Source organism: Drosophila nasuta, chromosome X (assembly GCF_023558535.2).
Source record: "Drosophila nasuta strain 15112-1781.00 chromosome X, ASM2355853v1, whole genome shotgun sequence".
NCBI classification, from domain to species: Eukaryota; Metazoa; Arthropoda; class Insecta; order Diptera; family Drosophilidae; genus Drosophila; species Drosophila nasuta.
The window spans coordinates 10,653,018-11,229,733 of record NC_083459.1 but is presented as its reverse complement, the minus strand read 5'-3'; the positions used below and the strand labels follow the sequence as shown (position 1 = coordinate 11,229,733).

At 37.7% G+C, this 576,716-nt stretch overlaps 47 protein-coding genes and 4 long non-coding RNA genes across 116 annotated transcripts; 31 read left to right on the top strand and 20 right to left on the bottom strand.

The window, feature by feature from the left end:
* The first annotated feature begins 13,136 nt into the window (after positions 1–13,136).
* Positions 13,137–74,461, top strand: LOC132796486 (netrin-A). 2 transcript variants are annotated; one of them, XM_060807667.1, is made up of 7 exons: positions 13,137–14,533; positions 52,532–52,720; positions 67,226–67,375; positions 68,552–68,704; positions 72,482–72,547; positions 72,622–72,967; positions 73,690–74,461. In XM_060807667.1, exons 1-7 carry the CDS (start codon positions 13,432–13,434, stop codon positions 73,829–73,831), a joined length of 2,148 nt encoding a protein of 715 aa, XP_060663650.1. In that variant the 5' UTR covers positions 13,137–13,431; the 3' UTR covers positions 73,832–74,461. The 2 variants fall into 2 exon arrangements, with proteins under 2 accessions (XP_060663650.1, XP_060663651.1); XM_060807668.1 differs by having other exon boundaries at positions 68,552–68,708; positions 73,690–73,778.
* A 427-nt stretch (positions 74,462–74,888) lies between these two features.
* Positions 74,889–79,966, top strand: LOC132795638 (DNA topoisomerase 2-binding protein 1). The gene is given in 3 exon segments (XM_060806495.1): positions 74,889–77,554; positions 77,557–77,654; positions 77,656–79,966. Coding segments are annotated over 3 exon segments (4,203 nt in total). The 5' UTR covers positions 74,889–75,112; the 3' UTR covers positions 79,319–79,966.
* Positions 79,967–80,233: 267 nt separating this feature from the next.
* On the bottom strand, positions 80,234–80,843 carry LOC132795639 (uncharacterized). The gene has a single exon (XM_060806496.1). The coding sequence runs from the start codon at positions 80,725–80,727 to the stop codon at positions 80,323–80,325; it is 405 nt and encodes a 134-aa protein (XP_060662479.1). The 5' UTR covers positions 80,728–80,843; the 3' UTR covers positions 80,234–80,322.
* Positions 80,844–81,392: 549 nt separating this feature from the next.
* LOC132795210 (receptor-mediated endocytosis protein 6 homolog) lies at positions 81,393–93,282 on the bottom strand. 2 transcript variants are annotated; one of them, XM_060805797.1, is made up of 7 exons: positions 93,083–93,282; positions 90,450–90,616; positions 90,193–90,339; positions 84,644–88,548; positions 82,486–83,322; positions 82,320–82,416; positions 81,393–82,235 (listed from the first exon to the last, which is right to left on the bottom strand). In XM_060805797.1, exons 2-7 carry the CDS (start codon positions 90,597–90,599, stop codon positions 82,095–82,097), a joined length of 5,277 nt encoding a protein of 1,758 aa, XP_060661780.1. In that variant the 5' UTR covers positions 90,600–90,616; positions 93,083–93,282; the 3' UTR covers positions 81,393–82,094. The 2 variants fall into 2 exon arrangements, with proteins under 2 accessions (XP_060661780.1, XP_060661781.1); XM_060805798.1 differs by lacking the exon at positions 93,083–93,282 and adding an exon at positions 92,755–92,864.
* An 85-nt stretch (positions 93,283–93,367) lies between these two features.
* Positions 93,368–94,559, top strand: LOC132795211 (protein BUD31 homolog). The gene is made up of 2 exons (XM_060805799.1): positions 93,368–93,604; positions 93,686–94,559. The coding sequence occupies exons 1-2, from the start codon at positions 93,511–93,513 to the stop codon at positions 94,024–94,026; spliced, it is 435 nt and encodes a 144-aa protein (XP_060661782.1). The 5' UTR covers positions 93,368–93,510; the 3' UTR covers positions 94,027–94,559.
* A 5,474-nt stretch (positions 94,560–100,033) lies between these two features.
* On the top strand, positions 100,034–100,642 carry LOC132795597 (protein sisterless A). Its single transcript, XM_060806394.1, has one exon. It carries the CDS (start codon positions 100,034–100,036, stop codon positions 100,640–100,642), a length of 609 nt encoding a protein of 202 aa, XP_060662377.1.
* A 4,890-nt stretch (positions 100,643–105,532) lies between these two features.
* LOC132795950 (uncharacterized) lies at positions 105,533–108,988 on the top strand. 2 transcript variants are annotated; one of them, XM_060806918.1, is made up of 2 exons: positions 105,533–106,560; positions 107,804–108,988. In XM_060806918.1, exons 1-2 carry the CDS (start codon positions 105,794–105,796, stop codon positions 108,903–108,905), a joined length of 1,869 nt encoding a protein of 622 aa, XP_060662901.1. In that variant the 5' UTR covers positions 105,533–105,793; the 3' UTR covers positions 108,906–108,988. The 2 variants fall into 2 exon arrangements, with proteins under 2 accessions (XP_060662901.1, XP_060662902.1); XM_060806919.1 differs by lacking the exon at positions 105,533–106,560 and adding an exon at positions 107,682–107,700 and having other exon boundaries at positions 107,804–108,983.
* Positions 108,989–109,160: 172 nt separating this feature from the next.
* LOC132796897 (uncharacterized) lies at positions 109,161–109,767 on the bottom strand. Of its 2 annotated transcripts, XR_009633608.1 has the most exons (3): positions 109,669–109,767; positions 109,456–109,603; positions 109,161–109,397 (listed from the first exon to the last, which is right to left on the bottom strand). XR_009633608.1 is itself a non-coding variant. In XM_060808241.1 (2 exons), exons 1-2 carry the CDS (start codon positions 109,592–109,594, stop codon positions 109,222–109,224), a joined length of 315 nt encoding a protein of 104 aa, XP_060664224.1. In that variant the 5' UTR covers positions 109,595–109,702; the 3' UTR covers positions 109,162–109,221. The 2 variants fall into 2 exon arrangements, 1 of the variants encoding a protein (XP_060664224.1); XM_060808241.1 differs by having other exon boundaries at positions 109,162–109,397; positions 109,456–109,702.
* Positions 109,768–109,800: 33 nt separating this feature from the next.
* Positions 109,801–111,408, top strand: LOC132796896 (uncharacterized). Its single transcript, XM_060808239.1, has 2 exons — positions 109,801–109,966; positions 110,024–111,408. The coding sequence occupies exons 1-2, from the start codon at positions 109,886–109,888 to the stop codon at positions 111,350–111,352; spliced, it is 1,410 nt and encodes a 469-aa protein (XP_060664222.1). The 5' UTR covers positions 109,801–109,885; the 3' UTR covers positions 111,353–111,408.
* LOC132796898 (uncharacterized) lies at positions 111,404–112,918 on the bottom strand. The gene is made up of 2 exons (XR_009633609.1): positions 112,860–112,918; positions 111,404–112,298 (listed from the first exon to the last, which is right to left on the bottom strand). It is a non-coding gene; the product is annotated as an uncharacterized LOC132796898 (long non-coding RNA).
* Positions 112,919–113,885: 967 nt separating this feature from the next.
* Positions 113,886–114,475, top strand: LOC132796221 (uncharacterized). The gene is made up of 2 exons (XM_060807305.1): positions 113,886–114,156; positions 114,217–114,475. Exons 1-2 carry the CDS (start codon positions 113,991–113,993, stop codon positions 114,393–114,395), a joined length of 345 nt encoding a protein of 114 aa, XP_060663288.1. The 5' UTR covers positions 113,886–113,990; the 3' UTR covers positions 114,396–114,475.
* Positions 114,476–124,487: 10,012 nt separating this feature from the next.
* Positions 124,488–238,435, top strand: LOC132795556 (class E basic helix-loop-helix protein 22). Of its 7 annotated transcripts, XR_009633446.1 has the most exons (8): positions 124,488–124,615; positions 134,792–135,196; positions 137,387–137,449; positions 212,156–212,347; positions 217,384–217,457; positions 228,663–228,875; positions 230,843–231,080; positions 234,391–238,435. XR_009633446.1 is itself a non-coding variant. In XM_060806352.1 (6 exons), exons 1-6 carry the CDS (start codon positions 198,345–198,347, stop codon positions 232,187–232,189), a joined length of 2,460 nt encoding a protein of 819 aa, XP_060662335.1. In that variant the 5' UTR covers positions 198,074–198,344; the 3' UTR covers positions 232,190–232,978. The 7 variants fall into 7 exon arrangements, 2 of the variants coding, with proteins under 2 accessions (XP_060662335.1, XP_060662333.1); XR_009633443.1 differs by lacking the exons at positions 124,488–124,615; positions 134,792–135,196; positions 137,387–137,449 and adding exons at positions 198,074–199,026; positions 199,214–199,255 and having other exon boundaries at positions 234,391–238,434; XR_009633442.1 differs by lacking the exons at positions 124,488–124,615; positions 134,792–135,196; positions 137,387–137,449 and adding exons at positions 198,074–199,026; positions 199,214–199,255 and having other exon boundaries at positions 212,156–212,356; positions 234,391–238,434.
* On the top strand, positions 142,561–198,055 carry LOC132795557 (uncharacterized). Its single transcript, XR_009633447.1, has 3 exons — positions 142,561–142,979; positions 146,543–146,734; positions 197,964–198,055. It is a non-coding gene; the product is annotated as an uncharacterized LOC132795557 (long non-coding RNA).
* Positions 196,875–197,301, bottom strand: LOC132796222 (uncharacterized). Its single transcript, XM_060807306.1, has one exon. The coding sequence runs from the start codon at positions 197,185–197,187 to the stop codon at positions 196,975–196,977; it is 213 nt and encodes a 70-aa protein (XP_060663289.1). The 5' UTR covers positions 197,188–197,301; the 3' UTR covers positions 196,875–196,974.
* A 3,205-nt stretch (positions 238,436–241,640) lies between the features above and the next one.
* LOC132796179 (uncharacterized) lies at positions 241,641–242,582 on the top strand. Of its 3 annotated transcripts, none has more exons than XR_009633517.1 (3): positions 241,674–241,825; positions 241,893–242,507; positions 242,568–242,582. It is a non-coding gene; the product is annotated as an uncharacterized LOC132796179 (long non-coding RNA). The 3 variants fall into 3 exon arrangements; XR_009633518.1 differs by lacking the exon at positions 242,568–242,582 and having other exon boundaries at positions 241,676–241,825; positions 241,893–242,347; positions 242,403–242,518; XR_009633516.1 differs by lacking the exon at positions 242,568–242,582 and having other exon boundaries at positions 241,641–241,825; positions 241,893–242,518.
* Positions 242,583–245,704: 3,122 nt separating this feature from the next.
* On the bottom strand, positions 245,705–246,945 carry LOC132795787 (uncharacterized). Of its 6 annotated transcripts, none has more exons than XR_009633461.1 (4): positions 246,495–246,945; positions 246,363–246,439; positions 246,054–246,305; positions 245,705–245,993 (listed from the first exon to the last, which is right to left on the bottom strand). It is a non-coding gene; the product is annotated as an uncharacterized LOC132795787 (long non-coding RNA). The 6 variants fall into 6 exon arrangements; XR_009633460.1 differs by having other exon boundaries at positions 246,363–246,425; XR_009633464.1 differs by having other exon boundaries at positions 246,054–246,300; positions 246,363–246,425.
* A 61,611-nt stretch (positions 246,946–308,556) lies between these two features.
* LOC132795606 (farnesol dehydrogenase-like) lies at positions 308,557–310,194 on the top strand. Of its 2 annotated transcripts, XM_060806402.1 has the most exons (3): positions 308,557–309,243; positions 309,297–309,882; positions 309,947–310,194. In XM_060806402.1, the coding sequence occupies exons 1-3, from the start codon at positions 309,137–309,139 to the stop codon at positions 310,121–310,123; spliced, it is 870 nt and encodes a 289-aa protein (XP_060662385.1). In that variant the 5' UTR covers positions 308,557–309,136; the 3' UTR covers positions 310,124–310,194. The 2 variants fall into 2 exon arrangements, with proteins under 2 accessions (XP_060662385.1, XP_060662386.1); XM_060806403.1 differs by having other exon boundaries at positions 308,557–309,882.
* A 1,833-nt stretch (positions 310,195–312,027) lies between these two features.
* Positions 312,028–312,962, top strand: LOC132795920 (farnesol dehydrogenase-like). The gene is made up of 2 exons (XM_060806882.1): positions 312,028–312,652; positions 312,710–312,962. The coding sequence occupies exons 1-2, from the start codon at positions 312,077–312,079 to the stop codon at positions 312,884–312,886; spliced, it is 753 nt and encodes a 250-aa protein (XP_060662865.1). The 5' UTR covers positions 312,028–312,076; the 3' UTR covers positions 312,887–312,962.
* Positions 312,963–315,664: 2,702 nt separating this feature from the next.
* On the top strand, positions 315,665–316,627 carry LOC132795607 (farnesol dehydrogenase-like). The gene is made up of 2 exons (XM_060806404.1): positions 315,665–316,290; positions 316,354–316,627. The coding sequence occupies exons 1-2, from the start codon at positions 315,715–315,717 to the stop codon at positions 316,528–316,530; spliced, it is 753 nt and encodes a 250-aa protein (XP_060662387.1). The 5' UTR covers positions 315,665–315,714; the 3' UTR covers positions 316,531–316,627.
* A 10,272-nt stretch (positions 316,628–326,899) lies between these two features.
* Positions 326,900–336,201, bottom strand: LOC132795276 (cytoplasmic dynein 1 light intermediate chain 1). The gene is given in 9 exon segments (XM_060805925.1): positions 326,900–327,354; positions 327,411–327,554; positions 327,556–327,603; positions 327,669–327,780; positions 327,854–328,083; positions 328,148–328,548; positions 328,618–328,808; positions 335,263–335,455; positions 335,975–336,201. Coding segments are annotated over 8 exon segments (1,509 nt in total). The 5' UTR covers positions 335,370–335,455; positions 335,975–336,201; the 3' UTR covers positions 326,900–327,078.
* LOC132795275 (armadillo repeat-containing protein 2) lies at positions 330,671–333,897 on the top strand. The gene is made up of 6 exons (XM_060805924.1): positions 330,671–331,126; positions 331,203–331,497; positions 331,579–331,716; positions 331,794–332,413; positions 332,486–332,678; positions 332,741–333,897. The coding sequence occupies exons 1-6, from the start codon at positions 330,717–330,719 to the stop codon at positions 333,839–333,841; spliced, it is 2,757 nt and encodes a 918-aa protein (XP_060661907.1). The 5' UTR covers positions 330,671–330,716; the 3' UTR covers positions 333,842–333,897.
* Positions 336,202–336,338: 137 nt separating the features above from the next.
* Positions 336,339–337,850, top strand: LOC132795277 (protein quiver). Its single transcript, XM_060805926.1, has 3 exons — positions 336,339–336,538; positions 337,051–337,224; positions 337,290–337,850. The coding sequence occupies exons 1-3, from the start codon at positions 336,466–336,468 to the stop codon at positions 337,514–337,516; spliced, it is 474 nt and encodes a 157-aa protein (XP_060661909.1). The 5' UTR covers positions 336,339–336,465; the 3' UTR covers positions 337,517–337,850.
* A 1,879-nt stretch (positions 337,851–339,729) lies between these two features.
* LOC132796450 (uncharacterized) lies at positions 339,730–341,736 on the bottom strand. Its single transcript, XM_060807624.1, has 3 exons — positions 341,622–341,736; positions 341,499–341,534; positions 339,730–341,286 (listed from the first exon to the last, which is right to left on the bottom strand). Exons 1-3 carry the CDS (start codon positions 341,727–341,729, stop codon positions 339,841–339,843), a joined length of 1,590 nt encoding a protein of 529 aa, XP_060663607.1. The 5' UTR covers positions 341,730–341,736; the 3' UTR covers positions 339,730–339,840.
* A 3,245-nt stretch (positions 341,737–344,981) lies between these two features.
* LOC132797320 (uncharacterized) lies at positions 344,982–350,634 on the bottom strand. The gene is made up of 4 exons (XM_060809012.1): positions 350,150–350,634; positions 349,949–349,984; positions 346,719–348,504; positions 344,982–345,571 (listed from the first exon to the last, which is right to left on the bottom strand). Exons 1-4 carry the CDS (start codon positions 350,360–350,362, stop codon positions 345,405–345,407), a joined length of 2,202 nt encoding a protein of 733 aa, XP_060664995.1. The 5' UTR covers positions 350,363–350,634; the 3' UTR covers positions 344,982–345,404.
* Positions 350,635–351,607: 973 nt separating this feature from the next.
* Positions 351,608–356,575, top strand: LOC132797321 (bleomycin hydrolase). Its single transcript, XM_060809013.1, has 5 exons — positions 351,608–351,868; positions 354,309–354,964; positions 355,032–355,507; positions 355,987–356,107; positions 356,167–356,575. Exons 1-5 carry the CDS (start codon positions 351,865–351,867, stop codon positions 356,380–356,382), a joined length of 1,473 nt encoding a protein of 490 aa, XP_060664996.1. The 5' UTR covers positions 351,608–351,864; the 3' UTR covers positions 356,383–356,575.
* Positions 356,576–356,737: 162 nt separating this feature from the next.
* Positions 356,738–358,204, bottom strand: LOC132797324 (uncharacterized protein F58A4.6). Its single transcript, XM_060809016.1, has 2 exons — positions 357,594–358,204; positions 356,738–357,528 (listed from the first exon to the last, which is right to left on the bottom strand). The coding sequence occupies exons 1-2, from the start codon at positions 357,945–357,947 to the stop codon at positions 357,235–357,237; spliced, it is 648 nt and encodes a 215-aa protein (XP_060664999.1). The 5' UTR covers positions 357,948–358,204; the 3' UTR covers positions 356,738–357,234.
* Positions 358,205–359,516: 1,312 nt separating this feature from the next.
* Positions 359,517–361,939, top strand: LOC132797323 (uncharacterized). The gene is made up of 3 exons (XM_060809015.1): positions 359,517–359,684; positions 361,124–361,240; positions 361,319–361,939. Exons 1-3 carry the CDS (start codon positions 359,627–359,629, stop codon positions 361,792–361,794), a joined length of 651 nt encoding a protein of 216 aa, XP_060664998.1. The 5' UTR covers positions 359,517–359,626; the 3' UTR covers positions 361,795–361,939.
* Positions 361,940–363,845: 1,906 nt separating this feature from the next.
* LOC132797322 (uncharacterized) lies at positions 363,846–365,069 on the top strand. Its single transcript, XM_060809014.1, has 2 exons — positions 363,846–363,939; positions 363,996–365,069. The coding sequence occupies exon 2, from the start codon at positions 363,996–363,998 to the stop codon at positions 364,815–364,817; it is 822 nt and encodes a 273-aa protein (XP_060664997.1). The 5' UTR covers positions 363,846–363,939; the 3' UTR covers positions 364,818–365,069.
* A 3,313-nt stretch (positions 365,070–368,382) lies between these two features.
* Positions 368,383–381,918, top strand: LOC132797071 (T-box transcription factor TBX20). Of its 2 annotated transcripts, XM_060808530.1 has the most exons (7): positions 368,387–369,845; positions 373,698–374,134; positions 375,297–375,529; positions 375,617–375,773; positions 377,233–377,394; positions 378,691–378,758; positions 380,444–381,918. In XM_060808530.1, exons 1-7 carry the CDS (start codon positions 369,677–369,679, stop codon positions 381,399–381,401), a joined length of 2,184 nt encoding a protein of 727 aa, XP_060664513.1. In that variant the 5' UTR covers positions 368,387–369,676; the 3' UTR covers positions 381,402–381,918. The 2 variants fall into 2 exon arrangements, with proteins under 2 accessions (XP_060664514.1, XP_060664513.1); XM_060808531.1 differs by lacking the exon at positions 377,233–377,394 and having other exon boundaries at positions 368,383–369,845.
* Positions 381,919–390,084: 8,166 nt separating this feature from the next.
* LOC132797080 (splicing factor ESS-2 homolog) lies at positions 390,085–391,967 on the top strand. The gene is made up of 2 exons (XM_060808567.1): positions 390,085–390,536; positions 390,597–391,967. Exons 1-2 carry the CDS (start codon positions 390,191–390,193, stop codon positions 391,760–391,762), a joined length of 1,512 nt encoding a protein of 503 aa, XP_060664550.1. The 5' UTR covers positions 390,085–390,190; the 3' UTR covers positions 391,763–391,967.
* A 298-nt stretch (positions 391,968–392,265) lies between these two features.
* On the bottom strand, positions 392,266–393,225 carry LOC132797086 (sepiapterin reductase). The gene has a single exon (XM_060808575.1). The coding sequence runs from the start codon at positions 393,142–393,144 to the stop codon at positions 392,353–392,355; it is 792 nt and encodes a 263-aa protein (XP_060664558.1). The 5' UTR covers positions 393,145–393,225; the 3' UTR covers positions 392,266–392,352.
* Positions 393,226–394,725: 1,500 nt separating this feature from the next.
* Positions 394,726–395,748, bottom strand: LOC132797085 (sepiapterin reductase). Its single transcript, XM_060808574.1, has one exon. The coding sequence runs from the start codon at positions 395,615–395,617 to the stop codon at positions 394,802–394,804; it is 816 nt and encodes a 271-aa protein (XP_060664557.1). The 5' UTR covers positions 395,618–395,748; the 3' UTR covers positions 394,726–394,801.
* Positions 395,749–397,300: 1,552 nt separating this feature from the next.
* On the top strand, positions 397,301–400,448 carry LOC132797083 (uncharacterized). Of its 2 annotated transcripts, XM_060808571.1 has the most exons (5): positions 397,301–398,050; positions 398,352–398,631; positions 398,700–398,888; positions 399,580–399,680; positions 399,742–400,448. In XM_060808571.1, the coding sequence occupies exons 2-5, from the start codon at positions 398,575–398,577 to the stop codon at positions 400,265–400,267; spliced, it is 873 nt and encodes a 290-aa protein (XP_060664554.1). In that variant the 5' UTR covers positions 397,301–398,050; positions 398,352–398,574; the 3' UTR covers positions 400,268–400,448. The 2 variants fall into 2 exon arrangements, with proteins under 2 accessions (XP_060664554.1, XP_060664555.1); XM_060808572.1 differs by lacking the exon at positions 397,301–398,050 and having other exon boundaries at positions 398,334–398,631.
* A 1,079-nt stretch (positions 400,449–401,527) lies between these two features.
* Positions 401,528–403,389, top strand: LOC132797077 (uncharacterized). The gene is made up of 2 exons (XM_060808564.1): positions 401,528–401,964; positions 402,035–403,389. Exons 1-2 carry the CDS (start codon positions 401,622–401,624, stop codon positions 403,267–403,269), a joined length of 1,578 nt encoding a protein of 525 aa, XP_060664547.1. The 5' UTR covers positions 401,528–401,621; the 3' UTR covers positions 403,270–403,389.
* A 1,898-nt stretch (positions 403,390–405,287) lies between these two features.
* Positions 405,288–406,878, top strand: LOC132797081 (putative cyclin-dependent serine/threonine-protein kinase DDB_G0272797/DDB_G0274007). The gene is made up of 2 exons (XM_060808569.1): positions 405,288–405,557; positions 405,642–406,878. The coding sequence occupies exons 1-2, from the start codon at positions 405,483–405,485 to the stop codon at positions 406,755–406,757; spliced, it is 1,191 nt and encodes a 396-aa protein (XP_060664552.1). The 5' UTR covers positions 405,288–405,482; the 3' UTR covers positions 406,758–406,878.
* Positions 406,879–407,958: 1,080 nt separating this feature from the next.
* On the top strand, positions 407,959–409,084 carry LOC132797084 (chorion protein S36). The gene is given in 4 exon segments (XM_060808573.1): positions 407,959–408,000; positions 408,002–408,022; positions 408,155–408,304; positions 408,306–409,084. Coding segments are annotated over 4 exon segments (849 nt in total). The 5' UTR covers positions 407,959–407,973; the 3' UTR covers positions 408,957–409,084.
* Positions 409,085–410,981: 1,897 nt separating this feature from the next.
* Positions 410,982–412,305, top strand: LOC132797082 (chorion protein S38). The gene is made up of 2 exons (XM_060808570.1): positions 410,982–411,124; positions 411,267–412,305. Exons 1-2 carry the CDS (start codon positions 411,080–411,082, stop codon positions 412,146–412,148), a joined length of 927 nt encoding a protein of 308 aa, XP_060664553.1. The 5' UTR covers positions 410,982–411,079; the 3' UTR covers positions 412,149–412,305.
* Positions 412,306–416,243: 3,938 nt separating this feature from the next.
* LOC132797069 (protein ovarian tumor locus) lies at positions 416,244–422,578 on the bottom strand. 3 transcript variants are annotated; one of them, XM_060808526.1, is made up of 9 exons: positions 422,212–422,578; positions 421,054–421,261; positions 419,878–419,975; positions 419,663–419,817; positions 419,230–419,601; positions 419,035–419,171; positions 418,677–418,808; positions 417,151–418,536; positions 416,244–417,084 (listed from the first exon to the last, which is right to left on the bottom strand). In XM_060808526.1, exons 2-9 carry the CDS (start codon positions 421,195–421,197, stop codon positions 416,899–416,901), a joined length of 2,610 nt encoding a protein of 869 aa, XP_060664509.1. In that variant the 5' UTR covers positions 421,198–421,261; positions 422,212–422,578; the 3' UTR covers positions 416,244–416,898. The 3 variants fall into 3 exon arrangements, with proteins under 3 accessions (XP_060664509.1, XP_060664508.1, XP_060664510.1); XM_060808525.1 differs by having other exon boundaries at positions 421,054–421,315; positions 422,212–422,577; XM_060808527.1 differs by lacking the exon at positions 418,677–418,808 and having other exon boundaries at positions 421,054–421,315; positions 422,212–422,574.
* Positions 422,579–423,479: 901 nt separating this feature from the next.
* LOC132797072 (solute carrier family 41 member 2) lies at positions 423,480–462,876 on the top strand. 6 transcript variants are annotated; one of them, XM_060808533.1, is made up of 9 exons: positions 423,480–423,583; positions 452,796–454,271; positions 456,445–456,797; positions 459,051–459,375; positions 459,716–459,862; positions 459,942–460,089; positions 461,489–461,694; positions 461,766–461,914; positions 462,470–462,876. In XM_060808533.1, the coding sequence occupies exons 2-9, from the start codon at positions 453,761–453,763 to the stop codon at positions 462,671–462,673; spliced, it is 2,043 nt and encodes a 680-aa protein (XP_060664516.1). In that variant the 5' UTR covers positions 423,480–423,583; positions 452,796–453,760; the 3' UTR covers positions 462,674–462,876. The 6 variants fall into 6 exon arrangements, with proteins under 6 accessions (XP_060664516.1, XP_060664520.1, XP_060664518.1 ...); XM_060808537.1 differs by lacking the exons at positions 423,480–423,583; positions 452,796–454,271 and adding exons at positions 425,527–425,567; positions 425,936–426,043; XM_060808535.1 differs by lacking the exon at positions 423,480–423,583 and adding an exon at positions 426,029–426,043.
* Positions 462,877–465,663: 2,787 nt separating this feature from the next.
* On the top strand, positions 465,664–489,445 carry LOC132797073 (troponin T, skeletal muscle). 21 transcript variants are annotated; one of them, XM_060808558.1, is made up of 10 exons: positions 479,814–479,926; positions 482,605–482,652; positions 483,347–483,388; positions 485,519–485,542; positions 486,303–486,672; positions 487,248–487,466; positions 487,538–487,630; positions 487,702–487,782; positions 488,507–488,585; positions 488,867–489,445. In XM_060808558.1, exons 2-10 carry the CDS (start codon positions 482,630–482,632, stop codon positions 489,115–489,117), a joined length of 1,182 nt encoding a protein of 393 aa, XP_060664541.1. In that variant the 5' UTR covers positions 479,814–479,926; positions 482,605–482,629; the 3' UTR covers positions 489,118–489,445. The 21 variants fall into 21 exon arrangements, with proteins under 21 accessions (XP_060664523.1, XP_060664524.1, XP_060664521.1 ...); XM_060808547.1 differs by having other exon boundaries at positions 486,303–486,675; XM_060808559.1 differs by lacking the exon at positions 488,507–488,585 and adding an exon at positions 487,909–487,987 and having other exon boundaries at positions 486,303–486,675.
* On the bottom strand, positions 469,009–473,256 carry LOC132797070 (late secretory pathway protein AVL9 homolog). The gene is made up of 4 exons (XM_060808528.1): positions 471,842–473,256; positions 471,375–471,776; positions 470,474–470,648; positions 469,009–470,403 (listed from the first exon to the last, which is right to left on the bottom strand). The coding sequence occupies exons 1-4, from the start codon at positions 472,956–472,958 to the stop codon at positions 469,788–469,790; spliced, it is 2,310 nt and encodes a 769-aa protein (XP_060664511.1). The 5' UTR covers positions 472,959–473,256; the 3' UTR covers positions 469,009–469,787.
* Positions 489,446–490,198: 753 nt separating the features above from the next.
* LOC132797065 (brefeldin A-inhibited guanine nucleotide-exchange protein 3) lies at positions 490,199–505,992 on the bottom strand. Of its 4 annotated transcripts, none has more exons than XM_060808518.1 (9): positions 505,863–505,992; positions 504,354–504,739; positions 503,219–503,352; positions 501,536–502,179; positions 499,847–500,167; positions 498,530–499,787; positions 497,574–497,941; positions 496,168–496,609; positions 490,199–496,109 (listed from the first exon to the last, which is right to left on the bottom strand). In XM_060808518.1, the coding sequence occupies exons 2-9, from the start codon at positions 504,436–504,438 to the stop codon at positions 493,125–493,127; spliced, it is 6,237 nt and encodes a 2,078-aa protein (XP_060664501.1). In that variant the 5' UTR covers positions 504,439–504,739; positions 505,863–505,992; the 3' UTR covers positions 490,199–493,124. The 4 variants fall into 4 exon arrangements, with proteins under 4 accessions (XP_060664501.1, XP_060664500.1, XP_060664499.1 ...); XM_060808517.1 differs by lacking the exon at positions 505,863–505,992 and adding an exon at positions 505,519–505,581; XM_060808516.1 differs by lacking the exon at positions 505,863–505,992 and adding an exon at positions 505,519–505,572 and having other exon boundaries at positions 504,354–504,736.
* A 417-nt stretch (positions 505,993–506,409) lies between these two features.
* Positions 506,410–507,542, bottom strand: LOC132797090 (malignant T-cell-amplified sequence 1 homolog). Its single transcript, XM_060808578.1, has 4 exons — positions 507,433–507,542; positions 507,217–507,369; positions 506,846–507,148; positions 506,410–506,786 (listed from the first exon to the last, which is right to left on the bottom strand). The coding sequence occupies exons 1-4, from the start codon at positions 507,441–507,443 to the stop codon at positions 506,705–506,707; spliced, it is 549 nt and encodes a 182-aa protein (XP_060664561.1). The 5' UTR covers positions 507,444–507,542; the 3' UTR covers positions 506,410–506,704.
* A 303-nt stretch (positions 507,543–507,845) lies between these two features.
* On the top strand, positions 507,846–511,140 carry LOC132797067 (nuclear exosome regulator NRDE2). The gene is made up of 3 exons (XM_060808524.1): positions 507,846–508,056; positions 508,118–508,776; positions 508,833–511,140. Exons 1-3 carry the CDS (start codon positions 507,966–507,968, stop codon positions 510,975–510,977), a joined length of 2,895 nt encoding a protein of 964 aa, XP_060664507.1. The 5' UTR covers positions 507,846–507,965; the 3' UTR covers positions 510,978–511,140.
* A 230-nt stretch (positions 511,141–511,370) lies between these two features.
* On the bottom strand, positions 511,371–513,501 carry LOC132797079 (E3 SUMO-protein ligase ZBED1-like). 2 transcript variants are annotated; one of them, XM_060808566.1, is made up of 3 exons: positions 513,348–513,501; positions 511,636–512,103; positions 511,371–511,569 (listed from the first exon to the last, which is right to left on the bottom strand). In XM_060808566.1, the coding sequence occupies exons 2-3, from the start codon at positions 512,044–512,046 to the stop codon at positions 511,381–511,383; spliced, it is 600 nt and encodes a 199-aa protein (XP_060664549.1). In that variant the 5' UTR covers positions 512,047–512,103; positions 513,348–513,501; the 3' UTR covers positions 511,371–511,380. The 2 variants fall into 2 exon arrangements, with proteins under 2 accessions (XP_060664549.1, XP_060664548.1); XM_060808565.1 differs by lacking the exon at positions 513,348–513,501 and having other exon boundaries at positions 511,636–513,337.
* Positions 513,502–515,262: 1,761 nt separating this feature from the next.
* LOC132797066 (uncharacterized) lies at positions 515,263–537,525 on the top strand. 5 transcript variants are annotated; one of them, XM_060808520.1, is made up of 11 exons: positions 516,162–516,514; positions 520,294–520,373; positions 520,683–521,525; positions 526,690–527,697; positions 532,946–533,109; positions 533,199–533,583; positions 533,716–533,908; positions 533,985–534,216; positions 534,304–535,311; positions 535,773–535,915; positions 535,976–537,525. In XM_060808520.1, exons 4-11 carry the CDS (start codon positions 526,703–526,705, stop codon positions 536,189–536,191), a joined length of 3,336 nt encoding a protein of 1,111 aa, XP_060664503.1. In that variant the 5' UTR covers positions 516,162–516,514; positions 520,294–520,373; positions 520,683–521,525; positions 526,690–526,702; the 3' UTR covers positions 536,192–537,525. The 5 variants fall into 5 exon arrangements, with proteins under 5 accessions (XP_060664505.1, XP_060664503.1, XP_060664504.1 ...); XM_060808522.1 differs by lacking the exons at positions 516,162–516,514; positions 520,294–520,373 and adding an exon at positions 515,263–515,340; XM_060808521.1 differs by lacking the exon at positions 520,294–520,373 and having other exon boundaries at positions 516,162–516,506.
* A 222-nt stretch (positions 537,526–537,747) lies between these two features.
* LOC132795596 (uncharacterized) lies at positions 537,748–544,854 on the bottom strand. Its single transcript, XM_060806393.1, is given in 10 exon segments — positions 537,748–537,837; positions 538,225–538,579; positions 538,642–539,189; positions 539,802–540,258; positions 540,954–541,132; positions 542,574–542,946; positions 543,015–543,574; positions 543,690–543,759; positions 543,824–544,210; positions 544,276–544,854. Coding segments are annotated over 9 exon segments (3,075 nt in total). The 5' UTR covers positions 544,436–544,854; the 3' UTR covers positions 537,748–537,837; positions 538,225–538,238.
* A 53-nt stretch (positions 544,855–544,907) lies between these two features.
* On the bottom strand, positions 544,908–545,549 carry LOC132797091 (NADH dehydrogenase [ubiquinone] 1 alpha subcomplex subunit 7). Its single transcript, XM_060808580.1, has 2 exons — positions 545,380–545,549; positions 544,908–545,269 (listed from the first exon to the last, which is right to left on the bottom strand). Exons 1-2 carry the CDS (start codon positions 545,440–545,442, stop codon positions 545,021–545,023), a joined length of 312 nt encoding a protein of 103 aa, XP_060664563.1. The 5' UTR covers positions 545,443–545,549; the 3' UTR covers positions 544,908–545,020.
* A 124-nt stretch (positions 545,550–545,673) lies between these two features.
* Positions 545,674–546,569, top strand: LOC132797088 (ribosomal RNA small subunit methyltransferase NEP1). Its single transcript, XM_060808576.1, has 2 exons — positions 545,674–545,902; positions 545,968–546,569. Exons 1-2 carry the CDS (start codon positions 545,735–545,737, stop codon positions 546,556–546,558), a joined length of 759 nt encoding a protein of 252 aa, XP_060664559.1. The 5' UTR covers positions 545,674–545,734; the 3' UTR covers positions 546,559–546,569.
* A 655-nt stretch (positions 546,570–547,224) lies between these two features.
* LOC132797089 (28 kDa heat- and acid-stable phosphoprotein) lies at positions 547,225–548,562 on the bottom strand. Its single transcript, XM_060808577.1, has 2 exons — positions 548,450–548,562; positions 547,225–548,349 (listed from the first exon to the last, which is right to left on the bottom strand). Exon 2 carries the CDS (start codon positions 548,171–548,173, stop codon positions 547,538–547,540), a length of 636 nt encoding a protein of 211 aa, XP_060664560.1. The 5' UTR covers positions 548,174–548,349; positions 548,450–548,562; the 3' UTR covers positions 547,225–547,537.
* Positions 548,563–549,406: 844 nt separating this feature from the next.
* On the top strand, positions 549,407–576,402 carry LOC132797063 (homeotic protein female sterile). 11 transcript variants are annotated; one of them, XM_060808504.1, is made up of 13 exons: positions 549,407–549,498; positions 551,072–551,312; positions 555,613–555,825; positions 555,909–557,863; positions 559,330–560,863; positions 560,935–561,105; positions 562,081–562,200; positions 562,280–562,411; positions 571,050–571,108; positions 571,744–571,888; positions 572,821–575,380; positions 575,550–575,715; positions 575,784–576,402. In XM_060808504.1, exons 4-13 carry the CDS (start codon positions 556,451–556,453, stop codon positions 575,847–575,849), a joined length of 6,366 nt encoding a protein of 2,121 aa, XP_060664487.1. In that variant the 5' UTR covers positions 549,407–549,498; positions 551,072–551,312; positions 555,613–555,825; positions 555,909–556,450; the 3' UTR covers positions 575,850–576,402. The 11 variants fall into 11 exon arrangements, with proteins under 11 accessions (XP_060664487.1, XP_060664488.1, XP_060664494.1 ...); XM_060808505.1 differs by lacking the exon at positions 549,407–549,498 and adding an exon at positions 550,089–550,159; XM_060808511.1 differs by lacking the exon at positions 549,407–549,498 and adding an exon at positions 550,093–550,186 and having other exon boundaries at positions 559,345–560,863; positions 560,935–561,093.
* Positions 576,403–576,716: the final 314 nt, after the last annotated feature.

Sequence of the window (576,716 nt, the reverse complement as noted above, 5' to 3'; positions counted from 1 at the left end):
GATGGCACTTCATCGCCTTACAAAGATTTAAGTTCATCGGTCCACTCTTGTCGTAATAATCCAAGTCGAAAGTTGTGAAAAATTATTGCTCGAAAGTGTTCACGAGTAAATTCGATTTTTCTGCCGAGGTAAGTTTTTGATTAATCGTTTATCGATATCAAAAAAGGTCGTTCATAAAAAAGTTGTATGGAGCTTTTATCGATAAAAGTCCAAACTTTTTTTTAGGAAATAGCCAATTGGTCCTAAAAAGGCTAGAAGTGACCTAGGCCAGAAACTTAAATATATACATACCTATTTCCATATTTTTTATTTATCTTAGTTTAACAGCAATTTATAATATATTTCAAAACAAGTTAAGAAATTTTATATATTTATTTTTTAGATTATATACTATATTTATGTATTTATGTTTTAAGTTAAATATATTATTACCTTTTTAACTAGTGGCAATAATAATTTTACAGCAATTAAAAATAAAAGTAAGACCAGCAAAAACAAACGAAATATCTTTGAAGACATGTAGGAACATTTTATTATTTTAATTAATAAATTATATATCTTATACAATAATACCTGATATTTATTTAATTTTTTTCAATAAAACTAAAACGTTAAAAGCACTTTGTAAAGTTGATCTATGTTTTTAAAGAGCTAATAACCTATTATTGATATTATTTCTTACGTTTACATTTACACAAACTACACTTCAACAATTAGCATAAAAATATTGCTCATTTTATGCAAACACTCTTAACTTTTAACACTTTTTAAACTCAATCAAAACGCTGCCGCAGATAGGAGAAGAGAACTATTTAAAAGTCGTGTCTAAATGACGTGTTAAGTGCTTTAAAAACTACTTTACATAATCGCGCTTAAATTGCAATTTAATGTTTAGCTGATTTTCCCAGCAAACTTATTGTTTATTTCGAGTGAGTGGGAAGGAGAGAAAGAGAGTGGGAGAGAGATAGAGAGAGCGAGTTGAGTTTTCAGTTTGGAGTGGAGTTGTTATTGTTTTGTTGTGTTGTGTTGTTATTGTTAAATTTTGGACTAACAAAAACAAGGCAGACAAACGATGCTGCTGCCTCAAGTTGTTGTTATTTTTAACAGGTGCTATCCATAAAGCTGAAGTCGACAGCGTTGATGTGCTCTCTGCATAATCTCTGACAACGTCAATTACCCCGACCAGGTGCAAAACACACTCTCTCTCTCTCTCTCTCTCTCTCTCTCTCTCTCTCTCTCGCAATTGGCATTTAAAAACCAAGTGGGCGTGGCATGTGTCGATGTTGCTGTTGTTGTTGTCAGTAAGCGGATTATATCAGTTTTTGTGCAAAGTCAAAAACCATCGAACGATAAAGTTAAAGCGAGAATTATATAGAGTGAAAGAGATGGAAATTAAAGGAGAAACTTAGCAACTTCAAGTTGAACAATTGTCCTGGATGATCGTCATCATCATCCTCATCCTCATCCTCGTCCTTATCTGCATTTTTTGTGCTGTTGCTGCTGCTGGCTTTTGAAATGTGAAACACGTCTAATCCTTTGAGAGCTGTCACAGTAAATGTGCTTCAAGCTGCCCAACGGTCAGACATTTATGAAAAATGATTATAAATGCACAAAGCATGCAGCGCAAGTGAGACAGAGACAGAGACAGCGACAGAGACTGAGAGAGTGGGAGAAGCAGACGCAATTTGAATGGCGGACGCACAAAAGTATGCTACGAAAAATGGCAAATAATTAAACATTTGATGGGCGACGGAGGCAACGGCTAACAAAATGAGCAAGGAGCCAGGAGCCAGAGGTGAGCCTGGCAAAAGGCTTACAATAGCTTGTCAGCTAACCAGACAGCAAGAGAGAGGGACAGAGGGGGGAATGAAAGAGAGAGAGAAAGAGAGAGAGAGAGATAGATAGAGGCGACGAAGCGTGTGGCAATGCAAGTGGAAATGGAAATGGAAATGGCAATGGGAACACCGCAAAACCGCAGCTGCAAGCGCTGCTAATGAGTGGCCAACGGGTTAAATGGCGGGGCGACAGCGTGCGAGCGAGACGGTGAGAGGGAGAGAGGGAGGGAAAGGGAGGCGTCGCCTATGCACTAATTTGAAACAGCAGCGTCAGGCGAAAATACAATGGCCGACACCTGAGCAGCCAACACAGTCAGCCAGAGCAGCCAGCAGCCAAATAGGTGGCAAGCTCAGGTGCCAACAAAAGAGAGCGAGAGCGAGAGCGAGACAGAGACAGAGAAAGAGAGAGGGAGCTGAACCAACAAATGCTTCTAGCAAAGTGGCCGCCGTTTGATGAGCTCCAAATGAAAGGCAGCAGCTGGCGCCAAGTGTTTGCCAAAGCTGCAGGGCAACAAAGTGGCCACACACACACACATACAAACACTGCTTTGAATGCAGACACAACACACACACACACACACACAGGCAAACAGACAGACAGTCTGTTGGCCAGTTACACAGGCAAATGACTTTGAGTGCAACAGAAGCTGATTATGGCCAAGGATTTTGGTCAATAAGTTGCGTCCAGCACTCCACAGCAGCTTTGGCTTAATGCATTTTGCGTCTTGAATCAATTAGCTGATGACTGCAGCTCTTAGCAGCAACATCAGCTGCAGCTGCAGCTGCAGCAACTGAGCCATCATAAATGCAACTGCGATTAGCCAAATTAAACGACTCCGCTGAAAACGCTCAAAATTTTACATTATGATTTCAATTTCATAATTACTCTACATCCAGTTTAATGAATATATTATTAATACTTAAATATTACAATAATAGAGAATTAAGACTTGTATTATATAATTATATTATAACTAATGTAAAGAATGTGAATTGAAAAAGAAATTTTATTTAGAGCATAAGAAATATACTTCGATCTTAACACTCATTACTTTGATGATTTATTGTATGAATTTACTACCGTAAACGATACTGCGATTAGACAAATCACTAAACGACGCAAAATGTTATCAAAAAAAATGATTTCAATTTCATAATTACTCTACATCCAGTTTAATGAATATATTATTAATACGCAAATATGACAATAATAGAGAATAAGGATTTATATTATAACTAATTTAAACAATGTGAATTGGAAAAGAATTTTTATTTCGAGAATAAGAAATATAGTGTGCTTCAATCTTAATACTTTAATGATTTATTGTATTATATATTTTCTACTTTACGCTACTGCGATTAGAAAAATCACTAAAACGACGCAACCCAAAATGTTATCAAGGAAAATGATTTCAATTCCATAATTACTCTGCATTGAATAACTACGAAGTCAACTAGTATCCTTTGAAATTTAAATATAATGTAAGAGTTAATGTAATTATTCTAATAGAGTTTAGTTAAGTATTAATAATACATACAAGAAACTAAAGAAATTAGAACTCATTTATTTCTAATTCAAGGAATATGATTTGAAATTAAATTACTATTTTGAATTATACTACGATTTTATTATTTTCATTATTTTTTTGTTTTCTTGCAAGAATTAACTACCATAAATGCATAACATCGAAATTAAACATTAAAATTAAACGAGTGGAAACCTAAAGAGATACGATTAACTCATATCATATAATACATATAATAATATGAATTAAAGTAATTATAACTACAAACAACATTTATGAGTATTAGAAGAGTGTGTGATATCCTTGAATTTGAATTCCAATTTGTACATTTCTATGACTACCACAGTTTATCGATATGAGAATATGAAAATGACGAGACATGAAGAAGAGTCAGAGTCAAGAAGTCTTTATCACATAACTCATTTTTAATTATGAAATCCATTCCCAGTCGCCAGAAATGTTTAAATTGATAAAATGAATTGTGGGGAATGAAAACCAAATGAAATAAATGTTAGTTTGTTATTCCTACAATAATAATGAACTCGATTACTAACAAATATTATATATTATTACTAATTTATGATGTTTTTGTATAGAGTATATTAATTATACTATTATCATTGTAACTGTAAGAGTAGATGCAAATGCGATATGTCAAATCAAACAATTTGTAAAATAGTTCAACAGTTTCAATGGCATATTAACTAAACATATCAAATAACTTTATGATTACTAATTCCAACATAACTATCTAAGTTAAGTGAGTAGATCGAAGAATTTCATTCATTTTATATGTGATAGTAAAGATGGCATTCATTTTTTATGTTAATCATATTTCTCATGGTGAATTTGGAGTATTAAACATTTCTTTTCAATTGCAGCACTTAAATTACATAAATTTGGATTTAGAATTAATTAAAGTAGATATGGAAAATATTTTATTACAAAATTCATGATTATAAAATTGTAAAGCCATTAGTCATTGACTTTAACCAACTTTTTATGGTCAATTGTAAATATTGAAGTGATTATTCAATTTTTTAATGGTTTTCGAAGATTTTTCACTCGCTGCTGTAATGTGGCGCGATTGAAGTTGCATGAATGAACTTGCAACACTCGTGATCAAATCGAGATAATCTAAATTAAAGAACAACAAAATGAGGCATAAACGTGTCTGTTGAATAATTACTATCGATGGCCATTAAGTAAGTAGCTTTAGCTGTAATCCAGCTTGTTCGTTCTACAAAACACGTATACATACCGTAAGCCCGAACCCCTTTCTAGGTATGGGTAGCGAGAAGAGGGGTGAGCGGGTTAAATCCAGAGAAATTCGCAACATTTGTCACGGATTATGCATATAAAACTTTCACTCCAGCTCGAACAACTCATCAAATATTCATGCAATCGCCGAAAGCCAACGGCTCCAGGCATCTTCCCCTTGCCCCTTTCCTTTCCCCTTCCCCTTCCCCTTGTAATGCATGTGTGCTACCTGCAGCTTGTGGCCAAAACTGAAATCTGAAATCCGAATTGAAGGGGAAAATGGGGAGAAACCAATTTGCAGCAAAGCATTTTTTATGAATGATTCGTGTTGCCCGAAAACTTCTAGGGATTAGGTGACGACTGTTTCATACTAAACTAGCTCCTCCCCCTCCCCTTCCCCTTTCTGTACTCCCACTTTGCACACAAACTGTTTGTTGTTGTTGTTGTTGCTGTTGACTTCCATTTTGGCATAAATAATTTATCATGCACAAATTAGCGTACGGATTTCAGATTTATGCTCAGCCAACCAGCTTCACACACACACACACACACACACACACATGACTGATGGCTGCCTTGTTGTACTGACAAAGCCAGCTTCCCCTTTCTCTTCCCCTTTCCCTTTCCTCTACCTCTCTTCTGGTGTCCATTCTCTGGCTGCCTTCGCGACGTTGACAAACTTTTCTCTTGCTTTTTGCCTCGCGTTTTGTGTGTGTGTGTGTGTTTGGGTATAAAAAATAATTCTGGTCAACCGCAACAATTTTCGGGCGGTTTTCCTTGAACGTGCTAAAAAAAAAAAAAAAGAGAAGAGCGAGAGCAAAAACACACACAGAGCGAGAGCTGCCAAAAAAAGGGATAAATTATGAACAAAAAGCCGGCAGCAAGTGCGGCAAGTGGGGCAACAGGAGGCAAGGGGCATGGAGCATGGGGCATGGGGCAAGGACATGCCCGCAACTTTGTGGGGCATGACAACAGCGAGAATATCGACGTCGCGTCGCGTCGCAAATGTTTGAAATTCTCAGGCGGCGCACGCGCTCGCCTCACCTCGCCTCGCCTTTCTACCTGCCCCACTGTAGCAAGTTGCCCCCTCTGCCCCCTCTGATGCTGTGCTCTGTCAGTTGGTCGGTGTCGTGGCTGCCTCTGCACTTCTAATGTAATCAACATCTTCTAGTTTTAATTGCATTTAGCGTTGCGAACGACGCCTAATTCGATTGTAACGGTCAGCTAACACAGAGGCAGCCCTTTGGCCAAAGTTGCCTCCTCGCCCCTCTACACCCCTTTCCACCCACTCTCTTCAAGTAGTAGTACTTAATGAGAGTTGAAGGTAATTGGCTGTTTTTATGGCCACGAGTTGACTTTGAATTCTGTGTGGCAAGTTGCTTCCGCTTCCTTCGCTCCTTACTTCCTGCTGCTGCTGACATGGCTAATTATAAAATCAATGTAAGTAGCTGCATGTATGTAGGTGGACTACTCGATGCAACACAACTGCTGCAGAGCTGCAACTGCAACACTCGAAGAGACACGAAGCATATTGCACAAGACAAGAGACAAAGCGTCGAAGCAACAGACGAACAAACAAACAAATAAACAAATAGACCAAGCAGACATTGCAACGAGTCGTGGGAGCAAAAGGAAGAGATAGAGAGAGAAAGAGAGAGACAGAGAGGGAGAATGGTTAGATAGATACTCGAAAAGTTTTTCAATATGAAAAGCCGTGGCACAAGAGAAAAAAAAAAGGAAGGAATAAGACTGTGAGCAACACACAGACTGTCGCACAGTGGTTTGATCGATGCACTTTGGCTGAGAGCCAAATCGATATGCATAAATCAAATTTATCGATTGCTCTTGGCATATTCATATTCCTTTTCCATACATAATAATAGCTGTATTTGTCATTATGTGTAGATGCTCACGAATTCCAGACCACAAACAAACTTGCAATTATTCTCAATACAAATTTGAATTCGAATTTCAAGCCATAAAATATAATACATATCAATACTTTACATACAATTTTAATATTAGAATATAATAAAACGTTATTTAAAGTTTTTATCTTTAGTCTTATTATTAGAATATAATTTTGTATTAGAATACAAAAATACATTATTTAGAGTTTTAATCCTCATAATTATTAAATATTATTAAAATATTATAATTAAATTTAAAATATAAATATTATAAAAAAAAACCCAATTTTTTATTTGCTTCTTTTACACAAAAGTTCATTAAATTATTAAATTCGGAAATAAAACATTGAAAACAATAAATTAACGAAATTATATATTTCTAAACTGCATTTAGTTTATAGCAATGCATTTTGTTCTTCAGTAGTATTACATAATTATTTAATAATTCATTTAATTTTAAAAATATTTATACATTTGTTTTCATAAACTATTCGCTACGAAACCTATTTCCAATTTTTATTTCCACCCATTGTTTTAGATCATTTAACTAATGTAATACATTTTAGTAAAACTTATTTTAAGTACATGTATTATTTAGTTATTCCTTAATGTAATAAAAGTTAAATTGTAATGCTACATTAATTGTTTACTTATTTTTTTCAGTAACCTTTTTATTAGGGAAGTATTTTTAATTGAGACGCTTTCATTAATTTCGCAGCTTTCGCATATTTGTAATAAGATATTTCATGCATTAATATATTACATTTCTTATTATTAAAATATATATTTAATTAACCCTAATTTATCTATCATTATTAAATATAATTAATACTATTTACTGCAATTAAGAAGCAAATGAGTTGAACAAGTTTTTATATAGACACTAAATGCGAATATCAACTGCAAATTTCATTTCAAATATCAAACTAAAATTCAAGACAATTTCACCTGCTGTGGACCACTGTGCGTGTGCGTCTGAGTCGGAGTCTGAGGCTGAGTCTGCGTCTGTGACAACAAGGAGACACTCGGAGACATATATTTATTTTCTTGTTCCATTTAAAAACTTTATTTATTGACGCTGATAGGAATCTAGCCATCTATCTGTGCGTTTTAGCTGCACTGTCCCCTCCCCTTTGGCCCTTCCCCCCTCTCTCCATTACCTTCGCGGCCTTTCGCATGGCAATAAAAACGAGATACAAACTGCAGCAACAACAACAACAACAACAACAATTCAACAAATGGCTGTAAACACAGAATGTTGGCCAAAAAACACAACTGACCTCGAGTCTGGGCTGGCTGGGAAAGAAAGAAGGTGGAAAGTGGGTGGCAAGAGGTGATGGTGGGCTAGATTGGAGGATTGGGGGATTCCCCCTTTTACCTATGTGCATCTGCAAGTATTTTATTGATGTCGCCAATAAAGCGAGTTTGAATCGTAGTTGGAGACAAGGCGCAAGTAAACACAGTCAGCAGCAGTTGAGAGCTGAGAGCTGAGAGAGCACAAAAGCCGACAAAGCGTCATAATCTAAAAATCTTGCCGCCAGCCAACCAGGCAAACAACAAGCGGGCAACAAAAACAAACAAACAAACAAACAAGAAAACAACAAAACAGCCAAACACAAACAGAAAGCCGCTTGGACTTTGCGCCTTGACCAACTGGAAACAACTTGGAAGGGGAACGGGAACGGGAACGGGAATGAGAACGGGACAAAGTTGCCTTTGTCTGTTGCTGCAAAATTCTAAATCAAAATCAAAGCACAAAATCCAAATCCCAATACAGCGACACACACAATGCAATTTTCATTAGGCGACAAAGTTGCCAACTGTTTGCCAAAGAGTTTTTCGCCCCCTCCACTTTTCCCTCTACTCCTCTTCTGTTCTGCTCTGCCACGCCCACTGACCAAGGTAATAAGGCAAAAGTTCTGATAACACTCGGCTTCAGTTGAGCTTCATGAAGGCAGCTGCCCCACAACAAAGCAACCGGAAATGAACTCGCCCCCATCTATCTATCTCTCTCTCTCTCTCTCTGTCTGTCTATCGCTCTCCCTCTCTTTGTCACTCTCTTCTATCTCTCTTTTATTGCATCTCTCGACGTGTGGGATGACATGCTGTAAGCAGCTAGTCAACTAGAGGATAAGGACTGCAACTACACATATGACGACATCAAATGATCCCACTGCACAGTGGGGCAAATGCTCATTTCGATGGGCAAATTAATCATGTTTTTAAAGTACTGCAATTAGAGTTTATATTACATTAACATTTATCTAAGAACATTAATATTATAGTATATATATATCAATGCACAGTGGGGCAAATGCTCATTTTGATGGTCAAATAAATAATGCTTTTTAAGTACTGCAATTAGAGTTTATATTACAATAACATTTTTAAAATTATATTATTATTATAGTATAAAATATCATGTTTTTAAAGTACTGCAATTAGAGTTTATATTACATTAACATTTGCTAAAGAACATTATTATTATACTATAAATTATCCCACTGCACAGTGGTGCAAATGCTCAATTTTATGGGCAAATAAATAATGTTTTTAAAGTTTTACAATTAGAGTTTATATTAAATTAACATTTATCTAAGAATATTAATATTATAGTGTATATATATATTATTGCACAGTGGGGCAAATGCTCGTTTTGATGAACAAATAAATAATGTCTTTAAAGTACTGCAATTAGAGTTTATATTACATTAACATTTGTTAAATTATATTATTATTATAGTATAAAATATCCCACTGCACAATGGGGCAAATGATTATTTTTGTGGAGAAATAAGTTATGCAATTAGAATTTACATTGAATAAACATTTACTGTATTTTATGATTGCAATATAATTATATTACATTATATTTCACTTAACCTTATTGATATAGTTTTAAAATTAATTAGAGAAAACAACGTAAAGAAACATTGACTCTATTAACATGATTTAAATTATAAATTTAGTTTTATGAAGATATCTTATGTAGACAAGAATAAGCATTTAATCTCAGTGCACTGTGAAGCAATACAAATTCATTCAATCAAATAAATGTTCCGCTTTAAGCGAAAAAGTTTCATCAATCTATTAAGATCTTTTATTTTGTATACATAAAAGAATAATAACAAAATGACAATAAAAAAGTCTTGCACTTTTTAAAAGTTTCTTAATCTTATTTTAAATTATTGCAATGAATGATTTTTATCTGAACATCCTCATTCTGCAATGATGAGAACTTGGAGAAAAATCTTGCTTGATTTATAATTTTAAAAAGTATGTAAGATTATGGAAGTATCTTTAATTTTTAAGAGTTTCATGTGAAAACATTATCTACATATAAATATTTAACATTTACAATTAGAACTCCTTCTTTTTTACGTACTTCTAAACTGTGTAAAATTTAAATTTAAAGTATAAATAAAAAAGGGAGAAAACCTATTTTATACAAAAAAAATTACAAGTCGTGAACTGCACTCACTCCGAATAAATAAAAACTACATTTATAAAAGTGAAAAAATAATTTTCGAAAATGGCCTTTCAGCCCACTGTGCAGTGGTAGTTGCAACACTCTGCCTCTGTTTCTGTTTCTCTGTTTCGATTTCTATGTCGCTCTAATCAGCTTTCTAATGGGCGGCATTAATTTCACTCACTTAATTGTAGGCAACATTTTAGTGCCAAATTTCCACCAATTTTCCAAAAAACAATGCAACAGCGGGAACGAAAGAGACAGAGGGCGAGACATAAACATATTTAAAGAGAGAGATAGATGGATAGTAAACAAGTGTAGGGAACCAACTGCAGAGTGTCCTTAGAGACTGAGAGCGAGAGAGATTGTGGCACAGATAATTGTTTGAGTTTCAAGTGCAAACCATAATTCGAGGGAATTAACATTAACATTGTTGTCACGCATTTGCTGGAAAGGATTTGATCACATTCATTCTGCAATCTGAACGAAAAACAAGGCAAAGGACACTCGGCTTCGTCCTCGTTCTGGTTCTGGTTCTGGTTGCACTTGAAGATTATCTTGAACTTGCAGCAGATGCTATCTTGCTGTGGCACTCAGTTGCTAAATGCTGAATACTTTGCATGTGTTTGTCTTCAATTTAAATTCACATTAGTTAATTGTCCTGCGGAGCATTTGAAAACCAGCAGCAGACATAATTAATCATCTGTTGAGATGGCGAGACAAATCACAAAGCCATTCACACACACGGTCTACTATCAAGAGTGTTTGGGAATGTTGTTATATATATGTACATATATATAAGAATCATTGTTTGTAGTCTACAATTTGTTAAATAAAACGAAATTTCCATTCCTTAAATATATTTTGTTTAAATTTACAATTTTAGATGCATTTATAAAGAGAGCCCAACAGTTGAGAGTTTATACTATGGAATTTTATAAACATAAATTGATTCATATCAAAATCTGTTGTATAAATATATATATATATGTAAAATATATTGTATTATTTCTAAAGGTGTAGTTTATTTATTAGCATTATTCATATTCTGCATAAATACATTTTCTTCCACTCTCATAGTTTATGTTAAGAGAGCTAAACTTATCTTAATAACTGATCTAATAAATTTCAAATTTTAAGTTTCTTGCTCTTCTAATTTCTTAATGGATGGAATTTTGAGGTACATACTCGTATATAAAATGATATATAGATGTTTTTTGTTTTGTACACATATTTCATTAGACATTAAGAAGTTTGTTGGAATAATAAAATCGTAATTAAACGGCAAACGGACATATTCATTTCATTTTATACAATATTTTTACACTATTTCTTAAATTTGTATAGTACCTGAAGTGCTTAAAAAAAGAATTTGCATTACACATTAAGAAATTGGTTATAGTCTATAACTTGGTTAAATAAAAATGTAACTACATTTAATGTTTATTTCATGTTTATTTAAATTCATTTACTTTAAATTCTCAGACTATTCTTGAAGATTATTAGACTAAAATGGAATCTATATACCAATTATGGAGTCACGACTTCTTCTGAGTTATAAAAATTCAATCTGTAAGACAGACAATATATTATATATATATTATATATATATACTACATATGTTATATACATATATATATTAATATTACTGATTGCAAGATTTCGTTTAGTACGGAATAAGGAAATATTCATTAAATGTTCATTCACTCATTGTTCTATTCGTGTCTAATTGCATTTTGTACAATTCTGAAACTTTGCTTACAGTTAACTAGACTAAAATGGAATGTGCAATACAAATTTGAAATCTCTAGCTTTTATAATTCCTGAGTTAGATGCATTCAAAGTCGTGGTCAGACGGACAGACGGAGCAACAGAATTGTATGGAATACGTCGCAGTTTATCGATAACGATAATTGTTGAGTCAAATACATGTTGCATAATAGCTGTTGATATACATAGATATGCTAAACAGATGATACAATAAAGTGTAATAATCGGTCAATTGATAAGCGAATCGATTGTTCAGACTGGAAACCCTTGAACTCGAAAACGTGAGAATTTGAACAATTAGCGTGGCGTGGAATTGTTTGCGGGTAACAACGGGCCACGCCCACGTCGACGCCTACGCCCACGTCGATGACGACGATAGTGCCACGCCCCTTTAGGGCAGACCGAGCAGCTAATTACAAAAGCAAAACAAACAATGGCATATGGTCATTGTGCGAGACAGAGACGGAGAGAGAGAAAGAGTGAGAGGAGCTGAAAGTGAAACGCTTATCAGGGAAGCGCAGGCAAAGCTGGAAGAGGAAGAGCAGGAGGATGGCAGAAGAAGAGGTGCTTGCAACCTGCGGCAAGACACAACAACAACAACAACAACGACGACGACGATGGCATTAATGAAGCCATCGCATACTCGCATCACGTAATTACACGCCTCTCTCGCCGTTCCCCTCCCACTCCTCCTCACCGTCATCTCACTCTCTCGCTCAAAATTGATGATTTTCATTAACGACAAGTTAATAACTTAGCCTCAGCCCTCGCAGGCGACTTCATTATCGATAGCAATCGAAATGTAAACACAGCCGTATGCATGTGAGTGCGTGTGTCTGTTTGTGTGTTTGTGTGTGTGCCCTTTTATTTTGATTTGCAGTGTGCCCAGGCTGGACGCAATTTGATGGCTGCTTAAAAACAACAAACAACAATCAGCATCAGCAGCAACAGCAGCAGCAGCAACAAGCTACAAAATGTGTCGCCAAGTGGGTAATAAAATAATTGCGGACACAAGGAAAAGCAAAACGCAAACAAAATACAAAATACAAAATGTTGCCAGCACACATACACACAACAACAACCACCTGCAAGCGGCCAATGTTGCCAAGCAGTCAGCAACATGCACGAGAGAGCGCAAGTGTGAGGCCGAAAGAGCGTGAGAGAGCGCATCGTGGTGAGTTGTTGAACGTCAGCAACATACATGCTGTGTAGCAACAAATGTGGATGCTGTGCATTGCTTGCGCTTGGCAACATTTGCTGCCAGCAACACAATGCAGAAGCGATCAAGCATCAGGCAACACACACACACACATTCAAAGAGAACGTAGCGACTTCGTGGCTAGCGCGCGCGCTTCGTGCACGACGATTACACAGTCGACTGTGAACTGGCAGCCCGAGTTGACGTAACGAAGACCGACCGAGCGAAAAAACGAAGACAAGCGCAGCCTACGCGAATCGCGCGCGATAATAAACGCACCACGCTTAGTGAGACAAATAGAGAGAGAAAGAGAGTGCAAAAACAGTTAGTGATAAAGATAGCAAGCGAGCTTAAGCCTGCGCATCAGGCTCAAAACACCCAAAAGAAGAGAATTTTTGTATTGTTTTTTTATTGTTTGTTGTTTTGTTGAAAGTGCAAGTGGAAGTAAAAGTAAAAGTGAAACATGCAACTGCAACTGCGCGCCGTTTTGTGTGTGCTCACGTTGGGCGCCATTGTGGCCACGAAGATATCCTCGTCCGAGGATCCTTGCGACAAATACGGCAAAGCCAAGTACTGCATCCCCGATTTTGTGAACGCCGCCTTCGATGCCCCCGTTGTGGCAAGCAGCACCTGTGGCGCGCAACAACGCTACTGCGAGTATCCTGCCACCACCGCAACTGCAACCGCAACCGCAACAGGAGGGAGTGAACTGCAGTGCCACAGCTGCGAGTCACAGCAATTCTCGCCACGCTTCCTCACCGATCTGAACAACTCGAATAACGTGACCTGCTGGCGATCTGCCCCAGTTGGTGGCGCCTCCGCGGGCAACGACAACGTCACGCTCACCCTTTCGCTGGGCAAGAAGTACGAGCTAACCTACGTCATACTCCAGTTCTGCCCGAATGCCCCGCGTCCCGACTCCCTCGTCATCTACAAGAGCTCCGACTACGGACAGAGTTGGCAACCCTTTCAGTACTACAGCTCGCAGTGTCGCCGCCTCTTTGGGCGGCCGAGTCGCACCACGGTGACGAAGCACAACGAGCAGGAGCCGCGTTGCACCAACGCCCATGGGCATGGCCATGATGCCGCCAACGGAGGACTTGCCTCACGTATTGCCTTCAGCGTTCTCGACGGTCGCCCCTCGGCCAAGGACTTTGATTCATCACCCGTGTTGCAGGATTGGGTGACAGCCACCGATATACGCATCGTCTTCCATCGGCTGCAGCAACCAGATCCGCAGCTGCTTTCGCTCGATGCTCCCATGGATCTACGCAGTGGCAAGTACAGCGTGCAACTTGCGGCGAATACCATCGAAGGACATGGCGCCACATCGGTGGCAACAGCAGCAGCGGCGAGTGGCTTGCACTATGCCGTCTCCGACTTCTCGGTGGGCGGACGCTGCAAGTGCAACGGCCACGCCTCCAAGTGCTCCTCGGACGCCAACGGGCAGCTGAGCTGCGAGTGTCGCCACAACACCGCGGGACGCGACTGCGAGCGTTGCAAACCCTTCTACTTTGATCGACCCTGGGGACGAGCCACGGCCCGTGATGCCAACGAGTGCAAACGTGAGTACACTGAGAGAAACATTTCTATTACTATTATACATTAGATGGGGTATTGCATATTGGGGAGTGAAAATTAGTTGATAGAATATTTTGACACAAGTCTTACAATTCTATAAACAATGTATTCATATAATTACACTTTGAGAAATTCGTATTATTCAATATGTCACCTTATATCATACGCTATATCTGAGAGACCTAATTTGATAGAATGAAGTGCAATCAAATGAGAATGATGATATTAGTCTAACTATTCTCCTAGTAAACCACTGCGAGAAATTCCCATTTCTATTACTTTTGGTATTAAATATTGCATTTAATAAATCTTAAAGGGTGAGATAACTATTAGAACAGTGTGATGCTAGAAGTGATAGTAATCACAATTCAAACATTAAAATATTGCCATGATAACACTGCAATACATTTTGGCTGTCTTATTAAATATTACGTCTATCTTAGAGTCATTTCTATTATACCTTTTTGAATAGGAATAGTAATACTGCCCATGAGATGATATAATTTGTGATATTCATTTGAAAGTCCCAAGGTTACAAAAAAATATCTTCTTCGTTTAAGAAGAATCTATTCACGTTAATAATAACTGCAGGAAAGGAATCCCTAACTTACTTATAAATATCAATTTCTTAAAGAAACCTATTTTCAACAATAATACTCGCTAAAGAATAATCGCAAGATTACTCATATATTTGCTATGATTATATCATCATATATAGACATATTCTTCATAATTATTTTAATATCACTTCAACATTTTGACAAATATTCAATTATACTTCGATCTTAACACACACTGTTTTCCATTTAAATATGAAATTGTAATATAATCGCAATTTAATTTATTTTTCATTCACTTCGAAAGAAATTCTTTTAATTATTTTTCTTTGCTTGTCTATGGAAATCATTGTGGAAAAATATGATGCATATAATTAAGTTAATTTCTTTATTAGAATCGATCAAAAGCATTTCAATTTTTCATGTGTTTTTCAACACAAGCAACAAATAAATGTTGTTTACAATTTATGTGCTCAGTTTGTCAATTTCAAGTTTATTTTCGAATTCATGTGTCCATAAAACTTGAGAAAAACATAAAAGTTTTGTTTTTTTTTTATTCTTGTCTCCGGAGATTTGGCGAATGAATTGATTTATCTGTGTGATCGCAATGTGAATTTTTTGCTATTTTGTCTGGGAAAAATTTGGGAATTTATGTGTTTATAAAATACGGAAATCTTCACTTTGTTGAAATATTTTTTATGTGATCTGTGCGTCAATTTGAATTTAGTTTAAATTTAAAAAAATTTTTGAAAAATATATTTATTTTAGAGTTACTTAAGTGATTTGTATTTTATTTGATGTGAGTTTAGGAAGAGAATCCTTTGGAGTGATTTCGGTCTGCTGACTTATTGTAAAGCACACGAAACGCCTTTGTAGGATTTTGACTTTCAACGGTGGAGATTGATTGGGGAAAGAGAAAGGGAAAGGGAAAGGGAAAGTGGAGAGGAAAGCAGGCGGCTTAAACGACTCAATTTCAATCCTGAGGACGTCGTCAGTCGCGTGTGTTTAGTTTTCGTCTTAAAATTTGGTGATGGCATTTTCAAATGTTGCGGGGGTTGTTGCAAGTTGTGTGTGTGTGTGTGGGTGTGGGAGGGGTAGAGGGGGGGAGAGTTGTTGCTGCTCTTTTTAAGCGCGCTTCATAAACGAGAATGTCCCGTGGGAGGCAAAGATGGAGGGGGAGGAGAAATTGTTTGTGCTGCGGATTTGGCTTAGCCATAATTGAACAACTGCGGACACGTGTAGAGAGCATGCAGCGAACGTTTTCAATCAATTTGCAACTGCTGGAGCAACCCTCGCGTTGCGTTTTGGCTTTACCTTTAACAAATAAACAAACAAACATGCAATCAATACCTAAAAATAGCTGAAGAAACCAAGAAAGAGAAACAGAGAGAGAGAGACAGAGAGATTGAAATAAACCCTCGCAATTAACCCTCTAAACTCTCTCGCTGAGCCCGAACAATAAACGCGAATTTAAGCGAAATTAATTTGATAAGCATTTCCCAAAAAAAAAAAAACAGAAAAGAAATGAAATCGAGTCTGAGTGCATTTGAGTGTATTCATAATACTCGGGGAGGATTGCTTTGATTTCTTTAGCGCTCATTCTTCGACTTTGCTGCAGAGACAGAGACAGAGACAGTGAAAAAGAGAGAGAGCGAAGGGAAAGGAGGGAAATGCTTTGGCGCTGCGGCCTTGTGAACGATGTGTCAATGTTTTTGTGGCACTTGCTGCAAGTGGCATGTTCTGTGCGTGTCTCGCGTGGATGCCACATGCCAAACATGCCACAGCAGCAGCAGAAGCAGCGAACGCGAATTGCGAATTGCATTTTTTTGCAGAGCCAAGCGAAGCACAGACAAACAGTCAGACGGACGGACGGACGGACGGACAGTTTGTTTAGTGCATAAATCACGGGTTCCAGGACAGCACAGGAAAGCGCAGGACTTCGACAAAGGCAGGCAGGCAGGCAGGCAGGCAGGCAATCGCAGGACCTCGACCAGGTCAGAGGGAAGGAAAGGGAGGGGCGGAGGCGCGACTGTTATCAGAGGCAGGCCACGTGTGGCAGCGTTGCTTTATTAGGGTTGCAAATGCAGCGAGTGGCAGACAAAGAGGCAGAAGGCATGAGGTATAAGGCAGGCAGGCGCGACCCTTTTGCCCCGCCACGCCCCGCTTGCAGCACGGACATATGTTGCATGTTTATGGGCAAGCGAAATTAACGCTGCCAACTTTTGCTTTTGACGTTCAATGTGACCTCAACAACAACAACAACAACTGCCGGCAATTACAACCAACAACCATCAAGCAACTACAACAAAGGGGGAAATGGACAAACTGCCTAGCCTTGGCAAACAAATAAAATAACAGCAGCAGCAGCCACAGCAACATCAACAGCAACAGCAACAACGGGAAAAAAACCCGAGAAAATTGGAAAATTTTTGCGTGGCCAGATTTGCCGGCATATGAAAAGCAGATGAGAAATAAGGGGCTGCATTTTAGCACATAATGACAGAGAGAGAGAGAGAAAGAGTGTGAGAGAGTGAAAGAGAAGTGCGTGTAATTGGCATTATTAGAGAACTAACAGGCTCGTTGTGATAATATTTGCATGTTGCCCCCGCATGTGTTGCAATTACTAGCCAAGACAGCGAAATTTCCCGATCAAGGTAATTAACGTCATGGCAAAGTCTTCGATATGTTTTCCATTCATTGTCAAAATGTTCAACGCAAATAAAATATGAATATTCATTGATGTGTATAACTAAAATTAATTATACAACATACAAATAATAATATAGTTGTGTTTGCACGACGGTGAGATACCCGATACCATTTTTCAATAAAATATACCAAATCAAAAAATATTGATATATGAATATACTATAGTACTACATTCAAAATATACCATAGAGTATAAAATATGCATTATACCAAAAATATACCAAATCAATATACCGAAAAAATGATAAAGTATATTACTGAATTCAAAATATAGCATCGAGTATAAAATGTGTATATGAAATATACCAAATAAAAATACTAAAAATACAAAAATGTACTAGTGACTATACTCTGTATATGGATGTAGTATCCATATCCATTCAACATATACCGTAAAGTATAAAATATACCAAAGAGTAACCAATATTCTTGAAATATACCACATTAATATACCGAAAATATTGAAATATACCAATGACTATTTAGTATGTGGATAAAGTATAGTATATAGTATTCAAAACCAAAACCAAATAAAAATACCAAAAATACAAAAATGTACTAGTGACTATACTCTGTATGTGGATACTACATTCAACATATACCGTAAAGTATAAAATATACCAAAGAGATATCAAGATTCTAAAATTATACCACATTAATATACCGAAAATACTGAAATATACCAATGAATATTTAGTATATGGATAAAGTATAGTTTATAGTATTAAAAATATACCGTAGAATATAAAATATACCAGAATTTCAATCGATAGCGGTAGACCTTTTAAGCTATATAAAATACTTTCTTTAATAACTTATTCTCCAATGTTATAATACCCTCCTACCATATGGGTAATTGGGTATAAACATGCCACAAATCATTGAAGATTCTTGAATTCTTCTCAAGCATAATCACTATTCATAACTTGAATTCATATTTCTTTGAGCACAACTTTAAAGTGAAGATTATTGTTCTTGTGGTCATCAACGAAGTTGTTGTGGCTGATTAATGATCTATTTTGCATTTAAATTGAATTCACTCCAAATTTATTTGGTTTTAATTCGATTTATTCCACTTTTAGGTTGTTCTTGTTGTTGTACAATTCAATTAATCAAAAGCATTTAGCAAATTCTTAATTTATATTCATTTGACTTAACGATTATGTGCAAATTACTTTATTAAACAATTAATTGAGCTCAGTTTTCGCTATAGACAGGAATTCTAATTATAGATGAATGTTTGAGATTTGTTTGGTCAGAAATAAAATTGTTTTATTTGCTTGCAAATTCTTGCTGAACTTTATTAACTTCTGCGAGCACAAACAACTTGAACTTTATAATTGCTTCTTAAATTATTTTGCCAACATTCGTTTTAATGAAAGATTAAGCCAGGATCAAGCAACGCCTAAGTAAAACTTTGGCTAATGAGCAGCTGCAGCTGCAACTGCATTTGCATTTGCATCAGCTCGCAGCTCGCAGCTTCACCTTGGCCGCAAATCAAGGGAAAAAAAGGGTGGCGCCTCCGGATGATGCAACATCAGCGCCAATCAAACGCACATTAACAGCACTTCATCATAATTAAAATGCAAGCTGGCCCACAAATGTGACGCCTCCATCCCCAATCCCAACCCCAACCCCATATCCTTCCTCCTTCCTTTCCTCCTTCCCCATCATCGTCTCCGCCTCCGTTTATTCTCCAGCAGCACAGTTGCCGGCTATCAACGGCTGCGCCCACATTTCATGCCACAAAACAGGCGCTAAAACATTTGCAAAAAGCAAAGAGAAAGACAAACAAAAAAAAAAGAATAGAAGAGAAGAGGGGAAACAGCAACAGGAAAAACAACTTGGCGAGATTTAGAAATAGTTTTTGCTGCATTATAATAAAAAAAAAAAACGAAGAAGGCAGCTAAATTTAAAATAGACGAGATGAGATGAGATGAGTTGAATTAAGTTGAGTTGAGTTCGTCTTCGCTTGTTCTGTTCTGTTCTGTTCTTGTGCGGTTGAGAGGTTGAGTGAGCAGTCGGGCAATAAATAAATTTAAATCTTAAGCCGTTGGCAAATCAAGACATTACTCATACGCCGTGTGGCGCACTCTATAAATAGTTGTGTTGCGTTGCGTTGCGTTTGCGTTGTCTGCTATTCTTGTTGTTGTTGCCCACTGACGTCTCTGATGGACGCTCTAATGCTGAACGCGTCATGATAAATGTGCCGACGGCTTTTAGCCAAATGCCGTGCAAATTAGCCAAACAATTTGTCCAATCAAATGAACCAATACACAGCACAATATTTGTATATATTAGATAAATATAATGCAAACGATGCGATGCGTCACCTATCATAAAGCAGAGTGTGTGTGTGTGTGTGTGTGTGTGTGTGTGTGTGTGTGTGTGTGTGTGTGTGTGTGCTTCAAGGCTATGGAGAGCAGCGTTTCCTAAAAATAAATATTTATTTGCCGCACATAAATATGAATATTAATTAAAAAGCATTGATCTGATTTATGCGCTCAAACTCTAGTTCATGACTCAATTGGGATGTGTAAAATAATTCAAATAAATTAATGAGCATCTAAAACAATTAAATATTTGATTCTTTCTAAAGAACATCGATTGGCAATTGAAACTATTGTAATTAGTCAGGATTGCATTTCTAATATTCGATCGTCAAAAGAAGAGTTAAAACAGTGTGCCCATGTACTTAATTTAAGGATTTCAATGATGATTCATCGTTTGAAACAGAGATGTGATATCGTATGCTACATAAAAAAATCGCAAAAGATTGACTTCGTATTATTTGATGACATACATGTATCAATTTTAAGCCACAATAGCAATACAACCAACTCATAATACTCTCGCCAAATTGAGAAGAGTTAAAACAGTGTGCCCATATATTTTAACGATGAATAATCGTGTAAATTAGAAATGTGATATCGTATGCTACCTTACTAAAAACTTGAAAGATTCGAATTATTTCATATTATTATTTATATTATTCTACAATTATATTATTGACCACTTACAAAATTTTTACTAATAAGAAAAGAGTTAAAAAAGAGTGTTCATATGCTACAACGAATCATCGTTTACATTAGAGATGATAATAACATCAAAGATTGAGTTCGTAATGTTTGATTTTATATATATTTATTTTAATGCGCAACAGAAGCAAAGCTAGAATATTGATATCAAAAATGGAATAGTTAATAAGGGATGCCCAACTATTAACGATGATTCATCGCTTGCACTAAAGAAAGATGTGTGGTATTGTATGCTGCATAGATTGAAATGGAAACAATTAATCTACCTCAATCTCTGCTGAGTTGTTTCCGTATGCTCAACACTTGCCCACTGTGATCTATTAACCCCTCGACATCAACGATTCGATATTCTGTGATGGATTTTGGATTTGCTTTGAACATACGCTCGAAATTGCATTGTCATGTCCTCAAGTTATTTGCCTCGCATAGTTCGCTATCATTTTTTCGTTCGATGACTGCGAAAGTTGATTTGCTTTTGCTTTCTGCTTTCTGTTTCTTTTGGGCTTTTTTAAACAAGGTATTTTGGGCATTTGTTTTTTGGGCCCGTTTTGCCACATTTTGCTTTGTGTGTGTGTGTCTGCGGCTCAGTCGCTGATTTTGGCTGCTTTGTTCTGTGTACTCTGTGTGTTCTCTATGTTTGCTGTGTGTGTGTGTGTGTGTGTGTGTGTGTATGTCCTCTGCATGTCCTGTGGCTATAATTTCGACGCTGGACTCTGATACGTGTAGATGTCGCAGCGTATCTCATCTCGTTGCTCGTTGCTCGTCGCTCGTCGCTCGTCTGGTTCATTGTCAGATTTCATCAGTTACATTTTTCCGGGGGGCTTTTCACTTGTCCGCTGTGGGTTGGGCAGCAACAACAGCAACAACAACGTCGATGGGAATAGCAAAACAGCAAAGAAAGCGAAACGTGCAAAAATCCTTTCGCCTTTTTCTATCTCGCCCCGTTGTCATTTTAATTGTTGTTTACTGGGCTTGTCAAATGCGCACTTCAGTGCGAAAAAAACGACTGGGAAAAAACGCGTCCAGAGGCGCCTCGAGGCGCATCAGAGTGAGCGAGTGAAAGAGAGAGAGAGAGAGAGAGATGGGAGTACCACAGCATCTCCATCAGCATCAGAGCAGTGCCAGCAGCTTTGCGTCTCGGGGATTTGGGGACACTCTGAGACTGGGGAGATTGGGCAGATTTTTTGGGGGAGCCGGGCAGTTTGGAGACCCGTGTGTGTGCGAATGCGTGTGTGTGTGTGTGTGTGTGTTGCCCCATTCGTCATGGCGGCCGCTGTCTGTGACGAGGCTGTCATTGCCATACGCTCTGATTTACTGGCTAACACACACTCACACACACACACACGCAGCTCTAGGATGCGCCTTCTCCATTCTCTCTATCCTCACCTTATGGTTCATACCTGTGCTATGTTGGCATTTGTTTAATGTTTATGAATTTTAATACTCTCCCGCAAAGAGTCTTGTGGCTTTGAGGAAAGGTTTACCACAGCACATGCCAATAAAAAGTATTCAAATTTAATCTATTTCAATAAATAAAAAACTCACTTGAGAAAAGACAACAATAAATAAATGAGTTTTGTGCATAATTGAATATATAATATATTCTATTTAAGAATCATAATTTTCATACATAAAAATGATTGCTTTAAATTATTTTGATGATACATTTTCTAATTTGAAGTATGATACAAAATCATCTATAATTGCAGCTACACTTAATTGCATATCATAGATAATTATATCAAATTATTTTTGAGGGGATTTTTATAGAGATTTTGCATTGATACGGTATAAAGTGAATATTTGCAAACTATTGCAAATTGCGCATCACAGATAATTGCTTCAAATTATCATCATTAAATTAAAATCATTAAAATTATCATTAAAGATTTCTATTTTCAATAACGCAATAATTTCACCTACATTTTATTGCAAATCAAAAATAATTGCTTAAAATGTTGCCCAAATTTCACATACATATAATTGCACATCACTGATAATTGCAAATATATGTATGTACATAAATCATAAGTTACAGCTTAAGTGCAATGCATTTAAATGCACTTAAGAGAATCTTGCCTAGCATTTAATTCTATATATTTATTTATGAAAATAAAATAGATCGCAAATATATGAATATTTGAATTGCACATTGCAGATAATTGCCTCATTGCTTGTGCAATTATTGTTATTATTAAATTAAGAAGTTTTTATAATCGAAATCTATTTGAATATGAAGTTAATATAAAAGTCACTTTATAGTAATGAGTCAAATCAATAAGAAAAAATAAATAAATAAAGAAATGCGACTTTTGATGTTAGATTCACATTTGGCATTTAAATATAAATATTAATGGAAATAGTATGTTATTAAAAGAGGAATTACCTTATAAAGCAATGAAAGAGTATATTAGGATTAGAACATGGGGCAAAATAGATTCTCAGTTGTTTTGTGTCCTTGTTATTTTTGGTGACAAATTCACTTAGCAATATTTTTAATAAGCAAGCAAAGGAAGTTGGTAAACAATGCATCCACTAAAGGATTTGTGTACAAACAGCATCACGTGGCTGCTGCTGCTGCTGTTGCTTCATTTTGTTGCAATTTATGTTGTTATTTATTGTTGAGGCAAAGTGCTCAAAGCGCTCGAAGCGCCAAGTTTGCCATTCGCCATTCGCCATTCACCATTCACCAGTCGACCCTTTATTTGCCTTTAGTCCTCGCTCTCACTCTTCATCTCTCTCTCGGATTTGGCTTTGGCTGGGCTTTCAAGTGATTATGATTATTTTTTATGCACATAACGTTACATATGCGGGTCGTGTCCAACCCCAAAATGCTAAAGCCAAAGCCAAAGCCAAAGCCGAAGCTGAAGCAGAAGCTGTAGCTAAAGCCAAAGTCAAAGCGAAAGCAAAGCGTCAGGCTCATCAGGCCACGTCAAAAGCAAAAGGCAACCTGGTGAATGGGTAGAGAACAGTGAGAGAGAGAGAGAGGGAGAAAAGTGAGTGTAAGTAAAACGAAGCTTGAATGCTCTACACTTTCGCAACTCTGACTCTTGGCTGTATTCGAACGTAGGACAACCGGAGAAGAAATTTTAGCAAGAAATCGCCAAGTTCAGCTGAGTTGCCAAAGTTGTTGGAATCACATTGAGAGAGAAAGAGTAATGCCAAAAGGTAGAAGAGTGAGGTACTTAGTGTGCGTGTGTGTGTGTTTGCTGAAGTGTAGCCATGGGGCAGTCGTAAGGACGCAGGACGAATGACGTGCGTTGATTTTTACTGTTATTACTTGGACCCGGGCATATGTCTATGAATGTTTGTTTGTTTGTTTGTCTGTTTGCTCGCTTGTCTGTTGTCCATGTCTCTTCTCTCTGTCTGTCTGTCTGTCTGTCTGTCTCGCCTCTTTCCTCTTCTCTATTTGTCTGGCCATTTGTGTTTTGTGTAAGCAGTTAATTGGATCAGGGGCTAGGGTCACTCGTTGGCCCCTGACTTGTCCCACACACACACACACACACACACACACACACACACACACACACATGTCGCTTGCATCTTCTTGTGGCAGAAAGGGCATAAAAGATTGTTGCATACCTCATGGCGCCGGCAAGGCTGCCACGCCAAATATTTCATGTCCAAATGTCAACATCTGCCCCAGGAACCAACAACTTAAAGACGTCTAGCGAGGCTTCAATGGCGAAGGGGGTGAGGGGGAGGGGAAGGGAAAGCAGTGAAGATGTCTTCAGAGTCTGGCGATTCATGGAATCTATTAAATTATTTTTTGTTGCTAATAAATTTGTATAAAAATAGCAACAACAACATCTGTTGCTGCCTCTTTTCCTTCTCTGTTGCTGCCTCTTTTATTGTTGCACAGCTGAACGTTGCAGTTGCAGTTGCAGTTGCACTTGCGCTGTGGCACAAACGATTCTTGTGAATTCAAAATTCCAACTTCTGTTTGTTCTCTTCACTCCCTCTCTCTCTCTCTCTCTCTCTCTCTGTCTCGCTCTGGCAATATGCGAAATGTTAAATCGAAGCTGGGAATGGCATTGGCCAAGTCAACTCAACTCAAGCCAAGCCACATCCAGACGGAGGCAACATTCGTTTTTGGTCTGTTGCCCGAGTCTAAAGTTGCTCATGCGCAACAACAACAACAACAACAGCAACAGCAACAACTGCAACATCAAGGAAACAACAATAGACAACACTAAGCACAGTCTTCTGAAGATGGTATATCATGACTCTACGATTATGCTGTGCCACTGCGGATCTATAAAGAGATATACCACCAGCGAGGGTTCCTTCTAAAGTTCTGCATATAATTAGCTGAGGAACTGTAGAACCCAACAAAAATTTGCTCAAAACGAAATTCTCACTCACAAGATAAAATAAGTAAATCAATGCTTAATCAACAAAGAATGAAAGATATTGGAAAAGAATTCAAAATAATTTTCTGAAGTGATATTCTTACTCTAGATAAAATACCTAAGAGAATAATGCTTAAGCAAAAAGAGAATAAGAATCATTTCATCCTTTAAAGGTCAATATTGATCACAATAAATGATAGTTAAAGATCGTTAAGATATGAAGACTATATTCCAATTCATAATGAAACAGAAATTGAAAAAGTCGCACTGCTAAAGTATTTATTTTTCTTATATTATGCTTCAATATAATTTCTAAATTTTAATTTACCGCCAAAAATTTAAATATTTTATCTTACACTTGAATGTAATATAAAAATTCAAATTCACCTTTTTAAATATATTATCGAAAAATGAGATGTGTCTAATATATTGATTTATTTTCAAACTCAAATTCACTGCTAAATTGTAAAACTTTATAAAAGTTTTACGTTTGAATATATTTTCAAAATTTAAGATATCTTCTAACTTGAATTTTTATATTTAACGCTTGAATATAATTTTAAAATAAAATTCAGATCTACAAAAGTTTCAAATTTTAAATACAATATTAAAAAATTGTATTATTTTATCATACACTCGAATTTAATTTGAAAATTTAAATTTAAATACATTTTAAATAGTTAATTTAATGAAATTTTATTTTTCTTGGTAAATAAAACTATTGAATTAAAAGAGACATTCAATGAAAATAATTTAAAATATATATATATGTAAATAACTTGTTAAAGTAGTGTATAAAATTGTCTCTCAGCTTTTGGAGTAAAATCAAATTGAGTTTTCTTCAAGTCCAGCAAAGTTTTCTAAAATGAATCTCCATCATCTTCGATTGAGCAACTTTTCGAGCAACCCATGCGCTGTGCTTGGCTAATGATATGTATGGCATATAAAGCTAAAAAAAAAGACTTGCAACAACAGCAGCAATGGCAACGGCAACGGCAGCGCCAACATAAATCAAAATTTGTGCAGCGGCAACTATTTTTTTTTTGCTTCTTCATTTTTTTTTTTGTGCTTTTTTGCTGCTTTACCTTTGCTGGGAAGTTGCCGCCCCAACGAGGGAAACATGCGAAGCTGCCACTTGGAAATGGAAATGGAGTTGCTATTGCCGTTGTTGTTGTTGTTGTTGCTGTCGATGTTGTTGTTGTTGTTGTTGCTGCTGCTGTTGTAACTAAAGCCGAAGGAGCCGCCCGTCAAGTGCCGCTAAACGTAATGTAAATAAGCATTTAACAGCAGCAACATCAACATCAACAGCAGTAGCAGCAGCAGCAACGGCAGCAACACAAATAGCAGCAGCCACAGCAAAGACAGCAGCAACAACAAGAACAACAACAACAACAGAAGCAACAACACCAATAAATGGCATTACAAACAACGGGCAAATAAATTGCATTGAAGCGCAAATGCGCCAAAGATGCAACTCAGATGAAAAAGACCAAAAGACGTCGACATCGACGTCGGCGTCGAGGTTGTTGTTTAACATTTACAACATGCAACAGATTTATGCATGCAACAAAAGCAGCAGCTACAGCAGCTACAGCAGCTACAGCAGCAACACATGGTGTTCACTTATGCAGCAGGCAGATATCAAGGCGTCAGCTGCCCAACAGCTACTTGCAACTTGCAAGTTGCAACTTCAAACTGCTCACTTGAACATGCAACTTGCCACCCTTCATTGCAGCCCCCACCTCCACCTCTGCTGCCATGCCCCCTCTTCTCATTGTTGCAAGGTGCAGCCGCATGTGCCACATGATGAAAATGTTATCTGTGCTGTGCTGTGCTAAATACTTCATTTACTTTTTATGCCTCCCGCAACAGCTTTATTAGTTGAGGCATTTCCAAACACACAAATTAAGATGATTCGAATGCGTAACAAATCACTTCAAATGCAAATGAATAATTATAATTAACAATTTATCAAATATGGAACACAGTAAAGAAAATTGATTATCTGTCATTATGATATAATATAATACCGAAAGATGAAGACATAGTTGAAGAAGTCACGTTAAAAAGTTGTGAAGTTGTTTGTATATATATTCTTGATGATATAGCCATGCTATATCATATCATATACTATACTATCAGAGCTGGATATTTAATTTTTGGACACAAATTAATTTTGTTTTCGATTTTTGATACGCTCATTTCCACCCACAAATGCGTTTTAAATCAAAATTGTAAAGTTATTTATGAAATAATTACAAATAACTGCTGCTATCGTGTCTTAGTTGATTTCGATGATATATATACTGGTATATTTTGTTGTATATGGTATATTTCGAACGTTATAGTATGTCAATATACTAAATATAGAAGAAAAAATTACAAATTACTGTATACTGATATATTTTGTTGTCTATGGTATATTTCGAACGTTACGATATATTAATTTAGTATATATTAAAGAAAATACCACAGTTTTGCAACTTGTTAGTTTGCTTATAATTATATTTTATTTAACCAAATTTATGATATAGAAACTGCGCTTTAATCCAGTTTTTTTTTTGTTGAACAATAATAGTTATTAATGGAATATACAAATATACAAATATAAATGCCAAATTTATTACTTTTAATAACTATTATTTTGTCTGCAAAAAATTTGAATAAATTTACCAAACATTTCAAATGATTGGACACAATAAATGCTCTTGCTATGCAGTTTAAAAATAATGCATTTATCATAAATAGAATATAGCACAATATAGTGTGCTATATTTGATGAGCTAGCAAGCAAAGGAATTCACTGCATTATTAGCATTAGCACAGAAAACGAAAAAGAGAACTCGTAAACGTAAACGTAAACGTAACGTAAACGAAAACGTAATCGTAATCGTAATCGTAATCACATTCGTAATTTGAAAGCCACTAAATCATGGATGTCTTTGGCTGCCTTGGGGGCTTCTGATGGTCTGCTGTTGGCGCTGTCAGCAAGCAAATTTATCCCGCAGTAAAACGAGAAGAAAAAAGCAGCAAACTGTAAATGAGGCAAAGCAAAAGCACAGCGAACATGTTGCGCAAGTGGCCCACAAAGGAGAAGAAGAAGAAACTGAAGAAAAAAAGAAGAAGAAGAAGGTGGAGCGTCGACAGCAAAGTCAACGTTGGCGTAGGTGTGAAGAGTGCAGAGTGGAGAGCGGAGAGCGGAGAGTGCACAGTGGAGAGTGTGAAGAGAATCGAGCGGGGTGCAATCAAATTGCAGCGGACCAAAGCAGGTGCCAAAGTTGTTTAATCACACAAGACACAACACACTTCAACAACAACAACACACACACACACACACAATTTGTGTGGAGCGTTGGGAATGCTAAAACGCTGGGGAATTCAAATTCGAATTGAAAATTGGGGTTAGCCATGGCCAAAAGGCGTGGCAAAGGGACACACTCGAAGAGACGCTGTCAAATAAAAAGCTCATTAGTCGAGTTGACCAAATTGCAACATGCCAAACGCTTCTCCACCCTCTCCTCTGCTCCCTCTGCCCCAAGACAAATGACGGCTATAACATTTGTTAGGCAGCCGACCCCCAGAGGCTCAACAGCAACAAAAACAAAAACAAACAACAAAATAGACCCCGACAAGAAAAAAGTGAATTCAAATAAATAAAATTCGAATCGAATCGAATCGAATTGAGGCGAGTTGGGTTTGTTTCAAAGTTGGTCCAAAAGACAAACGAAATGCGAAGCAAAACGTCAAAAGCAATTAAAATTGAAACTGTCGAGCGAATGGAAAACGCTCAGCCACAATAATGATGACGACAATGCCCAAGTGATAATGATGATGAGACTCTTACAACTCTTACAAAGCGCACAAAGTTTGCGGTCTTCAGCAGGTGTTCCACCTCACCTTTGGGTCAGCCAAAGTATTGTAATTAACTCAAAGCTGGCAAAAGTTTTTTGGGACAAAACACAATTGTGGGAGGATGGCAAATCAGGGAGCTCATTGTCAGAGCTTTTTACAGCGTGAAAGAAAAGCTTTCGCAGCTTAACGGGTCGCCGAAAGCTCATTAAAACTGAAGTCGCTTAAAATTACTTGAAACTATCTTCGATTCTATTTCTCGACTTAGATATTAAGAGTTCACTGAAATTAAAGTTGCTTAAAACTACTTAAAAGAATCTTCGATTCTTAGCAGCTTTCTCGACTGAGATATTAAGAGTTCACTAAAATTAAAGTTGCTTAAACTTGAAACAATCTTCATTTCTTAGCAGCTTTCTCGACTTAGATATTAAGAGTTCACTGAAATTAAAGTTGCTACTTAAAAGAATCTTCGATTCTTAGCAGCTTTCTCGACTTAGATATTAAGAGTTCACTGAAATTGAAGTTGCTTAAAACTACTTAAAAGAATCTTCGATTCTTAGCAGCTTTCTCGACTTAGATATTAAGAGTTCACTTGAAACAATCTTCGATTCTTAGCAGCTTTCTCGACTTAGATATTAAGAGTTCACTCAAATTGAACTTGCTTAAAACTACTTGAAGTGATCTCTGATTCTTAGCAGCTTTCTTGTCACAAAGTCTACATTAGATATTAAGATCTCACAACTTGCGATTCCTTGAGGAACTTTACTGTTGAGTGCTCAGCAAAAGCTTTCATAACAAGCTCAGAATTTAATGGCTGTTTTATTGTGTGATTATGCTTAAGCATAATCTTAAGTTTCTTCACGCTACGTCAATCAATCGCCATACTATTGCTCATCTTTAATAGTAGAGTGGAGTGGAGTGCGTATCTTTATTTTTAGCTATTCGAGATTAGACTGTGTAATAGCCCAACCTTCAGAGCATTCGTTGCCCACTCCACGACGCATACCTTAAATCTAATTTAGTTGATTTTCCTGGTTTCTTTCTTTTTTTTTTTTTTTTTTGTCTACTTTTTGCTGTGAGTGTGTCTTGTGCTTCTTGTGCTCATTTGCCTCAACCCCAAATGGGCCAATGTTATTTTGGGTATTTTTACTTTAATTAAATTTTACACAAATATTTGAAAAAGTATTTCAAAATTGAAGTGAGTCGAATAAACTCCCCTTATATTTGTATGTGTGTGTGTTTGACGTGCGGTTGTCGACGCTGTGGTGGTTGTCTTTGCCTTGACGCACCTGAAAGCTTAAGCTGTGGGCAAAAAAGGGTTAACAGGCAAATGCTTAGCTGGACAGCAAATAGGCCTAAGGCTTAGACTTAGACTGGCTGGCCAAAAAGATTTCCCGAATTCGACATAGGCTTTAGTTTATCTCTATGAGATATAGAGAGATAGAGAGAGAGAGAGAGAGAAAGAGAGAGAGAGAGAAAGAGAGCTGTTGACAGGCGCCAAAAGACAACGAGATTAACTCATCGAAGCGCATGAAACATAACAAAAAGAAAGAAAGGGGGGGAAGGAAATTCAGCAACAACAATAGATAGCAAGAGATTCAAAATATTTTCATTTGACAACGAGTACTCGCTGCGTTTTTCCCCCCTCTCCCTCTTGTTGAAATGTGGTTAACATATATTTTGGGTGGTTGTTGGCCATATCTTGTTTATGTTGCTGTTTATTTGCCCAGGGCAATTCCGAGACCGACTCCAACTCCAAGGCTCGCTTTAATTTGGCTTTTTTTCGCCACTCTCTCGTTTTTTAGCCATGTTTTTTTTATTATTGAATGGGGCGCATAAAAATCTTGAGCACGTAATTATCCTTTTTTTTTTGCGTCACGATTCCTCCGCTTTCATGCTTTATGCTCCATGCTGCTCATCCACCTAGAGTTAGGCTCTACTTTCCTCTTGGCTATGCACTCATTTATTTATTTGGCTTTCTTCTTTCTCTGCTGTTTATACCCGCTACCCATAAGGTAGAAGGGTATTATAACTTTGTGTCGATAGGAAATGTATGTAACAGGTATAACGAGGAATCTCCGACCTTAAAAAGTATATATATTCTTGGTCAAGTCGATCTAGCCATGTCCGTCTGTTCGTCTGTCTGTCTGTCCGTCTGTCCGTATGAACACCTATATCTCAGAGACTATAAGAGATATAGTTATAATTCTTTTCCAACTGCATTTGTTATGTTTGCACGCAGATCGAGTTTGTTTAAAATGTTCGCCACGCCCACTTCCGCCCCCATAAATTGACAAAACTCGTATAACAAGAGTAATTATAAAGCTAGAGTCGAATTTTGGTATATAAAATAATAATTATAGTCTTTGTGATTCCTAATTTGTTTGCGATCAAATAAAAATTGTCGAGTTATTAATTAAATACTTTTGTGTAAGGAAAAACGCCTTCTTACCAGGATTCTTAGTTGGTTTGGATGACAATCTGGTATATTTTGCACTCTATAGTATATCTTGAATGTAGTACCATATCAATATACCAAATATATATTTTTAGTATTTTTCTAGTATATTATTTTGGTATATTCTGGTATATTTTGCACTCTATAGTATATCTTGAATGTAGTGCCATATCGATATACCAATTATATATATTTAGTATTTTTCTAGTATATTATTTTGGTATATTCTGGTATATTTTGCACTCTATAGTATATTTTGAATGTAGTGCCATATCAATATACCAAATATACATTTTTAGTATTTTTCTAGTATATTATTTTGGTATATTCTTATTAAAAATGGGCAAAAGCGGGCATCTCACAGTCGAGCACACTCGACTGTAGCTTTCTTAGTTGTTTTTTTTCGGCTGCTGGCTGCTGTGGTACTTGTTATTTCTTTGGCTATTCATTTTATGACATCTTGTTATTTTTATTGTTATTGAGTTGCCTTTTGTCGTTCTTGTCGTGGTCGTCACCATCCTTCGCGTTCGTTGTTACTGATTTTCCTCGTTTTTTCCGTTTTTTCTTGCTTACCATAAATTGTGCCCTCGTTGTCAACGTCTTCTAGGCATTGTTGGTGTTATTAATTTTGTATTTTTTTTTTTTTGTTTGTTGTTCTCTGTCGGTTTTTTATTCGGCTGCAAACGAGCTTATTAGCGGCATCTTATGGACGTGTGTTATGTCATGTTAGATGTCTCAGCCTCGCCTTAGAACATTGACAACTTCATCGAGATCAAATATCATAAGACCCTTGTTCCCGGCTGCTTTTCCGTTCTTTAATCTAGCTGCTACAAGATGCCACAGCTCAGATTAGAAATCAAAGCCTTTTGCCGGAACAATTTTCGCAGCAACAACAGCAACGAAAACAACAACAACAACAACATTGACACCAACACCCATAATCAAATGCAAATTATCAACAACTATCACAGCAACAACAACAACAACAACAACAACAAGCTGTTTATGTGCGGGGCGTGTCTCGAAAGAAAAAAAAATAGGAGAAGAGTAGAGGAAAAAACAAAAGAAAAAGTTTCGGTTTCTTCGATAACAACAACAACAACAGCAACAACAACATCGACCACAACAATAACAAAAAAAATTTATGTAGATTTGCCGTGGGTTGCCCATTCGTATCTTTTGATTGAGACATTTCCAAGTGCGACTTCTTGGCCATGGTCAATTAAAATCAAGAGGGAAAACACACTCACAGCAGTCAGCATCCAGCATCGAAATCGAATTCGAAATCGAAATCGAAATCTATGCAACGACCTGCAAATGCTGTACAAACATCTAAGCTAGAGGAATTCCATTGCCACAATGAATAAAAAATTATTAGTTGTCAAATATTTCAAGTCATTCATTCATTTGTGTTTCTATTGAGAGTACACTAAAATTTAATGCAATCTAAAATGTTAAACATAATAAATATTGCATTTATTTATAGATTTGACATATTTGTTAAACTTAAAATGTCCATACAAAAAATAAAAATGAATTTAAATAAGAACAAATTTGCTAAAAATGCATTTAAAAATGGTTTCAACTGAAAATCAAGTTGTGAAATATAAAAAATATTACATACTTTTACACTTGGCTTGGTTGATTGGAAAAATTATGAGAAATATTATATATATCAAATAAAAAATAATTATGTGTGATTTTTAGATTTTTCTAAATCGAACTAAGAAAAGAAATTGAAGTCATACGATATATGATATTCGATATATATATGTACATAGATGCAATACCATATCGCAAAGGAAAATATTAATAATGTAATATGGCGATTATTGTATTTTGATTAAAGAATTTTCTTCTTTAAAATATTTCCAAATTAATTTATTTGCTCTAATTTTCGGCTGAGATGATTTGTATTCTATTTGTAAAATTAAGTATTTGACTAAATGAACTTTTTAAATAGTTTTTTTGATTAAACTCTGTTTGTACTTCGATGAAAATCGTTTGCAATAATTTATGTCATGAATATGTTTGCTTAAATGAATGTGGCAAGTGTTGCAAGTTGGCTGTTGTAGGCAACGTATCTCAACTTTGGTTCTCTGGCGGCAGCTGCGCTGAGCAACGCCTATCGATTTCAATCGGCCGACAGCCGAAGACCAAACACGCCAAAGCGCAATCAAAAAGCGTTTTTAATAATGCGCTAAGTGATTGTTAAGCTCGAGACTCGAGGGGCCAAGATATAGAGGGAGAGGGGAGGAGGAGGAGGCGAGTCGAGAGTCGCGAGTCGCGAGTTGATGGTCCATAGCCAAACAGCTTGATGGCTTAAACTGAGACTCCGCTTTCCCAATCGCCAGTTAAGTCATTAATGAAATGCTCTTTCAGTTGCTGTTGTTGTTGTTGTTGGCACAACATCTTCGCAGCACCCACGCGACCTTCACCCGCATCACAAAGCGAGTGAGAAAGAGAGAGAGAGAGAGAGAGAGATGGAGGGAAACTCAGTCTGGATTTTTCGCTATTAAAACTCAATTACATTTAATTAATCAAGCAGAGTTGAGCATGTCGACACCTCGCTGATGACGCTGCACAATTGAAGGCGCCATTTGGAAGGAACTCTACTCTGACATTGGCTTCATTAGCGTATCGAAGACAAGAGCTCAAATTAATAGTTAAAACAAATTGAAATGGACAGAGTAAACACACACACATACATGCATACATACATACATATGCATTATTGAATAAGTAAAACGAAGTTGTGTGTAAATAGTTTTGACGCAAAGAATGCGTGTGTAAAGACTTTTGACAACTTACAAGCATCAGTTTATTTTTAAAACAAGAACAGTTATTTTTTGTCATTCTTCTTTCCTCTGGCTTTGCTTAGGGTTAGAATTTGCAAAAACAAAGCTTAGCTTTTTTAATTTCTCCTCACCCTACATTCGCTGCACTGAAATATGCGTGTAAATGTTTAAGAGTAGAGGTAGACATACATACATACATAAATGCATAACATACACACATGCTTATGTACATATGTATGTATATAATTGGGTTATTTGAATATTGAAGTGCGAAGAGCGAAGAGTGAACTTACAAGCATCAGTTTATTTTTAGAACAAGAACAGTTATTTTTGTCATTCTTCTTTCCTCTGGCTTTGCTTAGGGTTAGAATTTGCAAAAACAAAAGCATAGCTTAATTTTAGTTCTCCTCCTTCCACATTCGGTGCACTCGAATGCGTAAATATTTAAGAGTAGAGGTAGACATACATTCATACATAAATACATACACACATGCATATGTACATAATTGGGTTATTTGAATATTGAAGTGCGAAGTGCGAAGGGCGACAAATATTTCAATGGACCAACTCATTAGCCGCTGTTGCAGTTGGCAATTGAAGTGGCAGTGAAAGGTGTGAAGGCCAGATTAACTTTTAATGAGTGTTTTCTCGGCTTGGGAAATTGAAAATGCCATAGACGTAAAGTTTTGCCTTTTGTAACATCGTATCATCGCACAGCTGCCCAATCTGTTTGCTTATCACGCCCAAACTTAGGCCTCAGTCAACAAAACAATGCAATGTGCTACCAAAAAAACACACAGAAAAATAAAACAGAAGAAAACAGTAGAAGAAAAAGCCAAATAAAATCTGAGAACCCCACAACAAGATTATAAATGACAAAGAAAGCGGCGAAAGTCGCGAGATGTGACTGAGAGACTGAGAGACTGAGAGACTCTGAGACTCACCTGGCATGTAACAATATTTGTATTGGCCAAACAATGGCAATCTCTCCTCATGATAAAAAAAAATGAAACACCCTCTCAGGCAAGAAGTTCTTGCCACTGTTGCTGAGAACAAGAGAAAAATTACTTCATTAAAAGTTGGGAAATGAAGAAGCAGAAGAAGTGAAGTGTCCAAGGTGGGTTTTGTTGTTGTTGTTGTTGTTGTTGTTGGGGGCAGCTGCTGTCCCGATAAGAAACTCATAATTGGTGTCATTAAAAAAGCCATTTCGGAAGTTGTTAATCTTGCCTCGCTCTCCAGGGTTGACAATTATGCCCAACTAGCCAAGTAAATCGCAGCGCAGAGCTTCTCCTTCCCCTCCTTCCCCTCCTTCTTCTCCTTTTGCTTCCTCCCACTAGTAAAAAAAAAAGAAGAAGATGCATAAATATGTAATTTATTAAAAGCGACGCACACAATAAAGAAAATATATAAATGGAGGGAGGCGCAAAAATAAATAAATGTTTACAACAATGCCTTGGCTTTTGTTTATTGTTATCATTATTTAGCCAAGTGATAGCAGTAGCCAAGGAGACAACACAAAAAGCCTCCAACTCCGATTCCAACTCCGACTCTGAGCTTCATATTTTGTAGCTGTCGCTTATCGCTCGCCTTTAGTTTCTCTCTCATTCTCTTGCTCTTCTCTCTGTGCTGCTCTTCATTTTAATTATAAAAGTGCGATAAATGTGACAACCTAAAAAGAGAGCGAGAGACAGATAAAAACGAGAAGCAAATATAACCGCACAACAACAACAAGTGAAAGATAGCCCAAAAAGCGAAAACAACAACTGGCAAAAGTCGTTAAGGCCTCTCTTTACCGACTTTTTTATGCCTGCCCCCCAAGAGGGTTTTTCTTTTTTCTTTTGCCTTTGTCAAGAGTTGGCCACGAAGCATTTAATAAACACCAAAAACGTCCCCGGCCTGGCCAGGTTCCCAGTATCCCTAACCCAATCCTTGTCCTGGACTCAGTCTAGGCTCGCAATATGAAATTGCAAATGTCTCTCTACACACACAGAGATACACAGAGACAGGCCATAAAGTAAACGGCAAAAGATACAAAGATACAAGTTACCGCAACAAGCAAAAGATACTCGCATTCGCATATTTTGTGGCATTTGCTTTTTGTTTTTTGCTATTTTTTTGTCTTCTTGTCTTGTCATTTGCCCATAAATATTATCTCTACAGCCTGCTGCCTTTTGTGGCACAGTCCTTGCTTCGTCCTGGCCATGTTATGTATGTATGTTGTGTTAGTTTGCCTTTTGCTGGTCAAGTGTTAATTTCCTCGAAAAGTCAACTCAACTCTCTCTGTTTCTCTCTTTCTGTCTGTCTGTCTGTCTGTCTGTGCTGAACAATTAACTTTAGCCTCTGTTCTTCTCGCAGTCCAGTCGCAATCTCCAATTCCTATTGCCAATTTCTATGCCTGTTGCTAGTTGCTGTTCCCATTGTTGTGCACTCTCTTGCCAAGGCCTAGACCAAGCGAAGATAGCCAACAAAAAACAAGTAAGAAAGCTACAGTCGAGTGTACTCGACTGTGAGATACCCGCTACCCATTTTTAATAAAGGCAAAATATTGATGTACCATTTTCAAAATATACCGAAAATACTTAAAAAATACTAAAAAAATATACCAAATGGTATGTTTGGTATATCGATATAGTACACCATTCAAAATATACCATAGACGGCACAATATACCAGATTGTCAGCCAAGGCAACTAAGACCCCTAGAAAGTAGGCGTTTTTGCCCATACAAAAGTATTTCTTTAATAACTTCCACAATTTTCATCTGATCGCAACCAAATTTTCAGGAATCATAACTACTAGCTTTAACAACTCTAGCTTTAAAATTAGGCTTGTTATTCGATATTTTTGATTTGCGGGGGGCGTGGCAAAAATTTGAAACAAACTTGATCTGCGTGCAAGCATAACAAATGCTGTCGAAAAAAAATTATAGCTCTATCTCTTATAGTCTCTGAGATCTAGGTGTTCATACGGACAAACGGACAGACACACAGACGGACAGACGGACATGGCTTGATCGTCTCGGCTGTTGACGCTGATCAAGAATATGTATACTTTATAGGGTCGGAGATGCCTCGTTCTACCTGTTACATACATTTCCTGCCGGCACAAAGTTATAATACCCTTCTACCCTATGGGTAGCGGGTATAAAAACAAAAAAATGCATTACAGAAGTAAAATGCAAAAATATTTGTCGCTGCCATTGGCATTGTCTTAATATGCAAATTGCATTGTCTCAAATCGAGTTTCAGGTTTAAGGTTCAATTGCCCATCAGAGCAGATCAGCTTAAAACGCGATCGATGCAGCTTGATTTCCTTTTGACCTCGCACACAAAAATATTAATAAACAATTGCTTTGGCTGCCGGAATCATGATCATCGAGAATCGAGCATCGAACATCGAGAATTTGCTGATCACAGATTGTTGCAGATTTCCTTTACTTATTATTATTGAGTCACATTTCTGTTGTTGTTGTTGTTGTTGCTGTTGTCATTGTGTGATTTGCTGGTCTCTTTTTCTTGTACTTTCACGATTCGTTTGTTAAAGCCAAAAAACGAAAAACGAAAAACGAAACAAAATTTCTGCAAATCTGACAATATATTTACTCGCCTGTCCTCGATTCAAGTAAACGGATTCCAAATGCTGCTGCAAATTGAGTTCTGAGCTATCAGCCAAAGTTTCAGATAAACATCTTGGCCTAATAAAGAAACACACAAGCTGCAATTTGCTGGCAAGATCAAGATCAAACGATCAGCAGAGAAATGCAAACTCAACTCTGAACTACATCGAATTTCATTCACAATCGCAGAGATCTTCAATCTCATCTTTATAGATAAATCTAGGGATTATCTTGAGAATTCTTTAGCAACTCTTTCGCTGAAGAAGTGAAGCCGAAATTATTCAAACAAAATTATACCGCAAGCGAAAATGTAGTAAATAAATATTAATCAGCAAACAGCGATCTTCAATCTCCAGTTTTTAAATGGGAGCATATAGATTCATTTAAAGATTATCTTGAGAATTCTTTGGCAATTTTTTTGCTGAAGAAATTAAGCGAAAATTATTATTTCTTTCGCAACACATTTATTGTTGACTATATAAAGCGGGATTCATTTTCTGAATGTAGTAAATAAAATTACAACTTTTAATCAGCAATCAGAGATCTTCAATCTCATCTTTAAATAACTGATCATTATAGAAAAATTTGAGGATAACCTAAACAATTCTTTTGTAACTCAAAAATTATTCTCTCTATCGCTCGATAGCCAAAAAAAAATGATAATTAATTAGAATTATTTTTCGAAATAAAGTTGGCAAATTCTATTACAATCAATATTTTGCATTTAAACAATAAATGATTTAGTTTTTTCATTGTTACATTAAATCTTATAGAGTAGTTTACTTAATTCGAGTTTATATATTAATTTTCAAATCAAGTGTAATTTCCACTTTAAACTTTCTTTAAACTTCACTTTAGCTTCTACTAAATGTGGATTACACTTGCTTAACCCATTTGCAGTTGCATCAATTGTGTTTGCTTTAATTGATTAACTGTCGTTTTAAAGTCTGTTATTGTTTTTACCCAGTTTTTAAGGCAGCTTCTGCTTGCTGCAATCTCCTGTCGAGCTATTCATAAAATAACATTTCCATTTTGGCAACTTTATGGCAAACACACACACATACACACACACACTAGCACACACCTGTTAGGTCCCTTTGGAAGCAGCGCGGCAGCAGTTGCATTGTGTTGAGCTAAGCCAAACCAAACCAAACCAAGCCAAAAAAAAAAAAGGCTTGAAAAATGCGCTGGCTGCATGAATGGCAATGGGAATGCATCCCAGACAGACCGGCTCTGTTTTCCATCTGTCCTGCTGTCCGTCTGTCTGTCCGTCCGTCCGTCTGTCTGTCTGTCCGGCAGGCAAATGTAAATAAATGCAAAGGCAACTCTCTGTGAGAGCTGCCGCGTCACGGGGAACTGCATGGACATGAAAGAGAGACAGGGAACAAGGACAGTCCGACAGACAGACAGAGGCAGAGGCAGAGGCGGAGGGAGGCGGGGCAGAAGAACATAGTTTTGCATGCAACTCGGGCTGCATAGTTTTGCTGAATGGATCCGGGCCAAAATGTGCAACAGCAGTCGAAGCTGAAGCTGATGCTGAAGCTGTAGATGCAGCATCAGGACAACGACGACAGCTGCCTCTTGGAAAACTCATTGAACAATTGACCAAATCGAAGCCTCGAGACCCTCAATACAATAAAAATGTGCTACTCTCCCTCTCTCTCTCTGTCTCTCTCTCTACTGCTCTCTTTCTCTATCTCCTCTCAAGCGTAACGAAAAGATTAAAATGCATAAAATTCGTAAGCGAGTCGAAACTAGAGACAGTAAAAACTCGGACAAAACAGACACCGGTCTCATTTTATCATCCTGTCATCCTTGTCCAAGTCTCTCGGCCTCAATTGTACCAAAAAGGCATCTCTTATTAATTTGCTTAAGTGCCATAAATGGCAAAAACTGTGCACACCACAAAAGGATTTGAATTTCCTACCTTCCTTTTAGCCCATTGTCACTCTCAGACTCAGAGAATTGTCGGCTGCCCAGCTGGAGATTTTACACGTATTACACGAACCGATCTCCAAGACGAATTGTCAAAGCAACCGAGCCCAGCAACAAAGCAAAAAATGCAAAAAATGCAAAAATAAAAAAGAGAATATAATACGATAAATAAATGACAAAAAATTACAGCAAAAGTGACCATAAAGGGAATTCATAGAAATACACAACGAAGTGAAAATACACTAATGCAATGTATGGAGAATTGAATGGAATTATTCTGAAGATTAACAGAGAATTGATGAAGTTTTAAGCTACAATGCTCTATTAAAATAAATAAGATAAAAACTGATATTAAGGTATATCTATCAATTATTAAAATGATGGGAATTGTTTTTGTTCCAAAAATGTAAACTAAAATCTCATTAATTTTATTAAATAAATCTATCGAAAAATTCAAACAATTGAAAAAATATTTATTGCAGATGTAGAAAAAAACAAAATTATAATAAAAATATTTTGTTTATTAAAAAATAAATAATATTTTTTTTGTATATATTCTTTATTTATTTACAATCTATCTATCTAAAGATAATAAGTAAATTCTATGAAGAAATAATATGGAACATATCTAAAAGAAAATCGGCAAATATCGAAAATAAAAACAAATAAATTAATAATGCTAATATCTATCCAAAATATCGTTTACAAAAGCTTGAAAAGAATTTTACAAAATTAAAAGATTGATAATAACATATACAGAAATATAATCACGAAAAGTAAAGTAAGATTATTTGCAAAAACAAAAATACTTTTAAGAATATCGGAAATATAATAAATAAGTAATTTAACTGAGATCATATGAATACTCAAAATATATATGGGCATTTCTCAAAGTCGCGAACGTACGTTCGTACGAGATAAATTAAAAAAATAACATCGAAAACAAACGTTTCCTGAAACTTTTTTTTTACTCTTCGATAGCATTTGATTAGCTCTTTGGTTAGTGTAAATTATGGGGCTTATCGATTTTTAATTTTCATAATATTGTCAAAAAACATGCGGTCGTGAACGTACGCAAAATGGAAGTCGACTTTGGCTTAATACAGTAAAATGCAAAACTCTGCGAATTGAGACGGAATATTTTAAAGAAATAACTTTACTTTTAAAATAGAATCATGTAGCTTTCTATTAAGTCTACTCCCAAGAAAATATCTCCATTTATTTATTTTTAATTTAATTAAGTTCCGGTCGCGAACGTACGGTCGCGAACGTACGATTTTTCCATGTTGTTTTATTTATTAAATTTTTATTTTTACCACAACTTTTTTTTTATTAATAACTTTATATTTAATAAAAACAAACGGATTTAATTCAATTTAATGTGTTTAATAATATTTAAAAGCAAAAAAAATTAATTTTTATTAAATATGAAAAATGTACTAAAATTTATTAATAGCAAGAAAAATATGTAATAAATAATAAGTAATAACCAACAAGTAATAAGTAACTGCAAACGACATAGTTTTCAAAAACAAAAACAAAAAAAAATTTTTTTTTTTTAAATCTATGCGACACTAGTAAAAATCGACATATGCTTATAGGTAAGGTCGCGAACGTACGCTACTTTGACAATCAATAAAAAAAGAATGGTTTGAGTAACCCCAACGATTTTTTATATTTAAAATATATATACCAAAATAACTTAACACGCGAAGTTTCATTCACCTGCTTGCACTTATAGCGGAGCAATTACAATAAAATGATGTTTTTGGTCGCGAACGTACGATTTGAACATAGATAAGAAGCAAAATAAAAATAAACAGTTAATTGAACATTTTTTCGCTCACTATGCATTTTTTATCTTATTATTGGATTGCTATTAAGAGATTTGGTAGAAAAAGAGCAAACATATCATATGTTTTCTTTGTGAAATAATAAAACATAAAAATGCATACAAAAGGAGCTAAAAGTGAAAAAGTTACATTTTTTCAGTTTGCAGGCAAATTTTTTTATAAAAACAACGGAGATATGCTACGGATCCATTGTATTATAAAAATTTGGATATTTCTTTATGACATTATACAAAAAAAAACGATGAATGTGAAGATTTTTTTTTTCGGTCGTGGTTTACCATTTTTTGAGAATTGCCCATATGTAAAAATATAATATGTAGAGAAATATAATCACGAAAAGTGAATAGATTGCAAAAACAACGCTTATCAGAAAAAATAGTACTGCGAAAATCGGATAATTGAAAAATAAATATTAAACTGAGATCATAATAATACTCAAAATATATATCCGTTGCAAAAATTAAACAAAAAGAAAAGTATGATTATATATTGTGGAATATATGTAGGAAAAATCAAGAGATTAGCAGCGTGAGATCATGAGCATGACATAAGAAACATTTCATATTTAATCTTAGAGCACTTGCTGATGAATTCGGCACGTTTTGATTGGATATGATATAATGAGCAATCAAGTGAACATGTACAAGAAGCATGACATAGGATCACCAAGAATCGGCGCTTCTTTAGAAGAAATCGAATGTAAGCGAAGCGTAAAACGAGTTCACACAATTCTGCAGATGATGCTGTGAACGAGATCGGAGAACGGAGAACGGAGATCGGAGAACGGAGATCGGAGGGCGTCATGCTGATTAGTCAGATGATCTGTTGTGACAAACCTCTTGAAGAAGTCATTGTACACGAACGCATACTCTGCCTGGTGACTGGGCTCAGATGACATTGAAAATGTCAAGACTGTAAGCAGACAGAGACAGAAACAGAGAGAGGAAGAGGGAGAGGAGGGATCTTATAGAAGAGTCGCTTCGTGGGCTGATTTATGTTTTGGGCTACTCGTTTTGACCTTTTGAACGCATCGCATCGCATTTCAGTTCAGTTGAGTTGAGTTGAGTTGAGTTCGTTTGCTTTGCTTGTTGCTGCTTCTAGTGAATTTGTTACAGCCAAAGATAGGCAATCTGGCAGGACAAAGTCGACTTGGCATTGACAGTGGAGAGTGCGAAGAGAGTGGAGAGTGGAGAGCGGAGACTCAAGTTGGGTTTTGCGGTTAATTAAATACAATCTATACACGAGTGTCTATTGGAGACACAAGAGAACGCTGTCAACTGCAAATCAGTAGCGCATATTTTGCGTATTTAAAAATCATTAATTTGAATTAGCTCTGTGGCGCTGTAATTAAGGCGGGGCACACAGTCACACTCCATAGTCGACGGTCGACGGTTCCACGATTTCTCGTTGCCTGAAAGATAAACAAACAAATGCAAATGCAGCAACAGCAACGGCAACCAAAAGTTAAACAAAACATATTGCCGCACTTGGAGCACATGGCCTCCAAGTGCGCACCGCTGACATTTCAACACCATCAGCATTCAGTAGCACCTCACTCCCTCTCCCTCTCTCACTCTCCATCTTTGCTTCGTCTTGTCTAATGACAAAGCGCGCAGAATACAATGCAAATGCAAAGCGCAGCCGCCTGATCTTTTGAACTGGCAACTGGCAACTGGCAATCGAATCCATATCCAAATCCCAAATCCCAATTTCAATTTCAATCCCAATCAAAACAATGATCAAAACCCACAGCACACACACACCAGACACTTGAGTTGCACGTCAGCGTCAACTGCGACTGCGACTGCGACGGCGACGCTGGCAGAGAGCAGCAGGCGGGCGGCTACCGCAACACACAATTCAGATTTCTGTTTCAGAGTTTTCAGTTGCCTTTGTCGTCATCTTCTTCTCGCTCTCTCGCTCTTTCTTGTTGCCTTCGCATCACCTGCGCGGCTGCTTTGCTTATTGATCTAGCTGTTGTTTTGTTTATCTAACCTACACACACGCACATTCCTACACACACACACACACATACACACACACACACACACACGTTTTCGACACTCTATTCAATTTTGTTGCGCTTTTACACATTGCATTCTGGCCAAAGCAATTAACGTGCTCATTATTTTAAACCCCAAAAGAAGAGTATTCAAAAAAGAGTGAGCGAGATAGCTACAGAGACAGCGCATAAGTGAGACTTATTGCTTTAAATATTTTGTTGTTGTTGTTCCATTTATTACGAGATCAATACTTTTTACATACAGCAAACTCAAGTAAAATACATTTACACTTAATTGCCTAATACATACAAGATAATTGCATACAATTTTATATAGTTTAACTTAAGTACACAACTTTTCATATAATGGCATATTTTGGATTATTGCATCATTTTTAAGGCATTAATTTGCAGTTGTCACTACATTTCAAATATAAATAAAACTTAATATAGTTTTATTTGTATTGCATATTGCATATAAGTGCATATTTTCGTTATCGACATTATACTGTATTATTTTAATATACTAATCATTAAACATAAAATATTATAATTGAATGAAAAGATTGTGAAATTATTTTATAGCTTCCTAGCATATCTATAAATCCATTCGAAATTGCATTAGCAAATTTTGAAAACATGTGCGTTCTAATAAGTTTTTTAATGATCTGAAATAAAAAAATGAACTTACAATGAGAATTACTTCATAGCACAATCAAAAATGCATTAGCCAATTAGCTTTAGGAACTTATTCACTGAGATAGTACTCATCAATTAACTAAAATCCAAAAGTCAAAATATGAAATAAACATATTAAAATAAAAATGCATTAAATTACTTCAATACAATTAGGAACTTCTTATAAAGTATGTAATTTATTGGTTTTCGTTCATTGAATTGATGTTGAAAAAGTAACTAAACTTAAAAAAATTTGAAAATATAATTTAAATAAATTACTTTACTGCACAAAAGTGAATGCATTACAAATTATATTAGAAAGCGATCGTAAACTATGCTTTATATTAGTCCATTGGCTTAAAATAGTATGGTAAAAAAGTAAAGTAAAAGGAGCAATTAAAAATGAAATTAATTGAATTACTCGAACGAATCCAATTCATAAATGCATTAGATAGGAACTTATCATAAACTATACATTCTATTAGTTCACTTCACTGAAAATATTGCATAAGGAATTGCATGAATTATGAAGTGATCATAAAGTATGCATTCGAATGATTTTAAAATCATTTCATCATCCAATAAAATACACACTTTAATTACTTTCCACCATTAACAATATTTCTCCCTCTGGCAGCTGAGTGAAAAAGTGTATTTAGGCTTCGTGGTTAGTTAACAAACATCGCGTCCTCTTTCGGCTATTTTGTTTATATTTTCGGGCCACTTTTCTGTTGCTCTATGTGTGTGTGTGTGTGTGTGTGTGTGTGTGGGCGACTTAATTAGGAAACTTGGTGCGTTTTATTTATGTGTCTTAACGAGTCGTTTATTTAACCCCCAACCCCCCACCTCAATCTCTCTCTCTCTCTGTCATTGGGAAAAACTAACATCAAATTGAAGCTGAACATTTTGGGAAAATTTGTTTATTGTTTTTCTTTGGGGTCCTCCGCAGCAACCGCTGCATTTCACTAATTTGGAAAGAGCAGAAATCGAAAATCGAAAACGAAAACGGAATTCGAAATGGAAAGGAAAATACTTGTACTGTGGGAAGGGTGGGGAAGAGAGAGACAGAAGACAGAAGAGACTCATTTGAGGGAGAATTGAAATAATGTTGTACCTTGATTTAAATAAAATAACAAAAACCAAGACGAAGGCAATTCGACGAAAAACTAAACATAAATTCTCTCTGTCTCTGGCTTCTCTCACTCAAGAGTGTGTGTGTAGAAGTGTGTGTGTGTGTATGTGTGTGGGCCAAGCTGCAACCATGAACTTTGTTTTTTATTAGCGGCAGGATATCGACATTGCCTCTCTTTCTCTTGCCCTCTCTCTCTCTCTATCTCTCTCTGTCTCTGTATAGTATATATATTTATATGTTAATTCGTTTGGCGGCGTTAATTGGAAAACAAAGTCCCCCAACTCCAAGATGCAACTGCAACTTGTGAATGCAACTCAAAGGCGCAGCCTCAAAATTGAAACAGAATTCCACACAATTTATTTTTAAGCAGACATTTTTGTGTATTTATTTATTTTGCCGCCGCTGGCAGCAAACAATTTGTAATCGTTGTTTTTGCTCCGCTGCTCCGCCAGCCTGACAACGAAAATGTTGCAGCTGCGGCACGCGAAAGCTGCAAGCGTCTCCTCCTCCTCCTCCTCCTCCTCCTCCTCCTCCAACTCCTCGTCTTCTTCCTCCGCTTGGTGCCCCGTCGCGCGTTGCACTGTCGCCTTAATTGCACTCCCAAGGAAGTGACTAAAATATGCCCATAGCTTTTGATGTCGCACAAGCATCAACAACAACAACAACCACAACAACAACAACAACGAGATGTGGCAAATGCCAGAGGTCGATTATGGGGCAAGAGCAAACGATGTTGAAAATCAAGACTGAAATTCAATCAGTGCGCGCAACTTGTGATCTAGCGAATTACTTTCAATAAAATCTGCATTATATTACAACACAAAATTTGACAGTTCTTATTAGTAAAACAATCGATAGATATATACACAAATTGATTAAAAAATATAATAGAATAAGCTGATAAATTGTATTAACGGTATATGGTATATTTTGTACTCAGCGAAACAGTATATTGACATACCAAACATAAACTTCGTTTTATTTTAGTATTTTTCTAAATATTGATTTAGTAAATTTGAGCAAAAATACTTTCTTACTTTTATTAAGTTGAAACTAATCTAAATCCATGAAATCTCAAAGTTTATTTCCATTCTCATAATCGGTATATGGTATATTTTTTACACAATGGTATATTGTGAGCGTAACAGTATATTGACATACCAAATATAAACTTCGTTTTATTTTAATATCTTTTGGTATATTGAATTTGTAAATTTGAAGAAATATACTTTCTTACTGGTTGATTTTCGAAATTGCAATAAAAATCCATAAAATATCAAAAATTATTCCCATCCAAATTAAACTAAATATGACAAATTCTATATATAGTAAGTATATCAAACTCAACCGTTGAATTAACATAATAAACAATAAAATTAATGTGTAAAGGTTTTTCAATCATTGCACCACTTTGGAGAATATATTTGCCTAATTCAAATGGTTAAATTATGGTTTCAAAAATGACCACTAAAAATCGGTATTAAGCTATATATAAATTTGTAACTTAACGCCCTTCAATTTGCTGTTCGGAATTTGCCACAACAATGCGAGTCGATGGCGTCTTTATTAAATCGAAAAAGCAATTCATTTCCATATCGAATGTTCGATTAGCATAGATACGATGCGATTATACACGATTATGAGAGCTTATTCAACAACTAATCCACTCTTCATGGCTCTTGAGTTGTAAAATACAATACAAATCTGTTTTGACTATTTCCATTCCATAGTTTCATAGTTCTTATCTCGAATCTGAAAAGTGGAATCAGTTTATTCACTGAATGAACTGATTTTCCAATTGCATTTTCATTTGGCATCTTCATTTAGTTTTTTAGCTTGTCAGCTCATTAGACGATGGAATTTTAATTGCACTCATCATAATACTGAGGTGACAGAGAAGGAGGAGATACAAATTGAGATGTAGATGCAAATGGAGATGGAGATAGAGATGCAGCAATCATTATTTCGATTTCTTGGTATTATTATGAAGACTTCCCGAGAAGAAAGTGCGAACAATTTATGAAGGCATAAAACAAAAAGAACAGAAGGGGGCAAATTTTATGACTGCTTCGAGCATTTAACTTGAAAATGTTTATAAATAAGATGCAAAAGTGTAAACGTATAAATATACTATAATTTTGTTCGTTTTTAGTAAGTACCAAAAACATTCTCAAATTGGGCCACTTGGAATAGGTCAATGCATCAGATTTTACATAATTCCAATAACTGCACTAGAAAGAGATAGAAGAAGAAAGCGAGAGAGAGAGAGGGAAAGTGTGTGTGGTATCTGATGTGATGTGCTAATGAGAGAAATAGTCAGTTTTTTACAGCTGGTTTGTTGATGTTTAGCACATAAAATGCGTTTCATGAGAACACACATTATGAGGAACTCAAACGGGGAAATAAAAAAAAAAACAATTCTGATGATGATAAGTCGCTCTCTGTCTCTGTCTTCTTTTGACTTTTCTGTGTGCTGTTCGAAGCACAATTATTTTCAATTGTGTTTGCCAACTGAAAATTATTAATTACCAGCGCAAAAGCATGCAAACAAAAATTTGTAAATCGACCACTTTTGATAAATCACACACGAAAAACACAAAGACACAGAGACAGAGGGACAGACAGGTTGCATGCCACAACAGAACATGGCCACAAACACCAAAACAATTTTGCGATGAAATTGTCAAATTGCAGTGGAAAAACGCAGAACGGCGAATGCAAAAGCAGCAAAAGCAAAAGCAAACAAGCAACAAACCGCAACCGCAAAACGCACACCAATCGCAATCGCAAAGCGCGAGCAGCAGCAACCCTGGGCCAGCCAGAGTTGTAGCCAGCCCCCTGCCACCACAAATTCAATTCACAATTTTGGTAACCGAAAATCACAGCAACGATGTGAACGCAATCAATCATAAAACGATGAAATGTCGACGCGATTGCGAATGCGAGCAAATTGAAAACGCTGCCAGGAAACGGACACGGACACGGACAACGGACAACGGTCATAGAGGGGGGGCCGGGGGCAGGCGCGGGGGGCGTGGCATGTCAGTCAAAGCAAAAGCAAAAGCTAGCAAAGTCATCGTTAAAACGATTTCGGTTTGCCTTCTTCTCTGCTGCTGCTGCTGCTGTTGCTTCCAACTTTTGTGGTCCACTATCCTCATCGACAATCTGTCAATGGCTGATTTTTGGGTCTGAGTTGTTTTGGGTATCGATTGGGGGCCCAAGCATAAAGCCAGTTTATACTGCAAAGTTCAGCGCCTCGAACAATATGTTCAGTCAACGGCAGTTAATTAGAGAGGCGCAGATACTACAACGACAATCCATAGATACAGATACACAGATACGCAGATACAGATACAGATACCGCCATAGATGGTTGGGGCGAACTGACAATTTCATTGTCTGGCATTGTTTTTTTTTTTTTGGTGGGGTTCACTTATCAAATTTGAACTTAATTACCAATACCAAAACTGGCCTAATGAAGCGAGTTGTTTTTTTTTTTTGGTTTTCCTCTTCTCAGTTATTTATGCAGCGTTTTAAGCCGCTGTTATTTTGTAATCTCTGCTGCGGCTAGACTGAGAGATTTACATAAAATCGACAATGCTCGCTGCCTGCCTGACACATAAATCACGTTGCATTCGCACGCAGTCGGCAGCCAGAGTAAAGTGTGTCATTAAAATTAATTATCTAGCATTTTTTAACACCAACTCTGAATCTGAATCGGAATCGGAATCGAAACTTGAGCTGCTCATTCTCGTCATTGACTTGGCAATTAGCCACACGCCGTGCAGACTTTTGTTTTGCCTTCTTCTCTTCTCATTTTTTTTCCTTCTGTTTGCTCTTCTAAATATTTACTCACACAGCTCTTGTTGACACACACACACACACACACAGACACAGTCATGAGGAGTTACTACTGCTATAGAGCATTCAATGGCCTTCGTCGACATGTCGACTGCTCTCAAATATTTGCGCTGACATAACTTTGTCTGCGGCTGGCGCGCGCCAAGAGTCGAGTTGAGTTGAGTTGAGTTGAGTTGAGTTGAGTTGAGTTGAGTTGAGTTGAGTTGAGGCTCAAACAGCAGACGACAGGCAGCCGCTTTGTCTGCGCCTCACAATGTGTGAAAGATAATTATAACATGTGTGCACACACACACACACACACACACTCACACACAGATACACTCGCATTGAGAGGGACATTTGCTAGGTGGACAGTTGTTGAACAAGCCGAGATCGCTAACCAAGTCAAAAAAAAATAAATAAGAAAGCTACTGCTCGACTGTGAGATACCCGACACACTCTCTCAATAACAGCTGAAATGCGAATTGGTAAAATATACCGAATTAATATACCGATAAAATACTATAATAATACCACAGAGTACAAAATATACCAAAGTCAAGCAATGCAATTAAAATATTCCGAAAACAAATTCTTTAAAAATGAACAAACAAAAATACATTTTGAATGTGTATAGTAAATATACCATGACGTGATAAATATACTAGATTGGCAACCAAAACAATTCAAATATACCAAATAAATATACCGGAAATATACTTTACAAAAATACATTTTGAATGTGTATATACTACATAGTAAATATACCATGGCGTGATAAATATACTAGATTGACAACTAGAACAATTAAAATATACCAACTAAATATACCGATAAAATACTTTTAAAAATATACAAAAAACCATACTTTGTTTATCGATATACTATCGCAAAGAAAATATACCATTTATTAATCAAAATATTCCACATTTGGTTTATCGATATATTACTTCATGAAAAATATACCATAGAGTACCAAATATTCCAAATTTTTAACCAAAACAATTTAGACCAGCCAGCTGTAGCTTTTTTTTTTAATAACTTTTAAGTTGTGCCAAAATTCAGCTTTAATTTTATTCCTTTCCTTGATTTGCTATCTCTCTGAAATCTACGTGTTTTTAGTGAACATGATTTTATCCGTTTTGCTGTTCGAGAATATATACTACATAGATGGAGTCCTTCTGCCTGCTGTATACAGTAATAATACCCTTGTATCCGATGGGTAACGGGTATACATATTTAGTCTAAGGGCGACAAGTGCCAACTGTGCAAAGCGAGTCAAGTCTTTTCCACTTTTCCTCTTTTGTCGGCTTTTGCCACTGACAGCTCGAGCTTGGGCACAAAGCTGACGCTGAGACTAAAGATGCCAGCACAGCAACATCACAGCACACACAGCACACAGCATCGGCAACCGCACTCTATTCTCACATTCTCAGTCCGCAGTTATCATCGAATGTCAATAGCAAAACTGTTTGCAAAGAACCAAGACCTGAAGCAGTCGGACATAAAGTCAAATAGATAGATTATCGTATGCACTATAAAGACTGTAAAAGCACAAAGTATATTTCAAAGCAAAAGAAATTGGAAAAAAACAAATAATTTATAGAAGCAATAAACATTAGTCAGATCGATTGAAATTCAGAAATGTATCCAAAAAATACTGCTAATAATTCATGAACCATTTAAAGAAATACTTGAAACCGATTGCATTTGAAATGATTGCAGACAAAATCATTTAAAATAATGTTCAATCGTTTTCATTATGCAAAAATCCAAAAATAAATATAAATGTAATTGACTTATTCAAGTTTACACAAATTTCAAAGCAAATTTAATAAACGAGAGATGAACGCTAACTTTTGTAAATAATAATAAAAAGTGTTTTAATAAAATATTTACCACGCTGTAAATTATAAATGAGCAATGTAATAAAAGAGCTTAAAAAACTAGAATTGACTATTAAATTCTGATCAATTATTGCAATTAAAGATAAAACAGCTAAGTGCTAAATAAAACAAGAAAACTACAGTAAAGTGTGATCGACTGAGAGATACAAACAACTCTGAAATATAAACAAAATGTTATATTTCGTATATGATACTACATTCAAAATATACCATACGAAATATACCAGATGGTTAGATTGTTAAAATATACGAGATTTGTCATAAAAAAACTTAAAGTAATATAACAAATGTTGCTTTTAGTATATTTATATAATTATATATTCAAAATTTAGCATAGAGTACGAAATATACCAGATACGACAACATATACCGCAAAATACTAAAATATACCGAATGCAATATTTGGTTTATTCATATAGTATTTCATTCAAAATATACAATAGAGTACGAAATATACCAGATGGTTAAATTGTCAAAATATACCGGATTTACCACAAAAAACTTAAAGTAATATAACAAATGTTGCTTTTAGTATATTTTTCAAAATATACCATAGAGTACAAAATATACCAGATTGCCAGACAAAGCTAAGACTATCTATATTTGTATATCGTCTTGGTTATTGAGGCTGATCAAAAATATATACTATATACTTTATAGGGTCGGAGATGGCCCCTTCTGCGTGTTGCACCCATTCCCTGCAGGCACAAAGTTATAATACCCTTCTACTCTATGGTTAGCGGGTATAAAAATATTAATAAGCCGATTTGCAATCATAAAACCTAAAACTACAGCTATTCTGTTTAGCTCAGTGAGTGACCACAATGAATAAGCTGTTTTGAATAGTCTCCCAGAGTACTCACATCCATATTCACACTCACACTCACACACACACACACACTCACTCTTGATGCGGTAGTCGAACTGTCGCCAGATTCAGTTTGATAGTGATGATTGCTCGCATAAATTATGCAATTGAAGCCAATGTGCCGTTAGACAAATGAGACGAGGCTTGGCCTCGTCATCAATGGCAACAGCCACAGTAGCCTCCGCATGCCGCATGTGGCATGTGGCATGTGGCATGTTGAGCCCGATTTGCGTACCATTTATTTTCATTTATCGCATTGGACAGTGATAAAGACATCGCTGCTTGTTTGTTAGCTACTTAATTTGTCCATCACTTGATGGCTCAATGTCGTATGCAAAGAACATTTCATTGATTTTTTCTCCTTCCCTCTCTCTCTCTCTCTGTTTGCAGAATGCAATTGCAATAATCATGCACGTCAGTGTCGCTTCAACATGGAGATCTTTAGACTGACACAGGGCGGCTCTGGCGGCGTTTGTCAGAACTGTCGACACTCGACCATGGGACGCAACTGTGATCAGTGCAAAGAAGGCTTCTATCGGGATCCCACCAAGGCGCTAACGCATCGCAAGGTGTGCAAAGGTAAGTTCAAGTGATTGAAAAATTCCTTACTCGATTAATTAATTAATCAAAACATATACATTTTGTGTTACACCAATTTATAAAGAAACAAAACATTTGCGAGTTCGAATTGCGAGTTGAAAGCAGCAGGAATTGAACTCAAATTTATGAGCTGGCAATAATTTTCACGCGCTGGCTAATCAACTCGACCAAATAAGGTGGCCAACAAAAGCAGATGGCCAACTAAATCGTCTCTTTTTAGAGCCAACTACAACTCGTTTGTAGTCGTAGTAGTCCATCTGAACGCAATCAGACCGAAAATTCTCCTCACGAGCATTTCGTATTTGCAATTGGGCAAATAGTAGAATGTTGAATGTTGGGTAAACAAAAATACACAAAAATTTACTTAAGTAGTAAAATAATGAAAACAAACAAAGCGCTTTCGCATGTAATAACGACTTCTGAGTTCTGAGTTCTGAGTTCTTAGTTCCGAGACTTCGAGTTCTTAACTTCCCCCCAGCTGCGCGAATTGCGTATACGCCCCATTTGTCATCATTTCTCAAAAGACATCGATGCTGCTGACTAAGCATCATAATTCTGAAAAGCCGTTAAATCCAAATCAAAATCTTATCGATTTTTAATTAATTATACAACGCACAGCCAACACACAAAAATCCACTCCAAAAAAATCAACCGACAACATCAACAACAACAACAACAAAAACAGCAATCATCAAAAATTTTACAAGGCCAGCTAAATGCGCACATCGTAAATAAGTAAAGCAAGCAGCACACACACACACACTTGCACACACACACACACAGACAGAGAAATGTAAGCTTTATGAGTTTAATCGTCGGCGGCTTCTCTTTGCAACGTCGTGAAATTTTTTTGTCGGTTTGAGTTTTTGTTTTATTTTCGCAACGTCGAAAGAAATTTATTCATTTTAATTTTGACACGCGTGCAATTTGTTTAAAACATTTTTGCATTGTGGTTTTCGCTCATTGTGTTGTTTCACTTGTTTTTGTTTTTGTTCTTGTTCTTGTTCTTAGTCTTGTTTCGCAAAATGTTTTACGTCATGTTTTTTTGGGTCGCTTCGCTTCGCTTCGTTTCGCCTCGAGCCATTTGGCGACGTTGCCTTTGCAATTAGTCAAGCGCCTTTCGGCGTGTCGGGACATGTTGCCGTGCTTGTCTGTTCATGTCTGTTCATGTCTTCGACTTGCTTAATGCAGCAACTGCGTCAGCTAATCGACAACAAGTGGCCCACATGGCGTATGCGAAACGTCTTTGATGGAGCCATCCATTTAGACATTTCAGACGAATACCAATACGATTGCACCTTGAAATAAATGCATAAATCCAAGCATTTAACCACATCAATTTATCATCTCTCCTTTTGCAATTGAATTTGCCTCAATATATTTTCGTTTAATTTTGCCATGATAAATTTGCCATCGCAAACACAAAACACAGAAGGCAGAAGAAGACGCGCAGCTCGCAGCGGAAGAGGAAACTTTTATTTACGAGTGGAAATAGCATCGACTATAAACATCTGAAGAAAGTGTTTTTCAAGCGAAAGTCCATACCTGGCTAACACATAACATTTGTGGAATTATTTGCAGCGAGCAATTTCTTAAGAATAAACTTAAACAGAAGAAGCAACAGCATCTTCGGAGTGCTTCCACTTTAATAATTTAACAGAATTTATATTCTCAGTACTTGAATTCCAAGGAATCAAAACTAGTGCATAAGATGTTATTCAGCATTTCTTCATTTGAATTTCCAATTACTTGGCCACTTTGACTTTTCACTTTGCAACTTTGTGATGTGAAGCAATTAAGAAACTATTTTGCAAATCGTAATCGGAATATCTTCATCTGCTGTGTAATTGATAACATGATAGAATCTAGTATATACTATGTTGTTCAACTATTCAGTATATATGCAAAATACTATTACATGAGATTGACAACTTTTGCGTTGCATAATTCGATTTCGTTGCGAAACTTTTCTCGCCAATTTCGCAGCGGCAATTTCAAATATAATATATGAAATTTCAAATTTGAAATGATGCATAAGTTTGCTCGTAGATTGCAAATCACGCGCCGCTCGCATGTCTCGCATTATAATTATCGCCTTAAAGCGATGTCGATGGCGACTTCCGGGAGACGAGCTGAGAGTCGAGCTCAAGTCTCGACTGTTGCTGCCGCTGCTGCACATTTTTGTTGTTGCTGTTGTTGTTGTTGCCATGATTTCGATTTAATTTAAATATTCAAATGATTTACTTGAGAGCTCAGCACAGACACCACGAGCAAAATGACATCGAACAGGCGACAGACGAACAGACGTTGCCAGCCATAACTCATCAGAGAGAGAGAGAGAGAGAGAAAGAGACCAGACTGACTGAAACGGATGCAAAAGGCCAAACCATAACATACCTTCACACACACTCGCACACACTCGCACACACACACACACTCGAGTACACTTTTGGGACTCGGACATGTTGTCAAAGTCATTTCGGTTTCGGCTCAGCCAATTTCCTTATTTGCGCAAATGTTTCAATGACCGGAAAATTACATATTATTATTTGTCCAATGAGAGATTGCCTCACACACACACACTCAGACACACACACAGACTGACCATCATTATTCATAATAGTGTGTTGCTGTAGCAGATCTTTGGATAATTAAAATCTCTCTCTCTCTCTCTCTCTTTCTCTCTGGCCGCCACCCCAAAAAAGTATGCTCCGCTTTTTTGTCTGCACTATGGGAGAAATTCGCTATTTTGTAGAGTATTATAAGTTTGTGTCTGAAGGAAATGTATGTAACAGGCAAAAGCATTTTCGATTTTATAAAGTATATATGTATATTTCTGCTTCAATTGGATCTTAGTTACTTTGGCTGACAATCTAATAAATGTTGTACTCTATGGTATATTTTGAATGTGAAACAATATCGATATACCAATTATGAGCTTTGGTATTTTTGCGGTATATTTTTATTAAGAGAACATTCCACTGTAGTCCAGCGCAACAAAGTCATAGACTTCTGTTTTGGCTTATATTTTGATTATTGAATACACATTCTTTGTAGTATAAAAAATTTACTAATGCAGAAAATGAAAAAGAATTTTGCTTTTTGGTAAACTGTGTAAAAAATAAAGAAAAGAATAGTGTTTTAGTAATTTCGTTTTAAATGTGTTTTATTATTAATGCTCACATTTTGAACATGAAATATTTTTGGCTTGCTTTTATTTGTGTGACAACCTCAACAAAAGTTACTTCCTTCTTTTATCTTTACTATTTATTCCTTTATTTATTTCAACCTTAACACATTTTAATTCATTTTTCTATCTTTACTAGTAAATTTTATTTATTTTCAACCTTTTCTACTTATTTCATTACTTTATTCAACAAATTTTACGTCTTTTTTCCATCTTTATTTATTTTGTTTTATGTACATACTATGTGAAGCTTAGTATTAGTATTATTTTTAACCTTCTAAGTAACTATAAAACAAGCAAAATATGCTAGCCTATATTTTATTTCGTATTATCCTAAAATGTTCAATAACCAATAATGAAAACTTCAACTTGTTTTACACTTGGAACTAATTCAAAATATAATATATTTATAATAAACTTGAATTAAAATAATATGAGAAGCAAGAGGTCACAGACTAGTTTTGTCAAAGTAAGAGAAATCTAGAAAGATTAATATAGATTTGAAAAGAATTATATCAAATTTAGAAAGGTTCTTTTCTATTTATTAAGCTATTGACTTGCAATCGAAAGCGGAGCATTATGGCCCACCGTGCACAGTGACATCATTAATTTCAGATGTCAAACTATGGAAAAGAAACAACAACAACAACCAGAAGAAGAAGAAGACGAACAAGCAACAGAGCATAAAATACGCTGCATAAATCAGGAGAATATTCGCATCAAAACTAAGCACATTCTTTGCCACAAAGTTGTGATGCCCAGCATGTTAAAATGCAACCGCAAATTGCCATTGTAACTGTGTGTGTGTGTGTGTGTCTGTGTGTGGAGTTTATGTCAATACAACAATGGACAACAAACTTACATGGCATATCATAAACGATGCCATATTGAGGGTGGAGGGAGGAGGAGTTGCCATGAATACAATTAACAATATCCGTAACTAAATACGTGAAATTAAAAGCCATAAAATCACAAAGTCACGTGCGAAATGATACAGCAATAACAGCAACAGCAACAGCAGCAGCAGCAATTAAAATAATGTCATGAATTACCTAGCACACACACACAGACAGTTACACAGACAGTTACACACACACACACAGAGTGCGAGAGAGGAGCAACTTTTTTTACTGCCCATTTCGGTGGCAAGTTCATGAAACGCAGCCGTTGCCAACGCAACCATTAGACAAGGTGGTGTAGGGGGGAGGGGAGCGGGGAGCGGCAACAGTTGCCGCACTCATCAGTGGGTGAGAGGTTAAAGTTCAACTCACACCATATCACATCGTATCATATCATATCGTGGGGTGTTTCTTCTCGCTTGAACGTCATTAGAATTTCATAAAATGCGCATCGCATTGAAGGTCGCTCCACTCCGAGGGTTGCAACTAAACTTAATTGAATGCCACAAGAAAATGCATTTATCATCAAAGCCAGTCGCCAGTCAGTAGTCAGCAGAAGGGGGAACAGGGGGACAGCAGCAAAGGTGGCAGCTCAGTCAGCCAGTAAGCCATAATGGTTTTTAAAACTAAGCTACAAAAATCTATTACAACTATACAATGATGTATATGAGGGGGGAGTTGAAAAGGAGGCGCAGGAGGAGGGGGAGGGGCAGGCATAGCGAGCTAAGCGGCGTAGCAAATTTACGCTGGCGAAGCAATAAAAGTTGCCAGCACAAATTTTCCAATTTCGGAAACGCAAAAAAAGCAGCAGCGTAAAAAAAAGTGCTCGACTTTGCAAATACCCTGAAATGCAAACTATTCATAGTTATCGAAAGTATGATATATCGATAGTAGCAATAATCAAAAGTATATATCGATAGTATGATATATCGATAGCAGCTATAATCAAAAGTAGTCATCGACAGCATGATATATCGATAGTAGCAATAATCAAAAGTAGTTATCGATAGTAGCAATAATCAAAAGTTGTTATCGATAGTAGAATATATCGATAGTAGCAATAATCAACATTAGTTATCGATAGTATGATATATCGATAGTAGCAATAATCAAAGGTAGTTATCGATAGTATGATATATCGATAGTAGCAATAATCAAAAGTATCTATCTACAAATGAGTTCAATTGTGATAATTCAGTTAATTATTATCATTATTATAGCCCAGATTGCAAATAATTTTCGAACCTAGTATTAACTAGAATTATTATTTATTCATTATTACAAATATTCGTTCGTAAAGGTTTCCTCAATTCCTGAGCTCTGAATACGTAAATATTTCAATGAATATATTGAATGAAAATTTGACAAGCTAATATCAAATATTTCTTTAGTTGCTACCAAATGTTAAAATCAATCAAAATGAGTTTTCTTTATTTACACATGTACATATTTTTCATATTTACACATGTTTTATATACTTAAATGGAGCCAAGGTTTAAATTGTATCTTCCATTCCATCTCCTATTTTCTGGTGATGCTTCATCGAAAGCCAAAGGCTTCGATAATTGAATGTTTTTTACTGCTGATTGGAATTGATAACTGCCTCAAGATGCTGTAGAAATGATATGAGCACGTTTATGGGCTCTAAAGCCGCCCATAAATCGTATTTAGATACGCGAAGCTCTTTCAGTAGAGTTGACACTGCCTTATCAACCCCATCACTGGGTTAGAGTATAGAGTATAGAGTATAGACACATTGCAAGCCACACACATACACAGCACATTCATACATTCATACATTCATACACAGCACACATACATACATATATAGAGAGACAGACTATAGACACAACCTCAGGCTGGCCACGCTTTCTGGCTCTCTGTCGGCTTTTGTGGGCGTCGTGGCCTAGGGGGGCGTGGCATGGCGTGGGCCAGGATTTGAATTATGACATTTTGCATGCGAGTTGACATTTAAAGCTGTGCAAATTGTTCGAGCGTCAAATTGGCGCTGCCATTTCGTTGACTCCACGGGACCGCGACGGTTCCGCACTCCCCCCTTCACCATGCCCCCTCTCCGATCACAAATGCTACTTTGGCATTGCCTACTTTTGTGCGCATCGTTTGATTTTCAATAGCCTTTATGTCTGCGCCTCAATTTTAACGCACAATTTGAAAAGTGCGCCAAAGCTCTGAGTTTTGCGAATACAATTGAGGTCTCATTTCTCGGCGCGTCTTTCTTCCATGCCTTTGCTCTCCCACCTGCCGCTGGCAACTTTTGTCAGTCTTCCTCCTTCTTGTTGTACATGCAACAAAATTGTAACAATCCATTTGAGTCTGCTTCTTCTTTCACTTCTGCTTCTTCTTGTACTTTTGCTCATTTCGTCGTCGCGAAAGTTGAGCGAACTTTACGCCAGTTGCAACCGCGATAAAGTTTTTACACTGCCAAAGCACAAGGAAGTCCTCACTCTCTCTCTCTCTCTCTGTGCATAACTTTTGTCGCGTCGTGCGAAGCCATTGATTTATTAATAGGCCAAGCGAAGAAGAGGGGCTCTAGAGGTCTACCCCTCCAGCACTCCTCCAACATCCACACAAATTAGGCGGCAAAAACTCAGCCTGAGACTCGAGTCGTTACAACTCTCAACTGAACTGAACGTACTCTCCACAAAGTATTTAATTCCATTCAATCGCATCTGACTTTTCAGACAATTTATTGAAGTGGCCTTTAGCGAGTATTCGGAATCGGAAAGTGCATTCAATCGAATGCACAACTTTTACTAAAATGCGTCTTCAGAACATTACTTTGAGTGTTACTCAAAATTCATTCATTGCTTGCGAATTTCACGCAAATATTTGACACTTTTTAATCTGAAATCTTTTCTATTCATTCACTTCACTAATCGAGTATCGATTTTCGAAATTATTATTACTCTTATCGGTAGTTGTCATTGTATGTGTTGAGTATTAATTAAATTTGTGTATTTATAATATATTTGCCACTTTTAAACGCATATTTTCTATTCATTTCACTTAAAAGTGACGTCGATCACACACAGGTAGCGCTATACTATCGATTGTTATCGATTAATCGATTATTATTACTATCGATCGATTGATTGTTATTATCACACACAGGTAGCGCTATGCTATCAATTATTATCGATTAATCGATTATTATTACTATCGATTATTATTACTATCGATCGATCGATTATTATAGAGTATCGAATTTTGTTCTTCTCTTTAATATTATTATTAATAATATTTGTCTATTAATAATATATTTAACCCTCATTGATGTTAAATCTTTTCTCCTAATTTAAATTACAATTGTCATCGATTACACAAAAGTAGCTTTATTATCGAATATTGATTATAACTATATATCAAATAATAACTTAATTTAAGTGTTGAATAGTAAGTACAGACGATAAATTCGCGTATGTACTGTTTAGTGTATAAAGAAAACGGTTAATAAATCAGAGAATACAATAGTATTGCCATTATTTGAAATATTTGTATAGGGCACCAAAAATACAGTATAGAGCATTATGTGGACCACATCAGTCTGCAAAAGAAATATATTCTGCAAGCTGTTGGTGCGTATTCACTTGGACTGGAAATGCCTAATCGACTCCTTCCTTCTCTGAGTTGAGTTACTCATTTCGCAATCGAAAAAGAAAACATTCATATTTTTGTTGCAGCTGCAAATGATTCATTCTCGGGTACTCGTTATTTATACAATGTATCGCGGTCTGTTTAGTGTTGCTGCTTCTCCTTCTCCTTCTCCTTCTACTGCTGCAGTCAAAGTTGTGTCCGCTTGCTCAGGTGTAATCCCTCTCGATTCAATTACGAATACGAATACGATTGCGATTGTGATTCGACAGAGAAATCTTTTCATAATTCTCTCCACTGTATGTGTGTGTGTTTGGTTTCTTTTGAAATTTTGCATGAATCTATTTGGCTAATAATAACAAACAACAGCAGCAACAAAATAAGAACACAATACAGTATACAGAATACAGAATACAAATCACAATCCATATTCACATCCACATCCACAACCACATCGAAAAGTGGCCCCTTCCTGGAGGCAGCTGTGCTTTTTATTGCTCACCATTTTTCTTTCTGGTTTTCTTGGCCAACAAAATTTCGGCTAATATTTTATGGCAATTGATGGAAGTGGCCGACGCTGCCACTGACGACTAGAGTTTACGTTACGCACTTTTTAGCTTTGTGGTCAGCTAAGCAGAAGAGTGTGAGGAGAGGAGACATTGAGGTTGGGGTTGACGTTGATGCCGATGCCGATGCTGAGACCGACGCTGAGGCGTGGGTTGCTTCACTTGCCCAAAGTTGAAATAAACAATAACAAATTGCGCTTGATTTGCTTTATGATGTTTACACTTCTACCTCGCCCCGCCCCACCGCATCCCTCTCTCCCGTCCTCGCCCTTTCGCTGCCGCCCTTCCATCGCGAGCACCAAGTGTGAATACAACTGCCAGGGCGATTGTGAGTGCAAACACAGAGCGCACAGCGAAACTTCGGTTAATTAATTTTTGGAAAGCCAAGCAAAATAAATAAATGCCAAAACAGATTTTAACCATTGTAAATAAAGGCCAGAAGCAGAAAACAGACCAAACCAGAGCACAACACATCCACACATTTAAAGCCCGACAAAATGTCCAAATTGAAATACATACCTGAAAATTAAATGGCAGTCCACTCAATATTCAAATAATGCACGATAAACATTCAGATTCACATTAATGTTATTGTGACTGATCTGATCTGAGACAACATTTCTTTCTGATTGAAACAGTTTATTAAAATTATGTTTCCTTCTCGGTTATATTCATAGTATTTTATTATTTTATTGGCCATTCGATGCCTATTACTGATAATTAACATAAATGCTTCAATTCAAAGATAATTCTTACCTTACAAGAAAATATTATATTCGATTATTCTATTCGAAATGTTATTCTGACTTAACCAAGCAGAACAACAACAGAACTCTTTTGCCAAATGAATTTCAATATCTTTTGTTTATCAATCACTCTCAGAAAGTAGTTTAAGAAATAAGATTAGATAATATATTCAGACTTCTTTATAATCACTCCACTAACAGCCCCAGCAATTCAGTTGATTCGCCCAGATTCGTATTTCTCCATTGCGAATACCTTGGCAATTACACCTTCCAGATCCTTGTACCCAACCTTGCGGTCACCCTTGAAGACAATCCATAATATTGACAGAATTTGTCCACATCAATCGGCCAAATAAAACGCAGAACTCTACAGATTAGAGATTCGCGTATCCTCCGCTTTGTTTCGCATCCCAAGAACTTTCCAATTTGCAAGACCTGGGCTACTAAATGTCTAATTGCATTGGGCATAAAACAGGCGCCATTCTCCCAGAACCAAACGTTCTTATTACCCTTCATCCATATGAATATGTTTGTTATACTCAAACTGCTCGGGGAGCTGTTTGGAGTGATGATCCAGATCGATTCTGGTATATATGTATATCAAGACGCTCAAAATTGACGCTTGGACAGTTCCTCAAATGGTGTTGGTGTGATAGATGATGGTGTTGGATGTCTCTCTCACAATACGGATTTCTCATAATCTTTGAATTCATCCAGCTATTCTTGCTTTACCTTGTTACGGACTTTTGCTTTGAGCTTCAGACTTACGTCGCTGTTGCATACATATCCAGCATTTGGGAATATTGTGAGGTTGTAATAAAAGCGGTACTAATGGTATATCACAATACCAAATAAATTTTTTGGTATATTTTAGTATTTTTCTGTATAATAAATCTGTACAGATTGATTTGGTTCTATGAAAAATCCTTATGGTATTCTTGTACTCAATGGTATATTAAGAATCTAATAGTATATCGTTAAACTAAACATAGCTGTTGTTGCATTTAAGTATATTTTTCGGTATATTTAAAGAATATTGCCGCACTGATTTGGTTCTATGAAAAATCCTTATGGTATTCTTGTACTCAATGGTATATTAAGAATCTAATAGTATATCGATATACTAAACATAGCTGTTGTTGCATTCAAGTATATTTTTTGGTATACTTAAAGAATATTGCCGCACTGATTTGGTTCTATGAAAAATCCTTATGGTATTCTTGTACTCTATGGTATATTAAGAATATAATAGTATATCGATATACTAAACATAGCTGTGGTTGCATTTAAGTATATTTTTTGGTATACTTAAAGAATATTACCGCATCAATCTGGTATTTTTTGTACTTCTTTACTTTTTTATTTGTTTTTTTTTAATGCAAACTACAATTTGTATGCATATAAATAGTTGTTCAACGAAAGTTAGCTAAAATGTGAGCTTGACTCATGAGTGCGACTTTGATTAACATTGGCCATGATTCACATGATGCTGTGCTAATTAAGAGGCCATTAATAAAGCGCCCAAGCCAGAGAAGCGAGTGAACTGAGAACTGAGAACTGACATCGAATTGGAGCAAGCGAAGTTCTCATCTCTCATCTTCCAGTTGCCAGTTGACGGAGAAAGCGAGTGACAGTTACATTGGGAACTGCAACTGCAACTGCAACTCTTTGTGAATAGTTTGCAAGGCACGTGTTGGTGTGAGTGTGAATGTGAGTATATGAATATTTGCATGTGATTCAAAATGCGGCTTTTTTGGGTCGTCCTTTTTTGGTAAGTCAGTCAGTGTCGGGTCTGTAAGTTGGTTGGTCGATGGGTGAAAGGTACTTTAGTCTGGTAACTGATCTGCCTGTTGAATGAATGAATGAATGAATGAATCATCATCATCAACACAGCTTGCTGCATGTGGCAATCATTAGAGAGCAAAGGCAAATGGCAATGGCAATGGCAACAGCAACTGCAGCTGGAAACTAGAAACTAAACATTACTGAAAGCTACTCGATTACATTCTTTGTGAATGTCAATTACGGTTCTGATTGCGAATGAATGAGTGTGAGTGTGAGTGCTTGGGTGTAGGATGCGCTCTGTATATGTGTGTGTGTGTGTGTGTGTGGCTCGTTATAATGAAAATTCATAATCTCTTGCCTCTTGGTCAATGCGGCAAAAAAGCGCAGCACGGACAGCAGCATATGCTCAACGACAGCGATGTGCCACCGTGTGAGCAGGACAGCAACAGACAGAGAGAGAGAGAGAGAGATATTGCACATATTTGTATCGTTCAGTTCATAGCCATCATGCAACGATATGGGGCAGGATGCGTAATGAACTCGTTGCTGCTGCTGTCGCTGCTATTTTTTCTGCCTTGGCTATTTTAACAGTTGAGTTGACTGCGTGTGTCTGTGTCTGTGTGTGTGTGTTTGTGGCTGCCACGTTCAGATACCACACAGGGGGCAGGCATCCGTATTGTTGTCATATTGTTGCTGCCACGCCCCCACACTACTGCCGCCCCTCGCCGTATCTGACAGCTTGGCCATGCCCTGAAGCCCGAAGCCGAAGCCCAACAATGGACACAAGCGCCAAATGGTTAAAGCGCTCTCACGTTGTTCTTGTTGCCGCTGCCGCTGCCGCTGCTGCTGCTGTTGTGGCAAGTTATTATTGTCTGCTGTCGCTGTTGTCATTGTCATTGTTGTTGCCGTTGCTGTTGCCGTTGCTGTTGCTGTTGTTATCTTCCGGATGTGTCGCTGTGTGCATATAAATCGCATTTAATTTATTGTAAATCGGATTAAATTACCAAATGTTGCACGCACGCTGCAACCTCATTCCCGCCTCCTTGCCCCTTCCCCCCCCCACTCACAACACACATCGCAACATGTTGAGCCTAGATACACACACACACACACACACACACATTTGAGTGAGATTCTCAGTTCTTCGTTGCAGCTTCCCAGCGGCGAAACAACTTTTTGCATGTGCGCAAGTAAAAACGCAAAAAGGCTTTGAGCCACCTCATTCGAAGTGTGGCCAAAAGCAGCTTATTAACTAAAAACCACCTCACTCGCTTTTCCATTTTCCCTCCCTCTCCCTCTCTCTCTCTCTCGTTGTCTCTGGGCGACACATGACACAAATGAACAGTTGCCCAGCCCAGAGTTTGTCATCCGTCAAAGTGCATCAAAGTGTTCGTGTGTGTGTGTGTGTGTGTGTGTGTGTGTGTGTGTGTGTGTGTACTTCAGACCAGGTCATTTGGGGGTGGCCCAAATGGGACAAACTGTGTTATAGTTTGCAAAAACTACAAAATGCAAAACGTTGCGGCAGACGCCAAGCTTCTCTTTCGCTCCCTCTCTCTCTCTCTCTCTCTCTCTCTCTCTCTCTCTCTCTCGCTCGCTCGCTCTCTCCCCCAGCCCAGCGGTGAGTGCCACAAACCGAGGCAACAAGTCTACAAGCAAAGGCTGTGAAAAAAACACAAGTAAGAAGGCAACAGTTGAGTGTGCTCGACGTTGAGATACTCGCTACCTATTTTCAATAAAAGAATATTCGAAAAATATACCAAATCAATATGCCGAAGATAACTTAAATATACCAAAATGTATATTTAGTAGACTGATCTAGTATTACATTTAAAATATACCATAACATACAAAATATACTACATTCAAAATATATCATAAAGTATAAAATATACCATATTCAAAATATATCATAAAGTACAAAATATACTATATTCAAAATAAACCATAAAGTCCAAAATATACTATATTCACAATATACCATAAAATACAAAATATACTACATTCAAAATATATCATAAAGTATAAAGTATATTATATTCACAGTAAACCACAAAGTACAAAATATACTATATTCAAAATATACCATAAAGTACAAAATATACTATATTCAAAATATACCATATAGTACAATATATACTATTTTCAAAATATACCATATAGTACAATATATACTATTTTCAAAATATACCATAAATTTGAAAATATACCAGATTGTCAGCAAAGCCATCTAAGACCCAATTGCAGTATTGGTTTTTTTTACATACAAATGTTTTTCTTAAATGACTTCTACAATTTCTTTTTGATCGCATCCTAATTCGCAGGAATCTTAAATACTGTAGTTAGTATTGTATGTACCTTCAAAATTCGCATCTCTACCTTCGAAATTACGTTTGCTATTCGATTTTCAGGGGTCAAAACTCGACACAAATTTGATTTACCTGAAAATATAACAAATGTTATATGCAATAATATCTCTATTTATTATATTATTATTATAAATATATTAATTGTTTATACGGACAGACAGACGGACATTTCTCTATCGTCTCGGTTGTTGACGCTGATCAAAAATATATATACTTTATGGGTTTGGAGATGATTTCTTTTGTCTTTTACATTTCCAGCAGACACAAAGTAATACTACCCTTCAACCTTATGAGTATCGGGCATAAAAATGTAGGCTAAAGTCAGCACATGATGTGGCATAAAAGCACTGCAAATTCGAGAAGTCAACACTAAAAAAAGTGTGGCAATTAGTGCATCAATTAAATAAATACAAAATAGTTTATTTCTAGTCATCAATCGATTTATAAGCATAGAAAAAGTATTTACAGAAACCACATAACTAAAGGCTTATAAAGTTAAAAAAAAAAACCCATCCAATGATCACATCGAGAAATGCCGCTCACTTGAAGTGGTGTCAAAGGGGCACTCATCGAGTAGAGCACGAGGCACGAGGCACTGAGCTGCCCTCTGGTCAGAGTGGTTCGTTCTTGCTGTGAAACAATGGACTTTGGAGGGGCAGAACAGGGCACAGCGGAAACAAGTGCCAAAAGCAAAGTGGATGGCCAAGTAAAAGTCTGCCGCAAGGGGCAAGCAGATTCGCACTTTCATTTGCAATTAACCGTGTGGCATCCACCGCAGACTCGCTGCAGTCGCGACCCGGCATTTAACTGGCAGCGTGCACTCAATTTGGCATCCCGACAGTGGCTAATGGGAATGAATGCCGCTGTTGGTCAGCAAGGGGTCCGTCTGTCTGTCTGTCCGTTCGGCCTCTGTTATCTGTTAATGCATATTTCCACGGCTCATAAACGTGCAGTCCAGAAGAGAGCGAAAGAGAGAGAGAGAGAGAGACCGAAAAAGTCGATGAAAAGGAAAACTTGAAAGTAACTTAAAGTAAAATTCAAGTAGCTTCCATGGCCACAACGCCATCTTGGTCAATACTCGCATGTGTGTGTGTTGGTGTGTGTGTGTGTGCTCAATCTCGAATGCATTTGCGATTGGGAAGAAGAGGAGAAAAAGGCTTTGAAGTGCGTCCAGCTCAATTAAGCACTCAACGCTGCTGCTGCTGCAACAGCGGCAACTTTTGTATCTCTGCTGAAATGTATCTTTATCTGTATATATGCGTATCTTTCAACTGTTTCTGTATCTGTTCTGTTCTGTTCTTTTCCCATTTTCCCCCCTTACAGCCTGCGACTGCCATCCGATCGGCTCATCTGGCAAAATCTGCAACAACACAAGCGGTCAATGTCCATGCAAGGACGGCGTCACCGGATTGACCTGCAATCGCTGCGCCCGCGGCTACCAACAAAGTCGCTCCCACATTGCGCCCTGCATCAGTAAGTCGTTCTTTCACTTCTCATTCACCATATCTACATAAGTAATACGAACTAAGTATTGAGTAACCTACAATTAAAAAGTAAATGCCGGAAAATAATTTAAAGTGTTAATATTTATGATTTCACAGTAGATTAAACAGGAAAAACACTGTTTATTCATTTAAATCTGCTTTTATTCATCAATATAACCTTTTTAAAAAGCAATACCAACATTCGAAATCTCACAAGATTTTTCTTGTGTTTTCAAAAGCTCATCCATTCCAGCAAAACATAATTCGATTGCTCAATTGGCCTTAATGCTAAGGTTAAGGCTTCTTATTGCAATGCACTATGGGCAAAAAGTCCCGAATTGCGGCATTTTTACCATTTTTTAAGATAGAAACATGAAACTTTGTACATATACCTAAAAAATAAAGATAGAATTTCGGATTTTTTCTTTTTTCAATTGGACCACGCCTTCCTTCCCGCCCACCTTACCATGAGGTTATAATTTTCGATTTTTTTTAAGTATTCTAATTCAAAAAATAAAGTCAATTTAATGATACCGAACACAAAAAAAATGTAAAAATGCCGCACTTTGCATCTTTTTGCTCATAGTGCAATGTTAAGAGTCTTAAGTTAAGACTTCGCTTCGCAGGTCGTAAGCACGGTTGTCTTAAGGCTCGACTTAAGACTAAACTTAAAACATTTCAAATAATTTATGAAACAAATTTAATTAAGTAATAAACTATTTTAAAGCTTTTATTATTATTAAATTATTATAATGTACATTCTTAAGTTCCCATAAAATAATAATCTAGCCATAATAAAATAAAACTGAAAGATGAACAAGGAGTAAATTCGATAATTCGATAAAAATTGCATAATCGAATAGATTTAGTAAATTTAACGATGCTTACACAACACTACTTTCGATGCTAGTCGATAACTTATCGATTTATGTTTTTGCAGAGCAACCGCCGCGCATGTTTATTATTATAATACTATAATGTATATTCTTAACTTCCCTTAAAATAATAATCTAGCCATAATAAAATAAAACTGAAAGATGAACAAGGAGTAAATTCGATAATTCGATAAAAAATGAATAATCGAATAGATTTAGTAGATTTAACGATGCTTACACAACACTACTCTCGATGCTCGTCGATAACTTATCGATTTATGTTTTTGCAGAGCAACCGCCGCGCATGATCAACATGCTGGATACGCAGAATACGGCGCCGGAGCCAAGTGAGTCCAATGGAGCTGTCGGAGGCGTGGACAGAGATCGAGGCGCCTCATCGGCGGCCGCCCAATCGCAGTATTATCGCACCGAGGGCGGCAGGGGTAAGTAAGTGTTCCCTCTCTCTCTCTCTCTCACTCACTCTCACTCTCTGTTGAAGTCTGTGTGTTAACCGCTTGTGCATGTTGTTGTTGTTGTTGTTGCGGCCGCTTTTACTAACTATTCCAGACGGCAAACTTTTGCCGCGTCGCTTCTCTCGCTTTGTAATCCTTTCAAATGGGTGAGAAAACACAAATCCGCTAAAGTGCAGTCGGTTGTCGGTTGTTGGTTAAGCGGCGGAGCCTCAAAAGAAGACAACGGACACCGCGAAGCGAAGCGAGAGGGCTGCTAGGGCGTGGGCGTCGACGTGGGCGTGGTCGTGTTGAAGTGGGCGGCACAGCACTTAACAGTTAGCGCAAATGCTTGCATGCAACTTTTAGTTACAGTTGCCGGGCGTGCGAGGGAGACGGGGAGTGTTTGAAGCGTAGAAACTGCAGCGCAACAAGCAAACAGAATGCGCCACAACGGCATAAATCATGCTAAAGCCGCCCGCCAGCCAAACCAGGCAACCAAGAACCACAACCCTCGTCTCCCTTCTCCTCCTCCTTCTGCACCTTCTCCTCCCATCCCCATCATGTTAAGTTGCTATTGCGGCGCCCTAAGGTGGCGCGTGCTCAAGTAAAAAGCAAAGCAAACTTTGCACAAAGTGGCAAAGCGAATGGCGAGCAGCAAATAGAAAGCAACTAACAGCGACAGCAACAGTAACAACAACAACAACAGCAAGTTGCTACGCAAATGTATTAAAAAGTTTCTTTATTTAATTTGTTCATGAATGAGCAGCGCCAACAATAACAGCAACAACAATGAGCTTTTAAGCGGCACTGCAAAATGTCCACGCTGCCTGTTGCCGTCGCTAATTGCTCCCAACTATTTATTTGCAATGGCTAGAGGGAGACGGCAACGTCTGACTGATGACAAATTGCCATAAAAAGCTACACTTGCAAATTGCGCTAACAAAGCTTTCTGTTCTTCGATCTTAAGCAAAGCTTTCAAGCAAGTGAAGCTTGATCTGTGCAAGAGTAAAAGCTTTCATTCCTTTTAGTTCTTGGTACATTTACATACATACATACTTGTATTGCACATATATGCATATTACGCAGTAAATTCAACTTGAGCGAGAGTTGAAAAAGAAAGTTGCAATCTGAAAACTGTTAAATGTAAACGGCTAAAAAGGAACTGTGACAACTTTGACTAAACTAAACTGAATGCTCGCTGAACGCAAATTGGGCAACCATCCAGAAGAGCATCCATCATCAAATGCAAATGGGGGATTCTCAGTCAAAGTGCCTTCAACTACTCAGTGTCGTCTTGCTTTCGCGCACACACACACATACACGTGTACACCTATGTGTAGCTATCTCGCTCTGGTTGCTGCTTAAAAAGGCAGTCAGTTAAATGTATTTGTCAATGGCAAAGAAAAGCGCAAAGTTGATGCCGAGCGAGAAACGCAAGTTGAAGTTGAAGTTGAAGTTGACGTTGATGTTGGGAAGTTGAAGTTTGCACGCTTGTAACCAAGAAGCGCACTAAAAAGCTGGTCAGCTCTCCCTTTCGCTCTCGCTCTCACACACAAACATATTCGCCCGCAGGCACAAACACACAGACACACACACACACACACACATAAGCGAACGCAAAAGTTGGTCCTTGCTTTCAAGTCATAGTGTTAGTTGTGGCATGGGGGATAGAGCGAGATGGCGAGACGAACGGAGAGCAGAGCAAAGCGGTAGAAATTTGATGAGGTGGGGAGAGGGGGAAGGGAATTAGAGGTCTGGAACGAGACTGCTCGACATGAATATTAATTATGAATTTATAATTTGATAATCTTATTAAATTAATTTGAAATTCTGTCGAGTTTGAGTTAATTTAAAGTTAGTGCCTGTCACACACACACACACTCATACACACACACATTTACTCACGCACTCAACGCCCCCTATCGACCTTGGTGCGTATCTGATTTTGCATACGAAATTTAATGACATGTTAATGTAATGCACAATTAAATGATTAACGAGTCACTTTGAATTGATTGCAGTCGAGATACATAGAGAGAGAATAGCGACAGCGACACAATCTCACCTACATATTGCACAGGCTAGAGACAAAGGGGCGTGGCCACTGCACTTTAGCGTAAGGGCCGCAAATAGCTGCGATAAATATCGCTAGGCCACTTAACGGCAACTAACGGCAAAGCCCTGCTCCCCTCTCCCCGCTCCCCGCTCCCCCTCCTCTCACGCTCTTTCAAAGTGATTCACATAAAATACCAAAATGCAAGCGACAGCCTCGAAATGTTGGCGCACCCTCTCCAATTTTAGAAATTCCCCGCTCCCCCACCCCACCGCTTTCACTTTTGCATTATAGATCGATGAATCGATCGCGATCGCCCCGATCGCAGTGCCTCATATAAAACAATGTTTATGCGTCCAATTGTGTCACGTTCGGTTTGCTGCCGTCTCTGACATTGGCAGCAGTTGCAAGTAGCCAACTGCAACTGCAACTGCCACAGCAGAGTGTCACATTTCTTTACTCAGCTTGCGAATATCCTGTGTTGAAGTCTGAAGCAGAATGTTAGAATGCGTTGCTTTAAATTCAAAGTTCATCTTTTATTTCAATTTATATATAAAAAAAAGTTCAGTACTTGATCTAAATTTTCTGATTTGAACTTATTGAAAATTATATACTGGATATAAAACAGTAAAGTTTTCTTCATATTTTTCACTCAAGATTTAAAACATTTTGTTAATTACGAACTTAATTTACTGAAAAATTTGTGTAGGGTCTAAAATAGTCGAAACATGTGAAATGTTTTTTATATTTCAATCTAAATTTTTTAAAATTTTATGTCATTCTCATTAGAAATAATCATTTCATCAACTGAACTTTAAATTTATTTTGTCAATTAAATTTGCTGAACTTAAGTTTTCAGTTTAAGGCTCTCAAATTGCATTAAAGTCAAGAATGTATCCTTCTTTTCAAAAGCTAGCATACCCAATAAGAATAATTAATACAGGGTATAGCAGCAATTGCTGCTGAAACAACAAACGTTGCAGTTAGCATTGTTGCAATCAGAGAAACAACATCAAAATGCTTTGGCTAATTTTAGTTTACAATAGCAGGAGGCCCCACTGTAAGGAGGGGGATGAAGGGGATGTTGAGAGGGGAGTTGGAGGATGACAGCTTTAATGTAATGCCGATCGCGTCTTAATGCTTATATTATTGTTGCTGCAGCAGCAACAGCAGCAGCGTCTGTTGCAGTCGCAGTCGCTGTTGTTGTTGTTGTTGTTGTTGTTGTTGCTGTTGTTGCTGTTGTTCGACACGCTAATTGGCATTGGCCATAAAGACATAAATTTTGCAATTAAATTGTAAACACAAACACAAGAAAACGAACATGCACGCATTCATCCAGTTACGACTAAGGGAAAAGGCGTGGGCGTCAGTGTGGGCGTGGCAGCAAGTCGAAGGTCTGCCAGAGATCAATAAATAAACCGAAGTTGCAACAGCTCAACCATCGGCCAAATTGAATTTCAAATGCAACGCGGAGGGCGTGGCAAAAATCTATTATGCATTTGGCTAACATGATCATCAAATGAATATTCCTGCAAACTTTGGCAACTCTAGCACAGACGATCGCTGAGATCTGGCTGTTCAAAGAGACGGACAGACAGACAGACAGACGGGTAGACGGATGTTGGATGTTTGTGCTTTTATGTGCTTGTTAATTACACTGTCGCATTAATCACTTATTAATCTCCCTCTCTGTCGTTTGCTTTCTCTCTTTGCAGAATGCGAAAAATGCAAAATAAGCACCAAAAGGTTAAACCTCAACAAATTCTGCAAAAGAGATTACGGTAAGTCCTTAAGCTCCTCTCTTTCTCTCTCTCTCTGGATATATTCTTACCTTCTTCTCTTGCGACACTCGCAGCAATAATGGCCAAAGTGATTGGCAGAGATACGAGCAGCGAGGCAGCCAGCAACGAGCGTCGACACGCCATGGATCCGGACGCGGACTACGAAATGGATCAGCAGCCGGACAGGGCAGGACAAGTGCGATCTGGGAGCAGCGGAATGAGCGGGAGCAGCGCGTCCGATTATCAAAGCAGCGACAGCGAAACGGCGCGCTTCGATCTCCAAATTCAGGCGGTCTTCAAGCGCAGCAGAGCCAGCAGCGTCTATGGAATGCCGAATACAATGCTCAAACGGGGTCCTATGACCTGGATCATACCGATTAAGAATTTGGAATGTCGCTGTCCCAGGATTAAAGTCAACAGGTAACTTTGACACTCGGTGTACTTTATTTAAAATATCTACTTAAGTTGCAGCAATTCAAATAAGGAATTCTACATGGTCAAATTTATCTTAGTTCATAGATAAAATAGTATTTCCAGACATACTGACTCTCTTTGATGTAATCTGTATTCTACATGTTGAAATAGGAGTATAGACTTTAGATCTATCTGAGTTCATAGATAAAATTGTATTTCCAGACATACTGACTCTCTTTGATGTAATTTGTATACACAATAGTTTATTCTAGAAATATCGTAACTCATAAATAGTATGAAAAGCCTTTAGACCTTACTTGTCTTTGAAATCTGTGATCACAGTGATCTAATGGTAAATTGGTAAGAGTCTTAAATACTTAGCCTGAAGATCCCTGGCTTAACTCTTGAATATAACAACGATCTAATTTATTTTCTTCTTTTTACTGAGCTCTAACTTCGTCTTTGGAATATTTGTTTTCAATGATATTCTCATTACACATTTCATACACATTTTGATTTAAGTGCAGTCAAGAGTCAAACCACTTAGCATGTATTTCAACCAGTGCTTAGCTACTTCAAGAGCTACTTAAGGCTTTCGAGCAATGTTTTTTTTTAGTTTTTTGCATCTTATAATATACAATTATTACTTATTTATTATAAAGCTTATAAATTAATGTGCTTATTATTATTATATTAATTTCGATATCTCTCTCTCGGATGTTTTACAGATCGTATTTGATTCTGGGGCGAGATTCGGAAGCGCCGCCTGGTTACTTGGGAATTGGACCGCGTTCGATAGTTATCGAGTGGAAGGACGATTGGTATCGACGCATGAAGCGCTTTCAACGCAGAGCACGCACTTGTGCGTAGACATGCCGTCCTGCTCACACACACACACACACACACACACACACACATAGCGGCCATCTCTGTCTCTGCTTTGATGTCAATTTAATTATCGTACATTAAAATATACTATTATTTTTTTTTTTGTAATTGCTTAACGTATTTTGTAGTCTCTAGAGCTTAAGTTAAGAACCAAAATCAAATCAAATCAAAGCATAACAACACACACTATAAATAGCGTTTAGTTTTTATTTGACTAACAGCTGCATTTAATACGACGATTTTATTTTCGCTTAGCACTCGTAAGGTATTTAATTTATTTAATTAACGCGTATCTTTAATTGTTATTTCGACTATCAGTGGAACGAAAGTATCAATATGATTTGTATTATTTTTGTACAATAAGAAGTCCAGTCTGCATACATAAATATTCTATTCTATCTATTATTAACTGTATTACAAGCAATGAACAATAACTACACACAAGAGCAGCAATTAGCGCATTAAGCATCAATAATTATACTACTTAAATACGAAATACCTATGCAAGCAACTTCAATCCAAATTGGCACTTGAATGTGTAAACAACGCAATCTTGAATAATGCTTACACGTAACGCATGCAACTGAAATAAATAGATATTGTACAGTGAAACCCACAAAATTCTGTGTTTTATTTCAATCGAAACGGATAAGAGCGTATTTTAAAATTACGCGCCAAACGGCAGTTGGCTGTTACTCAAATGCAGCGTTGCCACATGGTCAAACAAGTTTGACGTTGCCACCTCGACGGCATTGCCATTTCCGAAATTCAAATCGGTAACTAACAAAGAAATGTTTGTTGACTGCAACTTATTGTTGTAGCACCGAAATAAATTACAATTTAAATTGTTAGCCATTGCAAACTTAACGGTCAGTTAATCTAAAAAAACACTATTTGAAAGTGGAGGTCCATCGATGAGTAAACGTTTAAAAAAGAATTGAAAGTCATAGCAGGTAGACTTTAATAAAAACATAAGTTGGCTGCTTAATTTCAACTACAAGGCAAATAAATAAAAATACAAGTGGCAAGAGCTAATAATTTAAATTTGTTGCGCCGTATATCAATGCAAAAGTGGTCTCAAGTTTCCATAGAAAAGTGTGCCCAACAGCGAGTGTGATATATCTCGTTAGTATATTCGCATCATTGCAAACTGCGGTCACACACGAACTGCAACAACACAGGAGACGCGCCAAAAAACCGGAGTATTTTGCCACAGCCACAAAAACAGAATAGTACCAACACCCTAAGGATCAATAATTAAGGATGAGCACAAGTCTGGATGCAACGATATGCGCATATTTTGTAGACAACACGACCAGCGACGGCGACAACGCTGTTGCCGAACAATTTGCCGAAGCTTTGCGCTTGATGCGCGATCAATTGGCGGACACGCAAATCCGGGAAATTCGTCCAAGCGAGGGATTCCCTTTGATTGCCGGCGGCGGCTTGACCAAACAGGATGTCTTTGTCATCGCACGCTTTGAGGGCGATTTCTTCGAGCAGCTGCAAACCACAAAGGCACTCATCCTCGGGCCACCCTGCATCATCGATTGCTTGACGAGATGCACTCCAGTTCCGCTGGGCACCAGTCCCATCTACAGCACCGCGATGCGTGATCTGCAGATCTCTGCGAGTGGCGTGAGCACTCGCGAGAAGGACGAACTCAAGAAGCTTATCCATTGGATGGGCGGACACTATTTCCAGAACTTTGGCCGCAACATCACGCACCTCATCTCGAACACCATCAAGTCGAATAAGTACGAGCATGCCACGCTCAATGGCGTCGCAGTGATGCATGTGGATTGGGTGCAGCGCGTCTGGGAGCGTCACATCAGCGCCCAAGATCCGCAGTTCGAGAAATATCGTCTGCCCACGTTCTTTGGCGCCAACATCACGTGCAGCGGTCTGGAGGCGTCGCGCAAGGATGCCGTCATGCGACTGGTCAACGAGAATGGCGGCAACTATCATCGCGCCTTTCGCTCCCAGCAGGTGGACATTGTGATCACAGAGCAATCGAAGACGGACTCGGAAAAGTACAAGGCGGCGCTGCGCTTCAAGAAGGACATCCTGCTGCCGGAGTGGATCTTCGAGAGCGCCGCCCGTGGCTACGCACTGCCCACCAAACAGTACGAGGTGCGTCCCCGCAAGCAGATGTCCACGCCCACCAAACAGCGATCGGGTGAGGTGAACCAGACGTCCGACCAGCTGCCGGATCTGTCCTGCATCAGTTTTATGTCTAACGCCGCCGGGCGACGCATGTGCAGCGACAACACGACGCTCAACGAGACGCAGACCAGCAACTCGGGAGGATCAGGAGTATCAGGAGTTGCCTCTGAGGCTGGCGGCGCCGGTTCGGCAGCCAAGCAGCTGCTCAAGCAAGCAACCTCACAGCACGCGCAGCAGGTGAACTACCAGCAGACGCTCGCCGAGATCTGTCCGCGCCAGGCGAAGCAGGCGGGCAGCTTCCTCGACGGTTGCTGCGTCTATTTGAGCGGCTTTCGGACCGCCGAGCGGGAGAAGCTACATCGCGTGCTCAACACTGGCGGCGCCACTCGCTACGACGATCCGCACGAGGGACTCACGCACATCATCGTCGGCCAGCTGGACATGACCGCCTATCGCCAGTGGCAGGCGGACGGACTGCTCGCCGCCTGCCAGGTAGTGCAGCTGGAGTGGTTGCGCGAGAGCATCCGGCTGGCGAGGATTGCCAGCGAGCTGCCGCATCGTGTCGCGCTGCCGGATGCTGCGGGCGTCGAGCCGACGATCGCCTCGCCGGGCAGCAAGCGGACGCTGCGTTCCATGAATCACAGCTTCAAGCAGCCGTCGACGATGGCGCCCATCAAGAAGAAGCTCTTCGAGCTGCCCGCCGAGGAGGCGGAGCCGGAGTTGGAGCCATCGCTGCTGACACAGTATGCGGCCGATCAGGAGCCAGCGATGCCGTTGCCCGCCGCCTGTTCCACGCAGCTCAACAACACCGTGACGCCAGCTGTGCCCTCAGCTCCTGCTCCTCTTCCAGCTGTGGCGCTGCCCGATCTCAGCGCCAGCACGCTCTCCATTGACTTTGACAAGCTGGACTATCTGCAGGGCGCCACCGTCTATGTGCATCCGACGAGCTTCAGCAGCGAGCTCTACGATCAAATGGTCAGCGAATGCCAGGCGGCGCAGGGATGCCTCGTCTCCGCCAGCTACACGGATCCCGTTGACTTTGCCATCGTCAGCTTCGAGCAGCTGCTCGATGTGAGCACGCTGCCGGTGCGGTGGCGTCACCTGGTCACCGAACTCTATCTCGAGTCCTGCATGAAGCAGAACAAGCTCCTCCAGCCCCTCGAGTATTACCATCAGCCGGTGCCGCAGCAGGCGAAGGCCAACACGCTGGCGGGCATGACCATTGTGGTGTCGATCTATGCGGGTCTCGAGCGGGATTTCATCAATGCGCTGGCGGAGCTGCAGGGCGGCAGTCTGAACAAAGCGTTCGTGAAGAAAGAGCGTCCGTTGCTGGTGTGCTCCAGTGCCGAGGGCTCCAAGTACGAGGGTGCCTTGAAGTGGGGCTATCCGGTGGTCACGGCCCAGTGGCTGCTGCACTGCGCCCAGCGTGGCGAGAAGCTTCCCTTTGCCGGCTACCTGGTGGGCACGAGTGCCGCCGAGTTTCCCGCCTCACCGCGGCTCAGGGAGAGCAACAAGCAGTTGCCTCCGCCGCCGCAGGAGCCGCAACAGCTGCAGCAGCAGCAGACACCGCTCTCGCATCGCAGCAGCAGCAAGCAGCAGGAACAGTTGCAGCCGGAACCGCCGCAGCAGCAGGAGAACCAAGTGACGCCGCTGCGCAATCCACGCATCTCGGAGCTTGTCACGGGTCTCGCCAGCACACGACGTCGCTCCAGCTCCGGAGACGTCTCGCCGCAGACGCCGCTGCAACGTGCGGGGGCAGGAACGGGCGCGTGCAACTTTGAGTTCCTCGAGCAGGTGGCCCAGCGTCTGGACACGAGCCAAGCACGTGACTGCGTGCGTCAGATCATACGCGAGATGCGCGAGAATCAAACACCCGAACTGGAACGGATCCGACGACAGGCGTGCACGCCGGTGAATCGTCGTCAAGCGGCCGCACAGCATCCCGCACCGGGGATACCAGACTTTTGTCTCACCCCGGAGTTCCAGCAGCGCATGGCCGATGACTTCGAGCGGCGCTGGCGTCTGCCCAAGCAGCAGCTGAAGCCGGACACGCCGATTGCGGTGATACGACAGCGTGTGATGCGCATCACCTGCGAGACCCTGGGCATCGAGTACACATCGGGGGAGGAGGAGGACCAGCAGCAGCAGCAGCAGTCGGTACAGGTACAGAAGCCATCCACACCCACAGGCAGAACTCTGTTCCAGGCTAGGAAGACAGCGACTCCAACTGCAACTCCAACTCTAAAAGCAGCAACTGCAACGCCAAAGCGAAGAACAGCGTCGCCCGCCTCGCCCTTTGTGCCCAACACGCAGCCGCAAGACGAGCAGCCGAGCAGCAACAGCTGCGCCACAATCAACTTTGACAAGATCAGCTTCGAGGAGTCGAGTGCGGACAATATGTCCGAGCTGAGACAGATCACCGACTACCTCAAGAGCCGCGAGTCGCGTCGCTCGAGCCTCAAGCGCGATCACGATGGCCAAGCGCGCAGCCAGGCGCAATTTGTGCAGCCCTTCGAGTCCGAGGGATTCGCGCTGGGCACCAACAGCGAGGACATGGTCGACTGGCGCGATCCCGTCGACTTCAATGGCGACCAACGACGCTCCGAAAGCGGCATCGGCGCCAGCACCTCGCCCCGCATGCAGCACCAAGGAACACCGCCGTGCTTCAGCATCTCGAGCAGCGACGACGACGAGCGACGACAGCAGCTGATCGAACGCATTCGCGGATTGGGCGGCACTGTGTGCCAGAATCTGGTCAACTATGATCCGGAGTGTACGCATCTGTTGTGCGAGCGTCCCAATCGCGGCGAGAAGCTGCTCGGTTGCATGGCAGCCGGCAAATGGATTCTCACCATTCAATACATCGAGCAGTGCCATGCGAAGGGCGTCTTCCTCGACGAATCGCTCTGCGAATGGGGCAATCCCAAGGCACTCAACTTGCCACCGCTGACGCCCGAGGAGCAACCCATTGCGGTGGCAGCGCATCGCTGGCGTCTCGATGGTGGCGGCGCATTTCGCGACCAGCGCGTCATCCTCAGTCTGCAGGAGCGGAGCTTGGCCGCCATTCGGAATGTGCTGCGTGCCGGAGGCGCATGCATTCTGGAGCCCCAATTGCCACTTGGATCGGATGACGTGGCCGCCGGTGCCACGCATTGTTTTGTCGACGTGAAGAAGGCGCCGCTGGCTGCCGCGGATCTCGAGTATCTGCAGCAACATGGTGTTCGCATCATGTCACAAATGTGGATCAACAGCTATTTGATGGGCGGACGCGATGCCAACCTGGAGAAGTATGTGCTGCGTTAAAAGCCAGCTGGAGGAGGATTCCCAATCATCCAATCACCCAATCCACTCTTCAATTTTTTTTGTAGATTTATATATTCTTGTTAAATTTGATCACTTTATGTTTTTGTAGTAAGTTCTGCTTCGATCGGAGCCGACGAAAGTCTGAGTCCCAATTAGTTGTAAGACGGCAATTAAATATTTGTTTAACTATTTTCACACAAATCACAACAATCGATGTATTATCAATTGCACATAAGCGCATCTAAGATAATTGCATTGCATATATAGATTATTGCAGTTCGATTATTGTATTATTTTTAAGGCACCACAATTGTGCAGTTAGGCGCAAAGCAGCTCAGCATAACTTTTAAGCAATCTACATATATCTACGTATTTGTTTAATTGCACATTGCAGATAAGTGCATATCGAAGAGCGTGTGCAGTACTCTTATGTATTAGCATAAACACATTTTGTTTGAAGTTAAGTAAAATTGAGATGTCATTAACTGCAGCTACACACTTAATTGCACATCTTAACTAATTGCATTTACATATTAAAAATATTGCTTATGAGATTATTGCAATATGTTGAAGGTTATCACATTTCATTGTTTTATAAGAAAACAAGTAATATCAAGTAAATATTGGTCGATCTTTGCGATTTAAACATATTTTTGTTTTACTTTTTCTGTTTGCATTCAATTGCATATCGGTAGTTCATTATGTTCATTCATTATAAACTAGACATATTATTTACTATACATCTTTTAATTGTATATGTTGTATATCCAAGATTTCTAATTTATTTGGCATAAATCGTTGATTGTATATAAAATGGACCTGAAAGAATGAAATTAGATTGCCACAAGATGATTCTGTACGAAATTATTTTACATACTATATGTACTACTATATCTTTTGACCCAAATTAAACAATTTGTTTTCTTTTAAACCCGAAAACATAAGAAAGCGTTATTTAATGCACCCCGAATAATGCCGAAAATACAAAGTGAATTGAAGAGTTATCAAAAATCCAGATCATCATTGTCATTGTCGCTGCCAGCGTCCAAGTCAAAGTCAGCGGGAAATAATTCCGGCAGCTCTTTGGGTAGATCGATGTGACGTCGGCAATTCGGACAGTTCGAGGCGCGAATAAGCCAGGCACGAAGACAAATCTTGTGGAACCAATGATCACAGGCAAGACGCTGAAGATCGGCCAGAATTGTGTCGCCTTCCGTGATGGACTCAATGCAAATGCTGCACACGGTACCCGGCTCCAATCGACAGAAGGCCTCCATCAGGGACCAATTGTTCTGCATTTGCCTCAGTTGTCGCCATGAGAAAATTGTGTGGATCAATAGCAGCAAGACGATCACAGACATTGTGTAGATCACCGGCAAGTTCATCTCAGAATTCATTATTTGCTGCATGGTTGTTCTTAATGGATGATTGATGGAATTTTGCCTCGATTTATTTTTGATATTGTTGAAGTGATTCGGTTGCGAAGCAAATTTGAAATGAGGAAACTATTCTAGCTGTATGTCTACGTAAAATAGAGACTACCTATACACAGGGTTCCTGAGATGGATTCATACTTAAATTGGGGAACCTTAAATATGCATATCCGATTGAAAAATAAAAATATTAGTAATAATAATAGTAATAGTAATAATAATAGTAATAGTAATAGTAATAGTAATAGTAATAGTAATAGTAATAGTAATAGTAATAGTAATAGTAATAGTAATAGTAATAGTAATAGTAATAGTAATAGTAATAGTAATAGTAATAGTAATAGTAATAGTAATAGTAATAGTAATAGTAATAGTAATAGTAATAGTAATAGTAATAGTAATAGTAATAGTAATAGTAATAGTAATAGTAATAGTAATAGTAATAGTAATAGTAATAGTAATAGTAATAGTAATAGTAATAGTAATAGTAATAGTAAAAGTAAAAGTAATAGAGTAATATTAGTAGTAATAATGATAGCAATAGTCATAGAGTAATATTAATAGTAATAATAATCATTTTAATAATAATAATAGTAATAATAATAACAATAATGCTAAGCATTTAAAAAACAGTTGCGTTCTTGAATTTCGTTTTATTTGTTGTGTTACACAATAAGGAATATTAAGTTGATTTTCATGTTCATGTTCCATGCATGCTTATGTTTACTTCTAAATATATATATATATATATATATATACTATATGGTATACATATGTGTATATGAATATGTCTGTGTATGCATAGTACCTACTAAGTATAGTACGAGTATACAAATATAATAATGCAGGCATCGAAAAATAGTTAAGACAGTTCTTAGCAACTATCGTAAATAGCGAATTTCCAAATTCTCATATTTTATTTCTTGTTGTAGCCGCCTTTGATTTGCTTGGTGTATATATACACATATATACTACATATCGTGTTATATGCATTAAACACAACGTGATACATGAACTGAGCATATACAAATATATATATGTAATGTATATATACAAATATAGAGATATCGGTAGAATTATATTTTATACAAATTAAGGTAGAAATATCAAAGCGTGCCTGTGCAGCGAAGCTTGGCCCAAAAAAACGAAAACAACTGACTCTGAACATCAAGTTGAACGCACAAAAAAAAACGAGGAATTGGGACAAATACAATAAAACAGAACTCGATGCAATATACTTAGGACACTAAATAAATTTAAAGATATAACAACAATTGGGTCAGCCAGCTTCGCTGCAGCAAGTTGGCAAGCGCCGCAAAACAACAACAAAAGCATCATCATCATTAATCCAGGTAGTCCATGGTCTTGATGAACTTCACAACCGAACCGAAGAGCGTCCAATAGAACTCATCCTCGCCGTCCAGCCGCTTGCCGAGAAAGCAGCTGATGTACTCCACTGTCGAGAGCAGATACGGAGGATTTGCCTGCTCGAAGAGACAGAGAGAGAGAGAAAGAAGAGTGTCGTTAGCAAGGAGCGAAGCAGAGGGAGAGAGTGCTGTAAATAATACCATAATGACTACGTAGATGAGCACGGGGAGGACATCGTCTGCCGCTGGGACGCGACCACTTGACATGCGCAGCAAACTCATGATGCTCGAGATGCAGCTGCAACGGAGAAGAAGAAGAAGTTTACTACAGTTATACGAAATAGTTAAATGCATTCAACACACTCACTTGATGATGCAGTGCAGCTTCTCGCGCGGCGTCTTGTACGCAGCCATGTGGCACAGTTGCTGCTGGGCAAAGGTCCACGGCGCCTCGCCCAAATACTCCTGGGCAATGCAGAGGGCGGGATGCGCCGGATGGACGAAACGCTGCAGCTTGCCAATGTGCGCCGCAAGCACTTCGTCGCGCGAGACATCCGCATCCTCGTTGGGGAACATCACCTGCTCGTACATCTGCTCGAGCAGCAGACGTTCGATGGCATCGCGTGCCGCCTCGCGTTGGAACTCATCCTGCAACCCGCCATCGCGCAACTCCTCGAGCAGTCCCTCGACAAACTCCTCGATCAGCTCCACTCGCTCGTCGCTGACGCTGAGCAGGGCAAACTCCGCTTGGAAAGCCTGCAGCTTGTTCTGCTGTCGCCCCAGATACAAGCGCACCAACGACTGCAGCATGCAACGCTGACAGCTACGCGCCTCGCCACGTAATCGCTTCTCCAGCTGATCCAGTTGCTCGGAGCGCAGCAACAGCTGCTGGCGATGTACCAGCAAATACTGCAGATAGCTCTTGCGCCGCTCCAGATCGTGCTGCAGCTCCAGCAAGAGCTGCGCATGCTGCGGCCGCTCCAGCTGGCCGAGGCAACGCATCGCCTCGGCCACATGCGAGATCTGCGGCAGCCGCTGCAGGCTGATGCACTGCGCCAGCTGAATCTGCAGATACGTCTGCAGCGGCGTCGCCTCCAGCGGCTTCAGCGTCGTCTGCCGGAAGTCGCCGCTGTGTAGATCCGTCTTCGAGAGCACCGTGCGCAGCTTCTGTTTCACGCTGCTGAACACAACGCCGGGCAATTGGCTGCAGCACAAAGAAAGAGATGGAGATTAGAGTGAGACAGAGTTGGGTTGAATAGAAGTGGTCACAAAATAAATAGACAGAGAGAGAGAGCAAGTTGTGGAGGAAGTAAAGCAACTCTTTCTTACAGCATAGCATATCTTTGATTTTATTCCTCATTAATAAAATTTAAGCACAATGAAAGATATGGAGATTGGAGTGAAACAGAGTTGAGTTGAATAGAAGTGGTCATAAAATAAAAAGACAGAGAGAGAGAGCAAGTTGTGAAGGAATAAAGCATCTCTTTCCTATAGAGAAACAGCCTATCTTCGATTTGAATCCTCATTATTATAGTTGTAAATAAATAATAATCGAATACTGCTTTCAACTTTGTCTTCTATTTGACATTTTGATAAATAGATTTGTATTTGTTATATAAAAGCAGACAGATATAGAGGAAGTGGAGCATATCTTTCTTATATGTAAAGAGACTGCATTGCAAAACTTATATTTAAATCCTCTTTAAATAGAGTTCTATACTATGAAAGTTTTCAACTTCACACATTTATCTTTGTCTTCTATTTGATTGACTTTCAGTATGGTTAAGAAAGATGACTTATTGACTTGATGATTGAGATCATCTAACTTAATAATGCAAATACAATATTAACAAATACAATATGGTTTTCCATGATAGAGAAAGATAGGAAGTTGAGAAAATATTAAACATTCTCTGCTAACTATTTTTAAATTTAAATTTTGGTATTTATACGTCTAACATTGTCTTCTTCGTATATTTGTTAAGTATTCTAATATTGAATTGGGATTATTGTGAGAACTGCAATAATCACAAATGGAATATGGATAATTCGATGGTCAACAAAAGTAGCATGTGACACTATTTACAGGAACTGTTTTACGATACAATTTTGAAATTCATTAATTTTTGTTTTCTCGTACGAATTCATAATTGTAGAAGTTATTTCAGAGATTCTGCTTTGGCAGGCAATCTGGTATATTTTAAATATTCAATATCGATATACTAAATACAGTTTACAGTATATTTTTGTGTTATATTTTTAGTGTATTTGTATTGGAAATGGATAGCGGATATGTCGCAGTCGAGCACACTCAACTGTAGCTTTCCTACTCGACTTCATTGTCGCTAGAGTATTCAACAAATGCATTATTATTATTTACAACAGTCTCAAGTTGATGATTTTTAACTAGCCTCTCAACTATACGGAATACAAGCAAAATTACAAGAAAGATTTCCTCTTTCAATGTAATTTCGATTACAAGAAAGATTTCCTATTTCAATGTGATTTCGATGAGGTTCGCTTACCCGCCATTGGTGACTTGTCCATGCGCCGTGCCTGATGCACTGTGAGCATGTCCATGACCAAGTCCGTGACTGTGCCCATGCCCATGCCCGTGACCATGGCCATGTCCGTTGCCCGTGGAGTCCGAGTTGGTGGCATCGCTGGAGCTGCTGACTTTGCGGCGATACTTGGCCAGAATATCCTCGCTGCTATCACAGTAATGGGAGTGCGAATGCGACGAGCGGGCGTCGGCGTGGTCAGCGGCAAAGTTGATACACGCGGCTGCGGCACTCGGATCGAAGCTAACGCTGCGATTTTGATCGTTGTGGATGCTCAATCGTTGATTCGCCGACGAAGTTGCTGCTGCAGCACCCGACGACGACGAGGATGAGGCTGACTTGTTGTTGTTGCTGCTGTTGCTGTTGTTGCGACGATTCTTAAAGATGCCCTGCTTCAGTTTATTGAGAATGCTGCCGCTCTGATCGCGTTGCTCCCGCTGCTGCTGCTGCTGCTGGCCACGATGCTTCTCCTTGTCCGCGCTGGCATCGAAGCTAATGCTCTTTGGTATGGCGCCGGTGGCTTTGCTCGGTTTACCCCCCGCCGCCGTCGTGACAGCCGGTGTGCTGCTGCTGGTGGTGGCATCCGCATCGTGCTGCAGCTGCAACTGTTGCGTTTGGGCGCACAGCAACTGCAGCTCCTGCTGCTTGTCATCATCGGTCTTCGGTCGCTCATCGGTCGCGTGCATCGTAATGCCTTGCAGCATGATCTCGTGGTTCTCGTAGTTTAAGCTCTGATGTCGTCGCGCCGATTCGCTGCCCGCCAATATCCCGTTGCGTCGTCCATCGATGCCCGCCGTGCGCTGTTCCATGGAGATGCGACGATGCTCGACTCCATGACCAAGGGAGGGACGTGAATGCACTTGCTGCTGCTGATGCTGTCGAGGATGCTGCTGCTCGTCGCCAAACTTATCGAGCAGCTGCTGCACCAATCCAGGCGGCTCATCCTTGTCCTCGCTGTAGTCACTGAAATCGATCAGATCTCGCTGCTGTTGCTGCTGCTGTTGTTTCTTCTTCTTGTGGTGATGATGATGATGATGATGGTGATGCGAGGACAACGATTGCTGTTTGCTGCTCGACTGCGGCTCCTCGAGATTGAGGCTCTGATTCGATATGCTGCTCTCGGCGGACGTCTGGCGACGCATACAAGCCGTGCCCATGAGCGGAGTGCTCTTCCTGCCCTCGGCTGCACTGCATTTGTACTGCTGCTGGAAGCTGCTGTCGCCACTGTCGCCACCCAAGCCATGATAGCTGGTGCGCACCGAGCTGCGGGCCAGCGACGATGCCGCCTGATAGTGATGCGCATCGTCATACGAATTGACCGCATCAAAGAATGCCGAATCCTCTTGGCTACGCTCGCTGGCACTCGCATTTCCGTTGCCATCGCCATCGCCATCCCCATCGCCGTCAGGATCGGCACCATCGCCATCGCCGCTGCTGCCGGGCGTCTGTTCGCCATCGTCGAGGACCACAGCGAGCGCAAGCGGGGCTGCCGTATCTGACTTGGCTGTTATGCTCACATTGTCGTCCGTATCGATCTCGGCCAGCTTCTCTGAGTCGCTGGCCAGCACATCGGTGCTCCAGTTCGATTCGGAGCGCTGATCCGAAGCGTCCAGGGCGGCGGGTGCCGCGGCACGTGCCAAAGCCTCCACCACAAAGTTGTTGTTGTCGCCGGGCAAGACAACAGCCGATGGTATCAATGGCGTCGAGAAGTTGCGCTCTCTCTCACGTTCTCGCTCCCGTTCACGTTCCCGCTCTCGCTCACGTTCGCGGCCACGCTGCTGCTCGCTGCTGGCGTCGAGCGTGTTCTCCGAGTCGCTGGCGAGCACATCCGTTGACCATGTGTCCGATATGATGCTCACGTTCTCGTCGCCCTCGAATTTCTTCAGCTCAAACTTGCAGAACTTGTCCTCAATATCGGAGCGCACCTTGGACAACAGCATGTTCTGCATCTGTGGCGTCGGACGCGGCACATGATGCGCCAGATCACCGGCAGCTCCATCGCCGTCCGTCACTTGCGACGAGGGCGTATCGCGGCCACTGATGTTGGGCGTGCCACGGCCCGAGACATTGGCCGAGACCATGTCGGAGAGATTGTCGTCGTTCTCGGCATCGTGAACGTCGCGCTCCTGCTGCTCCTCGAGATCGAGCGAACTGGCCACCGAATGATTCACCGAGTGCGCCGCCTCGCTAATCGCCTCCAGATTGTCCGAGTTGCCAATGGAGGCATCATCGTGCGGTCGACGCATTGCCTCCAAGCTGCTCGCATCGTCCGCATTCGACGAAGGCGCCGCTGTGACGACGGCCACCGACGGCGCAATCTCCTGCCCAATGCAGTTCATCTTCAGCAGATCTTCCTCGGTGAGTGGCTTCAGTTTGCACTTGGCAGCCGCATTGTAAATGCTGAACATCAACACCGGTTCGTTGCCATCAACGGCATCCGCTTCAGGATTCGCTGTCGTGGCAGCCGCTGCTGCTGCTGTGGCGCCACACGAACTGAGGCTGGTGTTGCTGCCACTATGCGAGGAGGAGCATTGCTCCAAATCGCCATTCGCCGCCGCCGTCGTCGCTGCTCCGTTTGATGCTGCACTGCCGTTGCCAGTAGCAGACTCGTGACCATGGCTGGCATTCGAATTGGAATTGGCGTTGGAGTGAGAGTTGGAATTCGAAGTGCTGGTGAAGCTCATGCCCTTGGCCAGCTTCTTTTTGGTGGCCTTGCCCAGCCGCATCAGCCCTTTATTCGAACGCTTCGCGCCATTCGTTGTGCTCTTCTCCTCTGCAACTGTTTGCGACGGCGGCGGCATTGCGCTGGCATTGGAGACCACCGTCGCCTCCGTCTTGGGGATGCGCGAGAGAATCCGCTGCAGACGCTGTCGCTGCTCGGCGGACACTTCGTATTCAGCTCGAGGCGCCAGCAGGCGAAAGAAGTCGACGAAATGCTGCAGTTCACGCTGATTGATCGCCAGCTGGGCGCGCTCAAAGTCGCTCTGCTGCGGCAGTATGGCGACGACATCCTCGCCGGTTTGACCCACCAGCAGCATCTCCATGAGGTGGGCCAATTCGCTGGCCTCGTCGCTCAACGCCAGACGCTGTAGCAGCTGCACAATCTGATTGAGATTGTGGCGCATCTGTTCGCTCACATTGACATCGATGATGCCCACCAGATCGGCGCTAACGATCGCCGGGCAAATGAAGTGCGTGAACACCAGATCCGACAACAGTTGGCGTATCTCGTGATCGCTGTGCCGTTGCGTCTGTCGCAGCTGCTGGCCCAGCGTCTGCAGCAGCCAACGCAGCGAGCTGGGAAACAGCGACCAGCTCTGCTGTAAACTCCGCACAAATGCCTGAGCATGGGCGTGCAGCTTGCCCAGCGTCTCGGCATGGAATCGGACCACATTCCGCTGATAGTTGGCGCTCGTCTCGTCCTCGCCAAAGCGTCGCTGCCGTTCACGGGCCGTGAAGCTCTGCAACAGCTTGTGGGGATCGACATCGAGCAGCGCCTCGTGCTCGCTCAGCACAGCCATCAGCGGAGCGTGCAACGCGGCTGTAAGAAAGATCCGAGCCGAGAAGAGCGACTCCACAAGACGCTGATAGAGACGGGCGAATGCGCTGCCATTGGTCCGCAGCAATCGTCGCGGCTGCTCGCTGCTCAGCAGCTGCATCTCGATCAGTTCGCGCAGCAACTTGAGCAGCAGCTCCACATCCTTTGTGTTGATCGCATTCCCATACAGTCCGGTCGCAATTGTGTGCACAATCTGCTCCAGCTGCGACGGCGACACCAGCGACAGACGATCCGCTGTCGCCAGCGACATGGCCAGCAAATACGGTGTGTTGTACAGGTAGTTGAACAGATCCTCATAGGCCAGGGCATGCTGCAATCAAAGGATGTCACATCAATTAGTAATACTCTAGAAAATTTGTGCTTTCATTTCGGTAATTTACATTCATTTATTAGACACAGTCCATAAATAGAACACAAAAATTATACTAAGGATCGCGGAATATAACATATTTTAGAAATAAATAAAACATATGCTATATGTATACATTGGTACATAGAAATTATGATAATACTAGTAGAAAAAATCCTAAATTGATCATATTATTAATAATAATACTAAAGAACTACAAATCTACCATATATATAATGATATATAGAATTTATGATAATATTAGTAATAAAAAATTGCATATTGTAGAAATAAATATAAAGAAATAGAAATTCAACATAGCAGGAAAACATATCGACGCATCTATGAAGAACAATAAAATTTACCCTATAGATAACATCAAGAACCTAATTTTAAACGTCGTTAAAATTCCTAAATAGTTTCATTTCACTATCTATTGATAGATAATTAAATGTTTTGCCGTTAAACTAATAATTATCAAATTTTCAAAAGAACTCTAGATAAATTGTTATCACGAACTTAAGTTTGTAGCAAAGTGTTTTAAGTGTATAGTTCTTGTTGAATGTCTTCTGCATGTTTGCTTATCAAGTTGTGGCAAAGACAAGATAATCTTCCACAGATAAAAGAAAGAAGATACAATCATATAAATCTCACACAGACATTGGAAAGCAAATGACTTATTGACATTTTGAATTAAATGGTAAATGGGGTTAATTGAAGATAAGCCTAGCACTCAATCGATAACATTATAAGTCAATTACACTTGTTCAATTCGATATAGAAATTGCAATTAAGTTGGGGATTATTAAATACAAGTTTATAGTAGATTTATGTTTAGGGTTAGAATAGATTGAAATCTGAATTTGCGATTAACTTTACTTTGATAAAAGTTGAAACCTAAATCAGCTAAAGCAAACTGCAATTCGATATAGCATAGAACTTGCAAAGATCAATGTAAGGTGATCCATCAAATAATATGATTATAGGAGGTGAAACCACTGGCAGGCGGTCAATTGATCTTCGATAGAAATTGCAATTAAGTTGGGGATTATTAAATAAAAGTTTATAGTAGATTTATGTTTAGGGTTAGACTAGATTGAAATCTGAAAGTTGAAACCTAAATCAGCTAAAACAAACTGCAATTCGATATTGCATAGAACTTGCAAAGATCAATGTAAAGTGATCCATCAAATAATATGATTATAGGAGGTGAAACCACTGGAAGGCGGTCAATTGATCTTCGATTCGCGGTTCAGTCGTAAGTGACGCAGTAGTAAAAGGAGGAGGAAGAGCTAAAACTAATTTGCGTCTCGTATGATGCTCAACGAGTCGCATTTTATTTGATCTAAATAGTTTTCCGAATAGCCGCAACAACGTCAACGACAAGAGGAAGAAGAACAATGTCAATGTTCATTCCCTCTATTCACACATCGGAAATCGTTCTTTGTTGTCTGGATATGCAAGCATACAACTGATTATATATTTGTATATATGCTATACAAATATGTATATACGTAGTAAGTGCCTAATAAACGTTGTCGTTTAATGCAAGACCATAAGGGAAAGGGTAGAGGGTAGAGGGGAGAGCCTAAAGGGAGTACCAACCTCGTAGGGTAACACCTGCTTGGCATCCAGAAAGGGAGCGTTGTCGTAGGCGCTGGCACGGCGACAGCAGGCAAATGGATCGTGATCCGTTCTGGTTAAGAGCAGATCATGCAGATTCTGTCTTTGTTGGGCGCAGATGTACGCCAGCTAAACGAGAGAACAAGGGGAAACAAAGAGTCAATGAGTGAGCGAGCGAGTACGTGACATCGTTAATCAAAATGTTATGTGACAAGTCAGACTCAGACTCAGACTCAGACCTGTGTTATGGTTGCCGCATTCGTCTCCAAGGCTCCGGTGAGCTGTGCAAACGCCGCCTGTTCATGCTGGATGAAGAGTTGTTCCTGGCGCAGGGTTCGGGCCAGATCCATGATCTCCAGCAGATTGCCGGCAGCAGCTGTGGGCTCCATGCTGAAGCCGTAGCTGGCTGAAAGTCGATAAAAACATTTTGTGTATATTAGACTCATTCTTCTGCAACTCGAACTTAAGTTGGAGTCGAGACTCAAACCATAGCAAACATTTCAACCAATGCTTATCGAAGACACGAATCAGTTTAACATATGGCAATTAAACTTTCCACAATTCAATTACAATTCAATCTGTTTGCAGTATTCATTCACATATTTTGCATTTTGCATCAATATTGACAGCAAAACAAACAATTTAACCGTTTACATTCGTGCGAATCAAATAATTCAATGTTATGGATTTATTTGAATGCATTTTTAATAACGACTGCGAATTCCGATTCACAATTCTCAATTCATATTGAATTGCGGCGCAACGCGGAAATTGTGGCATCTGGACGGTGTGGCGGCGGCCGTGGCACAGTTGGGGTATAAATTTAATTGACTTGCAGCCAATTGGGGCAGAGTGATGACTACTCTAATACCCTGCACCCCAAATATGAGAAAAAGTCTGAATCTGTAATTTATTCCACAGCACATTCATTCATTTTACCAACATAAATTACACGAAATTTCTTTCTTAGAAGTTAACTTTCTTTATTGCCTTCAACTCGAGTTCGACATTATTTATACGACAATTAACGTGTGTTTGCTATGTGACAGACCCTGAGACTTTTACATTTATCTGATAAAAAGCTATATATATACTGTATACAGTACTCGATGATAAAAAAAAGAAACTATCACAGTGAAAGAAAGAATTACCGAACTTTATGGGACAGTCATAACTTGGATGATTAGTGACCCTTTGATATATGAGCGAAGTATTCGGTAGTGAGAATTGTGAGATCATAAATTATAGAAGCACAAAAACTGAGAATATACATTAGAAGTCAAAACTGAGAATAGTAGTATTTAATTTTAAGAGACATTTTAGTATCTTTCAATCTTATTATAATATTAAATAAATCGCTATATGGAAGCTGCACTGTACATGAAAAGTTTAGGAAATTGTTGGCATAGTTTCTGTGGATTACTCTGGGAACTTTCCATTTACAAAATTGAAAAACAACTGCCAACTGAGAATGATGATTGGAAATATTTAAACGCTTTCCCATGTAAATTTTCAGTGAATTGTCGAAAAGCTATTTCTATGAGTGTATTAGTGTAAACTTGTCTCTAAAGCTACCTTGCCATACAATCAAGCGTATATACATATTAACACACATGCAAGTGTGTGTGAGATGGAACTTTGTTATTGTTTTGAGTTAGGCTATCTTATCGATCCGATCAGTGTGGCCGTAAGTAGGATCGATTTCATGACTTAGAATTGTTTGCATATGTATTTGTTTGAATATGTATGTGTGTTGTAGATAAATGGTGTGACCAATTGTCTGGTATAGGGTTAGTCTGATGACTAGTTCCAAACTAGAAATACAAAGTGACAATTTCTGTGTTTTTGTGTGAGTGTGTGTGTGTGTGTGCATAAGGCGGAAAATGGCAAAAAAATTGAGGAATGTGCAAACAGCAAACAAAACAATACTGATTTGTTGCGCTCATTACACTCACACACACACACGCGCAAGTTCGCACAGCGTCACCAACGCACACACAAGTAGAGCGCGACATGGTGGGAGGGGGCGTTTAAATGTGCCAACAAAATGGGGGGTGGTGATCTCTCGCAGACACACATACTAACACTTCAGCGTTGTTGGTGTGTGTGTGTGTGAGTACTTAAATATTTGTTATTTCACGTACCATGCACTGAATATAACGGCGAATACGATACGAATCGTCAAATGAATGGAAATGCAATAGCAAAGATGATGGTGGCAAGACAAGGAAGGGGCGATGCCAATGCTGGTCAGAGAATGGGAGTGGAAGTGGAAGTGGGAGCGGGAACGTGAACGTGACAGCGACAGCCAATTATGTGGGCGCCTTCTGTTGGTGCGAGCGAGCGCGCAGATACTATGCGAAGGCCAAACGTTGATTTGTTGTTGATGCAAAGAAAGCCACCAGCACCAGCGACGACTTATGAATGAAAGCGACGCATTACAACAAATACAATCACAGTCATCGCAACGACGTCACAACAAACCACAAGCACGCACACTTTTGCATACATATATTGTTGTTTTGAATTGCAACACACACGCACATCGAATTTGTTTGGAACGTTGACGGCAGCGTTTAGTTGTGCATTAAATTTAATGCAGTAATTATTAATCAAGACAAGAGAGCATCCGCCTCAACAGTCGTCGATGGTAATAATAATACAACTGCTGTTGCTGTAGCTTTGTAGCGCGTGTGAAGCTGCGTCCCCAAAGTTGTGTGGGTTAGTTTGTTGCTGCTGCTGCTGCTGCACAATCACATGAACATGAACATGAACACGAACACAAACACAAATGCAAACACAGACACAAACACATGCACAAGCAGACGATATCTTTTCGACTGCGTCTGCTGCTTTCTTAGCTTTTGCTTACTTTTGGCTGCGCAATGCTTTTGTCCTTTAATATTTGCTTCACCTTTCTTTTTTTGTTTGGTTTGCAAGTCGTGAAGCAGGACGCAAAGCAAGTGTTCCAAATAAATCAAATGAACAGAGTACAATAGCAATAACACGCGTCTGTCAAACAAAAATAACAAAAACAATCAACTCATTACTTCTACGATTACATATACACTGAAATGAAAAATAAACTGAAACGCTTATCGATAACCCTCAATCAAAGCAACCCTGACTGTCAGTGTTGCGTTTCGTTAGTCAACATGCATTTCACAACACTTAAACAACGCTAAAATGTTGAACAGCTGTTTATTATCTGCGTTATTTCAGTTTTGTAGCATTTTACGTTTTGTATAGATTTTAACGTGTTCAAATTAAAATTTTATTTCATATACAAACCAAAAAACAATGCCAAAAGTGCGTCGCAGTCGTAAACCTCCACCAGATGGTTGGGAATTGATTGAACCAACATTGGAGGAGCTGGAACAGAAAATGCGCGAAGGTATTTCCTAGTAATTTGCTGACGCCGCTTTTATTTTTTCCTTTTTGGCCGCCTATAAACGTATTCTTTTTCCTTTTAAAGCGGAAACTGAACCACACGAGGGCAAGCGCATCACAGAATCGTTGTGGCCCATCTTTAAGATACATCACCAGAAGACGCGCTACATCTATGATTTGTTCTATCGCCGCAAAGCCATTAGCCGGGAATTGTACGACTATTGTTTGAAAGAGAAGATCGCCGATGGCAACCTGATAGCCAAATGGAAGAAGTCCGGCTATGAGAATCTTTGCTGCCTGCGTTGCATACAAACACGTGACACGAACTTCGGCACGAATTGCATTTGCCGTGTGCCAAAATCAAAACTGGAGGAGGGACGCATTGTGGAATGCGTGCACTGCGGATGTCGCGGCTGCTCTGGATAACTCCAGTCGCATATATATATATATATATATATATATATATATATATATATATATATATATATAGGATATACAAATGCACATAGAATATTCATCTAGTTTGTAGAATTATACATTTCATTTTTACTGACATTGATCCCACTAATTGAACAAGTTTTGTAAGTAGTTCGCATGTAAATATCACATTTACTGTATAGTCAAAAATGGAAACCACATGTGAAATCTGAAATGTACTTGCCTGTTTTTTTGGGCAACGCAATTATATAGTACAACGAAAGATATGGATTTTATTTGCCTCATTGTAAATAATAGTATTTATTTTGTATCTTTAATCTCCGGTTGACAAAAAGTAATTAAGTAAACAAACTATACTTCTTTGTCTAATAATAGATTTGGGGATACTGACATAAGCTAATACTATTGTGAAACAATTTATATGTATTTTTTATACTAATCTTTGATAGAGAAAGAGCAAAAGCAATGCTCAAGTACAAGTAGTTGAGTTTCAATACTTATTAAATTAACAAAGAGGAAAATTTTCTAAGTTTATTTGATTACTGGGGACTCATATTATTGCTATGAATTTGTATACCCGCTACACATAGGGTAGAAGGGTATTTTGTAACATGCAGAAGAAGCCAAGATGTTCACAAAATCGAACATGGTTAAATTTGAGAAGATTTGTTTTATAGGGGCTGAAATGGTTTCTTGTGAATACATTCGCATAAAAATATAACAACTTTTTAAAGAGCACAGAAAATGAAAACAGTTTGGTTATAGTACCACCGTAAGACAATTTCTTCCCTTTTTAGTGGTCGTAATTCTTCATCATTTTGTTTAAAGGGATATAGTATAGAATTAATTGCAATAGTGGCTATTTGAATGCTCACCTTGCTCTGCATTTGGTCTTTCAAAGCTGACACTCTTTGCTGGTGAATTCATGTTGAAAATGGAATAATGGAAAATCGGATGGAACCGAGTTGTCAAGGTTCGAGTGAATACCTCAAAATCCTATTTTATTTGCATACTCAATATGTGAATGTGTTGGACGATACATGTTTGGCATTTTGTAGTAAATTCTCGCCACAAATCCTATTGGGGCGTCCTCTCTGTGCTCCAAGCTGACTGAGTGTGCGGTTGTGTGTGTGTGTGTGTTTGTGTGTGTGCCTAGTGCCGCATGAATTGCATGAACACCCCCATACACACACATACACAGAAGCACATACATATATATTTTAATTTAATGCCCTGAACAATTTATTACTGCGCTGACATAATTCAAACTCAATGGCAATGGCATTGCGGCTTCTCTTAGCCCCCGTCCCCGTCCTCGTCCTCGTCCTTACTCTCTCCTACCACGTGAGAGTCGAGGAGAAAACAGTGAAAGGAGAGAATGGAGAATGTCGCTTTATGTGCGTATTTACGGCTCCAGTTTTTCCTATTTTTTGTCGACCCTTTACTTTTACAAAACGTGAATAAAGTCTATTATGGAGAGGATCGTATAATATAGTATAATCCAAAATTATAAAGCTATTGAAAAATATAAGTTTCGTAGTTTTTATTTTAACTAATTTCCAGATTTGAACCCTTCTTTCATAAATCTTTTCAGTTTTTTAATAAAACTTTTCAGATTGAAATAATCAAATTTAAATTTTAAATTTATTTGGTTTTAGTATTTTGGGGAAACATTTTTCTTCTTTTACAAATGTAACAATTCTCGTGATAAAAATATATTTTAAAAATATACATAAATAATTGGCATAATGCCATTAAATTGAATTTGTAGTTTTTGTATATATGTATATATTGAAAAGAATGTGAAAATTAATAATAAAAATTTTGAGTTATCCGCATTTATACCAAAGTTATTATTTCAGTAACATATTTTGTATTTGCCAAATCTAGCTTATTTTAATGACTTGCTTTTTTAAGTGATAATTGAAGAATTAACAATATTTTATTTTAAATTTTAATATCGGAAATTAGTTCAATCGGAAAGTTAAGGGTCTATTGCAGTCAAAGCTTGACTGTAGCTTTCTCACTTGTGTTTTTTTCGGGGGCAGCCACAGTCGAGTCGCAAATTGTCAACGCCGAGCTGGACGGACGATGACTGTCGACAGTCGACTACCGACGGCTTCAAGTGCCACACAGCTTGGGAGGTTAAAGGGGGAGGAAAGAAAGGGAATGACAGAGAGAGAGAGAGAGAGAGAGAGTGAGTGGGAGAGACAGCGGCTTTCTGTGGCTGGGTCAACTTCTGTTTGCCTTCGACTGGGATTCGACAAAATGATTATAAATGGTTTTTTAATTATACTTATGGGCAGTTTGTTTTTTTTCTCTTTTGTGTGTGTGTGTGTTTGTGTGTGTGTGTGCGTTGTCTTCTCTCATTTGGCAGCAGGCTGGAAATAGATTCGCATTTCCTATTACGATATTTTTGCAGGAGACGACGCCCTTGTAATATAATACCCATATAATACATGCTCATATTTTTGGACATACTCGTACAGCATTCGAGTATGAATTGAGTTGAGTCTGTTGCTGACAGTGCTTCGTGCTCAGTGTTCATCTCAGCTTCCGTTTCCGCTTGTGCTTCAGCTCCATGACAACCAGAGGAATGGCAGTGAACTGCGTTTTATTTTTAGACAACAAACAAGATCCCTCATCAGGACAGAATGGCGACGCCCTTACCACTTAAGCTCCCAATCTCCCAAATATGTTATTGCACACACACACATACATACATACTTATATAGTATAGTATAGTAAAGTATATAAACTGTTTGGCTGTAGAGTACTAAATATGTATTTCACCAGCCAACTGTGTGAATTAAAATTACAATTGCCACATTTAATGCTCGAGCGACATGCTCTGGACTAATGATTTGAACATTTGCTTCTTTCGCATTTTGTTTGGCCTTTAACGAGCCTGTTAAAGCCAACATTTTAATGGCCTTCGTGGCGCCTCGAAAAGTTAATGAAGTGGTAATCGGATTTCGCATGCGTTGAACATTAAAGCTCAATCCCATATCTTACTCAAATTTAAATGCATTTGATTAACATAACATAACGCTGATTGACACAATTTGCAAGAAGCAATCTGTTTCTCCTAATATATCTGTAAAGTCAATTACATAACTTTTTTTTTAACGTTTACTGGATGTTCTTAGATCGGACTTAGAGATCACAATATTAGTTGTGAAATAATGAAATTTAAATATAAATTAATACATACACTGAAAAAAGACTAATTTCTATAATCAAGAACATTCGTCTTAAAAATTGTGTTCTTAATGAAAAACCACTTTAAGGACCATTTAACCATAACACAAAGTATTATTCAATTTTTAAAGAGTGTGTGCTTAAAAGTGCTAAAGTAACATTAATTTAAGTCAAGCATATCAAGTATGCTTTATAATTTTGCTTAAGCATTGAGCTGAGATACTTTTTTCATCGAATATCTGTATAAGAAAGATTTTACTTTATTTGTTTAAGCTTTCGATTCGATTTCAATATATAACATATCTGAAATTAACAAGATGATTTTCATAGTTGACTTTACTTGAGAAGAAAAACGAATAAACTCCTTTCCAAAATTATATGACACCTCTAAAATTTTTGTTTCGTCACATGGGAAAACGAAAAAGATCGAAGCACATCAAAGTATGAAAAATAACAGTACAAAGTGAAATGCACAAAATGTGATAATTTGAATAATCTGCATCTCCCGTTTTCAAGTAACGGTAAAAAAAAGTGCACACACACTTCACTTTATGTAATTTACCCATCTTAAAGGAATATGCATAAACATGTTGCCATTGGGATTTTTGCAATGATCTTTTATTATTGCTAAGCCGGGGGCAGTTAATTTAATTGTTGCCATCCTAGTCCGTTTATTACCTGCAACAGGCAGCAACATGTCCAGTTGAACTGTCATGTCCGCCACAAGTCAAATTTCCTACCTGCTACCGATTGCAGCACTTGACCCGTCACCAGGAGTTGGGTTAACCCAAACCCAAACCCAGCCACAACTACAGCTACACTTCAGTGTCATTGTAGTTGCAGGTAACACGACCAATGCGAATCGAGTTTTTGGGCTGCCGATTCTTGATTGGTTTATGCCAGCTTATGGCTTATCGCCACTCCAGCCAAAAGTGAAACTCGTTCCTCCCAAAGCAAAAGTACTTCAATGCTAATATTAGCCTGTCTCTGTCTGCGATATTGATAAGCTCTGATAAGCTGGACTTGTGGTGCACACACATTTTAGTTGACAATTGCAATTTAGCACTCAGCATGTGAGCAAACCCAAACCCAAACCGAAAACCAAAATCAAATTCCTCCTCCTTCCGTACATCGCTTGTATCTTTATCTCATGACTAGTTTTGTTGTATTGTAACTGAACTGAAACAATGGCTTTACTTTTGCTCAATTTAATTTCGTATTTGCCTAAGAACTTGTTCCTTATCTCGCATAATTTGACAAATACTTTGAGCATTTTCAAATCTGGAAAAAAGTTTGGTATAGATATAAACAATCCATGAGATAGTACGATATGATAATTCATTCTCCAAATTCATGAATATATTCTTATACTAAGAATATGAAAATAATTTATAAGAAGCCAGAAGGCAAAATGTAGATGGTTCACTATAAAACTACATAAATTGTTTAATGTGTTTATTTTGTTGATATATTTAAGTGCATTTATGCACTATTTAATATTTATATATGTTGTTACACTTCCTTTTTAATGTTAGTTACAATCATAAACAAATATATTTTATATGAAACATTATTTAAATCAAGTTTTCTAATCTAAGCCATCAAATATTATGTTTTAAAGACATCAACTATTTGAATATAAATTATATATCATCGAAATTAAAAATCAAATAAATATCACAATTCATATGATGCTATGTATTGCTTGCAGGAAGCCTTTTTCAATTTAATTTAGTTTAATATATTTGAGATTTAGAATTGAAGAATATTCGTAGTTTCTAGGTTTTGCAACTTTTCAAATACTTCAACTTTTCTACACGAATTTTTATATTCAAAGCAAATGAAATTGAATAAGAATAAGAAATGAATTATTAAACAAAGTTCTAACTTTAACTTCAACGATGAAAATGGTTTAATTTGAAGGTGATTTATTTTAAACAATTTTATAAATGCCTGATCAAAAGCATAAGAAGTAAAACTAATTTTCAACTTTTTCGTTTAAAATAATCTATTTTGGTGTAATACAGTTCATTATAAGATCGGTACAGAAATAATCATAAACGTCTAACTTTGTGATATTACAAATATAATGAATTTTAAGTTCTATTACAAAATTGAATATTAAAATGTGACTTAATCGTCGTTATAGATTGTAAAAAATGACCTAGAATGTATTCAGCTATTACAAAGTTTATGATAAATTACGAATTTAAAGTAATCATTAATATGATTTGCTAAGATTTATTTTAAGCAATTTAAACAATGAAAATGAAATCAATATGATTTCAAGCTTTTATTTATATTTCGTTCAAAAAAGAATAGAGTTGTTATAATTGAGTTCGTTGTAAGAACTTTACAGAAATAATCATAAACGTACTTAGTACTTCATTTAGGTTCATAAGTTGTGTTTAGTAGCTGTGATACCATACAAGGCAATGGCTTCAATGGCTGAAACGGAAACACATTCGATCCCCTGGTGAGTTCTGTCATGCAGACGGCTCGTCTGCTAATCCGTTTGTTTACTGGCCAGCGAATGGTTTATGTTGGGAGGCAGGTAGGAAGTTAGGTAGCCGGACAGCGAGGAAAACAAGATCATAAAATGGTTGTTGCTGTTGATTCATAAGAGGTTCGTATTGCCAACCGAAGGCAGGTCAAACAGTGGGCAGGTCAGAGCCTTGAGAGCTATATAAGCGAGGCGCTGTCGAGACGAAGCCAGCAAATACGATTTGGACTTTGAGGTGAGCAGATCGTGATAAACAGACAGAAGAGAACACACATCTCTATCGATATCGATATGGAGCAGAGCAATCTTTACAAGCAACCAGTGTACACATACTATCCAAGTGCTGAGATGATGATGCTTCATCCGCTGCCGATGAAGAAACCCAGTTTGATGCAGTACAACAATAAGCCGGAGCAGATTGATCAGATGGTGGAGCAGGAGCTGCAGCTTCTGAAGTCACACTATGCCAACGAGGAGCAACGTTACGTCGACCAGATGCTGATCGCTAATCCCATCACCGTGGAGCGACGTCCGCCAGCCACGCGACCCGAAGAGACAACCGAAACAACAACAACGACAACGACAACTGCGACTCCGACTCCGGCCTCCAGTCGCGACGTGCAACGCCAGCGAGCAGAATCGTGCCGCAAGTCGCGCTACAACAACAAGATCAAGAAGGCCAAGCTGCGATTCCGGCACAAGTACGCCTGCAACCAGCTGACGGAGAGTACCAAACTCTTGAGCTGCATGCGCGACGTGATCGCCCAGGCGGAGGCGCAGCTCCTTGCCCGCGGCTTCAATCGCGCCGCCTTGGAGCGCATGCGTCACAACTTTGGCGTCGACCGCTGTGGCGATGCCCCCGAGCCCAACAGCATGATGAACATGAACATGAATCACTGAAAACAGTCGCTGGCGTTGCACTTGATATACATGAGCACACATTCTATTATTATATACATACCATATAAATGCATATTAGTTGTAAGCGAGACCATCTCTAAGTTGTACAAAGAGAAGGAGTTATTTTATATTATTACCTTATATTTAAGCACTTTTTTTTCTTGTTGGCTTAAACTTTTTTTTAATAAACTATTATGCAAAGCAAAAGAATCAAGCGCATATTTTTAAATTAATATTTAAATACTTAGGAAACTTAAATAAGAGTTGTTCATATAATAATATGTCGAAAATGTCTTAAATTAATTTGAAGACATGTTTCTTGAAAATGAAGAAGTTATTAATTTATACTTAAGCAGCTTTTTTCCAATAAACTCTTATGCGAAGCAAAAGAAAATATACTGTTTTACATTTTTCATTTCAATAACTACGACTATTTTAATTAGATATAATTCAATAATATTTAAAAGTTTAATTGAAAAATTGTTGCCATCGGTGATCTTTTTAGAGCTATCTCTTATAATACTATCAATTTTAATTGTAATTCATTTGAAATTTATTATTATGATACATTTCAAGCGAAATGAAATTGAATCGATGAAACAAAATAATCGAGGACTATCGGTGGGCACGCTAGAGATGACAAAAACATTTAGAGATGGGGCAATGTAATGGCGTGGAAATGCAAAGTGCGTAATTACAAAAACTTTTGTGGAAATTTGGAATGCAGAATACTTGACTACTTGCTATTGACTTTGCAATATATAATTGGATTGGATGCATGTTTGTGGCGCAAGTAATACATGATGTCCCTCGAAGATGACGTCCACCGCAGATGGCAAAGTAACAACTGAAGTATAAAAGGAGAGACAAGACATTGTCAAGCGAACGATAAGGTAAATTTGCATTGTCAATGCTGTCTGAGAAGTGCTCGATGTCGAAGTGTCTGTCTGCGATTGCTTGTTAGGCAAATGGACTTGCATCTCTCTCTCTCTCTCTCTCTCTCTGCGAGTGTGTGTGTGTTTGTGTTGGCTAAGAGGAATCGCGTAGATTGTAATCCAATTGCAAGCCGGGGGCATTAGTCCAATTTGGGAAACAGACAGACAGAGACAGACAGACAGACAGAAGTGCGGATAATGCTCAGCTGGCAGCCAAAAGCAAATCGGATGCACTGAATCGTTGACTTCGTTTCGATTCGTTTTGGGTGTCATTGTTATTCCAGTTGTTGTTATTATTGGCGTGCGGCATGTGGCAGTAGCTGGTGGCAGGTTGCAGGTTGCAGGTGGCAGCAAATCCGCCATGATTGCGTTTTTGCAACAATTTCAGCGGTGCAAAAGATGCAAATGCAATGGCAGCGGAAGTTATAGCCATCGTCACGGCCATGAGTGTTTGCTGAGCTTCAATTTGTTCTCCTGCCAGTTCGCTACTTTCGTTCTTTCTTTATTTTTTTGGTGATTGGGGGAATGGCGAAATGATGTGGAATTAAGTGCAAAAATATATAAGAATGCAAGCGGGCAAAATGGCCCCAACAATGGCCACACGAATTTGCGCTGATGTTAAATTTCATTTTCACGTGCTACGTACAAATGATTTCATTTCGCTTCACTGCACCGCACTGCAGTGGCTGTTCCTCTCCCCCTTTGCCTCCTCTCCGCTGCTCTGGACACGCACGTCGAGCGTCATTTCATCGTTGCGCAGTCGGATCTCGTCAGAACTTAGTGAAGTGCATATAACGGCCTCGTCATAATAATAAATGGCAAAACGTTTTCAAACTTAACGCTTTCCAATTTGATTTTATCGCACGGTCATAAACCAGCTCCATCGCCTCACTCCCCCAGAGAGAGAGAGAGAGAGAGAGAGACACACAATGGAGCCCATGACAGCAGCAAGGAGAGAGAAAGGGAAGCAGAGCTCTATTCATTTTTACTTTTGATGTTGATGTTGTTATTGTTATTGTTTGTTTGCCAGAGAGTTCGGAGTTCGTTTCGTTGGCAATTGTCTTGATGCAACCATAACTATATATGTACGTTCAAAAGGGCTGAGCACTGTCTGAGCTGAGCTGCTGCTCTCAGTGCTTGCATCAAACTTTGAAGCTGTCACACCTGGCGTATACGCGATAAAGTGCACGACACTGCTGCTCGCAAGCTGATAGACAGACAACAAGCAAAAGGAAACGAACGATAGAGACAGCGACAGAGAGTGAGAGAGAGAGTGGGAGTGGGAGTTGGCCAAGCTTTCATTCAATGCACGTTTCTAATGCGATGAATTGCTTTTTCAATTTTCCAATTTATTTTTCATTTTGAAAACCACACACACACACACACAGACAGCGAATCGAGTTGTTTGTCCGTGTAAGTGAGCAAAATGGCAGCGAGTGTGGACAGTGGCTGTGAAAGAAAAGTGTAGCACAGTTTATTGATGGTTTTTGTTGCTGCACTTGGCAGCGGAAGTCGACGTAACGCATGTGCGCGAAGGGGGATGCCCCCCCAACCTCCCCCCCCCCTTCCCTTTGCCAAGACGTGCTCAAATAGCAACAAACACAACAGCCACACATCACACAGACACACACAGAAAGAGAGAAATAATATTCGCACCCGCAATGGGAATGGCAAAAAAAAAAAACAAGAGCAACACTCAATTTTTTGGTAAAAAGCGTTCGGTTTGCACAGTGGTTTAATGCACTCGAAACTGACTCAAAAGGGGAGAAGAACATTTACTCAAACGACGAACTCTATTGCCTAAAAGTCTGAAACATTGTTTGTATTTAACTAACATTTAAGTACATCAGTAATTTATTTAATTTAAATACTTTATGTTTAACATTGCAAAACAGTTTTTCAACTATTAATATATCACAGGAAATTTAAGTGTTAACAGATGTTATTTATGGATTATTGTAATTCAATACTTTGACTACAAATGATAGATTCTTATATGTACTTTTAATATTCTTATTCAGAATATTTTTGCATTCATTTTTTTCAATTTTACATAAAAAAGTGGATTGTAATTAATATTCTGATAATTCTATATTTTACCATAATATATACAATTTCTAAAATACAAATTATTCTCATTCCTAATATTTTCGTTTTTATTTATTTAAATTTTATTAAAAAAAAGCACTGTAATAATTTCAATTTTATTTAAAAAAAAATCAATTATAATCAATATTTTTTTAATTTTCTTTAATAATTATTTCAATTTATTTTTCAAAATATTGTAATAAACTGCATTTGTTGCAGTTTCAAATTTTCACCACTGTTTCCCCCTAACAAACAAAAAATGAGCGGAGGAAAACAACAACAGATTGGGACTGAATAGGGCAATCTGATTAAAAATCATATCAGCAATTTTTCGCTGATTTTTTGCACTTAGGCACCTAAATTGTGTGTCCAGAATTTCTACGCATCAATGGAGAACTGTAAACCCAGAACGGTTTGGCGATTCAGCTGGTCGAGGACCGCCGTCGGACCGGCGTAATTCAATTACGTTGCTATCCACGCCACGCTTTGAAAAAGGTTTTTTGTGTGAATTGTAAAAATACTTCAGAGGCACACAAAAAAGAAAAAACAAATTTGGCATTGCATTCATTAAGTCAAGTGGTTTCAAAATTTGAATATCAAGTACTGTTGGATTTCTGTCCTTTGCTTCAAATATTTCTAGTGTGTGGTCTTCAAGTGTTTATTAAATCTCCTTTGCCATCGCGTACTTGACTATCTTTCTGTGCCTTATTATTATTTTTCTATCAAGTATGTGGTGAATATTGCGCTTGGTAATACAAATAAGTAAAATTATGGAAAAATAATGAATTTTAGTAGCTTCGATTTTAGAATATGTTGAAAGTTGAAATACTTTTGGACACGTTTTGATTAAGGCTCTCTAACTTTCTTTGCCCTATAATTATTTTCTTCCAAGTATGTGGTGAATATTATGCTGCTTGCTAAAGGAATACTGAATTTTAGTAGCTTGGCCTTAAGAATTATACTGACTATATTGAAGATTGAAATAGTTTTGAACACCAATGTGCCAATTTGCATATTATTTTCTTTACGATTCGTTTTGAGTTTATATTTCTGTTCGGATTTTCATTGCAATTGAACCAATTTTGATCAAATCAGCATATTTAACTATTAGATACCTAAAAATAAGTTCGTAAAGATTAAAATTTAATAAAAAAAGAGACAAAATGAAAAGCCCTATTTCAATTTTGTTGTTTAACTTTTTAATAATTAAGACATAAAAAAGTTATAGTCTAGTATTTAATAAATCGCTTAACAGTGGACCCATTGAAAATCAAAATATGATCAATAAACCAAACATCGGACGTGGCATATTTTACTGTTTAGTTAAGGATTAAGATTGGTGAATTGAGAAATATTAATGTTTGCTTTGATAACATAAATTTGGCATCAATTCATTAAAGAATATTCATATAGGATTAAGTTATTTACGAGCTACTTTCAATGTTATATTTTTCGCTTAACACTGCTATTTTAATGAAAATTAGAATGCATCCTTTCTTTTTTGTTATTATGTATATTTGCTAAAATATTGAGTTACCCAAAATGAAATAATTGTTGAATTATTTATTTATTTATAATAGTATTTTTCAATTTTAAACACTTAGGTCGTAAGCACTGTTATTTCAACGTTCACAGCTGTTTATAAAATTATCATTTACCATTTCTTTATTATCTTTGATAGGTATCTCGAAGTCGAGCTATCAGCTAATCGATTGTTCTCGTTATGCAGCTTATTGTCGTCGCTTTATGTGGAAAGAGCGAGTATCGTTTTTGCTTGGACTAAGAACCATTTGGAAATGAAATGAGCAGCGCGCAGCCAAAAATGTCGCAATTCAATTTCCCTTTTGGTCAGCTTGGGACAATGGTGAATGGAAAGGAAACTCAACGATGTTTGCTCAAGGCGAGAAGCAAGTGGCGGCCACAACAGCTGTGGGAGAATGGCTGCTGACATAACTGGTCTCTAATTACGCTTGAGTCAACAAACAAAATTGCAGGTGTCAAAACATGAGATAAGAGCCGAGCCAAAGCAATAGCTAAAGCATTTGGCCGTGGCTTTAGCTTTGGCTTGTGACTTGCTGCCGTATTCATTGGCTTCATTTGTGGATGCCACGCGGCAACGAACGGTGGCATGGCACGCAAGCAGTTGTTGCAACTTCTGCTCGCCTTGATGCTGCAGACACAGACGCTGTCGCAGATACTGGACACTGGACTCCTAGAGCAGACAATGAACGACATTCCCCACGTGCATGTGATGCTGCGACTCAGGCAGCTGCACGAGGATGCGGCCAATGCGAATGCCCGCTGGTTCATGCAACGCACGGAGACGCCACACTGCACGCACAGCTACGATGAGGAGCAGTCGCTGCCAGGCGTGGACAGTCGCGATAGCCTCGCTCTGGTCATCGGTCTGCCGCAATTAATCTCGAACAGCGGTGCCGCAGCTTTGATGCAACGAGCTGGCGTCTTTTTCTACATCATTGGCGACGCCCTCGGCGAGCTGAGCGAACAGCAGCTGCTGCAAGTGGAGCAGAGCTGCCGGCAATTGTGGATTCGTCGCAAGATCTACAACCGCTACATCATCACCGATACCGCCATCTACATCTATGATCCCTTTGCACGCCGCGATGCGAACGGAATGGATGCCTGGGAGGCGTCTTTTGGTCGCCTCTTGCCCTTCATGGGTGGCGAGCCATTGCCTGAGCTGTTGTTCCACAACATGCGCGGCTATCCGCTGCGTGTGCAGATCTTCAAGTCGGTCTATGCACGGCCCGTCTTCGATCCCGAGACGGGACTGCTCGCTGAGCTCACTGGCGTCGACTGGGAAGTGGCGCAGGCACTGCGAGATCTGCTTAACTTCACAATGGATCTGCAGGAGCCCGACAAGAACTACTTTGGGTATGTCCAAGTCGATGTTTGCTACATCGGATATGTGGCATAGTAATGTATTGTGGCTAGCTTTGGGAATGTGAATAGTAGCGGAGTTTCATTAGTATCACTTATAGACAGAATAATACGTAGAGAATGCGGGAAACGAACATTTTCCTATATATGTATGTAATTAATTTATGTAACTAGTATCGGTTGGTAAATACTTGAGTATGAACAAAAATTCATTAAGAAGACTTTAAAATTGATAAAGACGGAAAGACGGTTTTTCCCTATATATGTAATTGCTTAGGTTGCTATTTATGTATTCCCAGCGGGAGAAATTAGTATGACAGATATAAGATATAGTAATCGGTTGGTAAATACTTGGGTGTGAACAAGATTTCATTAAGTTGGGTTTAAAAGAGAGAAAGTAATGCATAGAAAGCGGTTGGCAGTCGAAGACAGACATTTTCCTACATAATTATGTAGTTTGATATAGTAATCGGTTCATAAGTACTTGTGTGTGAACAAGGTTTAGTTACGAAGGCTTTTAAATTTATAGAATATAGAAGGCGGAAAGAAATTCTGGAAGGAAGAAGCTAGAGGGATTTTTTTGAGAATACTATTCAATCAGGGGATAAGTGATAGTCTCAGCAGATACCTTACAATATACATATAATAATTTATATATATCTATATAATATATGATACGTATAGTAATTGTGGTAAGTGACTAACCAAAGGCAACTTATGGTAAATAATTGGGTATGAAAGAGGTTTCATAAAGATGACTTTACAATTTTTATGAAATATGAACACCTTTGTGTGGTCAAGAAAGAAAGCCAGAAAGTAGAAGGAAGACTTTGTTTATGAGTCCTTAAGAAGGAAATGGTATTGAGAGGAGAATACTATTTCTATAGTATTAAAAGGTGAATATTATTTCTATAGTATTAAGAGAAGAATACTATTTCCTTCTTCATACACTAAAAACGCATCAGAAATAGTATTCTTAGACTTTGTTAAGAAAAAGTTTTCTCCTTCCTAGAACATAAAGAATCGTTCAGATACTATACACTTCTTCATTTACAGTGAAATAAGTTCAGGAAGGAGAAGAAAAGCTTTGTTAAAAATAATATTTAATCAAGGAATACCGTAAAGACTAATCAGGTACTAAACACTTCATCATTTACAGTGAAATAAGTTCAGGAGGAAGAAGAAAGGCTTTATTAAGAATACTATTCAATCAGATACTTTACATATCTTCTCACAGCGAACGCAGCGCGAATGGCAGCTACAATGGCGCCATCGGATCCATTCAGAACGATGGCCTGGACATTTGTCTGACGGGCTTCTTTGTCAAGGATTATCTGGTGCAGGATGACATGGACTTTACGGTGGCCGTCTACGATGATCAACTGTGCATCTACGTGCCCAAAGCGAGTCCCATACCACAGTCCATACTGCCCATCTTTGCGGTGGGCTACGACATCTGGCTGGGCTTCATACTGATGGCCTTTGTGTGCGCCTTCATCTGGCTGCTGTTGCGCGTGATCAATCTGCGGCTGCGCATCGTGACGGTGGCCGGACGTCGATTGTGGCAACAGGCGTTGGCCATTGTCGTGGACACGTGGGTGGTGTGGGTGCGTGTGAATCTATCGCATCTCCCCGATAGCTATGCAGAGCGCATGTTCATTGGTTCGCTGTGCCTGGTCAGCGTCATCTTTGGGGCCATCTTCGAATCAAGCTTGGCCACCGTGTACATTCATCCGCTGCACTACAAAGACATCATGACGATGCAGGATTTAGACGACAGCGGACTGAAGGTTGTGTACAAGTACACCTCGATGGCCGATGATTTGTTCTTCAGCGAGACTTCGCCATTGTTTGCCAGCCTCAATAAGAAACTCTGGTGGAATCGCGATCTCAATGCCGATGTCACTCTTGAGGTGGCCACCGTGGGCGGCAAGGCGGGCGTCTCACGCTACAACTCGCTGATCATGGAGTCGGCCAACTTTTTGCTAACGCAACGCATTTGGATTGTGCCCGAGTGTCCCAAGTACTACACCATCTCGTATGTGCTGCCCCGCGACGCCCCTTGGGAGGAGGCAGTCAATACTCAACTGTTGCGACTGCTCAACGCTGGGCTCATCCACAAATGGATTCTGGATCAAAAGTATCGGGTGACTATGAGGATGCGCACCATCCTCAATCAGGCTGAGGACAACGCCAGCCCAATTCGGGTCCTAACCATCGGGGATCTTCAGCTCGCCTTCTATGTGGTCATTGTGGGCACTCTTCTTGCATCGCTAGGATTTATCGGGGAGCACGTGTGGCTGCGACATAGTTTGCGTGGCTCACGCAAGAAGCTATAAGGATTGAAGCTTCTAAGAATATACTACAATATTTTGCAATTATTTTAACTTTTGTTTTTTTTTTCTTTTTAAGTACTGTACTATAAATTATGGCTTATGCTGCTTGTAAACCAAAAATATATGTTTCTCTGATAAATACTGTACTTAATCCAGCTCTCATCTATTTTGAATCATTTAATTTATGCCTACAAGGATTTCCTCGCATCTGTTGAAAATTACAATATGGAATTTACCACAAAGTTAATAAGGCTTTAGAGTGTTAATAATTGCATTAAGTTTTATTAGTTTTTAATACAAATCTGAAATAACGCAATGTTCAATAGTACTTTAAATAAGTCACATAAGCCAGAATAGCGAACCCAGTTAGAGTGCACAGAAAGTAAAAGAATTTGTGATATTTCGGATTAAGTGATTTGAGGAGTAGACAAAAAGCATCCATCGGCGAATGCGGATCGTAAATTCGTAATGATGAAGTTTCCATGATGATCCTGCCTTTATTATAGAAATAATCACTTAGATTCAGATATTGACTAGATAAATTGGAGCTTACTCATTGTGGGCGATTGATTGCCACGTGGACGCCTCCTCGCTTTTTTATAGAGGTTCTTCACAAACTGCGAGTAAGGGAACCCATCAGAGTCACTCTCACTTTCATTCGGTGAACTATATATAAGCCTCATATCAGCCATTCTGGTAAACTGATTGAATATTTATTTTCACTCAATTAAATTATCTCTCATTCCAAATAAGCTTCAGTCTTTACCCTTTTTTTCAGCGATGACACTGCACATGATGCTCGAGTTGATAATGACAGCTTAAGATACGATAATAATAATCGATAATTTGTGTTTTGACAAACTCTGTTTCAGTTTCCAGCACTGGAAAATATCAAAAAGCTGTCGACAAAATAAGTTGTCAAGTGAAGAATATTTTTTTTTTTCTTTCGGAGGAAATTGAATTCGTAAGACGGGACAAGCGAGATGAACCCAACTGGACCAAATCCGGATTTTAGTGATCTAGGCTTAGACCTGGAAGGGCAACCCATTAATAACATTGTAAACGTAAGTGAGAAAGCCACCAAATCGAATATAAAGCTAAGCTAATGACGCCAACTGCAGAATGTGAACGGGACGTCTGAGGATGACCCATCACGGGGATCACATCTTATGGATTTTCTTTCAAGTTTGGAGTTTAATGATCAAGGACAAACCGGAAATAATATTGTCAGCAACTCAACTATAGATTACAGCACATATGATTCCCGTGTGCAGGATGTAAATGAGATGTTGGCCGGAGACTTCACTTGGGGAGGAGAATGTTTTTTCGATCGGCCTCCAGAGTTTGAGTTTCCAGATCCATTTGCAACCAATATTGTTGCAGAGAATGGCAACCAACCAGAAGAATATCACAATTATCAAACACAGCTAGCGGACTTCAATGAGACATTCGATGAAAATCTGATGTGGGAATCACTAAATCTTATGGAACTGCCTCCAAATTTCGAGATTAAAGATCAAATCCCAACCGAATATAATATTGACACAGTGAATGTTAAGCAACCCATCGAAAATTCCACTAATGATGGCCAACTGCAGGAAGAAATGCTATGGCTATCACAAAATCTGACTTCCACTAATGATGGCCAACTGCAGGAAGAAATGCAGAATCTGACTTCAAGTTATAAGATGATCGATGCAGAGCAATTCCAAAATAATAATGTCAACAATTCACCAATTCAAAATACTATTTCCGAGGCCCAATTGCAGACAGTGAATGATGTCACATTGACCGAAGAAAATCTTATAAATCAGACTCCAAGTTATAAGATCAATGTCAACAAATCACCAATTCAAAATACTATTTCCGAGGCCCAATTGCAGACAGTGAATAATGTCACATTGACCGAAGAAAATCTTATAAATCAGTCTCCAAGTTATAAGATCAATGATCAAGAAAACGTTGAAATGGAAAACAATATTATCACCAAGTTATCAAACGATAATACTTCCTCTGAATACCAATTACAGAATGATGGAACATTCGGCGAAGATCTGTCAGTTGCCACTCAAAATCTAAACGAACTCACTTCGAGCAACGATCCCAAACAGACGGAAAATAATGGAGTCATTATGTTCCCAATATATAATACCTCACTCACTTCAAGCAGCGATCCCGAACAGATGGAAAATACTGAAGTCATTATGTTCCCAACAGATAACACCATTGATGAGGCCCAAGTACCGGAGGAAAACGTGATGAATCCATCACACATCCTTATCGATCTGACGCCAAGTTTTGTGATCAATGATCCTCGCATATCGACTGAGATCGGTACGATCTTTGATTTGCCCATTCAGTACACTTCGGAGCAAATCATGAATATGGAGGTGGTTCTTTGGGAGGATATGTTTCCGAATGTACCCTCAAACTTTGGGCAGACAGATTAGAAAGGATGAAGAATGAGAATGATTGAAGGAAAATGTTTATATTAATAACAATTTTTTTTGTTATAATGTATACTTTATTTACAGTTTCTCTTGTGATAATAATTACATTTGCTGCTTAGAGAAAATGGCAGGCTAATTATGAAGTTTTTAAGAATCGCCAGAACTCACAATAAATGATAGAATACAAATTAAAAATAACGCATTTATGTTTCATTTAAGCGAATCCAGAAACCCTTTAAGGAGTCATCATGTGGGTGTCCAGTGCCAGCCAAATACTCGGTTTCAGTTGTAATTTCGATTCGGTTTGGTTTGGAGGAGAAATGTCTGGCAGGCTCTTCTCTTTTGGACCATGGCTGGTTGTGGTCGAGTGTTATCCTTTGCCAAATGCGTGTGCCGCATTTCATTTCGTTTTATGCGATGCTCTGCAAATTTCATTTGCCAGAGGCCAGCAGCTAAAATCAACCTGCAATTTAAGCTCACACACGCAAATATATATAGCAATTCTCACTGTCGTTGTTGAAGGCCAGAAACGCTTATATAATTTAGCCATGTTAACAATGATACGCGCCAATGGCCAATGGCAACGATGACGACGAAGAAGGCGATGGCAGGGGTGGCGGGGGTGGAGGCCCAGAGACTGACTGTAACTGCAAACTGGCAAATCGAATTGGCAGCCCACCAAAATGCATATTGCAATCCAAGGTTGCATCGCAAATGCACACAGTAGTTATTGCTCATTGGCAAATTCAAAAGGTATTTCAATCGTATACTTCAAATGATCAATGGCATCTTGTTTTGTGTTAAAGCTTGAATTGACGAAAATGGAACTTCTAAACATTGCTTATACTATACACAATACAGTAGATCATTAAGAAGCCGTTATTTTTCCAGCAAACTGATCGTCGTTACTCCTGAAGAAGAATTACTTGGCTTGTAATTACTTTTCCTGTGAAAATGAAATTATTTAATATTAAAATTTGATTTAATCTTTAATTTTACATCATAAAGTGCAAATTGTATGTTGAAGTTGTTCTTTGAGTTTATGTTAAAAAGCATGGTCGCTATTTCTTGCGAACAGCATCAGTACAGAAGTGATTCCTTTCCTTTTAAAAATACATATTCAATATTTTAGTATGAGGTTCTTCTTAGGGAGTGTCCACTGTGTGCACATTACGCACGCACACATCAGTTACTGTATGTGTTTATTTAGCAATTCGGGTCTGCACACGAAATTACAATTAAACAGCCGCAGCGGCCACGACGACAACTCATTTAAGCATTCAAATGTGCACTTCAGCTATCACACACACACACATACACAAGCACACAATTAAATATTCCAGGGATTATGGCATCTTGACTGCACCAACTGAGATCTTGAAGTCCCTCCTCCCATATTTGAAATCATCCTGGCTTTTGATACTCGATGCTACAATCGACGCAGCATTTGAAGGGATTTTGTGTATTTACCACAGAGCTACAACAAGCACTTGAATGCTGGACTTACACTTCATATCGATCGATTATACATATGTATATGTATATGTTAAATGAGATTTATGTTACATATGATTTCATAATAAAACTACTACTACAGCAAATAAACAAGCAAATTTATTGAATAATCGAATATCGACTATTTACCTCTCTGAGCTACTATCGATAGTCCTTTGTCACTATCGATGGTTGTTGATAATTTTCACAACACCTTCATTAGAGCAGAGCGCGAGGTTCGGTTGCATGAATTTTGGTTACAAAAAGTAAAAATTAAATGTTATACCTCTACTTATAAAACTGCATTCTTCATAAGAAATACTCTAAATAACATTTATTAAATTTCAGCATAATGATTGTAGTATAAAACACGTAGTTTCAAAATTGTTATGTTGTTATAATGAGTAACCGCAGGGCCTCGATTAATGCGAACAATACTGACATTTTTCTATTCTTGCTATGAAATGCATGGATAGAATAATAATTCAGTTATTTACCTAGCCTCAGCTGTTGACATGAAGTTTTTTGTTTTGTTAATGAGTTGATCTCCGATTTTTATTCCTTTATTTCATACTGAAATGTTATATTAATTTTGATCTCTTATATTTTTAGTTGTAGTTATAAGATTAAGCACAATATATAAGGACTATAAAATATATACATTCGAAATTGCTTATAATTTAAAACGATACAGTCGATAGTATCAAATTTCCTTTCCCAAATATTGAATGTCACCTCCATCGATAGTTTTCCAGCTCTAGTATGTACATGGTGGCCAAACTCTACTCGAAGAGTTTGGTCAAAGATGACAATGACTAAACACAGCTCGCCTTTGCTTTAGGGCCAGGAAAATAGATCGATGAAATTGGGATATGATTTGGTTCTCATCTCGAATGCAATTTTCTTCTCCGGAAGAAAACGATTCTCTTCTCAGCCTTCCGATGTTTTCCAGTGCTGAAAACTGAGCCGGAGTTTGTAAAATCATCAATTATCGATTATTATTATCGCATGTGAAGCTAAGCAACTGATTACTGGAAAGTTCGAGCACAACGTGCAGTGTCGTCAGCAAAAGATATTAAAACTGAATGTCAAATAAATAATAAATTGATTGAGAATTCTATTAACAATATATCAGTTTTCCAGAATGGCTGTTGTGAGCATTGGCTATACTTCGACAAATGGATATGAGAATGACTTGGATGGGTTTCCTTACTCGCAGTTTGTGAAGAACCTCTATAGAATGAGGCGGGAGCAGCAGCAGCGCGAAGATGCTACGCCAATGAGACCTCAGTACAGGCGACCAAGAATGCGTAGGCATATGTGACTCTCAAATTATTTAATTCTAAATAATAACTACTTCGATTATGAAGGACCACGCAAAATACGCATGGAACGACGCTGCAACGATCCGCTGTATTCGCCGTTTGAGGCTTTTTGTCTGCTCCTGAAATCCTTACATCCGAAATATCATTTCGAATTCTATTGCTTTCTGTGGGTTCCAGCTGCGTTCGCTATTCTGGCTTATGTCACTTTTTTGAATTGCTATTGAAAATTGCATTGTATCAATTGGTGTTGTATTATCACGCAACAAATCTAATAAAAATCAATGAAATCTGTTGCTTTTCAATGTTGCCGACAAACCAATTGGATAAATAATCTTTAACAGTAATCAACAATAATCAATAACAGAGTAATGTAAATAAACAGATTAATCGATTAAGCTGAATCTAGGTCTTCAATTTCGATTTATAACAGCTGATTTGAGGGCCAATACATTCCAGTGTCGGAAGTATCGATATTATAATAAAAAATAAACTAACGGATGATTTTTAATGATGTGATCTACAAATTTGTGGAATTTGTTTAAGAAATGGATTTGAATGGCTAAAAACGCCTACTGATGAAAAAAAATAATTAAACTATTGCTATTTCGATATAATATCAACACACAACGTGGACAACAGTTGCTAACAGTTTGCAACTTTTCGCAGTGATAGCAAAAAATTGCGAAGCAGCTATTTATATTTAGTGTGACCGTTTTCATCAAACGTTGTGTGCCTTAATTTAGCACATAAATGGTAGAAAGCTAAAAATTCATGGCCAAACCATTGGATATTTTGCTCAATGTATACAAGTGGGGTTCGGTTGCAACAGCTCTGATATAATACAAATATAGAAAAGTTTTTAGTACTCTAATGCATTAAGGAATCGTAAATCTGTAATCCTGCAAAAAATACATTTATGCAAAAAAAAAAACTAAGTAAATTTCCAATAGTCGGTCGACTTGACTGATTGTGGCTCAAAAATTGTTGCATACATTGTGGGGCAAGTGTAGTTGAAAAAGAAGGAGGGGAGGATGAGAAGAAAGGGAAAGTGGTCGACTCTGAGATTGAACTGTAGATGAAAGCAATGGATCTCTTTGTTGCTAATGAGCTGTTGACACGCGCTACCTTTTCATTGCTTTAAGTTGCAATCGTCGCAATTGGTTGCTCTCAATTTAACAGCTCATCATCGTGAACGGATGAGCTGTTGAGGAAGGCACAAATCGAAGGACCGCCAACGCCTCAAAGCTCAAATATTGCCCACGAACGTGCCGAGCATGCTAATCAAGGCAAAGACATGGCTCACAGTAGTATTTAAATACGCCCAGCCACTCTCAGCACTCAGTACTCAGCAAGCAGTCAAGCAGTCAACCGGTTGGCCATCTGGCCGCCAGTCCGAGTCAATCAGTCAGACTTAGAGTCAGCATTTGTATGTGCGACGAGCGAGAGAAATGTCAATTTGATGATCTCGTTAATAGCCAATTGAAAAGCACGTGCCCATCGACGGACGATGGTCGACATTACATTACACGGTTAACGTATCGTATACGCAACTTGCGTATACTTAATATAAGCTCTCGCTCTCTCTTTCTCTCGAAACTACACTTATGAGCACAATCAGCTCGCCTGTCATATCATTTATGAGCAACCAGCGGCCATTCACTTCGAGAGCCATCAGCTGGCGCTTTTTATTTTATGGCTAATTAATAGCTCGCCGTCTTTGATGATCGTTGAGTCGACTCGATACTCGTACAATTTCGACGCGACTCAACTCAATTCGAGTGAGTGCAGATGTTTTATGTTTTTTCAATAAATGTTGTAGCCAGACGTCATATGCTAATCTGCTTCTGCTTCTGCTTCTGCTTCAATGTGTTCCTAATAACTCAGCACAACGCATTAAATGATTAATGATCGATAATTCGTGCAGTATGGAAAACAATTTATGAAATCGCATTACCAATCGCTAGATCTCAAGAATGGGTAGATCTATAAGTTATTTATAATATTTTTACTTCTCTTATTTTAAAGAAGATTTGTTTGTTTGTCAAACAGTGCAGTTATATAAAGATTAATAAAGCGCAGTTTAAATATTAATAGTCATATAAAAACAGAGTGTTCTTTAATTGAAATGTAACTAAAATGAACTTTAGTTCTTACTATAAATATGTATTTTATTGAAGTATTGAAAATGTGAAGAAAAACAACCTTATTGATTGCGCTTCTCTTCGAGTCCTTAATCATAAGCTGTGGCAATGAAATCGCTTTAGCAGCCTCATCAATTAGCCATAACTGTGACAAAGGGAAAGCGAAAAAAAGAGAAGAGCAAATAATGAAAAAAAGTGCATTTGATTTATTACCATGTCACTTGCATACGTACAAGTATTATAAAATTGAAAATACATATTGCTAAAAGTCCATTTAAAGCGCAAAAAGTGTGGAGTAGAATTAAGTGAGTGGAAAATAGTATAGTATGTGAAAGTTTTTGCCAATGCTGGTCACGTGCCGAGCTGGCCATTTAAAATGTAATTACGGAGTAGATATTGCAACAAAGTTGCACTGAACTAATTGCACATGCAAGTTGCAGTTGCAATTGGAGTTCTTTGTTGCAAGTCTGATGAACTCTGGAGCTGTAGCTGTAGATGAAGCTGACCAAAATAGCAGTGCTGCATGCTCTAATTGGAGGATGCCACCCAGACTGTGGCGAGTGCGAGCACTCTTTACACACACACACACACACAGAGAGGTATGTACATAAATATTTGAAATTCCAAAGTTGGGCAGCTTGTGGCAGATCCAAAAATAAAACGCAAACGTCGCGACGGAGCGCGCACTGAACACATCAAATTTTAGTTTATTTCCGAATCATAACTTTTGTTTATCTTCAGTTTTTGGTGTTGCTGGAGCAGTCTTTTTTTCCTTTTTTTTTTGGTCTGCTGATGCTGCTGCTGATGCTCATGCTGGGGGAGAAGATCTCTGGTTAATCTTTTGGCCGCTTGAATTTAGCGTTTCAGCGTTTCAGCGTTGTTTCAGTTTCAGTGTGCTGCGTCGCCTTTGTCCGCGTCGACGTCCACGTTCCACGTGCGCGTTTTAATCGTTGAAATAAAAAAAAAAAAAAAACATTATTGTGTTCAAGTGAATTCAGATTTCCACATTTTGCAATGCTCCACAAATTCAATTCACATATATGTATATTATAATTTGAATACTATACTATATATGTATTTCCCTCCGATTCCGATTCCGATTCCGTTCCGTGAATGCCATTTTTTGCTGTTTTGGCGATACTAGGAAACTTTTACGGCCAGTCATTTGATTAGATATATATCTGTTTTCAGTTGGTCAGTAGACGTCTCGCAACGCGTTGCAGTCGCAGTTCTCTCCCACGTACTATATATACTATATATATACATACATACATATATATATCGGTAGTCCAAGTTCCATATATCAATTTTCTATTTTACTTTTGCCTCGCTGCAATTTCCATTTGTTAATTGTCTCTTGTGACCCGCTTTCGCATGCAAATTTTTTTTTTTGGAAAAGTGTCAAACAGAAAAACTGAAAACAACAAAAAAAACACAAATACAAATTATAACCTGACCAAGAGCATAAAATAAACATTCGTTTTTGTTTTAGTTTCGGCTTTGTTTATATTATATAGTACTTCTTCAGTGTGTGCGTGTGTTTGTGTGTGTGAACAATTTGTATTGGGTTGCGTGTTTTGTTTCCCATATTCTCGATGCATTAAAGCAATAAATTAAGGCGTAAATATCAATTGGATTTTTTTTTTGTGTTTGCTGTTTGCTGTTGGTTTGCTCGACTATTTTGTGTATTGTTTTGCGGTGAGTACACGAGTATATAAATTTTATTATGATTCTTCTTATTTTGTGCCTTTTGCAAATATTTATTTGCCTGTCTATTTTTGTGACTGGCATCGACAACGGGGCTTCAGCAAAGGGGCAACAGGGCAACAGGGGCAATGGCAACGACTTGCCGGCCTTTGGTTTTTATAAGCTAAATACAATACTAAAAATTTAATGCTCGATTGTGAAAAATTATGGCCATTTATTTGGCCTGCATCTGAGCTGCGGACCCAACAATAGTACTAACAATAATAATAATAATAATAATAATATTGTGAAGCAAGTATTGCCTGCGACAGATCGCATCAAGAAATACCCTTATATTGCAAAATAATGTATTTCTAAAGTAAAAATACTTTATTTTGTTTATTTTGCCTCAGTGTATATATATTTCTAAAGAGGAAAAACTCATTAGCATCATCTATAATTTAATAAGGGAATCGCTTAACTCGATTAAAGGCAACTGGATATTACAAAAAAATTAATAAATTACTTTTGATTATTTGAGTAATATTTTGTTAAATTATAGATATGAAAATAATAGAAGAATCTTTTTAATAGGAACAAGTTTTTAAGAGCACTTAATAGGTGAATTTAGCAAAGAAAATCAAAATATTTTATACTTAAACAGATTATTAAGGAATAATCCATAGATGATCAATTCAGAAATAAGAAAACTAATTAATAATCTGTAGAATATCGATTTTGATATACGAAAATTATTGAATAATCCATGGAGTATCAATTCAGATATCAAAAAAGTAATATCTTTTATAATAGTACATACAATATCAATTTTGATATAATAAATAAATGAATAATATAGAATATGAATTCAGATCTGATAAGAAAATGAATCGAATATCAAAATGAATAAACAAAATTAATATATTTTATATCATAATCCGTAGATGATTAATTCAGATATAAGAAAATTAAATAAATTTCTGTAGATTATCAGATATAATAAGAAAATGAATGAATACGCCATAAAATTTCAATTTAGATATGATTAAAAAATCCGTTATCTACTTTACACTTATAGTTAGAATAATATTTTGATTTCGATTGAATTGTAAATACTCTTCAGCCAAGAAGCAAGAGTATTGCTAGTGATATGAATAAACCACAAATTCAATTAGTTATGCTCAGTTGTTGTTGTTGTTGTTATTGCTTTTTTTTTTGCCTCAGGCAACACGCAAACATTTTTAATTTAATTTTTTGCTGCTATTGTTTATTTGTCTTATTCAATGGCCTCGCATCACCATTAAAATTCGCATCCTAGCAAATGTCTTTCAATTCGATGTTTTTAACTAGCAAACTGAGTGAGCAAATGGGGGGGCGAAGTGGGGAGGGGGTATAAGTATGAATAATCAAAAAATAAATCATTGTGATAGCCAAGGCAAATGTGAAAAATGCTGAAAATATTTTCAAATTAATGAAATCAAATTAATTTTTACTGCAATTTTAATACTACAAACATATGAATTGTGTACTTTTGCACAATTCGAATTCTTTTTTTGAATATATACACAACATCAGTTGGGGAATTACTAATTTACTATTTTTGTGGAAACTTAAGATCGTTAAAAACAGTAATTGTTTTAGATTTCTTGTTAACTCAAATATGCAAAGCTTGACAGTAGTTTTGCTAGAAGTGATTTAAGAGTATTTACGATTTTTATAAAATACTATATAATAAAACAAAGCATAAAATGTTGTGTTCAAGCTACACAAAATGAATGTAAGTCAACAGTTTAGATATATTAATATTTGTTTCAATGTGCTTTTAATAATGGCAAATACTTAGAGAAACGAAATATAATTTATTTGTCTAAACTGTCCTTAACAGTTTTAATATGAAACTAAAAATTAAATTATGTATCTCATCTTTTAATCATCTTTTTTTGGGTATTCTTTTGCTTTATTAAAAGTGCATCATCCTTGCTTATCCTTTGGGCGTTGATAATTCAGTCTGAAGAAACAACTTTATAATTGGATATATATTATACATAAATACAGTTCAATGAATATTAAATACATTTGCTTAAAGTTGGAAGACTTAAGCTTATTTGGCCATCAGATTTGCTAAGATTTGTTTTAATACCCGCTAGCCAAAGGGTCGAAGGTTGAAAATTCGATATATTTTTAATGTAAGAGTATATTGATATACCAAATTTACCATTTAGTATATGTTTTAGTATTTTTTGGTATATTCGTTTGGTGAAATATAAGAATGTACAGTATATTTTTTAATTTAATAATATATCGGTATACTAAGTATAACGTTCGGTATATTTTAGTATTTTTGGTATAGCTGTATATTTTGAATATAATAGAATATAGAAATACAACAAAATTTACTTTCTTTATATATTTGATATATGAATTTGCTTCGTTTTTAGTATATGCGGTATTATTCTTCTCTGTTTGATTTAATTGAAAATGAGTAGCGGGTATCATACTTTTTTTAATTATGGCTAATAAAAGAAGTCAATAAAGAAGGTCGGTTGTTACTGTTGCAACTTGTTTAAAGAGTTGAAACATGTAATTATGTGTGTTGGGAGCTCAAATTCAGCGGACACAATCGCAGGGAAACCCGAAACTGGGAATATACACGCTATATAGGAGAACAGAACGATAAAAAAATTGTAGAGCGAGCTCAGCGACAACGACTAATTAAGCCGGGGTGAGGAGGCGTTTTTGGGCCATGGTCAGAAGTATGAAGCTGCAACTGGACAGCGAAAAAAAGAAGAAGAACTTAAAGCGGCATTCTCGAAATGACATTACCCAAATGGCACTCAACTCAACTCGACAAAGTGACAGTTGATAGTCGACAGTCGACGGTCGAGTGACAGCTTTCGAAAATATGCTGCAATTGGGGCACTTGCAACAGGCGGAGAGAGGCAGCGGACAACTTGCAACTGGGTGTCAAACGTTGTGACAGGCTGCTAATAATGCCGAGAAGCCATTGAGAGGTTGGCCAAGCGATTGTAATATGGTGCGAATGCGGCATTCAAATGCGACTCTCAACAATAATAAACAATAACGAGCGAAAGCGAGAAAGCGAGAAAGAGTGAGAGAGCTAAACAAACTTGAGGATCTGAGGAAGCTTTTGCCAACTGGCAGATGTCCAGCTAAGAGAGGGGGATAGAGAGAGGGGGCAACACAACGCTCAACATTCAATTCAATTCAGATTCCGTTTCGGACTGAGTGAAAATAAATAATGGCATAGATGTCAACACATTGGGTGGGGACACGGACTCGGGCTTCTCTCCTCTCCTTTCCTCTCCCCTCCTCTCCTCTGCTCTGCTCTGCTTTGGTCTTTTGCTGCCCAATCGATATGCATGCAATAATAAAATATACGAAAAGCTTTTTCTTCTCTCGCCCAAAACAATTCAGTTGGTTTTTACTATCGTTTCGCCTCGCTGCTGCATGAGGGATGAGGTTGCGTCTCCCTGCCCCTCCCTCCCTCCTCTTGCTCCTCTTGTTCCTCTCTCTTTTTATTTTGTTGTTGTGTGTAGTTTCGTAAATTCTTTGCCGGATGGCAGTGCATTAACCCAGTGCTCTCCTTCCGCCCTCCGACCTCTGTCACAGATTCACTCCGAGTCCCAGTCCCAGTCGGAGTCGTTGTCTCCCTCGTCCCCCCTCCTTGTCCTTCACAAGATGTTTCACATGTGCGCTTTGGAATTTGACAATACTACGAGCGAGGAATGTCCAACTCGGACTGTGTGGGAAGGGGAAGGCGAAGGGGTAAGGGAAGGCGATGCCGAATGCCGACTAGATGACCGAAGTGGGAATGCTGATGGGTTTGTCTACGCAATTTGAGATGCGATTGGAATAGAATAATAAAACGGATCGCTTAAATTAAATATGCCATGATACTCACACACACACACAGACAGACACGCAAATAAGTACTTTATGCTGCCATCAAAAGTCTCGACCAGATGTAGTATGCCATATAGTATACATATATGTATATGGTACTTGTACACTTGCTTGTCGGCAGCAATCGGAATGCGAATGCGAGTGGCACAATGCGAATTATTAGCCCATGTCAGCAATGCCCAAACATCAAATATTCTTTCGCCAAATTCGCTTCACTGCATTAACAAGCATTTAGTTAAGAAAATTGTTGTTCTAGGTAAAGTTGCATCTTATTTATTGTGAATTATAGCTTCTTGAATTCCGATTGACATTTTGTCTTCTGTTGTTCGCTTTTACTTCCCATATCCTGATATCAACTCAGTTCTACTTAAATGTTGAATGTCTATGCCGCTTAAGAATTGTTTGATGTTTAAGAATAGACTTTTACTCATGTTATTCTTTTGATTTGCAAATTAAGTATACGCATAGTAAGGAAGTGATTTCTATGCTCTATGCAGGTATAACTTAACTTGACAACACTGTTATGCATACTTACGTGTCAAATATATTATATAAAATATGAATTCTTGGGATGTTATCATCTTTATGTAAACAGCTAAAAGAGAAATTAAACTCTGCTACTAAAACTCAATGGCTGAAGAGATTCTTTGTGCCTATCAACAACTAGAGTTAGTGAGTGGTAAATTATTTTATTTACAATACTTTGAATTCGATAAACAGTCAGTTCGAGCATTTACATCAACTGATGAGTTCAACTGCAAAGATATCAAGGAATTGAAGCTCGAAAATCTCGAAAATAATTGGACAATATCTCACTTACCTTGTTGTTACATCGAAATGTTCAGGAACAAGAAAGAAAGCTACAGTCGAGGGTGCTGGAATGTAAAATACCCGCTACACATTTTCTACTAAAATATACCGAATGCCATAGCTGGTATAAATATAAATATACTGTAGAGTGAACAGCTCAGTGGACAGCACTTTGATTTAATAGAAAAGACAGAAACCAAAACAACAAAAGAAATAAAGGCTATGCCAGAAAAACACTTTTTAGTATATTTAAAATACCAAAAAAAAAACTGTTTGTCATAAGCGTATTGTATTGTATATGTGGGACTTTAATGAACATAAATCTAATTTAAGTATAAATACTAATTGCGTTCATACTTTGTACACAAAGAAGAAACACTTTGGGATCTTAGGATGAGCTAAACTAGCTTAACATTACGTTATCTTATATCTTTGGAGAAATTAGAAGTTCAGTGAATATTAAAGCAAATTGCTTCTACTGAATCTTTGCATCTGTATACTTGATTATAACTGGAAAACTTTTGTAATCAGTTCAAAGAAATTCGCAATAATTTAGTTGGAAAAAGTTGTAGTTAATAAAAACCGATTTGTAAGAATTGCAATATTTATTTGAGTGCGCTTTTCCGACCATTTTCCGCTAATCGTGTGTGTTTTCACGGCAGCTGCTGCGATCGGAAAAGCCATCTCTCTCTCTCTCTCTCTCTCTCTCTCTTTTTCTCTTGCTTATTTCCACCACGATTTCCACCTTTCACCTTCAACACACCTGGCAACAACCACTGAGGATTACGAATCGGGTTTTTCACTCGTTTGCTCGCTTGCTCGGTTTCGGTTTTGGTTTTGGATTCGTTTCATTTCGATGAGCAGGCGCAGTGGAATTCCATGAGATGATCGCAGTGGCCGAGCACAGTTTGAGAGCAACTGTAACTGCGAATGGGGAGGGGAGCCAAAAATACGAGTATGCGTGTGTGTGTACTTTGTGTACTCAGCATCAGTCCAAAGGAACGGGCGAACGAATAATCCGGCACGAATAAGAAAATGGAAAGTAAAAGAAGAGAGCAGAGACTGAACGAAGCGGCAAAAACATTTACCGTACAGCCGTCAACGCAAACAGACGACTGACTGACTGGCTGCAAAAAAAAAAATAAAATACAAAAAATTAAATACAGAAGAAAAAAAAAAGAATACGGGGCAGCTGTCGGTCTTATTTACATCAGCAAATATACGGGAAATGCTTATTAAAGATTCGCAAATCTAACAAAGCGAGGAACGAGAAACGAGAAACGCTGCGAAAATACCAAATAGTCAATATATACTCTTGGTATATACTGAACGTGTGCGAATTTGTTTAATTTGCAATTAGCAAAACAAATGAGAACTTTCAATTTCAAGCGGTGTGCTTTTTCCCCCCTCTTCCTCTCATTCGTCGACCACTTGCATTACTTCTCTGTGTGTGTGCAAGTGTGTGCAGCTGTGTGTGTGTGCAAGTGTGTGTGTGCAACGGTGTAACGGTTCATGCGACGCGCTCGGTTTATGATTTGATTTTGTTTTTCCACTCGCGTTCCATTTTATTTGATTTTTTTGTTTCTGTTCTGTTCTCTTTTGTTTTGTTTGTTGGTGAATTTGTTTTTGAGTGCCGTGTTGCCAAACTAATTTTAGCCTTGGCTGGTGCCATAAACTGCACCGGTCAGCGTTTGGTTCGACCAGCAATTGATATAATGCTTCTCCCCCTGTTGACCACGTCCAACTGCAACTTGTGAGCGCCCCCTGCAAAAACGAAACGAAAATAAATACCAAAAAAAATACTTACAACAAACACAACAACTACCGAAAAATGCTGAGCGTCATGGCAACGACGACACAGGAAGTCATGGATGTGGAGATGTGTAAGTTGAAAACTATTGCAGCTGACTTTGATTAATATTCCACAATTGTTTGTCAAGTTCAATTGCGAATAAATGTGAATCAATTTCTTTTTCACCTCTGTCTCTGTGTTTGGAGATCTCTCTTTGAAAGTATTTCAAAACAAATATCTGAACAAAGTATTTGATGTTTAGTTGAACTTCACCAATAAGAATTCTCTGAACTTCAATCGTCCTGAAATTAGAATAAAAGTTTTTAAATTAAGTAATGAAGATTTTTAGTTGAGTAATATTTATTATAAGTAAAGAAACATAAGGAATCTGTCATTTTTTTTTAATAAGGTTCTTTTTCCCTTTCACCATCCGAATATTGGAATTTGAGTTACCTTTGAAAGTTAACTATTTCGTTCTTCTAGCAGTGAATATTAATATCTATAACAGCAAATAGTATTTTTAAAGCAAAGAATGCAGAGAAATAAACGATATCGATAGTTATCAATTACTGAAATTCAATGGGCATAATTATAGACAAAATCAAAATCAATCAATATCAAATATTTGAAAATGTTTGATATTAAGTTTGTCGATATTTCCAAGCCCTAATTATATGTGCCCATTACATTCAATTTAGAATCGATAAATTAATTACTTTGTAGAGATGACACTTGTCATTTGGAGATGACACATCGCAAATCAGTGAGTAATTTAGGAATTTGTCAAATGAAACACAAATGAATCATAAAACATTTTTAGCAAGTTTAAAATTGGATTATTTAATTTTATAGTTGTATAGTTGTATATATAAATATAAAATATTCCTGACATATAAAGAGCCTTGTTTTGTAATTTTAAACAATTTGAAAGTGCTCTGATTAACGATTACTATGTGGCAACCTAAAATTGAAATATTTTTGGTTCAGCCATAGAAATCCACATGTATTTGTGCTTTCAAATGTACTTGTTCTTATTATAGTTACGTTCTCACATTAATTAGATTTTTTTATTGATCTTGCGTTAGCGGAATTCATCGAAGCAATTCCGTAATATTACTTCCGGGTTACCAATATTTACACAGAGAGAAAGAAATAGCGAGAGAGAGAGAGAGAGAAAAAGAGAAAAAGAGAGAGAGATAGATAGACCTACATTTGTCCGGATGAAATTGGGGCTTGCCCTTCAAATTGCTCTTTCCCATTGTTTATAAACAGCGAAGTAAACAAAAGACTTTCGAAAATAATGCATAAATATAGTTGCTATGCTTTGTAGTTCATTTCTGAGCATGTCTGAACATATCAAAAACTGTAATATATAGTAAATTAAATGATTTATAAACAACAATGCAATAAACTACAAATTTTTATTTTATTTTTTGCTTTTCGATGTGACCTTAGGAAAATTACCATAGAAATGTTTTCTTTTCTGTTTTTTTTTTTGTGAAATACTTGATTTTGATTTGGAAGATTAATAAATTGGAATGATTCATTGTCCTAATTAGGACAGTTGATATAAAAATTATTATATTGTTTTAGAAATAATAGGGTCTTAATTACTTTAGCTGACAATCTACTATGTACTCTCTGTATTTGGAATGTAGTTGTATATCCAAATACCAAATATACTCTTCAGTATATTTTAGTATTTTTGCGGTATATTTTAAGAATAATGCTCTTTTTCTAAATGGGTGTTGGGTATATCACAGTCGAGCACACTCTACTGGAATTTTTTATTTCTTTTTTTTATTACAGTTTCTTTGTTTAATATAAAAACTAATATATTGTTTTAATGTTCGCAGAAGAAAATAAATTAAATGATTTGGAGTTAGATTGTCTTAACTTTGAATATTATAAAAAAAGAGCAAAAGTTTGATAGAAACAATTTATATTTAAAAAATATGTATTCCAACTTATTTTTATGCATAACATTGCTTCCACTCCTTAATTGTATAATACACGACATTGAATAATATTCTACAACTTGTAGACACTAAGAAAACAGTTAACAAAATAAATAAATAGCACGAATATTTACTTTGATTGTTTATCAGCTGCCTTACAAAACATAAATATTCTCCAATTTTGTTCTTTTTTATTTGGTGTAAGAATAAGAAATAGCCATAAACTCAAGTTTCGTTGACAGTTTCTTGCTTTAATTCTGAGACAATTAACTTTGCACAGCTCGTAAAAATGAAGGGCTTCAAAAATTGAACTAAAATTATGGACTCTATCTACCTGACCACTATAAATTTGTTGTTTTCAACTAGAGTATATGTATATGTGGAATATAGTAAACTAATCACATACCCTGGAAGTAATTCGTCATATTTTTGTGACTGCCGAAAAGTATGCCGCGTGATATTCCACATTCAAAAATAAGTAATTACTAAGAAAATAGAAAATATTATAAATTCAAGCAAGAAGTGCTGTGATTTCATTGATAATTAATAAGTTTGCTCCACTTTCAAGTGGTGGTGATGATAAGCGAGAAATCGAAGTATTGTTTAGGTCTGCTTTCCGAAGAAGAAGAAGAAGAAGAAGAAGAAGACGCGACCTGCACTTATGAGTAGTAAGTATTGTGGGCCACCCATGGCGTTTAAATGGCTTCAGAAATAGCCGTGCGATTCGCATTAAAATAGATTTCCGAGATACAATTTCCCACTGGCACCCACCCACCCACTACGAAGCGAGCTAATGGTGTGTACATTCTGGAAATGAAACTGAAATTGCTGTGCGTGCAACACGTGCGGCGGACAGTCGTGAAGAGGCGTGGCGGGGCGTGGAGGGGGCATCATTAAAAGTTGTTGCCCAGCACATGGCCAAAAAAAAAAGTTGCAAACCCATTTTCAATCGCAGCCAAGACCATTTCGAGTGTAATTAAATTTATATAATGTGCTCGCACATTATGTACAAAATAATATATGTATACCATATATGAAAATCGTGGCATAAAAAATAATAAATACGAGTGCAATATAATTTGGCAAATAAACAGCGGCCGAATTTTCCATTGCTTGGGCCCAAGCATATGTTCCTTTCTCTTGTGTTGCGAATATTCGTATGTTTAAAGGCAAACTTTATTTAGTAGCCCACACACACACACACACACACGAACACACACACAAATTATGAACGGAGCCCGCCCATAAAGGTGGCAATTATCGTTTGATGTTGCTTTTTAATGTCCAAAGCAGCAACGGAACAAAGGCGGAGCGGAAATGTATATTGCATTACGGGTATTTCCAATTTCAATTTCCAATTTCCAATTTCCAATTCACAATTTTCAATATCCAATTCTCGATTTTCGATTTTCGATGTTTATTCAATGTGCTCAATGGACTCTGGATAAAATCAACTCTCAGGCCATTGCCACGTCGCCATATACTATATAATTGATCGATAGCTTTATTGTTATATCTATATCCCCCGAATACGCATCGACAAAAACAAAAAAAAAATACTTTGGGTGCTGCATCTGATCTGCGATTTAATTGATTTATCTCAACTTGATTGATGGTCGACAAAATAAAACAAATATTTTGCTATAATTGTTTAATGTTTATTTCTTTATATTAAATATTTATGTTATGCGAATGTTTCGCCAAATACAGCGAAATATATTATATTTGTGAAGCAAATATTGATATTCCAATCAAAAGAACTGAATTAGTTAATCCGAAGAAATAATTAGTATTCAATTTGATTTGGAAAACTGCATCAAAAACATTGATCCGCAATTATTGATATACCCGATATACCCACAGTGTAGATGGGTATTTTAACTTTGTGACTGCAGGAAAATTTATGTTGAATGTACTAAGTACTATATAAATATACCGAATATAGCCTTCGGTATATATTATTTTTGCATATTTTTAATGAAACAGTATGTCAATACGTCAAATGTAGTTTTCGGTATATTTTCACATTTTTGTGGTGTATTATTTTGGTATATTTTGAATGAAGTCCTATATATATATATATATATATATATATATATATATATATATATATATATATATATATATATATATATATATATATATATATATATATATACCAAATATATCCTTCAGCATATTTCGATATTTTATGGTATATTGTTTTGGTATTTTGAGTGAAACAGTATATCAATACGCCAAATATAGCCTTCGGTACATTTTGACATTTTTGTGGTATACTATTCTTGGTATATTTTAAATATACTACTATATAATTATAGCAAAAAAAGGCTTCAGTATATTTTCGGTATTTTATGTTGTAGTATTTTGGTATATTTTTAACGCAGTACTACACTAATATCCCAAATATAGCCTGATTTATATTTGGTGGTATTTCATTTCGGTATATTTTTAACGAGGTATTATTTAATTACACAAAATATAGCCTTCGGCATATTTCAGTATATTATAAGAATAATACAGCAATGTTTTGCTTTTATTTAGCTGTGTAGTTTTCTTACTTGTTTTTGTTTTTTTTTTTTTTGCTGAGAATCGTAGTTTCAAACGACATTGATGACAGCTAAAAACCAATAGCCGAAAATGAAAAACGGAAAACCGAACACTGATAATGAAAAGTAACAGGCCAGAGGCGGAGGTCTAAACAATGTCTGGAATATGTTTCTCTTGCATACAAAAATTTTGTTTAGACTTTTGCTCGTCATAAATACATTTCGCTTCGCCCTCAACTACATTGTCGGCGTCTCTCTTCGTTCCCAGTTCCTCGTTCGTCGTTGTTCTCTCGATCTTTGGCGTAGACAAAACAGCTTTTACATAGAAAGAAAGAAAGAAGGACAGAGAGCGGAGCGGGACTTATAGACACATTTATGCATATCATTAATATAAATATTTTGCGCTCTGGTTTTTTGTATGCGATTTTATGAGTTTTGTAAATTTCGCTATTTTGTTGTACTATATAAAATGACTTGTTTTCAAGTTAAATTCTCCGTTAATAATATAATGATGCTACGGAACACAACACAACACAACGCAACGGCACAATTTGAAACATTTTGTGCTTTTCTTTTGCGTTGCGGCAAGTTCTGTTGAAATAATAAAAAAATAAGTATTATTGTTTTGCAGACAAGTATTAAAAATGTACATTGAACAGAAGCTGACCTCAAATTGGCTTTGCAAATGTTAATGCACATAGTTTATTTTCAACTATTGCGGTTAGTTTACTATATAATACTCGGTTTAAACTGGATGCAGCCAGTTGAACATTTCTGAAAAGTAGAACCTTTTAATCAAGAACATCGCTAAGGCAATCAAATTCAACATTTTATACAGGAGATGTTCGATTCGCAATGAGTTGCTTAACATGATGCAAAACGGAAAACATAAAGTTAATTGCTGAATAATAAATTAAATATATACTTGTATAAACGCATTATTTAATAAATTGTTAATTTTCGGAGGATTTGTTTGTATTAGCTTTGATATACTTTTTATACCCGCTACCCATAGGGTAGAAGGGTATTATAACTTTGTGCCGCCAGGAAATGTATGTAACAGGTAGAAGAACCCCATAAAGTATATATATTCTTGATCAGCGTCAACAGCCGAGACGATCTAGCCATATCCGTCTGTCCGTCTGTGTGTCTGTCCGTCTGTCCGTATGAACACTTAGATCTCAGAGACTATAAGAGATAGAGCTATAATTTTTTTTCGACAGCATTTGTTATGTTTGCACGCAGATCAAGTTTGTTTCAAATTTTTGCCACGCCCACTTCCGCCCCCTCAAATAAAAAAAAATCGAATAACAAGCGTCATTTTAAAGCTAAAGTTGCGAATTTTGGTATATACAGTAATAACTATAGTAGTTATGATTCCTGAAAATTTGGTTGCGATCAGATAAAAATTGTCGAAGTTATTAAAGAAATACTTTTGTATGAACAAAAACGCCTACTTACTAGGGGTCTTAGTTGCTTTGGCTAACAATCTGGTATATTGTGCCGTCTATGGTATATTTTGAATGCGGCACTTTACCGATATACCAAATATACCATTTGGTATATTTTTAGTATTTTTGTAGTATAAACGGGTTATTTTGAGAAAAATACCGCAAAATATATTTCTTTTATTCGAAATGGGTAGCGGGTATCTCACAGTCGAGTACACTCGACTGTAGCTTTCTTACTTGTTTTCTGTCTGAGTTTGTTTACTTTTGCATCCTTAGAGAGCTATTGGACTGATGCGATTTTGATGTAAGCACTTGCACAATGAAAAGAAAGCGTGTGAGACATTTTCTTGTGAAGAGAAATAGTATTTATTCCAACTGTGGAGTCACGAAGTGTATTTGGAACTTAAAATCAAAAAAAAATTTAACCACGTTGCAGTAAAATAAAATTTTACTGGGATATTGTCGCCATAGAAATAAGCAAAGAATGGAAGTTTATCTGATTCTTTGAATAATTGCATTTATTTAAGAAGAAAATGTTTCAGGTGCTGAGTGCAAGGAAACTTGGCGACCAAACTAACAATTTATTGGTGTGGCCATGCTTTCTTGGTTTTTAAAAATATCGTGTCAGATTTAGTCTCACATCGTTTGCTGAAAACGGTCACACTTAAATATATAGCAATGCGAAACATCATTTATTTAGTTCATCTGGAAAGAGCGTTTTAATTAAAATAATATTGCAATAATGCAACTTTGAAAGTTGACGTAAATAAAGTTATGTGCACATTGATTGCTCATCTCACATAAAAGGCAATTAGTTTGAATGCGAATGAGTATGAGTATTGTGGAGAAGTCGTTCGAATTTAGCCATAATTCTGCATATGGTTAATGGACCGTAAATTAAGTGGCCAAGCAGTTAACGCCTCCAGAAACACATGATTCACTGGCCGTGAAACAATAATGATGGGGCTCATTTGTTGAAATCAAATACTTGCTTGAGCACACACACACACACACAGACATAGTTGTGAATTAATGACACTGCGATTGCACAAACGATGCGTTTGATTATTAATTTATGCAATTAAACATCAACCGAATGCGTTTTTATGAATTCATTAAAAATGCATGTTTAAATTCAGTGCACAATTTCATAGCACAAATTAAATTCGACACTGAGAGAAAAGTTTGCAGCACTTTTCAGGTAATTTTGTTGCTCGCTTTGCGCTTGCACGTTCTCCTCTCCTCTTCTTTTTAGTTTTTGTTGTTGTTGTTGTTGTTGTTGTCGGAAATTAAATTAAAAGGCGAACGCATCCAGAGATGCAAAGCAAATATCGTGCTTCGAAATTGCAGTTATTTTAACCCAACTGGGCATATTAGTTTTCCCAGGTATAGCAGATGTGTTTATCTTGCATTTAAAATGCAGGTTGCGTACTTCAGGGAAACAAGACAATTTGCATATATCAAGTTGACAGCTAGCTTTAAGTTTATAAAATACTTAAAGGCCTATAAGTTGCAATTTGTGTGTTTGAACTTTGATAAATACTGCAAACTGCGCCTGAAAATTCTAAAAGTTGATTATGTTGATGACAAAGATACGCCATTTTTGTTGTTGCTCTCAATGCAGGGTATACAGAAAAAAAGGGGGGGAAAACAAATTGTTGACTTTTTTGTGTGTGATACGCAAAATCGAATATGTTTATAGGATGTCCTCGAATATGGAGCGTATTCAGCATGTGTTGTTGTTTATGTTGCTTGATGCTTGCACGTTGCAAGGACAGCGAATATTACGTATACGCAGACAAGATTGTTGTGCGATTTATTTTTCAGCAGTTGGCAGTTTGTTTGGCACTTTGACGCTGACATTGACACACCAACAAATACGCGCGTGTGTATGTGTGTGTGTGTGTGTGTGTTGCTGTTGTATTAGCGCATGTGATGAATGGCTCTTTCTCTCTCCTCGATGTGCGGAAACTGTGCGTAAAATTTTAGTATTCGCATTGCCGCTTGTTTTATTTTGCCCAAGCAATCGCCAAAGAAGTAAAACAAACACAAACTAAATAAATAAAAATCGAGAAATCAATTCCCCGCCCCCGCTCTGAAATCATTTTGTTTGATGATGAATCAGACACAAGCCAAAAGAACAAAACACTAGTCAGACAAAGAAGCAAAGAAGCAAAGAAGAAGTTCTCTTTCTCTCTCGCCTGTTGCATTCTTAGAATTGCGATTGTCGTGTGCGATTTGCTGCACGATAAAATATGCAACAAATAAACAGAACCGCAACTCAGTACCGAACACGAACACGAACATTCCTCGAGTTGCAGTTGGCTGGCTGGCAACACGCCAGGAATTAGCCAGCTGCGGCTAGGATAAGAGTTTGTCAAGCCAAAAGAAAGTGAAGAAGAAGGGAAGCAGGTGGAGGAGGGGATGAGGAGATGAGGAGAAGCCTCTTCAATTGAGAAGACGGGCCAACAGCCAGTCAGCTTCAACATAAACAAAAATGTTTTGCCAAAAAGGTCGTGATAGCATTACTATTTTTAAAGTGCTAAACTCGTGTTGCACTCACTCACTCCACACTGGTCGGGTGAAAAGGCGAAAAGTGTCGACAGCTGTTGCCAAATAAATCAAATGAGTTACGACTTCTCAGCGAGCGTTCAACGAGATTGTTTATAACACATACGAGTATCCAAGAGGCTGCTACCAAATGGTTTTCTTCTCTTCTCCTACGTGCAACACGTGCAACATGTGCATTGCCAATGAAGACACAGCAAGCAACCTTCGCATTCGTTTGAACTCTCACTTCGTTTATTGGCCAAGTAAATTGCACATTTGTCAAGAGTTCGAGATTAGATTACTTTGTACATTTAAAGCAGACAATGAAATCCGCATTGAGTGCTTGCTAATTACATTAAAATTTAAAACAAGCATTAATCAAACTTTAAAACAAATATATATAAAGGCAACCACATAAATATTAATTTTAAAATATGTAAAAATGTTTATACTCGGTACCCAAAGGTCAGAGGTTATTTAAGAAATACTTAAGTATTATTTATTTACAATATACTTATCTAATAATTTTAGATAAATATTTTTTGTTATAATTTTTATTAACTTGATTGCATTGTTGTTCTTAAATTGAATTCTATGATTTGAATTTTTGCTGAGCTTAATATTAATATCAATGGCCAAAGTATTGCATTAAAATTATTCTATCAATACGATTGAAAAATTAATTAAAAGTTTTAATGAATATCAAAATATCGATGAATATAGTACAATATATTTTTGTATTATTAAATATCAAAAGTGTTTGAAAGATATCAATGGATATGATGGCTTGCATTAATAATTAGATATTAATGCATTTTTTTTTTAAACTTTCATAAAATTGTTGCCAAATGCATCTATTACTAAACAATACACTTAAGTGTTTATTTGTTTTAAAAAGTCGAATTTCAGTTGAATTGAAATTTATATTAAAGTACTATTTCAATAAATCCAAGAAGATAAGGTTTTGGGGAGTGTTAGTGACTCTGATTGCATCTTTATCAAAGAATAACTGACAAAGCAATTACATAAATGCATCTTGCGGAGATCAAGTCGAAGAGAAATTCGCAATGCAGAGGAGCTTGGCCATTAGATTGATGATTTGATTGATGGAAGAGAACGAGGCGTACTTTATGGCAGATAAAAAGAGGCGACTACAACTTGCAGTGCATCGGAATGAGGAAATTAGAATGTGTAATCGATTACGATACGTGTGTAGTACAGGGTATTTCCCAGTCTAGCAAATCTAGTCGATTGATTGATTATTTTGCACTTTGATTAGAAAGTAAATAAGGAAATGGAATGCTCGAATGAAAATGTAAAAAAAAAAACATATTTTTGTCTTACACAATGTTTGAAATCGACTTTTATCTACAGGGTACTCTGCAGTCGAGCATTCTTCTCTTCTTGTTGAGTCCTGCTCTCTCGGTCTCTTTTCCAGCTTGTTATGTTTTGTGCGCATTCTGCACCATTTGGCACATTGCCTTGCATATTTTTTGCCAGTTGAAACAAAAACCAAAAAACGAATACATTGAATGCAAATTTGAATGATTTACGACGTTCGCAAGTGAAAAAAAAAACAAAACAACAACGGGGGAAAATACATTGCACGAGACAGCAAAAATTTGTCACACATGCGGCGCGTATCCGAAATGGATTTTCTTTTATTCGATTTCGCATTTTCTCTGTTATTGAACTATACTAATTTTTTTTTGGTTTTTTTTGCGATTGATGAGAACTCTTTGTTTGTTGATTCTTGCAGCGACGACCAATCCAAGTCCACTGCAGGGCAGTGTCAACGTCATTACCATACTCAGCACCAGCAACAACAACAACAACAACAGTGCTCTTACCAACAATAATAGCAACAGCAATATAAACAATAACAGCGATAACTGCAACATAATTCCCAGCGAATCGCCCGAAGCAGCAGCAGCGGGAGCAGCAGCAGCTGGAGGCGGTGGCGGAGGGGCAGCTGCGGGGGAGCATAGTTTTGTGGCAATTCCATTGCTCGAGCGTCGGCGTCGCAGTCGCAGCCACAGTCGCTGCCACATCGCGCCGCTGGCGCCGATTATTTGCATACAGAACGGCGCTCATCCCGAAGATCTAACTCAACTCTCACGCTCCGTTTCGTGCTTCGTTCGATTTCGCCGGAGTTTCGCCAAACGTGAGTTCTGATCTCCATTTCTTACATTAGCATTTAACATTTGACCATTCGCTATTTATTTATTATATAATAGCTATGTGTTAGCTGAAGCATATTCTTAACCATTGTCTGTCCAAATGTTCACAAAGATCTCAATATATTCCAATCATAAAAGAAGAAATAAAGAAATTTAGAAAGAAATACATCGATAGACTCCATAATCACGAGGCTAAATTATCCTTAAGTCTAGTAGACAACAATTTAACAGTAAGAAGACTGACATACTCGATCTACCCGATAGATAAATCCAACCAACTGAAAAGATGTTATATACTGAGAATTGATTTTTTTGTTCATTTAATATTAATTATACTATTTATTTATTGTTTAAACAGACAGATTGTAAATAAAAGAAGAGCGAATACAAAATTGTCTGTCGGTTCTTATGAACACCTAGGATCACAGCGTAAATCCAAAAAAAACAAGTAAGAAAGCTACAGTCGAGTGTACTCGACTGTGAGATACCCGCTACCCATTATGAATAAAAGCAATATATTTTGCAGTATATTTCTCAAAATATACCAAATATACTACAAAAATACTAAAAAAATATACCAAAATGTATATGTGGTATATCGATATAGTACCGCATTCAAAATATACCATAGACGGCACAATATACCAAATTGTCAGACAAAGTAACTAAGACCCCCAGTAAGTAGGCGTTTTTGCCATACAAAAGTATTTCTTTAATAACTTCGACAATTTTTATCTGATCGCAACCAAGTTTTCAGGAATCATAACTACTATAGTGATTATTGAATCTACCAAAATTCGTAACTCTTGCTTTAAAATTACGCTTGTTATTTGATTTTTTTGATTTGCGGGGGCGGAAGGGGGCGTGGCAAAAATTTGAAACAAACTTGATCTGCGTGCAAACATAACAAATGCTGTCGAAAATTATAGCTCTATCTCTTATAGTCTTTGAGATCTATGTAGGTGTTCATACGGACGGACAGACGGACAGACGGACATGGCTAGATCGTCTCGGCTGTTGACGCTGATCAAGAATATATATACTTTATAGGGTCGGAGATGCCTCCTTCTACCTGTTACATACATTTCCTGCCGGCACAAAGTTATAATACCCTTCCACCCTATGGGTAGCGGGTATAAAAATTAACATAAAGCGGAATTAGAAGGCTCGAGTTTTTTGCTTTAATTGCGATCATATCATACCTTGAATGTAGAAGGATTTCGTTATGTCAAATATAGCTCTTGGTATGCTAATTTGGTATATGTTATTTATTTTAATATATTTGGTATTTTATTTATTTAATTGATTGCCTAATTTGGTATATTTCAAATAACGAACGTACTAAAATATTTGGCTGTGTGTTAATTTAGTATATTGATTTAATTTTATGATTTAATTTGGTATATCTTAAATATCAAAGTATACCTTTATACCAAATATAGCTTTTGCAGTATTTTAGTACTTTTTCGATATTTTAATTAGGCATATTTGACTTAATTTGATATATTTGGTATTGCATTTGATTATTTAGATATGTATATTTTTAATTTAAATGTATATACTATATAAAAGTAAATATTGCGCTACAATATTAAAATATAGCTTTAGCATTTTTTGGTATGTAAATTTGGTATATTTTATTTATATGATTATTTAATTTGGTATATTTTGAATAAAAAAGTGATATCGTTAGATGGACATTGCATTTAGGTATAATTTAGTTTTTCTTTATTTATCTAGATTATTTAATTTCTTATAGTCTGAATTTAAAACAATGTCGTTTATCGAATATAACTTTTATAGTATTTTAGTATTTTTTCGGTATATTAATTTGTTATATTTTATTTATGTGATCATTTAATTTGGTATATTTGTAATTCTTATTTTTTTTAATGCATAATAACGCTGTGGTATATTAATATAGTATAGTAGTATTTTATTTAGAATACCGATTTAGCATTTTCTTCGGTAGTGGGTATCTCACCGTCGAGCACACTTTCACCTTGTTTTATACCGATTTGGCATTTATCTCGACCAAACTGTATTTCTCGCATTTTAATTCGTTTGCTTGCACTCAGCGTTTTTAATTGAATTGCACGATTTCTTTGCTGTTTGTATTCTCAAATTGTTAACTCTTTTCTCCTTTTCTCTCTTTTTCGCTTTCTCTTTTGTAGTATTTGCCAAAATCATGGGCAGCAATAATCCCAGCGAGGCGGATCGATATGACTATTATGATTGTGAGTACAGATAATAAAAATACTTTGACCTACCGATTAAGTATACGCAACGTTGGCCCAACACCTGAATTTCAATTAACCGTCGCATCGGGCAATCGACTTTTATATATTTTTATGGATATCCTTTTACATTTCCACTTTCCACTTTTCTATTTTGTATTAAATGTTAAACTTATTTTTGATTTGGCATTTTAAACTTAATCTGAAAAACTAAAATTATCGTCATTTAAATATGACAATATTTATATTTATAACAATTATATATTTATATAATTTTGGTGAAATTATTGAAATTCTAGTAAAATATAGTAAGAGAGTTATTTATATTTATTAAATATCTATTTAATCTTTTAAATTGCTAGTAAAAATTAATTTCTCACAAGTTTTTCTATGAATTGAAGTTTTCACAAGTCAAACATTTGCTGTGCTTGACTTTTTAGCAACTCAACAAGGGATTAATATAAATCTTTGTGATCAAAAGAATAAATTGAAATCACTGGAAAGCAACAAAACGAAGTTCATTCGCAATTGTTTTGTTTTTTTGTGAGTCTTTCGCAAATTGTTTGAAATTTGAGACATTTCATAAATGGAATGGCAGAAAGTGTAATTAATGTGTAATTAACATTCGAGTTGTGTAATTAAATAAAACGTAATGACAGTGATGGAAACAATGCTATTCAAACAGGTTGTTGACGTAATTCGAGTGCTAAACTTGTTTTATAGTTTGTGCTGATAAATTAGTCGGGATACGTGCTGTGGGTGAAAGCAGAGAGATGGAAGCTGTTGATAAATGCTTTGCGAGTGACATTAAGTATACGCCATGGAGCGACATCGAATGGACACAACATGAATTCATTACAATACTACAAGTATTTGCATCTTTCGATGCTTTTGTGCTCAATGTTTTTTTTTGCGCTCTCTCTTTCTCTCTTTCGTTGCGTTGTTTTTGGGTTTTTCTTTACTTTTTTTTTTTGGCTGCGTCTTTTATGCGTGGCTGGCACTTCAAACCAAGCGGCAAGTGGCTGTGAAAGCCAGCAGAAAATCAATAAGACCCCAGAGATATTCTCTGTGTGTATAGAAAAGAAAGAGAGAGAGAGAGACAGAGAGGGAGAGAGTGAGAGAGAGAGCGTCGAGCATCGACATTGGGCATAAGTAGTATTTATGTTGGTATCTAAATATCTACAGTCATCTGTCAAATATCACGTTTCTTGTTTACACTTTTCTACTTCTACTTCGACTTCGTCTTCGTCTTCGACTTCTGCTTCGCTTCGACTTTGCCCGGGCTTCATTCAGTTGCAGCTTTCAGCTTTGAGCTGCTGTGCTGTGCCTATGTTTTTCGTGTTTGTATTTGGCATGTTGAGTGTTGAGTGGCACAGTGGCATTTGCTGCTACGTGCGTTGCTGCCAAATGCAAACAAGACCCGCAAACAACAACAACAACATCAACAACAACAGCAACAGCAGCCGCAATGAGCATAACAAACAAAATACACGCTCTGACAACCGCACGATTGAGCAAAGCTATACTCTGTATACCCTACTATAAAAAAGTCCAAAATTTAACTCAAGTCAACTGCAAACAAATTAAAAAAAAAGCAAAATCAAATTCCGAGCAAAGAATTTATTAATATTCGTCAGCTAAAATAAACGAAATTCAAATAAGTTTAATACTTTAGGTTTAGGTTTAAGTGCTTTCATTCAATTCAAAAATGTGATAGGCATTCATAATTATTAAAATCTAAAATAAATGAAATTCAAATAAATTTAATACTTTATGCTTAGGTTTTCAACTTAAATTTTTTGAAATTGAATGAGTTCCAAATTCAATTGTTTTCACCACAATCTAAATTATTAAAGTTTAACAATCATTTGATAATATTTCTATTCTGTATTAAAATCAAATTAAATACAATTTGCTACTAATAACAATTTGATAGGTATTAAATATTAAAGAATAGGTTTTCTACCCTATAACTTGAATTGAAATATTCACAATTTACTGAACTCTTTACTTGAACTCTCATCAAAATAGAATCAAATTAACTTTGCACTTTTCAGTGCTTTTATTCAACTAAAAAATGTGATTAATTTACAAGTATTTAAAAGCTGAAATAATAAATGAAATTAAACTAAATTTTAGTTCTCTAACCTGATCAGGTTATCAACCTTGCAACTTCAATTTAATTATTCACACTACATTAAAATCTAATTGCTTAAAGTGACTTAATAATTTGATAGTATTTAAAAACAATATTCCAAAATAAATTTAAGTTGAATTTACTACTTCAGCGATTTAGCCTAAATTTGAAAATAAAAATAATTTTACTAAACTAAACTTTGATGCGGGTTAAAGTTAAAGCATACATATTTACATATATAGTATTTGCTTCCCTAAATTTATTTCGGGTACTTCAAAAAAGTTCAGCATTATTTTATAGCGTATTTCCATATGCAACATGAAAATGATTTGATTTTCGCTTGCTTTTACTTATTGTTTATGCTTTCACTTTTTTTCGTCCTTTTTTTGTGTGTGCGACAAGCAAATTATGTTTGATTCCTCCGCTTTACGACCTCAGATTGTATTTTTGTGGCACATTTCGAGCTGTTTGTGAACGTGGCCTTCGTTAGCTCCTCGCTTTAACAGGAAAACTTGTTAATTAATTGCGTACCAAAATTGGTTGTGTGCTCATCTTTGGGTTTGTGTGTGCGTGGCAACCCTGGCAGATGCGATTAGTATCGTTACTATCGAATGATTGATATAACTACGATATTGTTATAGATTGGTTATTTAAATCTTAATTAGAATAGTTCATATTTATTTCTTAAAGTAGACAAATCTGAAATAAATTTAAGTATTTCAAATATATATTCGTTCGTGTTCACCAAGTAGTAACTCTAGCAGTTGCAATTAATATCGTTACTATCGTTTACTATCGCATGATTGATTAATTACAATATTGTTAAAGATTGTTTATTTGAATTTGAATTGAAATAGGTATTCTCTATTTCTTAAAGTAGACAAATCTGAAATGAATTTAAGTAATTCAAAAATAAATTCGTTCGTTCACATCAAGTAGAAATTCTGCCGGTTTAAATTAATATCGTTACTATCGTTTACTATCGAATGATTGATAAACTACGATATTGTTATAGATTGTTTATTTAAATCTTAATTGAAATAGTTCATATATATTTCGTAAAGTAGACAAATCTGAAGTGAATTAAAGTATTTCAAAAATAAATTCGTTCGTGCTCACCAAGTAACTCTAGCAGTTGCAATGAATATCGTTACTATCGTTTACTATCGCATGACTGATTAACTACGATATTGTTATAGATTGTTTATTTAAATTTGTATTGAAATAGTTCAAATAAATTGAAGTATTTCAAATATATATTCGTTCGTTCACACCTAGTAGTAACTCTAGCATTTCCAATGAATATCGTTACTATCGTTTACTATTGATATATCGTGAATCATACACAAATAAAGGAATTGTCATAGATATTTATTTCATTTCAAATATGTTTCTTAATGTTTATTTCATATGTTTTTGTTGTGCAAATAAGATAAGATGATAAAATCGGAAATAGATTGAAAATTTTCGGAAAATGAATACTTATGTATGTGCATGAGTAATTATGAGGAAAGTAATGTAAACATCTTGGGGCCCAAAAATAAAATCAATATATTTATGTATAGCAGCGAAAGGCACATGAAAAACGAATTCAACTTGTTGCGTAATTTGAATCGGCTGCGCGCCGTCAAGTTATTTGTATTTGTTATCCTTTGGCATTTGTTTGCATTATCTCCATATGGAATTAGACGCTCGTCGCAGATAAATGATTACCATTTGCAATTTGAATTAAAGCTGATTTGCCAGAGGAGTGAGGCTGGAGGAAGCGGGATGTCGATTTCCAAATGCCATTTACAGCCTTTTGTCGCTCTTGGCATGTTGCGTGTGTCAAGTGCTTAGTCTAATACAATCGATTGATAATCCCAGCGCAATATGTTCAATTTTCAAATACACACACACACACACGTGTACACAGAGATACACTTGGGAGGAGCAGCCTGTGTATTTGTTGTGCTTTTATCGTCTTTGTACTTTTGCTCTCGCACGCTCTTCGCTTGTCATTTCTCTTCATCTCGTTCGTGCCTATTTCTTTTTCTTTTCTTTTTTTAACACGTACTCTACGTATTTAATTTACCCTCTTCACAAAGCGAGCACAACAACAACAACAATAACAACTGGGAGAGCTGTCTACTTGCGCTCGCATGCGAGAAAAAAAAGTCTACGGCCGGGTTTCAATTTTGGTGAATATTAATATGTTGTAGTTGTGCTTGGTCCGGCGCTAGTTTCGTTCTTCGCACTCGAACAGCTGTTGCAGGGATATGTTCGTTGCTGGCAAACGGGCAACATCTGTCACAGTCCCACTCTCACTCTCACTCTCTCGCTCTCGCTCTCTCTTCCTTGACAAGAAGCATCGCTCAGTTGGCATGTTGACAATGATAATGAAGCCCGCGTCTGGGCGCGAGTTGCTAAGCAACAGGTAGGCCCACAATTTAGCTTTGCCTGCTCACGCACACACACACACACGCGGAGAGAGAGTCGCTGTCACAGCATGCAGCTGTTTTTTTTGTTGCCTGTTGGGATAGTAGGCGAAGTGCTTCGGCTGAAACTTCGTGCCTTTCGTTTGACGTCGTCGCCTCTGCGACAAGTCCAGGGAAATTTAAGCACCACACTCTCTCACTCTCTGTGGTTCAGTTGTCGCTGTCACGCACGCACGCTTCTCCTCTCGCTTACTCTGTCGCTCTCTGTACGCTCTCTCGCGCGCTCAAGTTGTGCTTGAAAATTTCCCTGCAGGCGAACACTGCACTGTTCGCATGCCATTTCTCGCATGCGATAAATGCCCTCGTCGTTGTTGTCGTCGATGGCGTCGGCAGCAGATTCGCAAGAACGACGCTGCTGCTGCTGCCGCTGCCGAAATGAGGGAATTCGTCGCTGGCGTCGTGTTGTGTGTAAGTGTGTGTGTGTGTGTGTGGACTGTGCGACTCTGGCGCAAAGTGATTTCAGTTCAGTTTCAGTTGCTAGTTCTCGTTCAGCATTGCCGACGGCACGACGTGTTTGTTCTTGTCTGTTTGTGGGCGCGGGCGCCGAAACAGCAGCAGCTGAAGCTGAAGCGCAATTCGCAATTCGCAGTTCGCATTTCGCTTGCCAAACTAATACGACAACAACAACAACAACATCGATAACAACATCCACGACAATCGGCGACAAAACAAAACAAACCGAAACAAAACAAAACAAAGCAAAACCAAACCAAACCAAACAAATCAAAGCAACAAACTGTTTGTTCCTTTTGGTTAGTGCATCGCAACATCACAAAGTGTTGTTTATGTTTTTTTTTTTGTTTGTATTTTCAAGTGCAAAACACAAAACAAAACAAATTTCGAAAATAGTGTTTGAAAAATATTCTGACAACTAACTGCAAAATAGCGAAATACAAATTTCGAAAATTTTTGGCAAGTAAATAATACTCCAAATACAATTCATTCGCGAATAGAATAGAAAACACAAATCACAAAACGAAAAGAAAATCATTCATAATTAAACAAAGTTTCATTCCCCATTTTTACTGTCACATTTAATCTCAAATGCAGTTTGGCAACTTTTATTTTATTGTTGTTGTTGTTGTTCAAGTGCTTAAGGGCAAAACTAGGCTTAATCTTGTTGCAAATTGATTTAAATATTCATATGGTTTTTTTTTGGTCGAGTGCAGTTTGTGGTTCTAATTGAAATCAGTTTTCAAATTAAAATTCAGTGCAAACTTTTCACTTACGATGATTTTTCACTTTCCCAAGTGACTCTTTTTTTGTTGTTTTGTTTTTTTTTTTTGGGGTGTGTGGGTTTTTTTTCTGTTGTTGTTTTCATTCATTAAAATTAATGACTTTTAAGATAATTTTTCGTCAGTTTTTTGCTAACGGGGATTTGTTTGAATGACCTTGAAATGTTGAAAGCAATCATGAGGCGACTTTAATTCGAAATTCATGCATTAAATTTATGTTTTGATTGAAACTATCCTCTCAGATTTTAACGCAAACACTGATTATACTCGCGATCAGTCAGTTTTTCAAATAAACAAATTCTATTTAAAGATACTTTCGCGCATTTTGTCAAAATATATCAACGAGCTAAGCGATGTGTAATCGAATTTAATTATGGAAATTCATTTTAAACTCAACTTTTCTGGCAATAATTTCCAACTCCAATTCGTTGCAAGCTAAGCTTGCCCCAAAAACTATGCAACAAAATTTGATGTTAATTGCCAAAATGTGTGAGGCAATGTTGATGTCTTCTTTTAGACCTCACAAAAAGCCAGTGTGTGTTTGTATATTAATATGAATGAGGTTGAAGAGAGCCAGAGCCAGAGAGAGAGAGAGAGAGAGGGGGGAGAGGGAGAAAAAAAAAAGCAAACAAAGGTAGCCCAACAACAACGTAAATAGTTGTGCATACTTAATTACATGTTGTCCCCATAACAAAAACAACAAAAACGAGAGCGTGAGCGAGAGAAACATCAACAAAAAGTTTGAGTTGTTTTTGGCTGTCTTCATTTGTGCGCTTGTTAAATATTTAAAGAGCTTTAATTTTTAATTCAAAATCAAAACCAAAACCAAAAGCTGAAAGACCTAACACAAAATTGAGAGAGAAACACAAATAAATGAAGTGAATTGTAAATAAAATGGCAAACAAAAAGGGGGGCGGGACCATGCCCACTACTAGGATCTTAGCAAGCCATTAGCAGGAGCAAACAAGAAAAACAAAAACAATTCTGAAGCACTTAATTTCATTGCGCTGTTTAAGTTGCAGCTGCCGTCGCAATAATTATAAAAAATTGCTCATACGCCACGTTGCCGCTTCGCATCTTCTTCTCTGCGTGTGTGTGTCTGTGTGTTGTGGTCCCAGCTGTGTGTGTGTGTGTGTGTGTGTGCGAGTGTGGATACATTTTTAAGCACATTTCATTTACAAGCACAGCGCATCTGAGATTCAAGCTTTACACACTGCATTTCTGTGGAAATATTACGCATACGCCGCATGGGGCATGAGTCTGAAATTGAAATTGAAATGTGTACAAACATGTGCACCCTGAAGTATTCACATACGTTACGCTCTGCCACAAGTAAAGCCGCCCTCCAATGTCTTTCATTTATGCCTAAAAACATTGTAAATCGCTGTCAATAATTTTTATTTATACTTAATTATAGAAATTGCATATTTAGCAAGTTAGAAAACTTTTCAATAAAAGCTTTATTATACAAAAAATACTAGAATATACTAAATTCTGCATTTGGTATATCGATATACTATTATGTTGAAAATATACCATGGAGTACAAAATATACCAGATTGTCAGCCAAAGCAACTAGTTCTAAAAATATTCAAATAAATACTGGAATATACCGAATTTACCACAGAGTGCAAAATATACTAAATTTTCAGTCAAAGCTACTTACTAAAATTACGAGAATATACCGAGTGCTATATTTGGTATATCGATATACTATACATATATAAATACTAGAATCTAACGAATCTACCAAAGAGTACAAAATATACTAAATTTTCAGTCAAAGCTACTTACTAAAAATACTAGAATATACCAAGTGCTATATTTGGTATATCGATATACTATACATATATAAATTCTAGAATCTAACGAATTTACCATAGAGTACAAAATATACTACATTTTCAGTCGAAGCTACTTATTAAAAATATCTACAAAAAAATACTAGAATATACCGAATACTATATGTGGTATATCGATATATTATATTACGTTCGAAATATACCGTAGAGTACAAAACATACCAGTTTGTCAACTAAAGCAACTCATTGTAAAAATACTAGTTTATACCGAATACCATATTTGGTATATCGATATTCTTTTACCGTAGAGTTTAAAATCAACCAGATTGTCAGCCAAAACAACTCATTCTAAAAATATACAAAAATACTAGAATATACTGAATAGTATATTTAGTATATCGGTATATAATAGGTGGTAAAAAATATACCAGATTATACACAAAATCAACTTTTTGCCATTTAGAACCATCTCTTTAATAACTTATACAAGTTTATACCAAATATTTAGTAATATAAAATGTTAGCGACTATTTTTGAGTTTGGAAAAGAAACAAATAGTTAAATAATTATGATGTTAGCTAGCTTTAGGCATGCTTTGAACAGCTTTTTACTTTTATCTAATTGAAATATGATTACTCGAAGTGAAACTAAGAAATCTTGGCAAGTTTTGAATGCTGCTTTGATGACTGCACACAAAAGGGCAACACACAAAAAGTAGCTGGCAGACTCGTAAACGCAGACATTGTTGTGTGTTTCGATGCTGTCAATGTCGATGTTGATGTTGCTGGAGGTTAGACGCTGTCGTTTGAGGTTCATAAAAATTTGTAAGGCTTCCAGCGAAAAGCGTAAAATGAATGGGAAATTTGCAGCTGCAACGTTGCGACTCGTTACGCAGTTCATGTAATCAATAAACATTACTTGCCTCATTTTTGATGATGTGTTTGAAGCATTCGCTGAACACACACAGAGAGAGAGAGAATGAGAAAGAGAGAGAGAGAGAGAACGAGAGAGAGAGAGAGAGCGAAACTATACTGAATTCATTCATAAGAATTTTGCGGCCGCTTCGTGGCATAAACAAAAGGCAAACGGCGAGAAACGAGCAGCAACAGAAAACAACAACAACAAGAACAACAACAAGAATTAGTTGAAAGCCAAAATGAAATTAAATGAGTGTAATTTGTGTAATTCGCCTGGGCCACAAGGTGGCCGCGAATGGCGCAAAAATATTTTGCAATTTATGTGCATAAATATTTGCATTCTACTTTGGATTACTTTTACTTTGCCTGCATTTCGATTCGTGGAAGTCTGAGCAGAAATGGGACAATCGAAACAGCAGAATTTTATGCATTTCATAAATCAAATGCATCATTTAAACAAATCTCCCACACTTTAATTTTACACACACACACACACACTCATTTGTTGTATACTCTAACCAACAGATAAGCGAGAATACAAAGAAAAAAACCTTGATAACAATTTTAGAATCGTGCAAACAAATCAATAACAAAAGCGTAAAGTAAATATCAAATTGAAGGCAAATCTAAGTAATACAACAAAAAGGCAGCAAAACATTTTTGATTGATTGCTGGCAGAAACAACATCAGCAACAACAACAACAACAACAACTGTCGGTGAGTAGTCAAACATAAATAAATAATTAATGAGCCAAGTACATTGGTGTATGTGTGTGTGTGTGTGTGTGTGCGTTTAAACAATTATCCCAACAACGAGGTAAACTAAAATTCGTAAACTCAAACAGTACTGAAAAAATAACAGGGCATCAAAAATGCTTGCAACATAACAAAAAACGAAATAAATAAAAATACAAAAACAACACTTTAAGTTTACCACAAACAAAATAAAAAGCAGAGTGAAAAATTCAGCAAACGAAACTTTTCGCAACTTGGCAGCATTTAATGTTGCAGCTAAAATAAAAAAAGAAAAGAAAACAATTGAAAAACAACAAACTACAAAAAATAGTCATAGCATAATAAAAGACATCTAAATAAATGATGTGATTATATTTGTTGTTCTTAGTTTTTACATCGTTATTTGTCACTGTTGCTCTGATTTATTGCACATAGTTTTTCTTATTCTCTCGGTTACTTTCCATTAAGCATTCTAAAATAGACACGAAATTTTACAATTTTTTAATTTAATTTATTTTACAATTCTTATTTATATATATATCAAATTTAATTAAGCATTTCAAAAATATAAAACATAGAAAAAAAGTTGAAGAAATTTACATTGATTGATTTGGTGAATTTTACATATTTCTATCCAATTCAATTTAGGCATTTAATTAAGAATAATTACTTTTAATTATTTTCTATTATAGATAAATAAAATGAGTTGTCGTTTTACTTATTTTATTTCTTGATGTTAGCATACAATTAAATAATCTTTTAAAATAATGAACACGAGCATTTTTTTTTTGAAAATATATGAAAATGAGTAAAGAATTTAATTAATATTTATAGTATTATATTTAAATGTATTTCGTTGCTCAATTTTGAATTTTAAAATATTTCAATTTAATTTAGTTTTGGATAATATTATGATCTTGAACTGTCTTTAATTAATACTTATTTACACTTTGCTTTAACTTATTGTGGAGAGAATAGAAAACAAACATTTAAAACTGTTAAAAAAACATTTTATCAAAACATTTTAAACTGTTTAAACATAAACAATATTAATTAAATCGACACATTTAAAAGTGCACTTATTTATTTTATAATATAGAAGAGGATTGGCGAAATTTAAATTGCTTTTAACAGTATTAAAGTTCAAATGAGTCAAATTAAACTTGAATTTTTGTGTTGAGTATTTTTAAATTTTATGTTTTCAGGATAATATCAAATATGTTTATTTTGCAACTTTTCATTATAATTCTATTCACATAAATAAAACGATTCAAATACTTACAAAAAATGCATTTAAAAAGGCATAAAGTGAAATGTGTTTTTTTCGTCAAAAATATCTAAAAATTAAAAAATTTCATCTTTCATTTTAATTTTTAATAAATTAACTTTTGGTTAATATCAGGTTATAAAAATGCATTTATTTTCCATTTATTTTATATCATTTGCATTTTATGTTTCCTTATTGTGTGACGATAAAAATATTTAAATTTAAACAAATAACATATAAAATATATTATGATGAAAAACTTTTCAAAGAATCAGCTAATGTGTGACTTTAAATAGATTTTAAATAGATAAAAATGTAAATGTGAAATATGCTTTTTAATAGTTAAAAGTATGAAAGAGAATTCAGTATTTAAACACACATTTCATAGCTTACGTACAAATAAGAAACGCTTAAGGTGTTGTAAATTATCTTGAAATGAATCACGATGAATTATAATTGCTATTTATATAATATGTGCATTTTATATGGTGTCACCTTAATTTCTATGATTGCCACATCAAATTATTCAAATGTTCTTACAGCATTTTAAACACATTGCGTGTGGCCAAATGTCCATAATAATAAATCAATTTGCCAGACAGGCTTAAAGTGAAATTATGCAAATTTCGAAGCAGTCTACGCAGTTTTAATAAATCAATGAATAAGTTTAAATTGAGGCCAAAAGACAACACGTCAATAAATAAGATATTTACATATACATATTTATGTACAATGTTTTGACAGCAATTTGGTAAATAATGTTCATTAGTGAATTGTGCATTAACAGAATAATAATTGAGTAAGACAAAGTTCTTGTTATTTCATGAAATCAAGAAATATATTATGTCGATTAAATTCCCTTTGGCAAACTCAACTCAAATGTTATTTACACACACACGTCAAAGACGTTTCTAATCGAAGACAAACACGAATTTCAATAGCAAACACCTCGAACTACATTTGATTTAAAAGCATATCTAATATTTTTGGCAAAGCAACGAAGCTTAAATGCTCTGTTTCTCATAAATGAATATCAATGTTAAATAATAAATAATGAATGTTTATTAATGTAGTATAATTTGCAATCTTAAAATCAGCAAAGAAACTTCAAATTAAATATATTATTTCGTTTTTTTTTTCAAAATTTGCAATTAAGTGCATTTTTATATTTCTGTTTATTTCATCATTTCATACATAATATTGATGCACTTAAATGCAATATGTAATTGAAGTAAACCTATTTTAATGAAATGCGGTTGCAGTAATCAACATTCTATAAAATATTATATGAAGCAAAATAAAAATGTCTACATATTAATTTTTTTTTAATGTTTAAATAATTATCCCTCAATGCAATGCAATTAACTGCAATACACTTACTTAAACTTGGAATAATTAAAATGTTTGAGTTTTTTCATAAATGTTGTCCATTTATGTGCCGTTAGCTTACTCATTACATTATGTTTTCAATTTATATGTAGTACAAATGTTCTCTTCATAATAATAATGATCTGCAACTAAATTAAAAAATTAAGAATATACTAAATATAAAATTCAATTAGAAATTAGCTTAGATATTATTGCTGTTAACTTCCCTTTATACATTTTGAACAATGCAGTCGATAATTGCAGACACAAGCTCCACTTTTGCACTTAACTGCAATGTGCCATTAAACGAAAAATGTTGTTGGATATTTTTGACTGTCAAGGAAAACATGAATTTTAAGTAAATTATGTAAATTGAAAATTTTTTTTTTTGCGTTGAATCAAAAAAGTGCGTTTAATTGCAATGCAATTAACTGTATTTTGCGATTTATGTGCAGTTATGTGCAATTATACAACTAAATAATTCTATAAATTGTTAAAATGAACAGTATTGCAATGATGATGAGTTACAAATCAGTTTGATGGCATCTTTAATTTGAGTAATGAGTTTAGCTTGATAGAAACATTAATTATTTGCATATTTTGTTACTTAAAGCTGTTCAACCAAAAAAGTTGCAGCCCTAAAATAAGTATTTGACAATGCGAGAAAGGTAAATGCGACTCATTGTTAATTAGAAATACATTCAGAGAAGAACAAACAAACTGTGCAACAATGTGCAATTGTTGATAATGATAATTCTAATGATGATGATGATGAGGCTGGTAAAGACGCTTTAGGCGCGATTGGGCAAATAACATAAATTCAAGTGTGTGTGTGTGTGTGGAGAGTGCAGTGACAGCTAATGGGGAAATCATACGGAGAAAGCTACAGAGAGAATAAACAGAGAGTGACAGAGAAAGAGAGAGAGAGAGAGAGGAAGGGAGAAACAACAAGCAAATGGAGAGCGACAGGCGGCAACAAATTTAATTTCGTAAGTGATTTTTGGCAAGACAGGTGAAGGCGTCTATAAATATAGGCGATGTCGGCATAAATTTGTCTGCCTGCTGATGTTGCTGTTGCTGCTGTTGCCTGGGCTGGGACTCAAAACACGCTACAGATCCGTGTCTACTTGCAACAAACACACACACACACAGCAAGTAAAATCAAAGATAATTCGCGCAACGTTGTAAATGTAAAACCAAAAAAAAGACGAAATCAAAGCATTCGCATCGCAATGAGTTGAGCGGCGGCATAAATATAAATACAAATAACAAAGAATTGGGCGTTGCTGCTGAGACGTGGGCGTGGCAATATCACAACACACACAACAACAATCAACAATCAAGAATCAAGTATCAAGTCAGCAAGCTGCTACATCGAATGGGCTGACTCGATAAATATAGCTGAGTTTTTTTTTGGGGGCTAAATCAAATTGTCACTTAACCATTTGATAGTCCACAAATACAAATACAAATACAAAAGTGCAGCGTCATGCTAGTCGGAGAGAAGTAATTGAGGGAAATGAACAGTTCAACTTCAACTTCAGCAGAAGATATATCTCATTGAAGTGAAGTTAATTGTGTTGAGATTTATGCGTCTGCGATTGTTTTTAATTGCGTGCGCTTCGCTGCGTCCCAAATCTAAATTCTGACTGCCGTTAAAGTGTGCGAGAGAGAGAGAGAGAGAGAGAGAGAGAGAAGAGATCGGGCATTCCAGACAGCAGCGGCGGCTTTTGAAATATGAGCCCCATTTTGTGCGGTTTTTAGGCAGCCAACGAACGCCAGAGCATCCAAAAAATGGCAGACCCAGACCCAGAAAACAAAAAACAACAACAAACGAAGAGAGAGAGAAAGCAGAGTCAGAGAACACACAGACTCTCAAGTTCAGAGCCAAAGATTTGGCCACACGCATTTTTATTATTCCCCTCTCTGTCTCGCCTGTCTCTTTGTTGTTTTTCGTTCCCTCTTTTTTGTTGTTGTTGTTGTTGTTGCTTTCACACGAAGCACAAAAAAGTAGGCTAAAAAAAAATTGACACAAAAATTGATTTTCGTGCCTTTATCATGTTGCTTTGCCGTTTGTTCTTCTTGTTTTTGTTGTTGTTGTTGTAGTTTCTCACACAATATTCCACTTTGTTCGCTGTTCGTTACTGTTGTTGTTTTGTGCGTGAGCCTTTCAATTTTTTGCCAGCTTGTTGTTGTTGTTGTTGCGGGTTTGTTGAACGCCCTTCATTCTTCTGTCCAGGTTTCATTTCATTTTTGTGCGCTGAACAACACTGAACACCGAACACAGAGCACAGCAAATATTACGGCTTAGAGGCTTTCGCTGGCAGCCTCATCTGTGTCATCCCTGTTGTAGTTTGTGTGTTTCTGTGTGTGTGTGTGCTTGGGTAAAGACCTTTGAAGCTGAGCGCGTGTTCTCGTTGTCGTTGTCATTGTCATTGTGGGTAATCACGAAGTATTCACACTCACTCGCTCTCACACTCGTTCGCATATCATAAACACTGCGAACGCGAACAAAGTTATGAAACATAATTGCCACAGACTCGAGCCATTGAATGTCAATTTGTTGTTTCTACTAGTGTGTGAGCGAAAGAGTCAAGTAAATTTCATTAACGGATAGATCTCACTCCACCAAACTTAGCAACTCTTTCAGTCGCACACACTCAACTCCACACTCCACTCAATTCGACTCCACTCAACTCAACTCAACTCAATTCGACTTTACACACATGGCTCCCAATTGTCTGTCGCTGGGCAAGGGCAAGGAGAATGAGCGGGAGAGGGAGATGGAGAGGGAGAAGGAGAAGAGCAATAGCTGGTTGTTGCTTTTGACATTCAACAGGCTGCGACCCCTTTTGCAAAATGAGTGCCAAAAACAAAATGCGAAAGCGGGAGAGCGGGGAGGAGTGAGCGCGTGAGAGAGGAGTGTGAGAGCATATCATAGAGCACTTTAAATTTGCACAGCCAACTGACAACATAGAAGACACACACAGCCACTTTTTAGCTCTCTCTTCGCTTCGCATTCGCTTGGCAGAGTATTTCGCAGTCTCTGTGCTCGTTGCTTTTGCTTTGTATCTCTTTTCGGTAACAGGTAGGCGTCAACAATGTTTGTCCTTTGACATTTACTTCTCCATCCCGCCCGCGGCGAATGGATGGAGTCCGAATGGGAGCGGGAAGGCAAGGCAGGGAAGGCAGGGCAACTGATGTCTGAAAATAACGGCGCTTGTTTGTAACATTTTGAATTCGTGTCACACAATGGACGCGTCATGCGTGTGTTGTATGCAAATCGAAAATCGATAAGTGACAGCCGCGCATTGTGATCAATGAAAGTACATGTCAAAATATCAACAATTGAATCGATAACAGCTGAAACGTCATGTCTCCAGGCATAACAACATTTTATTTCTACCATTATTATGAGACTATGCTTTGTGGGGATTTCCTTTTCTTTCTGGATTGAACTACCCAAAATTACAATTATAATACTTTAAATTATGATTGAAGAAACTTTTAAATTTTGATAGTTTCATTACAGTTTTTGTTTAACTTTTCACCTGTTGAAGCTTTGTTTGAATACAAATAAATTATTAAGAATTAATAATATATAACACATAAATTATTATAGATTGAAATGAATTTGCAATATTGATAATCGAATAACTCATATCACCGTTTTTCTTTCCCACTTTTTCCACCTTTAAACCTAGGAAAAACATAATAAAAGTAGTAAGTTTATTGAAATTTACTAAATTTGCTCTTTCTGTATTATTTTAATGCAATTTTAAAAGTTAAGAGAAGTTGAAACTCTAATTTTTTGAGAAATTACTAAACAACTTCTTGAGTTTCTCGTTTTTGCAATGCGTTTGCATAATCCAACGGTTTTATTGGCATTCCTCGTTTGCATTTTGGCAACAATTTAATGCGCTTATCGATAATCGTCTTGATAAATGTTGGAGATGTGGCAACCCTGTCGCATGACAAATACAAACGGCACATGCAAACGTAAAAGTTTAAGCAGCTTATGGGCATCATCTACTTGGTTGAGTTCTTAACTGAATGCCTTAACGCTTAAACACGTGAACATGCCGAATGGGAGAGAGCGAGGGAGAGAGAGAGAGAGAGAGAGGGAGAGCAAGAGTGAGAAAGCGAGCGCGATATTGTTGTTGCAACTGTGTTTTCATAACTAATTTCAACTGCAAGTCATATTCAGTGTGTGTTTGTGTGTGGCGCAGCTTAACAAATTTTTGGGTTCCACTTGATTTTCAAAAGAGTTTCCATTCTCTGTGCGTCAATGTATTAGTGTGTATGCATATATACATACATACGTGTCCGTGTGTGTGTGTGTGTGTGTTTTTGCTGCCTTTCATTACGCTCGTTTGTTCATTGAGTTAGCAGTTTGCTTTTATTTTATGAAAGCATTTCTATGGCGTTTGCCAAATGTAATTTTCAATTTCATGCACGGCGCCTGCTGTGTAAATGGGCGTGACACCGCCCCTCCTCAACACCCCCCTTTGGATATCAGAGAGAGAGCAGCGTCGCCGATGGACCGGGGACATCAGTGTTTGGCAGTGTTTTATGCGAGCCATAAAAATATAAGCGCCTTTAACAATAAAATACAATAAAAAACATTTTTTTCCTCTTACTGATGCGACAATATTCTGGGCCCCAAGTACAATGCATACTTCACACACACACACACACACACACACACACACACACACACAAGCATAAAAATGCTTATGTTCTTTTGTTGTTGTTGTTGTTGTTGTGCTCTCTTCTCGCGCTGCAATAAAACTTAAATTTGTTGTTGCCCGCCTTTTGGGGCACAAATTGTTAATAAACCATACAAAATATAAACTGATTGCCAGGCGCTCATAAAAGCTTGCACACCACTGTAAGTCTCTCTCTCTCTCTCTCTCTGTGTGTGTGTGTGCCTGAGTGTGTTGTTGTTGTTGTTGTGGACATAGAGTAAAAGTAAACTGTGAACACACTCGTCCAAAGTGTCGCACTCGAGTGAGACTTATAAATAATAAACTTATGAAAGCAACTTGCGGAGAAAGCGGTTCATATAAATAAAATAAAATAAAATAGGCAAAGGCAAAAACTTTTACAAGTAGGCGAAATGCACAAAGACATTCGCATACAAAAGACGCTATACACCCACACACACTCGCACACACACACACACACAGCTAAATAGCAGGACAATGAAATCAGGCGGAAACTGGGAAAGATGTTGGGACGTTGATGACGACAACGGTTCCCAGCACATTCAACTTGCCTTTGACACAGAAAAGCATATTGTAATGAATATTAACACACACACACACACACACAATACACACTCAAAGAGAGAGACGTAGCTTAGAGGCTGATGTGGGTTTCTTCTCTTCTTCTTCTTTCTCTTGAATCGAATAACCAAACAAAGGTCGTTATTATCGCGTCTAAAACGCTGATGAAATGAAGGATACTCGCTGCGATGCTACTGATGCTGAATATTCGTTGACACATACATCTTAATAATACAATCACTTTTGTAGTACAATCTTAACCTTCAAAAAGAATGCTAAATTATCGTTATCGTTATCGATTTAGTAGTTAGCCAAGGAGCCACTTCAATTAATCATCATAGTTGTCAGTACACTCAAATCTCTTTTTTGCATAGTCAATAAAATAAGTAAGAAAGAGTACAGAAAAAATACAAAAAAAAACAAGGAATAAAACTACAGTCGCTACATTGTACAACTGTGCTGTTTTATTCGCAAAATATACTAAAATAATATATCAAAGATAGCACAGAAATATACCAAAGTCTATATTTGGTATATCTGTATACTATTACATTCAAAATATACCATAGAACACAAAATATATTTGATATATCGATATATTATTATATTCAAAATATACCTTAATGTACCAAATATACTACATTTGGTATACTGATATAAATACTATATATTCATTTACTATTATATTCAAAAAATACCATAAAGAATAAAAAACTACCAACCAAATTTGGAGATGGATTGATCGTTAGACCGATAGATGGCGCTTATTTGCGATGAAATTATTTATTGATTATTTCATCGCTAATAAGCGCCATCTATCGGTTATTGTGGCTTGTGACTTGGCTAGACTTTGAAATTAAAATAAAATCATTACTGCACGATCAAAAAAAGTCCTTGAATACTTGCGAGAAATGGTAAAAATTACAAAAAAAAACAAAAATACATAGAATACATAAATTTATAACTATAGAATTTTGTTGAATATCAACAGCACATTAAAGAGCTCTTCGTTTAATTTGCGTACATTTTATAGAAAAGAAAATGCAGCTTTCCCTCGCATTTAAATAAAGTAATTGCACTGTTTGATTTGTTGTTATTGTTGTTGTTGGTGTTGTTGTCGTAATTGTAATTAGTTGTTGATTATTTGATTTGTATTATCCATTTCACATTGCCATTAGCATGAATACTAATGCACTTTTCCGAAAGACCGAAGTAGAAGCGGAAAGGCCATATTACTTAGCGAGTTACCGGGGCGGAGGGGAAGGGGGAGGGGGAGGCAATAGGAAAAGCGCTGCCATGTGAGTAAAGAAGAGAAAAAAGCGAGTACAAAGAATGGGGGGAAAATAAAGCGTAACCATGCTAATGGGGAAAGCCATGTTAATGGTAAATTATATGCATTGCCATTGGCATCAACATCGACGACATCGACGACATCAGCGACATCAACGAACTCAGCAAGAGCAGCAGCATCAAGAGACAACAACACAACAACAGCATTGTCATCGTGGGTGTCCTTGTCTCGTTGTTGTGGCCTTAATCATTTCCTTTTCGATATCCTTATCGATGTTTAGCGCTTAGCATAAGCAGCTGACAATGCAAAAGGGAAGTGAGTGTAAAACGCCTCGTAGAACAAACAATAAACGTGTGCTTATTAGTCTCTCTCTCTCTCTCTCTCTCTCTCTCTCTCTCTCTTTCACTCGTCTTCAAAGCATTTGAGTTGCGATGAATGGGTTTTGCGTCTTGAATTTGACACTGTAATCTTTTAAATCGTAATTAAAGGTTAAATCTTAATTAAATGTGCTTTGATGATGATGATGATGATGATGGGATGAGGCTCTTAGGCTGCCTCGCTTTTGCCTTGCGGCGACGACGACGTTCGTTCAACATAAATCCAAACTTATCTGCGGCAATAAATCAGTTTTAATGCGATTCCTGTGAGAAGTCGAAAGAAAAGTCAATACTCTCTGATTATGCGAACATCTTTCCACTCTCTCTCTCTCTCTTTGTTTCTTATAGGGTATTCAATGCGTGCAGCAGTTCTTGGTGCTGGCAATTTAAAGACACACGCTCATAAAAAATACGTCTTCGACACTTGATACTTGAGACGCGTATGTGTGTGTGTGTGTGTGTGTGCGGTTGACAGTTATTGGCAACTTGTCCTGCAGCTGAGACGCTCTTTCATAATGACTACAAAGTCCTTGGAGCGCCACGCCTCAAGGGTTTACGACTCTCCTTCTCTCTCTCTCTCTCTCTCTCTCTATCTTTCAGATAGTGCAAAAGTACATAACATATTGCGTCGCTTTAGTGCTGGCAAAATGGCAATTGGACTGCACACACATCACTTTCTTCTTTCTTCTATTCTTCCTCGTTTATAGTTCGTGTCTGAGTCAACTTAAGGGACAGACAGACAGACAGACAGACAGACACTTTCTCTCTTCACTCTTTACCTGGCAACGCGCTCTACATTTTTCATTTTCATTCTCATTCTCATTTTCATTTAAGTGCCCAGTTTTATTTGCCTATGCAACACACAATTGTTGTTTGCCTTCATGCGGTTGCCTTTAAGCCTTAAGCCAACTCGTTTGTTGTTTTTTGCTTAATTAACTGCACCTCAACTCAGTGTTTGCCACGCACACACACACACACACACACACACGAAGCAAAAGCAAAAGCCAAATGCCAACAGCTGAAGCTGAAGTAATTTCAATTTGAAGCGCTCAACGTCAGCTTTAACCCCCTCTTCTCCCACCCCCTTCCTCCCTCTCTCTGCTCCCCTTTAGTAATGTCTGCGACGATCGTTGGCTGCATATTAAAATGCTGTCAAAATTGCACGGCTAAATGTCATTTCATTTCAGGCACACACACACACACATGTCACATGTTTTCTAATGGCGTCTGCTACATGCATATTTTCTATGCATGTGTGTGTAACAACACACACACACACACACATACGCATACAATTGCAGTTTGTATCTGTCAGCTGCATTGGCCGCGAAGATTATGCCTAATTACAGCCCAACATGTGTTTCGCTGGCTTTCGCATTTCTCCATTCGCTTCGCCATTCACAATTCACAATTCACATTGCGCATACGCCACATACGCCACATAAGCTGCACGCTCACACCATCATCCTCAGGCATCCTCGCCAGCATAAAGCGATTACATCTCGTGCGTTAAGTAATGTCAGAAGCTGTCAGAATGCGACGCAAAGACGCGTGCCGAGATTCCCAATGAGCTCCGCTCCGCTCCAGCATCTTCCGCTCTTCCCCTCTTCTGCTCTTCAAATCGCTCAACACGCTCAACGAAAAAAACACAAGCGGGAATCAATCTCATTAAATTTAGCATATTTGAACAGATTGCTTTTACGCTTCTGCGCCAGATCGCCAAAATCAGCTATAGCTTATCTTTTAATCCATTCTAGTTGTTCTTGAATTTGTTAATTTTATTTTGTAATTGATTATAGCTTAGTTCTTTTTATACCCGCTACCCATAGGGTAGAAGGGTATTATAACTTTGTGCCGGGAGGAAATGTATGTATCAGGTAGAGGGAGACATCTCCGACCCTATAAAGTATACATATTCTTGATCAGCGTCAACAGCCGAGACGATATAGCCATGTCCGTCTGTCCGTCTGTGTGTCTGTCCGTCTGTCCGTCCGTCCGTATGAAACACTGGATCTCAGAGAATATAAGAGATAGAGCTATAATTTTTTTTCGACAGCATTAATTATGTTTGCACGCAGATCAAGTATGTTTCAAATTTTTGCCACGCCCCTTCCGCCCCCGAAAATCAAAAAAATCAAATAGCAAGCGTTATTTTAAAGCTAGAATCGAATTCTGGTATATACAATAACAACTATAGTAGTTGTGATTCCTGAACATTTGATTGCGGTCAGATAAAAATTGTGGAAGGTATTAAATAAATACTTTTGTATGGGCAAAAACGCCTTCTTACTGGGGGTCTGAGTTGCTTTATCCGACAATCTGGTATATTGTGCCGTCTATGGTATATTTTGAATGGGGTACCATATCGATATACCAAATACACCGCTCGGTTTATTTTTAGTATTTTTGTAGTATTTTTGGTATATTTCGAAAATAATACCGCAATATTTTGCTTTTATTAAAATGGGTAGCGGGTATCTCACAGTCGAGCACACTCGACTGTAACTTTCTTACTTGTTTTTTTTTTATCATAATTCAACATTATTCTTTATTATTAATGGAAATGATGCCTTATAAGTTGCAGTAATAAAGCACAATAAATAATAACAAAGAAGTCACACGGTGGCCACAATTAATAATATAGATAAGCTAATATTCCATAAAAATACTGAAATATACTGAAAAGTATATACTGTGCTTGATGAGAAAGCATAATATAATATATTTATCTACTAGCCATTCTCGCTATTTTATTTTAAATACACCGAGTTAATATACCAACAAAATACTAAAATATACCGAAGATTGAATTTGGTATATACTGTGATTGTAAAAAGACAAAAATGCCAGATTTTTACCCGCTACCCATTTTCGGTATTATTTTCAAAATTTACCGAGTAAATGTACCAATAAAATACTAAAATATACCGAAGGGATTTTTTGGTATATCGATATACTATGTTGATAAAAAAGCAAAATTCAAGATTTTTTCGGTAATTTTTTTAAATACCGAGTTAATATACCACCAATATACTAAAATATACTGAAGGGATTATTTGTTATATCGATATACTAAAATTGATAAAAAAAGTAACATTCAAAATGTGCAATTAAGTTGACTACAAATAATTTAAATAAAAATTTAAAATTTTGAATTGATAATTTTATCATTAGAAAAACTTACAGAATATAAATTATGTATAATTTTTATTCCCTTAATAATTATATAATTTGAAACTGTTTTTTTTCGTTATGTAAGGAAAGACAAAAGTTTGAATATATTTGAAAAATTTGTTATTGACTTGGTCACAAATTAATAACAGAATAAATAATTCACTGAAATGAATCATTTTCAATTACTCTAGAATTATTTACTTCATATATTTTTAATCAAATATTTGTTTACAATGCAAATAGTTTCTTATTTCTTTGGGGAACTTTATTAATAAGTGCGCTCAACTCGCTTTGACTTAGTCCTTAGATTGCGAATATTGGACGTTGTTTAAACATCTCTCTAGCCAAGTTTTTGCTGGCCAACTTATTTGCAGCCAGCTCAATTAGACACTTTGAATTTCATTGTCGCAGGCCAAAAAAAAAATGTATATATATATAATTTTTTGTTTATGCAAAGTTTTTAAGTTTTAAGTCAAACTTGAGCATTAAGTATGCATTGCACCTAGCGAATATAGAAAGAGTGGGCAGAGAGAGGAAGAGAGGAGGAGAGGGGTTGTGCCAGGGGAGCAAATAAGAGTGGATAGTCCAGGAATCGAGTCGAGTCGAGTCGAGTCTGAATTTGCGAGCCTGAGCAAATTCTTTACCTTAATTAAAAAAGTTTACATTTTCTTGCCTCGGCACGGCGACAACTTGACGCGCCTTCATTCTCAGCCTCCCTCGCCCACTCTCTCTCTCTCTCTCTTTCTCTCTTTTCGCTCTCTGTCTCTCTGTGGATTTCTCCCCTGTGTCCCTGTCTTTTTATGTCACATAATAAGCAGCGAGTGCGTCAAAAAACCAACTGCGAAACAATGAAAATACGACAAGTTTTGTGAGTTCTCTCTCTCTCTCTCTCTCTCTCTCTTTTCTGTCGCCATCTCTCTCGCTCGCTCTCGATTGTGACTTGAATTGCCCACGGGAATCAGCTGCCAACTTTTTTGCGCTACCTCTCTCTCTCTCTCTCCTTCTCTTTCTCTGTCTTTCTCTTAGTCTTTGGGCTTTTCGCTTTGCAGACAGCCGAGGCGGCTGGTAGCAAAGTTTTAAAATAAACTTGCGTCATAAAAATTTCAAAAGTTTCATTGCTAAAGCAATGCCACACACACACAAACACACACATGCACACATGTCCCCATGCACGCACACACAAACAAATTTACACACACACACACGCACACACAAACAAATTTACATTAATTTAAAATTACAAGCTCGAACAAATGTTGCGCTTGTTTTTTATGAAAATTAATTTTTAGTGCAAAACAAAATTGAAATTTTTAAATAAATTTATTTATGCTCTCAATTTTGCTCTTGCTTCATTCCCATACAAAAAAAAACCCATTACAAAAATTACACAAAAAGCGGCAAGAAATATGCTTAATGCCAAAAAAGGGAAAACAAGGGACTTCCGGACTGAATGTTGGAATTTTGAGTGAAGAGTGAAGAGAATTTTAGGCGAGAAGCAACTTTAAAATAAGTTGCCGCAATTTATAGATGATTGAAGTAATTTAATCACAATAAATATGCCAGCAATAATGCATTAAGCAGGCGAAGGGCAACTAACTGCATTTTAATTGGCAATTGCCACAGGCAATTAGCTTGCTACTTGCAGCATAGATACTGTATCTCTATCTCTATTTCTATCTCCATCTGTATCTGTATCTGTATTTGTATCTGTAAAAGGCACAAAGTGAATGGCGAACAGCTGCAAATGGAATAACGCAGCCACACTTAATGTCTGTGTATATTTAAAACCCTTTCGCCTTCTCGCTCTCTGCACTTGAAGCTCATCAATGGCCAGCGATGACCTCAACGAGCAGAGTTCTAATTACTGAAGCGAGCGAGCGAGCGAGCGAGAGAGAGAGAGAGAGAGAAAAGCTGAAGCTGAAGCCACTTGCCAAAACAGAGTAGCTAAGTAATTCAATTAATTTTGTATTTGATTTGTTTGAACGCAGTGCGGTTCGGTTCGTTGGCGTATACGTAATGTGCAACCTTTAGTTGCACTTGACACCCTTCGTTCGTTCGCTCGCTCACTCGCTCGCAATGTTGTCGCGCATTTCCCTTTTGCGCATTAACTTAATGAGCAGGGCAAAAACGTACTTTTAATTATGTTGTAATAAAGATATTTCACTTGGGGCGAAGAACGAAAACGAAATGTGAAAATCGCTTTCGCTTGCTTCTCTTCGCTCTCCCTCTCTCTCTCTCTCTCTTTGTGCTGGGCAACTTTGCTCGTTTGCAAATAAAGTGCAGCATACTTAACGGCGCGCAGAGAACAAAAGCCAGCTGCAGGCCAAAGCGAGCATTTATTAATTGACTGGGTCAATTATGTATACTATGCGAGGAGCGAAATCCACTTGACGCACAACGCACCACGCACCACGCTTGCTGATACCCTGTAAATACCCTTTGCAGAGTTGCTCTTGTAATGGAATTAAATTATAATCCAATTAAAACGATATTTCACCAAAGTGCAAAGTGGAAAAGGCGGCCCAGACTTCGTATGAGTAAACTCGGCGTAATTAATGAAATAAAATCGAACAATTGGAAAACAAACGAAACGAGAAATGCACACACAAAGGAGGTGAGAACATCACAGAGAGAAACAGAGAGAGAGAGAGAGAATTGTAAGTGCAGCAGCTGCTGAAGTGAAGGCAAAAAGTGCTGAACGAAAAGGCATCAACCGGAAACAGGGCAAGTGAATTCATTTTGTATTTGTTTTCTGTACTTTTTCTTTTTCTTTTACTTTTGTTCTGTTGTGTTTTTTTCTCCTTTTTTTGTTGTTGTTGTTCTGCTTTTGTTGTAAATCAATTAAGGCTAAACGGCTGACTGGCGAAGTGAAAAGCGAAGAGCGAAGAGCGAAAGCGAAAGCGAGGACGAGAATGTGGGCGGGTCTTGACTTGGCCAACGGGGCGTGGCCTGGGCGGCTGGCCTTACAGTGGACTCGTTAAAGGATTTTCGGCCACTTTTTCTAATTGACTTTTCTTGCAATGCCGTTTAACAAATTGCCAAATGCTTTCGCCTGCTATTGACTCTCGCTGCTCGTATTTCAAAATGGCCTAAACTCTTTTTTATGACTCTATTGAAATTCAGTGCCTCTGCCTCTGCCTCTGCCACGTTCTACTCACTGACCTTGCTCATATTTTATGCGCTGAGCTGCCCACCACAAAAACCGCAGCGCTGCAATTTGTTAGCCATAGCCACAGACAGACGCCGAGTCGAGTTGAGTCGAGTTGAGAGCAGTCAACAGCAAAAAAGCAGCTTTCGACGACCTCCGCAGCTCGAGGCGAATGCAGCCAACTGGCAGCAGCAGCAGCAGCAGCCATAGCCACAGCCAACGGCAACACCAAAAGCAACAGCAACACAATATCAACTTATGTTATTTACGTAGCGAGTGCTCTATAAATATTGTTGCGCCATCAGCTTGAGCTGAACTCAGCTCAATTGGACATCTGGCTGTCCTGACAGCGACCAACGTCCAACAATGTCCAACAGCAGCGACAGCGACAGCATCAAAGCTTGCTACACTTGCCACGCCCGCAAGTGACGCCCATCAGTGACGTTCGACATTTGGCGGCCCCTTTGAGGCAACAGCAATTAATGGTCACAGTGCCACACACACACACAGCCTCATGTTTGCTCGCCTCGACTTACGAGTCCAATAACTGGGCCAACTACTCGTATTGCCAATTTATGCTCACCAGCTTACGAGGGTCGCTTTAAAAGTATCCTCAACTTTGGCAACAAATACTATTGGCATACTTCATTGATTAACTACAAGTCATATTCAGACATTCAGTTGCACTTTAAAGCTTTCGACTTTATACTAAATCGTTATTAATACTATTAATTCATTTTGAAATATGCTCGACTGTGAGATACCTGTTACACATTTTCAATGCAATCAGAATAAAGCGCTTTTATTGTTAAAACATACCAAATAAATATACTGAAAAAAATAATGAATTATACCAATTGCATATACTGAAAATATTGAAAAAATACTATGTATATACCAAAAGCCATAGTTGGTATAATTATATATTTAAAAATTTCAAAAATACCAAACAAATTATACCAAAAATACTAAGTTATACCGATTGAGTACACCGAAAACGCATTATTATACCAAATCAATATACCGAATTTTTTAAATATACCAAATATATATACTAAAAATATAAGACCAATTTTTTTTTTGGTATAATTATAGATTTTGACATTCAAATATACCGAAATAATATACCGAAAATACTAACTTATACCGAATAAATAGACAAAAAAAATATACCACAAATCGATACCTAGTATAAAGATATACATTTACATTCAATATATACCGGAGTGAGAAAATTATTCAGTTTTCTTACCAAAATATTTCAGATATAAATTTGAATGCTAAATTTCAAGTGCAATAGTTCAATGTATCTAAAAAATATGTTTAATACAAATAATCTCATAGAGTGAACCTTTAATAGAGAAAGTTGACGATGACACAGATAAAAGTTTTATCATAAAAACCATTTTTTCTTTATGATAATAACATTAATTTTCCAATTACTGAAAAACCACAATTCTGGACAATTTGTTTATGCAAAGGGGGTTTATTGTTTAGGTAAAGAATGTAGACAAATTATTTAAATACAAGCTTTTCGGTTAGGCAACAAAACATACAAATTCATTTTAATACCTTTCATTCTGATTTCTAGTTCGATTCGAATTTCGAAGAATGCAAATTTGTGAGTTTCTTCAATTTATTAGTTCCACTTTTACCAACGATGTCAGCCATAAAATGCTATTAACCTGAATAAGCTTGTCAACTGCTCTTCTTTATTAGTTCAGAGTTAAATTGTGGTCTTGACAGGCATTTGTGAATTCTTTTTCAGAATTGTATTGTAGATATTTTAGGCACACATTTTTATGGAATAAAAATAAAGTCGCATAGTGTTGACAACTTATTTTGTGCGATTGTTCTGCTTGCTGTTGGCCATTATTATTATTCAATGTATATTTCGTGTTACATTTATGACTGTGCTTTGTGTGCGTGTAAAAGTCCAATTCATTCTCACATTGTGAATAGATGGGCATAAATCTTAAAAATGGCAAACGGCAAATAGCAAATAGCGCTGCATTTTTTTTGGTTTTTTGGTTTGGTCATCGGTCAATTGCTTGAGCGCTCGCTATGCGCACTCATCTAAATTTCAAAACAATTTCTTTATTTTTGTCGAGTGTTTTAGTGATTCAGGGCTTTTATTTCACCCCCTCTTTCTCTCTCCCTCTCTCTTGGTTTCGCTCTCTCTCTCTCTCTCTCTTTCTATACTCGCTGTGGCACTCGTATTATGCCCGCTCCATTTGCTGCATAAAACTTGCAGTCCACTGTGGTTACGACAGGGGCTGAATTATTGATTGGGATTTAATAAATTTAATTGCGCGCCCCGTCGCTCGGCCGCTTTGTGGCCACCAGGCCCAATGGAGCACAGTCCAAGAGGAGGAGGAGGAGGAGGAGGAGGATGAAGGGGAAAGAGGAAAGAGGAGAAACAAAGCGATGTGGCACTCGGGATTGAGTTGCTTTTGCCATTCGATTCGATTCCATTTTGAGAAGTGGGCTTTGAAATTGTGCTGAGGGGGAGATTGCATTTTCTTTTTTCCCTCTTTTTGTTTTGTTTTGTTATTATTTTTATTTGGTTTGTGTTGTTGTTTATTTTTGGCATGTCAACAAATTTGTTGCGCCCTTTCCTTTCCGCTCATTAAACGCATTTACTTGCATCTCCCTCACCTGTGCTTCGGGTTAACCGCGATGGCCAAACATATAAATCAACAATACCGCAGAGCGACAGATGGACATACGGACGGACGGATGGACGGACGGACAGACCGATGGACAGGTGGAATATACTATATAATCATTTTAATTTCCGCAAAAGGATCAATGTGGAATAAAGCTCGAAACGCGGATGGACGCATTAAATTATGATGCGCAAATTATGGACCACACAATAAAAACCGAACCAATACCGAATACCAACAACAATAACAACAACAACAACAACAACATCGACAATTGCTTATTTAATAATTTGCGAAAAGAATAATTGCCGCAAAAGCACCTGAAATAATTATGCGAAAATCCGTGATATTCCGATTGGATGTCACAATATTTACCCTATACAGACATACATATGTATTATCACAGTTCGAATATGTGCCTGAAGACATTCATGCAAATTAGTTATTCCAATTCAATCAACAGATTCATTATATCAAACACAGAAAATAATAATTATTAGCAAAGTTTTTCTCTTTTCGTTTTGTTTAGTTAACGCAATTAAAATTACTTTTAATTTGGTAAATAAACAAAAAAACAAATTAAACTGATTAAACGATTTTAATTGACGAATAATTCGCATTTTATTCTTAATCTGCATTATTGAAGTCAGCCAAAGCATTGCCAATTGAATTAGTATTGAATATTTCCAAATGTTATCATTTAAAATATGTATTATTGTGATACGATGCAGACGTGGATTATTTAAATTCGAATTAATAGATTCAGTCAAAAGAATTTTCATTAAAAATATAATACAGAAGAAGTTATAATTGTTATTTTATTTCCAAATATTGCCTGAATAAAATATATTTTATAGATAATGGATAAGTGTAATAAATTTACTCATGAGATAATTTAAAAAAGGCATTTTAAATTCAAAATAAAGACAAAGGTGCAATTGCAATTATTTGTTTCTATTAAAAATAAATAATAAATAAAATGACAACACTATACATATTACTTCAATTTAATTTGAAATATATCATTAATGTATTAATGTATGTTTATACCGAATTAATATACCGAAAAAAATTGAACGTTGCCAGAGATCAATAAAGTCCTTAAATTTAGTTAATAATTGTATATTATTACGGAATTAAAAAATATATATAAATAACTACCAAATATTGTGACTTCTATTAAAACAAATTGCAGTTAAATGTTTATATTTATTTGTATTTCTTATTTTCATTTCAAAATCTTTTGGGATTGTTTAAGATTAAGAATTTTTAAGCAAGTGATAGCATAAATTATAAATATTCTTTATTTGATTTGCACTCAAAATATAATATCAATATAGTATATATTATTTGTTGACTTATATCAGTAAAAATAAACGATTTTATTTATTAGTTGCTTCATTTGCAACTCAGCAAAATACGTCATATGTATGTGTATTATTGTATTCTTGTAGTTTTGTCAAAAACTAATGGCAATAAATTCAAAATTTCTATCCATTAAGATTATTTTAAGATAAAACTAGTCAGCAATAAATTCAAATAGTAAAAATACGTTATTAGCTTGTGCAAAGTGTATAGAATGTATCGCAATGACTTGTAATTAAGCAGTCATATTTCCATCGACTGATTATAAATATTAAATACTTTAATTATATCCGCCAGGCGAGCTGAACTGTCGCTGTCACAAATGTGTCGCAGGTTGGTTGGAGAGAGCAAGAGTGTGAGCAAGTTTTTTTCATACACTTAATTTACTCGACAATTGACACAAGTCATGTGCAAATTGCTGTGCCATCTAATAAGGCGCTTAATGCAATTACACGGGGTGGAGGAGGGAGGAGGATGGAGGAGGGGTGTGCAGCGTGTGTAGTGGGGGAGGTGGCCATAAAACAATGCCAAAGTGGCAAGATAAAAGCGCCAGATACAAAAAGGCAAACAATGAAATGGCCGACGGCGTTTTTGCCGTCCAAAAGAATGAAAACGCAAAATGAGCTGCGCCAAATGAAGACACCACTGACTAGCTGGAGGGCATCAGCTAAAAGAGAATGAGAGAGAGAGAGACTGAATGAGGGGACTAACATAAAATGTTTAAATATTGTATTCTTTTTTTTTTTTTTTTATTTGCTGTTGTTGTCTTGGCTTTGGCTTTGCCTTGTGTGGCGCATACTTTGGCGCTTTGTTAGAGTTTATCAGAAGCTTTTGATCTCGACTGTCTCGACGGTTTCGCTGTCCAATGCCACAAAAAAGGAAAAAAATACGAAACAACACACACAGAGATTAGATGCCCCAGAAGCATGTCCTTGAAAGCGAAAGCGTCCTGGAGGAGACCTGGACGCAGTCCGAGCTCAGTTTGGACGCTTGTTATTTTAGCAAAAATTTGTTTATTGTTGCTGTTGTTATGTATTTCCATGTGGCCTCGTGCTCTTTGCGTGCTGCCTGCTGTATTCGAGTATTATGTCTGCTGTTTATCTTTATCTTTCGAGGCCCCCGCCCTGCCCCGCCCCGCCTTTTGTCCCTCAATTTGTTTGGCAAAATATTTGCTGTGCTGGCCTTTTAATGGCATCGTCACATCGCTGTCTCCTCGCTTAAATTGAGTTGACCCCTCGACGAGATGAGCCAAATATTTCTGCCACCATTATCCATAACTAATATGTTGAGTATGTGTGTACGTTAGTGTTTCAGCACTTGTAAGTAACATATATCGATAGTTTAAACGTGCATTCGATAGTTTGTGGAATAAGAAGAGGTCGGAAAAGAACAATGGAAAAGGAATAAACAAGAAATACACACAAAATATAACTATCCATAGTTTTAACACGCTTTCGATAGTTCCATTGAGTTGACAACTAAAAAGAATGTGTCAGGCTAAAAATTGCGATCAAAAAGTAATAAATAACAGCAACTCACTAAATATAAATATAGATGGCTTAAATGTGCATTCGATAGTTGAGTTAAGTAATTAAGTCTTTAGTCTGAAAAGAATAATATCAAGATGTGAATAAAAGAGACTTACTAAATTGAAAAAGAAATAGCTTAGATGTTTAATCGATAGTTTGATTGATTCAAAAAGCAATGAATATCACTAAATATAAAAATTGATAGTTTAGTTTGATAGTTCCGTTGAGTTGGCAGCACTATACAATACGATTTTCCAAGTCTGAAAAGAATGATATCAAGATGTGAATAAAAGAGACTTACTAAATTGAAAAAGAGATAGCTTAGATGTGTAATCGATAGTTTGATTGATTCAAAAAGCAATGAATATCACTAAATATAAAAATTGATAGTTTAGTTTGATAGTTCCGTTGAGTTGGCAGCACTATACAATACGATTTTCCAAGTCTGAAAAGAATGATATCAAGATGTGAGTAACAGAGACTTACTAAATTGAAAAAGAGATAGCTTAGATGTGTAATCGATAGTTTGATTGATTCAAAAACCAATGAATATCACTATATATAAAAATTGATAGTTTAGTTTGATAGTTCCGTTGAGTTGGCAGCACTATACCCCAGCGTGAGTCTGAAAATGGAATAAACAAAAAAGACTCACTAAATATAAACATCGAAAGTTTAAACACGAATTCGATACTTCGATTGAGTTGGCAACACTGTGCAATAAGAAGAAGTTGACAGTGTGAGACTGAAAAGATCTATCGATGGGGAATTAAACAGACTTACTGTGATTACTTTATGCCCGAAGTCTAGGCGAATCCAAGCAATAAGTAATAAGTTAATTATCTAGGCAAATATTGTTGATATTGCAGCAATCTTTACACTGGTCAGTCTTAGCTTAATAGTCAACTAAAAGCGGCTTAATTTGGCAGCCCACAAAGTCAACATGGCATGCAGAGAGCTAATGATAAGGATATGGCCAATAATGATGACGACGACGACGACCACCATGACGATGACGATGACGATAACGATGACGATGATGGGGCGATGAGGTTGAGTTTGAGAATGAGGATGAGAATCTTTTGCTGCAGATACCTAAATTGACTCAGTAGTGCAATTATTACTAATAGAGCCTAATAAGCACGTCTTAAGTGCTTCTCTTTGGGCACACAGACAGACTCGCAGGAGGAATCCACGAAATGGAGGTCGGACCAAAATAATGTGATAAACTCGATTAAATTTTGGGGCCACCTCAAGGCGAAAGCTGAGAACTGAGAGAGCCTGAGAGCAATAAAAACGCGCCATCATCGCAATTGCAGGGCATGAATTGCAGTTTAAGAAATCATTTTCAGACAGTCACACACACACAGAGAGATACAGATACAGTTACACCTACGCACACACACACACACAAACACATCTGACCATTAAGGTCGGCAATTGCGACCGATGTTGTTGTTGTTGTTGTTGTTGCTGTTGATGGCAAATGCCAAGACAAAGCGCGCGATAGTGAGAGTGAGAGAGTGTGTGTGGTAGACTAAACAGCCGACGGCTTTGCCCGCACAAAGCGCAGCCGCAACAACAACAACAACAACAACAACAATAAGAGCAGAGGAGAAAGAAGAATAAGGAGAAATATACTCGCAAGCAGAAGCAGCAAAGAACTGAAGTGCCTTTAAGGGACATTCAAATATGCATGAGGCAAGAAGTGGAAACACGAAGCAACCAAAGGCAAGTCAAAGTAGGAACAGAGCAGAGGGAGAGGAGGAGAGAGCAGCCAGCAATCAGCAGTGAAATGAAGTAAAATACATATAAAATAAAAGAAAAGCCATAACACACATACCTACCATGCATATGGCGAAGACGAAGACGAAGACGAAGACGAAGGCGAAGGCGTCGAACAGCAGCTCGAAGGAGCTGGCTGGCAAATCTTAAGCGCAAAATGAAACTGAAAGCAGCATAAAAATGAGCTTCAACTGAACTCTGTGTGTGTGTGTGTGTGTTACCTGATACACATGCTCTCCACTACATCAGGATAGTCAGACAGAGAGACGGACAGACGGACGCACGGACGGACAGACGGACTCACGGCACATGGGATATAATCAGGCTTCAGAAGCTTCAGTCTGTTGGTTACTTGGTTAGCCGCAGGCAAACGCAAAGGCAAAAATGTTGCAATAAAAGAAAAGTTAAATTGTAATAAAGCACCCGAGGGGCAGTAACTACAACAGCCGCAGCAAATAACAAAACAACAAAAACAACAGCAACGACAACAACAGCAACGACGACAACGACAACGAGTTGTGTGTTAGCAGCAGGCGCGAAAAATAAGAAAAGTTTTTGTGCAAAGGGCTAAACAATTGCCATGTACCGCTATCTCCCTCTCTCCCTCTCTCCCTCTCGTCCATCTCCTCCATCCTCATCTCCGTCGTCTCTTTGTGTCAAGGCAGGACGCGCTACATTGGCCACATTCAGCAGCAGCAGCAAAACGCTCGCAAAGGACCAAGGAGAAACAGAGGGAGAGAGAGAGAGAGAGTGAGTGAGAGAGAGAGAGAGGGTAAGGCCAACTGCGTCAAGGACTCACGGCCAGGATATCTCAGCCCCTGCTGCAAGCCAGCTAAAAACATACACAAATTAAATAAGTAATTGTTTGTCAGTCCTCCGAGTCGCCAGCTGAAACCGGGTTAAGGCTGCCACGCCCCAAACTCCTCCTCCTCCTCCTTTTCTTCGCCTCCTCCTCCGCCTGCCAAACAACACTCGCCTCGGGGACTCGCCAAGCCAATTGACAATTGCACCAAAATGTGCCCACAACTTGAGTGCAACCCTTTTTTATACTACTCAACAGATAGTTATTAGGCTGCAAAATAAATACTAGAGATTACTCGAAAGCACAGATAATATATTTCTTAGAACTTGTGTTAGTTAGAGCTTGAAATCAATTAAGAAACTTCAATAAATTACACTATACTAAGGTATAAATATACTCTATAAAACAGTAAATAAAGCAAGCAAGTAAAGAATTCCAGGCTCAATACAAGCAAAGTAAGAATGTTACAGACTGTTAGATACCCGTTACCCATTTTCAATTAAAGCATATTCTAAAAATATATACAATTAATACCGAAAAAATACTAAAATATGCCTAGCTTTCGGCATATCAGTATACTAATATACTTTGGTATATCAGTTACGTACAAGTTCTAAATATACCATAGCCAAAGCAGCTTAGTCTAGAAATATACACAAAAATACTATAACATACCAAAGACTATTTTTGGTATATCGATGTATTTTAATTGTAATTATTGTAGCAAGAAAAGTTTTCTATTAAATGTGCTTACTTGAAAACATTGTATGCCAATGCTGCGTATGCTTAATATACTGCGTATATTACGCATACGACACATTGACACATTGGATGTTAGCCGACGAAATACTGCAGTAAACTTACTCGCGTTTTCTTACCTCAACTAGAACAAATGTCTGTACGACGTTATTATTAATACTTTGATATGCTCGATTTGAAAGCGCAGATTACGCATACGACCCATTGGATGTTGGTTTATTCGAAATGCTGCAGATAACTTGCAATATTCACTTTCACTATCAGCTGCAAATATGGAAATAAATAAGAATCGAAAAAGCTAATGTTTATTGATAATAAACAATATAAACAAAACAAAAACAATTAAATGGTTCTGAATATTTTCTTACAACTATAAGCAACTCTATATACGGCACTTAACAAATTGTATGAAAACGTAGAAACAAAAGTTACAAGTTTAATTAAATGCATTACAAAATGTGTTTATAGTATAAGCTTTATACCCATAATTTGTAAATTTAATGAACTCTTGAGAAGAGTTGCACTTCTTATATAACATACTACAGCTTTAATATTACCAAACTAAAGTAAATCTCTGTGCAAAGATATGGAGATTTTAATTACAGTGCCAGCCTTGGATATGCTTGCTTTGAAAACACACATATTACGCATACGACACATCGGCTGTTGGCATACGAAATGCTGCTCATCATCTTCAATTTTCAAACGAATTGTTTGGGACGTGAAACATTTGATAATTTTCAATACTTTGTATATCTTAAACTCAGTGTTTTGTTTTTAGTTATGCCCTATTATTCTAAAAACAAGTAAAAAAAAAACATAAATAAAAAGTAAATATTTATTTAAAATAAATACTTTATCAACTTATCTATTTAGTTTTTCATTTCGAAATACTTTAAGCAAGCGAATGTTAATCTTCGATTGAATTTTAAATGGGGTTAAATTATGCAAATACAGCAATTCATTATTGTAACAGCAAAGGGTATTTGTTAGTTGGGCAATGCTCTCAAATCAGCTTCGTTGCTTTTGATTGTTCTAAGATTTGAGGGGGGGACAGGGGGACAAAAGCGATAGTTGTGCTCTGTCTGATATACGAGGAGCATGTCCTTCTGCTTGGGAGGTAATTCGAGTAGCAGCTGAGCTAATACTCATTTAATTTTGCTTATTTTTTTGTGTACTGGAATGGGAGGCAGAGAGTGATGAGATGCGAGTCGCCTTTAAATGGCTTTCAGGGCGAAGCGGGGCGGGGCGGGGCAAGCTGAGCTGAACAGAGCTGAACTGAGCGGCATAAGCTTATTAAATTCCATAAGGATTTCAGATAATATGGCAGCTACTTACGGCAAGGATTAAATGAACATGCCAAGTTTACAAAGTTTGTGCCACCCCACGAGGCAAACACACACACACACACACATGTACAAGAGGCGAAGAAGAGGAAGAGCAGCACACAGCAGGAGGTCACAGAGAACGAGGCGCAAAGCCTTTAATGTTGACCAAGTCGTTGACACATATGCGGTCGCAGTTGCTTCAATTGTGCCAGCAGGGCGCGCTGTCAGGGAATACGGACGGGGGCATGTGGGGGCGTGGCAACCCCAGAGAAACCCCTCCGCTCCGTTAGGGTAGAGAAGAGCATATTCAGATTTCGTGTGGCATAATTTACACATTCTCTGGACAAATTGTCGCCAAGCTGACCCAACTTGTATGTAATTTGTATGCTTCTTCTTGAAATGATCATTTTACAGTATTGTTATTAATCTTGAAGAGCTGACATTAAGTGAAATTACAAAATTGATTCCACTTTACATATTTGATAGTTAAGCGTAAATTTAAAATTCGATAAACTTTTTGGAAATTCTGCCAAAAAAACAAATTTTTTATTTCAATTCTTCAGTGTGTCAATTTTTTTTTATTTTGTATATTTTTTTATTTATTATCACATATTATTTAAGTTTCCAATTTAATTGTTAAGTAATCTTGAAAATTTTTTCGGTTTTCTAAAGAATAATAAATGTTTCTTTACAGTAAACTTATATATATTTATTTATTATCATCATCATCATTTTAATTTATTTTTCAAACATTTTGCAATTATTTACTTTTGAATATCATTTGTATTTATCTTCTAAAATACATTTTTTAGTATACCATTTAAGATTCATATAATTTTACGGCTCGTCTTACAAATTGTTGATCTAAATTTTTTAATTTGAACTTATCAGTGTAAAGCATTTTCTTTATATTCTTGGTTCAATTCATTTAAATGTTTCTTTTGTTTAATCTACGTCTTCCACTTGATTTTGTGCTCTTTAAAAGAGGAATTCTTGATTTGGTGTGATTTAAGGGTATCTGACAGCCGCATTAATTGCTGTCATAGTTATTTGGGCCTGCATTTTAATGTGGAAATTTACATTTTACTTAACGCACTGCGAACGCTTTTAACGCGTGGCAACAACGTTTGTCTAAGTCGCCCACCAGAGAGAACTCTCGAGTTCCCCATTTGCTCCACACCTTCGTCGTGTCCCTTGTGTCGCTTGTGTCCGTGTCTGTAACTGTGTGTGTGTGTGTGCGAGTATGTATGTGTGTGTCTGCTCTCACCCTTTCCAAAATGGCCGTCAAGGTGCGTTGGCATCCGTAAAATTTATGACACATTGGACGGGCAATCATTTTTGGCCGCGCTAAGAAGCCAGCGACGCAACGTGCCACAACAGCTCTTCTAATTACTCACACACACACACACACACACACTCGCGTAGACAGCGAGGCGTCCCTTTTTCTATTTGGGTATGTGAGCCGGAAAAATTCAGCAAGCAGCGGCGGTCGCCTATTGCGTGAAATTTGACGGGCCAAACAAAAACTTTTCAGCATTTAATTAAAAGAAAATGTGCGCGCCGGATGCGGATGCGGCAAAGGGAGGCAGGCTTAAAGAGACAGAGAGAAACAGAGAGAAAGAGAGAGAGAGAGGGAACACATTTAAATTTAGCTACACGCTTCCCGCTGCTTCAATAATGGGTTAACAGGCCCGTGTCTACTGCTAGACATCTTTGTTTCCGTTTCCATTCGCCGCAGCCTCATCTCCATCCACTTTTCCGTTCACATTTTGCGCTGCTCTGATTTGTCAGCTGTGTGTCGCAAATGTGTCACGCGCTTGTCTCGTGTTTGTCACAGCAGCAGCAGCAGCTCAGCTCAAAAAGAAAACAGCTGAAACCTGTCTGCATTCTGAGTCCCACATTGCGTATGCTTAATATTTGCATACGCTTGCTGCCCGCTAACTGTCTGCTGGCTGCTTCAAAAGTGGCAGCAACTACATACTTGTTGTCGGGCTTTTAAGTGTTTAATGGATTCCAATTGATGAAAAGCTTTTCGCTTTCGAATGCAACACAGCGTGAAAAATTTTAGAGCGATTTTAGTTGCATTCAATTCAACTTGATTATGCTCTTAATATATATTTAACATTTTGAAGCAATTGAGGAAAGGAAGTTGTCATCATCATATTGCGTTTAATAAGATTTTAAAATATCAGTTCGACAATTTAATTATTGTAATAGCAAATTCCTTTCACTTACTTCCGATTCCAAATCGAATTGCATTGTTCTTTTGCCACATTGTTGAATTGTTTGTAAGCCGTTTATCGCTACACAAGTATTGGATGATTAAATTGCTATTGAAGACCTCCATTAAGTGTAACTGCACTGTGGCCTAACATAACATACTGTACACATAATAATAGCAGCTTGTAATCCGATTAGAAAACCAATTTTCGATTGCGATTCGAACTCAAGTGCAATTTGCAAACTCGTAAATTTTGGTCTTTGCATATTTCATAATTGCAATTTGCAATCAAGTACAAAATGATTTAAGCTAATTGCGTGCTGAGTTTACGCATAAAATGTGCATAATGGCTAAAATCGACTTTGATAATTTGCACAGAGAGCACAGCCAAACAAAAGCGATTGCCAATTCCCAGGCAAATGAACTCTCTCGACTCTGACTCTGACTCTGACTTTTGCGCAATGTGGAAGAATATAGAATATAGCAAAGTGATTTGCATAACTACAAAACATATCATGGCGAGCTTATTGATTTGAAAAACTTTATTTACATGTAACATATATACATAAATACATAGTCGTATATGTTATATAGTAGCACGAGTTGGCGATATACATCGCAATTTGCGATACCAGACGACTGTCTGATTGTCTGCCTATCTGTCTGTCCGTCTGTCTGTGTTTCAGTTTTCAGCATTTTGTGTTATATTTATGACAACATTTTGCATATTACTCCCACACACATTCAAGTGACACAGATCCAACAGTCAACCCATGTTTACAATTGTGCAAACACAAACACACCATATGTAAGTCTCTCTCTCTCTCTCTCTCTCTCTCTGTCTCTGACTATCTATCTACTCAGATATGAGGCAGGTATGTAGATTTATATGGCAGTTGTAGTCGTAGTTGTAGTCGCAGTTGTCTGGCGCCCCTTTTGTCCTGCAAAACTGTGCTCGACCGCGTCACGTTTATAAAGCACCATAAAGAGTAAAGTTGCCATTTTTACAGCAGGCATAAGTAAATTGAGTACGGTTGCTTTTTATGCCGCCTACAAAAATGATATTCCCACTATAATGTGTTGCCTAGAAATGTGTATCGCTCGACACGTGATGTCTTTCTCCCTTCTCTATCTTCCCCTCTGCCACTCTTCGCTTTTCCCCCTCTCTAATGTAAATTGGCCACTCAGTTTTGGAAGCAGGTCGACGCAATTGTAGTTGACTGTAGAAAATTATGCATGAGCCCGATCAGACTATAACGCATTTCGTTGTAGTTCGCTTCATTTAAGAACTGCATAAATTAGAGCAGCAGCCGTTAAGAAATACATAATTATGCCTATGATTACAGGGTAGATAGTAAGTACAGGGTAGATAGTTAGTAGTACTGGCTGGTGAACTTGCTCTGTTGCTTTTTATTCCAATTTTTATTCAATTTAAATTTGCTTCATGATGAAGTAGAAGTTAGTTTGATATTCGATCATTATTTTAACTAACTATTCGATTAATAATTCTGTTTAATTGTAATAACAATAATAATATGAGGTCTATAGTCGAGTGTGCTAGAATATACCAAATAAATATACCAAAAACACTAAAATATAGTAAAGGCTACATTTGGTATATAAAAATACGAAATCTACAGTCCAGTGTGCTAGAATATACCAAACAAATATACTGAAGTCAATGTTCTTAAATATGATCATACATATGAAATCTACAGTCGAGTGTTTTAAAATATACCAAACAAATATACCGAAAACACTAAAATATACTGAAGACAATATTTGGCATATTTAATTTCTTAAATCTTGAAATATGAAATATACAGGCAAGTGTGCCAGAATATACCAAATAAATATACCAAAAACACTAAAATATAGTAAAGGCTGCATTTGGTATATAAAAATACGAAATCTACACTCCAGTGTACTAGAATACATCAAACAAATATACTAAAGTCAATATTTCGTATATAAACGTTCTTAAATATGATCATACATATGAAATCTACAGTCGAGTGTGTTAAAATATACCAAACCAATATACTGAAGCCAATATTTGGTATATTTAATTTCTTAAATCTTGAAATATGAAATCTACAGGCAAGTGTGCTGGAATATACCAAACAAATATACAAAAAAATATATCTATCTTTATTTGGTAAATACAATTTCTTAAATTACTGCAACAATTTGTATCTTCTGTAGATTTCAGTATTTTTCGGTATATTAATTTAGTTAAAATTTTAACACTTTCTGTTTACATTCGAACCGAGAAGAACATTTCTTCTTACTGAGCAAACAGCGATATATTAATATTCCCATCTTAAAGTAGCGAAAATAAACAAATCTTTAACTCGAAAAGTTTTCAGGCTCAGTTTAAAACGCAACATTAATATAAACACTTCACTTTTAATGAACTAGAAGCGTAATGAAAACCTGAAATGCTGAATTTATTTACCATACATGAAGCTTCGAGTAAAGATTGTAGATTTTGTGCTGTCTTCAGAAGACGGGCTTTAGAGTTTATTGTTTTGCTGTCCGCCTTTTAATTTGCTTAATGTTTTGGTTTTGTTTGTCAGCCTAAGGTTAATTATATTAAGGCTTTTATGACGTTCGCTTGGTGTTGCCCAGGTCGGGAGAAGAGACAGAGAAAGCGAATGACAGAGAGAGAGAGAGAGAGAGAGAGAGAGAGAGAGGGAGATTGGCAATACGCCGGCTGTAAAGCTCATAACTAATTCATGTGAAACCACCTAGCGCTTTATGCATATTCATGCTGCTGGGCAACCCTTCGCTTCCCCCTTGGCCTAATTTTTGGTACAGGTGCGAGGGGCACACAGAGAGAGAGTGAGAGGGGAAGGAAGGAGCTTGGCCACTCATTCGCGCTCATAAACACGTTCATTCATGGCGAGGCAGCAACTAACATAGGCACGTGCCGGAGACTGAAACTGAAACTGATGCCGCTGTCGATGACGATGACGATGACGATGCCTCGGTTGAGTTGTACTTTGAGCGAAGGCTGTCCTTGTGAGCTCACAACTTTGCAGTTTAAATAATTTACATGGGACACAGTCCCAACGGAGCAGTGCAGAGCCACACTGCGCAGTGGACAAGGCAGCAAACAGCTATACTATATATACTATATATAGTATATAAGGCAGATGACGATGGGAATGGAGAAATGGAGTTGAAGATGCAGATGGAAATTGAGATGAAAATGCGTATGTGTGTGTGTGTGTGTGTGTGTGTGCGAAGTGCGAAAGCAGAAGAAGAACAAATGTGAAAACACATTTGCCAGCCACATTTGGCAAGCTGTCAGCATCACGTTTCACGTTTTTGACGCAGGTAGCCAAGGGAGTAGCCAGACAGAGAGAGAGAGAGAGAGAGAAAGAGAGAGCAGAGCAGAGTAGTGCCCAGGGAAGCAGTTGGGGAAAGGAAGCTGGCATCATCTTATTCATAATTCGAAGTTAATTGCCTTTGGCGCGCTAAGCCAGCTCAAAAGCCCAAATCCGTAATCAATATTATGGCCACTGCGCAAATTGTAATGCTAGCTTCCTCTCTCTTTCTTCCTCTCTCTCTCTCTGTGGGTGTCTCTGTCTTTGTCTTAAGTTGTCTTTGTTTGGCTGCTGTGCTGTTTGGTGGTCGCTTGGTCGCCATCAAAGCTCTGTTATCTCTGTCATTAGTTTCGAATACCGATGGGCATTAGTAGGTATGCGACTGAGGATTAGCCCAAAAACTGAGACAAACAATGTGCACACACACAAACACACTCGCACACACACACTTCAGTTGAACACAAACATGCGAAGACATGGACAATGTATCATGTTATAAACTGTTTGCCTGTTTACTTTGTGGCCAAGCGCTAAGCTGCGGTCGCCGAGGGAGCTGCGGGGACAGCCTGACAGACTGAAGGGAGGCTGAGAAGGAGACAGAAAGTGTGGGAGGGAGATGGCAATGGAGGTCGCTGTAAGCCAAGGAAATCAATAAAGTCGAATTATTCATTCAAGTTGCTGGAGCTCTCAGTCTGTAATTAATTTAAAATGAGCTAGTGTTTAGGCCATGTTAGTGTTTGTATGTGCAACTCGCTTCGCTTCGCTCCGCTTCGCTCCGCTTCCCTTCCCCTCCCACTCCCCTTGATCAACAGGAAGCGATTTGGCCAAGAGACGATTTTACGCCCCGCTGCCAATGACGTCGACCTTTCGAATGATTAATGCGACCCAACTCGAAACCAAAGTCAGTTGAATGCAAATCCAAAATGAAACTGAAGCTAAAGTGAAACTCAAGCTCAAGCTCAAGCTGAAGCCTTAAACTGAACTGAAACTTAAACTAAAGCAGCCGCAATCCACAATCCAAAATACCAAGCTAAGCTGCCCCAAATTGTTGTCTAGGTCAGCATATGGCAAAAGGCGTTGAACCAAGGCGATTGATGCTTTACTTTGGGCTTTTGGCCAGCTGATGCAGAATAAGTGAAATTACGAGTATTTTCCCAGCTCAGCCCTGGGATAAGCACGAGCATAAGCATAAGGACTGGGATAAGGATGAGCTAATGTTATATGTTAGTTATTAAATAAATTAACATCATGCAACAACACACAAAAATCACTTGAGGAAGCAAAACAAAGTGAATACCCAAATCCAATTTACCAAACTCCTTGAAACATTTGAGGTCAATGCGTAATGATTCAGCTGCATTCTAAACAGAGGGAATTAAATGAGAATTACACAAAGGAAGAACTCTGAATTTTTAATCTTTAAAAAAATAAAGCATGTGTTGGGAACTTCAACAAAAAGCAAAACTGTGCGTAGGCGTTGCTATCGTTAGAATATACAAAATTAATAAACTGAACAATACTAAATTAAAGCGAAATATACTAGATACTACTACATTCCAAATATACCTCTGAAAACATACCAAATAAAAATGATGAAAATACTAAAATATAGCTAAATTTTCTATATGCCACTACATTCAAAAAATGCCTCTAATTTTCACAGTGCTATTCTTAAAATAAATCAAATTAAAATACTGTATTATAGTGAAATATACTATGTACTTTCCTTCAAACTACCAAATGGATATACTGAAAAAAAAAACTAAATTATAAAGCAATAGACTACTGAATTCAAAATAATCCTATAAAATGCGCAAGTTCTGAAAATAAACATGGATGTTCGAGCATGAATTTGAGACAATGCATCAAGTTAGCTTAAGACTAAATAAATGTCACCAAATGTGTGGCTATTTATTGATAACAACTTATCTTGGCTTTCAAGATAAGATCTGACAATACATATAGTACATAAAATAGGAGCTATATCAAGCTTAGAAATAAACTTAATTTTTTTAAAGAATTTTCTTGTCATTAATTCACAAACATAATTCAGCCTTGCATAATAACCGAACATAGATTTCCTTATTGCTTGAGAATTTAGTTAATAATTCTTTAAAAATTGAAAGCTTAAATTAAACTATTCTATTGCGACATTTCGAGAATAAAGAAATTCAGCACATCTCAGATATTTCATATTCGTTTGATGAATATTTTCGTCGGGTCACTTTTGATAAGTGTTCATTTTGATTTGTGAATATTTGTTTCTTTTTAAATACTACAATTTAGTAATGTTATGGTAAGCCCTTCATTAACTGCATTTCTTATAGTGTTGATTGACATTGGCAGCTAAAGTAGAATTAAGCACAATCCTCGGATATAAATAGTTTCATCGCTTTTAAGCTCTCTTTAAATACTTGCAAAATACGTGTGATGTGTGAAGTTTTCTTTGAGCAAAGTTTCCGTATCTAAATGCTGAAATTAAGAGGACAGCCAAGAGAGCATTCATGTGTTATTTTATCTCTGGCCTTCTGAGAGTGGTTTGTGATTTTTTTTTGCCTTTTGCGATGTTCGTATCTGTGACTATCAATTCCAAAAGTTGACACTTTGCTGGCTTTTGTTTAGGGCATTGTCGCAATCAATGAGCCGGAAATGTGTGCGAAAAATAACACACACATACAGTTACAGCATGCCACGTGTGGCACAAAGAACAAGATTCATTGGCCAAGGAAAAATCGAATACATTGGAAACTATTTCTAAGTATGATGCTCTCTCTCGAAGCTTGGCAAGCTAATTAGCTATCGTTTATTACTGTTCGCTTTATTGTTTATGGTACTCGCGAGGAGGAGGTAGAAAAGGGGGAGGGGCAGGGGGCATGTTGTGGTTTAGGTGTCAGTTTGAGATGTCAGCTAATTGGCATTTCATTAAGTTCAAAGTGCGTCCCTCTCTCTCTCCCTCTCGTTCGTTCGTTCGTTCTCTTTTGCTCTGCGAACTTAATTAGCGAACGAGGAATGAAAGGACTCGTGCATTGATTTATGCGTCCACTTCTCGCTGCAGCTTCCGGTTTCCTGCTTCTCGCATCTCTGCGCTCGCGTCTCACTTCCTGCTGTCTGTTAATTGAAAGCGATCCATTAAAAAATATTTAAAGATTCACCAAGACGCTTATGCTAAAAGTAAGCCACCTTTCTCTGCGACTCTCTCTCTCTCACTCTTTCTTTGGTTGCTCGTCGAAAGCACTCAACTCGGGGAGAGAGAGAGAGAGGGGGATAGGAATGGGTGGAGAGGAGATGTCTGTCAACTTTGTGCTGCTGCCATCATTGGACGCAATTAAATGCGTCGTTGCGTTGTCCTGGCTGCTCGTCTTACACAACTATACAACAAAGGCACAGACACCGACTCTCTAGCAATTAGTTGGTTGCCATGATGCACACTGTACTACAGTCAACACCCTTACCTTACCTTCCCTTCTCTGCTCTCGCCCAACTGGAATGTGGCAGCACTAGCGATAACTGAATTGTGGCCTGCCACGAGCCAAGTTAAAGACATGCAACTCAAGATGCTTTCGCAAGGCCAATGCCAACTTTAATTTCTCTCTCAATGCCAAGGCTAAATACTCGGTCTGCTTTTTGCTTTTGCGAAACACAATGCTCATTAAGCACATTCGAATGCAATTTGACGAAATAATAACTCAAATAGCAGTTGGTACCCAATTAATATGGAAATTTGCCAGGAATTTCGGCCAGCATTTGTCTTGTAGCAAAACAATTTGTGGAATTTAACACTGAATTCATTTAAGGAGAATGCTATTTCGATGGCATTAGTTAAAGGTCAGGCTTCAACACTTCAAGGACATTGCACAAGCTTTTGCTTGCCATCTTGCTGCAATTAATAGCAAATTTAATTAAATTGTTTCACCTTTTAAGCATTCTGTCACTGCAGTTTCGTGATAAATGCTTCTTTTGTGCATTAAGTTTGTTTAGTCTCCGGTATTTCGCATTTATTATGGTCAACTACAAACAGTTGGTCAAAGATGTGCTAAGCTAGTGTAAATATTATTAGTTGTTAAAAATATTGACTACACTTAAATGTTGACATTGAGGTTATAGAAATTGTGTTGGTCTAAGCTGAATTATTTAGTTGAGTGTATAAGAAATTTACTTGAATTGCAAAGCATATTTAACTCGCATTCTTCTGCTGTTCATTTTGTGCTTTTGACTTTTGAATTTATAATTTGCAAAGAATAATTATCACTTATGTATATCAATGAATATGAATATCGATATATAGATTATCAATCGACAGGAAAAGCAACAGTTGAAAAGTTGTAAAGCTGCATACGTTGAAGTTATGATTTGAATTTGTTCGTTTTTTGAGTTTATTTTGATACCACTTAACTTTGGAACATACAATAATAACTGAATATAAGATTTTAGATTACTGATCTTGGAGAATTTTGTTTTGGTTGTGATCATATAAAAATTGTAAAAGTTATTTATGAAATACTTTTCTAAGGACTACGAGTCTTAGTTGCTTTGGCTGACAATCTATTTTTTTTTTTTTTGTACTCAGTGGTATATATTTATATACCAAATATAGCCCTTGGTATATTTAAATATTTTTGCAGTATAAATTTGGTATAATTTAGAAGAATACGGCTCTATTGAAAATGGGTAGCGAATATCTCACTTTCTTGTTTAATACTTAACTGAATAACTGTGAATTCTTACAGCTTCGTAGTTATTTTTGTGCATAGTTCTATATGTAAATTAGTCTGTCATTTGCTCAAACCAACAAAATTGAATTATTATCGCAAGACAGATTTTAAATGATGTATAAAAATACATGATTTTTTATAGCCAACATTAAATAAACACTTACACTTACACTTAAAGTGCTTATTGAGCCAAGCTGCTCTGGGCTGTTGTACACCTGTCGTATACGTAATAGAAAACATGGCGGGCATGTATCGAGTGTGGCACATGCAGCGTGCAACGTTCAACATGCCACCTGCATGTGGCCTGCCGCCAAAACATATTCAAGGGTTATGCAAATGCGGTCATTTAGGCAAAGCTGCGTTGAGCTTGTTAATTAAGCCGCGGTAACTGCCCGCGTCCTCGTCCTCGTCCTCGTCCTCGCTCCATTCTGCAGTAGTTTAACTTAGCTTGCAGCACACATTTTGTTTTTGAGCAACAGCTGGTTAGATGGTTAGCTGGTGGTTTGGTGGCTTTTGGTGGTTTAATGGTTTGATGGTTAACAGGACGCACGCCTTGAGCCTGGCGCTTCTGTCACCAATTAGCTAATAGCCAATTAAGTAATTAAGCGAGCAAGGTGCAAAAACGTGACAACTGCAAATTGCCGTAAAAAATGTTTGCTTCATGTTTGCGTGAAGTGCAAAGTGTGTGTGTGTGTGTGTGTTGTTTTTCTATTTCTCATTTTTTATTTTTGTTGTTTTTGGAAGGCCAAATTTATGAGCGAAATTAACCTGCTGGCAATGGCCATCGATTAGCAGCTGTTGGTAATTAAAGTCCCGTCTGCCATCTAATTAGTTTTGACCCAAATTGCCAGCATTAAGGAAATGAATTGCAATTTCACAATGCAAAAACCGAGTGAAAAAAGAAGAAGGCAGCAAACCAGCAACCAGCAACCAACAACCAACAACCGACAACTGCAGCTCCCTTGAATATCTGCAGAAAGCCCAGAAACTGAAATGCGATTTTAATAAATGCCTTGCCCCCTTTTGCGGCAGCCACAGCAACGACGTCGACAACGACGACAACGACGAGAGCGTCTCTAAAATTAGAAATTACAATTTGCGGCTGGTGGCTGTCAGGAAGGTCATGACACACATTAGCACTGCCACGCCACCTGGCGGCGAGGGAGCAAATCTGTATGACTTGAATAATTGTCGAGTCAGCAGCAAGCAACCCTCTCGCTCCTCCCTCTACCCCTCTTAAGCTGCAGTGGTTAACTCATCTCCTCATCTCTCCAAAAAAAGACATTAGAAACTCTTTATAACAAGCAAAGAAAACGCCGTCAAAAAACTTTGAAGTCGTGTGTTTACGATATATCGATAGCTTAAGCACCTAGCTGACAGCTCAGTCTTTAAAGAACAATTCAAACGAAAGAACAAACAGTGATGAGAGTTAAACTTTCTTTAACTTGCACTGCACTCCAGCAGTTTGAAAGATATATCGATATTTTAAACACTTATATATTGGTTGTTCCAACAAGTTGGCAGCACTGTACAATAAGCAGTTGGCAGCACAGCTTAGTTTGCAAAGAAGGATTGAAAAAAACAAACCGTGTTGAGAGTTAAACACTCTTTAACGGTAGTCCCAACGAGTTGGCAGCACTGTACAATAAGGTTGACAGCTCAGCCTGTAAAGAAAGATCAAAATGCATGAAAAGAACAAACAGTGATGAGAGTCAAACTCTTTTTCACGATAGTGAACGAGTTGGCAGCACTGCATAATAAGAGGTTGGCATCTCAGCTTAGTCTGCAAAGAAGGATCGAAATTAAAAGGAATGCATGAAAAAAAAACAGTGGTGAGAATTAAACACTCTTTAGTATTAACCCCAACGAGTTGGCAGCACTGTGCAATAAGGTTGACAGCTCAGCCTGTAAAGAAAGATCGAAATGAAAGGAATGCATGAGAAGAACAAACAGTGATGAGAGTCAAACTCTTTTTCACGATAGTGAACGAGTTGGCAGCACTGCATAATAAGAGGTTGGCAGCTCACATCAATCTGTAAATAACAAACAGTGATGAGAGTTGAACTCTCTTTAACTTGTGCTGAACTTAAGCAATTCCGAACCACTGTGCAGGCAGTGGCTGTAATTAAATCCAGCTTCAATTTATGACGGGGCGATGGCCCAAATGGCAGGCGGCATAAAGAAATTACTCAAATCCATCAACGACGCACGCAATGACATCAGCCCCAAAGAGTAGAGCGAGATGGAGGGAAGACCTAGGAGACGAAGACACAGCTGAAGCTGGGAGTCGAAGCTGCAGCTGGACTCGTCAGCCAGACCAGAGGAGAGAGGGAAAGAGAGAGAGAGAGACATGATGGAGCATGTTTCTCTGTGGTTGGGGGCGATAATTACCAAGACTTAAGGCCCAACGCCATCAGCTTCCGGGTCTCTAGACGAGTATGTGTTCCGTCTCCATCTTTTGCTTGTCGTTGTTGTTGTCGTTGCTGTTGTCGTTGTCTCCGTTTCCGTTTACGTCTCGTGTTTATCTTAATTTGGTTTCATGTTTTCATTTTGAGGAGCCATTGCCGACCAAATTTGCGAGCCAGCAGCAATAAAACTCAACGACGACAACAGCAGCAACATCAGCAGCAGCAGCAGCAGCGGCAGCAACAACAGTTTTGCATCATTCAAATTGCCCGAGTCGAACACTGAGAGCATGGTGCTCACGTTCGGCCACAGCTACTTGTACAACATCGTCATTATCATCATCGCCATCATCATCATCATAATCATGACAATCGTCATTACTATAGTGCTGTTCATCATCGTTTCATGGTCATCGTCGTCATGAACACTGACAGCACAGTCAGAGAAGTCAGTGTGCTCTGTCAGCGGCAATATTCCCAGCACATTGTCGGCAACACGTTGTTGTTGTTGTTGCTGTTGTTGTATGGAACTGGGATTCGCATTTGGGGCAGCAACGAGCGAGCACTCGAGATGCTCACAGCTCATGTCTGATGCTCTATTTTGTGCTGTAACCCTATGCCACAGTTGTTCTCGTTCTCGTTCTCATTCTTGTTGTTGCTGTTGATTTTATAGCACTCGACCAACTTCAATTTCATTTTCATTTTCATTTACATTTTGTGCTATTTTGATTTCGCTCAACGACCTGCTCATCCACAATGGCGACAGCAAACCTTTTTCTATCCTTCTGACCCCCCTCCCCTTTCTGTTTTCCTTTCCTCTTGCTACATTTCGGTACACATTTTCGAACACAAATTTAATTCAATTTCTGCCGAAAACACTTGAGTCGGGATCTATGTTTTGAGTGAGATGGGACATTTCTCTTCTTCTTCTTCTCCTTCTCCTTCTTCTTCTTCTATTTTATGTTGTCGTCTATTTTTGGACATGCTGAGGCGAGAGAGCATAAAGCACAGCATGCCAAAGGACATCGACATCGACATCGACCAACGTTGACTGACATCACAGTCCTTTTATTAGAACAGCAGTGCTCGAGCAGTGCTCAGCTTTAAGTTGCAAACTGGCAGCAACTGGTAGTTGTCTCTTTCGTTGCTGAAATAAGACACACAGAATGTGCAAACAAGATAAATCAGTATTATAAAAATCCAATAATAAATAATGTCGCATCTTACTAATTATTTTTTGATTTCACTACAATTGAATTATTTGTGCCTCATGTGCTATTTTTAAATCGATTAACTTGATATTTTTAGACATGAGCACGGTGGCGTATACTTAATGTGCGACGTATGCGCAACTACCAGGCATATTACGCATACGACACGTGTGGTACACATTACGACTCAACACGATTCGCGTGCAAAGGTCGTAAATTAATTTTTATGTGCCTTTCAATTACTTTACTCCGTCGATACCCACTATCAATGCATACTAATGAGCAATGCGAATAGCAATCGGATAAGAACTGCGATTCGGAATTGGGATTGAGAAAAGCCAGCAGATGGCTTATCAGCTTGGTAGCTTGGCTCGTTTACCCACTTGAAGTTGCCTTTTAATTGTTGTTCTCGTTGATGGCCCCATTAAAATGTGTGCAGCTAAATCGAGAAGCCAACAAGAACAAGAAGGAGAAAAAACACGTTACAAATAATAATGGATTAAACGTTCAAATGGTTCAACTTGAGGCTTGTCCAGTAGGCAGAAGGCCATTAATTTTCGGCCACGTAGCTGAAGATGTGTCTCGGTTAAGCCGCAGGTTGTGAGAAGACAATCCCGCATACCAAAAAAAAACAAAAAAATGGGCTTGCATTGCGGCAAATGATGTAAACGCTTTTTTGCAGCTGTGCTGCTTTATGAAAACCATTTGAATTAATTATACTGAAAGTTGTGAAAATAGAAAATGTTGTGCACCTGATGTCAGATGGAAAGACAGATAGACGGACAGAAAGGCAGTTAGGGAGTAGTTTACTGGCAGCTGTGTTGCCCGAGGCAAGGACTTGCTGTGTGAATGCGAACATAAAAACAAGTAAGAAATGTTACAGTCGAGTGTGCTCGACTGTGAAATACCCGCTACTCATTTTGAATACAAAGAAAACAGTGTATTATTTTTCAAATATACCAAATTAATATACCACAAAATTACCAAACTATACCAAAGAATTTATTTGGTATCTTTATATAGCATTACATTCAAAGTATACAGTAGAGTACAAAATATACCAAATATTACGCTAAATTACTAAACTCTACCAATGGCTATATTCAGTACTACATTCAAAATATAAAATCGTGTATAAAATATACCAGATTATCAAAATATACTTGATATTCCGTAAATGTGCTAAAATATACCGAAAGCTATATTTGGTATATAGTTATAGTACTATATATAAAATATACCATAGACTATAAAATATACCGGATTGTCAGATTGCTTAAATATACCGGATATGCAATATTTGACAATATTTTTGGTATATTTAAAAAGTACTACATTCATAATATATCATTGAGAATAAAATATACCAGATTGTCACCCAAAACAAACGTTTTTTCCCAATACAAAAATATTTATTAATTGACTTCTACAATTTTTATCTGAAGTTATAATACCCTTCTACTCTATGGGTAGCGTGTATAATAACCAAGAGATACAGCTGCTAGTTACTCTTAGCCTTACTTGCTGCTCTGTAGTGCTTCTCCAGCGACTGAAACTCATTACTTATGAGCAGCTTCTGGTCTAGGCAGAGCAGTTCAGCTGGCGTACTTTCCATATGAATTATGTCCCAGTCCCTAAGGACTCGATATTACTTAAATTCTGCTATTAATTGCCAGCGCAATGTTTAATTCATTTTATACAGCCAGAACAGAATAATAAACGTACACTTGTTGGACACAAAAGCACTTGATTTCTGCAAGCAGCCAACAACAACAATGACAACAAACAATGACAAAGAAAAGAAACTAAACCACCTGGGCAACCACTAAAAACTACTTTGTCTTTTCTTTATAACTGTGTATGTGTGGATGTGAAGCAACAGTTGAATAAATGCATTGCGAGGAATTCATGAATTGTACATACTTCGCAGTCATGTTAGATATTTTGTTAACAAAGTGAATGCTAATTTAATATTAATTCAAATTTAACTACAGTTGAAATTAGAAAGAATCAGATTATACATCAAACAATTTTATAAATGTTCATAAATTTGTATTTCATTTAATAACATTTGTATTTTATTTTTATTATTATTATTTTATTGAACTAACGAATACAATTTCTTATTGGCGAAGGCCTTCAGGCAATTCGATGAAGCAATCATTTCAATTTTTTAATATTAGTAGCTCTATTCATTACAATTTGAATTCTTATAAATTTGCGTAATTGAGATGTAGCTAAACGAAATTGCAAATGATCAATAAAGTGTTATTTTCGCTGAAATTGTATGAACAATGTACTTTAAATGACAAAGAACATATTTATTCGGTCATAATTGCTTAAATTGAATAAATAATAAAATCTTTATGTCAAAAAAAGAGCAAATAATTATTCTCATATTATTCATTATGAGATAGACAAAAGGAGTCTTTCTCCATTTGGCAAGTTTAGAGCTTTATTAGTTTGAAGTAGAGAATTGAACTCTTGTATTTTGTGTCTAAGCTTTATTTTACAAACTTAAGCACAGGGTAGCATAAACGTTTTGTGATTTTCGTATACATAAGACAGTAAGAGATGCAGATGCGGATGCAGATACATTGTGTGGTGGGCACGTAGAAGCAAACAAACAGACGCTCACTTGAAAATGAAACCCCACTTGACAGTTTTCCATTTTTACTTTTATTTTTCGTGCTTTTCGCTAAAGATACTCAAGTTGCAGAACATTCACTGGCGACAGTTGCAGGGCGGAAACACGTGCAAACTCATAAATACGGCCATGGTTAGGGGGGAAGGGCAGGCGGCAGTTGGTTGCAAATTGCCAGCACACAGCAGTGTGCAACTGCCCACGCAAGTTCAGTTTTGAGTTTTCGCAAATAAACGTGGCGGGGTAAAAACGCAGCAACACACACAGAAAACTACGATAAAAGCGGTTGACACTCGTTTCGTTGCACGCATCCTCCTTCTTTTTGCTTCTGCTCTTTCTTCATCACTCCTCCAACTGATTTTGCCACCGTCTCCTTTTCCATATGGTGTGAGATTGCAGCTGCTCACGTGCTTGCAACGAATGTGTTGCCCCCTTGCAAATGTCTGTGTGTGTGGAAGGTGTGTGCATCACATTCATGCTCAAGCCTCATATTTTCACTTTGATGGATGCCACCAGCTGCTGCTGCTGCCTCTGTTCTGCTCTGCTCTGCTCTGCTTGGCTGCATGCATCAGACAGCTTTCAGCAGGCCACACGCGACAGTCAGCATTTAAATTCAGCTAATGTCTTCTGTTTGCCCCGTGCTTAAGCGTTCTCTTTTTATACCCGGGCAGAAGGCTATTACAGTTTTGTGCTTGCAGGAAAGGGGCATAAGCTATATATATTCTTCATCAGCATCTACAGCCGAGACAATACATATATCTAACTATGTCCGACTGATCGTCTGTCCTTATAAACACTGGGATCTCAGAGACTATAAGAGATAGAGTTAAAGCAATCGGGTCTTAGATGGATGACAATCAGGTATATTTTGTACTCAGTGGTATATTTTAGATGTACAACACTGTATAGTATGTATATCAATATACCAAATATAGCTTTTGGCATATTTGAATATTTTAGCGGAATATCTGGTATACTTTGACTATCTAGTATACATATATTTTAAGTGGACAACTGTACAAATATACCAAATATAGCCTTCTAAAGTATATCTTTAGTATTTTGCGGTATATTAATATTGTATATTCTAAGAATGTTACCGCACTTATTCAAAATGTAACTATGTCCGTCTGATCGTCTGTCCTTATAAACACTGGGATCTCAGAGACTATAAGAGATAGAGTTGAAGCAATCGGGTCTTAGATGGATGACAATCAGGTATATTTTGTACTTAGTGGTATAATTTAGATGTAACATACAACAATGTATGTATATCAATATACCAAATGTAGCTATTGGCATATTTGAATATTTTAGCGGTATACTTTGACTATCTAATATATTTTGCACTCTTTTAAGTGTACAACTATATAAATATACCAAATAAAGCCTTCTAAAGTATACCTTTAGTATTTTGCGGTATATTAATATTGTATATTCTAAGAATGTTACCGCACTTATTTGAAATGGGGGTATGCGGGTATCTCACAGTCGACAACACTCTACTGTAACTTTCTTACATATAGTACGTGTTTTCCATGCCATCACTCAAATGCTGCACAGACTTCAGTTTACCGAATGGCAAAAGAAACCAGCACTTTAAGGCATACGCTAATATGTGTCTTTATATCCGATGTACTTGGAGCATTATAATTAAAAGATAATAACAAGAGGCTGGCATCTCTAGCATCTGACCCGCTTTGCTTTGCAAACTTCTCTCTCAGTTTAAAGCGAATTCGAATTGAATAAAACATTTTATGTTAAAGTCATTTATATTTGGCATCGCTTTCAAATTGAAATTTTCCTATTTTATTTATTGAATACAATAAAGTTTTGCTGTTATTAAATTTGCAACATTGGCATTGGAATTTGAATTATTTTTAAGGATTGCAGCGTAGTATTTATTTTACTCGTATTTGTTATCTGAGCAACGCAACAGTGTGGTAATTGTTGCAAACATTAACATATATATTGCAATATCAATAAGCTGTAAGGACATTAAATAGTCCCTTCGCAATTGATTGTTGTGGCATCTGGCAAACGTTCAGAGACATTGCATTCGAGCAGCCTCACTTGATTTACTTGTAACTGCAATTGCAAATGCAATTGCAACTGCAACTGAAATGCAGGTCATCAAAGCGTCAACGCCACTGTTTAATTAATATAAAGCAGCTTTGCCAGAATTCGATTATACTGCTGGATTGTTCTGCATGAACGGGCGGAGGAAAAATGAAAGCGAAAGTAAAAATAAAATGCCAATGGAAATAAAGTAAATGATAATAAAAACTGACACGGGTCGGATAATTGTCGCTAACCATTTCAGTGCACACAATTCTTTTGCCACACTGTGCCGCTCTGATAAACATACACACACACACACACGCACACACACAGTGCATGTGTGTACAAGTGTGTAAGTGAGTGCTTGTCGTGGTCGTCGGTTGCAACTCATCAGGATGCAATGCCTGCGGCGGTTTGCTCAACATTCCGCATTTCTTTTTGTTGCTTTCCTCTACGCTCTTGTTGTTTTCACAGCACAATGAACGCACAATCTCCCCAGTGTGTGTGTGTGTGTGTGTGTGTGAGTGTGTAAGTGTGTGTGCTTGTGAATATTGCTGAGCACTGCGCCAAGTATAATACTAGACTCCAGAGCGAGACGCACTAGAAAACTTATTTGCCACAAGCAAAAAATAAATCTCAAATTTAACTAAAAACTTATTTTATTTATTATGTTTCTAGTTTAAATATTCATTTTTAAGAACAAAAATTAAAATAAAATAGGGAAATAAGGAAAAATTAGCCATCATAAAGGAAAACTTGTGAGCAACAGTTTTGTGCAAAATAAATCAAACATGAAAATTTGATTGGTTTTCGCGCAGAAGCGAAGAAACATATGCACAATCATGAATAAACTGCGAGTATAATGCTGATTCCTCAGGCCTTTCTGCGGTTTTTATACCCGCTACCCATAGGGTAGAAGGGTATTATAACTTTGTGCCGGCAGGAAATGTATGTAACAGGTAGAAGGAGGCATCTCCGACCCCATAAAGTATGTATATTCTTGATCAGCCTCAACAGCCGAGACGATATAGCCATGTACGTCTGTCCGTCTGTCCGTATGAAACCCTGGATCTCAGAGACTATAAGAGATAGAACTATAATTTTTTTTGACAGCATTTGTTATGTTTGCACGCAGATCAAGTTTGTTTCAAATTTTTGCCACGCCCACTTCCGCCCCCGCAAATCAAAAAAATCGAATAACAAGCCTAATTTTAAAGCGAATAAAGTTGCGAATTTTGGTACATACAATAAATACTATAATAGTTATGATTCCTGAAATTTTGGTTACGATCAGATAAAAATTGTGGAAGTTATTAAAGAAATACTTTTGGATGGGCAAAAACGCCTACTTACTAGGGTCTGAGTTGCTTTGGCCGACAATCTGGTACATTGTGCCGTCTATGGTATATTTTGAATGGTGTACTGTATCGATATACCAAATATACCAGTTGGTATATTTTTAGTATTTTTGCAGTATATTCGGTATATTTTGAAAATGATACCGCAATATTTTGCCTTTATTAAAAATGGGTAGCGGGTATCTCACAGTCGAGCACACTCGACTGTAGCTTTCTTACTTGTTTTCTCCTTATTCGCTTTTTCCCCCTTCCTCGTTCTTCGCGGGCGTCATGTGAGTTTTCAGTGGGGGTTTCTCAAGCATAAACAATGCCGGTGAAATGCAATATGGAAAGCATGAAAGCAAGAAAGGAAATGCTTGGGAAAAGTGCATCAGTGGTTGAGGCAGCAGCCGCAGAAGCAGAAGCAGTTTATGTTGCCGCCTCGATAACCAAGCTGCGTCTTGTTCTTGACTTATGGCTGCACACACAGCAATTTATTATGCAAAATCAAAATATGTTTACCGTCATCACACACACATACACAGATACAGCACCAAAGAGAGGATGGAGGGTGAAGAGGAGTGGGAGACATTTGCATTGAAATTGGCAGGACAGCTTCAAGTTGAGCCTCAGCTTCCACTTCCACTTTGGATCGGATCGGATGTGCTTGAGTAGCACAGCTCGCAAATAACTCATTGCATAAACTTGAAGGTAACGCTTCACTTGATGGCAGATGTGATGTGATGGGTATGGGTCTGGGTATGGGAGGGACAAGCTGAGGGCTAGGGGCTAGTCACAACTGGCCACAAAAGCAGCAAAACAGCAAAGCAGCAAAAGAAGGCGAGCCATTGTTATCGCTATTTGTGTGCCCGGATATTTGTAAAATAATGTCAACAAAAATCCAATTTCCTTTTACCTTCCCGTTTGAATATTGCGCATATTTCTCAGCTATGCAGCGACTCTCCATTCTCCACTCTCCGCTGTCTACTCTTCACCTTCCACTCTCCACTTTTAGTGAGGCGTCGAGGTTGAGGTTCAGGTTGCGGTCGTCTGTGCCGAGTCGTCGAGTCCCTTGGAGTGTGCAACGTTCACGTAAAGTGCACTTGACGTTTTCCTCCATTTACTACGACTACGAATTTTGTGGCACTGTGTTAGTGTGGCACCGTGGCACTGTCGCACTGTGATGTCTGCCACATGCTGTTTAGCTGCTTCACTGGCGCGTACAAACAATTAGCATCCTCCTCCAGTTGTGGACATCTCTGCTTAGCTTATCAAGCTTTCCCTACTCTGGCTGTGTCTCTGTTGACAGCCTTATTTTCCATCATAATTCTATCTGCTCGTACCTTTTTTGAGCGGCATATCCGCTTTCCGCCTTACGCTTTCCACATTCCCAACTTCTTAACTTCCGACACACTTCATCAGCCCAAGGCCAAGCTGGACTAGCAAATTGCAGCAGCAACAGCAGCCGCAGCCGCACTCGATTACTATTCCGTGTATTGTTATAATAAATTTCAGCTTCATTTCCTTGGTACTTGCTTTCTTTTTTGTCATGCTCAAGTGCCTCTAAATATGCGAGTCCTATTGTTGTCTTCAAGAAGACCTCAATGTTCCCCATCGTCGCTGTCGTTGTCGTCGACGTTGTCGTTGCCGTTGTCGTTGTTGAGCTCCTCGTTGCCATGCACTTAATTTCCTCTGTTCACATCGTTGATTTTGCCTTCCCATCGAAGTGTTTGCCCTGCACTCCAGTGCTTGCCCAGCTTGCCATTAAGCACCACCTGACCTTTATACATACATACCTACATACATATGTATATAGCGTAGCCAACATATTTCGTCTTACCTTCTTTCCACACTTCTTCTTCATTGCTCCTCACGCACTCTCCGCTTTTCACTCTCCGCTTGCGGCTTGTGTAAACTATAATTTATTTCAATTCATTTTAATAGATATTTATGCTTTGTTTTTCATTTGTTTGGCACGGCACTTTAATGATTACATTTCCGACATTTCAATAAATTAGGTTTCTACGCTTGATTTGTTGACATTTCCAAATGGCACAATCATTTGCATTTCCATTAGGCTTCTGCAAACACAACAAAAACAACAAAAAAAAACTTATTGCAGTGAATGGTTGACTTGTTGATTGTAAAAGTATGCATAGCACAGCTTTGATATGGCATTAGCGTTAATGTAGACAACTCGTTATTTTTGAATTTAGAGCACATTGCGAAATCAACAGAACTTTTTGAAATAGTAATGTCAACAAAATTTTGCAGTTATTGGTTTGTTAGTAGTGTTGTGTAAACATCGAAAAATTTACTGCAAAAGTTCCTTTGTTCATTTTTGATTAATGAACTTCGATTGTTCATCGTTCGATAACCGATAAGTTCGATAAGTTCAAAAATGGAACCTGTGAACAAGTGAACTGAACAAAAGAGAACATTTGAAGGTGAACTTATTCATTTTGCTTGCTCTTATTTTCGATCCTTTTCGTTCATTCGAAGAGACGTAATAAATGCTTTAATTCTAAATGCTTGTGAAATGTTACTCGATTTTGCTTGAGAATTATAAGCGAATAAGAATTCAGGAACACCGAGCTGAGATGCAGTCATTGCTCATATGTTTGGCTTGCGAATGCAGAATGCGTGAATAAGTTCAATTGCACACACGCTGCTAAGAAATTGCTTGTCCTCAAAGATTGTTTGCATTTTGCATGCAGCAACAACGCCACAGCAATGAAAAGGAGAGTGAGTGCTTCAAGTGCTTGGCAAACAGGAACTAAGTGCAGACAATTTGCGAAAATTAAAACTGGCAGCAAGCTCTATGGAAAGCGTTTAACTAAGGAATTGAAAAACGCTTTCGTTCGCTTGTCTCCATTTAACAGGAAAATCGCATTAAATAACAGAGCAGCGAGTACACAAAAGTGACGCAGACTGAAAAGCATAAATAATACGAAGAAAAGGCATAGAGCGAAAGAGAGAGAGAGAGAGAGAGAGAGAGAGAGCTGTTTAACAGCTGATGATGCCAAAGAAGTCAGCAGTGTTAGCAATTTTGACAAGGGCCAAAAAATCGAGAGAGAGTGAGAAAGAAGAGCTCATGTAATCCGCTGTTGCTGTTGCAGTTGCATAAGTCTATCAATAAATAATAAATTTGAACTTCATTCAATTTGCAACAGACATACGCTCGAGAGACGCTGCAAAACGCCATGTTGCAAATACCAATATAAATGGAAATGCTGCTGTTTTGATGTTGCTGTTGTTGTTGTTGTTGTTGCTGCTGCTTCTGTTGCTGAAGCTGATGCATTACTGTTGCTGGCAACGCATAAAACATGCAAATGCACCAAATTCTACCAAATTGCACTGAAAACCCGCTGAATAGAAAATGCGAGTAACATAAAAGCGCAGCTGCAAACAAAGGAAATGCAATTTGGTTTTACACTTGAGATGCGTTGTAAGGCGTAATCGCAATATATAAATAAATAATCATAGCATTACGTAGCTCAAGTCCTAAAATATGTAGTATACTTTTTGGAGATGGCATGATTATAAAATGATAAATTTGATTGTGCAAATTATACACCCAAAGCTATTAATCGATGGATAATAAATTCATATTTTAAACATGTGTGAATGAATAGCTATAACTAAATACCTATAGCATTCAATATTCTTCAAAATTTGATTACGATCCCATACAAGTTTAATAAATACTTTTGTATCGGTCCATAACTGCTTTGGCTGTTAATCTGGTATATTTTGCACTGTATGGTATATTTTGAATGTGTTGGTTTATCAATATACCAAATATAGCATTCGCAATCGGGTCCCAGCTAATTTGGCTGTTTATGTGGTATAATTTGAATGTTGTATTATATAAATGTACCAACTATAGCCTTCAGTATATTTTTGTACTTTTGGTAATTAACTTGGAATATTTTACCACATTGTTTTTATACAAAATGGGTAGCAGGTAGCTTTCTTACTGGTTTTAGTTCGATTTCTCTTCGACCGCAGTGTAAACCGACCAGAGAGTAAATAAAGCGAACGATTAATTGTATTTCTTTTTCTTTTTTTTATTTATTTATTCATGCACAATGAATTTCTGAATTTAATTAGCTGGTGCGATGCGATTGTCCCTCTTCGTGTTATTTGCTAACTTTGCTGCGCTTCTCCTTCTTTGCAAGGCTCTGAGTCGCAAGGCTTCACTTCCCCATTGGCAGCTGTAGCAGCAGTAGACTGTGCATCCTGCTTCTCTTCCTTTGCTGTATCGGTGCACTGATTTGCTGTTGAGGTCTCTGTTGGAGCACATGCCATGCTCGGATGTGGTCCAATGTAGAAAGGATTGAAGGGTTTATCGTCAGACATCTTGTGAGGGAAAAAGATCTCTAAAATTTCGAATGAGGGACAATCTAAAAAAAAAAAGAAAAAAGAAATTTAGATTTTTACGAACTGATCCGAATGAACAATAATACACAACTGAGAGAAAAATTCTAACATTGCAAATGAAATGCCAAAAAATTGCCTACTATGATCATATAAAAAAATATATATATTATTTTAATGAAAACTATTATACATGAAATATTAATATACTTATAAAATATATTATTTATATTCATGTTTTTTGTATAATACACATACATGTATATAATAATTTAAATAATAGTTTATTAACGATGAAACTTATTTAAATAAATATAATATATAATAGTAATATGATTACAGATGTGTATAATATAAAGGAAACGGTTTTAAATTAAATTACAAATTACTATTATGAATGTTTTGGTATATCAATATACCAAATATATCATTCTGCAGTTTTGCGGTATATTTAAAAAATAATACCGCAATGTTTTGCTTTTATTCATATTTATGCATAGCTGAAATCTCAAATTTTTATCAAATCGGAATTTGTTAAAATGTAAATACAAATAGCATGCTTTAATTATTTACCCAAGGTTTGAATTTGAATGCATACAAATATCACGTATACGACCACGCTAAAGCACACACACACACACATGCACACAGAGAGAGTTCTTGGTGTTGATTGATGAACTAAAAAATATGAAATTAACAAAATCAATCCTCTGATATTTTATCTTGTTCTCTTCCCCAATCTTTCTCTCGCCACGCAGATGAGTTGAGAATTGTGCAATTGGAGTGCAGGTTGAAGACGCAGTTGAATTTGCAAATTGAAGTTGAAGCTAAAGCAAAACGTATAGAGAACTAACGCTATTATCGCCAACATGTAAATGACAACATCAGAATGATCAGAATGCAACTAAAACTACTAACCCAACTACTAGCAGCAGACAGGCGCCTAACAACAACAACAACAACAACAACAACAACTAGCAACTAGACGGACCAGGCGGCGGCTACCAGGCAACCAGGCAACCAGGCAACCGCATCTGATCAGTTGCCCAGTCGGCCAGTCAGCCAGTTAGCCAGTCTATTAATCTAACCACCAGCAACAGCAGTAGATCATCTAAAAGTTAAAGAGAGAAGAGTGCGCCATGGCCGGACCTCAAGTGCAGCACACGCAGCGACCCAACAGCGCCTACTACACAGGCCTCAATGGCAGCGGTGGCTCCAACGGAGCCTCAGGTGGAGGTGGAGGAGCTGCAGCTGGAGCTGGTGGGATGGCGAGCAGCGCCTCGCATACGGGACTGGGACTGCATGCACTGCGTCAGGTGTCCAATGAGACGGAGCTCATCTATCGCGGCAGCCACACCAATGGCACCGTCAACGAGCTCACCGGGGGACGGCAGCTGACGGGCAGCAACAGTCGGATCATTCAACAGCAGCCGGCGCACAGTTCGCGGGACAATATTGTGAGCAGCATTGCGGGCACTGGGAGCTGTGCCACCGATGCACTCATCGGTACCATTTCCACAAGTGCTGGAGCTGGTGGTGGATCTGGAGGAGCTGGACCTACTTCGGCAGCTGGAGCTGGCAGCAGCAATGCGTCGGCATTAAAGAAATCGAATACGCAGCGAAGTATTGAGATCATTGTGGATGCGTCGCAGTGTGGCAAGGATGCTGTCGCCGATCTCGATGATGTGGAGCAGGGCGAGGGCGGTGGCCAGGAGTCGTCGTCGTCGGTTCGCAAGTCGTCGCGTCATCGCCATCGGCCGCTGCATCGACGTCTCATCAGCTATCTGCGTAATTTGTTCCAGGGCAGCGCCGCACAGAATGGTAAGCGAATTGTAGTAGCCCTGGTTCCTGGTTGAGCAAGCTCTCCGCCTCTCCGTCTCTCTCGTTTCTCCAGTCCCCAATTCTTAGTCCCGATTTATCTCTGCAATACTGAATGCATTTCTTTCTATTTCTTTCTTCCCCAAACTCTCTTCTTTTGTGCATATTTCTCTTCGTGCTCGTTGCGTAGCTTTGACTGAACTCCTCTTGGCCTTGGGCTGCATCTCGAAGCGTAAGCGGTGTTCGTTGCCCCTCCCACTCTCTTCACTACCTTACACAACTTCGCCACTAACCGCCTGCGCATCGATTGACTCTTGACTAACCTCCACTCCAATTTAAATGTGTGCTCGTTGTGTGCTTGAAGGTGCTCCTTAACTAACTCCAAACTTGCTTTCTTCGCTAGCGAGAAAACTTTCAATTGTATTGCATCGTTGGCAACTCTAGCTTCTAGTTCTGTGAATTATACAAATTTGTACTATTAACTTATATTAATAACATTAAAGAAATTGCAAAGCTAATTCACATCAAACTTCGAACAAATAATGATCGTAGTAGCACATTGCAAACGAAAAACAATCGAAAAAAACAAAACAATTTGACTCCGCTTGATTTACTTTTTAATTATCTTTTTACGTTTGTGTTTATGCTATATTTGATACAATCAAGCCTAAAATATTTAAATTCGAAAAGCATTTATATATGTATATATGAAAGTTAATTCGACATATAAAATTTTCGCTTTATTTATTTTCTTAATTGTATTTTACAACTTTTTCTTCGCGCGTTCATCTTCCAACACTCAAGAACTATGTAAGTGCCGTCTCGTTATGAACTAGGTCGATCACACAACTGATCAAATGAACAAGCTCTTTGAAGGTCCTTCATATAGTAGATTTGATAGTCATGCTCATAAGATCTTGTTAGATCATTCATTCTTTCATACGTTTATTTCAATTTAGTCGGTTTAGATTTATTGTAATGTTGATATTAAAAATAAACATTAACATATGAAACTTTGACGGAAACAGCAATGGGACTGCAACAAACCAAATCTATTCGAATAGGTCTAAAACGAAAAAAACGTGGCTGAAAAGAAATAACGGATTAGTTTTCGATCTATTAGAACAAGTTATTCGTTCAGCTCGAATTGAACTAATAAACTGCTTCACCAAAATGAACTAAAAAGCACAATTCTAGTCGGTACAGTATTGCATTTTTATGTTAATACAAATCGATTTCAATCACTTGATTACTCGATAGTACTTAGAAGACATTAAATATATACATTTCGATATATGTAGACAATTCAATATTTCATTCAAATTAAAGTATTATTACTCATACATATGTTGCTTCCTTGAGACCAAATCCTTTGCCAAGCAACTCGTTGAAATGCAAATTGAATCTATAAGTCTTCCTCTGCAATTGCAATTGCTTTGTTATTATAACAAGTACATATATGACGAGAATATATCATTCAACATTTGGCAAACTGATGAGCTTAATAAAATAAAAATTTACTCGACTTGTGCTCAATTTGTAAAAATACATTCTGTGAAGTAGCAAATCGATATGAAATGCAATACGTCTATATAACATAATACTCCACGCGCCAGACGGAATTGTTTAAGGACACGCCTACGCTTACGCTGGCTTCATTTCAATGTGCCTGCCACGTGGAGCACCTTGACAATGACAGTTTGATAGCAGACACCGAAATGAAATTCGAAACAATCGAGGATGCGATGCGATTCGATTCGATTTCGAGTGGAAATTCAGAGACAGAAACTTTCCACCACAAGGATACGAGTATCTGCTGCAGCTTCATGGCGTAATTCGGGACACAACAACAAGTTGGGTAAATTTGAATTCAGTTTGGCATTGTGATCGGCTTCTCCCCCCCGTCTCCGTCTTATGTCACAAAATGAGTTGCGAGTGCCGGATTTGCAGCTCCGTTTGGCTTGGCCAGCGATGAGCTGAGCAAAAGTTTTATTGAAAAAGTTTGATGAATGACAAGTTGGCCTCATCCTCTGGCCTCTGCCACTTCGCTTTCCGCTCCCCACCAACCACTTCCCTCTGACCACGCTCACAGATAAAACTCTTCCTCAGCTGAAACGAACTGCTCTCAATTTGTATTAATATGCACAATGACAATGCACTTAAATAGCTGCCGAAAGTCGCATTTGTGCATTAAAAAGACATTTGCTTATCTCTGGACGCCATTCAGCGAAACACTTGATCAACACTTGTCACTGCACGCAACTTTACAACACTGATTGCAGACTGCAGACTTCATGTGCATCATAATGCATAAACATATTTTGCATTGAAGCAAATCTTGATGTCTTTTAATATTTGCTAGTTTTTTTGTAAGTTTTCAAATATCTTTTATTAGTTTTGCTGTTGTGAAAACATTTTAAACAGAGCTTTAAATGTCATTTAAACTCTAAGTAGTGTTTATTAAAAAGATTTAAAAAATCATTTGAATTTATCAGATTTATTTTTTAAAAAAGGCTCCAAATTTATTTTTAGACTTTTTTTAATATCTTTATCAGCAGTATCTTTTCCAAAATTTCTAAATAGCTTTAAGATCTCTTTAGTTGTGTTTTTTAAAAAATTGTTATCTCTTCCAAGATTTCTAAATATCTCATCAATTTGTTAAGTAGGGTTTTTTAAAATGGCTTATAAAGTCTTTTATAATTATCAATACTATTTTTTTAAATGTGTTGTTAAAATTTACTTTTAACGCATTTTCAAGGATTTTTTTTTAAATTATCAGCAATATCTCTTCCAATGTTTCTTTAAAAACTCTTGCTATTTCTAAATATATTTTCAAGGTAGTTTGATTTGTTTGTAGCTTGGAATAATATTAATATTATTTGCTTGGCAATGCTTTTTAATAACTATGCAATGTATCAATATAATATTTCTTTAAGTTTGATCAATACACAAAATCATTCACGCTTGGTGTTAAGTTCATTTATTATTTTGATAGCATAACCCAAGCCGTAAATCAAATTTAAGGTCTTTCGATCATTGCTATTGCTAACATTGTTCAACACTGTCAAAGTTTACTCCTCGATGCCTCGTCACTTTTTATCTGCTCGCCAACATTTTGTTCAAAAGCGAAGACAACAAAAGATTGGACAGATGACAACAGAGGAAAAGAAATGATATATTTTTTTTTATTTATAGTAATAAGCTGTAGTAAAATTGTTGTCTGCTGTTCCTTCATTTCGGCTTTGGCAGCTCTCTCTCTGTTTCAGCTTCTGCTTGCTGTCGCTTTGTACATTGAGTTTGCCGCTGGCTGCATTTTATTGTTTCCTTCTCCCGGGGGCCAGCTCAATCAGAGTGTGGTTCCCCCTCCTCACCACCTCTTCGTCATCCTCTTTTCTAACAGCAGCATCAGCAGCAACAGCATCTCCCTGCTGTCTTCATCTCAATTTCCGTTGCAGACTTTGTCTCTGGTCCATTTTCCTCTTGGCCTTTTTCTTGCTCTCACTCGCTCGCTTTCTTGCTGTTGCCTTGCTGTCTTCGTTGTGTTCGTTGTCTTCGCTGTTGCTGTTGTAGTTGTAAGTCCTTTTTGCTGTCCATCAGTCCGTCTGGGTTGTTAGTTTTGTCTTGACTTTTTGTTTGCCCTTCGCCTGTTTATTCTGTGCTTTACTGCACTTCATAATTTCTTCATTACGACCACATCCACACCGAAGTCTTACACCCACACCCACACTCATACACCCATACACCCATACACTCGCTCTCGCACTCGCACTCATTCGTGCCATAATTGAATTCAGCGTCTGCATTTTGTGGTCGCTTCAATTTGTGCACTTGATGGCCTAGAGTGAAGGTCCTTTTAGCTTTTAGCCTGCGCCTTGCACACTGCTCACTGCTCACTGCTCACTGGCCCCGGCTTTAATTATCATTTCATTATTCGCTCTTTCTTGCATGTTGTTTGATACTCGTTCGCATTCGCCATCGCGTTCGCGTTTCTCGTTCTATAACATTATTTTTAATGGCAACTGCCACATTTTAAGTGCTTGTGCAACCTCACGATGAACTCAGCTCAGCTCAGCTCTGGTCTTTGGCTGTGATTCCATCTCGACAGCAAAACACCTGCATGTGCCACCTTTGACTTGGTCTTCGTCTTCGCTTTGGTCTGCAGTCTACATTTAGCTGTCTGCGGTCTGCAGTCTTCACATTTTAGTCTGACTATCTTGGCAGTTGCCCCAGTGGCCTCACTTGCATTTGTTTCTCTCTCTCTCTCTTCAGTTGTCGCTTGTCTCGTGTTTGGCGCACTTTCACTGCCTTTCACGTGCATTCAGCCGAAAGCGCAAGGATGCCAGGACACTTTGTCCTTTGTCTGTCATGTTTGTTTTTTCCGTTTCGTTTCGTTTCGTTTCTTTTCTCTCTCTTTCTCCCACTGTTGTATTATTTTTATTATTATTTTGCTGCTGCTTCTGCTGCTGCCTTCGCACTCATTCGCATGTTTGTATGTATGTTATTTAAGTGTCAGGGCTGCCACATTTTAATTTATTTAAGCGCATTCTACGCGGCTTGCAAATGAGTTAAGTGCATTTCGTTTTTCATATAATTTTTTACACTTTTTCATCATTATACCCTGAACATCTTACACTCATTACAAGGTGTGTACTAACTGTAGGTAAACATCAATCATGAGCAGCTAAGTAACTAGCAAAAAAGTAATATAACATTGCAATTTCACTTTTATTACAAAAAGTGATACTGAATGATGTATGAAAAATAAGTTTTTGAAATACTTATTACATCAAGAAATAAAGGTAAAAATAAAATTTGCTGCTATAAAATTTGAGTGTGTTCCTTTCGATCTTGAATGCCGAACAATTCAAAGTGTCTGTTTAAATTATATATTCACAAGATAAGTCATAAGCTTTATGTTTTATACATATTTCGCTTCTTTTAAGAAGCATGCGAAAGATTTAGAAAGATTGTAGTCAAATATGTTTTCATTATAAACATAAATACTAGAATCAAGTGTTGATCAATAATATTTAAAGTAGGTAGGTAACCTTCGGTATATTTCAGTATTTATCTTGAATTTGTTGCTATACAATGTTCCCCATTTAATCTTAATCTTGTTTTTATTTCTTCTTGAATTTTGACCACAGCATAACTCACAGTCGAGTACACTCGCTTAGTGGCTTTTCTCTTACTTTTCACTTGTATTTTTAGTGGCTGTTTGGCTGCGTGGAAAAGTTTTTGCATTCAGGTTGCCAGCGTCGAGATGAATGTGTATTTATCTGTATAAGTCCAGCACAGCAGCAGCTGAAACAACTGCAGTAAACTCTCCCTCACTCTCTCTCTCCCTCACTCTCTTTCTCTCTCTCTCTGACCAGCAATTAGTTGGTAATTGTCTGGGCAACGGCAGCAACGGTAACCATAACCCATGGTCAGCAACAGTCGCTGCCACCAAATGTGCAATAAAATCCAGAAACAGCTTCAACAGCAGCAGCAGCACCAGCAGCCAAGAACAATAATAACAAAAACGACAGCGAAAAATAAGCATTGTTCCATTATTGCAAGTTTGCTCAGCGACATTGCATAGCGGCAACAATGTGACGACGATGTGCAACTCGCCCGCCACAAACTTTGTCGTCAGTCCTTGCCTCAGCTTTTTGCCTTCGTTTCGTAGAACAAAAATGTTCCACATACGCCGTGTGCGCCCGCTGTTTGGGCTATGAAATATCCACGCGCCGTAAATTACGCGAATTTCAACGAGATAAGTGTTTGCCATTGTCTTACTGCCGCGCGCACAGTTTTACATCCCATTGCCTTGCGAGCCTGCAAAAAATAAGAAAACAAAAACCTCCAGCATATCGCGAATTGTGTGCCACACACATTTGTTGCAGCTTCCCCTTGCCCCCCGTTGACTGCTGTTGTCTTTATTATAAAATCTATTATTGCTAAATACCATTCCACAAATTGTTGCACTTGAGTCCGCAGCTATTTCATGCTGAATTTACGACTCGTTCGCCGTGATTTATACCGTTTGCAATTGCATTCTTTAGGCTTGATTTAATCAAAGCTCTCTCTCTCTCTCTCGTTAAACTAAGTACACAATTACTTCTCGTTCTCCCAGCGACATGGCTTAAGCAGAAAGTCAACTAATCGTTGAGCAATCCCTTAGAAGCTACTCGATAAATAAGTATGAATTACTTCAAAAGTAAAGTACTTTTAAACATGGCATATTTATGCCATGTTTAAAATTTAAAAGTTGTCGAGAGTGATTGCATATTCAAGTATTTTATTGTATTATTAGTTTAATTGATGTTTTAAATGATAAAAGATTTACATAGTCGAAATGTTTAATAGAGCATTTTTCACTCATATCTTTTACAATTTGCAGTTTGACAAAAAAAAAAATTGAGAAACCTAAATTTGACACAACGCTGCGATATTATTCTTAAAGTATACCTAATAATATACCGCAATAATCCTGAAATATACCAACGACTATAAGTGGTTTTTCCTTATACCACTAGATTAAACATATGCCGATATAAAAATGTACCACATAGTATACTGAAAATGCTGAAATATTTTTATATATTTTACTGTATGCCAAAATATACCAAATGAAATACCGACAAAATGCCCAATTACATCAAAGGCTTTAATTGGTATTTCGATTAACTATTATAGTAAAAATGTCAATATAAACCAGTATATAGTATATGCAAAAATATACCAAAAATATACCAAATATTTCAACGAAAAAAGTATTGAAATATACCGAAGACTATAACAAGTCTTTCGATACTACAGTATAAATATACCAATATATAACATATATATATAACATATATACTTATACCAATAGAGTAAACATATACCGATATAAAAATATACCACATAATATACTGAAAATTCTGAAATATACCAATGCTTATAATTGGTATTTTTATATATTTTGCTATATGCCAAAATATACCAAAAATATACCAAATAATTCGACGAAAAAGTATTGAAATATACCGAAGACTATTACAAGTGTTTCGATACTACAGTATGAATATATCAATATATAACATACTATATACCAAAGACTACTACAGTATAAATATACCAATATAAAACATACCGCGTACCAAAATATACCAATGTGTTGAAGAGTCGAATGATGATCTAAATAAAGTTCAACTGAACATTTATCCTTATTGCATTACATGTGCATTTAACCGAACTACAGTGAAGAGATCGCACTTAAATTAAATGTTGTTCAAGTACTGAGAGTACTCATTATTGGAATTATGTGATTTGCATGGAAAAACAGTAAACATTAAATCAGACAAATAAATATTTCTTTTAATACTTGCTGGAAAATAACAGACACACTTTGTGTCATTTCCATAAAAATAAACAGCCGAAAAAAGAAATTGAAATATGATGATAATATTTATGTTTATTTTTTTTGCACACCATTTTCTTTGCATGTGATAAGCATTTGAGTAATAGCAAATATTTTGCAAATACTCGTAAATGCGTATTTCAATTGGTGAAAATGATTTCACTGGCAGCCCGGGTTTATGGGATTCTTTTTGGCATAGTCTGAGAATCGAGGCTGAGATGCGTGCTAATAATAACCACAAAGTAGAATGCAATTTTATGACGAAAGCCTTGAATGCAAATACTTACAACTCGGAGATAAAAAGCAGCGAATGAATGAGAGGAATGTACTCGTAACCGCATTTTGTGTATCGCTCAGCCATGTTCTCGATAACTTGTTCATTACCCGAGTAAAGGGTGCAAGAAGTGCGGGGAAAAGGGCAAAGGGCGAGAAAAAAGAACAATATCTGAGTTTGTCTTTTACGAGGCATCGCATTTACTTAGTTTTAACGATTTCATAAAAAATTTTTATAGATTCGTTTTTCTCGTTTTGACTGCCAGCCAGTGTGCGATATGTGTGTGTGTGTGTGAGTTCACTTTAGTTTGCCACGCCTTCCGTCTTATTTTAATGATGTCGACGACACACTTCCTCCACATCGCCGTCACTTTTCCCGGCTTTTCTTTTCGGTTTTTATTTTTTTGGCGGCTGCTTATCGAAGGGAAAGCGAACGAAAAGCTATAAAACTGGCAAAGGCGTTAGACTGTTCACGTATGTGTGTGCGTGTGTGTGTGAATGTTCATCTGTCTCTCTCTCTCTCTCTCTCTCTCTGTGGCGTATCTTCTGCGTTCGCTTCGATTGAGCGCACTTCTTCAAAGGATTGTATCTGTTTTATGTGCTCTGCAGACATCTATTTACGCTTTTGCTTTATTTTATTAATTTGCACTTTGGCTGAAAGTGGGCGTGGCTGCCGCCTTGCACTTATCGAAAACTTGATACGGGACGAACGAAAGTAAATATTTTTGCAGTTTGCAGTTGGCAGTTGCAATGCAACCTAATAAAAAAGAGAAGAGCCGCAGCCGAAGCTGAAGCCGAAGCTCTGCTCTGCCACAGGCAACCACCACAAACACATACACACACGTATCAGCACAAACACACACACACACACACACAAACACATTCACATATATATACACCCACATGCAGCGAGATACTGATGCTGATGTGGTTGCCAGCAGCAGCATGCAAAAATATTTGTACTCTGCCGCTGCTGCAGCTGCTGCTGCTGCTGTGGCAACTGTTGCAACTGTTGCAGCTGTAGCGGAAACGGAAACATGACACCTGCGCAGCACACACACACACACACGCACACACAGCAGCAGCAGCAGCAGAATGGCAAACAAACAGACAAACAAACCGCGTCGAGATAAACAGCAACTTATTATGCGAACGCATGCAATGCGGCAAGTGTTGCAGGTGCAGGTGCAACTGCAGCTGCCACTAAGTGTGTGTGCACTCTCGCTCGGCAAGTGTGTGCGAGTGTGTGAGTGTGAGTGTGCTTTATCTGCAATTACAATGACAACAGCGAGCGGCGAGTTGAAGCGTGCTCAAGCGCCACTCACGCCCTATTTATTGTTATTGTTGCCAATTGCAACGAGCGAAGCGCTGACCGCTGACCACTGACCATTTGCCACGCCTCCCTCCTGCTCTAACTCCCCCTTCTCGGCCAACATTGGCACACGCAAATGAGCGGCTTGTTTGCACTGTCATTGCTAGTCACACACATTCACACACTCACCTGTCACTCCTCACTCACACCTTGACCTCAAGCGAACAAACAACAACAGCAAAAAGTAAAAATAATAATAATAATTTGTGTGCAAACTTTGAGACATTTTTGAAGCGTTGTCGGAGATTGTGCAAACAGCTTTGTTAGCCACGCAAATAATTTAGACATTTTAGTGAAAAACTGCAAAACACACACACACACACTCACCCGGACATGCCACAAATGTCAGTTGGGAATGCCACAAAAATGGAGGCCAAAAATTAGAAGCAAACAAACATGAATATATATTCGAATTAATGCATTTCGTCAACAATTTGCGCAATGCCGCAATGCCAACTGGCAACTGGCTGCTTGCAACTGCCACATAGACAACTCAAAACTGAAATGGAAGATGGAAGCTGCACACAGAGTCATAAAACTAAGCTTGAGAATGTTATTTACCCCCTTGAAAAAGAGAAAAATAGGAATAAAATGAAGCCATAAAACGACAAAGCGTACAAGGTCAAGAAATTTATGGCATTTCATATGCAATGACAGCTGGGAAAACGTGAAAATTCACACAACGCAAATACAAACACCACAATGCGCATATGAATTTAAGTTTTCAAAGCTATAACTATCGCATGGAGAATTAAATAGAGAAAAAGTCCGATATGTGTGATGCTAAAAATGCTCCGTTGAAGTTTAAATTATATATTCATAAGATAAGTCATATCATAAGTTTCATGTTTGATATTTTATTTCTCTTAAGAAGATAGAGAGAGACCAAGAAACAGCGATGTCATAGAGTATGTTTTCATTAATAACTTTAAAACTAGAATCAAGTGTTGATCAAAGATACTTATACACGCTACCAGTAGCTAACTTTCGGTATATTTCAGTATGTTAATATGGTATATTTTTTGGATTAATACCGCGCTGTGTTGATTTTAAGGAGTGCAGATTTCTTACATTTAATATAGGAATTAAAGTATCCCAACGATGTATATTTAACAAATTATTTTTATGATTAAACGTTGAAAGCGCTCTATTTTGTAAAAGAAACTGTTCTCAATCGTACTTTTCAACTGCTAAAAAGTATCAGATTAATAAAGTCAACAGCGAATCGAATGCGCTTCTCGGAGTTAATTGAAGCTACTGCAACAATTTGATTTCGCCACAGTAGACCTTAATCTTCGAGAGGATATTAAACTGGTGGCTCTTTTTTATGCCTGCTGCAAAACGAAATGCCAGAAATGTTTATTCTGTACTTTTTTTTTTTGTCTTTTTGCTGAAGGCGATAAAATTCATTTGTTCTATTTTATTCACTTTTGTTGAAGAAAAGCGCATATTAAACAATGAATTTGCATATGCATGAGTGTGTGTGTATTTGTGTGGCTTATTTCGGCATAAATTACATGTTTTTTTAATTGAGCAGACTACAGAATACCCGGCAGCAGTAGGAAAGATTGCAACTGTTCCGTTGCGCTGATAAGTATGCTATAAAAAGAGTAAATAATGCAGTAAATAATTAGGGTAGAAGTAAATCGTAAATATGATTTCGTTTTTAATGAATAGACGAAAGATTAACCGGCAACAGCAGCAAACTTCCACTCAATTTGAATTGCAATTGCGCTTAAAAGTATGCTATAGAAATTTGTTCAGCAATTAATCGTATTTTGGATTGCGAGTTCTTCCGTTCGACACATTAAACATACATTATGAATATTTGGGTATTCCCACTATACACACATATGTATGTTATGTGCAGCCATAGCCAACAGCTTTTTATTAAACAGACTATGGAATACCCGGTAGCAGCAGAGTTTGCAATAGTTAGCTGCGCTTAAAAGTATGCTAAGATTAATAGTATTTAGGAAGTAGATCACATTAAGCATGTTCAAATATCTGTACATTTATCGTAATTTCACACTTCTGTTTATATTGGACAGACTAGAGAATACTCGGCAGCAGCATCAAAGATCCAGGGGGATATTCGTAATACTTCAGTAAAACTATTTACTTGGCAATAAATAGCACTCTTTCACACATTGAGCATACTCGGTTATCTGACAATTATTGGGTATTCACACGTTTTTGTATGGTTGACTCCAGGTCCTTGGCAAGCGAAGCCAAACGAAGCCAAACTGGGCTTAATGTGGGTGTGGCTGACAAATAGTTGATGCGCTGCCATGGGCACGTCTCTCCTCTCTGCCTCTCTTTACCCTCCGCACCATCCGCTACATCCTCTGCTGCTGCTGCTGCGGTTGCTGCGCGTGTTTCATGCATTTTTAAGCAGCCATTTGTCAAGCGCGTGAAAAGTGTTGCCTGCTTTTGGGCACTCACTCTAACACGCACACACACACATACTCATACGCAGCTGCAGGCAAACATGTGTGAGTGTGTGTGCGTGTGCATGTACTTACAAGTCGAGCAAAACTTTTAATTAACCAAAATTGAGGCTCCGCGGCATCCACAAAGAATTTTTCACACAAAGCCAAAGGGGCATTTACCTGGGCCAAAGTCACTCGGCGTTTTTTTGTTGTTGCCTGACTGAAAAGTTTGCCGAGTTTTTCTTTTTACTTTTACCACAAGCACTGCACACACACACACGCACACTTCTACAACTACTGCTAATGTATGGAAAGCTCGTATAAAAGGCCTAAAAACCTTTTTGCCGAGCGACATGCAAAGTACGAGTACTTAAGGAAGTTGCAAGTCAATTCAGCGCTAGCAGCGACTCAAAAGATCAAAATCACGCCAACTTCAGTATGTCTTTGGTGTGCTGTACTTGTCAGTCAGCATGACAGCAGACGGCAGACAGCAGACGGGCCGAGTGATAAGAAGCTCACCTTTTGAAGTGGAGCTGCCTCACATCAAATTTGCCTGCGGCTAATGACAGAAACCACGAAATACATACGCTAAGCTTTAAATGCATTTTACGCCAGCTGAATTTCGAATTTAAAAATGCTCTCTCGTTGTTTTGTAGAGTAATAGCCGTAAATCGACAGTATGCTAGTTTGTCTGTGATACTGCCTAACTTGCCTGCAATATTTGCATATCCGCTAGCCATAAGGTAGAAGAGTATCACAACAGGCAGAAGGAGGTATCTCCGATCATTAGTCAGGACGATATATCCAAGTCCGATTTAGCTGACAATCTGGTATATTTTGTACTCTATAGTATATTTTGTGGTATATCAATGACCCACATAAATCTTTTTGTATATTTGAGTATTTTTGGTATACTAGTTTTATCTCGATATAACAATATATGTTTTAGTAAACAATCTGGTATATTTTGTTGTATGGCAATATACTAAAAAAAAAGTTATAATTTTTGTATTTTTGGTATGCTTTCGGTATTTTGTGGTCAACTTGTTTGGTCAAGAATAATGCCGGGTATCTCACAGTCGAGCACACTCGAATGTTGCTTTATATACAACAGACAGAAGAAGGCATCTCCCAAAGAATAGGTGTATACATACTTTTTCTGGTATATTATGTAGTATGTAAATATACCAAAAAATCGTTTAACAATGTGGTATATTTTACACTCTATGGTATATTTTGAAATATATCAAATATATAATTACCAAATAAAGCATTTGGTATATTTTTACAATTTTATAGTAGACACGTTGTTAGATTTTAAGAAAAATTCCGGGTATCTTACAGTCGAGCATACTCTGATAAAGAAAATAACACAAATTCTTATGAACTCCTCCTTTAATTTTAAGCTGGGAAAATGAATAATTGAATGTAATGAAAATTGCTAAAAAAAAATAAGTTAAGTTAAGTTCAAGTGTTATTAAATTTTGCCCCTTTATGATGATGTTGCCTGCAACATTTTCGCTTGTGGTTGAATATTAAATAAATTCCCTACTATTGCTTGTTAATCACATTCACTCATGCTTCCCTTTTTTCTCTCTCTCTCTCTCTTTCTCTTCCACTTCTCTCTCTCTTTGTTTCTCTTTATGCTTTGCTCTGCGTACTTTGCAGATTCGGAACTGGAAGAATTCGAGACGCCAGCTCGCTACAGACCAGACTCACTGAGCGCCCTGAGTCGTGCCACCCGCTTCACAGAGGATGAAATCAAACGAATTTATCGCGGTTTTAAGGCTGAGTGCCCCACGGGCGTTGTCAAGGAGGATACCTTCAAAGTGATCTATTCGCAGTTCTTTCCTCAGGGAGGTTCGTGCGGTACAGTATAATTTGTTTCGTTAACATTTGTGACTTGAACTAGTGATTTGACTAACGCTTGCCTCTCCTATCTTTATTTACATATTATATATTATATAGTATTACTCGTTTCTCGTTTAGTTCCATTCGATTACACCACACAATCAGTATGATATCGAATTTATTCGATGCTTGTAGTGATCAGAACATCAGATCGTGCATTAGAACTCATCAACGCAACTTGCAACACGCTTCAACTCAAAAATTTCGAGTGATCTCGATTTAAATAATATTAAAATGTTATTCTTGATGTGACAAATATTGAGTTATGTTATAAGTGTTAGCTATAAGTAGTATGCGTAATTTATGTAAGAGTGTGAGTGTGAGTGTGATTGATGCAACAATAATTTCATTCCATTCTATTCATAATGTTTAGACTACAGATTGTTCCATTAAAATGCATTTTATTTTCTCAAATTTATATCAGCAATGATTTAATATAGTTAAAATTCATTCAACAAACTTTCTCATCGTCTATCTTGTTTGCCATCCATTCACATTAATACATTACCAGCTTTCAGTTACAAAGATAGTTTGCCGACAATGTAATGATAACAGATTTGATTAGTTTTCTTGGCAACATTACATTGTAGCTCACAAAGTTCGTGCGGAGAAAAAACATTTTGTGCTGATAGCTTGCATCCATCTTAGTCAGCAGAGAAAAGGAACTTAAAGTTTGTGAAAATCGTTGATTGTTGATTACTTTGCGTTTGATTTTCCATTAGAAATATTATTTGTTTACATTGTATAGAATGAAGCATTATTGGCATTCATTAGGAACCCAATTTTAGGTTGTAATTAGGCCAGAAAAATGCCAAGTCAAAACACAGACACTTAATCAGTTTTAAATGGCAAGCGAAGCGAGAAGAAGCAAACGCAATCCTTGTCAAAGTCCTGGCATGGGATCGGGGTTTTGGCTTGACCCAAATTCCAACGAGAGAAGAAGAAGAAGAAGAAGACGATTCGCATTGTTATCTGTTATCAATCGAGTGAGTCTCGTCTGGACAGCCCGCATCGTAAATGGAACGAGAGAGAATGCTAAATGGTGAATGCCAAATGGCTCAATGACAGCCAACTGAGGGGCCATCGGCCACTATTGGCTATTGGCTATTGGCTTTTGCCTCTTGACTGTTTTGCCAAAATTCAGTTGCCTTTGGGCATGTCTCATCGCAGCTCGTAGCACGGAGTGGTATTATCGTTATTATTGCCCGCTTTTGTCAGTGACCAAAACAAAGGCCAATGCCAGGCTATTGACCAAGGCTTTGTGCCCGGATTGGATGGGGCATTGATAAATAGATGCACAAACACGAGAGGATGGAAGAGGGAGGCGGAGGGGGGGCAACGAAGTGATAGCAAAAGAGTTGCTGGAGAACTAGGGAAGAATGGCAGCCCCATTCGGGAATTCGTGCTTGGACCCTTTGCTTGCCATGTTTAAACTGAAAATGTTGAGAGAGCAAATTAGCAAAAGTATAAAAAGCAAAATCATGTTTCACAAGTCGCGACTACGCTTCGTTTTTGGGACGATGAAAGGGGAGACCGAGAGGAGACCAAGAGGAGATTGTGGATTCTAGGGTCATGTAGAGCAAGGCAAATGGGCGAAAGGCTAAACCAGAGCAAGGCAGGCAGGCAGGCGAGCCACCACCCACTTGACCTCGTTTGAATAACAAGTAAATTTGCTCATTTACTTTTTACCACGCGGCTGCTGCCATAAATAAAAGCTGCCTGTGCCACAAAGCGAGCCAAGTTAAGGCGTGGATAATGAGCTGCTGCTGCTGCTGCTGGACAGACTAACCGACTGACTAACTGACTAACTGACTGACTGACTGAGTGAGTGACCAATCAGGCAACTGAAACCATGAAAGACAACCTTCAAGCGGGGTTAATACAATGTAGATAGCAAAAAAACACAACCGCATTTTCAACAAAGAAACAAATACGAAAATTCGTATGTCTTTCATCTGGTTTAGTTCTTCTTTTTTTTTTCTTTCGCCAGAAAATTAAAATATTTTCCCCCTTTTTTTCCGGTTGGCATATCGATTTCCCTCACAACTAGAAACTGCTTTAAAAAGCACAAAAAATATATAAAACATTTTGTGTGCGGGGGGAGAAATCTCTTGGCATTCTCAAGAAGAGATGGAAAATATATATACGAGAATGTGCAAAACTTATTTGCATGTATATAAGCAGATACGATACTTTCAAGTGGAAGTGGAAGTGAAAGTTTAAGGTGTGCTTATGTCTGAAATGGAAACTGTGCTCAATATCTTGGCAAATGCAAAAGGAGTAAGCACAACTATGTTGGCTGCTTAGTTGAACTACTTATGTTGCCATATGCATAGCCAAGTAGGTGCGTCTACAATAAATTGTACTTCAAATCCACGATTATGTGTGCCCGACTATCTGACTGTCTTCCTGACTGTCGGTCTGTCTTTCTGTCTCTCTGCCTGTGCCCTAATCCCCTCGGGCATGGAAATATATAAAACGAAACACACACACACAAGGGAAAGAAAGAAAGCAGAAATATTGCTACACATGTTCGCCACTAAATTATTATAATAAACTTATTTTTGTGTAAAAAGGGAAAACGGGAAAAGGAAAAGACACGATGGCAATGGGCGAATATTCGTAGAACAGGGAAAATGTTAGAGCTTTGCCGGCAAAGCTGACAAACAAGCATCGACAGGAGGAGCAGGGCAGGAAATGCTTGTAAAAAAGCAAAGTAAACACGAGACATGCTGTGCCTCAGTTATCTGATGAAAAATAAATAATGAAATCATTTTTTATTTTGATAAGCCGCTTTGCCACTCCGCCAAACTCCGGCGACCTCCGACCTCCGACCACGGGGTAACCTAATGCCTCTATATAGAACACACACACATACACGGGCAACAACAACACACACATACACAAAAAAAAAATCATCATCAAAGTTGGTGATTTATCACTTTTGTGTCCCCACCGCCTTGGCATTCCATTCCACTCCGTTCCATTCCGTTCGGCGTCGTTCCGTTCCGTTCCGCTTTGTGCCACATACATTAACGCTTCTCAGATTTTCTTTGTTTTCCATCTCCCTCACTACCGCTCTCTCTCTCGCTTTCGCTTTTTGTGTGTGCGTTGCGAATTTTGCGCACAAATTTTATAACAATTTTTACATGGCACATTTGCAGTCATTTTGATTTGGCCCAACGTTAAAACATATCTGACAGCCAGCGGGAACAACAACAGATGCTGGCTCAGCTCTCGCTGCCTTTGAGCTTTGACCTTGCCACGGGGTCGAGGGGAAGGGGGAGTGGGAGTGGGAGTAGTAGGGAGGCGTGGCAGCAGGCGTTATGCGTCATAAAAACACATTAAGTATCAAACGGCGACAATAAACTTTGACAAATACATTTTTGGCATTGCGCGAAGACGCAAAACAATGTCTCCCTCCCCTTACCCACTCCACCCCCTTCTTCACTGACTGTGCCCCCTGCCAGAGGAGGAGAGCGCGCCCTAAGCATCGAATTGCCAATGCTGGCAAAAGTCGTCAGCAACCGAAAGGCCAAACCACATCACATAAAATTGCTCTTTGCCAGCGTCAATTTTATGAACTGCATTCAGCGGAAAGAAGAGCGAAGGAGAGAGGGAGGGAGGGAGAGCAAGGGAGAGGGAGGGGAAGACGGAAAGGTGTGCAGCCTGCCTGCAACGAGGCAAGTCGTAACCATAAAGGGCACAAATGAGCGACTGTCTGGCAATAATCTAAATGTAATGTGATGGCCAGATAAGGACATTTGCAGCAAGTGCTCGCCAGAGAAACAGAGAGACAGAGAGACAGAGAGAGAGAGGGAGAGTGTAAGATTATGAAATGCTGCAGTAAAGCGGGCTTAAAGTAATCGCCACATGTGTTGCACTGACTGCAGAGATACTCTATAATTAGCATATGTGGTTATCAGCTGCAGAGAATCTCACTTCAGTTCAGACAAACTTGCGACATCATTTGCACAACATTTGGCAACTTATCAGCACAGTCTTAGCCACACACACACACACATATACACACTTACACGCACTCTTATCATGTGAGGGGCACACACTCACATAATTAGCTGAGAACTGGCAGGAAATTGCGAGGGATGAAGGTTCACTCGCAAGTCGAAAGTCCTTTCTTGGCTTTTTTCATTTGCCGACTTTTAGCGATAAACAAAAACTTTGTGGCTGACAAAACGAAAGTTTAGTTGCAACAATTTTTTCATGCCCGACGGGGCCAAAGGAGCAGAGAGCGAAAAGGGCACCGGGATAGCTGGATAGCTGGATAGCACGGTGCACGGTGGCATTCCTTTGAGCAAAGTCAAAAAGAACGGGGCCCACATAAAAGTTGTTGCGACCCAACAATGACACAGCAGCCGTCTCTCTCTCTCCCCCTCTCCCTCCGCTGTCTTCCGCCTCTTTTGTTTCCCTCTCATCTTTATGCTGACACGAAAGTTCTCTTTCAGTTTGAGTTTCAGTTTCGCTTTCGCTTCAGGTTGAGTTCTCCCTCCCTCTCCCTTCGCCATTCACATTTACATTCTTAGTTGTGTTTGTATTCACTTTCATTCGCATTCACATTCACATTCGCATTCCCGTGCTCCAATCGCAGTTTATTTTGTTGTCGCATAGTTTATCGAAGACGTAAACACAGCACTTGCAAATGTAATCGCTTGTACATTCAAATCATTATGTGTATGTGTATGTGTATGTGTGTGTGTGTGTGCTGGCATTTAAATGTGTATGTGTTTTGTGTTCTGTGTTCTTGTGTGTGTATTTGTAGTTGAGTTGACAGTTCATATAAACGCATACTCGTTTAATCAAAAGTTAGCAGCTTAAAAGTCGAAGAAGCCTCGAAGACTTTTATGTCCCGGCTTCTGAGAGCTCAACTCCCCCATTTAACGCATTCCTTTTCTCCTTTTCATACACACCAACAACAACAACAACGTCAATGTCAATAACCACAACAACAACGACAACTTCAACAGCAAATCCAACATTATATGCACATTATGTATTCAATACACTGGATCAGGATCACAGCGGCATTGTCAGCTTTGAGGTAAGTTGAACTCAACTCGCATAACAAATGTTTCAGTTGTGTCTTTAACTAGCTTAAAGCTCATTTCTGACATTTCATTTAATAAAACTCAATTTGCGTATACGTAATATTTGCAATTGTTAGCATAAAGAAAGAAGAAAAACAAATTTAAGAAATAATTTTGTATGACGCCTTCGGAAATCGGAAATGAAGAACAATAATGATATACCAAATATACGCGTAGGTATATTTTAGTATTTTTTCGGAGTATTTGTTTAGAATATGTTTTTATTGAAAATGAAACTCGACCATAGCTTTAATATTTTTTTTTGGCTGTCACTTGTGTGATACATTTAATCTGAAATTTGGGACTTCTTCTTATTAACCACGCAAAACGAAAGTATTACTAATATGATTTTATTAATTTTTTATAAATAAAATCGTATAAAAAATGTTTCAGGTCGTTTCTGAACTGTTTGCTAAGGTCACACATTTCATTGAATACAACTCGACATGCGTATACTTAATATTTGGGACTTGTTCCCATTGAATACGCATAACAAGTGCTTCAATTACATTTAATTTCATATAAAACTCAATGCCACAATAAGCAACGAATTAAGTTAAGTCTTTTAACTATTACTCATTAATATTTGTTTATTGTTTTTATTAAATTTCTATACCAAATGTTTCACTCAACACTTCAGCTATCACTAAAGTGATATAATTAATTTTAGTACTTGCTCTCATTGAATTTGCATAACAAATTTTGGAATTACTTTTAAAACTATCTTCAGTTACACATTTGCTTTAATATTAATATTTAATACTCGGAACTTTTGACCAATAAAGTCATATAAAAATTCAGATCAGTTACCTCACATTGACTTTAAATTCACGTATACTTAATATTTAAGTGTTGTTATCATTAAATTCGTATAACAAATGTTTTAGTTACTTCTTTATTTTATAAAACTTAATTTGCGTATGCTTAAAATTTGTGAATTGTAAAACTGAATTCTCAAACTTTATTTGCGTATGTTTGTGAATTGCTATCAAACGTAATAAAAGTAATGAAAATGCACATCAGTTTTATGCTATTTATTTGAAAATCTATTCCTCAGCAAATTTAAATATAAATTGGCTGAGAATAAATAGAACTTTATACGATGAATTCAAGGTAATCTTTTGACAATAAATAATAAATTCAGTTTTGCTATTTTCATGGTAAAATTGGAGAGGCAACTAATTCAAGTATAATGCGAATATTCACAATAAAAATCCCCCTTTTGTCAGAAATTTAGGCATGAATATTTCCCAGACGCATTTATGCATATTCTCCGAAATGTGATGGGTTTTCCCCATGTGCCAGATGGTGTAAATTTTGTTGATGGACAGCTCACTTTAAGTTCCTTAAAAACAATGGAGAAATGATGCTAATGCTTCATAACAAACAAGAATTTTAACAGAAGCTGTTTCAATATGCCAAAAGTGATGCATTTATGGCATTTTAAATTCACATGTGAAGAACAAATGAATACAAATATGAATTTCGCTTCAAATAAAAGATTCTTTTGCTGATAAGCAGCTGCAATTCTTTGAGCCGTTAACAAGTCTTTTCAAAATCCGTTAAGCGACCAAATGCAAATACTCCAACTCCAACTCCAACTCGAACTTGTTTTGTCCGTTTTGTCGGCAAATTTGGGTCAAACTTTAAACTTTAGTTGAGCATCGACGAAGTCGTTAAACAAGTGGCGCCGCAGCAGGGTCAGTGCAAGCTCGGAACAAAAAAGACTGTAATATAGCTGGGAGCTAATAAAAGACCAGGGAATGCGCCAGACATAGTCAACGGCGAAAGCGAACACTAAAAACAAACAGAACAAGGAGCAAAAAAAAAATGAATGAAAGAAAGAAACGAACTACGTAGTGTGGAGGGAGTTGAAAGCCTTTTGGTTTTACATGGAAATCGTTAAAGCAGGAAATGGGAATGGGAATGGAAAAAACGTCAGCTGCGCGACTCAGCGATTGTTAAGAAGCTGAGTTTGGGTTGTGTGTGTTTAAAGAGTTGGCCGTCTTAAAGTCAAAATGTGAACAGAGACTGTCGAACATTTTAATGCGCCTAAGCACTTGGCAAATAATTCAATTTAATATACTTAGTTATGTACTCTCAAGGGAAAATGTTGTTACTTGCTTAGTGCTGCTTTCTACTTTCTACTTTCGACTTGCGACTCGCTCTGTTCTTTGCTTTGCTCTGCTTTGTGGGTGGGCTCAGTGGTCAGCCAAGTGAGACACAGCATCCGATAACAGGAGCAGCAGCAGCAGAAAGCGCTTAAGCACAATGAAATTACTTTAGACATTTTAAGCATAAAATATGGCTGACAGTTGCGTTTTGAAACTCCGCGACAACCAACGCAGACTCAGACTCAGACTCAGACTCAGGCTGCCCCTTGCCTCCCTTGTCATCCTCTCTAGAGGGCGTTGAGTGGTTGCGTAGCCGACTGGTTGCCCTCGTCCAAAAAGAGCACAACAACGACAACGAGGTCCCAGCTCATTTAGTTGCGGTTTACTAGCAACAACAACAACAACAACTACGACAACGACATGTCGACAAGAGCTATGAAAGTCCTTTGGCTAGATGTTTTAGCGCTCTATTAAACGCCACAGGCCACAGTCAAGTTGTAATAAGCAAAGTTCGAGGTGCACATAGTACAACTAAGTACTATATACAAGTTCTCTGAAACTCTGCACTTTACTCCATCCCCTTTTCCCTCCTCCAACTCTCTTTCTCTCTTTCTTGCTCACACTTTAATGCGCTGCAAAAAGTTGGTTGTCAAGTTTCTTGCTCGAAAAGTGCTTGTCATTGATGGCTGATGTGTTGCGTTCGGGTTCGAGTTCCAATCGCGACAACTTTCGAAACTGCCAGAGACAGCAACTGATTTGTTTTAAACATTAAACAAACACCCACACACTAAAGCAGATTTGACTTCTTAAAACATATAGAGAGAGCGCATGGGGTTTTCGATTGATACATAAATTATGACTTTACTCATTATAATAGCTTAGAAATGTGACTTGGCTATCCAAAGTATCGATTAACGTTTTGTGTAATTGACTTTAATTTATCCTGCACCTGTTTCTACTTCTACATATATTTAAATGAAGCACTTCTTAACCAGCGATGGTAGTAATTGACTGATTTCAAGCAATTTGAGGATGAATTGCATTGTTAGATGTTGTTTTAAATAATGTTATATTTTAAATAGTATAAAATAAATTGTATAAGATTGTGCTTTATTACATATTTTTCCATTGTCATACTTACATATGTATGTATATTTTTATCTAGTAATTACAATATTGCATTCATTTTTTTAAGTAAAACAATGGAAAAATCCCAATAAATCCCATAATTTTGTTTCTTTATTATTACAATCTTATACAATTTGAATTATAGCACTTTTCAAGCAATATTTTTATTAGTTTGGTTCATTTTATTTTTACAGCCACAAAAAAATTATAGTCACCATAGTATTATGTCTTTATGATTTTATTGAGAAATTCTATGGCGAAACATTTTGCGTGCGACTCAATTTTCAGTAAATAAAAAACTCAAACTGAAATAATTTTAAAAATAAGTACAGGTTATTCTTATAGCTTTATATTAGCACTATATTTAGAGCTAGATTGATTTTATTAACTTTTTCTGTTTTACAATATAAAATAAATACAAATTTGTTCATTTTGTGTTCATTTTTGCAATCATCTTAAAGTAGAAAAATAATAACAACAACATTTTTAACTCTTATTAAAGGGATAATCAAGAGCTATAAAATAAAAACAAAATGTTTTGTTTTATTTGCTCATCTGGGAACAATCTCAATAACTAAAGATAGTTTTATACAATATTTCTTTAAGTGTGTGTTTTCTTTTTTTAAGTTCGCACGACGCAAAAGTCAACTGAATGCAATTAATTTATCAAGTTTACATAAAAATAAATATAATATAAATACTGTTGCACAAAATATTTCCGACATATACATACATACACATAAAAATGGTTATTTTAATTGTCTAACATTAGAAGTTGCAATGCTTAAACAAAAACATTTGCTAGTTCAATGATCAAAATAAAGCCGCAGACGTTCCTCATTAAACAGAAGAGAATGTTAGTTGTAATTAACTCTAACAGAAGAAATTGATATTAGTTAAACGGACAAAGTTGCTGCAATCGTTCGTTCAAGAAGTGAAACTAAAGAAGAACAGCAAAAATGCTTGCTCTGCTTAGTAAGTCTAACGGAAGAAGTTGCTACATGTTAAACGGAACCCGTTGCTACTTCGCTAAACGTATAACAGACGACGTTTCTGCAATACACGGAGACATACAAATTAAGAAGAAGGGGATGCTAACTGTGATGTCATGAATAAACGAGGGCAAGCGAGAGCGCGATAGTTGCTTGCCGAAGCGTTCGCTGATCGTGTCTAATGTTCGTGACTAAACGTTCCCCTGCATGTAAGCGTCTGAGCGAGAGCGAGAAAGCGAGCGAAGCGATTGTAGAAATCAAAGCATTACGCATATGCATGCATTGTAAGAGTAAGCGAAACAGAAACAATTGCAGTCTGTGTAGTGGAAGAAGTTGCTACTTGAAAAGTATAAAGGGAAGCCAATGTTATGCATTAGAGGATGTTGACTAGTGTTGATTATGTCTACGTTGCTACATGTTAAACGGATTCTGTTGCTACCTCGCTAAATATAAAACAGAAGACGTTACTGGAATATACGAAGGCGCAAATGTTAAAGAGAAGACGCTGCTAGCTGTGATGTCATGAATAAGAAAAGTTGCTGTTAAGATGAGAAAGTTACAAGGTGTAGGCGAGTGCAAGCGACAGTGCAATAATCGCTAGCCAAAACGTTCGCTGATTGTGCTTAATGTTCGTGACTAGACGTTGGGCTACGGGCTAAGTGTAAGCGTCTGAGCGAGAGAGAAAGTGAGCGAAGCGGTTGTAGAAATCAAAGCAACAACTTACGCATATGCAATGTAAGAGTAAGCGAAACACAAACAACTGCAGTTAGTTTAGTGGAAGGAGTTGCTACTTGAATAAGTATAAAGAGAAGCCTTCTTAGTGTTGATTACGTCTAACAGAAGAAGTCGCCACTAAGCTGAAACAGGTGTTCGTAAATCATACACATTAAAATGATTATTTTGATTGTCTAACAGAAGAAGTTGCAATGCTTAAACAAAAACATTTGCTAGTTCAATGATAAAAATAAAGCCGCAGACGTTCCTCATTAAACAGAAGAGAATGTTAGTTGCAATTAAGTCTAACAGAAGAAATTGATATTAGTCAAACGGACAAAGTTGCTAGATTCGTTCATTCAAGAAGTGAAACCAGAGAGGAACATCAAAAATGCTTGCTCTGCTTAGTAAGTCTAACGGAAGAAGTTGCTACATGTTAAACGGAAGCCGTTGCTAGTTTGCTAGACGTATACCAGACGACGTTTCTGCAATAAACGGAGACAAAAATTAAGAAGGGGATGCTAGCTGTGATGTCATAAATAACCGAGGGCAAGCGAGAGCACGATAGTTGCTTGCCGAAGCGTTTGCTGATCGTGTCTAATGTTCGTGACTGGACGTTGGGCTACGTGTAAGCGTCTGAGCGAGAGCGAGAAAGCGAGCGAAGCGATTGTAGAAATCATAGCAACAATATTACGCATATGCATGCATTGTGAGAGTAAGCGAAACAGAAACAATTACAGTCTGTGTAGTGGAAGAAGTTGCTACTTGAATAAGTATAAAGGGAAGCCAATGTTATGCATTAGAGGAAGTTGTTTAGTGTTGATTATGTCTTAAGTCGCTACATGTTAAACGGAAGCCGTTGCTACTTCGCCAAACGTATAACAGAAGACGTTGCTGAAATATACGAAGGTGCAAATGTTAAAGAGAGCTTTAATGTTTTGCATAACCGAAGTTGCAGTTATGCTGACAGTTGCAAACTATAGGCGAGAGTAAGCGAGTGCGCGATAATCGCTTGCCGAAACGTTCACGGATCGTGTCTAATATTCGTGACTAAACGTTCCCCTGCATGTAAGCGTCTGAGCGAGAGCGAGAAAGCGAGCGAAGCGATTGTAGAAATCATTGCAACAATATTACGCATATGCATGCATTGTGAGAGTAAGCGAAACAGAAACAATTGCAGTCTGTATAGTGGAAGAAGTTGCTACTTGAATAAGTATAAAGGGAAGCCAATGTTATGCATTAGAGGATGTTGTCTAGTGTTGATTATGTCTAAGTCGCTACATGTTAAACGGAAGCCGTTGCTACTTCGCCAAACGTATAACAAAAGACGTTGCTGAAATATACGAAGGTGCAAATGTTAAGGAGAGCTGTGATGTTTTGCATAACTGAACTTGCAGTTAGAAATCAAAGCAACAGTATTACGCATATGGATGTTTGGAGGAGTAAGCGAAACAGAAACAACTGCAGTTAGTTTAGTGGAAGGAGTTGCTACTTGTATAAGTATAAAGAGAAGCCTTCTCAGTGTGATTATGTCTAACAGAAGAAGTGGCCACAAGGCTGAAACAGGTGTTCGTAAATCACAAGACGCTTCTCGCATAAAGGGAAGAATTTTAATACTAGCTTTGATGAGCAATTTATTATATGTAGAAATTGGGTGTAAAAATTTCGGAGCCGTAGCTTTTACAATTTCGACTGCGTAGTCTGAAAAAATAACATAAGCAGATCCTTAAGATGTCTGAATTTAAAATATTACAAAGTGATATTTAACTCAATTCAATTCTCTATTCAAAATTTATTTAAAATGGAATTACAATTTCAAAGTTAAAAATCATTCGAAATGACAATAATTGGATTACAATACTATTCTATATTATTCTACATATGTTATAGTATGGAATAGAATCATATATATATATGTACATATGTATGTATAAATATAAATTGCCAACCGTGAGTGTGTCAGTCTTGTAGTAAATTAAGTTATTTAAGAAGTAAAGTCTAAGAGATCTTACTACTTTATACTTTATAAAGTAGTTAGATCTCTCAGACTTACTACTTTATTCTTAATATAGTAGTTAGATCTCTCAGACTCTATTTCTATAATAACTTCATTTTCGAAAATAAATCAAATCCCTTAAACTATGCTTATTCATATTAATTTTTAAAATTTGTTTTATTTATTGTTTTTCCCAACAAATATCTGCAACGCTTAATTTTAAAATTTTAATTTTTATATTTCTTATAAATTCATAGCATTAATTGTTTTGTGTGTTACTTAAATAAAAGTGTTTCGAAAATGGTATTTTAAACGCATTGTTGCTGGGACAACCTTTTAGGAAAAACAGCAGCTAGGGAGCAGAAAACAAGCGTAACCACTTCCAGTTTGAATTACGCTTCCATTTCCATTTCCACTTTTACTTCTATTTCCACTTGCACCTGCATTTGCATTTGCATTTTCACCTTTATCTCTGCCTACACAGTTGTGTTTCGTTTAGGAGAGGAGAAGGAGGATGAGAAGCGAGCGAAACAAAAGCCAAAAATCAAGTGAAATGTCTCAAAATTGAAATAAAATGCAGCACAAGTGGGTATAAGGTTGGGAAGTAAGCAGTCTATATATACATATCTGCCATATCTGCAGTCGCGTGTCGAGTTCATGTCGCTATCCTTGTTGCAGCCGCAGTTGCTGTTGCCGTTGCTGTTGCTGTCATTGTCAACATTTCTATTGCAGATGAACAAAGCGGAGTAGTAGTTGGAAATGGACTAGAAAAGCGGCAGCTATGGCGGGGGCGGGGGATCAGAGCGGAAATCAAATAAATATGCGCATGCAAATCGTGGCAAATGGTGGCGATGTCTGTGCAAAGGGTGGCGCAAAGGGGATGGGAAAGGGGGCGTGCCTGAGCGCACTCCGCATGCAAATTGCAAATAATTTTGCAGTTTTGTTGGTCTCTGACTCTGGTTCTGGGTCGAGTCTTGGGTGCTAACGTCCGAACATGAACTTCACTTCCGGTCCCAAGAGCCACGCCTATTGGATATGCAAAATATGCCAGAGGACAGGCCAGGAGGAAGGGAGTGGGAGCGGGGACGGGGATTAAGGGCAGGGAGCACGTGTTGGCGGCGACGCCATTGAAACGATGAATTATGGCGATTTTAACGCCAACTCGACGGGGCGGCAAAGTCAAGACACAAGTGCGATATAAAGCAAAGACAGGCCAAACAAAAGGCGTCTTGTCGTCCAACTGCAGCAGTTACACAGACAGAGACACACTCCCTACACACACACACACACATATACACTTTCAGCTACTGAGACAGTCGCGCGTTATCTGACAATGGAACGAAGCCCATCGCGAGCTTTTGCCTTTTGCCTGGCGCTGCCTTTTGCCTGGTCGCCATTTTCGTTTGTGAATAATGACCTAAAATTGTAATGACTACAAGGCACGTTCTCGATATAAAGCATGTACGTAGTGTATGTGTGTGTCTGCGTGTGTGTGTGCACAAGTGTAGTCTCTGCTCCACACAGCAAGTGATGGCTGACTAAGTAGACTTCCGCTTTTCAATTAAGCTCACATATTGTTGCCGAGGTGTTTTATGCACGATTTGCACGACAGTTGCTTTTATTAAATTGCCAACGTAAAATAACAACAACAAGAGAGAGAGAGGGAGAACAGCAAACAGCAATAACAACATATTACAGACTAAACATGGGGCGTGGGGGCAACGTTATTCGATTCGACTGCCAAGATAAATGTTGCAAACAACACGCCAATGATTAAGAGTAAAGAGTTTCACATCCAATTGAAAACGCACCTTCAAAAGCGTTGCATATAAAATACATATTTCGATTTCAATTGCTTTAAAGTTGTAACTACATACATCGGCAGCAATTAATTTACAATTTTAATTTATCACTCCCATAATCGGCATTAATAGCATAAAGACTCAGCCGGAAATAGAGAATTTAGCATAAAGCGAAATTGTAATTGTATTCACGTTGACCCGCTAATTGCAGCATTTAAGGTGTTCGACAATAATGTGCAAAATTAAAGACAATATTGGATGGTTGCCAATTAAATTTCCAGTAATGTGAAATAATATTCTGTTGACTTTGCGCTGCAAATATGTTATTCATTTATTTGCTTCTTGCTGCTTGGCGTGATAAAGATTGAATGCTTTAAGTAGCGAAGCAGAAATGAAATTCAACATACATGAAAGTTGCCATTACAAATGCTTGCACTAGTTGAGGATTATTGCGGATTACTCTTTTCATCTATAAGAATTCACGCTTCTGCATTTTATCAAAATAATAAATAATTTTCAATACTAACTAAAAAAAAACATCTTCGATAATCATTCGTGATGTTGAAATATGTGAAAATATTATGTTTTTTTATAATTGATGGCATTGAAAATAAAAAAGCAACATAATTTCTAAAATAACTGATTAAATAAACGTGAAACATCGTCCTTCGTATTCGTGATTTAAGATTTGTCAGCATTTACTGTTATTAAAAAGAATATACTAAATATGTATATTTTACTACTGTTTATACTCTATATCTTTATATATGAAAATAAATATATTTAATATGTATAAAATACTAAATATACTATATACATATAATGAATAGTATAAAAACATGAGTATATTTAGTGTTTTTAAATGTAATAACCTCTTTAGTTGAAAATTAATACACTAAATGTGTAAGAATACTAATTATATTATATATAAAAATAATTGCATATTTACTATTTGCATACTAGTATATTTATACTAGACTGAATATACTTTTATTTTTATATAAAATAAAGTTATTGTTTTATACATATTTTGTAGAAGTATAATTATTAAATGTATATTTTAATTAAAGAAATAAAATTTATTTCATATAAAAACTGTTGCTAAATTTATGAAATTTATGTTTCAATTAAATAAGCATATTTTACTTCATAAAAACGCTTTTGCCAGAATACGTATTCAAAGTATTAAAGTTAAATGTTGAGGTAATTAATGCATTTCATTCATAACAATTTAATATTTAATTTCATATAATCATTTTTGCCTAAAAACGGCTTCAAAGTATTAAAGCTAAATGTTTAGTTATTTCATTTTTTTTTTATAGATGAATTTATTATTTATATTTTTTAAAATAATGAGAATAGAGGAGCAAATGCTATTTTGATATTTTGTATTTTTGCAAGCATTTTTGCTGCTCGCTGCAGCGCATCTGGCATTCGGAGTGAATCGACTCTGCAGCTTGGGGCACGTTTAAGTATAAAGCGAGCATAGAAATATGGTTACGCCCAGAGTGAGCTGGCAGCCAGCAGCCAGTGCTCATTTATTAGGAGAGCTAAGAGGATTCAACTTGCTCCATTCATGCCTTTGACTGCTTCGCATTTGTCAGCGTCCAAACTGCAACGCCCGAAAGTAGGCAACGCTCTTTTTCAGCTTTGCCCCCATCACGTGCGGTAATAACTGAAGCTGACGCTGAATCTGAAGCTGCACTCTGCTCACTGCTCACTGCTCTCATTGCATTGATAAATTAGCCAAGTGGCCTGTGCAAATGTTCAAATGGTCAAAAGAAAAGCGCACAGCAACAGCACTCAATGTATGTAAAGCATGCTGAAGTTTTGCTTCCCAGCTGCGTTTCCAGTTTTTCTCTCTGCCTCACAGCTCTCACAAAGCTCTCTAGACGCGCAATAGCGATGGCGATGGCGATGGCGATGTAATGGTCACCTTCTTGTTAGAAACGTTGTGCGAAGAAGTTTTTGAAAAACTTCCAGTTCTTATCTAGGCACATTTGTCATACAAAGAACTGAAATAAATGTCCACTTCAGCAGCAGCAAGCAATGCCACACAACTGAGCAGAGGAAGCAGAGAAGGCGAATGGGGAGGAAGCAGAATAGCATTCAGATGGGGAAAGAAGCTGAGAGGAGAAGGCCTTGTACGTGCCCATGAGCTGCGGTTTACGAGCAATTTCTTAAAACATATTTTCAATTTCTTTTGGCTCTGCTGTCGCATTTGTTGTGTTCTCGCATTCATATTACGTATACGTATACGACTACGACGCCAAGTGCGAGGCGAGGCGAGTCGAGTCTCTACCTCTACCTCTACCTCTACCTCTGCTATCTTTAAATGTATCTGCTATTTTTTTGTGTGTATCTTTTTGTTGTAATGTTGTATTTATCTGGGCTTATTTTTCATTCGCCACAGGACTTTGTTCAAGGACTCTCGATACTGTCGCGCGGATCCGTCGAGGAGAAACTGCGCTGGACCTTCTCGTTGTACGACATCAATGGCGACGGCTTCATTACGAGGGAAGAAATGACTGACATTGTGACTGCTATATACGAGCTGATGGGCCGCCTGCCCGACGAGTGTCCCGAGGAGGAGAAGATCAAAGGCAAAGTGGAGCAAATCTTTCAGGTGGGTACTCCTCTTCCTTCCCTCCAGTCCTTTGGTCAGCCAAGCTCAACCCAGCTCAGCTCAGTCCAGCTGGAAGAAACAATGCGCATTACTTATGTTAATTATGCAATATCAATTTGCGCTCGCCTCAAACGACGGCTTATTTACTCTGTATTATGCAAATCAAATTATGTATTTCATTTGTTGGCCATTTGCCCAGACACACACACACACACACACACACACACATCTACACAGTGCAAATGTCGTTGTGGAAATGGCACTGTAACTATGACTATGACTATGGCTATGACTATGGGCATTGCCATCATGTGGTCGGAGCCATTCCAGCTGTCCAGATTGTCGACTTGCTGGACTTGGGCTCCTTTTGGCTTGCCAGTCACGCATTGTCATTAGCGGTTGTCCCTTGTCCGTTGTCCGCTGTCCGATGTCCGCTGTCGTCCTGTTGAATGTCCTCTATCTCTCTCTCTCTCTCTCTCCACTTGCCCAACTCAACGTGTGAGGCAGCAACCTCCTTCTTCTACATTGTTCCATTGTTCCGGTCATGCTTGTGCTTGTGCTTGTGCTTAAATCAGCCCTTACTTTAAATTTCCTTTCTTTGGCTTCAGTTTGTAAATATTTAAATAAATGCGCAGAAGAATTCGTTGCAACGAAGAAAGTTTTACTTTTGCAAAGAGGTTTGAAGTTAGCTTGCAATGATTGCTAGACATTTCTATAAAAAAAATATTCGTTTTAAATAATTGACGAACTGGACTTCTTAAAATTCAGTCAAAACTAGGATACTACTAAAGGATAATCAAATTTAATGTTGTAATAATAAGTAACGAATATGAACAAAAATAATTAAAATTATGCTCAATAACCAAAGGAAACTGTTTGCATTTAAGATGAAATTCACATTGCGAGGAGAAGGAGAGTTTGTTTTTATTCGCCACTCATTCGTAAACGGGTATTAAGCTTACTGAATATGTGTAACATACAACAGGCAGAAAGGAGCATCTCCTAACCCATCAAGTATATTTACTATTCAACAGCAGAGACAATATAGACATGTTCTTCTGTCTGTCTGGTTATCTATTTACTCGCATATCAGTATATTTTAAAATCTTTTGGTATTATTTAAGAATAATACCCAAATTACTGTAGTGGTAATTGATATATTAACCTTAATACTTATTATTATTGGCATATTTTTTAATTTTGATAATATTTATTAATAATAGCCGAAAAGGTGTAGTATATCGATATATGAAATATAGTATTTGGTATATTTGAGAATTTTTTTCGGTATAATGATTTAGTATGTTTTCAGAATACTGTCCGAATTAATGTAGTACCATATCGATATATTAAATAAAGCATTTGTTATGTTTGAGTATTTTTTTCGGTATATTGACCAAATATATTTTAACAATTATTATCATAATAGTATAATTTAGTATTATTTGGTATTATTTAACAATAATACCCGAATGGGTGTGAAAGTATATCCATATATTAAAAATAACTCTTGGTATTTTTGAGTATTTTTCGGTTCATGGATTTGGTATATTTTTACAATAATGTCTGAATTATATATTTTCATAATAATGTCCGAATTAATGTAGTAACATATTAATATATTATTTTTATTATTTTTCTTTCGGGGTATATACTAGATACTTTTGACAATAATGCCTGACAGTTTTTGCTTTTATTCAAAATAGATAGCGGATATCTCACAATCGAGCACACACACAATCGACTGTAGCTTTCAAATTCATTCATTGTGGAAGAATAAATACATTTGTTTTGGCAAATATTTCTAAAAATCCAAACAAATGAATATAGAAATAAGAACAATACATAAATATGAAAAATTGAAAATACTATATATCTATATATTCAATTATCCGAATATTTTATCCAACTATATCTCGAACTAGACAATTGATTAATGTGTGAATATATGATTTATGTGTCAACAGAAAATGGACATTAATCGCGATGGCGTCGTGACGTTGGAGGAGTTCTTGGAGGCGTGCCGCAACGATGATGCCATATCCAGGTCGATGTCTGTCTTCGACACAGCATTCTGACCATATCCGACTGACAAGGGTGATGAGTACACGGTGCGGCGACGACGACGCAGTCGCAGCCAGCAGCAGCAAGAACAGCAACAGAAACAGCACAAACATCATCAGCAGCAAATGGAGCCGGAGAAACGTAAGTCAAACAACAAGATGAAACAGCAACAGCAACAGCAAAAACATAGCACAAGACATCAAGGGGCAGCCAAGTGTTGTCATGTCATCGATATGGATGACGCGAGCACGGCAACAACAACCACAACAACAACAGCAACCACTACGACAACAATAACAAATTGCACAAGCAACAACAACAACAACAACAACTGCAGCTGCAACATTAAATACAGGTCAAAAAGAGAAAGACAGCGACATCCGAAAGTGAACTACGCTCACGATGATGACGATGACGATGAATACGATGATGAGGAAGAAGATGATGATGATGATGATGATGATGATGATGAAGAAGAAGAGGAGGAGGAAGAGGAGCAGAGACGTTTGATGAGCGGCAACGGCAGATCGCAGACAAGGAGTCGATCCATTTGCAGGCACTGTCAACGACCGCAGTCCGAGCTGCAATCGCGTCAATTGCCGACATCGTCGCTGCGACTGCGCAAAAGCCACTCGAAGTCACGGAGTCAACAGAAGCGCAACAAGAGCAAGCAGCGTCATCATCATCAGCATCAGCATCAGCATCACCAACAGCCACAGCAACAGCAACAGCTGCCGCGTTGGCCAGAGCTGAATGTGGCTAACGAGCAGGCGATACGCTTCCGGTGTCCGCAAGTGGGTCCCCAGGTGGGCAGAGATCTGCACACGCCGCAGCCGATGCATTTCCACCATCCGCAGCAGCTCGGCCACAGCCAGAGCCAGAGCCAAGCTCAAGTTCAGGCTCAAGTCCAGCCACCGAAGCCGGCGGCGAAGAGCAAAAGCAAGCACAAGCATCGACATCACCATCACCATCACAATCAACATCAACACCAGCAGAGGACGACGCCATCAGCTGCCAAAGCTGCACTGCCAACGCCGCAGCCGCCGCCACCGCCACCACCACCACCTCCTCCACCACCGCCGCCGCCGCCACCACCACCACAGCCACCTCTTCCGCCACTGCAGCCGCTGGCCTTGGCTGGCCTGGAGAGCAACGGCCAAGTGGGGGAGCTGCCAAGCACACCGGATTCGCCATCCCTGGTGACAGTCAGCACCTGGTACACGGTGGCCAAGCAGGGCGTCTCCTGTTAGTGGGCTTTTCACTTGTAAATTGTACTCACACCTATCGCCATTGCTTTGCGTACTTGCTGTCTTAGTAGAAGACTCGCTGTCGCTCTCCCTCTCTCTCTCTCTCTCTCTCTCTCTTTCTCTCTGTTGTCCAGTGAGTACCTCTGAGACTTTCCTTGGGTTTCGCAATTGCATGACGACCGACGGGTTCCACGCACACACACACACATACACACACTCCAAATGTCCGAAATCCAAAAGCAAAACAGCCAAAATCAATAGCACAAAATACTTGTTGTCTCTTTCTGCTGGAGTTTGAAATTGCGATACGTAGGCTCATAGAATATATACAAGAAAAGTGTTTTTTTTTTTTTGTTATTATTTTTAAGATATGCATTCAGTGTAATTTGCCGTATTATAATCAATATACTCGCATCTATAATTATTTTTGTTATATTCCCACATTTTTTTCTCGATATTTTGCTTTCTCTCTCGATGTGGGGCAGAGTTAAAGATTCTATGTGAAATTATATGAATGTTGCAAATGTAAAATGTGTTATAGTGTTAACTAGTATTGACTAGAAACCCCTAAATGTATGTATAACATAATAGCTACAAAAATAATTCAATATTTAATCAAAAAAGAAACAAAACAAAATAAACAACAACAACAAAACAAAATATGAACAAAACGAATATGATTTGAAACCCAATTTGCATTTTGTGTTTAATTTTGATTGCTTTTTCAATTTGGCGAAATCAAATTGTCATAGTAAAAAGGGAAATCCCAAAAACAAAAAAAAAAAACAAAAATCGACGTTAGCTGTGATGAAAATTGAACTACTTTAATCTACAAAAATCTAATTAATACAAAGGAAACCAAAACTATGCAACTAGCAAATCAAAGGCATACAATTAAACTAAACTAAACTAATCTAATATGTTACAAAAGCTCCGATAAATTGCTCAATACGAATAAATGCAAATGCGATTGTGTGTGCCTGTATGTGTGTGAGTGTGTGTGTGTGTCATATAATTCCATCAGAATTCAACAAGGAGAGACTTATTGTTAGTTATGATCGATCTGACCCTCAGAAGCAAGCAATAAAAAAGTGTAGCATACTTTTAGGGTCTAAGTCGATCAAAACTTTGGAATAGAATTTATATACTCTTTTTTTATAAATTGCATTTTAATTTTTAATTTTTTTAAAATTATGATTTCTTGAATTATGTAAAATAACAAAAACAAAATCTTTCTCTGTAGAGTAACTCTGCGTATACGTGATGCTTTTGTGAATGGTTTTTACTACGGAATTATTTGCATTAAATTGCTAATTAAATACAACAAAAACAAAAAAAAATAACATAAATGATTTCAATTAAAATCGTACATCGTGGGGGAATGGAAATTGAATTTGAGTTTAAAGTTTAATCAATTTAATGGACCAACGCAGAAAAAAACGGCATTAAGGGATTGAAAATATTTGCATAAAATGTTCAAATTATATTTAAGGGCTTAGTTTGATGCTGTCATTATTATTACTTTTTACATATTGTTTTCAACACCAGAAATTCATTTCAAACGTATTACCTTTGCATTATGGTAAATAATTAATACTCATCGTGTGTGTGTGTGTTAGAAAATGCGAAGCAAATGAATTGGCAGCGAAAGCGAACGTGAACGAAAAAAAAAGAGTTGCAAAAATGTATCCATATATACATATGTATAAATATATATATTTATATGTCTATGTGTATGTCTGTTATATGTGTTTTTATTTGTTCTATTGCTGTTAAAACAAACAATTACAATATGGCTGCAATTTGGTCGAACGGAAAACGAAACGAAACGAAACGAAACGTGTTTGCAGTTGCTCGTTACCTTTTACTAACTGTTATTGCTATCTGTTTGTGCTGTGCTATTTTTTAATACATATGATTTGTTGTTGTTTTCTTTTGCCATAAGCAAACACACACCAACACACACAAATGAAAATTATAACACCACACACACGCACAGAAATTGAGTGCGCGACACATTGAGAACATGCATGGAATTGAAATTCTTGTACGCCAATTAAAATATGTGCTTCTCTTCTTCTTCTTCTTCTTTCCTTTTCTTTCTTTCTCTTTCTATCTTTTTCTCCATCTTCTTGTTGCCATTGCTGCCGGCTGCCTGCTACAATATCTCATACACACATACACACACACACACCAACACACAGAAATATGCATAGCAACAAAATAAATTATGAACGACGAAGTGAGAGGCGAATATGTGAAATTGAAACCGAGCGCGAATTGTCAAGCTAAAACAACTGCGAAATGGCCATAAATATATGCAATTATCGACAAGAGTGTGAATGTGTTTATGTTTGACACTTGTGAGCAGCACACTACGATCATAGACAGCACTGACAAACAGCTATGGAATAAGTTACCGAGTTCACACAAAATGTTATTAATATATATTTCATTTAAAAATAAATAATTTACAAATTGAAGCTAACAAATTTCGTTAGTTTAAGCAATAGTCGACGTTTTCAAAAATAATATATCATCTAAACTAAAATTTGCATCGTTTTCGATAATGAAAAAGTTGTCGAGATTCAACAGAAACTACTTTTATGGTTGAAATGAAAAGTGATTAAAAAAATTATGAAAGCAATGCAATATTGTATATCTTAGTACAGTGTTTAATATCTTTCTGAAAAGTTGCTTTATTTTCGATAAATCTAGAGACAGAGAAAAAGTTATCGCAACTCAACTGAAACTACTTTTGAGGTTAGAATGAAAAGTGATGCAAAAGTGATGAGAAAAAAATGCTGTGCAAGAAATATGTGCTATGTCTGTAGAGTAGATAATGCGTGACTAGAACAAAGTGCTGACATTCACACAAACACACACACTTCGAAAGAGAGAGTCAAAGACATTGGCTGCATAATTTATGAAGAGCAAAACTGTTGCTGCATTTATTGGCCACTCACGTTGTGGAGACAACCAGCGATAAAGTTCTCGATATGCAATTATCGTCAATTTGCCGAAAATGCAATTTGCATTGCCATTGCCCAGATTCCCCAGATTGACAAACGTGCTCGGGGGCTCATGTTCGCATTCGTGTTCGTGTTCGTGTTCGTGTTCGGTATTCGAATACACTCGAATACACTCGTACACATGTGTAAGTATAGTATGTAATGTGTGTGTGCGCGATTTTAATTGATTGTATTGCTCGATGGGGCGTGCCCACAAAAGTATGCAACAGCATTTTCCCAATGACTGCATGCGTAACGAAAGCTTTATTCCAAATATAAATAAATATATAGAAAGAACTACCGACTAGAGAACGTATGTTAAATAAAAAATAAATAAATTGATTAAACGTAATAATAGTAAATTGTAAAAAACAAAAATATTAGAGAAATGCTATATTTATACGAAATGCAAAACCATACGAAAAACTTAATAAGAAAAGTAAAAGTAAAAGCAAAAGCAAGACGAATGTCGAGTGTCATTTCTCTCTTTCAAGTTATTTTGCCAACAGCTGTTAAAGTTCCGGAACTGCCAACAACAAATTTACATAGAATTATGATAAACAACAACTGAACAACAAATTGAAATCAATGTGCTGATGGTAAACATATCAGAATTTACCATTTCGACAAAAGTTCGTGACAGTTACAGTTACAGAATTAAACTTATAAACGAAGAAATTGCAAGTTCAATAAATGAAAATGAAAAGAGAATGCAAAATAGTTAATACTGTTGCCCAAGTTTTTTGGGTTGATTGTGCTTTTAAAGTCACTTCTTCAATCTGATCGAAAAATCTATACCGAGACCTTAATGTAATTGAGGGATCTAATGAGAGCAGCTAATACCAACAAAAATGAATCGAATAACGATGACAACGTATTCATATTTTGTTGTTGTTATTATTTTTTGCATTGATGCTATGCAAAGTTTCAATCCGTAATCTCAATAGAATAAAAATCACATACATATTAAGAGAAAGAGATTAACTGGACGAAAATCTATACTTCATATACATATACATACATAGCGTATACCTAACTTATGTAATTGTGTGTGCGTGTGTGTGTGTGTTTAACAATAAAGAACAAATCAAATGGAAGCGCAATGCTTGAATCTAAAATTGGACCACAAAAGCCATACAAAAAAAAAAAACGAAAAACACAAACTAAAACAAAGCAAAAATCTTAAATGTAGTAGTTTTCATGAATAACAAAGAATATATTCATATTGTATGTATAAAAAAAAAAACTCAAATACGATATTTATCAAAAAATATTGGTGTATTGTATTTTTATAGATAGACCTAAGATACACACAACACACAACACAACACAACTACGAGTATTAGGCAAAATTCTATTGTTCGCCACAATCGAAGTCAACAATAGCTAAAAAAAAAGCCCAGATTGATAATTGATGTAAATAGTTAGTCGTTTATTTTTGATGGTCAAAGTACAGAACACAACACACAGAAAACTATATGAAACGAAAACGAATCAAATCACTAAGAGATAAATATATATCCGAACTCAATTAAACGGAATTGGAAACATTTGATTCATGTGCCCCATCACACACTATTTTTTTTTTGGATATTATCCGTTCAATCTACCATGAATATGTGTATCTATATATATATACATATATATATTATTAGCTGTAGTCTTCCAATAACACAAATCTCAACAGAACTCCAATCTGCCTTGGCCTGCGAGAATGAGAATGAGACAAAGAACAAGAACTAGAAAACGAAAACGAAAAAGAACCAAGAGCGAGTGCAAAGAAACTATAACTAATCCACTTAGACAACCTGTAGCAATTTGGTACCTTAGCTGAAACACCTAAAAAAGCTTTCAATTTTACAACTAAACACACACAAATACAATGTCTGCACCAAGTGCGGTAGTTAAAACCAAAAAACAAAATACATACACACAAACCAACATTTCAGCAACAACAACAAGAAGAACCTAAAGACATTTCAATTTCTCGATTTGTCGCACTAGAAAACTGTGTCCAATTTAAAAGTCAAACAAAAAACTAAAGAAAACCCCAATTAAACAATAAATGTTATCTTAATCAAAGCATAAATTAAAGCGAAAAAAAACCAATATGAAATTCAAGTTAAAAGTTAAAATTAAAATGAAATTGGAGAAGAAAAAAAAACACGATTAACAATAGTTACAGAATATTGCATTATTTTTAGATAAATGTTGACACTGAGTACGAATACGGATAATTATGAGAATTTAAACCCTTAAGCAACACTAACTACTAAATCTTTAACTATATCTATCGTATATATTTAACAACTTAGCCTCGACAATTTAAAACTCTAACTTCATTCATTATTACTAACTAACTAGATAAATCTATACTAAACTAACTTTGCTCCTTCGAAATATATTGGTTTCTTGTTATTTAACTAACTAAAAAAAACGAAATGAGATAATACAATAACAATGTGAAACTATTATAGAGTATACAACAGATACTTTACCCTATACAAATGAAAACAAAACCGAAGAAAAGCACGACAATATGCCAACTGTTCAAAATAAAAGAAAGAAAGACCCACTCAATGCCAAGCAAATCAAATAAAAATCAAATCAAATCGAATCAAAACCGATATTCACCCACATTGAACACACTTTGACCCACCCAAAGAAAAAATAAAAACTGCGTTCTCAAATAATCAAAACAAAAAAAAACAAAACGAAAAACACTAGAAATCTTTAATCTTTACAAAGGGTATTCAATTAGCTTGATTGCGGTCTGAGGCAGTTGGAATGTGAAGAGTTTTGACTAAGCAGCACGTTTTTTACTGCTGCTATTCCTTCAATCCAATCACTGTGGGATTGTGTACATACATCCATAACATCATCTTTTCAGCAAATGGATAAACCGAACAATAAACCGAACATTAAGAAATTTTTTCCAAAATCTGCTGTGTTTCAAAGAGATTGAAGATTTGCTGCAGCTTGGAGTACTGTAATTACTTCGCATAAGGAATCGTAGTCTAGTAATTAGAAAAGTGTCAAAATTTGCAAAACGGAATAAATAAGTATTACGAGTCAAATTTCCGTTCAAAAAATTTCTGGGCCTAAGCCTAAATCAAAAGAATCCAATAAAAACGAAAGAGTGTTATACATAATTGTATATAGTTTATACTTGTTCACGTTGGTTTTTTTTTTAAACTAAATTTTATAAAACTGTTAAAATCAAATTTTACCAAAAAAACCATAAAATAAATAAAAATGAAGATGATAAGAATATAACGAAACTAAACCTCTTGGTCAGTAGTAGAAAATACGAGTATTTAACAAAAGCCAATAAAAGAACTAAATGTGAACAAAAAAATCTCGTTTTAGAGAATTTTCTATTAGGTGTTATTTTAAGTACTGTTTTTTTTTTTAATTGTTAATGTTGCAAGGCAGAAACTTGAAACGAACATGGTACCAAATTTACTGTAAAAAATTAAAAAAAAACAAAACTAAAAAATAAAGATTATAATAAATGTATATTTTTTGTTTTATGAATTACTAAACAAAATAAAACTATGAGTAGATGGGAGAAAATACATGTCATAGCATTAGACTAAGTAAATTAAATGTATTTAAAACAATTTCAGTGTGACTTACGTAAACAAATTACAGAGGACAGAGCGGTAAAGTGTCTGTGCTGAATGGACTAGTAAAAATTAGATAAACTAGATGAGATGTTGCGAAGAAGGAAGAAGAAGGTGTGCTCTCACTCTTTCTCTCTCTCTTTTAAAGAATACAATATACTGTACACAATATATCAAAAAAAAAAAAAAAGAAACAGAATACTGTTATCAAAAGAACGAGAAGCAAAAACATCCCACAAAGAAAATGTTTTCAAAATGATGTAGTCTTTTATCAAACGAATTGAAGTAATGAATGAATATGAATTCAAGTACATATTATGAATGTATCAATGTAAATGTTTGCTCACTTCTCTCATCAAAACCCAGAAGCAGACCGAGCTAGAATTTCAAATCGAATTCGAAATCGCTAAAACTGAAAATAAAGAGAAACGAGCTAAGAGCAAAGAGCAAACCCCAAAAAAAATTAACGAGTATATTGTAAAACCAAATAAGATGTTAAAAGAAAAGTAAATGAAAATATTGCAAATTGATAATTACGAATATATATATTCTAGTTGTAATGCATAGCTGATCTTTTTTGGTGTACATTTTAAATGAAAAAAACTTTCCATAACAACAAAGAATAAAATACAGTTTTAAAACTAAACAAAAAAAACCAAATCCTTTGAATCCAAATTGCATGACACAAAAAATGCAAGAAGAAAATAAAGTATTTAAAAAAAATGAGAAAAAGAGAGAAGAAAAGTAAACAAACATTTGATTGAAACCAAATAATAACACAAAGGAGGAAAAACTTTTTTTTTTGGTAATGTTAAAATATGCATATAAAAAGAATGTATGAAAAATAAATGCGTAATAAAAACTATGAAAACAAAATTATTCTTTTAACTCAAGCTGAGCGTAAATGGCAATAAATTGTAGTTTAAGCGCAGCTTGAAAATGTCAATTTAAAATCGAGAAAGCTTCAGTTCAAATAGCGGACAACTAACGCAATTTACTGGGCAAAAATGTCACAATTGTTGAACAAGGCGAAAACTAGAAAGTGAAGGCTGAGGGGAATTTCCATGGTAATGCAAACGCTTTGCCATCTGCGATAATTTCGACCTAATGCGCTTAAATGCGCCTATTATCAAGGGCCCAGAAGTGGGGGAACAAGTGCTGAGGGGGTGTGTGTGTGTGTGTGTGCTTCGTACAAATGCAAATGGAAATGTTGTTTGCCTGTTTACGCCGCATTGTGCACTTTAACATGGCTCGTTGGGTCGCAAAGTTGGCGCCAAACTTTTACTTCATGTAAATTAGCCAATTGCAGCAGCAACGTAGCAACGCAGCAACACAGCAAATCAACTGGAAGCTTTTGGCAGAGGGCAGCCATAAAAGTAGGGTAAAGTTTGATCGCAATGCGATACGAGATCGAGACCTAGACCGATGTGTAATTATAATGCGGTTAGGCACGTGGCAGCCAGGCATGGACAGCAATTTGCTGGCTGCTCTTTTCGTGGAAAAAGGAAAGGAGAAAGGAGAAAGGGGAGAGCTAATTTTGTTCACACAAGTTAACCCAAAGCGACAAGGAAACTCACTTAATTGTTTCATCAACAGCTGGAGTCGGAGACGGAGTCGGAACTGGAGCCACGTGCCCATTGGAGCTTGGTCTGAACTGCTCGATTATTGTAATCGTTAATTAAATCACGTTGGGGTTGAGAAATTAAGTTATTGACAGCACAAGTGTTTTCCTCTTTTTCTTTTTTTTGGAAGGAGGGAAACGTGGCTAATTGCTAATCCTCAAGTGCATTGCAAACACGTATCTCTAGTGCGTAGGCTGATTCGCAGCGTGTCACGTGCTTGCCATTGACATTGTCCTGTGACTATTTAGAGCACAGCTCATCAGCTTCGGAATTCAATTCAAGTTTCCAATAAAACAAAACATGTCAACGCGAAAGACAACGCACGAATAACTGCTGTGCATTGGGGCCAAAAGGATCCACAGTTTTTGGGAAACGATAAAAAATAAGAGAATGCGAAGAAAAGACGATCCGCATTGGCTTTATGAAATTAAATTCATTCAATCCGATTCTTATATTGTACATTACTTATTCCATATAGACATGCTCTAGAGATAATTATCATAAGGCGTGAAATTATCTGCAGATCTAAAAGTTGTTTATGAAATAATTTTGTATGACAGAAAATGGCAGCTGTCGGATCTTTGTTGCTTTGGCTGGTAATCTGATATATTTTGGATTCAATGGTATATTTTAAATTTAAGAATTTATATTTATACAAAATATAGAAAATACACCAACTATATTTTAATACTTTTTGTTAGAATATATGGTTTATTTTGAATGTGATGGTAAAATTGTAAATATACCAAATATAACTTTATATATATACTTTCGGTATATTTTAAATGTGGTAGCATATTGACATAACAAATATAGAAAATATACTGGCTATATTTTAGTATGTACATATGTATGTTGTATGTCATATGGTATATTTTAAATGATATGGTATAATTCGGTATATTTATTGATATACATCAAGAATAAAAGCTCTCTAGTAATAAAATTCAGTGTCTACTTTCATTTGCTCTACGACATTAACAGTATTTGGCATTGTTAATTAACAGTTCAAGTATAGTGCAAAATTATAAACAAATCAACATTCTATATGGAAGACATTTTTATATAATATATGAAGGGTATTCGTTCGAATGGGAATAAATTTCGCTGTATAGCTTCCACAAGTTGAAGATCGTGCTCTAATTCCTATATACTATATGATTAGTAGGCGAGAAGTTCAATAACAAATAAAGCAAGTAGGCGTTGAAACTATTGTACTGGATTTTAGTCACAATTAAAGTCAGTCTAACACTACACATCTTTCAGAGAGTATCAAAATTGTTCAGATTTTTTTTTTAAAACCCGGTTTCAGCAAAACTTAAATCATGATTGAGTTAAACCACGACAATGCGGTCGAGCAGACGCATAATACAATGCCAGGTAATCGTAGCTTAAAACATATTTCGAGGTAAAGAATGAAAATTTCACATTATTACAATATCTACAGCACCTTTAGATTCGGAGACGACTTCCGATGTGCCACAAACTTCTGTGCAGTCATTGCAACGGCCCAGTGGACTTTTAAATTGGTTGTCTGGATTATTAACGAGTCTGCTTCCATCCAGGTGGAGAAACTGATTTCTACTTTTCAAATTAATCAAAATATTTGAGTTTCCTCAAGTTAAACATTAAACTGAATTGGTACATGAACGAAACAATTGAAACATTCTTCTTATTACATTTCACCAGCAATCAGTGTAGAAATCAAGACTCAATTTCGCATTGACTTTGAGTAATCTGCTAACACAGTTTAATGAACAGCCCGAGGCAATCAGACTGTCATCGATGTGGTGGCAGTGTTATCCTTTCAATTCTTCTCTGGTCAAATGTACATAAATATTTACGGGATTAGCTAAATGCTAGTGCAAATATTTTGGCGATTAAAGTTGATTGCATTGTGTGGTATGAAGGGCTTTAAATTAATTTGCTGAAACTATGCCACAACGTATTGTAATAGTTGCAGCAGGTGCAGAGATTATATCGTTGGGGAAAGTGCACATCTCGTGGGAAATAAAAATACCATTCGAGCATTGTCAACTAGAATTGGCCGAAAATAAATATTGTAATTGAAAATTGTGCTTCTATATATATGTACTATTCATACATACATTTATATTTTTAGTGAATCTTAATTGAGTTTGCACAATTTGATGGGCAATGAAAAATTCCTAAAAATGAATTGGAAATTGTTTTATTTCACTTCTGCGCAAATCCCATGGAACAATTTAATAAAAACTGATATACAACTAAGATTATGCTGAAAAGTCAATTATTTTTCGTTGTATTGCTCTTTTTTTTATTGTATTATGCAGTATTATGAAATATTACTTGCTGCAAAAAACGACTAAAGTTAAACAAAATTTGTTAGTTGCAAGTTACAGCCACACTTTTAAAATCAATGTTGTCCACATACGCAAGATTTTAATTTCTTTGTATCACTAAAGACTAATTCTTTAATTAAAAAGTGTATGATTGTGGTTCCCAGCATCTCAATTCAAATAAATTTGCTGTTTCTTATTTAGTTGTTCTTAACAAAATTTCATAATCAGGCGTTTTCTTCATTTCTATAGTGCTCCGGGAGGCAATAATAAAGTGACAATCGGCAACGTAGTAGAATATTGTACAAAACCACATGATCCTCGAACTAGTGAACATCATATATAATTCAATAATTAATAAGTAAGAAAGCTACAGTCGAGTTTATTCGACTCTTTGTCATATGTGACTTTGGGTCATCCAAAGAGTGTTAGTATAAGTCAGTCAATTCTTCAAAATTGAAACAATATTAAATAAAAATTGTACAATTATCGTACGATTGATTACAAATAAAGTAAAAATTAACAAAAAATAAATATGTTTTTGTGCTACATAATGTTATTTGGCATTTCCTACTTGCCATCAAATCAACTTCGACAAAATGCTTTTCCCCTTCAGCCCAGTCGATATATTTATTTGAACTGCAGTTCAGCATGATCTATAAACTTTACGTTAATGACAAGAAGTATGAAAACTTTTGCTAACAAGTCACAACTTTTTCCAATTAAAAGAAAACTTTTAAGTCTCACACAATTTCTGCGAAGGACTATGGCGAGTGTTGATTACAGATTACTAATAATATGTTGGACATGTTTCGATTGTAATTAAATTTGTTATTATTTAAAGTTATTTGTTGTTTAAACTCGATTTAATTTATTTAGTTTTCAGCTCGTTAACTTGAAGTGAGAATGCAAAATTTGGTCAACAATTTAGTTACGACTTGTGGCGCCCAAACGATTTGATTAGCATTCAATTTTGTGCACACAACAATAACGACAAACACAAGAAGAAGAAAGCAACAAAATGAAGCGTCAGTTGATGACAGGCAGGCAAGCAGGCCGCTTGTTGCTGTCATTTTGGGTTGCTGCAGAAAGATTTCATAAGTTTTTATGTCTTCATTTTGCAGGCGCCGCAAATCAAAGTCAATGGCATAAATGTCTGTATCTATTTAACACAAATGCCCTTTTAGGCATAAACAATTTTACGTATACGTAATAAATACGGACATTATGGTGACAACAACCACAACAACAACAACAACGAGAACGAGAACGACAACAACTTGGCAACTAAACAGAAGCCTCGACATAAGCCATAAACCGAACACATTAACACCACAAATTTCGACACAAATGTGACACAAATGTCACACGGACTTATTGATTTGTTGAATCGAATCGCATCGCATTGAATCGAAGTGAAGCGAATTGAATTGGGATGATAGCAAATGAGAATAACTAAGTAGAAATCGGTATGTGTGCGTGATATATATTTATTTTCATCTCCAGATGTGTGTGTGTGTGTGTGTTTGTTTGCATTCGCGACCAAATTCTCGGACTCTGGTTAAAGCGCAGTCGAAAAACAAAATTGAATTCTTGCTGCCTGAAATCGAACACTTTTTGGGCCCAACAACACGTAACACACACCCAAAAACCACAAATGCCTAGGCCTACACACACACACACACACAAGCACACACACATTGCTGTGGGTATTAAGAGTTGATGGGCACATGAGAATGCAATTATGTGGACACTGAACACACAGGCCGAGATTCTGATTCCGAATCTGACTCCCGGCCATAGGCCGCAGTCCTCACAGGCCACAGGCTACACACCGTGGGTCGAAGGTGATGCCGCACAAGTTCTCTCGTCATTTTCCCATTTTACCATTTCCCCATTTCCCCATTTTCGCACTTTCCCCACTTTCCCGTTTTCAGTTTACGCTCACTTCGATGACAGACAGCCAGCCAGCCGACGAGGTGCTTATGCTGTACAAGCTTAACAAGGTGCATAGCTCACATCAATCGATGTGTTCATGGAGCACACACGATCTGGGCTATTAGAGCTCCACAAGTTGTCTGCAACTTGACTGGGGGAATTGCCAATTAACTGGATACGATATTTAATAACTATTTGATTATCAATATCTGTTTTTAAATAAAATACCCAACATCGATTTAGTTTTAAATATATATAATGAGCTTATACCGAATATACAGTGAAAAGAGAAAGTGAAGTTTGACTATACAACAAAGTAAAGGTCATTTAACACTTAATAAGATCACGTCTCTTATACTAATTTTGATATTTAATAATGTGGGCAAAAATTCGTCAATATGATGTTGAATTCTTATTTACAATTTGTAGTTCAACAAAGAATTAAGCTAATAATCTGCTACAAACTGAAAATACACTGTTGGTCTTAGGTTAGACGCACGCTGACTTGCATTAGAATTTAATTAATTAATTTTATTAATAAAAAACAATTTGATATGCAAAAACATTTGGTATTTAATGATACATTATATATTCAAATAATTAAACAGACTTAACTAAATTGTGTTTTTCAAACATTTTATTAAAGCTACTCAAAATATGCGGAATTTTTCTTGATCATTAGAATATTTCTTTCATTTTGTATAAGAAAATTCCTTTTTTTTGTTCAAATTTTTAGTTGGTGTTAATATGTGATTTATTGGAAATAAAAAAAAATTAATTTTTGTGAAAAGTCATCCAATCATTTATTGGATCACACAATGAATGTAGTAGTTAAAGGAAATCTCGCTCAAAGTACGTTCAGATGTATTGCTTTCCTCCATTCAAATCTAGAGAATATGATAACCCTTATTATTTGTGATTATTCATTTAAAACTTATATTGTTAATTGTAGTTGTTATTGAAGTTACACTACTTAACAACAATTCGAGAAATATAAGTCAAATTCTTCTTAACAGTTTATAATTTTTTTTTCTTTAGATGGAATTATATATATAATTGAACGAAATTAATTTTGAAATAAAAGCAAACTAATAAAATCCAAGTTCATCTCATTGTCATATTCCAAATTTGAATGCTCTTTTAATAATTCATTCCCCATTTCTTGCAGTCTTCTTTAGAGTTGTTATTGAAGCAACCAAAAACAATTTGAAAAATAGAACTTGAATTCTTCTAATTCATTTAAAAATTCTTTTTTGAGATGAAATTGTGAATGTAACTGAACGAATATAATTCTGAAATTGAAGTAAATTAATAAAGTGCTATTTTATCTAATTGTAGACATTGGAACTAACATATGTTTAAAGTGGTTTCATATTTTTCGAAATTGAATATTCTCTTCCAATTTAATTTAATTTATAGTTGCTGCAACTTTTTCAACAGTGAAACAGTGAAAGACCAGAACTTGATTTTTTGTATACAACACCTAGAACCATCGATGACATCTTTCCTGTTATTTTCTCAATTAAAACAACTGTTGATATTCATCTTAGATTCGCTGCTAAAATGAACCTTCATCTCCACGTATGAAATCCATAGATTCTACACTGTTAAAAAACATATGAAAAAAGGATTTCATTTTATATACTTATAAAGCTTCTTACTTAACCTATTTGATCCACAGAGATGGTTTACATCCAAAATTCAACAAAAGGTATGCATCTCAACTATATGAAGATGCCTGACGTCATCAATACAGCAATTAAAAGCGTCTCAGTCTTAAAAATATTACATACCACAAATCTCATAAGTTTTTCAAGAAATGTAAACCTCAGAACTACGAAGACTGCATCTAAATCCAGTAAGCCATGACGCTCAAGAGCAATGCACCAAAAAGCAAACAGCCAACAAGTTTATGTATACGTGGTTTTTCGTTAATTAGTCCACGAATACTAAAAGGTAAACGTGGTTGTTCGATAATTGTTTGATAATCATTAAAAACTAAATGTTGTTGTTCTCTTATTGGTTCAGGATCAGCAAAAGGTATTGGTTCTTCCTCTGGAGTTGGTGTGATTTCACCAATAGTGCGGCCGCTTCTTAGCTTCATATTTGATGGAGATTATTCTTTTAAGAAATATATGAAATGTTTTTTGTTGTATAAATTTTACGAAATCTTTTATGTTTTATTTTATGAATTTTTGTTCTGTTCTTTTCGAGATTTTCTCGTTGAATGATTTTGCAGGAGATTATAAATAAGTGTGCCGGCTTTTGAATTTCAAGTGCTACTACGATCTAGATATTTTTCACTTTTTAAAAACAGTACTCTTTGTAAATAGAGTGCTATAACATGTATATTTATATAGCAGACGGTTAACAATGACGATTTGAGTTCCACATATCTGCGAATCAATTAATACGTTATTTATAAGGTGAAATAAATTTGCTGAGCCACATATTATACTCTTAGTGTACCGTGTAATTACACCCGCTTCTCATGAGTTAGAGTGGACTATATTCCAAAAGTGTTGGAAATATGAATTTCATATGAATCCATCAACTACTTTTAATTCACGTGATTCTGGCACATTACTGCAATCAAATTTAAGAATTCACTTGAGCTGTCATTGATGGATATAGATGTTGTAAGCAAGAATTAAAATTCTGTTTTACGAATTGTTATTCAATTTCGTATTTATATCTGTCAATCTCTGCATCTCTCCAGCAAGAACATCTAGTTCTTAGAGACTATCGAAGATATAGTTATGTATATATAACTTGTTATTGTTGCACGCAGAATGACTTAGTTTTAGATTATCGAAAAATCGAATTCGAAAACAACGAAAATTAGTCTTTGTTACATAGTTTCGCAAATGTTGATTGCGAACAGCTAAAAACCTCATGAAAAAATGTTCTATCATATATGTTTGTTATATGGCAAAAGCCTGCTGCAGCTATGTTGACGTAATTTCTTTAATTAACAATCTAGAATGAAATATACTATATATATGAATATATATATATACATATATATTTCATGCTGTGTGATATATTTGGATTATAAAGCTTTTACTTATATTTTAGTATGAAACTATTGAAAATATTTGAATATTTATTTGGTATAGTATATTTAAAAGATAATACCACTGTAGTAAAATACTACTGTATCTTACAGATGACGAATTCATACGAATTTATAAATATCAATCGCGAGATAATAAGCAATAGAGCATAAAGCGATTTACTACTATTCATAACAATTGCTATTTTTATTAAAAGATTTTATTAAAATATTTTTCATTATACTTTAATTTAATTTCTTAAATGTTGTATATCAAATATTCACTTTAAATGATTGTAATATAATATGTATAGCAATGAAAATCGAGACTGTGAAAAGAGCACAAAATAAATAAAAGGAAATAAAAAAAATATTTTATTTTTGTATACGTCGAAATTCAAGTTAATAATTTTAAATGTGACAACAGTAATTATTCAAATTGACGAGTTTCTGTTGATCGCAGCAGCTTGTGAAAAGTTTATTAAGTAATCCCGCTGGGAATTCATAACTCCTTTAAGCCGAGCTGCTTTTAGCCTTCCAATCGGCATCCATTTCTGTTGGCGCAGTTGTCCATGGTAAGCGCATTAAAGACATCAAATAAGCCAAGTAACTTTGTTGTGCAAATCTGCATATTGTGGTGGTAGATCTTTGCACGCTCCTTGCTCCTAGCTCCTCGCTCCATGCTCCTTGGTTCGTGCTCCTTGGCTCGTGCTCCTTGTTCGACGACTAAGCGCGTCCTGTCATTTATTTGGCCACCCTTGAAGCGTGGACTTTGCTGCAAAATGCTTCTTGCTTGTCGACTCAACTTTTGCTATTCTTTTTAATCACTTAATAAAGCGCGGCAACATCATCAACAGCAAATTCATTTGGGTTTTTGCGAGCTTGTCGAGGCTTTTGTTTATGCCAGAGCAACGGGGAACTTGCAGCGGCAACTTGCAACTGCTGCAAGAAGGAGGGACAAGCAAAAGCGTAGCAACAATTAAGTCGCATTTGTGCTAAACTTTTGGATTACGAAAATATGTTAAGACTTTTGTTCAACTTGTCCGGTTTGCAAAAGTTTCCCCAAAACCTTCCACGACTGAGAGTGTCGTTATCACACAGTGCAAAGTAAAGCAAAGTAAACCAAATGAATCTGAGCTTCGAATGTGAGTGTGAGTGTGAGTGCGAGTGTGAATACGAATACGAATACGAGTGTTTTACTGTGAGTGCGAAAGCGATGCCGGAGGGTAATTTGTTGGCATTGCTTCTTAAACGCGTCGCTGCAGTTGCAGTTGCATGTGCTACACAGCTGCTGCTGTTGCCGCTGTCACTCCTGCTTGCCACACTGCCCCAAATGGTTGCCCTCAATAAAGTTATACATATGAATTCAGCGACTTTGCTAACATGGGCCCCCCTTCCCCTCCAGCACTGCGTCAACATTTATGACATTCTCTCTGACCCCCCCTGAATATCTTTTCTCCTTTCCCCCTTCACAGAGATGCGGCTGCCGCTGCTGGTGCTGCTTTTGCAGAAACTTTTCAATTGCATTTAAACTTTGTCTAGCGTAATTTGGCAGCGTCCTCGTCCCTCTGCCCCCACCATGTCGCCTGTGGCCATGCCCTGTTTATGCATTATCCTTACATTTACTTCTATTTTGCCATCGCCTTTCACTTGGCTGCGTGGCACGCTTTGTTCACGCTGCGTTTGCTTTTGTTGCTGTTGCTGTTGCTCTTGCTGTGGCTGTGGCTGCTTCTGTTTCGTCTGCTTCTGCTTCTGCTTTTTATGATTATTAAATTTGTCAGTGTGTTTGTGTGGGTGTGTCATCCACGACATAAGTGGATCACTTAGACTTCAAATATACCTTGAAAATATGAAATGATGATAATTTTAAGTGTTCACATTCACAACAAGCAAATAATAATCGCCGATTGTTGTTTGAATTTCTAGAATTTCTCGAAAATTATCCAAGTGTATGTGGAAGTCGACTTGAGAAATCGCTCGCTAACTTTTATTAGCCTTTGGCAATTCTTATAAAAGCTATCAGCTGAAGAAGCAGTAGCAGCAACAAAGCAAAAATTAAAGCTTTGTTTTCCATTTTGCCATTCACATGTGCTTCGATAATAAAATTAAAGCAGAATTTAACCAGAGAGAGATAGAGAGAGAGCGAGAGGAAAAGATCTGAAGAACCTAGAACTGCGCTTAATTTAATCATGGCAAAGTAGACTGCACTCATAATGCATTTACTTAACTTAAATACACATAATTACACTTGACACAACAAATTATGCAACACTGGAAGCAGAAGAAGAAGAGTGAGAAGAGTGACAAAATGGCGGCTAATTGGACAAGCGGAAACTGAAGAAGTTGCACAAGTAGGAATTGAAATAGTTAAATGTCAAATTGCGCCCAATTATTATGTTTAATAACAAGACGAAGAGCGATGATAATGACTTGGACGTGACATCCTTCTCTTCTGCTTCAAATAAATGCGGTGAGTGCAATAGCAATAGCAATTGCAATTGCAATTGTCGTGCACTCGCTCACTTTGGTGGGGGGTCTTTGGGGTCTGAGGTCGAAGGCAGAGAGAGTGTCACTAACGCTGTTGGCTTTGTCGGCCTTTTTTGTTGGCCTGACAGCAATGGCTAACGACGATTCACCTGCCTGCCTGCCAGCCTGACTGCCTGGCCACACTGGCGTCTGTTCGCAGCAGGAAACACACAGCGCCATAATAGCTACAACTGCAGCAACAACTATCACTGCGGCTGTAGCAATGCCGACACAATGGAACGGAAGTGAAGCTCGGCGAACAGTCAACGGATTTGGAATCCGTTGTCGTAATCACGAGGCCAGACCACTGGCATTATCAACACCAACAGCAACAAGGACAACCAAGGATAAGTCTGTTCTGCTCTGTTCTGCTCTGTTCTGTTCTGTTCGCTGCAGTCGATTTTGTATGGACAATTGCCATAAAATGAGCAGCAACCGGATTCAGTATCTGTATTTGTATCCGTATCTCAGTCTCAGACTGATTGATCTCGTTAGCTCACACACATACTCACACACAGAGAGTCCCGTGGCATGTCCTTAATAGCCCCCAGGTGACATTCTTTTCTCTCAACTGAATGTATAATTATGGCACATTATCCAGCTACAACAGAAAGAGAGAGAGAGAGAGTCGACATATGACTAGCCAAATAATTTGAATGACAACAAAAAACAGGAAAAAAAAAAACCAACCACTCAACAGCTGTGTTGATATATGGGAGGGTCTGTGCATATTGTCGAAAATTTATGCGCATATGTTAGACATAACTCACAAGTCATAACTTACGAAAAATATGCAATCAAAATACATTAAAACAACTTAATAGGCGTGCCACAAGGCAATTCATGAGGAGACTGGATACTAAATACTGAATGTTGGCTGGCACTTTCATTTTAATACGCAGCTTATTAATTAATTAAAAACGGGAATGGAAATTGTAATTAATGAAGTGCATAATTTATTAGTGAGAAGCAAACTCAGCTAGACTATTCTTGATCAGCTTGCTTAAGAATCTAAATAAAGTATAATAACTTTATACGAGTTCAAAAAATAATAATCCATTCTCCCCGACCAGAGAAGTATCTGTATCTAACAACTTGACTGTGTCCGTGTGCGTGCGTCATACGTCGTGTGTGTGTGTATATGTGTGAATATTAATAAAATGATTCAATAACATAGCACGTAAAGTTTGAACACCACACACACACACACACACTGAGAGAGCCTAACCCCATGGGCCCTCGGAGGCCACACAAGAAACAAAAAGTGGGGATGGCATCGAGCAAACGTGACAAAGCCCGACACACCTACAAAAACCTCTCGACCACACACTCCCACACACACACACACATGCACATATTTTATTACAGATACTCATACTGAAGGGTGAACACACACACAGACGCACCTACACACACTTATAGAAAAAGAGAGAACAAAATAACAATATTATTGTAAGGCAGCAAAAAAAAAAAACAAGGAAAAAGAAAAATTCACTTAGTTTGGGGCTAATAAATGTCAACGATAATGTTAGACATTATACTACACGGACGTATACATACTTATTTATGTATACATATGTGTGTGTGAGTACACACTGAGAAATATACTTACACACATGCCTGTATTTTTCATATTTATGAGTCCAAATCATAGGCAGTCGAAAAATGTAGATGTAGAACCTGAGATAAATATTTGATTTCTTACTATATCTTGAATGTTAATTATAATTATTAATATATTTAAAATAAGGAATTTCCTTCAATTTTGCAAAGTAATGACTCGCCAATAAAAATGTAGAAAATATTCAGAATTTGTCTTATGTTAGAATTCAGTTCTGAAATAGTTTGCTTTTTTGAATTTTGATCCATAAAATCACACAAACAAACAAATAAGAAAAGTAAAGTAAAGTACTTTTGCATTTGTGAGGAAACACTCGGGAACATTAAAACGAGAAATGCTTTGTGAATAATGAAAGCTCATATGTTTGCCAAGCCGTAATATGTGAGGCAGGTCATATACTTCTATGCAACACTGTACTCGAAATGACCTTGTCAAGGGTTTGCTATCTGCTGTTGCTGTTGCTGTTGTACACATAGAGAACACATGTCCGCCTTGGCAAGTTAATTTCATGAGAAGATTTTTGGGGCCGTTGCTGCCGTTGCCATTGCGTCGTCTCTCTAGTTGCGCTCTCTACTCTAATTTAATTAATTACTCTTGTCGGAGAAGAGGATAACATACAATACATGGAAAAACGACGAGCAACGACCGCGCAATAAACTGATGTTGGCATATAATCAAAAAGTGAAGCTGCCCGAAGTCCCCAAAGCCGAGTAGTCCCAGTCCCCCAAAACTCGATCCCAATTCCAATTCCAGTGACACAACCTGGGGTAACTCTGGCCAAAGGTTTTAACTTGTGATGTTGCACGTGCCACTGCGACTGCGACTGCGACTGCGACTGCTAGTGTAACTAGTTTATGACATGGCCAGACTTTGTAGTCGGGTTTACCCCAGTCATAGTCATACTTACCTTGCCTGACATTGTAGCACAGCTAAGCGAAGCTAGTCGGATAGCCCGCCTGGCTTAGCAGCAAACTCATCAATCTAATCCTCAGTTATTTCCGTGACATTTTCTTTGTTAACGCTGACGCAGTCGGAGACAAACGCCGCAACGGCAACATCCGCACCCATTTAACTCTTACGGGCTTTGGGCCAAATGACAAACGGACAAGCGGACAGAGGGACGGAGGGACGAAGGGGGACACACACACAAAAAGACACATTGAAACAGTTTCATTTACATTTTAGTTTACGTCTGGACAGGAGAAGCCGTTGTTGTCCTCTCCACTCTCCACTCTCCACTCCACTCTTTTTGCCATTCCTCATTCACCATCGCCGCATTCCCGCAACGTTTCCGGTTTTATGTTACCACCTTGTAACGTCATAAAAAATATGTCCGCTTTGGATACACACTGAATGGCACATAGCCTTGGACAGCACGGCGGCAAGTGGCGAAAGTTAAGCAAAGTCTCCTGGCAACAACCAGTCAGTACTACTGCCTGCACTCCCCCTTCGCCTTCGCCTTCGCCTTCCCCTCTCTCATAATATGAACATGCCGTCGCCTGTCAACGCTGAGATGCGGAGTCACACAGCCACAGCTAAAGCCAGAGCCAGAGCCACAGAAATGGGCAGAGAGCAAGGGTAAAGTCATGTCTTTGTTTTTCTGGGCGGGAGCGGCCACAAGTGGAATGCCTGAATGCCTGATTGTTTGGCGCTGATGTTATTATGGGCCCTAAATGAACGTTGTAAATTGCCTTTTTAGTGGTAGTATCTGGTAATCCAATTAAATTATCGGTAAATAACATAGCCCGCCAAACAACTCACTCTCTCGCTGTCTCTCTCTCTCTCTCTCTCTCTGTGTCTCTTCATAGCTCATATAAACAGCTTATTTCAATCAATATTTACAAGTTTTTTATGCATCTGCCATAAACCGGAACTTTAAGATATTCCCTGTTCGATATTAGCAGCAAAACATGATGAGCAGCTAAAATGTTCATGGTCTCAAGACATAATAAAATAATCCTTTTTTTCGCTTTTGTTTGTGTAGTCAATCAATTTATGCACAATAATAATAAGAATATTAATCGCATTTTAATCGATTCAGCTGTGTTCACTTGACAGATGTCACCTCAACTTAATATTATGAATCAACGAATGCTAAAATCAAGAAAAAATACGGAAATCATAATGATATGAGCCCTGAAAACAAGTTCTAAAAGCAATATACAAATTATACAATACTTCTTGATTGGCCTCTTTTCTTTTCATATGATAAAGAACAATGAACTTTGAAATAGCAGTGCGACTGCACAGAACAGACATAACGTTTTTTTTTTTTGCATATTCATTTTTGTTAGTTACTTTTGTAAAATAGAACATAAGAATAATAATAGAAGATAAGAATGAAACAATAAAAATCATTTTCATTTCAAAAATGCACAAATTGCACAATAAAGCGCAGAAGCTTAAAGGTTTAGTTAGTTTAAGTTAATAACGGAAAAAAATCCTATTTATTTCATATTTTATTTTACAATTATACTTATATAATTTTTATGATTTTATATGATGGTTTGGTTAAAAATCTGCCATGTTTTAAATGTACTAGTATATTGATATAACAAATAAAGCCATATTTTATTTCGTATATTTTAAGAAAAAAAAAACTGCGCTGTTTTGCCTTAATTGAAAATGGGTTGCAGGTATTTCACAGTCAATCACGCTCGATCATAGATTTCCTTCTTCTTTAGCCGAATCCGAATCCCTGTATCTATTTTTTTTAAGCTGAAGTTCTTACTTCAAGAAACTTTTTATTAAAGTGTTCAAACTCAAGATTGTTATTTAGAACATAACTTTTTGGCACTGTATAGTTCTAGCTTCATTTATCTATTATTTTATTTTATTGCTGTAATTTGTGGCTAAACTATATTTGCAGACTGGCCATAGATATGTGACTATTAAGCTCACTTGACTTGCTGTCATGAGTTTGGGGATTTAACGTCTTCTGATTTAAAATGTTCGCCTCGCACACACCTGACTTGCTCTTTGTGAGAGGAGGGGGAGGAGGAGGAGAGATGACAAAATAGTTGAAATGCGTGTACTCGCATTAGATGTTGACCAAATAGCCATAAATTGGCACACAATTATGGCATCTCGAGTTTGTCCAGCACTTAACTGGTCTCAACACCTTTTTGTTGGACAACAAGAAGGATTACCATTGCCATTGTCGATGTCGATGTCGTTGTCGCTTGGCCCACGAGGCGAATGAGCAATGAGCAAATGCCAGTGGGGAAAAGAGCGAAAAGGTGGGGAATGGGGAAGGACATTTTCTTTTAAAAGCTAATGCTCGAAACACATTTTTAACGCTCAAACGGCTTTGCTGTCATGATTTCTTCTATTTCTTTTTGCTTTGTTTTGTTTTCTTTTTGCCTTCGTTGTTCTTTTTTTTTGCGTGTGTCACAGCAGGGAGGCGCAGGGGTGGCAGGGAACGGGGAGGTAGAGAGTATTGGGACCCGTGTGTGACGCCTGTGTGCGGCTTAAAAGCAAAGTTATGTCAGGCTCAACTCAAATGCATTGCATCAATTAAGTGCGGTGCGCACATGTAGACAGTAAAAAGTCATCGACTGGCAAATGGTCAATGGGGCAATACACACCAACACACAGAGGAGTATAGAAATGGAGGAGGCTTAAGCTGGAGCTTAGGCTGGACAGGATTACAAGCACACACACACACACGCACGCCACTCTATGCAATTGAATTGAAATCTAAATCTGTTCGCATACGAGTAAGTTAAAAGCCTCAACTATTAGTCGCCAGCTTTTGGCTTTGCGTTTGTGTTTGCGTTCACTTCTCGGTTTGTGTGTGCGTGTGTGTGTGTGTGTGTGTGTGCTCAACTTTCACTTTCGGTTTAACTTTGAGTTTTGGGTTTGAGTTTGGGTTTGGGCTCCGTTCCGTTCTGTTCCGTTTCAGGTCTCTGGCAATTTATATGCGAGACCCGAAAAATAGTGCGGTCGCAATCAGCAAATGGCCAAGGCGAACAGCAACCAGCTAGCTAACTGGCTAACCAGACTGGCGATAATTTTGTGGCCAAGGCTCCGGTTAGTCCTGGGCCCGAACCCGAGCCCAGCCTCCTTGGCTCGTAGGCTCAGGCCGGAAAACAAAGCACGTGCGAACCCCGATGGCCAAGTTCATTTTTCGCTTCATTGTAGTGCAAATCCCGCAGCTCCCTTTTCGACAGTGCCACATAAAGTTGTTGCCTCTGTAATAAAATTTTGCTTTGCTGCGAATCGAATTATTGGCTGCGAGTCAATCAAAAATGTTAATGGCTGCTGCCAGTCGTCGTCGTCGTCGTATCAAAGTACTCGCATTGCGTGAATAAATGCTGATTTCGTGCAATTGTTCCGATTGTCAGTGGGTATTGCGCATACGCCCCGTAAATTTATGAACTACACAGGCAGAGGCTCGGTTGTGAATGTTGTCAGCTCGGCCTGTCCATCTATCGCACAGCACAGACAGGTGTGTGTGTGTGTGTGTGTGCCACACAGCTAACCACAGCAGCAGCCACAGCCATAGCAGCAGCAGCAGCCGCAACCGCAGCGTCAGCAACGAACCTGTGGCCAAAATCAGAAAAACCGCAACCACAACAACCAACATCCAGCATCCAGCATTCAGCATCCAACGAGCACTGATCTCCCTGGCGGCATTTGACTGAAGTGCTGCGCTCTGCCATTTGAGAGGACAATAAAAACCTGCAAACAAACACAAACACACACACGCATACGCACACGCACACTAATGCAGTCCGATTGTTGCAACTGCAACTTTTCAAGAGCAACATCATTTTAGGGTTGCCCCATTTAAATTGAATGTCATTCAACATTCGCCATTTGCCATTTGCCATTTGCCATTTGGCTTTTTGAGCGGCTCCTTTAGTCGACCACATGCATCGGGATTAAAGCCAGTTTTTGCACCCGACTCGACTTCTGACGAAACCAACAACTTTTTTTTGACACATCACACAACTTTATGTCAAAAGTTGTGGAAATCACATAAAAACGAAATACTTTCGATGGAAAATCTGCAAACCACATCAACAGCATTGTTGTCGCATATAAAGAAAATACAAATAATGAGAATGTTTAAATTCATCTGCAAACTTTCACTGAGTGGCTAATTTAAAAGTTCGATTTTCATCGCTGCAGTTGAAAGAAAAACACTAAAAAGTGAAAGTTAAAGATGCAAAATTATGTAAAAGAATTTTGTGGTTATTTAATACATTTTGTATAATTTGTAGTATGTGATATATGTTTAATCTATTGTATATTAAATTTGGTATATTTTAAGGAATTATAGGTAGCAGGTATCTTACAGTCGAGCACAGTTGAAGGAAAATGCAATTAAAGAAGGATGCGGGTACTTAATATAATTTTTATACCCGATATTTTATTATGTGCTAATTATATTAATTTGGTATATCTTAGAAATAATACCGTTCTATTTTGCTTTTATTGAAAATGAGTAACGGATATCTCGCAGTCGAGCACACTCTAAACAAAATGCAATAAAAGAATGTTTCATTTTTTTTAATATAATTTCAGCATATTCATTTTTAGGAAGAATAATACCGCACTGTTAGTTTTATGGGTATATTTTAGTATAATCGTATTATATTAATTTGGTATATTTTAAGCATTACAAAGCACTGTTTTGCTTTTATTTAATATGGGTAGCGGGTAACTCACAATCGATCAAACCCGAAGCAAAATGCAATACAAAAATGTTGCAGTTATTTAAAATACTTTTTATACCAGCTCCCCATAGTATAATATTTTAGTATATGCTTAGTATAATTACTTAAGAATATTACCGCACTGTTTTGCTTTTTATTAAAAATGGATAGCGAGAACTTCTTCTACTTCTAAGACTAATAATAAGTGATCAAATCTTATAATCAACATAGTAATTGAAGTTTGATCAATATTAATTGGCAACGCTTTATTGTAGCCAAAATTGCAATTTGGAACAACCTGGCAATAGATTTCAATATCCATTAAATGTTGTCATTAATCGTGGAATGAAATGATTATTAACTGCAACTGTTTTGGCAATGGTTTGGCTAATTGAAAATGGGACAAACATGGTTCGATTTCGGCTATGTGAGATAATAAATTCAGTATTCGCATGCGAAGCGAGTATGAATGTTGGAGATAATTCGAAATGGATAGATCGATTTTCAAGAGTATCCACTTGACGCCATTATAAATGTCCCTGACCCTACGCAAATATGCAAATCTGCCTCTGTGTATCTGTATCTCCACTTGTATCTGTATCTGCATCTGTGTCTGCAAAAGTATCTGTGCAATTACAACTCTCGAGTTTGGCTCTCAAGTGTCTATGAAGTTGTTGTTTGTGGCGCTCTGCTAAAATTTCCAAAACTTTTGCCGCTTAACACAGTTTTCACTGTCTACGCATTTGCCACACAGAGGGCACACACACACTCACACACACACTGAGTGACCCCAGAACACACCTAATTTGAGGCAAGCTAAAGTGCAGAGCAAAACTCAGGTCATGTCCGTTTGCTGCGAATATCTTTCGCTTTGTGGTGTGTGTGTGTGTGTGTGCGAGAGAGCGTTTAATGTTTAGTAAGTTCTCAGCATTTGCTTTCAGTTTTTCGTGCTGTTGTAATTTGGTGTGGATAAAGTTTTAATAGCATAATTTGCCATATACTTCTCAGCAGCAACAGCAGCAGCAGAAAGTCATGGTTTGATCCTAACTCTTGCGTATAACTATTTTTAGACAAAACAAAACCCTAAATGGGGTGAATGGAAAATTTATGAAAATAGCTGCAAGTATTTTCAGCAGTTGTGTGTTGTTTTCTGTATGTGTGTGTGTGTGTGTGTGTGTGTGTGTGTGTGTGCGTGTTGGTGGGTTCATCTACCCCAGAGGGGATTTCAAATCTCTACTCGTTGTATGCTTGGCAACCTTTGACATAACCTCTTAATGAAAAGCATTTACAAACGGTTCAACTTTTTCTTTTCGCATACCCTACACAAAAATAACAATTTGATAGCAGTAGATAACCGATGCAGTTAAATTACATTTTACCAAACAGACAGACACAAAAAGAGAAAGAGAAAGAGAATGATAGAGCGAGAGCTTCATTTACTATCAACGAACTATTTGGAATTGTGCGCAATTTGCTGGCACTGCCATATTCATAAATTGGCAGCGCTGTTGCGACGAGTTGACAGCACTGGTCGATAAATTGTAAAATGCAAATGCAAATGCATATCTACCTGTCAATTGCTCGTTGTCATGATGGCATTGCCAAAAGTGTGCGCGGGGTGCAGGTTGAATAGTTTGATAGTTCATGGTGCTCTCTCTCTCTCTCTTCCTCTCTCAGATGACAGAAGGGGGGACCACAGCCTGTCTTTGTGAATGTGCAAACTAGTTACCTATTGATTGGATCGATCAGGAGTTGGATCTAAATCGAATCACCATTTTCAAGCCTAATCCGCTAGGGTATTAGGTCTTCGGCGATTCGACAATATTTATATTTCTTCTTTTTTATTTTACACATTTTTTTTATGTTCGTTTCTCGTTGGCTCTTTGGCGTCAGCAGGGAATTACAGCTGTCTATCTGCCTGTCCGTCCGTCCGTCCGTCTGACTGAATATATGTATTTAGCTGTCCCAGTGTCCAACTTTTTGGCCATGGCCATGGTCCGTGGCTATTCCCAAACTACAGTTTAGTGCGTTAAAGTGCCAGCTGTGCGATTCTGGTTAAAGTCTAAAACAATTTTTGGACTCCAGCAATTTACTCGACTAGCGCAGCGCTCGCGACCCTCGGGAAATTGGCAATCAGGACTGGGCCACGTTTATAAGACCATGTCGCAACCCTTACTCCACTCCACTCCACTCCACTCCATTCCATTCCATCATATTTTCGTTTATTCATTATTCAAATTCGATGTTTTCTCTCTTTTTGCTTTTTAGACAGCAACTCATTTTGGGCAATTGTCATTCCATTCTCCAGTCCAGTTTATTCATTCCATGCCATTCTTTTCAATTCCATCGCATTCGCACTGGCATTCCCTGCCTTCCTTCCTCTGGATTCTGATTCGTTTTGTGTTCCGCTTAATAAATTTCATTTTGAGCATCTCGGTATATTTATTGACGCCTTCGTTTCCCTTGATTTATTTCTGTACACTTTTCAGTCCATCACTTTTGGGCCTGACAAGGGGTTAAGGTCGAGGGACGTCGCCACAAAGAGAAACTGCCAAATGAAAATGAAATCTTGAACTTTTCCTTGGCCATGGTCAACCAATAAGTTAAAAGGAAAACGAATACCCAAAAAAACGCTACGTGACAAGCTGTTCTCGGCTCGAGCTCTGAAGTTGGAGGCAATTTATGGCATGAGTGCAAAAATAATTCGTGTTTGGCTTTCGAATGGAAATGGGACAATGCCTAAACAAATCATAATTAGAATGCCGGTAAATGATTATATAATATATCAATCTACAAGTTAATCCGAGAATTTTTATTTGTTTAGCATATCTAAGTTTATTTGATTGTGATTGGTTGCATTAATAATATCCTTAGGGTCTCTTAGCAGCGGGTATTTTGTAAACATACAACTTTAAAAATTAATTTGAATTTTAGAGAAAGTCTTTATTCATTCCTTTTCGATCGTTCGGTACAGACAATTTATTCAATTGCCAATCTCTTATTGCTGCCAACTCAAACGAATTATCGAATTAGGTGTTATACTAGCGATATATCTAATGTATAATACTAACGCTAGTGAGTCTCTTCATTCATTCCTTTTTCATCATTTATATCAACAGACTGACGATCATTTATAGACGAGCTGCCAACATTTTCTTAATCAAACGAATTTTCGAATGAGGCCTTAAACTAACGAAATATCTTATCTGCAGTCCCCTAAACACTTACATACTACATGATTTAAAATAAAAAAGCGATATGATTCTGCAATTTTAAAAAATACATATTTCTGTCTAGGAACACCTGGAAAAACTCTGTGATAATTAAACATTAACGAATGAATAGAAAATAAGCACACTTGCGGTTGTCTGTGTGTGTGTTCAAATTCTATATGAATTTCGTCCGTTCGTAGTTTATTTTATGCAATTTGCTTATGTTAATTATATTTGCGTAATTTCGGGCATTTCGCAAAGCATTGTCCTGCCGGCGAATATGAATGTGTGTGAATGAGTTTCTCCTGCATGTGTGTGTGTGTGCGTGTGCTATATATAAAGACTATACTATACAGTACGATATTTATTTGTGTGTGTGTGTGTGTGTGGTTGTGTGAGAAGTGCGCGAAATTATGCGCCATGCTGTGCATACAATTAAAATTGCGGTGTGTTTGTTCAGGCGTTTATCTACTCCATTGTTTGTGTCAGTGCGTCCGTCTAACGCTTAATGAATTCCATTTGCCATTTTAACACACACATCTACACACACACACACATTTAACTAGAATAATAAATTCTTATTGCGACTGCAAAATGTGCGAGAAAAGATGTCTAATGCATTGAATTATTAGATATAAATGCAATCGACGAATGAAAGCAAACAATTTGCAAATCAAGAGCATGATCAAATCAGTTCAAGTTAAATAAATATATAATATAAACAGGTGGTGACTTAGTATACTGTTCTCGTTGCTATGTCGACATATCTTAAACACTTCAATTGCTGATATAAATATAGTATTGGGCATTAAGTCCTTAGATTGGCCAGAAAACAGCCCAGACCTTAGTCCAATCGAGAATGTTGGGGCCTATATGGGGGCCAAAATAAGAAAGCGAAAGCCCAAAACTATGGAGGAGCTAAAACATATTCTAGAAAAAGTATGGATACACGATATAACGAAGGAATATTTGTGTTCCATTTACGATTCTATGCCCAATAGGGTAAAATCTGTAATTAAGGCCAAAGGCGGCATTTCTAAGTATTAAGCTAAATTAAAAAAATATGTCTAATGTTAAATTGCCTAGATTTAATTTTTTTTTATAGTTAGTAAGGTGTTTAATTGGAAAAAAATAGATTTTGTTGAATTTTTTCATTATTATAACTTTTATGATTTTTTTCATTAAGTTTGCCATAATAGTGAAAAGTCGTTAAAACTAGGGTGAAACCAAAAACAACATTTATTTTAATATTAAAAGCAAATTTAAAATAAAAATTGGTATGCACTTTTATTAACATACCATCAATTAACTTGTTAAAAAAAAAATTGGGCGATTCCGAAATCATATAATGAAACCACAGGCCCTGAAAGTTACAAATTCGTAACCCTTAAAAGTGCGGCTTTTTTTGTGGCGTTGACTGTATGTTTTATATTTTATGGTATAATAACAGCAATTGAAGTGTTTGTGTTACTTATGAAAAAAGGAAAGATTACAAATTACTAAGGCACCACCTGTAAAATCTTCCCAAGCAACTCTAATACAAAAACAATTGACAATAATGTTTAATTAGACTCAGAATTTATTTCAGCTATTTTATTGGTTATATATATTAACTATCATTTGGCAAAATGAGTATTTGATACTATTAGATAAATGCAAATATTTTTATGTGAGAATAAAATTAAGAAAGATATCGCAAAAGCCCTTAACAACATTTAGTTCTGCTCTAGTTCGAGCTACAGCTAATTATGTAAACGAGACGGAATTGAATCGAATAGAACTAATTGAACAAAAAGCATGAATGAACTAAATTAAATATAGCAATTAATTTTAAGAGCTTTTTATTGAGTTGGATTAAAGCACAAAATTGTTTTTCTTTGAGATACTCTTTCGTAAGTGGCAGTTAAATGCATTATAATCTTCCTGATGTTGATATGTGTAGTTTCCTGTTCATACAATTTCGTTGTTAATATTGCGGAAGAAAAACGGAATAAGTTTTATGAGTCTCTAGAATGTTTCAAGCAACTGTAATTGAAATGTTCTGGCAAGATAAATGATCGGAATACACAATGTGGAGCAATGTCTCCATCGCACATGTCTTTGTGACTTTGATTGGCAGGGGCAGACCCTACGAGTACTCGCACTTGTATTCAGACTCGCACTCGCACTCATATGTCATTAATTTGCAATTAAATATTCCAAGTGGGTCTTACAAAAATGTATTTGTCCAATCGACAGCAGAAGAAATTGGGAATGCTGCAGGTGCAGGTGCAGATGCAGCTGCTGCACGTTGCAATCTTTGAGATGTCCTTGCAGGCCAGCTGACAAGTGATGGCGCCTCCTTTCTTCCTTTCCTTTCCTTTCTTCCCTTCTCCAACTGGCGCCATGTCACGTATGGAATAATGTTGATTTTTGTGCTGAATGGCAAGCTGCAAGCAGCACAACCTGCAATCTGCAATCTGTAACTTGCAACTTTCTATCGCCTAAACGAAACATTTTTGGGAGCACATTTGAAAAACTGGCCGGAGACCATGGAAGGAAATAGCATGGCAGCAGACGGAGACGGAGATGGAGACTTAAACTCACACTCAGACTCTGACTGCGGTTCGTTGTGTGGTGGCAAGTGGGGCACAGCTGCACTTTGGCATTGAGGGCACGCAACTGCTTCGATAGGGGAAAGAGATAGACCGACTGGCAAATTGCAACAAGGAGCGTGCTAGAGAGAGAGAGGTGACAAATACTAATGGTAATGGGGTTGAGAGAAAGAGAGAGAGAGGCTAAGGTGTTGGTTGCACTCTCGGACACTGACGACAGCTGAATCATTTGTCAATGCAGCAGCACAGTGCACAGTGGGCCACGTACACCAAATGTGACTTTCACAACTACACTGAAAATAATACCAATTTTTAAAATCAAAAACATTTGTCTTCAAAATTGTGTTATTAAGAGAAGACCACTTTAATAACAAAATTTAACATGGAAAATTTAACAAAATTCTGTAAACCACCGAAATTACCATAAAGTTTTTATCCAAGATCAAGGGTTTTTGTTTTTAGCTCAGTTAGTGAAACTGTCGCGAAACATTCTTCATTTCAGTATAAGAGAGGAGGTCCTGGATTCAAATGCTGTGCAAATCTATGACAAGTACTATGTACGTAAGTAGAGTGACTAATAAAAACTGAATAATTGGATGCGCTAATTAAATGGTAAAAATAATAACTAAATAAAAAAATTAAAAAACAATAAATTAGTATTTTTTTTTGATCTTATAAGATTTTTGGTCTTACAACTATAAGATTTTTTCCTCTTATTAATAGGAACTGGGTATTAAATGTTCTTAAAATAACAACATGTGATTTCTAACATTAAGGTTTTCTTGTTCTTAACGCACTTTTGACGCCAACATTTTTAGCACTAAGTCCACAATCTAGATTTTAGAACCCGATCAAGTTTATTTCAAATTTTTGCCTCGCCCAACCGCAAACCGACAAAAATCGAATACTATAGTATTTAGGATTTCTGAAAATTTGGTTACGATTAAATAAAAATTGCACAAGTTATTTAATAAAAACACTTACTAGGGGTCTTAGTTGCTTTGGCTGGCAATATGGTATATTTAGTACTCGTATAGTATATTTTTAATGTAGTACTATATACCAAATATATCCTTTTGTAGTATTGTTTTGTATATCAATTAAGTAGATTTTCCTATCAATACTGCACTGTGTCGATTTCATTAAGAATGGGTATCGACTGTAGCTTTCTTACTTGTTTTTTCAGTGTATTTATGAAATACTCTCACGACATTTTCAGTGACACTTTGTGTCACGGTGCGCATTAGTGGCTGGCGCTGGCTTTGGCTCTGCCTTTGATTTTCCTTTGACTGCTGCTGTTGCTGCATAGTTGTAGCCCCAGGCTCGACTCAGCATGCATGTATCCTCATACAGAGCTGCCACATCCTCAACACAAACACACACACACACACACACTTATTCACATGGACAAGTGGCATACTCAAATGCGGCCATTTAGATTCGTGTTCCATCTCTCGATGGCTTTAATCTGGGTCCGTTTCGCTTTTACTGCAATTTGTGCTGTCATGCGATTTTTTCTCTTTTGGCTTTTTTGAGTTACGAGTATTCGATTCAATTCACAAAGCCAACGCGACCGACGACGAGTGCCTGACAAAGCCAAAGACAACAACAACAACAAACTTGCCACCAAAGTGTCACGCCGCTCAATTGTTGCAATTACGACCGCATCTCAATTGATTGCCACTTGCCACGCGCGCGGCCACTCGACCCGACCTCAAAGGCAAAGCCAAGCGGCGTGCGGCATGCGGCATGAGGCAAGCTGTGAAAATCAAAGCCAATCTCAGCCCACAATTCAAAGCAAAGACAATATCAATTGTCAGCTGTCTTTTGGCCACCGTTCACAGCCCTAAGCCACAAGACACATTGTCGAGATCATCGGCAGCCTTAGAGAAAAAGCGCAGCATTAAATCGGAATGATATGATTAGCTAAAATGAGTGTGCTCGACAACGGAATACTCGAAAGTGCGACACGTAATGTTTCATTCAGATAAACTACAGTTTTTTATTATAGCTTGACTTCTTAAACTGTCGAATATCAAAGCAGCTGTAAAGAATGCTGAGGTGAAGATAAAACTTTACAATTAAGTGAGTTCGACAGCGAAATACTCGCCACTTAAATTGTCACTAAATACAGCATAATACAATAGTATGTTATCTAATTGTTAATTATCTCCTTTACGTGCATTCATTTAAGAAATTTTCAAAATGCATATCAAAGATGCATATGAGAAAATAAATACATCCTCTTGATTTCGATTGTTAAATGAGTTCGACAGCGAAATACTCGCAATCTTAACAGGAAATTTCAAGGAAATTTTCTCAGAAAAGTGTAAAGATGAAGCTTCTTGAAAAAAGTAACGTTTTTGGTCAAGTTCAACAGTGAATTAATCTTAGAAATTTTCTGAACTAAATAAGTTAAGACCTTACTTTCTGCAGGTCAACCTTAAACAAAACTTTATGTCAAAAACGTGCAACATAAATCTCGGATTGTTTATGCTTATTTGAGAATTATAATTGCACGTTCGCTTGGATTTTGCTGTTTTTGCCTCGCATATTGCAAAGCTTGATTCGCTCTGCAATTTTAATATGGCTTGCTTGAATTCCTGTGTGCAGTGGTCCAGAGTTTAGCTCTGACTTCTGTTCTGATAATCGACTCGAATACGTTCCTCGCGCTTGGTTGCCCACTAATTTGGCTCCCCAACAACGGCAACAACAACAATAACTATATATTACATATATGTATGTATGTGTGTACATATGTGTGTATAGATATTATAAAAGAACGTACTCAACTGGTCTGTATTTGGTTTGCATGATTTGAACGCAAACTCAAAGTCATTTATTTGCCTTCAATCAAACGTGAAATTGTTTAGTGCATTAAGTGCCGCACTCACGCAATCGCCAGTCATAATATAACGAGTACTCTACTCCCACATAACTTTATTCGATATTCGATATTGGATATTGGATTGTGTATTGACAGACACAAACAATCACAAACAAAAGCTTCAACTCAACTCCCTAACTCCCTCGGTACGCGAACCATAATTCAACATCAGTTGCAAGTGATTAGGTTCCCAAACCCCCCCAAAAAAAAAAAACAGGGGAAAATTCATATGAGTTCGAAATGATCGAAATCGTGAAATTACCGAGTTTCATGTTTTTGCAATTTATTGACGCAAAAATAGTATTTCTAACATTTCCAACAGTTGCATTCAATGTTTACGATTGTACGGAGTATTATTTCATTTTTAACCATTCATAAATTTGTTGCACAACACATGAGCACATAATTCAGTTGATTGTCCACATGTCGTTACATATTTATTTATTTTCTGTTATATTCTGCAAATTCCAATGGACTTGCTAACTTATCACACTTTATGCGTCATTGCGCGTCTGTCAACACTTCAATAATTCAATGTTTGCCACTTATACAGGGTGTCATCGAATGTGGTTGATGCAAATACTCAAAAGCGAAATCAACAAAAAATTAAGTGAAATGATAGTATTGCATTTCATTAGTTAAACATCAACTACAATTAACATGTTAACTCGTATTATTTATGTTCAATATTCAATTTATTACAGATGCCAGGATCAGAAGGAATCTTTTATCGATAGGCAGCCGATTGGTTGACGAAAACATTAGGAAAGGGTGTCATCGAATGTGATTGATATAAATACTAAATAAAAGAAAGCAACAACAAATGAATAGAATTGTTTGTATTACATTTCATTACAATGAACATGTTAACTCGTAATATTTATTTGAAATATAAATTTTATTTAAACACAGCTCCCAAGATAAAAAACTATTAACAACCGATAAGTTGCCAATAATAATAGGAAAGGGAAAGCAACAAAAAAATAAAAATTACATTGTTTCTATAGCATTTCATTAGTTAAACATCAATTACAATCAACATTTTAACTCAGTATGTTGAATGTTAACTTTATTACAGGTGCTAATATCCTTTTTAGACTGAGCTGCATCGTAGAAATTTCCGTTAAGTAAAACATTCCGTCGTATCATATTTTAAGCGTCGATGTGTAAGAGATCAAGTGGTAATGATTCCAAAATTGAAGCCATAATTTGGCTAATATTTTAATACACTTATCGATGGAAATCAGATAATTATTAGCTTACAAATGATGGAGCCTTAAGACTATTTCTAATTGACCAGAGTCGAAAAAATTAAAGCAAATAGACAGAGACAGAAAGAAATGATTAAAGGAAATCACCAAGTTGATCAATTCGCTCATTTTGTATTGAAATAAGATCGTTGCAGAGCGAGTTCCTTATTATGATCTAAAATGGAAATAGGCAATGTCAATTGATGAATAAAAAAATACAAATTATAGATATATAAAGGAATATTCAACCTCACTGACGCATAATTTATTAAATATATAATTTTCAGTTGATTTATTTCTAATACCTTTGTTATTCTATTTCTTCCTGCCTGAGTTCGCCAACTTTTTCAGCTTTTCACGTGATACAGCTTTGATGTAAACACTTGTATCACAGAAGATTAAAGCAGATGTGCATGGTCTAAAAAGCTATAAGATCAGAATGCATTTGGTTTCAAAGTTTCATACTTCAACTATAAACAAAATTATTGAAATCAATTTATTTATGATACACACTGAATTCTATATTAATTGAAATAATTGTGGCTCCTCAAAAGTATGCACAGAATGTGAATCATGAGAACTGAAAATAGACAATAATAAGATGAAAGCATTTCTTTGCTCCAAGCATTCCTCAAGAAATAGGCGAGTGTTTCTTTAGCATTAAAGCATTTTGAATACTTGTATATACATATATTTAAAAGTACTCGCCTTGCAGTTATAAACGAGTACTCATGAAATTTGTGAAATTGAGTAACGTCCTTTTCGGGGCTTTGGCCAGCCAGTAAGCCGCTTGTCCAGCTCATATATCATGCCTAAGAAGCGTTAAACAATAACAAGAAGAAAAAGTAGAGGCCATTACAATTACGTACGATTCTATATACTATACATACATGAGAAGGGGGAAGAAGAAGAAGCTAGCTAGCTAGGACGAAACCAAAACTGGCTGACTCGATGAAAATTCGATGACAATTAATTACAGTTAGGCGCGAGGCGTGAAAATGGCTGGCAAAACAGCAACAACAGCAACAGCAGCAACGACGGCAACAACAATGGCGACAATGCCCGTGGAAAGACGACGGCATAAATACATAAGCGTCAGCAAATTATAAATTAATTCAACGCATTTAATGAAGAAAAACGCCAGAACCAAAGCAAACAAACCCCGGGAAACAGGGCGCAGAGGAAAATGCAAATGCGACGCCAACTAAACAGAGCTGAATACAGAACGCCAAGGCAGACGTTTGAATTAAATAAATGAAATACATAAATAAAAACAGATGAGCCGACGCCGTCGCCAAGTGTCGAGTGCCGAGCTGTGAGTTGTGAGTTGTGAGCTGTGGAGTTGAGGTGTTTGAGCTGTGAGCTGTGAGCTCTTGGAGCAACCGCAAGGCCAACAACATCCGCAGCCAAAAACGAGGCAAGGCGAGTAAAACGAAGAACTGGGAACCGAAAAAAAACAGCCGAAAAAGCACATTAAACAACAACACCCCAGCAATTAATCAGTGAAACTGTAAAAGAGCTGAAGGCGACAACGTCAGCGCCAGGACGAAGGACGAAGGACGAAGGAGGAGAGAGGAGCGAGGAGCAAGTGGCGACTATTGACAGCCTTAAAGCAGTTAAATCCAACACATAACCAGGCACAACGCCAACTTGGGATTATTAATTAAACGATTTTCCATGTGACTAAATCACTTCTGGCACCCATTCAATTGGTCAATCGGTCAATACGTCAATCCGCCGCCCCTTTCATTCGAAAGCAATCAATTTTTTGAACTAACTCAAGCCACATCAAAACGACCTAAATTTATCCTGTAATTTCGACTTTCATTAAACACAATTTGTTCAGTCTTTAACTTACGCAAATAAAATTTGTAATTCCGATAATCTTAAATCTTATTAATTAATAAGTTTCTAATAAGATTTATAAAAAAAAAAAGAAATATGTTTTAATCATTTAATAATAATCTAATGCATATTGATATTGTAGATAAGTGATTAAACTTTTAATATTGATGTTATTGATAAGAAATATTTTAATAAATATAAATTTTTACTAATCTTTTAATATTAATATTGTAAATAGGAAATATATAATTTGTATAGGTTTCAAAACAATATTTGATAATTATTAATATTGATATTGTGGATAAGAAAGATGCAATTTGTATAGATAAAAATAGTTATGAATATTTTAGTTTTAATATTGTACATATAAAATATTAAATTTATATAGATATTAATATTTATTAATCATTTAACACAATACAATACTTAAAAATCTTTAATATTTATATTTTAATTTCGATATTGTAGATAAGAAATAATCATTATTTTAATATTGATATTAAAAATACAAAGTATTTAATTTATATAGATTGAAATGCAATATTAATGAACCCTTTAATATTGTTATTGTAGATAAACAATTTAAATTGTTATAAACAAAAACATTTATGAATCTTCTAATATGTATATTATGAATAGGAAATATTGCGTTAATATTTTATGCATGCAAATGATAAATAAAAATGCATATTACAACTAATGCATGAGACTTTTATTTGCTGATATTAAATTAAGCATTGTACAATATCTGTGCTCGAAAAAAGAACCCAGAATGTCAAATTAGTTTTATACAAAAATTTAAATAAAATCAACTTAAAATCCAACTATTTCATAAATAGCACTTAAAGCAAATTGAAGGAAATAGACAAGAAACAAACTATGAATGTTAATAATGCATTCTAGAACAATTAAATTAATGTTTCTATAGTTTAGACCAAAAGTTGGCATAAAGAAAGTACTTAAAGTCGGATTTTTCTATCCTCTCATAAAGCATTCCTATAAACTGACTTTCTTTCAAATAAATTTCAATGCTTTGAAATGTGTCAATTTTTGTAATGTGTTAATTTCGATTTCATTCAAAACATGCCAATAAATTAAAGTCGTAGTTTATGTAAGTAATATATTTACATTTCAACTGTTGTGTTTGTCTACAATTGTTGAACAATGGCAATCAAAATTTAAATCGAATAGTAAAAATATGAATGAATTTAACAGTCAATAAAAAAAATATAGTTTGTAGCAGACTCTTTATACTCTTTGACTTGATGTTAAGCTGACTTAATTTGTTATGGGATATTTAGCTATGGCATTCAGATTAATTTGTTTATATTGTTTTGAACGTGAAGCCATCAAATGCCATCAATTAATTGTAATCTAATAGAATACTTTACATCGTAAATAAATAAATGTATGTATATAAAACCGATTATGAGTGAAATCCCTAAGTGTATCGTTTTAACAGAATTTAATGGCTTATAGGGTATAAAAGAGTTTAACGTTAGCCACAAAAGTTATTGCTGGGTGGGCGGCGAATAACAAACAACTTTTCCACAAAGCAAAATGCTGACGATGTGAAAATTTATATACATACATATATATTTTGTATTTACTCGAATACGAATGCGAATGCGAATGGAAATGGAAATGAAAATGATAATCAAAACGCGAATTGTATCTGCCAAGTTTTCCAGCGAAAATACGTATATATATAACGTAACGTATCGTAACGTAACGAACGTAACGCAACGTGAAGTAAAGTTGAGTTTTTGTGCTCGTAAATCTATCCACAAACATTTAACTGGTTCGAAAGCGTGGGTCGAAAGAGGGGTGTGTGTGGGGGCGTCAGCGCATGGATTTATGATGCGAAAATCCCATTGCCATATTTAGAGAGTTAAAATGTTCTGGAATGTCGCTGGCAGCAACATTTTACGGTTGCCAGTTGCCCACTTGCCACAGCCAGAGTTTTCGTTGGTTTGTCGGTTCGTGTTCTCTGCTGTCGGGCTGTCGGTCTGATGTCCACTGTCTTCTGTCCCCGCTGTCGGGTGCTGTCGGTTTTATTTTGCGAAACACTTTTCTAGTTGCTGCCTTTCAACAACATTTTTGACAAAGTCAGCAAAATAAACAGCGACAGCTACAGCAACGGCAATAGCCTCGGGCTGAGGACAGAGCCTGGTGTTTTTCAACTCGAACGCCTTTCCGGTCCCAGGCCCGTTTTCTTTGGCCTTTCGTTTCGCACATTTCCATTGCCGATGTGCACGTGCGAATGCCACACAAAAGTTGCACGAAACCCTATTGTTTGCCACATACTTGGCTGGCTTCAACGGGGCTTCTCTTAATTGCCAAGTGATAACAACAACAGCAAAAAAAAACCAAGAGAAACACATTAATCACCATTTTTGCATCTGGTCGAAGCTCGAATACAATTTGCTTGCATGAATTGCATTATGGCCTCATAAATGTCCTGGCCAACAAGGACTGCAAGCAATATTTTCATGCATCTGGGCCACTCAGGTGTAAAATCAGTGAAACATCACCCAATGATGTTATGTTGGCCAGCCAAACCAATTAATTTCCGCATTGATTAAGGGCTACTCGAAAGTGCAATACAATTTCCATGCATGTGCGGAAAATAGATTGAGGCTGGCGAAAATTTATCAGATGCATTGTCTTCTTCTTCTTGTTGGCAATTTTTGAACATATTAATTAAAAATAAATATGAAAATGGGAGTGCAGCGTTTTTCCAATCAATTACTGCAATTGCTCTTAATTTCACTTATTTCACTTGAATGATTTTCTCCAATTCTTTATCAATCTAAAGTATTGCGTCAAAAGTTCGTCCCTCGATTAATCCAACTTTTCTGTGGAGTAATTATAACAAAATATTTGCAATTTTGTTGCTGGCAGCCAAATCAATTAAGACACAAGACAAAGGACAGCAATAATAAATGCAATCAATTAAAATAATAAAATGCAGTAATTTATCTTCCTTCCTTCCTTCCTTTCTTGCTGAAGGTGAAATTTACACAACAAACGAATATTTTCAGAAATATGGTTGAGTCGTACTCTTTAATACGTTTAACATTAATTACATTTTATTACTCAAGCGAGTGCTTTAATAAAAGTCAGTAAATCGAAAGTAGTATTTACCATTTACATACTTTGTAAGTTTTGTTACAATTTCCACATTGACAAGAAGTCCGGATGACAGTAAACATTTGTTTTACAAGTGCAGTCATTAAAAACACACAACACGACAAAAAAAAAAGAAGACACGACATGCGACATTAATATCTGTTGGTCTTACACTGTTAGTTGTAGTTAGACCAACAGCAGAAAAGGTTCAGGACATAAATAAACTCCCTCCCACATGCCAACAAATTCACTCGACGGCACTGGGACAAACACATGCCTAATGAAGTGCACTCAAAAAGCCGTTAAAACTGCACAGTGGTTCGCAGCATCGATTTGCCCAACTAGAAAGTGACATTGCAACTCATTAAATATAAATGGAATTATATATTGCATTGTGCAATCTATTATATTTAATTAATATGTATAAATACAAATAATTTTAAATGAATGTTTAAATTGATTAACACAATCATTGAAAAACTGAAGTTAGAATTAGATATAAATTACTCATTATCTATGCTTTAAATGTAACGAATAAGTTCGTCACGCAAAATATCGAATTCTAATTCTAAATATCGAATTCTATCTTCAGTTTTCATAGATATGTAGAGTTAATATTTTAAGTTAAGATAATATATGTTTATATAATAGCTTTGATTGGTAAATTTAAGAATTTCATTCAATTTCATTGAAGAGGATGTGCCGCACAAAATATCTAATTTTAGCATCTGTTTTTTAATGATCAAGTAAATAGTTTGATTTTAGATAATTATATTATCATTTATATATAGATAGTTTGCACTTTGCTAAGTATTATTACATAAAAGAATTTCATTCAATTTCATTTAAATGCAGCTAGTGAAATGCGTCAGACAATGTTCTTCTTACTACTCATTACATTAAAGGTACATTTAATATCACACGTAATATATTATTTTAATAATTGTTATTGGGTTTAATAATTGTGTGCATAGATTAAATGCATTTCACCTTTTTGTGAAATTATCAACTAGAAGAATTCATTCGGTTTCAATTCAGTTTAATTGAATTCGTGGGACGTTTCAATTCATTACATTTAAAGAACAGGTAATGAGTAACAATGTCACTCGAAAAATCTAAATCTATCTTCAGTTGTTTAATGATTGTGTAGATCAACTTAATAGTTTAATATATGCACATTACATTATCATTTATATATAAATACGTTGGACATTTCTTTGCATTATCACATATAAGAATTTCATTCAATTTCATTTGACGGAGCTCATTACATTTAAAGAACATGTAATGTCACAAGAAATATCCAATTTTACCTTCAGTTTTTTTTCATTTATATGTACTTCGTTTTTCTTGGCATTATCAACTAGAAATTCATTTAGTTTCATGTCTTTACTTCTCATTACATTTAAAGAACAATATCTAATTCTATCTTTTGTTTTTTTAATGTCTGTGCAGATCAAGTTAATAGTTTAATTTAAGATTTCTAGATAGTATATATACTGGCATGTACTTTCCTTGACTTCATGGAATAGAAGAATTTCATTGAATTCAATTTGAAGCGTCAGACACTGTTCTTCTTTGGGGCACCTCGCGAGACTCTGCCCCACATTTGGTGACCCTCTCTTTTTGGTGACTGTTGTCAGCATGACTGTTATTGTAGTTGTGGCTGCTGTTGTTGCCCTTGTTGCTGTGGTTGTCGCTGTCGCTGTGACAGTGGCTGCTGGCAGTTGTTGTTGTTGCTGCTGCTGGTGCTGGTGGTAAAGTTCGGCAATACCACTAATTTATGCGCATTCAGTTTAAATTGCAAATGCGTGCAATGTGGAGGCGGCTCTCTCGCATGGCTTGCTGTGGGTTTCACAGAGCGGTTGGATGGGTGGCTGGTTGTTCGCTTGGTTGGTTGCCTGGTTGGTTGGTTGGTTGGTTTGTTCACTCATTGCATGCCTTAACTGACTGACGTTGACCAAATTGAGCATTCTCTGCTGTGCTGCCTAGGTCTTGGGGTTTAGGCTCTGCCTCTGCCTCTGGGTCTGGGTTTGGGTTTGGGCGTGGGTGTGGGTGTGGGACCCTCATGTGCTCCACAATTGAGCACTGTTGTCTGCAATCACGCAGAGCTCCCACACCCCGCCCCCAACACACACACACACACTGGGTTAAACATTGGGTTACGCATCTCGAAAATGCAATTCATGTTTATTGTATTGCATTTCGCTGTTTTCCTTGTCACTGTTTTGTTGGTGTCGCTGCATTTGATGCTGATGTTGCTGTCGCTGTTGTTCCGTTGTCGCTGTCAACTTCGTTAGGCCTGTTATGTACAATAATATTCTATTGGCTTGGCTTTATTAGCAAACATAATCGAAAATAGAGATGCGACAACATTGACCTACTATCGATACTATCAAGACTTTTTTTTTGATGCCCCACGAAATCAAATCAACTTTGATGATTCTATTTCTAGATATTATAAAGAAAAATATTTATGCGAAATCGAAAGCAAACTAAGTGAAGCTCGACCAATTCGAAAAGAAACTTGAAATTATGAGCGTTAAATAATCAAACTTTAAAAATGCCTTCAGATCGAGTGGAAATGAGTAACGTAAATCAATATTTTTCTATAAAGAATTCGAAACAAATTAAACTAAGTTTCAATTATATTGATATTAATTAATTGGATATATTATATATTCCATTTTTTTTTAGAAAAATCTACAAGAAATGCATTTTTTGCTTAAAATGAAAATGAAGGTTGATTTTTATAAAACAAAAAAAAAGGTGTAAAATAAATTTAACATTCACAAAAAAAATATTCAAAATGAAAATGATTATTGCCTGCATATATTTTAATTTTTTGTATTATCACTAAATTAAGCTTTTGCAAAGTGAGTTACGCATTTTTATGAAACCAATCCGAAATTCATTTTTTAGATATCAAATTTGCTTAAAAGAATTTTAAAAATTATTTTTATTTAAAAATCATCTTTATTATTATGTTCAATTTTTGTTTACAACTCAAACCTTTTTTTTATTATTGGGTTTTTGTTACATAAATCAAATCAAATTGAATTTTTGATTGTGTATTTATAATATTTTATATAATTATATTTTTAACAATTTGTTCAAACAAATTCATAATTATTTATGGTCTATGATATTTTGTTGTTGTCTTGATTTAAGGCAACATTATTTCTATGTTTAAGGTGATATATCAAGACTTTAGACGTTTGTTTCATCGGTTAAAATCAAAGTATCCAAGCTTATGAAATTTCCTATCGAGTGTTAGAAATTGAATAAGCTTTGGTACTACGAACTCTTAAGTGAATTAATCGAGTGTATCGAGTTGCTAGTCATCAAAAACGTTAACTGGAGCTCATTAGCGAACAGTTATGGCGGAATATACATTTGTACAATTGTAAAATTGGTAAGTTTTTCAATAGTCAACTGATTGCACACATTTGCCATTCATTACAGTTTAGTTGCTTAGAGAGAGAGAGAAAGAGAGAGAGATAGAGAATATGCAAGTGCTGCAACAATTTATGTGGTAACATGTGTGCTTTTAAATATATCACATCACATGAATGCTATACTAATGACCAGGAGAGAGTTTTTAGCTCTGGCCAAATTTTGTGCTACACGCATAATAAATAATACGAGCTTTGAAAGGGCCATTTGCAGTGAAATGTTAAACATGAATCATAAAGCAAGTCAAAACCAAAACGGACGGACGAAACACTAAAAAACAGAAGAGCATAAAACAAATGTTGGTTGGAAGGAGTTGCTGCAAGAACTCGACTTGAATGTTACCTACAAAGATATGTGAGGTCTCTCACCTCAAACTCTAAATTATGATTGTCACTCACAATGCATAATTAATAGACACCGACATTTGCATTTTGTGCAAGTTATAGTCAAAGTTGTGCGTCATAATACCCTTTGTGGCTAAAGCGTGCAGGGTATGCGAATGATATACATATGCATATGCATGGAAGTAGAACGATTTATTGTTGCCATGGAAGTACGGGGTATTTATTGCTGCTGAGCCAACATTTTGCTTGACCATTTTAATAGCGCTCATAAAAAAGGACTCGTGCTGGTTAACAGGAAACTGGTTTGTCCAACGAGGTGGGGGCGATGACCAGGTGAGCACACATACATACACACACACACACATCTGTGCGGAAATGCAGAATATTGATTCGCAATTGCTTTGCCAGACAGAGTCGCAGTTCAGCGCAGCCTGTCAACGAGGCGCAGCGCAGCGCAGCAAGTGATTGATGTCCTCCTTCGACACAGACAGCTACGCACAATTTTCATTTCGTCCGCTCTTTTAACGAACAGAGTCTGAGTCTGAGTCTGAGTCTCTTGGTCTTGCTTCTGCACTTGATCAATGCGAGAACGAAGCGTCGTCGTTGTGACAGCCGCCGCGACATTTGGCAAGCGCAAGACAAACATGTTGTTGCACTTCACGCCCAACTGCGGCTGCCCAATCAGCGTATCGTTGCATCCACCCACACACACACTCACACACACACTCCTACGTCAGGGCTTGCTGTGTCTTTGCACAAGTGCGGCACATGCAAATGTGCTGAACAAACAAACTCTCACGTCAATTTGTCGAGCCGACAAAAATTGAAAAGAAAACAATGAAGCGAAAGTTCAGAAATTAAAGTTCGCTTCAAAATTGCTGAACATAAAATACTCCTATTGGCATGAAACAAGCTTGAGTTACATATATTCTCATCGATATACACACATATCGATAATAACAATTGTTCCATATTTAGCACTTTAACTATCGATCAATGAAAATTGCTTAATTGACTAAGGCAGTAAAATAGTAATATGATAGTTTGTATTATAGCAATAAAAAAAGCAAGCAAGTCTGGTCTGTTCTGGATCTGTTCTGGGTCTGACTGACATAGGAGAGGCAGACAAAGGACATGTCTGTCTTGTATGGCTCTGTTAGTGTTGTTGTTGTCTACTCGATACCGCCACAAACTGCAGAAAATTCCAACCCACCAGGAGAAATACTAGGCGAACATAAACCAATAACGAGCAGAAATACATCAATTCACTTGCTTAATTAGTGGAGCCATCTATCGCAATGTAGATGTAAGCTGATGCACCCAGACAGACAGACAGCGGTCAGAGGGGACTGAGCGGACACAGCGAACAGAGGGGACAGAGCGGACACAGCGAACAGAGGGGACAGAGCGGACACAGCGGACACAGCGGACACGGCGGACACAGCGGACAGAGCGGAATTAAAAGTTCGGTTGGAACACCAGATGAAATACCAGGCGAACATACATCATCAGTAGGCAGAAATACAAGTGTATTTAGTAGCGCCATCTATCGTCGGAGCACCCTCAAAATATGCTACAAAAATGCAATACTTTTGCAGGAAAAAAAATTATATTTCAGTGGCGCCAAATTTAAAATTTGAAAACAAACGAGAAATAGCGTGTCCACTAACTTTTGAAAATAACGAACGAAACTGGTTTTCAAAGCAACCGCTTGCTGCCGATTTATGTTCGCCTGGTATTTCAAATATTGATTTGGCACTTTTTAGACTTTCGTGGCGGTTGCAAGAAGCCAACACCAGCAACAACAACAACTATAACATCACACATCATATAATTAGTAGTTGTTGTTGTCTACTCGATACCGTCACAAACTTCAGAAAAGTTCCAACCCACCAGGAGAAATACCAGGCGAACATAAACCAATAGCGAGAAGAAATACAGCAACATATATCGTTATTATTATGATATGATCCGTACGATCGATACTACTCAAGGTATGAATTTCGCAACTATCGCCATTCATACCTTGAGTAGTATCGATCGTACGGATCATATTATAATAATAACGATATAAAAGGAAGTTGAGATTAATATTGAACCAAAGCTGAAGTCCTAAAAAGAAAGTCTTTAACTACTCAATAAGTTTATAATATAATAAGTTTCAATCAACATTGATTTACACATCTCTTCAATTGAGGTAATATACATATGTGAACATTGAAATAGCTGTGCGTATGACCCACACGTTTACAGACGGTAGGACAGACGGTAGGACAGACTGTCTGGTATATTTGTAGTATTTGTGTAGTATTTCTTGGTATATTTTGAGAATAATACCGCAATATTTAGCTTTTATTCAAAATAGGTAGCGGGTATCTCACATTCGAGCACACTCGACTGTAGTTGTTGTCTCCGTCTCCGTCACCGTCACCGTCAGAGTTCAAATTAAATTTAGCCAGCTGTTGGCGTAAACTTAAAGACGGGTTGTGCATAATTATCTGCATTATCGTTAATAATAGAATGGCAGACACGAGTGAGAGCGGCGCATCGTCAGATTTAACGAGCTGAGCACTGAAAAATGGCAAATCAAATGCGGCATGTCAGATTTGCGAGATACGATTAAGCCACATGAGGACGAGCCGAGAACCGTTCCGAGTCATATTTCAGGCAATCTCAATCTCAACTTTTCGCAGCCAATTTCAAATTGAATGCCAGTTCAGGCAGGCAGTTAGCATAAATTCTCTCTCTCTCTCTCTCTCTCTCTCTCTCGTTCCTTTTTGCTGGGCAGACAGTCAGTGACCGCCAAGTGGCAATCAAACTTCACTACCCTCCGCTGCCGGGATTTGATTAATAGCCGGACATAAATCTGTGGCACCAGGTAAGTAACTGGCATAAGTTAGACTCAGACCCAGACCCAGAGCCAGAGCCAGTCAGCTGCCAACTCTGGCGTGGCCAACGCGTCGGCTACTTGTTATGGCCACACGCTAATGAGCGGCCACAAAACAGGCACAGGCACAGACACAGACACAGCCGAAGCGAAAGCGGAAGCGGAAGGCCCCTTCTGTCCATGTCATGTCTGTTATATGATCGCGACTGTCATTTTTTAGCCCCGCCATAGTTGAACAAATGACACTAATAAGTTTGGCGCCATCGACTCTGCCATTCGCATAGCTTTTGTCTCTGGCCAGGACCGAGCGAGCCGGCCGACCTTCCACGCGGTCGTATAACAAATTTTCCAATTACCACAAAAAAATCCATTCGCTCGATAAAAGTCAATTAAAAATGACTTATGCTTTTGTTTTGGTTTTTGTGCATACGCCATTGAATGGAGCGCCAAAGTTTATGACCACCCAAGCAGCACTTTACATGGTCAACACACAGCTCTAAGCTGTGACCATGGTCAATTGCTGTCCATTTAACCCATTTCATCGAACACACCTCGTCGCTGAAATGAAAATTAAATACACTTTGAGGCCACGTCATAAATCTGCAATTTTTCTAAATATTTTCTCTTCATTTGTAAGTAAACATTTATTTTTATATTCTAATAAACTTTTCTAATTCAATTTATTTTGTAACTGTACATTAAACATAAATTACAATTCAAATCTGTCAAACTTTGCATTGCTTATCTGTGTTTTAAATGATGTAATTCGTATTTAATTAACACTGCGCCGAATACAAGTAAGAATGAATAAAAATGCAATATTATTTCTAATGTATACCAAATGATCCTACTAAAATATAACGAATGCTATTTAAGGTATATGGATATACTTTTACATTTAAGTGGTATATGTTAAAGTACAAAATATACCAGAATGTAAACTACATAAATTTTGTTCTGCTTGCTATTTTTGTTATATTGGTATACTATTACATTAAAAATATACCATAGAGAACAAAATATACCAGAGTGTAAACCAAATAAATTTAGTTCCATTTGCAATTTTTGGTATTTGGATATACTATTACAACTAAGATATACCATACAGTAAAAAAATATACCAGTGTGAACTAAATAAACTGAAACCCGCTTGCTATTTTTAGTATTTACTATTACATTTTAGATATACCATAGAGGGCAAATTACACCACTGTGACAACCAAACTAAGATCTAAGATATCTACTGACTTTTTCTTCGAACTATTTTTAATAGGTGTTTGAGGAGATATTTATTTTTACGCTTCACAATTTGTTCAAATTGAAGACTTTTATGGTAAGAACGTTTCATAAGTTTAACTTTAAGCATTTCACATTTCCAATTTCCCAGCCTTTAGTTTTTATATTCATAATCAACAACGTCTCAACGAGCTGGAATTGTTAACATTTTGAAGTGAAACTCGAATGGAAATTTAACAACTTTCCGTGTACTTTAAAATGCATGTCGAGCTTCTTCGGAAATTGAACTTTTCGTTGTTGTGAAACATTTTGTGGATTCTCCACGAACTCAGTGACTATTTAACGCACATTAAAGAGTTAAAAACAAATAAAGTGTGAGGGAATACTGTACTATACTGTATATAAATTAAAATTAAGGTCAAGGCAATCGTTCTGATTTTTTATTAAAGTTATTAACTTTTAAAAAAAATGTAAAAGTTTCCCACATTTTACTATGTTTAGAAATGTCAACTACACTAAAAAAAATTCTAAATTCAAGATTTAAAAAAATTTTCAAGAATACTGCACTGAAAAAAAGATTTAAGCTCAAGATTAAACAATTTGAATCTAATCGAACATGCTAATCATAAAGTTAGAAAATTCATCTAAATTTCAAGAACATGTAATGTATAAAATTCTTTGTAATAAGAGCAAAAAATATTACACTTAAAGAAAATTAACATTTTTAATGGTAAGATTTAAAGTAGTACATTATATTTTGGGTTTATTTTTTATGGTTTTCAAAGATTTCTTATGTTAAGAACACAGTTTTTAAGATTTATGTTCCTAATTTTAGACAATTGTCTTTTTTCAGTGTACAGAATATAAATAAATTCAAAATAATAATAATATTTAATCCTTGCAATTTCAATAAATATATAAAAAGCTAATAAAAGTTCAACTTATGTAAGCAATTCTATGATTGCTTTCACATTTAGTATAAATAATCACATGCCATTTTTATGAATATTGATTTAATCGTGAGTTGACTTCCACTGACGATTCGCAAATCAAATGTATAGAAACTGCACAAAAAAAATAGTGATCAATGTCTGATAGAAGAACATTAATTATCTATGTTTTTTGCCACTTCGCTTACTGCCAATTAGCTGACATCAATAGCTTCGCTATCCTATATCTCTGCTGACGCTCCCCAACCATGAATTTCCCTTGTTTACCATCGACATCGACATCGACATCGACATCGTCAGCATCAGCATCAGCGTCAGCTTCTCGATTGGCCTGCCAAACATCCTGTTGCTGCATTTAATGCGCATTAATTGCGCATAATTAAATTTCTACATTTTTATTATGCACTTTACAGCCTGGCGCGCGCTCTTCGACGTCCAGCATTAAAATCAGATTACAGCCCACGAACAACATGTTGAAACATGGCCAACACTCGAACGGTTTGACAGTGTTCGCAGAAGAGACCCAGATGCGCATATGGACAAGGCCAATAGATATCGTAATTTGAGTTTATCTACCCTGTTGTAGAGCTTATATGTAGAGGGTATGCTCTACTATTATAGGCAATTTGTCAACGTGAAATTATTGAAATTTGTGCATCCTAGAAACAAATTATGTGTATCAAAAGTATTCCATATTTGTATTGCCAATCACTGCATCTACTTATTTATTATATCTAGTATGAAACACAACATTAAATTTTAGATAACGTAGTGCTGGCTTCTAGTATTAAAAACTTCAGTTAAATGTTGAGAAAGTAGTACTGGCTTCTCCTTATTCGACTCGAGTCATTGTAATACCCTATAAAATTCTTACAAACTAAAATAAGTGAAACCATTTAATGAAAAGTAAATACTATAGTTAATAATCTATTGTAGTACATTTATCACCTGATTTTATATTTTGCAGTTGACAGTTGGACTTTTGATGGTCCAACTTCAATACAACCAAAAGGGGATAACGGGATAATCAACAAGTTGTCAATAATTTGATTGAATGAACATTTGATGTCCTCTTGATTTCCACTTAAAGTTAATGCGCTTTTGGCGTCTTTATGTTATCATGTTTATAACATATTTTAATTGGATTATTTATCTTTGCATTGCACTCGCACTCGCACTTTCACTCTCACTTCCTCCCCTCGAGGCCTTCTCAGTAAATGTGTGTGGGAAATGTCCTGCTACCCTCCACTCCACTCGCTTCTCCCTCCTCTCAGCACTCGCCATTTTGTTTTGCCTGTCACTTTTTATCTGTCATTTAACAGCAATGCGTCAGTTTGTTGTCATTGTTGTTGCTCTTCTTGTTTTCTAGTTAAAATCGGTATGAATCTTTAATTTCATCTTAATGCTCCTTAAATGCCATGAAATTTAGCGCAAATGATTCTAGCTCAGCGGAACTTACGAATCGTTCAACTGATAAGGCATCTTAGATTAATTATTCTCAGCAAGGGATTTTAAGAATAATCCCAAAACTAAAGAATAACTCAAATCAATATTACATATTTTTGATTAAGCTGGCTTGTTTTAGAGCTTAAGAAGACAGAATTGAATAATTTTACATGCTTACTCTTTCAGTACGTCACCAACAAAAGGGAAGAAGTTGGTTGAGACTCTCGTGAAATTCATACAAAATCAAATAACATTGGAGGACTTAAACGTTGTGGACACTAATTTATGTTGTAATAAACACTAAAAACAATGAACTAGCAATGATAATTACGAAAATGGAAAACTTTAAACAATTAATCTTATGCATTAAGTTGAGTTGTTGAGAGTTCTAATGTTATGTTATTCAAAATTAAATATTATACAGTTCAATCGATATGCAATTAAATGCCACGTCGATAAGATATAAGTTTTCCCTCTGTGGGATTCAACAGGTGGAACAGGTGTTGGCAATGGAAAAACCGTGAACAATTTCAACATTTTGCTGCTCTTTGCGATCAATTTTATTGCACGTAATATACGACAACATTGGGTGAACTAAAGCAGTTTTATCGCATGCGACAAGTAAATCGCATTGAGGGAAATTTTCTCTCTCTGTGTTAGGAACAAAGCAAAGTTCCCCGGCGCAGTATGTTGTCCTTGTTGAGCAGTAAGAAAGAGAAGGAGTGACAAAGAGTGAGCGATGAAGGTGGAAGAGAGAGTTAAGGTGGCAAAGGGGTGGGAGAGGAAGAGAGGGAGTTGCTGGGGAAGTGCTACTAACCCAAAACAGCGACTGCCCGGGTTTGCCGATGTTTATACGCACTTTTTGGCGCCGGTAAAATATTCGTTTCGAAAATTGTTTGACAGTACAAAGGAAAACGAATAAAACTTGGCTTTCACTCTCACTTTCGGGTCATAAGCTAAACCAAAGAAATGCCGCACACACACACACACACACACACACATAGATAGAATGGGGTGAGTGTGCGTAGGTGTGTGTAGATTGCATGGCTAATTAGACATTAGGCAATTATTAATACATTTCTAGCTTCTCTTTCCTCGACGCCCGTTGCCAACGCCCGAAAAGTGTTCTGGAAGTGCGTCATTCATTCATGTGACAGAAGGATACAGATGGACAATCATTATAATTTGGTCAAATAAGTGCCTTGAGAATGAGATTTTTATGTTTATAAATTTTCTGCGTTTAACTGCGAAGAGAACACAGCAAGTGTTCTTCTTTCTATGCTTCGCTGAACTGGCTGCAATTACCAGCAGCTGTTGCCGATGATATGTGACTTTGGTTATACATACATACATATATAAAAAGAATAAAAAGAGTGGAAAGAATTTATTTTGCTATTTTATTACGCATACACAATTTATGAGAGTTCGCTAAAAGTTTCAGAAAGAATTATTTTTATTAATTTCAAGAGCAATAAAATTCAAATGTTTAACATGCAACATTCGGAATTTGGTATTTTGTTGGATGCAGCCAAATGTTAATCTTTTAAAGTCAGCAAGGTATTTAACTTTAGTTTACAGTTAAAATATATGTTGAGATTTATGCGAAGCTTTATTTTTTATATTTTCACTTCATATTTGAGAAATGCTTTATAATTAATCTTCTAAATAATAATGTAAATATGAATGAGGTTCATAAATAAAAATAAATATAATGAGAAAACATAATATATGTACATATTTTTATTTATTATTTGTATTTGCTATATAAATATTTTTGTGCAAAAGGTAAAAAGTATAAAAAAGGATAGAACAAGATTAACTAAAATCTTTATGAGCTTTCGGTATATTAAGTTAGTATATTTTTACAATAATACCACACTGTTTGGATTTTACTAAAATGGGTAGCGGATATCACACAGTCAAGCATTTAGTGTGAATTTTAACTTTTAAAACTTAACAAATGTAATTTAATTGTTAAAGTAAAAGTAACTTTTAATTCATTACTTCACTTTCAAACTTACTTTCACTGAAAACTTACTAAATATATAGAAAGCTATTTGGTATATAAATATACTATTACGTTAAATATTTAACAGAATGTCAAAGTCAAAGCTAGTCAAAGTAACTAAGATCCGATTACAGCAGCCTGTTTTTGTCTTATACAATTATAGCTTAAATTACTTCTTTAATTTTGATCTGATCGCAACTAAATTTTCAGAAAACATACATGAATACCGTAAATCTTATTGTAACATACCAAATTCGCTATTGCAATTCGATTTTTTTCATTTTCCGTTTCGGGAAATAAAAATCAAAGTTATATTATTTATCTACCCTGTATAAAAACATCTGATTTGATTTATCACGAATTGCGCTACCAATCATTTAAATTGCAAGTTAATGTACGCAAATGCAAGAGTGAAATTAACCCAAATCGAAGCGGACTACATTGATTATCTGATGTTGTTGCCACTTCACTAGCTGCCAATTACCTGGCTTCAATAGCTTCCCTATCTCTCTCCTGTTGCCACTGCCATGAACATCCCTTGTTCAGCATCTCGATTAGCAGCTCTTTCTCTCGCAATCAGTTTCTTGGTCGATTGGCCTGCCAAACATCCTGTTGCTGCATTTAATGCGCATTAATTGCGCATAATTAAATTTCTACATTTTTATTATGCACTTTACAGCTTGGCGCGTGTCGAAGTCGTGCATTAAAATCAGATTACAGCCCACGGACAACATATTGAAACAATAACTATTCGTGGGGAACAGATTCAAAAGGGAAAGGTTAATAAATATTCAACATTAAGATTGTGTTTAGACAACTTTAAAGCCAAATCAAAAGTCCAATATTCGTTGATGGAGTTTTGATAGTCAAACTTTTTATCCAAGTGAGCAGGATAACATGATAAACAACAACAAGAAAGTTGTCAATAATTTGATTGAATGAACATTTGATAGCCTCGTGATTTCCACTTAAAGTTAATGCGCTTTTGGCGTCTTTATGTTATCATGTTTATAACATATTTTAATTGGATTATTTATCTTTGCATTGCACTCGCACTCGCTTTTTCACTCTCACTTCCTCCCCTCGAGGCCTTCTCAGTAAATGTGTGTGGGAAATGTCCTGCTACCCTCCACTCCACTCGCTTCTCCCTCCCCCTCAGCACTCGCCATTTTGTTTTGCCTGTCACTTTTTATCTGTCATTTAACAGCAATGCGTCAGTTTGTTGTCATTGTTGTCGCTCTTCTTGTTTTCCAGTTAAAATCGGTATGAATCTTTAATTTCATTTTAATGCTGCTTAAATGCCATGAAATTTAGCACAAATTACTCTAGCTTAGCGGAACTTACGAATCGTTCAAATTGACTGATAAAGTAATATTAATTGTAATATTAATTATTTTTTGTAATTTAAGATTATAACTTATTTAACAATTTCATATTTAATGAAAAGATTAATTGTTATAAAAGATCCATATTTCTATACATAAAAAATATGAACAGAATTGGCTAGTTAACTTGTATTATAAAACAAGAAAGTTTAATAATTTTATAATTCATATAGGAAAAAAATGGTAATGCTCTTAAGAAAATATTTTACTTGCTTTGCTTCTTACACACAAGGCGTTTGCCTCTCTAAAATAGGGTAAGCGTAGCTCTTCACTTGCACATACAATAAATCAAAGAGTTGCGGTGCTGCCTACGCTTAAATACTCTTTATATTTAAGAGAAGTAATTACCGAAGCCAAAATAAAATTGAGCGCATGCCTAAATTGCTCAGAGAGAATGACAAAGTGAAAGCTAAGGCAAATCGCAGTAGCCGAGTGAGATCTTACTATGACGAACATGTTTCGGCTCTTCACTACTTTACGCTTCGTAACAATAGCAAAAACAATTTTACTTTGAAGGGCAGCTTGCAATAAGGGACATAAAAATATAGTATATGTTTTTTTATAATTACTCACCCACTCAGCAGAATTACATACATATGTATACAAATTTCATTTATTTAATTTCTCATTTATTATCACAAAAAACACATATAAAACAACAGACATCCGCACATGTTAATATAAACACCTTCACACTCATGAATAATCACCGAAAAAAAAAACACATATACATTTATAAGACTGACTCTTATATTTACATTTGACTCCTTTACAGATATCATATGTATGCAAACAAATAAGGAATCAGAAAACGCGCAAATCACTTACACTAACACAATTACGAACTTGTAGCGCAACCGCGTGTGAGTGCGAGACGAAAACAGACGCCACTTGATTTTTTCACACAGGAAAAAAATATGAAAAAAATTTACATTTACGTTAGCTAGCACACATATAATCAAAAATTAAAAAACATATTGACGAACACTTTAAACACAATATAATATATGTACATACGAGTACACCGAGAAAATGATCGTTAACTAATTAATTAAACCGTTGTCGCGAATTGAAATGCAAATGTAACGCCGCTCATATGCACTTTACGCTTGTCTGCCGAATACTGATATTTCTGGAAAATATACTTCCCCATGCCGAAACTGCAAGGAGCTTTTATATTCATTCATATGTAAGTATGTTTTGCGTATGTGAATAAAGGGAAGAAATGCTGCAAAGTGGACAATTATGGTAGGACTGGGACCATATATTAGTGGGAAAGAGTGCAAGTGCGTTCTTAAAAAAACAGTTGAAAACCTTAAGACTTAATACTGGAAACTAATTTATGTTCTCTATGATCTTTTGCAAAAGTTTCCGTGTTATCAAGTTACTAACAATATACATATACCTAAAACAATAAACTGTAAACAATAACAAAACGCACAACAAACAACAACAACTTACACCGAGGAGTTCCTAATTGAATGGGATTTGCATATGTTAGACACGATCAGCACTCAACATTTGTATCAACAACCGTGTAGTGCGTACTCGCTTGCACTCTCACCCCCTACCAAATGGTCCTAGTCATAATGGGACATTCCTGTCTTAATTGTCCAATTTCCAGTAGTTCTTCCCTTTATTCACATACATACATATGTACCTATGCACGTAAAAGCTCCTTGCAGTTTAGGCATGGGGAAGAATATTATTGTCCAAAAATATCAGTATTCCGCAGACAAGCGTAAAGTGCATATGAGCGGCGTTACATTTGCATTTCAATTCGCGACAACGGTTTAATTAATTAGTTAATAATTAATTAATCCTCTGTGTGTGTTTTATATTGTGTTAAATTTGCAAGTTCGTCCATATCTCTTTTAATATTCGATTAAATGTGTGCTAGCTAATGTTAAGGTGCATTTTTCCTTATTTTTCAAAGTGCAAAAAATCGAATCGCGTCTGTTTGCGTCTCGCTCTTACATGCATCTGCTTCTTAATTGTGTTGGTGTAAGTGATTCGCGCGATTTATAATTCATTATTTGTTTGCATACAAATTTGCAAAGCAGTCCAATGTAAATATATGAATCTTGTGTTTGATAATTTTAAAGTTATTTTTTTTTTAAATTTTTTTCTGTGTAAGAGCAAAAAGTTAAGTGGCGTCTGTTTTCGTCTCGCTCTCACACGCGGCTATTTTTACTGTTGGTAATTGTGTCTGTGATAGTGTGTCGTGTTTCTAATTCCTTCTACAGCATTGAAATGTAAATATAAGAGTCAGTCTTATAAAGTTATGTGTATTTTTTTTCGAAAGTGTAAAGGTGTTCAAATTAATATAAGAGTCTATCTCATAAATTAGTATACTATATGTGCGGATGTTTTTTTTTTTTTTTTTTTTAATAATAAATGTGAAATTAAATAAATGAAATTATTATACATATGTAATTCTGCTGAGTAGGTGAGTAATTATAAAAGAAAACATATATTTTTATGTCCTTTATTGCAAGCTGCCCTTCAAAGTAAAATTGTTTTTGCTATTGTTACGAAGCATGTAGTATTGAAGAGCCGAAACATGTTCGGCATTGCAAGATCTCAATCGGCTACTGCGATTTACCTTAGCTTTCTCTTTGTCATTCTCTTTAAGCAATTTAGGCATGCGCTTAATTTCACTTTGACTTCTGTTATTACTTCTCTTCAATATAAAGAGCATTTAAGCGTAGAAAGCTCCTTTAAAATGCTCTGCATCAATTTTACACTTCAAAAGATTGTCTCTTGGGTTGCATGCTCTTCGTGCAAAATGAAATTATTAGAAATTTTGCTAGAGTGAGGTCATAAGTTGCATATGAAACTTAAAATAGTTAACCCATTGCCAATGGTACATTAACCGAATTTCTAACGAAGCTGTCACAAATTCAGACAGATTACGTCAGTCAATTTTAGTATACAACTATGGAACACTTGAGATAATTAACTTTATGCATTAAGTTTGAAATTGTTGAAAAAGTTATAATGTTATGTTATCCAATGTTAAATACATATAACTATATTCAGTTTAATCAATATGAAATTAAATGCCACGTCGATAAGGTATAAGTTTTCCCTCTGTGGGATTCAACAGGTGGAACAGGTGTTGGCAAAGGAAAAACCGTGAACAATTTCAACATTTTGCTGCTCTTTGCGATCAATTTTATTGCACGTAATATACGACAACATTGGCTGAAGTAAAGCAGTTTTATCGCATGCGACAAGTAAATCGCATTAAGGGAATTTTTCTCTCTCTGTGTTAGGAACAAAGCAAAGTTCCCCGGCGCAGTATGTTTTCCTTGTTGAGCAGTAAGAAAGAGAAGGAGTGACAAAGAGTGAGCGATGAAGGTGGGAGAGAGAGTAAAGGTGGCAAAGGGGTGGGAGAGGAAGAGGGGGAGTTGCTGGGGAAGTGCTACTAACCCAAAACAGCGACTGCCCGGGTTTGCCGATGTTTATACGCACTTTTTGGCGCCGGTAAAATATTCGTTTCGAAAAATGTTTGACAGTACAAAGGAAAACGAATAAAACTTGGCTTTCACTCTGACTTTCGGGTCATAAGCTAAACCAAAGAAATGCCGCACACACACACACACACACACATAGATAGAATGGGGTGAGTGTGTGAGTGTGCGTAGGTGTGTGTAGATTGCATGGCTAATTAGACATTAGGCAATTATTAATACATTCCTAGTGAAAAGCAGAGGACGAGGACATGAGCAAACATGGCTCAGATTGTGAGCTTTTCAGCTTCCCAACTTCTTTGTGCCCGCTTCTTCTTCTTCTTCGCGTTGTCTGTAGCTCGTTGCCAAGTGGGCCAACGCCTTCAAAGTGTTTACAGCTGCGTCATTAAAAGTGCCCGTCGCCATTTATTTCCATTTTTGCATGCGGAATGAGCACCAAGCGCGCCTTGTCAGAGATGGGGTTCTGGGTAGGCTGCTGTTCAAGTGCGTTGGCGCCAATGCGGGGGGGCGGGGATCGGGGAGCGGTGGGTAGGGGGTAGGGGGTGGTAGGTGGTAGGTCCACCTTGTTGGCGATGACGGCTTCTCACTTTTGTTTTATTTTTATCGCATTCTTATTTGTTGCTGCCGCTGTTTTAATTGCTCTCTTCGTCACTGTTGTTGTTACTGCTCTTGTTGTAGCTGCCATAAATCTCTTTTTCTTAGTCAACGAGGCACACGGATCCTGATGCTGCGCCACTTCCACTTTCACTTCTATCTCCGTCTCCATCTCTATCTCCAGCGAACTCATATTTATTTCAATATTTGCCATTCGCAAAACCATTTCGGCAAACTCAGCAACATATGTACATGCAATACACAAAATAGCCACGGTCATTAATGATTACTATAAAAATACTTAAACAGAGACACACAATCATATAGCATGACTTTTTTCCACTCTTAAAGCTACTTAACGTTTTCGATTATAATGATAAAATAACACTATCTATTTATCTATATAGACAAACTTTCTGACTGACTAAATCTTCAACACACATCCTTATTTAAAATTAAGCTTTTTATACCCGCTACCCATAGGGTACAAGGGTATTATAACTTTGTGCCGGCAGCAAATGTATGTAACAGGTAGAAGGAGGCATTTCCGACCCTATAAAGTGTATATATTCTTGATCAGCGTCAACAGCCGAGCCGATATAGCCATGTCTGTGTGTCTGTCCGTCTGTGTGTCTGTCGGTCTGTGTGTCTGTCCGTCTGACCGTATGAACACCTAGATCTCAGAGACTATAAGAGATAGAGCTATAATTTTTTTTCGACAGCATTTATTATGCTTGCACGCAGATCAAGTTTGTTTCAAATGTTTTCCACGCCTCCTTCCGCCCCTGCAAATCAAAAAAATCGAATAGAAAGCGTTATTTTAAAGCTAGAGCTGCGAATTTTGGTATATACAATAACAACTATAGTAATTGTGATTCCTAAAAATTTTATTGCGATCAGATAAAAATTGTGGAAGGTATTAAATAAATACTTTTGTATGGTCAAAAACGCCTTCTTACTGGGGGTCTGAGTTGCTTTATCAGACAATCTGATATATTGTGCCGTCGATGGTATATTTTGAATGTGGTACCATATCGATATATCAAATATACTGATCGGTATATTTTTAGTATTTTTGTAGCATTTTCGGTATATTTTGAAAATAATACCGCAATATTTTTATTTTATTCAAAATGGGTAGCGGGTATCTCACAGTCGAGCACACTCGACTGTAACTTTCTTACTTGTTTCTGTTGAAAAGTAGTTGCCCAAAAAGTTGTCATAAACGATATCTATATTTGCGATAGTACATGAAACAAGATTTGGATGTCAGTGAGACTCCAACCATATACATATTTATTTATACCAATTAAAAAATTATAATAACAATTATAAAAATTATATAGTGTTATTATTTAAAAGAAAGTTAATTGATTTGAGCAGTCAACATAATAACAGTAAATGCTATTTAGAAAATTTTGCAGCACTTTCAATTGAATAACACACAAAATTAGTCTGTGATCATTACTCGCTGTAGTTTTACAACTGAACATGGTATATTATTCTTGTTTTTCATCTTATTTATATATTATTATTGGGTAATAGTTATCAAGGATAGATAATTATAAGTTTATAATAAAAAACCAGGAAGAAATCTACCCGCAATCCTTTTTTAATAAAATCATATTCTAAAAATATACCAAATATGCTCAAAAATTAATCAAATATATTGAATATTTGGAATATCGGTTAAGTATTATATTAAAAATATACCATACTGCACAAAATATACCAAATTATCAACTATGACCAGATTGTACAAGGAGTTTTTTACCATTTAAAAGTATTTCTTGAATAATTTCAACAATTCTCATGCAATCGCTAACAAATTGGATAGGATAGAAAGATTTTATAGCTTTGTGCCTACAGGAGATGTATGTAACAGGCAGAAGAAAGTTCAATTATGTAGTTAGTTAAGTACTACATAATAATTTAAATATTAATAATCATATGTGGATCATAAAAATACACATTAATAACCTACAAATCAATGTGATGATGCACAACTTATTTATAGAAGAAGATGGAATAAGTTCAGGTTGTAAGTGAAAGAATTATTCAATTACAATAATAGTCTCTTTTACATAGTTTATCTCTTTATACATTGTGATAGAGTGCGTCTCAATATAAACATTTATGGATATGTATATTACAATATATGTAATCAGATAAGTGACTAAATTTTGAGTAATTTTCATTCTAAACATAATTACTTAAATTATCGTTATTACTATGCGAAAATGGGGCGTTTAATGATTCGGTTAGGTATTATTACTACAACTGTTATACTGTTATACAACTTCTAGCCAAGCTAACATAAAACTGTGCTACTACTGTGCAACAATTCTGGAACAACTAAATTACTGTTAGGGGGGCAAACGAAACTTTCAGGTCGTTTCAATTAAATTCAAATCTCTTATTCTGCATTTAAGTGTTATTGTTTCATTTGGGAAACAACTTTTATTGCCGTGCATCCGCTCTTTTTTTATGCTTCGTCATGTGCGCCCTAGTGAACATAGAAGAGGCGAGGTCAAATCATCCCAGCTCACAGCTCACAGCAACAACAGCAACAACTCACATTACGCACATCGCTCTAACTGGAGTCTAATCAAGGGAAAGGCCCACTAAGGCCAACTCTACGTGGGTGCAAGTAAAGCCACAAAGGGCAATGACGGTCACAGCAAGGACTCCGCACAGGACTCACACACTCTCACATGTGCAGTTGACACATACAATTTCGTTGTTTTTTTTTTGTTTTTGCTGGTTTTTCTTTCAAATGTGTGTCATGACCTTACGCACACATGGCCAAAAATGAAACCACGGCCAGTCCAGGCTACGGAAGCCGAAGCTATTCACGGCAAACGGCCAGTTGCTCTCTAATGACGCACTAAAATGAATAGTTACGGCAACTAAAGCCAAAAATATTCATATATTCAAGTTCAACTCATAAGCGAAGTGCGTAGTAGGTTGACAAAAAAGAATGTGTTAAATTACAATTGGAAATAGGCTTGCCTTTAATTTTAGAACAAGTAAGAAAACTATTGGGAAGAGTATACCCATTTTCAATAAAACCATATTCCAGAATTATACTAAATATATACCACAAAATACTGAAATATACCAAAAACTATATTTGGTATATTGTACTTCATTCAAAATATACCATCAAATATAAAATATACCATGCTGCCAAAAATTAATGCTGATGACCATCATAGTTGCATTAAAAGCTCCTTCGAAAAGTCTGGAATACAGCCAAAATAAGCAACTGCAATTTGAAATCGATTATTTGAAATGAATTTCAAACTTTTTCTCAAACTTGTTGCAGTTCTCTTTGGTAACTCTGATTTGCTTTACTGCTGTTGTCTTGCAGCAGAGCAACATTAGTATTTTTCTTTCGAAAGTTGCATCGACGTCAAATTAGCAAAAGTATATGAATTATTATAATAGTGTGGAAACCAAAATGCATGAAAATGTAATGTACAAGCAATGCAACCAGCTGTGAAAAATGAAAATAACAAATACGGGTTTATTTACAATCTCTCATGTGTATTAAAAGCTCTTGTGTTTAAAGTTCTTGTTATACAGAATGATTTTTTTTATTCCTATTAAAGCGCTAAGCGAGGTCTAGTTGAAATAGATAGATGAAAAATACAACGTACTAAATTAAGGGAATTGTTTAAAACATGAAATTTGGCTAGCTTAAAACAATAAGTAGATCCTAGAAGAATACAGAAAAACTGAAGCATTATTGTCGCTAATGAGCTTAATAAATGATATCTTAAAAGAGTCACACAATAAGAAACTAACAGACAATGAAAAATATGGGACAAAAGGACGAATCGCTGCTGGAGATACTATCGATAGTTTGGCGATATATTTTTTTAAAGATCTCTGTATAAAATACAGAAAAACGACAGCATAAATTAAGCTAATGAGCTTAACAAATGATATCGTAAATAAGTCACACATTCGGAAAGAGAAGATGCTGTTGCAGCTTAATCAAAGTGACTAACAACTATAGAAAATTTAACGATATATCGTTTTAGGATCTCTGTGAAACGCGCTGCGGAATTAAAACGATTTATTTTAATTTCCGTATATGGCGCAATGAGTGTTCATTACAGTATCGAGAAGAAGGCAACACGCATGGAGTTAGACATGCACGCATAATAAATGGAATCCACACACAGCCATACACACACACACTCATATATGTAGAGACTGCGACTGTGGAAAGTGGGAGTCAAATGTGTGTGAGAGTTGAGAACAATCAAATATTCAAATATGCTGCTTGCCAATCATTCATCCAAGTGTTCAACCGCAAACTAAGACGCACTCACGCTCAAGTCCTCAACGACGGACTGACTGGCTGACTAAATGACAGCCTGGGGACAGGCTGACTGACTGACTGACTGACTGAGTGACTGACTGCGGCCCGTATAAGTATGCTATAGATATTCAGCAAATGTTAATCCAATCGCATTGCGGTCTTTTTGTAGTGCGTCGTCTGCCAGTTGAAAGCATGTGTTGATTTCTCTGCCATTCCTATTCCTTTTCATTTTTGTTTATACCAACTACCTCTGTCTCTCTCTCTCTCTCTCTCTCTCTCTTTCTGTCTGCCTGTCTTGCTCTGTCTTGCTCTGTCTTTGTCTCTGGCAATCGAGACTGCTTTTTGGCAAATTCTTATGCTCTTTGGCTGCTTTGCTAATGAAATAGTCGGCTAACATTTTATGCGCATTCGATGCGTGCGTGTGTTTTTGATTGAGCATCAGTGTGCGTGTGTGTGTGTGTATGAACTGACAAACAAAAAGAGCGAGAGAGAGAGAGAGAGAAAAAAAGGGTAAAAGGGTTACCACTGTTGCTTTGCGTCTATGCCATGTGGCTATACCACATTAAAATTCAAAATACGTTCGCCAAAAGGCAAAAGCCAATTTCAACCTTCGCTGGCTGGCAAAATTCATTTGGCAATCGACAACGTTGACGACAACGACAACGGCGATGACGATGACGATGACGATGGTCTGACCCACAAAATGGTAAAATGGTAACCACTGCGTGGCTGTGGTCCTGAGGCTCATGCATAGTCAAGCGGTTCATTCCCAGCATCATCATCATCAGACAGAAAGCGCGAGAAAGAGATAGCGAGTAGCTCCACTTGAGCCCAAAACTTGTTTGCTTCGTTTATTTCAGTTTAGTTAGTCAGCTGTAAGCCAGCCAAAAAATACACGCAACAATAATAAGACTGCGAAAAACTTAACTAAGAAACAATTCTCAATTTATGTATCATTCTCCTTCTCTCTCTTTCTCTCTCTCACTATACATGTATTCTTCTCTCTCGCTCGCTCGCCCTCATTGTCTATGTGTGGTTTATCTGACATTTACGCATTGCAAAATTTTTTTTATGCTTCATGAAGTTCTGTCATCTTCCGTTATGTATGTGTGTGTGTGTGTTTGCCAGTGTGTGTGTGTGTGTGTGTGTGTGTGGGTCGTTGTCCAGTAATGTGCGTTTTGAACACGTAGTGACAATAAATTTTGTCATGCTGCGTTATTGAACCTTTGAACCTTATAAAAAATATATATAAAAGTCAGTAAACTTGTGAAGGTCAGTGCACAGAGAAAAACAACAGTTTTTCAGCTGGAAAACACCGTCTCCATCACCATTCACTAAACACACATATTATGGTTCCTTTGTTGTCCTTCTTTCAATCTTTCTTTTGGCATTGCCTCATATCGAAATCGAATTTCAGTCTGCCGCAAAGCAACGTCAAAATCCTAGTTGAGAAAGCAATCTCAAATTAACTATACTTGTACACTGCTTTTCCACGACTTCTACTAATTCAATTGCATTTGTTTTACTTTGGTAAAAATAAAACCTTTAAAGTAATATTGTGTAAACTAAACCACTTCATTTCATTTCAGTCATATCGGGAGTTAAAATGCTAAAAATTGATGAAGAACTAACGAATTCATCGATAGTAATATAAATACAATCGATTGTTGATGATAGTAATTTCAAAACTATCGATTGTCAACAGTAATCCTCTTCACTAAACAAATTTTTTATATATTTTCGATGTAATTCACTTCGATTTGACTTCAATTGGTTTTTCACATGAAGAACTATGGAAATCATCGATAATCGACGATAGTAATTTTAAAACTATCGATAGTCGACAATATTCCTTTTCAAATTTGTATATATTTATTTTATTTAAGTGTTTTTTGGCAATTAGGTTTTGACAATTTTATTTAATAAAACAATTTATTATTTATCATTTTGCCGAAATGCAGAAATATGCAGCCGGTGGGCAAGAGAAAGCATTCTTAACAAACACCGTGGCTGCAGGTGAAGCTGAAGCTAGAGTTGCAGCACAATGCAAAAGTTTGGTTCAGAAATAAAAGTATGTTGATGTTTTTTTTGTCTCGCCATACTAAATGTTAAATATTTTCTGCCACTCAACGGATGTTGCAGGAATGCATAAGTTAATTTACTGAACATAAGATTACCTTCATCCATAAAAGAAAAACAACTTGAAGAACTTCTTCGTAGACTGGGGAAGTTGAGCTAAACTTAATATAAAAACAGTGTACTTAATTGATAGGTCTAAATAAAAATAACAATAATATATTTATAACATAAAAATGATAATCATTTGCCACTTTTTTTTCCATGTTATTTTTAATAAAAGATGGATCTCCCAATCTGATGACCAATTCAATTTGATCGTGATTAATTTGTTAAACAGAGTTGAGATAAGAATATCGATTAAAAAGTATTCACGATTGATAAATAAGTGAGAGAGTAAAGCTTGCAATAGTAATAATATTGCATTGGGGATTTCTAAAGTTATGTATGTATATGCAAAAATAAATCCTCAACTATTTTTTGTGATTTTGCGAAAATGCATTTTGACGCACGCAGCTTGAGCTTGGGAGCTCGGAGCTCAGAGCTCAGAGCTTGCTTAAAGTTCTATTCTTATGTTTTGCTTGTGAATAGTTCACGAGCAAAGTTGCATGCGTCTTGGAATGAGTCCTCGAGGAGCGAGTGTGGGCCAAGAGTTATTACAAGTAAGAGCTGTGTGATCAAATGTGTTAATTTTTTATGATCTGACCCTGAGCCACTTGTGCGCTGCACATTTCGCTCTTACCCCCACCCTCTCTTTGTCTCTGTGTGTGAGTGTATAAAATGTTTGTACTCATTGCAGAGTGGTTGCCAGTTGAACTATGCGAAAGCTAGCAGCAATGCGAAAATCAGCTGGAGCAGGAGAAGGAGCTGGAAAAGCATCCTGCACATAGTTCATCAAGTTGGCAAACAAACGCATGCCAGAGCCAAGGCGTAGCCTAGCTGATGATAGAGCCACAGGGCAACAGGAAGGGAGCAGCGAGGTGAGGTGGCAAAAGGGTTGTCTGAAATATGTTAGCAGTTGCATTTGTTGATGAAGGACGGGGTCAACATGGACAATAAGAGTTATCGCATTACGCCCAACCCGTCCCCGACTCGACTCGACTCGACTCGACTGGGTGTTTCAGCTGTCTTTGTTTAGCTGCTGCTTTTGCCCCCGCCATTAGACGCAATGGCCAAATAAACTTGGCCAACAAAACGTGGCCAAAAATGGGCAAATGCTTTGCCAGCGACGATGCTCGGCGAGAAGTGCCGAGAGCACTTGAACAAGTGGCAAAATAATTACCGAAAACACCAACACCAACGCAGGACTCCAGTTCCCAATTCCAGTGAGGACAAACTTTGCTTTTGCTTGCAGCACGATTCCCAGAGTTCACATTTGCGATTCGCATACCCTGGACAGCACATTCCTGTGTGGGGTAGCATAGACCGTACACACTGTTTTAGAAGGTTGCATAGTAGTTTCAATTACAGGGTATCTCACAGTCTAGCATTCAATTCGCAGTGTCGAGTATGTACGTTTGGGGAAGTCGTGACGCTGAGCTTACATAAATTCAATTGTGTCGGTGTTGGATTGGATTGGATTGGCAAGAAGATTGCAGTCGTTTTATTTTCTATTTCTATTTCTTTTTTTTACCACTTTTTTAGTAGAGTTTGTTATTGCAGTTGGCCTAAACCGATGTGTGTGCGTGTGAGCATTGTGGTTAAAGTTCGATGTCGACGTTGTCCACTTTTGTGTCAATTGCCGCACACTTGGGCCAAAGCACTCGAGAGGACTAAAAGCTCTGCTCGTTGCCGGTGGATCAGCTCAATATATGTATCTGCATATTGCAATTTGAGTGTTGTTATCTACAATTTCCAGCAGCAATTGCTGCCAATCGATTAGCCGATAACTTGCCAACAGCTCATTAAAGTGCTCTCCGATAATCGGGTCTACTTATGGCTTTAACAAGCATTAACTTTCCCTTTTCGTAGTAAAATACTTGGTTGCAGTTGACCATGTTGACCGCATAATCACTCGCTTTTAGTCAAGTTCGAGAACGCATATTAAGCTTATGCTTCTTGCATCCCTCTCTCCCTTCCCTGCCTTCGCCCTCTGGCACCTTCGCAAGCAACCGCATTACGAGGGCCATGCCAATTTATTTAATATGCCGTACGTGAGTTTCCGTCTTTGACTCTGCTTGAGACTCAGACTCAGCCTCTGCCTCTGACTCGGATTCTCATTTTGATTCTGATTCTGTTTCAGATTGGGATTCAGATTCACATTTTGTTGCTCTTTTGAGATGCTTGGCATGCCCCTTTTTTTAAACGCCGAGAAAAGAATAAAGATTCGAGTAGTATTTGATACTGATATTATTATATATATATATATATTATATTATTTTTTATTATTATATATTATATTATTATATATATATATATGTATGTATGTGTATGTGTATGTGTGTGTGTGTGTGTGTGTATGTGTGTGTATTATATGTGTATGTGTGTGTGTGTGTGTGTGTATGTGTATGTGTGTGTGTGTGTGTGTGTATGTGTGTTATTGTGTGTATTATATGTGTGTGTATGTATTATTATGTGTGTATATATTATGTGTGTGTGTATATTATGTGTATATATATATTATATTATGTTATTGTGTTATGTGTGTTATTATGTGTGTGTGTTATTATTATTATTATGTGTGTTATTATATATGTGTGTGTTGTTATGTTATTATTATTATGTTGTGTGTGTTATTATGTATGTGTATTATTGTTATTATTATTATTATTATTATTATTATATTATTATTATTATTATTATTATTATTATTATTATTATTATTATTATTATTATTATTATTATTATTATTATTATTATTATTATTATTATTATTATTATTATTATTATTATTATTATTATATTATTATTATTATTATTATTATTATTATTATTATTATTATTATTATTATTATTATTATTATCTTCCGTAACATCAGTTGACCTACAAACTCCTGAAGCAGACATTGCTTATTATACAATCTATTATATCATAACTTTATCGAGCCCACAACTTTTTATACCCGCTACCCATAGGGTAGAAGGGTATTATAACTTTGTGCCGGCAGGAAATGTACGTAACAGGTAGAAGGAGGCATCTCCGACCCTATAAAGTATATATATTCTTGATCAGCGTCAACAGCCGAGACGATATAGCCATGTCCGTCTGTCCGTCTGTGTGTCTGTCCGTCTGTCCGTCTGTCCGTATGAAACACTGGATCTCAGAGACTATAAGAGATAGAGCTATAATTTTTTTTCGACAGCATTTGTTATGTTTGCACGCAGATCAAGTTTGTTTCAAATTTTTGCCACGCCCACTTCCGCCCCCGCAAATCAAAAAAATCGAATAACAAGCGTAATTTTAAAGCTAGAGTTCCGAATTTTGGTATATACAATATTAACTATAGTATTTATGATTTCTGAAATTTTGGTTGCGATCAGATACAAATTGTCGAAGTTATTAAAGAAATACTTTTGTATGGGCAAAAACGCCTACTTACTAGGGGTCTTAGTTGCTTTGGCTGACAATCTGGTATATTGTGCTGTCTATGGTATATTTTGAATACGGTACTATGTCGATATACCAAATATACCATTCGGTATATTTTTAGTATTTTTGCAGTATATTTGGTATATTTTGAGAAAATACCGCAAAATATATTTCTTTTATTCAAAATGGGTAGCGGGTATCTCACAGTCGAGTACACTCGACTGTAGCTTTCTTACTTGTTATTATAGATAACGAAAACAAAAAGTTATCAACACCGAAAATAATAGATTAGATACAATCTGGGTCTGCTATTTATGAATTATTAAATAGGGTAGTTTCAGTTTCGTTGAATATTTTACATGGTTAATTTTTTTTATTTGTCATTTTCATTTTAACGCAGTTCGTTTCATTTCACTGGACGTTTTCAAATTTTTCACATGAGTGAATTTAAGCAGCAAGTTTTACTTCTTCCAACGATGGCAGGAGAAGAAATTCCATTTCTTTATTCTTTGTTTTTTTCTTTTTTCTTGCTTCTTTTCCATATTTTTATGTGCTGCCCAACCATTTGTAATAAGCAAAAGTAAAGCGGCCAGCCGACATGTGAAAGACTGACTGACGGACTGACCCAGGAGGACCAAAGGAAAAACAAAAAGTAAAATCGTATTGTCCTTTTTAAATATTCGCTTGTGTGTGTGTGGGCTCTCTCATTCTATCGCTTGCTATCTCTGTTGCTCATATGTGCCGTATAGGTGCAAGTTATGTGGATAAAGTGTGGATATGCGTATATAAGTATATACAGCTGTAGTTATGTCTAGTTATATGTCTGTCGGTCTGTCTATCTTTCTATCTGTGTGCGGTACATAAAGCAGCACTTGTATAAACAGCTGGCCAACTGACTGGATGACTGCCCGACCAACCAACTGACTGAGTGACTGAGTGACTGAGTGACGGACTGACTAGTTGGTCGGCAAGCTTAGAGTTAAAGAGGATTCCGTCAAGGACAACGCAGGCGAATTATGTTCAAGTTTATGTGCATGTCTCTGCATGTGTGTGTATGTGTGTATTAAAGTGTGTGAGACTGTGTGTGAGACTGTGTTTGTGTGTCGCCGCCATCATCTTGCTAGGCCCGACTGGGCCCGGAACGGTGCTCTCATATGCGAGTCTTTGTGTTTGCGCATTCAAGTGGCGTCGCTGGCATTGCAGCTGCTGCGCGACACATGTCGCTCGCTTGCCTCACTTCCCTTCCCCTTCCCCTCGACACACTCCACACTCTTGCAGTAGCATGCACCTTGCTTAACTGAGCTTAGACTCCCAGCCCTTGATTTCTTTTTATTGCGCACCCCAAAAGTGAGTTTTTCTCTCATATTTATAGCTTTAGAAAAAGCATCTAACTAGCTTACTTAATCCCTCACTACGCCGTACAACCAAGTTTTTGGGGACAAATTCGCTTTGGAGCACATTCACCTGAAAATCTCACATGACAGCACGACACTCTGATCTGCATTGCAATGCATTAGTTTGCTAATCCAATTTGCATTTCGTATTTAAGAGAACGCTTTTAGCGTCTGTCATGTCTTTACAAATTCGTTATTCTACAAAGAGTTTAGAGTTGCACTAAAAAAAATAATATTATCGAATCAAGATTCCGGATTTTCAACATGAAAATCTTGAAGACAGAAAGCACATTTGTTATAATACATCTTTCTTATAAAGATGAAAAAATCGTATACTTTTAATTACCTTAAGATGCAAAAAAAAATAAAGATAAAAATACTTTACATCATCTTTTTTTCTGACTTAATCGATTACTATTTTATAACTAAATAATCGCCTTTATAGGAATTTCGATGGATTCGAGAATATTGTAACATAAAACTAAGATTATTTTAAGATTATGACATTTATTAGATTTACATATGTTCTTAGTGTACTTTATTACTTTATTACTTTATTTAAAAAACACAATTTTTAAAATGAATGTTCTTAACTCTATAAACTGGTTATTTCTTTAAATGTTTTAATAAATTTATCTTAAAGTGGTCTTATTATAGGAAGAACATAAATCTTCTTACTTTTAGCAACTGGAATTTTGTTACAGTGTAGATAAGCGTTATCATTGTTTAAACAAAAGTAATGTCCACTAGAACACTAATCTTGATCAGCAATTTAATAGACATTCACTCGCAACATATCTAAAATGATGTAGCAAATGTTTGTAGCAATTGCCGACCCTTCGCGTTGGTTCCATAATTATCGTATCGTAGTGCAAAAAGTCAGTCAAGTCATTAACATTGACATTGGTTGTGAAATTCGAGGTTCGCCAGATAACACAAGGCAGCACAACGTGCCACGAATCCAATTAATGATAGGAGTATGTTATGTACTTTTATTTTTACATTTTACAGCCAGCCGTAAATCTAATGATAACAGACTCAATACAATTCGACAGTCAACAGTAATCAACACCCACAAAAACCGGTTCACTCCACTTATTCGTAACGTCAATAATCGATTCTGTTGCGATTAATAAAACACTTCAAATGAATATTTTGCAGGAAATGACTTGGAAATTGTCTTCTCAAAATAACTTACGCGACAATTACATTGCTTCGCTACAATAAACATCAAATATAACACCGACTGACGAAGACACATTGATACTTTTAAGTAATTTAACAGCCTTAATCATTTGCTGCGCTCATTTGCCCTTAAATTAAAAACAACTACTTTTTTTATTAAAGTTTGCATCAACAACCAATTCAACTATTTGTTTTATACATTTATATGTATTAATTATTGCTACACAACAAATAAGAAAGCTACAGTCAAGGACACGAGCAAAACAGTGCGGTATTCTTAAAATTTTAGCAAAATATTCCGAAGGCTATGTTTGGTATATTAATATAGATCTACATTAAACATATACCATAAATTATTATACTAAATTATATATGTAGTATATTAATATAGTATTGCAGTCAAAATGTACTATGATGTACTAAAATATACCAGATTGTCAGCTAAAGCAACCAGGACTACGTAAACATTTTTTCCCATACAAAAGTATATCTTAAATAACAATTTTTATCTAATCGCAACAACATTTTTGGGAAACATAAAGACTATAATTATTATTTTATTTACCAAAAAATCTATCTTCAAAATGACGCTTGTTGGGCGTAGCAAAAATTTCAAACAAATTTAATCTGAGTGCATTTGCTTTTTACGTCTTTTATGTAAATGGTTTATATGAAACGAAATATTAAATCAATACTTCATTCACACACAAATCACATTACATATTCAAAGGAAACTATTCAATTGATTAGATTATTGTACACTTTTTGTTTTTATGGTTTTAGATTAAATGTGCTTGTTATAAATATTGGGGACTAACGAAACTTATTGCAGCTTCCTTAAAGAAATGCTATGTTAGTGCAAGCAATGGAATGAAATTAAATTAGAGAAGCTTTTAAACTGATGAAACGATTGTAAATTTGTGAACTTCCTTTAACAACAGTTTTATTTCGATAATATCAGTTAGTAATGTCTTTTACGAAATACTTTTAGAAGATTAGTAAAAACAATAAGATAAAAACAATTTAATAAGATTTGAAAATAATGATCTGTTTTGTAAAGTGAACACATCTCGTTGTCAGCTGAGATTGATTTTCAGATTTATTGTCGAGCACTCCATGGATAAACAGAGGAACAGAGGAACAGGGGAACAGGGGAACAGAAGTGCCACCCTCTTTGCCCACTCTCCGCTCCCCGCTTTCCACTCCACGAATATGTGCAAATTCACTTTGTTATGTGCGTTTTTTGGCAGGCATCATTAGTAAAAACCTAAAGCGTTTAATCTTTGCCATTTTGCGAATTGTCGCCTCCCCTATTATTATTTAAATCTCTTTGTGTATGTTTTTTTTATTTTTCTTGTGCTGCTGTTGTATCTGCTTTTATTTGCCCGAATGTATGTATTTTTTTATTGTTTGTTAGGGTCTGATTTACTAGCAAAGACAACGACAAAGTCAGGCGTCGGCGTCGGCGTCGCCGAGGACAGGCAATTTAACTAGAACAGCCGCTGCTGCAGCATCGCCAAGGACATGGGCATGGACAGACGAGGATGTGAATGTGGACGACGACGTCGACGTCGACGTGGATATGAACAGGGACACAGTCTGACAGTCATCCGTCTCTAGACTGAGACCCGCTGATGCTTCTGATTCTGCTTCTACTGATGCTGATGCTGATGCTGCTACTGATGCTCGTCCCATTAGGATGAGTAGGATGGTGTGCAAAGCTTTTGTCTTTGCTGTCATTATCAACACCGCCGTTTTGCGTTCTCATCTCCTTCTTCTTCGTCCAGCTTCTCTATGCACGTCTCTGTGTGCACACTACTATGTATATGTACATACACAGAGAGAAAAAGCCTGTCGAATGAAATGTAAATGTAAAATTCAACTCAATGCCTAGAAAAAAGACCATTATACGAGTAATTGTAATTCTTGAAATTATATATTTTAAGCTCATAGGCACGGGAAATATTCCAAATCCAAGAATCAAAATTAAACCCAGAGCATTAATTGTTAATTTAAAAATAATAGAATAAAATAATTCTACATGTTCATTGTATCTGTGAAAGAATTTGTTTACTTTTTCACTCCTTTGAGGATCATAAAAATCAAAAATCAAATTCTTATATCTAACTGCAGCTATCGTGGCTTTGATTGAATATCTGGTATATTTTGTTCTCAATGGTATATTAAGAACTTAGTGATATGCCATTATTTGAATCACATGCACCTTTTGGTATATTTTAGTACATTTAGGTCACATCAGTTTCGTATATTTTCATACTGTATTGAACAATATTATACCCATTTGAATTCTTTTACATAAAAACTATTTTAAAATGTTAAGATTAAAATCCTGTTCGAATTTCTTTCACTGTACATATTCTGTTCTGAATTGTTTTGTTTCGCATTTTGTTGCTTATTTTGCCTTTGCCTTCGTTTCCACTCAGTTCAAGTGTTTTGCATTTCATGCTTTGCACAAGATAAAAAACAACATTCATTATTATTGTGCGCTTTGTTTTTCTTGTTGTTGTTGTTGTTGCTTGCTGCGCCACGTCTTCGTCATTATCATCTGCGCTGCATCATGACAGTTGATGTCCTTTTAAAAAATTAACATAGTAGCCAGCCAACAATTCTACTGGCAAGGATAAGGACTGTCCAAGACAAGGCAGCGTAAGAATCCAAGCACAATGCAAGCATCGTATTCACCCCAATAATCGACTGACCTGTAAATACCCTGTAATCCACCAAACGTCAAATTGAAGACGATTTTAGTTGCTCCACATTGTATAATTATCAGTTTATAGTTGAACAATATCTGTGTTTGTTTCTCTAAGCAGCTTTTACTTTGTCCCAATTGTGCATTAATATAATATCCCCTTTCACTATTTATTTTTTATTTTCCATGTTCATTTTTGTATGTTACTTATGCTATATTTGTTTATTGAATTCTGTTTTATGTCTTTCATCATTGGTTTCACAACTTGCTATTTGCCTTCCTCTTTTTCTGCTATTATTGGCTTTGGACTTTTGTTCTTTGGCTTCTTAGCTATAGAAACAAAATGTTTAATGGTAACAGAGTGGAGCTAACTTCCCAAAGTATAGATCGAAGATAGATTGTTTGCCCTTTGCTTTTGTTATTTGACTGAACTCCACGGCACGTTTGAAATAAATATTTAATATATATTTTTGAAACATTGCTAAGCTTAAGTAAAATATAATATATTTTGTGTACACACAGAAATAAGATCCATGTTAAGTATTTTAAACTTCATTTTAGCCTGGATTTTTTTTAAGTAAATAAGAATTAAATAGCTAAATAGGTTAAAAGATTAAAATGGCAAATTATGAAACAAATTTCTCGAATATAAAGAAATACATTTAATCTTAATCGCCTATAATTAGTTATAAATCTCATCTAATATAATTTTAATGTATAAAACATGGTTTTTGCTGATAGCGCTTATCGCGAATTATTTGTTATGTGATTCGAATGAATTGCGTAAGTATAATTATGCAAAAAATTGCAAAAACCTAATATGGGTAACATTAACATTTACTTTTTTTTTAATTGCCTTAGTTTATTTTTTTTCACAGTCATTTCTCGCTAGATATATTTATTTATTTATTATATCAAATCTAGTATTTAATAATAAGTTAATACACTTCATATTCAGTGAAATTGACAAAAAAAAATTAACATTAATATGGCCTTAAATTGAAATCTGAGAATTTCAAAGTGTTTGTAATGAAAAAGTCACCTATTTTGTATTTGATTTAACATAATCCAATAAATTATTTCGGATTAAATTCGAATAATTAACGCAAGATTTTCTCTGCGTAACTTCTAGATCGTATTTGAGAATCTTCCATAAATTATTTTGATGTAACGTGATGTAATTGTCAAAATAGATACGTATAAATGCTTTAAAGAAATCAATTCTTAAGAAAATGTACACTTTTGAACATTTTTTTATTTATATTTGAAATATAAGACTTCTCTTTATTTCCTTAATATTAAATTAGAACATCAATACAAAAGGAAAATTGTAATCAAACGTGTCCACTATCTCGATCTGGTACTTCTTACAGGGTGTAAGCTAGTCTAGTGCAATTAATCGAATCAAAATTATACTTACTCAGCATATAATAAGAGCAAACCAAACAGTCTCAGTCTCTGTGAATGGTTGTAGCCACACATAGAGAGCTGCTCATATTCCGCACAAGTCGGTGGCCATAGTCAATATCACTTTATAACCCAGCAGCAGCAGCAGCAGCAGCAGCTCTTTACTTAACAAATATTTGAACTTGTGCCAGGTCAATACCTTCTGCGCACACACAAAGGAGATGGTCTTTGTCTAGTAGTGGATTCGAGTGTGCGAAGGGAATAAGTAGTTTTATAGGCTGCGCTTAGAAGAGAGCTAGAGACAAGGGTCAGCAACAGCAGCAGTTCAGTTTAGTTGAGTTGAGTTCAGTCAAGATATCTCTGGACAATTTGCGAATACAACGAAGGCACGTGGCGCGAATGCTTGCCACGCAACTGTTTGCTGAGCCCTGCCACCGAAGTGGGCCAAGAAATATTCATAGTTTGCACACACACACTCACAATTCAAGCAGTCAACAAGCAACGAACGTACGGGAAAAATTCTTATTGTTTTCTTTTTTTCTTTTTTGTACATTTGTGGCATTCGAATCATCACATGCAAATTGCTTATGCATATGCAAATAATATACATTTGTTATTAATTCAATAATGACTTGCTTACCGACTCAACTTGTCGTTAAATAATTGGCCACTTGAGATTGCGAGGTAGTAATCGCAAAGATACCCTGTGATTACTAGAAGAAATGCGTTTATAAAATTATTCATTTATAGAAATTTCGAAAAGAAAGAAAGAAGAAAATAAGAATTTTAGGTCGATTACAATTGTAGAATATATTAAACAATTCTGTCACTTCAATTTAATAAAGAATAAGGAGAAATACATTCATAAACATATCAATTTATATAAATTACTTTGGTTCTCAGTATGGTATATTGTTAATATAGTAAGATATCGAATGACCAAAAGTGTTTGGTATATTTCAGAATTTTTAATTATTTGAAGAAATGAATTTATAAATAAATCAATTTATATAAATATCGATTAAAATGTATGTATTTTTATATTAAGTTTGTGCTTTCAGTTTTAGTAAACAAATTTTATACGGATCTAAAATTTGTTAGAAAGCTCTACTTTGATTGGCAATCGGGTATATTTTCAATATATGGTATATTTTTAATGTAGTAATTTGTTTAAGTAGCAAAAAATAGACTTTGGTATATTTTAGAATTTTTTAAATAAATATATCAATTTATATAAATTCCGATTTAAGTTTCAATATTTTTATATTTAGTTTGTGCTTTCAGTTTTATTAAACAGATTGTTATAAGCTGACACTTACAGGGTATACAAACCGCTATTAACTATTATCTCCACTCAGGTAGTCGCTTGAGAAGTCATGCTCAAGTTAGTAGCTGATGCTTAGGCTGAAATGCGTGACCTGGATAATTTATAGTTATTTACATATTCAGTTGTCACTCAAACTTATCAGCTTGCTAAGCTAAGCTATGAGTATGAAAGCACAAGTAGTACTTAAAGTTGAAGTGGTAGATAGACGAGCAGTTATTATCTCTTTAACTGATAGTAGTAATCAGTAATATGGCAACTAACAAAAATACCACTTGACTTTCTGACTTTCTGACTTACTATTATTCATTGTTCTTTTGCTAACGAACAGTCGTGTGTGCTCGACTGTGAAATACGTTACGTGCTAAGCCAATTTATTTCACTGCTTAAATGAAATGCTGAAAGTAGCCTTAACGACATCATTAAGAACTACTGAACAATCGAATTGTGGATTGGATGATTGGAATAATCATTCGAAAAAATAAAGAGCGACAAGCAATTAAAAGCATAAGCTGCTCCCCACTTTATACACGTGTTTATTGTCAATTTGTTTACACATAAATGCCAAATAAAATGCAAAAAATATAATTCAATTCATGACACGCGCTGAAAACAAAGACAATGAATTCTTAAACATTTTGATTGCCAGCAAATAAACGCTATTCATACACAACAACATCTACAAATGCTCACGTCACATAACATTTCTATTAAGATTTAAAATACAAATACTGATAAGTGCTATAGAAAGGGAAAAGAAAAAAAGAGATTCATTATATAGGTCAGCAACTAAAAATGGAGCGTTTCGTTACAATGCAACTCTCTGAGAATCATAAGCAATAACTTACGCCCATCGGAAAGCGTGCTCTGTTTATAAACTAGCTTAATTAATGCAATTGAAACTAACATGTGCACATATTCGCGACCCAGCAATCAACTCAAAGCAACTCGCTCTCCGATCATACATACAAGTATAAAAAACATCAAGCGAACTCAACAGATGCTCAGACACACGTAAGTTTTTCGCCCAGTTGGTTGTCGATTATCATAAACAGCATCAGCATCAGCATCAGCAACATGGATCGTTGGCAGAATCGCGTTGCCGTCGTCACCGGGGCCAGTTCGGGAATTGGCTCGGCGATCGTCGTGGACCTGGTCAACGCTGGCCTTATTGTGGTAGGACTGGCGCGACGCGTGGAACGTGTGAAGGAACTGCAAAAGTTAGTCCCAGCTGGACGCAGAGACAAATTGATTCCAATCCAATGCGATGTGGGCAATGAGGCCTCAGTTAAGGCGGCATTCGATGCGATCGAGCAGCAGCTGGGCGGAATTGATATACTGATCAACAATGCTGGCACTCTGCAGGATGGCCGACTGGTGGATATGCCCATCTCACAGGTCCAGCAAACTGTGCAGACCAACATCATGGGCATTGTGATGTGCACTCAGCGAGCCTTTGCCTCGATGAAGAAGCGCAACTTCGATGGTCACGTGGTGCTCATCAACAGCATTCTAGGCCACAAGTTGTTTGGACCCACGCCTGATGTTGCACCTCAGATTAATATGTATCCTCCGAGCAAACATGCGGTGACCGCCATGACCGAGATATATCGCCAGGAGTTCATGGGTCTGGGCACTCGCATCAAGATCACGGTAAGCTGCTCACTCGGCTGCTTTGCAGTAAGATTTCTCCCTGACTCATTTGACTTACTTGCAGAGTATTAGTCCTGGCATTGTGGATACGGAGATATTGCCCGATGGTGTGCGCGAAGCAGTTCAACAGACGATGCTGAAAGCCGAGGACGTTGCTCAGGCGGTGCACTTTGCATTGGCCACGCCCCCACATATGCAAGTCCACGAGATGATCATCAAGCCAGTGGGCGAACTATTTTAATTTAATATATTTGTATATTTCATTTCACTTAAAAATGCACGCATTGCTATTGTTTTTTTTTTTGTATCACCTGCTTAAGCTCACCTTGCAATAAAGTTGAATAGAATTAAAATATAATATAAAATGTCGACTTTATATAACAGATGCTACCTGAGTCTTAATTATCTCATTGCAGCGATAATCAACTCATTAACATTTCACATCTTGCTAAGATAAATGAACACAATAAAAATTACCTTATCACATATTAAATATTTCAATGAATCATAATCTTTTTTTCTAGCAAGATTGCGCTCGTATTTTGAGGTACACATTTGTTGTGTGTTTAAAGTTGTTTCTTAACTGCATGTAGGTTGAAAACTCTGTGCTCATTAAAATATATTACATACATTCTTGATCTGCATAAAAATCCATCTAAAAGATAGATCTATAATGTTCTGTAGATAGCACTTCCTTTTTTGCAAACTGATATATTTTGTACTATGTATACAATATCCAAAGTGGCATCCAAAGCAAATAATTATAATTTAAAAAAAAAAAAGTACACTATGTATCCAAAATGTCAATTCGACATTATTAAAAAAACTATAATTATAATGAACAGAAACTTTAATCTATGCTAACATTCCTTTCGACTGAATATTGAATTCTGCACTTTGAAATCATCTAGAAAGGGTGGGTCTCCAGTTTTGTGAGATTTCTTGAAGTTAGATAAGATGTTGGGCAAAAATATATAAGCAAAATATTCTGTTTACGATTAGATTATATTTCATGTCTATCGCTGTTAGGTTGACTGCTTGCCACTTATGTATGTACTATATGTATGCGAACTTGGGACTTAGACAAGTTAAAAATGCCTATACGAATGCTATTACAAAACATAAGTATTGAATATGATATATGTAGAAGCTTTAAAGTTATTTTTATTAAGCAATTCATTTATTTTCATTTTTTATTTCCCATTATACAAAAGTATTAAATACACATTTAATTCGAGAGTTATCTTAACAAACCTGTTTGCTCATTCCACTTAATATATTTTCTTATCAAATTTAATCACCTCACTCTATAAAAAAATCTGTCAATGACTGATAAAAGTCGACTAAACACTGTGAAATTAATTAGCTGAATCATATTTCATCAATGAATAGCTTTATATGAACAATCTCATAAATTTTATGTTTTATCAATTGTACTTTATAATCACAACATTATTACGTCATCAGATATCACAAATTAGCTTCAGCAAACAATTACTTTGTTTTGCAGCCGTAACGATTTTTGTCGCTTTCAGTGTAGATGAAAACTTCACTTTGTGTCGTCATCATGACAGAGTAGAATTTAAACTTGGTGAAATAGAAACAAGTTAAAAAGCTAAAGTTGTGAATACTCGACTGTGAAATACCCGCTAATCATATTTAACAAAAGCAAACTTGTGCGACCGTCAAAATATACTAAAAAAATATTTAAAGGTATATACCACTACATTAAAAATATACCATATAGTCTAAAAAATAACAGATATTCCACCAAAGCAATTAGATTGCCTTCTAAAATTTCGTGTTGTAGTTTTTATTGGTTAGGAATTACTCTCCTGTATTCTCTAAAAATTAGGTGTTGAAACTGATAAACAGACAGACAGACATGACTATATCTTCTCGGGCTGTAAATACCTCATTCTGTCTTTTTATTTAAATTTGCTGATGGTACATCGTTATAATTCCCTTCTACCCTATAAGTAGCGGGCATAAAATACTCATCGAAGTGACGAGAACAACACTCATAAGTTCAAGTAAACCTTTTATCAATTATTACGTATATTCACACCGTCATTGTTTGCCGTGATTATAAACGATTAATGATCAAGCACAATAAATAACTATAAAACCAGTTGGATGTATTCAGTGGAATCACAGTTCGACTAGAACATTTCGACCTTACTGAGCAAATATCATGGATCGTTGGCAGAATCGCGTTGCCGTCGTCACCGGGGCCAGTTCGGGAATTGGCTCGGCGATCGTCGTGGACCTGGTCAACGCTGGCCTTATTGTGGTAGGACTGGCGCGACGCGTGGAACGTGTGAAGGAACTGCAAAAGTTAGTCCCAGCTGGACGCAGAGACAAATTGATTCCAATCCAATGCGATGTGGGCAATGAGGCCTCAGTTAAGGCGGCATTCGATGCGATCGAGCAGCAGCTGGGCGGAATTGATATACTGATCAACAATGCTGGCACTCTACAGGATGGCCAACTAGTCGATATGCCCATCTCACAGGTCCAGCAAACTGTGCAGACCAACATCATGGGCATTGTGATGTGCACTCAGCGAGCCTTTGCCTCGATGAAGAAGCGCAACTTCGATGGTCACGTGGTGCTCATCAACAGCATTCTAGGCCACAAGTTGATTAGTCCTATTGCTGGCAGTGCTCCACAGAACAATATCTATGCACCCACCAAGTATGCAGTCACTGCCTTGACTGAAATGTATCGCCAGGAATTCCTGGGTCTGGGCACACGCATCAAAATTACGGTAAGACTGTTAAACTTACTGCTTGACAATTGTTGCAATGATTTATATTTCTTTCAGAGTGTCAGTCCGGGGGTTGTGGATACAGAGATAGTGCCAGATTACCTTCGTGATTCGGTTAAAGATACTATGCTCAAGGCAGAGGACATTTCACAGGCAGTGTTGTTCACCATTTCCACGCCTCCTCATATGCAAGTGCACGAGATCACCATTAAGCCAGTGGGTGAACTTGTATAAGATGCTATTTGTTTATATTTTTTATTAATAAGCTATACAATAAAAATTATCTTGTCACACATTTAATTTTAAACGATCATTTTATATTGCTGCTTAGGGAAATCAAGTTTTATTTTAATAAAAAAAATTATACAACTCAATTTAACTAATCAGCTTTTCATTTAGCTATAGATTTTCTTGAACCTTAAATACTACAACAAGTAAGAAAGCTGCAGTCGAGATATTGCGGTATAAATTTTAAAATATACCAAATTAATATACCGCAAAAATACAAAAAGAAAACCAAAAGCTATTTTAGGTATATATAATACATTAGAAATATACCATAGAGTGTAAAATATACCAGAATGTCAGCCAAAGTTTCTAAGATCCGAAGTAAGTAGACGTTTTCCCTATACAAAAGATATTCTTTAATATCTTCGACCTTTTATATCTGCTCGCATCCAAAATTTCAGGAATCTATAAGATATTATTGTATGTACCAAAATTCGCAGAAGGATGAATGTTCAGATCAAGTTTGCTTCAAATGGTATTTAGTATATTTTAAGAATAGTAACGCACTGTTTTGCTTTTATTCGAAATGAGTAGCGTTTATCTCACAGTTGAGCACACTCGAATTTAGCGGCTATATCACAATCGTGCGCACTCGACTATATCGTACTTTCTATCTTATTGATATATGTTAAAATATAAATTTAAAATTAGCCTAAAAATATGCTACAAAATTCTGGAAGTTAGTAGAACTGTCCGGAATCATTATTTTCGTGGTTCCAAGTTTATATTTTTCTCGATTCGGTTATAGGCATTTCATTAATATTATTAACCAAATAAAGTAGAGTTGAATTTATTTAATGTTAGTTAATAAACAGAAAAGGCAGTTGAGTTTACAAACTGAACACTTTTTAGTCTTAAAATAAATACCGTATGTCAAATAGTAATGCTGAATTTAAAAGTAACAATAACAAGCGTAGTTTTAAAACTATAACGAAAAAAATTACTTTTGTATCAGCAAAAAAGGCATATTTACTAGGTGTCTTAGTTGCTTTGACAGAAAATGAGGTATATTTTGAACTCTATGGTATATTTTCAATGGTTCTATAGCAATGAACCAAAAACCTTTGCTAATTTTCTGTGTTTGGAGGATTTTATGAATAATACCGTACTATTCTGCTTTTTTCAAAATGTGTAGCAGGTATCTCACTATCGATACAATCGATTGTAGCTTTCTTACTTGTAACTCTTACCGTATGGTAACAAACATTAATGCTGATGTTAAGAATACGGAATTATCGAAAGACTGATATAAATTTGGAGTGTCTATTAAAAGCTCTCTCTACCTCTGACCATATTTATAGAACATCCTTAATAGATATTTTGTGAAGTCTAGTGTTAAACTCATAGCTTAGTCTTCTGGACTTTGAAGTTGAATATTTTAATTATTCATATATTTTCCTTTATTTCAGTTATCTTAATACACAACCGTTTAAAAATTTCGAAAGTTAACGAAATCAAATCAAACTTTAGAAAATCTCAAGCTACTCTTAAATAATAAATATCATTAGCCAATAAAATTAAAAATAATGCATTTAATTTGCTAAATTATTTTCATAAAATGTAGAGAATCACAAACCTGATATATAGAATCATTTAACCAAGAATGCCTATTTTTATACTCGCTACCCATAGGGTAGAAGGGTATTATAACTTTGTGCCGGCAGGAAATGTATGTAACAGATAGAACGAGGCATCTCCGACCCTATAAAGTATATATATTGTTGATCAGCGTCAACAGCCGAGACGATCTAGCCATGTCCGTCTGTCCGTCTGTGTGTCTGTCTGTCTGTCTGTCTGTCTGTCTGTCTGTCTGTCCGTCGGTCCGTCTGTCCGTATAAACACCTAGATCTCAGAGACTATAAAAGATAGAGCTATAATTTCTTTTCGACATCATTTGTTATGTTTGCACGCAGATCAAGTTTGTTTCAAATTTTTGCCACGCCCACTTCCGCCCCCGCAAATCAAAAAAATAACAAGCGTAATTTTAAAGCTAGAGTAGAGATTTTGGTATATACAATAACTACTATAGTAGTAATGATTCCTGAAAATTTGGTTGCGATCAGATAGAAATTGTCGAAGTTATTAAAGAAATACTTTTGTATGGGTAAAAATGCCTACTTACTATGGGTCTTAGTTGGTTTGGCTGGCAATCTGGTATATTGTGCCGTCTATGGCATATTTTGAATGCGGTACTATATCGATGTACCAAATATACAATTTGGTATATTTTTTAGTATTTTTGTAGTATATTCGGTATTTTTTTGAGGAAAAAATACCGCAAAGTATATTTCTTTTATTCAAAATGGGTAGCGGGTATCTCACAGTCGAGTACACTCGACTGTAGCTTTCGTACTTGTTTTTTTATTATCATAAGTGCAAAAATGTCTACAGCCATACGTCATAAAATATCAGCAATTAGATTTGGCAAACAAATATTTTGTTTTCATTACGTAGCGATTTTCTCGTCATTAACGTAGGAAAGGTGCATTGTGTGTCGTCATCATGACGCAGTTATATTTCGACTATTAAAACTAGCAAAAATACTCGTAGAACTGACCAGAATAACACTCATGAGTGTAAAAGTATAACCTTTTATCAATTATTTCACTCGCAATCACGTTTGCCGCTTAACGTTTGTCGTGCACCCAACTGGTTTGATGAGAACACACAAAGATTAAACAAACAACTACTTTTCAGCCACTATAAAAGCAGTTAGTTGATCGCTTTCCAAGCACAGATCGACTTGAACATTTCGACCTTACTGAGCAAATATCATGGATCGTTGGCAGAATCGCGTTGCCGTCGTCACCGGGGCCAGTTCGGGAATTGGCTCGGCGATCGTCGTGGACCTGGTCAACGCTGGCCTTATTGTGGTAGGACTGGCGCGACGCGTGGAACGTGTGAAGGAACTGCAAAAGTTAGTCCCAGCTGGACGCAGAGACAAATTGATTCCAATCCAATGCGATGTGGGCAATGAGGCTTCAGTTAAGACGGCTTTCGATGCGATCGAGCAGCAGCTGGGCGGAATTGATATACTGATCAACAATGCTGGCACTCTACAGGATGGCCGACTGGTGGATATGCCCATCTCACAGGTCCAACAAACTGTGCAGACCAACATCATGGGCATTGTGATGTGCACTCAGCGAGCCTTTGCCTCGATGAAGAAGCGCAACTTCGATGGTCATGTGGTGCTCATCAACAGCATTCTCGGGCATAAATTGTTTGCTCCCACGGCTGGCAAAGCCCCAGAGTTTAATGTATATCCACCCACGAAACATGCGGTCACGGCATTGACTGAAATGTATCGCCAGGAATTCCTGGGTCTGGGCACTCGCATCAAGATCACGGTAAGGTGCTGAGAACTGAGTGTTAAGAACTGTTCTAAATGTGTCAATTAAATTTGTTTTTAGAGTGTGAGTCCTGGTGTTGTGGATACGGAGATCGTGCCGGATGAAGTGCGTACTTCGGCTAGTGATACGATGCTCAAGGCAGAGGACATTTCACAGGCAGTGTTGTTCACCCTTTCCACGCCTCCTCATATGCAAGTGCACGAGATCACCATTAAGCCAGTGGGTGAACTTCTATAAGCTGGTTTCTATTTTTTTTTCATTTTTTTGTATGTATTGTATAAATACTTTTTTTTGTGTTAATAAATAATGTACGTTTTACATTTGCATAAATTATAATAGAAAACACATCAATCAACTCGTTGTTTTTCTTTAAACGGAAACTTGTTATCGTCGCATGCAATGTCAACGCGGTTAATACACTTCAAGCGTATTTGATCGATAGCATTACGAAATCGAGACGCCTCTTGACTGCTTAATATTTTTTAACTTCATTAGTTGCAATCTAAACAATTATCTGTTCAAACAATATACATTTTGTTCATTTATATTTCAAATGCTGATATCAGCAATATCAGTCAATTTCTTTTATAAATTATCAAAGCTTTGTTGTTATCTATGTCATATAAATAATATTTATTAGTATTTCCTTGTCTTCTCCCATTTACAATCAAATACTTGAATACCACTTCACTTTCAGCAACAAAGTTATATACCTGATAACTAAAGCACTCATCCGAAAAGAAATTATTTTTAGTAATGCAGCTGAACCTATAGTTAGCGTATAGAAAAGTGTCTGTCATCATCAGGTATCTTCAGTTTTGTAACTAATAATTTGAAGCAGACATGAGGCGGTTAATAATAATTAGTAAGAAAGCTAGAATCGAGTGTGCTCGACTGTGAGATATCCAATAAAGGCATAACAAGGCGAAAAAAGTATTTTTGTTAAAGTATTGCAAATAAATATACAAAAAATAATGAAATATATATTCAAATAAGATACATTTCGTATATCAATGTATTACTATATTTGAAATATACCAAATGATACGAAATATACCAAATTGTCAACCAAACCAACCAAGTTTCATATAAAATGATTTCTGGATAACTTGTAACATTTTTCTTATGATGGGGTCTAAGATGCTACCTTCTGTCCGTTGCATAGATCTACAGAAGACCCAAAGTCCAATCTGAAGAGGGTATAATTAATGTTGAAATATTTCATATTCTTTTATTAACTATACAAACTTCAGTTTATAAAAAAGAAGTATTTCAAACAATCATAACCAATTTGATAGATTACCACAATTACCACATCCCAAAAAGATTAAATAATTTAGTTTTGAAAAGGTATTTCGTTACAAATCGCCCAATTAATACGTACATATAGAATTTGATGTATTATGTAATCATTTAGAAATTATTATTAAAACTCGAAGTTAACAACTTGCGCACGAATACGATTCAAGTTCGATTCTTGTCCAAAATACGAGTATGCCATCAAATTTCGCATCAAATTGAACTACTACGTAATAATGATAGATTAATTGCTGCTCATGACAGCTGGGAATATGAATCGTGATTGAGTTTGAGAATCGAAGAACCAAGGGAATGAGAACGAGAAGGTAAAGGAAAACTGTAGTATGTTTGACTAGAAAAAGAAAGGGAGTCGGAGACGGAGACGGAGAGGGAGAGGGGAAAAAAGTTGGCCTTGGGCAGAGCTAGGCCGTCAAAACAACTTTGACAGCTCACCGAATCCAGCTGCGAGAGGGAAAACAAACAAAAATAAACAAGCAGACACAAACATAGAGACAGATAAATCTGGGTATGGGCAGATGAAGATGTGAAGACTCGTCACAACACACAAAAGCAGGGCCAAAAGTGTATTTATGTATGGGTATCAATACACACACATTAGACTTGTGTCCGATAAGAAAGACCTGAAATGAATTAGAGCTTGGTTCAAACCATGTCAGAATAATATTAAAGCGTTTCAAATGAATGCGTAGTTCGAGAGAGGGGAGCATTTTAGTCGACTGCATGATACTCTGCAAATTAACAAAAGGAACAGATTACTTTTGATTTGAAACAAATTTATTCCTTTAATCAAATCGCTAAAAAAAATCTAGTTATCTTATATATTATACAAAAACAGTTATAAAATGTATAAATAATAAGCCACTGAAGTGTACAAATAATAAACTACTAAAATATATTAATTTTATATTAAAAAAGAAATGTCAAAGATTCTTACACGTATGATGAATGATAAACTACAAAATTTGAATTCTAAGAAGTCCAAAAATAATATTCATATTTAATTTAATTGCACTGTCAATTTGATATATGTATAAAACACTTTTCTGGTGAATAAAACATATACCAAAACATTTTTTATTTTGAGTAAAGTTGAATCTTATTTCTCTTGAATAGTACTTTAATTAAAGGTAAGAATGATGTTGGAATAATTTTACTATTTGAAGATAATTTGAAATATGAATTCGTACCAAAACATACAAACTAATTAAATTAATTAATTTATTGTAAAACATAAACAGTTTCTAAATTACATCTTAGCTCTAAATATAGTGCTAATCCAGAGCTATAAGAATAACCTATACTTATAAAAGCATTTTATTTTATGTTTTCTGTCAGAGAATTACGCATACATATATCCAATATATTAACATAATTCCAAAAATGTTTTTAAAATATATTTTGATATAATGAATTATACATTTAAATACTTCAAAGTAGATACTTCCACTTCAGCATACAAACAATACTTTGATATATGTATTTTCATTATTTTAAATAGATCGTTATATAAAAGCATCCCAGTTAAAGTTGGTTCGCAAGTTGCAACTACCATTTTGTGAAATGCCGCAAATGGCTTAAATAATTGTCATGGCCCCTAATGGCTTTAATTGACTTTTTTGCCAATGGAAATGAAATGCCAAAGGCGCAACTGCAAATGACCGGACGGATGGACGGACAGACGGACGGACAGTTGTCGAGTAATAAAAGAGAACGAAACAATTGAAATTTAACACAGAAAAGGCAGCAGGATATAAAATTGCAGTTGGTCGAAAAGAAAAGTGTGTCCTTGCGAATGCCAATGGCGGCGACATTAAGATGTTAAGAAAAACAGTTGGCCATAACTTGATATGGCTCTGGCCCAGAGTCGAGAATGTCGGACGATTTGTGGCCAAAATCAAGTGCATTTAAGCCAGCACAAGTGTCACATTTAATGCTCCCTATCTGTGTGTGTGTGTGTGTGTGTGTGTGTGTGTGTGTGTGTGTGTGTGTGTGTGTGTGTACGAGCATTTGAATTTTGTGTACCGGAAACTCAATTTTGGTTGAGTTGGACAAGACAAATGTGAGGACAAAGCATCAAGAAGAGTTTGCACATCAGAGCCTTAGATTGCTGGCCATTTAAATTACAGCACAATCAACACATTCCTTAAAATGAACTCACTAAATAATTGTTTTCAATGAATTCAAACTATTTTTCACTGTCACCGAGCAGAAAATGGAATTTAATTGCAATAGCAAACCTGTTAAACTGATAAAAATCGCATTTAACCAACTTGTAAAGTTGTGGAAGTCAACAAATTTCAATTGCACAAAATGTTTTATAAAATTATTTTACAAAGTCGTTTGTTTTCTTTAAGAAAATTCAATGCTCATGGCTCAAGTTTTCACTCTAATTATATACCTTGAAATTGTATTCTTTCGTCTAATTGTTACGTATTTGTTTCCCGTACAAAACATAGAGCAAAAACAATATTTTGTATGCTATAGAGTATTTTTATACCCGCTACCCATAAGTTAGAAAGTGTATTTTAACTTTGAGCCTTTTTGGCATACACAACAATAACTACAGAATTTATGAAAATTCCGGAAAAGTTGATTGCGGATAGAAAAGGTCGAAGGTAAAATACTTTTGTATGGCAATCAGGTCTTGGGTGCTTTGGATGATAATCTGGTATATTTTGTAATCTTTGGTATACCAAATATATAATTCAGTATATTTTATTATCTTTAGTATATTATTCGGTACAATTTTATGTACCGATCTATTTCAAGATGCATACTATAAAATTTCGTATGTTTTAGTATTTTTATACCCGCTACTCATAGGGTAGAAGGGTATTATAACTTTGTGCCGGCAGGAAATGTATGTAACAGGTAGAAGGAGGCATCTCCGACCCTATAAAGTATATATATTCTTGATCATCGTCAACAACCGAGACGATCTAGCCATGTACGTCTGTCCGTCTGTGTGTCTGTGTGTCTGTCCGTCTGTCCGTCCGTCCGTATGTACACCTAGATCTCAGAGACTATAAGAGATAGAGCTATATTTTTTTTTCGACAGCATTTGTTATATTTGCACGCAGATCAAGTTTGTTTCAAATTTTTGCCACGCCCACTTCCGCCCCCGCAAATCAAATAAATCGAATAACAAGTGTAATTTTAAAGCTAGAGCTACGAATTTTGGTATATACAATAATAAATACTATAGTAGTTATGATTCCTGAAAATTTGGTTGCGAACAGATAAAAATTGTCGAAGTTATTAAAGAAATACTTTTGTATGGGCAAAAACTACTTACTAGGGGTCTGAGTTGCTTTGGCCGACAATCTGGCACATTGTGCCGTTTATGGTATATTTTGAATGGTGTACTATATCGATATACCAAACATACCATTTGGTACATTTTTAGTATTTTTTTAGTATTTTCGGTATATTTTGAAAATGATACCGCAATGTTTTGCCTTTATTAAAAATGGGTAGCGGGTATCTCACAGTCGAGCACACTCGACTGTAACTTTCTTACTTGTTTATATAATATTTTATATACTCTAGTAATTTTAGTATATTTTTCGGTTTAAAATATTGAAATATTTTAGTATTTGTTATACAATATTTCAGTATATTTTTAAAGTATGGTCACGGGTATATCACAGTCGAGCACACTCGACTGCAGCTTTCTTATGTTACTTGTTTTAACCTTCAGCTGTCGAAACAATTCTGTGGACGCGGGCGCAGAAATCCAGTGTTTTATTTTTGTCAATTCCAACAAAAATTTATTCAAATTTAATTAGTTAGATTAATTTTCGCACAGCACATTGTTGATTATGGTGTAATCAATGTTATTTGTCAGTCGATGGCTTGTCGACAAAATAAATAATTACAATATAAGTATGCATGTATTTATGTACATGAATATTTCGCATAAATTATTTTCATATTTACTCGCAACTTGATTGCAGAGAGATTGAGCGAGCGCCACGTGTGTAGATGAGTGTAGCGGAATTCATTTTATTAATGAGTTGCTATTGCTGTGAATTAAAGCCGAATAAATAAAACCACAATTAAGCTGTGTGTGTTTTTCTATATCGACATGACAGCATATTTAATTGAACAATAGAATCCCATTCACAATGTTGACCAGTTGAAAAACACCCTCTAAAGATTTTCATATATTAAAGAATGTTTCAATTTCTTTTCGCAATCATTGGCGCAATCCATTTATTAAAAAAAAGAAATGCAGTCTTTAATTAAGCAGCTATTTCGATTGTAAAACATCAAATCAACCAACTTCCAATCAACTTATTATTCGAATTGTGTTTATCAATTTGCAATTAGCAAACAGTTAAGTAATAGATGAGTATCTAAAAATCACTTTATAAATCATTCCAAAATCTTAATAACATTAGCAAAAATAATTGTTCAATATTAAATATCGATACCTTAATTGGAATTTGAATTTAATAATGAAACTATATTAAAGGAAAATAGCACAAATAATTATTACCATTCATTTTGTTTTACTCACAGACGTAAAATATATTATGAAAAAAAGTAGCTACATAAGAATCATTCTTTATAAATAAATATGGTTATACTATATTAGTCATTATTCAGTTTAAATTGAAATTATATTGAAGAAAGATACCACAAATTAAGATTATTATTTTTTTTATTTTGCTGTTGTTGTTAATCACAGAGTTAAAATATATTATGAACCGAATGGATTACGTAAAAATCCTACTTTATAAAATAATTGAGATATATTAGTCATTTTCAAGTTAACCATTTATTCTTTAATCGAAATAATGTTATATATATATATTATTCTGATTATTTTGATCCTTTACTACTTTTTTTTGTTTGTTTTTTTAATCCTCAAACTTTATAGTGACATTTGATTTAATTTTAATTTACTATTCCTGTGTTCTTCAGGTACTTATTGAGTTGTACAGGTTCATCAATTAATAAATATTAACAACAACAAAACTATTTTGTTTGTATATAAATTGAAAATTTTTTGTGTTACGTTTTTTTGTTAGTGTTAAAAAAAAAAGGTTTAGGACGCTTTATAAAGCCATCAAATACTATCGACGAAACTGTAAATGATTTATTTATGTATACTTGGTTTTATGTTGAACCAAAAAAATAAATCATAAATCATTGTTTACTATCGACAACAATTATAGTCTAAAACAAAGTAAAATATACGAAAACAATATACTGAAAAGAATAATAAAAATGTACTAATGGGTATATTTGGTATATCGATATACTACTAGATTTAAAATATACCATAGAGTACAGAATATACCAGATTGTCGACCAAAGCCAACCCTTTGGGTAGCTGGTACATACATATATAAAATCACATTTCTTAAACGTGCGTATTAAATGATTTTTAAGCGTTTGCTAAATACGCCACTTTGCATTCAAGCTGCATGAAACAAGCATGTAAATCATTTAAATGTGTTGTTGATCCGCAGCTTGGCAAACATATATAGAATATCTACACATATGTATGTACATATGTGCAAGCATGGTGTATGTCAAAAGTATACACATACAAATGTACATATTTATGCATGTGTGTGTGTGTGTGTGTAGATGAAAGAGCTGAGCAGCTGAACATCAAATCAAAACCAATGTCAATATTGAGCCAAATCGAGGCTGGCAGAACGGCCAAGTTGTGACTAGAAGCAGAGGGAGGGGGAGCAGGGAGGAGGAACGGGAGATGGGGATGGGGGATGGGGGAATGGCAGCACTAGCAATAAGCAAAATGAGCACGTATCAAGCGCCTGGTCTGGCTGCAGGATAAAAGAATGGAGCAGGCAACGCAAGTTGGCAGCACATCACATCAGGACACAGAGCGAAACGCAAGGATGCGAGCTAAAACAATACACACAACTAAGTATCAACAAAGTAGCGACGACGACGACGAAGGCAACGCGACACGACAATGCCAGAGAGAAAGAGGCAGACGGAGACGGAGAGAGAGAGAGCAATGACAAAGCTGCGGGGCGGGCAGAGCGACGTCATCATTTATCAAACGCGCACACAAACACACAAACACAAAGGTCAAGTAAAGTGTTATCCTTGCAGCTATCAAGGCAAACATGGGGCCAACATAGCAACCGGCAGCTGCCAGCTGTTCCTTTGACGCCAGGCGCCAAGCGCCAAGCTTTTCACATTTTGCCTCACCAAATCAGACCTTGGGGCAAAACAACTACAGAGAGAGAGAGAGAGACAAAGAGAGAGAAAGTGTGGCGGAGATTGGCGTTTTGTGAAAATCATTATCGAAATGAAAATATCAATGATGTGAAAACGGTTATGGCCTGCCTCCTCCTCACTCCTCGCTCAGCACAGCGCATTCCTTCCTTTTGAAACCCGATAATCATCAGCAGCCGACTGCAACATCATTAATAAAATGCTGGCTGGCTGCCTCGATGCCTCGATGCCTCGACTCCACATCAAAGGTTTTCCTGCTGACGTTCATGTTCACATTATTGCCATAGTTCTTATTACTCAGAGACCCCTCGAGGCCTTTTGACTTTTGCATTTCCGTTTCCGGTTCCGACGAATCCCAAATTTACCGAGAACTCAAGTGTTTTGTCTCAATTCACAATTCAAATGATTTGTTGTCTCTTACCTCCAACCCAACTCCCAACATTGTGATTTACGTGGACCCAAAAATATGCACAGTAGCCAGAAATGAGTTTAGTCTTCTAGCTAGCTAAACATACTCCGCAATCATAATAAATTATGATAAATATGAGTAATAAATATTATCTTAAATACCAATAAATATTGTTTAAATGTACTCCAAATTTCAGAACGATCGATCATTTGACTCAACAAATAATTAAACAATTCCACAACATAGTATAGAAAGAGATAGCCGACATATGGGTGTCGCCATCTAGCGGAGACAGCTCGTATATGTAGGCAATAAAGTGATCAATATGAATTATTCTTTTACTCAGCCGATCATCACAACAGGTTGTGAATACTTTTATATATTTTCAAAGCTTTAAAACTAGCAGATAATTATCACAAAAATTATTTAAACAGTTATTCGCCACTACATATTATAGACAGAGAAAGCAGGCAGAGCTGCCGCCACCTAGCGGACACATTAGATAACAACACATTTCAATTTAAAATACTTTAAAATGTTAACGATTTGAAAATCAAATTAAAATATCATTTGACATCGAATTATATGAGTTAAGAGTCGCATAAGTTTTTTGTATATTTTTTATTTGGAAATTTGCATGTTTAAATTTTGTTCGTTTTTGTATTGATTTATTTAGGTTTCATTTTGTAGTTGTTGTTGCATTTTATATTTGTATTTATTTAATTATATGCATTTACATTAAATTTGTTCTTTGTTCACGTAAAAAGTCAACACTTGTGTCGATATTTTTCAAATATTTTCTATGATGTTTTATTTTAATCGCTATTGTTGTTCATTCTTGTAATTGTACTTATGTAATTCTTTCAGAATAAATACCATCAAATAATTCGCACAATTATCTTGTTGTTGTTAATATGTAATACAATATTTATTATAGGCAATCCATAATTTATTTATTATACATAAAAATATAGTCTTGTCGCACAAATTTTGTTTTTGTTTATAAGTTTTCTGTATAATTCACTTGTTGTTTTGGTTTTTAATGTTATTGATTAGAAGAGACACACAGCGTAGAGCGAGAGGCGAATATGAATATCTAGAAGGCTCGTTGTGTGAGCGTTAGTTGCTGCTGCTTTGCCTGCAAAGTGGGCCAAATGATATGGCAAAAAGTGGTTCGATCGAATACAAAATGTACATACAAAAAAGCAATTATGTTAAATCGTTTAAGCGAGGTTTAAGCTTTTATTCTGACCCGTGATCCGGCATACAAAAGTACAAACATTATTCACTCATCGCGCCTCGCACACACTCTCTGTTGACACTTCAATTACAAATTAACAAATCAAATTGAACACAATGTATATTTTTATTTAAATTTAAGAGGGGGAAAACATTAAAAATGTGGTGATTCAATCCAAACAAAAATCATGATCATGCCGATTATATCATCTCATCTTTCATATATACTATAATATGTTTTTAGTATATATGGGGTATATAAATATATACTATATACTATATATAGGTATGTTTGCCTCTCACAAATGGTTATAGATTTTGGGGGGTCGTATTAAAGCGATTGGTCGTGAGTACATCTGATTTCTTGCGCTTGACTTTTAAACATAAAAAGAATTTCAGTTAGTTTCAGTTATCATTTTAAAAATTGCTTAGTTAAATTAGTTCATAATAGTGTTTATGTTTTTGGTTTTTTGTTTTTTTTGTTTAATGTTTTTTTTTTTTTTTGTGTTACATTGTTCTCGTATTTCTTCTTGTATTCTATATTAATTAAACGCGTGTGGCTTTGAGCGAGAAAAAATAATAATCAGACTATGTTAAAATCAAATTTGCTTTCAATAATCATCATCATCACACACAAAGAAAAACGAAAGATACGCAACAATTGCATTTTGATTGAAGCCTAAATTAGCACATTACATAAATTAAATATTCATATTCATATCAAATTTCACTTGCGTTGCTTTTTCATTTGTTGTTCCTTGCCTCCACTTCATCTTCATCTATCTTTTGCCAGCCTTTTACTTGCTCTTAAGGGCGCCAAAAAAAAAAATGTTTCTAACAAATACTACATAAAGCCAGTGTGTATGTGTGTTGTGTGTAATTAATTAATATAATTAAAAAGTACATACAAGCTATCAACTACAGTTAAGTGTAAAGTGTGTGTAGGTGTGTGTTGTGTGTGTAAGCAATTGCCACGCCCTCTGGGCGCATTGGGCATGAGCATCGCTTTGTTTTGAATCTCTTCTCAGTGGACAACAGCATCGCACTTTGTAATTTACACTTTCAACAATTACATAATTTAAATAATTTATTATTATTATTATACACAAGTGTGGCCCCAAATGAACAGAAAAGAAAAATAATAATAAATCATAATTATTATAAATATATTTATATTTTCTGTTTCCTTTTTTTAAATACGTATAGATTAAGCACGTGCATGTCGGACAAGTCGGAAACGATAAGCTAACTGTGTGTGTTCACTTTTTACCTAAGAATAAGACCTTGGCCCATTCTCCATAAATGTTGTGTGTCTTTGATGTCTTTCATATGGGTTTCTCTTCATTTTATATGTTGTATACTTTATACTTTTGCACGCTAAACTAACGCTACTGATGTCATCTCAATCGCTGCGCATTGCTCATTTAATGGGCAGCAGCAATTGTTTGTTTTTTTTTTGTTTGTTTAACAGATGTTTATCTCGTTGATATCATTGTGTAGACGTTGCAGTTGTTTAGTGTGTTGCTGTTGTTACTGTAGATATTTGTTGTTGTTGTGGTTGTGGTTGCAGTTGCTGTTGTGGCGCAGACACACATTCAACACTCACTTTGGGACAGATCGATATCCTTTTTAACGCTACGCGCCAATCGATCCAGTTCGGCAGCGGCATCTGAGCGCACGGCCAACTTCTCGGCCGTCATCAGAGCATCGGTGCCATTGGAGGTGCGTGGCGTGCCCATGCCACCGCCTGGACTGGCTGCACCTGCCGGTCCGCCAGCTGGTCCACCGGACTTTTTGTGTAGCAGCGAGTTAAAGAAGTTGGCCAGCACACCTTCACCGCCCGGCGTGGCAGGCGTCAGCTTGGGATCGATCTAAAATTGGAAACCTTTAATAAAAGAGATTTCACTATGCATATTCGTTCTCTTACCTTTTTGGGTGAACTCTGGCCGGCACTGCCGGGCGTACGTGGTCCGGCCTTGTTGCCGCCAGCGCTGGCGCCTTGAGAACGCAACGGCGACTCACCGCGCACCTGGCCACCTTGCTTGAGTATCTCCTGCTGGCGCGCCAAAAAACGCCTGTTCGTCCTCCGTTTGCACCTCTGTCTCGCGATTGGAAACCGCCTGCAGCAGTTGAAAATATAACAAATAAATGAGTTGACCAAGATCGATCACAAGTTTCTGCATACCTTTCGTGTTGGCGGCGCTTTGATTATGTCTGTGTAATGATTCTCGGCCTTGACCGCATGCATGTTCTCATATAGAATACTTATTTTCTTGAGGCTATCCCAACCCGCCGGACTGTAATTTCAAATGATCCAAATTAGCTTAGCAATGTAATGCAATAAAAAAATATAGTAGATCAAATACTCACATGAGCACCGCATCCTTTTCAACGACTAGCGCTGGCGTACGGAATGGTAGACCATAAATTCGATGCGTTAGATATTTGTAAAGGAGATCACAGTTTTTATCCTCTTTGACGCTGGTGTAAAAGAGCGAGGTGCCGTGCCGCAGGCAAAAGTTCCGTATCCATTGCTGTATGAAATCAAAGTGTTCATCTCGATACTCGTACTCCTTCTCAAGCGTTGTCATGTAGTCCGTCTAAATATAGATTTATATACATTAGGTAAGTTATAATTTCCAACAGAAAAAAACGTCTGCTCACCTTTGTGACAACGACAACAATGTCGAGGCCCAGATTTGTAATTAGTGCGTCCTCTGTCAGCGGCAACAGATCATCCTCATCAATAGAATTGTTGTGCATGGTGCGTTTCACTGGTGAGCCGGGATCCAAATCGTCGCCGACCTCGCAATAGCTTTGCCACGTCGTTGCCAAACGTTGACGGGCCGCCTCCTTCTCTTTGGGATCCAATTGCAGGCTCTCAATGTGCTGGGCCAGCACCTTGATCCATTGATTGAGCTGCTCGAGCCAGCCCCACGGCTGTGTCATCGAGACTGTTAATATGACGAGGGTGTGTGCATAGTTCGTTTCGTTAAGCGCATAGTGCAGCAGATTTGTGTGTCCTGGATCGCCATCCAGAACCCAAACGCTTAGGCGCGTCATATCTGTAAGAAGTAAGGAAAAATATAATATATAATAGATAACTATAATACTTAATAAATCTTCTTGCTTACCGTCTCTGTACTCATCCTTGACATCAATGTATGCATACTCGAGGCCGGAGCCCTTCTTGGGATCCTCGACGCCCTGCAGCTTGGCAATGAGTGTCGTCTTGCCAGTGGCATTATCACCTAATACTAGTACAGATTTGTTTGATGGTAACTTTGTGCTGCCTTGTGTTTGTACTTCATTCAATATGGCTGACCTGCAACGGGGCAAAATGCGAGGTGTCGTTAAAAACAATTGGGTCACTTCCTATTCTTGCTCCTTTCTCTTCGCTTCGCTCCTACTCTTGAGTGGCTATCAAATTTTCGCAATCTACATTAACGCTGCCCCCAATTTCGTGTCACCACAAAAAAGAACAGAAGCTGAAGACTGTGTCATGCCACGCAATCAAACTAATTGCATCCCTATGCGTCCCCTATTTATGGTGGCAACAACACCGTCGACGTCGTCCTGTTCTACCTTCTCCCTCCCTCTCTTCAATACAATTTACTATATACAAATATATTTATATATGTATATGTATGTGTAGTAAGTGGAACACGCTGACCTGAGTCAATATTTTACGGGCCATGCAATTTCAGCACAACACATTTTGTGCAATTCAATTAAATCCAATTAAATATTTCGATTGAAAAGTTGTTCACTTCCCAGTGCTGACCAAACTGACTCATTCATCCAACTGACTGACTGACTGGCTGACTGAATGACATGCAAATGGCGTTTATTCATTGGGGCAACTGGATGGACGACGCCAATGGTCCTATTTCCTCCTCCTGGCAGCACGCGTTGCCTTCGTGCCAAACAAAACAACAACACCAACAAAAAAGCAAAACATTAAAACCAAAAAAAAAAACCGCGCGAGTTCGAACTGCGAACTGCGAGAGCTGCGAATATCGATTGCCCGCTTTCTGACTTTTAGTTTTTAACTGCTCTCTTCTATTGTTTATTCAAAGGTGTTTTTTGTCCCGCACAGTGGGCTGAAATCGATGGCAAACTGTAATTAATGCATTCTATTCATAACATTCCACAATTGTTTTGCAAATACTTTACAAATTAATCATTGCTATGCAACTGCATTGCTTTATCTCAATGTGAATCATTAGAAAAGTATTGATTTTGTATACAAAACAGTTTTAACAGCATTTTAATGCACCACTTCACAATTAGTAATCGCCTTTTTAAAACAGTGTTATAACATAATTTCCGATTAAAATGAAATGTAATAATAGAAACTTGAATGAAAATCAGAAAGAAAAGTAGTTTTACATTATTGGTGAAATTACAAATAAAATATTCTTTCACAATATTACTTCACATGAGATTGAATGAAAACAAATATAATAAATTAAATGTGTCATTCTTATACAAGGAAGATTATTTGTGGACTAAATAATAAAAATGGAAAAAAACCAATAAATAAAATATGCGATATTCTTTTACAGAAGGAAATGCAATCAATATAATCACAAATTTGTTGTTTAGCTTCATTTAACAATATTCTATCGATTAATTTCAATTTAAAAATATATTATAGTTACTTTAAAGAGACTTGAATAATAATGGAAATCCACTGTTTTCAGTAATCAAATGACAATTTAAAAGAAGGTTATTTCTTTCCTACAAAAACGCATTTTTGACCAGATTTGATAAAGAAACAAATTGAGATTAATGCTATGACACACATAAATATCAATTAGGAACGACTTAAAATATGAAATAATTAGTGCGAAAGAATTCATTGATAGTTTTTTTTTTGTGAATCTTGCACCACTGTGGCCTGGATGTCGTTTTGCCCGGTGGTGGCTCGCTTCACACTTCGTGAGAGAGAGACATGCAAGCAACCCGGCACAACTGGCTGTGTATCGCTGACTCGCTCGCACCTGCGGGAGTCGTGTGTGGGTTGCAGGTTTGGTTGGCATGGTGCACGAAAGGCCCAAACGAAAAATATTTTCCAAAGCTGATGAAGTTCTTGTCCGTTGGCAGCCTGGAGACGCGACGTCTTTGGCATTCCCAGTGTGCACTTTCAACAGCGCGGCACGCGTAAAAACCCCAAAAAAAATAATACACAGAAAAATTAGATCACATTTGATCAGAGAACAGGGAGAGGATGAGTTTGCTGCTAAAGCGACGTTCGCGCAGCGAGACGCGAACTCAGCCAAAGCAGGAGATGCCATCACAACAACAACAGTCAGCAGCAGTTCCGGAGCTTCAGACAAAGAAGCTTCAAAAGGAGCTGCCGCAGAAACCTGCAGCCGATTGTGGACTGCGACTGGGTCTCGGCATGGGCATGGGAATGGGAATGGGAAGACGCAAGACGTCCGCCGAGCTCATCAGCGAGGCGAAACTCTTTCTGGGCGATCTGTCCACGACAACAACGTCGGGAGCGGCGACGGCATCGACGGCAGCCGGAGGTGGCGCTCGTCTGGTCAGCACTCGACGTCCAATCACGCCGCGCGAACCCGGACGCGTGCTATACGGCAAAGTTGCGCTAGCCGGACGTCCGCCCAGCGCCTTTTCGTAAGTAGCGACAAGTATCCTCTTCTCTCCGTTCCCGTTTGCTCATTGGTGTCTCTTCTTCTGCTGCCACACACAGTATGCGTTATCTGCAGAACGAAACGACGATGCCAACGACACCGTCATCTGCAGCGGGCGTTGAACTGAAGCTCAAGGGCAAGACGACGACGCCAACAACAGCGGCGGGAGCAGCCGGCGCTCCACGTCAGTTGCCCGCATTGCCGGGAGCAGCGAGTACTCAGGGCACCGCGCCACCGCCCACACGCAATGGCGCCTTGTTGGGCCAGTGCAGCACCGAGACACTCATCGAGCTGCTCAAGCAGCATGCGGGGCTCAAGGATTGCAGCGCCGAGACAGTGCAGCACATCAATGCGGTGAGCTAAGTCGAAGGGAGTCGAAGGCGAAGTGCAAGTCTCTGTTTCTGATAATATCCCCGTTCTCTCTGTCCTCCACAGATCCTGCAGGAGCTATACACGCGTGTGCGCAAGCAGGAGCGTCACTTCAAGCGTGCCTTCATCCTGGGCGGTCTCTACGGCCTCGTGGAATGCACTTCACCGCGCGTCCTGCTCGCCGTTGCACGCGTTGTCCTAGCGGTAAGTGTGTTGATGTTCCCAACTTCCACTCAGACCGAAAGTTATCCTGTCTCCCTGTCTCTCTCTTTGCTTTGCAGCTGCGTGTGACGGGCAGCAACTTGACGGGTGCCTGTAAGTTGATCTTCAAGGTGGCGCGCCATGAACAGCACGACGGCCTATTCCACGAGCACGACGTACTCGAGCTGCTCATCGATGGCCTGGGCCATGCGTCGCCCCTCGATGAACCCGAGGCCTGCATTTATGCCTACGGCTGCATACGTTTTCTCACCGCCAGCAGCGCACAGGAACGTGACGATGCGCTCAATCGCAACTGGGCCAGCGGCTTTGAGGCGCCGCTGTCCTCGCCCACCACAGCTGCGCTAACTGCAGCGGCTGCCGTGCTTAAGCCCGAGACGAATCAGCGCAAGCTGAGCGGCCAGCAGACGCTGGTGTCGCGTCTGGCGCGTCATGGTGCCGTCGATCTGATGGTCCTTCATCTGCAAATGCTCAACGAGGCGGGCGCCACTCGTCGCCTCAGCGGTCCCCCGCTGCACACGCTCTATCAGCTGTCGGCGGCGTTGCGCGCTCTCGCGGATGTCGCCAAGCAGCAGCAAAGGTTGCAGCTGCAACTGCAGCTGGCGTGTCCGCATCTCATACGCGCCGCCGAGGTGGCCATGGCCGAGTTGGAGGTCCAAGCGAATGTGGTGCGCACACTCAGGTAAGCCTCAAGTGAATTATCATCCTCATCCTCATCCTCGACTCTGTCGCTAACTCGTCTCGTCGCTTGCAGCGTTCTCTCCGAGGATGCGGACTGCTGCGAGACGCTGCATCAGTATGCGGCACGCATTGGCATGCTCCTGGGACCATCGTGTGGCAAGCTCAACCAGACGCAGCAGAGCAGCGAGCGACTGCTGGCAGTGCTCAGTCGGCTGGGCTACATGCTGGGCAACATTCTGGCCAAGCACGAGACGGCGCGCATTCAAGTGAGTTCCGTTCTTCCGTTTGTCCTCTTCCTCTACTTATCTTCGCTTCCATCTCTTTGCAGTACTTTCACAACGATGTGGCCATGCAGTATCTCCTGGACGTGCTGCAGCAGCTGAGCGAACGCAGCTCGCCGGCACAGCGTAGCGAATCCCTCCTCGATGCCCAGATCAAGCTCATCCGTGTCGTGGCCAATATGAGCGTCAATGCCGAGGTTGGCGCCGGCCTGGGTAATCTGCATGACCTCGGTGCCGTGCTCTTGCGTCTGCTGAGGCATGCCACCGCTGTGCTTGACGCCAGCGCCGATGTGGAACAGCCACTGGAGCAGCTGGAGCTGTTGCATGCCACGCTCGGTGCACTGCATAATCTCTGCTTCTACCAGGACAAGCCGGGACAACTGCCGGTGGCAGCGACACCAGCAGCCGGTTCGTTGCATAGCCTCATCGCTGAGCTGTCGACGGAGCTGGCCAATGCCCTGGCACGATGTCAATCTCCGCGAGCGCTGCCCACCAAAGTGGAGATTGCCCGTGTGCTCGGTAATCTGACGCGTAACGAGGAGGCGCGTCGTTGCTTTTGCGCCGCCGGCGGATTGCCGTTGATGGTGCAACAGCTGACGCGGCAGGCGAGTGGCCAGGATTACGAGCTGCGCACCTGTGCCATTGGAGTGCTCGTCAATCTGCTGGGCGATGGCGAACAGCGTGCTCCGTTCCTCCAGCTGCGTGGTGCCGAACTGTTGGCGCTCCTGTTGCGTGGTGCCCTGGAGCAGGAGGATTGGTTCCTCGCGAACATTGTGTGCCAGGCGCTGTGGAATCTCCTGATCGATGTGCAGTGTGCGGCCGCCTTGTGCCGCAGTGGCAACATCCTGGACGAGGTGAGCGAGCTGCTGGCGGATTATCTGGATGAGGAGCGTGTGTTGTTGGCTGGCGACGAGGAACATGAGCAAGACCAGGAGGAGGAGGGACATAACGAAGAGGAGGGGGAAGCAGATCCTGAAGCGACACCGGATGCTCTGTGGGAGGATTTTGCGCTGGTAGCCACCGATTTGTTAGAGCGTATTCAAAACAACTTCGATAAGCAGCAGCAACAGCAGCAGCAAAGACATTTCGATAACGATAACGAGAACGAAGACAACGACAATGACGTCGTGTTTATCGAAGAAATGTAAAACATTCTATTTTGGGGAAAACCCCTCGAAGAATATACGAATACATAATAAAAATATATGCATATCGAAATAACAAAACTATCTAAATAGCTGACTATCAATTGGTCAAACTTCATCAATATCGTTAATGCTAACTGTCCAAAATAACATTGCTATCACAATATCAAATATTGTAATGAGATCTGTTCCGCATTAGCGCAAAAAGTGAATTCATATTTTGTATTATTACTTGTTATCGATTTCCGATAACTTTACACCTGACAACAGTCAATTCAATAATATTGCTAGATAAATTTGACACCAGTTAACAAGTTAGTTGATAAATGTTGCAAATGTGTTTTGCCTTTTCGCAAAAAATATCACGCAGTTGTTTTTATTTGCATATTGAATTAAACTCAAACCAACTGACTATCGATTTTCGATAACAATTTTGCTAGCAAAACACCATATCAAATATCAAACTAGTGGGAAAATAGCAAAAACAAATATAGTGAAATGTGTTTTGCTTCAAGCGTTAAAAGGAAATCAGAATTTCTTTCGCATTTTGTATTTTTCTCTCTGCACATGCGCGACCTGCTGTTGTTTTCTCTTCTTTTTGCTCTCTTTGTGTACATATTCGGACGATGACAACATCGCCTACACACACACACACATACACACACTTGCACGTATAGAGTCGGCTCAAATCAATTCGAGCTTATTGGACAATGCGAATTCCAATTGGACTTGGCTGACAGCTGACCAACTATCGATAGCTCAAAAGTGTGCGAATGTGTGTGAGTGTCTGTGTGTGCGTTGCTCATTAGACTCGACACAACAGTAACAACGACGACAGCAAAAAGATTGATAAAGCAAAAGGTGTGCTGCTGACTGCGCTGCCGACGACGCTGCCCTCGATTTAGCTTGTTTCATGAATCATCGTCAAAAGTTTACGCTCTCTTTGTCTCGCGCTCTCTCATTTTGCGTATGCCCTTATCTATCTCTGCCAAACACAAATGTTGTACCTTTATTAATTGCGGCCGTTTTAACGTTTAGGATTTTTGTTTATGCCACAAATTCATAAAATCGGCACAAGAGAAAATTGGCAAAAAAACACACACACAACTAAATGCGCATGTCGAGGTGTATGCGTGTGTGTGAGCCAAACGAGGTTTGAGGTTAAAAATGACAACATGCACTAAATTTAATACCGCCATGAAATCAGCTGCTTACTTTGGCAATGGGTGGTGTGGTGAGGTGTGTTGCTGTGGGTGGCGCGTGGTAGGCAGGCTATGGTGAATAGCACCTGCAGCCGGCACACACAAACACACACACAAAACGAAAAATAGAGAAAGAGATGGCAGCACCCGAAAATTATTGCAAACGTCAGCGAAGACGAAGAGAAAGGGGGACAGCTGACTATGATCAATTGTGAAACTCACCAGAGATTCTCCTTGTCGGCGGCGGCATCCTTCTTCTTCGTAGTGAAGGATGATGTCAGCGCATTGCTGCCCGTTGTTGTTGTCATCGTTTGCGTGACGCTGTCCATGGCGTCCTCTTTTAGCAGTTGCAGCAGTCGCTCTCCTCTATTGCTTGCTTAACGAGGGGGGGTGGTGATGGGTGGGCGGGCAGCTGCTGCGGGATGCATGAAAAAATTGTTAGAGAAGCACAGCAATACACACAAACACACGGACACGGCGAGAGAGAGCGAGTGAGACGGAGTCAGAATAACAGAATAATAACAATAACAATTCGCGAGTTGAAGCATTGAACTTGAGCAAGCCACAATTGAAGTTGCAAGGTGTTGCATTTATAATAAATTACAAAAAAAAAACACACACACAACAGCAGCAACAACAACGCCTACGCCAGCAGTGACGCTTCCGCAGCACCGTTTTAAGCTTTATGGCTGGTTACGTTGCAGGGCGGCAGCGACGTCGACGTCGCCGTTACCGTCGCCGTTTGATGGAATGACAAACGCGCAGATTATTTCTATTTAAATATTTGATTATTGCAGCTTCATTGCTTGCGCATGTTACGCAGCACAGCTGCTGTGGCCACTTTTGTTGTTGCTGTTGCTGTTGATGTCTATCTCTCTCAATTTTGCAAAATTTCATAGCGTTTGTTTTTTTTTTGCTTTTTTGTGATACGTACTGCAGCTTTTACTCAAGTTTATATTGTGTGCACTCCGCTTGCAAATTGTTTCCTTTTTGTACGAGATTTGTTGCTTAGCGTGTTGATTGCTGCATTTGAGGTTCGTTCGTTACTTTGCTTTGCGTTATTGTTGAATGAAAATAACAACAACAAAATAAATACGCCCGATATTGAGATGATGAATTTTTCGCTGAAATAGTACAACGAAACTATGACACAGTGTGTACACACTGCGACACAATAGGAAAAACTACACCAGTGCTGCCATCTTGCGAACCGATTCGATGTGTCTGGTCACACGCAACAACGCAATGTTGTATTGGCACATATATCATAACTACATATGTGCCAGGTGGCAACCTTATTTACTGCGCTCCAACACAAAAACAAACGCAGAACAATAAACCATCGACATCGCTGCGTTTAACGCAATTTTTTTTTAATTATACGAATTTTTTTGTTTCTTTCAAAGATAATTTATTTAGTGCAATATGCAAGCGTCCGTATTGCTGATTACAACTGTGATATTCGTTATAATGGCCAGCCAGGCACCTCTGGCAAATGGTAAGTGAATTGTGCACAAGTTTGCTGGCAATTGAAGTCTTCTGTTCGCACACACATACGCATGCGCACAAGCTCCAAGTATGTGTGTGAGTGTGTGTTTCGGTGCACATGCAACTGCCTCTGTGTGTGTGTTTGTGAATGCGTAATATAATTTACAGTGAACTACAATTTTCACTTTTGATACCCGTCATCACAAAGTGAAACAGGGTATAAAAGTTAATGGCAATCTGTGATCGCTTAGAGTACAATCTACATAGACATGCAAATTTATGTTGATTAGTCTTTGTTAATTATTTTTTGGAAAACTACTTGAACGCATAACAAATTTTAAAATAAAAATACTTACACCAAAGCAGCAAATACAAAATACAAAACATACCTCGAATTTTGTTTGTCCAGTTTTTCCAAATGCTCAAGCTGTACAAATTTCAGAGCTAATGCTTCTAAACTTTGGTTTACAACTCGGCCACGCTCCACACACATTAATAATTACAATCCCGACTTTATTCCAGCGGCACTGCGACGTTGCTACCAATGCAGGTCGCGTGGCGAACTGGGGAGCTGCAAGGATCCGTTTAGCTTCAATGCCACCGACGTGGAGCGCGAACCCGGCCTCTCAGCCATTCCCTGCGCCAGTGGCTGGTGTGGCAAGGTGATAGAAGGCGGCGGTACCTACGCCCTCGATGGTAAGTAATCCTCGATAGCCGTATTGCTCGCATACATTTTTATAATATTCTATAAATCTTTGCAGATTACGATCTGGCCATTCAACGCATGTGCGTGCAACGTGGCCCCGATGATAACATGGATCGCTGCGCCGACACAATCTACAACCACAAGAAAGTCTTCATGTGCTTCTGCCAAGGGGATCTCTGCAATGCCGCTGCTTCGCCTTGGCCTCAGTTCCTCAGCCAACAATTGTTCGTCTGGATAGCGACTGTTTTGTTAAGCACACAATTGGTGCGCTTTTATTTGTAATTGCTAAAAGGAAAATAAAAATGTAACGACTCCAATCAAAGATACAAAAAAAGTAAACTAACTTAGATTGAAGAGGAAAATATGCTGCTTAGCCTCCTCTAAATTCAGTTCCTGTCTTTACTTCTCCTCCTACTTATGTTCAATATAGTCTCCACCTCTTGCTTCTCTCCTTGTATCTCATCCTTCAAAACGAAAGCACTTCAGCGTCCAAATCACATTTTATTAATTAACTTCCATTGAGCTTTGGACCATAATCGACTACAACTGAACTATAAAATAATTTGCATATGCTGCTTATTGACCAGATTAGTTCCCTTATCGAAATTATTACTTTTCATTTTAGAGTAAATTTAGTTTGCAAATAAAACTTATAGAAATCACAATACATTCTATTTGACATGTAACAGAAGCTGATTGCTATTTAAGGTATTCAAAAATGCCGCTTTTGATTGCCAGAGTTGCCACTTGACAAATAGTAGCGTAAACATTACGAGGGATGCACTGCTTATTTGGCAGTGCTGCCAGATTATTTAAAAGAGAACAGAAAAAGCGGTCAAAAATAAAACATTTTGAAATTTTGTTACGCTGTATTTAATTTCAAAGTAAAACAAATCAGTTTTGCCAACTCAACTTTACTTAAGTATATGCGATGTAAATATAAATGTATTTTTCTCCAGTTCTGTCTTCGTTGTCCTGCTCATGTTTTCCACTTGACGCTTGTGGGTAAAAAAAAAATAACTATAGTATATGATTCCTCACTGGGTCCCCATCTGACTGAGCATTCTACTGCTTCTTCTCGGCCGTCGTCTTCAGCGTCTTTGCACGCCTCACAGCGCCCTGGTGGCCATAAAACTTATTCTGGGCGACGCGACGCTTCCATTTAGTCTTGGGTCGTTGCGACAGTGCTTTGGCCACCTCGTGCGTAATGAGACCGAATAGTCCTAGAAACTCCTCCTGGCTGCACTCAGAAAGGAGCACACGCTTGTCTGGCGGCGGCTCCATCAGCTGCAGCTGAGACTCCGTTGTTTGTTCGGTTGGCTCGTCAGGTATTTTAAGAGCCTTAGCATTGATGGCACTTTTCCTTTGACGTTTTTTGGGCGAATCAGAACTGAAGAACTCCATTTCATCATCCTTGTGAAATGTACGCACCTCCAGCTTGCTTTTGCGTGGGCCTCGCTGTCTTAGCGTAGACTTGGGCGGAGTGGGCGGCGTGCGCTTTTTTCGTGGCAGCCGCGACACTGATCTTGATGTTCTTGTTGCTGCTGCTGCGGTCGTTGTTGTTTTTGTTGATGTTGTTGTCGTTCTTCTTCTTGGCTGCTTGCAATTTCGCGGACATTTGCAGCCTCTCTGAATGGGACAGCAAATATCCTTGGCGCTTTGGTGGCGACTTCGACGCTGTCTTTACTGACGCCATTTGTTGTTGCCTGTCCTTGCAGGCTCGATTCAGCGCTTCACGCACTTTGATTCGACTTTGGGCCAACAGATCTTTGCCGGAAGCTGAAGAAATGTGCTGCACTGTCTGCGCCCCTCGCTTGATGGAGATTTTATTCTCTTTTTCCATTTATAATGATTTTATTGCGCACCAATTAGCTCTTCAAAATGAAACGGACCGTCCAGAGTTGCCACCGCACACAAGCTTTAACAGGGATGGACAGGCTTTTTTCGCTTTGACAAAATGTAGTTCCCACTGGAAACAAAAATTGATCGATTATCGTTAGTAACCGACTCTCTCAACATCCTTTATTTTTGTTTTGTTGATATTTCATTCGTCTATTCAACATAATGACAAATGTATGTCTTTATTTTTTTTTAAATATACAATTTTTTTTAGTAAATTATTAACCATAATATTTTGATTAAAAAAATGGAAATAAATTGAGAAAAGTGTCGGTTCCATTATGCGATAAATGTATATTGCGACATTTTCATATGTACCCGATAAGTTTAAAGGGATCTCAATCTCTCCTCACTCACAACTTTTACCTCACTCCCCTTACCATCTCTTGCTTTTTGTGAAACTTTGGAACATCTCTCACTATGTATGAATTTACTATTTTTTCTGTTTGTTTTTAACAGTGTTTTAAAGGCCTCTTTTTTCAGTAAAAACACACACACACACAAATACTCACATTAATGCGTAGTTTATTGTATTGTATTTAATTGTTGCTTATAATAATAAGTCAAATGATTCTTTGAATTCCCTAAGAACAGTTTATTTTAATGGAGGGAAGAAGAGATTCATAGTTGATCACATAATATTTCATACATGTGTTCATTTACTGACTATATAACTTAAGATTACTCTCAAATTCATATGTATTTGATTACTTAATAATTAGGCGTCGAGTGCGCTTCGAATGACGTTGGTAAAACTTCCTGACCACATCGTGGGTGCAAAGTTCGAATAGTTTAAGGAAACTCTCCTGTCCACCGACTGAAGAGTCTTTGTTCGAAGTTGTTCCACCAGCAATTGCCTTGGACTTTGTGGCACGCTTCTTTCGTGCCACAGTCGGTGGCGCCTTCGCAGCTTTCTTGCCTGCTGTCTTCCTATTGCGTTTCTTGCGCGTCGTCTCCTTTGGTGCAACACGTGGAACTGCTGCGGCAATTGGAAGTGCGGCAGCTTTCTCAATACTTGGAACTGCAGCACGTGCATTTGATGCAACGCCTAGAGCAGCTGCAAGAATTGGAGCAACAATTGGAGCTGCGGCCGCTTCTTCAGCATCTGCATCTGTAGATGATTCAAGAACTGAAGCTGCCGCAACACTTGGAACTGGGGCAAGAATTGGAGCTATGGCAGCTTCTTTAATATTTGGAGCTGCTGCATGAATTGGAGATGAGGCAGCAATGGGAGTTGGTGCAACAATTGGAAGTGCTGCATCTTCCTCAAGATTTGAAACTGCTGCATCTGCAGTTGATGCAACATCTAAAGCTGCTGCAAGAATTGGAGATGAGGCAGCAATGGGAGTTGGTGCAACAATGGGAAGTGATGTATCTTCCTCAAGATTTGAAACTGCTTCATCTGCAGTTGATGCAACACGTAAAGCTGCTGAATGAATTGGCGATGAGGCAGCAATGGGAGTTGGTGCAACAATTGGAAGTGCTGCATCTTCCTCAAGATTTGAAACTGCTCCATCTGCAGTTGATGCAACATCTAAAGCTGCTGCAGTAATTGAAGCTGTCGTGGCAGCTTCTTCAACACTTGGAACTTTTGCATTTCCTGTTGGCAGCTGTATAGCCTGCTCCTCTTTGTCCTCCTCCTTCTCTGGCTGTGGCACGCTCTCAGAGCTCACAGTGGACAACTGCAGCTCGTCCTGGGCAAGAAACATCTCGAGCAGCTCTTGAGCATCGGCTGGCATTTCAATAACCTCTGAGTCAGTAGTAAGTGGCAACTGGTCCTCTGTAAATGATTTCTCCAGCGACAATGGTTGATCTGGATTGATCTCAACGTCGTCTCGTTTATCGCCAGAAGTCTCAGCAGCATCGTCTGCCAAAATGAGAAAGTACCTGCGAATGAGGGTCTCCGGATCGTCGCGCATCTTCACCGAGTGCGGTGCGATTATGTAGCTGGCATCGGCAATCAAAGGCACTATCTGGCTGGAGATGAATGTGTTGGCCAGATCGGGAACGATCGCGACATCCAGTTTCTGCAGCCACTTGTAGAACTTGTCCAAGTCCTCATCGATTTGCAGCATCAAATAGGTCTGCTCCGCGTTGACCTCATAGATCTCCTGCTCCAATTCATCCAATATACGTTGCATTTCGATGTAATCCTGCAGATGTTCAAAGAAAAATGTAAAATGTATTATGTATAAATGTATTTTATTTCCTGCAAAAGTCTGTCTCAAATTTCAGATGATGAGCTTTTGGTTGCAAGTGTCTCTGTGTTAAAGGGAATTATTATTTTCCAAAGACGGTTACAAATACACAACTCTAGCGTCAATATTCATTTGCCACATTAAAGATTAAAGATTATTATACTTACCGCATCCCCCTGCGCCTTGAACACATCAGAGACCAACTATAGGAACGAGGACAACAAGAAGAGTGAGGGAAAAAGTTATGTAATTATCAACTTGGAAATACAACTTGTGACAATTTTACTCACCGTGTGCACCATGAGAAAGTCGCGTATTGCACGCTGGCAATAGATAGTGTCATTCTTGAGTCTCGATGGCAACTTGTAGTTATTCTCCAGATACGACATGAACAACATGTGCTCATCGGTCAAATTAGCTTTGCTCTCACTCATCTTCGATTGCGTATTTTTTTTTTTTACGCTTTTCTAATCAGAAATTTGTCGTGTTTTCTTTGGCATGAAATTTGCATGTGCAATTGAAAAATACTTAGCTGACTTTGCAGCTTATGGCAAAATCGTAAGTGTGGACTTGAAATTTATTTTCGATTTTACTAAATCGTATTGAACATTTAACACACAGCTTAACTTCCGCTGCGTTCCTTCGCCATTGATCCATTGATCAGGGTTGCAAGCGCATATTCAAATTTTTGCGCTGCCGGCGAACTATTTCTGTTCACTTGTTCTCTTCTTTTTCAGGGCTGCACAAATAAAATGGCAGTCTTTGTAATAATCGTTATTTTAAATAAAAATCTTTTATTTCTTATATATTGAAAATACATATATATATAATAAAATATAAAATAATAATAAAAATATAGATTTAATAAATAATAAGTTATAGATATCAATCCCATATTAAAGCATAATTTTAAATTATAAAATACGTTTAATTAAAAAAAAAACATTGCGTTAAATTAAAACATCGGAAATATTTTATTGTTAAAAATATCCTGAAGGCCTTAATCACTTTAGATTATGTCATTGCAATAAGGAATTGCATGCTTTATTTCAATAAATTAATAATAATAATTTTATTGTTATTCAGTATAACTTTAATTATAAAATTAAATAAAATTTAATAAATTAGTTTATTAGTAAAATTTGACTGCATTTCGAGGCACATAACGGATATATGTATCCCTGAAAATGTCAACTCCGATCAAAACAATAAATTGAATTACTTTTTATATACAGCTGTATACCTTGAAATAGCAGTGCTTATGACCTAAGCGTTTAAAATTTAAAAATACCATTATAAAAACGCAACTTTGAGACAAAATTTAGTTATAAAAGTTTAATATATTTATTTTTAAATAACTCAAAAAATTTTGTCATTATTACTAACTCAATATTTTACAAAATATGAATGATAAGAAAAAAAATTGTATTATGAAGTACATTGAAATCGCAGTGGTAAAAGAAAAATCTAATAAAATTAATAAAAGCTTTTAAATAATCTATAATCTATACACATATTTGTACTATGTATAAGAAAACCTTTCCAATTCATCGCATTCATTTAATTTCTCACTTTTTTATTAGTTGTTTTAGTTATACCCACTACTCAAAGGGTAGAAGGGTATCATAATTTTGTGCTTCCAGTAAATGTTTGTAATAGGCAGAAGGAGACATGTACGACCCCATAAAGTATATGATCAAGTTGTTTCAAGTTCCGCCCTTCAAAATCGAAAAAAAAATCAAATAATAATTTATGATTCCTGAAAATTTGGTTGAGTTCAGAAAAAAATTGTAGAAGTTATAAAAGAAATATTTTTTTATGGCAAAAAACGTCTGATGCAATCGCCTCTAAGTTGCTTTGACTGACAATCTGGTATATTTTGTATGGTATATATTGGTATATATTGAGAATATACTATAAAAAGAAATACGAAATATACCCTTCGGTAGAAGTATTTTTGGTATATCAATTGGGTATATTTATATATTATATTTGGTTTTATATAACTTGAGGTATATCCCAGTCGAGCACACTCAAGTGAAGCTTTTTTTTTGCCTTTTAAGTATTCATAACTTTGCATTACCTTAATTACTTTGAGTATTTTATTCTGCAAAAAAAAATAATAAAGAAAATTGTTCTTTATATGTTTATCAACTTTATTTAATAAAGTAACAAGTAAGAAAGCTACAGTCGAGTGTACTCGACTGTGAGATACCCGCTACCCATTTTGAATAAAAGAAATGTTTCTTTTATTGCGGTATTTTCTCAAAATATACCGAATATACTGCAAAAATACTAAAAATATACCAAATGGTATATGGTATTGGTATATCGACATAGTACCACATTCAAAATATACCATAGACGGCACAATATACCAGATTGTCAGCCAAAGCAACTAAGACCCCTAGTAAGTAGGCGTTTTTGCCCATACAAAAGTATTTCTTTAATAACTTCGACAATTTTTTATCTGATCGGAACCAAATTTTCAGGAATCATAACTACTATAGTAAATATTGTATATACCAACTCGCAACTCTAGCTTTAAAATTACGTTTGTTATTCGATTTTTTTGATTTGCGGGGGCGGAAGTGGGCGTGGCAAAAATTTGAAACAAACTTGATCTGCGTGCAAACATAACAAATGCTGTCGAAAAAAAATTTATAGCTCTATCTCTTATAGTCTCTGAGATCCAGTGTTTCATACGGACAGACGGACAGACGGACATGGCTAGATCGTCTCGGCTGTTGACGCTGATCAAGAATATATATACTTTATAGGGTCGGAGATGCCTCCTTCTACCTGTTACATACATTTCCTGCCGGCACAAAGTTATAATACCCTTCTACCCTATGGGTAGCGGGTATAAAAATCTTAACCAATATCGATTCTATTATAAATACTCGTATACATAGAGAGTTCATCCACTCACATTATATTTATTCTATGCATCATAATAATGCTTCGAACTAATTTACTTATTTTTGGTTCAGTGTATTTTTCCTAAGTACCTAGGAATTTAATGGAAATTTCTTCATTTGCAAATCGTCACAAACTCGCTATAAATTTGCATGCATATCTGTACACGTGTCATAAATCCTTTTTGGGATATGAATACCTGCGAATCGCAAGGACTATTTCTTCTTTCTTCGCCTACCTGAATAATATTCTGTCATTGTGAATACGCGAAATTCTTTAGAAAGTAGATTTCGTTTATATTTTCTCTATGCCATATGTGGGCTAAGTCCATTTATTGCTTATTCAGATTTTAAGCGGCATACGTACAGTTTCAAACATGTTTCAAACTTTTAGGATACCTGAAAATAACGCGATTCACCTCTGAAAAATTGCTGGCGACGGTATTAATTGTTGGTGTTACGACAAAAGGATTCCTGCATACATATTTTGATATTGTGATTGAGATTTATTGAAAAATGAATAAAAACAATGATTAATTTGTGAAATATTCCACTTTATTCAATAAAACATTAAAGAACATCTTGTCTTCGGTACACCGAAGATGCAATACTCTCGCAGATCGTTCCTATGGCAGCTGTTATTCTATATATATATAAAAAAAAAAACAATTATAATAGTTTACATCTAGATTTTGCATTATTGTGGCGTCAGACAGACATTAATGTGAATAATTTTTATTGAATTCGCCTCCCGCTGCAAGAGCATAAAATAACGATTGTTCCGCTTGTTTCTTTTTTTTTTTGTGTAGTAGTGTGTGTAGGGAGAATTTGAAAACCAAAATTAAAATAATAAGTATTAAACCAAAAAAAATGTTTGTTGATATGAGGCACAATTACAGTATATCGCATGTAAATATATTGTGCATTATGAAGTAAGTCATAATCATTAATGGAAACCCCAGTTATAAAAAATTTAAAAAAAAAAAATATATAAAAAAAAAGAAATATATAAAATATATATATATACACAATACAATGATCAGGATAAAGACTGTACAACAAGCGCCCCGACAATGCGCACAAAAAAATTCTTATCGCCATTTTTTGTTTGCTTTCTCGATATTAAAAAAAGAGGAAAACAATGCTTAACAACTATTAAGAAAAACATTTAGCCCGGGCCGTGTTTGTCCAATCACGCACACACTGTGGACACCGAATGCTTAGCTGGCTGTGCGATTGTGGTGACACCGTCTTGCCCTTGGCGTCCTCATGACAGTCCAGATGATAGAAGCCTTGGCAGCTTTGGCATGTCATCAAGTTGTCTGAAAGAGGAATATACGAATTAGTTTTGTTTGAAATGGATGAATTAAGAGCAAAATTCATATTTTGTATTAATAGTTTACTTTCTTTAATATTTATTTATTTACTTGTTTAATTATTATACAAAATAATATAACTAAAAGAAGGGAGTGCTAGCTACTAAGGCCTTCGACTGTTTCTTTAATAAAATACTATCTTATATTGTATTATATTATATATTTTCTTATATATGCCGTCGAATACGTCAATAATTTTTCTAATCTTGTTCGCTGATATTTTATACAAGTTTTGTTTTAAAACTCAACAAAATTCATAGATAATCATGTGGTTAGATGAATCATGGAACGCGTTAACATCGCAAATTTATGGTGTAATATATAACTCCAAGTTTATTCGATTCTTGGTTTTCTCATTACGTAATGGAAGATTGCTTTGAAATTTCACATGCACAATAGTAGTCATCAAACAAGCAGCTGATATATATATATATATACATATATGTATATATTCCAACAAATTATATGTGAGTAACGCGCAAAAAGTGGACAATACTGTAGTAAAGTATTACAAGTAAGCTACAGTCGAGTGTGCTCGACTGTGAGATACCCGCTACCGATTTCGAGTAAAAGCAAAACAGTGCGGTATTATTCTTAAAATATGCCACAAAAATATGTCAATTTCTATATTTGGTATATTGACATAGTACTACATTCAAAATATACCATATAGCACCAAAATATACCAGATTTTCAGCCAAAGCTACATTAAAAGCTAAATTACGCTTGTTTTACGATTTTGTTAATTTGCAGGGCAAACATTTAAACAATTTTGATTTGCATGTAAACCTAATCTAAGTGTTGTCGATATCTCTATCTCTTATAGTCTAGGAATTTATACGGACGGACAGACAGACAGACGGATAGTGAAAGATCGTCTCGGATAATGACATTGATCAAGAATATATATATTTTGTAGGGCCTCCTCCTTCTGCCTGTTACATACATTTCCTGGAGGCATAAAGTTATAACACCCTTCTACTCTATGTGTAACGGGTATAAAAAAGTTTGCATATTTTACCAGGAACATGACTCAATCAATGACGTTGCAACGTCTGCAAAGCCAGATTCATAGAATAAAGTTGTTGCTCACCTGCACGTTTTCTGCACTCCTTGCACTTCTGTTTGCCCCCCTCCACCGACTGGCTGCTGCCGAATAGATCCTCCAGCTTTTCAGGCGTTTTACTTTTGCTCTTCCGCGTGGCCGTTGTGCCCGTTGTGGCAGCAACAGCCGAAGCAGAAGCAGCAGCTGCAGCGGCCGCTCGGTGGGCCTTCTTTGCCTGCAAACGCTTCTCTTTGGGCGACAGGAGAAACTCTGGTTTGTCCTTCAGCTTCTTCTGACGCACTGCATCAATGGCAGCCAGCTGCTGGCCGTAGTGAAAGTCAACGCCACTGGCATTCTGTACCGTGCGACGCTTGCGCTTCGAATGGCGCTGACACAACTTCTTGACCATGTCATGTGTATAGAGGCCAAACAGCCCAAGGAAATGCTCCTGTCCGTACTCAGCCGGCATGACGCGTGTCTCGCGTGGTTCGTCGCGCCACTGAGCCGCCGAGGCGCACAGACGCTGCTGCTCCAGCTCCAGTTCGTGATGCAAATCATCCGATGAACCCGATGAGCCCGACGAGGCACGCGCTGTTGATGCCGCTGCTCCTGCTCCTGATCCTGCTTGGTGCTGTCCCGCCACCGTTGATGGCGGAGGCGGTGTGGCGGGTTTTCTGCCAGCACCATAAGCATTGCGTGTCTTATACTGTTTGCTTGCCGCTGGCTGTGCTGACTTCTTGGCAGCCAACGACGAGGCACTTGGCACTCCGGCAACGGCAACAGAAACTGCGGCTGCTGTTGTTGTCAATTCCATGGCCAGAGCCTTGCTCAAGCTCGCCTTGTTCTGTTTGGACACCACTTGACTGCTGCTGGGTGCCAAAGCAGTTGTGGACTGTGCTGCTGTCTTCTCGCTGCCGGGCAGCTCCAAGGCATCCTCGTCGTCGAAGAGACGCGGCTGCTGTTTGGTTTTGCGTGCACGTCGCAACGCTTGACGCAGATTCATGCGACTTTGGGCGACCACCTCAAAGTCCGTTGCCATTGTGGCCGCCACCTTTGTGATCGGCGCCAGCGGTGGCGGTGATGTTGAGCTGCGCTTCAACGTCTGCGGCTTGCTGATCTCTGCAGCAACTGTTGCCACAACTCCGGCCACCTGCTTGGCCATCGCTAGTGGTGGTGGCTGCGTCGACAGCACAGCTCCGCCGGGCAGCTCCTCGACGGCAATGGATCCGCCGCGTGGTATTAGCAACGAACGTTGCTGATGCTCCGATGGCTTCGATTGTGTCAACAGCGGTGGCAGTGGCAAAGCGGATTGCGCTTGAGTTGGCGTCGAAAGCAGCGTTGTTAAGCCACCGACGCTGTTGTCGCCCATGTTGAAGAGATTTTCGGGCTGCATAAGCTTCAGTTCGTTGCCGGCGGTTGCTGCCGTTGTTGTTGCTGTTGTTTGTGCATCCAAGAGTGTGGCGGTTGCTGTCGATGGATTGACCAGCATCAACGGCACATTGTCATCGAGTTCGCTCAGCTTGAGCGGCTCAACGCCCGCCTCGTCGTCCTGCGAAATAAGAAAATGCTTGCGAATGAGCATCTCCTCGTTGTCGCGCATCAGCACCGATTGCGGATAGATTTTGTAGCTGGCATCGCCAATCAAAGGCACTATCAGGCTGGAGATGTACTCGTTGCCCAGCTCAGGTACGGTCTGGATGTTGCTGTCCTCCAGTTTCTTGTAGAATATGTCCAGGTCCTCGTCGAGGCGCAGCATCAAATAGTTCTGCTCCGCATTGATCTCGTAGACCTCTGCCTCCAGTTCGTCGAGTATGCGCTGCATCTGCACTGGATCCTGTCGATGTGTGTGTGTGTGTGTGTATGTGAAATAGATAATACTATATTAGTTAGTGGTCGCATTTCTTAGTCATTATCGATTGTCAACCATTGATTAAGTGTCATAAAGCAATAACAACTACGAAAATCGAAGAGTTCATACTGGAAACGCGTGTCGTGTTCTCATTTCTATACCCGTCACCCAAGTGTGTTGAAGGGTATGCTAAATGATAAATTATTTTATTCTCGCTCTATAAAACATTATTATTACTTTCTACCAACAGCTATTTCCCTTCGAAAAAAAAAAAACATCAAATAAGGTTTCAATACTCATGTTGATCCTAAGTCGAATTTACAACTAGATAACGCCCCCCTCAAACTCGTTAAAAAACAAGTTGTTAGTGGTGTTTAATTGCAACAGACTCGACAAACATAAAAATCAACTCATTCTAAATTAATACTCCAAGTTTCATAACGATTGAATAATGGATACAGTGAAAACGAACTTGACGAACTTCTTCTATAGGATATTTTGTATGTTTCTAGCTTTTAAAGTAATTTTGCTCTAGTCAGTAAATAACTTTGCATTACCTTCAAGCGGGTATTTCTTAGTTGACCACATAGTGTAAACTGTAGCTTTTACTTTTAGATATTTTTTTCATCTCTTCGTGCACGTGACTCAAATTTCACGAACAACTAAGTTAATTAGAAAACAACTGCGTTGCATTTTAGGTATCTGAAAGTCGAGCACACGCAACTTTATACATTTTTGTTACTTTGTTTTTTTTTTTTATCTTTTTACGCACGTGACTCAAATTCGTGTCTCAGACAAGTGAATTTTAAAGGCAAATATTGCAGAGAATTGTCGAAGTACAAATGATAAGCAAAACTATCGATTTACTTTTTGCTCTAAACGAAAAACCTCAAAGTTGAAAATATTCAATAAAATACAACACATACATACATATGTACATAGCTACAACACACGTAGTATTATAAGCGTGTGTGTGTGCGTGTGTGTTTGAGTATTTCTAATTTAGAAATATCAAAAATGGAAATTAAAGGTTTTACACCTCGCTTCCCTCCACCAATCAGCAATTCCCCTGAAGCAACAAAGTGCAGCTATAGATTAAATAGCAAATGACTCAAGATTCATTATTTGTTTGGCTAATTTGGCCATTTGGCTGACCCATGATTGCTGCTGCAGCGGATGACGCTCATGATGTTGGTGGAGTTGGCAACCCTGCCCATCGCCCTCGCCTCGCCCTTGCCTACGTCGTTGTTCCCTCTTCTGAGGCTCACGCTTTTGCTGGGCACATTTTTTTTCGCTTTCAGATTCGCTGTTATTGCTCCAAACAAAGAAAATGTACAACAACAACAACAACAACAGCAATGAGAACAAGAGTATATGAATGATGTGGTTGTGAATGTAATATATAAGGATTGTTTAAGGTGTATATTACCGCATCGGCCTGCTCCTTGAACACATCGGAGACCAGCTGTAAAAGAGAAAAGCAAGAAGAAGAATGCAAGGAGTTAATAATCATGATAATGAGCAGGCGAACAGGAATCAAAACTTAGTCAACGGTCACACAGGTTGCTTTTACTTTTGCTATTGCTTTTGCAGATTGCCTTTGCATTTGCTTTTGCTGCTTGTTACTCACCCCGTGCACCTTGAGAAAGTCGCGCATTGCACGCTGACAGTAGATAATGTCATTCTTGAGCTCCGATGGCAGCTCATAGCACTTTTCCATGTAGAACTTGAACAATGTGTAATCCTCGGATACTTCTCTGTTGCCATTGCTATTATTGTTGTTGTTGCTGCTGGTTATGGTATTGATGTTGGTGTTGTTGTTGGTGGACGTGCTGCCACTCATCTTGGATGGCACACAAAGTGAAATAAAGTAACGAGCGAACAAATGAACGAATTTGATCGAGAGATTCGTTTACACTTTGAATCGATGGTCTATGCTAATCAATGTTTTTGATTGTGTTTGCTGGGACTATCTTGTAGTTTTTGGTCTTAACACACACTGACACAGAGGCAGCGTGAAGCGAGCGATTTCAAAATTCGCGACCTGCTCTCGCAGTCCACACACAGTTGGCGCAGGGCAGCAGCAACAACAACGAACGTAGCGCGACAAAGCAACAGCAGGCAGCAGGAAGCTGCAAATATACCAATTAATTTCTATTCTTCGCTATCGATGTATCGATATTTCGCAAATTGCAATATGGCAGTCTTTCACCATTACTGGTATATTATGTACTACATGGTAATAAAATACTGAAATCCTGTCCTCTACAAATAATTGTAACTGCGTTAATTTGAAAATTATGCAATGTTTTTCAAATTGTTGTTAATACCGCTACCCATAGTATAGAAGGATGTTATACTTTTGTAACGACAGGAAATCTATTAAACTGGCAGAAGTAAGCGTTTTTAACTCCAGAAATATATATGTATTCTTGATTAGCTTCAACAGCTGATACAATATAAAAATATAAAAATAGAGCTAATATTTTTTTGATATCCTTGTTTTTGTTGCACGAACAGCTTGTTTTAGATTTTAGATACGCTCACTTTCGCCGTCGTAATGTCCATTTTTGATACAAACAATAAATATTTGTCTTTATTATTTCTGCAAGTTCCATTGGTTGCGATCAGCTAAAAATTTAGTTATTAATGAAATAATTTTATAGGACAAGAACCCACAAATTGTCCGCTTTATTATTTTAAATGCAGATTATTGATTCACCACATATAGTTTTGGTATATTTGAGTATTGTTTTTATATCTTCGCCAAAAAAACATTGACGGATTTCGCACTGTTTTACGTTTATTAAAAATGGGTTTTCAAGAACACTTGTCTGTAGTTGTCTTACTTGTTCTATTCCATCTTACATGTTCTTGTTACACTACAAAATCTCCTCAGTTTCGAGTGTTTTTATTTTGATTTTCAAAAAATTAATAAAGAAAATGGATTTTCAAAAAGTGCGCCTTTTTCGCTAAGTGTGGCTTACCAAATAAAAATTCAAATTTTGCAGCAGTATATTGCGGTATATTTGGCAATAAAAAATAGTAGGTATTCAAATTGCAGTTGCGGTCACACAGTCTGTTTCGTGTTTCGGTCGCAAGCCAAACATTTTCATTTTCATTTTACTCATTAAAATAGAAATAGCAAATAAATAGAGCAGCTTTATCAGTCGCTAACCGTTGCTTGCAGTGCACACATAATAGTAAATAACGATAAAAGAAATAATACTCTCGTATTGAAAAGAAAAAGTATTTGTGGCAAGTGCATCATCCCAAAAATTGAAGTTGAAGTTGCAAGCATCTCTCTCCCAGATAATAATTATCAACGTTCCCGTTACCAGCAGAATGTGTAAGTGAAAAGTGCACTTCAGCGAAGTTGCAATGCTCTGCAAGATTAATATACAGACAATAACAAATATTGCCAACAGCAATGAAAGAGAAATGTAACCATCGCTTTAGTTGCTTCTTTTACTGCTGCTAGTTTTGTTGTTGTTGTTCTTCAAGGCATCGTTCAACAGTTTTGTATTTGTTTTGTGCAGGAGCGAGCGAGAGGCAGCGTGCTGACGCCCCAACAACAACAACAAAGAAGACAACGAAAGTAAAATTTCACCCAAATTTTTGTTTGTTTTTGCTGGTTTTTTGCCTTTTTGCTATTCGCATAAAAAAAAAGCTGGATAAACAAGTTTTTGTTGTTGTAACACATACATATACACATATATATTTGTCGTCTCTTTCTTTGCCTTTTGTTGTTGCTGTAACCCTTTATGTTTGTTTAGATTTGCCGGCTTTGCCTGCGCGAAAGTTTAAAACGGCATATTGACCCCCTCTTCCGTTCCTCCCCCTCCTTAAACTGGTTTAATTGCACTCTGTATCATCGTCGTTTCTTTGCGGTTTTCTGCGATTGCTTAACTCGGTATTATTTCTTTTACAATCCGAGAGATAAAAAGGCAAATCTGACACAATCTGTTTGTTTTTTGCTTAGTTTAGTTTACGATTCTCATCAACGTACAGCAGACGATATCTCTCTATCTCGCTCTCTATGTTTATGTGGTTGTACATGCAAAGTAAATGGCCACTCGTTTATTGTTGTTGTGTTATCAGTGCTTGAATGTGGTCACATCATTAGTAGTTGGTCACTTCTTTTTATTTTGTTTCCACATCTACGTCTAGTCTATGGTGCAGTGTTACCAAGCGATTCGATGCACAAAAGAAACGAAAGAAAGAAAGAAGGAAGAGTTGTTTTGCACCCACACCCACACACATATAAGCGCACCCATGTACATGCAATCAAACAAAAGCAAAATAGTCCGTGGTGGGGGCGACATTGGCTACTGCTGCACTGCTCGCTCTCGTTGTGCTTAATGCTTAATAACAATGGCACAAAAAGTGTACACTCATTGCACTCCAAAGTGCAAGACAAAGTTAATAGGCTGCAGCTAGAGTTGTTGCTGTTTGTCGTTGCAGCTGCTGCGCAAAATTCAATTTTCATATACATATGCGCAGCGAACACTGCACTTTGGGCCACGCCCTCAATCCTCCCTCAACGCCCCTCAAAAGAAAGTATCGCAGTAGCGTCGATCAGCTTCACACATACATATATACGTATATGTACATGTGTATTTATATACATAAATTGATCGCTCGATAGATAAAACAAATTCTGTATCTCGCAGAACATTGTTATCGCATTTCGCTTATCGATTTTCAAAATTTATTGTACGATATTTCAATGGATGTTTAACGATAACAATGACGATTATTAAGAAATGTTTGTTGTTTGCTTTTTACATAATTTAATGAGAGTTTTCAATAAACAAAATCTCAACATATTTGTCTAATCTGCTGATTTAAAATTCGTGAAACATAATCGCAACATTTTAAACGCTGTTGCGCAGTTGGAAGATTTCTTTTAATAGTTTTTGTTTTTATAGATAAGAAATAATACTAAAATATTCCGAGGAAACAAGAAAATATTTGTGAGAATTGTGAATTGATTTTTTTTTTAAATTACAAATATAATAAAATTGAGTTTTTAGTGCAAAATGGGTTTGTTATCTAGTTTTCAGACCAAGTTAAAAATACCGTTTGGTTGTGTAGATAGATAGATAAATCTTGTTGATTTATTATGACGGGGTAACTATTGTAGGTGCCAATTATACTATTAGTTGTCAGCAATATATTGAACAAATAATTGTTACAAATAGTAAAACTATATTATTAAATTAGAGAAATGTGTTTTTCTAAAATAGAGTTTAGTTTTATGTAACTAAATTTCGTGTATTATAATAATGGTTGTCGAGATTCAACAATAACCAATAATATGTATCGATTGATTTACAATTTTATAAAAGTGATAATTTTTTTTAAAATATAATAAGTTGAATTTAATGGAAAAGATTACAAATAAATATTTTTCTTCTAATATTGGGATCGTTTAGGTTTACATACATATGAAACTAAATTTCGATCAATTCGTATTAATGTTTATCGAACTGTTATAGATATCAATTGCATTCGATTACAAAATGTGGAAATCGAACAATTTGTAAGCAAGTTCAAGACAAAGTCAAAAGTAAAGATTTAATCTAGTGCGATTTGATCAAAATTTCAAAATCCCGTGCTGAGTGTTAGATGTCAAAAGTTTGAAAATGTTTCGGTTTACACGCTTCATGATGCTTCCACAGGTGGCGAAAGCAACAACAACAACAACAAATAAATCAACAGCAACAACAGCAAGTAAATCAGAGTACCTGAGAAATCAAATATCGCTTCCGTTATTATGATTTTAGCTGACAACAATATCACCACCGATATCAGAGGCGGCGGCAATGGCAGCAGCAATAACAACACCAACAACGCCATCAAGCCTGCTGCCTTAAGCACCAGCAGCAGCAGCTCGTCCTCCGCCATAACGGATGAGTTGCTCCAAAAGTGGCGCGAGAATTTCTACAGTCATCCGAAGAATTTGCTGGCGCAGAACGTCTGCTCCCGTGTGGATCCGTTCGATGTGTGCCTGTCGCGTAAGGCACTGGAGACGACCAATCATGTGTTCAACTACAAGGTGGAAACGGAGGGCAAACCGATCACCAATCAACGCAGCTCCGGTCGCTGTTGGCTCTTTGCGGCGCTCAATTGCATTCGCCTGCCGTTCATGAAGAACTACAACCTGGATGAGTTTGAGTTCTCGCAGGCATTCCTCTTCTACTGGGACAAAATCGAGCGTTGCAATTACTTTCTCAATAACATTGTGAAGACGGCGCAGCGCGGCGAAAAGGTCGATGGGCGACTCGTTTCGTTTCTGCTGCTAGATCCAACCTCCGATGGCGGCCAATGGGACATGCTGGTCAATCTGATAGTCAAACACGGTCTGATGCCAAAGAAATGCTTTCCGGAGAGCTTTAGCTGCGAGTCCAGCATACGCCTGAATGCCATACTAAAGAGCAAGGTGAGTGATTGTAATTTCAAATTGTATTTCGAGCTGTTTACATTAAAGGGCTCTTCCGCTTTTGCAGTTGCGCGAATATGCGCGTCACTTGCGAGTGCTGCTGGAGCAAAATCCGAGCGAGGAAGAGATTGCCTTGAAGATACAGGATCAAATGGCCGAGATTTACAAGGTGGTTGGCATATGCCTGGGCATTCCAGCCGAGAAATTCACCTGGGAATACTATGATAAATCGAAGAACTATCAGTCAATTGGACCGATCAGTTCGCTTGAGTTCTACGAACGCTATGTGAAGCCGCACTTCAATGTCGAGGACAAGGTGTGTCTCGTTACCGATCCGCGTCCCACCAGCAGCTACGATCAAGCCTATACAGTGGACTGTTTGGGCAATGTGGTTGGTGGCCGACCCGTGCTATACAATAATCAATCCGTCGAGCTGCTCCTGGCCATGGTCACAAAATCACTGAAAGCCGGCGAGGCTGTTTGGTTTGGCTGTGAGGTTAGCAAGCGTTTTGCCTCCAAGCAGGGCATCGAGGATGTTGACGTGTAAGTGTTTCCACATTAAGTTGAGGCTTGACATAGTTCGAAATATGTTCAGATATAAGTAGAGTTTTGTAACGTACTTTATACATTCATAGCATTTAATGAATGTTTTTAACCTGTTTTGTTTATGGAAATACTTCCTTAATATATTTTATGCAATAGTTTCAAAGAAGTTGTGATATAAAGATATTTCAGACTTGAGTTGCATTTAGAAATTCATGTATTACTCTCAAGAAAGTTGAACTATCAAGTATTTAAAGATATTTATTTCATGCTTTATTTGCATTTAATATAGCAGGAAGTAAGTAGCGTAATTTCTTACACATTTGAGATGCAATTTATTGGCATTACTATAATGAAATGCCACTAAGGAAGTTCGACATGTTCTAAACAATTCAGAAGAGTCTCTCTTTAATCTAATATCTATACCTCATCGTGCTCTTTCTAACTTGTCTTGTCGTCTCTTTCTTTTTCATGCACAGCCACGATTTCAAGCTGGTCTTCGACATCGATATACAAACAACATTCTCGAAGGCGGATCGTCTGATCTATGGTGAATCTGCTATGACACACGCCATGGTCTTTACTGCCGTCTCTGTAGATGTAAGTGGTGCAACACATTGCGGTGGAAATTATATTATTGATTTTGAATGGTTTTGCAGAAAAATGGTGTGGCGAACAAACTGCGCGTGGAGAACTCATGGGGCGAGGATCGTGGAGAGAAGGGATATCTGGTGATGTGCGCCGATTGGTTCAGGGAGTTCGGCTTTGAGGTGGTTGTCGACAAGAAATATGTGCCCGAGGATGTGATGCGTGTCTTTGACATGGAACCCATTGTACTGCCCGCCTGGGATCCCATGGGCACGTTGGCGCAATAGAATGCTCATTCAGCCAAATGGAAAAGCTTTACATTAACACCAACAAACGTTAGCACTACAAGCAATAATCCGCTAAATTCAAGTTTACCAACATATACTTATTGATGATCGATCAACATTTTTTTTTTTTGGCCATAATCATGTTTATGTCAAATTATAGCCAGTCGTCTTCTATTATACTCTATTATTATTATTTTTTCGCGTGTGTGTTATATGTATGTGTATATGCTGTATGTATATAATATATCTGCAAACATATAATATGTACGTATACATATACATATACATGTTTTCATATATGGTATATACACATATATATATATATATATATAAGAATACGTTTTTTGTCAACCAATATTATGCATAATTATGGCTCATTATTAAGCGATCAAAACAGAATGAATCACCGACACATGCGACAAATGTATCTTTGAATATGCGTGACGCGTCAATTCTTTTAGTAGCATATACTATTAATTAATCTACATACGAAATTACAACACTCACACATTAGAAGAAACAAAGAGCAAAAACAGAAACTGCATAGTTTAAGTAACAAAATTTCGATGTATTGAATTTGCTGCCGGCCATGAGAGAGCAGTTTAATAAATGTTAAAAAAGCATTTGATACGTACATATTTTACATACACCACACACACATATACGTATATATATATATGCAGATATATATATATTATATAAATAAATATATTGAATGCAACCACACATTTGGAATATCTATAGAATTGTGTATATATTTCAGCTTAAAACGACTAAAAAAAACATCAAACAATTGTTCGCTCTCTCTCTAACTTTCTGCATAAAAAAAACCTAAACGAAAAATATAAGAGTTTATCGCTGACTGTGTCCAGCGGATTGACGGCAACGCCTACTCCGCCGCTCCTCATACTCAAAGCGCAGTCGCAACCAGATGCCGAGGCACATGCGCATCAAACGTTGATCGTACTCCTTGAATTGGAGTGCAAAACGATGCTGGCTGCGTATCAAATGCTTCGCCTGACGCAATTGGCCGCGCTGTATTAACGATATGCTGTAGTAGAGTTTGCAGCGAGCCTGCAGAAAAGGATCGCCCAGGCGCAGACCGATTGTCAGCTGTTGCAGCGAGATTTTGCCCGCTGTCTCCGCCTGTAAATTGCAAAAAGGATCTTATGTATCTTGATGTTGAATCTCTGTTTGTATCTCACACTTACGCATCGCTCGAACTGTTCGCCCAGGGCTGAGAAGCCGCCGCCCAGCGTCGAGAGCCAGGACATTAGATGCTCGACCTCGACATGCTCCCATATCGTATGCCTCAACATCTCGCCCCACTTGTAGTCGATGGTGTCTCGCTCTGGGGGCGACAATGCCAGCCACAGCAGCTCCACACCATCGTTCTGCTGCAGCTTCTGGGCGAGCACTTTTTGCTGGAGCAGCTCGCGCAGCAAATAGTTGGCAGTGATGGCGTCCAGTTGCAGGGACAGTCGACGCACTGGACTGTTGGCCGGCTGTTGATTAAAGTAATGGCGATGCTGCCAATAATCACTGACACACACGGTCAGTGTCATCTTTGGATTGCCGCGTTCGATTGCGATGCAGTTTGAAGTGTTGTTGTTAGTATTATTATTACAGCTACTGAGCACATAGGGCACTAGAGGTGGAGCAACATTGATGTTTCTTGCAGTTAACTAATTTACATGTATTCATTTAATATTGATTCAACTATTATCTTTTGCATGAATTCAGACTTTTATCTTAAAACAAAAAAAATAAGCTTTAAGCTATTTTATTTAACACCTGTGTCAGAATGTGACCACGGCAACATATCAAAAATATACCAAAATGTTGAGACCCGATAATTGTCAGCCGTCTTTCTTTTTCGTTATATTATAAACTATAAAGTAAAACAGCTGCAACATTTTGCATCCAGAATTACGATTACTAGCAGCAGTTTGACATAGTTCTCACTTAAGTTTCAATTATTTTGAAAATCGTCGATATCGGATTTGAGTTTGTGCTCACTTTCTGCAATTTGGCAACGCCGCAGACGAACTCTAGTAGAACAAACAGGCTCCTTCGCATACAATATAATTCAACTATTCTGAATCTGCTGCTAAAATTATTACACAATTTTTCGTTTAGAAGTTATAAACAAAGTTAACTCCCTTTGGGTATTTCAAAAACCCAACATTTGAACAATTTTATTAACTTTCATATGAAAAAATTCGAAAATTAATAGTTATGGTTTTTCTTTCTAGTAATCAATGCTTAAAATATATTTATAAAATAAAAAAGGTATTTCTTAATATTTGATAAGCAGAGTAAGCATCTGTGATAGATAACAATTATCTTCTAAAGTATTCGATTATCCCAGTTAATTTAAGTTATGATTTTTACAACGAAAAATCTCATTCGTTCCTACCGTGCGCAGGTGGCAATCGAATACGATTTATCGATTGACAGCGATGATTTGAATAAGGCCGTTACAAAAGACCGATAAGTTGATTACATTAGTTTGTATGGCTTCATTTCCCCTAAAGTTATTTTAGTTTAAGAATTTAAAAACTAATTATGAATCTGTGTTCTTGCTAGCGTTCGCAGAAACAATTAGTTATAATATTTTCAATATATGCAATTTTGATTAAACCGATTTTCAGCACCCAACACTAATGTTTAAGTCCAAAGGTAATCACAGAAGCTATTCATTTCTGAGACGTTGTTAAAAAAAAACATGTGTTTTAAAGCAAAAACTGCACATATTTTATAACTTGCTCACTCTACTTTTTTTTGGGAAGAAACTGAGTCAAAACCTTTGATATAATATGTCATTATTGATTCACCTGCCTTATTTTTAGTAGGAAATGGCTCAGGTTTATAGATAATGAACCCCTTTAGTATCGACCGAAGCAAGTACATAAGTATGGATTTATGAGCACACATACATATGTACATATATATACATATATGCAACGTGTGATATGCGATTACTCCCTCACACTCGTGATCATAACATCGGCAAAGCTTATCTTCGGCTCACACACGGTAACAGCTACAATACGTCGATCGCGATAAAGACCCTAGCATACTATCAAACTATATTATAGAGAGTTCGCTCGCGTCCAATACAACTGGGTTTTAGTAATTATCTGAGCTTCAGTCCGAACGGTCGTAGTGTGCGCTGCGAGAAACAATTCAACAACGATCTAACTAAAATTTGTGGTGTCAATTAGTGAAATAAATACTCAAGATGAAATTCTATTTGTTGGTGATCGTTGCTGTTGCCTATTTGGCCTACGTTAGTTCCGGTAAAGCCCTACATTTATTTTAACTATATGCAATTTACCTGTGAAACTACATTATATAACGCGGTTTATTGTTAAAGTTTTTTGATCATTTACCTATTTTTTTGTCGTTAATCGAAACCGGTATCTTATCTTTGTTTACTTAAACACACACACGTACATTTCTTATCGGAGTTCGATAAGTCAGGGCTTTTTTTCATTCTTTTTTTTTTTTGTGGTGTTCAAGTGATTCTATTTTTTTCCGTTTGTGCCCACATAACCGGCAAACACTTGCCCAACACAAAGGTTTCAGTTGATAACTATGCACAATTACTTATTAGCGTTGGGTAAATGTAATATCATATGGACTACTCGAAGTAAATGCGGCTCGTTGACTTAGAAGAGCAAATGAGTCACGAATTCATGACTCAAACGAGTAAGAATTCTGCAGTTGATCATATTTCGGCTGAGATAATGCAAAGCATTGAATTTAACATTTACATTTGCATGCGACACTAATTAAAGTGACCCCAAATTGACCCCTGGAAAACAGTTTTTTCAATAATAACCAAGATTAATATACTCTTGTATCGTGTGTGGACTGTGTATTATCAATATACATATACATTAAGAATATACAAATGCATGTCGAGAGTACAGTTGTACATATTTATGCCAAAATCGTTTTGAATTCTGCGTAAATATTGCTGTTTGTTTACGACGGTTATTAGAAACAAGCTTTTTGGCAAACTTTGGTTTCAGTATCAATATCATTTTGTTAGTCATATTAATGGCATTTATGCAAGTATGAAATCGATTCGATTTTTGGTAATATCAGTTCAATCCAGTTGAACAAATCCAGTTTTATTTCCATTAAAAGTATTATATATCAAGAAAGTCAAGCAGTTCAGAGTGAATTTCAAATGCTGTCGAAATTGCACTGCTTTGGAAAGTGGAATGCAAGCAGGGCAAACGGATTGCACGCACATTAAAAGCAAGCAGCGCATATATGTACATAGCTTCGAAATTTCGGTACTTTTGAAATGTTGCCACTGGCGGGGGGGCTTGCCCTATAATCGCTGCTATTGACCCGATATGGGGATCAATGTGACAAGTTTAAATCGATGCGATTACAGAAATAACGAAATAGTTATTGATACGAAGCTTATAAATAATTAGCAAATATTTATTTAACCTGTATAGATAGGCGAATGTCGCCCCAATACCCATAATTTACTACTCATCATTATCTATCAGAATGTACAGTTGCAAGTCTCTTATCTTTGAGTGTACATACTATATGTATGTATATAAAGAATGTTAGTTCTAATTGTATAGGTAATGCAATTTTTTAAACAAATATATGTAGAACACGGAATGTGGATCGATTGTGGGAATGTTGAAATAAAATAATTGAACAATTAATTGTTTCTGAAACTCACCTTCTGTCATACAACCCGCAGAGAGCTGCGTTCAGTGCAACTCAAAGACTGATGTGCGATGCGCCACCGATGCCAACTCCATGATGTCCAAGGATTGCGCCAATGTCAACAACACAATGTGCTACTCCCGCGTGCTGGGTAAGTTCCCGATCTTAGATCTTCTTCTTTAAGTTAAGACAGCTGAATGAGTAATGCGCTCGTTTCCAATTTGTGCAGATGGCTACACGATTCGTGGCTGTGCCAGCGACTTGGACAACAAAACGTTGAGCTCCTGCAACAATGATCTGGAGTGCATGATCTGCACGTTCGGTAATGGCTGCAATCGTGCGCTCTTCCCTCAGCATCGTCTCCACTGCCTGCAGTGCTCCGGCAACTCGACTAACTCCACCTGTGCCACCGAATACAATGCCCCCATTGCTGTGTGCCCCATTTACAAGCTGGGCGACAAGTGCTTCGTGCGCAACAGCAATCGCCTGGCCGCCGGCTCATTCCAGCGTGGCTGCCTCACCACTGCCCATGCCAACAAGGTGTGCATCAAGGATGGCAACTGCTACACTTGCAACGGCGGTGGTTGCAACTCCATTCGCGCCGACAGCACCGAGATTCCACTGGCACGCGATGGCGCCCCGGTTTCGGTTATCGCTTCGTTAGCTCTGCTGCTGTTCAGCGGCATCGCCAGCTTGTCGCTCTAGGAAGTCTGCAACAAGAACAAGAAGAACCACGAAAAAAAGTTCATTTAATGTTTTGTACTATTTCATTTGCAATTTGCAGTTTGTAAATGTAGTTATTTTTTTTTACTTGCGAACTAATAAAATAAATATATAACAACTAAGGAAAACAAGCGAAATAAATGATGGAATGATTGCGCCTTTGATGTGCTGCAGCAGCAACAACAACAACAACAGCAAACAACAAAGATTTCCTTTCTGAGTCACAAAACATTCGGTTGCCGATTTTATGAGGTGCCATTGAGACTTGGCCACTTCCACTAGCCAAACAGTCGAAGTCAGCCCCTCTAATAGTTGACATTTGTTGCACACACACACATATATGAACATATGTGTAGTCTACATATATATTTCGTGTGGCAAGCGAATGGAACCGGAAGCTGCGCCAATGGGGTGCATAAATTTATCAACGCCTCCAAAACAAAACGGCAGTCGTTCAATTGACTCGCAACGAGAATGAGACAAATACGGAAACTGTTTCACGCACACACACACACACACACATAATCTTTACTTACAGTTTAATCTAAGTTTGTTTTGATTATTGTTAGAAAGTCGCACTTAATGTTTGACTTACTTCTGCATTCAGCTGAATTGAATTTCACTTCTCAATAGCAACAATTTAACAACTCTTTTTGCTTTTTCACACTTTACGCGAATTGACTACAAAGCGCAAATTACAAATATGGCGTCGCTTTTGCTTATCGGCACAGTTATCGGTTTGAGTATCGAATCGCGCATCGATTATCGTTGTCGCCAATTCTTATTGATTATCGATGCTGTAATCAATTGCTCTTCATCTGCTCAACTGATTTTGCAGTTTTGTGCTAAATTTAAAAATAATGAAAATAATTTTTGTGTTTCCACATATTACTGAATGTAAAAAGGTTAACAATTTGGGTATTACTCATGTAAGTAAATTAAACATATCTACTGTTTTCATAAGAAATTAATCGATATTCCATAGATTGATTACCTATCGCATAACTAATTCATTACTTCAAAGTTTCCTACACAAACTGATAATAAATGATGCCTAATTTATGTATTCTATAAGATTTTATAAGGATTTAATCGATATCCCGCAGTTCCATGGATTGATCGCATGTCGCATAACTACTTCAATCTACTTCAAAGTTTTCCTACACTTATGATAAAGCTATGTTATTTATATCCATAAAGCTCCATTAACAGTCGCACTAATTAGTGTTTTTCACAAAATTCGGCATTTTATTAATGAGTATTTCGACAAGCGCTGCCAACTTGCTGATTGGCTGCTGCCAAGTTATCAACGTGACGCTCAATGAAAACCAATTGAATCTCAATTCAAATTCAACATTAGTACTACGTGAATTTATTGAACCGTGCGTAAACAATAACAAATGGATCTTCCGCGTTTACTTATTCTTCCATTGTTAACATTTTGTAATTTTCCGGATTCAACTGTGAACAATGGTAACATAGTTGATTGATACTATTATAATTTAGTTGTCTAAAATGATACATAAACTGATTTATGATCTCGTCCTTAAATGTTGATAAGAAAGCACTTTCGACAAGAGCAGAAACCAAAAGTCAGCTAGAAAACGAATTTAAGATTTAAACACATATGTTTATCACAATATGAATATAATCATATATGTAGCTTCACAACATACTAACTTACTTTATATACAATATCGGTCAAATCCATTTTCTATACAATAAAAAAAGATGCTATAACAATGTCAATCAAAATTCAATTTTTGGACACATTTAAATCGTTAATTGAGACGTGATCGTTGGTTATTTATCATATTATTAATCATAGCAGAATGAATAGAATTTCAATGATACAGCTGTCTTTTGAGTAAACAATTTTCTTTACCCTTTAATTTATGGTAAATAAATTAAGTAAACAACTTTGATATGTGAACTTTATAAAATAAATATAAATGTTTGGAATTACTTAATGATATAGTTAAAGCTCGAAAAACAACTCAAAGGCAGTTGACGGAATAAGCTATGAAATATAAACTCATTCGCCTGTTGACATCAACAACATTTCTGACAAATTACATTGAACAGCAAAATAAGTATTCTCACAAAAAAACAAAAAATAAGTTAAAGGTAAAACAACACATCAGTAAATAATACGTAAATGCATATTGCTATCTAATTCCAAGATGCGCAAACTCCAGATTCAAGTGCTGACACGTGATGGACGCAAGAACATCTTTGAGACGGATCGCTTTCGGAATGTCGCCGATTTGAAGAAGCACATTGGACGCTCGATGAATGTGCCGATGACATTCAGCAAATTGACCTACAAGGGTCGCCTGCTCTCCAATGACAGCATCCTTGAGGATGAGGGCGTTAAGCGTTTGTCCACCTTGGAGCTGTATTGGCAACCCCTTGTGATGACGCCCAAACAGTATCGCGAAAAGGAGATGGAGCTGGAGAAGCTCGAGCAGAAGCAACGTCATCTATCGCGCTTGGCCGACAACTCTGAGGCAACGACATCGAAGAAGGGCAATCACGAACGTGTTTCGATCGGTTCTCGAACGACACGTGGCGCGGAACTGCTTCAGGAGAAGTCATCGGCAAACGAGGAAGATGCGAAATTGGTGTCCAAGGCAACGGAGGAGCCAAACTCCGAGTCGTCGGAGGAACTTGATTTTCTATCGGTTTATTGGTGCTGCCCCAAAAAGTCACTCCACGAATCGGAAACAAAGCTGGAACTGGGACAGGAACAGCAGCAAGTACAGCAGCAGGCAGCAGCTAACACTGAGGAGCAGAAACATCAGTCGGAGAGTTCATCATCCTCAAGCTTGTACCACGACTCCGAGGAGGAGCAAACGTTGGCTGAAGTGCGAAGCCAGCGCTGCTTCTGCTGGAATCCAACTGTTCGCCCTGGAGTGCGTCTTGCGGCTGGTCGCATATCGCACAGCATCATCTTCAACATTCGAAAGCATCAAAAGAATTGCCAGGAATTGAAAAGGAAATGAATGAAATCACCCAGAAATTAGATCACGAATCACGCACAATCGTTTCATATGTTAATTACGTTACAAATTTGGTTTGGTTTTCGATTCGATGAACAAAATTCGCATCTGTAGAATCTGAGACGCATCTTGATAAATACAGAAATTCAAAATGTTGGACAAATCTGATATGATATGTAAAATATATTCCAATGTGTATATTATCACTTGACATTGCGCATAAAGTTGAAGAGAAGCCTAGAATAACAATTCATTTACTTCAAAGTTGTAATCTATGTTATATATTATTTCTGCCCGAATTTGTGCTATTTTCACTGCTAGAAATTTGCGTTAGCTGCGGAGAAATCTCAGCCTTCCAGCTCTTACCATCTTCGGGCATCCAGCGCTAGTAAATTTACGCTAGGCTATAAATTAATTTATAATCAAAGCCTTGTAGTAAATTAATAACTATTTTGATATATGTATATGCAACCAAATGAAAAAATCTCAACCGTCTTGCTCTTACCATTTGGGCTTAAAAATAAGTTGGAAAAATCAATCAGTAATCACTCAGTACTATTTTGATAACCCAATTAAAGCCCCTGCTAGTTATTTGCTAACAACTTTATTGTGGCAAAAATCTCTTCTGACCATCTGGGTCTCAATCAGGCAGTTATTTTTATTCCCGCTATGCATACAGTAGAAGGGTATTAAAGGTATAATAGATGGAGATAAAAGATTAAGTTTGGTATAGACAATAATAACCTTATTTTTTGTGGTTCCTGAAAATTTGGTTGCGATCGGATAAAAAATACTTTTGTATGGGCAAAAGCGTCTATTTACTACAGATTTTAGTTACTTTGGCTGACAATCTGATATATGTACTTTGTACTCTATTGTATATTTTGAAGATAGTACTACATATATCAGTAGTATACATAATATAGCATTTAATGTAATTTCAGTATTTTTTTGGTATTTCAATTTTGTATATTTTAATATTAATTTATTAAAATTGAGTAGCGGGTATCTAAAAGTCGAGCACACTCTACTGTAGCTTTGTTACTTGGTATTGCGGTATATTAATTCGGTATATTTTATGAATAATTCCGCACTCTTTTGCTTTCATTAAAAATGGGTAGAGGGTATCTAAAAATTGAGCACACTCTATTATAGCTTTCCTAATTGTTTTTATATACAATACCAAATCGATAGAATTGAATTTGCGTTGCCTGTTTATGATACGCAAAAACGATGGCAAATTAGAAATCCATAAGCGAATTTGCGCATAAGGAAATTTGGCGAGCATATTCAATTCGAATGCAATTAATTATTATTTACGATTAGTCGAATGTACTCGCTGCTGCGTTTTTAGTATTCAAGTGCTGCTTGGTTTCGTTGGAAATGCCAAACTACCGAGTACTTAACTCAAAATAATTTGTAAACAGCTCGAGGAGAAACAACAGAGCACCAAGCAGGGCAACAAATTGAATATCACACGAATGTTGAATCCTGGGCGTAACTGGATGTTAAGATTTATATGCGTACACACACAAAAATGCAGAGATAAACAAATACTCGTGGGGCACAAAAAAACAGTGGGAAACAGGTAAAACTCATAGCCAGGTATCCACTAGAGCAATGGCTGCTGATGCTGATGCTGATGCTGCATTTACCATTAATTGAACGAGTGTGGGTGATGAAAAGCAGATACCAGCAAAGGCAGACACCATCAAAACGCAACGCAAACTGGCAACAAGCAAAGCCGACAAGAAACAACAAGCATCAAAAGCCTCTTCTCCACTTCCAAACCCAATTGCCGATCAATTTGCTTTGATCGGTCTCAGTTCCCAGTTCTCCACTTGTATGTGGTTCCAGTCTCCATCTCCATCTCCATCTCTATCTCCATTTCCATCTCCGTCTAAATTCGACGCCATTTTAGCGAAGTTTGTGAGCAGACAGAGTGCCAATGCCCCGCCGCAGGAAAGCAACCAGGCAACAGCAGCAGCATCATCATCATCTAGGGCTGCGATTTTACGGTTTATTTAGTGTCGAGGTTATGGCGCAATTTGTATTTATGGCCCCCCTCCAAACACCAACACCATCAGCATCAGCATCAGCATCAGCAACAGCAACAGCAGCTCCAACACCATGTGGTAGCAGTCCAATTAAAAGCGTTTTCCAAATGAGGGCCATGTGAATCGCAGCGGAGCCGCCGCATCCAATGAGTCAGCACGCCCACTCATCTCGCAAGCTAGAGAAAGAGAGAGAGAGAGAGCGACAGAGTGAGAGAGAAGGAGAGAGAGAGTGCTATCTAGAGAGCAGAAGTGAGAAAGTGATCAACTGCCTCGACCAGTGATGCGATCACGCGGGCGTGGCTTCTCCTTCACTTAATTATAGTGATCCAACATACTCACAGATGGAGCACAGATAGCGAGAGCGAGCGCATTTGGAGCATACAGTAAACTCTGATTATGATGCACGTTCCTGAAAAGACACTTTATTAAATAAGTTTTCGATTTTGTTTGAATTTAATTCTTTTTTTTTGATAAACAGTTGATGGCAATGCCAGCTGTTTACCATATGCGCCCTGCCAACTTGTTGATAAAGTGCTGTCCATTTACAAACATCGTTTCTTTTGCAAATATTGTTGCAAATTTTCTATTATTCTATTATATAGTAAATTGCTGAATTTTATAAAATAAAAATAAGTTGAAGGCTTCTGCGGCCATACGTTAGTGTTAACTTTAATTCTATATACACTTTTGAATAAATAAAAAATAAACAATTTACCAATTGCAATATGTAATATCTAAAGATGTTGTTTGCAATTTAAATGTATTTCCAAGTCTTGTAAATAACTAACCTAAATACAAACCTAATAAGATAAGGGTTGAAGTATTTAACTTTTAGTGAATACTAAAATGAATATAAATTTTTCAATTATATATTTTTCTTGTCCAAAGGCTCACTGTATTTGCTGCTTAAAGAATTTTGACTTAATTACCCTACAAATATTTAAGAGGGCATATTAAGTGTACAACAGAAATTGTTAAAAATTAACATGTTTATTTGATATAGTAAGCTAGTATCCCACATTTTTTTTATTTTAACTACGATTAATTTTTTGATAACTAAATAAAGTTTCAATCAAATTTTATTGATTGTACATAGAAGAGAAAAAGGTAAAATATTAATGCTTAATATCAATTTAATTGTTTTTATTGATATAATAATATAATACATAATAATTAAGTCTGAACTTTATTTGTAGTCTGGTAGATCATAATAATAAAAATAACAATAATTATGTTATATATATATTTTTAAACATTAATTTCATTTTTTTGGCGAATATAATAATATAATAATAATATAATATAATAATATGTATTTATATACAATATTATAAATTAATAATGTTATTTTTTATATAGTTGAATTTATTCTTTTTAATGATATGTTCTCATCGAACCGATGAGGAGCAGCGCATCTAGCGATTTGGGCTGCCAACTCACTCTCAGCGACTCGTCCACTCTTCCGTTTGGGCATAGGGAAGATCGGTTGCGATTGGTCGATTGTTGGTGCACCAACACACACACACACAGACACATGCTCACACTCAAAGGAGATGCTAATTTTGGATGCTGATGCTGATGCGACTGCTGGTCGTGATCATCTCAAGTGGCGCAGCGATTGGATGAGCAGCGACTGCAGCAAAGAGAAACGGCAACAGCAGCAGCAACAGCAGCAGCAGCGGCAGCAGCAGTATCAGCATCCATTGGACGTGTGGCATGTGGCATCGGATGCGCCGTTTCTCATTCCGCAGTCGAACTTTTGACGATACGGATGCGAGCGCGTTTAGAGCAGCGGCAGCAGCAGCAGAAGTAGAAGTAGAAGCAGCAGCGAGCACCGAGCAGCGGCAGCTATTGGATTTGAAATTCTAATTCGAAAACACGAGTCAAGTGTCGCGTATCTCGAGATCACGGATCGCGAATCACGAAGCGACAAAGCATCACTTCACACCCTGTCCAAAGGTGGCAAGTGAGACACCTCAACCTTTCGAAATTCGCAAGTGCAACAATAACAACAGCAACAACACTAGCAGCAACACAATCATCATCAAGAGCGAACAGCAAGAATATTGGCAATAATAAGGCGTGCAGCCGCCGAGTGTATCATTCAATCAATCGCTCGCTCAATCAATTTGTGTTTGGTGTCAAGAGAGAAAGAAATTGGCAGTCAACGCGATCGCACCATAAAAAAATTCAACGGCTAAACTCAAGAGGAAATATCAAGTTGAAAATCCGACAAATCGACACAACCAACATATCGGAAGATCGTCTAACAAAATCAAAAAAAAAAAAACGAAAAGAAAAGAAAAGCAAATAAATTAAATTTGAAAATTGCGTCGAGGTGTTGAAGCGATTGCAATTTTTAGTTACTCGTTCATGATTTTGATTTCTTTTTTTTGTTGCGTTCCTTGGTCTTCGCTTTGTGGAATCGACTCTGATTGACACGCTGACAATTCGATTTTTCAACACATTTCGTGCGCGCCTCAATTGAATTTTTGTTTACACGTGCTTATCCCCCAAAATTTTGTGCAGTGTATTCGATCGCGAGAGTGTGTATGTGTATGTGTGTGTGTGTGTGTGTGTCCATGTGTAATAATCAAATTTGACAACTGCGCGAAAAACTGTTCAAGTCAAAACAAACCAAATACTGAATACTATTCGCAATTCAAATCAAAAAAACCAAATAAATGATTCAGTAATTTGTTCGACTTTGCTATTGTGTATTGGTTTTTTTTTGGTTTTCGATTTTTTTTTTTGTTGTTGTTGGTGTTCTGTTTCCGTTTTGCGAGCTGATCAAAAGCGGCCCAAATGACACACTTGATGGGCCCCACGGAGTGCTCCAGCGCCATGGTGGCCACAATGCCATTCCTCGACAATGGCCTCAACGGCAATCTGCCGGATTATGGATGCTATGCAAATGACTATTGGACATCGTCGTACACCTCCGGCGGATTGAGTCCCATGAAACAGATCGAAGGTGAGCTCGCTTTTGGATATTTCCCAAATTACTGTTTATCAAACAGAAAATGTATCTTTTGACTCTTTCAAAAATTACAATTTACCAAACAGAAAATATCTCTATATGATATTTTCCAAATTATTATCTATTAAATAGAAATGATCTCTTTTTGATATTTCTCAAATTACAATTTATCAAACAGAAAATATCTCTTTTCAATATTTCCCAAATTACAATTTATCAAATAGAAAAGATCTCTATATGATATTTACCAAATTATTATTTATTAAATAGAAATGATCTCTTCTCAATATTTCCAAATTACAATTTATCAAATAGAAAAGATCTCTTTTTGATATTGCCCAAATTCCAATATACCAAATTGACCAATACGAGAATCTTTTTCATTACCTTAAATACGTAAACAGTTTATTAACAACTGTAAACTATTCAGCAATTAGTTTAAATTATTACAAAACATAAAATCATTAAAAAAGAAAATGAAATCATTTTTCCTATGCACATTTTACATAATACAAGCAAGGATTAGATGATGAATAAAACTAAAGAACAACTAGTGAATGTTTTTTCTGATTCGGCGATTAAATAGTTAAGATTTTATAGGGAGCTAATTAAATTTAAAGAGCACTGAGTCTTCATTGTTTTTAATTAAATCGGAATTCTTTCACTAAATGTTATTATTAAAAGTTTGTTGATAATAATATTGAATTTTCTGTTTGCCACTCGCAAATAGTTTTGTTTTTTTTTTCATATTCCATATTACTACATGTTCCATTGCTCTTCTCTTACACTCATATTTAATTTTATTTATTATCATAATATTACGTTCTTAGATATCTTAGTTATATTCGCAGATATCAACAAAGATTAATGACTAAATAGAAAGATGGTAATATCTTTATGAATTGGTGTTACTATCTTTTAATATTCAACATTTTGCTTTAATATACATATAATTATATAACATATATATGGATGGATTGTAGATCTTTCACAAAAATTAATCAATTATTCAATTCATTACTTTGGGGTATAATTTGAAGAAATCTATGACTACTTCCTAATACTATATTTTGGATAGTAGTTATAGATTAAAATAATACTATATATTGTTCTTATTACTAGATTATTCTTTCGAAGTAAATCTAATAGGAAACTCTGTTCTCTGTATTCGAAATCTAAAAGAGAGCTCTGTTCATCTTCAAAAATGAAAAAAATGCAGTATAGTAGTACATATTATTATTATATTGATTAGAGTATAATAGTATATATGGTATAATTATGTTATACCATACTATATATAGTTCATATTACTAAATTACTTTTTCGAAGTATATCTAATAGGAAACTCTGTTCATCTTTAGCAAATAATATTGCAGTATAATAGTATAGTATACTGTTTATAGTATATATGGTATTTTATAATACTATATTATTACTATTGAAGTAAATCTAATAGGAAACTCTGTTCATCTTTAGCAAAAAAAAGAAAAAGAAAAGAAAATCGCAGTTCAATTTTTTATCCGAAGCCGTGTGACCTGTGGCACAGATCTTTGCAAGTTGAACCAAAAAGCGAAGCAGTAATTACGAGGAAGAGGAAAAGTACTTTGAGCGTAGCGTAAGACAAGCATATAAACAAAGGGAGCAATTAGCGTAAGACTTCTTCAGATTCTTGAGTCGCAAGCGATAAAATTTCGTTTGACATTTTTGGTATTTTTTTTTTGGTTGCTTGTGATTTTATTTTTATATGGTTTTTGGTTGGTTTTTTTGATGTTTGGGTTGGCGTGACAGAAAAACGATTATTTGTGCCAAACACTAATTGATTTTAGAATTCATTCGTGAAGCGAGTGTCGGGAAGAGAAATCACAGCAGCGGACAAAAAAAAAATTGTCTCATTAAGCGACAATTGATGGCAAGAGCAACCAAAAAAACACATTGGGGAACATCGACAACAGTGGCGACCTGTCATGGGTCATTGTCGCTGACTCCAACGAAGCGAGCAAATGGAATGCAAACTGCAATTGCAACTGCAACTGCAACTTGCAGTGGCAACTTGCAATGGGGAATGGGGAATGGGAAGCACAACTGCCTGCCTGCTTGGCTGCCGGCAATTAATTGCAAAATTTGTTGTAGTCAGCACCAGAGGCGCCTCAACTTTCCGCCGCCGCCGTGTGGCCAACTAAATTTAGCTTGCAACTCAATCAGCAGTTGCAGTTGCACTGACGACTTTTTATAATTGGATTGGCGTTGTTGTCGCCGCTTTTATACGAGTATGCCTCTCATTATAGCCGCCTGATCCAAATTCGCATGTCTCTCTATCCTCGACTTCGTCTTCGTCTTCGCCATCGCCTTCATCTTTGTCCTGCGCCTGCGCAGCCTCCTTTGATAGCTGTTTGATGTCTTAGTTGGTGGCACTTTAAATCAAATAAATCAAAACACACACTTTCCAGAACATGCTGAACTCTTGCCTAACACTCGATCTCGACATACCTCATTTTGATTTATGTGCGACGCTTTTCCGCTCATTTGCCATGTCTCGTACCTGAAATACTCGCTATCTGAATCTGAATCACATTCATAACATATATAGCACACATATATCAGCATTTATGTGTTTTAAATTAGCTCAAAGGCTGATCTCACACTTTGCAAAACAACCTCGTCTATTTCTTGATTATTAGTTGTTGTTTCTTCATCAACTACATAAATTTATATGCAAGCAATTAATTGTAGACATAATGAACAATTAATTATTATTCAATTTTAAAATTTGTTCGTATTAATTCAATTTCGGAAATGCTTTACCTTTTATTGTAGATAACAAACAACCAATATAGTATTATTATGCAATTATACACAGAAAGAAGAAAGTGTTAAAATAAGAACTCAAATCATGAATCAAGATTACTATGATGTCAATATTGAACCAAGAAGGTTTATTCTTAATTCAAGATAAAAGTTCTACAATAGTTATATAGTAGTTCGCTTAATATTGAAATTTAAGATTCAAGAACGAAAAAATCTCAAAATTTAACCAACAAGGCAAAATCTTAAATCAAAATCTAAAATTTAGATTGCTTGATATAATATATGAAAATAAATGTGTGTGTTTTTTTTATATATATTTCTTACTTACTGAGCTAACAGCTACACCAAAAATTAGGTTCTAATTTAATAGAATGGGGAATTTATTTATACAAGAACAAAAGTTTTGAAATTGAGATCTTAAAGATTTTAGAAGATTTTTTAATCTTTAAATGATGATTGAAGAGCTAAATCTTAAGAATTTTAGTCCTTAGAATCTTGTTTTTAAGATTTTATTTGAGATTGAAAAGTTTGCAATCTTCTTTTCAATTTTAAATTGAAGCAAGATTTAATCTTAAAATAAGATGATTTTATCTCAAAATGCAAATTTAATATAAGAATTTTGATTTAAGAATTTCTAAATAAAGCTTAAATTCCAATTGAATTATTGAAAAATTAAATAAAGTTCATTAGATTGTTATTCTTGAAAAGTTATTCCGTGATTGTTCTTCATAATGAATTGATATTTATGAAAATTCCAACAACTAAATAAATCACAGTAATGCTACAAAGATACAATACAATATGGTTGCAAATGAAATATTCCTCTTGAAATACAGCTTTAAGGATACAATATTCTATGCCTATTCAAAGGCAACTTAAAGAGTATTTTATTTACAAACTCCTTTAAATCGAGCGAGTGTAAATAAGTAAACTAAACCCATTAATTTGGGTTCAGGAAAAGGAATTGAACTATTAATCTTATTAATTGTAAACACAAAACTGTCAACCCAAAACGCATTCGCATTCGTGCCTCATTCACAGCTTGCATTCAAACGGCGGGCAAGGATCGCACCTCGTACAAGCCACTTGAACAGATCGATGCCAAGCTGGCTTCGGATATCGACACACACAGCACAGGCAGCAGCAGCAGCGGAGGCAGCAGCAGCCAGGCAAGCAGCGCCGGAAATTGCCAGGATCATACTTCGACTGTCCCCGATTATCCTGGCAGCAGCAGCAACAGCAGCAACAACAGCAATAGCAATAATAACAGTAGCAACAACAACAGCAACAGCAATGAATCAGCTGCGACAGCAACAACAACTTCGGCAGCAGCAGCAGCAGCAACTGCAACGACAGCCAAGAAATATAAAAACAGCCACAAAAAAGACAACAACAACAGCAATGGAAACAACAGCAACACATCAAGCAACAGCAACAAGAGCAATCACAACAGCAGCAACAACAACAATAACAAAGGTGTAAGTGCAAATAAACAAATAAGAGTTGCAAATTTTTACTTTAAATTTACATTTGTCTATAATTTCATTTAATCATTTATTTACGTATTTTTCCATTCAGAGAACTCGAATAATATTTATTATAATTTGAACTATTTTATGAAATTCTCATACAATTTGCTTAATATGTAATAAATTTACGTATATTGAGACAAGCAATTAATTCTATTTACATTTTGTACTCTTAATTTCTTCATTTCATTTGTTATCTTCATAACTTAATTTAATTTCTTAACTTCATTAAATTAAATACACCAATATTTATGTTAGCTTAGTGAATTGATTACAAAATGTATTTCATTTAATGATCTCAAAATATTCTTGACACATATCAAATCTTCAATCATACATTTCTGAAATTCGTTAACTAAATTAATTAATTGTGAGTTAAACAATTTATTCTTCGCTTAAAACTAAAACAGCAGCAATACACCGATATTTTTTCTCAGCTACTTCAATTAAATTTGTTATATATTTTACAAAATTAAACTGAATACAAAATAAAAGTACAAATTTAAAATAAAAATTGTACATAAATTTCTCTTCGATTTCGACTTTAACAGTAGCAATTCTACCAATATTTTCTATAGTAACTTATCTTTCTAAAAATGTTCAATGATTTTTATTTAATATTTTCAAATGAAATCGAGAATGTTTAAACATTATGGAAATAAAACATTGGATAGATTACAATTTTTTGAGACACATAATTGGTTTTTCAATTTAAAATTCAATATTAACTTTATTATTAGTTATACGAATATTTTTCTCTAGTATATCACATTTTCTAATCATTTTTGTTTGCTTACAATTATAATAAATGCAATGATTACATTATTAATCTAAAAATGGTAATGCATCTGCAAACATAATTTCAATAAAATTAAGATTATTTAAATATTTTTTGGTATTTGATTAATTTAGATCGTTTTTAAAATTCCTATTAATTATAATTGAAAAAATGACTTAATCTAGAAAAATTATTCATCCAGAAACATTCATCAAATTTTATAAAGTCGTATCAGTATCCTTAAACATACAGTAGATATTATCCATGTGATTCGCTTTTGTGTTAATCATTACACTTTACTTTAATCTTCAATAAAATATTCGATCTCGACAGGAACCGGAGACAGTGCATCCATCATTAGCGCAGGCAATCGTTGTGCTGGAGACGAAAGCGCTGTGGGATCAGTTCCATGCCCAGGGCACCGAGATGATCATCACGAAGACGGGCCGTCGCATGTTTCCCACATTTCAGGTGCGGATCGGAGGCCTCGATCCGCATGCCACGTACATCTGCATGATGGACTTTGTGCCGATGGACGATAAGCGTTATCGTTATGCGTTTCACAAGTAAGTATCCCAAATCGATATTGGGGACGATCTCGATTTGAAGTTGACCATTATGTTGTTGTTCTCTTCATCTATTCATTTCTGCAGTTCCTGTTGGGTTGTGGCAGGCAAAGCGGATGCCATATCGCCGCCAAGAATTCATGTGCATCCCGATTCGCCAGCAGCCGGCGCCAATTGGATGAAGCAAATTGTGTCCTTTGATAAACTGAAGCTGACCAACAATCAGCTGGACGAGAATGGCCATGTAAGTAAATCTGAATAGTTATTTAGATATCGGAAATTATTGGAGTTGACGCTACTAAATTGAGAAATCTTCGATCAAGTTTATTATAGTAAACCTACTTCAGACAAGCATTATTCTTTTTTCGTCACACCATAAATAAGTAAAAATGCTAAGATACCCGTTACAAATTTTTAATTATAGCAAACAAGTGCGGTTTTATTGATAAACTTTAAAAAATGAATATAGCGAAAAACTTCTAAAATATACCAAAGACTATATTCGGTATATCGATATACAATTATGTTCAAAATATAGCATAGAGTTCAAAATATTCCAGATTACAATCAAAACCAACTGAGAAGTCGTTTTTCGACATATAAATATAGTTCTTAAATAACTTTATTATTTATATGATCTCAAACACATTTTCAGGAATTGTAAATACTAAAATACGGTAGCGGAAATTAAAATGCTAAATATGTTGACGAAAAAACAATTTTGAAAAATGCCACTTAAAAGTTTTCTCGTTCTCTCGCATTAAAAGTCCTTGAACGTAGTTATATTACATAATATAATAAAAAATAAACTAGAAAGCTATTGAGAAGGTATTTTACTGTCTTGATTTTTAGCTTTCTCACTTTATTGTTTAATCTGCATTTTATTTGATGTATTGAATATTTATTTTTATACCCGCTACCCATAGGGTAGAAGGGTATTATAACTTTGTGCCGACAGGAAATGTATGTAACAGGTAGAAGGAGGCATCGACCCTATAAAGTATATATATTCTTGATCAGCGTCAACAGCCGAGACGATCTAGCCATGTCCGTCTGTCCGTCTGTCCGTATGAACACCTAGATCTCAGAGACTACGAGAGTTAGAGCCATAATTTTTTTCGACAGCATTTGTTATGTTTGCACGCAGATCAAATTTGTTTCAAATTTTTGCCACGCCCACTTCCACCTCCGCAAATCAAACATAACAAGCGTAATTTTAAAGCTAGAGTTACGAATTTTGGTATATATAATAATAACTATAGTAGTTATGATTCCTAAAAAATTTGCTTGCGATCAGATAAAAATTTTCGAAGCTATTAAAGAAATACTTTTATATGGGCAAAAACGCCTACTTACTAGGGGTCTTAGTTGCTTTGGCTTAAAATCTGGTATATTGAGCCGTCTATGGTGTATTTTGGATGCGGTACTATATCGATATACCACGTATACCATTTGGTATATTTGTAGTATTTTTGCAGTATATTTGGTATATTTTGAGAATAATACCGCAAAATATATTGCTTGTATTCGAAATGGGTAGCGGGTATCTCACAGTCGAACACACTCGACTGTAGCTTTCTTACTTGTTTTAAAAAGGTTAGATATAATTAAAATTAAGAAGCACTGGTTGCAAGGAATGTATTCAATATATACGTTATCCGCATAATACTTATGAATGTTCCCCATCTCTTCCCCTTCATCAGATCATACTGAACTCGATGCATCGCTACCAGCCGCGCTTCCACTTGGTTTACTTGCCGCCGAAGAACGCGTCGCTGGATGAGAACGAGCATTCGAGTCACTTTCGCACGTTCATATTCCCGGAGACCAGCTTTACGGCCGTAACAGCATATCAGAACCAGCGCGTAAGTATCAAAGTCTAAATCCACTTGACCCACTTGTCATCGGACCCACTTGTAAACGACAAGCGCCAACGCTTTTTTTTTTTTTTTGTTCATATTTTCCACATATTCAAATTTTTGAATTTTTCAAATTTCAAATTTACATTCTCTCAACATTTGGCCGACAACTTTTCGACTTGTCTCCTCCTCCGCCTCCCTCCTTCTCCTACTATTTTCTTCTTCTATTGCCCATATGCGTGCACACTTTTCGTATTCTACACACATCTCTTGTTTTACAAAAGCTTCTGCGGCCATTTTGCGCCAATTTGGCCTCAATGTTTGTTGTTGTTTTGCTGCTTTTTTTTATTGTTATTAATTTACAATGCGTAAACGAATAATCAACTTAAGCGGGGGATTCGCTCTTTCTTTCATTCCCTTTCTCTTTGACTCTACCTCTCTCTCTCTGAAACCAAACAAAAGAGTTTGAAAAGGCCTGATTCCATCAACGACAGGCAAATACACTTTCATTATAGCTCATAAAAAAAAGAAAATATAATATAAGAAAAGAAAATTTGGAAAGTTTATAGTCTTAATACTTTGAAGAATTACTGAAATTTATTGATATAAATAAGATATATGAGAAAAACTTCACTTTAAAAAAACACAGAATTAATAATTTTTTCAATAAATAATCCGACAATTTTGATAAATAAAAAACCTTTTTTTATCTTACTAAAATAACCAATATTTGCTGAACTCATAAAAATGTTTAGCTTGTTAAACTACAATGTAATCTAATCTATTAAAATGTGAATTTTTGGTCAATTTAATTTCATTAAATGCATTAAATAGCTGTAGTATCCATTCCCATGAGTGTTTAGAGTATAATTCATAATTTTCCAAGTGGTAGACAACAGCAGTGAAAGCAACAACAACAACAACAACAACAACAACAACAACAACAACAACCATAGCAAGATGAAAAATCTCTGGCATTTTATTTTTAGCGGCATTTTTTCCGAAAGTATTTAAATTATTTATGCGCTCGACGTGGGTGTTAACACTTTTCGTTTCAACAATTTATTGCAAATAATTTTATTTTTATTGTCTGCACGTATGTACGTGTGTGTGTGTGTGTATTAGTGTGTGTCTACATGTCTACATGGATTTCTGTTGTTTTTTTAATGCTTTGTAAACATTTTCTAATTTGTTGCATTTCACACTAAAAATAAAGAAAAAGGCACAAATATTATTAATTGAATTGAGGCCAAATCGTTTAGCCAGATTCTAAATTGAATTTATCGCTCTTGTATTTTGCAGGTAACACAATTAAAAATATCCAGCAATCCATTTGCTAAAGGATTTCGAGATGATGGCACCAATGATGTGTAAGTAAACCACTTGAAATGGAGTTTTAAGATCGTTGGCATCTATTAATGAGATCATATGTCATTGCTCACGCAAGTTTATTTGAAGAAATTATTTAAAAAATCATTTCACTAGAAGTTGACTCATGGAAAACAAATTGAAATTGTTTGAAAATATATGGAGAATAATAGATATAAAAGAGAATAAGAGAAAGAAGATATAAAATGTGGAATTTTGTTAGATATTTAAGTCTCACCTCTTTTAACTTAAAAACAATTTTTATTCGAGCTTAAACAAAATGGGAAATGCTTATTTTTGAAGAAATCTGTAGAATCATTTCAGATTAAAAAATCAAATAAACTTCCTGGCAAATCTTAATTTTACAAAAAATGTATGGAATCATTTCTTTAGAAGTCGAGTCATAGGATACAAATTGAATTTGTGAATTGAGAAGATGTGATGAAACTAATAAATTTTAGTTATAGAACATTACAAAGATTGGGGAGATATAAAATGCAAAACTTTGGATATACATAAGTCTGATTTAAATGTCTCTTAAATTTTCAACTATTTTTAAACAACTAATAAACTTCCTTACAATTCTTAACATTTAAAGAAATCTGTAAAATCATTTCATTAGAAGTTGAACACAATTGAAATTGTTTAAAAATATACAAAGAAAGTAATCAATACTAGTTATAAAAGATTGAGAAGATATTTAAGTTTTACTGCTCTTAACTTTTAAACTATTTATGGTTGAGCTTAAAAAGCAAATAAAATTTCTGGCAAATCCTTTTCTTTTTAAGAAATCTGTAAAATGATTTCTTTAGAAGTTGAACACAATTGAAATTGCTTGAAAATATATAAAGAAAGTAATCAATACTAGTTATAAAAGATTGAGAAGATATTTAAGTTTTACTGCTCTTAACTTTTAAACTATTTGTGGTTGAGCTTAAAAAGCAAATAAAATTCCTGGCAAATCTTCTGAAAGCGACGTAAAAAATACGACGCAGAATGCGTAAAAAATTGGATGCTAGCAATAATTCCTTAAGGGAAAAGCCTTTTGACTTGGAATTGGAATTGGAGTGTTTATCAAAGCAAACGATTGATTTGGTGTCCAATTTGGGTTGTCGCGTAATAAGATTTTATTGTGTTTCATTTCTGGCTCGCTAGATAATTTTTTATGAATTTGACCCAGTTTGGAGGAGCAGAGAAGCATATGATAATTTATACAATACATACATATGTATAATATATTCGTAGGGAGACGGCCAAGTGGCCCACTAGACAGTCCGTCGACCGTTGGTGCTGCTGGTGTAAAAGGCATTCCGGGAATTGGAGTCGAGTTGAGTCGCATCGATAGTTGTGTCTACGAAAATAAAACACATGAAACAATAACTCAAAACTGAGAAGAGTCGTGAGTGGAGCATAAGCATCTTTGGCTGCCTCTGATGGGGCAGCTGACAGATGTGGCTGCCTTGCCTTGCGAGATGGCATAAACAATTTAGATCTTCGTCTTCGTCTTCGTCTTCGTCTTGCGTATTTCATATTTTTTTGGTTGCCTTTTTTGTATTTTTCCGGGGGCCGAGGGTCGATTGTAAACAAATCAGCAGAGCAGTGTTAAATGTTAAATGTTTATCGGAAACGATTTCAATTTCAATTTACAATTTGAATTTGAACATTTTGGTTTTTAATTTAATTGCAGCACCAGCAGCAGCCTGGGCATGTCTAGCATGAGCCATGAGAGTCAAGCACGCATGAAGCAACAACAACAGCAGCAGCAACAGCAACAGCAACAACAGCAGCAGCAGCAGCAACAGCAACAGCAAATGCAGCAGCAACATCTGAAAGCCAAGGACAGAACGCAGCCGAATAGCTTCAGTTTGAGTTGCACAGAGCTTGTCGAGCAACAGTCGGCAGCGGCAGCGGCAGCAGCAGTTGCTGCTGCAACAGCAACCAGCACGGCGGCAACACAATTGGCCATGCAACTGCCAGCAACACCGTCGAGCAGCTCCACATCGGGCAACTCGCCGGATCTGTTGGGCTTCCAGTTGGATGCAACACCATTGCAACAGCAGCAGCAGCAGCAGCTGCATCAACAGCAATTGCAACAGCAGCAGCAATCCACGTCCCAGCAACTGCAACTGCATCAGCAACAGCAGCAGCAGCAACAACATCAGCAGCAGCAACAACAACAGCAGCAGCAACAACAGCAACAGCAGCAGCTTCATCAAATGTCCAGCAGCTATGGCGGCAGCTATCATCATCCTTATCATCAGCATCAGCATCAGCATACGCCGACGCCGTTGACACCGCTCTCGGCGAGCTCAGCTTCGCCGCCGGCGCCAGGTGTTGCTGCTGCAGCGGCAGCCACACAGGTGATGGCAGCGGCGAACATTTATTCGAGCATTGGACAACCGTACGCAGCTGAGCAGAGCAACTTTGGCGCCATCTATCATCACAATGCGGCGGCAGCGGCTCACTATCACAGCCATGGCAGCCCCTATGGCAGTCCCTATGACAAGCTGAAGGTCACCACGGGTCACATGAGACAGGCGGCTGCCGCCTATGGCATGAGCAGCTATCAGAGCTTCTATGGCTCGGCGGCGGCAGCGCATCAAATGATGCGGCCCAATAGCTACATTGATCTGGGGCCGCGTTGATATCGATATCGATATCGATAACGATATCGAAAACGATAACGGAGCCGATATCGATATCGAATAAGTATTATAGTCAGCCAAACGGGGGGCCTGAACTCAAGTATTACAAGTATTTTCAACTCAAAACTCAAAACTTCAACTCAACTCAACTCAATTTAAATAAATGTAGTGTTTTTTTTTGCTAGTCTTTAAGCGACAGATTTGTGTCTAGTTCAAAGAGTGTGCCAAAAATAAAATGTAATCAAAAAAAAGAATGTATCTTTATTGTATTAGAATGTAACTAATTTTTTTAACCAATTTTTTTTTTGTATGTCAAGTGTACTTGCAATGCCTTTTAATCGTTATCCAAGTGTAATATCTTGTAAGTTTTACTCAATCTCATTGTTCTACTTACATATGTACATACATACACATACACTTACACACATTGAAACACACACATGCATACTTAGATACTTAAGCACTTACGTTGAAAATGCTGCAACAGTTTCAAACAAATAAAAGCCAAATCATAAATTAACAAAACTAAAAACGTTTCTTTTCCTCTTTTTTTTTAGATTTTGGGGGTATTTTCTTGTTGTTATTATCGTTCGCTACCAGGCAGGCAAAACAAAATGGCCGACAGCAGTCTGCAATTGGCTCTCGGTTTGTTTATGTTTATGCTAGTCTCCAGCCTCCTCGTTCTCTCTCCCACTCTCCTACTCTCTCTCACTCTCTCGCTTTCGCACTCCTTCTCTCAGCGTCCGTCTCTGTCGTGTAAACAAAAAGTGCCACTGATTTAATTGAGATAAACCAACGAAAGAGTGTGTACACACTTGCCCATCACCACACTGATATCCACACACACACACACACACACACACCTAGGCAACACTACTTTCCATGTGTGTATGTGTGTGTGTGTGCGCGCATTGAAATCAATTCATTTCGTTTGTTGTTTTCACGCTTATCTCCGTCCGCTGCTTCACCGCATCCCCCATCCCCCATCCACTGTCCTCCATTCTCCATTCTCCTTCCTCCGTTCGTCCGTCCCTCACTTCAGTTGTCCATTTTGATAAGCTCATTACAAGCTACGCCCGTTGACAGATGAAAGCCGATAACAACTCATTGCATTTCGACTCACGCCAGATCAAAGTAGAAAGCACAAAATCGATTTTGATTATTCATTATCTCAAAACGACACAATTTTGCAGTAATTCGAGTATTTCAAATGTTTCATCGAGTTTAGTTCATGTGATAGCTTAATTTTGTGTATTTAATTGATCAACTGTTAGATTGACGTATTTATAGCAAGGGATTCATATAATATATATTATTCTTAATAGTAGGCAAATATAATTTCTGAGTTACAAATTTACAATCGAATTGTGAAATATGAAAACTTAGCTAACCAATAAGCTTTCCCTAGCATTTAATCATACTGTCGCAACTGATAAATCGATGTGTATAGCAACAAGTTATGGTATAGTCAAATTTAATTTCTAATTTTTAAATCAACAATTTAATTCTAAAATATAAACAGTGATAAGGTTTCCCTATTGCAACGTAGTGTTAGTCTATATAGCTTTTCATATGTATACCAAATTATGGTATTTTTTTTAAGGTAGTCCAATATATAATTTCTGATTTAAAAATATACAATTCAATTGTGAAATATGAACAATAAAATAATTGTGAATGCTTATGCATACAACTAATAAGATTTCCTACCATTCAATCACATTGTTGCAAATTGTAATGTGAATTTAGATTTCGATGTGTATACCAACAAGTTATGGTATTTTAGTTTAGAGTAGTAGTAGTAATATCTAATTTGCAAATGTATTCACATACAATTAAGTACATACAACAATAACTATAAGTTTAATGATAACTACAAATTTGGTTGTGATTGGACAAAAATTGAAAAAGTAATTTAAGAAATAGCCTTTTAATACAGGTCTTAGTTGCTTTGGCTGACAATCTGGTATATTGTACACTCAATGGTATATTTTGTAGGTAGTACTATATTAATATACCAAATATATAATTTGTTATATTTTTAGTCTATTTGTGATACCTTAAATTGGTAGTCAAAGATAATTTCTGGTTTATAAATCTGCGATTTAACATAATTGTGAAATATTGATAAAGCTAAGTGTAACGTGTACTCGTAAATGTGTAAGCATATAACTAATAAGGCTTGCCTAGCATTCATATTATTGCAACTGACAAGTCGTAATGTGAATCACTTATGTTATATTAGCCACACCTTTATGTGTGAATACCTCTCGATGCTGATACTGATTAATCTAATCTAATAAATATTATCAAATTATTAACAACAAGTTTCATTATTAAGTCTCTCTGACACTTATTCGTAACTTGCTCGATCGGGAAATCTGCCTTATCTCGCGGTGTTCCACTATAGACTACACATAACTGGACTTTGTAGATACGTATGTATTTATTACCTATGCTATATAGTACTTTTAGAGGACAGAGACCCGTCGACTGAAGCATGTGACATGTGTGTTTGTGTGTGGTTATCATTAGTAACGGCACGTTTGTGACGTGTTGGGCATACCATTTCGTATAATCGAATATATACGAGTATATATATAATCGTATGTACTTTATACAGATGTGGGATATAGAGGGGAATCTTTGCGATTTCACACGTTGTCATGAATGCGTCTAGGCGCAACTGACAAGCCGTCAAAACGCGGCATTCATTAGTCACAAACTCAAGCGAAACAAAACAAGAGAACAACAACAGAGACAAAAATCAGAGCATTTGAAAATAGCATTTAAAAAGTGACGTGTGTGTAGGCAACCTGAGATCACAGATATTGATTATGGCGCTATTGAACTTTGACCGAAAGTAAGGCAACAAAATGATGCTGGATCATCAAAGAGCTGTCACATCATTCGGGTATTCGAGTAGTAAATAGAAGAAGATACGTCATAAGTCTCACGGGGTGCCGCTTATCCAAGTTTTTCGCAGCGTCTAAAATTTAATAACGCCATTTACAGTTGCTTTTGCCGAAGCAGTTGTTGTTGTTGTTGTTGTTGCTTCTGCTGCTGCTTCCATAAATAACAGCAAATTGGCATGCATTCTGGCTTCCAGTTGAGACACGGCCCGGGAGCACATAAATTTCTCAACACTTGCATAAAATTCATAAAAACAATAACACAAAAAGACTGAAACAACAACAGCAACAACAACAACAACAATGAGAGCAACAGATGTGTCGTCGATCAGAGAGGGTAAAAGGCATTCCAAAAGTGTTGTTGAATGGGCCACATGGATGAGAATTGGAAGCATTACACAGTACTTATGGACACATGCGAGTGATTTCCAACTTATCAGCATTATCACATAATTATTATAAATATCTTACAATTTTCTCTACTCACTTTGTGTGCAACCTTTTTCTATGAAATCTACAGCAACACTTGAGAAACTATCTATCAACATAGTTTTGTTTAAAGACTTGCAACAGACTTTCGAAAATAGTTTATTCTAATAATGAAAAGCAAAGTATCTTGGGAATCATAGTATCCAAGGTATAGTAATATTATTAAATAAAGTGTCTTTAGAAAATAGTTTATTATAATAATGAGAATTAAAGAATCTTGGGAATCATAGATATAAAAAGAATTTGAAAATTTCTTGAAATATTGAAATAAGGAGTCAGGAAATCACATATTGAAATAAGCACGATTCACGAATAATTTAATATTCAATCTTCTAAATCTTCTAGTTGATACATAGCTGATGTTTTCTTCACAAAATAATTTATTTCATTCATTAGAATTAAAGTATATACTTAAGTTAAATTGCAATACTGAGTTTAATATGATATTCTAACTGCAAATTTATGATATACTTTTAAATATTCTTTTAATTTTCTTAAAATATCAAGAGTCAGTAATAACTTAAATGTTTATTATTAATTTAATATTTAATATGGCTGCAATCTTTCTGAATGATATCGAAATCATTTGAGAATCAGTTAAGATAGTAAGCTGCAATAATATTAAGTGAAGGTTTTTAAAATGGAAAATTTTATAAAATGTTTGCAACTAGATAGAGAAAATATATGTTTAAGAATAACTAAAATATTCCCTTTAAATTTAATATTAAGCATAAGATAGTTTAGCGATAAGTTAAAAGAGAAATAGTTTGCTGCATTGAAAGAAGTTGCTAAGAATAAAAAATAAATAGAATGATTAAATCGGCATGTAAAGAATTATCTTTATTTTAAGTTGGACTATAGAACTCATGTGTCAAATCTGTGATTCATTTAAAGCAAAAGTGACGTCACCGGAAGAAGCATTTCACACTGATTACAGAAATTCCTGTTGGAAATATGTGAATAATAAGCCATTGAAGCTCATTTAGCTGGAATACTAAGTTGAGTGCGACTTCATACGTGAAGTATCAGCTATAGCAATCGACAACGAAAACCTTACACATATCGCTCAAGTTCGTAAGCTTCTATTTGGCATAATCATATAGTATATGTTTGTCCACTTATATTTATATATTTTATCAGGACTGATAAGTCTTATCGTTAGATGACGTAGTCCAGCACACAATATGCCCAACCCAAGCATAGTCCAAGTTATATACAACATGCGACATGGCCTTGGATTACAATTGCGACAGTCGATAATGTCGATTACGAGAGAGAGAGAGAGAGAGAGCAAAGCGAAGACGCCAGCCACTTCAAAAGGCCAATGAAAGATGATTTTGTGGATGCCACTGTAAAATGCATATTTGAATATTTATTGCTCTCTGTCCGGCATTCCACTGCGGTAGGTCCATGTCTCAGTGGATGTGTGCATGTGTGTATATGTGACTGTCACTGTGTAGGTGTGTGCTGTGTCGCCTGTTCGATCGATACGTCGCTCTTTCGTTCGTTCGTTCGTTTGTTCTTCCATTCGTTTGTTCCGTTAATTCGTTCGCTCGGCCGCCTCGCCTGCCTAATGGTGTCAAATGGCTGGAAGGTTTTCAAGTGGCAACAGCAACAACTTCAACTGTTATTCTTATCAGCTTGCGCAGTGCTGTGTGCCATTGTTATTATTGTTGTTGTTGTTGTTGCTGCTGCTGTTGTTGTTGTTGACTGCATTTTCCGCACAAGTTCAAGGCGCGTCCATAGCTAATCGCTTTGAAAGTGAAACCGTGTTTATATTTTGACTTATTTTTTCCGCTTTTTCATTGACACTTGAATCTTTGTTTATGCGAGCATCGTGTTTGCTTTTATACTCTTCCTTCTCATTTGTTGTTGTTGTTGCTGTTGCTGTTCTCCCTTTCAAATACCCTGTAACATGTGTAGCATATTACCATTGACAAACCATACTTGCGGCTTTCTCAACCTTTTGTTGCAAGGCATTTCATGTTTCGAGTGCCTTTTACCTGCATACTTTTTTTTGGAATGCATAATTGATAATCAAATGTTTATGCTTCAAATTCAAAATAAAAAAGGTAAACGTTAAGTGAAAATATATAAATATATATGTGTATGTGAGATTATACTAATGTATTGTATATTGTATATCCAGCATAGAAATGTTTTGTTACTCTAATATACATAGTAAAGAGGGTGAAATGTATTTACTATAATTCGTATTATGTTTAAATAAAAATGTTAAACACAATTGATTGTAATGAAAGGAGAATCACTTGAGAGCTAGCCAATTTAATTTTGTATTCACATTTGCAGTTAAATATTACCAAAGTAATTTCATTAATTAAAAGTTCACATAAAATTGCATTCTATTTTTATGTAGTAGGGTATTTTCAAGTCGAGAACATGTTACAGCTAACATGCCAGATTTTGAGATGAAGTCGAGAAGTCAAAGTCGAAGTTGAAGACGAAGACAAAGACAAAGGCAAAGGCGAAGTCAAAGTGAAGTGCTGCAACCCTTTGTGGTTACGCCTTCGACTAACGGCATTACCTTTTCCTTTTTCCCTTTGCTTTCCGGGCATTTGGGGAGCACGCATGCGCGACTCTCGAGTGGATATTGACATATTGCTGACACGCCCACAAACAAATCTGTGCGACGTCGCTTCGCATCGCGTCGCGACGTTGCGATGTTTCAAGTCGAGCATATGCTGCCCTTTTTTTTATGCATCTACGACAGACGCACGTGCCTTGCAAAATGACAGAGACGGAAGACAGAGGAGGAGATGAGATGAGATGAGAGAGGGAGACAAGTACAAAGCTGACAGGCAACAAAGTAGCACCGTTTATGAGCCGTGAAAATTATGAAATACAAAAAATACAAAAACAAACAACGAATGCAGTTTGGGTGCAAATACGAGTATGTGCATACAAATTATATTTTGATGGTTGTCGCGTCGGACTAATTAATATTACACAATATTGCAACAGGCCATCAATTAACGTTCCTCCTCGATGTCGATGTCGATGTTGAAGTCGAAGTCGCAGCAGTGGCAGTTGCAATTAAAGTTGCCCAAGGAGTCTCTTTCTCTCTCTCTCGCTCTTTCTTTCTCTCTCGCTTGTTGATTCAACGGAAATTGAGCGAGTAATTCAAGAAAATGTTGCTCGGAAATGTCGTGCCATAAAAATCGTTTGCCACAGCGTGTTGAAAAGCGTCTCCTGAACATCTTAGGATCTGCTTCAGCTGCACTTTCCCTTGCCTCGCCTCGCCTTGCCTCGGATCCCTCGAAAACGCGGCGCACTTACCAAAATTAATGCCATCGATGACAACGCTGCCTGCAACAATAAAAGGCCCCAGAGCCCATCGAGTAGGCCCCAAAAATAGATGGCAAATAACATTATGCTGCAGTCAGGCAAACCAAAAAAAGAACAAAAAGGGACAAAGCAGCCACTGAAATTATGATGACGACGTTTCTGCTGCTGCACCACAATTATTGCCAACTGTTAACAGATTTGTTGGCACTGCAACAGCAGCAACATCACAGTGGCAACATTGGAGGGGAAACATTTGTATGATAATGATAATGGCATGTCGATGTCGATGTCGATGGCGATGGCGACGTCGATGGTGTTCCCTCTGAAATTGAGTCATTTTCATTGGAATTATTGCCATTATTGCCGCTGTGGAAATGCATAAGAACAGCCAGTGTTGAAGTTATGCAATTTGTGATCAGTTCAAAGAGAAATTCATTTAACGAGTTTCCATTCTAGACACCAATAACAAACAACTGCCAAGTTTGAATCTGCTGTGCAATTTCTTGTTATCACATCTTGTATTATTTATTATTTATTTTTATATATAGATTTATAACATTATAACGAATCTGCAAAGATGTTTAATAAATAACTACAAAATTTTCAGAATATTTATAATCACAAAACACAAAAAAAACGAATTCTTCAATTCTTCACCAGCCGCTTAATTGAAGTGAAGCATGGCATGAACATATCCCAACCAATCACCTTCGTCATCATCATCATTATCATCATCTGGATCAATATGATCGCAATATTCTCTTGCGAACAGATTGAAAATGCAACGACAGTTGGGGCAAGATCTCGATTGTTCAAACCAGCGATAAATGCACTTCTTGTGGAACCAATGCTCACAATCCAAACGCATCAGATCACGTATCTTGTAGTTATCACTTTTGATGTCCTCCAGGCATACAGTACATGCCTTGTCTGGTATTTGGTATGCCAAGTCTCTTCTGACACCTCTTCGTAGAAGGCTTGAGAATAGATAAACACCTAGAACCAGGGCTGGCGTAAAGGTGACCGTCATCAGGATAAATAGCATAATATTTGCTAATAAATCCATTGTTATATTTTGCAAATTTTAAACTAAAATATATTCGATTGTGTCTGAATTCGATTTATGACTATCAACATTTTAGAGTAAATGGACCTATGATAATTGCCACAAGGGTTGCTCACAGCTTTAAAAACTCTTCGAAAAAAATAATACAAGATTTGATTTTGCACTGCTTGCTGGTTTAAAAACGTAATGAAAGCAGTGCATGCAAAGCAGGTGAAAGCAGTCTCACGACCCTATTTTCAAAAGTTTTTTTTTTATAGCAATACAAAATCTGCTTTTAAGAAGCGAACAAACACAACAAAAAAATTAATGGTATAAAAAATCAAGCCATCAATGCCACATCTTCTTACAAATATTACAAAAATGTATATTATATTTTATTATTTAGTTTATATTCGTTTTATTGTGTATTGTATCTATTGCATAGAACCTACTATTTTTTGAAATAGATTAAAGTAGCTTAATTGATTTACAGGGGGGTCATGATTTATGTTTAATATAACTTCTTAGTACAAAAGCAAAAAACAACAATAATCCTGTAGATTGACGATTCAAAATAGTTGTATAAAGAAGATATAGCCCAATTCACAGAGTTAAGCGATTTTATGAGGCAGTCATAAGACTCACTTCCATTTTTCGTCATGTAATGCCATCGGCTTGATTTTTTAATATAGTGCTACCTAATTACTACAAAGATGTATCAAAAACTTTCGCGGACAAGATAAGACTTTATTTGTATATTCTGTTATATGTTTACAAACAAATTTTGCGAAATGATAAATTTGAAAATAACAGCTTTTTCAATTAAATTGTATCAACATGGAAGTGCCCTTTGTGTAATCGATTATTCGATAAATTTGTCGCCTGGCGATCTGGCAACTTCCCAGCTGACTTTCAACTGAACTGACCATTAATTGTACATTTGTAAACTCAAGCTACGGTCACACTGCTTCAAACGTTTGTTTTCCTTGTTTGTACGAAAGAAATTACCCACATAAATAAACATTGGCAAGCGCACAATGGCCGATATGCCCAGAACGCCCAGCACACCTGGCAGTCTAGCCATGGAAATGGTGAAGGCACAAAACACAGCACTGGCCGAATTCAAGAGACCGTTGCCCAGCCACACAGAACGTCGCAAAGTGAAACCTAAAATTCTGACGGAGGAGCGCTACATCGAGGAGATGTCCAAGATCATACAACGTGACTTCTTTCCCGATCTGGAGCGACTGCGTGCCCAAAACGATTACCTGGACGCGGAGGGGCGTCGCGACTTTCTGCAAATGGCCGAAATTCGAGCACGCTACAGCATGGGACGCTTCCCTGGCACTGGCAGCCGAAGCGGCACCGCTGGCCGCAACAATGGTAAGCTGTCAAATCAATTGCCGAGCACTAACAGTAGCGAAAATGTTGTCTTTTGTGCAGCCATGTCGCCCGCCACATTCGAAACGCCTCTGAGCACTGCAAATGGCAGTGCAACGCCGCGCGCCGAGACACCGCAGTCCAACAGAAGCAACAAGAGCAGCAGAAGTGACGTTGAGGGCGGCTGCCAGGAGGGCATTGCAAGTCAAATGTCGCTGGACTCGTTTCTACAGCACTATACCAGCGAGGACAATCAAAGCTTTCAGGAGATCATCGAGACCGCTGAGACGAAGCTGCGCCAGAAATACGCGGTACTCTACAACCACGAACACTTGTCTGCGGAGCAGCTGCAGCGCGCTTTGATGTTGCCCAGCATTGAGAAACAGTTCGAGGAACCCGATCCGCTGCGCAAGATTGAGACCTGGAAATACACGAATATGAATTCAATCATGTATGTGCCCGACGGCGTTGAACTAACCGAACAGGAGCGTGTCCAACTCGCCGAACGCAAGCAGAGCATACAGCACAAGGCCACCAGGCTGCCAGCAATGCATATGGGTCACCAGGATGAGGCAGCCAATGCCGCTACAGCCGAAGAAGAGATTGGCGGCGGCACCGCAACGCCACGTATACGTGGCTTTGATTTGCTGCGTTCCCCATCGCCGCGACCCGGCGAAGCCTTCTCGCCCATCATGACGTGGGGAGAAATCGATGGCACACCATTTCGCCTGGATGGCGGCGATACACCGCTGCGCAGCACTACGGCTGGACCCTCGTTTCGCATTAACGAGAACTCGCGACGCGAGAACATTGCCATTGCGCTGGCCGAGAAGGTGAGCGAGAAGATGCGCAATCAGAAGCAGCAGGCGTTGAATACGGCACGCCGCAACATTGGATCGCCATTCGTGCGCTCCAACATGGAGCGTTTGGCCAGCATGTCGCCGGCAGCACGTCGCCTGGCCTCCGGCAAAATAGGCATGCGCAATAATACGCCGTTCCTAACGCCATCGCCCGCTACTACGAAGAACAAACTGAAGATTACACCGAAAGTGGTGCGTTCATCAAATGTGATTAACAGTGACAGCAGACAGCAGCAGCAGACACCAATCTCGTCCAGCAGCAGAAGCAGCAGTCATCAGGCAACCCCCATCGATACGGGCTCCACGCTCACCGATGATCTGCTCAAGATTCCCACAAAGCGACGCAGCGCCGCCGCCGACTTCTTTTGAGATACATTGTAGTTGCAATTGTTGCTAATGTAGATTTGATTTGATGATGAAGTGAACAACAGTTGGCCTAGAAATTCATGGTAGGAATGGAGTCGAATATTTTGTTATTCTTCGTACATTAAATAAGAATAATTTGTATGCATATTTAGAAAGTTTATGCAAGAAATGAGGATTCCTCAGGTATTTTTTTTTTGCTTAAAGAAATGTAATAAATACAGCAGGAATCTTGCGTACAAATAATTATTAAATTTCCATTTGTTTTGCACTTTAATTAGAATGATTTGTATTTAAACATGTTTAATAATGGAACATTTTTCCAGATTTCAGCGAAGGTATTCTACGAAAAAAATTGAAATGGAAAGTTGTCATGATTCAACTGAATATCTATAATTGAAAAGCAAATTGAATTGCATCACAATAAGTATGTTTTTTTTTAAATATTTTAAACTACTTATATCCTCATTTAACTTTTGAAGAATTCCGCAACAACATATCCTAAGTGATCCAGTTCGATATATAGTTTATTTAACATTAGTTTGGAATACATAGCAAGTCCACAACCCATATTCAAAGTATCTGATTAATACATATTACTCATTATCCCAGTAGTCAACATGATCGCCAGACTGGAATTTCTGCGCCCGCAGCACATCGATTAGCTTCTGCGCCGTCTGCTCTGCTTTCAACATTGTCTGCGTATCGCGCTGCTTCTTATATGTGGCCGTCACGTTGGCATCGTGGGATTCGTGCTGCAGCTGCAGCGTCATCTGTGTATCGATGACACCGGGCGCATAGTTGAGCACTAGCGTCTTGTCCGCCGGCTCCTCCACGGCCAGCACACGGAAGTACATCTCTCGCGACGCCTTCACGGTGCAATAGTAGGCCATGGAGGGAAAGGGCTTCAGAGCAGCCAATGTGCTCAGATTCACAATCAATTTGGGCACCTCGGCAAACACGCGCATAAACTCACGATTCAGTGCGAGCGTCGAGAACAAATTAATGTGATAATACTGCTCCAGCAGCGCCGTGTCACCCAAGTCGCGGGCATGCTTCGAACTGTCGCCCAAGGTGCCCGCATTGTGGATGACAATGGCGCGTTCCAGCTCCTTCAGATTTTGGCCCGCCAGCGTCTCGTCCAGAATGCGAGCAAAGTCCGCCGCCTGGGCAGTGGCCAGTTCCAGTGAATATGTGTGCACCGCCAGCTCTGGGCGATCGCTCAAGATGTTCTCTTTGGTGGCCAGCAGCTGAGATTCACTTCGGCCAAGCAGCACCACAATGGAGGCGGCGGCGTTGATCTGACGGGACAATTGTTGGGCCACTTCCTGGCCAATGCCGCGAGAGGCGCCTGTTACCAGCAAGTAAGTGCGTTGATTCAGATCCATGGCGAAAGACGAAAGGCAATTGCTAAACTAAAATCTAAGCTGCAACAGTTGGTTGAATGAGTGTTGCTGACTTTTTTCAGCGCAGCTTTCAAAATAGCTTTTGGCGAAAGCTTTCGATTGCTTACATTCACATACCGGTTACGTGTGCATGTGTGCGTGTGAGTGTGCGCGCATGTTTTGATTTTGTTGCGGAGTTCTGAACACACTTCTAGTTCAATGGCTCATTAAAATTGCAAATTAAAACTGAAGTGCATTATTGCATTTTAATGTGCATACATATTTTAGTAAAATTGTTTTCGTAGTTATATACAATGAACATACATTTCTTTTCTAGTTTTGTATACACCAATTTCTTGTTAGTAACAAGTTGTTACACATTCTACTCATTGGGAATTTGAAGCGAGCTTTCCATTTCAGTTCATGTGTGCGTGTTTGTATGTGAAGTAGCCTACTTAACACTTTGTTGTTGAGTGCTGCTGCATCAATTGAATCTGTGTGATGAGCGACATAAAAAGGTTATCGCCACATTTAAATGATAATTGTTATTAATTGTCGCAATTTAAATCAAGCTAAAATTTCTTGTTATTGCTTAATGCGGCTTATCATCCACTCAAGCAACGAACGCTGCTCAACCATAAGTGCGGAATGTTCTTGCAACAAAACACTCAAGGTCACGCATCTCGAAATGAATGCAAACAAGCGATATGCTTAACTAGCGATTGAGTTATTCCCAATTGCCAGTTACGTCAGCCCATAGAAACACAGCTGTATTAACTAATAAACTCAACAAAAATAATTTAATTCCATGCCAAATCAATTTCCTTATCACATCAGCGTGACCACAAATTCAATTTCAAATTATTAACTGGTTACACCATGTAAAGTATATTGGTATTTTTGAGGCGCTACTTGTTCAAATAAACAGGCGAGATCTGAACACCCTGTGACAACAATCGATAGCCTTAAAACTTAAATCGATTGCTGACTAACGGCTCAATCGACTTTGAAATCTGATTCAAATTAAAGTTGGCAGCTTTAGGGTTATTAAACTTGCGATTAGGAAATAAATTGTATACTCTTCCTCTTCTCTGTGTATATTAATTGATAGCGTTTGTTCCTGTATGCTGGCAACATCTCCACCTCTCTCTGTCTATTTCTCTATCTTAATTATGCCGTTGTTTTGAACGTGGGTCATGCGCCTCGCACTTTTTACTTTTACTCTGTTGCTGAGCCGGCGGCAATCGTGATTGCGTCTTATCAATGATCATGGCTGCTTGTCTGTGAATGGTTCAACGGCTGCTGCGCTTACACCAAGAGAGCGAGAGAGATAGAGAGAGAGAAGCGCGCGATAGTGAGATGAGAGATTCCCCAAAAGCAGAATTTGCCCCGTAACCAAGCCACCCAACAAGAAAAATAAATCAATGATTATATGTGTTTCGTTTTCGTGTGTTCCGTTTCCGTTACACGTGCATTGCGCCATTTCGAGCACGAGAGTCGTCAGCAGTTGCCAAATTTTATTCATTTCCGTTGCAAGCAGTAGTTTCATAGTAAATTGTGTGTATAAATCGTCAGCCATGTTTACGTTCGCGTCTGCAGCAGTCCGTGTCAATGCGATCCACTCACAGGTTGGATGCATGGGCCACGACTGCGTTGCTACTCATAAGACAAATGTGTCATAGTAGTCGACATCGTGACCGGAGACAAAGGCCTTCTGCTCCAGTATGTTGATCAACTTGAGTGTCGATTGCAATGGCTGCACACGTGGCAGCGCCTTCTGCTCCTTTTGATGATCCATGCCACCCAACAGCTGCTCGGGATCCACAATGTTACCGTTAATGTCCAACTGCGTGTCGTGGGTCTTGAAGAGTCCCGCCGCATAGCTGAGCACATGGACATTCGAGCGCTGCTCCTCGGCAGCCATGGCACGGAAATACATGTCCCGCGCCCTCTTGCAGGAGCACAGCAGCGTGTTGAAGATCAGCGGACGCACCTGCAGCGACGATGTCACATTGATCACCAGCTTCTCGATGCCAGCCAGCTGCTTGGCGCGCAACCAGCGCTGATTGAGCGCCACCGGTGCCATCAACTGACGCTCCACATAGGCGTTCCACTCCTTCGGGGACTGCGGCTCGATCAGCACATGGGTCGCAGCATCGCCCTCGTTATGCACAATGATGCTCCGCTGGAAGCATCCCTTTGAGTCGTTCTTTTGCAATATCTGCTCCATCAGTTGCTCCGCATCCATCAATCGTTGACCCGTAAAGATTTGCACCGCATCCGGTTGCACTTGTTGTTCGCTCAGCAGTTGAGCGAGCGTTTGCAATTGCTCCGGACTCTCGTCGAGCAGCAGAGCCACCGAACCGGCGGCCAGGCGACCGCAGAGCTCCTGGGCAAGCGTCTGGCCAAGCGGATTGGAGCAACCGCTCAGCACCAGAAACGTGGGCACATTTAAATCCATTCTCTTTGCTGCCATTTCTAAGTTGTTGTTTAGTTGTTTTTTGTTGAAGGATGTCAACTTGGAAAGTAGTTAGAAGATGCTCCGACTGCAGAAGCGCTGCTGTTGTGTTCACTTTGGACTGTACAATTGTACTAATCCGATGAGTTCGCTTTCGATCGACAGCTTGACTCGGTGCCTGGGCTGATAAGCGTCTCATCTATACTATATATTCGATTTATATGGGAACATTTCAACTTTGTGTCGCTTGTGAGACGGAATCGAATTCAGTTGCGACTCGACTGTACTATCTCTTGAGTCTGAGTCTAGGGGTTTTCTCCCACACTCAGCTCGTCGTCACCGTCACCGTCGTCCACGAGTCGTGTTTTCGATACCCACCTAAAAGCTGCAAGGGGTAAAAGGGTATGCCAACCCATGTCCGTTTGTCAATTCGATCTCTGCGAAAGTTATCTACATAGAAAATTAAGTTGGAATCCAGTTTTGCTTTGATTTTATTTTCGTTTTTCTTTTGTGATTGAGTTATTTATTTATTTGTTTTTTATGCCCAGTCCTACAAGTTAAAACTTTATTTATTCTATTAAGTTTAACAATATTCTGCTACTACGATATTCTAATAACTATTTATTGAAAAAGATAGTTATATCATTTAAGTTTTACACCACACAAGCAAAATAAATAATTAGTAGCACTTTTACGCTTTAGTACTTTAGTTTTATACGTTTTTTTATTGTCTATCACTTATTGTCAGATCACAACACTAACCGACGCTTTTGCTATGCAATTCCCAACACTCATTCATACAGCAATTTCCAACACTCTTTTTAATTGCTTATCCTTACTTGCAGATAATTTGTAGGTTTAATTTCAGATCTTTATTTTTCTTTTAATATATTGTCCTATTTTAGTTATTTGAGGATTAAGTGTTTAAGGTGTTTTCTAGTTTATATTTACTCTCAATAGAAATCGTATTTTTGTCACGGGGAGTATCTCAGAGTCGAGCCCACCTAACTGTCGCTGTCTCACTTGTTACGTCTGCCGCATAATGATGATAATCGAACTTGCTGGACTTGACTCTGTTGCCGTGCGCATCCATGACGAGCCATGACCGTGGTCACTTGTAATTGCCCAACGTGGTCCCAATCATTCCTGCACACGCGCTCAGCTGCTGATCGTCTCAGCTGGACATCTGCAACTCTCACTATGGGGGTTTCCATCTATGTACATATATTATAGATGGCTGAGCATAAAGTTTATTATTCCTTCCTTATAATTAATTAAACGTAGACATGCTCTTCGCCCATCAAGCGTATTTAATATTCGACTTGATGTAGTTTTGTTTTCTTACTTGTATTCACTGACTTTTTCCGGACTAGACAATGAGGCGCATAGTTTTTAACCACAAGCCAGATAACTTCTATACAAAGAAAATAAGCGAAATTGTTGTTTGGAATTATAAAGATTGTAATAACATGCTGTTGAGATTAGTCACTTAGTGATTGATTCAATGTTGCAGTTTCAAAACTGCAAAATCGATGGATTTTTTTTTGTAAACAATATTTGCATAATATAATTAGAGATTAGAAATGAATGAATTCAAATCAGTCGATTATATTATATAATTTAACTGCAGAACAGAAACAGCAAAAGGTTCAATATATTCCCATTTCTCTGACTTATAAATAAACAACGTAATATCAAATCGCACGTTTTCAAATGTAATCGAATGCTGTTATTTCGATTAATGCACAACGGACTTTAGACTTTCGATAGAACACGATTTGAGGTTATCGATAAGCGACCATGTATCGACATCAATTTGGAAACTCAGCAAGTGCAAGTGAAACTATTTGCGAACAATAACAAATTGTGGTAAACAATGCGTCGCTTTTTTGTGCATAAACATAAATTAGGTTAATGGCGAGACAAACGGGAATCTCACAGACGTTGTCGTTGACCCAATTTACTTGTCGAGCGATAGGCAAATTGGGAGCAAAATTAATCGCATTAATTTGCAAGAACTTTTCACTTAGTTTTGGCGACAACAACAGCGCAGTCGACGTCGACGTCAGCGTCGTCGTCATCGTCGGCAGCGACAGCGACAGCGGCGATGTGACAACGAGAGCAGAGCGTTAGCGATATGAATTTCATGGAATTTGCAATGTTGTGTTTATCAAAAACTGCATCCCACAACCAAAATCCCACTCGACACTAGTCTTTTCGTTTTTGGACCACATCGAGCACGTGCAGCAGAGCGAGCGAAAGTGGCAATGCACCATTTGAACCTAGGTGTTTAACCCTGGACGAGTGGAAAAGCGAGGAAAACGTCGTTTCTCTCTCTCTCTCTCCTTGGTGATGTTTGCCAATGCGATGCCGAATTTCATTTAACGTGAATCGCACTCAGCGCAATGAGAATGAGCGCAGAAGCACATGGCTTAAGAACAGCAACAAAAGGTAAGTGATTAACGTTAAAATACCCGCTGTGAAAAATATTATTTGTGAGCAAAGCAAATGCAATTTCTATTTGACGCATAAAATGCATTTATATATGTTCTTAATAGAATTAAAAATATTCATAAAGTGCATTTATATATGTTCTCTTATTTAGGCGGTGCATTTTATAAATGAATTTTTCTTTAAACTCAAAATTCAAAACAGAATTATTATTTTTAAGATTTTATAAGTGATAATTATGCACTGTGGTGTAATTCATTTTGTTGTAAAACCATTTCTAATGTGTAACAGAAATCTTTAGTTATTTTAAACCAATGTTTGACCTTGCCCATCATACCCATCATCACTATGGCTCACGGGTATTACAAGTAAAGTCGTCTCTAGTTCAACTTGGGGTATAAAACGTGTGGGCCGCTGCTGTGTCAATTCAAACGTTTAACGAGTGCAGAACACAACAGCGACAGCACGCGACAATCGATAATCGCCCAGTACACCAACAAAACAAAAACAAAATAACTGTGAAAATGCATGCCTGCAAATTGCTGTTGACTTTGCTGCTTGCGCTGCACTGCTTGCAAGGCGTAAGTGCGAAAGTGTTGTCGCCAGATGGAGCCACCTGTAACTTCAGTGTTGTTTTATGTTTTTGCAGCTCTTGGCCGCCTGTGTGTGTTCGGAGAAGGGCACGGATTACTGCCAGAGCTGTCAGGGTCCGACAATAGTGCGTCCCAAGCCGCGTTACTATGAGCCCAGCGATGTGAACTTATCGCCAATTGGCGATAATTGCTGGTGCAGCAAGCAACTGATCGAGCCCGCTCAGTTGCCCAAGACGTGTGGCAAAGTACGTGAGCTCTTTCAATATGTGCACGCGTTTAACAATCTCTTGAGCCGTCGCATGCTCGAGGGCGCCATCGAGGCCAAAACGCTGGCGGCACAGCGTCTGGCCGAGCGCTTGCAGCGTCTGCAGCGCATGGGGCAAGTGGAATGCCACCGGCGACGTGGCGTCCAAATGCTGCCGCCGCCCAGCTACGGCTACGGCTATGGCCTATGATTAACCAACACCCCAGTGGGATAACAAACTAAATAACAATATGATAGACTTAAGTTCCCTCGCCCCCAGTACTAATAACCAGCTTAAAACTGCACACACAAATCACATACATATTATGTCAAGCATCCTCTTTGATCGATAACGATAACAATAACAACAGTAACAGTAAATAGTGAAGAGTAAGAAGAAGAACGAGAGCGCACTGTGTTTCCGCATGCGCGTGTTATCAGAGGCCACCAGCATGGGCAGTAATAGGCCAACAGCAGCAGCGTTCAGCTAACGCGTCATCATCAAGAATAACAACCGCATCATCATCATCATCATCGTCATCGTCATTAGCAACATGCTGCCGTCTCGCTTGCCCACCGTCGTCATCATCATCATCATTATCGTGTCGTACGTGCGCAAGTAGCATCAACAATCTGCATGCCAAGATAGAAGAGCTCCGACACTTAATTTCGATATTCCATCATTTCCACAGAAGACGCCATGCAAACCCACCTGCGGCTGCCAGCAGAGCGACAGCGGCGATAGTAGCTACACTAGCTGCAGCAGCAGCAGCTCCAGCTCCAGTTATGATAAGTGAGTGTAAAAATATGCTAGCTATGATTTCCCTAGCTAATCCCCATCCCTTCTCCCCTAGCATTGCGTACGCTGCGGAAAAGTCACAGGACAACAGTCCAGCTGCGGATCCCATTAGTGTCGGATTAGCTGCCCAGGCGGGCAAGGCGATCAATGTTCCTGAGGCAAAGTTAGCCTATGGCTTTGCCCAGAAACCGGTGGATGGACAGCAGAAGGTCTTCTTCTCTAATGTGCCCGAGGAGAATCTGTTCAAGCTGAAGAGCGAAGTGATTACGCTTAAGAAGCGCACCTATGCCGCCAAGGAAGAGGAGGAGGAATACGTTGAGGAGGAGGAACAGGACAGCACCGGCGATGATGATGACGTGCCACAGCTGACATACAAACAGTTGGGCTACATTACCGAACAGTACAAGAATCCCAAGTTCAAGAAGATCACCTCCAGCAAATCATCATACTCCAGCAGCAGCGACAGCGATAGCTATGGCAAAGTGGGCGGCAAAGTGTCCGTCGACTGTGGCTTCAAGCCCGGACGCGTCACCTCGTATCGCAGTGCACGACGCCAGGAGCTGATGAGCGACAGCTATTAGGATTAGCTTTACGCACACACACTTCTCTCTCCCACTGTACATAATTGTAAATGAGTTTAGTTCGTTGATTAGTTGGATGGATGTATTAGAATAATTGCTTAGCAAATTCAATTGTAGACACTTTTGCACCCAACATTTTATTATAGGAAAATACAAATTCACGGCATAATCCGTTAAAGATACCAAACACAATTTTGTGTGATAAATAATGTTTGTTTATCAATAATTTCAAGAGCAAACAAAAAAAACGGTTTGTAGCTCGTTTGACACTCAGTTGAAACTGATGACTGAGCCAAACTTTTATTTCCAAGAACTGTACGCCCGATAAACATGACTTTTTGATCACAATGAAAACAACAAAAAATGAAGTAAACAAACTGCAGTCGAGTGTGCTCGACTTCAAGATACCCGTTACACATTTCAAAGGGAATATAGAAAGAAGTTGCACTTAGTATTATAAGATTGCCAAATTTAATTTGCCGATTGTCTTCAAATTTAGAGAAGCCTCTTAAAATTCATCATTACCGTGCATACTCAAAGTTAGTTTAAAAACTCAGTTCATCAACATGCCTTCTAAATTATAGCTTAGCGGGTATAATGCGTGAATGAATGCGATAAGCAAAGAAACGCCATTAACTGCAGAATTTGTAATCTACACTTTTTTTGCCCTAAAAGTATACAACGCTTTTAAGCCAGCGAGCGAAGAACGATTGAATGAATTAACTCAATGCAAAAATTCACAAGAGCAGAAAGCAAAACCAAAAAGTTGCGGGCTGTTATTGATAATAATCGATTGGTCAGACCAATCGATAGCTTTGCACAGTGAAAGATGGCGTCGGTGGGTAGCAAGCAAGCAGTGTCAAGCAGTGCAGCTGAAGCAATTATTTATTTTAATCCCAAGTGCAAGTGCAAGTCCAACAAGTGCGGCTTTCGGCACTGAAATCAGAAATCAACGAACGCTGGAAACATGACTTTTGACTGAAAACATCGCAAGAGCAAAATAATTTGAAAAGGTCAGCAGCAACAGCAACAAATACAACAACAAAAGCAATAACTTAGAGCTCTGCATATGAGAAAAAACACTGTTCAAGTTCAAGTTCAAGCAACGCGCGCAGTCGTCGTCGCTGCTTGCCACACACAACAAACAGCAACAGCAGCAGCAGACAGACAGCAGCGAGTGCTCCAGACGTGGTTGTTTTGGGGCTGCGTGAGAGATTGCACTGGATGGGTGGCAAAGACGATATAAAGAATGCGACGGTCCAAGTTTTGGCTAGTAGCCAGAACGTTCGACACCAAAGCAGACCGCCACACACACATTTGATACCGATAACGATACACCACCGATAAAATAATAATGCTAACATTACAATCGATCACAGTGGCATTGACGCTGCTGATGCTGGCCGAGATTAGAACGTTGGCCGCCCCAGCACCCGTTCAAGTGATCTACACCGGTGACGAGGGCTGCGCTTGCCCCACCAAACTGGGCTACCAGCTGAATGTGCCCAACCCGCCCAAGCCAAAGAAATACGAGGGCGGCGACTACGGTTATCGTGTGGAGAAACCCGTGCAGACCAAGGCCAAGATCAGCTACAGTTTCGATTTCACCGTGGAGCAACCGCGCACTCCGGTGCCACCCAAAAACAAGCCATCGAAGCTCTATGCCAAGGTGGATCGCGTTGCCGTTCATAAGTCGGGTGAGTCTCCGCAGTCGAGTTGAGTCGACTAAAATATGCTCACTCTCCTCTTCTTTCGTTTCTCGTTTAGATTGTCGTGCTGCCCAGAAGTCCAGCTGCAGTTGCAGCAGCTGCTCCGCTGACAAGCCAAGGTACGTAACCCCGCAGATCAATTCGAGTACGAAAGCGAGTACGAATGCGATTCGTCGTCGTCGCGATCTTAGCTCACATGGTTCGTTGCTGCGCAAGCGTTTGATGCGCCAGCAGCAGCTGCAATCGCGTCCAGCTCGCTACGTCAAGTACTATCACAAGGACCTCGATATGTCCCCAGAGCAACAGCACAAGATGCGTCTCTTTGGCCTGCTGCCCGCTGCGGCGCCAGAGATCGCAGCCAAGCGTAAGACCAAGAAAGCCACCGTGTTGAGTGCCAAGCACAGCAAACGCTGGCCCGGCTTTGGGACGCGTCGCAAGCGCGACATCAAGGGTGAGTACGATCTGCTGGAGCAGGAGCGTGCCAAGATGGATCTGACGGCGCCCGAGATCATCCAATTCATGCCCGAAACGCTCAATCCGAACTTTAAGCGCGGTCAGTGCCATACCGGAGGCGGTTGTTGTGGTGCCATCACAGCCAGCGCACCGCCGCCCCCCGAGACCACCGAGACTGAAGGAAGAATACGAGTGAGCAGCACCGAACAACCAAACAACGAAGAGTCCGAGGCGGAGCAAGCCGAGACCGATGTGGAGCAACCATCGCTGGTCAACTCGATACCTGCGAAGCGTTCAGCACTCAGCTATTATCCGGAGCATCAGATACCATCGCCATTGGCCGGATCGTACAATGAGTACAAGTTCGTCGATGACTCGCAACTGCGCAGCTTGCTGTCGACCACCTCGGTGCCCGATCCGCTGGAGCAGAGCTCGACGCCGCTGCAATTTGCCGGCGATCTGGAAGCGATCCATCGCCGCGGCATTGGCAGCGGATATCCGGTGGAACATGTGGCAGACACTCAACTCGATAGCATCATCTCGGGCATTGTGTATCAGCACCCAGACTACGCTAATCCCCAGTCGCATTACGGTGGCTCGCTGGTGGATCCCGAGCCGGTGCAAAAGAAGCAGACAACCGATTTTCTCAAGAAACTGATCGATGGTCGTCTAGGTGGTTGGGGCTTTGATACGTCCACCGAACCGGAATCGGCTGTGCGAGCCGATTATTCAACGACGCCATCGAAGACCTACGGCTTCAATACTCACTCCCACAACGGGTATAATGTGGAATCGTATAATGTGCCGCCGATAACCGATTATCTGCGTGCCTGGTTCTAGAATCTCTCGTGGGATCCACTTGTAATATAATACTACTATACATATATAGTTCTCTAGTTTTAACTATAAAGAAACCTTTAAAATACAACCACAAAAAAAAAGAGAAAAAAACGAAACAAAAAATAAATGGAAAATAATTGTTGGCGTTTTCTTTATTTCGTATATTTCAGTTACGGCTACGCTTCTGGTGGCTATGGCTATGGCTCCGATTCCAATTCCGATTCCGGTTCTTCTGGGTACTCAAGCTAAAGCACAAGCAGACGAGACGAAGAAGAAGAAGCAGACGTAGATGAGGCAATGGGCAATTTGGGCCAAACGACAATCGAGTCCGAATTCTGCTGAGCCAGGCACAAAGATTGCAGATTGCAATTAGGCCATTGGCCCACTTCAACATCTGCCCTCTCTCTCTGTACATATGTACATATATACATATTTATGCATTTGTCTATATTTTTGTTAATTGTATTTATTTAACTCACTTTTTCTTTACTCTGTCCGTTCGTCTACTCTTTCTACCTCTTTGTTTTTTCGGTGTCTCGCTGTCTCGAGTGCGTTTTCTGTCTACGTTTCATCTTTCCATTTCTGAGCTGCAGCTCCACAAATTGTTCAATAAACTGTTTGCATTAAAATATGCTTATTGTTATTATTATTATTATTATTATTTTTTTTTTTTGTGTCTAATTTTAAATGCAACCTTGTTTTAATTTAAATACGCGAGTTGCTTGTGAAAATTTTTTTGTTTAAGTGATCTACTTCAAAGAATACCTTCCTTTTCTTTTTTAAGAAATTCTTTAGTAATTGGAATTAAATTATATTGATTCTATATATTTTTATTATTAACAAACATTGAAGAAATTCAGAAATTCTATTGATTCCATTTATTTTTCTTATTCAATAATTTTGAATAGTAATTGCAATTACATTAATTTTGTACATTAATTTTGTATTTAATAACTTTCAAGAACTAAAGAAATTCTTTGTAATTGGAATTAAATCACTTTAATTCTAAAATTTTTTTTTATTTAATAACTTTGAGGTATTGAATTAAATTTGTTAAGATTTTATTTGAAAGAAAGTTAGTGAAAGAAAATATATCTGAAATCATGGCTGAAACATCTTCATCATAATATTATATTATAATCTTTAATGAATTTTTTTCTATATAAGATTTCATTTAAAATAAATTCCAGCATTTTAAAAACTAACCATTCGCATTACCAAGTAAATTAAGTTCTATAATTTGTATTGCAAAGTTCAGCTACATTCATTTTAAGCTAAAGAACAACACTCAAATTGTCGCTCAAAAAATGCAAGAAATTTTATTGTTGATAATTTCACAGTAGGTTAAAGAAGTTTTGAATTGGGGTCTTGCAAATGGGTATTACTCGTATTTCCTGATATTTGCAGATAGAAAAACACATTGCTGTTGATGAAGTAACTAATTCTTAAGTTACTTTTGTCAATCTTGTAGCTGTAGCTGTAGCTGTGGCTTGACAATCGTGCTCTTTTCTTTTCTTGGTTGACTTTTTGACGGAAGTCGAAATACAAGACATTCCCACAGTGTAAGCAAAGTAGTAATAACATACTATATATGAACAATTCACTAGCAGTTGCAAAAGTTATTAACAATCAGCATTGAGTCGAGCTGCGATGAATGTAAAGTGCACAAAAAAAAGGATTGCTGATTGCTTTGTTTTCCAGATATGTACATACTACATACTACATTATTATTGTTTCTGTTTTTTTGTGGAACAGTGGAATGGATCGCTGGTTCCGCGTACAGTTGCCGCCAAAAAGCGAAATCCGGAAATGGACGCCATTTTGTGTGTGTGTGTACAATGGAGAAAAAGCGATCATCAATGACATAGTTGTAATCGTAATTCTCTCTCCCCCTGTCACTATAACTCTCTCTTGCTCTCTCTATTTGGGTGAAAGTTGCATTCATTGAGAGCGTGGAGAGCAGAGAAGATTCTTGGATTTTCAGTGACCCTGGGTCGGCTGACGCATCAAGACGCATTGAAGGTTGTTGAGCGCTCGATGATGCATCTGATATGTGATCGCAGATCACGTCTTGGCAAAGCGCACACCTCACGCAAGCCGAGTATTTAAGTCCAGTTCGTGGCGGACGCTGGCTTCAGTTGGTCGATGCCCGTGAGAGCAGCTTTGAGCAGAGACGCACACACACACACACACACACGTAGAGATTTGGAACAATGGGCGCGCCTGCCAACAGCGTTTGGCTGCCGCTAATGCTCATGGTGATGATGATCAGCATGGCCACGGCTCAGGTGAGCAACTCTCTCTCCCTATCTCTCTCTCAATCAGCTGGTGAAACATTCAGTATATTGGAGTATTTTGCATCTTCTTCTTAGAGCAATGATACGTCTGCAAATAGCAATGCAATGGATGACAGCATTTCCACCACCAGCATTGCCCCAGATCTGGTGGTTAGCGGTGATCTGAGTAAAGGCGCTCGTGTCGAGCAGCTGAGCTCCGAGCTGGAGCCCAACATGGTGAGCGACGAGAGTGCAGCCGATGCGAATGGTGGCGAGAGGAATCCAAATGCGAATCCGATGAGCACTCCCAAGAGCACCGAGGGTCAGTACGATGTGATCGATGTGATGGCCGCCACCAGTGCGGGCGTGGGCAAGCCCAAGAGTGGCCAGACCACACGCATCTATACCACGGGCGATGTCAACGATGATTTCTGGCTCAAGCATTTGGGCGATGACTTCAAGCATGCGATACATCTGCAGGTGGGCGGCACCAACGACGACTACAATCGCATCATCAATCAGACGAGCAGCGGCGGCGTGCACGAGGAAGTGCATCATGAGTACTTGCCGGGAGCAGAGCGGCCGCCAGAGGTGCAACAGCAGCAGCAACATCAGCAACAGCAGCAGCAGCAACAATTTGCACAACCGAATTTGATCAGTCAGCTGAGTCTCGATGGCGAGGCGATGGCACTGAAGCAGAATTATTTGAGGCAACAGGAGCAGCTGCGTTATGCGCAGGCGAATGGTTACGCAACCCAACACAGCTCACGCTACACACACAACAACAACAATAACAGACGCATGCAAAGTCAGCAGCAACACACACACACATACGTTACACACCAACAACAACAACAACAGCCAGAGTTACACCAACACCAACATTCACACCAACAGTTACACCAACACCAACACTCACACACACGCACACGCAACAAATCGCGCCATTCACTGCGAAATCGTTACAAACAACAACAGCAGCAGCCGCCGCCATCGAGCATCATCAACTCCAGCGAGGACACTTTGCATGCAGCTCAATCGCAGGCCACGCCCACCTCTGCCGCTTCACCCAACAGCAGCAGAGGCAGTTCGTTGCGAGGCGACGATGCCGCCCACAATGATAATCCACTGCCATTTAAGTCACCATTCAATGACTACGGCAGTCGGCCTACCCGCGATCTCACCTATTTGCTCTACAAGCGTGGTCTCTGAACACACACACACACATACACACACTCATACACAAACACACAGCCCTATTGCCTAAGCTAGAAAATATTTATTTACACATAGTTGCTCATAAAATAAATGAAGACGAAAATACAAACAAATTGGCATTCATCTCTTATTTCAGTCGCGATTGGACACAAACTCACGTAATCGAGTTTCGCAGTTGTGCAAATGGCTGCCGCGCCCATGAAAGTTCACTAGATAACGATAACACTGGGTTAGCAGGATATGTTATCGATAATTGCAAGCTGAGTAATCGAGGCTGCCAAAGCGTTTATTCCTTGACTTATTTAAAAAGTAATTGCAATACATTTATGTTTAAAGCACTAATCTTTAAATTAACTGCAATAAGTATAATTCTTATCAGATTTAAACAGCTGCACTTTGCACTTGCAATTAGGCTTTGTAATCGAATAAGTGGAGTTGAGAATTTAACAACACTGTTTTTTGTCAGTTAGGCTCATAAAATTTCTTCGTGCTGTGCGTTAAATAAAGTAATAAACACATATGAAGACTTCAGTTAATACAATTGATGGTAAAACATTTCAAAACTGAGCATAAACAACAAATTATCTGTCTTCGTAGATTTCATTTGTGGTATCAGTGTCGCATTCATTGGCAATCTGCATTTTATTGTTGATAGCAATTAATCAAAAAAAAATTAATAAACCAACTCAAATAGAGCCGAGTTAGTTAAGCGCGCTTTAATTGTCACTGCGTTGCACTGCGTGGATTTAGCCAATTGATGATCGGCTGAAGACTGCGAGCATCGGCTGCTGATAAATAGAAGTACAAGTAGACAGGCAGCCAGCAGACTGAGATCGTGGCAGTCACAGCCACAGCAACAGCAAGCAGCCAGAACAATGAGGGAGAAGAAAAAACATACAAGCAAACACATACACACACACACACACACACACACATACACACAGAAGACAGCAGCTAAAGTAGAGAAGCAACGACAACAATTTGAAATCGGAAATGGAAATGAAATCGGTGGCTTGGTTGCTGGCGGCTGCAATGGCATCGCAAAGATCACGTAGTTAGGGGGTCGTGCATGGCGGTCGCAGCAATGTGAGTGCGATATAAAAGCGCATCGATGTGGCGCATAGGCCGCTATAAAGAGCTAGCACATCGACGATCCGACGAGCAGTAGACATCTGAGAGCTGACACTCATCACGCATCACACCACACAACATGCAACTTGGTCTTTGGTTTGGGCTTTTTCGCCGTCGCCGCCGCACCGGTATGTTTCAAAGCAAATCTCCCCACACACACACACATACACACACGCACACACACACACTCCCCACTCGCACAACTCTCGAAAAATGCATAGACTCATTCTCTTCAATCTTTGTTTGTGGCATTCTTACAGCTGGTGAGCGCTAATTATGGTTCATCTGGTGGTGGCCAATATCTGCCCGGAGGTCCATCGGCCGGTCTGGAGGAGTATGTGAATGCTGCCACCGGTGGCAATCAGCCATCGTCCAACCAGCTGACCGCCCAGGCTGAGATTCAGCCATCCCCCCGAGGAGGCACGTCGTCTGGGTCGCGTCCAGGCTCAACTCCAGGCCCTCAACTCGAACCCCACATACCAGAAGCTGAAGAACTCCGAGGATATTGCCGAATCTCTCGCCGAGAACAATCTGGCCAGCAACATCCGTCAGGGCAAAATCAATGTGGTCTCGCCCCAGTTCGTTGATCAGCATCTGTTCCGTTCTCTGTTGGTGCCATCGGGCCACAACAACCATCAGGTGATTGCCACACAGCCTCTGCCCCCAATCATTGTGCACCAGCCCGGCGCACCACCAGCCCATGTGAACAGCGGCCCACCGACTGTGGTGCGCGGCAATCCCGTCATCTACAAGATCAAGCCCTCGGTCATCTATCAGCAGGAGGTGATCAACAAGGTGCCCACACCTTTGAGCCTTAACCCCGTCTACGTCAAGGTCTACAAGCCGGGCAAGAAGATCGAGGCTCCTCTGGCCCCAGTTGTTGCTCCCGTCTACAACCAGCCACAATCGTACAACCAGCCCCAATCCTACCAGCAGCCCCAATCCTATGGCTCGCCCAGCTCGTCGGCTGCCAGCGCTGCCTCCAGCTCCGATAGCTACGCTGCCGGCGCTGACTCTCCTCTGTATGCCAGCCCAGCGCCCTATGGCTCTCCCAGCTATTAAGTGGGGTGCGTGAGAGTGCGAGTAGCGCACAGCGCTGCCATGCAATCGAGCAGTCCTGCCAACCTGGCGGATGATTAATTTAAACATTTGTTTTTTTTTTGAATGCAAATAAAAAAAAAAAGCCTAAAATATAATTACAATTTGTGTTTTTCTCACTTGATACACACACACACACATATACATATATATTATATAGTTTACAGATTGATATATATTGAGCATATAGAACATAGAATAAACGAGGCCAAGGTCAAAGACCCGTTTTAAGCAGTCGAGTAATATTTGAGTTTTCAGCAGTTTTACGCTTGATCAGTTGCAGTTGCCAGTTTTAGAAATTCCGCTGGCATTTGCGCTTTCTGCAATTTTATAGCTGACAGACAGCTGAAGACAACTCTGTTGACTCCCATAGAACTTGATTCCACACACTTTATCGAGACTGCTCCAAATTCAATAAGAAATTTCCATTCGCTTTTCGTTGAGTTGACGTGATAACGAAATGACATGAGAATACATTTATTCTAGATAAATAATAATTTAATTATATCACAATATATAATAATTTTTTCAATTATTACTTAATAATTAATGGGTTTTGGTATTTATAACACATAGTTTTCAATTAAGTTAATTAGACATTATCTGCTTAAGTAATCGTGTTTGTTATTTAATGATATTGAGCAATAAGAAACCAGAAAGATTGCTTCAATTATTGCTTAATTATTTATTGTATAAACACTTTACTTATGACACCAAATTAAAGTTGTTTATAATTATATATAATTTCAAATATAATATACTTGCTCTCTCTATTTGGCATTGCATTATGCAATAAGAGTTAATCAATCTAACAATAACTAGTATATATGAAGTAATTACTGTGATATTACCTATATTATAAATATACATATTAAATATTACAAAATTAACTAATTATTTTATAAATATACATGAGAAATAGTTCAACCTTATTGCTAGAAATTGTAGTAAAAGAAACAACGATTATAAATGGCAAACAAAAGTTAATACAGAAATTATTAATTAAAAATTATATTAAAAGAAACTAATGTTTAATATCTAAGAAAGAAAATCAGATGAACTATTTTACAAACAAGGAACTATTGAGAAAGCAGAAGAACTATTTTGTAAGTCAAGCAAAGGAATTAAAGGAAACAGAGACTATAATAATAATACTGAAGTGTACCTCATTAAGAATCAAACTCATAATGGAAAGAAAATACTTGAAATGATGGAATAATATTCTCGCATATGTTCGCAATTTTTTTTTATATGCAGAAGAATCATATAACGAATTAACGCAGTTAACTTGCCTAGAGAAAGTCTTTTATAATAGACAACAGACAAAGTATCTCTGAGATACTTTATTATCTGACACTTTTATATAGAGGGTTATAATGGAATTTTCGAGGCACTTTTAGGAAGGGTTTAGCAGCAAGTTTCTTAATCAATCCCATTCGCAATCCCAATGGCAAAATCCCAATCGCAAAACTGAGCTGAGTTGAGAGAACTCACAATGCGGAACTGGTTGGCAGCCAGCGCACACTTTGGCAATCGCAATCTCCGCAGACGGTCGGTATTATTCTGCAAAAACCTCGATATGGCTTATGTGTCAGGGCGCAAAATGTAGCGAGATGGCAGCTGTGGATTGGCTTAGCTTCTAGTTGCTGTTGTTGTTGTCGAACATTTTGTTATTGCTTTCTACGTAACACGCCGAGATATGCGCAACGAGATGCGTGCAATGCAATCAGCATTTGGCCATGTTCTGTGCTCGCTTTGGTGTGTGGGCATCACAGCAACAGCAACAACAACAACAATGACAACGTTGATGAAAGATCGGGGCCGTGGTTGGGAGCGGAACAGAAACGGCAACGGCAACCAACAACCACGGCAACGTCAACGACAACGACAACGACGACGACAATAACCGGCAGCAAAAGTTTGCCGACTGTTTGGCCAGTTGGGGCAAATGTCACGTAGCATGTGGCAAGCGGTCGATGGCAGCATATTTAAAGAAATCGTTGGACGGGTTAAGGCAGCAGAAGACAGCAGACGTTCCAAACAGCCACGACGAGCAGCCACTCGACGCCAAATTGGGACTGGAAACGATGAACAGACACAGCTTCATATGGGCGCTAGCCGCCTGCTTAATTGTACGTACCAAAAGATCACAAGATCACACAAAAGATCGCTGAAGATCGCCAGAACAATTTCTCACACTCAGTTGCAAACAAAACTTGCTACAACTTGTTCTCTCTCTCCCTTTCCCTTCCCATTTTCTGTCTCTCTTCTTAGGCATGCGCCAGCGCAAATGGCTACGGCGGACAGCAGGGCTACGGCTCCGGCGGTCAGGGCTACGGCTCCAGCGGTCAGCAGAGCTACAGCTCCAGCGGCGGTGAGCACGTCGGTGTTGGCGGCGAAGGTGCCGTTGCCGGTGCTTCCGCTGGCGGTGCCGGTGAATTCGGCGGCAATGGCGGCCATGGTCATGGCGATGGTGCCGCCGCTGGCTCGTTGGCTGGCAACGGTGAGGCCGCTGGTCTCGCCCAGAGCGGTCAGAGCAGCTATGGCTCCGACCAGAACATCCCCTACAAACCCGTGAACACCAAGGGCAACACCCTCACCTCATCGATCACCTATCCCCAGAACAAGGGCGAGATTCTGATCCATCGTCCCGCTCCGATCATTGTCCGTCGTCCACCCACCAAGGTGCTGGTGAACCATCCTCCATTGGTGGTCAAGCCTGCGCCCGTTGTGCTCCACAAGCCTCCAGCAATTGTGCTGCGCAAGGTCTACGTCAAGCACCATCCCCGTCGCGTTAAGGTCGAGCCTGTGTTCGTCAACGTGGTCAAGCCCCCAGCAGAGAAGTACTTTGTCAATGAGAACAAGCAGGGCTACGGCCAGGGTAACCACGGTTCCCACGGCCAGGGACACGGCGGTGCTCACATCCCCCGTCCCGGTCCAATTGTCGCTGGTCCCCAGAATCTGGGTCCCGGTCCAGCCATTCCCGCCTATGCCTCCGGTGCCGACAGCGCTGCTGCCAGCGCTGGCTACTCCCTGCTCCAGGGTGGCAACCACGGTCTCTCCGCCCTGGCCAACATCGCTGGCGAGCGTGAGGGCAACAACTACGGTGGCCAGCGTGAGCACTACGGCGGCCAGCACTCCGCTCCCGCTTATTAAGCGGCGAGAGGCTAGCCACGCTTTCAGCTTCCAGCTGCCAGCTGCTACCAACCAGCCGCCTCATCCGGCTGGCGTTAGTTACTATGTTTTTTTACACGGCTTGGACGCCCACAAGGCGGGCGCGCAGGTTTCATTGCAAACAAATAAAAAAATTTGAAAAAAAAAATCATACTTTTACTATTTATTTTGAGGTGGCAAATTCAAATGGGGAAGACTAAAGTTTATCAACTTAAAATAAACACTTAAGAATCCATAATCTTAACTGCAAGATTATCAAACTTATTCATAAGAAAGTTAAAACTACAATATAATTAACTTACATTTTACTATTTATTTAACTTAAATTTATCAACTTAAAGCAAATAGTATGTACTACGAAACAATCTTGAGTTGCTTGAATGTAAAAATTAAACTTATTGGATAGTTAAAACTACAGTACAGATCAATTACATTTTTAAAATGTATGTTGAAGTTGCTAATTTAAATGGGAAATACTCAAGTTTATTAACTTATTATTATTTATTAATAAACACTAAAGAATGTGTTGCTTTCATTTCAAACTTGGCTACCATAATAATTAGGTTATCCAAGAGGCTAAAACTTGTCAGATAGTAAATTATATAACTAATTTATATTTTACTATTAACTTTGAAGAAACACTAAAGAGTCTAAAGAATAATCCAAAGATTCTTGAATATCAAATTAGTTGCAATATTAATTATCTTGAAATTGCGAATTCAATTAAGTTTATCAACTTCAACTTAACTCAAGAACCAAGAATCTTGATTCCAATTTTCAATACAGATAGTTATAGCTACATTACATTTCATTATTTATACTTAAGTTTATCAATTTAAAATAAATACCAGATAATAGTCTTGGCGATTATATTACTTAGATTGTCGAACAAACTAAATCTTATTTATATGCCAATTAAATTTTACCTTTCACTATTTTTAAGTTGCGAATTCAAATGGGGAATTCCTAAGTTTACCAATTTAAAATAAACATTAAAGAATCAATAATCATAAGATGCTTTCATTTCAAACATGGCTGTAATATTCATTAGGTTATCCAACAAACTACAAATTGTAATAATTTATTATTATTATTATAAAATCATCAGACAGTTAAAGCTAAAATCCAAGTAAATTATATTAGATTATTTAACAAACTTCAACTTATTTTTAAAACTACAATAAAACTAAATTTACAATTTATTTTAAGGTTGGGGCAAAGTTATTTCAAAATTGAGCTAACAAATGTCTGATAAGTTTTTTAGCTTGAAATAAATTCGTCATAATCCAGAGCTCCACTTTCATTAGTCGCTTTTATTGCAAAGCTGACTATAAAACCAACTAAAAATACATAATCCATTAAATTATTTATAAACTTTTTAATTATTGGTAGCAATGGCTGCATAGGCCTTAGCTAAATTAGTTTATAGTTTATATATTACGATATAAGTAATATAGTATGTATTTCTAATCTTTTGGCTTTGTTTCCTACAAGAGTCTCAACAATAATAGTTCTAAGCCTAGCATATATGTTATACATTTTACTTTGTGGATGAGTATTTAGGGCGACAAATATCTGTTAAGTTTGTAGACTAAAACTAACTAATTGCCTTCATTTCTTATATTTTATGCTTCAAGAGTTTCAAATGTCGTAAGATTATCTAACATAAAATTATATTCGAAATGAAACTCCTAAGACTAACGACATATAAAATATAATATAAATTATAAATACTACAATTTTTTAATAAATAAGTATCAGCATTAATAAATAAAAACTTATAAGATATACAATATATATTATAATGCTAGCCTATGGGAAGCATCATTTCATTTAAATGGAACACTTGGTTTTTGATTTAATGTTGTGTGTGATTTAATCTTATAATATATGTATATGTATATACAAAAGGCAGAGTCATATTGTACACAAAATGATAATTTAAGTAAATCTTACATGAAAAACCTCACTTTTTAGTTTCACAAATATTATATTCAGATAACTTTTACTTATAATTAAGCCCAAGTGATATGTTTACTTTTAGTAATTTAAGCACATTTGTTTATAGCCAAAGGCCAAATCAGCCAGCTCTAGTAAATTTACACTAGGATATAAATATATTTATAATCTATGCTTTAACAATAATAATAATAATGTTTATTTTATTGCAAGCAGTTGAGTATCACATTAATAAGTTATTAGTACTCATACATTTTGTTTCCAGTATGATTTTGGAGCTTGCTCAATTAGCAAAAATAATGTCTAGCTAGAAACTGTATTAAAAGAAATTAAGAAACTGGTATAATGACTGTTTAAATATTCACTACATGCCAAAACTTATTGATATCTGTTGGTTTATGCAAAACAGTGCACGACAACAGCAGTTAAACTAATGAAGGCAAATTTTAATATATACATTTTAAAAATAATTTAATGTTTTTCTTAAATTATTGTGAATTTTTAGCGAACAAACAAGATAATTAATTTATAATTTTCCGCAAGTCTTAGATAAAGATGAACCCACACAAAGCATGTTCTTTAATAATGATTATACAACTAAAAGCACTACTCATAAAGTCATTATCAAGTCTCAAAATAAAACAGTACTTTTGGTTTGGCAAAACGCATTAATCATGGGCTTAGCTATCTACCAGAAATTACTTCAAAACCTAAGTTATTCAAGCGATTAGCATACTTTCAGATAGAACGAAGCTGCATATTCGTTGATTCATTTTGTAGTGTGACAAATCAGCAAATTAAGTGAATAGTTTAATATACCAAATAATTATGTATGATTAGATTAATGTCTTGAAAGTTGTTGGTATTGAAAATTGGAATTGTCCAGATAAACGTTAATATATATTACGAAAATTAGAAAAATGTTGAAAAATTATATGATATGAAGCTTCAATTTAGCTTGGCAATACTAAGGCCTCATAATTAATAATAGTAATAATAGTTACAAATATTGACTTTAACAAGGGATACATTTTAAACTAACAAGCCTAAGACATACATTTATGTTAACTAGAATCACAATAAACTCCACATCAATGTGCGTGATGCATGCTACAATCAGTTGCAAGGTGATAAATTAAAATGGTTTTGGTGTCCCTCCAATGTGGGATTCGTTGCCAGCCCCTTTTAGTTGGCTAATGACAGCAATTGGGGCTTTCAACACAACAATCGAATTCGACTCCGGCTCCAACTCCAACATCAACAGCTAGTCGAAAAGATGTAGGTCGCCTCGTGCCGCCCATTTGTTGGATTTGAGAATTCAGCATAAAAATGCGACACTTTTGTGAAACGTTTTCAGTTTGTAAGCAAAAGTAATCGAGTGCAAAAAAATACATGCATATAAAATAAAAAGCACAACAAAATAACCGACAAACGAAAAGCGCAAAACTGTTACAAGTTCAACTAGCGAGCACAAAAACGCGTCGAACGCCATATTCACAATTAATATACAATTATAAAAAAAAAAGGCACGCTTTTAATATGCGACTAGGTCCACTTATGATATGGCTGCTGTTATTGTTATTGGTGGTGGTTGTCCAGCAAAGCTCCTGCAGCTCCTTGGTGAGTGTTGAGAGTAGTTCCAGAAATGTGGCACACTTTGATCATATCGCATCTTCCCATTTAGCCGGTGCGTAGACGTGACATGCGACACTCGGGGAACTCGGCGCCAAGTATTATCCAGCTGCTCGTCGCCTTGATCGGCAAATTGTAACCAATGCATCAACTTTCAGATACTCGGCGCAGCCGTCAACTGTTTAAACAAATTGATCGAGAGAATTTCGAGAGTGTGTGTTTCTACCAAAGAGAAATAGTTAATGTGAATTGTAAATGTGTTAATATTGTTTTAAGAGAATGATTGTTGGTTATGGGATCGAATTGTCTTGTCGTTCCCCAAGACCATTCCACTACTCACAAGCAAGGTTACTTCAACTCTAGTTGTTTTGCTTAATATCGCACAACTCTAACACTTAGTTGAGAAAAGCAATGTTTTAATTTAAAGAGATCGCAAAAGACCACGTACCAGCGAAATCTCTTTAATAATTCATATTTCCGTCACTCTTTTTTGTTGTATGTCTTGTGCGGTTTTTATTTGTAAATTTGCTTGTTATTAGTTGTTAGTTGGGTTTTTTTTTTGTTTTTATATTCATGAATGATATTGTTATTAAGTTTTGAATATGTTTTTTTACATCGAAGTTGCTGACCTACAAAAGATATTATTGTTTAACATCGAAATTGCTGATGATCTATAAAAAGGTTCTTGTTTAGCAATTATTTTTTAAAATGTATAAATATTTCGTAAATGCATATTTTTTTTAATGTAATTTGTTAATGATGTTTTAGACTAATAAAATCGCAAAAAAATTGCATAAATGACACAGATTTAAAATGTTGTTCGATTGTGTTAAATAATGCAATATTAATGATTTTGTTATATGAAATTTGTGATGTAATTATGTTTGTTGAAAATCGTTTAGCACTTTTGGATTAAAATATATAATACATAGATAGATATATGTGATTGATGTTTGCGTGAGTTTTGTAAGATATATATGTATATATATATTATATATATGTAATACAAAATTAAAACGGTAAATAATTAAGCGAGCGATTTTAAAAAGTCGATAAATTGTGAGTGTAGTATATGCAATTGAAAATTTTTTAAATTATAACTAAATAATAGTATGTTGCGTGCAACATGCGGCATGTGCGATTAATGACGTGCTGTTGTATTGTAGCCACCTGACTGAGTCTGGTGCTGCTGTTGCTGTTGCTGCAGTGGTAGTGGCGGCTGCTGTTGCTGCTGCAACTTCTGTGCTTTGGAATCCATGTTAGTCGCCATCTCGAATGGCATACCCATCATATTGGGAGGCTGTGGCAAGCCCCAACCATACGAATTCTAAATACAATAAATATAGACAATAGTTCATTACACGTTTAGCGAAACAAAGTGAACAACAATTACCTGCCCTGCTTTGGGGGCAGCAAAGAACATCGGCGGACGCAGCGACATGGACTGATGAGTCGGCGGCACTGGCGCCTGTGCGAGTGGATAAAAGTTGAACTGATTGCCATTGGTGTTGGGCGATGGCGTTGGCGTCGGCGTCGGCAGCAATACTTTATGATGTCCAGCACCCAGCTGATTGTCCTTGTTGAGGCCATACAATTGCTCCGGTCGCTTGCCGCGTCCTTTATTGAATATGGCACGTTTGGTGCCACGACCGCCGTTGCGTGGTGACTTGTCAGCCACCTCAGTGCTGGAGAATGCCGATGATGATGTGCCTGTCGTCTTGATGCCTGTCACCGTCGCATTCGCATCCGGCGTCGGCGGCGGAGTCGAAGTATTTGCCATCAATGCAGCGGCCTCATCGTTGCGACGCTTCTGTTGTTGGTCCGTGTTGTTGTGTTGATTCGGAGCGTTGCCATTAAGATAGCCGAGATGCGTGTTGACGCCAATGTTGTAGAAGTAGCGCAACGTGCTCAAATCAGCTGGCAAATCCTCACCGTTGGCATGCAACGAGCGACGCACATCCGACTGCTGCTCCTCACCGCTTGGATGCTTCGAAGTAGTGGTGGTGGCCAAAGCCACTGCGCCTGCTCCACCACCAGCTCCAGCTGTTGCTGTGTTGCTGGTGCCGTTGCGATTGGCAATTGGGGACAGCAACACCGACTGCGGCAGCAATGCTGGCTGTGGCCCATACAAATAAGGCGGCGATGATGGCGCATAAGGAGGCGGCGGTGTCGGCAATGATGACGGCGACACAGCTGCATTTGGTGAATAGCCGCCAAAATGCATAAACATGCAATTATTTGCCTGCATAGACGAATAGACGCCACCAGCTGGATACTCTTCATGCGGACTTGCCCACGGCACATGACTCAATCGACGATGTCCCCCCATGGGCATATAGTTGACATATGGCGCTCCCGGCGCTGCAAGTGGCGTCTGTCCGGCTGGCAGTTGTTGCTCCTGTTGCGATTGCTGCAAACGTGACGATGGCGGCGGTGGCAGTTTGCCGCGTGGTTGCTTGCCGCGTGACTGAAAACGTTGCTCTCGCTCTCGCTCGCGGTGTTGGTGCTCCTCGACCGCCTCCAGCGGCGCTGACAGCTGCTGATGGTGCGGATAACCAAAGCAAGCATCCAGTTGCATGTATTGCATGCCTTCACATTTGCCTGCATCAAAGCAGTTACTCATCTCAAAGAGCTTGGCCATCTTATACTTGTGCGCTGACTTCGTTTTGGTCATCAGCTTGGTCAGATGAACGCGTTCCAATTGGCGTTGATAACCAAACGGCAGCGTCCAGGGACGGAACTCATCCGGCGGCATCGGATGCAATGCCTCATATGGCACCTGGTTAACAAGAAACGAAAACAAATAGCGAGAAAATTATTAATCATTAAATCACATTAACGATAGAATGTTGTGAGGACAGCACGGAGAGTCAGTTTTGTTTTCTTGTTTTTGTAATTATAGAGGTGGGAGTACCCTACCAAAAATTTCTTTCCAAATGGCTCGACAAAGACAATATAGTGAGACTTGTCAATGCCAATCTTTTGAATGTGGCACGTGTACATTTCACACTCGGAATCTATCTGCAGCTCCACGCGGCACTTGGCGCCCACCTGAAAAACGATTAGCAGGAGATGGGGGATTCATACAAACACAACACACAGAGAAAGAGAAAAATAAAGAGAGACAAAAAGAGTGAGAGAGAGTGCTTTAGAAAGAAAGTGATGGTAAACAATTAAATGGTAGTGGGTCGATCAGCTCTTGGATTGGATGCATTTTAAGCTGAACGAACTATAGACATTGGCCAGTTCCGTATATTGTATCGATCTTGCTGCGTACCTTAAAATTGTAATCGTTAACGTAGATGTTATAGCGTTTGGCTTCCTTGCGTATATCGTTCCAGCTATCAAACTCGATATTGCGATACATATAAGCATCCAGCGACTTGGCCACCTTATACGGAAACGGTGTAATGCCTATAAAGCAAAAGTATTAGCTGCAATCGATTGAAAAAAACATCTAAATTCAACATACCTTCCTGCAGCAATTGGCGTACACAAGAGTTCATGGAACTAGGACACATGTGGAGCACATCAGTGCTATTGACCATTGACGTATCCAAGCGCCTACTATTGCTGGTCTCATCCGCTGTATTCATGGCCAGCTCGGCATTATTGTGAAAGTTACACAACTTGGAGTTCTCCAGTATGCAAATGGTATCTTCCGGCAGGTCCAGCTGAAAGCTGCGTCCATCGGCGCAAACCACACGCGAAATATAGCCTCTTGCATCCAGCTCCACACTGTAGCTATTCCAATTGAATGACTGCGGATGCAACATGCTCTCCACAGCAAAGTTGACATCAGGCAGCTTAAAGAGCATCTTATACAGCAGCTTGAAACAAATTGCTGTGGTAAATACCCAAGAAATTACATCAATAATTTTGATTTATATTGTGGATACACTTACACTGACAAATCGCAGCCATCTGCAGGTTTTCCTCTGTGTAGACAGAGTCGAAGTGAAACTCGTTCGTGTAGAACACAAGAAAATCGTGCTGATAATGTTCGTTATAGGTAACTTTAGTGCCCATATTGAATGGCTCAAATAGGATAACATTTCGACTGCAATTATTGAGGCGTTAGAATGACTTTATTTGCTCAGTGGTTGAATATTCAACTCACCGATACATGCAGCAAAGGGCGCGCAATTCGAGCATTGTTCCATAGGTCTTTGGTTTGGCCATGTCCAGCATATAAGCATCAAAATCGCCGCGCACATGCTGTTATTGTTTAATGAAATGATTTATTTAAGCATGAATTCCAATGCACTAGATTCTCAACAAATAAATAGAGAGTTACAGTTGAGCGTGCTCAACCGTTACATACTTGCTATCCAACTTACAAAAAATACGGAAAAGAAGTCCACAAACTACAGCAGTGAGATGATTTGCAGTTATGTATTCTATTAGATAGACATTTCTACATCATAAGTATAGTGAAATCTATGTTTCTATTCAATTCTGTGCAAGTAAAAATCAAGTAAGAAATCTGCAGTGGAGTGGGTTCGACTGTGGGATACCCGCTACCCATTTCGAATAAAAGCAAAACAATGCGATATTATTCTGAAAATATGCCAAGTTAATATACCCTAAAATACTAAAAAAAAAATAAGAGGATGTAATGGTTATATTTGTATAAAACTACATTTAAAATATAACATAGAATACAAAATATACCAGATTGTCAGCCAAAGCTACTACTATGTAAGCGTTTTTTCCACATACTAAAGAATTTTTTAAATAACTTCTACATTTTTTATCCGTTTGTTTTCGGGAGTTATAAATACTATAGTTATTAATGTGTGTATCGAAATTCGAGTGCCTAAAATTTGAAACAAGTTTGATCTCTGCGTGCAAACATAACAAATGCCGTCGAAAAATATTTATTTTATTATCTCTTATAGTCTCTAAAATCTAGGTTTTTATAAAGGCGGACATGGCTATATCGGCAGTTGCTGATCAAGAATATATGTATATACTTTATAAGGTCGGAGATGACTACTTATGCCTGTTACATACATTTCCTGCCGGGATAAAGTTATAATACCCTACTACCCTATGGGTAGGGTGTTTAAAAATTACCATTACAAAAAAATTAAAAGATCCAAAGAGGTTATTTCAGAACTTTCTAATTGCTAAAATACTTAAATAACAGACAATTCTAATTAATGAGTTGAGAAAATAGTTCTTGAGTATATTGTATATAATTTTAATTATAATACAACATATATAAATATTACTAACTGCAGAAATCATTCAAAGAATTGAGTTAATATTGTGTACTCCAACTTGGACTCACCTGCTCAAATTTACGACGCATTCGCGTCATGAATCGCACACACTCCAAACGGACTTCAAAGTGCAGCATCTGAGTGTCGTACATTTGCTCGGCAATCACGCGAAACAGACATGATGCATCCCTGGCCGTATGCTTTCGGTACATAGCGCGACTCTCCAGGAATTGATCATAAGGATCGGGCGCCTGACGACTACCGGGCGTTATAGGCCTTCGCAGCATTTTTGATTTTTGTTGATTTCGGGGAAAGGTAGAAGTTAATGTGCTAAATATAGGTTTAAATTCAAATGCAAAAATAACGATTTGGTTAATTTTTTTTCTAATAAAATTATAAAATTATACTTTTGATCAAAGTAATTCAATAAATTTGTGACCGTAAATATTCCTTTCTAATATAGAATAATATTTACTATTCTATATTAGAAAGAAATATCGGCGATATCGATAACTCCCGATATCACTGATTTACATTCTGTATAAATTTATTATTATGAACCCAATTTTTATTTTGATCGAAAAAAAAAATATAAGCCATAATTAAATTACCATTATAGTTTCAAATCATGTTTTTGATAAGCATACAATGATTATGGTTGATTATATTAGTAAACACTTGAAATAATCATTAATAAACGATAATATTCAAAATATAATTAGCAAATAATTTTTTGATAAGAACTAATAATGATTACCGCCCTTGTTTAATTGACAAGCTTTTAATTTTTTAATCGCAAATATACTCAATATTTACATAAATATGTACTATGATACTGTGGCACGCGCTCATCTCTGATTTTTTTTTTTCTTATTATTTTTGTGTCTTGCTTGTACCAAGTTCATGATCGACGCCATCTTGAAATTGTTGGTCGTTCACTTTGTGCAAATTTTGTATCTCTATTTTTGTCTGTACTCTTCGCACAACTACAACATAATTGCTGCTAGTGCAACGAACGCTAGAACAGCACCGTTACTTTTTGCTATTCGTATGTTAGCGCACCTCGCTTTTTGTGTATACATACACAAACACCTATGCAAGTGAGCCTTTGAAATGTGTATATACATACATATGTATGTATATAAAAACGTATTTATGTATACCATAAGTTTCACAATTGGTAAGAAAATTATATCAATTATATAGTAAAGATAAAAAGTACTTACAGAAAATGGATAAAGCCAATAATTTAGTCACTCTAAATCGGGAGAATTTACGAGAATCTTAATTTTTCACTTGCCACTTTAAATTATTTTCGGCGGGGCCTGAGGGGCAATACACACATACACACACACGTAAAAGATTGATCAAAGTCTGTGTATGTATGTAAATGGTAGGTTTTAATACATGTGCGCACAGTTATTTAAAAAACGAAAAAATATTTAAAAACAAGACAAACGAGTGTTTCTAGCTTTTAATCTGCACTCCCGGCACTTTATTTTTTTCACTTTGTCGATGACCTTCGTGGATGTCCTGATCGCAAGCTTGCACAAAAATGTATTCCTTATTTTCTATTTGAACACAGCGCAAACATGACTAGGGTGACCACAAGTTACTATTCAAAATGTACAATTTTTCGTCAAATTATGCACTTGCGCTGTTTCTACTAGTTAACTAGTGCGCAAGGTGTATTGGTATTTATTATAAATGCCGTAACAGTTACAACAGATTTTTGTTATTTATTTTATGTATCGGAAAACATTATTATTTTGCATTGAAATGTATTTATTAAAAACTAGACATCTTTTAATAATAAGAAAAGTACATAATCTATAAATATACCAAAGAAAATACTTCCGGTTTTTATAAATGTTTTTATACTGAAAAGGATATTACATATAGATTAGCGCAAACTGCTTAATTTCAAATTGTATTTGCTTCTCTGATTATCATAATCACACTGCACTTGGTGATGAAATTGAAGCAATATGCTCTAATATTTGTATAATTTATACACTGAAATGTAAGTGATAGCAACCCATTATTTTTGCAGTATGTATGTATATATTACGAAATATTCACACAGTATCCAAGTGAAGATATCGATATACTGCCTGCAAAGACACCCGACGCATCAAGGAGCTAATCCGTTGTTTCTGAAATGATGCCAAACAGAAGCTCATTGCCTATGGCACTCTCGATAAACTACGTTTATTTGTTATATTAGCTAAAATATCTTTTAATAACAAATAAGATATATTAGGCAGGACTGTTACTTATCTATTGCTTATTTAAAAATTTATTAGCGTACAAAAAAAATACAACACAAACATTGAATTTATCGAGACGGCTGTTATCGAAAGCGCGTTTTTTGATTTCGCATGACATTGTTGTTGTCCCTTGTTGTGCTCTCTAAATAATGGGGTGGAAAAAGTGGCGCTGCCATCGTCAACGTCGACGACGTCTACGCTTTTCTTGGTTGTTGTTGCTGCTACTGCTGATGGCTGGCTTCAGGCTTCAGTTTGAAATTGCAAGTCAATGAAGCGAGTAAACTTCAAGTTCGCGCTGTTACCGCGACTAAAGTTGTCTGGAAGAGATGTGAGTGCGCCTTTCAAATTTTTACAATGTTCTGCAAATTGTTCTTTTCGTTTGATTTCCATTATCTAGTAAGTGTACAATTCGTTTTTTGTGTTTTTGTTATATTTTTTTTTGGTTTGGTGTTCCAAGTGTCGTCGTATCTTTCACAGTCTCTCTCATTGTGTGTTGCCATTTCTCTTGTGTGTTTCATTTTCGTCTAGAATGTGAAACGCGTAACATAACCAAACAAAACAAACAACAACAACAAGAACATGCAGTCAGAATGCATTTAAATCATACGAATTCAATTTTATTTGTTTATGCCATTAAACATGAAATTACACGTGCTACTTGCAACAAAAAACAACGGTTTTTGTGTTTTTTTTTGTTTTTTTTGCAATTGCAATTGATTATGAAATTCATAAATGGCTTTGCCAGCTGCAGCGTTGCAGTCGCAGTCGCTGCACGCTGCTGCAGTCGCCGTCAGCTGCAATGTGCAGTTATTTCGCCCACTGCTGGTAAAAATCAATAAGAAACGAAGATTATTTTGTATTTAATTGCAAACTTAAACGTGCACGTGCTTTGTTCCAGTGTATATGTGTGATAATAAATCAATAAATACTTAATCAAGTTTAAGTTTGTTGAACGCGTGACAAATGTCTGGCATGTTGTAGATGGGGGAGGGTGGATGTCGTTGGAACCATTACCATCTTTCAGCTCACTTTGCTTTGTTTACAATACACATACATATACTTGGCGGCGGCAGGCTCATTTCATCAGTGTGTGTGTGTCGGGTTTGCGTGATAGTGTGTGTGTGTGTCTGTGTGCGCTGCCATGTGCTCACACGCACAACCATATGCATGTGTATATGTGTTAAGCGGCATTTGTTGTGCTGTGTTGTTATTACAATGAATGAAATCGAAATTCGCCAGTGTGTTCTCGAGTTACTCCTTTTGCGATACTCACGAATGCTATCGCACACACATAAATACTTATCGATAAATAGGTCAAGTTCATCAACGCACACAAACATACATACATGGAGTCGTCTACTTGCGTTCGTTGTGTGTGTATTTGTTGTGCATGCCAATATATTAATGTCTCTGTATGTGTGTTATCAATATTATCGTCGTGAATATAACTGAGGTCAAGTGCTATGTCAATGTCAAAAGCCTGGGCCACAAAATTTCGTAAACTTTCAACACTCCCATAGAAACAGACAACACACAGTTATCTACTATATACATATGCAGTGCATACGACATGCAAGCAGTGCTGCCATTCTGGCTTTTTTCTGATCGCTTGCAGAAGACATTTGAATAATGCGGTAAGCAACCAATCTAGCTATATTTTATTTCATTATATAGAACATAAGGCAATCAAGGAATAAACTTGAAAAAACTTGTTTAATATGTTGAAAATTGGGTGGCGGGTTTCTCAAAGTAGCTTTTTCTCTTAGCTTTTTACTATTCTAAACAACATTGGCAACACTGCAATGCGACAGAAGAAGTCGCTTTCTCTGTCTTTGCCTGTTTCTTGCATGTTGCCGCTCGTCTGCTAAGAAATTTGCGTTTTGTTGGGTGGCAATTGATTAAACAAAATCTTATTTTTTACTTATCAACATTTGTGTTGGCTGCTTCTGTTCTGCGGTGTTGTTGTGCAACTCACAACCCACGTCCTGCAGCTGGTGGCACTTGCAATCTTATCTAATTGCTATTTCCATTGATAAGTTCAGATGTTATTGGGTCTCTAACCAACTGTTTCCCTTCCCGCACTCCCTTGTGTATTTCTCTTTGACAGGCGCGACTTAAAAATGTTCGCTGTGCTCTTTTCTCTGTCAAGATAAATTCGCCTTTCGTTCTTTTGTTCTTGTTTTTGCAGTGTTAGTTGTTGCTGCACATTTGTTATTGTCTTTTGCTCTTTAGCTCGATCGTTGGCAGACTTTGCTTTTGCTTTTCAGTTGCCGTTGAACATTGAAACTTGTCGCTTCAGCAGCACAACAAAGGTAAAACCCTGCAAATGTTTGTTAGAAACACAAAGAAAAGGAAGAAAAAAAAACAAAAAAAAAAACAGCGCAGTTGGCGTCGCTGTTGCCATTTGTGCTTTAACCGGTTTAAATATGTTTGAAGTCGACGTTAACGTCGCTGTCGCTGCGCGCGTTGTGTTGACGACCAGTGTGTGGCCAGTATATTAGGCCTAGTGCGAAAGTGGCGTTAGTGTACCCAATATGTGTGGACTGAACTGTACGCGCAGACGGAATAGGCTTTGTTTTTGCTTTTTGTTTGCCCAATTATGTACATACATTTCTTTATTTCATTTTTTTGGTTCTTTTCGTTTTCTTTGCAAAAATTTACGCCCACTTGTTGTTGTCAGTCGTTGTCAGTCGTCGTCGTTCCCGAGGGCAACACAACATGAAGCCGATTAGCAGCATTCACAGTGGCGGCGAGAATAGTGGTTCCACCATGCGCCGCAGGCCCATACGTAAGCTATTTATAATCACTGTCACTTTATTTATAGACACGTACTCTCGCCATTTACTTTTCATTTTAGTTTTAGTTTTAGTTGTAATTGTAGTTGTAGTTGTCGCATTACAACATCTACGAATAATTGCATTTAATGCTTGAATTTACATTTGGTTCTGGTGGCATTTACTATTTGTTTGCTCATTATTTTTTGCATGCTTTTTAAAATACCCTACACACCAACCAACATACATACATATGTCCATATATTCTAAATCAAAATAATTATTATGCATATATATGTATTAATTATAATGCATAATCAATGCCTAGAGCACAATGCTCGCATTTGTTGTTGTGGTTGCTGCTACAAGTTGTTTACAAACATTCAACACGCCATGGCTGCTGATGCGACGCCGCTGTGGCCCTCCAGTCATTGCCATTGTCGGCTATTGGCATCGCTGCCGCCGTCGCTGTTGGCGCATAACGGTGACCAGCACAGCTGTTTAAGTTGCCGGCGCATGCGGGTGTGTGTGTGTGTGCAAGAGCGAGAGAGCGATATGATACTTCAGGTGTTTGTTGTTATCTGCGTCAAGTGCACACGGCAAGGCATTTGCTCTCTCGCTCTCTCAAGGGCTTACACGCGCACGAATCGCACGCACACGCGACACAAAACTATTAAAAACCACAAGCGCATATTATGCGGCTCACTTACAAATCGTTGAGGCATTTGAATTGTTTTCCCTTGCTCTAACACTCTGTGACGTCAATGACATGCCGATTGTATCGTTGTATTGGTATATCGGAGTATCGGTGTATCGGTATTCGTTCACACGAACTCCCCTGAAACTTTTGTGAGCAGGTTACTCGTTAATTGAAGTGAGCGTCAAAATGATGGTTTTATGACACCTGACATCGCACTAAGTGCTGCTTCACCATCAATTGATGTCAACTCACACTAACTGCATCTACTGGAGAATCATTTGCCAACTCTATATTGGTTTGATTTTGAGCCCACTTTGATTAAACTAAATACATTCATGCTTTTTTATAGTCTGTTTCTAGTCTTTGCTAAAAATATGACAACAGTCATAAATTACATATTTCATATCTAATTTTGAAGCTTAATAAGTATGGTCCGAATATATTAAGGTGTTCAAAACAATTTCTAATATATTTTTGTTTAAAAATAGAGATTTTTATTTTTAAGAAATTAAACTAAAACATAAACGAAAAAAAAAAGAAATGTGTTTTAGCTGTTCCTTCAATTGAGGTACTACTGTGCTCTAAAACTTTAATTTTAAATAACACAGGTGTTGCTGTTTTGCATTTTTCACTCATGTTCCGGCATAGGAAATGTGACCAAATAGGTCTGATTAGCTTAGCAACAGAACGAGATGAGAGACAGAATATGAGAAAGAATACAATATGTACTTCGAAAAGCTGTTCCAGCATCAACCACCCACAAAATGAGTGACACAAATGGAAATGACACACGTGAATATGAATTGGGCCAAGCAGTTGATCTTGAATTTGTTGTTGTTGTTGTCTGTTTGTTTTCGCAGTTGCTACTTCAGTTGCTGTTGTTGGTGTTTTCGCAGTTTGTCACTGTGGTTGTGCTCTTCTTTTGTGAAAAGGCTGGGTCTGTATGAGTGTATGTGTGTGTGTGTGCGTGCATGGGTGCGTCGCAGTTGACATTTTCGACAGAGCAGCTTGCCTGTTGATGCGATGCTCAGCTGTTGACAGTCTTCTTCTTAGTCTGCTTATCGACGATCGCTTCGCATCCCAGTTGTGTGTGTGTGTATAAGTGATAAGTGAGAAAAATAAATGAGAGAGCGTGCGCCACAGAGTGGAGAGTGGAGATTGAAGCGTGGACCGTGGAGAGTAATAGATCAAACAAACAGTAACAGTAGCAGCTGCCCAGCACAGCATTGAAAACAACATTTTAATATTATTTATTTTAAATTTTACCGCGACTGAGACGGCGGCTTCGCCTAGGGCTGCGACTTTGTCTTAGTCAACATTAAATTAGCGCAGATAGCGCCACATCGGCAACGGTCGCGGATGAAGCAACACATTTTGAATTGTTGATGGCCTAAAATGTCGTAACGTTCGCGACTAGCGGTGTAATCAAAATTAGTTGAGACCAACACAAACTCTCCACCAACACAACTCTCCACAACGAGAGTTTTGTCCCAGATGGATGCCATGGAAAAGCTGCTGCAACGCAGCGAAATTCTCCGCTACAATCGCCTCAGTCGCGGTCGGAGTGGAAGGCGGAGGCGTGGCAGCAGCGATTACGCCCCACTCCTGAGCAGCGACGTCGACGATGACAATGTTAGCGATGAGGAGAGCGAGGCAGGTATGTTTGGAGAGCTGAAAGTGTTCCATTCCGCATCCCAGTTGTACTGTTCACTGCTATTTAATGCAACTAAAAGGGAACAATACTAACACAACCCTCTAGGAATGCCAGAAATTCATTTCATCGAGCGATTACTGTATTTGCTAATGTGATAACATTTGCTCATTATTAGCCAGCATCTCTGATAAGAGCGAGAAAGAGAGAGGCAACAAGTGATTACAGAAACAGAAAGTGAAAGGAGCAAACTAGGAATGAAAAACACGCCCCTTTCTGTCCTATATTTAAAAAAAAAACGTATTGAACTATCATTCGTTATTCGTTATTTGTTTACTTCCTTCACATATTTTTGTGCTTAACTTAAGCTGAAAACAACTGCGAAAACACTAAATACTCTTGTGGTTAAATAAAGAGCAAGCTGTCAATGCGTATATTGACCTTTTGCAACTAGCCGATCGATGAGTGTTTTATTTTCGTTGATTGGTATTTGTTTTTGTTGAACCCTTGGAGGCATTTGAAGTCGGCACGTCGTCGTCTCACTTCATAATCAAAGTAATATCCGCAACTGCTGTTAACACCAAACCAGTTTTTGTAAACCTCTCAGAGAATTTCGTCGTTTTTTGTAGAGTCTCTAATAGAAGCCACGTGTAAGCAAACTTAATTAAGCAATTGCAGCTTCTTTAATTGCCAAATATTAATTGTAATATAACTTTGCTATAATTACGTTATCAGATTTAGATATCATTTATGATAGCAGCACTTGGAAACATTTTGTATTTCACGATGCATACTTTTGGGCATATTCAAATATGCTCAACGTGTTGTTGACAATTCGGCACATTCGGCTATTAAATGAATAATGGCAATTGAATGGCAAGACTTTTAAATGGGCATGTTTACTGAGTGAATTTATATGCAGCAAGTCTAAAAATAGATTCTAAATTTTATTTGTAATAGATCCTGAATATTTCAACACAATCGCAGAGCATGTGAAAGAATTATTGAACAATTTACTTACTTGAGTACAATCTGATATATAGTATATTGTTTTGCTGCTTGTCAATGCAGATCAGAGGTTATCTTGTTGATTCAATTGCATTCAATTGATTCTGCAGATCGTACAGTATTATTATACTTATTTGTTTTTGTTTATCATTATAATTGTTATCATTTAGTATATCCTCAAAAATTCAACACAATTGCATAGTTAATGCAAGAATTTTTGAACGTGATAATGTGATGTGTTTTATATTTCACTGCTAAAACTTTTCCAATATTTTTTATGTTCAGAGATCAGAGTTTATTTCTTTGTTTTAAATGCATTCGATTGCAGCTGGTTTTAGAATTTGGTTTGAATTTTGATAATCTATTAGGTTTTAAAATTTGTTGTTTATAGTTTATAAAATTATTGTTAAATGTAACCTGAAACTTATTGACAACATTATTGTACCTGTATTTTCATTATTGAAAATATTTCTGATGTTTCAATTGCATTCATTGCATATAGGATTCGTCTTTGCTGTTCTTTCATGGCTAATTGTATTGATTTTTTATCCTATAACCATAGAGTAGAAGGGTGTTCTAAGGTTGTGCCTAGAAGAAGTGCAGAAGAAGCCATCTCCGATCCGTTAAACTATACATATTCTTGATGAGCGTGAAGAACTGAGAGAATGTATTTCCATGTCGGTCTGTGTATATAAACTCCTACATCTCAATATAACAGATATTGTTGTATGCAGATAAAGTTGGTTTTACATTTTTGCCATGCAAGCTTCAGCCCCTTAAACCCAAATTAAAATGAATAGCAAGCAAAAGATTATTCGTACATACAAGAATAACTACAGTCTTTATGATTCCTGAAAATTTCTTTGCGATCAGATAAAAAACCTTAGAAATTATTCACGGAATAATTTCATATGACAACAAATACCATAGCTGCTATATCCGATATATTTTGTATTCTATGGTATATTTTAAACAATACTATATTATTATTCTAAATATCTTATTATACTAAATATGCATGACAACAAAAATCGAACGGTATATTTTATATTCTGTGGTATATTTGAATAGTAGTATATTAATATTCGGTATATTTAAGTATTTGTCATATTTTAACGATAATACCGCACACTGAATTTTGATCGAAAATGAGTGCTAGGTATTTAGCAGTCGAGCAGACTGGACTCTAGTTTTCTCAGTTGCTTTTTTTTTATCGTTTTTGTTGTTTATCGTTGCTAATATCATCATTAAGTTATGGCCGTGTTTAATCACAGTTATGATGAATTTTCGTAGACATTTCGGTTGTATTGGATGTCTTAACTGCGTATATAGCAGACCGTCGGCCGCCCCCCAGGCAAATATTGCGGCGGAATTGTAAGTTATCAGGTGACGGAATCCAGAAACGAGACATCGACTCATCGAGAGCAATTCACTTGCTGCTTGGTTTGATGTGCTGTGTTGTTCAAAGCACATTTTCCATGAATTTGTTCATTTTATTCCGCTCTCCAACTGAATTCAACTCGGCTCGCTCGCCCATGATTTCAGCCAGAGTATGGCCACGTTGATAAGAGCTCTGTTTTGTATTTGTTTTGAAAGCCAACCAGTATAATTTTTAGACAATGACTGAGAATACTTCTGAGGAAGACCTATAATCGAGACGCAACAATTGTAAATGATTGCGACCCATAAACCAACAATATTAGTTTGTTTTGTATATCCAAAACTTATCACGAATTCCAATAGTAAAGTTTGCAACTTTATGAATTGATTCAAGATTGTGATGCCGCCACAATTGTTCTCAATTACCTGGTGGCAAAAATAGTTGCCGAATTACGCATACGCACCGTTGGAGTGAGACTGACTAATAAAATGGGAACGAGAAAAAATGCGTTAAATGGTTATCTGAAATTATATGTGATATTCATTTCATTTTCAATTGCGCTCGTCTTTTGAAGTTGAGCGCGCTCAATTAATATGGATATTCAATTTTGGAATATCAGGAAGTTGTTTGTCTATTCTATTCGATTTAATTTGCTCGATACTTAGTCAGTCTGGTGATCGTTCGTTGATATTGACCAATGTGTCAATATCGTCGTGTAATGACGGGAAGTCGCATATGTTATGTATATGGAAATTAGCTCTAATAGAGCTGTCAACAATGTGTAACATGTTCTACAATAATAATTTGATGGTGCCTCGAAATCAATGCTTTTTGCTGCTTGTTAACACTGTGGGAACCAACTGTTATTGTTGTTGTCGCTGCCTCTGACATCTAATTGCGTATGGAGTACGTATATTTGCTTGCCCAAGCCGAAGGCCCAGCGGCAAGGTCATTGATTTACCGCACTGTGGGCAGCAATCACATATTCGTTGTCTGAAAATTGAGAAATTACAATTATTCTAATAGATAGATAGAATAGCAGTTTTATAGCTGGAATTTGTTTTCGGTTAAGCTCATTATTGCAGAAGTAATTGTTTCCTCATTCAGAAAAAAACCGATATTTTAAAATATTCATCAAGTTGAATAATTATTATTTTCGTATACATTACTCCCTTGAATATGTCGAGAATTTGGTAGATTTTACACTCTGTGGTATATTTTGAAAGCAATAGTTTATATATCAAAATACCAACTAAAGCTGTTGGTATATTTTTTACTCTATGGTATATTCAGAATGCAATAGTATATCGGTACACAAAATATAGTCTTCGGAATGTTTTATACTCTATGGTATATTTAGTCTGTAGTAGTATATCGATATACCAAATATAACTTTCTGTGTATTTCTATGGTATATTTTGCATAGTATATCGATATACCAAATAGAGCGTTTGGTATATTTTTGTATTTTGTCGGTACCAAAATGTTATGCTTTTATTGTAATTGTAGCTATCTTACTCGTTGTTCATTTGTTCATGAACAATCCAATATATTTCTTTCTATATTATTGAAAGTATTGAAAAGCGAACTTCGCAGAATTAACTTATCTTTCTTTCCATTTATTCGTTGAATAATTTTTGAATTTAGTTAGTTAGTTCGTTCTATTTGGTTATTAGGTGATTGTATCGAATAATGAAATTATTCAACAGCATTTATGTGCTTTTGTAGCCCACAATTTATTGTCCACATCAATAGCAACTCGCTCCATAGTGCGTTGTAAGCAAATAAATAAGCCCTGAGGCGCCAAGGCGCATGGGCGCAATACGCATTTTGTTGTTAACAAATCCCCAAAGCAATGTATCTGCATCTACGAGCTGTATCTGTATCTGTATCTGGGTAACTGAACTGCCGCTTCACATACTAATTATGCCAAATGACGCGTGTCGATTGCCGCATGAAAGTACGAGTATAATTTGATTATTAACTGGTTTATTGACGAATCATTTGCAATTGACAAACACAAACATAGAGTCGAGTACTCGAAGTCGACATGCTATCGACGTGATAAGAATAGCATGCAACTGTTCGATTGGGATTTCCAGAAGCTTACCGATTGACTGACTGACTGCGAAGATGACGCCATTAATAACGTTGCTGCTGCTCCACATGGGGTGTAACAATTGTTGTGTTGATTAGTTTTTTCTGTTTTTTTTTTGGCTTTGGTTCAGCTGAACTGAGAACTGAGAACCGATAAGATGTTCCTGTAAATAACTACGCCAAGGTGTTAACCATGAACAAGTGCGGCTATCTGTCATCAACTTGATATCAAGATCGAATATTTCGCACGATTCGCTCGTGCTCAAAAGTTCCACCACGAATTGATGATACTCTGACAGGCAAATGCAACAACGTAACATCAATTAAGAATTGCATAAAATACTTACTAGCAAGCCAGCGAACTCTGCCCCCGGATATTCAACACTATTATTTACGTTTTTTTTTTATACTCACAAGTTACGTTGCATTATTGAAGTCCGCCTAAAGGGCAGCAGCATCTATGTATGTTATAAGAGATGCAAATATTGACAAATATTTGAAAAATGGAAGAAACAGTGTAGAGCATAAATTTGATTGTTTTTTTATTTTTGTGTGTATGTGCGCCTCAGACGATGTTGTGATAAATGGTGCTTGTTTTGAATGCTACGTGAGACTCTATAAGTACATTAAAAAGGTTGGCCTTTTTTTTCGTTTGATTTCGTTGATTCGTTTGCTTCGCGTTTTTCATCCAGATGTTAGCACTTGAGGAGTTTTGAGTGTACGACTGTACGACGAACGTAACGATTGTAATATCTTTATCTGTTTGTATCTCAAGTGATTGGTGATTAAATCGCGTAATAATAAACAAGCTCATGGGGAATTGTCCAAAGTTAACTGACTTTTCGAAATTTACTCCTAGTTAGTTTCATTTTACGTCAGCATCGCACTCAACTTTGTCAGTTTGCAATTTCGTCTTTTTTGTTTCGTTTTTTTGGCTTTTTAATATGTGTTCTACATGCAGTATCTACATTAAAAATATAAATATAAAAATAATAATACTCAATCTGCAGCGCTGATAAGCATTATCTGCAGTATTTACTTATTTTCGGACGTGTCTCACTCCCTTAGCCTGTCGTCCAATTGGAGCCTGAGTAATCACCTTAAGGCTATTCTAGGAATAGTCCCGCCCCATTGCCATTGTATAGGGTACTTCACCCCACGCTGATAAAACCACTATAATCACGTGATGCCGTGAAGCAATGTTTTATGCTTCGCTCTGTATTACCTCAAGATTGCTGATGTCGAATGCAACTCGTCAGAGTTCACATTTATAGGCATGAGCTGGCAATCTTATCATCTATGCTCTGTTTTATTTTTATTCCGTGAAGAATCGGGATAAATAAAAGAAAATTGTCCAACATCATCACAGTGTAAAATGTATATTAAACTAATCATTGTGAAAAACTGATTTCGGAATAGTATTTACAGCCCTCGGTATATTTTGTACTTTATAGTATATTTTAATTGTAATAGTATATCGATATATCAAATGTAGACTTCAGTATATTTTGTACTCTTTGATATATTTTTTGACTGAAATAGTATATCGATATACCAAATACAGTCTTCGGTAATATATTTATGATATTTTAGTATTTTGCCGGTATATTAGGTTGGTATATTCTAAGAAAAATACCGAAATGTTTTGCTTTTACTGAAATCGGAACTTTCTTATTTGTTCTTCGTTCACATTTATAGGCATGAGCTGGCAATCTTATCATCTATGCTCTGTTTTATTTTTATTCCGTGAAGAATCGGGATGAATAAAAGAAAATTGTCCAACATCATCACAGTTTAAAATGTATATTAAACTAATCATTGTGAGAAACCGATTTTGGAATAGTATTTACTGCTTTCGGTATATTTCGGTATATTGATATCCCAACTAGAGCCTTTAGTATATTTTATACTTTATGGGATATTTTAATTGTAATAATATATCGATATATCAAATGTAGCCTTCAGTATATTTTATACTCTTTGATATATTTTTTGACTGAAATAGTACATCGATATACCAAATACAGCCTTCGGTATCTTTGTTATTCTGTAGTATATTTATGATATTTTAGTATTTCGTCGGTATATTAAGTTGGTATATTTTGAGAAAAATACCGAAATGTTTTGCTTTTACTGAAATTGGAACTTTCTAATTTGTTCTTCGTTCACATTTATAGGCATGAACTGGTGATCTGATCATCTATGCTCTATGTATTTCTTTCAATTTGTATTCCGTGATGAAGAATCTGCATAAACCAAAGAAAATAAGTACCACAACATTGCGGCGTAAAATGCACATTAAACTGAGAAGCTAATTTTGGAGTCCGTCTTTCTGTCTGTCTTGTTGTATCAATGCGTGCATCTCAGATGTTGCCACAAATTTGCAATAAAGTTTGCTCTTGGTATATTTTCTATAGTCCTTTTTAAGTTCACTTCAATAATAATAAGACGAATTTTATTGTTAGCACACAGGTCGGATACTTAATTTTAGCTATATGATCTAAACTATACTATTAGAGTTTCATTAGTTGTTATTTGTAGCTTGCAATTCGAATTAAAGGCTTAGAGAAACAAGTTTAGTTTTATTCTTTGCACACAGGACGCATACGTGATTTCTGTATATAATTTTCATTTACTTTACTTTTATTTATGGAATCATTTTATTGATTGAATCTTATAATAAGTAATCAAGTCTTACAATTACCACAGTTTAACACTAGAGGATATTTTTAATTTTAAAGATATAATTATTCCTTTTATTTTTTTAAGTGAACAAAATATTGTTGAACCACGCGTATACTTAATTTATATTTTGTAAATATATTTCTTAGAGTTTTGTTGGTTATTAGTTATGGCTGGGGAATATCGCATTAGAGGGAAGTATAGAGTTTATTTTGATGATTTGCTTAGTTGGGAAAATTGAAGTAAAGTGAAGCGGAAGGAGCAATAAGTTTATTTTTGTATATTTGGCTCACATGAAGTATACTTGATTTATATTTTATTTAGATATATTTTTATTACAGACTTCTTAGTTGTTTCTCTGTTTTGGAGATTGGGAAGAGCAATAAAAATATCTTACATGACGTATACTTGATTTACATATATTTATTGAAGTTCTCTTAGTTTTTTTAGGAAACGGATCAAAGTGAAACAATTTGCGTTCTAACAACATATTTATAAGAGTTTGTGTTTGTTGTTCGCCAAAAAATAATAATCATTGCAAATAAACACTATCTATTCTTATGGGAAAATGCAGCATCATCGTTCTTTTTGTTTTTCACCGCTGTCATGCTTTCATCACACTTTCAGTTTCCATGCGGTTTGTGTGGCTCATTATTAATGAAGTTTCCCATGCAAATAATTTCTAAAACATAGACTTTGTTCAAGTAAAATGTAATTGAACATTTTTGAGAGATGTCATCAAACAAATTTCTGAGTTTTGCAAGACATTCACAGATTTTTTAGTGGAGATTCCAATATTTCTCACGTGATTCCCATATTACGGACGTCATCATAAATTATCGCTGGTACTACAATAATAGTATAGAGATAGAGAGGTATAGATATTTGGAAAGCTTTTAAGTTTGTAAATTGCAATCAATAACAATATTAGTTCTCTTGCTGTTGCTGTTGTTGTTGTTGTTGTCCCCCCTAACCGATTAGATTGTCAATAGAAAGTGACAGGCGCGACAGCGACGTTCATTTGCCACTTGAAAACTCAAGTGGCTGCTGCCTGGCAAAGGCAAAGGCAAAAGCAAAGGGCTGATCCTGACCCCGAACCTTGTACTTCTAGCTTGTCGTCTGACTTGGCAGCATGTCCAAAACATCTTGCGATTGCCTCATAGTAAAAGCCACAATTAAGTGCAATGCATGTGCATGTGTCTAATTGCCTTGAGCGCAGAGATCGCGATGGAGATGTGGGGACCGAGAGAGGGAGACCGAGACGAAGGCGGAGACGTAATAATTCATATGCGCGCGGGGGCAATTGCACCTGCCAATTTGATGTGTGTGTTTCCCTCCGCTCCGCCTCTCGCGCACAACTGGCAACTCAGGAAAAAAACAGTTGACTGTAAATTGGAGGCGATGCCGTTGCAAGTTCAAGTTTAAGGTCGTGCATTTGCATGGCGAGCAGCGAGCCCCAAACACAAACACACACACACACACACACACACACGACAGTCAATATAAAATGCCTGCAATTGATCGTTGATCGACGACGCTGGATCAAAGCTTCGTCGTTCGTCAGTTGATTGGACATTATCCAACAATTTGATTGGAACTCGAACCGCTGCTGTTTCCCCTCCCCATCCCCTCGCCACACCTCTTCCCTCGCCGAGTCAATTTGTCAATTGTCTGACGGTAAACAAATACGAGTAAATGCAATACAATTCGTTCAAGTAATTCACTTAAAAATTGCCACCGCCTCAGCCACCGCCGCCCACTCCAACACGTACCAAACAAAAAAGTAAAATACAAAACAAAATAAGCTAATGTTGTGATGAGTGTGCTCGACTGTTAGATACCCGTAAACAATTGTTTTGAATTCCTTTTTTGGACAGCAATATAGTGAATTAAATAATATAATAATATGATAGCTATGTTAAAGATAGATTAACATAGCTATCATATTATTATATTATTTACTTATTTAAACCTTGGGTGAAAATTGGAAGTTCTGTTTTTGTGGATAGCTTCTCTGTTAAGTCTTTTCCTTGCCCCTAACTCTTGATTACTTCTCAGTCTCTGTAATTATTTCGAATATATTCAGATAACGCAATTTTCATTTTTACTTTATTAATTTTCAAAGAAATTATACTATTTTTCTTTTCTACATTTTACTGTAGTTGGTATGTTTAGAAACTTGTGCTTCAAGTAATAAACAATTTTATATTAATATGTACATATTCATATACTTAATATCTAGAAGACAGCAGATTAGTTGGTCCACTCCTTGCAGCCTTCGTCATCACTTCGGTTCGATGATTGTTATAGGCCAATGAAACCCAATGAGTAGCTTAAAAGTATTTTGAAAATGTATCAACCAATTTCACTTTAATTATATTAAGAAATAACTGAAATTTAGAAATATAAGAAAAAGTATACCACAGATTACAAAATATACTATAAATTATTAAATATGCCATAGAGTACAAAATATACCACGGATTACAGAATATACTATAAAGTATGAAACATACCATAGATTACAAAATTTACCACAGATTACAAAATATACTAGAAAGTGTGAAATATACCATAAAGTACAAAATATACCAAAGATTACAAAATATACTATAAAGTATGAAATATGCCATAGAGTACAAAATATACCACAGATTACAAAATATACTATAAAGTATGAAATATACCATAGATTACAAAATTTGCCACAGATTACAAAATAGACTAAAGTATGATATATACCATAGAGTACAAAATATACCACAAATTACAGAATATACTTACAGTATGAAATATACCATAGATTGCAAAACATACCAGACTGCAGTTTTTTGCCTTTTACTTTTACTTTGACTTTATTTACTTGCATTGTGTCGCGTATGCCCTTCAACCCTTTGGCTAAACGGGTATGCATACAAAACGAGAAACGAATATGTGCAGCGTGTAAGTCCCCGCCCCAAAGATAGACGGGGGCTCCTGTCTCCCCTCTTCGTCTTTGTCTTCGCCTTTGCAATGCAGTCTTCAGTGCTTACGTGACCGTCCAATCTCCACCCTCAACTTGGCACTGTGAGAATTCCGCCTTTGTGTTTTTTTCGGGGTTATTAAGAAAGCATATGCATAGCAATCAGTTAGTTAGTCTGTCAGGTAGTCAGGTAGTCAGATCTCGTGCTATTATCTCATATCTGGTGGAACGAAAAGTCCCCTTGCCAGGTTATTTTCGCTATGGCGATTGTCTATGCTCTGGGGGCGCAGATAGTACTTCCTATAAGTGTCGTGAGTCATTCGACTTGTATACTTATATGTTTAGTACTGTTTGTGTTTATCATCTCTCTATATAGACAGCACGTATGCCTCTGAGAATCTGAAGAAGTGGGACGCCTCCCTGGAAGTACTTCGAAGTATCGAATTTGTGCCAATTTCCCCGACTTATCTCTCGGGTTTTTTTCCCTTTCGAAATAAATGTGATGTAAACTATGTTTTAATTAGTAATCGATTAGGGTTTTTCTTTCTGTACAATCAAAGATATTAGCCAAAATTTTTATACTTATCAAAATTGGAATTTCTTAAATACATTTGTTGGAAAACCGAGAGTCATATTTAAAAATAGAATCGCAATTAACAAAAACTTTTTAATTACCGAAAACTGAATTTCTTAAGATTTGAATTTGTTTGAAAACTAGGAATCGTGATTTCAAATACTTTTCAGCTCTCGAAATTTCATCAATGGTATATCTTAAGTATTTTTGCCGTACATTACTTTGGTATATTTTAAAATTATTAATTTTGTACCATCAAACTTTTAAAAGCTTTTCTTCAAATTAAACTTGTTTTGAAAACTGAGAAACTTGTCCTTTTGAAATACTTTCCAATTTTCGAATTATTCCTTCAATTATTCAAAAGATCGATTGGATTATAGATATATATATATATATATAGGTATATATACGCCAAAACATAATCATCAAAAAATGAAATTTTTTTGAAATCAAAGAATCTTATTGTGAAATACTTTCCAGTTTTAAAATTTCATTATTTCCATTCCCTTTACTTAAACTTTTAAGTAAATATTCAAGAAAAATTACTTCTTATTTTAATTTTTGGATAATGAAAAATATTATCTAACATATTTTTAAAAGTATTTCTTAAAAATGTATTTGTTTTGAAAACAAATTTGAAATTCTTTCCAGTTTTCGAAATTTCATCAATTATCATTAAGTTCAAGTGAATTGGGTAATAAGATATCAGTTCGTTAGAAATGTATAGCTTAAAATTCGACTTGAAATAGAACATGTTTATGATTCATTATTGTTGTTGGCGGTAGCATTATTATAATTGTTATTTTTTTTTTTTGTGCTTTCACTTGTTCGCTAATTTATTTAATGTTTTCGCTGAATTAATACGCGAGTACATTTTTTGTCGTATCTTAATTAGTATTGTCGTTAATATCGTTCGATTAGTATTTGCATTGACTTCTGTGTGTGCGTGTGTTTACTCAATGTGAGTGTGTGTATGTGTGTGCGTGTGTGTTGGTTGAACAGCATAATAATAGCATTTGTTTTTTATTTACAATTTCGATAAGAATCATAAATTGTGTGATACTCCTCGAGTGGTGATTAGATTAAATTGATTGTTATAAATATATGCATATTGAATAATATTCACAACTTTTTAATTACAATCGTGATTGATTGCATTATAAATAATAATACTGTACAATAATAAAAGCAGAGTTCGGATGATCATCCAAAGTGTTGACATCCAATTTTGAATAACATGCATAATTGATTGATAATTTTAGGTTTCCCATAATTAGACACAAATTGTTTGCTTGTTGTGTTGTGTTGTGTGTTGATCTTATTGATTACTTTGTTTGCGTTCCATTTTATTTATAAATATTTATTTATGATCGCTATTCTTGTCATCTCCGTCAATTTCGCTGAGTGTCTCCCAAATCTCAATTCCCAAGCTCGAAATCGTAGCAAATCAAGTTGAATCGAATGAATGAATGAAACAACAAACTCTTCAATCGCTCTTCGCTACATCCTGCACCCAAAGATCAATTCATCCATTCTTTTTGATGGTGCGCACAAAAAAGCGAAGAGCAAAAAATAAAGTTTGCTCATTTATTAATTAAAGCCAAGGGGCTTACAAAGCAGCGTAAGCGATCGTTAGTTTTTTTTTTTTTATTTTATTTTATTTCTATTTTTTTTTTTTTTTTTGCTTTTTTTTTATTTATTTATTTATTTTTGTGGACCTACGCGTTTGGTATCAATTATCCGGATGCGAACAAACCAGTTTTTGTTTCGGATTTGTGTATTTGATGCTTTTTTTTGGATTTTGGATTTTGGCAAGCGAACATGTCGATTGTTTTGGATTTGTCCATTGTCTATATATATATATATATATATATATGCTTTGTGATCGTTTGGATTGACGAGTATTTCTATCGCTTGCTCGCTCTATGATTCTCTCGTTCTCTCTGTCTTGCAGATTAGATTGTTTATAACAACAATAAGTATGCTAAATCCAATTGTTGGGGGCAGCGACTGTGTCGTGCGTCACTTTGACCTAAAATCTAAAATGCTTTCCGTGTTTTCTCACAACACAAAACATACAACACAGCACACAGCACAAAAAAAAAACTTTCAATTTGGGGTCACAAATCAACAAAGAGTTTTGTGAGTTCAATCGCAAAGTGTAGTAAATAAATTTCAAATTTATTTACAGCTTAGTTAATTATTTACGAGTTGCAAGTAAATCATACGCTAATGCACGGATCGTGCGACATTCGAGGCACGTCGCTATTGTCATTAAGTGCAACAATCGTTTAGTCCTGATTACAGCGGGTATCACTCATACGCCCCATGTGCACTGTGCTGTGCTGTGCTGTGATAATTAATAATGAGTAATGAGCCAACTAACTGTCAAAAATGATGATTGTCAAAGCAATGTTAGCCGAATCCGAATCCAAATCCGAATCGCGATGCCAATTGCGAATCTTTCGTTCGTTCGCTTCGCTTCGTTCTAACGGTGTTCACGAAGCTTTGCTGTCGCAGCTGACGTCGACGTCTACGTCGCTGTTGGCGTCGACGCTGGCAGCATTTTCATTCATTGATCTTGTCGCGTTTTGTGTTGATTTCTTTTTGGACACTTTTTTTTTTTTTTTTTGCTTTTGACTAACTCAACACACGAACTGAACTTGATTTCTATTGATAAGATATTGTGTTTGTGTGTGTGTGTGTGTGAGCACAACTCTTGCTCTTGCTCTTGGCCAGCTTATCAACAGTTGTTGCCTCGAAATCCCAAAAGTGGCCGTTGGCTGATCGTTGATTGCCGCCGATCACGCTGCCCGGCGGGAGGCTCGCAGTTTTAGCCGTCGTTTTGGGGCTTATTGATCGCAAGTCGTCGTCGCCGTCGTCGCTCGCTGCTTGCTGCTTGCTGCTCTCTCACATCGTCGTCAACGTCGCCGTCGCAGTCGCTGCTGACGTCGCCGTCGCCGTCGCTGTCGACGGTAAATGAAACGCTTTGACGCGTTATAATAACAACTGTTTGCCGTCTTTGGACATTCAGTGTACGATATCCCGGCGTACGGTGCAGACGACGTCGCCAGCGAGCGAAAGATCAACACACACACATAAACAACTATCCAAATTAAACAATTTATAACACATGAAATTAAAAAAATTAATTACTAAACCCCGCGGTACGATAATAAAAACCCTTTTTTGCCAATTGTGTTTTTTTGTTTATTTTTGTTTGTGCTAAAAAAAAAAATCAAATAAAACAAACAACAGAAACGCGTCTTCTACATAAATTTGAAAATTACTAAAACACAACATAAAATTACAATGTTTAAAATCAAGTGCTAAATTCGTGTCAAGTTTACAACAATTCGACAAAGTGCAAAGTGAGTGCAAAGTGTGGAACAACTGCAAAGAAAAAAGTAAGCCCAGAATGCAAAGAAAGAAAAAAAAACACAGAAAAGAAGAAAACTTAAATTGCCAATCAGCTGGCAACAGGTGGAAAGAAAGGCAGGCGGAAATCAATGGAAAATAGCGCACTTGTAGAGGGTTAATAACAATTCAAGTTGTTAGCTAAACACATCTGTTAGATTGACGAACAAAAGAATGAACAAATTAACACTTAATTGAACACTCGAATGGGAGACAGCGAGAGCGCCAGGCGCTAAAACATTTCTACATCCAACTTTGTCTTGGCCTTGCTCGAAAGTAAAATCCGCGTGATTAACTGTTAACTGATCGATCAGACGATCCGATCGATCAGTCGATCGATTGATCGTTAGCGTTGATTGGTTTCACACTTTGGCATTCTTTGCTGATCACCGATCAGCGATCAGCGATCACCGCTCGCAGATGGCTATTAATTATGTATTTATGGATTTTTGAACATTTGTACATTTGCTAATTTGCCACATTCTAGGCATCTATCGTAGTATCTATCTTTGACCTTAAGAATTGCAACTTGAACTTCGTGTTGGAAGCATAACATAAAAAGCAGCAACACTTACCTTCTATAAATATAAATGCAAAAAACTGTTAAGTCAAAAAAAGAATACAACAATAAAATTAAACAAAAACAAAACGAAAAAAAAAAAAACGAATGGTGGCCGCAGGTGATTCGCATGCAATAAATAAAAATACAATAAGAAATATATATATCTATATATATATACACACAACAACAACAAGCACAACAATAAAAGCAATTAAAATGCCCAGTGGTAACATTTTAAACATAATACAGTTCACTTGGTTACTGTTGCTAACACACAAACACAAATACAAAAAACAAGAAACACAACAAATATAAATGATATTAATTATACAATTTTTACAATTTAAAATGCAACCTTAACATTCGCATCGCTCTTTTTTTCTTTTTCTTTTTAATTTTTTTGTATTATTATATTTTGGAGTTAGGGTTGGGTTTTTGGTTTTTGGTTTTGTGAGGCCCTTTTGGAATGAAATACAATAAAAATATTTTAATTAATGCATAGTTAATATCAATTTGCCCAAGATATAACTGAGAAACAATACAAAACACAATATACAAATAATAATAATAATAATCACAATTAATTTATGTTGCTGGCATTTCGTTTTCATTTTCACGGCCAAATTGCAGTCGACTCAACGTGAATAGTTTTGCAGTCGAGTCGGGGTTGTGCCTTATTTTATGCATAACCATAATCGATGGATCGTTGGATCGTTGGGGTCGCCCGTTGCGCCATAACTGTTGTTATTTGTTATTTGTTGTGTAGTTATATTATTGCCTCGAATTGCCTAATTACTCAAGTTCTATGGATAGTCTCAATGGCCAATCGCCACTTGTGGTGGCCCTGTGTCATAACACACTTTGTTATACGCCTTTCAAGTTGTCGTTGTCGTCGTCGTCGTCTAAGTGCAACTGTTATTTGTCTTTCAAGATCCTCAGTAAAACTGGGCCAACTCAACTCGACTCGAAAGATACCTCAACTATTTGCTTTGTGCACAATTTCTCATTATTATTTTACTTTAATTTTTCTTTTGTTTTGTTGAACCGTGCTGCGTGCTGCTAATGAGCAGCTTCCCACCTCAGCTGCACTTGATTTTAGGATTATTCCTCTTTACGCCAACACAGCACATTCTCATATCAAATAGTAATCGCGATAAAATACTAACAGTTAAAAAGCTACACTTTCGATGAAACCATATTCTAAATATGTACTAAAGGCTATATTTGGTATATCGATATAGTATATATATAGTACTAAATATACTAGATAGTCAGCCAGAGCAACTATGACCCTAAGGAATATATAGTGAAATATACCGACTGCTATATTTGGTATATCAATATAGTACTCTATCCAAAATATACTAAATATATTAGATTATCAGCCTGACCAATTAAGACCAAAAGGAAAACAACTGAGTTATACCGAAGCCTATGTTTGATATATTGATATAGTAATATATTAATAATATACCATTAATCACTAAACTACAACTAAAAAAAAAAATTTAAATATACCAAACGTTATATTTGGTATATCGATATACATCTATATTCGCAATATGCCACAAAGTAGTAAATATTGACAGCCAGAGCAACTAAGACCCTAAGAAAAAAGTAGTAAAATATACCGAACGCTAGATTTGGTATATCAATATACAAAAATAAAATATGTAAAAATAAAAATATGTAATATAAAAATATGTAATATGTAAAATATGTATATAAATATATATCTGTCTTCTTCTATCACTTCCGTTCGACACAAACCTATAATACCCAGGTATTAACAAAAAAGAGTCTTCTATCGTTTCGGTTGTTTTATCAATGTTTTTGACAAAGAGATGACTCTGCAATCGAAGCAGTTTTTATATTTATTTTTGTTGTTTTCTTTGCTAGTAAATTTATGAGTAGATTGCATCATTATCCACTGATTAGCAACGATTAATAATTCAACTGCTAAAGAACTTTGTGTTTTATATTTAAAGATTCAGATCAGTTTAAGTAGAATCTCTAATTTCACTTTGTATTCCAACTGACGCGCGTCTTCAATTGTATGTTTTTTATATTTTTATTTGATTTTATTACCATTTTTTTATGAACTTGTAGTTGAATGACTTTCGACCACATTTCCAGTTTGCTTTTCACCTGAATTTTGTTGCATTTGACACTTTTTTTTGTTTGATTCGTTTTCTTCTCTCGATGACGTCGTCAACGAACGACACCCAAAAATTAATTGTTTATTTTCTTTATTTGGTCAATAAAATTAATATAATCTCCGCAGTCTCGCTCTCTCTCTCTTTCTGTTTCTCTGTTTCGCTCTCGCATTCTCGGACTCATTCATTAAAATGTTGCTAGACACTTTATGGACAAAATAAACTTGAATCAAAAGACGTATTCAAAATGATTGAGCGCAGTTTCACCTGCGTCATAGGAAACGACAACGTTTTGGGCAAAAGAAAAAAAAAAACGTTTGCTCAAAATAATATAATGAATAAATATAAGCATATCTTATATATAAAAAAAAAGAACTAAGAGAAGACAAATAACTTGTTGCCAAATAAATTGCAATAAAGTTAAGTGAATAAGAATGAAATAAGCAAACAATCTTTCTTCAATAGAAAAGCTGATTGTGTCGATGGCGTTAAGAATAATATGGACATAAGATATCTTATGTTTGTCTATGCAAATAGATGTATTCAATTAGCAAACACTTAAGTGGAGTTGAGTTGAGTTGAGTTGAGGTCTATCCCACAGCAACAGATGTGACACTCGGATATTCGGATATCTGTAGGCAATTATCAGATTTGATTTGATTTCGATTTGAAAGCAATTTGTTCAACACTTTGCAATCAAAGTTCGTTTACATCGAAAAATGCAAATGTGCAATACGAATGCGAATGCATATTCAAATTCATTTGGGTCTCCATCGCGCCTCTCCATATGCAACAGCTGATGGAGCGCAGAGAGGAACGGAGAGAGAGACGAAGAGAGGCATCCACATGCTGGCTGTGTTTCACGTGTTTGGTCTCTTTAATTTGCATATGTGCAGGTTTTCGTTTTTTTTTTTGTTTTACTGCTTTATCTCAATGAAATGAAATGTTACGTAGCCGACATGTTCGCCCAGACAGCTCGTGAGCTGCGCATAGATGACTAACTGATATAGTGAGTGAGTGAGTGAAATACATCTACTTACTATTAATAGTAGGCAGACTCGCGTCTGTGAACGTGAACGTTAGATAATTGAAACAGAATGCAACAGTTAGGCGATTACTTCATCCGTGTAATAGCCGCAATAATGAGCTGCAACTTTTGTGTGATAAAAAGCGTAGCATATCAGTGATTGACATTGCACTTTTTGTAGAGTAGAGTAAAGAGTATCTGCTAGTTGTAGTATTATTATGGCCAGCGTTAGGCGTTTCTTTTAATTTGTCCAATTGTGGATAATTCAAAAACTAATAAGTATTAAATGTTTGATTGCGCGTCGCTTACAAATTAGTGCAAGAGACAGACGACGGCACTCTCAACTGAAACAGAAACAGAAACATTTCGAATGCCAAAACCAAAGCATTTAATTAAAAGCCTGGGAACTTGGACGTTCATACGAGCATGTGTCTCTTTATGGCTGCACACAAAAATAGTGCTTGGAATACAAGACGAGACAAGACGAGACGAGTTGAGCGCACGGCGACTTAATCACAATAAATGGAAATAAATAGAAATTAACAGGCAGCGCACATATCGTTCACGTTTTGCGAATTAACGTCGGGTTTCCTGGGGATAGTCCAGCGACGAGACTGAGGCAGGCAGCCCATTAAGCGGCGACAGTTGTCACATATCATATCAGGAACAGTTCTCGGTTCAGTTCAAGTGCGCCAAGCGAGGGGCTATTATAACAAGAAATAACGTGCAAGTGCAAAGGAACTTGAGGCAAATATAAATAGAACCAGTTCGGCTTTAATTATTATAGCACTAGTTCATCTATAGTGCAACTGGAAATTGAATACCCAAAGTCCTTTTTATTGCAGTAAGCAGCTTCGCCTGTGCTCTCGAAAACGAAATTTATTACTATCAATATGATAGTTTGTTGATTTACGATCAGCTTTTATTGCTCTTACAAATTGCAGCCTCCCGCTGTGCTTTTAAGGCCTCCTTTATTCGACACGGTTTGCAACACTATTAATATTCTTAATGAAATTCTGGTAAACAAGATCTAATGTTTACAAAAAGTTCAAAAGTTACAGTTAAAATCCTTAAATAATTTAGTAATTTGAAAACCCTAATTTTTTGCCTAGCCAAAATATATTAATGAAAAATGCAACCTCCCAGCTCTTACCAATGTTTTATTAATGAGTAAAAAGTAAAATGTTTATTATAAAATCCTTATTGCACGAAAAATTGAAGCCTTCTAGCTTTTATCACAGTTTTAAAACAATATTCATTTACTATATAGTATTCACAAAAAGTATAACACAGCTGTGTTTTTCGACAGCTGAGCAATAAAACCTTTTTAAAATTGAGATTTTCGAAAACCAAGCGTTATTGCACGGCGAAAATATAATGTGCCAAAAATTTCAGCCTCTCAGCTCTTACCAAAATTTTCCAACTCTGTTAAATTTGTTAATGAACAACAAACTCTTTGTTAATTTTGAATTTTACAAACTCAGTCTTATTGCTCGACCAAAACATATTGCGCCAAAAATAGACAGCCTCTCAGCTCTTACCAAAGTTTTCCAAAACTATTCATTTTATTCAAGTAATTCACAAAAGGTATAACAGAATTGTGGTATGCTACAGCAGAACTTCAAAACCTTTGGAGTTTTAAAAACCCAGCCTTACTGCACCAGCTAAAAATGCAGCCTCCCAGCTCTTACCGTTATAGTTCATTCGGTGAATGCATGAGTAATTCAATCGGCACAAACAACCTTGTATATATAGAAGATAGATAACTTGTGAGCTCACCCACTTGAAGCTGCCAAAGACAAAGAATTTGTTGCAAAAAATATGGTAATAAAAAATGTGGCAAATTACTTGTAGTGCCTTGTCTTGCGCGATCATTGATAATGACCCTCTGTCATTATCAACTGGAGTGGTGGTGTAGAGGGGGGTAAAGTTTTCGGACTCCTGTGCGTCAGTCTCTGAGATCTGCGCGTTTGCCATTTTTACCAGTTTTGCGATCATTTGTAATCTTATCGAGGCAGGTGTTAAACAACAAATGTCACAAATGCCAACTGAATTTCTATTGGTTGTTAGCCGTCCTATCAATTGACGTAACCACAAAAACTCAAAAGCTGAAAGCCAACAAAACGCTAGAAAAATGATCAAATCTCAACTGAATTTCGAATCTCATACGAGCTTCCATAAATATGTATTCGTGGCTACTCATAAAAAGTAAAGTATATAATTTTTTTTTTTTTTTTTTTGGAGTACTCGCATATAGTTTATTGAGTACTCGCATAATCACGACGGGGTCTTAACTGATATAATCTTTGATTTGTTTATATTTTGATGTCATAAATCATTTGCTGGGTAATTAACTCTCTGTTGCTAATCCTTATTTATATTCGTTGTGTTTTGTTTTTTTTTTTTTATCGAATAATCGAATTGTGCAACTGACAATCAATTAAACCGACAGCAAAAAACCAAAAAGCCACACAAAAAGACCGAAAAGCAAAATGTTGAATAGATAAAATAATAAATTGACAAATTTAACTAATTGCAGCAATTAACAATTAACGCATAACAAATCCATTAAGGGGGGAACTTGCTGGTGAACTTTGTCTGCAGCAGAGAAAACGAAAAAAAAAAAACATAAAAATTGTATTTGAATATTTTTGTAAAAAGATAGTAGAATTGTATTTGAATATTTTTGTAAAAAGGTAATAGAAGTGAGTGAGGCAAAGAGAAATAGAAGAGTCTTCTTTAATGCGAGTATTTCATAGTCGAGCACACTTAACTTGGAAGCTTGCTTAATTGTTGTTGCGGGTGAATAAATTACACAATTTCGTGTTCCGTATTGGAATGTATCGAAAAGCAAAGCGCAACTTAATTATGTGACAGTTCAATTAAGAGCAGAGATCATTTCGAGAGCTTAGAGACAATGGGCAACTACTTTGTTTGATTTACTCGCGATCGGCAGTTTGACTCTCTTTGTCATCCAATTTGTTAGCTAAAAGCTGAGCTACTGTTTTTGTTGTTGTTGTTGTTGTTACTGTTGTTGTTGCCGTCGCATAAGCCAATAACGTGTTTACTAGCTGTTGACTTTGAACTTGAACGTGGCGACATTAAAACTGCCATCATTTAGGCAAATTGCCCGACGTCGTCGTCGTCGTTTCAGCTGTCTTTAACGAAATGACTAGCCCATTTGATGCGGGGCGTATACGTAACGTAACTTAACGTAAATAAGTCGTGTACAGCAGCGTGTAACAATAATAACAAATACTTGATCTGTTTTCGTGTGTGTGTTGGTGCAATTGAGTACAACAAGTTGTCGAATCTTATCACAGCGATATCATCACGACAGCAAATACAAAAGTACAACCCATCATCATCTCGAGCCTGTCTGATTGAATGAATGTGTGTGTGTTCCCCTGTCACTTAATGTTGGCAACGGCTTGAGCGATAAGCGAAAAGCCAAGATTTTCCAGTTCGTAAATCAGGCACTTGAATTTCACATATATTGGAAATATTTGCTATCATCCTCCTCCAATCGGTTGTTATTGTGGCATTTAGTGCGCACTTCTTGGAATCGTGCAGTCTATTGTCCATAATTTCTTTGCCTAATACCTTAGCATGCATAGTTAAAGTTCAAGATCGAAGTACTACTACGTGTGTTGTATATATATTCATATCGGCAGACAGACAAAAAGCTCATGGCTCGATACACTTATCACACTCGAACCCGAACCCGAACACTTATCATCCCCATACCCAACAGCTCTTCTCACCTTATGGAAAGTGCGTGGAATTGAGTGTGTGTGTTTTCGTTCGCTTATCGTTGCCACACTTTATTATAGGGTATTTCCAAGTTCTACTTCAGTTATGTTGCCACCCACTTGATTTCATTCAAGGTGCTGGATTTTCCATGAGGCCTGCGACGGTATTGAAAACCGCTGCTCGATGACTAACTTGTGTGCCGCTGCTCCTCATATCTTGACACTTCTTCCGAGTTGTGAGGAAACGGTTATTTTTTTTTATATTTTTACAATCTTAAGTGCATAAATAATAATTAGTGCAGGAATTCGCACATGTCGCCCCTGTGAGCTAAAGCTCTTACTTTTTTTTTTCAACAAAACAAAATTAATAAAGCGATTAGGTCGCTAAGCTATTCGCTGATTAGATTCCACAACTACTTACATCCCTTCCGTATACTAAATATATTCCGGGGTATTCCCACAATGTCATACCGAACATCTAAAAGTATTTTGTATTTAAAATATACTTATTTCTTGAAATGTGCTCTTGTTTATCGTACTTTAAATTGTATGCTAATCAATTGGTACAAATGTTTACAAGAACACTTTATGGAGGACTAAGTATATCCCTAAAGTTAAGAGTTTTTGCATAAAAAAAGCTTGAAAAAGCTAAACAGAAAGATTTGTTTTTGTAGTTTTTACATTACACGACATTTCTATACTTAAAAACTTATTTGAAATCAGAAAAACAACGAAATCTGAACAAAAAGTTTTTGTTTTATTACTGTAGTTTTTATTCCTATACATTAATATGACTTTTTAATACACTAAAAACATATTTCAAATCGGAAAAAGCGAAATTTAAACAGAAAGTTTTACTTTATTAGTGTAATATTTATTCCTATATGACATTTCAATATATATAAACATATTTCAAATAAAATTGAATTTGTTTTTGTCGCGTTCTCCCGGAATTACTCATTTAGTACATATATACAAACATATATAGTTTGTAACTCTTCGCAGAAAAAAAAAACCAAAATAAACTAAACAATACTAAAAATTTCATTAGTTTTACAGCTGTTTCGTTAATGGTTGCCCTTAAACAAAACAAAAAAAAGTACAATTAGTCGAAATCACGGCACTTTTATGGCGCTTCCATGGAACAATAATATGTGCGAGAGCGAGTAACAAACAGTTGAGTGTGCTCGACTTGCAAAGCACTTTTATTAGGTGTGACCAGAAGACGAATATTTATGGGGGCAGCAACACTGGGTTTTTTAGTACGCTAAAATGACTTGCAAATTTGGTTTTACTCTAATTTAATTATCAACAAGCATTAAATATTCTAGTAATTCACATGTGTGCCAAAATTAGATAGACTATGGCTTTAAACTTGATTGTTTTTTCGGCAAAACATGTGTCGTGGAAAGGGGGCGTGGTCGTGTACAAGTGATGACAGCATGCTCGATGAGTCTGTGAGACATTTCGGCGGCTTAAAATGTACTTTTTCTAATTTGGCAATCGCATTGTGTGTGTGTGTGTGTGTGTATATTGATTTATTAACCGTTGATTTGCGACGATCGTCGAGTTGTGTCGTGTGACCGAGTTTCCGATTACCTTGATAAGCTGAAAGATTTGCTGACCAGCTAGCTTGAGGTGCTATAAATAGCAGGCCTTTGTTGAACTGTCGCAACATCAGTAGCAACGGCAACAGCAGTAGTCGGAACAATGATCGCTCCGAAATCTAATCGGATAACCTGTCAAAAGTCCATAAACTTGAAAACGCCACACGCTTGCTGCCAATGCTGCATTGCCATTGCCCAGCGATAGTCGTCGATAGTCGGATTCGATTCGAGTCCAATCGAGTCGCGTGGAGTGGACTGAAGTGAGACGAAGCGAAGTTAAGTGGAGGCGAGTCGACTCACTTGTCGCCTCAATTTGTTGGTCTGTCTGTCTGGCTTGGCTTTGGGTCTATGGGAGGTTTTCGTCGTCTATTGCAGCTGCATGTTTTTCACTTTAGCACAGTTTTTATTTTGTCTTTTTTTACCATTTACCATTTTGTATTTTTACTCACTTTTTTTTTTGTGGATGGCCGAAACTGGTTGCTTTTCAATGCGCTGTTTAAATGTTTTCATTAATGCAAATGCAAATAGCAAATGCGTGGGCCGGCAAACTCGATTCGTTGAAAAAACAGGTCCCTGCAAGCAGTCGGTAAAAAAAAAACTACAACAACAACAACAAAAAGCAAATAAAAAAACAAACATCAAAACACAAAAACAAATCAAAACAAATTATATGAAATATACTCGTGCACACAAATAAAAGAAATAAAATTGCCGTCACAAAAAATTAATCGACTGCGGTTTTAGTTTTTACTATGTGTTGTAAAAATAAAAGAGAAAAAACTTATCTCTTTTCTTTTTTATTGACGGAAGTGCAGGATTTTTGAGCAGCTCAAAAAATGCAAATACAAAATAAACTGGATTAGTTATGGAAAATTTAGAAATGATTATACAGAATATGTTGTTTTAAAAGTCTTAATGTTGTTTTTTTTGTTATAAAGAATACCTTTCGAGTGTTAAATAGTATTAATGTAAACGAACACCAAACAAAAATGTAGTGTTGGTTTTATGACAGCATTATTTATTTGATACTTTTGTCTTTTTTTTGCAAATGCATTTGGTTTTTATTCCATTGATTTCCATTGATAATTATGAACTGTAAAATACACAAATATACAAGAACATGAAATGCAAATACAATGAAGATGAAGAAGAAAAACGACACAATATGAACGTTATGTTGTTGCTTGCAGCCATATCAACGGTCCGGTGACTAAAGCTCTGTCCTCCTCTCTGCTCCCCCAAACAACTCAACCCGCCATCTCCCCCACCCGCCTCGAAGAACAGGACGCACAACAACAACGAACTGGACACAGGACTCAATACTCTACACTACACTACACACACACACACACACTACACTACACTACACTATACACCAGCATACACCCACACACACACACACACACACACACTTACACCAACCCCAACCAACACATACAATGTAAACGAAACGACTTTGGTTCTTTCAATAACATTTTTATTCAATTTATATATTCTTCACGCATTTTCCTTAATCAACCTTAAAGAAACTATTTAAAAAAAAAACAAAAACAAAAACAAACAAAAAATAAAATAATAATAATTCTAATAGAAAAAACGTAAACACAAATACAAGAAAACAACTCACTTTCATCGTAACTGTTTAATTTATTTATTATATATTACAACTTTTGCATAGAAAAAGTCAATCAATTATTGTGTGATATATATATATTTCGATTTCGATTCGATATTCGATTCTGTTCAGTGATAGTTCCAAAACTGAGAACCTTAAAAGCAAAGCAAAGCAAAAAAAGAAAAAAACCGCAACTTTTGCACACGCAAATATGCCAAAACCTTAATGCAGCATAATTAAGCAAAAAAACAAAAAACTAAAAAAAAACCTTAATAGTTATACGCAAATATTAAATATATTCTATATTGTAATTATTGCACCTTGATTAGTTCATATTACATATTTTTTTTTAGCAAGTGTTTAGTTACGATTGTAGTTAACTTAATGAATTTCCATTGTGCAACTGAGAATACTCACATAACAAAGAAAGCAAACACAGCTGCATTTTTGGCCACATAACTTTAGCTGCTGGGCACACTTAAAGTCATTCCACAAACAAACACACACACACAAACACATACACACACACACAACTGACCAATGCAAAAAATGTCGCTGCGAAATGATGAGCAGAACACAAGCCTCACCAACCTCGACCTCACACAGCAGAAACAAGAACCACAGAATACAGCAGGCCACCACCAATCCAGTTCCAGTCCAAGTTCCCCTTCCAATCCAAGTTCCAGTTCCAGTCCCAGTTCCCAGCTCCCGATTGCAACGCCAAATGAGCTGAAGCAGCGACAGAAATCATCGCTATCACCGCTGAATGTGCGACGCCTCTCCTCCTATGCCGCACACAATGAAGCCGCCGAGATTGGGCCCGATGATGGGGTGTTGGCAACGCCTCCGCCCGCCTCCACCACCATCAATATTAACACGATCAACAATAACAACAGTAACACCAACAACAATAACAACACATCATCAACGTCCTCATTATATGCCACGCCACCACTGTACCAACAACAATTGTCAACAATGACCACAACGACGCCGTTAGACACGGCTTTGGATGATAAATACAAGTTATTTACCATCTATAATGGAAACGGTGAGTGACGACACGACGCCGACAGTTGCCAGCTGCCATCAGCAGCCGCAATAGCAGCAACAACTACAACAACAACAACAACAACAGACGGCAAACAGTAACTGTAAACTGTAACAGTAACAACAGCAACAGCAGGCAGCAGCAGCATCAAGTATTTCGTTGTATTAGTAGCGTTCTCTCACTCACTCACTCCACATCCTCCTCCCCCACACAACTGAGCAGTAACAGTTGCGTTAGCGTTAGCGATAGCGATAACGATTACGATAACGATAATGATATGCTGCTGCGATTGTCGTGCTGTGCAAACTGTTGCCCCGTTGATGTTTCTTTTATTTCTCCTATCTTGATCTTATTCTTCTCACTCTCACTCACTCGCCTTCTCCTTTTTATCTCTCTCTCTCTCTCTCTCTCTCCTCTTTTTCGCACTATTTTTTAATTTCGCTCGTTTTTTATTTTTGGCTTTATCTATAAGCCAAGTTGTTAACTTTATATTTATTATTAGAGTATTGCTGAGCTCAAATTAACCTCGCCATAATAATTAGTCTATAGTTTGACTATCATCCGATTATGTTCATATGCTCAAACAATGGTCATAAAGCCATTCTCTTTTATCAGGCATCATAAATATAACAGTCTGACTTTGTTGGATGCTTTTGAGATCGCAACATTATCAGCTAATGTAACTTTAAATAAATCACGCTCCCTCATTTTCGATTTGCTAATCATACTCATAATTCAATTAATTACTCACTCACAATACAACAAACTCATATTGATAGGGGGAAGTCTTATGTTTAATTCAGAAAATGAATACAGTAATGAAATTGCGTATACGTTACCAATATCATTATCAATTACTTTTCAATATCCATTGATATATATTAATTCAAATACAATTGATGAAATAATTGTATATCTTAACAATCAGTTTAAAAATAAATTTTATGATGTGATTACTAGACTTACAGCAAGTTCACATTCATTATAAATAACTACGCTACAAAAATAGAAGACAATAATTCCTGAGAATGTCATGAATTATATTATTATTATGTAATAAAAGTTACAGATTTTACAACAAAATAATTTACGCTTGAGCTTTGCCATAAATAACAATACAATCAGTTTAAAAATATATTTCAAGATGAAAAAAAAAAAAAATCATTGCTTGATTTACAATTTAATTAAGTATACAGCATATGTCAGCAAGTTTTTCACATTATTTGTTCACATTCACTATAAATAACTATGCGATATAAATAGAATGTCAAGAGTTATAGTATTATTACTATACTTAAAGTTACAGTTGTTGCCATAAATGATTTACGCTTGAGCTTTGGCATAGAATTTGCAACAATTAAAACTACATAGCGACAGACAGATTTTTTTATTCGTATTTAATTTTTTTCACGATTATGATTACCTTTTTTTTATTTGATAATCGCACAATCGCAAATACTCCGTATTATTATGCATGTTTATTATGGAAGAGATAAACATATAAAATGTTTATTAATTATTGCATGCTCTTTGTCTGTCTCGACGCTGTTATTGTTGTTGTTGTTGTTGCTGTTTTTATGGACGAACGATTTGTAATTTATGAAGTTGGCACAACAAAAATTCACAGAGACAGACGCACAACAATAAGGCAAAAACAAAAACAACAAATGTTCTATTCGCTTGTCAGCGCAAACGTGTTTGGGCAAAAAACGTAAGAAGAAGAAGAAGACGACGACGAGTACAGAGAGAACTAAAGAATCAAAAAACGTAACGAACAACAACAACAAGAACAACAAGAGTAAGCAGTAAGAAGAAGTCGAGTACAGAAAGAATTCAAGTCGTAGCCCCTCGTTTTTTTTTGTTTTTGTTTTTTTTTCGTGGGGTGCTCAGAAGTAATACTCATCATTTATAGTGATGTTAATTAATTGTCTTGCTAATTGCACAATGCTCTTGACTTTAGTTGCATGCGACACACTCAAACAAACACACACACACACACATACATACACGCACACTTTGATATTTCCATCTCTTTCTATACGTATATACATATTTTTTTATTTAGGCTGAAATACGCGCTGCAATTAATTGTGGATAGAAGCGAAGCTCAACTAACGCCAACTCCCTCTTTTTCCCCCTCTCCTCTCTCGTTCTCTTTGTGACTCTCTCTTAGATCCCGACAATGAGAAGTTGTCCGGCCTTCCACATTCGACAACTGGTTCACTAAGCTCAATCATCACGACGTCCATAGCATCCTCTGAACCGGATCCTGGTGCGGCGGGCGGCGGCGGCGGTGGAGGCAGCGGACCAGGTGGCAATGGACCAGGTGGCGGACCAGGTGGAGCGATACCCGCCGATGCGTGCAGCATTGCGGGCATCAATGGCAGCTCCGAGGAGAAGTTGGCACTGAATCGCCCAGGCATCAAACAGGAGAAATGGACAACGATCCTGCTGCAGGTATCGATACCGTTCTTTCTCGCTGGCATTGGCACCATCGGAGCGGGCATTGTGCTCGGTCGCGTCGAGGTAATGTACTATATAATCCACAAACAAATACTAAATATTATACTACCGATTAAGTCCATTCTGCTGATTAGCCAACTAATTGGCTGTCCATTCAAAACAAATGGGTTGATGGACTCGCTGCGATCGTTGATTCGTTGTTGCTAAAGTCTAGTCAGAACACAAAAAAAAAAAAACGAAAAAAAAACAGCTGATAAATCTCATAAATTGTTTCATTGACATTGCGCAAATGCAAAGATGATAGATAAAAAAAATTTAAAATGACACGCAAATTAAATTGTAAAATCTAATAACAGTCGCGGCGACTCATTAAAGTTACACACAACAAAAGGCACTTTATATAGTCTCCGTCTCCATCTCCGTCTCGTCGCTGTCTGTGAAAAACTCGACTCGATATCAAAAAGAAAACAAAGGAAAACACAGACGCAGACGCAGACACGACACCCACTAACCACAGTCCATAGACCAGCTTTTGCCAGCTGTGTTCTAAAATGTACATCAACTTTAATTTAAGTGCCGCATTTAATTATTGCATTCAATTATCAAATCACTTGCAGTGCGCTCCGCATTGTCGCCAGCCACAAACGTCACTTAATTGACCATTACTCTTGACTTTATCGCCAACCCATTTGCAGATACTAATCAATTCAATTACGATAGTCAAACACAAATACGAGTAGATAAATCGTCATCGAAACGAAATTAAATATTCAACAAATTGAAAATTGTCCTTAAATCATTAATTTAAGAAAAACTTTTGAGGTCTTAGCTGCATTTTTTAACAATCTGGTATATTTTTCTAAAATACCAAATATGACCTTTGGTATATTTTTGTATTTTCGAGGTATATTATTTAGTTGATTTTAAGTATAATATCGAACTTTTTTGCTATTATTCAAAATGAATAGTGGGTATCTCGCAGTCGAGCACACTCGACTTTTTTTACTTGTTTTTAATAAAATGGTTAGAAAAATATTTCAACTTTTGAACTAAGAAGGTCACATTGAAAATGTGGCAAACATTTAAAACTTTATTACATTACAATTAATAGTAGAAAATTAATTTTAATTACACTTAATACTGAGAACTAAATTTTATAATTATTTTACGTATTTAATGCTAGTCACAGCTTGTATTTGCTGAACAAAAGACTTTTTCTACAACTCGAAATGAATTTAGAATTGTGATTTAAGTTAAAGATCTTCCTTAAAGTAATTGAAATTTGCATTCGCTTAGCAACTGCGCACAGACTTTAAAAATAAGTGAGAACAACATTTCTCTACAACTTGCAAGTGCAACATTTTAGTAACCAATAAAATTTTAAATATAATTCGTTTCGGTAGTAATTTGGGCGGAAATAAATTAAAAGTCGAGACAAAAGAATCGTATTTTTGGCACACTAAAAAAAAGAAGATTGTTTTCAGCACATTTGAAATATTTATGTGACTGCTAATTGATCATAAATTCTGGTCTCAAGGCAGTTAAGGGCGGCCCAAGCCCGCCTATAACCAGTAATCATCCTCAAAATATCAGATCGAAATGTGAAGCAGCCCAGCTAGCAACTCGCTGTCAATGGTGACGCCACTATCTGCTCCTCCTTCTATTTACTACCCAGCCATAAATCGCAACCTAGTATATTGATTGCTATACTATTCTATATATTTTATACCCGTTACCCATAGAGTAGAAGGGCATTATAAATTTGTGTATGTAACAGGCAGAAGCAGGCATCTCCGATCCTATAAAGTATATATATTCTTGATCAGCGTCAACACCCGATGATATAGTCTCTCCCATGCCTGATTGTCTGTCCCTCCGTCTGTCTGTCTGTCCGGCTGTATGAGCATCTAAATCTCATAGACTATAAGAGATAAATTTGTATGCTTGCACGCAGATCAAGATTGTTAAACAACTTCGCCACGCCCACCTGTAGAAGTATGAGGAAAAAGACTTACTTAATAGGGGTCTTAGTTGTTTTGGGTGGTATACTTTGTACTCCATAATTTATTTTTAAAATATTACTCTATAAATATACAAAAAAAAAGAGAGTATATTTTTTTAAAAATATTTTTGTGGTATATCAATTCAGTATATTTTACAAATAATACCGGCTTTTATTCACAATGGGTAACGGGTATCTCACAGTCGAGTACACTCGACTGCTGCTTTCTTACTTGTTTAGTAATTGTGTGATAATTTTGTAACTTTTAAGAGTCGAGAACTAATTTCGTTGGTGTTTTTTGTGATCGTTCACAGAAATGGTATGTCTTCAAGAATGTGAGTGAACTGTTCATTCTGGTGCCGGCGCTGCTCGGTCTGAAGGGTAATCTGGACATGTGCCTCGCCTCGCGTCTCTCCACACAAGTCAATTTGGGCAATATGACGTCGCGTTCGAATGTGGTGCGAATGATTGTGGGCAACATTGCGCTGGTGCAGGTGCAGGCCACAGTTGCCTCCTTTCTGGTGGCCATGTTTGCCATGAGCGTTGGCGCTGCGATGACCGGCAGCTTCTACTTTGAGAACGCAATGCTCTTGACCGCCTCGGCCATGTTTACGGCCACCTCATCGTGTTTTGTGCTAGGTGAGTCAACAAGATATAGAAATCTGTATTTATTATGTATGTCAATATTTCACTAAATTTAAGAGTGCAGGGCATTTAAATGTGAAATGATTAGAGATAACTATTTAAAATAATAAATAGTGAATAACTCGCCTAATTTGTAGTTAAGACACAAACCATAGCATGTAGTTCAACAAGTGCTTAGCATAGACACAAACCAGTTGTAAGTTTCGAGCATGTTTTCGCTTCACTTGAAAATGCAAACTAAATAGTTGTATTTGAAAATAAATATTATTAGGTTATAAATATTATAATATTAAATAGCTTAGTAAACAGTTTTTCGTCTATTTCATTGCTACAGATTTCGTGCTGGTCGCTGTGATACTGTTCTCGCAAAAGTATCGCCTGAATCCGGATAATCTGGCCACGCCGTTAGCTGCCTCCATCGGTGATGTCGTCTCGATCAGTTTGCTGTCGTTCATTGCCTCGCTGCTCTACGAGCACATAAGTACGTTAACCAGACGACGGCAAAAGAAGCTTCAAATATTCTACATTCATTCTTTACACTCTCTTTACACACGTTGCAGAAACCCATCTGTGGATCACTTTCATTGTGGTCACCTGCTATCTGGTGCTGCTGCCCATGTGGGTCGTCATTGTGCTGAAGAACGAATATACGCGGCCGGTGCTGAAGAGCGGCTGGGTTCCAGTGCTCTCAGCGCTCTGCATCAGCGGGTATGTCATCATCATCATCATCATCATCATCTGCGAACTTTGATTTGCCACTCGGACAGCCACTTGAATTGGGCCGAATGACAAGCACAATTTGTGTGTGATTTGCACTTCTAATTTCTAACCAATAATCACAAAAACAGAGACAGTTTTGTGCCAATTCATGTCCAACGGGCATAAGTTGTGCTAAATTTGGCAATGTATATATTCGATATTCGATGAGATTGATTGATTATTATAGTACTTTGCCACCGATATCTATTTATAAAACACCAATACGATGTTGTTTAACGCTTGTCCTTGACTTGACGGACACTTGAAATACATACTTATTTACAGTTTTTCGTTTCTTTATAATTCAACTTGTGATCTCCACTTGAGTTGTACTTTTCCATTTCTTTTAATTCAACTAGTGAATTTTCGTAATTTTTGTTTTCTTCATCTTCATCTTGTGATCTACACTTAACCTTACAGTTTTTCATTTATTTTTAATTCAACTTTTCGCTTTCACATGAGTTGTACTTTATCATTTCTTTTTAATCCAACTTGTGATCAACACTTGTTCTGTAGTTTGCCATTTCTTTTAAATCAACATATGATCTACACTTCATTTGTAGTTTTCCATTTCTATAAATCCACTTTCTGATCTACACTTACCCTTTAAGTTTTTCATTTATTTTCGGCATTTAAACTTACAGTTTTCATTTTCATTTAATTCAACTTGTGATCTCCACTTGAGTTGTACTTTTCCATTTCTTTTAATTCAACTAGTGAATTTTCGTAATTTATGTTTTCTTCATCTTCATCTTCATCTTGTGATCTACACTTAACCTTACAGTTTTTCATTTCGTTTAATCCAACTTATAATCGACATTTAAATTTAAAGTTTTTCATTTCTTTTTAATTCAACTTTTCGCCTTCACATGAGTTGTACTTTATCATTTCTTTTTAATCGAACTTGTGATCAACACTTGTTCTGTAGTTTGCCACTTCTTTTAAATCAACATATGATCTACACTTCATTTGTAGTTTTCCATTTCTATAAATCCACTTTCTGATCTGCACTTACTCTTTAAGTTTTTCATTTATTTTCGGCATTTAAACTTACAGTTTTCATTTTCTTTTAACTTTAACTTGTGATCTCCACTTGAGTTGTGATCAACACTTGTTCTGTAGTTTGCCATTTCTTTTAAATCAACATATGATCTACACTTCATTTGTAGTTTTCCATTTCTATAAATCCACTTTCTGATCTGCACTTACTCTTTAAGTTTTTCATTTATTTTCGGCATTTAAACTTACAGATTTCATTTTCATTTAAGTTTAACTTGTGATCTACACTTGAGTTGTACTTTATCATTTCATTTAATTCAACTTGTGATCTACTTCTTTTGTTTTGCAGTCTTGGCGGTCTGGTACTCGATGCCGCTGTGGAGGTGTTCAATGGTTTTGTCGTCTTTCAGCCGATCATTAATGGCATTGGCGGCAATCTGGTGTCGGTGCAGGCCAGCAAGATATCGACGATGCTGCATCAGAGCTCAATAATTGGCATTATACCACCGCACACAAAGGTCGTCGAGTGGCCTTGGCGAGCACTGTTCAAAGGCGGTAAGTACTTGCATATAACTACGAATAGTTCTCAATACTTAAGTCTATAATTATATATTCTCTTTCAACAGTTCCTTATGCAAAGACGGCTCGCATTCTGATTGCCATGTCAATACCTGGCAATGTGCTCTTCATCTTTGTGGCTGACTACATCAACATGAACGCGACAACAGTGACGTGGGTGTTTATGCTATCATATCTTGTCGCCAGTTTGGTGCAGGTTAGTGTCACTCTTTTTGTACTTTTGTAGAATAGAAGGGTATTATTCATTTGCAAGTCATTTCCGACCCCCTAAAGTATGTATGTGCTTGATCAGCCGATACGATATAGCCATATCCGTCTGCCCGTATGAACACCTAGAGCTTAGAGACTATAAGAGAAAGCGCTATCATTTTTTTCGACAGCATTTGTTAGGTTTGCACGCAAATCAAATTTTTGTCACGCCCACTTCCGCCTCCTCAATTCGACAACAAGCTTAATTATTAAGAGTCGAATTTCATTATAGACATAGGACGATCGGATAAAAATTGTAGGTGTTATTTAAGAAAAACTTTTGTATAGCAAATTACGCCTACTAAAATCGGATCTTAGCTGCTTTGACTGACAATCTGGTACCTGACAATCTGGTACCAAATATTTCATTCGGTATATTTTATTATATTTTGTGGTATATAATTTGGTATATTTATAAAATAAAACCTCATTGTTTCTGACTTGTTTTTCTTCCTGTACTGTGGGAATACCCAATATTAAATGCTGTTCTCTTCGCTTGCAGGTCATGCTGTTGCTGTATATTGCGCATATCATAGTGCATGCCATGTGGAAGTGGAAGATCGATCCGGATAACTCGGCCATACCATATCTGACGGCGCTGGGCGATCTGTTGGGCAGCAGTCTGTTGGCTGTCGCGTGGCTCTTTACGATGTCGGTCGGCATGCAATATGGCTCCAATATGGATACATTGAATGCGCCCAACTAGAGCGACGACTTCTTCACTACTCGCGTTCTACTCTGTACGATAAAAAACATAGCTGTGTGGGATCTGGCTGGCATCGCTTTTGATGGCACGCCCACTCTCTTAGTTAGCACGATAACAACACAACACAACAACAACAACACAACAACAACCACTACTAATGCAGACTCTACTACAACAAGAACCACAACAAACAATACAAAGAACTGTAATGTACCTAAATTCAAACATAGAAACTCTACTACGTATCTATGCACACACATACACATACACCCACACACACATACACAAACACACTAAAGCAAGACACCAAAACCTCACACACACACACACACAACACACACATATATTTATGCAAATATTTTCAAAATATTTCGAATGTTTAAACTGAAACGAGGAGAATGATTATGATGATGATGCAAAAAAAAAAATAACTAACAAAAAAAACCTTTTACGTAGCTTTCACATGGCTTTTGCTTGTGTTCCTTTTGCTCCACCCAGATATTATGTACGAGTCTATTATAAATTTGCAAAAAATAGGTCTGGAGGTGTCTATGCCTATGTCCTGGACATGGCGATGCGTAATATTTTTTTAAGGCTTTTAGGACAATATTATACACATTTAAAATAAGCTCGACAACAAAGGGCAGCCAAGTGCATGAAAATAGTATAACTAACAACAGCAACAACAAACAAAACAAGCAAAACAATACCGGATTTTGTTCTTCTGTTAACCCTTTTTTCCCCCCCCTTTCCATATCCTTTTCCTTTCTTTATTATTATTATTATTATTTTTTTGTTTTGTGTGCGGCTTACACCTTATTTAAGCAGCTAAACTATGATTAATTTAATCCATAATTAATTATAATTATGGCATACATAATTTTAATAATATATAAATAAAATATAGTATTAGCGCAGATTTGATTTTTGCAAATTTGGCTTTATAATTTTATATTATGTTTTTTTTTTTCCTTAAACTGTAGTATTACGTATATTTTTTTCAATATCTTTTTTTTTTTTTGATATACGCACCTCCCAAAATTGAAAAACACAACCATAAATAAACATACGTATTTATTATTGCCGCAAATTTTCAAAAATAAAAAGCGAAAGTGTGTGAATTTTTGTTTATCATAATTGTAAAAAATAATTTAAGTTGAAGATTATTTGTGTATTTGTACGTAATGGATAAATGAAGTATATGAAAAGAAAAGAAAAAAAGCAGTAATAATGTATGTAATAATAATTATATTGTTTGTGCGTTATGTGAAGCGAACAGGGAATGATGAGACGTTCTGAAAGGAAATGTGATCGATATTTAATTATAAAAATAAAAATAACAATAATTATAATAAATAAATGTAATTCATAAACATAGCATGATTATTGTGTAACACAAGAAACAATAATTACAATTAATTAAAATGTTGGAATAAACAAAGAATTGTCGTGACTTTTGCTTTTTTAGCACATAGAATTTGAAAATTCCAGGGACATATCTAAAATTCTCCAACTGTGTGATCTAGCAAGCGCAGTGTTAATCCTCTATGATTAGAGCTACTAAATTTTAACGTCTCTTTGTTTTTGGTTTTAAATTCCATAAACAAAATTCCAAAGATGGCGCACAAGGACTGCAGCAAGAACTTCCAGGGCTCTTCCAGCGGAAATTTTATGTGCCTGGAGCGGAAGGAGGATGGCAAATTGGCTGGCCCCCATTTAACATATATACGTAGCTGCATGAAAGATATGTTGTGCCAAATCTGGAGTCCTGATATTGTCGAGAGGCAGCGCGAGGGACTTCAACGCGACAATTCGCCTGCGAGCGAACCAGCTGAAGAGCTTGCTAATGATATTCCCAGCTGTCACGTCAATATCGTTGAGAATAATTAAATTCAATTGCACTAGTTGACATAAACTAAAAGTTAACCTTTGAACTGCAGATACTAAGAGAAAATTTAAATACAAGAGACTTGGGAGTTGAAAATTGTTGATATGTATATGTTTGAAATTTGCAAACATAGTTATAATTATTTTATTTTATCAGCAAACTGCTAGCTCTATTAAATTGAATTTAATATCTTTTACTTTCCTTGTTATCTTCTTATACTATATGAGCATTTGCAGAATAAAGGAAAAAAGGAAATTGGGATGTCCACCACTCAAACAAAATAAGGAGAGCTCTTGCACTCACTCTCTTTTGCTCTCTTACTAGCAGCATCTACTCTAATATGTACATATGCATGTACATATATAATAAGTGCGTCTGTGTGAGAGACATGATGAACGAATGGCTTCTTTAACAATAGACTGCACTCACTTGCACTCACGTACAAACTAAGATTTTGCAAATGTGGACATTCATTTTCACACAACAACAACATAATAAGTTTGCTTATAACTTACCAATATTTTAATAGTGTTAGTTTGTTAAATTTGACTAGATGCAGTTATTAACAATCACAATAAAATTTATTTACATTCGAAAGGTCTGCCTAATTTCCACTAAGGGAAGTTTTAGTGTATTAATGTTTTATGTTTTATAAATTACAATTAATTAATTTTCAAAATTGAAAAAATAACGGATTTTGGAATATTTTTCGGAAAAAAGCATCACTGATACGTTCAGTTCATTTGGGAACTTGATCATTGGTTTCAAAATGAACTAAATTCGGTTCCGCGCGCTTGTGGTTATTTTCGATGCACGAAATTTGAAATCAGCTGAGTTTTAAGAGTGTATGCATATATGTATTTTTATATACCACATATATTTAAACATAATATTGTGAATTTTTGCATATTTATAGTATCTCTTATACTGGTATATCTATAATTGGTATATTTTTTTATCTTAGGTGGTATATTTTAAAATCGCACTTAAGGTCACACTGGCTGCTACCGACGCCATATTTCAAAGCAAAATAAACTGTAAATCCGTGTGCACAATTTTCGCATATAAAAGAGCTGATTTTTTATATTTTATATGTTAAACAAATTACTAGAGTGCAATGTATAAGCCGCGTCGTACATCAGAGTTCCACGAAGAAGCTCGTGACGATGGTAGCGTCCTAAGGCGACGGCAAACGAGGCAAGTTTCCATAAGACCAAGGCTGCCAATTGAGTGTATTTAAGTGTTTTACTCTTGACCTGTTTAGATCGCAATTGCCGCAACCGCACATGACCCAGTTTACTCCGTCGTGCAGCACGCAGCGGACCAGCAGCAACTTGAACATGGCAACACCATTGCGACATCGCCAGGCATCGTCAGTGGAACGCGGACTATTTCCGCAGCACAAGGATAAAAAATGGGTACAGGAGCAATCACAGGTGATAGCCGAATATCTGGATGAGATGATGCAGACGCATGAGATGCCAGGCTTCACCAAGGATTACTTCAGTCGCGGTGCAATTTCGTTGCGTCAAATGACTATGAAACAATTTGTTAACATTGTGAAGTTCTTCTTCCATTTCATATTTGGCAATCGGGTCAATGTGGGCAACAATCATGTGGAGGACATAACAAATGCACTGCATAAGATCAAGTATCCATTTCAAGTGAACAAATCGTGGCTAGTGACGCCGACAACACCATCGTCGTTTGGTCACGTAATTGTCATGTTTGACTTTCTCAAGGACTTGGCGCCTTCTCCCAAAGACGACGAATACGAAGAGTTTCCGTTCATGGAAACGAGTGATCTGCACGACAGCAGTACGGATCGAGCGGTTTCGCATTTATCGCATGCGAATGCCACCGTCAACAACATTCTGCTATCCGAGGAGACGAATCACTTGCTGTTCGTGAGTGCGTCGCAAAGCTTTTGTGTTTGGGATACGCAGAACTGGAATGAATATGAAGCACTAAAGAGCCAGGTTAGTGAACGTATTATCAAATGCCTGACCGACCTCAACGATGGAGACGCGCTTGATGCGGATCTAGTGTGTCAGAGGAACGAGCGCAAGCAATTGGACGAACAGCTGCTGCAAAGGTCCGGCGATAATAAGCGCGAGCAGCTGTTGCAGCTGAGAGCTCAGGAACAGCAGTTGCTGCAGGAGCTGCAAGCCATACGCAACAATACGCAGGAGCATACGGATAAAATGGCGCAATTGCGGATGTTCCACAAGGAGAGTGCGGAACGCATTGACGCGCAACGCAAGGAGGTGCAGAAGTTGCAGCGCAAGGTCGATACCCAACGCTACACGGCCGAGCAGCTGAAAAGCCTGCGAATGATGGTGAGCGATCTGGAGAACGAGAAGGGCTTCTACGACGGACAAATAAAAGAGTTTACGGACCGTGACAATAACCAGCAGGTGCATCTGTCGCGTGCCAAGAAACAGTTGGTGGACAAGGTGGGAAAGTTTAATACGTATGCGCAGAACATCAGTCTCGACTCCAATGTGTGCAGTGCCAGCGAGAACGATGAAATGAATCTGGAGCTGCCATTTCCACCGCAACAGGCGGACATTGTGGCATGCAGCAAGCGGCTGACGCAACTGGCTACGTTGCTGGGACAACGTCGAGAGCAGTGTGCGCAGCGTTGCAGGCAGCTGGAGAAGAACAATGCCAAAGTGTTACACTCGAACGGCAAACTCGAGTTCGAACTCGACAAACTGAATTCCTTAATACAGGCATACGATCTGCAGTGCATTCGCTTGGCTGAAACACATAAAACGAAAATGTTGATGCAGGCGCAGCATCAACAGCAGCTGATCGAGCGTAAACTGGAGCTGAACAGCCAACTTGAGCAACAGCGCAAAGTCAATGATGAGCTGGAGCATCTGGTGCTGGTGAAGCGACAAGCAAATGAGGAATTTCTTTGTGCCGCCGAGCAGCGACAACGCGAGCGTTTAAATGCCCAAGATATTTTTATCAAAGAACAAGAAGCAATTTTAGCAGAAGCCGAAGCCAAGCTGGAAGTGATCAAGGCAAAAGCTGCTGAAAACGCCGTCATTCTGAGCAATTTGGAACAGGAGCTAGATGGGATACAGCCTTTGCCGTTTATCGATGAGTTGAGCAAGGCTATCAATAAACTAGAATATAAAATTCCTGCCAAACCTAAGATCTATTGAGTACTGCAAACTCAATATTTTAGTGAATTTTTTGATGCGTTTTCTTTTGTAAACTGTATTTGAATTGTAAATAAAATGTTTTTTTTTATTTGGTTCTGCCATTTACCACAGTGAAAAGAAAAGATGAAGTAAAAATAGTGAAAAGAAAAGATAAAGTAAAAATATAGTGTTTTCTTATGAACCACAATTAGTAAACAGCTGCGTAAAACCGCAAAATAAATTGTTTAAGTAAAAACAAGAAATAAAGTTGCAGTCACAGTGTGCTCGACTATAAAATTCTTGCTATAGATTTTTAATGAAAGCTAATCAGTGCGGTATTATTCTTTAAATATAATTGATATAAAACTACTATTGATATAACAAAGTGCCTACTTGACTAGGCGGCGGACCAAGGAATTAATTATTATCGAACACAAGAAAATTGCAAATTTCAAAAACTCGATAAATTTTGTAAATATGTTTACGGGAATCGCAACAACAACCACAACATAAGTAATTAAAACAACAAATATTAATAATATGGTTGTTGCTGTTGGTCATTCAATGTTGTAACGATGGGCAAAAATTGGCAAATCAGAAGGTGAAATACCAGGCAACCATAAATCAGCAGCAAGCAGAAATACAGCAAGGGATTGGAGTGGCGCCATCAGTCGTCTGTTTCCGGTACTACGAAAATTGAAATAAAAGCCAATTCAAATCTTAAAAGCAACTGATGTACTACTACTACTACTACATATTTTCGGAAATTAGAACAACAACAACATAAGTAATTACAACAACAAATATTAATAATATGGTTGTTGCTGTTGGCCATTCAATGTTGTAACGATGAGCAAAAATTGTCAAATCAGTAGGTGAAATACCAGGCAAACATAAATCAGCAGCAAGCAGAAATACAGCAAGGGATTGGAGTGGCGCCATCAGTCGTCTGTTTCCGGTACTAGGAAAACTTAAATAGAGCGCCAATTCAAATCTTAAAGCAACCGATGCACAATAGTTAAACCAGTTAAAATTTGAAAACGTATATTCGGACATTACAACAACAACTGCAACATAAGTAATTATAACAATTATTAATAATGTGGTTGTTGTTGTGGGCGTGGCAAAAATGAAAACAAACTTGGTCTGCGTGCAAACATCAAGTGCTATCGAAAAAACATTATATCTTAATCTTATCTTCTAGTCTGCAGCCTTCTACCTCATTGGTAGAGGGTATAATAATCATGTAGAAATATCACAAATGACCCATATAATAACATAAAGTTGCAATATTTTTATTCAATTCATTAACTTTTTAATTTGCATGAGGAAACGTACAAATGAAGTAGTTACATTTCGATTATAAATATTATTTGATCTGAATGTCGAAGTTCATGTGCCGCGGGGTAACGTGTCGAAGTCGATCGAATTTGTAAACAGCTTTTCAATGTTTTTTTTGTTTTTTGCACACACAGGTACATATGTATGGTATAGTAAGTACTTAGGTTGATAAGCTGATGTTTGTATCTATTATATTGACGACTCGGAAGCGCACCCCACATAATAATCAAACACAAACAGAAAATATCAATATGAGAGAGATAGAGCTACTATTGGATTAGCTTCGGATGCTCGATTCTCGTGCCATCTGCGTCACGTCAGAGAGGGCAACGACAATCACTTAGTTATTGCCACATCGTTGTAAGTTTGGTTACAAATTGCACTTGGTACGGATTAGATTTACATTTTGTTTGGACTAGTACAAGAATTATAAATTCGACGAGTACACTGAAAAGTGGGGAAGGAGCTCTTTGGGTGGCGCTTACACACAAAAACTACGATACGAATACAATACAAATACGCGATACGAATATAATATAATATAATAATATTTGGCCAATTTGAGTAATGCGAAACACAATGTAATACACACACAAGACAGAAAATAATGCAATAGATAGATAATAAATTAATGGTAATGTATAGCATAGCTTAGATAAATTTTTTATACAAAGTTGTGTCTTATTGTTGTTGTTGCATTGTGGCTGCTCTTGTGCGTAGCTCGCGGTGATCAAACTATGAAAACATCCCCGTTATTACACTCAACAGCGGCTGCTGTACCACTAGATAGCGTCAGATCACCACCGCAGCCAATAGCACGCAGTGGCTGAGATTGCGCCTGCGATTGAGGAGAGTTCGCTGTCGTCGTTGTTGCCTGCTGCTCATTGTTGGTGCACCGATCGAGCAATTCGGCTTCGCGACCAATTTCCACGATGCCCTGTTGTTGATGCTGTGGTGAGTTAGCGCTCGAATCATGCGCCTCCTCAAGGCTCTCCTCGCTGATCTGACTGGAAATGTGTATGCTGACACCGGCCACATCCAGTTGGGTATCGTCTTTGTGGTTCTGGAATGTAACTGAGATCTCTTGAGGCTGTTGCGACACCGCAGCACCATCGATGCCCTCATCAATGTGACTGAGACTCTGGCTCTGACTGCTGCTCTCGCTGCCACCAGCCGAATTAGCTCCGGCAACTGTACCCGAACTATTAACGGGCGGCGCTGTTGTAATCGACGACCACCAGCTGGAGAAGGCGCCTTTCGCCTGAGAGATGGCACCACCAACAGCTCGACTGGTCGTATTAACGGCCTGATTAATTTTGCGTCCACTTTCGCTATTCTGCATAGTTCTGCAAAGTACGGGAAAAAGCATTCAATTTGAAGGAAACGATATGATTTGTGTACTTAGAGACTACTCACTGTGCCAGCTTGAGCTTCATGTCCGCCACGGATAGAGTGCCCGCAAACGGATGACCGGCGGGAAGTGCATCAAAAAATTCGGGTTCGGGTCGCACATCGTACCATTCCTGATAACATTGTGTGCGCTTAAATGCATTCATAAACTGCGCATTGAAGTGATCATTGTCTTTGACATCTATAAAATAAAATTAATGTCATTGATTCAGTTATTATTATACAATTGTATTGGCAGATTATGTATGCTAGTAGGCTTCTTAGTTTCTACTCGGATTTTAACTAAATACATAAGTTATCCATTGCTTTTGATATTTGTATCTGGCGCTCAGAAGATCTTTCATTTCAATTCAAATCACTTTACAAAGATGAGATCTAAGTGAATAGAATACTGCCAATATAGTGATAAAATTAGGATTTCAATTGAAGTTCATCCAATGTCATTTTGAAAGATAATTATATGCATTATTTACTGCTGAGTTTTCTCACTTGTTGGCTTAATAAAAAAGAGTATATAATCGATTTTGTTTTTAGTTCGTTTTTAGTTAAACTCGCACAAACAAAAGCTATTAAGTTGCGTCATTCATCGAGTAAGCAAAAATAGTGGTATATTGTAGTGACTGTCACATGTTGGCGTTCATTCATTTGGAATAATTGCACATTGCAGATAACTGCATCACTTTTTGTCGTGAGTGGGCCGTTATTAACATTACTCTGAACTGTATATAGCTTTATAAATTTACTACCTGCGATTGTACTTATTGTTTACTCGAACTGACGATCGAAAATGTTTTTTTAGAGAGCTCTGCTCTCGGGATTAGCTATAGCTTTCTATAGAAGCTGAGATCCGAGGAATTTAGACAAATGGACGGACAGAAAGACGAACACAATTGTATCCACAACATACCAGGTGCAACCGCAGTGCGCAGCAAAGCCAGAATATAGCCCTGGAACTGCTCGCGTATCCAGTATTCGCTGCCCTCGGCATCCTCCTTGGGCGTTTGTACGTGTTTCAGTATGAAGTCCATGTAGCGCAGATCCTCGGTGCTTAGCACCAGCTGACGGCGCAGTTCCGGATCGTGGGCGTCCAGATTGGCAGCCTCAATGTCGACAAGAACGTCAGCCAGCTGACGTTTCTGTTGGAATAGGACGTTGGAGGTGCCAATGATATAGGAGAGTACCATGGGATCGCTAAGCAGATCCATGTATGGTAGCGATAAGTACGGCAAGCAGAGATTGCCACTGGCAAATATGCTCACTGGCGCACGATACTCATCCGGATTGATGGCGCACAGTGCTGCAAGATTGGCTGCAAACAGAATACGAGAGTATAACCAATTATTTCAAAAATGAACTGATGTGCACAGCACTTACATGCCAAGGTGTCCACACTGGCCTCACGGGTCAGTGAGCTGCTGCGTCCATTGCGTTTGCCGGCGCTGTGGCCACTTTCCGTGGAGTCCACACGCTGCAGATCCGGATGCGTTGGCGTTGTTGTCGGACAGCTACTGGAGTCCTGCGACTGTGAATTGGGCGTTGTATGCGGCGACGTGTTGCCGCTGCTGTTACCGCACTGCGAGCCCGCCGACGCTGCCGACGAGACTAGTGTTAGATCCTCCGCCTCTGGCACAATTTCAGCCTCTACTTCTGTCACTGCCTCCGCCTCTGCTTCAGGCACAGCCTCAGCCTCCGTATGAACCTTAGTCTCCACCTCAATCTCAGCGGCGGCTTCGCGTTGCAGTGAGTCGGTAAAGTCGGGCATGGGCGAAAGAGGTCGCGACGTACGCACACAGGCCACTTCCTGGAAGCCCTTCTCCAGCAATCGTGGTATCAACGACGCCATGCCCAGGATGAGGACACACATGCCACGCACGGGGGAGCCAAAGCAGACAACGCGACGTTGCAGGAGCAGCAGCTTGAACAGTATCAGCGTCTTGTGGCGCCAGTGCAGCACAATCTCACGCAGCGACAGTCCCACATGGAAATGTCGCAGCGGGCGGCGCGTCTCCTCATCCAGCAAACAGGCATTCAACTGCTGATAAGCTTTGACCAACAGTTCGGTGCAACTGAAGTCGCCCTGGTCGAAGAAAGCGTCTGCAATGAGCGCCAACTTTACCTCAATGTAGCCATAGATGGGCAGTCGAGCCAAGATGCAGACGGACTTTTGTACGGTGCTGCGGGTCACGTCAGCGGTGCGTATTTTCAACTTTTCGACGGGTATCTGGCGATAGCACGACACACCGTATATGCTGGCTGCTGGCTCAAAGAGACTGGGTAGATTGAAGAAGACCGTATCCTCGACAAAGTTGTGCGAACCATCGGGCAGCGCTAGGGTGGGCAGATACTTCCAGCCCGATGGGCATTCGTTGCGGCCCGTGGAGCCGGCGATTAGAGGGGGATGCGAGAATTCCACCTGACAGCCGAGTTTGTGATGGAAGCCAACGACCAGAATGTGCAATATAGGTGGCTTGTTCTCTGGCTCGCTGGCCATGATGTCAAGCGGAACGATGCAAACGATGCGTCAGTCCAATCAGACAGCAACAAAAAGACTTGAACGTTGAATTCGAGAGGGAGGAGGAAGAACAAGCACACGCACTAGCACAAAAAGTCCTTGCTACGTCGTCACAAGGCGATAATGTTAAGTTACATGCAAGCCGCATTCACAACAAATTCCAAGTTACACGTACATACGTGCGTACGTCTTATAGTATGTGTACAAAAAGATATCTAATTTTGTTCGTCGTTGTTCTTCAAAATTTGCAAATAGAGTTGTTGCTGACAGCGTGACCACAAATTGTATTTGCAAAATATACTGTTATATGTCGAGAAATATACTTACACTTACCACCTAGTTGGTAACACTTCAATAGGTGCGAGACTGCAACAATTAAACAAGTGGCGCAACTTTTTGAATTGCTTTAATGTTCTTAATTATTCAAAAAACAAAATACTTAAAAATCAACAAAACACATATAATTTGTCAAGTCGTATTTCTAAATACAAAAGTCCGGTATTTAGTCTTGGTATTTAGTTTTCGACAAGTATAAAATATGGGTATCGTCGAATTCTTGTGGTGGTTAACCGATAACAAATGACAGTTGCTTATGGCATCGATTATCCAACAAATTGCAAAACATTTGAATCCAGAGGCGTTCCGTTAAGAATAACGATAACGGAGTTTGGAAATAGGAGTTTTACACTATTAGCCTTTATTGCATATTCTAAAAAGTTTAAATTTACACCATGGTGTTGAAATTCGTCAAGAATATTTGTATTGGAAGCCATCAGAAAATAGCTAAATGAGATTCTTTAATAAACACCAAAATTAAAATAAAATAATAAAATTAATGTATACAATACATGAATACGTTTATTTTGCAAATGTACATGAAAGAATCAGTATTTCTTTATGAATATTTATCACAAAAAAAGTTGCTTATTTACCTACAAATTTGACGAGCTAATAAAATCGAAATGTGGGAGTAGGAAAAACTTAAATTTGGTGGAAATTTCCACAAATGTAGGGGATTCGATTAAATGAAAAATATATATACTTATCTTCTGTTTTGTTTATTTATTTATTCAGTTTTATATATTTATTTGTTTAGTTTAGTAATCCGCTACAACTTTACATTATTTCGATAATCATGTCAACATATTCATTTCTAATAGTAATTGAAATCATTTGAATTCATTTTCATAATTGAATGGAATTTTATTTATTAAAATCATCTTTAACTCTGACTAGAAATGTAAAATATAATGTCGAAAAGAATTGTTGTAAAATTGTCCATGATCTCGATCGGAGTTTGATTTTATTACGATTATATTATTTGTTAGCTTAGTTCTATAAATAATCTGGAAATTTTATGTAAATAATTTGGTGTTCAAATATGAATTTTTTTAACAATAATCCAGGATTCTATATTCAAGTCATTTAAAAAATATAACATTCAAACTATTCCAATTTATTTGCAACATTTCAAGTCCAGTAGATTCAGTAAAGAACTTTAAGACGGTATGTTAAAATAAGTAAACTGCAATAATGAAAGCACAAAACATAAATTGAAAGTATGAAGAAATATAAATTTTGTGAATATGAAATTTGTGCTGTTGTCCAACTAGTTTTGTTTTTTGTGTTTTGCTGTCTATGATTTCATTCTTAAATGCTTTATATTTTGCTGTTTTTCATTTCGTTTAATTTGGTTGAATTTATTTTTAAATTGAACGTCGCACGTATACATTCTAAATTTGGCACACACACACACAGAACGAGTTTTTTTTGTTCGTTACAAAATATGTTTGCTTTATATCGTTGAACGAAAACAAAAAGTATACAGTAAATATGAAAATATTTTTGTATTAAATATCGATATTTTATTTATTATATTTTTATTGTATTTTACAATTTATTGTGTTTATTCCATATCATCTCTATGACTAATGCAAAGTTATTCAAGTTCATTCACAAGTGATATTCTGTCATTATTTTAAGTACGTGCAAACAAACATTTACATATGTATCCATACATAATATATTTAGTATGATACATAAGTATCTATTTGGGTGACCGAGTTTTGAAGACACAAATAAAAAATGTATTGAACAAATAAATAACAACCATGGCAAATAGTCAAATGGTTCTGAAGTTCAAAACTATTCTTGAATTCAAAGTCAATTTTTGGCACAAATCATATATTTCGTAACTTGTCATACTATACATATGATGACGCTTTGAGTGAAACTCAAATCAGCAAAGCAAAGAATTCAAAATTACTACCTGTCTGATTTATCAATTGTTGAGAAAAACAACATGTTTATTACTTGTTTTGATTGGTCCATTCGTAAGACACTTGTTGAAGTTGGCTTCCAAAAGAAGTTTCAAGAATGGAATATTTTTATTCAGATTTGATTTGAGAAAAGTATTGAGAAATGATTAAAGCTAAACATATTTCAATAATCACATCGAAATATAAATTGATTTCGATGTTTATGCTAAGTTTCTATGCATCCGTTGAGGTCGGTACAATAAGCAGCCCCCATAGATAGACATTTAACAAGTAGATATAAGCTACACATAGCGTACATACATACATACATTCAACCACTGTACAAATATATATATATATATATATGTATGTGTGGTCGATTGTATTGCTGAGACGAAGCAAAAACCGAAGGCTAGCCGAGCGCATCTTCGCCCACATAAAAGGCCCAAAAATAGCACCATACCCCGAAACATTGCTATTTGTTTTCTTCATTTTGTTGATGTTGAAGATGATGCGAATTGAAATTTAGTTGAAGGCAACAAAAAAATAAAAAGACAAAAAAACCAAAAAAAAAACATGTATATCTATATGTCTATGTATACTTGTATATTGTATTTTGTAGCATATGCACATACGTGTACTATATGCGAAACAGATTGTTGAAATATTTTGCTGGGTTCTTTTTAAGTTCAAAGTTTTTAATGTGGCATATGGTACTGCATACATACATACATACCTGCATGTATGTACATATGTATGTACAATAGTAATAAGTAGTACAGACGATCTGCTTCAAATGTATTTAAATTTGAATTCATAAATAGGGATTGAAAGTATCCCAACTAAATGAATCTTATAAGTCTGAAAGGAAGTGCAGCTATTAAATAAATCACTTGCCAATTCAAAGGTTAATTGCCAGTTTCCAGACATCTCTCTTATTTAAATCTAACAATGTTTATTTTATTTGATGTGATTCTTTGAAAGGTCTTATTTAGGAGTTTTCTAATCCGCACTCAATTGCAAGCTGCATTGCACTGCATAAATTCCTAATGTTTAACATCAATTATGTTGGATTGTCATGCTAATTTATTTATGTTTCTTTATATCCGTACATTTTACTATTGTAAGTGCAAATTTGAGAAACAAAATCACAGCACATACTTTTCACAGTTGAAAAACACCACAAGAAATATAAATAACTTTTTCTTAAAAATGCATAGATGCATTTAATTAATAAAATAAATATATAAACATAGGCAAGAGTTTGACTTTTTTTGTAAATTAAGAACTAAGCATATTTGGCTAGCTTATCTGTATAAGTTTAATCATCTAATAACACTCTCAGTTAAAAAATTAAAAAAAATATTACAACATTTGTTATAATATAATATTATAGAATAGAATGACATTTCTTGAAGACTTGTTAACATTTAAGAAAGTTTAAACAACTTTAATTAACTTAATACCAGGAAATTAAAAAAGGAATTAAAAGTTTGTTCACTTCAATCAAAGCTCAATGAATGATAAAATAGTTAAGTTTTCGTTGTTTAAAATATTAAATTGTTTGGGATTTTCAAGGATATAAAGATGGAAGTAAATTCCTTGAATTTTCAAATTCTTATTGAAAGCACTAAGCGTAAAATATATTTAAATAATATCTATAAGCTAATGCTGATAATAATAAAAATCACAAATCTTTTGTTTGAAGTTAAAACCGACATAAAGATACTTTAATAATATCTCTTTTCGGTAGAAGAACATTCACATATAACATTAAAAAAATAACATAAAATAAAAACATCCTTGCTCCAAGAATTTAATATTTATTTTTTAAATATTATTTTTTGAAATTATCTTAAACAAAATACTTTTGTAGAATATTCCTAAGAGTGCTCATATTCATATTAATGAAAAGAAAGAAAGCTACACTTTACAATTATTCTTCAAAAAATATACCAATTTAATATACGGCAAAAATACTAAAACATATCAAAGCCTATACATTCAAAATATACCATAGAATATAAAATATACCAGATTGTCAACCAAAGCTACTAAAATCAGTATTAAGTAGGCGATTTTCCCAATTCAAAAGAATTTCTTAAATAACTTTAAACAATTTTATCTGATCTTATGATCTGAAGTGCTGTTAAAGAAAATGATATATCTCTATCGCTTATAGTCCCTGAGATTTAGGTGTACATAGGATGGACAGACAGACAGACGGACATGGCTATATCATCTCGACTGTTTTGCTGATCAAGAATATATATAATTTATAGAGTCGGAGACATCTCCCTCTGTCTGTTCCATACATTTCCTATACATTAAAATACCCTTCTTTCCCTATAGTATACAAATTGATGCATATATATTTAAATATATTAAAAATATATTGAAATCTTAATTTAAAAAGTCAAATTTTCTTTTAAAGTTTCAGTATAACGGAAATGTTTTCAATGAAAATTCATTTTAAAACCCACCAAAAATGTGTTGAAATGATTTTTGTTTAAATCAGCACAATAAAGAATAATTGAGCTTGGAAAAATATTCCAATAATGTTTAAAATCCACAATGAAAGTAGATTTTTCAATGGACATCAACTTATGTAAATCATAATTTGCATTGGTTTTTAAAAAGGTCGCATGAATATGAATATGAATTTGCCCCTTTCAATCCATCAAGTAAATCGACTGATAATTTACCAATCATTTCTAAAAAGATAATTTTGGAGATGTCTAAAAAAAAAAGTGCTGCCCATGGATGGATAATCAATAAGCTGTTTATAAGTTGGAGAAAAGCATATATGAAATGTTTATTTCAGTGGATGTGTGAAATGTTCTCCTCCCAGATGCTCCCTCAGATCGAGGAAAATAAACACAGGCAATGCCGGGCAAACGTTGGCTAGTTATAAATATATCTCTAATTAAAATAGTGTTTTAGACGCTGTATGAGTGGAATTCTTGAAATGGATAGCATTTGCGACCTCGTTTTACAGAATGTTTTTTTTTTTGTCGGATGTTTTTTTTGGAAAAATCAGCGTATGAAATAAGCTATTTGCGAGTCTTAGTGAAGCGAGTACTCTCGTGTACAAAAATCTTGATCGGTTCAATGATATTGAATGTAATCGATTGGGAATGCAGATGAAAAGCAGAACAATGACGAATAGTTCGAACCTATAAGCAGGCAGACGGACAGACAGACAGACGGACGGACGGATGGACGATGTGCAGTAAGGCCGGCAATTTGGCAGCCGATATCGACGTCAGCGCATATATAGCGTGTGCATTTCTACAGACTTGCTATATAGTATAACTTATATATATATATTTAAAGTAGAGGTGGATCAGCCTGCCATATGGACGACGTTAAGGGCCATGCACTGTGCTCAGAGATGTGATGTTGCAATGCAGTTGATTGAATACAATGTTATATTTATATTTCAAATATTATATATACGTATGTATATGTCGAGTATATATGTATGTATATGTTAAACGAGCTGCAGTTGGATTTGATCTAAATATTCAAAATACTAGATATCGCCAAAAAGATTTCATTCTCGTATTTGCCAGGAAAATAAAACTATGCAAAGCACAGCTATAGCCTAGTTATGTGAATACACACACACACACACACACACGCACTATAATCGCTGTCTGTGTGTGTGTGTATGTGTGTATGTATGGCAGCAATTTAATGGCTGTGAAATTTATGTTCAACGATATTTGATTCCAAAAACAACTGCAAACGCCAACGCATGCGATGCGCTATACGCCAACACTCCACATAGATATGTATGTAGTATATAGCATATATGTATGTGTATATATAGGCAAAGTTACACCTACACTGTCGCCATTTAGCACACAGCCAATTGGAAGTATTCGTTTTGGAAATCACCCGCTGTAAATGTATACTCTATGTATGTGTTGGTGTGTGTGTGTCTATCTGTCTGTGTGTGTGTGTGTGTGTGTGTGCTTGCTTTGTTTATTCAGCAAGTTTATGTTTCAGCCTCTGGCTGGCTGGCTGGCAACGCAATGCGGATCGTCCCAGTCCCACCTGAATATTCGTTACTCTGCTCACACCAGCTGCCCACCACACGCCCACGCCCACGACCCCAGCCCCAGCCCCAGCCCCAGCCCCAGCCCCAGTCCCCCTCCTCCAACCCACTCCCCTCTCACAGTGGCCATGCATAACTATGCGCGCTCCTGCGCCATGGTTGCCAAGCATTTCTAGCTCGATTGCGTAGTCGCTGCTGCTGCTGCTGTCGTTGTCGTTGTCGCTGTCGCTATAGCGCACCCCTGCTCTCCACTCTCCACTCTCCACTTCGCACCCACACACACACACACACACACATACGCTGCCCGCTGCGTCGCCACTTGTTGTTGGCCAAACGCTTTTTTGGGGATCGCCAGCCAGCCAGCCAGCCAGCCAGCCAGAAAGAAAGAATATAGCGCGCCTTTTCACGCCCGTTCGTTTAATAGACTCACACACACAGAGATTGCAGTGCATTGGTAGTGGTGGGAAATGCTTTTCATTTTCCGCAAGCTGAAAGAAAAATTCTTTAACATAACGTGTAGCATCGCTTTGGATCGTCAGTCTGTTTAGTCGAACCGCAGCATTCGCTCCTACGACGTCAGCTGCTCGGACTTTAGTTGAGAGTTCAATTTGTTTCTTTTTCCCTAAGTAAGTTGGCCTAGCCAAGTGTTAAAGAAAAAAAATATAAAATTGAAAAAAAAAAGAAAAGAAAAACAGTTCTCAAAATCAACAACGAACATTTATGAATAAAATTATTGAATAAACGTCAAATCCTTGCGCGTTGAACTTACAAACAAAAACCGAAACGAACCAAAAGAATAAAACAATCTAAGAAAAGTAAAAAAAAAAGGAATATACCAAATAAATACTGACTTAATACTTAAATTCGAAATGAAAAATGCATACGAATTTTTTTTTCTTTCTTTTGATTCTTATATAATCCTGTGTCTGCATTTTTTTTTTTTGCCAATTTTTTTCAACAATTTTTTCCAAGTGCTGAATAAATTTTCTATATGCAGTGTGCCCGACGAAAATTTTAAAATGAAAATTGATAAATGCAAAAATGACAAAAACCAAAAGAGGAACAAACTAAAAAAACAATTTTCGAAATGGAACTTGAATTTTCAACATTCTATTTTTTTTTATTGTTGGTTGCTGTTCTGTATTTTTTGTACATTTTTTTTGTTCAATGCGAAAGACTAAAAATAATTGCCCTAGGGCATATGCCAACAACAACAACAACAACGACAACAACTGCAAGCACAGCTACAACAATAAGCAACAGCAACAACAACAACAACAGCAGCAGCAGCAGCGGCAACAACAAGCGGCAGCAACAACAACAACAATCAGCAAAGCAACAACAACAACAGGAATACGAACAAAATCTCAATCTCAAAATGAGAGCACAGCCTGAGAGCCAAGTGTTATATGATCTCGCAGCTATAAAACTTATTCAGCCTCTTGTTGTTTTTTTCGTTTTTTTCTTTTTTTTGCTGTCTTCTATAAATTTTAAAAATAAGCTGCCAATGTGTGCGTGTGCGAGTGTGTGTGTGTGTGTGTGTGTGTGATTGTCAGATAGCCAGTTCTTACCTTAGCAAAAATCTCCAATGCGCAGGCGTCATTAGATAGCACGAATTGGGCAGGCATTCAAAAATCACCCACACCAACACACACACACACATGAACATACACGTATACGTATATATATATACACTAACCGATACTGATATGTCCAAATCGGTGCTGGAATATTTATTTTTCTATATTTAGTCCAGACCACAAGCAATCTCCTTTTCTCTCTCTCTCTCTCTCCCTGCTCTAGTTTCACTGACAAATTTCGATATATTCGAGCGAAGAATTTATTTCTCAATTGTAGAATTCACAGAATTTCTTTATCTTCATTTCATATTTATATTCCACATAGATCAGGTCAAGTATTTACAATAAAGTAGCTGATTTCTGTTCAAGGAATTTACAAATTTACAATTTAGTCCTCTTCAAAATGTAGATTATTTTAACAGACACATGTTTGATAGAGTATATGAAAATTTACTGATATTTTTCACAGACAAATTTAAGCACTATTCCTAGACTTTAAATTGAGCCTAAGTGCAGGAAATTAAACATATATACGTATATACAGTTAGATTTCCATCCAAACGAAAAGTGCACAAAAAGTTATTGAACTTAACATTTTCGATTGACCCACTTAAATTGCATGTAAATTACGAAAAATTTCATAATTATGAAATCATATTGAGAAGAGAGCTTTTCAAGCGAATATTCGAAATTTGTTGTTGTTGTGGTTGTTGTAGTTGTACTCTTAACCACGCCCCAGGCTGCATTTCTCTTGGTCCGATCCGATTTTGACACATGCATTTGACTTTTAACATCTGCTTGTCAATTGAGTTCAGTGCAGTGTGCGGATCAGTTTAGTTCAGTTCTGTTGCTTGGACAGTTAACAGCGTCTTTGATTTAGTGCCAAGGTAAAATTTCGAGAAAAAAAGAAAGCGAAAAAAACAATCGAGAAAAATGTTCGCAGAAACGTGAAAGCTTTTCGAAAAGCTTACGACTGCCGTCAGAGAAATTCAATACGGCGCATCTATTTTTAACAGTTAGCCAAAGTATTTCTCAACACAAGAATTAAGCATTATATAGGCGAGCGCATATATATGCGTATACACATACATACATATATGTAGAGATCTTTATATATAGCAACAGCAGCAGAAAATTAAAAGAATAGAGAAGCGAAAATTAAATAACCGAATTTTGTAAGAGGCGCTGAAATTATGATGTGATAGCCGATTGTCGCCGGCTATATAAAAATAAAACGCTGCCTCCATGTTTATATGTATGTGTGTGTGTGTGTGTGTGGTTCTTATGACAGCACACAGCCATATATACAGTTATATACATACATACATACATATATATATATAGATAGAGAGAGAAAGAGAGAACGAGTGGCCTGTATAGAAATGTGGTGTCTAAATATAGTGCGATATCAAGGCGAAAACAACAATGACAACAACAAACAACTAAGCCAACAACATATGAAGAAGGAGAAGAAGATGAAGAATCAGAAGCAGAGGAAGAAAATGAAGAAGAAGAAGAAGAAGAGGAGGCTGTTACGAATTTAGATTTAGCCACTGTTGTTGTTGCTGCTGTCCAACTTCGTCGCGCTGTTGTCGTTCAATTCGTTGCTGTTCAATTGTTGCAATTAGCACTAGCTGTAATTTATTGAATATTAGTTACTTAGTTACTACTACTAAACCTTAACTAATTTGTAAATATTCCCTCTCTGTTTTTTTTCTTTTTAGGTTTTTTCAACCCTAAACCGTAACCATGTCCGACGATGAGGAATACACGTAAGTACAAGTCTTTGGCGACAATAATGCTAAATTGAGTGAGAAGTGTAAATGCAAATTGAAATGAAGAAGAAGATAAAGAAAAAGAAGAATATTAAGTACATTTGTTTAGTAAGTCAAACAGTTTCGGGTAACTCTGCGCAACAAATCGATTTCAAGATTACTACTATGTCTTATTCTTATTATATAAATAAATATATACAAGTAATAGTTGCAATTTAATCAATTCAATTAACCCAACACCTATGTTGTGTGTGGTATTCATTGGATTTTGTCTCCACATATATTTTTGTAGTATGGCACATGTTTGATTTGTATTCCGTTTTTATACATTCTCTACTTTCATTGAAACCCTCCCCGACCCGACAATATAAATGGACCGACCCATCATACCCGAACCTGAACCCGAAAAAAATCGAAAAACCCAATCATCGTTTTCCAATCGTTTTAATCAATCAACTGCTAATGTTGCCGTTTTTGTTTCTCTCGACAAATCGAAATCGAAATCGAATAACAAACAACTTTGACAACAACAAATCAACCAACCAATCAACAACAACTTGTACAAACACGCACCAAACCACCCAAAAAAAAAAAAAACAAAATATATGCACCTGTGATATTGTTTTTTGCACAAAACCAAATTACACGATCATGCGATTCGATTCACGTTTAATTACGAACTCGCCAGCAGTTCCGAGGAGGAGGAGGTTGTCGAGGAGACCAGAGAGGAGACGTAAGTAATTTTGTAACCAAATTCGAGCCGCTAAAAACTCGATTGGTGTTTTTCTTCCTGTGTTTTTTTTTTCTCTCTCGATAACAATTATGATTTGATTTTAATTTACACACCCCCAAAATTTTCTATATGTATTGTATTTGTCCTTGTATTTCGTATTTGTTATGCAAAAAAAAAAAAAAACCAAACCAAACCAAAAAAAAAAAACAAAGTCAATGTGCAAATGCCAAAATTTCCTTTACGTAAAAATTTTTATAATTGTTTGTGTGTGTTTTGTCTGTAAATAATTTCGTTTATTTTCCTCATCCCACGTTCGTTTTTTACATTATCGTTTATCTCATTATTTTGCTGTATATTTGTTATTTTTTGTTTTTCGTATTTGTTTTCAGTGTTGTTGTACTCGTGTGATATATTATCCCCCCCAACCAACCATTCGCACAATCTTTTCCCTATAAAATACTTTTCAAAATTCCTGTACAAAAGAAAAATTTGAACTAACCAGCATCATCTACCCTCCACATATCAACCAAAAAATTATTATACGCAACGATATCATATTCTAGAATCGAAAAACCCTCGCAAACAAAATTCCAGAACCAAATTCCCCGCTCCAAAACAAAAAAAACCAAACTATTTGAGAAAATTCCAGAAACCAAATTGGCTAAGCTAAGTCCTGTATATAAAGCTGTAGCTGTCTATATATTTATATGTGTATTCCTCTCAACCCCCGCTCAACCCTTTCAATCCTTCATGCAGCATATATATATTTAAAATAAATATATAAATATATCTGTCTATCTATCTATATATATATAGTTATGTGTATCGTATTCGTAAAATGTCTATCCCTATATCCTATTTCAAAATTCGTAAAAATGAATAAAACCATTCGAAAATTCTGAGAACCAACCACAAAAAAAAAAAAAAAAAAAAAAATAATATTTCTAAAAAGCAAAACGTAAAAATTTCGCCTATCGCTGGCCTGGCTTCTTGTTCATCAATAATGAATTTAAGACATGGAAATTTCTAAATCACAATTTGTTTTTCTCTCTCTCTCTCTCTCTCTCTTTCTCCCATTTCTCTGTTTCTTATTACAGGAAGTAAGTAATTGCGTTGCTGAAAATCATAACTATTCATAACTATTTTGTTCAAAATTAAATGTATAGACGACAGTGTAGAGCGGTTTAGAGATCGATTAGATCGATTAATTACATTCATATATTCCAAATTATCAAATACTTGACTGATTGGTTTCAAAAACAGAAAAACAAAACAATACTTTCAAATGATATCGCAGCTATTTTAGTTTAGAAACATTTTGAATTCCAACAAGTGTTTTGTAATGATGAGCAAAAATAAATTTAAAAACAAAAAAAAAACAGGATTGAATTTGTGTGCTGCAGCAACCGGAATGTTTGCAATCCAAAAAAAAAACAGAGCTTAGTCCAAATTTTTGAGTTTGACTATTTTCTATTTTCTATATTCGTTGCTCGAAATTCATTTCCAATACAAAACAAAAACAAAAACCTCTCCATTCGATCGATTCTGTATAAAGCACAACAACCAAATTGCAATTGCAACAAATACATTCATTTGAGACCAGCTCCAGTTCCAGTTCCAGATCCAGTTCCAGTTCAAGTTCAAGTTTGAGTTTGAGTTTGTGAACTATATTTTCTTTTGTATAAAGAGCTTTCAGTTCGTTGCTTGGAATTTAGTTTTTAGAACAACAACAACTACAACAACAACATGCCAGAAAACAAAACAACAAAACAACAAATACGTACTTACATTTAATTTACATTTGTTTTTCGTTTCGTTTACAACAACAACAAATAATTTTGCAATAATTTTTTTTTAAACAACAAATGTTTTTCTCTTTCTTTTCAACGACTTTTTTGTTTGTACAAAATCAAAAAAAAAAAACAAAACCAATATAAATATTTTTGTTACATGTAAAAAAAAAAAAAAACATCAAAAAAATATCGCAACCCGACACGTGTTTTTGCGTACTTCATCGTGAACATCGTTATAAATAAAAACCAAACAATTTTTGAAACACAAAACCACCAAATATATCAAAAATAATAATAAAAAAAAAATAAACCACCTCCATGTTTGCCTCACGTATAGAAAACCACCTCAGACACCAGCCGAGTAAGTTTATGCCATACGAAATGTGTACAAAATATAATACAAAAAAAAAGAAATGTAAAGTTTGTTAACCTGTACTAAATTCTTAGTGATATGTTAGTGATATGTATGTATGTATGTCCCGATTGACAAGTACTTATTCTATTAATCCGTTACTTACACGAAACTCACAAACTGAAACAAAAAAAAAAATACAGTCGTAAATGCGGCACCACTTTGCCCCTCTCCCACTTCCTGAACTATCCAATAGTCGTATGATTGTATATTGTATATAAATACCTAATCAAAAAAAAAAAAACTATCATATTCTGATCGTATTAAGTATATTTTTTGTGAGTCTTGCCTTACATACATTTTTTTAACTAGTGTAGTCTAAAACTTGATGCGTAGTAGAGTAGTACTCAATAGATAGTACTAATAATGCTTCCGAGAAATGGCTACTAATTGTCGATAATTCTATAGATATGTATATATATGCACATTGATGTACATACATATGTATATGAGCAGAGCGTACTCCACAAAATGAGTAAAATATAGATGTCGATGTAATTAATTCATAGACGATAACAACAACAACTACTGCTAGTAGCTGATACTAGTAACTTAGTTAGCGACCCAATCTATCTAGTAGTAACATAGTATCATATATCTATTTATAGTATTTGCTGTATATAGTATTTAAACTAATATGAGTAACTATTCCTTCCACCCCCTCCACCACCACCAACCACCACTCAAATTGCATCTGTGCGCTGTGCAGAGGTGAGGGCGATCCAGAGTTCATCAAGCGTCAGGACCAGAAGCGCTCCGATCTCGATGAACAGCTGAAAGAATACATCAGCGAATGGCGCAAACAGAGAGCCAAGGAGGAGGATGAGCTGAAGAAACTGAAGGAGAAGCAGGCCAAGCGCAAGATCTCGCGTGCCGAGGAGGAGCAGAAGATGGCCCAGCGCAAGAAGGAGGAGGAGGAGCGTCGCGTCCGTGAGGTTGAAGAGAAGAAGCAGCGCGAAATCGAAGAGAAGCGCATGCGTCTCGAGGAGGCCGAGAAGAAGCGCCAAGCCATGTTGCAGGCCATGAAGGACAAGGACAAGAAGGGACCCAACTTCACCATTGCCAAGAAGGATACAGGCGTGGTAATTATATGAAATTCCATAAATGCAGCCTACTGATACACTTCCCATTCTCCAAATCTCTCCATTCATCTCTCGTTCAATTCGTACTTTTTACGTTCCTTATACTACCAAAACCAACTCCAACAACAAAAAAAAACCACAATTTTTTTTTTTTTTTTTCTTTGTTTGTTTTGATTGTTTGTTTGTGTATATTATCTATATATCCGATTCGTAATCCGTTCGTTGTCATTTGCAAAACCAAATCAAATTTAATTTCATCCTACACACACACAACTACACTACACACACACACACCCACGTACACTGACAATGTCTCTAATCTATTCATTTGCAATACATGTCTTGTTTCACTCTAAACTTTGTACCTGTCCAACACACACGTACCACCGTAACCAACTGCAACCCCCAACCACAAAACGTGTTTCTCACTCTCTCTAAAACAAAAACAAAATACAAAAAACAATACACACACCCAACAAAAAAAAACCATAAACAAAAAAACACAACGAAATGTGTGAATTAAAAATGGAAAAACATTCGAACACAATTCGAAAATTGCACGCACAATATAGTTGGGACTGTCGTCCGCCGCCATGGAACGTAACAAGACTAAGGAACAATTGGAGGAGGAGAAGAAGATCTCGTTGTCGTTCCGCATCAAGCCCCTGGCTATCGAAGGCTTTGGCGAGCAGAAGCTGCGTGAGAAGGCCCAGGAACTGTGGGAGCTCATCGTCAAATTGGAAACTGAGAAGTATGACTTGGAAGAAAGGCAGAAACGTCAGGACTACGATGTGAGTAAACCTCATCCGAAACTATATATTCAAAACAGCATCATCATAAACATTCATCCCCCACTCTGTAGTTGAAAGAGCTGAAGGAAAGACAGAAGCAACAGCTCAGGCACAAAGCCTTGAAGAAGGGTCTCGACCCTGAAGCCTTGACCGGCAAATACCCGGTAAGTAAACAGAATCTCTCTCGCACTTCATACAGTCCGAGTAAAACAGTATTTCATCCATATAATTCCAGCCCAAGATTCAAGTCGCCTCCAAATATGAGAGACGTGTGGATACCCGCTCATATGACGACAAGAAGAAGCTCTTCGAGGGTGTAAGTATTCGGTTTGCCAGTGCCAAGAACAAAAAAAAAAATAATATTATTTGGGGTCCTCACAAAAACAAAAACGAAAAGAAAACATATCAAATCTTTTGGGTTGTTCTTTTTGTACATATTTAGGGCTATAATACGGTGTATGCGGAAAACTTAGAAAAATCATGGCAAGAGAAACAGGAAAGATTTACTCAGCGCACAAAATGTAAGCGCTACCCCACGCCAATCGCGTTCTCAATCAATCGATCAATCAATGTCAACCTCTTTACTAAATGTATACTACATACGTATGTACACATATATGTAGTTTATGTCTACTATACTATATACAATATGTTCTCTTTCGCACATGATTTAATGTTATATTTATTTGTGTTACCAAAGGCACCGCCAAAGTGCCCGCAAACTTAATCCATTGTGTCATAGCCTAACCGATCGGGGTCAATCAATCAGTCAATCAGACTTTCAATCGGGTTTGGGGTTGGGGGGAGTAGGGACTGAAGCAGCAAAACAAAAAAGAGAGTATAGCGACAGGAAACACAGGAAGTACACAGCTAACGACATCATCTAATCTCTTTTATTTCTTTCTATGTTCTATGTACACTATTATTTTCATATGTTTTGTTGTGTCAACTGTACTTGTTACGTCACATTCGCATAACCTCAAAATGAACACAAATACAAACACACACGCACATACACACTGGTGGGCACACAAATACAGGGCTGGGATGAGATCTCCAAGGATGTGAACGAGAAGATCTGGAACGAGAAGAAGGAGCAATACACCGGCCGTCAAAAATGTATGTAGCTCGGTGGTAACCCTAAACAGTGCGAAAACAACAGCGACACACAACTATCGACAACATATCGATAACATTCAATTGAGATGATGTAGTTTACAGTCACACCAATCAGTTATCTCCATAACAGTTATCTGTGAAATTTCATGTCGTGTCATGTCGTTTTCCATATATGATAACTATTCATTATTGTTTGTCATAACTCAACTCCCTACGAGTTTGATCAGTCGATTTTCGTTGAGCACACAATTAATCGCATATATCGTTTATCGTTTCTGTAGCCAAACTGCCAAAGTGGTTCGGCGAGCGACCAGGCAAGAAGGCCGGTGAGCCCGAGACACCCGAGGGTGAGGAGGATGCCAAGGCCGATGAGGACATCGTTGAGGATGAGGATGAGGTCGAGGAGGAGGTCGTCGAGGAGGAAGACGAGGAAGCCGAGGAAGATGAGGAGGAAGAGGAGGAGGAAGAAGAAGAGGAGGAGGAAGAGGAGGAAGAAGAGGAAGAGGAAGAAGAAGAGGAGGAGGAAGAATAAATAAATAAATAAATTTTTTCGTAAATACTACATTTAAACACAAGAAAAACCAAAACAACAAAATACCAAAGCCAACAATTTTAATAAAAGTAAAAGAATGAACTAAAAAGTTATTATTAGCTTATTCAAAATACTCAAGCAAGATGCAAAAACATGAAAAGCAATCACTTTTTTTATTATTATGATTATTGATTCTATTGATCGAGAAATGTATATTTCTTCCAAATAAAACATCCATCAACAACAACAAGAACAAACAAGACCAACAACTACAACATCATAGATCAAATAACAATATCGAGATAATTAAAGTGTTATAGTACCATCATCTCTCTATGCACAATTTATTTTGTTTATCACAATTATATGGGTCGCTATTCTCTGGGTTGTTGCATTTCTCCACTGAATTCTCTTCACTGTTTTGAGCAGAGCTGAAGATTGAAACTATCCTACAGATATTTGATACGTATACGTAATATTAAAGAAAGTATACTAGTCAATTATAATTCATCGTATAATATTATAAAACAGAGAACAAATTGTCAATCTGCACGGTTGGGACAATATATATTTTACAATCTTTCTGAAGATGATGATGGTTATATATCATGAAGATAAACTATACATACGTCGTATGCTTAATAAACGATCAGCATTTAAAAAGTGTAGCATACTATTTGGGGCAGTGGTGCCTGGAATTCCAATAAGTTATCCAGTCATTAATTTGCAGAGTTTCAAAGATACATAGATAGAAAGAAGTAATAAAGATACTGTCGAGTATGCTCGACTTTAAGATACCCGCTACCTATTATACCTATAAACAAAAAAATGGGGTATTGTCGTTAAAATACACCAAATTAATATAAATACAAAAATATACCATGACCATTTGTACTACATTCAAAATATACTAAATCTACGGACATGCCTACTTTATTTCGGCTGTTGATGCTGATAAATGAAATATACGACATTAATATACCACAATTATAAAAATATACCATGTCCATTCGTATATCGATATACTACTACATTCATAATATACTCAATCTACGGGCATGACTATATTCTCTCCGCTGTTGAGAGATCAATAATATATATATGTACGTAGATGGCTTCTTCAAATAATACCCTTCTACCCTATGCATGAGTATCGGGTATAAAGACATTTGGAATGAATAGAGCACAACTTGCACAAATATAAACGAATTTTATTTGGAATAAGCAATGTTATATGTTATTGTGGTGTGTCTGTAGTTAAGCATTTGTCATTCGCCATTCGAACCCAATAGCCAGAAATGCATTTGCTGCTGTGTTTATTGAAACGAAATGTTTTGACTTGTGTTTTAGTAAAGTTGCGAAAGCGTTGTTTAATTTTGTATTTTCATCCATATTACGAATGCACTCTTAAAGAGTTAAAGTACATATATTAAGTAGCTTGCCTTTCTTCATTTGTGTTTTTTAATGTTTTTTTTTGTTTGGTTTTTTTCGAATAATTTCTCATACTTTTGAGTTCGCTTCGTTCATTCTCATTCGATCTCTTTACTTCAGCATTGTCATTCTGATTCTTCACATTATTCTCTGCTATCAACAATTGTTATGGATACTCTTCGCACTTATAAATAGAATAGTTACAAGATAATACAAGTTAAAGAGTTGGAGCGAAAGAGAAAGAGAGAATTAACACAAGAAGCGACAAAATATATATCATATAGTTTATATATATATATATATGTTTGTATATATAGTATGTATAAGAATGTATAGATTTGTAGTAATGTAGTCTGCATATAGTATATAAAAATGGTTTTTGTTTTCTTTTGGACATTTACAACATGGAGTATATGTATTTCCCGAAGGCAACTATATTACATATAAGTACATTTATACATATATATTTATATATATATATATATGTATGTTTCGTCTGTATAAGTATATAACTCTTTGCAGGCATATAACTAGGGCATATATCTTCATTATTATATGTATGTATATATAGTTTCATGTATGTATGTGTACGTATGCATGTATTCTAGAAATTTTGGGGGAGGCGGAAACGAACTTTAAAGCTATGAAGTATTTGTTTTGTTTTGTTTTTGTTTTTTTTTTTATCGGAACGGAGGCTAAGAAGCGACGAGATAGTGCAAAGTGTCTGAGATTTATTTTCATTTCATATCCGCTATCTGATATAGTTATGTGACATTCAGAATTCAGAATTGATCAGCGGACAATAAATTTCAAAGTTGTATGGATAGCGAGTATGTGACAGTCGAGCACACTCGACTGTTTTTTTTTTCAAATTTTGTTTTTTTGTTTTTTTTTTTGTATGTTGGTAAGGTTTGTAAGGTGTTTCTCTTAGGTACGCACACTGGTACAAGATGTATGCTAGTTTAAAGGCAGCGCGGGACTACTACTGTGTGTATGTGTGTGTGTGTTGTACATATGTATGTGTGTGTGTGTGTTTGACTAATCTTTAATGGTGGTAATCGTGGATTAATGGGCGGCACTGATTTTGTGTTAGTTAACATTCGCTATATGTTTACGTTTATATATCCATTTATATATATATGTATGTATAATAGATTGTAATACTATGCAAATTATTCACTATAATACAGTTTACACTTAATTTTCATGTATATAACATTGAGCTGAAATATAATTTATGCAATTTAGGAACTGCTCGAATTTCGAATACAGTTTTTCTCTTTCCTTCATATAAGTTATACATATAGTATATTAGTAACGCGTGAAATGATATCTGGCTATACAGGAGTTTGAAGCGTTTGTTGTACTTACGTCTAAGATATATAAGTTATATATATGGTATCTATATAGTGTATATATATATATATATATAGGCTGACATACATTCAATTCGACGGCCATCAAAAATATTGATTAGTTTTCTTTTTTCGTTTTGCTTCATTTTTTTGTTTTTTTGTTTTTAGGTTAGCTACATAGGCACAACACATAATAGCGATCGATGATATAGTACACATGTTCCACTATTATAAAATATTTGCGATTTGCGACATTTTTTGATTTTACATTACGTATTAGCAAAGTGCTAAGCAAAAACCAAATAGAAAGAGACAGACGGAGAGAGAGAGAAAGAGTTTGAGAGTGAGAAAGGTGTGAGTGAGAGAGATTGAAAAAAAGTAACTTTACAGCTGTTTGGAAGTGCACATTAAAAATACAGAGAGAGAGAGAGAGAGACGACTATATGGGCTAACATGGATAGTGCTTGGTTGTGTTGGATAGTGTTGTCGTTTTTTTTTTCCTAGGGGGAATTTTGAAGTAAAGTGCCAGGGTTGCTAAGTAGTTACAATGTACAGGACTACGTTGTTTACGCTGCTGCTGCTGCTGCTGCTGCATCATCTACATCAACATCAATATCATTGTGATCCGATATTTTCGAGATCACGATGATCTACTACTATGTATATATAGTTTCTCCTCAGCTTCGGTGAGCAGCTTTCGAGTTGTACTTTCGTTCAGTTGTTTTGGTTTTGTTTTCTTTACTTTTACTTTTTGTGCCGACATGTTGAGCTTTTACTTTGAAATGGTTTTGCCTGCTGTGCTGTGTCAGACGGGCGGGGCGGCGGCGGCGGTTGGTTGGTTGGTTATAACCAATCAACTATAGTTGATTCGGTTGGTCGAAATATATGTTTGTGTACGTGTGGTGTGTGTTTGTGGGTGTGTGAGAAAGACAGACAGACAGAGAGAGAGTGAGAGAGAGAGCGTGCGATATAAACGTAGTCTTGATCTGAACAGATCAGAGAAGCAACACTTTCAATTTAGTTCAGGACAACAAGGATATTTTTTAGGGAATCGGGAGTGTTTCGTGGTCATGAGTCATAGGTTACAGTTAAACCCAAAAGAGAGAGAGAGAGAGAGAGAGACAGAGGCAAACCAAAAAAGAGAGAGAGATAGAGACAGAGTTAGAGCGGGGAGGGCGTAGGGTGCGCCTACAGATCAAAATAAAACTCAACAAGCATTGCCTAAAACTGGTTCACCTTCAGCTCGTTGCCCTGCAGCTGAACGAGCCGAAAGGCCTCCCGTATGGTGGGCGTCATCAGCAGCTTCAGATTCTCCTCGGCCTCGTTGGGCAGCGAACGCAACAGCTCCATCGAGGCGACCACCAGTTGAGCCAATGCGGCGCGTTTATAATTGGAATCCTTCAGAATACTCGTGGCCCGCTGTTGCTCAATTTCCGGTGAAATTGATTCCTGTTCGGTTTTCGCCGACTGGCGATTCGTGTCGAAGGGATTGCTCCGGCACTTGGGCTGAAATTCGCTAATTAACGTCGTCATCGTCACGTTCTCCTCTTCGAGCTGCACACACTTGCTGGGCGATGTGGTTGAACCATTGCAGCCATCCGCATTGCCATCGATGCCGCCATGATTGTTCGAGTTGCTGCTGCCGCCGCTGCTGCTGCTTGCCGCATCGCCGTTGCCATTGAGAGCAATGCACATGGATTTGGTGGTGAGGTGCATGGGCAGCTTCTGTTGTGCTCTCAGCTTGCCGTTCTCAATGTCATGCAACGCCGAATTGCTGAGATAGAGTTCACAGACCAGATTCCAGGCATCCTGCAGGCAGAACAAATACCGCACAAAGTTCTCCTTCTTCTTCACGGTGGTCGTATTCAGTCGCGAGCACGATTCCAGTATGAAATTGAGATCCTCGGCGCCCAGATTGTAGACGACAATATCGTTGAGATGCGAGTCCACCAAGGCAATGTAGTAAATCATCCACGACGATGTCATTTGCTTGTACAAATTGGCGGCGTACTCAATATTCGAGACCTTCTGCATGAGGAACTTGAGGCCGGGACGCGAATCAAACTCCAGCGCCGACATCAGATACTGTTTGACGCAACGCAGCAGAATCTCCTTGGAGCGAAAGTCCAGATCGTAATCGTGACTGGGCGTTGCAGCCGAAGCGGCATAATTATCAAAGATGCACGTGGACACCGCTTGGGGCACGCATTTGAGACGCGACAGCAGCAACTTGGCAACCAGTTGCAGCAACATTTGATTGGCGAGGAGACCGACAACCAGATTCTTGAAGGGAATGCGTATGACAAAGTTATCCAGATTCGAGTTGAAGCCATTGTTCAGCGGATAGAGCAGAAACGAATAGCTGCGATCATCCGAGAGCTGCGCCGAAGCACTCGATGCACAGCTGCCGCTCTTCCCTTGACCCACTCCCGGCGTTGTGGGCGTGGACGCTTGTCCGTTGGCACCGCCGGGCGTCTGTTGGGGTTCACGTTGATTGTCGGAGAGGAAGACCTGCTGAGCGAGGGCATAGATGCGGGCCAGCTCCTCGAGTGTGCTGTCGCGACGTGCCGCAACCTTAACGTTGGCACAATCGCCATAGAAGCTGTTCGATTTCTCGTGGAAGGCGAACGAGAGTTGACGCAGCGGTGCAATGGTCACGGTGCAGGCACGATGTATCGCCGAGCAGGCGATCATCCATTGTGATTCGTTGAACAGCATGCCCGTGGAGAGTATGACGTGCTTCAGACAGGACACCGAGATGCGAGCAATTGCCTCTTGGGATTGGGCCGCGCACTCGATGAGCACGAGCAACAGTTGCTTCAGCGCCAACGTTGCCGAGCTGGAGATCTTTGTGGGCGATTCAATGAGATTGTGATTGTGATTGACATTCACATTCGTTGCATTCGAATTTGAATTTGAATTCGAGTTGCAGTTGGAATTGTTGTGCTCATCACTCGCCGAACTCGAGCTGCTGTCGTATTGCATGTTGCTGTGTTGTTGATGTTGTTGTTGCTGCTGTTGCTGTTGTTGCAACTGTTCGGCTGCTGGCACCTGTTCGGTGACAAACTTCAGCTTCGAGTAGATCAGATTATCGGCGGGATGCACAATCTGTGCCAGACGCGTCTTTGTGCTGGCGCCCAGACGTCGCTGTTCGGGCACGGACTTCTCAATGAACTCCACAACGAGATCGGTGGTCATGCAACAGCAGTGCTTAAAATTCTTCTCAATCAGCTGCCAGCTGGCTGCCGTCTTGTTGATGTAACGCAACCAGTCCTGTATCATCGGTATCAACAGGTGATTGATGCAATAGAAGCCAAAATCAATGCCTGGCGTCGAAAGCAGATTCTTGAAGAGCTTGAAGATCGTCTGCAAGATGGGCGCCTGATGTGAATAGGGACAAACGATCAGCGAGTTCGTGAGACCATCGAGCAGCAGGAACCACACTTTCAGCACCCCCGATGGCTTGTCCATTTCATCGATCTTCACAATCGTATCCTTGTCGATGTGCAGCGAACGATACGAGATCATATACTGCTCGTTCTTTGTTTGCAGATAATCGTTGCCAAAATATGTGAAATTCTCCATGGAGCTGGGTATGTTGGCGTCTATGATATGCGTGTATGAGATGCCCTTGATCTTGTAGGTGGAGTGGAAATTCGGACACTTGGGCATGCTGTACATGAAGCCCAAAATGCTGGAGCACCGTTCCAAAAAGCGCAGCGTTTCATGCAGGAAATCCGTTGGCCTAAACGTGTTGTTATCATTGTCATCGCCGCAGGCATTGTTATTGGGTCCACCGCCGCCCGAGATCTCCAGGTACGAGAGCAGACAGAGTATGCAATCGAGTCCGGCGTTGGCAAACACTAACGTATTATCGGAATCGAGGAACACCCGAAAGATATCAATGATGTTGCTCATGTTCAGCATGCGACTTCGCGCGTTGCGCAATGTGCCAAACAATGGCCGCCATCCGGAACGGATTTCGGTGCGATGTGCCTCGACAATCTCGTAGAGACAGGCCACAATCTGATCCTGTACGTCCACATCGCAAGTGTCCATGCTCAGCAGATTCTCGAAGGGCTTCAGCAACGCCTCGTTGAAGTGGAAGTACGGCAGCTCCGATTGTTCCACCAGCAATGCGGTGATTATATCGTGTATATACTCGATGGCCCGCTTCGAGATCATGCGATCCCGATGACAGGCAGCCTGTAAAGAGAATGTAAATCATCATCGTATGTAAAGAACACACTTTTGTGGCACTTACATCCATCAGATGCGGCCCGGTGATGGCCCAAACTTTGAGCACATGCAGCAAGGGTCGCGAACTGCGAAACACTTTGAGCGTCACATCGCCAATGCGATGCAACAGCAGCGACATTGGCAACGAGTCCAGCTTCTTCCACCCCTTGCTGGGCCACCAGATCCGTGTGCCGCCGCCCTTGCGTGCCACCTGACTCTTGTACAGCTGATCGCGAGAGGCGCGGCACAAGTGCTTCAGGAATTGACACAGCGATGGCAGACTGAGACGCTCGGCCGCATCGCTGAACAGATTCTCGGCCTGGTGGGAGAGAGCGCAGAGCACCTTCGATGTATCGCTCTGGCTGAGCAGCACCGTCTCGTTGGTGCCCGAGTAGACCTTCAATATGGATGTGATATTCGTGTTGGGGCTCTGCAATGGCGCCTGTAGGAAACTGTAGACGTCCACGCTGCAAAAGAAAGCAAAAGGTTACTTTTTAGTAAGAGTTCGAGTTACTTAAGAAATCGATATAACTAAAATAAAAAGTAAAGAGATGCCCGATGCCCAGTTTTGGTATTATTGTTAAAGTATCCCGAAAAAATACTGAAATATACCAAATCTATATTTCATATATCTACATGCAGAAAGTACAAATAAGAAAGACGGGTGTGCTCGACTGTGAGATACCCACTATTCATTGTCAGGCAAATCAGTGCAGTGTTATTGGTAAAATAAACCAAATAAATATATACTAAAAACATATTTAAAGCTACCACAAGATATATTTCGAATATTAATATACTACTTCATTAAAATTATACCATAGAGAACAAACAAGTAATAAAGCTATAGTCGGTTGTTCTCGTGTTGTGCCGTATTATCGTTAAAATATCCCAAAAATTACTGAAATATACTTCCTCATTAAGAATATACCATTCAGAACAAACTAGCTATATTTTTGAAATATACACCAAACATACTGAAATATACTACATCATTAAAAATATACCATAGAGTACAAAAAACGTAATATAGCTATAGTTGGATGTGCTTGTATGTGCACCGTATTATTCTTACAACTATATACTAAAATATACTACTTTATTTAAAATATTCAGTATAATACGAATTTGTCAACCAAAGCAATTAAAGCCCAACAGCAGCAGCTGGCTTATGTCGTCTAAAATAAGCTCAGAAAATATCAAAATTTTTAATATTTTTCCATTCTACAATTATGAGTGTGTTCTTAAATTGGTAATATTCGTATTCTCAAAACAAACTTATTTCAAGAAGGATCTACAATTATCATCGCTTTAAAAATTCACATTCTGCGTTCAACCTTGATTTGTAACTAATGTGACAACAACTAAAGTACTTTAATTAGCGTTAGGTTATAAATAATAATTATAATCTAAGTTTATAGCGCCACTCACCACGTTTCATCATCGTCGATGGGTATGGAGGAAAGATTCAACTTGTCTTGGGCATTGCCATTGTTCAACTTCTCGCCCGTCTCCAAATCCCGTCGACTGCTGCCGGGCGAGGCGGCGATCGATGGATTCTGCATGCTGAAGATCTCATGCTCCAGCTGGCTGACATGGCGACAGACGGCGAAGATGCTCTGCCAGCAATCGGCGCTGTAGCTGCCGAGATTGAGGCCACCGGTGAGCACAACGTCCATGGACATCGCTTGGCTGGCCGAGATGCGAGGTCCGCTCGTCTGGCAGACGTTCGAGGCCAACAGATTGAGTATTTTGCCAGCCAAGTGTTGCAGATTCAAGCTATTGCTCAACGTGGCCGCCTGCAAGAGCAACATCAAATATATTATTAAACATGTAAGAAAGATACCCGCTACCTTTATGGTATTATTCTTTAAATATATTACCCTTAAAATACTACAAATTCTATATTTGATATATTGATATGATTCTACATTCAAAATATACCATAAAGTTCAAAATATACCAGACATTTAGCCAAAGCAACTACAACCGGATTGTTGTAGGCGTAATTTACCATACAAAAGTATTTCTTAAATAATTCATAATCCTATTTTTCACGAATCATAAAAATTATAGATATTATTGTATGTAATCGCAACTCTAGCTTCAAAATTACGCTTGTTATTTGATTTTTATCGATTTGATGATTGATTTGCTGTCGGAAAAGATATCTCTTTTATATTCTCTGAAATCTAGGTGCTTATACGGACGGACGGACAGACAGATGGACATGGCTATATCATGGCTGATCAGGAATATATACATATACTTTATAGGGTCGGAGATGCCTTCTTAAGTCTGTTACATACATTTCCTGCAGGCATAATGTTATAATATCCTTCTACCCTATGGGTAGCGGGTATAAGATACTCAAATGGTCCACTCACCGAATGCAGGCCATCCAGGCACATGGCATACAAGGCCTCGCCATTGGACTTGTTGGCCTTGGCCTTGACGCGCAGCGTGCGCTTGGAGAGCGCCACCAGTTTGTTGGAGGCGGTGCTCTGAAGATCACCCAGACCCGAGCTAAGCACAATCACCATGGAATCCCAGCAGCAGGTCAATAGACGACGACACAGCTTCTTCGCAGCCTCGCGTCGCTTGTCGTGCTGCTCATCATCGCTGTGCTTCACCGTTGCCGTCTGAAGACGTTGCCACTCGGAGAGCATTTGAGTGCTGGCCAAGCCGCCGGCATCGCAGAGCATATCGACCAAGGCACATCGGGGTCCATTGCCCTCGAGCTGTTGTCGCGACATCGCCTCCAAAATGTTGCACACAATCACCGACTGATACAGCTCACAGAGCCAGGGTGACGATAGATAGACCAACACTCCGGTATTCTGCACCGAGGTGACAAACTGTTGCTCCGACATCGGCACCAGAATGTCCTTGGACGCCTGTTGATCGTAGTAACCGGCGCGCATTAGCTGCAGGCTGAGCAACAGCGATGAGTAGATGGCCAGATAAATGCCATCGGCATTGATCGCGGTCAGATTGTAATCAAAGTCGGAGAAGTTCATGCTGTTCTCCTGGCACACGGCCGAGGCAAACTCCTGCATCGCCTCGTCGAGCTCAATGCAACTCCGTAAACGCAACAGCTTCGGCACCAGATCCTGTCGCAGTGCCTTGGCAAAGTCCCGGGCATGCTGGCGATCGTTGTCGCTGTCCGTGCGTATGGGCATCACAGGTGCCTCGAGATGCGAGTACGGCCAGCGATTCTCCACACGCGACGTCTCGTCCGACGAGCTGCTGGGCTCATCGTCTTCGGGTCCCTCAGTGTCGCCAGAGCCATTGGACGCTGCATCCGTTTCGTGCGGCGGTTCGCATTCGCTCTCCGATCCCGACGACGTCTCGAACACGTTCTGACGGAACTCAACAATCGCATCGCGATACGGTGCCGGCAAACGTGCCATGCTCTGATAGGTCAATGGACCCGAGTAGTCGGCATCCTTGAGCAGATCGTGCCGTGCATTCACCACCTGCACAATCTGATCGCTGATCATGGACTCGGTCAGTTCGCCGCTGCACAGCACCTGCAAGCTATCCAACAGCGCCACCATGCACTCCACGCTCGCCTGGAGACTGGCCTCGGTGGCGCTGCCCGCACTCGCCCCATAGGCACACTCCTCCATGGCATCGACCAACCTAAAAAGCGAGTAAATGAATTACTTATTATGTAAGCGAAAGTACTAGCATTGCCTTACAGTCGAAACAGAGCCATCTCATCGCTGCAGCCCTGTGCCGTGTTCTTGTCCACATACAGTATGACAGCCAGATCGATGAGACGCTCCGGACTCTTGAATATCTCCCGCACACATCGCAGCGGCTCGGTGCGATTCAACGGCGCTGGCAACAACACCATGCGATGGAACAACGCCTCCAGCATTGGTCGCAGCGAGCCATGGGCGCCAGCAATACGCAGCAGCTGGATAGCGGTCAAATATACGCAACGTGCCTGCGGTCCATCCAAGCCGGGACCGGTGAAGAAGCCGCGTGCCTCATTCTCAATCATGTGCAGTGCATCCCTGTAGGAGGAGAGAACAACAAAGTTCAATTAGTAAGGGTACATGGAATCTTTGAAATTTGTAATATTCAATAGTTTAATATTCAATTCCTAAATAACTATAGCTCATATAAATAATGCTGTCTTCAAAATGAATATAAAAATCATATCACAATTCAAAAATAACCCATAACAGGACCGTTGAAGAAGCCGCGTGCCTCTCAATCATCTAATAATATTCAATAGTTTAATATTCAATTCCTAAATAACTGCTATATTTATGAAACGATCTCTTCGTAATTTTTAGAATCAAACCAAAATACCAAAAGTATTAGTGGTTCACTTCAAAGGAATATGGCTTATTTAAATAATGCTCTCTTCAAAATAAATTTTATATATGTATATGTACATATATATAAATTATATCAGTTTGGAACAGTTTGAAAGTTATCTTAAAAATGAATTTAACTAGCCACGTCGTTTCCCAATGGAGGCGAACTTTATAAAGCTAACCTTCTCGGTAGTGCACTAATTTTCCATAAGGTTCATTGAAACTTATCTTTAATGTGCACTTAGGTATCGATACAGTAATCTATACTTTAGCATTCTATCATAATTTAAAAATTAACCCATGCTGTGATTATTACTGTTGCTTCCTTGGAATATTCAACATTCATAAATCAATATTAACTATTCTGAAACTCTTTTATATTGAATTAATTTCATCTTCAATGAATTCAAGAAAAGCCAACAAGGTAACATAACTTAAAAGATTCTATCCTTCATATTAAAATCCAAAATAACATTAATTATTGTAATCATTAAGAAAAGTAAGCAAAATACAGTACATAAATATACCTCATCAATATATCGAAATAATACTAAAACAGCTAAAAAGCTATGGTATATTATTGTATATTAATATACCTCATCAATATATTACAAAAATATCAAAACCCCTAAAAAGCTATAATATATTATAGTATTTTAATATATCAATATACCAATAATATATTATAGTATATTACTATGCCATAGCTTTCAAGTTGTTTTGGTATTTTTGTGGTATATTGATTTGGTATATTTTAATAATAATACCGCACTGTTTTGCTGTTTTTACAATACTACATTAAAAAAATAATACAAAATATGCGATCTTATGTCACACACATTTTCTGTAGGCAACAAGTTATAATAACCATTTTTTGTACAGTTTTGTGTGCATACTAAATAAGGATTACATGTGTTTAAAAACTTGCGATGCATGTTATCCAAGTGCTAAGGCAATAATCCCTTATCAAGTCGGCAATTTATGATAATCGGACAATTGATTTTAACTAACCGATGAAACATAGTTTATTTGTTTATAACGTTGAATAAGTTAACTTACTTGTAGGTGAACTTCTTGTCCAGATTAATGCGACCCGGCGAGCCCAATGCAGCCGCTAGAGTGGGGCAAAACTTTTGCCAGAGAAACGAGGTGAAGTGGGGATTCGCGTGGACATTGCGAGGCAGCGCGGAGCTGAGTGTCAAGATGCATTCGGTTAGATACAATGAGCTGGGATTCTCGCATTTCTTATTCGGCGACGCATTGTTCACGTTTGGCTCGACAAGGCGACTGCAGAGCCACTGCATCACCGGTATCACCTCATTGTAGACGGCTGACGCCTGAGTCTGTGTCATGAGGCCAGCTGGCGCTGTTTTCTTCACCTCCTCGGCCTCCTCGATGAGGAAGGCGCAAAATGTGCGCAGACATTGCGAGGCTGCCGCCAAGGAGGCGGCCTTCGTGGCCCTGGAGCCCATCTCCCAGCATTCGCCGCACCGTGAGAGTATCTCGATGAGGAGGCGGCCATTGAGGGTGCAGGCCGGTGAGCAGGCCATGGCCAGGAAGAGGCGCAGCACATTCACCACGGTGTCCTCACTGCTCGTCGATGGCAGGATGCCATTCGTGGCACGCAGCAGCTGCGATGGCAGCCACACCGAATCGTCCTCCGGCTCCAGGCCAATGTAGAAGCGTTCGTCCTTGATAACGCGCTGTCAAGAATAATACCGAGAATCTCAAATTAGAATTTATAAATCACAAATGAAAATACTATTCATAGACGACCCCTCAAGCACTTTGTGCATATGCTAAACCAATCCCCAAAGCATTCTGATTATCTATTCATAATTTCCTGACAGCTCATCATTCTCGCTCGTCATTCAAGTTAACAACTTTGGCTTGTTACAACTTTTTGCATTAATAAAAATAATGTCCGAAGTTGACTTACAAAGAAAGCTTATCCAGCAGCTTATTTGCAGTGGTTTAAGGATTAAATTATTATCTTATTACAAAGGATTAATTTATCCGACTTTGTTGCTAGTCAAATTGAAAATTGTATTGCATTAAAAACTTGAATCTTCTTCACTAATCATATGATATTTACAACTATTTCAATCAAATTGCAAAATATTTCCAAAAGTATTGCGATAATACTCGAATGTTATTAATATTTACATATTTGATAGTTACTTAGTTGAAAAAAGAGTTTTGTGCTAAGACTCAAACTATATGACAATAATAATTATTTTTAAATGTAACTCAAAATCATTTCAATTACTCTTAAATTTGACTTCACTTTTCATTATTTGCCTAACTATTAGAATATATATAAAATTTCAATCTTATCCAACAATATCGTTCAGGGATTCATCTATTTTACTTTTACCGCAATTAATTGACATCTAAAGAATGTAGTTTAGTTAAAAAAAAAACGATTATACGTGAAATTGCTTTGAAAATTGCTGAATCAAATCACTTGGCGCTGGATTCAGTGTTTAGCCTTGACCTCAAATCTAAATGCCTTCCTTTCGTGATGAATTCTTGATAGGCATATTTCAATTGAGCGGGGTGGCTGAGCGGTGGGTTTGTGTTACTATAAAGGCAATTAGCTAACCCATTTCACAATTATTGTCTGCTAGTCGGGGAGCATTTTGGTGCGGAAACTGCTGCTGCACAATTTGCCTGAGAATCCGTTCGATAATTGACTCGTCCATCCGTCCAACTATCCAACTATCCGTTTTGAGTACTTACATGCAGACCATTGAGCCCCATTGTGATGAACTTTGGCCGCTTCGTGTCCAAGGCCATTTGCAGTGCCGTAAAGCAAACGGAGCGCAGCTCATGCGATGGATCCCTGTGTATGCCATGCTGTCGATAAAGTTTATCTGCAAATCGCACATAACATATATAGCGAACATAACATATATAATATATAGCCGAGTCAACCAAAGACGAGCCCAAAACAACAACAGTTCAAATGTTGCAGATAAGCACGAGGCCAAACAATTATGTCTGATAATGGCAAATGAAATATAATGATGGGAAATGGGAACTAGTAACAAATCGTTGCCTACTTTCCAGCTATGGTCAAAGGCAACGAGTAGAAAAGAACAGAACATGCAAAAAAGCGAAGGGTGCTTGACTTATAGATACCCATCATGGACTTTTTTGATCGAAATGTAAAGAAATGAAATAAAATGTAAAAAACTAATGCTTGATAAACCTTAAAAAATTGATGGTATACATTTTTAATTCCTTTCGTTAGTTGTTTTTCTATTAAAATTTTTTAATAAATATGCAATGATTTCAATAATATTATAAAATTAAATTAAATCAACAACTTATGGTTTTGTTAATTTGTAACAAAATAGAATTCTTTATTATATTTGAAATTTCTTCCTCCAAAAAATAGTCAATTTCAAAAATAATGTTTAAAATAAGATCTTGAAATATATCAATTAAAATGCACTTTTTGCAAACACTATATTCACTGTGAGCACTTATTGATAAGCCCTCAATGGGAATACCCTTTTAGCCTACAGGTTAGGGGTATAAAAAGAAACAAAGGAAATGCCAGCGGATGTGCAAAAGGGCGGACACGACAACAACAATAACCAGAGCGACAACAACAAAGTCAACGACGACGACAACGACAACAAAATAACAGCAAAACGATGGCAGGAAATTGCGTTCTTGCATGCTTTCAATGCGCGCGTTGTCGCTGCCTGCTTTTGTGCCTTTTATTGTTGTTTCGTTGTGGTTCACATTGATGTTCTTGCTGCTGTTGTTGTTATTGCGGCGCAACTTTCAACTAAAAGTACACACACACACACACGCATACGAGTACAAATGCAAAAAGTGAGACATGCACACATTTGATATTTACCATAAGCAATTTGCGCCGTTTGTCGCAACGCGTTGTGCTTGGTGCCCGTTGACTCCTTGATAATTAGCAGAAAAAGGTCTTCCATATTGAAAAGGCGCCCACACACGCACACACACACATGTACGTACGTCTGTGCGTGCACGACTCTCACTCTCTCTCTCTCTCTCGCTCTTGCTCTCTAGCTTTAGCTTGGCGCTGTTGCTTTTGGATGTGTTGACTCCTTCCTGTTCCTTGTGTTTAATACTGGCTTATTTATTGTACTACTGCGTGCGTGCGTTTGCTGCTGCTCAGTTGTAAATGCGTATGGTAGGCGCGAATTTGTTGTTGTTGTTGTTGTTGCCCTTCTTGCATGTCATCAACATCAACTCGATTAGCGCCAACGCCTGCTGGAGTAAAATCGATATATGTATTTATTGGAGACGATGTATGCATTTATCGCCATATTGCTGCCATATTGTTAACATTTGCCCATCCATAGGCCTAGCTTAAGTAACGGCTCGCGTGCTAACACACACACACACACACACACGCACATGTATTTACATATGCATATGTGTATTGCTGTTGCTCTTGGCGACCACTTGCACTTGTCTTTGTCCCGCTCTGATCATGACTCACACGCCCACTTGAGCGACAACAAAACAAAATACGAAAAAAAAGAAGCACACATACACAAATACAGCTCTTGCATTTTGCACCTTCAAAAAGTTCAAACAGTGTGTATCCGTTTTCCTTGAAAAACTTTTCGTACTTTAAATGGCGCATCCACTTCCCACCCACACAACGACAACGCCACTCACACACACAGACACACACGTTGTATATACATAGACACATGCACTAGGATGCATCGCAAGGACTACAAATTTGAATGTCCATTTTTTCTTTCATCTCCATATGCCACAATACAACACAATAATTCCACAACTGCTGCTTGCTGCTTGGTGCTTGCTGCGACAGCTTGAAACGTTCATCTTTGGCGTTTTACCATTTTCGTTTTGTTGCGCTTATTGTTCAACTCTTGTGTCTACTACCACTTGTGGTTTTAAGTTGTTCCTGTATTCCTTTTTTGTTTCTTCTTTCTTAATTTTTCTTCGTTTTTGTGTGTTGTGTGTGTGTTTTTTTTTTCTTTTTTTTTTGCCGTATGCCTTTATTTTGTCCTTACGAATAACGGTTGCAATTTTCTCGTTGGATGCGCGCGTTGTGTGCGACAAATGCTGGCAGCAACTGAAACAGAAAACACACTTTTCTTCAACGCAGTCTGCTGACGTACAATATATGTATGTACATGCATACATACACACACACATGTGTCTAACGCACATGCAAATGAACCGTAATTTGCTCCACATCGCGCATGCGTCAAAACTCAATTTGCGCGCGCTCGCAACCAAAAAAAAAAGGTTGAAATCCAAAATGGCGTCCCCTCGAATTCTATACGTCACAAATTTTATGTTTTATTTTGTCACGCAAAGTATGCAAAGCATTAATGAAAATTACATTAATTACCTTTTTATGATTTAACTTGTTTTTTGAACGTCATTTTGAATTGCATGACTATTAAGACAAGATCTTAATGGTAATTGCAATTGTGACGTCACGCAGCAGCCACAGGTCGTGGAATCAGTTCAAAACATCTGTTGGAAAATCAATGGTAAGCCTAAAAACAATAAAATTCGACAAGTGAAGAATTGTTAAAAATTTAAATTAAAAAAAACTTCTACTGTGTAAAAAATACAACACTTCGGCTGACCAATAAACAAACTAAGAAGCTCGACTTTTCCAATTGGACACTCGTCATTTCCCACAGGTGGTTGGTGCAACAATGCAATTGAATGTGCGCATGTTGCGACCAGTGCTGCCAACTTTTTCACTCTCTGCTCAACTGGTCAAATTTATTTTTAAACCAATTGCATTTTTGAGACTCGTTTAAATGTCATTTGTAAAGTTAAAATATTTAATTGCACTATTACTATTATAAATTATCTGATATCATTTTAAGCAAAAATCAAAAATCGAAAAAACAAGGAAAGCAAATAAATATCTTCAAAATGGCCAGATTTGATGTGAAATTCGCCAAAATGGCAACACTAGTGGGTTTGCTCTCAAATGCCATTATTTAAATGTATTTCGAATTAATTTAAAATAGCTTAAGTTGCGCATTAAATTTAAAGAAAAAAAAAACATTTCAACACAAATTATAGAATTGCATATCAAAACCATTCTTTGCTCTCATGACAATGACGAAGACGTTTTTGTTTTCTTTCTTCTTCTTCTGTTGTATGTAGGACGAATGTGCATGGTGAGTGCTGCTTCGACATAGGCTTCGAATTTGACTTCGACTCCGTCGTCTATTTGACTGGCTTCGATTTCCACAAGCCATCGTTGAGAAAATGATACGTTTCAATGCCAATGCCTTTGTTCACCTTCAAACTGAATATAAGCAAAAGATTAAAGAACTGCAGCTACCAAGATAAAAACCATGCACTTACATATCATCTGTGGATAATGTGAGTAGGCCAATCGCTAGCGCATGCTCCTTGCCCTCGGCCATAATGGCAACCACGGTGCCCTTATCCGCCGTTGTCATGCAGGCGCCCGGCGATGTTAAGCCCGGGCACATGACATTGGCGCCACTGAGGACGAAGCGTATGGCACCCTTGTCCACCTGCTGCATAGTCACAAAATAGGGGAATTTGTGCAGCAGACGCAACGTGGGCATCCACGGACCGTCGCGATGCCTGAAGAAGACCTGTTCGCCGGTTCCATTTAGCAGCAATTCAATGTGATCGTGACTAAAGGAAGTAACCCAGAATTCCAATTAATTGATCCAATTGGAATGATGGTTCTCATATGTACTTACCATTTTGCAATGCGATATGAATCCTTCTTGGGTAGTATCAAATCAATGTGAGTTTCCAGCTTTGGATATGCCTCCAATAATTTCGCACGTATGCCTTTCTGTACTGACGATTTTAGCTGTTGTATCGACGAGATACTGTCTTTTTCCTCGAATCTGTGAATTGGCAAATGGGTTAGCTGACAGTTAACGGCATTTGTTGGCCTGCTGTGTACATACTTTTTGAACATTTTTGAGATATCTAAAATTTATTTAATGGCCGCAAGTTTAGTTAGTAAAGTTAAGGTGGCCAAGATAGAGGTGAGAAACATCGTTGGCACCTATCGATGCATGAATCAAAGCATCGATTACTTATCGTATAAGTATCGATGCTTTTTATGCTGCCTAAAAAAGAAATGAATGCATTTATTATGATTAACAATCAAGTACATATAAAAAATGATGCTTTAATAAGTACTTAGCGGTACTGGATGTACTCAAAATATTTGCATACTGCATGCGATTACGAGAATAGCAACGTTGTAGTCTGCTAGCAGCGTGACCAAGTGTCAAATTCTAGTATATTAATACTGCTTAGGAAAATATTTATTTTTAAAACATGTAGGTCATACTGGTAAGCATCATTGCCTATCGAGGCAATCGATAGATTTTAAATGAATAAATGTTTCGTTTGGTTAAGATATTTGTTCTTACGGTATTATTCACTTTAAAAAGAAATCGCGGTAGATAAAACGTGTGTAAATTTCTTGAACATGCCGCTCTTTCCGGCGTACGCCAGCAATGAACCAAATGAGCCGCCAAATGCATCTGAAGCACATCAGTCACAGCAGTTGCCTGTTCCAAGTAAGAAAGTGCAGTGTTTAATATTTTTAAATATTTTCTTATAGTAGTGAAATTATTGTAGCTAATGCTGCTACTGAGGAGGTTTTGCAAAACAATCGCAGCTTTGAGCTACCCGCATTAGTGCTAGTGCCGCCACAACCATCTGATTCGGATTTCACTTCCAGTTCGGAGGAATCAGCGGACGACGATCAAGACAATTTGGCTGACAATCAATCATCAGGAGCTGTTGGAAATGCTATTGCTGCTGGTGGGGAGCAACGCATTTTAGAGTTTGACAAAGACACCGGCTTCTATGTGGACAAGAAACCTAACAATGCCTACCTACGCCTGCCTACCTTGCCACGCCTCTCACGCCCCAACTATAAGCGGAGCAAACTGCGCCTTGGCGGTGGGCCACGTCAGACAAAACAACGCGCTAAACAGCGACCCCGCTTGCGCCTTGTGGAGGAAGCAGCAATCAAGACAAGTGAGGAGCAGTTAACCCAACTGCTGGAACGGATTCAGGAGCTAAAAAAATTGCTGGCCTTAGAGCCGCAAGACGAACGCAATTGGCTGGAACTGCATCAGCTGCTGGGCGACAGTGCGACGAAGAGCAATCGCTTGGCAGTGGCAGAGCAACAGCTGCATGCACTCGAGACGGCCATGGAACAGCATCCGGGTAATGAGAAGCTGCTGCAATGCTATGTGGCCACCGCCAGCGTAACGTATCCAGACAGTCAGGTAAGTTCAACGCCCTGCTCCACCAACTAAATCTCAAGTGCAAACATGCTTTGCAGGTGGCTAGCAAACTGGAGGAGCTGCTGCAGCGACAGCCACAAGAGTACACGCTGTGGACGGCGCTGATAATGACCACACAGGGCACCATGGCGCGTTGCAATGTGCCCGATGTGCTGGCCATTTACAGCAAGTGCATGGAACGTCTGTTTCGGGAACGCGATCACGACGAACGGGCGGACGAATTGATGCTGAAACTCTTTCACAATTGTGTGCTGTTTCTGCGTCAATCGGCGAACACGCCGCAAATGTTTGCACTGCTCAATCTGGCGCTAGAATTGAATGCGCCACACTTGCAATTCGATTGCTTGGCGGCCTCTGCACATGATGAGCGACCACTCGTCGACTACGAGGAGCTGGTGTTGCGCTCTGGCATGCCAATGCCAGAGATTTGGACACGCATCGAGCGACTGCGACAAGCGTACAATTTTCTCCCCTATCCGCAGCAGGCAAACGTTGGCATTGCCGTTGATCCACGGCGTTGCATCTACACGGAGGATGTGTGTGCGTACATTTACCCATTGAAGACGCAAACGTATCGCATGCAGCTGCTGCTGCTGGTGGTTCAGCTGACCAAGTTACCACTGCTGCGAACGCATTGCCTGGCCGAGCGTTTGTGCACACGCATCGATCAAATCGGCGACTCGGAGGCCATTGAAATGCTGCTCGCCGGCCTCGCGGATCGTTGGACATATGCGCTGCCGCCCAAGAGCGGCGACTATATGGAGACCATGATGCAGCTGGCCAGGGAGCTGTATGTGTGTCCCAGCTTTATGCCGCAGGCCATTGGACACGAGCTCTACGAGCGTTGCATTGCCAAGCTGCTGTTGCAGTGCAGCGAAGTGTGTGCAGCAAATGAAGCGCAGCGCCAAGTCTTCATCATATTATGGTTGCGCCTGCAACGTTTGCGGCTTCAGCTGCGCAAGCTGTGCGGCAAGTTGACGCCCCAATTTCTGAAGGAAACCAGTGACAGTCAACGCTCGTTGCTGCGCCAACCGGCGAATCGTCAAGTGATCTGTTTCTACACTCAGGTTGCCATGTTCGAGTACGAAGCACTGAGCGAGGACAAAGCAGAGGACTCAAGACCGTCGAGTGCGTTTCGTGTGCTCGACCAAGTGCTGGCTATGGCCAAACAGACGCCACTTGATGCGGATCAGCTACAAGCCGCCGTTGTCTTTGCCGAGATGTTGATGGCCAACGATTCGCGAGATGCAGCGCTGAAGCTGCTCGTCCCTTTGGCCAGCCGGGAATTGCTCGATGCGGAGCTTGAAAAGGTTGCCGAGCTGGCTGGTAAAACGCCAGCGGATCCGTTGCCCTTGGAGCAGTATTTTTTGCCCAACATGTTGACTCTGTTGTTGCGTGCACTCTGCCTGCAACTGTATCTGCAACACAACAGCAGCAAAGTCGAAGCGCTGGCGCTGCTGGAGGCAACGTTACAGCATCGGCTCTTTCAACTGCCCCAAATGGAGGCGACCCGAGTGCGCTTTCTGCGCGAACAAATCTGCGAGTTGCAGTTGCTGATGCTGCAGCTGCCACGGCATTGTGCGCTCAGTGAATTGCTGCCACACTTGCAACATGGCCTGCAAGAGTTTCCGCGCAATCAAACGCTGCTCCAGCTGTGCTCCACGCTGGACACCACACAGTGGATCGATGTGCGTTGTCGCTTGAAGCAGACCAAAGCGGGCATTCTGGCATTGCTTCACATGATTATTGCTGCACGTTGCCGATTTCTGCGGCATCAAAAGTCCCATGAGTTGGCCGCAACGTTTAGTTATCAAACTGCAGCATTGGATGCAAAACTTCAGGAGGATTATTTGCGCAATCGGCTGCTGAGCATCTTTGAATCGTTTCTACCCACGAACACACGTCGCACCAAGCTGGAGGCCGAGCAATATGCCGTGTTGCGACGCAACTCCTTGTATTGGCGCTGCTATTTACGCTGCCTGAGCAATGAACGCACCAGTTTTGAGCAGAGCAAGACGTGTCTGTTGATGGCCCTGGATGAGTGTCCCTGGGATAAGGCTTTGTATATGGATGGCGTTACTTATGTGCCACAGGAGTTTTCCAATCTGCAGGATGTGATGGCGGAGAAGCAGATTTGCACTTTCGCCATTCCCGAGGAGCTCAACGTGCTGCGCGAGGCCTGAATTCAATTCGTTTTAGGTTTTCAATCCCTCTACTCTGCAGGCAATAAAAACAACCAGTGTGATATGCGTACGCTTTTGCGTATGTAAAACCAATTTTATTTTATGATTAATGGTAGAACTTACTATTAATCTGTAATTCGAAAATAAAGAAATGTGCAGTGCATTCAAATTCGATTTCGATTTTGTCAATTCAAACTAGAGGTGGAGAACTATCGATAGTGGGCGCCATCGATAGTCGACGATGGTTTATTTTAAACTATCGATAGTGCCATCGATAATGGCTCGATAGTGTAGCCCAACAAAAAAATTAATTTTTTTTAAGCAAATATAAAAATATTATGCTTTATTTTAACTAAGTTACGATTTAAAAAAAAAGAATGAAACGAATACAATAAAATATGCTTTATTTCAGCCAAGAGTTGCGATTTAAAAACAAAAGAATGTTAACATTTTTTTCTTTGAGCCGGGTTCGCCTCTCCGATATTATTTCGCCCGCCTTGCTGAATGTTCTTTCAGACTCCACGGACGTAGCCGGAATGCAAAGATATTTGGCGAAAAGGCTCCCAATGGCAGGGAAATCAGTTTGATTCACCTGGAAAAAAAGTAATATACTTAATTATATGCAATTTATAACTCGGCACTTTTAATTAAGGCATACCTTCATCCATAATAGAGGGTCGATATCTTGTCCGACAATTGCCCTTTCCAGATACTGCCTCTTAGTTAAAATTGCATCTACTCTTGAGTTTACAGAATTATTCATGGAACGCTCACCCAAAAAATCTAACAAAGTATCCTGTAAACTTGAATCCGGTGCTACGGGTTGATTACTTGCGGCCAGCTCATTTTCAAAACATGTTGCTGCTTGTTCAGCGTTTGAGCTATGTTGAAATCCACTTTTTTTGAACCGTGGATCCAAAAGCGTAGCCATCCTGCAGACTGTTCTCTGCTCATATACGGAAAGACGTTGCTTGATTGATTCCATCAATATTTTGTTTAAAGTTTTTCCTTGAAGAGTTTGTAGTAAAGGTACAACACTTTCGATTTTCCGAAAAAGTCCATATGTCATGGGAATAATCAGCGATATCGTTACGTATTTTCCGCCAGAAATTTTCTCGCTTGCTTGCTGAAAGAAAGCCAATACTTTTTCAATATCTTTCAGCATAAGTATTTCCTCAGCAGTAAATGGCTGCGGTGCATTCGTTGTTGATAGTAAAACTTTGGCAATGGCATCGTTCATTTTTATAATACGCTCAATCATAAAATAAAAACTATTCCACCTAGTGGGCGTTTCTTGCAACAAAGTATATTCTGAGCCTTCTTGAGCTAATTTGAGCTTTTCATTTGATATAGTGCTTTGCTTGAAAAATCGAACGATTGATTTACATTTAGTAAATAAAGCTTGAAGCACTGGGTCATCAACTTTTAGAGCATCTTGCACCACGAGATTTATAGTATGCGCAAAGCATGGCAGATTGCGAATATGCAATAGATCACATGCTTTAAGCATGGAGCTGGCATTGTCGGTAACAATACATACAGTTTTTTCCAGTATGTTCCATTCAATAAAAATGTCCCGCAATGTATCAGCAATGTTTTGTGAACAATGATTAGTTGTGCTTAGAAGTTTTTTTGTTGCTAAGGATGCTGTTTTTAATTCGTAGTTATATACGAAATGACCCGTCACAGTCAAAAAACTAGCATTGGCACTTGATGTCCACAAATCACACGTAACTGCGATATTCGAAACATTTACAAGGATTGCTGATAACTTGGCAGAAGTTTCGGTAAAATAATTATGCATCAGCACATCTCTTAAGTGCGTCTTGCTGGGTAATTTATACCGAGGATCCAATACATGAGTGTATTGCACGAACCCTTCGTTTTCGACAATATTGTAGGGCTGCACATCTTTGGCAACCATTTCAGTTAGAGCTTTATCTATGTCTGTCTTTCTTTTAGAATTTGAATCATACATGACGGCTCTTTTAAAGTAAGACGCCACAGAGTTCATGCTCGATCTGCAACTGCTGCTTGTAGATGTAGTGACGTTCCTCTCAGCACGTACAACTTGTGCGCTCGATTCTGCGCTCTTTCTTTCCACGCCAGGATGGAACCTTTTTAAATGGTCGTGCAAGTTAGATGTATTGCCGCTTGTCTTGTATTCTTTGCCACAATCGAGACATTTGGCATATTTCTTGTCGTCAGACCTTTTAAAATATTTCCAAACATGTGAAATTTTCGACTTCTTTTTGTTACTCTGTCGATTTGGTTCCAAATCTTTTTCAGAGTCTGTGCTGGAGGAGCACTCACAGTCCGGCTTGTCGGCACTAGATCAAAACACTTACGTATATAATATAATAAACATACCCAGATTTAAAAAGCGATCCATATTAATTTAACTAATTGTTTCTTGTTTTTAAATTTTTCCTCGTTGTTGCATTTGACGCCGACACAGAAAATGCGCGAACAAATTTTTTAGGGATGTAAGACGCGCACTATCGATAGCACCATCGATAGTGGATGGGCCACTATCGAAGGTGTCTGCTGCCATCGTTGGTGGCTCGATAGTGGCGATAGTGCTATCGATAGTTCTCCACCTCTAATTCAAACTGTTATTATCGATATCGATTGTCAGGCGCCTGATTCAGCTTGGCTGTAGGGCGACTTTTAACTTTAACAGAAGTGTTATCAACTCCAGGGCGACTGTCAACTTTAACAGCAGAACTATTAACTGCAGGGCGACTGTTAACTTTAACAGAAGTGTTGTCCACTGCAGGGCAACTGTTAACTTTAACAGCAGTGCTGTTAGCTTAGCTTTTTGCCGCTAATTTCTGTTCACGCCAGCTTAAAGTTTAAAAGCTCTGCTAACTTTATGCAGCAATTAAGCAGTTGAATAGAATGCGAAAATTAAGAAAGCTGTTAGGCTGATCGACGTGGCGGCAAATTTCAAATGCTTATAGAATCTGATAATTACCATGTTAAGTGGAATGCAATTTGAATGCAGAAAAGTATAGTTGAGTAAAAAGACGTAAAGCGAGTGGCAAATTCACGATATTGAGTCCAACAAACTATTACAAAAATTGTTGGCTATATAAAATGATAACATTAAGATGGTATATATGATGGATAATAAAAATTGGCTAATTGCTTTGTGCTTTTGTTTCAAATGCAGTTAATATTGCGTTGTGTTAGTTGCACTGGGACTTTAAATCACAATTTGTGTATGTGGTTGTTAACATGCTATTATAGCTAAGAATGTTTGCTATTTTATTGTTATACTTTGAAGTTGCTTCATTGAATCTACTACGTATTGTGTTTATATGTGTGTGTGGCTTATACATATATCTATAATTATCTTGTCCTATACTTCACTATAACTGCCGTGTCGCGATTTGATTAACCACCTTAATATAATTTACTAAAATCTTAGCTTAATACAAACACTAATTGAATTGTTATATTCATAATTTTCAAATTTGTTATACGGTTCAAAATTTGCAGACTACAAATAAAAACTTTCACATAGTTGTAGGATGTGAAAGTTTTTATTTGTAGTCTGTATATTAAAAAATATGTCAGGACACTCATTTATTATATTTTTATTTTCAATTTATATTGTTAGATAATATGTACTCTTTTTTCAGTCAAACAAAAAAGGCGTGATATGATTATGTTCTGATCTCTTCAATTAAATTACATTTAATTCAACAACATTTTTTTAGAACGCAAAGAACTCTAATATTTTACAATGTAACTGTTAAATTTCCCTAATGGAGTAGTTCTAAGTTCTACAATTGCCACCGAATTATTATACCCTACTATTAAAATCGTGCTGCGTGCAATGTTTTGCCCGCTGTTTTGATTCTCACTGAACACATAATATCACGAAACTGTTTGGAGTATTTATATTATGCAGAGCTGCGATAACTTCTTAAAGGCAAAGATAGAGCACAAAGCACGGGAGCCATAGAGAGAGAGAGAGAGAGAGAAAGAGAACAGCGAGCGTTGTTGTTAAAGAGAGAGCAAAGTTCAGAAATATTGCGTATACGGCGTGTGGTCAAAGCTCGTAAGCTTACACTCAACTTCTGCTAGCAAAAGCTGCTTCAGCCTGAAATGTTTTTTTTTTTGTTTGGCATTAACTAACGCCTCCGCATCCTGGCCAACTCGATTGCCTGGGTTTGTTGCTTGGAGTTGGCGTTTCTGTTGCTGTTGCTGTCAGCAGTCGGCAGTCGGTCGACAACAGTGCAAGTCCAAAGACGTCGCCGTTGTGGACGCGCTCGCCTCCAGTTTTGTATCAAACATTTTTTTGTAGTAGAAGCGCGAAGTATAAACACGACAAGCAAACAAATAAATAATTCTTGTGGGTATCGCGAGACAGCGACTTTATATTGCCATATGAATAATATAAATACACACTCACACACATACATACATAAATAAATATAGTATGTATGCAAGAGTATATTTGTGTTTATAATTTGCCTGCTGCCTGTCTCTGTCTCTGTCTGCCTGACTGTCTGTCGGTCCGTCTAGTCTGTTGTGTAAGTGTGCGGACATAGCAGCAGCGCAGCAGCTTCGACGAGTTCGTAGACTCAACAGCGGCAGTAGCAGCAGCAGCAGCAGCGACGTCGTCAAAAGCTCGCTCTCTCTTAACGCGCCCCTCCGCCTCGCATCGTCATCACTTGACTCGGTGACTGCGAGTCAGCTGCGCAGTTGGCGTGTAATAAAATTAAAAATATAAAACCAACTCACACACACGCATGTATACAAGCACTCACACACAGATGGACAGACGCCACTTGCTGTTGAAGTTTTTGTTTTGCTTGTGGTAGAGTGCGTTGTTGTTGTTATCCTTTTAGGCAAGGCTTTGGCCCAACGTCAAGGTCTCTCGCACGCTCTCGTTCTCTCCTACGCTGTGTATGTTCTTCTGATTGGCAAGCACAAGCTTTCCAACAAACGCCCGCTCTCTCCCACTCAGTCAATGGACTAGTGCTTTTTGCACTGCACAAATGTACACACATTCTCTCTCTCTCTCGCTCGCTCGTTCGCTCTCTTCCATCAGCTGACTCTCTTTTCGGAACGAAGCTCGCTCGCAGCAGCGGCCCTTGCTGTGCTGCCTTGGCTGATTAGTTTAGTTTGTGATTTCAATATAATTAATTTCTGTTTCTGTAGCGGTTTGTTCGGACGTCGAACGTACGCTCGCTCGCTCACTCGACGATAGCTGACTTCGTTGCTTCAGCTTCAGCTTCAATTGTTGTGTTTCAGTTTCTGTTTTCTGCGTTCCGTTCATAGTCGTCGTTGTTGCCGTCGCCGTCGCCATCGTCGTCGCGTCATTTATTTTTGGTTTTTTTTTATGTAGTTTTTGTTGTCGTGTTTTCGGTTTCGTGGCCGCGCGCTCCTCAAATGTCGAATCGAAATCGGCATCGAAATCACCAAGAGAATTCAAATTGCAATCGTTATCGAAGTGGCAAATCGAAATCGCAAATGTGCAAAGTGATCGAACTCTAAACTTTACACGCATTGCAAGTACACAAGTATGTGTGTGAGTGTGCGAGAGTGCGTAAATCTGAATGCGCTTGTGAATGTGTCTCTGTGTGTGTGTGTGTGTGTGTGTGTTTGCCAGGTGGGTGATTGGCTGACAATCAGCTGAAGATAACGCCATCTTGGCTTTGCTGCAACAATTGTTCTACTACATAACAACAAGACAGCAGCGCATCACACATATTTATACATATTTGTATGGGTGTGTGTGTATTGCTTGTACGTGCCCATGTGCGCCCGCCGTTTGCGTGTGTGTGTGTGTGTGTATTTGTTAATTTTTTTATGGCAGCCCAAGCCAAAATTAACATATTAATGAATTTCCAGTTTAATTTTGGAGGTTTATTCGCTTTCGTCGTCGTAGTCTCGTATTTGGAATTGATTTTCATTTTTCATACATTGATTTGTATGTTATTTGTTGTTGTTTCTTTGTACGTAAAACTGCCGCCAAATCAATCACAAAATATGTACGTATCGAAGAACTAGAAGAAGAAGAAGAACCACAATCAAATGTAATAGCAGCAACAACAAAAACAACAACAATGGCGAGAACACATGAGATTAAAAAACAAAAGTCAACTATAACTACAACAACCACGGCAACATCAAACACAACAACAACAACAATAACAACAGCGAACAAAACGCACTCATTAAAAGTCTAATAAAGTTTTTTTTTCTCTTTTTCGATTTTTGTTGCTGTGTCGTTTTCAAGGTTTTATTTTTCGGTTTTGTTACTGTGCGTGTGTTGGTTGTGTGTGTATGTGTGTGTGTTATTCGTATATTTTTATTTTATTTCATTTGCGTTCGATTTTATTTATTTTTTTGTTGTTAGTTTTGTGGTTGTTGCTTTTATATTTTTCCCATTATTTTATTTTATTTCTTCTTATTTTTTGGAGGCATGTAAAGTTTCGCTGCGTCGCCGGCGACGTCAAAATTGTTGACAACGACTGCGCTATCGTCTAAAAAGTTATTAATTTGAATAATAATAATTAGCATAGCGCATTTGTGCTGCAAAAATATTCAATTTGCTGCAGAAACAGTTTTTATATTATTATTATTTTGTTGTCTACTCGAATACAAAATATTGCTGACGTCGCATCTGCCGCCGTCGCAGCAGCAGCGACGTCGCGTCGCATCGCTCGCGCCTCGCATACAAAGCACGAGTGAAGAGCACGGCGCTTAGCTAAGCGTAGGGCGTCAAGAGAGAATGAGCGTGCCAGAGCGAGAGCGCGAGAGAGAGAGAGAAAGAGTACATACACGTATTCGCTCGCATACAGCAAGTGCTTACCAACACAATGAGCGAAGACAGTCGCAGCTGTGGCTGAAAAATGTAAGCGCAGATAAGCAAATGAGTTGCGCTTTAACTGTAAGCTCAAGCTCGCTCTCACACTCTCAGACTCGCTCTATCGAGAACATTCGCTATCATTATCATTATCAGCATCGCTGAATGAACTGGAAGCTTTCGCAATCTGATCTACAACATGTCAAGCGCAGTCGGCGTCGCTGCTGGCGTCGCCAGCAACAACAAGTGTTCGCTTAAGCTTGCAGATTACGCATACGAACTGTTGGCTGTGCAGTGTAAACAATTAGCGAAAACAATGTTATGCAGTAGCAATAGCAACACTGCAAATTAGAACGTGCTAAATTGAGCGACTACAATTGCGAATGTGTGTGTTTTGTTTCTTCATATGTATGTACGTGTGCCTGCATTTATATACCTGTGTGTGTGTGTGTGAGCTATTTTTGGGTTGTGCGAGCAGCTACCACCTGATGTCGCCGTCGACGTCGCTGCCGGCGCTCAAAACAGTCGTTAGGCCAGGTCGAGGCAGCAGCAGCTGAGAGAGACAGAGTGAGAGGGAGAGAGAGAGAGAGAGAGAGTGAAGGAGAGAACAAATTCAAGATAAATACAATAACAAATACAAAATAGGAAAACGTAAAACGGCGCGCAATTTTCGAGACGGCTTCTCGAAGGACGAATCGCCTGCGCGTCTATGTGTTTGTGTTTCTGTATATGTGTGTATGTGTGTGTGTGGAACAGGTGTTCTCCAAAAACAGCAAACGAAGAATATTCACATAATGCTCAGCTGCGTGATTTATCAGTTATATTTCGTATATTCAATCATGCGCTCTGAAAAATTGTCACATCTTTAGCGCTATTTATAAATGACTCGTCACACACAAACACACACATACACACGCACGCATACTTAGGGGAGCAGACAGATTTGTATTCCATGGCGTATACGTAATATGGTGACGCCTTCAAAACTCGCACAGTTTTTGCTGCTGTTGTGGTTTTTTTTTTATTTCATTTTTTTTGTTACGCTGCAATTAACTGATGTAAACAAATGTCACACACAAAACATGGGCAGCTGCCCAAGCAACCCCGAGAACGGGAGAGAGAGCGAGAGAGAGGGAGTGTGTATTGAGGTAGTACATTTGTATGTATGTAGGTGGCGGCACTGTGCTCTGTACTGTGCTGGGCTGGGCGCCAGACGAGAACAAACGAGCCAGCAAATTATATAATTTATTTATTGTTTTGCGCTCTGCTCTGTTGTTGTCCCTGTCGCACCGCAACTGCTACTGCTGCTCTTCTTGTTGTTGTCGTCGTTGTTGTTGTTGTTATGGTTGCTGTTCTTTTTGATAATCTGCGTCTCCGCCTAGCCTTTGCATTTGCTCGACAGCTTTTACGGCACTTGAATGCTTTGTTTTTGGCATTTTTGTTATTGTTTTTTTTTTGCGCTCTTTCGTGTGTGCTTTGCTCGTAATGCAAATAAAGCGCGAGAGTGCTTAACACGAACCGAAAAAAAAACGTCGTTGTCGTTGTTGCTTTTATTGCTTCGTGACAGCGACGGCGACGGTGACAGCGACGACGACAGCGACCCAGGTGATTGACCCAGGCCAGTGTCACTGTCACTGCTGCTGCTGCTGCTGCGGTTGCCGCTTCTTCTTATTCTTATTACATATTTCACTTTTTTTGGTCGTTGCTTTTGCTTGTACTCGTAATAGAAATTATGCCACATTTATGCATGTTGAGTGATGGGGTGGTGGAGGGGAAGGGGAATTGGGGCAAAAGCAAGCATTTAACCCCGCGCAGTTTACTTCAGTCGACATACATAGGTATATTTTTCATGTTCCTTGCTGTGCGTGCGTGTGTGTGTGCGTGCGTGGCTTGAGCTTTTTTTGGCTTCTGAAACACAAAAAAAGACAACAGCAAACAGGAGTAAGAAGAAAAGCAGGCAAAAGTGGAGTGTAACAGTTCATGTTTCATGCTCTCCTTATCCATTTGCTAGCCATGTTAATTTGCTCGTCACACTGATACTTGAGAGTTGATTTAAGCAGCAACACACACACACGTAAGTACTTACTCACACACACACACACACATAGAGGGAAATGCATGTGCCGAATAAAACCAAAAATGGCTGAAACTCAAATCCAAATTTGAGATGCGGCTCGTCGTCGTCGACATCGCAGTCAAAGCTCTGCTCTGCTCAGTTCCTTCACAGTCTCCCCCTTCCCCCCTTTTTGACGCCACCCTTGCCACGCAGCTTTGGTGCTAACTAAACAAGCGAAGACGCAGCTTCAACCGGTTTCTATTTTACAAAAGCTTTTTAATTTGCTCATGTATACGTGAGTGTGTGTGTATGTTTTCTTAAACTGAAACAACAACAGCAACAGGTGACAACACAAATAAACAAAAACACACACACAAACAAGAGAAACAAAACAAAATGATTAGGTGTATATATTTTTTTGTGTTTTTAATTAGCAATAACAACAACAACAACAGCAGCAGCAACAGCATTAAATGCGAATTAAATTTCGAATAAAGCCATAAAAAAAATTCAAGTAAGAAACAGACAAACAAACTAACAAAAACCAAAAAAGCAAAATACAAAAATATGCATAATGTAATTTAAAATAAATTAAAAATCTATTTAAAATGCTCCGCAACAAACAACAACAACAAAATATTCAACAGAGGGCGCAAAGTGCGCGATTTTTTTTTATGTGTATTTACTGAGTGTGTGTGTTTGATTTTTTTTCCATGACAACATCGAAAAATGTTGCACGTGTTTGGGGAATAATTAACAAAATATTTGGCATAATGTTTTAAGTGTTTTTTTTACAATGTTTTTTTGTTTCTGTTTTCTACAGAGTTCACAATGAGTTAATGTAACAAAAACAACAATTAACCACAGTGTAACAATAACAAATTACAACAACAACAACAATTACCTCCGCACCGCAACAGCTGTACAAATATTAATAACAAAACAACAACAAAAATCGAAAAAAAAAAATTAAATACGACAAAAAAACCATAAAAAACAAAATACAAAATAAGAACAAATGCAAAACTAAAATAGCAGCAGCTGCAGTAACAACAACAACAATAACAGAAAACAACAACCAAATAAATACCAAAAAAAAAACAAGAAGGAAAATGAAAGCAAAAAATACTGTATGCATTTCTATGGTCGAGTGTATAAAACATTAAAAGCTTACACATTTTTATACCCACAAGAAAAAAGAAACAAAAACATACACAAGCACACGCACACGCACAAACAGGAAGAACAAGAAAAGCACGGCAGAGTAAACAGTGTCAACTTGTAAGCTGCGACGCCAATCCCGCCCCCCAAAAGCCACCTACAGGAGCAGAGCAACAACAATAGCAAGGCAGCAGCAAAAGAAATAAACAAACAAATTGTGCGGCGTGTGAGCAACAGACAAACACAAAGCAAAAGCAAGAAAAAGTGACATCGGCGTCGTTGTCGTCGTCTTCATTCGCTTGCGCTGCCTCTGCCGCAGTCGCAGTCGCGGTCGCGGTCGCAGCTTCAGCCTATAGTCAAAGTCAAAGCTTAGCAGAGCAGTAAAAGCTTCAAATCGACAACAAGAATAACAACAACAACAACAGCAGCAGTAGCAGCAACAACAACAAGAAGAAGCAGGCGACCAAGCACTTCATGCAGCAAAATAAGAAACAGCGCAAAACATGTAAGTGAAATTGATTTTTTTGTTGTTGCTATGTGTGTACGTGTGTATGTCAATGTGCGTGTTTATGCATGTAAGTGTGTGTATGTGTGTGTGTGTGTGTGTGCGTAGCAAATTGTTGGTTTGCCCTTGTTGCTACTTTTGTTGCGGCAGCTCCTAACCTACATAAATATTTAATATTTTTCTTTCTTCTTCAACCTACCCGTTTGTACACCTGTCTCACTCTCTCTCTCTCGCTCTAACGTTCGCTCGCTCTCTCGCTTCCATAACCGCTAAATTGCGCTCGTTGTGCGTCTGGTTGAGTTAAGCCTCGCACAACAACAACAACAACAAAAGCAGCAGCAGCGACGACGACACAAAAACAACAAAAAGAGAGCTAGTGGGCGACTTGGGTTGTTGGATCGTCATGGTAACACTTACTTATCTGCCAAAAAAGATAAAGAGCGTGCAAGCGAGATAGAGATAAACTCTAAAAAATATACGCACACACACACACAAACACGCACATATGCATTGAATATGTATACGTCTGCGGCTTATTAAAGCAATTCCATGTTTAATGTCTGTATTCATGCGTATGCGGACTACACACACTCACACACATTGTACACGAGATATGTATATGTATACTAATACATACACACATGTATTGATGTAATGGAGTCCGAGCAAAACACAAGTTCAATTGTTCGCACTATGATTGATAATGGTCACACAATGCGAACTTCTCATGCGTAATGCAGTGTGGCCAGCATCACCAACAGCAGCAGGGTCAAGGCGATTGTACCCTCCCCCCACCACCTTTCCCATCACTCCATCCACCAACTATGTCCATCCATTGGCAGCATAGCTGGAATGTAGCATGCAATTAATTTCGTGTATCGTGAGACAACTTTCTCTCGATAGCTCGATAGCAGGTTGAAAAATTGCTACTCGATACTCATTAGCCAGGCATTTACACTCAAATTCGTAGCTCATAAGCAAACAAACACTAGGTGGCGCCAGTTAGACATCTCCTGTTGCAGTCGTTGATAAATCGAAACAATAAATACACAATAAGAAGAAAAATAATAAACGCAAATGAATCTGATATAGTGTAGCAGACAGTTTCGAGCAATAAAACGGGTAATTGATACAGATCAAGTATACGTCATAAACATTACTTCATAGATTTCAAAGAGTTCAAGAGTATTTCTGCCATTGATTGTTACTTGGAAAGCATGAAGGTTTAATATTACATTTCTATTTAATATAGAAATCGATTTCTTTGGGCAACACCAATGAGAATTTATATAAGTTCATAGGAAGTCGTCATCTTAGGTTGCATCCAAATATTCCCTTATTAAAGCATACTTTTATGCGTTATTGAGTATCTATCCTAAATGCAGAAGGGTTTTTTTTTAAGACAACCGAAAATTGAATAAAACTCACCTGGTAAATATTTATCACAAATAGTTGAAATAAGCAAATACACGCTCGTTTGTATATTCTGTTGAAAATTGAATATTATTATTGTTGTGGGTTTTATTTGCTCAACACTTGAAAACAATTACAAGGGGCAAATATTCAAAGACAGAGACTGCAAATGTGATGATGATGATGATGATAATGCATCATAACAAGTACACAACATAAACTTGTATATCGAATGTTAGATACACTTTTCATTTAAGAATATTTGATGCATAGAACTTGACGATGGCAAATCAAACGAAACCAATTAACGAACTTAGATAATAATTCATAATAATTGTTGATTTCTATTCTATTCGATTCCCTATCTATAGTCCAGAGTATTACGCGATGCACTTGCAATTCAAATTTCATGTTGAGTATTTGTTCGTTCTCATGTTGTTTGTTTACTTTTTTGCAACTTGAGACTCGAAAGCTTTGTTTAAATAACCATTCACACAGCGAGTGCGGGTAATAACAGCATTTTCATCATTTACTTATTTGTTATTCGCACTCACTCGCATTAAGTAATAATAAGGTGCTTAGCATAAATATACGACATTCCATTAGAATTGCTCTGGGACGTTTCGTTTCGTTTTATTTTTTTTTTGCCCAATTTCCCCCCGGAAAACCCGACGAAATACGTGTTGTCTGCTTTTGGGAATTGTTTTGACTTTCGCATAACAACAACAACAACAACAAGAACTATTTCTCAGTTGTGTTCCAAATGCGTCAAAAATATGAAAATAGATATGGAAAAAACAACTTTGTTTTTATGGTGAAACAACAACTATGTGTGTGTGTTTTTTTTTTGTTATTTTTGTTATATTATTCCGGTGATTGACCCGGCACCAATAAAGCAAGCGATGATATGCGATCTGTCAATTAAATATTTCTTATTCTTATTTTAAGCGGCAATTTGCATAGATCTCGCGCTTTTTTCAGTTTCCATTTGCAATTCAGGAAAGTGACAAAAAAACAAACGAAAAATGAAAAATGAAAACGATGCGACAAAAGGAAATGTGGACAGAGAAAAGTAAATATAAATATAGTTCAAAGATATCATCTGGATATATCTGTATGTGTGTGTGTGTGGATGGCTAGTATGAGTGTGCGTAGTATTGGTATTATTTATAGGCAGCACTTGCTTATACATCTACATAATATAATATAGCCACGTATAGAGGAATATATACAGATGTCTCCGACATATAAACGACATTCCGACCCCGATTACCACCCCCTTCTCACCGTTCCAATTCGTTCCATCCGCCCATCCATCCATCTGTCTGTCCATCGCCCAGAGGCAGAACAGAAAGCGTTTATCGCTTCTAGAATTTTACGAGCCTAATCATAAAATCTGCAGAATACCACAACAACAACAGCAACATCGATAAAGGGGAAAATTATTGACCAGAAAATACCCAGTAATTAATTGAAGATATCAGAAAAGAAAATATTTCGAACTGCTAAAGAAGAAAAGAATCCATTATTATTAACGGAATGCGATAATAATAATAATAATAATAATAATAATAATAATAATAATAATAATAATAATAATAATAATAATAATAATAATAATAATAATAATAATAATAATAATAATAATAATAATAACAATAATAATAATAATAAAAATAATAATAATAATAATAATAATAATAATAATCATAAAACTTAAATTATAATTTGAAAGTGCACTTAAAATACCCTGTACTTAAAGTCGCAAATCATTAAGATCAATTAATTCTTTAAAGTAGAAAGAATAAATGAAAGGCATTGCGGACTGAAAGTTTATTTGCTTTCGCTGAATCTAAATTTGAGTGGAGATAGTCAAATACAAATTAGAAAGAAAAGAAGGCAAATATTAGCTTTACATCAAGATTGGAAAAGCGCGTCAACTAGTCGGGCATACCCGGCATAACAATACTCATTTTTCAATCTATTTTGAATTGAAAACCTTGCACGAAAATAGATTTACAAAGAGACCCGACAAACGAAAATAAAAACAAAAAATTAAGGCGAAAGATACAAAAATTTAGTTTGTCTAACGAAAATAATAAAAACTAACAATTTATGTAGTAAACATGACACGCAACAACAACAACGCCGCAAAGAACAACAACTTTTACAATAAAAAATAAATTGTCTTGTCCATAAAAAATAGATCTCAAATACATAATAAATTAAATCGATCAACAACAAATTGGACAAAAATCTAATTAGTTTTCTGTTTCTCTTGTTGTGACTAATGTTGTTTTTGTGGTTGCTGTTGCTTTTGTTGTTGATGTTGATGTTGCTGTTGTTATGATCGACCAATCCCTTGAGCTCGTCCAATTACCTCAGCTGATTTGGCTTAGGTTTAATCTTGTATCTCGTTTCTGGCTTTAACTGCATCAGATCAGCTAAATAAATCTTCATTTATTTATTTATGTGTATTTTGAAATACTTAAATGTATTTTTATTATTTGACATACGTTTTGTATATTTTTGTATTTAGTATTTATAAACATTCATTTGATTTAATATATGTTTATAAATACTAATGATTACAAAGGACATAACATATAAAAGAGGTTCGATTTTAAAGTATTTTCTTATCTTTGCAACGTTAAGTCGCAAATCTATGGAAATTTAGTTTTTTAGGAGTTTCTTATTCTCATTTTCTTCAACTCTACTAAAATTGTTATATATATACTTTATATATATAATTTCTTCTCATCTATCTATTCTCAAATTTCATATTAATCATAAAAAGGAAAAACATTAAGCAATAAAAGTCTATATAAAATTGCATCCCAAACTGTGGAAAGGTACTGTTAAATATTTGTTGCAACTTTTTGTTTTATAACCACTAACCACAGGTAAGGTATGATTCTTGACCATTTGTTTGCGATCAGATAATAATCTTGGAAGTTAATCATTAAATAATGTTATATGACAAAAACCGGCTGCTGATGTCGAGCTTTAGCTGTGTTGGTTGATTGGCTAGTATATGTTTTTACTCTGTAGAAAATTCTGAATGTATTTCATTATATCTCAAATATAGACTATACAATATTTTAGTATTATTACAAGTTGCTTTATTTTGAGATTTATTAAAAACGCATAATGGATATCTAGTTTATGTTTTACTCTGGAGTATGTTAAGAATGCTGTAGTATTTCAATATACCAAATACAGACTTCAGTATATTTTCAATTTTGGTATATTTGAAGATCTTAAGATTCATTGAAAATGTATAACGGATATTTAGTAGATTTTTTACTTTGAACTATGTGATATAGTATTTCAATATACCAAAAAAATTAATTTGTTTTATATAATTCAAAATACATAACGGGTATCTAGTATATTTTTTACTTTGTACTATATTTTAAATGACATAGTATTTTAATATACCAAATACAGACTTTAGTATATTTTGATATTTTACAGTACATCAATTTTGGTATCTTAAGATCTATTGAAAATTCATAACGGATATTTAGTATATTTTTTACTTTGTACTATATTTTAAATGACATAGTATTTCAATATACCAAATATTAATCATTTTGGTATATTTGAAGATCTTAAGATTTATTAAAAGTGCGTAACGGGTATCTCACAGTCGACTATCGCACACTTGATTGTAACTTTGTAAGTTATTAAGTATTTACTGCGGCAATTCATTATCTAAACCTTGAACTTTCTCTTGCTCTGTTTGCAGCCCCCCGATCAAAATGAGCGCCCTCGACTCGTACCTGAAGCGTCCAGCGAAGTCGGGCGCAACTTCGACTTCGACGGCGATCAGGACGAGCGGCAGCCAGTTGAGTGATGCGGCGATAGCGGCGACAACGGCGGACGTGGATGATCTCAAAACAGACATTCCCTACTTTGATGATCCACAGCCGCCAGAGCAGCAGCAGCAAACAGAGCAGCAGCAGCAGCAGCCGCAGCATCGCTATGCATCCGCCTGGTCGCCGCCGGATGAGAATGTCGATGACGATGATACACCGGAGCCTGAACTAGAGCGGGAAACGGAACTGGAACTGGAGCCGGAGTTGGACACCGAGCAGGGCAACGACAACGACAACGAACTGGGCAACGAGCTGGACGACAGCTATGCGGATGAGGATTACACGAGCGGCAGCAGCAGCTATTATCAAGCGCCCACGCCAGCCAACAGCGAGATTATGTTGCGCCCGCCATCCAACTCCAGTTTCCACTACAACTATCCAACGCCAGCACCCGGTGCCGGGCCAGGACCAGGTGGCGGTGGTCACGGTGCCATCGCTGGCAGCAGTGGCAACGTCAGCGGACAACAGCGACTCCATGCCTCCGGCTACACACATTCCCAGACAACGCTGGCGCCGCCACCGCCGTCGTCAGCGGTCAGCGGTTTCTATCCCAACATGTGGTATCCCAATGCGCCATATGGCAGTGGTGGAGCAGGAGGCGGAGGAGGCGGACCGGGACCAGGAGCAGCACATGGCTATGGGCGTTATGGTGGATTTGGTGGCGTGCCGCCTGGAGCAGCCGCATATGCAGCGGCAGCGGCGCATGGCATGCTCCAGCATGGCCATCACCCGCATCAACATCCGCATCCGCATTCGATGCATCCGCACCCGCATCCACACCATCCGCATCCACATCCGCACTCGCATCATCCACATGCACATGCGCATCACCAGCATCCGCACGAGACGATGATGGAAATGTTTCAGCTCTCCAATAGGTAAGTGCTCAAAATCTAAATGCGAAAGTCCTTTTCCTTGATAATCTCACATAACGGCCTCATGGAAATGATTTTGAATTAGTTTGAATGATGAAGAATTTGATAGTTATATTGCTATAGCTCAGATTTCCAAGGGATAGAAGTATTCTTTTTTGATATTTGTAACACTACACCTTTGTCTCACTTAATGGCCACATCGAAATCAACTTTAATACTTATTAATTTTGAAGGTTTTATATAGGTTTACCTTACATTTCTATATTCCAAAAAAAAGTGATAAAAGTATTTTTTCTTGAAAATACAATACAACACTTCTATCTCACTTAACGGCCTCATGGAAATGATTTTGAATTCTTTTGAATAATGAAGAATTTGGTGGTTCTTTTGCTTTAGCTCAGATTTCCAAGGGATAGAAGTATTCTTTTTCAAATATATAACACTACACCTTTATCTCACTTAACGGCCACATGAAAATCATTTTTAATACTTATTGATCATGATGAGTTTTGAAGGTTTTATATAGCTTTACCTTAGATTTTTATATTCCAAATGATAAAAGTATTTTATGGATGATGTTGAGTTTCGAAGATTTAGCATAGCTTCAGTTCAAATTTGTATATTCCAAGTGATAGAAGTATTTCTTCTTGGAAAAATAGCGCTTAACTGCTATCTCACTTAAGGACCAAAACAGCGACCTCGAAAATGGCGTCAAATGAAAAACACAAAGTAGTTTAGTGGAGAAACACAATTTTTTTTGTTTTCTTACTTTTTCGTGCGACTCTTTCCCATAAAAGAAGTCGCCAAGCTAACTTTTCGTCGAAATGCATTGTGGCTCTTAAGTATAAATTAATTAATTAAGTTTGTTTAAACAACTTAAAGTGTGTGAGACACTTTTGTCTAGCGCTATTTTTATTCAGGTTAAAGTTAACCTAAAGTTTGGTCTTTAAAAGTATATTCAAAAAAGATAATAGGAAAAAAGCTCATCTCTCTTATTTACCTAAAATTTGACCTCAGTGCATTTTAGACCACTTGACTTCACAAATTCGAAAATTGAAATAAAAAATAATAGATTTAAGTTTAAGCGCAATCTTTTTTCCTTTGATTCAAGAATTCTTTGCTAAATCTTTGCTTGAATTTTGGAAATGCGTCAAATGCTTCTTAAAGTGCATTTTGGTAACTTGATTTTAGAGCGCCTTTCTTGTAGCTATATAGCAACCCCCAGCTCTACTCCGACCCCTTGACTCAACCCCCCGCTGGCGATGCTTTGTGACCCGTGCGTCCAATTTGGCCACATTTTGTTGGTCGGATCCCCCGTTGGCTCTGTTCGTCTGTTTGGCCCTGATTGCCCTGTTGATCCACGCACTAACTAATTGAACCCACTTCACTCCACTAACCATCCCTTCTCCCTCCTTTCCTACCACCATCCCCTACCCTCAAGCACTGCAGACCCCCCTGAGGCGTATGCGCCGATTATTTTTGTATTTTTATCAACGTTGTTTTGTAAGGTTGTTTTTTTCTTCTTCTTCTTCGTACACGTATATTTATTTTCGTCGCTCAATGACGAGACAACAATTTGCCCAGTTGGCCATTGACTAAACAATAAACCCATCCCCACCCCCTACTCCCCAATTCCCCGCTCCCGCTGCACTTGCTAGCTGCACTTTGTTGTTGTTGTTGTCGCCCACGATATACACTGAAATTGATGGCACGCGTGCATTGGTGGCCAACAGACCACTGGCCACCAGTCCAGAGAGAAAGCTAAAAGAGTTAAGGGTTGAGGGTTAACGAGAGGGCGAGGAGGTTGAGGAGGAGCACCCCTTCAATTTGATTGGCACACCGTAAACAGAGCAACGATACGCAATATACTGAATACTGAATTGATTTCCTTATTTATATTGTGAAATACCACGCAGTAATCGCAATTCAATGGGTAGAGTCAGTCTTCTCACGGTGTTGTGTCATCAAGTAAGTCACCGGAGTCCCAGACAAAATTCGCATAATACATTGTCAACAACAATAAATTACGAGCGTCAAGTATTGAGCTATCAGCATTGTCCAGTCTGTTCTATCAATATCAAGTGCGAATTTCGATCTATCTCAAGTAGTTGCAACTTTTTACAACTTTAACTAATCCAATTAGCAAATTTGATTCATTGCTCAACAAAAGAAAAAGGAAAAAAGCAGACAAATACATTTCTACTGGAACATTTATTAAAAACAAATTTGTTACGCTATTTAGTTTAAGTTTTTACAAATGATATTGATATACCATTTTGTACAATGTATAAATACGAAAATATTTACTTTTTTGTTTTCTTTGAACTGCAATTTTTTAATTAACTCTCCCAAACGGACCATAAAGTTTGTCTGACTTATCAATAAATCATACTTACGCAGCGTTATAAATATATTTGGGTTTCCCTATCCAACAATATGAAAATTCCCGGCCCTTATGCCATTTATTTCTATAGAATTGATGACTAATTTCATAAAATTGATTTTCAATACTTCTTCTTTGTGGACGATGATGATCGCTTGTCTGATCATTTTAAAAGGGGTTGTTAAAAAATTATATATTGCATTGAACTATAGTTCAATGACTATAATCAATAATTTCACTGTGCTCACCATAAATAATATCAATTTGATTATATGCTGACGTTTAATTAAATTCTTACGCAAATTTAACATTGAGTAGTCAATTAATATAATAGTTTTGTACTTTAATTGTCCATTGTGAAAGACTACAGGGTATATCGAAGTTCGTGCCAGCTGATATTGTAGTGCGTCCCTTGCGTTTCGCATTTCCCTTTTTGACGTCTGTTGCATTCGCCTCTGACGCTTTTTGCGTGTTTCTGCACAGCGTCAAGGTCACACTGGCGATAGTGCGACAAAGACAGCGCAGCCAGGGGAGAACGAGCACGAGAATTAGAGAGCAACGATAGAGAGCAATGTGATTGCAAGTACAGTAATCGACGACGACGACGACGTCGACAGAGGTGGAGACAGAAACAGAGACAGCGACAGAGACTTCGACGTCGACGTTACATTGTTGCACATTCAAAACAAATAAACGAGCAAACAGGCAAGAGCGCAATCGAGCGAATGAGCGTGCGAGCGAGAGAAGACGAGTGGACAGCTAGCGGGTGCGAACGCGAGCGAGCGAGGAGGCAATATGGAGAGGTTAGACTCGGGAAGTGCAAATGCAACATGTTAAATAAACAAATGCAATTGCGAATGTGTAATTGTGTGTGCATGTGTGTGTGTGCGTGTGTATGTGTTGTGCATTGATAGAGACCCACAACTCACAATCAGCTACAAAGTTGGCGCGTCGAGTGGCGTCAAGACCTTGCACTTCCTCGTCTGACCACTTAATATGGGCCCATTGAAAACAAAGTGAACGTCTCAAGGGCAACACCATCAACGAAATAGTCGTACTAGAGTCGCACCACTCCCTCAACCCCGCTCACCACACCACCCACCAACCCACCCACTCCTTACCCCAAATCTACGACGACCTTAGCTAACATTATAACTATAGTCTCTACTATCAAAAGCAATTTACGAATCGATGCGCCCATTAGCATACTGAATCAGCTGCTACATAGTACTATACTATATACAATATCTAATTAATTCTGAATACTTCGCTTGGGCATGCTAATCAAATTGACAAATTGAAAACAATACATTTCACTTCTCTTTCTTCCGCAAACAATTCGTAAATAATTTAGTAATTAATAATTACATAATTATAAAGAACAAATATTCCCATTCATGTACTAATACATTTTAATCAGAAGCGAATTTGAGACTCTTAAATAAATGATCTCAACTCAACAAAGCTTCGTACATACATACATATGTACATATATAATATTTCAAACTGAAAATTTCCGAAATTGTTTTATGTACTCCTACGAAATTCAGCCATTAAAATTTTATTTTTTGGTTTTGTTGTCAAGTTTGCATCATTTTAACACACAGACACACACACACACACAGACACAATGGTAATAGTACTACATAGAATATTAATTATAGCCCTACGTTTGCAATGACGTGACAGTTTTCAGGTTTCATTCTATTTTTATCCATCATTACAATCTAAACGTTTTTTTATTATTATCATTAGTCTAGCATTTCATTATTATGTGTTATGCAATAATGTTAAGTAATTCTTAATTGAATTTAATTAAGACAACTACGTGTTGCTGTTGCTACCAATTTCTAGTCAAGCGCTGCGGTTTACAACTGCTTTGTCGATTTATCGAAAGCAGTGCAAGCAGTGCACTGAGTACACCCTAACTGACCTTGTGTTGTGAAAGGCTAGCTTGTTCCTCCCCATGAGGAATCAAAAAGGATTTTGAGAATCAAAAAGGATTTGCAAATGGAAGCTCGATTTATTATTTACAAGTGCAAATGCACAGTTTCTAATGCAGTCATGCTCTCTCACTCGCTCACCACATCTCTCGCAATCCCTGTGCGGGATGCACACTTAAGTAAATAATCGGTACGCTACATAGTTTTTGCGCCTTTTCAATTTTTGCATATGTATGTGTGTTTGTTTTGTTTGATTTTGCTCTTTGCGCTGCTTTTGTGCTGTTTCTTTCGGTTTCGCACTTGCTGACCGTTTGTGTATATATTATTAATTTGTTTTCTTTACGTTTTTTTTTCCTTTTTCTTGTGCAATTGCGTTTTAAAATTGCATTACATCAGTGGTAGGGGTAGCAACAACAATGTGGCAGCCATTGCTAATCGAACGTATAATTCTCATATTTCCGTATGCATTACTCATACCGTTCCCTAGGAACGCTAGAGCGAGTGCACAGTAGATGGAGGGGAATGCAATCTTGCTCTCTCACTCTCTCGCTCGTTCTCTGTCGCAACTGAAGGAAGTTGGCGCCACATTCAGCTTGCACTTGGATCACTAGTCAAGTAGCCGACGCCAACGCCGACGTCGACCGCATTGTTGAGGCCCATTTGCGGTTGATAATTATTGACAGTTATTGAGCTGTTTGTCATTCTTATGAGCATGTGCGAGTGTGTGTGTTTGCTAGACTGCCATGTCATGCCCTGTATGCACGTAAACAACAACAACAGCAATAGCAATAGCAATATAAACTTGCTTTACTCCACCCATGCCCCACCCCAATGCAACCAAATATTATTACTCGCATTGCGAAATATGCATCAACACTGACTAATCCCTGCATTTCCTGTTTACACTCTCTCGCTGCCTTTTTAGCGGTCGCGAGGCACGCAACCGGGCGGAGAAGAATCGCCGCGACAAACTGAATGGCTCCATACAGGAACTGTCCACAATGGTGCCACATGTGGCAGAGTCCCCGCGACGTGTTGACAAAACGGCTGTTCTGCGTTTTGCTGCACACGGTTTGCGGCTCAAATACGGTAAGTACTCTCTTAAATGTACTCATTTCGATCCATACTCTATTCGTGTTATCTATGTTATCGATAACATTCAATCCGATTGCTATCAGTGTTTGGCAAGATGCTGCACGAGCATCGGCCGCAGGTGACAGATACACTGATGGGTATGCTGGATAGCTTTTTCCTGACGCTCACGTGTCATGGTCAAATACTGTTAATATCGTCGAGCATCGAACAGCATTTGGGCCATTGTCAGACGGATCTGTACGGCCAGAGCATATTGCAGATCACACATCCCGAGGACCATGAAATGCTCAAGCAACAGCTCATACCCACCGAGCTCGAGAATCTCTTCGATGCGCACGCTGAAGCCACCGAAGCGGGCCCCAGCGGCGGTGGTGCCTGTGGTGATGGTGAACAGCGTCAGCGCAGTAAATCTGAGGAGGATTATATCGATCACAAGTTGCGCGATGATAAGCGCAGTTTTCGTGTGCGGTAAGTATCGATTGCGACTATCGTAACAGTTGCATTTTCAACGATGTGGCCACCCTGCAAGCAGCATCGATGCTTGTGGAATGTGGAGGTGCATCGATAAATCATTAAACCGCACTATCGCACTTTGAACAGGTTGGCGCGCGCAGGTCCTCGCTCCGAACCCACTGCCTACGAGGTGGTCAAGATCGATGGCTGCTTTCGACGCAGCGATGAGGCACCGCGTGGCGTGCGCTCCAATACATTTAGCTCCAGCCTGCAACTGATACGACGAACACGCGGACGTGACGATGCCATTCCATTGCACACAATTAGTGGCAATGATATTGTAAGTGCTGCGACTGCCTTCGTCTTGCCTTTGTTGGGCTTTAAACTATGTATGTTCTCTTCTTTACTTGGCGTAGGTGTTGACGGCGTGTGCGCGCATCATAAGGCCACCAAAGATCGTGAATCGTCTGTTCGATGCCAATACGCTGGAGTACCGCACCAGGCATCTGATCGATGGTCGGATTATTGACTGCGACCAGCGCATTGGCATCGTGGCCGGCTACATGACGGATGAGGTGCGCAACCTAAATCCATTTACCTTCATGCACAACGACGATGTCCGCTGGGTGATTGTCGCGTTGCGTCAGAGTGAGTTTTTAATCTTTAATTTTTTGCTTTTGCCTTGCTTTCCAAAACAATCGCTTTACTAATTACTCACTTGTATTTGTTGTTTAGTGTATGACTGCAACAGTTCGTATGGCGAGTCAACGTACCGGTTGTTCACGCGCAATGGAAATATCATTTACCTGCAGTCCAAGGGATTTCTCGAGATTGACAAGGAGACAAACAAGGTGCACTCATTTGTTTGCGTCAACACGCTGCTGGACGACGAGGAGGGCAAACGACGGGTTCAAGAGATGAAAAAGAAATTCTCGGTGATTATCAACACACAAATACCGCAGTCAACAGTCGATGTGCCCGCCTCCGAGCATCCCGCCCAGCTGGAGAAAGCCGTGCTGTGTTTAATACAAAATCTGCAGAATAGCGTGTCGGACAACGATACCGATCAGCAGGATGGCGACGATGACGAGGACGATGAGATCGAAGAGGGTTTCGGCAACATGTCATCCTACGGTCAGTTAACCTATCGCCAACTGAACGAGCATCAAACCCAGCACGAGCAACAGCATCATCAACAGCAGCAGCAGCACCAACTGCAGCAGCAACATCAGCAGCACCCGCACCATCAGCAACATCATCAACAGCAGCAACAGCATCAGCATTCACATCAAGCCCGCTCACATCACACGTACCTCGAGAGTCCCATGTCCCAGGCGCGTCTGAGCGCAGGTCATGGCATGAGCAGCGCCAAGACGCCGCCGCTGGCACTGGTGCCGCCTGAGACGGCATCGGTGAAGTCATCGATATCGAAGAGTGTCAGTGTCGTGAATGTGACGGCCGCAAAGCATTTGCGTGGCATCCACGCCACAGCTTCAGCTGTTAAATCGCCCAGCTCAAAGTCAACGACGTCCACAATGCTGGACAGCTGCAGTTGCCTAGATGCCGGCGACATGGACTGCGATTATTGCCAGGGTGGCCCTCTGACGCCCGAGACGCTCGTCAGCAGCAGCAACAACAGCTCGACCAACAATCTGAAGCGCAGCGGCAGCGTCAGCGGTGTGCCAAATGCTCAGGAGTTGGCTAAGCGACGCTTCATGAACAGCACGGGAGATGATCTGACTGGTAAATAGATTAAGATATGAGAAAAACTGTTTAAACTGAATACGTATTCTAAGGAAAACTAATTCATCAATTGTATAGAGTTCTATAGTCGAGAGTTGATCGATTTGAATAACTATCAATTTATTTTATAAATTGTGTTAGGTAACGTACTTGTTAGTTACATAACTATAAAGTTTACATTGCAATCGCGATGAAACTTTGAGAACTTATTGCTAAAAGAGTTATAATCATTTAGATTTCAGTTAATTCAACATATTGTTGTACATTTGTAAAGTAAAGGTTTATTTCTTGAGCAACTTTCAAGCTTATAATGCGATTGTCATGAGATACTATCTAAAATCAGGTGACAAAAAGCAGGATGAAATTATTGTATTTTTGTTATGTTTAGAATAATCAGTTATTATTGCATATTTCTTTACATTACCCATAACTATGAACATAATGATATTGTGCATTCACAGCTGAGATTGAAGACGTGCTAAGCAACTCGTTGCAACAAATCGAGCGCAATCTGAACCATCAGCTCAACATGGCAGCCCAGCTGCGGGATCAAAACAATCGCTTCGAGCTGCCACTGGCCAGCCAGCGAATGGAAGAGATCATGGTAAGACGCTGATATAGATATAATACCATAATTTCATATATGAAATGTATATAATTTAAGATTTTGCAGGAGGAGCACGAGAAGCAGAGCAAACTGTATGTGAACATCAAGAGTGAGTACGAGGAGCATTTGCAAAATAACAAAGCCAGCACAGCAGCAAAGTCCGAGAGTGATTCGACAAGCACTGGAGGAGTCGGAGGAGGAAGAAGCAGTGGAGCTGGTGGCGAAGCAGCTGGAGATGCGGTCAGCGAATTGGATCAGTTGTCACCACGCTGAGCATGCCGAGAAGGGGGCAGCAAACAAAAGGGTTTCAGCTTCAGATGTGATACAAAAACAAACAAACGTGGCAGCCAAATAGCCCAGAGAAAGAGATAGACAGAGAGTGGAAGTGGAAGTGAGAGAGAGAGTGAGAAAGTAAGAGTGAGAGAGAGAGTCTAACGTTGAGTTGAGCGACTACTTAAGATGTTACTTTAGAGTGCTACTACAACTATTTACATGATTATATAGAATGAAGAGATGAAGAGATGGGATGAGAGCATATACATACATACATACATACATATATATATATAGATATATATATTTGATCCTAACCAAAACTAATGAGTGAGCATGCAACAAAACTACTTTACGATGTGGGTGGGAGTCGAGGACTCGCCCGGCGGCTGTTTATTTAATTATTTTCGTTAATCACACATCTACGATTAGAATTTAATTTTAATTTTCTACGCACACACACACACACACACACACACGCATACATACTACACACACATAGTTAATAGTTAAAGTTAATATATTATATATACACACATACATACTATATAGTGCAAAAGTGTTTGTTAATTCATTTAAATTTATAGTCACGCACAACAACAACAACATCAAGTACAGCAACCACAACAACAACAAATTACAACAATTATTAGCTTAGGCATTATAAACTACAAACTAAACGTGATAAAAGACTGTTACTATTAATGTTAGCATTATAATTAAACCAAGAAGATGAAGAAGAAGAAAACCACAACAACAACAACAACAAAATTTATAACTTAAATCTATATAAATTGAATGGCATAGTTGCAAATTTTTAAATAGCTATTAAACGTACTCTATACATAAATGTTTTAAATGTCTTATGCTCTAAGAGAACCAATATCCCCCAACCCCAACCCCCTCTCACCCTAGCAACAGTTTGTTATGTGAATAGGTGAATAATGAATGTTAGTGTTACACTATGTGGAATATATGTATATACATGTATACAGCAAAGATATATATGTTATATATGAACATACATACATATATTTTGGAGCGAACTCAGTACCAAAATCTGATTGCGAATTGTTGTTAAACTCAGGGCAACAATAATACTATAAGCGCCAAGTACAATTTACAACAACAACATATATAAATAACAAAGCTTATAGATCCCCTTCAGGGTCGAGAGCTACGATATACTACTATTACAAACAAAAATAAGCCCTAATTATAAAAATGAAAAATTGATTGGATATAAGCAAAATACAAAATACAAGAAAAAAAGAGGAAAAGAGGAAGTAAGAAAGAAGAACACACATAATTGTTGAATGTTTGTTATGCATTTGTTTTATATACATACATATATATAATTTTCATTTTGTTTATTTTTTTTTATTTTTGTTTTTTACATTTACTATTAGACTAATTGAATAGTGAAATAAACTTGTGTACCTATACTATATGAAATATATGTATTTTTAGTGTATATACAACTGTACACATACATACATATAAACACTATATACATACATATATATACTAAGTAGATCCATTAAATGTTACGGACACGTGTGAACACTTTTAGGGCAATGCACTCGAGTGCCGCAACCATTCACAAAATGATGCTGCACACTCGTTTGTGTGTTTGTTAATCGCCACTAAAAAAAAAAACAAAAACAACAAATAAATTAATAAATAACAACACAAAAAATATATATACATATGCATTTACAAATCCATTAATAAGAAGTGAATTCAATGCGCTTGGGTGAAAAGTTTTGAATTTTGGAGCGCTTTAACGCACTTATCGATTAACAATCGATTGGCACCATCGCTGCAATCGGAAATTTGATTTATGTGAAGAGGACACTCGAATGGCTGTTGAAATTGACGCGCAATTTTACACGCAATATTTTTGGAAGTGTAACCGACAAATAAAACAGCTCTCAAGAGAATTCCAGTTTTCTTACATAAATATAGCATTTGGTATATTAGTATTTGGTTTGTCTGCAAATTTATCTTGGTTTTTATATTAACAAATATACATATGTATATGTAGCTACGTGTACACGCGTGTTTTCAATCCCAAATTAACGCCCGTAACAGAGCGCAGCACCAGTTTAATGGAGGGCTTGACTTCCTTGCCCAGGGGCAACAATTCGAATTGCCGCAGCACCTTGATGACAATCGTTTTTAGTTCGAGCAACGCAAAACGTTGTCCAATACAATTGCGTGGTCCGGCACTGAAGGGAATATAACTGGAGAAGCCTTCGTTTGTTTTATTGGCCGCCAGATGTCGCTCCGGCCAGAAACGTTCCGGATCCTCGTAGAACTTCTCGTCGCGCAGCAGTTGCCAAAGCAGCAGAATCACATTGGTGCCAGAGGGCAAAATTGAATCATCTGCAAGTAGACGTAATTTGTAGATTTCGGATATTGCATATATTTATATTGTTTTTGGTTACCTATAACTAAATCTTTTTCCAGGCAGCGTCCCACCGCTGGAATGGGCGGAAACAGGCGCAACGACTCCTTGACCACGACATGCAGATACGTGAGCTCCACAAAATCGCTATAGACAACGGGACGCTGCAAATCGCAGCCATAGTGCGTGTGCAGCTCCTCGAAGAGCCGCTGCTGCACTGCAGCATGCCGCGACAGCAGATACAGGCAAAAGGAGGCAGCCGAGGTGGTTGTGTCGTGACCCTCAAAGATGAACGTACTCACCTCGTCGCGTATTTGGACATCAGTCAATGGCGCATCCGCATAGCGCGCCTGCAACAAGGTGTCCAATAATGCAGCTCGCTTCGGCAACTCTTGTTCCTTCTTCTGCTGCTGCTCTTGCTGCTGTAGCAGTTGATGACGGCGCCGCTCGATGATGTTGTCGGTGAAATTGCGCAGCAGCTGCACAGCAGCCACCTGCTTGCGATAGCCACTAGGCCAACAGTAGCGAAATAATGTGGGATGTAGCAACAGCGGACGCACAAAGCGTGTGGCCAGCGTATTGGTTACGCTGCAAGCAATGAAAAAAGAACGAATAAGAAAGCTGCAGGCAATAGAACTCGATAGTGAGATTACTTTAAACATTTTAAGAGAGCAGCATATACAACAAATTGGCGATGTTGTCTTAAAAATATCAAAGAATTTAATTAACAGCACCCGTTACATTTACTAACAGTCATTCAGTTAACAGAGTCGTCGACTGTTAAACAACAGAGGCGATCCTCTTGATTTGAGGACAACTGAAACAGCACCAGATACATTTACATTGCAATCGTTTAACAGCTTTGTTTAGTTAACAGAGACGTTATCTGCTAAACAACAGAGGTGAGCCTCTTGACTGAGCGAGCACTTCTGCTGTGAACAATTTGAAGACGTCTGGAAACAACACTTAACAGCTTTGCTTAGTTAAAGAAACGTCTGCTAAGCAAGCGATCTGTTAAATATTAGAAGCATACTCCAGCTATAAAATAATGGTTATGATTTTGAAAATTATTAATATCTGCTATCACTTACAATTGCTGAGTTGTAGTTGTAGGGTGTGCATACAGACAGACAGACAAAGTTGAATAGTTTTCTAAGGCACTTTATGGAGAGATTGGATAGCAAACTAATGTGCACCTACTCTTTGACAGCCTGCACAACCGGCGAGTCCACATCCAGCTGGGCATTGATGCTGACGCCCATCGCCGCCTCGCCAATAATATCAAGAGCCATCAGTCCCACATATGGATATATATTGATTGCCTGCCTATCGTTGGCCAGTGGCTTCAGTTTCTCCACAAGCACATTGCACTGACGATCGAACACATCGATGTACTGTTCCAATATGTTGAAGTGAAAAGTTGGCGTGATGATTTTCCGCATCGAGTGCCAGCGTTCGCCACGACTCAGCAACAAGCCATCGCCCAGCCAGCCACGCAATGCACCATAGACGATGCTTTTGCGCAGCTGCTGTTTGCTCAACAGCAAAGTCTCCACCAGGTGCGGCTCGGCGGTAACCAGCACCATGCGTCCGCATGTAGTTGCCACAAAGCTGCGTCCATAGCGCTGCACGTATTCAGCGAACTTCTCATGTAAATCTGCAAAGAACAAGAGTTCAGGTCAGTTGGTCAAACTGTGGAAGACTTGCTCAAGCTTCATGTGAATCGATGTAACTGCACATGAAAATCTGTATTATATTTTGTATTAACCTAATACTATTACTCAATATTGTTCATTATGGTTCTTTTCTATATTATTCTCGATACCGATCTCTAAGATTTTTCCTAATTTGTTCTTAGTTTTTCCATAAGCGCTCTTCTGAAACATAAATTACTTCTGTCTGTTTCATAATAAAAAAATATATATAAAAAACAGTTCATGAAACTCATTATAAGAGTTTAGAGCGACGATTATTTCACTGCCCAAGAGTCGGGTTATAACTTACGAAGCAACACAAAAAAGTTATGTTCATAAAGAAAAAGTTCAAAAAATGTCAAATTGTGATACTTAAGTCTAAGTTATAGAATATTCTGTAAACATATTTGTTTTATTCTATTACTCATTTATATTGAAATAACTTCTATTCTACCACATTTTATTTTTCTACTTATGAAGTTTGTAAGTTTGTTTTCTATAAATAATTCAGTCTATTTCGAAATCAAAAAAAAAAAAAATCATGAATTTTGTGGGTTATCCATTATCCAGTATTAGGTTCATTTAACACATTAGAATGGAAATAATATTTATGGCATCGAGTTTATACTTTCGCTAACAGGTATTGAATGGCACTTACTATCCGGCTGAAAGTCACGCATCTGCCACAGGGCTCCAATTATGGGCAGATCGGAGACGTTGGGTGCCAAACCATTTAATTGTTGACGATATTTCCGCTCCTTTAACGCCAAATTCAGGAAGAATCGCAGCAGCCAAGCCAGCAGAACTGTCACTATCAGCATAAACAACATGATTGTACTGGAATCACACAAATATAACCGGCATAAATAACTTTCGATCGATAATTTCCGAAAAGTATTGCATTTGTTTACCTGTTTAAGTCAATTACTGGTTATATAGTCCACTCTAACCCATCATTTTATAAATACTTTAAGAATTTGTATTATCTTTGCGATTAAGCTCAACAGTTTACGTTATTTTTATTCCACAGTGGAGGCTGAAAGTTAGCTAACTAAAGCAAATGAAAGAAATTAAAATATATATTTAAAAACAAACATTCAAGTCATTTGTATTACATAGTTATAATAGTAGTTGTTTTTTCGAGTAATAATATTTTCAAGTACATAATTTTATTTATCACATATGTGAGTATCAAATTAGAATGTATTGTATATGCAGCTGCAGCGATAACTTATTGGACTCACTGTCTTTGTTTTTATTTTTGAAATTCTGGTGACTTTTTACTGTCTAAAGTTTGCTGACAAATGCACAAACGTAAAAACTATTGTTTTCTTTTTCTTGCAAGTTAAAAATTAAAAGTGCTCACAAAGTCGAATGCATTTTTGGAGAATGAAATTTACGGATACCGGCATGCAACCGCTCTCCGAGTGAACTGTCAATTGTTTTGTAACAACAAACGGAAGACTAGTGCTCGACCATTACATACCCTGTAGTTAAAGGAGAAAGTACTTGAAAACTTACTGGAAGAGGTTAATTTCCACACCGCTATATCAAATCATCGATGGGCTCTAATTGTGTAATTTACGTAACAATCGGTACTGCTAGCGATCCTATCGAAATTTACGATACTCCTAGGCGACCCAAAGTGCAACAAAGAGGGTATGCAACAAATAGGAACAGAGACAAAAACAAAGATGGAGCGAGCAAGAGCAAAACAGCTGTATAGCATTTGATTACCTCTTATCAAAGAGAATTACTGCGCGGCACGTAAATACATAAGAACTGTTTGGTATGCAGTGAAGAGTAAAATAATTGATAACGAAAAGGCTGTTGGTCAATCAATGAAACCAATGCGGGCAAAGACTATTGGCAGCCGAACAGCGATAATTTCTAGTTTATCGATAATCTCTATAGTCCGTTGCAAGTTTCAACCACAGCAAAGCTAATGAAATAGACAGAGACAGAGCGAGAAAAAGTGGCACACCTGCAGAGCTGTTGATCAGCTCTTATCGATGAGAATAACTGTTTGCAGTTAGTAAACACATAAATATGCATTAATTGAAAGTGGGTACAAAATATATGGTTTATATATTAACGAATCGTATGCCCTGTTCAATGCGACGGAAAGCAGTTACAGCAATGATGGCTACTAATATATCGATATGCTCGATAACAGTTGGCAAAGAAAACGAATTAGACAGAGACAGAAATAGATCAAAACAGCTGTTCTTTGAGAACAGCAAATTGTAAATATTATTTATTGGTAATGCAAAATAACTGTTAACGCCGTCGCAGACCCAAATGTATGCCATTGGCCGAACGCAGGACGAGACTAAGCATGGGTCGCGGCTCTGGCCCTAAAGGCAGCAGCTCAAAGTGCTGCAGCATCCTGCTGATGACGCACTTCATTTCGAGCATCGCAAACTTTTGGCCAATGCAATTACGCGGTCCCGCCGAGAACGGGATATTAGCATACGGATGTGGTTGTTGAGGTGGAAGCGTCGTCTCAGTCGATACTAACGTTGCTGTCTCTCCGTTTGCCGCAAACCGCTCGGGGCGAAATTCATGAGGCGCCTCAAATTCCCGTTCATCGCGCAGCAGCGCATACAATCCCACTGTGTAGTTGGTGCCAGCCGGAACGAGTTTGCCACCTGTTGAAGCAAAACAAAAAACGGGAACTTGCAAAAAAGCGGCTGGCAAAACAAGGCACATCACTCACATATGTTGACATCCTCGGTAAAGTGGCGTCCTATGATGGGCACAGGCGGATGCAAACGCAGAGACTCCTTAATCACACACTCCATAAATTTCAGCTCATTAAGATCACGCAGCGTCACTGCCTCTCCCTTGTTCTCCTTGCCCAGCACTGTGTGGATTTCCTGGAGCAAACGTTGCTGCACTGCCGCATGTCTCGAGATCTCGTAGATGCAGAAGCTAATGCCACTGGTGGTAGTGTCGTGGCCCTCGAACATGAATGTGTCCACCTCCTCGCGTATATCCTCATTGCTAAGCGGCTCGCCGTCAATTGTGGCCTGCAGCAGCACGTCCAGCAAGGCCATGCGACGTTTCTGGCCAAGATCGTCGAATTTATCGTTGTCCCCTAGACGCTGTTCGTTGACGAGCATCTCGCGACGCTGCTGTATGACGGCCTCTGTGAAGTCGTGCATCGTTTTGATCAATTGATCTTGCTTGGCAGCCAGACGCGGCTCTACCAATCGAAACATCCAGTCAATGCGCTGCCATGGCTTGATGAAGCGCACCGTGATGATGTTTGACATACTGCGGAAAAAGTAAAAGCTATCAGCGATGGGAAACTAAGGACTTCATAAACAAAACTTGTTCAGAAGTGAGACATTGGAAGGAAGACTTCCGCTGCCTTTTCTAAGTTACTTACTCGAAGACGGCACGCACGTAAGGCAGCTCTGGACTCTTTTGGGCATGCACCTTGGTGCCCATGGCGGTCTCTGCAATGAGTTCATCACATAAACACTTTTAAACACCATTCTTTTCTTTTAGATGTCGCTTTACCTGCAATAATGTCCAGAGCCGTAAGACAAACGATGGGAAAGATATTGAAAGCGGTTTTGCCATCCGCATGCTGCTGCAGTTGCTCTACCAAAATGCTGCTCTGCTGATCAAAGATATCCACAAATTGCTCCAGGATCTTGAAATGAAACGTGGGCGTTATGATTTTACGCCGCGAGTACCATTTGCGACCGGTACTCATCAAGAGGCCTGTGCCTAACCACGGCAGCATCAGATTGTACAAACTGTTCTTGGTAATGTGCTGCGGACTGCTCAGGATGACCTCAACGTCACGAGGATCGGTGGAGAAGACAGCCAACTGATTGAGGATCCATACACGATACATTTTACCATATTTCTGGCAATTAGCCACCGCATAATCCATGACGCCTGCACAGATCGTTGCAATCGATTTAACACTCTCTCGATTGAATTAATTTGCTTGGATTACTCACGTTCTCCGTCGAGTCCACGATAAAGCAGAACATTGCCCAGAAATGGCAACGCCGGTGGACCACGCATATAATGTAGCATATCATTGCGTCGCTTTCGTATCAAATAGTCCCAGAGCAACAGACAGGGTATGCCAAACAGGAGCACCATTAGCCAGAGCATTGTGGCCAAGTGTAGCGAAATCAAGACAATCCAACGCAAAATGCAATTGGCAACTGAATCGTTGCCTCAATTAGCACTGCTTATAGATTAAGTTGTCACCTTTGCCACCCACTAATAGATGCATTGGAAATACCCGATTCGAATTTATCATCTGCCAGTCGAGTTGCTTTACTTATTTGCAATATTTATACACGCCAGATGTTTTTGCAGTCATAAAAAGCAAGTGCACCATTTAAGCGTGTCGGATGTACAAAGCCTCATCAAATGGAGCAATTTACTGGAATTTGTCAGACACAAGCTAATAAACTAAACAAACATATTTGCAGCAATGCTGTAAATCTTAATCTGAGAGACCTTTGAAGCTGTAGCCATCAAATTACTCATAAAGCACTAATAAATTTGAAATATTACAACCATTGGCATAGAAATGGGACTGGGGATTCCCCCCAATTATTAGAGACTGGCGAAAGCATTTGGTGGATTTGAAATGTTTTCTATTTTAAGATAACTAGAAATGTAATCATAAACACAGTTGGCTGTGTGCATTCATTTGCCATATATCCGCCAGTTGCATCGTTGCCTCATTTAATCCCATCCATAGACCTTGCCGGGCGTTGGCAACTTGTTGCCAGCAGGCTTCGCTGCATCTCCGGCGGCTTCCAACAGCTGCTGTTGTTGCACCAGATCAATGGGTGGATTCACTTCACGGCGTGCGTCGCGTGTGCAGTAATAGTTGGCCGAGTAGATGTGCGATGGGCCATCGGGGATCTCTGGCGGTGGCTGTGTGCGATCGGCCAAGCCATCCTCAAAGCGCAGGGCAACGGTGTGTTCACGCTGGAACACCAAATAGAGAAATATATCAATGACAATTCCACACTTACATAACGAACGACACCGCACACAGATTGGATCGTCATTTACGGCAGTTTGTGTGGCATACTTACGCCCAGCAGAAAGGCGCGCACGCGTTGCAAGAACGGCGCTATATCACGACGAATGGCAGCCATGTAGAATTGTTATGATTTGTAAAAGCGACTCTTCAATTTGTCAACAACAGATGTCAAATCAAAATATTGCACAGTTCGTTTTAGTGATGGCAAAGCGAGTAGCGATAGCAGCCGATATCTTAAACCGATTGTAGACAATGACACTTGGGTGTGACCAAGCTCGTGTTTGTGGTATACTTTTCGGTATACTTATGGAACATAGCAAACGCGCTTTGGTTACACTGTTACACAGCACATGGCATTTGTTTTTGTATTCAATTTGTTGGCGACAAAAGAGTATTAGGGAAACATTATGGGTGGCCAGGGCAAAGTAATAAATCGCAAACGGAAATTTGTGGGCCGCAAAGCAGACGATCCGGAATTCGATTTGGACAAGAAACACTTCAAAGTACTGCACGTGAATGCCGCCGAGAAGCGTCTGATCATAGTGCTCGAAGGCGCGCAGCTGGAAACGGTGAAGGTGCGTTGTATGCTTAACTGTTCCCATGAAATGAACACGTTTTAATCAACAATAACAATTTACAGGTGCACAACACATTTGAGCTGCTTAACTGCGACGATCATGCGGGTATTATGCGCAAGAATCAACGTGATCCCGGCTCCTGTCGGCCTGACATCACACATCAATGCCTCCTCATGCTCTTCGATTCGCCACTGAATCGCGCCGGCCTCTTGCAGGTGTTTGTGCGCACCGAACACAATGTGCTTATCGAGATCAATCCGCAGACACGTATACCGCGCACATTCAAGCGTTTTGCCGGCCTCATGGTGCAGCTGCTGCACAAGTTTCAAATACGCGCCAACGACACATCGCGACGTCTGATGAGTGTCATCAAGAATCCCATTACGGATCATTTGCCTGTGGGCTGCAAAAAATATGCCATGTCCTTCTCGGGCAAACTGGTCAGCAATTGCCGGGAGCTGGTGCCGCATGGTGAGGAGGGCAGCAAATCGTATGACGAACCCGTCGTCATGGTTATCGGCGCCTTTGCGCATGGAGTGCTCAAGACAGACTACACCGAGGAGCTCTTCTCCATCAGCAACTATCCGCTGTCGGCGGCCATCGCGTGCTCCAAACTCTGCAGCGCTTTCGAAGAGGTCTGGGGCGTTGTATAGAGTTCAAATAATAGACTTAGTTTTACGTGTAGTAGACAAAAATAGTTTGCTTTCTACTAGATTATTGCTATAAATATATACATATATTATATACAATAAAGATCTTTCAGTCTGGGAGAACTGGGGAATCTGTGCTCAGCTTATCAGCCTACTCATCGATAATCTATAGAAACGCTTTGCGTATACATATTTCATTACTTACTTTCGCACACTCATATGTAAAAAAATCATTACTTAAAATCAAAGGTTTAGTGCAGAAAAGAATATTATTGTAATTAATTTTTATTATTTAAAATGTAATAAAATCATTATTTTGGGTTACGGCTAAGAGAAAATCAACGTAGACAACGGACATTGAAATATGAATATGAAAAAATCAATTATAATTTATTTAAAAATTGAAAAAAAAAAAACTTATCAATTATATTAGCAAGAGAAATTCAATCATAAAGTCGAGAATGCTGGCTGAGTCATTAATTAAGATTATTCGCTGTATAAATAATTCTCTTTTTTTGTTTTAAGTTGCACTTTGGTGGAACATTTCAAATCTTCGGAGCCCAAGTTTTGTTCATACAAAATCGCAGCGTATACGGAATTCTTCTAGCACAAACTTAAAGCTGTTAAAAACTCGAGCTAAAAGCGTGTTAAGAATCTTGCTAGTTCATATACATGTGTATATATAATTTTATTTATATAATTCTCAATTACAAAAAGACTGCGTTAAAAAATAAGAGAGGATAGAAAATAAATTTGGTTGTCGTTAGACATTTGGGATTTTGAAACTTAACTATATAAAGTTTTTGTTTTATTTGTATATACCAATTATTTGATGGATCATGATCAAAGAAACAAGAAACGCGAACTGATCTTAACTAAGCGTCCCAATTGCCACAATCCCAAATTGCGAGACTGTTTTTTTTCGTTTTGTTATTAATTTCGCAGTTGTATTTTGCTGTTTGCTTGGTCCACAACAAGGTGACTACTTGGAGAGCGGCTTCTTGCCCAGATCGGTGGCCGCCTTCTTCTCCGCCTCACGTTTGGCAGCTGCCTCCTCACGTTGCTGCCGGATTAGGGCGAGACGCGCCAGATCCGCCTTCGCCTCGGTGGTTTTGCCAGCCGCATGCAGTTTCTCGTAGCGCTGTCGTGCCTTCTGCTTTTCGATCTGTTCACGTTCGCGACGCGACAATTCGGGTTTGGCGCCACCGCTGCCGCCAGTGGAATCATCGATTTTGATTTGCGATAGCTTCTGTGTGGCCTTTTTGGTCACACGATTGGGATTCTCGATTTCGATGAGCGAAGCCACGCCCTTCTTTGCATCACGTGCTTCTGACTCCGAATCATCATCGGAATCATCCTCCGATTCCTCATCCGATGAGCTGCCCTGTCGCTGCTGTTGCTGCTGCTTTTGTCGCTGCTGTGGCCTTGCGGGTTTGCGTGCTGATGATGTTGCTGTCGCTGTTGCCGGCTGTTTGGAGGATGAGGTGCCGGCCGCAGTTTGTTCCTCTTGCTCGCTGCCACTGGAGTCACTCTCCTCCTCGGACTCCTGTTGCAGCTCTTCGGGCGACGTAAAGTGACGGCTGCGGCCTTTGTGGTTAACATACTTTCCTCGTGGCATGACGATCTACTGCTGCTGCTGCTGCTCTTATTGCTGTTGTTGTTGCTGCTGCTGTTTCTGTTATTCGCTTGCACTTGTATTGGTATTTTGTGCGCGTGTATCTGTATGTATGCGCACGCGTTTATATATTGCCGCTAGAATTTTCGCCTAAACAGCAAATGGCGTCGTACCTTGTGCTGAATTTTGTTAACAACAAAAAAAATTAAAAGGTAAATATATTGTGTTTGTGTGTTTACGCCTTTTGTTACTTTGTTTCTACAATTTTCGTACACTCACTAGATTGATGAGTTCAGTCACTTTTTTCTTTAAAAACCAAAAAGAGCTTTCTTTAAAGCTGCTTTATTTAACACCTGTGTCGGGGTGTGACCACAAAGCCACAATTCGAAAATATACGCGCAAATATACCAAAATATAGATATCCTGAGAACAGTCACTTGGTTACTCTTCATTTAATAACACATTTGTAGTATGACACTTTGCAGAAAGCTGATTCAAGTTTGAAAATACCGAAAATGCACTTATTGGTATTTTTTTGTCTTTGTTATAGCCTATCTCCACTGCGCCAAAAAAAATGTTACGGTCGCCCCAGGTCGACCGATAAGAAAAAAAAGTAAGTTCGAAACGTAAAAAAACTGAGTGGGATTTGAATATTGGCTATTGCCGTACCAACTACAAGTTTTCTAAGGCTTTCGCGGATTTGTTCTAATTGGACGTTACAGACCTATCGCTTATCGATTTCGAGGTACTTGCAACTATAAATTCGAAGCAGCTGATTAGCGATGACACTACAACACTCTGTTATATATAACGTTGCAAGGCTGTTATATATTTGGTCTTCTATTCTAATTAATGTCTATTAATTATTATTATTTTTTTTTATCTATTAATTTTTTTCATTTTAAATAGTATTAGTCATAATAAACAAAATTATATTTACAATAGTTTGCAATACGGGTAGTTTTGAGTAACTTTGCGATCATGAAGTAGTAATTTCTATACGTTTTAAAAATATTAAATTTCTTTGCTCTATTTAAATAAACACACAAACGGTTTTCAAGATAAATTGTTTATAAAAATAAATTAATGCTGCACTCATTCAAAAGAATTTATTCAATAAAAAATAATTCATAAATATAAAAAAAAACATCGATGTTCCGCATGAGAAATCGATATTGAAAACATTTTCGAAAAACATCGATATGCTCAAGGGTTTGACCGATGTTTCTCCACCTCTAGCGGTCACGCTGGTGCTGAAATGAACACGAAAAAATGTGCTAGTCAAAACTAAAATGTAGATAATAAATATATGTAAATGCTGAAAAATGGTACAAGCGGCGCACAGAAACCTAACTAAATGGATATTCAGTTAATTATAGTTTGGGCATTTAGGTTGCATAGTTGCTTAGACTGCAAAAAGGCATAAAACAGCATATTTCGATGCAACAAAAAATATTGTGACAGCCATTTTGTTTCCGTCATTACGTTTGTTCATCGTGCATTTTTTCATGCGTGCTGCTGCTGCTCGTCGCTTTTGTCACACACATACTCCAAACACACATACAGATACACAACACGTACACATCGAAAATCCACAACCACAACCATCGGCAGTATTTGGCTTTGCCATTGCCACCACCGCCACTGCGACTACGAACGAATGAGTGAACGAACACTGAGCGAGATAGACGCTTTCGATATATCGCACATGCACAGTGTCCGCTCTCGCGCTCTCAGTAACTTACGAAGCGTTAGTACGTCGGCTGCATTTACACTCACTTCCTAACAGCATTGGGTGTGAGCAGTATCGCTATATGGTAGTTGGTGTACGCGTGCGCTCGCCTTTGCTTGTGTTGTGCATGTGTGTGTGTGTGTATTCGCATTTTGAGTAATTTCGAAAAATTTTTGTATATTTGATGGCGACAACGACGGCTGCTTTACTCACAAGAAACGCGCGTATGTCGAAAATTGTAGCGCGTACGTATATCGGTGTGTAGAAATTGCTAAAAAATTGTGGTAAAAACTAAAAAAAATTATATAAATTATTAAACAAGTGTTAATTTAATATAACGCGCTGTGAATTTTACTCAAATTCTATGAAAATATAATGCATTTTGCGCCAAAAATGCATTTGAAAATGTGAGACTTCAATGGACATGACAATTTTTTTCATTTTACTTTTTTTTTTGGTGGTGGCAACGAACAGCGCAACCAGCCACAGCACTGTAGAAGAAGAAGAAGCAGGGCTGACTATCTGTCGCTGAGTGTGTGTGTGTGTGTGTCATAGCGTGTGTTAGTGTGTCTTTTGTGTGTGTGCGTATGCGTGCGTTTAGCAGCAGCAGCAGCAATAGGCAGTGAATATTAACAAAAAGAAGAAAAACGAAACGTAAAAAATTTTAATGAAAATACACGTACACCAACAAACAACAACAAATTTAATACCAAGCAACGAGAGAGCGCGCAAAAAGTTTCACTTGAAATATAAATATGTATGTGTTAAATATATATACATATATAAGTGTATATATACAAATATATATGTATTTATATATTTATTATTATATTACGTGTATGTACCGTGCATACGTTAATACGTTATGTAGCCGTTGCGCGTATGCATATGACTGTAAATGTATACGTGTGTGTGTCGCGCTGTTTTGCCGCCGCTGTTTTTAACTTAACGTCTCGTAGTTTATCGTAAGAGCTCGCATATCGGCTACGTTATGCCGTTACGTCGTGTGCACACTTTGTTGACGTTCTCTCTCTCGTTCGCTCGCTCTCTCTCGCCGTTCCCGTGTGAAGGCAAAATCAACAATAATATTTTTGGTGCAGAAAAGAAACAAATAAGAATGCAATTCAACTAAATAAGCATATAAAATATATATATTATTTTTTTTACAGTTGCACTTTAACAATTGTGTGAAATTTGCGTGTTGTATTTGTTAATTCAAAAATATTACAACCAAAAAGAAATCAATCAAGTCAGCGACGACGAAGTCAAAGCAAATTACAAAAGTTCCCCTATCTAAAATAACAACAAATAGCCCGCTATAAAAGGAAATCGCAACCATCAAACAACAAAAACAAATTTTGGATACGCTCATAACAACAAAAGCAAGAACAACAATAACAATAATCAAATGTAAGTGATGTCGCCTCCAAAATGAATGCAACTCAACTAACAGCATGTCGCACGTGGCGCATGCCCCACTCAACGAAGTATCGCGCGTTCTCCGCCCTCTTATTCTATCTTCTCTTGAAACAACAAGGAAAACAAGTGCTAATTTATCGATCGATCGAGTTTTCTAATGCTGAAAACTGTTGCTATTTAATTATTTTGTTTTATATTCGCGGACACAGTGTCGCCTTTGATATTTGCAGCATATTTGTTGCACGCGCGCCCTTAACTACTAGCAACCCTTTGGGTCAGAAGAGAAGTAAAGAATTGTATAGCAGCTGCGTTACGTTCTTTTTCTACTTCTTCGTTACCCTTCGATATAAGATTGTCAATTCTAATTAATAGCAGAATCAAGAATTGTTTTGTTTACTTTGAATTTTTGTCTGCATATTCGAATATTTATAGAATAGAAGTTGAAGTGTTAAGTGTCGATTTTTTACGCTATTTAGAATGCAACTCAATTCGATAGGTTTGATGTCATATCTTATTTATCGGAAGAGGGAATGCAAAATCTAAGCACAACCAAAAAGTGTAAACAAAAATGTGGCCGGCTTTTTGCGTCGTGTACGATTAATGTGCTAATTTTGCCGGTTCTTCATCTCATGACGTCTTTCTGTCTGTGTCAGTGTGTGTGCGTGTGTGTAAGTTTGTATGTGTGACAATTGCATTTGGCGCGCAAAATTAAATATCTTTAGGTGTGATATATTTTAGACGGTTTCTGTTTTTTGTTTCGTGTATCTGATAAATTCAATTTGCTTTGTGTGGGTTTTGATTTCTAATTAGAAGGGAGCAAAGTGGGTGAGTTTTGGGGAGGTGATGTGGAATTTCATTGATGCTTTTGCTGCTTGCTGTCAACGTCGACTGCAGATGCTGCAGTTGGCTATAAACCGGCTTTAAATTCGTGCCACTATTAGCACGATTTATTAACCTAGAGGCGCAGCGGCAGCGCAGCATTCCACGCTCTTCTCTTGGATTCAATTCGACACTTCGACTCGACTCGTGACGTAGTCGGTACATACTTGCAGATACAGCGAACACCACCACCATAACAGCAACAACAACAGTAACAGTTGCTGCTTTTGCCGCCTGGCTTTTTCACTTTCGAACTCTAGAATCGAAAAAAGAGACACTCAAACCAACAAAGTTCTCTCGCTTTGCGGCTCTCTCTGGTATTTGTGTATGTGTGTGTGTCTCGTGCCGCTGCCGTGCCGCCATATTTGCATTTGGAATACGTATTACGTAGCGCACTGTGTTGTCTCGCTCTAACTCAAGCTAGATGCCCTAAGTGCTCAGTCACGACATTCTGTCTGTGTGCGTGCGTGTGGATCACTTGTATTTTATTTATTTAAATAAATGCTTTTTTGCGCGTAGTTCAAGTGCATGAAGGCGCAAAAAATAATAATTAATGAATGTGTTGTGTGTGTTGTTTGTGCGCTTCTTGAGTTTGAATGAAATTCTTGTACGTCGTCTGCGCGTATTTTTAGCGCACATTTATTTTGCTTTTGCAGCAAGTGACGATGCGAGAACAGAACACAACACACTATGGTTGACCTTTTGTTGATAAACTAACTCATGGCATCGTCGCTCTGTGTGTGTGTGTGCAGACAAATCATTCTTGCCATCGTCTGTACTTGATAAATCGAATAAACGTTTTTATATTACTCCAGCGAAATTAATTACATGTTAGTATTTCTCTTTTTTGCCGCTTCTCTTTTTCACCACAACCCCCGCCCGTTGCCCATTTGCGGCGCCCACAGAGTCGAATGCATGCCATTGCTAGCGGCCGCTTCTTCTTCCCTAATTCGACGTCATCGTGTTTGCCTTGAATTCATATTCACACGCGAATGTATGGCGCGGTCCGTTACATACACAAATGCAAACACGAAGTGCGACGAACACTTGCGCGCCTCGGCCATCGGGTCTCGGCTCGGCTCTCTGCCGAAACACACGAACAAGCTCACGTTCGTGTTGCTGGATGTTGTGTTGTTGCGTTCTACGTAAAATTTTTGTTGAAAACTCAAAGTCGTCTACTGTACTACATAATTACAACAGCGCAGCGCGGACATCAGCACGTTTGCTGTTCGTGATGGCTGTGTGTGTATGCGCGCGTGTATGTGAGTGTGTTTGTGTGTGTATGAGTTGTCAGTAAATGTTTTGTTTTGTTGTGAGAATGAATGAGATAGTGCAAATGAGAGATGAAGATAGAGAGCGAGAGACGATAGAGAGAGCACAAATCGTCGTCTGCTCTGTGGCTACTGCATTTGACTTGCGTTGGCGTTTTTTTTTTTTTTATTTATTTACTTATTTTTTTGTGTTTCTTAACAAAACACAAATAATTGCGCGTTATAAAAATATGCATTGTATGACTCTAAGTGTGCGTTGTGTTGTTATTATTACTATGTTCTTCCGTTTTTCATTTCGCGTCACTGAATTTTTTTAAGCGGTCGGCAACAAACCGTAACCGCAAGTTACAGTCGGGCAAATACAGATCAAAAGCAAAGTAGCAATCATGTTAACAGTGGTTTAAGTTGCAAATTTTACGCAATTAATTTATGCATTTGAAATTTTTTTTGTTTATGTATATTTTTTCGAAGTTGTTTTTCGAAGGTGAAAGCCCAAAAAAATGTGAGAAATGCCGGCCGGCAATAAACGAATTAAATGCACGATGTATTTGCCATTAAATAATACTTACGCGTTTTGCGAATTACATTGTTTACCATTTGTATGGAATTTATATAAAGCAGAAGTTGCTTGGCTAAAACCACTGTGCGGGCAAATAGTAGAAGTATATGTCTGTGAGTGCAAGAATTACGCGTGTGTGGGTTTAGCGGCCATCGATGTTTCAGGGAGAATTCCCCTTGCTCATTAGTTACCCATCCTTCCCCAGTTAATAATTGTGAGGGTGTTAAAACTCAAATTACGTATGCCTTTTTTGTTTTCTTGCGCTTACGTTTGTATATATGTATGTTTGAAGCTGTAAAGTGCAACAACAACAAACAAAGAGATTTTATTATGCATGAATCATGTTGCTACTGCTGATGAAACGGAACATAACCAAGTTAAGTTGGCGGCGTGGTGAATTTCTCCCATCATCACCAATACACAGACCCAGGCGTGCCATTCAGCGCCTTACAGCTGTGTGTGTGCACACAGACATATACGTGTAGCTACATTGATGAATGTTCCTAGCGCATTTTTTCACTCATTGCAATTTGTTAAATTTATTGGAAAAGTGTTGGATGTCGAATATCGCAAATTAATTTGCTAAATATTTTTGTAGTTGCTGCTAGAACGTTCTGCTTTTAGTCAGTTGCTTGGTTGCTTTGCTAAAATGAATTTTATTTCAATGCGCCTGCTGCTGCCGAACACCATTTGAAAGCCAGACATGTGTGAGAACGGGACAGCTCTATGCACGGCTTGTATCTTTTTTTTTGCTTGTGTAAGTGTGCCGCGCTCTCGCTCTCATTTTCGAATTTCGAAAGTTGTCTCGCCGCTCTTTTCGAACTGTGCTGTTTGTGCGCTGTTGCCGTCCGTAAGTGCCAAAACGGCGGCAAAGTAACTACACACAAACACACACACATTGAGATAAACACACTCTCGCAGTGATACGAAAAACCAAAAAAGAAAAATAAAGGCCAAGCCAAAGCGTAATACAAAAAAAAAGTTGAAGAAGAAGCAACAGCAGCTGCAACAGCAGCAGCAGCGTGTGTAAATGAAAAATTGTCATAGAAATACGGCAGAAGCAAATCAAAAATTGCAGTGTGTTGTTTTGTTGTTGCCACTTAGTTCGCTTTTGCATTTTGCATGTACAACGAAACGCGGGAAGAAGACGCGAGAATCGAAAAACAGTGTGCGAGCGTGCGTGTCTATGTGTGTGTTTGTATTTTGTTTATTTTAACTGCACATTGTAGCTGGCATTTTGTTGTTTATGTAACGAAATAACAAAATTTAATTTCGCGCTCCTCTGTCCAACAAATGCAACAACATCTAACTGTGTGTATGTATGTGTGTTTGTGAACGAACAATTATTTTAACTATTGAAAAAAAAAAGTGGGAAAAGCCGAAGCCGCTGCTATTGCATTCGGATTTTTGTTTGTCGTCGCTCGATTTATTCGATTCGATTTTGGCCGGCCGGTATTTAAATAAATAAAAGAGAACACAAGTTGTGTTTACATTGTCTCAAAAACAGTATATAGAAACTATTCTTCAGTGCAATTTGCAACAGTTTAATATAATGCCAACTCTCTTTTAATTTTTGTTACAGTTTCGCTGCATTTGCTAAGTGATCCGACCAATTACAACAACAACAACAATAACAAAGTAATTAAAAAGAAAACTAACAGCTGGAGGTGCAACTAGAAGAAGAAGTAACAGCATCAGCTCGTCGCAGTTCCAAAGCTGGCCCATAAAATGCCAACTAGCAATTAAAACCAACTGACCATCTGGAGGAGCAGCGCCACGACACCGGCAAGTGGTGGTAAGTAAATAAGCTAGATTCGAAAACTTGAGAAACTAAAGTATATGCAATACATTTTTCTCTCTCTCACTCTCTGTTCACAGTTGACAAGAATTTGCTGAGCATGCAACGGACACAAAACCAAACAGCAGCCGTTGACGAAGCAGCAGCAAGATTGGAGTACGTCTGCACCACCAGCAGGAGCAGGAGCAGCAGCAGTTGCAACAGCAATAAACGAACCAGCAATCAAAGGAGCAGCAGCAATCAGAGGAGCAGCAATTGCTGCAGCAGGAGCTGCAGGAATAGCAGCAGCATCACAGTCAGAGCAGCACATCATTGGCTCCTCTGAGCGGGTGTACGAAAACAGGACGCTAGACCAGGACGAGACGGCCCCGGGCGTGTGTGCGTTGTGTGTGTGTACGTCGGCCGTCTCAGTCAATTCGAGGAGCAGCAAAAACTTGAACTTTAGCTTGAAGTGGTGGATTAGTTGATGATCTTACCTATATCAAACTGATAACTGCAGCAGAAGAGCAGCAAACTTGCAACTCCAACGTCAACGTCAACACCCAACACCAACAAAACATCCCCACTACAATAATTATCAATACTAAATTTGTAATTAACAAGGATAAGCGCAACTACAACAATGTCATCCAACGAACCACCGCCACGTTATGAGCCCGTTGTGGAGCCCATCAATGGCATCGTACAGCCACCGGTTGTGCCGCCTCAGGAGCGACCCGGACGCAATACAAATCAATTGCAATACATCATGAAAACGGTGATGAAAGTGATATGGAAGCATCACTTCTCGTGGCCCTTTCAACAGCCTGTCGACGCCAAGAAACTCAACCTGCCCGACTATCACAAGATCATCAAGCAGCCAATGGACATGGGCACGATCAAGAAGCGTCTGGAGAACAACTACTATTGGACGGCCAAGGAGGCCATACACGATTTCAATACGATGTTCACCAACTGCTATGTGTACAATAAGCCTGGCGAGGATGTCGTTGTGATGGCCCAAACATTGGAGAAGGTATTTCTGCAGAAGATTGAATTGATGCCCAAGGAGGAGCTCGAACTGGAGCCGGTGACGGCCAAGGGTGGCAAGAAGAAGGCGCGTGCACCGCCCGCCCCAAAGGTGGCAAGCAGCAGTGGTGGCAGCAGCAGCGGTGTTGGCGGTGTCGCCGCCGCCGCCGCATCGACCACATCGGCGGTGGCCACAACATCGACAGCGAGCAGCACACCATCGGCGCCGGGTGGCAAATCCTCAGCACAATCCTCCACACAGTTGCCTACGATGGGCGGCGGCGGCCTATCACAATCAGCGGCGACAGCGGTGGCAACACCCACATCGGCGGTAGCAGCCGCCGCCGCCGCCGCTGCAGCCGCGGCCGCAGCAGCAGCAGCCTCACGACCCGTATCCGCAATTGGCGGCATGGTTTCATCGACGGCCGGTGGCATGGCACCGAGCATACCACCGATCAGCACAATGCCACCGCACACGGTGCCGGGCAGCACGAATACAACGACCACAGCAATGGCGGCGACGGGTGGCGGCGGCGGTGCAACGAATGCGGCGCTCAATGCCATGGCCAGCCTCTTAAATCCTGCGCAGAGCGGCGGTGCCGGCTATGGAGCTGGTGGCGCCCAACAACAGACATCGTTGAACAGCAGCTCGCTGCTGGTCGATGGCAACGCTGCAGCCGCAGCGGTTGCTGCCCAAGCGGCAGCTGCTGCCGCCGCCGCAGCACTTGCAGCGGGCTCTGCGGGCGGCGGTGGCGGAGCCGGTGGCGTTACAATACCAACGTCAGCCGTGACAGCGGCCAACGCGGTGCAGGCGTATGTGAATAGCACCGGCGGCGTCGGCGTTGGTGTCGTCGATGCCGTGATACCGCCACAGCAGCCGGCCAAGATGAAGAAGGGCGTGAAACGGAAGGCGGACACCACAACGCCGACAGCGAACGCGTTTGAATCGCCCTATGCCCAAATGGACTCAAAGGCGGCCAAAATTGCGACGCGGCGGGAATCGAATCGTCAGGTAATTGGCAAGAAGGTAAGAGGCAATTGTCAGACGTTTCTTTGCGTGTGTCCTCAGTTGAGACGCGTTTACTATTCAGTGTGTATTGTATTGTATTCAGTTGTGTGTGTGTGTGTGTGTGTTTCGAAATCTACTTGCTAAAATGTGTATTTGATATCTGTAGAACCAAAAGGGTTCATTCATGCCAAGAATACTATACATAGCATACAGAAGGCAGATAACTCTCGCTTTCTATTCTCTGTCCGAGGTACAAATATGTGCGTAATTCTCTAACGAAAATGTTGTCTGAAACAAACATATTCCCAAACCCGAAACCTTTTATTTTAATTAAAGTAAAGATGCATTTTGTAGTTCGTGATTAGCACTTTAATTAGAAGAATGATTGTCGAATTATTTTTCTGTTTAGAGATGATTGCAAACCAAAAAAATAAACGATTTTGTATAATTTTATCGTAAAATAGAAAATAGTATAGTGCTAATCCGGCGCTATAAAAATAACCTTCACTTGTGGTTACATTCCTTCAGAGAATTACCCATATATAAATTCCAGTACATTAGTTTAGTAATGTACTATAAAGCCTTGTTTTTTTATTATAAACTTCCGTTTTATTTGAAATATTGTATTCGAGCATTAAAGGGTCTCTCAGTCGAATGTTATGAAGTTAGTTTTTGAACATGGGACTTAAATTTCTCGTTTCTGCTAGCTGTGCACTTTTGAGTTCTTTATTTACAACTAAAGATTTGTTTTTTAAACACTTCCGTTTTATTTGATATTCAGTATCTGATCATAAAAAGGTCTTGTGCAGTCAAATGTTACAAATTACTTTTTTGCATATAGGACTTTGGTTTCTCGTTCCTGCTAACTATGCACTCCTGGGTTCTTTATTTACACCAACACACTAAATACACCAGCACACTAAATACACATACACACACACACCTTACACAGATCACAACAACAACAACAGCAATATTAATCAAATCATGTATTGAACGCTGCCTTTGCCTTTTACACTTTTACACTTTATTTTTTATTTTATTTTTGAGATCATGAAATTGCAATCTGCAGATGAATGAAAATGTATTTGAAGTCTAGGTTCAAGCTATGAATAGTTTCTTTGGAGGAAGAAATAATAACACGACTTTTTCCAAATTGACATTCCAAGATATTCGAGAGTGTTGCTATTAAAAATTCTATAAACAATTCTATCAACACTTTTAAAACTGCAAACATATATATAATTGAATTGCGTCTAACCCATTTGCGCTTTGCTTTTTTCTTTTCTTTTTTTTTTGTGTGTTTCTTTCCGTTCCATTCGTTAACGTTTTACGTTCGAACATCGTGCGCTGCTGCATCACCGTCATCATCCTCCTCGGTCATCGTCTTCATCTTCATCATCAACAACAACGATATCCACCTCCACCTCGAACAACAACAACCTGCCTGAAACTGAATTTGGGCCGAAAATTCTGAATATCAGGATCTTACATTCCAGGGCTCGGGCTATCCAATGTCGCCAATGGGCGTCGCTGGCGTGGCTGGTCTTGGGGCCGGCGGTGCCGTGGGCGGTGTGGCTGGTGCCAAGTCCAAGGAGAAGCTGTCGGACGCACTCAAGTCATGCAACGAGATACTCAAGGAGCTGTTCTCGAAGAAACACTCCGGCTACGCTTGGCCCTTCTACAAGCCGGTGGACGCGGAGCTGTTGGGACTGCACGACTATCACGACATCATCAAGAAACCGATGGATCTTGGGACGGTGAAGCGTAAAATGGACAATCGTGAATACAAGAGCGCGCCGGAATTTGCATCCGATGTGCGATTGATATTCACCAACTGCTACAAATATAATCCGCCAGATCATGATGTCGTTGCGATGGGTCGCAAGCTGCAGGATGTGTTCGAGATGCGGTATGCCAACATACCCGATGAGGCGGTGGCAAATGCCTCGCATCATCATCATCATGGCTACACGAGCACCACGAAGCACGATGCCAGCGATTCGTCCAGCGAGGACTCGAGCGACACGGAAAACGAATCGAATTCCGATGAGGAGCGCAATGCGAAGCTGAAAATGCTCGAATCGAAGCTGCTGGGACTGCAGGAGGAGATACGCAAACTGGTCGAGGAGGCGTCCGCCAAAAAGAAGGCCAAAAAGAAACTCAAGGGGAAAAAGAAGAGCATGGGCTCAACGGGCGCCAGCGGTGTCGGCGGCGCCGGCGGTCCTGGCAGTGGCAATCATTCGCATGCCCAAAGTGCTGGCAATGCGGGCGCCCACGGTGGCGTCTCGATGCCGGGCAATGTGGCGGCGCTCAATGCCAGCGGCGCTGCAAATGCGGCCAATTTGTCCGCCCTGCTCAGCGGGTCGCTGGTGGGCGCCGGCGCTGGAGGCGTGCCCGCCGGTGTGGGCGGCGCCTCGGGACTGCATCATCCGCACGATCTGGCCCTGGCCATACAGTTGTCAGGCGGCGCACCAGGCGGTGGACCTGGTGGCTACGGCGCTGGCAGCGTCAATGCAGCTGGCGGCGTCTCTGCGGGCGGTGGCAAGGCGGCGGCAAATGCATTGGCCGCCCTGGCGGCTGGAGCAGCGGCTGGTGCTGGCGGCGGTACTGGAGGCGGCGGCAGCAGTGGCAGTAAAGGTGCTAAGCTAAAGGGTCAGCGTGGCGCAAAGGGCAGCGCCGGTGTCTCGGCTGGCGGAGCGCCAGGCGGCGCATCTGCTGGTGCAGGCGCCGCTGTGGGTGCGGGCAGCGGTGCGTCCGGTGGCGGTGGTGGCGGCGGCGGCGGCGGTGCCAATGCGAAACGCGGCAAGAGCAGCAGCAGTGCCGGCGCTGGAGCTGGCGGCGGAGGCGGCGGTGCTGGTGGAGCTGGTGGCGCTGGCGGCGGAGCCGGTGCGCGCGGCAGCAGCAAAAAGAAGCCCAGCCAGGTGATGAACTTCGATTCGGAGGAGGAGGACACCGCCAAGCCCATGTCGTACGATGAGAAGCGACAGCTCTCGCTCGACATTAATAAGCTGCCAGGTAAGAGTGATGAAATATATATATTTGTTTTGTGTTCATTCATACTTCAACTTGTTATCTATCTAAAACAGGTGACAAACTGGGACGTGTGGTGCACATAATTCAGAATCGGGAGCCATCGCTGCGCGACTCAAATCCGGATGAGATTGAGATCGATTTCGAGACACTAAAGCCGTCGACGCTGCGCGAGCTTGAAAGCTATGTGGCGTCGTGTTTGCGCAAAAAAACACGTAAGCCATATTGTAAGTTTGTAACTAAACCGAGACCACAAACAACAACAACAACAACTACAACAACAAGAACAATTAGATGCAATGCTCCTCATTGCGCTCAATTATTATCTCAATCAAAACGAATACGTTTTCTTTTTTTTTCTCTCTCTTGCATATTTAATGCAACAACAAACAACATTTTGTTGCGTTGCGTTAGCGCGTTTTGCTGTTTTGCATTTTACAATTTTTTTGTAGTTTATCGCAAAGCAACAAACAAACAAAAAAAAAAAAATCAAGAAAGCCAAACTCAAAAAGAGATTATTTTACAAACGATTTTTCCAAATTTTCATAATTGACATTATATCTATGCAAATTTACTTTAGTGGTCATGTTTAGTTAGCTAAACTCTCATAAACCAAAAACAAAACAAAAAAAAACCAAAATCAAAAGAAGAAAAATATCTTAATTTTCTCTGTATACATGTTTATTTCTCGTTAAATCTTTTTTGTCTGCGTCTATCTATCATTCTTCCATTAGTTAAACAAATCGAAATCAAAAATGGAATGTTGTAAAAATAAGTAGACTAGTAAACATTAATAATAATGCATGCATCCTCACATAATATAATGATAATGACGGATTGATGAATCAAGATAAATACCTAGATTGTGAATGTTTGAATTTATCAAATGTTGACTCGAGCATGCTGTATTTCGATAGCGATTGCGATTGTGATTGTGATTCTGATTCTCTTTCAACTAATTCTATCTTCTTGTTGGAATTTCCATTGGATGAGCTCATTTATCCCTCATTATCTCGCCCTTATCCTGCGTCTATCTATATAGTAAATTGTATCTATTTGGCTTCTATATATATATATAGTATATATATATATATATAAATTTGTGTGTATATACGGCTGTCTCAACTCACTAACAGCTATGCGAAAATGGTTGTAAAATGGATGGCAAACAAGTCTAAATTTGTGAACGCTTCTGATTACAGATAAAAAGCCTTCCGGTAAATCAAAGGATGAGCAAATGGCGGAGAAGAAACAGGAGCTGGAAAAGCGATTGCAAGATGTCACCGGCCAATTGGGCGCTAGCAAGAAAACAGCCAAGAAAGGTAAGTGACGAATTCAGTACCCACCAACTGTACCCGTTCTCTGTTTCCTGTTCTAACGTCTCCTTTTGTCGTCCCGCAGATGAAACGACATCGAGCAAAGTTGAAGCTGTGCAGCCAGCAAATCCTGTGTCATCTAGTTCAAGTTCCAGCGATTCATCGTCCTCGAGTTCGAGTGATAGCAGTTCGAGTGACTCGAGCGATAGTGAAGCAGGTTAGGACGCCGTTTTGTTTGTTTGTTTGTTTGTTTTTTTTTTTCTAAATGCCCCTCCCCTCAACAAAACAAAAACCTATATATACATATATATATATACATATATATACATCTATATGCGAAACGAAAGTTTTACGATTTGAAGAGAACAACAAATGAAAAGATGGAAAGGAAATCAAACAAACCAGAACATAGACACACACACAACACACACACACACACATAGACGCACCTACACATACATACACACACACACATGCATGCACACATTATCGTATATGTACTACATATATGAGTGTGCTTAAGAGTTGAAAGAAGAACAACAGCAACAACAACTACAACTACATTTATTCTATATAAATCCATTTTTTTTTTATTACTTATGATTATTATTATTATGTCTATGATTATGATAATTTAAATTTTAACTAATTACAACCATAAGTTGAAAAAGTAGTCGAAAGTCGAGAGAGAAATCATCATCAGTTAACTCCCAAAGTTCTTTTGTGTAAGCCAAGCTCGCTAAAAACAGTACGAAGTCAAACGGAAACAGTGGAATGGCAAAAGCCACTCACACACACACACACACACAACCACACACACAAATAATTGAACAGAGAATCTAGCATATAGAGGGAAGAAGAAAAGAGAGAAATGTGTATAGTCCGTAATGAATAAGATAACAAGATGTTGCAAAATGTTTTTATAAGTAGAGTATCCGAGTAATGAGAATACAGTGAAAACTCCCTTAGAGCGGACACTTCTCTGGGACTAAGATAAATCGCAGCAGAAAATCGAAATGAAACCCCTTCCTTGGCCGGACACAAATTTCTTGCAATCATACCGTGATAAACAAATTTTGGAGTTAAACATGTGAATCAATAAATAACCTAGAAAAATATATTTTAGATATATAGCCGCAATATTGGCGATGCCAAAGAAGATAATTTTGTGTAATATTGCAGAAATTCATTTTTTCTGATAGTAAATACATTATAATTATTTTTTTGTCGATTATTTATTTGCAATTCTATTTACAACAATAATTATATAAATATCAAACAAATTGAACATAGTCGTTTTTAACCGGTCACTCGCCTTGGGCGGACGATAGTTGTCCTCAACACTGAATGTCCGTCTAAGAGAGTTTTCACTGTGTATTCATATTTATACATACAAATATATATATTATGATTATAAATATCTAGGAGTTTAATTAGTGAGAAGCGAACGAATTGAACAGAGTTAAAAGTATATAGTAATTTTTGGTTTAATCCATTTTTTCTGTAGGATATACATCCATATATATATATCTGATGTATAGTTCATATTTGCATATGTATATAGATCTAAATATATATATTTATATATATATATGTTTATTTTAGTTGATAAATTTTGTCACTAAGGTCTAGATCAAAACAGGATGAAAATTTACAAATTTTGGGCGCGTGTAAGTTGTGAATGGAATAGACAGAGAGGGAAAGATAGAGAGAGAGAGCTATACACATAGAGAACCTTAGAGCGAGATAGAAAGTCAGCGATAGAAAGAGAGAGAGAGAGAGAGAGAGCGTTAGTAAGTGAGCCATGCGCTAGATGCCGCTTTAGTGCAGTGTTGTTATGTTGTTTTTTTTTACATGATTATTACGATTAATTTTAACTCACACACGACACGACACACATACATATACATACTAGACATATACTTTACACAATTTTACTTTTTGATTTTCGTGTGTGAACGACTCGAGACACATGAGCATGTATGTGTGTGTGTGCGTGTGTGCGTCGTCCCCACTCCCCCACCATAATCGCATTAGAGTGAAAGTCCTAAAATCCTAAAAGTTCAATTCGAAATTAAAATTGGAAATTTTGTGCCATTTTCTGAGAAATCTGACAAAATCAACAAATTTTTTTTTTATATATCTATTATATATACATTATTTAAACGTTCACTCTTTTTAATAATGCCCAGAACTAAGTTCAAGACAAAGTGCAATATGCGTTTACTTAAATAAAACTATACAAAATTCTTTACTATCTATGAAATTTGGGTAAAACGCTTAATAAAAGGCTTATTGTTTCCATTGTTTTGTTTCTGTTTAAAGAAAAAAGGTCCGCAAATCTCAATGCAAACTGCAAATCATGGAATATTCTTGAAAACAAAAAGATCATAGTTAAATTGCATTGACAGCATTTGAATTTGTCAAACAAATTGTTGCTATAATGCTGACGATTAGTGAAAATCAACAACAACTTTCAAGATTATCTCGGAAAAATGGCACACAGAAAAAAATGTTCTTCAACCTTTCCCGAATTGGAGTTTCATAATTCATTTTTAACTAGCTAAATTTATGAATGTCACACACACACACATACAGACAGATTCCGATACAGAAATATACACACACACACAAACATACGCTCACACAACAACTGGAAATATGATATATTATTGAGATATATATGTATATGTATATATATATTTCTCTATACATATATAAATACTATTTAGGTCTAGTTATACGTATATATATACCTTATTATATATGTATATGCATATAGATATTATATTTAAGCATTTTCTAGGTATTAAACGAATTGTATTTTTAATGAAAAACAAAACAAAAACAAATGAAAAACTTGTTTATATATACATGTAGATGCATATATATATTTACATACATATATCTATATACATTCATATATGTATGTATCCATATATTATGTATGCAACTTTACTACAATATGTACGATATACATTCAAATATATACGAATATATGTATATTTGGATGTCTGCGTACATATTTGTATGTCTGCAACAACAACAACACAGTTATAACAAAAAAGTTAACCAACTTCAACAACAAAGAACAAGAACAACAACATCAACCAACAAGTTTTACGTACTATCTTAAAGAATAGAAAAAAGAAGAAAATTCATGAAAAATAAAATAGAAGCTTACGAATCGGAAGCTCTAATAACTTTTAAGTCTTTTGAAAAACCAAAAAAAAAACAAAAACGAAAAAAAACCATTATTATTACCAATATTATTATATGATTATTATGAGAATATGCTGAAAAAAATCGTGAAGCAATTGTGTATTGGGGGCAGCCAATCTGAAAAAGCAAGTAATGAACCACAACCACTCCACCAACCAACCAACCAACCAACCAACCAACCAACCAACCAATCAATCAATCAATCAGTCAATCAAGCAACCAACTAAGTAATCAATCAATCTAAGCAAAACAAACCAAATAAGGTATTTATACTATATGTATAACAAAAAAGGAATTTAAAAAACAAAAAAAATTACATAAAATATCAAGCAACTTAAGAGAGAACCACACAGAGACTATAGAATGCATGAATGATCATTCAACATATGAATATGTACAGAATATATACGAATATATACAGATTATATATCTATATATATTTGTATATGTGTGCATATATGATAGACAAAGCGTCTTACCATTCATCCAGTAGTGCATAGAGTTCTACGAACAACTACACACAACTACAACACACGCACACCACCCGCAATCATATAATCAATCATTTAATAGATCAAACTCGAATCATCGTCTATCTATATATCTATCTATTCTATTTGTTGTGCAATTTTTGAAAGTTCCCCCTAAATGTGTATGCATTGTATGCTCCTGTTATCAGACAGATTAATAATATGCTTTGCTCTTCTCAGTGAACAGTCAACAGTCAACCATCAATCATACTTCAATCAAACCTACTCAGAATAATACTAATGTGGCATTAATTTATTTACCTTCATCTGCTATCATTTGTGCTGAGTATTATCCGTTAGACGTCATACCATATCGACATATGTTTATATTTTATAATTTCCAAACATTTATTTAATTGTTATTGTTGTGCGTGATCATTCAACTACTCAATATAATATAATATTTTGCATTAGAACACTGTTTCTTTTTCTTTTACCAACCAAATATTTTACATCACAATAATTAATGCAAGTCCGTTTCGTAGTTGTCGCCTTCCAATTCGATTATTCTCATTCACTGGGTTCGTTCATAGCGGTCAGCTTTTGACACACATACACACGCACACACACACAGATGCATAGCCACAAATCGAACACATTTCGTAGCATACTTTTTTGGGCATACACATTTCACTCGTATTCGAAATACTCTCCATGCTCATCGCATTTGCATTCCATTCGCATACGGACAGAAGAAGAATGGTAGGGAGATATTGAAGTGAAAGCAGCATATATATTGTACATATATTCAAAAATATATATATTCTATATACTATATATATTTCATGATTAGGATATATGATGTATATCTCATAACTTTTAAAAGTAAACAACCCCAAAATAAATAATAGAAATTAAACTAAATCAAAAAAAAAAAACACCAATGAAATGCAACAAATCACACTCAATTCCAAATGTGCATTAAAATAAATAGAAATAAATGATGAAACAAGCAATACGACCATATAAGAAAACCAAAACAAAAAAGCAAAAAACAAAAAAAGTAAATAATTGAAATTGAATTTGATATTTAAAAAATACACTTGCAGACAATGTGTAAAAATAAGAAAGTATGATTATGAAAACACTCACAAAAAAAAAAAAACAAAAACTAAAAAAAACCACAAAAGCAACATCCAACAACCAGAAAATATTACAAAAATAGCGAATACGTAAATTACTATTTAATGAATTGTAAGAACAACAACAAAAATGACGACGGTAACAGCATCGTAAACATTTCAATGAAACAGCAGGATGGGATGGGAATGAGGGAATTGGGGGAGTGAGAGGGATGGTGTTATCAAGTAGTAGCAAGCGAAAGAGTTAACATTTAGAAATTCATTTTGAACACAAAACACATACACGCCCACCCATCACACAAGATTTAAAGTCGAGTATGGGTTCTCAAACGTGCTATTGTTTGTTTTTGTTTGTTACACACAACAATTATAACAAAAACCACTGTGAGCTTATTTTTGTTGAAATTATTAACACAAAAACTGCGCACTGCTTCCTTCTGTTGCTGCTTTGCTTTTGGCGTGGACTGCTTTTAAGCAGTGTATCAGTATCCGAGGAGGGAATATTGCAGAATGAAACGGAACGGAACGGAATGAAATGTGTTTTGGTTTTTTTTTGCCTTTTTCGCTGATGTCATCTCGTTTTTTTTTATGATTTATTCGTAATTAATTTTCTTTTTTAGTGAACTGTTGTTCAAATTTTGATCAAACACTTCCAAAACAAAGACAACAAAGTGAAATAGACCTGATGAAGACTTCCAATGTCGTTTAGTGAACTAGCGCGAAATACGTAATACACACAACACACACACACACACATACACCGTTTACACACACATAACTACAAGAAGAAGAACAAGTAACTGTTACTACGTGTAGAGATTAATGGAAACTAGGAGATCAAGATCGTTAGGCAGTTCAAAAGTGGCTTATAGGGATGCAATTATCAACCTATGTCTATGTATCTATGTATATATATATATATATATAAAACAATAATATTTATAAAACTACAACAAGAACAAGCGATGAACAACTACAACAACATGAAAAGAAACAACACCAACTACAACTACGTCATTACGTAACGAGATGTGTCAACTCTTCTTATGCGGAACCACAACACCAATCTTACAAAAAAAAAACAACGAAAAGAAAAAGCAATTCAAAAAAAAAAAAAAAATAATAATTGAAAATAATTGACAGACCCTTACATACAGACTGCAACAAATTGAAAACAAAAGCAAATATTGTCAGACACACATACATATATAGGGAGAGAAGAAACTAAAACAGAGAGAGAGAGAGAGACAGACACAGAGAGAGGAGAGTTCTAGACCACACATGCATTGAGTTTGTTTTTTGGCTCTTTGCATGCCCACATCTAACACATCTATGTACATATATGCATATGTGTACGATCAGAGAGAAAGAAGGAGAGAGGGAGAGGTATAATGAAAACGAATAATTAAATGTATTTCGAAAGCATTTTATTATTTATTTTTCGGCTGTCGGCTTTCCCCTTTACACATTGTTTGCACGTTTTTTCAAAAAAAAAAAAAAGATAAAATAAACTAAATAAAAAAATGAAAACTGAGAAAAAAAAATGGAAAAATGGAAAAGAAAAATATAGAAATGATTAAAAAGTAAACAAACAAATTGCATTAAATAAATTTAAATATATAAAATTTTTTAATATTAAATTAAATAAACAGCAAAAAGAAAAGAAACGAAAACGAAAACAAAACAACAGCAACAATAATAATATAAATACAAATACAAATACAAATAAAAACAGCAACAACAAACACCATGTTTCAACATTAATTTTAAACACAACAAAACAGCAATAAAAACAAAACCAAAAAACAAGAAACAAAAGAAAAATCAACGTTAAACAAAATAAAGAAAACAAAAAATTGCAAACTCTTTTTTGGAGCGTGTGCTTTGTATTTAGCTGATAGAAGACACAAACACATTCACACACACACATACACATACACACATAAAAATACACGCACACACACTTACACGCATATTTATAACAACAACAGTCTTATGCTCTTAAGTGTTTTTCTATTTGTTTTTTGATTTTTGTTAAATTTCTTTTCTTTTTTTTTGTAATTCTATTTGCTTTTGCTGTTTGTTATTTATTTTGATGAAAGGCAACAAAAAAAAAAAAAGAAGAAAAAAAAAACGAACGAAAAAATGCGCAAACAATTTAATTTTGAATTGATTTTATTCGCATCGCAGTATGCCAGAGAGCCAGAGAGCCAAGAGCCCAGAAAAGCCTTAACACCCTATTAGTTCCCCTGCCAATAATTGTTTTCTATTTACCCTACCCCCTCCCTCCACTATTTAAGTCACTTTTGTTTAAAACTAGTTGAAAAGAAGACTTAACATCAACAACAACAACAACAACAACAAAACAGCAACAAAACATTATATTTAAAAACCAAAAAAAAACTGAAAGAGAGAAAGAGGAAAACCAAAACAACAACTTACACATACATGTAAACACGCTCAAAGTCTTGTAAAAATAAAAAAAAAACTTAAAAAAAGTTATTAAAAAAAAAATAAACGCATTTTTGGTTTCATCAAAAAAGATAAAGACGGTTTACAACTGGAGCTGCTTTTGTAATGCTCCTCAAAACACACACACACACTCACACAGACGACACACACACACACATAAATACTTATGAGAATGGATACAAAGCCAAATTATAAAAATAAATATAAAATAAAATAAAATCGAGTAAAATAAAAATAGTAAAAATCTTAGCTAAAGGCGACGTAAGGCATGAAAATTATTAGACGAAGTTGAAGAGGAAGAAGAAGATGAAGGCAGGAAACTTACTAAGCAAAACGCACAAATGCAAATACAGCAGACACACACACACATACAGACAGGCAGACAGACACACACACACACACACACACACACACACAGATATAGCGTAAAATGATGATAAGAAAGCATTACACCAACATATACAGACACAGACATACACACACACACACACACGCATCAAACTTATATCTAAAAATATTTATAGTAAAAATAATATTTAATATTAAACGGCAGCTGCTAAGAAACAAAAAAAAAAACAAATAAGTTAATGAATGAGAAAAAAACAAGAAAAATGCTGCGCAACAACAACAAAGGCAATGCATTCAACAACAACAACAACAACCACAAAGAAACGTTTATTAAAAAGAAACAAAAAAAATCCAAAAACAACTGCGTGTTTCTTCATTCCAAATTATTTTGTTTCTGCTATTTCTTTTGGTGTGGCTTTTTTGCTTTTACAGAAGAAACTCTTAAAAAAATACCGAAATATATAAACTATACATAAAGAAAAATAACCCCATAAAAAAACAAAAACATGAAAAAAGATCACAACGAATATTTTATATATATATCAATTACAACAATTATTATATTATATGTTACTGAGATGTATTTTGGAAAACGAAAGGTTGGTTGGTCACCTCCCCCCTAGCTCCTCCCTCGCTCGAATTCCCCACCAAAAAAGGGAATTTCGTCGCGCCATTTTTCTTACATTTCCAGCTAGAGAGGGAAATTAAGGGAAATAGGGAGGGTAAGAATGGGAGAGAAAGAAAGAGAGAGAGAGGGAGAAAGAGTGAGTAACGGTAATCACACATTCGCAACTACCGCTGTCCGCCCGTACCACAATTGCTTCACATTGGTTTCAGCGATCCACAATTGTCATAAGAGGTATTTCTTGAACCAAGAACACGTTCTTAAATTCTTTTTCTTTATATTCTACCATAAGTGCACCCATCCATCCATTCATCCACCCATCCATTCATTCATTTATTCATCCAACTTTCTCGAAATCAATTATTTGAAAAATTAACTAACCCATTTCAATTACAATCATCCATTCGTTTCGTCAATTATTATTAATCCATACCTCACATTATTTTCTCTTTTTCATTTTGCACCTCTTAACATTTTTAAAATTCTTGATTTTTGCTTAACACCTCTATAAATATGTATATGTTGTATTTTGCACATCATTTACTTATTGCTTATTGTAATTTCATAAAATTTCAGGCGAGGATATTGAACGGCCACCGCGCAAGAAAAAATCACGTGATTCAAATGGAAGCAATGTAAGTTAGCTCTAAACTATTAACAAATTTCGAAATTCCCTTCAAAACAAATACAATGCACACAACACTACAATAATACTCTTCTCTACAAGAGGGGAAACACTGATCGATCATAGAGTAAAGTATCCTTCTGATTTTCGACCCTTCACTTTTCAAGTCTTAAGGGTCTATTAAATAGTTTTGAAAATATTTCATGATAACTTAACAAACCCGTAAATTAAGTCGATTCATACGTTTTAGCCAAATTTTATGTCGATATTAAGAAATGAAAAATAGCGATAATACGACCAGATGTCCAATAGAAGTTAAAGGAGGGTCTATTTAAGTCAAATCTTGACTGTAACTTTCTTCTTTCTTTAACGTAAAGAATGCTTCAATATAGGGAGATACAATAGTATTCTAAATCGAAATGAAGAAATTTTGAAGAATACTTCGATTTTGTTTTTAATAGTAGGTTGTTACGACTAAAACATTCATCTAACCAAAACTGTGTGCGTCCCCCCCTCTGTCTGTATTATTAATATCATTTTTTTTGCTCCTATTAATTTAAATTTAATTTAAAATTTGTCTCGCCTCATGTGTGTTTCTGTGTACTATCCCATCGACTGGTAACTGGTAACTGGCAACACTCACAGGTAAATAATAATCCCAGCTTGGTCAGCAATTTGCTCAGTCTGTCCGTTACTGGCGGCAACTCGAGATTGGAACTGGATCGGGTGGAACAGATGATGTCGGCCGTGCACAGTCGAGTGTCGGCCAATACGCCCACATCACAAATGAGTGAGTACAACAAGCGAAATGGCATGCCGAAGATTGAATACTCTAGCAGAAACGATAAGGCTTAATGGTACATTTTACGAAATGTTGTTAAATTTAAAAACAATAAGAAGAAGGCATATTCGTGTGAATATAAATACAATTGATTAAAATGATAGAAATATTGCAACACAGTTGCAATAAAATTGCATAGAAAAAGGCAAAGAATGAGTTAATCTGTTTCTTTAAATAATTTTATTTGTTTAATAGACGAATGGCCATGAATTTGCCAAATTTAGGCACACAAAGGTTTCTGAAAACGGTCACACTAAAATGGGTGCAACTTGCGAAATATATAGGAATGCGAAATATCATTTATTTAGTTCATCTGAGAACAGGGCTTTAGATCCACAGCCTTAACGCTTTTGTTCACAGCAGTTTTGAGTACAAATTCATTATAAATATTATATGTATCATCATAAAAGACTAGCCATTTTTGAATTAATAATAAATGCAACTAAAATACTGCCTCAACTTGCATGAAAATTAAACTTTGAATAAAAGTGTTTGAACTACTTCCGTTGCCCAAAAGCAACCTATCTATCATCAATTAGACAGCTAAGGAATATTCTGTTTCATTTTAAGTTATTTTCGTAATGCTAGGAAATGCCGTAGCACAGTTTTCAAAGTTGCTTTCCGTAGGTTATTTAGGATATATACAACAAAATGAATTTGTAAGCAATAAAATGTTTAATTTGATTCTGTTGATATTAGAAATGTCTAGCTAGTTAGCTAAAGTCCCAGACAAAAGCTGAGTTTATTAAGAGTGTTCTCTGCTAGAGTATATATAAATCGGATGCGATCATCTCAGATTGTGACTAACTCTGTATATCACTTTGTGTTTCTCTTTCCTCTCCAATCTTCCGCTAAATGTGTCGCGTGTGTAACTTGTTTAGACTTACTGGACAATGTGAATCCAATGGCTGCGGCAGCCATGCTGAATAACAACAACAAGACAGCGCCGGCTGGCAGCTATGGCAGTGGCAACATGTTGCATGCCCAGCAGCAGCAGCAGCAGCAACAACAGCAGCAACAGCAGCAGCAGGTGCATCATAAGAATGGCCACGCAACTGGAGCTGCTGGCGTTAACGAGCTGCTTGCTGGCGGTGGCAAGGCGTTGGCCGGTGGCGCAGGAGCAGCGGCGGCAGCTGCAGCTGGAGGTTTGCCTCCGCATGCTTATGGTGGCTCAGCAGCAGCAGCTGCAGCGGCAGCGTCGTCGGGAAGCATTGGTGGCATACGGATTGCCAGCAATCTGCACAAGCAGCCCGAGATGAGTGACCATCATGCGGCGTTAAGCGCCGCCTTGGCCTCAACCGGTGCCACCGCCAACAATAACAACAGCACCAACACAAACAACAACAACAACAGCAACAGTAACAATAACAACAGCAACAGCAACACTGGCACACACAGCAACACAACAGCAGCTGGAGCAGCAGCAGCGGGAACACTTGGCACCGGCGATGCATTGTCAAGCGATTCGCTGGCCGCGGGCCTCAAGCAAATACCGCAATTCGATGATCCTGTGGAGGAGTCGCTCGCCTCCATGGAGAGCAGCGCCTTCTCCACGGGCAAATCTTCGCTGGAGGATAACTTTTTAATGTCCCACCATTCGCATTTAATGCATCAGCAGCAGCAGCAGCAACAGACGGGTAACCAGCAGCAACAGCAACAGTTTGGTCTGCAACAGCAACAGCAGCCGCATCAACAACAGCAGCAACAGCAACAACAGCAGCAGCAGCACATTGATTATATGACAGAGTTGCTGACGAAGGGAGCTGAGAATATGGCTGGAATGAATGGTAATCATCTGCTGAATAATACCATCTTTAATCTGGATATTGCGACAGCCACAGCTTATCAAAAGCAGCAGCAACATGGCCAGCAGCATGGCCATCAGTCACAGCAGCAGCAGCAGCAACAACAGCAACAGGCGCACAACAATGGCTACAATGTGCCAGATTTTAGTGGTATGCCAGGCTTTGATAATCTCACAATGTCAGCGACGCTACTCGATCAGCTCATGATGAGCAATGTGACGAGCAACAAGCACAAGGATAACGATCACCAGCAACAGCAGCAGCAACAACAACAGCAGCAACAGCAGCAGCAGTTGCAGCATCAACAGCATCTGCAACAGCAGCAGCAGCACTTGCAGCAGCAACAACAGCATCACCAGCTGCAGCAACAGCAGCAGCAACAACAGTTGGCGCAGCAACAGCAACAGTTGGTGCAGCAGCTACAGGGCAGTCAAGCGGCCAACAAAATGCTAATCATACCGAAACCCATCGAATCCATGATGCCCAGTCCGCCCGACAAGCAGCAGTTGCAACAACAACATCAGCAACAACAGCAGCAGCAGCAACAGCATCAGAAGGTGTTGCCGCCACAGCAATCACCCTCGGATCTAAAGATGCATGCGGCTGGCAACGCTGGCTTCGCGCAAGGCTTTAAGATGGCCGCCGAGCCGAATCTGAAGAACGCCAGCTCATGGTCGTCGCTGGCATCGGCGAGTTCGCCGCAGAATACGGCGACAACGTCGAGCAAGGCGAAACCGGCAATGGACTCATTCCAACAGTTCCGAAACAAGGCGAAAGAACGCGATCGCCTCAAGTTGCTGGAGGCGGCCGAGAAGGAGAAAAAGCATCAAAAGGAGGCGGCCGAAAAGGAGCAGCAACGCAAGCATCACAAGTCCTCCTCCTCATCGTCATCATCATCGTCCTCGGCAGCGGCCACAGCAGCCGCAGCGGCAGCAGCAGCAGCAGCTGCAGCCGCAGTTACCACACAATCGGCCGCAGTGGCTGCAGCAGCGGCAGCGGCTGCCACAGCGGGCAGCGGTGTTGCCTCCAGTCACAACAGCAACAATGCTGGCGGCGGCGCTGGCGGCAGCGGCGTTGGCAATGCCTCGTCACAGTCGACGGCACAGCAGCAGAGCAGCAGCGGCGATCGGGAGCGCGGCGGCGGCGGCAGCAGCGCAACGGATGCGTCGCGCATTGGCAGCGGCAGCGGTGGCAACAACAGCAGCAACTCCATCAACAGCAACGGACCCGGCAGTGCGGGCAGCGGCAGCGGCGGCACTCTGGGTGGCGCCAACAGCGGCGGCAGCCTCAGCAGCAGCGCCCTCATCAATGTCAGCAGCAACAGCAACAGCGGCGTTGGCAGCGGCGCTGCCAGCAGCAACAGCAACAGCAGCCTCGGCGGCGGCGGTGGCGGTGGCAGTGGCCTCATCACCGGCTCCAATAGCCAAGGTGGCAATAGCGGTGGCGGTGGCAGCGGCATTGGCCTTGGGGCTGCCACAATGGGCGGCACGGCTCCCGGCAACGGGCATCAGGCGACCAGCAATGCCCAGGCGCAACATGCAGCCGCCGTGGCAGCAGTTGCCGCTGCACAGGCCACAGCTGCCGCAACAGCAGCGGCGCTCGCTGCTTCGCCGCTGGGCACCATGGAAAGCGGACGGTAAGAAAAACAACGAACATCACATTATGCAAGCTATTAGAAACACGTTTACGTTTGTTGTCAATAATTATTGAGCAACAATCTGAACAAACGTAAACGTCTTTCTAATCTGTTGTATATCAATTATATATAACTTTATAATGTAACGTTTTGCATTTGGTGTCATCAGGAAAAGCGTGCATGATTCACAACCGCAAATATCGCGGCTGGAGGACATCAAAGCATCGCCCGGTCAGGGACAGAATTCGCCAGCGCAGCAATCGCCGCAGGATCGCGCGGCTGCTAAGCGTGCGGAGCAGCGTAAAGCCGAGCAGGAGCGTCGTCGACGCGAGGCGGTAAATAACAATATGCACAACAATATGCTATCAACTGAGCTCGTTTTCATATCCAAAATTCCTTTCAGCTGGCTGGCCAAATTGACATGAATATGCAGAGTGATCTAATGGCCGCCTTCGAGGAGACGCTGTAGGCAACGGCCGTGACGGCTGTGTCGTCCTCTACCAACAACAACAACAACAATAGCAACAACAACAGCAACAACAACTACAATCATAACAGCAGCAAGAACAGCAAATCCAAATCGAACAGCGGCAGCGGCAGCTCAGTCGCCAAATCACATTCGTCGAATTCGCATAAGCGTCGATCGCATGGAAAAGAACATCATCAACATCATCGCAAGGGAAAGTGACAGCAGGAGTCAACAACTTATGAGTAAGAGAATATGAGTATCAAGAAGGACAACAGCCTGATCAAAAGGCAGAGCTGGCACTTCAACAACAACAACAACATCAGCAACATCAGCAACAACAACTACAACAGCAATACATATTTACACGTTAGATGCGCAAATACATTAACGTTGATAACGTCAACGACAACGACAACAACAGTTGTTAGGCATAAGCAATGGTCTAAGCGTAATTATTCGTTACACGTTACGCGATACATACATAGATATTTATTTAAATACGTACTACAATTAGCGAGTATAAACACTAGCAACAACAACAACAAAACAAACATCATGTATGTTTCGCATATGTATTATGCGTATCTATAGAAAAACGCGCGCACACGACATCATGAGGAAACACATAAAGCAAACAGTAGACACAACAAATAGCAACAAAATGTAACACAATCAGAGCAATAATTATGAAGATGAAGTAGACGACGACGATTTCGTGTCTTCAGCAGAGAAACAGAAAGAGAAAAAGAACGAGTAGCGGAAAACAAATCCTAACAAAGAAGGCATATTTCCTTTGGTTACACTAAACAACAAAAAAAAAACACAAACAAAAATAAAACAAAAAAAGGAAAAAACCAAGTAGTTTTT

Bases quoted from the DNA above. Each gene is read 5' to 3' on its own strand.
- LOC132797090 (XM_060808578.1), bottom strand. The intron at 507,149-507,216 runs GTAAGTACATAT...TACTTCCTTTAG, and splicing joins TCATATCGCATTGCAAAATG to TCACGATCACATTGAATTGC. The intron at 506,787-506,845 runs GTAAGTGCATGG...GCTTATATTCAG, and splicing joins ACATTATCCACAGATGATAT to TTTGAAGGTGAACAAAGGCA.
- LOC132795606 (XM_060806402.1), top strand. From the start codon at position 309,137: ATGTGCACATATTCGCGACCCAGCAATCAACTCAAAGCAACTCGCTCT. The intron at 309,244-309,296 runs GTAAGTTTTTCG...CATCAGCATCAG, and splicing joins CAACAGATGCTCAGACACAC to CATCAGCAACATGGATCGTT. The intron at 309,883-309,946 runs GTAAGCTGCTCA...ACTTACTTGCAG, and splicing joins GCACTCGCATCAAGATCACG to AGTATTAGTCCTGGCATTGT.
- LOC132797320 (XM_060809012.1), bottom strand. From the start codon at position 350,362: ATGAGTGGCAGCACGTCCACCAACAACAACACCAACATCAATACCATA. The intron at 349,985-350,149 runs GTGAGTAACAAG...TCTCTTTTACAG, and splicing joins ACTTTCTCAAGGTGCACGGG to CTGGTCTCCGATGTGTTCAA. The intron at 348,505-349,948 runs GTAATATACACC...ACACATCGACAG, and splicing joins TCAAGGAGCAGGCCGATGCG to GATCCAGTGCAGATGCAGCG.
- LOC132797063 (XM_060808504.1), top strand. From the start codon at position 556,451: ATGTCATCCAACGAACCACCGCCACGTTATGAGCCCGTTGTGGAGCCC. The intron at 560,864-560,934 runs GTAAGAGTGATG...TATCTAAAACAG, and splicing joins CGACATTAATAAGCTGCCAG to GTGACAAACTGGGACGTGTG. The intron at 562,412-571,049 runs GTTAGGACGCCG...ATAAAATTTCAG, and splicing joins CTCGAGCGATAGTGAAGCAG to GCGAGGATATTGAACGGCCA.
- LOC132796896 (XM_060808239.1), top strand. From the start codon at position 109,886: ATGAACCCAACTGGACCAAATCCGGATTTTAGTGATCTAGGCTTAGAC. The intron at 109,967-110,023 runs GTAAGTGAGAAA...CGCCAACTGCAG, and splicing joins CCATTAATAACATTGTAAAC to AATGTGAACGGGACGTCTGA.
- LOC132797071 (XM_060808530.1), top strand. From the start codon at position 369,677: ATGACACACTTGATGGGCCCCACGGAGTGCTCCAGCGCCATGGTGGCC. The intron at 374,135-375,296 runs GTAAGTGCAAAT...CGATCTCGACAG, and splicing joins ACAACAACAATAACAAAGGT to GAACCGGAGACAGTGCATCC. The intron at 375,774-377,232 runs GTAAGTAAATCT...CCCCTTCATCAG, and splicing joins AGCTGGACGAGAATGGCCAT to ATCATACTGAACTCGATGCA.
- LOC132797086 (XM_060808575.1), bottom strand. From the start codon at position 393,144: ATGGATCTGAATCAACGCACTTACTTGCTGGTAACAGGCGCCTCTCGC.
- LOC132796221 (XM_060807305.1), top strand. From the start codon at position 113,991: ATGGCTGTTGTGAGCATTGGCTATACTTCGACAAATGGATATGAGAAT. The intron at 114,157-114,216 runs GTAGGCATATGT...TCGATTATGAAG, and splicing joins GTACAGGCGACCAAGAATGC to GACCACGCAAAATACGCATG.
- LOC132797067 (XM_060808524.1), top strand. From the start codon at position 507,966: ATGCCGCTCTTTCCGGCGTACGCCAGCAATGAACCAAATGAGCCGCCA. The intron at 508,057-508,117 runs GTAAGAAAGTGC...AAATTATTGTAG, and splicing joins ACAGCAGTTGCCTGTTCCAA to CTAATGCTGCTACTGAGGAG. The intron at 508,777-508,832 runs GTAAGTTCAACG...CATGCTTTGCAG, and splicing joins TAACGTATCCAGACAGTCAG to GTGGCTAGCAAACTGGAGGA.
- LOC132797077 (XM_060808564.1), top strand. From the start codon at position 401,622: ATGCTAACATTACAATCGATCACAGTGGCATTGACGCTGCTGATGCTG. The intron at 401,965-402,034 runs GTGAGTCTCCGC...TTTCTCGTTTAG, and splicing joins CGTTGCCGTTCATAAGTCGG to ATTGTCGTGCTGCCCAGAAG.
- LOC132795277 (XM_060805926.1), top strand. From the start codon at position 336,466: ATGCAAGCGTCCGTATTGCTGATTACAACTGTGATATTCGTTATAATG. The intron at 336,539-337,050 runs GTAAGTGAATTG...ACTTTATTCCAG, and splicing joins CCAGGCACCTCTGGCAAATG to CGGCACTGCGACGTTGCTAC. The intron at 337,225-337,289 runs GTAAGTAATCCT...AAATCTTTGCAG, and splicing joins CGGTACCTACGCCCTCGATG to ATTACGATCTGGCCATTCAA.
- LOC132797324 (XM_060809016.1), bottom strand. From the start codon at position 357,947: ATGACACTGACCGTGTGTGTCAGTGATTATTGGCAGCATCGCCATTAC. The intron at 357,529-357,593 runs GTAAGTGTGAGA...TGCAATTTACAG, and splicing joins GCGAACAGTTCGAGCGATGC to GCGGAGACAGCGGGCAAAAT.
- LOC132797082 (XM_060808570.1), top strand. From the start codon at position 411,080: ATGAACAGACACAGCTTCATATGGGCGCTAGCCGCCTGCTTAATT. The intron at 411,125-411,266 runs GTACGTACCAAA...CTCTCTTCTTAG, and splicing joins CGCTAGCCGCCTGCTTAATT to GCATGCGCCAGCGCAAATGG.
- LOC132797091 (XM_060808580.1), bottom strand. From the start codon at position 545,442: ATGGCTGCCATTCGTCGTGATATAGCGCCGTTCTTGCAACGCGTGCGC. The intron at 545,270-545,379 runs GTAAGTATGCCA...TTGGTGTTCCAG, and splicing joins TGCGCGCCTTTCTGCTGGGC to CGTGAACACACCGTTGCCCT.
- LOC132796222 (XM_060807306.1), bottom strand. From the start codon at position 197,187: ATGTCTGACGATAAACCCTTCAATCCTTTCTACATTGGACCACATCCG.
- LOC132795607 (XM_060806404.1), top strand. From the start codon at position 315,715: ATGGATCGTTGGCAGAATCGCGTTGCCGTCGTCACCGGGGCCAGTTCG. The intron at 316,291-316,353 runs GTAAGGTGCTGA...ATTTGTTTTTAG, and splicing joins GCACTCGCATCAAGATCACG to AGTGTGAGTCCTGGTGTTGT.
- LOC132797065 (XM_060808518.1), bottom strand. From the start codon at position 504,438: ATGGAAGACCTTTTTCTGCTAATTATCAAGGAGTCAACGGGCACCAAG. The intron at 499,788-499,846 runs GTAAGGCAATGC...CTCGCTTTTTAG, and splicing joins GAGATGGCTCTGTTTCGACT to GTTGGTCGATGCCATGGAGG. The intron at 496,610-497,573 runs GTGAGTGGCGCT...TTTCTTTTGCAG, and splicing joins ATCGACGATGATGAAACGTG to CGTGGACGTCTACAGTTTCC.
- LOC132797081 (XM_060808569.1), top strand. From the start codon at position 405,483: ATGGGCGCGCCTGCCAACAGCGTTTGGCTGCCGCTAATGCTCATGGTG. The intron at 405,558-405,641 runs GTGAGCAACTCT...TCTTCTTCTTAG, and splicing joins TCAGCATGGCCACGGCTCAG to AGCAATGATACGTCTGCAAA.
- LOC132797085 (XM_060808574.1), bottom strand. From the start codon at position 395,617: ATGGCAGCAAAGAGAATGGATTTAAATGTGCCCACGTTTCTGGTGCTG.
- LOC132795597 (XM_060806394.1), top strand. From the start codon at position 100,034: ATGGAGCAGAGCAATCTTTACAAGCAACCAGTGTACACATACTATCCA.
- LOC132795211 (XM_060805799.1), top strand. From the start codon at position 93,511: ATGCCAAAAGTGCGTCGCAGTCGTAAACCTCCACCAGATGGTTGGGAA. The intron at 93,605-93,685 runs GTATTTCCTAGT...TTCCTTTTAAAG, and splicing joins GGAACAGAAAATGCGCGAAG to CGGAAACTGAACCACACGAG.
- LOC132796897 (XM_060808241.1), bottom strand. From the start codon at position 109,594: ATGGCTGATATGAGGCTTATATATAGTTCACCGAATGAAAGTGAGAGT. The intron at 109,398-109,455 runs GTAAGCTCCAAT...TCTATAATAAAG, and splicing joins CAATCAATCGCCCACAATGA to GCAGGATCATCATGGAAACT.
- LOC132797083 (XM_060808571.1), top strand. From the start codon at position 398,575: ATGCATGCCTGCAAATTGCTGTTGACTTTGCTGCTTGCGCTGCACTGC. The intron at 398,632-398,699 runs GTAAGTGCGAAA...ATGTTTTTGCAG, and splicing joins CGCTGCACTGCTTGCAAGGC to CTCTTGGCCGCCTGTGTGTG. The intron at 399,681-399,741 runs GTGAGTGTAAAA...CTTCTCCCCTAG, and splicing joins TCCAGCTCCAGTTATGATAA to CATTGCGTACGCTGCGGAAA.
- LOC132796450 (XM_060807624.1), bottom strand. From the start codon at position 341,729: ATGTTGTTCATGTCGTATCTGGAGAATAACTACAAGTTGCCATCGAGA. The intron at 341,535-341,621 runs GTGAGTAAAATT...TCGTTCCTATAG, and splicing joins ACTTTCTCATGGTGCACACG to TTGGTCTCTGATGTGTTCAA. The intron at 341,287-341,498 runs GTAAGTATAATA...GAACATCTGCAG, and splicing joins TCAAGGCGCAGGGGGATGCG to GATTACATCGAAATGCAACG.
- LOC132797079 (XM_060808565.1), bottom strand. From the start codon at position 512,991: ATGAACTCTGTGGCGTCTTACTTTAAAAGAGCCGTCATGTATGATTCA. The intron at 511,570-511,635 runs GTATGCCTTAAT...CTTTTTTTCCAG, and splicing joins ACCCTCTATTATGGATGAAG to GTGAATCAAACTGATTTCCC.
- LOC132797066 (XM_060808522.1), top strand. From the start codon at position 526,703: ATGAGCGCCCTCGACTCGTACCTGAAGCGTCCAGCGAAGTCGGGCGCA. The intron at 533,584-533,715 runs GTAAGTATCGAT...CACTTTGAACAG, and splicing joins AAGCGCAGTTTTCGTGTGCG to GTTGGCGCGCGCAGGTCCTC. The intron at 535,916-535,975 runs GTAAGACGCTGA...ATATAATTTAAG, and splicing joins AGCGAATGGAAGAGATCATG to ATTTTGCAGGAGGAGCACGA.
- LOC132797323 (XM_060809015.1), top strand. From the start codon at position 359,627: ATGAAATTCTATTTGTTGGTGATCGTTGCTGTTGCCTATTTGGCCTAC. The intron at 359,685-361,123 runs GTAAAGCCCTAC...TACAACCCGCAG, and splicing joins TTTGGCCTACGTTAGTTCCG to AGAGCTGCGTTCAGTGCAAC. The intron at 361,241-361,318 runs GTAAGTTCCCGA...CAATTTGTGCAG, and splicing joins GTGCTACTCCCGCGTGCTGG to ATGGCTACACGATTCGTGGC.
- LOC132797069 (XM_060808525.1), bottom strand. From the start codon at position 421,272: ATGCTGCGAAGGCCTATAACGCCCGGTAGTCGTCAGGCGCCCGATCCT. The intron at 419,818-419,877 runs GTGAGTTGAATA...CAATAATTGCAG, and splicing joins GCCCTTTGCTGCATGTATCG to TCGAAATGTTATCCTATTTG. The intron at 418,537-418,676 runs GTAGGGTACTCC...CTTGTTAACCAG, and splicing joins CATTTGGAAAGAAATTTTTG to GTGCCATATGAGGCATTGCA.
- LOC132797070 (XM_060808528.1), bottom strand. From the start codon at position 472,958: ATGGCCAGCGAGCCAGAGAACAAGCCACCTATATTGCACATTCTGGTC. The intron at 470,649-471,374 runs GTATGTTGTGGA...TTTATTTTATAG, and splicing joins GCGCACTGCGGTTGCACCTG to ATGTCAAAGACAATGATCAC. The intron at 470,404-470,473 runs GTGAGTAGTCTC...CGTACTTTGCAG, and splicing joins ATGAAGCTCAAGCTGGCACA to AACTATGCAGAATAGCGAAA.
- LOC132795920 (XM_060806882.1), top strand. From the start codon at position 312,077: ATGGATCGTTGGCAGAATCGCGTTGCCGTCGTCACCGGGGCCAGTTCG. The intron at 312,653-312,709 runs GTAAGACTGTTA...TATTTCTTTCAG, and splicing joins GCACACGCATCAAAATTACG to AGTGTCAGTCCGGGGGTTGT.
- LOC132795950 (XM_060806918.1), top strand. From the start codon at position 105,794: ATGGCACGCAAGCAGTTGTTGCAACTTCTGCTCGCCTTGATGCTGCAG. The intron at 106,561-107,803 runs GTATGTCCAAGT...ATCTTCTCACAG, and splicing joins CCCGACAAGAACTACTTTGG to CGAACGCAGCGCGAATGGCA.
- LOC132795210 (XM_060805797.1), bottom strand. From the start codon at position 90,599: ATGGAGCCCACAGCTGCTGCCGGCAATCTGCTGGAGATCATGGATCTG. The intron at 88,549-90,192 runs GTTGGTACTCCC...CTTTGATTGCAG, and splicing joins AGCAGGTGTTACCCTACGAG to CATGCCCTGGCCTATGAGGA. The intron at 82,417-82,485 runs GTGAGTGTGTTG...TCTCCGTTGCAG, and splicing joins AAGCTGCACTGCATCATCAA to CTGCATCTCGAGCATCATGA.
- LOC132795556 (XM_060806352.1), top strand. From the start codon at position 198,345: ATGGCCGGACCTCAAGTGCAGCACACGCAGCGACCCAACAGCGCCTAC. The intron at 199,027-212,155 runs GTAAGCGAATTG...CGTACTTTGCAG, and splicing joins GGGCAGCGCCGCACAGAATG to ATTCGGAACTGGAAGAATTC. The intron at 217,458-228,662 runs GTAAGTTGAACT...CATTCGCCACAG, and splicing joins GCGGCATTGTCAGCTTTGAG to GACTTTGTTCAAGGACTCTC.
- LOC132796486 (XM_060807667.1), top strand. From the start codon at position 13,432: ATGCAACTGCAACTGCGCGCCGTTTTGTGTGTGCTCACGTTGGGCGCC. The intron at 52,721-67,225 runs GTAAGTTCAAGT...CCCCCCTTACAG, and splicing joins GCATCGCAAGGTGTGCAAAG to CCTGCGACTGCCATCCGATC. The intron at 68,705-72,481 runs GTAAGTAAGTGT...CTCTCTTTGCAG, and splicing joins TCGCACCGAGGGCGGCAGGG to AATGCGAAAAATGCAAAATA.
- LOC132797321 (XM_060809013.1), top strand. The intron at 355,508-355,986 runs GTAAGTGTTTCC...TTTCATGCACAG, and splicing joins GGCATCGAGGATGTTGACGT to CCACGATTTCAAGCTGGTCT. The intron at 356,108-356,166 runs GTAAGTGGTGCA...ATGGTTTTGCAG, and splicing joins TTACTGCCGTCTCTGTAGAT to AAAAATGGTGTGGCGAACAA.
- LOC132797073 (XM_060808538.1), top strand. From the start codon at position 465,679: ATGTATAAGCCGCGTCGTACATCAGAGTTCCACGAAGAAGCTCGTGAC. The intron at 465,759-465,825 runs GCAAGTTTCCAT...TGACCTGTTTAG, and splicing joins CTAAGGCGACGGCAAACGAG to ATCGCAATTGCCGCAACCGC. The intron at 486,676-487,247 runs GTAATTATATGA...CGCACAATATAG, and splicing joins CCAAGAAGGATACAGGCGTG to TTGGGACTGTCGTCCGCCGC.
- LOC132797089 (XM_060808577.1), bottom strand. From the start codon at position 548,173: ATGCCACGAGGAAAGTATGTTAACCACAAAGGCCGCAGCCGTCACTTT.
- LOC132797080 (XM_060808567.1), top strand. From the start codon at position 390,191: ATGGCCGATATGCCCAGAACGCCCAGCACACCTGGCAGTCTAGCCATG. The intron at 390,537-390,596 runs GTAAGCTGTCAA...TCTTTTGTGCAG, and splicing joins CACCGCTGGCCGCAACAATG to CCATGTCGCCCGCCACATTC.
- LOC132795275 (XM_060805924.1), top strand. From the start codon at position 330,717: ATGAGTTTGCTGCTAAAGCGACGTTCGCGCAGCGAGACGCGAACTCAG. The intron at 331,498-331,578 runs GTGAGCTAAGTC...TGTCCTCCACAG, and splicing joins CAGTGCAGCACATCAATGCG to ATCCTGCAGGAGCTATACAC. The intron at 331,717-331,793 runs GTAAGTGTGTTG...TTTGCTTTGCAG, and splicing joins TTGCACGCGTTGTCCTAGCG to CTGCGTGTGACGGGCAGCAA.
- LOC132797322 (XM_060809014.1), top strand. From the start codon at position 363,996: ATGCGCAAACTCCAGATTCAAGTGCTGACACGTGATGGACGCAAGAAC.
- LOC132795639 (XM_060806496.1), bottom strand. From the start codon at position 80,727: ATGCAGCAAATAATGAATTCTGAGATGAACTTGCCGGTGATCTACACA.
- LOC132797072 (XM_060808533.1), top strand. From the start codon at position 453,761: ATGCAAAAAATGTCGCTGCGAAATGATGAGCAGAACACAAGCCTCACC. The intron at 456,798-459,050 runs GTAATGTACTAT...GATCGTTCACAG, and splicing joins TTGTGCTCGGTCGCGTCGAG to AAATGGTATGTCTTCAAGAA. The intron at 460,090-461,488 runs GTATGTCATCAT...TTTGTTTTGCAG, and splicing joins TCAGCGCTCTGCATCAGCGG to TCTTGGCGGTCTGGTACTCG.
- LOC132797088 (XM_060808576.1), top strand. From the start codon at position 545,735: ATGGGTGGCCAGGGCAAAGTAATAAATCGCAAACGGAAATTTGTGGGC. The intron at 545,903-545,967 runs GTGCGTTGTATG...AACAATTTACAG, and splicing joins CGCAGCTGGAAACGGTGAAG to GTGCACAACACATTTGAGCT.